Source organism: Saimiri boliviensis, chromosome 17 (assembly GCF_048565385.1).
Source record: "Saimiri boliviensis isolate mSaiBol1 chromosome 17, mSaiBol1.pri, whole genome shotgun sequence".
In the NCBI taxonomy this organism is placed as follows: Eukaryota; Metazoa; Chordata; class Mammalia; order Primates; family Cebidae; genus Saimiri; species Saimiri boliviensis.
In genome coordinates, this window is record NC_133465.1 from 47,157,145 (window position 1) to 47,637,649 (window position 480,505).

The window sequence follows — 480,505 nt, forward strand, 5'->3', positions numbered from 1 at the left end:
GAAAGCATGTGGTCTGTAACACAGCTGGATGTCTACATTCCTTTGTTATTACTATTTAAAAGTTTCGATTTTTGTTTTTGTTTTCTGAGACAGGGTCTCACTCTGTTGCCCAGGCTGGAGTACAGTGGTACGGTCTCGGCTCACTGCAACCCCTGCCTCCCTGGCCCAAACGATCCTCCCACTTCAGGCTCCCAGGTAGCTGGGAATACAGGTGCATGCCATTACGCCCGGATAATTTTTGTATTTTTTGTAGAGATGGGGTTTCACTATGTTGCCCAGGCTAGTCTGAAACTCGTGGGCTCAATCGATCTGCCCTCCTCAGCTTCCCAAAGTGCTGAGATTACCATGCCTGGCCTAAAAAGTTCACTTTAAATAACGTCTTGGGCAGAGCACAGTGGCTCACATCTGTAATCCCAGCACTTTGGGAGGCTGAGGGGAGGATCGCTTGAGCCCAAGAGTTCAAGACTAGCTTGGGAAACACGGTGAACTCCCATGTCTACAAAAAATACAATAAAATTAGCTGGACGTGGTGGCAGAAGCCTGTAGTCCCAGCTATTCTGAAGGCTGAGGAGGGCGGATCACTTGAGGTCAGGAGTTCAATACCAGCCTGGCCAATGTGGTGAAATCCCATCACTACTAAAAATGAAAAAATTAGCCAGGCGTGGTTGGTGTGTGCCTATAGTCCCAGCTACTTGGGAGGCTGAGGCAGGAGGATCACTTGAACCCAGGAGGCAGAGATTGCAGTGAGCAGAGATCACACCGCTGCACTCCAGCCCGAGCAACAAGAGTAAAAGTGTCTCAGCCGGGCGCGGTGGCTCAAGACTGTAATCCCAGCACTTTGAGAGGCCGAGGCGGGTGGATCACGAGGTCAAGAGATCGAGACCATCCTGGTCAACATGGTGAAACCCCGTCTCTACTAAAAATACAAAAAGTTAGCTGGGCATGGTGGTGCATGCCTGTAATCCCAGCTACTCAGGAGGCTGAGACAGGAGAATTGCCTGAACCCAGGAGGCGGAGGTTGCGGTGAGCCGAGATCGCGCCATTGCACTCCAGCCTGGGTAACAAGAGCGAAACTCCGTCTCAAAAAAAAAAAAAAAAAAAAAAAAAAGAGTAAAAGTGTCTCAAAAAAAAAAAAAAAAAAATTGCAGACTCATCAGCAGATAGAGGCCTGGAACCACATGGTTCAGTCCCCTGCCTCTGGGCCTGTGTGGGGACAGCCCCACCCTTAAGCTGGGCCCTTCTCCTCTTTGCAGACAAGATGCAGCGACTGTGTGTGTATGCGCTGATCTTTGCGCTGGCTCTGGCCACCTTCTCGGAAGCTTCCTGGAAGCCCCGCACCCAGCGGCCAGATGCACCCTTAGGTACAGGGGCCAACAGGGTCCTGGAGCAACACTGGCTGGAACAGCAGGGCCCAGCCTCTCATCACCGAAGGCAGCTGGGACCCCAGGGTCCCCCACACCTGGTGGCAGGTAGGAGCTGCTGACCTCCCTGCTTGCCCCGCTCGGCCAGGTTCAGCCAAGGTCTCCCCAGACTGGCCCTGACCTTGGTTGCTGGAGGGTAGGCACCTTCCCCCATTCTCGCCTCTCTCACCTCCTCAGACCTGTCCAAGAAGAAGGGCCCACGGGTGGAGGAAGAAGAAGAAGCCTACGGATGGATGGACTTCGGCCGGCGCAGTGTCGATGACGAGAACCAACGGCCCTAGAGCCAAGCTGCAGAGCCCAGCCACCTCCCACCCCACCCCAGCCCTGTCCCTGAAAAACAAATAAAAAATAAACCAGTTTCCAGTGGATTCATGGACTGTGTCAGTGCTGCAGGGAAGAGGAGGGGGACTCATCTGGGGGTGAGTCTGTAGCAGGGAGGAGGGCTGAGGATTCTCCTTGGGTCCCCTAGAGCCCCACATGGAACAAGAATCCACAGGTGTGGGTGGAATAATAGATGGTAGGGTTCAGAGACACAGTAAGCTTTTTTTTTTTTTTTTTTTTTTTTTTTGAGACGGAGTTTCGCTCTTGTTACCCAGGCTGGAGTGCAATGGCGCAATCTCAGCTCACCACAACCTCTGCCTCCTGGGTTCAGGCAATTCTCCTGCCTCAGCCTCCTGAGTAGCTGGGATTACAGGCATGCGCCACCATGCCCAACTAAGTTTTTGTATTTTTAGTGGAGACGGGGTTTCACCATGTTGACCAGGATGGTCTCGATCTCTTGACCGTGTGATCCACCCGCCTCGGCCTCCCAAAGTGCTGGGATTACAGGCTTGAGCCACCGCACCTGGCCTTTTTTTTTTTTTTTTTTTTTTTTTTTGAGACAGCGTTTCACTCTTGTTACCCAGACTGGAGTACAATGGTGAGATCTCGGCTTCCTGCAACCTCTGCCTCCCAGGTTCAAGTGATTCTCCTGCCTCAGCCTCCCGAGTAGCTGGGATTACAGGTGCCCGCCAACATGCCCTGCTAATTTTTTTGTATTTTTTAGTGGAGATGGGGTTTCACCATGTTGGCCAGGCTGGTCTCAAACACCTGACCTCAGGTGATCTGTCCACCCAGGCCTCCCAAAGTGCTGGGATTACAGGAGTGAGCCATCGCGCCCGGCCTCAGAAGCAGCTTTTGAAAGATCAATCAGGCTGTGTCTTTTGAAAGATCTTTTGAAAGATCAATCAGGCGCCAGCCACGTACCTTTCCATAAAACACACGGGATCTGGCCGGGCACGGTGGCTCAAGCCTGTAATCCCAGCACTTTGGGAGGCCGAGGCGGATGGATCACGAGGTCAAGAGATCGAGACCATCCTGGTCAACATGGTGAAACCCCGTCTCTACTAAAAATACAAAAAATTAGCTGGGCATGGTGGCGCGTGCCTGTAATCCCAGCTACTCAGGAGGCTGAGGCAGGAGAATTGCCTGAACCCAGGAGGCGGAGGTTGCGGTGAGCCGAGATCGCGCCATTGCACTCCAGCCTGGGTAACAAGAGCGAAACTCCGTCTCAAAAAAAGAAAAAAAAAACACACATGGGTTCTGAGATCACCCTCCTTAGAGATGTTCTGAGCTCCTCAGCCAGGGTCTGCTGGAAACCAGGAAGAGTCTCCTATGGTGGAGAAAACAGACATTACCAGAGGACCCCCAGCCACGGTCTCAGGCACAGAAGGGAACTGGGATCTCAATCAGACACCAAGGCCGAGACACAGGCACAGAAGCAGAAAGGTGGGCAGCCAGGAGAGGATCCTCACCACAGGCACGCTGTATGGGCAGTGGGTGGCAGACCCAGTGGACACCGGGGATTGCTGAGGGTCTTCACCTCCTCCTGTGTGTCAGTCAGCATGCCCCCACGGTCCGTGTACTTCTCCTGCAGGTCTTGCAGCTGGGAACCCACCCGCAGGCTCTCCTGGGACCCAGGCCCACCCCATCCAGCACCTCTGCCTATCCACTCAGAGCCCAGGCTCTGGACTCCAAGTGCCATGTGGGGGACCCAGGGGAGGTCCCTGCACTCCACGTCACTTGAACCTTGACAGAACTGCCACCTGCTGGGCTGTGCCAGGCACGGAGGGGATGGAAAGGGACAAGATTCAGTCCCTGCTAGTCTTCTCCAGAGTCAGGTAGCTGCCAAGGGCCTTAGGGTCCATGCTCTGGGCCAGAGGCTCTCCGGGGTGGGGGCAGGAGCTGGGAGGGGCCTCACCTCTCCCTGGAGCTGCATCTGGATCTCCTGCTCCGAGGCCAGCTGCCGCTACAACTTCTCAGTCTCAGCCCCATACTGGAAGGACCCAAAACCAGTGAACCCCCATCTGAGGCCTCCCCACTTGGGGCACCCCCTGCTTCCAGCAAGTCTCGCCAGGCACATCAGTGAGTCCTTGGCAGCCTGTGAAGTGAGAAGTCACACAGAAGGAGGGCAAAGAAGGCAGGGAAGTCACATGGCCTGGTTCCTACTCAGTTTCCCCTCACGGAAAAAGCAGATCAGACCAGATGGGCTCTAAGAGCTCTTCCAACCTGAACATCCCACTCTGGCCTGTCTTCCATAAGAAGGACCCCTAGCTGGGACCCCAGAGAGACAGCCAAACAGGAAATAAACAAGACCCCCACCCCTACAGGGCAGAACTCGAAGGAGGGCCTGCCTGACCTGGGAAGGCAGTACGCACCTCCTCCAGCAAATACAACATCACTTTGATGTCTTCCTGGGTGATCTTTTTGACTGGCAGAGGTAGGTTAGGAAACAGCACTGAAGGAGGCGGCGGGTGGGGAAGAAAGGCCCAGGCAGGTCAGGAAAAAGGAGCAGATGCCATCAGCAACCAGGGGTTTCCGTTCCTATCCTCAGGTCTCCTCCAACAAGGGTCATCAGGAGAAAAGACTGGGCTCCCCTCCTGCCCCTAACATCCTCCTCTTACCCCTCAGCACTCAACACTCCCTTCCCTGATCCCAGGGCCAAGTGGACTGAGGCTTTTTTTTTTTTCCCCTGGTGGAGCCTGGATCAAGTAAGGGGATCACAGTTCTCCAGGCTCAGGAACTGGGCTCTCCGGACACCTGGGTCCCTGGCGCCTAGGGGAATGGAGACAGCCAGGGGAAGTACTGCCTCAGACTGGCTCGTCACCCGCTACCCAGAAAGCAGTGCAGTGGCGTCTCCTGGGTCATACAAACAGACGCAGCCACTCACGCTGCACCTGAAGAGGAAGACTTCTCCAGCACCAGATTCGGGTGCATTCAAGCCTCTAGTCCCAATGCAGAGATCTCCCCGACCCACAGAAGGAGAGAAGGAAAGAGAAGAGGCGGGGTGAAGGGCACGACCTTGCCCCCCAAACCCGCAACCAAAAGGTGGGCAAAACTTCCCCTTCTGCCCACCCCGCCTCTCCATCGTGCGCGAGCCCTGTCGGCCAGCGCAGGCTCAGAGCGCGCCGGGCAGTGCCCTCCGCACCCCCGTCCCTCTCCTAGCACTGCAGTAGACCCGGGAGAGGGGCGCTGTGGGGACACAGATCTGCCACAGCAACAGGCGCGTGGAGATGGGTGGGCAAGAGCGCAGGCCCCGGGACCTGACTCACTGGCACAAATCAGGAGACGAGAGCAGAGGAGGAGATGGGGAAGGGGCGACCAGACAGGCGCTGCAGTGACACTGCAGGGGTGGTGGACGGTGACACTGAGAACCAGCGGGGACCTGGCGCCTGGATCCAGAGGGGCCACTTCCTCCCCCGAGTTGCCCCAGTCCCCACCCGGTCCAGGACCCTGGGGGTCCGGTTTACCTTCCTCCAGCTTCCGAATAAAGGCAGCGCGCTCAGGGCCGGACACCCCGGGTTGCCGGCCAATGTAGGCGGCTGGTGACCAGATGCCCGCTGCCTTTCCAGCCCTCAGGACAGTGGCCCGGGGACCAAACGGCCCTTGGAATACGAAGCGGGTCCACGGCGCGTCCGAACTGTCGAGCACAGACCGGGCATTTCCCTGGATGGCCGAGAATGCGGACGCGCGCCGGGCTCCTGCCTTGGCTCCAGCCTCGGAAGTCGGACAAGCTCCAGTGCCGGCTTCCGAGAGGCATCGCGATCCAGAGGCGGCTCGGGATCCTGCTCTCGGTGCAGCGCCCCGTGCCTGTGGCCGCGCAGAGCACTCCGGAGTGGGACTGGCTGAGGGCGAGGGTGCAGAGGTGAGTGCTGCTCGGTCCCCGTGTCCCAGTCCCCGCCCCCGCAGGCTCCCAGCGCAGCCGCGCCCCTGGTGCATCTTGACTCCGCCTTCCGCTGCCGCAGCGGGACTTTTAAACCTGCCCAGGGGGCGCCCCGCCGAGCCCGACCACCCGTAGGGGTGGGGCCGCCGAGAAGCAGCTAGTGGCACGCAGGACTCAGAGCCGCGCGGGAGGGGAGCTAGTGGTGACCGAACAGAGCACCGTAAGAAAAGGAAGGCAAGAAGGGCGAGTGCAGGTTCTGGATGGTTCCGAATTGGGCTGGAAACAAAAGATTTCTTCTCCCCTCTCCATCTCCAGAGAATGGTTCTGCCCAAAGCCGCTGCTGCCCTGGGACTCCCAGCCCAGACTGGGCAAGTCCCTGGCTGGGGGCAGCCCCTACCCCGCTCCCGCGCCAGGGCTTGGGCTGCCTTCCCTAGTATAGAAGCTGCCAACCCGACATTGTGCTTAAGGTCTTGGGTGGCCACTGCATGAGGGCAGGGCTGCATCTTTCTCGATTGACGGAGAGACATTCCAAACTCCAGTGCGCTTCCAACATGCTGTCCCGCCTGGCTCTGCAACCCCGACCCTCGCGTTCACACCCCCCGTGCCCCCGCCACTCGACGTCTTCCATTTGATTGAGAGTCCTGGTTCTTCACCTCACCTCCAACCCTAATTCGCTTTGCCCTCCTCTTGCCAGGCTGGCGAACCCCTGTTCTCCTGGGGAGACGGCGCTTAAAAGTCTCCCTGTGTCTGGGTGTGGTGGTTCAGGCCTGTAATCCCAGCACTTTGGGAGGCTGAGGCTGGGGGATCAACTGAGGTCAGGAGTTCGCCCACCAGAGGGTAAGGTAGTGCCGGCCCGCATACCTCCCCACGTGGCTTCCACACCTACAGGCTCAGTTGCCTCGCAGCAGACGGAGTAGGGACGGTAACTCGATTTTACAGGTGGAGAAACCAGGGCTCGGGGCCCTGTCATACTGGAGGTAAGCATTTTGGCATGGCTAACAGATGTCTGCCTTTCCAGGGCCTAGAGCTGTCCAGGAGACCCTAGGCGATCTCTGATCCAGGCCTCTCAAGTGGTTTTCCGCTCACCAATATAGTGAAACCCCGTCTCTACTAAAATTACAAAAATTAGCCAGGCATGGTGGTGCGCGCCTGTAATCCCAGCTACTCAGGAGGCTGAGGCAGGGGAATCACTTGAACCTGGGAGGCAGAGGTTGCAGTGTGCTGAGATTGCGCCACTGCACTGTTGCCAGCCTGGGTGACAGAGCAAGACTCCGTCTCAAAAAAAAAATGGGGGGCGGAGAGACAAAAAGAAAAAAAAAGGAAGAAGCAACTAGAAAGAAAGAAAAAGAAAGAAAGAAAAAGGAAAAGAAAAGAAAGGAGTTTCATGTAGAGTGGACACATGTATTGTGCAGTGCTGCTGGGCTGGGTCAAGCAAAGACTGAGGACAGAGACAGCTTAGCAAGCTGGGGTCACGGGCAACCTTGGTGAGCTGGGGTCATGGACAACCTGGGCAAACACGGTCTTGCAGGGCAGGGCACAGTGGTTCACACCTGTAATCCTGCGCTTTGGGAGGCCAAGGCAAGTGGATCACCTGAGGCCAGGAGTTCGAGATCAGCCTGGCCAACACAGTGAAACTCCATCTCTACTAAATACAAAAATTATCTGGGTGTGGTGGCACACGCCTGCAGTCCCAGCTACTCGGAAGGCTGAGGCAGGAGAATTGCTTGAACTCAGGAGGCAGAAGTTTCAGTGAGCCAAGATCGCACCACTGCACTCCAGCCTGGGTGACAGAACAAGACTCCATCTCTAAAAATAGAGAGTGGTCTTGATGGTGGTGGAGATAAGAGAGATCAAAGAGGGGTGAGGAAATAATGGGAGGTAACAAAATGAAAACACAGAGGAGGCTGTGCACTGTAGCTCACACCTATAATCCCAGCACTTTGGGAGGCTTAGGAGGGTGGATTGCTTGAGCCCAGGAATTCAAGACCAGCCTGGGAAACATGGCAAAACCTTGCCTCTATTAAAAAAAAAAAAAAAAAAAAAAAAAAAAAAAAGGCTGGGTGTGGTGGTTCATGCCTGTAATCCAAGCACTTTGGAGGCCAAGGTGGGCAGATCACCTGAGGTCAGGAGTTCAAGACCAGACTGACCAACATGGTGAAACCCCATCTTAAATTAAAAAAAAAAAAAATTGCCGGGCGCGGTGGCTCAAGCCTGTTATCCCAGCACTTTGGGAGGCCAAGGCGGGTGGATCACGAGGTCGAGAGATCGAGACCATCCTGGTCAACATGGTGAAACCCCGTCTCTACTAAAAATACAAAAAAAAAATTAGCTGGGCATGGTGGCGTGTGCCTGTAATACCAGCTACTCAGGAGGCTGAGGCAGGAGAATTGCCTGAACCCAGGAGGCGGAGGTTGCGGTGAGCCGAGATCGCGCCATTGCACTCCAGCCTGGGTAACAAGAGCGAAACTCCGTCTCAAAAAAAAAAAAAAAAAATTAGTTGGGCATGGTGGTGCATACCTGTACTACTTGAGGAGCTGAGGTGGGAGGTCATCTGCGCACAGGTCGAGGCTGTAGTGAGTCTTGATCATACCACTGCACTCCAGCCTGGGTGACAGAGCAACACCCTGTCGGAAGGGAGGGAGGGAGGGAGGGAAAAAACAGATTACAGAAAACTGTATTGAAGAAATCTGCAACAGAGGAGCGCTGGAAAAGGGCACTGGCGCTGAAGGAGGATGTGCACGCTGGGGAGTGTGTTTTGAAGATGGGAGAGAGGACAATACTGTCCCATGCTGATGGAACTGTTCCCTCAGGGAGGAGAAAACAGGTGCAGAAAAGAGAACCCATCTCCCAGGATAATTCTGGAAATGAAGGAACTTTCACAAGCTAGCCTGTTCTCCACCTTGTTCAAAGCGTGCGTGTTTTCTGTGGTTTCTTTGTCAGTGGAAAGCTTGAAGGAGACACCACCGCAGTGTTTGCTGCGACAGTGAGGCTGAGGAACGCGAGGAGGTGGCTGTTCGGGCAGGAGCACAGCCCAGGCTTCGTAAGGCTGCAGCTCCGCAGGCTCTGCCGAGGGGCCTCCCGTAGCCCAGCTTCCTGGACAGTCTGTGCCTCGGACATCTCTGCAGCCCCAACTGCCAAGCGCAGAACAGGGCATACACAAGAAGCCGATTACACTCCTGCTGAATCGAACTGTTTCTGGCCCATGAGGAAGCAGCCCTAGGAACCCCCTGGAGAGTTTTAGGGAGAATACGGCAGTGGGATGGAGAAGACAGAGATGAAGTCAGGACTCTCTGTGTCCTCCCCTCTCCTGAAAGCTCCCCCAGTAGTCCGCCCCTCTAGGTCAGCGCACCGGCAGCCGGCAACTCTGGCTACGGGCACCAGAGGGCAGTGCCAGCCCGCATACCTCCACTCACGGCTTCCTCACCTACAGGCTCAGTCGCCCCACAGCAGTCACAGGAGGGATGGTGACTCCATTTTACAGATGGAGAAACCAGGGCTCGGGGCCCCATCATTCTGGAAGTAAGCATTTTGGCCTGGCTGACAGATGTCTGCCTTTCCACGGCCTAGGGCTGTCCACAAGACCCGGGGTGGTCTCTGATCCGGGCCTCTCAAGCGGTTTTTCGCTGTCCACCACCCCCTCCCTTCCCTGCTGCTGCTTTAGGGAGAGAAATCAGACACAGCAGAGACCCTCGGGCTCCTGCCCTCCCTCCTAGTGTACACCCACCGACCCTGCTGGACCTGAAAGAGGACAGGAAGGCGCAGAAGATTTGCCAGGCTGCAAAGCCAGACCACCCCCAACTAATTATGCACAACCCCCTGAACCTGGGCACGGTCACTCCAGTGCCAGCCCTGGGGAGCACACAGGTGGCTCAGGCCCCTCCCCCACCTCCTCCCCTGACCTGACGCTGGAAAAAGCCGCCTGGAACAGGATATGTCATAGAGCCCTGAGGGTCGGTGCCAGGGACCTGGGTGGGGCCAGGCACTGGGATTACTTTCTGCAGGGGAGCAGGGTGGAGGAGCACCCTGGACTAGGGACAGGGGAGACCTCCTTAACCCCGCTGCAGTCCTGCTGTCTCCTGCAAGCCTTTCGAGGGCCCTCCGCCCCCTCCTGTGGTGGTCTCTGATCCAGGCCTTCCCCTCCAGAACCAGGCAGTGGCTGCCATAGTTCCCCACCCCCACCCCAGGACCCAGGCACAGTCCCTCCTCACATCAGTGGAGAATGGGGGGCTTGAGGGCTGAGGCCCCTCCACATCCCCAGAGGTCCCCTTTAACTTTTCTTCTTTTGTTTTTTTTTTTTTTTTTTTTGTGACGGAGTCTCACACGGTCACCTGGGCTGGAGTCTGGAGTGCAGATCTTTGCTCACTGCAACCTCTGCCTCCCGGGTTTAAGTGATTCTCCTGCCTCAGCCTCCCAAGTAGCTGGGACTACAGGCACCCACCACCATGCCCAGTTAATGTTTGTGTTTTTTTCTTCTCTCTCTCTCTTTTTTTTTTTTTTTTTTTTTTTTTAACTCAAGCTTACAGTCTATTGTGGGATAATTTTTGTATTTTTAGGAGAAATGGGGTTTCACCATGTTGGCCAGGCTGGTCTCGAACTCCTGACCTCATGATTCGCCCACCTCAGCCTCCCAAAGTGTTGGGATTACAGGCGTTGAGCCACCACACCGGGGCCCCCTTTAACTTTTCTACCCTTCCCAGAGAGTGCAGCCCGATTCCTGGGCGACTGAGCCCCTCTGGCCTGGAGCAAGGAGTTAGGGAGTACTGGGGGCTGCTGGGGGCCTGAGCCCTCTGCCTGCTGTCTTCTAAGGCCCCCCCTGCTGGCCAGGACCAAAAGAGAGAGGGAAGCAGAGAGGGGACAGAGAGAACTTGCCGGGGACAAGGGCAAGGGCTGAGGCGGCCACGACCTCAGATGGAGAGTGCTGGGACCCACGATAAAGTTCCTCCCCACCTGGGGGCCCCATCCTGGACGAAGGCCACGCCCCCACCACGCAGGCTCACTTCTGCTCTTGGTTCGAACATCTGACTCCTCCTCTGAGAAGCCCTCCCTAGTGGGGCTCACCTGTGTTAGGTCCCCTATGCCAGCTGAGGCCTCTCTGTGTCCTCCCCTCTGCTGGCACCCTCTAGAGCAGGTGTCCCCAAACTTTTTACACAGGGGGCCAGTTCACTGTCCCTCAGACCGTTGGAGGGCCGCCACATACTGTGGTCCTCTCACTGACCACCAATCAAAGAGGTGCCCCTTCCTGCAGTGTGGTGGGGGGCCGGATAAATGGCCTCAGGGAGACTCTACCCATTCACAGGGTAAGATGATGTCATTGACAAGATAATCTATTTAATAGCAATGAGAGCAGTATCTGTTTTGCTCACCTCTTATTCGCAGAACTCTAATGAGGCGTCCAGTAAATATTTGTTGAATGAACACATCAGTGGATTCTCTGGGTATGGAAAGTGGGAGTAGTCATCACCCTGGAGAAGTGACTTCTGATCAGGGTGAGAGCCTAGGACTCTGGACTCCCAAACCGTGGCTCCTCGTTCCCTGGCACAGGTGAGCCCTACCAGGAACCCTCCAGGGGCACCTGTGGCAGAGGGTGGAGCCTGGCCAGGACGTGAGGCACAGATCCCCTGGGAGTGGCCCTCGGCACAACCAGGTGCCTGCTTCTTCCCTAGAGCCCTCAGCCCAGCCCCGTTCCTTTCCCCAGGAACCAGAGCAGGAGGCCTGGGCTGGCCTGATAGGGAGCTGTGTCCAGCAGGTCCGCAGTTCCCTGACCTGGGAGGCTCTGCGGGAAGCCGTGGGGAGTTGGGAGACCACAGCACCCACTGTGAGGAGGGCAGGACCATCAGTCACGTCCAGCCTGCTGCACAGGCAATGCCAGGTGCTGGCAAGCCTCAAATGATGTTCCCTAGCCCCTTGGCCTCCCCGAGCTACCTCCAGGCTCAGGTGTCATCAGGGATAACACCAAGGAGCCCTTCACTCCCTGACCTTTGTCCCCACTGTCAACAGCTGCCTCTCATCCCTGTGTCCACATCCAGGCTCTGAGCCCTTCCGGGGACAGTTTGCAGGGTTGGGGACAGAGGGAGAAATACACATTCACTGAGACCTGACTAAGTTGCCATGCTTTGGATATATTTCATTTTATCATCACTGGAAGGAAAAAAAATATCACTGTGTTATAGATGAAAAACAGAAGCCCGGAGAGGTCAAGCAACTTATCCAAGGCCACACAGCCTGGAAGTACCAGGGAGGGAAGATCACAAAGTCTTGTCTTACCAACAGCCTATGTGCTGCTGTCTGTGGCCTCCCAGATCAGAGAAAGAGCTGGGCGACCCTCCCTCTCCTGCACCCTGGGGCTGCCTGTGCTCATTGGATTTGCTGCCACATAACAGTACTTACAAGCCCACTGTTAGGTCTTATAATTTAGTGTAGTAACAAAGACCCTCATATATTACTATATCGCAAATTTTTAATTACTTTGATAACTTTTTTTTTTTTAAACGGAATCTCTCTCTGTTGCCCAGGCTGGAGTGCAATGGCATAATCTTGGCTCACTGCAGCCTCCGCCTCCCAGGTTCAAGCGATTCTCTTGCCTCAGCCTCCTGAGTAACTGGGCTACAGGTACACCACCATGCCCTGCTAATTTTTGTATTTTTAGTAGAGATGGGGTTTCACCATGTTGGCCAGGCTGGTCTTGAACTTCTGAGCTCAGGTGATCTACCCGTCTCGGCCTCCCAAAGTGCTGGGATTTCAGGTGTGAGCCATTGCGCCCAGGCGTTCCTTTTCAATATTATGTATTTTATATTAGGCTTTTTTTTTCTTTTTTCTTTTTTTTTTGAGACGGAGTTTCACTCTTGTTACCCAGGCTGGAGTGCAATGGCGCGATCTCGGCTCACCGCAACCTCCGCCTCCTGGGTTCAGGCAATTCTCCTGCCTCAGCCTCCTGAGTAGCTGGGATTACAGGCACACACCACCATGCCCAGCTAATGTTTTGTATTTTTAGTAGAGACGGGGTGTCACCATGTTGACCAGGATAGTCTCGATCTCTTGACCTCGTGATCCACCTGCCTCAGCCCCCTAAAGTGTTGGGATTACAGGCGTGAGCCACTGCACCCGGCAGTTTTTTTTTTTCTTTTTTAAGACAGGATTTCACCATGTTGGTCAGGATGGTCTTGAACTCCCGACCTCAGGTGATCTGCCTGTCTTGGCCTCCAAAGTGCTTGGCTTACAGGCGTGAGCCACCATGCCCAGCCTATATTAGGCATTTTTAAACACTATTCTGGCTGGTCATGGCGGCTCATGTAGTTAATTTTGTATTTTTAGACCGGGTGCGGTGGCTCAAGCCTGTAATCCCAGCACTTCGGGAGGCCGAGGTGGGTGGATCATGAGGTCAAGAGATCGAGACCATCCTGGTCAACATGGTGAAAACTCGTCTCTACTAAAAATACAAAAAATTAGCTGGGCATGGTGGCACGTGCCTGTAATCCCAGCTACTCAGGAGGCTGAGGCAGGAGAATTGCCTGAACCCAGGAGGCGGAGGTTGCGGTGAGCCAAGATCGCGCCATTGCACTCCAGCCTGGGTAACAAGAGCGAAACTCTGTCTCAAAAAAAAAAAAAAAAAAAAATTGTATTTTTAGTAGAGATGGAGTTTCACCATGTTGATCAGCATAGCCAGGTGTGGTGGCGCAGGCTTATAGTCCCAGCTACTCAGGAGGCTGAGGTGGCAAGATTACGTGAGCCTGTGAGGTAGAGGCTGCAATGAGCCACGATTGCGCCACTGCACTCCAACCTGGGTGACTAACAACAGACTAGCAATGGAGCAAGACCCTGTCTCAAAGAAAAAAAGGAGCAGTGCTGGCTGTGGCTGCTATTGGCGGGGACAGGCACAGACAGGCCTCCCAGCAAGAGCTCAGCCAGGGAGTCTACAAAGTGCTGTGTGCAGGCACTGGGAGGCAGGGGTTCATTCCCCTGGGGGAAGGGAGGCGAGAGGGCTGGGAGCAGGACCCTGAGGGTGGCTGGCACCACTGACCACTGAGGGTTCCAGGCATTCCAGCCGCTCCAGGCCAAGCCTCCGAGGTCTCCTCCCCACAGGTGCCCTATTGCCAAGCCTTGTCCCCCAAGGTCTGAAGACCTGATGACTTCTGGGAGGCTTGGGTGACTGTATGCAGGCCCTTCCATGCGCCCTTTTGCCAGTAGCTGCAGAACCTCTCCCACCACCTTCAGGCAAAGATGGCCCTCCCACCTCCGCCCCATACCTGCAGTGACGGGAGCTCAGTAAAGCGGCCACGAACTTCTAGACAGCCTCATCCTGGCAAAGTCTGTGCTGTCTTTGGCACGTTGCCTGGCCTCTCTGTCTCAGGGACCCCTTTCTTTTTGCTGTTGGTTGTTTTTGAGACGGAGTTTCACTCTGTCGCCCAGGCTGGGCTGCCAGTGAGTACCGTCAGTGAGTACAATCTCAGCTTACTGTAACCGCTGCCTCTGGGTTCAGGCAATTCTCCTGCCTCAGCCTCACAAGTAGCTGGGATTACAGGTGCATGCCACTAAGCCCAGCTAATTGTATTTTTAGTAGAGATGGGAGTTTCACCATGTTGACCAGGTGGGTCTCAAATTCCTGACCTCCGGTGATACACCTGACTCGACCTCCCAAAATGCTAGGATTACAGCCAGGAGCTACCGCACTGGGCCTAATTTTTGGTAGTTTGAGATAAGAGTCTTGCTCTATTGCTCAGTCTGGAGTGCAGTGGGGCGATCTCAGTCCACTGCAACCTCCGCCTCCCGGGTTCAAGCAATTCTCTTGCATCAGCCTCCTGAGTAGCTGGGACTACAGGCAGGTGCCACCATGCCCAGCTAATTTTGTATCTTTAGTAGAGACCAGGTTTCTCCATGTTGGTCAGGCTGGTCTTGAACTCCTGACCTCAGGGGATCCACCCACCTCAGCCTCCCAAAATGCTGGGATTACAGGCATAAGCCACCGCACCCAGCCTAATTTCTTTGTTTTTAGTAGAGATGGAGTTTCACCATGTTGGCCAGGCTGGTCTTGAACTTCTGACCTCAGATGATCCACCTGCCTCGGTCTCCCAAAGTGTTGGGATTATAGGCATGGGCCACGGTGCCCAGTTTCACTTCTTGTTTAATTGACCTTCATTTGCACAGCTGGCAGGGCTGAGGCTCTTGAGATTACACGGTAAAGTACTCAATGAGGGCTTAACAAATGGTAACAGCTATTGTTAATATGATTATTAAACAAGAGTTGGCCAGGTGCAGTGGCTCAGGCCAGTAATCCCAGCACTTTGGGAGGCCAAAGCAGGTGGATAGCTTGAACCCAGGAGTTCGAGATGAGCCTGGGCAACATGGCAAAATCCCATCTCAACAAAGAAAACCCATAAAATTAGCTAAGTGTGATGGCCCATGCCTGTAGTCCCAGCTACCCAGGAGGCTGAGGTGAGAGGAATACTTGAGCCTAGGAGGCAGAGGTTGCAGTAAGCCATGATTTTGGCAAGCCAACCTAGGTGACAGAGTGGGATCCTGTCTCACAAAATATAAGTGTCAGGTAGGAGCAGGGGGTCAGTAGCTCATGTCTATAATCCCAGCACTTGGGAGGCAGAGGCAGATGGATTGCCCGAGTCCAGGAGTTTGAGAGCAGCCTGGACAACACAGAAAGACCCCCATGTGAAGGAAGGAAGGAGGGAAGGAAGGAGGGAAGGAAGGAAGAAGGAGAAAGAAAGAGAGAGAAAGAAAAAGGAAGGAAAGAAAGAAAAGGAAGGAGAGAGAAAGAAACAGAGAAAGAGAAAAAGAAAAAGAGAGAAAGAAAGAAAGAAATGGAGAGCGAAAAGAGTGAGCCAGTAGAGTCACTTAAGCAAGGCACTCAAACTTCTCTGGTCTCCAAAGTGAAATGAAAGGAGAAACAGCCAGGCGCAGTAGCTCATGACCGTAATCCCAGCACTTTGAGAGGCTGAGGCAGGAGAATTGCTTGAGCCTGGGAGGCGGAGGTTGCAGTATGCAGAGATCATACCATTGCACTCCAGCCTGGGCAACAAGAGCGAAACGAAACTGTCTCAGAAACAAAAAGAAAGGAGAAACATCTCCGACCTCAAGGGTGTCAGAAGGAAGGCACTTACTTAGCACAGGGCCCAGCACAAGGAGAGCTTGATCAGTAAGCGTCACCTGTTCCTGGCTCTCCAAGAATGACCCAGGACAGAACCCCACCTTCCAGAACAGGTCGCAGCTGGCTTGCAGTTAAAATCAGTCAGGGGTTTCCACCCCCATCTTCTGTAGAATCAAATTCAGAGACCTTGGCCTGACAGACAAGGACCTTCCCGTCAGACTTTTGCTTTGCTTTCCAGCGTTGTTTCTGGCTGTCTCACCCGTTCCTCTCCCAGACTGGACACGTCAACCCACTGTCACTTCTCACACCCTCTCTCTAGGAAGGTCAGATCTCCAAGTCATCGCTGCTGCAGCTGCCAGGAATGCCAGTGCCTTCCCTGGGGCCCAGCAAACACCTCCTCCCCAAATCTCACTCACTCCCTCTTCCTGGATTGGAATGACCCTCCTGCCTCCAGCGCCCAGACTCCGAGCTCAGTGCTCATTCTCACACTCTTCTGCGATTTCTCACTGGAAGACAAGAATCTTGGGCATCTCTATTCCCAGGACCTTGAACCAAGGCTGGCAAAGAGCAGCCCTAGGGACACATTTGGTGAAAAAATGAATGAATGACCAAGGATCTAGCCAAGGCAGTGCCCATGGCCTTCCTTGGGAGACGTGATACTTCTCCCAAGATCAATACGAAGTAGGTGCCATGGTTAATTTTATGTGTCAACTTGACTGGCATGGGGTGCCCAGATTAAACATTATTTCTGGCCAGGCATGGTGGCTCACACCTGTAATCCTAACACTTTGGGAGGCTGAGGCAGGCAGATCATTTGAGGTCAGGAATTTGAGACCAGCCTGGCCAACATGGTAAAACCCCGTTTCTACTAAAAATATAAAAATTAGCCAGGTTGGCCGGGCGCTGTGGCTCAAGCCTGTAATCCCAGCACTTTGGGAGGCCGAGGTGGGTGGATCACAAGGTCGAGAGATCAAGACCATCCTGGTCAACATGGTGAAACCCCGTCTCTACTAAAAATACAAAAAATTAGCTGGGCATGGTGGCGCATGCCTGTAATCCCAGCTACTCAGGAGGCTGAGGCAGAAGAATTGCCTGAACCCAGGAGGCAGAGGTTGCGGTGAGCCGAGATCGCGCCATTGCGCTCCAGCCTGGGTAACAAGAGCGAAACTCCATCTCAAAAAAAAAAAAAAAAAAAAAAAAAATTAGCCAGGCATGGTAGCATGCACCCACAATTCCAGCTACTCATTGGACTGAGGCACAAGAATTGCTTGAACCCAGGAGGCAGAGGTTGCAGTGAATTGAGATTGTGCCACTGCAGTCCAGCCTGGGTGACGGAATGAGACTGTCTCAAAAACAAACAAAACCATTATTTCGGCCAGGTGCGGTGGCTCACGCCTGTACTCACAGCACTTTGGGAAGCTGAGGCACATCACTTGAGATCAGGAGTACTTATTATTGTTTTTTTTTTAATTGTCCTTTTTTTTTTTTTGAAACCGGGTCTTTGTATATTTAGTAGAGATGGGGTTGCTCCGTGTTGGTCAGGCTGGTCTCGAACTCCTGACCTCAGGTGATCCTTCCACCTCGGCTGCCCAAAATGCTGGGATAACAGGCGTTAACTACCATGCCCAGCCTGAGACAGGGTCTTGCTCTGTCACCCAGGTTGGAGTGCAGAGCGATCAAAGCTCATTACATGTCATTCACAGCTTCTCAAATAATGAAAAAAAAAAAAACAAACCAAACCAGAAAAGCCTGCTACATCCTTGACCTCCTGGGCCTCAACAATCCGCTCATCTCAGCCTCAGAGTAGCTGGGACCATAGGTGCCATCCATGCTGGGCTAATTTTTTTTTTTTTTCTTTTCATTTTTTGTAGAGACAAGCTCTCACTATACTGCTTAGGTTGGTCTTTTTTTCCTCTCTTTTTTCTTTTTTTTTTTGAGACAGAATCTTGCTCTGTCCTGCAGTGGCACAATCTCGGCTCACTGCAACCTCTGCCTCCCGGGTTCAAGTGATTCTCCTGCCTCAGCCTCCAGAGTAGCTGGGACTACAGGTGTGCACCAGGCCCAGCTAATTTTTTGTATTTGTAGTAGAGATGGGGTTTCACCATGTTGTCCGTGCTGGTCTCGAACTCCTGACCTTAAGTAATCCACCCACCTTGGCCTCCCAAAGTGCTGAGATTATAGGCGTGCACCACCGTACCCACCAACTGTCCTCTTTTAAACCAAGTGACATGCTTTCTGGGATGAGGTTGTGTACATGTTTTAATTTTTTGCTAGTTTGACTTTAATGACTTATTTATTTTTTAGTAACTATTTTTAAATTGACGCTTTTTTTTTTCTTTCTTTCTGAGCAAGGTCTCGCTATGTTTCCCAGGCTTGTCTCAAATTCTCGGGCTCAAGTGATCCTCCCACCTCAGCCTCCCAAGTAGCTGGGACGATAGGGCCATGCCACCACACCTGGATTAACACAATTTTTAAGAGCAGTTTTAGTTTCACAACTGATAAATTATTTTTGACTATTTTAATAACTTGTCATTCAGTGCAGCACCTGCCTTTTTGAGAGTTCTATCCTGTCTCCACTGGTATTGCAGATTCTGACATAGAAATGTTGACCTTGGCAGAGGGCAGATAGAGAGCTTCCTCCAGATGGACAGGGCCACGTCTGCTACTCCCTGCGGATGGCTGCTCCGCTAAGCCTGCTCACATCACCGAAGCCTGCATTTCCCCTCTGGTCTTACTGAAACCCAGAGACTCAGAGCTATCCTGCTGCCTCCCTGACCAAGCCTACTGAAAAAGAGGCAAGGTTAGTCTGGGGAGACTCGTTCCTAGCTGTGGCAGATGCCCGTGGTGATGTACCCAATGCCTTATCCATATTTATCTTTCCTACTGTCAGAACCCTGAGTCTTATGCCAGGTGCGTCAGGTTACACCTATAATCCCAGAACCTTGGGAGGCCAAGGTGGGAGGATTGCTAGAGGCTATGAGTTCAAGGCAAGCCTGGCCAACGTATGAAGACTCCATCTTTACAAATCATTTTTTTTTTAATTAACCAGGCATTGTGATATGTACCTATAGTCTGTAGTCCCAATTATGCATGAGGCTCAGGCAGGAGGATCACTTGAATCCAGGAGTTTGAGGCTGCAGTGAGCTGTGATCATGCCACTGCATTCCAGCCTCGACGACAGAGCAAGACTGTCTCTTTTTTTTTTTTTTTAGGTAGAGTTTCACTCTTGTTGCCTAGGCTGGAGTGCAATGGCACGATCTCGGCTCACCGCAACCTCTGCCTCCCAGGTTCAAGAAATTATTCTGCCTCAGGTTCCCAAGTAGCTAGGATTACAGGCATGTGCCACCATGCCCATCTAATTTTGTATTTTTAGTAGGGACAGGGTTTGTCCATTTTGGTCAGGCTGGTCTTGAAATCCCGACCTCAGATGATCGGCCCTCCTCAGCCTCCCAAAGTGCTGGAATTACAGGTGGGAGCCACCATGCCCAGCCAAGACCCTGTCTCTTAAAAATGAAACAAAGAAAAAACCTGATTCTTATTGAGGGGGTATGCAGTTAAAATACGCTCCATTTCCCAGCTCTCTCTGCAGCAAAGGATGGGCATGTGACCTATCTCAGGCCAAGGTCCAGATAAGTCCCCAGGGTGGATGTCCCTTCTGAAAATCAAAAAGGCAAAAACTTTCCAGGAAATTGCCCATTGCCCTTTCCCTGATTCTGCCTACCTGGGACCCCTGTACTTTCTCATTTCATCCTCATATTAGGTAGATGAAGAAGGCATCATCCTCATTTTTCTCTTTCTTTCTTTTTTCTTTTTTTTTTTTTTTTTTTTTTTAGGCGGAGTTTTCGCTCTTGTTGCCCAGGCTGGAGTGCAATGGCGCGATCTCGGCTCACCGCAACCTCCGCCTCCTGGGTTCAGGCACTTCTCCTGCCTCAGCCTCCTGAGTAGCTGGGATTACAGGCATGCGCCACCACGCCCAGCTAATTTTTTTTTTGTATTTTTAGTAGAGACGGGGTTTCACCATGTTGACCAGGATGGTCTCGATCTCTCGACCTCATGATCCACCCGCCTCAGCCTCCCAAAATGCTGGGATTACAGGCTTGAGCCACCGCGCCCGGCTTCTTTCTTTCTTTTATTTTAAAGATGGGGTTTCACCATATTGGTCAGGCTGGTCTTGAACTCCTGACCTCAGGTGATCCGCCCACCTCAGCCTCCCAAAGTGTTGGGATTACAGGCATGAGCCACCGCGCCCGGCTTTCATCCTCATTTTTTTTTCTTCCTCAGTCTTCTCATTACACAATTTTTTTTTTTTTTTTTGAGACGGAGTCTCACTCTTATTGCCCAGGCTGGAGTCAGTGGTGCAATCTCAGCTCACTGCAACCTCCACCTTCTGGGTTCAAGCAATTCTCCTGCCTCAGCCTCCTGAGTAGCTGGGATTACAAGCACACCCCACCACACCCAGCTAATTTTTTGTTTCTTTTTTAGTAGAGATGGGGGTTTCACCTGTTGATCAGCCTGGTCTGGAACTCCTAACCTCAAGTGATCTGCCTCGCCTTGGCCTCCCAAAGTGCTGGGATTACAGGCATGAGCCACAGTGCCTGGCCTCATCCTCATTTTACAGGTGAGGAAATTGATGTTCAGGGAAGCTTTCTCAAGACTTTCTCAAGTTTGCAAGTCTCAGATAGCTCCTCCATGAAAACTGAAGTGGCCAACTCACTGCATTGAAATTAACTGGCCTTAAGTTTCCCATTTTGGCCAGGCTGCCAGGAAGCTGAGAGCCTACAGTCAATCTAGCACTGCCCCTTACCATGGGGACTTAGCTGTCTCCTTTCCCTGTCCTCACCACCTGTCATGAGGCTTGAGAGATCAGTCCTTTTCTGTAAGCTGCCTCTAGCCCTCTTTTGGAAGGCTGGGGTGGGGAAAACGGTGTTAGTGCGGTGGTTATCTATCTTCACTGGCTTCTCCAGATCTCTCCACTCTGTGCTGGGCGGTGGGCTCTGGTTTCTGCTTGGGCAGGGCCCGTAGGGAGCTCTGGTACAGGGGAGTGAGGTCACAGCCTCCCCCTGTCAGGAAGCCTCATCCACAGGATCTTGTCCCAGGGTGCACTCTCCCTCCTCCCAGGCTCAGGCCGGAGGTGATATTGCTATAAATAGCCTGGTACCCTGTCCTCTCCCTTGCTCTTTCCTATACCTGCCCAAACCTTTGCAAACCGTTCCCTTACCACACTCTCAAGTCACCCAGTTTGAGTGTTTCCTGCCAGAGTCCGGAACACAGAGCACATACAAAGGGCTCCATTGGCTGGGTGTGGTAGCTCACACCTGTGCCACAATGAATGACAAGTTATTAAAACAAGTCTTAAAAATAATTTACCCAGGCACAGCAACTCATGCCTGTAATCCTAGCACTTTCAGAGGCTGAGGCAGGCGGATCACCTGAGGTCAGGAGTTCAAGACCAGCCTGGCCAACATGGCGAAACCCCATCTTTACTAAACAAACAAAAATTAGCTGGGCATGATGTGCGCCTGTATACCCAGCTATTGGGGAGGCTGAGGCAAGAGAATCACTTGAACCCAGGAGGCAGAGGTTGCAGTGAGCCAAGATCATGCCATTGCACTCCAGCCTGAGAGACAAGAGCGAAACTCCATCTCAAAAAAACAAAACAAAACAAAAAAAGTCGGGGGGCATTGTTAAAAAAGATTTTGAGATCCTCTAGAGCTCTGAAAACTCTGTCCTCCACCCCACTCCCCTGGCTCTGGTCAGAGCTCAGCTCTGTCTCATCCCTTCATGTCTGGACCTTACAGCCACCCCCATATTGGAGGCACCCCTGCCTCCAGCCCCAGCCCCACATCCCACTAATCCTCTGTGAATAAGGCCGTGGCCTCCCTCCACTGCCCTGAGCTCCAGGTGGGCATAGAAAGCAGGCATCGGGCCCGGCCAAGGCAGGCACACAGGCACCACATGTTCTCAGGTTTGCTAGGTGCGTTCAGAAAGGAGAATATGGGGTTGTGGGCGGGGGAACTGTCACATGAGCTGAAGGACAGACCAATGTAATGGGTAAAATCATCGATGGTGTGCATGGGGCATCGTGGAGCACAGCAGGAGGGGCACCCGCTCATCCCGACTGGGGACAGAGGTGGGGGAGCAGGTGTTCCTGGAGTCAGGTCTGAGCCAATCCCGGCGGCTGAACAGTGGAGGCACACAGACAGCAGAACAGCATTGACAAAGAACCCAAGGGGCATGCTGGCTGTCATGGGCACGGCTGAGGGCCGAGTAGGTAGTGGGGGAAAGATACGGGAGGTGGGAAGGTGCTGGGGTGTGCCCACGGCTGACCAACAAGGGGCCTGGACTCCAACCCATAAGCCTTAAGCGTTAAGCACAGGGGACATCTGCCATATTCACATTAAGCCCAGATGGGAGGAGAGTCAGCCAGGAGCTTGCCCGTTTGAAAGCACAAAGCCAGGCGCAGTGGCTCACGCCTGTCATCCCAGCACTTTGGGAGGCCAAGGCAGGTGGATCACCCGAGGCCAGGCATTCAAGACCAACCTGACCAAAATGGAGAAACCCCATCTCTACTAAAAATACAAGGAAACTAGCTAGGCATGGTGGCACATGCCTGCAATTCCAGCTACTCGGGAGGCTGAGGCAGGAGAATCATTTGAACCCGGGAGGTTGCGCTCACCGAGATTGCGCCATTGCACTCCAGCCTGGGCAACAAGAAACTTTGTCTCAAAAAAAAAAAAAAGAGGAACCAGGCTGACCTCCCTGAAGTGGGGCGCTCACCCCCATTTCCCTCTTTCCCCTCCTCGTCCTACAAGTGCTTTATCAGGTTAAAGCCACTCTGGCTCCTCCAACACTCCTGGCTCCCCAACTCGCCTCTTCTAGTCCTTCCCACATGCCAGGCAGCCCTGAGGACCCGCAGGACCCAGCCTCAACTTCCCCATCCCATTCCCCTCAACAGCCTCCAACGCATCTGTGTTATTTTTATTTTCTTTGCTTTGGTCTATACAAAAAAACCAATAACCAAAAACATAAAGCGATAATAATAAAACTCTCTGCTGGGACCTCCCCCGGCCCCCTATACCATGTGCAGGAGATGGGGGGGGGGTCTGAAACAGGAAGGGGAAGAGAAAGCCCCTCACCGCACACCAGAGGGGTCAGCCAAGAGCACTTCTCGGGGTCAGCTAGGGCAGCTGTGTGGGTGGGACCGGGGTGTGAGGGAGCTGTCCCCAGAGCTCCCCTGGGAGTGAGGGGCCAGCAAAGCCAACTAAGCACCCCGGAGAGAGAAGCCTAGTCTCCTGGAGCGGGTGACTCACTCTGTACCTCCTCCCCATCTCCCCTGGATGGTCCCTGAACTTTTCAAGAGAACCTTTGGATTTCGGGGGTTTGGGTCTTCAATCTGGGTTCTAGAGACCCTGGGGGCTTAGCGCAGTTGGTTGTTGGAGTCTGGTGAGAAAAATCAGACCCAGAAGAGGAACCAAAGCCCTTCCGGGCCCAGGCAGCTGGAGACAGGGAGGCTGGCGTGGGGAGTATGGCTGGGGGAAAACACAGTGGGTGCTTGAGTCTGAAGCTTCAGTGACCAGGGCCATGGGGGCGGGGAGGGGGTGTCAGGCCCTGGACCCATGCCCAGGACAGAAAAGCAGGAGCAGAACACTATCCCAAGAAAGACCCTACGGAGGACCTCTGGAGGCGCGGGGAGCAGCAGGAAGTGGCACCCCGGCTTCCCCAGCTCAGGCACTTTTCTGTCTCGCCCCAATCGCCTGCATGGAGAGCCTCTCAGATGAGGAACTGCACCTGGGGGAGGGGGACAGACCGGGGTCAGGGGCTTGGTGGATCTGTCTCCCCAAAAGTTCATGCCACTCCTTGTCACCTGCCCACCACCCCCAGAAGGGGCCAGCAGGAAGAGGACTCCCCACCCCCACCAAAGACAAAAGAGGAAGGCAGGCCGGGGCACGCCTCACTTGGGGAAGCTTAGCAGCGAAGGTTCCCCCAAAAAAGGAGCTCGGGTTTTAGTTGGGGAGACGGGAGGGCCTCCAGCAGAAGGAGGTTGTAGAGAGGAGGAAAAGCCTGAAGACAGGGGGCCGTACTGGGGCCAAGCCGCCTAGGCCAGCATGTGGTCTGCAGCAGGGTACGGGGGCCTGAGGCCGTCGCTGTAGGTGTCGATGGGGTAGTCTCCGTCCACGTCCAAGTGCATGTCCAGGGGGTCAAGGGGCACATCACTGGAGTACATGGGACGGTAGGTGGCATCCATGTCTGGGGACGGAAAGTGGAGCTCTGTCCAAGCGTCTACCAGCTGCTCTGCAGGGGGCATTCTGCCCAGCCCTCACCCACCTCCTCCCCCCATGCCCACCGAGGTGGGCCTGAGCCCCTCCCCAAACCCCACAACAGGGCATCTAGACTGGGGGGTGCATGTGGACGACACACAGCAGTTGCCACCAGTCCTCTGGCCCTAGAGGCACAATATTGCCCCCCACACCCACACACAGCCGCCCAGGCTCTCCAGGGTCCTGAAGAGCCCAGCACACACTTACCATCTCCATAGGGTTCATTGATAGGGATCATGCTCTGGGCCTGAAGGAGAGAGAAACATGAGTGGAGAGGTTTGAAAATGTAGGCTCTGGTTGGATCTCAGCTTAGCGGGAGGGAGAGATGCTTCTAAAAAGGGGAGTAAGGCCAGGCGCCATGGCTCACGGCTGTGATTCCAGCACTTTGGGAGGCCGAGGCGGGCGGATCACTTGAGATCAGGAATTCCAGACCAGCCTGACCAACATGGTGACACCCTGTCTCTACTAAAAATACAAAAAAATTAGCTGGGCGTGGTGGTGCATGTCTGTAGTCCCAGCTACTCAGGAGGCTGAGGAAGGAGAATCGCTTTAACCTGGGAGGCAGAGGTTGCGGTGAGCTGAGATTGTGCCACTGCACTCCGGCCTGGGTGACAGGAGTGAGACTCCATCTCGAAAAAAAATTAAAAAAATAAAAAATAAACAAAAGAGGGGGCCAGAGAAAACAGAGCCCTTGGAGGAATAGAGCATGATGAAATGGAGTCACCTAGTCCCCTGATGTACTCATGTCCTCAGTGCTCCAGAGGGAGGAGGGTTCCCCATTCATGGGGTGGGGGCTCCTGCTGGACTAGAGCAGCTCAGGCGAGGACGGGAGGAGGCAGAGGACTCAGGAAAAGACCGCCCATAGCCTATCCAGCACCTCCACACAAATTAGGAAAAGGCACCCCCTCCTCAAACACTGTATACTCATTTGGGCAAAATAAAAATTGGCATTTTGTGGATATATGGTTCCACCTACTTCCATCTGCTAGGAATTGTTATAAATGATCAATTACAAAATAAAGATCTAGAAAGCCGACAGGAGTAGAAGTCCCTCTAAAAAGGTTGCCCTTGGGCAGTACACAACTTGCACAACCATCTACTGCAGTCCAGCCTAGGATACTCACAGCCTCCCAGGCAGCTGGGTCATGCTTGAAGAGGGAGTTGGTGAGCTCCACCGACACACGCTTCCGGTAGTCTGGGTTCTTATCCTCGGAGATGCGGAACAGGACGGCAGCAGCGTAGGTGGCTGAGCAGAGAGGAGAGGAAAAGCCGGGTCAGACGGCCGCCGGCCTCCATCATGGCTGGGGGAGGGGGACCCAGTCTCCTGCCTTCCTCCAGCTCACCAGTGCCCTCGTTGCGGGAATGCAGCAATTCCATGAGTGGGGCCGAGGCCCCCTCTGCATCAATGGCATCCGCCGCCTCCTTGTCCTGGGCCAGCTCACACAGCACCCCAGCGGCCACACGCTGGATGTTCTCCATTGATGCGTACAGGAGCTGGGGAGAGGGGATGCGGGAAGCAAGGGAGCAGTGGAAAGGGATGAGGCAGATTGGACAACACACCCCACAGCCCTGCCCACCTCCACCCTGTAGCAATTCCACAGTGGGAAATGCGTCCTCACCACGGAGTGTTATTGCTTTAACTGGGCTGAGCGTTGTTTATGGGCTACCTTGAAATTACCCGCATCTAACCATTGGAATCTAGTGTCAATGACCTCAATGACATGAAAGATGTTAAACATTTTTTTTTTTTTGAGATGCAGTTTCACCCTTGTTGCCCAGGCTGGAGTGCAATGGCACAATCTCGGCTCACAGCAACCTCTGCCTCCCGGGTTCAAGTGATTCTCCTGCCTCAGCCTCCCAAGTAGCTGGGATTAGGGTAGATTGTTGTCTCTACCAAAAACACAAAAAATTAGCTGGACATGGGAACCTGCCACCATGTCCAGCTAATTTTTTTTTTTTTTTTTTTTTTGAGACAGAGTTTCGCTCTTGTTACCCAGGCTGGAGTGCAATGGCGCGATCTCGGCTCACCGCAACCTCCGCCTCCTGGGTTCAGGCAATTCTCCTGCCTCAGCCTCCTGAGTAGCTGGGATTACAGGCACGCACCACCATGCCCGGCTAATTTTTTGTATTTTTAGTAGAGACGGGGTTTCACCATGTTGACCAGGATGGTCTCGATCTCTTGACCTCGTGATCCACCCACCTCGGCCTCCCAAAGTGCTGGGATTACAGGCTTGAGCCACCGTGCCCAGCCTATTTTTTGTATTTTTGGTAGAGACAGGGTTTCACCATGTTGGCCAGGCTGGTTTCAAACTCCTGATCTTGTGATCCGCCCACCTTGGCCCCCCAAAGTGCTGGAATTACAGGCGTGAGCCACCACGCCCGGCCTAAACGCTTGTCTGTTACGGTATTTGCACATATTCTCCCAGTTTGCTGACTTTTTTAAATGCTTTTTTAAGGTTCTTTCTGAAATACAGATGTTTTTCATGTTTATGTGATTGAATTTCAAGATTTTTTTTCTTCCATTTGATCTCTTTCCTTGCTTTGATGCTTAGAAAGTCATGCCCATCCAGGGGTTGCTAAGTAGTCAGTCCTGGTATGTCCACTTTGCTCCAAACTCCTCCGAAGACCTCTGGATGCCTGGTCCAGGCTTCCCAAATCTGGGACCTTGCCCTCTAAGCAGTGGTGGGGGAACCTCTCCTGCCCATCTGCCCCAGACTCACCTGTACAAACAGGGGGATGGTGTTGAGCCGGAAGATCTCCATGCGGTTCATGGGGTCCCGGGCGAGGATGTGCAGGGCTCCGGTGCAGCCCTCCACAATCTCCTCCATCCTCACACCGTCCTGCATGGAGAGGCAGGGGGCATGGGACGGGTACCTTGGACATGGTCACAACTCCCGACCCTGACAGCTGAATCAAGTTCACAGGTGCTTGGAATTGGCATCCCTTGCAACTGACGTCCCCATTCACACACACACCCCCAGAGGATACCCTGTCCTCCCAGGAAGGCTGTCACAGGCACCAACAGCTCACATACCGTGTAGGGCTGCTGTGTGCCTGCAGCCATGTGACGCTGAGCATCCTGGTGAGCCTTGACCAGCAGTTGGACCAGGCGGGGGATGACCGCTGCCTCCTGCAGGGGGGCATGGTTGGCTGGGCACAGGGCCAGATTCCTGATCAAGCCGATGGTTGCCTGGCAAAAAAAGGGGCAGTGATCAGGAGCACTCCTTGGGACATCTGAAGGATCCCAAGCTTCCCAGCTTCAGGTATCCCCTCCCTCCTTCACCTTTCCCCGAGGCCAGACACAGGCATCCTGGAAGATCTCCAGAGAATGAGACCACCCCACCCGTGTCACTTATTCCACAGGATCTGGGGGTGCTCACAGCTAATTATTTTCTTTTTTTGAGATGGAGTTTTGCTGTTATAGCAGATCTGCTGAATTGGGACCTGCAGTCTGTGTGTGTGTGTGTGTGTGTGTGTGTGTGTGTGTGAGAGAGAGAGAGAGAGAGAGAGAGAGAGAGAGATTGTTTATTTGTTTGGATTTTTTTTCAATTTTTTTTTTTTTTTTTTTTTTTTTTTGAGATGGAGTTTTGCTCTTGTTGGCCAGTCTCGAGTGCAATGGTGAGATTTTGGCTCACTGAAACCTCCACCTCCCTGAAATCTCTGCCTCCCGGGTTCAAGTAATTCTCCTGCCTCAGCCTTCTGAGTACCTGGGATTACAGGCATGCACCATCAGGCCCAGCTAATTTTCTGTTTTTAGTAGAGACAGGGTTTCTCCATGTTGGTCAGGCTGGTCTCAAACTCCTGACCTCAGGTGATCCACCCACCTTGGCCTCTCAAAGTGCTGGGATTACAGGTCTGAGCCACCGAATCCGGCCGCCTTTTCAATTTTTTTTTAAGAGGTGAGTGCCTCACTATGTTACTACCCAGGATGGTTTCAAACTCCTGCCCTCAAGTGACCCTTTCACCTTCCCCTTTGCCTCCCAAAGTGCTAGAACTACAGATGTGAGCCATGGCACCCAGCCTCCTGTTTTTCTTTTCTTTTAAGAGATGGGTTTTTGCTCTGTCACCCAGGCTGGAGTGCACTGATGCAATCATAGCTCACTGTAACCTCCAACTCCTGTGCTCAAGCAATCCTCCTACCTGGGCCTCCCCAGGAGCTGGGACTACAGGTGTGCACCACCACACCTGGCTAATTTTTGTTGTTGGCTGGGTGGAGTGGTTCACACCTGTTATCCCAGCACTTTGAGAGGCCGAGGCAGGCGAATCACCTGAGGTTGGGAGTTCGAGACCAGCCTGACCAACATGGAGAAACCCCATCTCTACTAAAAATACAAAATTAGGCCAGGCTCGGTGGCTCAAGCCTGTAATCCCAGCACTTTGGGAGGCTGAGGCAGGTGGATCACGAGCTCAAGAGATCGAGACCATTCTGGTCAACATGGTGAAACCCCGTCTCTACTAAAAATACAAAAAAATTAGCTGGGCATGGTGGCACATGCCTGTAATCCGAGCTACTCAGGAGGCTGAGGCAGGAGAATTGCCTGAACCCAGGAGGCGGAGGTTGCAGTGAGCCAAGATCGCGCCATTGCACTCCAGCCTGGGTAACAAGAGCGAAACTCCGTCTCAAAAAACAAAACAAAACAAAACAAAACAAAACAAAAAAACAAAATTAGCCGGGTGTGGTGGTGCATGCCTGTGATCCCAGCTACTCCGGAGGCTGAGGCAGGAGAATCTCTTGAACCCAGGAGGCAGAGGTTGCAGTGAGCCAAGACTGCGCCACTGAACTCCAGCCTGGGCAACAAGAGTAAACGCTCCATCTCAAAAAACAAAACAAAAAAATTTTGTTGGCCGGGCGCGGTGGCTCAAGCCTGTAATCCCAGCACTTTGGGAGGCCGAGGCGGGTGGATCACAAGGTCGAGAGATCGAGACCATCCTGGTCAACATGGTGAAACCCCGTCTCTACTAAAAATACAAAAAAATTAGCTGGGCATGGTGGCACGTGCCTATAATCCCAGCTACTCAGGAGGCTGAGGCAGGAGAATTGCCTGAGCCCAGGAGGCGGAGGTTGCAGTGAGCCGAGATCGCGCCATTGCACTCCAGCCTGGGTAACAAGAGCGAAACTCCGTCTTAAAAAAAAAAAAAAAAAAAAATTTTGTTGTTGTTGAGACAGGTCTTGCTATGTTGTCAGGCTGGTCTCAAATTCCTGGCCTCAAGCAATCCTCCTACCTTGGCCTCCCAAAGTGTTGGGATTACAGGCGTGAGCCACTGTGCCTGGCCCTGGAACCTGCAGTTTAATGAAACCGCCCGGGGTACTCAGTTGCATTTTGAACTCTGAGCTCTGCCCTAGGGGATGGTGGAGCTACAAGACAGAAGGAATCTGGAATTTTGGGGCAGAGCCATTGTTGAGGTCTAAACTGTTACACGAGAGAGAAATAAACTTCTCTCTTATTCGAGCCACTGTATCTGGGGCTTCTTTGCTACAGCAGCTTTGCCTATGCCGACACAGTGCCTACGCCTGCCGCAGGGAGCTCCTTCCCCGCGCCTAACCGCAGTACCTTGACCAGCGGCCACTGGTTGGGCTGGTTGAGCAGCTTCACGATGGCCGGGATGCCATAGTTGAGACGCACAGAGTTCTGGGCCATCTCGGCCTCGGGATGGCGGCTAGTGAGATGGCGCAGGGCGCAGACGGCAGGCTCTGTGATGTCGTCCTTGTCACCCGCGCGCAGGATGGCGTGGATGAGAGCCTCCACTCCGCTGTTCTGTGTCACTAGCGTCTTGTTCTTGCTGTTGTTGCATGTGAGGTTGGACAGCGTGCCCGTGGCACAGGTGAGCACGTTGACGTCATCCACGCTCAGCTGATTCACCAGAATCTTCAGCACGCTCTCCAGGCCCTCCTGCAGGGAAGGAAGGGATGGGGGAGTCAGGGAGCAGCCAACTCCAGGGGGCCTTCTCAAATATGTCCCAGGGGAGCAGGATGAGCTAAAAGGGTCAGTCCTGCCTGTGTGTGCCCGGGAACTTTCATCCCTATGCCCCGCCATGCCCTGTGGGAGGATGTTACTATCCCATGCTGCAAATGAGGCAATGAGCCTCAGAGAGGTTGGGGAACTTGCCCACAGACACACAGCTAGTGGCTGGACCTGAAGCCATGCCTGGCTCTAAGCCCCAGGCTCTTCCCTCCACCTCATCAGCCTCTCCCTGGGACCCTCAAACCCAGGAAGAACTGTCCTCGGTCCAAAGTACAGTGGCCAAGAAAGGCCTCAAGACCAGGAGGCAATTGTTGAGGGGGCCGCATACTTCAGCGGCCTAGCTGAGCCACATCTAATCGCTTCTCACCTTTCTGCACCCTCACTACTGCTCCACCACCCTGGGGCCCGGAACCAAATCCACTTCCAGGAAAATCACTAACTCAGACGTCTCACTTCTCCCAGAGGGACATGTGGGCCTTGTGGTGGGACAGAAAAACCCCAGCTTGAAGATGAGGGTCTTCAAGGCATTTCTATAGCCTCAGCCACACGAAAGAGAATGAGAGCCCCAGTCCTCCCACAGTACCTAAGGTCGGATGCCCAGACAGGAGGCTGGATGGGGCAGCTGAAGAGTCAACCCCACGCCCAGACACCTCCTCACCTGCTTGGTGGCCACGTCCGAGAGGTTGCGCAGGGTCCACAGGCAGTTCTGCACCAGGCGTGGGCTGTTGCTGGTCAGGTGCTTGCCCAGCGCCTGCATCCCACCTGGGGCGGGGATAGGGGTTCCATCAGCCACGGGGAAGCATGGCTGACTGAGCCTGGCGGCTGGGCAGAGCCCCCCCCACCAGCCGCCCTCGAGGCCATCACACTCACCGGCCTCGACAATGGCAGGCTTATTGCTGGGACACACAGACAGCACCTTGAGCACGCGACTGGTGGTCCAGAGCAGCTTCTCATAACTGTAGTTACGCATGATCTGCACGAGGGCCTGGGGCCCACTATTGGCCAGGATGATCAGCTGTGGGCGAAGAGGGGATGAGTGTGAGATGGACAGGGAATATGACTGGGAACAAGGAAGGGCGAGGCAGGAGACAGATCTGTCATTACTGAGCTTCAGCTAAAGCACGAATAGTTCGGTTTTTTTCTTTTAATGTATTTTTTTTTTCTTTTTCTTTCTTTCTTTTTTTTTTTTTTTTTGAGTTTCATTCTTGTTGCCCAGGCTGGAGTGCAGTGGCACAATCTTGGCTCACTGTAACCTCCGCCTCCAGAGTTCAAGTGATTCTCCTGCCTCAGCCTCCCGAGTAGCTGGGATTTACCATGCCCAGCTAATTTTGTATTATTAGTAGAGACGGGGTCTCTCCATGTTGCTCAGGCTGGTCTTGAACTCCCGACCGCAGGCGATCCATCCGCCTTGGCCTCCCGAAGTGCTGGGATTACAGGTGTATCCTGTGCCCAGCTGTATTTTTTTCTTTTTATAAAGATGGGCGGAGGGGGGGAATCAATCTCGCTATGTTGCCCAGGTTAGTCTTGATCTCCTAGCCACAAGTGATCCTCCCACCTTGGCATCCCAAAGTGCTGGGCTAAGAGGTGTTGGCCACCACACCCAGCCAAACACCCAATAGGTTGTTTTTGTTTTCATTTTTGTGTTTTGAGATAGCGTCTCCCTCTGTTGCCTAGGCTGGAGTGCAGTGGCGTGATCTCGGCTCACTGCAATCTCTACCTCCTGGGTTCAAACAACTCTCATGCCTCAGCCTTCCAAGTAACTGGGATTATATGTGTGTGCCACCACGGCCAGCTAATTTTTGTATTTTTAGTAAAGACAGGGTTTCATGGCCGGGCGCGGTGGCTCACGCCTGTAATCCCAGCACTTTGGGAGGCCGAGGCGGGTGGATCACGAGGTCAAGAGATCGAGACCATCCTGGTCAACATGGTGAAACCCCGTCTCTACTAAAAATACAAAAAAATTAGCTGGGCATGGTGGCGCGTGCCTGTAATCCCAGCTACTCGGGAGGCTGAGGCAGGAGAATTGCCTGAACCCAGGAGGCGGAGGTTGCGGTGAGCCGAGATCACGCCATTGCACTCCAGCCTGGGTAACAAGAGCGAAACTCCGTCTCAAAAAAAAAAAAAAAAAAGACAGGGTTTCATTATGTTGGCCAGGCTGGTTGCAAACTCCTGACCTCAGGCAATTCACCCACCCTGGCCTCCCAAAGTGCCGGGATTACAGGTGTGAGCCACCACGGCCAGCCCACCCCAATAGTTTCATGACTGTTACATAAGCCAACATTTTGGAAAAAAGGATAATACCCAGTGCTGACAAGGATGTGGCAAAACTATCTTCATATTCATACCCATTACCAGTTGCAGCGCTGGAGATTAGTCCAGTCCTCATGGAAATCAATCTCGCCATTTGGATAAAAGCCTAGAAGTGTTAAAAATCTTTAACCCCGGGCCGGGCGCGGTGGCTCAAGCCTGTAATCCCAGCACTTTGGGAGGCCGAGGCGGGTGGATCACGAGGTCGAGAGATCGAGACCATCCTGGTCAACATGGTGAAACCCCGTCTCTACTAAAAATACAAAACATTAGCTGGGCATGGTGGCACGTGCCTGTAATCCCAGTTACTCAGGAGGCTGAGGCAGGAGAATTGCCTGAACCCAGGAGGCGGAGGTTGCGGTGAGCCGAGATTGCGCCATTGCACTGCAGCCTGGGTAACAAGAGCGAAACTCCGTCTCAAAAAAAAAAAAACAAACAAACAAACAAAAAAAAAAATCTTTAACCCCACTGATGAGAATTGTTTCCACTTGACAAAGGCCATATGCCCAAAGACAGTAATTACAGCATTGTTTATCAAGTTGGGGACCGGGCGTCATGGCTCATGCCTGTAATCCCAACACTTTGGGAGGCCAAAGGTGGGCAGATCACAAGGTCAGGAGATCGAGACCAGCCTGGCCAACATGGTGAAACCCTGTCTCTACTAATACAAAATTAGCCAGGCATGGTGGTGCATGCCAGTAGTCCCAGCTACTCAGGAGGCTGAAGCATGAGAATCGCTTGAACCTGGGAGGCGGAGGTTGTGGTGAGCCGAGATTGCACCGTTGCACTCAAGTCTGGGCAACAAGAGTGAAACTCTGTCTCAAAAAAACAAAAACAAAAACATACACATCATACAGGCCAGGCCAGGCACAGTGGCTCACACCTGTAATCCTGGCGATTTGGGAGGCCCAGGCGGGCAGATCACTTGAGCCCAGGCATTTGAGACCAGCCTGGGCAAAGTGAAGAAACCCCATCACTACAAAAAATAAGACAGGGGCCGGGTGTGATAGCTCACGCCTGTAATCCTAGCACTTTGGGAGGCCGAGGCCGATGGATCACAAGGTCAGGAGTTTAAGACCAGCCTGGCCAACATGGTGAAACCCCATCTCTACTAAAAATTCAAAACTTAGCTGGGTGTGGTGGTACATGCCTTAAATCACAGCTACTCAGGAGGCTGAGGCAGGAGAAGCACTTGAATGCAGGAAGCAGGTTGCAGTGGGCTGAGACTGCACCACTGCACTCCAGCCTGGGCAGTAGAGCAAGACTCCAACTCAAAAAAGAAAAAAGAAAAAATAGGCATGGTGGCATGTGCCTGAAGTCCCAGCTACTTGAGAGGCTGAGATGGGAGAATCATCTGAGCCCAAGAGGTCAAAGCAGCAGTGAGCCCTGATTACACCACTGCACACCAGCCTGTGTGACAGAGTGAGACCCTGTCTCAAAATACAATAATAATAATGATAACGATAATGATAATAAGGTTGGGCATAGTGGCTCATGCCTGCAATCACAGCACTCTGGGAGGCCCAGGCAGGTAGATCACCTGAGATTGGGAGGGTTTTTTTTTTTTTTTTTTCTTTTTATCAATGTCTATTTGCAAAGAGATTGGGAGTTTGAGACCAGCCTGACCAACATGGAGAAACCCATCCCAACTAAAAATACAAAATTAGCTGGGCGTGGTGGCAGGTGCCTGTAATTCTAGCTACTCAGGAGGCTGAGGCAAGAGAATGGCTTGAACCCGGGAGGCAGAGGTTGCAGTGACCTGAGATCGCACCACTGCACTCCAGCCTGGTCAACAGAGCAAAACTCCATCTCAACAAATAAAAAATAAGGCAAAAAAACAGATGCAACGTTGCAGATTGTGATGGTGACAGGGATGTGCACACATCTGTAATATGCCCACAGAACAGCTCTTAAGGAAGCGCATTGCAATGACAATAGTGGCTGTATGAGGATGAGTGATTTTTTTCCTTATCCTCAAAACAGTAATTGTGAGCAATTCAGTCGCATGATGGAGCATGTATCGCCGCACCTAGATCTCATCTAAAAGGAGTAAGCAGGCAGCAGCCTGAGGCTGTGCAGGAATGGAAGGTGACTCAAGGGTGGGCTTCCGGCCTTGGGAGGGCTGGGGGGCCCACCTTGCTCTCCTGGTTGCCGTAGGCCAGGAGCTGCAGGCAGTCGGTGGTGATGGCCAGGAACTTGGGGTTGTTCTTGTTGAGCAGGGGCACCATCTTCTGCAGCCCATCGGCCAGGCGCACCGCCATCTTGGCACCCTCCTGGTTCAGGAGCAGGTTGTGCAGCGTGGTGATGGCGTAGAACAGGACCGACTCCACAGGGGAGCTGGGGGGTGGGCAGGGGTTAGTATGCTGAGGCCCCACATGTCCCCGGCACACATGTGAACCTGGCACAGGTGTCCACCTCCCCCAGGTAACCTCCCCCATACTGACACCCCTCTGGAAATATCCCTTTGCAAAAATCTCATCATTCCTTGAGCCTGCCCTGCTCTGAAGCATGAAGCAAACAGCACCTCTCTTCTCCCAGCTGGGACAATGACTCCTCCTGCTTCTGAGCCCCCAGCCCTGTGCTGAGCACATAGTAGGTCCCCTACAGATCCCTACAAAGTAACTACCACTGGAAGACCACATATTAGAGAGGCCTTGCAAGGCGTCCAGAGGGGAGTGAAATCAGTATCTCCCCTCAGGGAGCTCCCAGCCTGGGACGGGGATGAGAAATGAGGCCGGGTACGGTGGCTCATATCTTTAATACCAGCACTTTGGGACGCCAAGGCATGTGGATCACCTGAGGTTAGGAGTTTTGAGACCAGCCTGGACAACACGGAGAAACCCCGTCTCTACTAAAAATACGAAAAATTGGACAGGCATCGTGGCTCACACCTGTAACCCCAGCACTTTGGGAGGACAAGGCAGGCGGATCACAGTCAGGAGTTCGAGACCAGCCTGACCAACATGGTGACACCCTGCCTCCACTAAAAATACAAAAAAATTATCTGGGTGTGGTGGTGCACACCTGCAATCCCAGCTACTTGGGAGGCTGAGGCAGGAGAATCACTTGAACCCAGGAGGCGGAGGTTACAGTAAGCCAAGATCACACCACTGCACTCCAGCCTAGGTAACACAGGGAGATTCCACCTAAAAAAAAAATTGCTGAGCATGGTGGCAGACAGCCTATAATCCCAGCTGCTCAGGAGACTGAAGCAGGAGAATCATTAGAACCCGGGAGGTGGAGGCTGCAGTGAGCTGAGATCATGCCACTGCACTCCAGCTTGGGGGGCAGAGCGAGGCCTCATCTCAAAAAAAAATCAAGAAACAAGGCCAGTGAACATTTTGTAGGAGGCCAGGAAAGATAAAGTGTGCTAGGGACTTTGCATATGCTGTTCCCTCTGCCGGGAACACTCTTCCTTCCTCTACGCTAGCCAAACGCCACTCATCTGTCCATCCCCTGCCATTAAGCGATTCCACCTCTGAGCAATCTCAATGCTCTTCTGCCACAGCCTGTGTCATATCCCGATCATTGACCTGCTGCTTACATGCCTGTGTTTCTTGCTGGGCTGTGAGCCCAGCAATGGGGCGTGCTTCTACCTGGCACATGGGAGGTACTCAGCGGGTGTTTATGGGAGCCCAGGGAAGGGAGGAGAGAGGCCCACGTGAGAGGGGGTCTCGGGCTCCTGCAGTGAGTAGGGATGGGTACCTGAGCATGCGGACTAGAGCAGGGATGCCGCCCGACTTGAAGATGGCGAGCAGCCCCTCCCGGTGGTGGGAGAGGTTGTGCAGGATGCTGGTCGTGCAGCGGGCCGTGTCCAGGTCGCTGGTGTTCTGCATGGTGCGCACGACAGCTGCCACCAGCTGGGGAGAGCCCATCAGGGCCCGCCGCGATGCTTCCTTCTTCGACAGCTGGTTCACAATCATGGCCGCCTTGGTAACCACTACCTGGAGGGCGAAGGCAGGTTCGGGGAAGTGAGCACTAAGGAGGGGCCGGGATACCCTCCCCCAGTGCTGAGGAGGACCCCAGTCAGACTCCTCACATACAGGAGGGGCCCAGGTCATGACCTCCCTCCAGTCCTACAATGCCCCCTCCCACCCAGCTCCCCACTCTCCGGGACCCTCACGGACCGGGTCCTCGTCGTTGAGCAGCTTGGTGAGCTCAGGCAGGGCGCGGGTGGCCAGCTCCGCGTCGTCCTGGTAGTTGATGAGATGCACGATGGCCGACTTGAGCAGCTGGGACGGCTCAGCCAGTCGCTGCAGGTTGGTGGCCTGCCCCTCCACCTGGGTGGCCAGCAGCAACGAGCTGTCCTCGCCTGACATGCCAGGGCACATGGCCTCCCGCACGCGCTTGGCTCTGGCTGTGGTGGACATCTGGTACTCCAGGTCACCTGGGGGCCATGGGGACAAGGACTGAGTGTGGGCGCTGGGCTGGGCAGACACTGGGAAGCAGGGCAGGCTGCAGACAGCCCCACCTGGACCATCCGGGCCACCTCCCACCCTGCCCAAAGCCCCCGCGCATGACTCGCCATTCTGCCTCTCACCAGGGACCTAGGGAATCACCGTCACCTCAGTAACCTCATCTGTAAAATGGATCCCACATACTCTGTCCATCATGGGATTTTCTTTTTTTTTTTTTTTTTGTACACTTATTATGTGCCTGGCAATGAATTCAGTGCCTTTCTTTCTTTTTTCTTTTTTTTTTTTTTTTTTTGAGACAGGAGTTCCCCTCTTGTTACCCAGGCTGGAGTGCAATGGCGCAATCTCCATTCACCGCAACCTCCGCCTCCTGGGTTCAAGCAATTCTCCTGCCTCAGCCTCCCGAGTAGCTGGGACTACAGGCACGCGCCACCACGCCCAGCTAATTTTTGTATTTTTAGTAGAGACGGCGTTTCACCATGGTGACCAGCATGGTCTTGATCTCTTGACCTTGTGATCCACCCGCCTTGGCCTCCCAAAACGCTGGGATTATCGGCGTGAGCCACCGTGCCCGGCCGAATTCAGTGCCTTTCTTATATTTTCTCATATAATCGGACAATGACCCTGCAAGATAAGTACTATCAATGGCTCCACTTTACAGATGGGAAAACTGGGCACAGAGGGGTTATAAGGCAGCCTGACTCAGGGGCCCAGACCCCTACTCATTCTCCTCCCTTACCCATCAGGTTTCTTTCAACTCTGAAACCTCAGAGTCTAATTACACCCTCCTCATCCCCAGCGGTAGCAACCGTCCCACTATACAGGCAGGCAAACAGAGGCCCAGAGAGCCACCAACATCACACGGCCGGTCAAAGGGAAAGTCAGGGCTGTGGGTTCAGAGAGCAGGAGCTGGGTCCTCAGCTGAGACGTCAGGTTCCTCTCTAGCTTCCATCCCCTGGGTGGGCCTGGGAGTGCCACAGGTAGGTGCCCAGGCAGCCACACCCTGGCAACTGTCCTGATGCCCCCAGGAGGGGGGAGGCAGAGGTTCCACCCTCTAATTAGTGGGGAAGGAGAGATCTTCGTGGCTTTCCCACCTGGATGCTGTACTTTTTGCTACCAACGCAGTGCCTGGCCCTGCCCAGCCAAAAGACCCCTACCACCCCTACCAGCTGTCAGGGAAGAGACCAGTGTGCAGGAGCTGAGCTTCATAGAGTCCCACCAGCCAGAGTCCACCCACACTGCTCCTAGTGCCCACAGCCCACCCGCTGGCATGTTCAGGACCCTGGAGGCACCTGTGGCTAACGGTCCTAGGGTCTAGCTACTCCTCTCCCTGAGAGAGGCAGGGGAGCCTTGGGCTGGCAGAGTATCCCCATCTCGGGCTAAGCCCCAGAGCTGAGTCAGTCACTTCTCCCGTAGCCTCAGCCTACCTGCATGTCAGCAGCAGAGGCCTGGTCTCCCTCCAGCCCCAAAGAGGGGCCCTCAGGCTTGAGACCTACACCTCCTCTACCCAAAGGGGAATCCCTGGGGGGTTCCTGGGGCATACGGGCCTGGCTCTCTCATCAAACAAGAGGCTCCTGGAGCCAAAGAGCTGCGTCCTCCCTGTCATCCATGGGCTCCCTGAGAGCCGTAGTGATGCCTCCTCATCAGATTCTTTTGTTTTCTTTTTTGAGATAGAGTTTCACTCTGTCACCCAGGCTGGAGGGCAGTGGCACAATCTCAGCTCACTGCAACCTCCGCCGTGAGGGTTCAAGCAATTCTCCTGCCTCAGCCTCCCAAGTAGCTGGGACTACAGACACTCGCCACCATACCCAGCTAATTTTTTTGTTTTTAATAGAGAGGAGGTTTCATCATGTTGGCCAGGCTGGTCTTGAACTCCTGACCTCATATGATCCGCCCACCTCAGCCTCCCAAATTACAGGCATGAGCCCAGCCTCCTCATCAGATTCTTCTGTTCACAGAAGGCAAGGACTATGCCTCTTCCTTCAGACTGGGGGCACCCTGAGGGCAGAGTCTATGCCTTCCCTTTCTTTCTTTCTTTCTTTTTTTTTTGAGACAGAGTCTCGCTCTGTCACCAGGCAGGAGTGCAGTGGCGCAATCTCGGCTCACTGCAACCTCCACCTTCCAGGTTCATGTGACTTTTCGGCCTCCGCCTCTCCAGTAGCTGGGATTAGAGACGCACACCACCATGCTGGACTAATTTTTGTATTTTTAGTACAGACGGGGTTTTCACCATGTTGGCCAGGACGGTCTCAATCTCTTGACTTTGTGATCCGCCCACCTCGGCCTCCCCAGGTGCTGGGATTACAGGCATGAGCCACCGCGCCCGGCCTATGCCTTCCCTTCCTACCGGCGGTTCAGAAGAGGATTCTGCAGCCCTCCCACATGGAGTACCCTGAAGTAGCTGCACCTCCTCCTTCAGACTGGGTGGGCCCCTGTTAGCATAAGCTGTGCCTCTTCCCTCAGGCCGGGAGCCCCCTCACAATCTGCCTCCTTTCACTCTGGCCTCTCTCCAGGACCCAGGCAGGTTTTCTGCCCCATGGATAGTCCCCAGGGTCCTGACCTTGGCTCGGGGGCACCCCTTGGGTGTAGGTGGCGGTCTTCTTGAGAGTGTACTGGCGCCCACAGGCCTCGTCCTCCTCCATGATGCCCTTGCTGCTGACAGAGGGCACGCAGGTGTTGGCGCCTGAGTGGATGCCCGAGTCGTAGGTGTACGTCTGCTGCCACTCAGTCACCTTGATAGGCTGTTCCATCAGATTTATCACCTCCATCGTGGCTACTGGGGGCACAAAAGAGGAAGTCAGGAAGCAGGAAGTCAACTGGCCCCAGTGGGGCACCCCAACACCTTGCCCAGCCCCCAGCTTCAGCCTATCCCCAAGTCCTGCCTGTCTTCCCACATCATCACCCTGGCCCCAAGGGGTTCCAATCAGGGTGCAGCAGAGGATGAGGGGAGTGCCCAGAAGGGCACCAGGCCCAGGGGGGGCTGCCCATGATGAGACACCCTGGGAGCAGTGAGCCCCAGGGGTGTAGCTGTGTGTGAGTCCTGGGCTCGCTTCTCTGACCTCTCAGAGGGATGGCCCCAGGGGGCAGGGCAGTAAAGGACCAGCTGCCGCCAGCAGCCCCTGCTCACTCACCTTGCCGCCCTGACCCAACTCTCCCAGGGACAAGAGAAGGCACTCGGGGCCTCCAGCAGCTTCTGAGGTCCCCTGGACCCACCCTCAACCCCTGGGACTCCCTGGGAAAGGCTGCAGGTAGCTGGGCAGGAAACTGGGTGGGGCAGGGAAGCGGTCTGACAGGTTTCTATGGAGCGCCCCAGGCTCCCTCCAAGACTCCAGGATCTGGCTTTCCTACAGGTTGGGCAGGGTCCTAAGTGGCCCCAGGGCCCCTTCTCTCCCAGCCTTCCCAGCCCCTAGAAGCTTTTTTGAGTCCTACGGAGCAGTTCAAATCTCAGCTTCTCACTACTGGGGCAATTCCCCTCTCCACGGAAACTCAGTGTCCTCATCCATAAAATGGGGTCACGCCACCTCCCTCAAAGGTGGTTGTGAGGATCTGCAGCGCCTAGTGCATAGCAGGTGCTCAGAGGCCACGGCCATTACCATCAGTACCGCCTCTCCTCCAGAAGTGCTTCCTCACCTCCTGGTCTCCCCAAGCCCAGGCTAGGGATCTAGGGTGGGGCAGGCCTCTGGGTGGTCACTGCCATCGGGAACCCCTCTCTCTCTCTCTGCAGAGGTTTAGGGGCACCTGGACGTTAATGAGTAGCAGGACCATACTTCGTACTAGGGAGGTGAACTTCCCACTTGGTCTGTGTTTCGCTCTACTATCCTGGGAACTGACCTGCAGAGGTCAGTGGCCGCAGGAAGAATGGACACTGTGATCCCATGAGGGCCTACTACGAGCCAGACCTCTCACAGACACCGTCATACTCACAAGTGGGTTTCAAAGTGCATGTGCTGTTCCCCCCACATACAGATGCAGAAACTGAGGTAGAGCTGCCAGGTGCCTGCACTTTGGGAGGCTGAGGTGGGTGGATCATGAGGTCAGGAGTTCGAGACCATCCTGGCCAGCAAGGTGAAACCCTGTCTCCACTAAAAATACAAAAAATTAGCCGGGCATGGTGGCACGTGCCTGTAGTCCCAGCTACTCAGAAGACTGAGGCAGGAGAACTGCTTGAACCCAGCAGACGGAGGCTGCAGTGAGCCAAGATTGCACCACTGCACTCCAGGCTGGGTGACAGAGCCAGACTCCATGCCAAAAAAAAAAAAAAAGAAAAAAAAGAAATGGCAGAGTGGCAGAGTTGGGACTGGGACCAAGCATGGGTGTGAGGGGCACTGAGTTCTGTGGCCTTTACATATCCCGCACAGCCTCAGTGAGTAAGCAGAACTCAGGCTGGTCCACCCATGAAGCCAAGCAGCACCCGGGTTGTCTCACTGTGATGGGGACCAGGTGAGGGTGAGGGTGGTGCGGCTAGGCAATCTGGCGCCACCCAGGAACAAAGATCACCAAGGATAAGTCTTCCCTGTCACAGCCCCAGTGCCGCCCTCCAGGAAGATGACGAATGCTCCTGCAGGTCTCCCAGCCTTTTATGGCAGGCAGCCGTGAGCACACCTGGAACAGGCAGAGGCAGGGGCCAGGCTGGCTCCCAGTTGCCTCCTTCCCTCTCCTCCCGCCATCCCGAGTGACTCAGAGTTTCGGGCTGAGGCCTGGCATGGTGGATCACCTGAGGTCAGGAGTTTGAGACCAGCCTGACCAACATGGTGAAACCCCATTGCTACTAAAAATACAAAACTGGCCGGGCGCGGTGGCTCAAGCCTGTAATCCCAGCACTTTGGGAGGCCGAGGTGGGTGGATCACGAGGTCAAGAGATCGACACCATCCTGGTCAACATGGTGAAACCCCATCTCTACTAAAAATACAAAAAATTAGCTGGGCATGGTGGCACGTGCCCGTAATCCCAGCTACTCAGGAGGCTGAGGCAGGAGAATTGCCTGAACCCAGGAGGCGGAGGTTGCGGTGAGCCGAGATCGCGCCATTGCACTCCAGCCTGGGTAACAAGAGCGAAACTCCGTCTCAAAAAAAAAAAAAAAGTTTCGTGAGAAACAGAAGCAGGTCCAAAACCCCTGGGCCACCAGATGTGCACAACTGCTTCCCAGACATTCGCAAGTGCAGCTATTTCAGGAGGAGCCCCCCAGCCCCCTTCCCACATGCACCCTTTCCCCGGCAGCAGAGGGGAATGGCCACAGGCAGGAAACGGGGGAGGGAGGGGCTCAGTGAAGACAGACACAGGAAAATCCTGCCGGGCGCTCCTCGTGCCCTGCTGCCTTCCCCAACCAGCCCCCTGCCTCAAGGGTGAGTCCCAAGAGAGAACAGAGGAGAGCTTGGAAGAGAAGCTGCCCCCGGGGAGGAGGGAGAAAACCCGATGTTCAAGCAGGAGAGAAGGAAGGTGCAATGTACCAGTAAACACGGCCGCAGTAACCCTCTGAACACTGCTCTGTTGGGCTAAAGGCTGAGCCACATCTGGATGCTGCTGGACATCTGCAGCTCTGGCCAATACACACACTGCATCCCAGCCAGAGGACTCTCCTCCGACGACACTGCCTAACCCTGGGGCTTCTCAGCTAAGCAGGATGGGAGTGGGCCTCAGTCCAAACCACAGGGTCACCCCTCGCCAGCCTCACATCGAAAAGGACCACCACAGCCAAGGCAGGCCATGGGCGAGGAAATTCCTCAGCAGGCCCCTCACCACCCCCAACAGCCCAGGTCTGCCGCCAGGACACTGCTGAGGGCTGGACGGCTGCCCAGGGAGAGGCAGAATCACAGGATGCCATGGGGGCGGCGGAGCGCACAGTGGCCTTTATTATTAAATGAATCTCATTCTTCCCTCAAAGCAACGCTGGCAGATGTTTTATTATTCCCAATTTTTTTTCCCTTCTTTTGTGTGTGTGTGTGTGTGTGTGTGTGTGTGTGTGCGTGAAACAGAATCTCGCTCTGTCACCCAGGCTGGAGTGCAGTGACACGATCTTGGCTCACTGCAAACTCCACCTCCCGGGTTCCAGCAATTCTCCTGCCTCAGCCTCCCAAGTAGCTGGAACTACAGGCACGCACCACCACACCTGGCTAAGTTTTGTATTTTTAGTAGAGACGGGGTTTTACCATGTTGGCCAGGCTGGTCTTGAATTCCTGACCTCAGGTGATCCGCCCACCTCGGCCTCTGAAAGTGCTGGGATTACAGGTGTGAGCCACCGCGTCCGGCTTTATTCTCAATTTCTAGGTGAAGAAAGAGGCTATGGCTGCACACTGACAAAATGGCAGCACTCCTGGCAGGACCAGCATCCAATCCGCCAGAGAAGCCTGAGTGGGGCTGAGCCCTCTTGCCAAGGGGAAGACCCAGGCACTTGCAGATGGAAGAAGAGCACCCAGCTGCGAATCAAAAGTCCCAGGTTCAGGCCGAGGGCGGTGGCTCACGCCTGTAATCCCAGCACTTTGGGAGGCTGAGGTGGGCGGATCACAAGGTCAGGAATTTGAGACCAGCCTGGCCTACATGGTGAAACCTCATCTCTACTAAAAAGTACAAAAATTAGCCAAACACGGTGGCGCACATCTGTAATCCCAGCTACTCAAGAGGCTGCGGCAGGAGAATGGCTTGAAGCCCGGAGGCAGAGGAGGTTGCAGTGAGCTGAGATCGCACCATTGCACTCCAGCCTGGGCAACAGAGCGAAACTCCGCCTCAAAAAAAAAAAAAAAGAAAAAGTCCCAGATTCTAGTCCAGTTCTGCCACAAACTTGCTGGGTGTCCCTGTGTCCCTGGATCTCAAAGGAACATTGATGTCTAAGATTCTAGGAATACAATACCAGGATTCCCATGACAGGCAGAAGAAAGCTGACAGTGGGCAACGTCAGAGGTGGGAAGCAGTTCAGAGAGAGGATACACACCAGAAACTCCTCCTGAGGAAGGGGCTGGGGGAGCTCTTCCTGCAACAGGAAGGCTGGAAGTCAGACCTCAGGCAGGACAGTCAACCAGCCCCACCCCTCTCCTTACCTACTGCCCAGGAGAACAAGGGAACTTCTCCCACAAGAAACAAAAGTGCTGCTTTTACAGTTCCTAGGGTGGAGGGGCCACACCCAGTCAGTCCTGTCCCTCTCCACCCTGGACCCAGAGTCAGACCTTCCACAATGCCCCCGGACAGAGCCAGGGTGGAAGCGGGAGAGACAGACGCGGGCCCTGCCCACTCATCCCAGCCGGGCAGGGACAGAGTCAGGGCGGGTTTCTGAGTTGAATGGGGGGCCTTTGTTTAGAGCTTGCTCTATTGCTAGCAGCGCAGGAGGAAGAAGCCAGCTCAGAGACTGCAGGGACAGCCCAAGGACAGGAAGAGGGGTGACAGGCCCTGGAGAGGGGGTGCAGAGGACCGTTCTCCACCGAGCCCACACCAGCTAAGAGTGTGAGCAAGTAATGAAGCTACATTGGGAGCACCCCGATCTTCAGGAATTTTCATTCCTGCCTCCTCGGCACAGCCAACCCAGAGCGCTGGCACCCGGCACCCTAGGTCCAAGACCGTCCTGGCAGAGCGCGGGCCAGCCCTGACATTGAAAATAGCCCCACCAGAGCTACACCAGGCTCCTTCCCTAGCCAGCACCTGCCAAGGACAGCCAGCAATGGGCACAACTAGGCTGGGCTGCAGGGCACCAAGTGCAAAGACGACACCTGGAAATAAGGACAGGAACGGGTCACCCCAGAGGCCATGCTGGAAGCAGGCTCAAAACATGGCATTTGGAGACAGAGGAGCAGGGCGGAGCAGGGCAGAGCAGGGCAGGGCTGGGTCCCCCAGAGGTTCCTTAGGCCAGAGGCTAGCACCCTGTGCAGACATGGGTGCCCAGGCTCAGACAGTGACAGAGGATGCATGCAGGATTCGGAGTGAGGAGAGGGATCCTTCCAGCCCCAGAACTCACTGGCTATGGCCTTGGGCATATTACTCAGTTTTCTTAAGCTTCCTTTTCTCATCCGTGAAATGGAGATGATCAAGTGACTTCTTTTGTCACTGTGACTCTGGAAGCCCTCCGTCCACAGGAAAGGCATGCATTCTCATACTAGAAGAACAAAGGTGGCAGAGGAGGCAGAAGCCAGCTGGTACAGTGGCTCATGCCTGCAATCCCAGCACTTTGGAAGGCCAAGGTGGAATGATCATTCAAGCCCAGGACTTCAAGACCAACCTGGGCAACATAGTAAGACCCTGTATCTACAAAAAATAAAAATAAACTAGCCGGGCATGGTGGCACACCCCTGCAGTCCCAGCTACTATTTCAGAAGCTAAAGCATCCCTTGAGCCCAGGTGACTGAAGGTGCTGTAAGCCAAGATCATGCCGCTCCAGTCTGGGTGACAGAGCGAGACTGTGGTTTTTTTTTTGTTTTGTTTTGTTTTTGTTTTTGTTTTTGTTTTTGAGACGGAGTTTCACTCTTGTTACCCAGGCTGGAGTGCAATGGCGCGATCTCGGCTCACCGCAACCTCCGCCTCCTGGGTTCAGGCAATTCTCCTGCCTCAGTCTCCCGAGTAGCTGGGATTACAGGCACGCGCCACCATGCCCAGCTAACTTTTTGTATTTTTAGTAGAGACGGGGTTTCACCATGTTGACCAGGATGGTCTCGATCTCTTGACCTCGTGATCCACCCGCCTCGGCCTTCCAAAGTGCTGGGATTAAAGGCTTGTGCCACCGCGCCCAGCGAGACTGTGTTTAAAAAAAAAAGTGAGGGCAGCACAGAGACCTGCCTGGCTGTCCATTTGGGGGCACCCTGGCTTTCTGACCCCTGAAATGGGGACTTGGTAGGGAGCTGCCTCCCAGGCCCTAGGGAGGCGGAAGGAACATGGCTGAGGAGCAGAAGGGGAGGGGAGTGGAGCTTCGCTCAGGCCAGGTGGAGACACGAGGCTGCCCCCATGAGTCCATGCTGCCTCCTGCAGCCAGGCCCCCACGCAGCAGTCCCAGGGGGAGGCTGGGCTCAGCGGGATCTCCACCCCCACCTTCCCCACGCTGTCCCTGGCTCCCGCTGAGGTCTGGCCAGCAGTTCCAAGCACAGACAAAAAGAGACTCTAGAAAAGTGCAGAGACACAGACATGACGGCTTCCCTTGAGAGCCTGTCTCCCACTCAGGCTGGGGCTTCCCAGGGGGGCCTCTACCCTCAGCTGGCAGCTCCGGGAGGGAACTTCCCGCAGACTAGAGCTTCTCTGGCAGACACTGTGGTCTCCATCAGCAAAGTGGTCCATTCCAAGAGCGCAGAACTGAAGCGGGAGCTGTGTCAGAGAAGCTGGTCTTAGGCTTCCGGAGGAAAACCCTCACTTCCAGTCTGGAGGGCAGCCCGCGCTGCAGCCTGAGGACGAGCTGGGGCTGGGGGAGGCTCGGGCCGGCCGACCAGCTGCTGTTTGTTTTCCTCCTTCTGGGCTCCTTCCCAAAGCAAACAAACTCGGCTGGGAAAATGAAGGGGATTTGTAGGAGAGGGAAATGCCACGGCCAAGTGGCTCGACCCGGGCACCTCTGGGCTCCCCTGGAGAGGGCTCCAGCTGGAGCTCCATTCCCTGCTGGTGACCCCTGTGGGCAGATTCCCAAACCGGCAGACAACCCCAAAACGGGACTCCTGGGAATGGAAAAACACTTCACGCAACCCCAGGAAACAACAGTAAAAGGCTGACATGTGTTGGTGACGCATAACACACAAGCACTCTCATTCCGCTGCGTCCAACCACCGCCAGTGGGGCTGGGGCAGCCCGGGGTTCACGCGAAGCCCACTCCTCAATCACAGCAGCTCCGGCCCCAGCAGACTGATGCCCACTCCCTGGGGAGTGATTCTGCAAGGATCCCTACATGACCCTCTTCTGGGACAATCCGTTTATTATACAACACATGCTGGAAAACCAGGATTGGAATAAAGGTTTGGCTAAAATCCGTTACTGTAATCAGGGTGCAGCGGCTCACCTCTATAATCCCAGCACTTTGGGAGGCCAAGGCTGGTGGATCCCTTGAGCCCAGGAGTTTGAGACCAGTCTGGGCAACATGATGAAACCCCGTTTCTACAAGAACATGCAAAACTTAGCCGGGCATGGTGGCATGTGCCTGCAGTCCCAGCTACTTGGGAGGCAGAGGTGGGAGGATTGCTTGAGCCCAGGAGGTGGAGGTTGTACTGAGCTGAGATCATGCCACTGCACTCCAGCTGGACAACAGAGAAAGACCCCATCTCAAACAAACAAAAACTGTTACTATATACAGAGCATGAGCTCATAAAGATCAAGGCTCATGAATAAAAGGATGCCAAGGAAAGAGGAAGTGACCTTAATGAAAGTTGCCTTTTAGAATTATGGGCAATTTTTTTCCTTTTCTCTTAAACTTTTCTAAACTTCCCAGTTTTGTTTTGTTTTTTTTTTAAAACAATGATCAGTTCTTTTCTTTTTCTTTTTTGAGACAGGGTCTCACTCTGTTGCCCAAGCTGGAGTACAGTGGCACAATCATGGCTCACTGCAGCCTTGAACTCCTGGGCTCAAGTGATCCTTCCCCCTCAGCCTCCCGAGTAGCCAGGACCACAGGCACACGCCACCATGCTCGGCTAATTTTTTTTTTTTTTTTTGAGATGGAGTTTTGCTCTGTCGCCAGGCTAGAGTGCAGTGGGGTGATCGTGGCTCACTACAACCTCTGCCTCCTGGGTTCAACAATTCTCTTGGCTCAGCCTCCCGAGCAGCTGGGACCACAGGGGCGCACCACCACACCCAGCTAGTTTTTTGTATTTTAGGAGCAACAGGGTTTCACCATGTTGGCCTGGATGGTGTCGATCTCCTGACCTCGTGATCCACCCACCTCAGCCTCCCAAAGTGCTGGGATTACAGGTGTGAGCCACCACACTCGGCCTTTTTTTTTTTATTTTTAAAGAGATGGGAGCTTGCTATATTACAAAGGCTGGTCTTGAACTCCTGGCCTCAAGCAATCTTCCTGCCTCAACCTTCAGAGTGACTGGGATTACAGGTGTGAGTCACTGCCTCCGGCCAGATACTACTTTCTCAATCAAGGGAGAGGAGGAGTCTCCCCTAAACAAGCAGCTTATTGATTGTCAAGCCCTGTCCCAACTCTGCCCGGTCCCTGTCACTGTCTCCATAGTGGGGAAAGACACAGAAAGTTGAGTTTCAGCTGGGTGTGGTGGCCCGTGCCCATAATCCTAGCACTTTGGGAGGCTGAGGTGGGAGGAATGTTTGAGCTCAGGACTCTAAGACCAACCTGGGCAACATAGCAAGAACCTGTCTCTACACAAAACTTCAAAATTAGCAGGCATGGAGGTGCGAACCTATGGACCCAGCTACTCAGGAGACTGAAGTGGGAGGATCCCTTGAGCCCAGGAGTTCAAGGATGCAGTGAGCTGTGATCACGCACTACACTTCAGCCTGAGCAACAGAGTACCTACCTCAAAAGAAAAGGAAAGGAGGCTGGGTGTGGTGGCTCACGCCTGTAATCCCAGCATTCTGGTGAGCGGATCACTTGAGGTCAGGAGTTCAAGACCAGCCTGGCCAACATGTTGAACCCCTGTCTCTACCAAAAACATAAAAATTAGCCAAGCGTGGTGGTGGGCGCCTGTAGTCCCAGCTACTTGGGAGGATGAGGCAGGAGAATTACTTGAACCTGGGAGGAAGAGGTTGCAGTGAGCCTAAATCGAGCCAGTGCACTTCAGCCTGAGCAACAGAATGACACTCCATCTAAAAAAAAAAAAAAAAAGCCTGGGAGTGGTGGCTCACACCTGTAATCTCAGCACTTTGGGAGGCTGAGGTGGGCGAATGACGAAGTCAGGAGTTCGAGACCATCCTGGCCAACACAGTGAAATCCCATCTCTACTAAAATACAAAAAATTAGGCAGGCGTGAGGGCACGGAGAAGACAGGAGGAAAGAAAACTGAGCTTCCTGCCCTGAGGGCCCCGAAGGCCAAGACACCAGGAGGCTGAGCACTGCAGAGTGGTCCGCCAGCCTTCCTTTCAGATCTGGCAGAGGAAGTCGCCGCACAAGGAGATACTCCATGTCCCCAGACTCAACCACATCCCAGAAGAGGCCTCTCGGTGTCACTTGCGGAACACAAGCCCCGGTGGCCTGCCCAGCCACACTGCTTTTCCTCTTCACAGGGGTCACAGGGCCAGCTCACAGATGCTTCTCCCTCTCACTGCCAGGTCGCTCTTCTGCCAAAAAAAATTTTTTTTTTTTTTTTTTTTGAGATGGAGTTTCGCTCTTGTTACCCAGGCTGGAGTGCAATGGTACGATCTCGGCTCACTGCAACCTCCGCCTCCTGAGTTCAAGCAATTCTCCTGCCTCAGCCTCCAGAGTAGCTAGGACTACAGGTGTGTGCCACCATGCCCAGCTAATTTTTTGCATTTTTAGTAGAGACGGGGTTTCACCTTGACCAGGATGGTCTCGATCTCTTGACCTCATGATCCACCCGCCTCAGCCTCCCAAAGTGCTGGGATTATAGGCATGAGCCACCGTGCCCGGCTCCCCCCAAAATATTCAAGATAAGGAGTCTCCCCAAAGGGCGATGATTCCTGCCTGGCCTCCCTGCCAGACAGGAGAGCCTTCACCAGAGAAGAGTCAATGCTGAGCCTCCGACTTTCCCTCTTACCCCTCAACTCAAGATCCGTCTTTAGCAGGCAGAAAGCCCTTCCTCCCGTCTAGACTTCATCCCTTCTGACTATAAGAGCATCGTGCTGTAGCTCTCATGTCCTCATGGGAGGCGGAAACCTGCAACCTGACGCCCACTCGGTAGCAGTCAGCGGGACAGGGTGCATTCTCTTTTCTTCTCTGTCTCAAGTCCCGTTAGCCTTCACGATCAATCATCCCCAGGCCCGGGATCCCTGCCTGCCCTCACGGGATGCATAAGAACAGCAGTGGCAGGCTCGGTACTCCGGCTGCACCATCACATAAAGAGAACCCATTTCCCAGACCCCAAATCCACGCCCATTCTAGTGTCAGATGTCCAGCTGGCAGCAACGCCAGAACCAGGACAATCTGACACCAGCTCCTCCCTAGAGGGCCGAGGCTCTGGCTGACAGGCAGCACGCATGCCCCCACCTCCATCACCAGAAAGGCCCTGCCGGCAGCTGCCTAGCTCAGGTCTCCTGGGCTCCAGAGCAGAGGACAGCCAGTTCCCCGTCAAGAGCAGCCTGGCAGCACTGCCTGGCCCACTCCAGCAGGGCATTAGCCCAGGCCTAAATCAGACTCCCGTTTCCCTCCACTCCCCAAAGAGCAGTACCCCGTTATCTTGGCACAGCTCCAGCTCCCAGCAAAGCAGGCAACTCCCACCCCTTACACAGGGACAGGCCCAAAACACCCATGGTTCTACTTAAGTCAAGCTAGGAGGCAGCACAGCTTTGACCCCGGCCCTTGTTTCCCGCTCAACTGCTCAACCTTCCCCAACACTCACCACAGCCCTGGCCTTAGGGAGACGTCTCCTCCACCGGGAACTAAAGATCAAGCCACTGGGGAGGTTTCAGAGGGCTGGTGGCCGGGACAGGTATCACTCCTGCCTACCAAACCTGCCCTACATTCACCAGCCACATTCTTTATTCTCTTCTCCCCAGTCAGCCAGAGGCTCTCAAAAGGGAATGCAGAAAAATCCTTTCCACTCATACCTGTAATCTCAGCACTTTGGGAGGCTGAGGCAGGTGGATCACCGGAGGCCAGGAGTTCGAGACCAGCCTGCCCAAAGTAGCAAAACCCTGTCTCTACTAAAAATACAAAAAATTAGCCAGCTATGGTGGCCCGAGCCTATAATCTCTGCTACTTGGGAGACTGAGGCAGGACAGTCACTTGAACCCAGGAGGTGGAGGTTGCAGTGAGCCGAGATTGCGCCACTGCACTTTAAACTGGTGACAGAGCAGACTCCATCTCAGGGAAAAAAAAAAAAAATCTTTTTCAGAGCTGCATGAAGCAATACGGCAGGATGGGTTCTGGGCTTGGAATCAGAGGACCCAAACGCCAGTCTTGGTGCTGCTTGGGTCTCACTGTACGACCTTGGGCAAATTATGTAAGTTCCCCGAGTTTCAATTTCCTCATCTGTAGAATGGGGATAATGATACCCGCTTCTTTTTTTCTGAGACAGAGACTCACTCTGTAGCCCAGGCTGGAGTACGGTGACACCTGACTGCAGCCTTGACCTCCCTGGACTCAGGTAATCCTCCCACCTCAGCCTTCCCAGTAGCCGGGACCACAGGCATGCACCACCATGCCAAGTTAATTTTTCTATTTTTTGTAGAGACGGGGATTTGCCATGTTGCCCAGGCTGGTCTGGAACTCCTGGGCTCAAGCAACCTGCCCCTCTACGCCTCCTAAAGTGCTGGGATTACAGGTTTGAGCCATTGAGCCTGGACAGCCTTCAGTTTGAAGTGAGACTAGCTAACGAAAGTGCTGGGTTTCTGTAAAGTCTTACCTTGATCTTGAGTTACCATTTGTCAAGTACTTACTGGGCAGATAGGTATTAGTATTCCCATTTTGACAAAGAGGTAACTGAGGCTCAGGTAATGTAACGAGAGACAGAGGTGGGTCTCAAACCCAGCTCAGTTCAAGCCCAAAGCCCTGTGCTCAGAACTGCCCCACCATCAGGCCGGGCGCGGTGGCTCAAGCCTGTAATCCCAGCACTTTGGGAGGCTGAGGCGGGTGGATCACGAGGTCAACAGATCGAGACCATCCTGGTCAACATGGTGAAACCCCGTCTCTACTAAAAATACTAAAAATCAGCTGGGCATGGTGGCACGTGCCTGTAGTCCCAGCTACTCAGGAGGCTGAGGCAGCAGAATTGCTTGAACCCAGGAGGCGGAGGTTGCGGTGAGCCGAGATCGTGCCATTGCACTCCAGCCTGGGTAACAAGAGTGAAACTCCGTCTCAAAAAAAAAAAAAAAAAAAAAAAAAAAGAACTGCCCCACCATCCCATCTCTCCAAATAAACAGTCCTTCTATAGACTAGTCAATGGACCAATCTCATCCTAAGGTGGCTCCAGGAAGGGAAAAAGGCTGGCAGCCCTAGCCCGTCCTTTCTCATTCCTATGCACTGAATTCTCAAAGCCTCGGCCCTGGCATTCCAAACAGAAGTTCCAGAGGGAATGGGGTGGAGCCAGGGTGCAGGGGAGGGGTGGAGTAAGGGCGGGAGGGCTCAAGTCACCCAAGCTGGGGCTTGATCTAGCAAGAAATGACTAACTGGATCCTACCTTCTCCTCCTCCCCCGCGCCCCCAGTCCAGTCAGTGGCCAGTTTTCACCAGGCACCTCCTAGCAGTACTTCCTCAGTAGTATCTTTTCATCACAGCCACAAACCAGATTAGCTAAACTAATCATTTAGCCAACACAATTACAATGCCCTCCCCTCCTCCACCTTGGCACGGAGAAGAGGGAAAGCAGGTTATTTTTGCCCAAACTCCGTGGCCTGCTGCTCCCCAGAGGTGGGCAGCACCCCCTTCCCCAGCAGAAAAGGATCTGAGTTCCCACACTGGCTTCCCCCTGGCCCAGGGCTGTGCATGATCCTCACCTGGGACAAAGGGGCTGAGTCTGGACCCCCAGCCTCACTCCCCCATCTACAGCAAAGAAAGAGGTGGCAGGCTCTTCCCCTCCAAGCACTCTGGATCCCCAGCTCCACGATCTTTCTCCCACCCCCAGGCCTGAGAGATAACCCAACTCCTATATTTCCTCTCTGTTCCCAAGGCTGGGCTCCAAATCCCGCACTTAGGACTTTTTAAAACCAGGGTTTAAAGCCTGGTGAAGATCCCCAGTTCTGGAGGGGAGAGGTCTCAGGAAATTTGGAGTAGGGAAGGTGGCGGGGGCGGGAGGGGGGGCGGGGGGGCATGCATCTCTGCCTGAGGGAGTCTAGCATTGAAGAAACCTTCCCCCCAAAATCCTTTCTCCAGTCTCACTTTCCCTGTCAAATTCTTTCAGGAAAGCGGGTGGGAAAGGTCTATGCAGGCCTCCAGAAAGCATGCACCTTCATAATTCAGAAATCAAATGGAAGGCAAGCCCCACAGCCTCATGCTCTTCTGCCTCAATTACCAGCCAGCTAAGTAATGTGGGGGATGGGGTAGAGGAAAAAAAAAAAAAAAAAAGACAAGAACATCCATTCCCCCCACCTTCCTAGCTTGGCCCAGCCCTGCCCCACCCCCATTCCTGGGGAGGGGGCAGAGCTTGAGAGACAGCCACTTACGCAGGCCTGGTCTGAGGGGGTGTGGTGGTCCCCGGAGGCAGGAAGAGAAGGAAGAAGCTGCTTCCCCTCTCGGCCCTTTCCACCCACCCCACCCCGGCCCCCACCTCAGGCCCCTGGGGCGCAGCTAACAGGATGGATGTGGGGGCAGGGAAGCCTGGGTCAGAGCGAAGGCAAAGGCCCAGGTTCAGCCGGGGGCCGGCTGGGGGAGGGGACTTTGCACCAAAAAGGACCTCCTAAGCCTAAATGAAAGTTCTGGGCAAGGAGACGGGAAAACCCCCAGAGAACGCTGCTGTGAATACTTCCTCCTGCAAAGTTTGTTTTGGGTGATTTTTCCAACAATAAGAGGTTAGAGAAGAAGACGATTCCTGTTCCCCTACCAACACTCTGGCAGCCACAGCTACTGGAAACTGGGCCAGGTGACCCTGAATGCTTCACCCGTGAGCAGACCCCTGCCCCCAGACCGAGCCACGGGTGCCAAACACCAGCTGGACACTGGGCCGAGCCCTGCACCAGCCCCCACTGTCACTCCATCCCACCTCTGCTGGAGAAGCCACAGCCGGGCACCCACCCGAGTGGAGGGAGGCGCCGCAGGTAGTATCGACGAGGCTCCGGGAGCTGGAGGGCTGGGCCTCTGGACTCCGTGCGCTCACCTGCTCGGCAGGTGGGGCCAGCGTCACTGGGAAAACGTGCGCTCGGCCCCCACAGTTGGGCAAGCTGGGCGCAGACAATAGGGCCCCACCCAGGCCTGGGGGAGTAGGGAGGGAGGGAAAGCGAGGATGACGCGTGGGGTGGGGTGAGGGTGGCCCCAAAGAGACCAGCGGCAGCAAGTTTCCCAAACGGTAAATTCCTGACTGCAGCGAGATCCCTGGGACGCAGTCAAAGCAGGGCAAAGTCTCCCCCTCCAGCTCAGGACAAGAGTCAGGGACGCGGCGTCGGGCGAGCTGCGCGGGCCCCGGGAGAGGCGCGACCCCAGAGGCACCTGCCCGGAGCCCTCCCGCCCTGCTCAGATCTCCGGCTCGCGGAGCTCCTAAGCGCGCTCAGCCCGAACCGCGCGCCCCCCTAGTCGCCGCGCCCAGGACCCCAGCGCGCCCCCTGCCGCCGGTGCAGGGTGGCACTCCTTGGCACCCGCCCTCACCTGCCCAGAGACGGCTGGGACCGGCCCCGCGGCCGCTCGCCACCCCTTCTCTCCCCATCGATACCTGCCCTCGATTGCCCGCACCTGAGTCTGGGGCCTGGCCGGGTAGAGGTCGGGCCGGGGTGGGAGCCGGCGCGGACAGCGAACTGAGCTCGGCGCGCTCGGGCGGCGGCTGCTCCGGACTCTGGCCAAAGCAGCAACTCAGTAAGCGAACAAAAGGCGAAGAGACCTGACAGCCAAGCCACGCCCCTCACCACCTCGAAACTCCGCCCCTGAGGGAGACGCCCACCCACTATTGCGAGCTCACTGGCTGTCTCGCCTGACTGTCCCGTCAAGGGGCGGAGCCTCGGGTCCAGTCCTCCTCCACGGCCGCCTCTGTTTATCCGCTTGCTATTGGCCCCTGGGACTGCCAGTCGGCTCCAGGGATGGACTCTTAACTTGAGGTCTCATCCTAACACTTCACCTATTGGCAGATAGAAAGTTACTTCCTCCTGATTGGACAAGGGACTGTCAGTAAGACTAACGAAAAAAACCAATGGAAGGGATGGGGTGTGTCTTGCCCCACCCTTGCTCTGAGCAGGTGAGACTCACTACTCTCCCCTTCCCCCTACCTGTCCAACAGGTAAGTCAAGGGATACCAAGGGAAGGGACAGACGCCTTCACCAGCCAGCCAACTCAGCGTCAGGCATGATGCTTCTTTGGGCTTATTCATCCTTGTCCCAAAGTGGTAATAACATATTTGTATGGCATTTCATAGGCTTTGTGCTGGGTTGGGATTTTTTTTCCCCAAAGATGGAGTACTCCTGGGATTTAGAATTAGAAGGCCAGGGTTTGTGTTCTGCCACTTACTATGACCTTAGGCAAGTTACTTCACCCTTCCCCCTGTTTCTCCTCATCTGTAAACTGGGTACATTAGCCATATCTACCTCACTGGAGTATGTGGGGATCAAATGAAGTCAGGTTTGTGGAAGCACTCAGAAACTGATAAAGATTAGAATTTAAATTAATGGTACGGGTTTTTTGTTTTTGTTTTTAATTCTCGTGACAGCTCTGAAAAATAGGACAAGCAAACGATCTTCATTGTAAAGATGAAGAAACCGAGGTTCAGAGAAATCACAAAACTACAAAGTGACACACCCCAAGCTAGAACCACCTTTCTCTCATTTGAAGGAGCACCAAACCAGCTGTTCCCCTCGTGGAAGAAGAGCATAGACATAAAATGTCAAGGCAGTGGGGAAGGGGCAGAGAAAAGGCACAAGATGGAGGCAAGATAGAACAACTGGAGGCGAGACAGAATAATTACTTGGCCCCAAAATACAGTATTGGTGTCAGGAGGCTTTGGTGGGCTTGGAAACATCAAGCCGCAGATCTGAAGGAAATCCAGCCCTAGCATGAAAGAAACGGGGCAGGCGGGGTGCGTTGGCTCACACCTGTAATCCCAGCACATTGGGAAGCCGAGGCGGGTGGATCACCCAAGGTCAAGAGTTTGAGACCAGCCTGGCCAATATGGTGAAACCCCATCTCTACTAAAAATACAAAAAGTTAGGCAGGCGTGGTGGCAGGCACCTGTAATCCCAGTTGCTTGGGAGGCGGAGGCAGGAGAATTGCTTGAACTCGAGAGGCAAAGGTTGCAGTGAGCCAAGATCCTGCCACTGTACTCCAGCCTGGGCATGACAGAGTAAGACTCCATCTCAAACAAAAAAAAAAAAAAAAAAAAAAAAAGAGAAGAAGAAAAAAAGAAACTGGGCAGCATACCCCTCCACGGTGGGAGAGCCTGGGGTAGAGATCAGAAAGAATTTCTCTGCCAGGTGTGGTGGTTGATGCCTGTAATCCTAGCACTTTGGGAGGCCAAGGTGGGCAGATCACTTGAGGTCAGGAGTTCGAGACCAGCCTGGGCAATGTGGCGAAACCCTGTCTCTACTAAAAATACGAAAATTAGCCAGGATGATGGTGGGCACCTGTAATCCCAGCACTTTGGGAGGCCAATGCAGGCTGATCACCTGAGGTCAGGAGTTCAAGACCAGCCTGGCCAACATGGTGAAACCCTGTCTCTACTAAAAATACAAAAATTAGCCGGGTGTGGCAGTGGGCACCTATAATCCCAGCTACTTGGGAGGCTGAGGCAGGAGAATCGCTTGAACCTGGGAGGCGGAGGTTGCAGTGAGCCGAGATCGTGCCATTGTACTCCAACCTGGTGACAGAGTGAGGCTCTGTCTCAAAAAAATAAGAACTTCTCTCAGGCAGCTTAAGAAGACAAGGACGCCGGGCGCGGTGGGTCATGCCTGTAATCCCAGCACTTTGGGAGGCTGAGGTGGGGGGGGGGATCACCTGACGTCAGGAGTTCGAGACCAGCCTGACCAATATGGTGAAACTCCATCTTTTTAAATAAATAAATAAATAAATAATCTTTAAAAATTAAAAAAAAAAAAGACAAGGACACTTCCTTTCTGTAGTTGATGATGTGAATCCTGCTCATGCTGCTGGTGGCTGTATGGTGTGTCAAGGACCCTACAAACATTCCTTCATTCAGCACTTGAGTATTGAGTGTCAACTGTTTGTTAGGCACTGGTGAACACAGAAAGTAAAACCTGGTGACACAGAAAATAAAAATGATCCCAACCTTCAATGAGCTCATAGAATGATACGCAGAAGCAGCCCATGGGTGGGTGCCGGGGGAATGGTGGTTTAGAAAAGGGTCCGCTGTCAACAAAGCTCTACAGCCTCAAAGCTAGCACACAGGATGGGCTGGATGAAGGTGCCTTAGCAGCATCCTTGACCACTTTCCCCACTGGAGAAAGGACTGGCAGCTGAATATTCTCCCTTCTGAAGTTGCGCCATCCTCTAAGAGCAGGGCCAGGGAGATATGGACATCCCTGGACTAGTAGCCATCCCATACCCGAGGCCACTGCCCTTTGCTTGTTTCCCCAACGTCCCCTCCTCTAGCTTACCTCCCTGTCTTTATCCCTGCCTTACCCCTGCCCCATCCACCTGCTTGTCACCCTGTCTCATAGAGCTGTGGCCAGGCCACAGCTGGGGAGAGAAAGGGCTCACAATCCTGGACTACTGAAGCTGCCAGGGTTTCATTTCTTACCCCTCCTGCCCATCTCCCACCTTCCCGTCTCCACACAGGCACACAAACAGACTTCCCAGCCCCAAGCCTGGCCTAACTCCTTCCCATTTCTCCTGACCTCAGCAAACAGGCAGGGTAGGGCTGGTTGACTGCAGAGAGGGGTGGAGGAGCCCATGTGGGTGGAGGAACAGAAGTAACACTTCAGAATAAAGCCTGCGCTCTGTGCGTGTGTGTGTGTGTGTCCCCAGAACATGTTGCAACACACCAGCCCCAGAGCTAAACACACAGGTTAGGACAGGTGGAGGCACCACCACAGCAGCAGCAAAGACTGGGATTAGAGCTGAGTCCCTCCTCCCAGATCAAGTGATTCTCTTCATATTTATTAAGCACCTACTATGTGCCTGGCAGGCACTGAGGATTCATCTGTATCTGAGAATACAGAAAAGAATCAGAAATCATGTTTCCTAGCATCAGCTGTCTGCATAGGGCATTTGGTCTCTTGGGAGGGGGAGGTATGTAGGGATAGGATTGGGGGTTGCTCTGACCACAGTCTCCCCTGCAGCTTGAACTTGAAGAAAAGGCCCCAAGTTCGTCTTATCCAGTCCCCTGCCTGCAAACCTTTAAAGGTAAGAATTCTCGGGGCCGGGCGTGGTGATTCATGCCTGTAATCCCAGCACTTTGGGAGGCCGAGGCGGGTGGATCACGAGGTCAAGAGATCGAGACCATCCTGGTCAACATGGTGAAACCCCGTCTCTACTAAAAATACAAAAACTCAGCTGGGCATGGTGGTGCGTGCCTGTAATCCCACCTACTCAGGAGGCTGAGGCAGGAGAATTGCCTGAACCCAGGAGGCGGAGGTTGCGGTGAGCCGAGATCGTGCCATTGCACTCCAGCCTGGGTAACAAGAACGAAACTCCATCTAAAAAAAAAAAAAAAAGAATTCTCTCTATGACAAAAGTCCAGGAAAGAAGAGCCTGTGACCTCCCTTATGGTGAATGCCCCTGTCTCTTTGTTCTAATGTCCAGACTTGATTCCTATTCCTGCAGTTTCAACTCCTTCCTCTTGCCCAGAGCTCAGCGGAAGCAGAGTCCATGCGCTGCCAAAAACACATATGGTTAACTCAACCTTGCAGCTTGCTAGTGCTTCAGAGTAGAGAATGTAAGGGCACCACATGGCCCATCCCAAGCTGCTGCAGAGACAGAAGTAACTGGCGCAGAGGGGTTCAGTGAGGGGCTGTGCAAGGGAGGCTCGTTTCTTGGGGAGGGTGCACACCATCAGCCAGTGTCCAGGACCACCAGGACCACCAGGCCACTGTCCTCTGCTTATCTCACAAGTCCATCATCTTCCAGAAGGCCTCTGGGCCATACAAGGAGAAGGTAGAGTTTCTGTTCTCCACTCAAACATAGTCCTTAGTCTGTGGGGGCCCTTTCCGTAGAGATAGACAGAGATTTAGATCTACGCAAGCCACATACACACACACACAAAACCTTCTATGCTCACACCTCAGGGATATACACTTGTGGATGCAGATTCAGATACACGAACACCAGCTTTCTCTCTCCCACACACACACACACACACACACACGCACATATACACCTTCTTCCCACCTCTTCAGCCTCAGGTAGCCTGAGACATGACCACTTATATAAAGGGGAGCCCAGGGTGAACAGCTGGGTTGCCAAACTTCAGGCTGATCATAATACCTTTTCATCACCCAGTAGCCTCTTCTCCGGGCTTTGCAGCAGCAGCAAAGGAAATCACACAATGGGAGGTTCTTCCCAGATGGCGGACTTGGAAGAAAGGCAATGCAGAAAGCTAGAGGCACCTTGGGCGTGAGCCATCACTCAGCCCAGAGGCAAAGCCATCCTTTTTTTTTTTTTTTTTTTTTTTTTTTTTCCTTAGAAACAGGGTCTCGCTCTCCACTAAAACTGGAGCACAGTGGCAAAATCACAGCTCACTGTAGCCTCGACCTCCTGGGCTCAAAGGATTCCCCCCAACCTCAGCCTCCTGAGTAGCTGACCACAGATGCCACCACTCACAGCTAATTTTTTTTTTTTTTGTAGAGATGAGGTATTGCCATATTGCCCAGGTTGGTCTGGAACTCTTGGTTTCGAGTCATCCCCACCTTGGCCTTTCAAAGTGTGAAGATTACAGGCATGAGCCACCACACCTGGCCAGAGCCATCCTTAGACCCAGGGAAGAGAGTTTCTCACCAGGTCCTGGCCTTTAAAAGGCCTCCACGCTAGCTCTCCTGGGGTCGCCCTCTCTACACAGGGGCGAAGGGACAGAGGAGCCTGCATGGACTTCACATCCCTTCTGGACCACACTCCAGGAACAGTACCAGCAACTCTGGAGTTCCTGCCCAGCACTGACCTGAATTTTAGGCCTGCAGGTCCCTGGCTCTGGTCCTTCTCCCCAGAAGCACAGTGGCACCAAGGCTACAGTGCATGGACACACTTGGGCCAAACTAGGGGCATGACAAGGGGCAGTTATGACAAGGGGCAGTTATGGCTGGGATGGGGAGATAGAGGCAGCATGGACACGTGGGCTAGGGAATCTCCATGCATGGGCTGGAGGCCCTTGTGGCGCAGGCAGAGCCGGAGATGGGAAGGAAAGGGAAATGGCCCAGCGTTCTCCACAGGCTGCTGCGCCCTGACCGTGAGAACCTGGGACTCCGTCATGGACTTTCAGGTCATCGTGGGGGTGTGCCTGTCAAGGTACATCTGACCTAGCAGTTTGGGATCATGCTGCATTTTTTTTTTTTTTAAGATGGGGTTTCAGCATGATGGCCTGGCTGGTCTTGAACACCCGACCTCAGGTGATCCATCCACCTTGGCCTCCCAAAGTGCTAGGATTACAGGTGTGAGCCGCCGTGCCCAGCCTTGGGGGTTTTTTTGAGCCAGATCTCGCTCCGTCATCCAGGCTGGAGTGCAGTAGTGCGATCTCAGCTCGCTGCAACCTCCACCTCCCAGGTTCAAGCGATTCTCATCCTTCAGCCTCCCAAGTAGCTGGTATTACAGGCACGCAACCACTATGCCCAGCTAATTTTTGTATTTTTAGTAGAGACATGGAGTTTCATCATGTTGGCCATCCTGACTTCAGATGATCTGCCTGCCTCAGCCTCCCAAAGTGCTGGGATTACAGGCGTGAGCCACCACAACCAGCCTGGGAGCATGCTGTGTAACTTACCTAGATCTATGGCTTGTGGACTCATTTGTGCCCCTGCCCCTGCCCACTGGCGTTGGGGGTGGTGCCTCATTCAGGAGGCCCCCTTCAGGGCTCAGGGAGGACGCAGCTGCAGAAGAGTCTGCTGGCTCCCAAACTCTGCTGGCAGGAGTGGGCCCAAGCATGGCCTGAAGCTGGGAAGCCAGCAGGACGGTGCCGGGCCCTGGAGGGAGGCTGAGGGGAGATGGTCTCCTGCCTGTTTTCCTGAGGCCAGAGACTGCCCACAGCCTGGTCCTATGGGTGTGTATCTCTTAATTACAGAGGTAGCTCCAGCAACACTTCACTGCAAGGCGTGTGGGTGGGGATGGAATGTCAGAAGGAAAACAGGAGGTAAGAAAACAGAGATAGCAAGGGCCAGAAATAGTACAGTCCAGGGTGAGACAGCAGGGGCCAGGGGTGCTGGAGGGAGAGGCTGGAGGAAGCTCTGTCGGACTCTCCAGAGAATGCCTATCCCAAGCTGCCCCTCCTTACCCCCCCAAGACCCCCAAGTTGCAACTCCAGGACTGCTGGCATCTAGATCATGCTCTGGAGCCGGTTCGCCGACTCTCTAAGTGACATCTTCCTCCTGAGTGGTTTTGGAGGTGGGGAGGGGTGACTGAGCCCTTGCCACCTGAGTCACCAGCTTCCTGCTCCTGGTCTGGGCGACTCCACACACAGGCTGACACAGTTGGGGCCCCACCCGCCCTGCCAGCCTGCCCACTCCTCCCTCTTCCCAGAGCCAGGAGAGATGCCTGCCCTGACAAGGCACGATTCCCACGGAGAGGCCATCCCTCCCACGTACACACACAGTCGGAGGCAGCCGACTCTCCCCCACCTATGCAGAGCCTTGGGAAGAGGAAGAAGGCATAGTCTAAGCAGAGCCCCCCTTTCCCCACATCTATGAAGAAACTAAGGCTGGGGTCAGGAGAGGGACTTCCCTAAGATCACACAAGCAAATTCCTGGCAGGGCTGGGGCTTGAACCTTGCTCTCTGCCAGCCAGTTCACCTCCCCCACCAATGTAGGTCTCTTTCCAGCCCAGGCAAGGCGAAGGCGGGCAGCGGTCGGGGAGGAGACTGAGAACTGATTTTGCCAGCTGGATTTTGTCAGCCCGAGGTGTGACTCCAGGAGGGCTGGGGGAGGGGTGGGCAGCTCTGCGAGGTCAGCAACCCAGGCCTTCCTTCCTCTAAGCTGACCATCGGATGGCACCACCCAGAGCCTTCGCCAGCGATTATGCAAAGAGACCCTTCCCCACCCCCACCTCTCCCCCTCCCGCCCTCTCTGCCTCCTACGTCTCTCTGAGCACTGGACTCCACCTGGCTGAGAACTGGGACAGGACTCAGCAGCCCTTGGCCTTGTACTTTCATCCCGTCTTTCCCAGTCCCATCCCACGGCCCCGAAGGAATTTGAGAGTTGAGATCCTTGAATATTTCATCAGCACTTGAGCCTCCCGTGGAAGCAGCAGCCAACTTACAGCTCATGGAGCATTTCTGGCCCCAGCAGAGAACCTGGAAGCAGCCAGCGGGAGGGGAGGGCGCGTGGGGGAGGGGGAAGCCTGGGCCGGGGCCGCTGATAAGGGTGGATGGAGAAGAAGGCTGCTGGGACCAAAGCGTGTGTGAGCTGGGGAAAAGGGGCTCCAAGGACGGAGACAGTTCCGTTTTTGAGCATACAGACGTTTTTTTTTTTTTTTTTTTTTGGAGACAGAGTTTCGCTCTCGTTACCCAGGCTGGAGTGCAATGGCGCGATCTCGGCTCACCGCAACCTCCGCCTCCTGGGTTCAGGCGATTCTCCTGCCTCAGCCTCCCGAGTAGCTGGGATTACAGGCACGCACCACCATGCCCAGCTAATTTTTTGTATTTTTAGTAGAGACGGGGTTTCACCATGTTGACCAGGATGGTCTCGATCTCTTGACCTTGTGATCCACCCGCCTCGGCCTCCCAAAGTGCTGGGATGACAGGCTTGAGCCACCGCGCCCGGCCCACCAGATGCATTTTAAAATAAGCAAACTGTCATTATCAAAATAATTGTGCTCAAGGTTAAAGTCATATGACAGAGTTTTCTGACTTCAGCCCTGCCCCTGTCTCTGTGACTGGGTTGATAACCTCATTCAGAGATAATGTAAAAAATTTTTAATGGGAGGAGTTTTTCGAGGGCTGCAAGGCTCTCAGATGACTCCCTACTGCCTGGGACCAGGGAAGAAAGGCCAAACTCCCCCGTTAGATTGGCTGAAGCTTGCCTCTTCCCAGCCTCCTCCTCCAGGAAGGCCAGGAGGATTTAGCCAAGTAGTCAAGCCAAAAGAAAGGAATTTGTCTTGGCTACCCCTTATCTCACTCCAGAAACACAGTATCACACCTTTATGCTGAAAAAAGAAAGGTCAAGTCTGGGCACAGTGGCTCACACCTGTAATCCCAGCACTTTGAGAGGCTGAGGCAATCAGATCACAAGGTCAGGAGATCAAGACCATCCTGGCCAACATGATGAAACCTCATCTCTACTAGAAAATGCAAGAATTAGCTGGGCCTGGTGGCATGTGCCTGTGATTCCAGCTACTCGGGAGGCTAAGGCAGAAAAATCGCTATGCTGATCGGGTGTCCAAACTAAGTTTGGCATCAATACGGTGATCTCCTGGGATCAGGGGACCACCAGGTTGCCTAAGGAGGGGTGAACCGACCCAGGTCGGAAACAGAGCAGGTCAAAACTCCTGTGCTGATCAGTAGTGGGATCGAGCCTGTGAATAGCCACTGCACTCCAGCCTGGGCAACATAGCGAGGCCCTGTCTCTTAAAAGAAGGTTTTTTTTAAGATAAAAATTTTTTAAAAGGCGGCTTTTATTTTATTTTATTTTTTTACACAGTGGCTCATGCCTGTAATCCCAGCACTTTGGGAGGCCGAGGTGGGTGGATCAGAAGGTCAGGAGTTCAAGACCATGAAACCCTGTCTCTACTAAAAATACCAAAATTAGTTGGGCTTGGTGGCAGGCACCTGTAGTCCCAGCTATGAGAGGCTGTGGCAGAAGAAACACTTGAACCTGGGAGGCAGAGGTTGCAGTGAGCTGAGACCTCACCACTGCACTCCAGCCTGGGAGACAGAGTGAGACACAGTCTCAAAAAAAAAAAAAAAAGAAGAAGAAAATGCACTTAACACAACTAATGACATCATGCCTTAGTCTAGCCTACCTCAGATGGGCTCAGAACACTTCAGCCCACAGTAGGGCAAAATCGCCTAACACGAACCCTATTTTATAAGAACTTGTTGACTATCTTGGCCAGGCGTAGTGGCTCACCCCTGTAATCCCAGCACTTTGGGAGGCCAAGGCGGGCGGATCACTTGAGGTTGGGAGTTCAAGACCAGCCTGGGCAACATGGTGAAATCCTATCTCTACTAAAAATACAAAAAATTACCCTGGCTTGGTGGTGGGTGCCTGTCATCCCAGCTACTCCAGAGAGTGAGGCAAGAGAATCGTTTGAATCCAGGAGGTGGAGGTTGCAGTGAGCCAAGATCCTGCCACTGCACTCCAGCCTGGACAGCAAGAGCAAGGCTCTGTCTCAAAACAAGAAAAAAAAAAAAGAACTTGTTTATCTCATGCACCGTATTGAATACTATACTGAAAATGGAAAAACAGCACGGTTGTTTGGGTCCTCAAAGTACAGCGGCTACTGAATGCTTATCACTTTTATACCATCCTAAATTTGAAAAATCCTATGATGGCCGGGCGCGGTGGCTCAAGCCTGTAATCCCAGCACTTTGGGAGGCCGAGGCGGGTGGATCACGAGGTCAAGAGATCGAGACCATCCTGGTCAACATGGTGAAACCCCGTCTCTACTAAAAATACAAAAAGTTAGCTGGGCATGGTGGTGCGTGCCTGTAATCCCAGCTACTCAGGAGGCTGAGGCAGGAGAATTGCCTGAACCCAGGAGGCGGAGGTTGCGGTGAGCCGAGATCGTGCCATTGCACTCCAACCTGGGTAACAAGAGCAAAACTCCGTCTCAAAAAAAAAAAAAAAAGAAAAATCCTATGATGAATCATGAATCATAAGATCATAAGTTGGGGACTGTCATACAGTATATGAATGTGGAGGGAAGGGTAAACAATCAACCTGATCCTCCCAGCTACCTCAGTTTCCCCACCTGAGTCACAGGCATGAGGTATTCCCATTCCAAGAGCTGTTTGGGGGACAGAAGAGATGCTATCCAGGCATCCTGGCGCCAGCTGGGACCCAGGCAGGTGGTGATTATGGGGTGATGTGTCCACAGGTCAGACCTGGGGTTGGGGATGGGGCTGGTACCAGGGGGCTGTCCCCAGCCCTCAGCATACACCCATCTAATTCCCAGGTCATCTTGGAACTTGTGAAGGGAACTGGGCAGGGCTGTGCCAGCCTCGCTTAGAGTGAGCCTCAGCCCTAGGGGCCCAATCCAGACTCTCCGGGCCTCAGTTTCCCCATTCACAAAATGGAAGCCATCTGCCAGGGACACCCCTGGAGACAAGTTACAAGAGAAGGCCTGGAGCAAGCCCCCAGAATGGAAAACTTTCCGGGAGCTGAGCCCTATGGCTGCCAGGACCTCCCCAGTCAGGTTAAGCTATTGGTTCCAGCAACAACTGGCCGCAGCCTTCTCACATGGGGGAGGGGCCACTCTTTGTCCCCAAGGGAGATTCTGTTCTCCCGGAGACAGAGCACCAGATTGAGACTTCAAGAACTACTTTTATTTTTCCTTTCTTTCTCTTCCTTCCTTCCTTCCCTGCTTGCTTGCTTTTCTTTCTTTCTTTCTCTTTATTGAGAAGTCTCACTCTGTCACCCAGGTTGGAGCACAGTGGCACGATCTCGGCTCGCTGCAACCACCATCTCCTGGGTTCCAGTGATTCTCCTGCCTCAGCCTCCCGAGTAGCTGAAATTACAGGTCTGTGCCACCACACCCAGCTAATTTTTGTATTTTTAGTAGAGATGGGGTTTCACCACTTTGACCAGGCTGGTCTTGAACTCCTGACCTCAGGTGATCCACCCACCTTGGCCTCCCAAAGTGCTGGGATTACAGACATGAGCTGTGCCTGACAACAACTTTTCAAATCTAAGAGTGGAACTTCTTCTGCTGGAACTTACTGAATTTGCAGGGAGCCCAGGGGACTCCCTCCCACCTCCCCAATCATCACTCTCAGGATTCAGGAAGTTGTTAGTCTAAGTGATCCCAGCAACTCTGTCCCAGGCTCCCCTTCACTCATGTCTTCCTTCTTTCCTCCCTTCCTCCTATCTTCCTTTCATTTTTTTGTTTCCCCCTCCCTGCCTCCTTCAGCAAGCTGAGCTGTGGCATTATAGGGGATTTTTTTTTTTTTTTTTGAAACTTACTTTGTCACCCAGTCCCAGGCTGAAGTGCAATGGCCTGATCTTGGCTCACAGCAACCTCCACCTCCCAGGCTCCAGTGATCCTCCTACCTCAGCCTCCTGAGTAGCTGGGACTACAGGTGCGCTCTACCACGCCCAGCTAATTGTCTTTTTGTTTTTGTTGTTTTTTTTTTTTTGAGATGGAGTTTAGCTCTTGTTGCCCAGGCTGGAGTGCAATGGTGCAATCTCAGCTCATTGCAACCTCCACTTCCCAGGTTCAAGCAATTTTCCTGCCTCAACCTCCCAGGTAGCTGGGATTACAGCCATATGCCACCATAACTGGCTAATTTTGTATTTTCAGTAGAGATGGGGTTTCACCATGTTGGCCAGGCTGGTCTTGAACTCCTGACCTCAGGTGATCTGCCCGCCTCCGCCCCCCAAAGTGCTGAGATTACAGGTGTCAGCCACCGCCCCTGGCCTAATTTCCTATTTTTTGGTAGAGATGGGTTTTCACCATGTTGCCCAGACTGGTCTCGAACTCCTGGGCTCAAGTGGTGCCCCCACCTGAGCCTCCCAGAGTGTTGGGATTATAGGTGTGAGCCATGGCACAGGGCCCTGTAGGGGATTCATCTTCACATCCTGCCGCCCTCCATCTCCTCTCCCTGGCCCCAGCTGACAGCCTAAAATACCAGGTCAGCTGGGCGAGATGGCTCATCACGCCTGTAATCTCAGCATTTTGGGAGGCCAAGGGGTGTGGCTCATGAGGTCAGGAGATTGAGACCAACCTGGCCAACATGGTGAAACCCCATCTCTACTAAAAATAGAAAAATTCTCTGGGCGTAGTGCTGTGTGCCTATAATCCCAGCTACTTGGGAGGCTGAGGCAGGAGAATCACTTGAACCTGGGAGGTGGAGGCTGCAGTGAGCCAAGATCTGGCCACTGCACTCCAGTCTGACGACAGAGCAAGACTCAGTCTCAAAAAAAAACAGGCCAACCCCTGTGACCAGGGCATTCTCCCCCTTCTCTGAGCAGCACTGATTTAGCGAGAAAAGGTTCAAACCCAGCTCAGTCACCCACCACCTCAAGGAATCCTGGACAAATTGCCTCTTATTCCTCAGCCCCACCTGGAGTGGAGGGGAACTGACATCTACATCTCAGGACTATTTTAAGGGTTATCAATAATTTCTCAAGATGCCTGGCATGGTGGCTCATGCCTATAACCCCAGCACTTTGGGAGGCCAAGGCATGAGGATCACTTGAGCCCAGGAGTTTGAGACCAGCTTAGGCAACACAGCAAGACCCTATCAAAAAACAAAAAAATTGGGCTGGGTGTGATGGCTCATGCCTGTAATGCCAGCACTTTGGGAGGCCAAAGCAGGTGGATCATGAGGTCAAGAAATGGAGACCATCCTGGCCAAACAGTGAAACCCTGTCTCTACTAAAAATACAAAAAATTAGCTGGGTGTGGCGGTACACGCCTGTGGTCCCAGCTACTGGGAAGGCTGAGGCAGGAGAATTGCTTAAACCTGGGAGGGGGAGGCAGAGGTTGCAGTGAGCCAAGATAGCGCCAGTGCACTCCAGCCTTGCAACAGAGCGAGACTCTGTCTCAAAAAAAAAAAAAAAGAAAGAAATTAGCTGAGTATGCTGGTATGTGCCTGTGCTCACCACCACTCGGGAGGCTGAGGTGGGAGGATGGCTTGAGCCTGGAAGGCGGAGGCTGCAGTGAACCGTGATTGTGACTGCACTCCAGGCTGGGTGACAGAGCAAGACACTGTGTCAAAAATGATAAGCTGCCAAGTGCCTGGCACACAGTAGGCCCTCAGGACAGGTGGCAGCTCTGATTTCCTTAGGATGGAGTCTTCCTGCGGCATCTCTCCAAGTCCGGTCCTACTGCATGAGGCCAGCCTCCCCAGAGCCCTTTTGGTCATCCCTAACCTACCCATTATACCGAGATTCTAGGACTGGTGAGGTGCTGGGTGGGGTGTGGGGGCAGGTGGGGAGGTGGCCATCAGGGTCGGAGGTGTGGCGGAGGTGAAGCTGTCTGGATGGGTGGAGTTGGGACAATGGGCTGGAGGGCCCCAGAGGGCCCACATTGGGACTGGCTCGGAGTAAGTCTCACCGGTCTGGGGAGCTGACTGGGCTCTGGGGAGACGCTGGCATCTGGGGAGGTAGGAGGGGCTGGCGGCTCCCTGGGAAAGGGGAGCTGAGTAACGCAAGGCTGGGCCTGTGTCCTGAGCTGAAGGGCTGAGTGGTGCCCAGAGAGGGGCGGGGCTGCTCCCTCACACACACGCTGCTTCACCCCACACTCAGACGCCACGCTCAGACGCGCACTTGCACGGCTACCCACACACCTCAACTGCAACCCCTCGGCTGTCAGATCCTTTCCCACCTCCTCATTTGCCATACTCGTCTCATTCATACATTCTGACGTTTATTGTTTACAGACCGCCTCCCCGACGGAACGTAAGCCCATGTGGGCCCGGCATTTGGCCTACTCTGTTCACTCTTCTATGCCCAGTGCCTCAAGATGCTGGCACATAGTAGGTACTCTATGTGCTGACTGAGTGAATGAATCCCTCTAAAAACACATTTATTCCCAACACTTTGGGAGGCCGAGGCAGCTGGATCACCTGAAGTCAGGAATTTGAGATCAGCCTGGCCAACATAGCAAAACATTGTCTCTACCAAAAATACAAAAATTAGCTAGGTGTGGTGGCAGGTGCCTGTAATCCCAGCTACTTGGGGGACTGAAGCAGGAGAATCGATTGAACCCTGGAGGTAGAGGTTGCATTGAGCCACTGTACTTCAGCCTGGATGACAGAGCAAGACTCCATCTCGCCGGGCGTGGTGGCTCACGCCGGTAATCCCAGCACTTTGGGAGGCCCAGGTGGGTGGATCACGAGGTCAAGAGATCGAGACCATCCTGGTCAACATGGTGAAACCCCGTCTCTACTAAAAATACAAAAAATTAGCTGGGCATGGTGGCACGTGCCTGTAATCCCAGCTACTCAGGAGGCTGAGGCAGGAGAATTGCCTGAGCCCAGGAGGCGGAGGTTGCGGTGAGCCGAGATCGCGCCATTGCACTCCAGCCTGGGTAAAAAGAGCGAAACTCCGTCAAACAAAAAAAGACTCCATCTCAAAAAACAAAACAAACAAAAACACCCTCATTCATGCATACCCGCAGGCACACATTCACACCCAGACCCGCACATCCACGCAACACAAGCATGCGGGCACTTTTATACCCACACCCAGCCGTCCAGATTCCAAGGCTCGTGCTCATGGCAGGTTCACGTCTGCGCAGACATGCAGAAGCACATCCCGCTCCCCACCCTCTGAAGGGCCAGCCCCTCCCAGAAACGGGCTGGGCCTTGGACCTGACAACACAGCAGCTTGAAAGAGGTGGGGTGGGGCAGGGCCACTCTGCACCCAGAGGCTGTCAGGAAAGGCTACCACTGCAGATGTGTTTCCCTGGGACCCACCTATGGGAGGAGGGAGTGAGGTCACCGAGCCCCCAGCCTTGACCCAGCCCTTTTTCCAGACTCAGACTCTGCCCTTACAGCTCCCATCCTGACCAAAGGCCTAGTGGAGGGGTTTGGGGTGGGACAGGGAGTCCTCCTGGGCGCAGAGGTGGACAGGGCCTGGGCCAGTTCGCCTGGCACGTCTGGAGAGAAGGTAGGGGTGGGGCAGTGAGAACCTGCCTTCCCAGCCCTGACTCCACCTTCGAGTAGGAAGATACCTCTGCTACCCTGCCCCCGGGAAGCTAGAAATGTGGGACAGAACTGTCATCCGGCTGGCCTTGGCCCTGGGTTCCTCGCAGAGACCCCCTTTGCCCCACCTACCTGCTGTGGAATAGGGGTAGGTCTCTGGCAGTGGGTCCCAGGCTAGGAGGTAGCCACCAGACACCCTCATTGCCCGCACACTTCCAGACCCTCTGCCCCTGGAACCCATGTAAAATCGGTCAAGAGGGGCCTGGCTATCCCAGTGCACTCCAAGAAGCCCAGAGTAATCAAACCACATGCCTGGGGCTCCTCTGGCAGTGAAGCTGGGGCCTCAACCCGCCTCTGGAATGGGGGAATAGACAGGGCAGCGGGAGGGCCACCTCCCTCTGTAAGGAACCTGCGTCAGTAAATGCCCACAAAGTAAACACCAGGAGCAAATGTCCTTGGCCCCCTCCCACACTTGCCACATTCCCCAAGGGAAGTTAATCCTGAGCTAGGAAAATACAGGACTTCGCATCTTAGAAATCGGAAACCACCGTCTTCCCAAGCCTGGGGAGGACTGTGTTTTCCTGACCCCTGGCGGCGGGTCTGCAGTGTCCTCTCAGGCCCCCTGGTGGCGAGTCTGCACACTGCGTCCTCCCTCACAAGCCTCAGACCCAAGTGCAGAGGACCAGGCAGGGCCTAGATGGTGCCCCTCACCCCACATTTTACAGATGAGGGGGCACAGGTGGAGAGGGAGGGAAGGACTTGTACTGTCACAACTGAGCTCCGCAGAGACTGGACCACAGGTGCTACGACTCATTCAACAACACTTATTGAGCACCTACTGGTCAATAAACATTTATTGAACCACTAGACTCCTAGTCCAGTGCTCTTCAGGACCCTGGAGGACCCTCTGCAATTCGGTCTGTGACTCCAGTCAGCAGCTGGAACCTTCTTGTCCAGGAGACTGTCCAGGTGAGGGGCTCAGCGGTGAAGAGGGCAGACCCCGTCAGCCCACTTGCCAACCTGCAATGCCACCACCATCCTGTGGTCCAGAGACACAGAAGAGGCAGGATGGGTCTGGGGCGCAGTGCTCATGGGTGGGGCAGGACAGGGGTCCGGTCAGCCGTGTCCATCTTTTTTTTTTTTTTTTTTGAGACAGAGTTTCGCTCTTGTTACCCAGGCTGGAGTGCAATGGCGCGATCTCGGCTCACCGCAACCTCCGTCTCCTGGGCTCAGGCAATTCTCCTGCCTCAGCCTCCTGAGTAGCTGGGATTACAGGCACGCGCCACCATGCCCAGCTAATTTTTTGTATTTTTAATAGAGACGGGGTTTCACCATGTTGACCAGGATGGTCTCGATCTCTTGACCTCGTGATCCACCCACCTGGGCCTCCCAAAGTGCTGGGATGACAGGCTTGAGCCACCGTGCCTGGCCCTTTTTTTTTTTCTTTTTTTTTAGACAGAGTCTTGCTCTGTTGCCCAGGCTGGAGTGCAGTGGCACAATCTCACCTCATTGCAACCTTTGCCTCCCAGGTTTAAGCAATTCTCTGGCCTCAGCTTCCTGAGTAGCGGCGATTACAGGCATCTGCCACCATGCCTGGCTAATTTTTGTATTTTAGTAGAGAAGGGGCATCTCACCATGTTGGCCAGGCTCTCGAACTCCTGGCCTCAAGTGATCCACCCACCTTGGTCTCCCAAAGTGCTGGGATTACAGATGTGAGCTACCGTGTCTGGTCCATCTTGTTTGTTTTGAGATGGGGTCTCCCTCTGTTGCCCAGGCTGGAGTGCAGTGGCATGGTCTCAGCTTACTGCAACCTCTGCCTCCTGGGTTTAAGCAATTCTCTGTCTCAGCCTCCTGAGTAGCTGGGATTACAGGCACCTACCACCACACCTGGCTAATTTTTTATATTTTTAGTAGAGATGGGGTTTCACCATCTTGGCGAGGTTGGTCTTGAACTCCTGACCTCATGATCCACCTGCCTTGACCTCCCAAAGTGCTGGGATTACAGGTGTGAGCCACCGTGCCCGGCCCCATCTTAAGTTTTTAATAAATAGTTCTTGCTATTAATTTAAGAAAGACGTTCAGGAAAAAAAAAAAAGTTCTTGCTGCTGCTCAGGCTGGTGAGGGTGGGGCCATCGGGCCCAGGCTTCCCAAGCTCGAGGGGTGTGGGGTGCACCCTTCTCATGCCAGTTCAGGCTCTGGCTCTGAAAAGGAAAGGAGAAAGCACTGGGGTTGGCCCCCACTCCCTCCCAGTGGGTGTCCAGGTGCCATCCTGATGGGAAGGGGGTGAGGCTCCCCAGGAACAGGTCTCAGCTGCCCCCAGCTCCGGGGTGGGTGCTGCACCTCCACTCCCAAGTGGGACAGGGGCGGCCAACAGGCTGCAGGCCCCTGGAGGATGGGCTCCAGCACCCACACACCATGAGTTCCGGAGCCCAGCAGGTGAATCTGTCTGTTCCCAGCTTCCCTCCCAGGCTGCATCCCCATCCCCCAAGGACTTGTCACTAACCAGCCTCAGCCTCGTCACCCTTGGCATCCGGCTCCTGCCACCAGTCAGCATAGATGCTCTCCTCGTAGTCACCCTCCCCCTCAAACTCGGTGTCAGATGGGGTTTCCTCCGGCTCGAGGGGTGGTTCTGTCTCCTCCAGTTCCATCTAGAGCAGTGCCACGGTTGTGGGAGAAACTGGGTCACAGTAGGCCCAAACCCATACGGGCTCCCTTCCTGGCCAAGGGGACCTCCCATCCCACTTCTTGGTCCCCAAAGGCCCTCCCCTTCCCCAGTCTCAAGATCTAATGAGACCATTCTGAGGACGTCTCCCAAACTGCCCCTCGTTGAGTGGCTGCATAGGGCGCCACCGGTAGAATCTGGTGTCAGCATAAACATCACCCCGGCACAGCCCCACCTTTTAAGCACAAATACCCTGGCAAGAATCTTGCTAGTTCCTGCATAATGTTTGCTCATGCTTTTTCCCTGCCAGGAACTCCTGCTGTCCCCTGTGCCTGCGCAGCCTGCGCTGATCCCTCCAAAGCCAGGCGTCGGTTCCAGGCTGAGCCCTTGCTGGTGACCCTGGCTGGGCTGCAGACCTCCTCTGGTGCCGCGTGCTGCCCTCTCCAGCAGCAGTTTCTACCTCCCCCACTAGACTGTGAGCTTGGGAAAGGGACCATGACTTTCACTCACTTATTCCAGCCCCCAGTCTGGTGTCTGACAAACCACACGGAACAAGCAACAGCCCTCAAAGCAGCTGCCATAGGCCAGGCACAGGGGCTCACACCTGTAATCCCAGCACTTTGGGAGGCCGAGGCAGATGGATCACTTGAGGTCAGGAGTTCAAGACCAGCCTGGCCAACATGGTGAAACTCCGTATCTCTACTAAAAATACAAAAATTAGCTGGGTATGGTGGCACATGCCTGTAGTCTCAGCTACTCGGGAGGCTGAGGCAGGAGAATTGCTTGAACCCAAGAGGTGGAGGTTGCAGTGAGATGAGATGGCGCCACTGCACTCCAGCCTGGATGACAGAGTAAGACTCTGTCTCAAAAAAAAAAAAAAAAAAAGCCGGGCGCGGTGGCTCAAGCCTGTAATCCCAGCACTTTGGGAGGCCGAGGCGGGTGGATCACGAGGTCAAGAGATCGAGACCAACGTGGTCAACATGATGAAACCCCGTCTCTACTAAAAATGCAAAAAATTAGCTGGGCGTGGTGGTGCGTGCCTGTAATCCCAGCTACTCAGGAGGCTGAGGCAGGAGAATTGCCTGAACCCAGGAGGCGGAGGTTGCGGTGAGCCGAGATCGCGCCATTGCACTCCAGCCTGGGTAACAAGAGCGAAACTCCGTCTCAAAAAAACAACAAACAAACAAACAAACAAAAAACAGCGCTGCCATTCACTGTGCACCTACTAGGTGCTGGCTCTTTATCAAGTGCTTTACATTACTTGATTCTCAGCCAGGCACGGTGGCTCACTCCTGTAATTGCAGCACTCTGGGAGGCCGAGGTGGGCAGATCACTTGAGGTCAGCAGTTTGAGACCAGCCTGGCCAAAACGGTGAAATCCTGTCTCTACTACAAATACAAAATAAAATTGGCTGGGTGTGGTGGCACGTGCCTGTAATCCCAGCTATTCAAAGGCTGAGACCAGAGGATCTCTTGAACCCAAGAGGTGGAGATTCCAGTGAGCCGAGATCGCACCACGGTACTCTAGCCTGACAGAGCAAGATTCCGTCTCCACTAAAAATAAAAATACATACTTGATCTTACTATTATTATTATATATATATATATATATTTTTTTTTTTTTTTTGAAACGGAGTTTCGCTCTTGTTACCCAGGCTGGAGTGCAATGGCGCGATCTCGGCTCACCACAACCTCCGCTTCCTGGGTTCAGGCAATTCTCCTGCCTCAGCCTCCTGAGTAGCTGGGATTACAGACGCGCACCACCATGCCCAGCTAATTTTCTGTATTTTTAGTAGAGACGGGGTTTCACCATGTTGACCAGGATGGTCTCGATCTCTTGACCTCGTGATCCACCCGCCTCGGCCTCCCAAAGTGCTGGGATTACAGGCTTGAGCCACCGTGCCCGGTCTATTATTATTATTATTATTATTATTTTTTTTTTTTGAGACGGAGTTTCGCTCTTGTTACCCAGGCTAGAGTGCAATGGCGCGATCTCGGCTCACTGCAACCTCCGCCTCCTGGGTTCAGGCAATTCTCCTGCCTCAGCCTCCTGAGTAGCTGGGATTACAGGCACACGCCACCACGCCCAGCTAATTTTTTGTATTTTTAGTAGAGACGGGGTTTCACCATGTTGACCAGGATGGTCTCGATCTCTCGACCTCGTGATCCACCCGCCTCGGCCTCCCAAAGTGCTGGGATTACAGGCTTGAGCCACTGCGCCCGGCCTATTATTTTTTATTTTTTATTTTTATTTTTTTAGACAGAGTCTCAATCTGTCGCCCAGGCTGAAGTGCAGTGGTGTCAGCTCAGCTCACTACAACCTCTGCCTCTGGAATTCAAGCAATTCTCCTGCCTCAGCCTCCCGAGTAGCTGGGATTACATGTGCCCACGACTGCTTGGATAATTTTTGTATTTGTAGTAGAGACAGGATTTCACTATGTTGGCCAGGCGGGTGTTGAACTCCTGATCTCAGGTGATCCCTCTGCCTTGGCCTACCAAATTGCTGGAATTACATGCATGAGCCACCACGCCCGGCCAGATCTCATATTATTCTCACCATCACAATATGAGATGGGCATGATTCTCCCCATTCAATGGATGAAGAAACAGAAGCTTGAGAGGTTGCCTGACGCTTGTCTGGAGGCCACCCAACGGTAAGTAGTGGAGCCAGGTCTGGCTAGCTCCTCATCCTGGGTGCTGACAGTGTAGATTCTGCCCCTCGCCCCTATGTTTGACGGGTGGGGGCATGAACAAAGGATAGGATACATAAATAAGCACTGAGCAGCAACACCTCAAAAAAACTCAAGGCTGTCAAACCCTCACTCGAAATCAGTGTAATACACTATGGTCCTCTGGTCCTGATGCCCTGCATTCATTCATTCATTCATTCATTCACTGGTTCATTCAAACTGTTTCTCAGCCCAGGCTCCATGTAGGACATGGGAGAGCTGGGAGAGCAGGGAATACCCTGGCCCCGTGTCCTGCAGTGCAGTCCTCCTGGAGACTGGCTGGAGAAGGGGGCCAGGCCTGAGAAGGACCAGGACTGCAAATCATCCAGGTCCAGGCCACAGGTGGCCAGGGAAGTACACAGAAGCACTGCTATCCCAGAACAGTGAGCCAAGGCATGCAGCAAGGGCTTCCTGGAGGAGGCACCATGTGAGCTGCACCTGGGAAGAGCAGGATTAGGACATGTACAGCAGGGGGCATGAGAATGCTCAGGCTGGGGAAGGGGCGATCCAGACAAACCTCTCTGCTTCACAAAGGTTGACCACCAGGGGCTGGGGCTCAACTCTTGCACACTGTTGGCCCCAGGAAAAGGCGCAAGGTGTCCCCATCACAGCCCAGTCCTGGAAATCAGGAGGCACTCACCTCGTCATCTGACTGCAGGTACACGTGGGTGAACTCCAGCAGCTCCCGCAGCTCGGCAGTCTGGTTGTGGTAGAGCATGGCCTCCTGGAAGGAGGGAAGGATGGGTGGGGGGTGAGCCATACCCTGCTGCCAGATGGCAAGAAGCCAGAGCTCCTAGGATCTGGGCCCACTGGCCCTCTTCCAGCTCAAGGATCAGGTATCAGCTCACAAGCTAATCAGATCATCGTGACTGCCTGGAGCACTGGGTTAAGGATTCTGAGGGTCTGGTAAGAAAGAATCCCTCAATCGATTAGCAATGTCTGCCACTGACAAGAAAGCAGGAGTGGCACCATGTGTCCCGTATTTGCCAGCCTTGCCCTCAACTCCAAGGGGTTTTCTCAGTTGGTTACCTAGTGGGTTCCTGGGGAAGAGGGACAAAGGCCAGCAGTGAGGGTGATGAAGGTGGGGAGGGGAGCAGGCAGGAGTGGACATGTACCTTCGCACCTCCCCCATCTGGACACTGCTGAGGGAGGCAGTACTACCTGCATTTTGCAGGTGAGACAATAGATTTGGATAGGGCTATAGTCTTCCCAGGACCACACGGCAGTGGGGCTGGGCTCGAACCTCAACTCATATTCTTTCTTTCCATTTTCCATCCTGCCTTCCAAGGAAGCCAGGTGTTGGTTTTTTTTGTTTTTGTTTTGCAAACTGCATGTCCAGCAAGTGCCCCAGAAAGCAGTGCCCACCTCCCGGGGCTGGAAGTCCTCCTCTTCCAGGCCCCAGCGAGCCCGGTGGAAGCGGTAATACACCAGGTTCTGCTGCATGACGCTGTCCTTGGGGTCGAAGAGCATGTAGCTGGCGGCGCTGCGGGCAGCCTGGCGCACATCATTCACTGCAGCAGCACAGGGGTGAGGAGTCGCTCTGGCACTTCAGAGTCAACCCCAGCTCCCAGTTCAGTCCAGCGCCCCTGCCACCCAGACACCTCCCAGAATAGCTACTGGGCTCCTTACCCCACCCAAGCATAATGCCAGCTAGCATGTAGTGGGCACTGACCTGCGCCAGGCCCTAACTCATTTAAGCCTCACTGTCATTGTCTTTTTATTTTTATTTATTTATTTATTTATTTTTGAGACAGAGTCTCACTCTGTTGCCCAGGCTGGAGTGTAGTGGTGTGATCTTGGCTCACTGCTTCTGCCTCCCAGGTTCAAGCGGTTCTCTGCCTCAGGCTCCTGAGTATCTGGGATTACAGGCGCCTGCCAACACGCCCAGCTAATTTATATATATATATATATATATATATATATATTTTTTTTTTTTTTGAGACGGAGTTTCGCTCTTGTTACCCAGGCTGGAGTGCAATGGCGCGATCTCGGCTCACCGCAACCTCCGCCTCCTGGGTTCAGGCAATTCTCCTGCCTCAGCCTCCTAAGTAGCTGGGATTACAGGCACGTGCCACCATGCCCAGCTAATTTTTTATATTTTTAGTAGAGACGGGGTTTCACCATGTTGACCAGGATGGTCTCGATCTCTCGACCTCGTGATCCACCCGCCTCGGCCTCCCAAAGTGCTGGGATTAAATTTTTATATTTTTAGTAGAGACAGGGTTTCACCATCTTGGCCAAGCTGGTCTTGAACTCTTGACCTTGTGATCCACCCACCTCAGCCTCCCAAAGTCCTGGGATTACAAGTGTGAGCCACCAAACCTGGCCTGTCTTTTTATTTTTAGAGACAGGATGTCACTCTATCACCCTGGCTGGAGTACAGTAGTGCCATCATGGGTCACCTCAGCCTTGATCTCCCCGGCTTAGGTGATCCTCTCACCTCAGCCTCCCGAGTAGCTAGGACTACAGGCACACGTACCACCACACCCATCTAATGTTTTGTATGTTTTTGTTTGTTTTGAGACAGGGTCTTGTTCTGTCACCCAGGCTGGAGTGCAGTGGTGTGATCTCGGCACACTATGGCCTCCGCCTCCTGGGCTCAAGCAATACTCCCACCTCAGCCTCCCCAGTAGCTGGGACTACAGGCATGTGCCACCACTCCTGGCTAATTTGTCGTATCTTTATAGAGACAGGGTCTTGCCATGTTGCCCAAGTTGGTCTCGAACTCCTGGGCTCAAGCCATCTGTCCGCCTGGGCCTCTCAAAATGCTGGGATGGCAGGCGTGGATTACCGCGCCCAGCCTGCCTTTTACTGTCATCCGCATTTTACAGCCAAGAAATCTGAGTCACAGAGAGGTTAGCTAAATTGCTCAAGCTCACACAGCTGGAGAATGATGGCTCTAGGGAATTAGAAGCCCTCAACCTCTCTGGTATCTGCTCCTGGGAAGGGTCTCCCGGCCCCTTGGTTCTCAGCCCCTCTGCTCAGATTCCCGGCTCTGTCTGAATCTTGGCATCTCTGAGTTACAGAAACACTGCAGGCTGTCCATCTCAGCCCTGGTGGATGTCGGAATCTCTCCAGTGAGGAGAGCCACAAGTCCTGGTGCCACTTTTTATTAGTCATGAGACTAATAGCCCCTTGCCCTCTATGAGCCTCAGTTTCCCCATCTGAAAAATTGGTCCAGCAATGCCAGCTGCATGGTTTTGCTGAAAGGACCACCTAAGTGCCTTGTAAACTCTCAAGTGTTGGCGGGGCACAGTGGTTCACACCTATAATCCCAGCACTTTGGGAGGCTGAGGTAGTGGATCACCTGAGGTCAGGAGTTCAAGACCAGCCTGGACAACATGGTGAAACCTCGTCTCTACTAAAAATACAAAAATTAGCTGAGCATGGTGGCGGGTGCCTGTAATCCCAGCTACTCGGGAGGCTGAGGCAGGATTATCACTTGAGCCCTGGAGGCGGAGGTTGCAGTGAGCGAGATCGTGCCACTGCACTCCAGCCTGGACAACAGAGTGAAACTCCGTTTCAAAAATAAAAATAAACTGTCAAGTGCTCTGCAGTTGTTGGTTGCCTAGTCATTTGCCCAAGAGACAGACCCTCTACTTCTCCCTGAGGCTGCTGTCTGTTCCCACTCACAAGCCTCTCACCTGCCCCAGACTCTCAGAGTAACTTCCCCACATCCCCACCATCCCTAGCCTTTTCTCCTGTCATCCAGGATCCTCAATACTGAAGGAAAGCTCCCCACAATTCTGGGAGGCACCCATGCAGTCCTCTCCCTTATCACCTCTCCCCCTGCCCAAGCCCACCCAGGGGGCTCACACTTGTAGTAGGCAAACTGCAGGTAGTGGTACATGGTGGCCACGAACTTGTCCACGAAGTAGCCGCCCACATTGGGGGTCAAATTGGCCTCACAGTCCACCTTGCACTGCAGGGACTCTGCAAAGAGATCTGGGGGTGGGAAGGAGCAGTGAGAGGCTGGCGTTGCTATGAACAGCTCCCTCCCCACAGTGGAGAAGTTTCCAAATCCAAGCTCTGCCTACTGAGCCAGGCTGCTGGTCCAGAAAAGGTGCTGCTGTTGCAATCACAGGGGAGAATGTGTGTAAAGTGCTTGCCACACTATACAACAAATGATGGTGTGGAAGACGACTGTGGGCTGAGCTGTCTCACCACCCCCACCACGCCACCACAACCCCAAGCCTGAGGGAGCCAGGGCATTCTGGGAGACAGAGGTGAGGTCCAGAAGTGGGGCAGAAGTCCAAACAGAGAAGCTAAAGAACAGCCCTTTTTTTTTTTTTTTTTTTGAGATGAAGTCTTGCTCTGTCACCCAGGCTGGCATACAGTGGTGTGATCTCTGCTCACCGAAACCTACACCTCCCAGGCTCAAGCAATTCTCCTGCCTCAGCTTCCTAGCTGGGATTACAGCTACCCTGCCTAGCTAATTTCCGTATTTTTAGTAGAAACGGGGTTTCACCATGTTAGTCAGGCTGGTCTCGAATTCCTGACCTTGTGATCCGCCTGCGTCGGCCTCCCAAAGTGCTGGAATTACAGGCCTGAGCCACTGCACCTGACCAAGGACAGTCCTTTCTGCCCGTGTTCGAGAGACCCCGGGGTTAGAGATCCCAAGACTAGGTGTGATTTCTGGTTACCAGCTGCTTTCTGCACACACCTGCCGGGCTACTTCTCACCGAGGCAGCTTTGCACCTGCACCGCCCTCTGTCTGGAAGGCCTGTGAACCCAAGCTTCCCAGACCTTTTAGGGATATCACTGCCTCTCCACACTGATCCAGCGCCTTCGACACTCCCAGCTGGGGCCCCTGTACCCAGCGTCTTTCTCAGCAGACCGAAGGCTGCCTGAGGGCTGGGACAAAGCCTTCCTCCGCATTTGCAGTGCTCCATGTGCAGGGAGGGGACATCTGCCTTACCGGGCCTGTGGGTGACCGGACCGCCCACCATAGTCTGGGTGGGGGATACCTGCTATGGCCGGGTAGAAGTCCTTGAAGTCCACCTGCTCGTGGGCCCCTTCACAGCCGGCCAGACACCGGGCAAAGACCACCAGGTACTCTGCCAGGGCCCGCTCCATGTCTTCCGTGCTGCTGCGGAAATCCCCGCTGTTGTAGAGCTTCACAGCCCGGAGGAACACGGCCTGGAAGGGGCGTGGCAGAGGGAGTCAGGACGCCCCCAACATCCCCCCTCCTCTACAAGCCCTATCTGCAGGATCCTCCTCCTGCCCTCCACCCCACCTCGTAGGGCTGGGCCTCTAGGTCCGTGAGGGACTCGTCGGCGACGTCGAGCATCCCCCGGTAATAGCTGAGATACTTGGCGGTCAGCTCGTGCTTCGGGTTCCTCTGGAGGAAGGTGTAGGCCGCCGCCACCGCCTTCTCCAGCCGGTTAGCCTGGTCGGGGGGTAGGGGGTGAGGGAGCGGGTCAGTGGGGCCGGAGTTCGCGGCCTGGAGCGCACAGCGGGCTTCGTGCCCCGGATGAAGGCAACGCTCCTCCGACCGATCGGCGGGGAGACCCGAGGCCCAGCCTGAGACGCGCCCCCGGGCGGGGGCGGACGCCCACCTTGAACAGCGCGTAGTGCAGGTACTGGTAGGGCAGGCGGCTCTGGAAGTCGCGCAGCAGCTGCCGCGGCGGGTAGGGCACCTGGAAGGCGGGCAGCGTCCGCTTGCAGCGCCGCAGGCAGGCGGCGCGCTCCAGGACGCGGCCGAAGAGCCGCAGCTCGCGGGCCCAGTCGTCCGCGCGGCCGCCGTCGGGGCCGGGCGCGGGCGCGGGCGCGGGCCCGCTGCAGTTGGCGTGGCAGAAGGCCTCGCTGTCGCGCAGCAGCCGGTGCAGCCGCAGCGCCGCCTCCAGGTAGCGCGCGCTCTCGCGCCAGCTCTCGCCCTCGTACTGCTCCAGCGCGTGCCCGTAGGCGGCGGCCAGCGGCATCAGGTCCTCGGGCGGGAAGCCCCGGAAGCTGTACTTCTCGTACTGCGCCCCGACGCTGCCCAGCAGCAGCCACAGCAGCCCCCACGCCGCCCGAGCCATGCCCGCCGCGCCGCCGGCTCTCCCGAGCTGAGCTGGCCGCCCGGCGGACGGAAGGGGCCGGGGCCCGCGGCGCGCCCGCTGGGTCTTAGCGCCGGGCACGAGGGCGGCGGGGCGGGGCCTGGGTCACGACGTCTCCCCTCTTTTTCCACAGGGTCCGAGAGTGTCCCGAGTCCTCTCAGTCGGCCCCGGCTCCTGCCTTGGGGGTGCCCCTAGGCGGAGAGTGAGATGGGGAGCCCAGGAAGCCCCTCCCCCCGCAAACACAGTGCCCGCTCCTGGGATCGGGACCCTGAGCGAGGGCCTGGGCCGCCTCCTCGGCGCTGCGCACGCGTCGGGGAAGCCCGGGAGCCGGGCAGGCCGTCGCTGCGCCCTCCTGCACCCTCTGAGTGTCTCCCCGCCCACGTCGGAGGCACACACCTGCTGTCACCTGCACACCTTCCGCTGCCACCGCCACCCGCTCTTTCTCCGTGTCCGTCACGTCCCAAGTCACAGAGTCCTTTTTTGCAGTCCAGCCTTTGCGGGGCCAAGCTGCTCTTTCCTGGAGAGGCCGTCCCTTGGAGCACAGTTGGGGTTGACGGACGAGGACGGAGATGCCTCACACTCCGCGGCTTCACCACCCACCTGGAGGGGACTAGAAATGGAGGTGCCCGCGAAAGAAGCAAGGGGCGCGCCTCCGCCCGGCTTTAGGACCCGGGGGCTCCGGAAAAAGACACTGAACTTTTTTTTTCCCCTTTGGTGTCCACTCAGACTTCCCATCTTTCCCGAGCCTCCCTCCCTGGCCAGGCCCCCGGTCTGGAAGCCAGGGTTGGAGATGGGGGGAGGGGAGACTCGCAGTTCTTTGTGGTGCCTCCCTCCGACTCTAACTTACTCAGCCTGACCCCCTCCTCCTGTTGCACCCCGCCCCGCCCCTCGCCTGTCCAGCTCAGTCTTCCCAGCCCCCATTCCACGTGGACCAGCCAGGGCGGGGGTAGGGAAGGAGGACAGGAAGCGGGGGAGCCAGTTCTGGGAGGCGGGGAGAAGGAGGTTGGCGGCGGCTCTCTCGCTCGCCCTCACTGCTGGCGGTCCCAGCTCCAGGCACCATGTTCCCCGCGGCCCCCCCCAGCTACAGCCTCCTCCGGCTCCCCCTGCTGCAGTTACTGCTGCTGGTGGTGCAGGCCGTGGGGAGGGGGTTGGGCCGCGCCAGCCCGGCCGGGGGCCCCCTGGAAGATGTGGTCATTGAGAGGTACCACATCCCCAGGGCCTGTCCCCGAGAAGTGCAGATGGGGGATTTTGTGCGCTACCACTACAACGGCACTTTCGAAGATGGCAAGAAATTTGACTCAAGGTAACCCGGGTTGGGCGCCCCGGGATTCACCACTCCATCCCCCGAACGCGGGGTCCTGTTTCCTACTTGCCTCTTTGAAGCTCTGCATCTAGTACTCTAACCCCAGACAGCACCCTTGGGGCCTCCAGACATCCGTCTTCCCAAAGATACCCTCCTGCCCCCATTTCCAAACCCTCACTCCTCAGAGGACCCCTTTTCTTTCACACGAGCCCTCCACATCCCGGAAAGGACTCGATAATCAAGGTGAACCGCCCTATGTAGTCAACAGGGCTATATTTAATGGCATGATGGAGAGGGATGTTCTGGTCTACAGTGTTGGGGGAAAGGGGGTGGTCCTTGCTGCCTAAGAATCCTGGGGTGGTCAATCAGCCTGGACCCCCTACTTTTCCACCCACCCTGACTCCCTTTTTGGCTCCACTCCATTTTCATTGCCTTTGTGGTTAGAGAAGAGGGAATCGAACTTTTTTGGGAGAGGGTGGGAGTTCTCAGCGGTCGGTGGGCAGGGACAAAGGCGGGTGGGCATTCTAAGAAGGCAGCCGGCTGGACCTGGGGGTAGGGCATGGCTCCCTGCGGGGACCCTGTCTGTCTACGTGTCGCACAGTTGGACATGCCACCCTGGGCTCCTTGGAGGAGTTTCATACTTTCCTCTCTGTACATGGTTGTAGCCTGGATTTGAGGGTTCTCCTGGAACCCTCACCTCTCTCCATTTTAGGTAAATCAGGCCAGAGGCGCAGGCTGCCCATTTTGCCAGCCTTGGGGTTTGTGAGGTGGCCTCCTGGTCTGATCCAGGACTTTGGTCTGCTCCAGCAAGTCCACTTTTGTTAGTGGGGACAGGAAAGGGCAGTGTGCCAGCCTCGGAGGTAAACCTAGGGTCCCAGTTACATACGGACCCCACAGCACACTGAAAGAAGTCAGCCTTAGACCCTCCCCTGAAACACACAACTCAGCCCACAGGAAATTAGAGGCCCTGACTTTGGAGGCAGGCAATATTTTGGGGTAAGCCTACAAACTCTAAGAGTCCCAAGACCCTGGTTCAAATCCAGGCTACAACCATGGACAGAGAATGTTGTCTCTTTAAGCATCACTTTCCTTATCTGAAAAAGGAAGACAAAAACAGGACCTACTTGCTAAGGGTGATGTTAGGACTTGAAAGAGATGAATGAATATGGGCTTCTCACAGGACCTGGCAGTCCTCTGGCCAGTTCAGCACACATTAATATTGACCTTGAGGAGAACCAAATGATGTGATGCTGTTTAACGCATAGAAACTTCATGCAGAGCTTAAGGCTTTGTAATGGCACTGGGAAAGAAACAGTCCAGACTTAAAACCTGCCCGCTTGGTGGGCAAATCCACGTATAGGTAGTAGCCAGGAGCGCAGCCCTGAGCCTTTGAGTGCTGGTTGTGAGACAGGGGTTGGGATTTAGGGGTTGTCTTCCCTGGTAGGGACTCTGGGGGCCCAGCTCATGAGTATTGAGCTTGGAAAACTTTTTTAACCCATGGCCCCTTCAATCAAAAAAAAAAAAAAAAAAAAAAAAAAAACTCCCATCCTCACTTTACTTCTGAAAACTTAAAATAAAATTGAAAGTGTATATAGCCAGGTGCGGTGGATCATGAGGTTAGGAGTTCAAGACCAACCTGTCCAAGATGGTGAAACCCCATCTCTACTAATATTACAAAAAATTAGCCGGGCGGGGTGGCACGTGCCTGCAATCCCAGCTACTCAGGAAACAGAGGCAGGAGAATCACTTGAACCCAGGGGATGCAGGTTGCAGTGAGCCGAGATTGTGCCACTGCACTCCAGCCTGGACAACAGAGTGAGACTCTGTCTCAAAAAAAAAAAAAAAGAAAAAGTGTATATAATTGGCTGTGCGCAGTGGCTCACTCCTATAATCCCAGCACTTTGGGAGGCCCAGGCAGGCAGATCACTTGAGGCCAAGAGTTTGACCAGCCTGAGCAACATGGCAAAGACCACCCCACCTTACGAAAAATAAAAAAATTAGCCAGGTGTGGTGGTGGTGCGCCTGTAATCCCAGCTACTCTGGAGGCTGAGGCAGGAGAACCACTTAAACCAGGGAGGTAGAGGCTACAGTGAGCCGAGATTGCGCCACTGCATTCCAGCCTGGGTAACAGAGAGACTCCATCTCCAAAAATACTTACGTAAAAGTAAAAATAAATACATTAATTAGAAGTGTATAACTAAAAACAAGCAAAAGCCATGGCACTTTTAGAATAGGCCTTTTCAAAATGTGAAAGCAATCCCCACCCCATCTCTGCTCTCTCTTCTTTTCCTGGGCTTTCCATCTCAGCTGACCACATATTGGCTGTGTGACCTTGGGCAAGGCACGTAGTCTCTCAAGTCTCCATTGTTCTCATAAGAAAAATGAGAACAAGAATCCCCAGCTGACAGGGGAGAGAAATAAAGAATGTAAAATGCCAAGCATTTAATTGCGTATGCTAAGTGCTCAATACATGTTCCTCTGCCCCTCTGTGCTGTCCCTGCCACTCCCCACTTTCTGTCAGCAAATAGTAGCAGCATTCAGGCCCATGCATCCCACCCTAACCCCATCCCAGGGCAGCAGCCACCCCTGGCCTCCTCAGGGCCTTGCCTTTTGTAACAGCCCGTTCTCTTACGGTGGGCCACATGGCCAACCTAGGAGGGGGACTTGAAAAGGAGGTGAGGAGAGGCCAGGTGCGTTGGCTCATGCTTGTAATCCGAGCACTTTGGGAGGCCGAGGTGGATGGATCATGAGGTCAGGAGTTCAAGACCAGCCTGACCAATGTTGTGAAACCCCCTCTCTACTAAAAATACAACAATTAGCTGGGGGGGGTGGTGTACACCTGTAATCCCAGCTACTCGGGAGGCTGAGGCAGGAGAATTGCTTGAACCCAGGAGGCGGAGGTTCCAGTGAGCTGAGATCACGCCACTGCCCTCCAGCCTGGATGACAGAGCAAGACTATGTCTCAAAAAAAAAAGGAGGTGAGGAGCATGTGTGCATACCCACAACTGGGTGTAGTGAGGGCCATTGTGTACGTGTGTGCAGGTACACCTATGCCACCGTGGACAGTGTGTGTGTGCCTGAGGTCACTGTATCCCATCTGTCCCTCTTCCACAGCTATGACCGCAACACTTTGGTGGCCATCGTGGTGGGCGTGGGGCGCCTCATCACTGGCATGGACCGAGGCCTCATGGGCATGTGTGTCAACGAGCGACGACGCCTCATTGTGCCTCCCCACTTGGGCTATGGCAGCATCGGCCTGGGTAAGAAGGGCTGGGACACAGGCTGAGCATGGAGGAGACCAGGAGGCAGAATCAGGGATCCTGGGGTCAGAAAACTGAAGTGCAGAGATGAGGAATGACATACCCAATGTCACACTATGCACACAGTATGAAGACTGGCAGCTCTGGCTGGGGCAGTGGCTGACGTCTATAATGCCAGAGTTTTGGGAGGCTAAGGTGGGAGGATTGCTTGAACCCACAACTTCCAGACCAGCCTAGGCAACATAGCAAGACCCCATCTCTACAAAAAAATTAAATAAATTATCCAGGTGTGGTGGTGTGTGCCTACAGTCCCAACTCCTCAGGACTTGAGCCTAGGAGTTCAAGGTTGCAGTGAGCCATGATTATGCCACCAAACTCCAGCCCGTGTGACAGAGCAAAACCCCATCTGTTTTTTTGTTTTTTTTTGAGACAGGGTCTCAGCCTGTTGCACAGACTGTAGTGTAGTGGTGTGATTTTGGCTCACTGCAACCTCTGCCTCTGGGCTCAAGCAATCCTGCCACCTCAGCCTCCCAAACAGCTGAGACTTCAGGTGCACACTACCATGGGTGGCTAATTTTTTCTGTTTTTGGTAGCGATGGCGTTTCGCCATATTGCCCAGCCTGGTCTTGAACTCCTGGGCTCAAGCCATCCGCCTGCCATGGCCTCCCATAGTGCTGGGATAACAGGCATGAGCCACTCTGCCTAGCCCACTATCTCTTAAAAAGCAAACAGACAGGCCAGGCGCGGTGGCTCAAGCCTGTAATCCCAGCACTTTGGGAGGCCGAGGCGGGTGGATCACAAGGTCAAGAGATTAAGACCATCCTGGTCAACATGGTGAAACCCCGTCTCTACTAAAAATACAAAAAATTAGCTGGGCATGGTGGCGCGTGCCTGTAATCCCAGCTACTCAGACAGGCCGGGCATGGTGGCTCACGCCTGATATCCAAGCACTTTGGAGGCCAAGGTGGGCGGATCACCTGAGGTCAGGAGTTCAAGACCAGCCTGACCAACACTATGGTGAAACTCCATCTTTTAAAAAAACAAATAAACAAACAAACATAGTGGCAGCTGTGTGCCTGGTTTGGGTCTCCTGGTGCGGGATGAGAGGAAGGCCCCTGGCTGGGATCCTGATTGGCAGAGCACAGCTCTGAGACCTCCATGCTGCTGTGCCCTCACAGCGGGGCTCATTCCGCCGGATGCCACCCTCTACTTCGACGTGGTTCTGCTGGATGTGTGGAACAAGGAAGACACTGTGCAGGTGAGCATCTTGCTGCGCCCACCCCACTGTCCTCGCATGGTCCAGGACGGCGACTTTGTCCGCTACCACTACAACGGCACCCTGCTGGACGGCACCTCCTTCGATACCAGGTAAGGGGCCAAAGGGGAGCCCTGAGGCACTGGGGACTGTGGCATGGGGAGCAGGAGTCCAGCCTGCCTCTCCCACCCCCACCTCATTTTCTGCAGCTACAGTAGGGGCGGCACTTACGACACCTACGTCGGCTCTGGTTGGCTGATCAAGGGCATGGACCAGGGGCTGCTGGGCATGTGTCCTGGAGAGAGAAGAAAGATTATCATCCCTCCATTCCTGGCCTATGGCGAGAAAGGCTATGGTGAGGGTGGGCAAGGAGTCAAGGGGAAATTCTCCAGAAGAGGGAAAACCAGGCCTCCACTTACAGTTGCTCAGGTTGTATATTGCACAAGGGCATCCAGCCAAGGACGCAAGGCGGGATGAACTCTACCCTTGGTGCTCGTCTCACTAAGAAGGGGTTCTTTATTCTGATTCACACGAAGGCTCAGTATGAGCTGGTGATTGCCTTGGGGAAAACCTAGCTCAGGCCTTACTGGAGGAGCAGGAAGCAGGGCTGCTGGTGGACGGGAAAGGGCTCTGGAGCGGGGCTAGTGTCTCCTTGCATGGTGCCCACAGAGCCTTCCTGAGTCAAGAAGGAGCCTCGGCTTGCTCCCCACCTGTATGGTTCAAGCCCTATCCCTTCCCCAGGGACAGTGATCCCTCCACAGGCCTCGCTGGTCTTTCACGTCCTCCTGATTGACGTACACAACCCGAAGGACACTGTCCAGCTAGAGACGCTGGAGCTCCCCCCGGGCTGTGTCCGCAGAGCTGTGGCCGGGGACTTCATGCGCTACCACTACAATGGCTCCTTGATGGACGGCACCCTGTTTGATTCCAGGTCCGGAGGGTCTTGAGGTGGGAGGGCAGGGGCTGGGCAAAATGTGGAAGAAGCTGGGGGGGGCACTCTGAGCTGCCTGGAAGGGGAGGGCCCCTTTGACTCCCTGCCTGGCCCTCCCACCTTGTATTGCAGCTACTCCCGCAACCACACCTACAATACCTATATCGGGCAGGGTTACATCATCCCCGGGATGGACCAGGGGCTGCAGGGTGCCTGCGTAGGGGAGCGCCGGAGAATTACCATCCCCCCACACCTCGCCTACGGGGAAAATGGAACTGGTAGGGGCATTCCCCAGCCGCCACCTCAGCTCCTCCCCTGAACTGCCCCTCGTGGCCAGGCCGCCCCCCATCCCCACTCCACAGTGGGAGTCTAGCCACCACTCTACCCCACTCATCACAGAAAATGCATGCAGCTTACATCTGGTCACTCTGATTCCTGCCACACGGACTCCCCATCAGTTTCCTCCAGGGTGGCGCCCCACTTCTCCCTCCCCTAGTGGAGAAGGGCAGCCAACTCCTGAGTTTGGGGAGGGAGGGTGGTTGTGGAAACACAGAACCAGCATAGCCCCGGGACCCAGCTGTGCTGGGACCCCCAGTGTCCTCACGTGTAAAATGGGCAAGCCATGCTGATCCGCAGGGTAAGTTACTGGGAGTTTGCAAGATGGTGAGTGCAAAAGAGCTTTCTAACTGGAAAGCTGCCTTCCCCTGCCCCTCATCCCAATGTTAGAATTCACTCTGAACAAACATCCCATCCCATCCTCCTTTGGCCGCCCAGGGCCGGGCATGGGTATCAGGTCTAGGGGCCTCCATGGAGAGACTTCAAGGAGCCTCTCCTAGTGCTCTGAGCTGACCACACTCCCCGATTCCGGCCTCAGGAGACAAGATCCCTGGCTCGGCCGTGCTCATCTTCAACGTCCATGTCATTGACTTCCACAACCCTGCAGATGTGGTGGAAATCAAGACACTGTCCCGGCCATCTGAGACCTGCAATGAGACCACCAAGCTTGGCGACTTTGTTCGATACCACTACAACTGTTCTTTGCTGGATGGCACCCAGCTCTTCACCTCGTGGGTCCGGGGTGGGGCCAGGGCTGGGCACGTGGGTGGGCTCAGGCATGGGGAGTTCTCACAGCACCCTGACACCTGCTCTTCCCTCTTGGTCCTTGAGCCCAAGGGGAGCTTTCAGGCTCCTGCCTCTTCTTTCAGTCTCATTTCAGACAGAGCCAGTTAGGGAGCCATGAGATGAGATTCTCTGCTTCACAGTGGGAGGGAAGGTGAAGCCAGCAACTGTGGGAGAACTGCTCTTTCCATTTCACAGAGGGGAAACTGACGCGGGAGCCATGAGCCCTGAAGGCGACATTTTAGGGGCAGAGGCAAGATGAGAAGGGAACCCCACACCTGCACGCTGGTCCCCTGCGCTCTCCAAGTCACCAGTGGGAGTGATGCCGGAACTGAGTGCTTGTTCTGGGCCCACCTCAGAGAGAGTAGGGTGTACACTGACAGGGGACAGGGTGGCTGCTGACCTGGGCATCTGCTCTCCCCCAGGCATGACTACGGGGCCCCCCAGGAGGCGACTCTGGGGGCCAACAAGGTGATCGAAGGCCTGGACACGGGCCTGCAGGGCATGTGTGTGGGAGAGAGGCGGCAGCTCATCGTGCCCCCGCACCTGGCCCACGGGGAGAATGGAGGTGAGGGGATGAGAAAAAAAGTAATTTTTTTTTTTTTTTTGACATGGAGGCTCACTCTTGTCACCCAGGCTGGAGTGCAGTTGCATGATCTCAGCTCACTGCAACCTCCACCTCCTGAGTTCAAGCGATTCTCCTGCCTCAGTCTCCCAAGTAGCTGGGATTATAGGCATCTGCTACTATGTCCAGCTAATTTTTGTATTTCTAGTAGGAATGTGGTTTTGCCATATTGGCCAGGCTGGTCTTGAACTCCTGACTTCAGGTGATCCACCCACGTTGGCCTCCCAAAGTGCTGGGATTACAGATGTGAGCCACTGTGCTCAGTCCGTAACTGTGAGACTGGCATCCGTCCCGGTTGCTCCTGCCCATTGTGGGCCTGACGGCTGGCGGGAGGAGTCAGGAATGCCTGCGGGATGGCTCAAACATCCTGTGCCCCACTCTCCAGCACAGCTCCAAGAGGGGAAACTGAGGCCTGTGGGCTGGGAAGCATCGAAGCAAGGCCCAGACTCTGGCCTGACTGGGACCCCTCCCTCCTCTCCCGCCCTCTATCCAGCCCGGGGTGTCCCCGGCAGTGCTGTGCTGCAGTTTGAGGTGGAGCTGGTGTCCCGGGAGGATGGGCTGCCCACAGGCTACCTGTTTGTGTGGCACGAGGACCCTCCTGCTAACCTGTTTGAAGACATGGACCTCAACAAGGATGGGGAGGTTCCTCCGGAGGAGGTGGGTGAAGGTTCAGTCCTAATAACCGTGCTCACGAACTCCCCCGACCCAGGAAGCATCTAGGAAGAAGGCATCCCTTGTCTGGCCAGTCCACCCACCCTCGTGCTCCCGCCTGTGTTGAGTCCCATGCCTCAGGCTCCTCGTCCCCACCTTCTGGGAACGCATGCAGACTGTTCCCTACCGGAGCCCAGTCACGGACTATCCCCCATGCCATGCCTCCTCCCCCACCCTCACCAGGACTCCAGCACCAGGAACCCAGTCCTTCCTGAGTTGCAGCATGTGGGGGAGGCTGGGAAGACAGAAAAAGAAAGCACTCACTGGCCTCCACCCAGGGCCCCTCCCAAGGCCATGATGCTCACTCCCCACTTTCCTGGCTCTCCCCTCCCCCCAGTTCTCCACCTTCATCAAGGCTCAAGTGAGTGAGGGCAAAGGACGCCTCATGCCTGGGCAGGACCCTGAGAAAACCATAGGGGACATGTTCCAGAACCAGGACCGCAACCAGGACGGCAAGATCACAGTCGAGGAGCTCAAGCTAAAGTCAGATGAGGACCAGGAGCGGGTCCACGAGGAGCTCTGAGGGGCAGGAGCCTGGCCAGGCCTGAGACACAGAGGTCCACTGCGAGGGGGGCATGGCGCTGGGACTGACCTACTGACAGTCACCCTCCCTCTGCTGGGATGAGGTCTGGGAGCCATCTAAAACAGTGGCAAAGGAGACATCTCTGGGGTTCCCACCACCCTAGATGAAAATCCACAGCACAGACCTCTAGGCCGTTTCTCTTCCAACCCTAAACCCCTTCCTTAAAATGTTTGGATTTGCAGAGCCAGTTTGGGGCTGGTGGAGCCTGGGGTTGGACAGGGCCATGGCTGGTCTCTCACCATACCTCCCCTCCACGTCACTAGCACAGCTGGGCTTGTCATCTGTCTCCCCATACTTTCTCTTTATTTGTACTTCTTGTCACCCCCACTCCCCGACCCCATTCCTCTCTGTGACAGCTTCCTAGGACGCCTCTGCCTTCCTCCCCGGCTCTGACTGGCTCCTGGGGAAGGGGGCAGCCCTATCTCTCCCATGCCCTTTGCTCTTCCCCCTCGCCTCCAGTGGAGGCTGAGCTGACCTTGGGGTGCTGGAGGCTAGGACTGGTCTGTAGGTAGCTCTTCATCCCTCAAGGCGGCACCTTTCCCTAAGGAACCGTGGAAGAGGAAGAAAACAGGGTGTGTGTGAGGGAACCCGCTTGGGTGGGTGTGAGGGCTACGAAATCTTGGATTTGGGGCTGAGGGGTGGGAGGGAGGTGGGCAGAGCTCTGCACACTCAAAAGGCCAAACAGGTATCAGTCCCTTTTTCCTTTGTTCCAAATAAAACATTAAACCAATGGCCTTAATTGTCTTTTGGAACAGCTTGAGGGGCTAGGGGATGAAGTGAGGGTTGTGGGGGGTTCCCCACATTGGGGAAGAAGATAAACCAGGCTGCTTCCATGGCCTCATTAGCTCTAGACAGCGTGTCCCCACATCAGGGGCTCCCCCTCTGGAGGTTTCCTGCCTGCCCTGGGCCTAACCTGGGGCCTTTGCTGTGGGAAGGGAGCCCTGGTCTGTGGAGGGGGTGAATGTGTAGAGGATGGAGGCCTGCAGCAGGGTATGGAGTGATGATTCTCACCCCCTAATTGTCCCCATCGAATGGGAAAGGTCCCTGACCTCAAACTCAACCGACAAAGCTCAAGGATTAAATTAAAGCACACAGGTCAGATTATCCTTTTCCGTCGGTCATTTCCAATACGATTTTCCCATCTCTCCCTGCTCCTGGCCGCCACCTGTTACCACCTGCCCATCCTCCTCCTTGCTAGGGGAAAGGTAACTGGGTTCAGATCTCCACAGTGTCTTGTAGGAAGACTTCAGCCACCAGCCAGGCCATCTGCTCTTGCTTGCCTGGGATGACCCGGGCCTTCTGAGGATGGGTGGGGACTTGGGAAAGAAAATGACAGGACTGGACTCAGCAAACTGCCTCCATCAGCACTTCTTGCCCAGAGTCCCCTAAGAGACCTGACTGCTCCCCATGGCCAGTGACTGACATTCTCTGGCCCCAAAGCATCCAGAAAGCTCCTTGACTGAAGTCTGCTTTTTTTTTGTTTTCTTTTTTTTTGAGACAGGGTCTCGATCTGTTGCCCAGGCTGGAGCGCAATGGTGCTGTCTTAGCTCACTGCAATCTCTGCCTCCTGGGTTCAATCTCTGCCTCAGCTACCCCAGTAGCTACCCCACCTCAGCCTCCCAAAGTGCTGGGATTACAGCATGAGCCACTGTGCCAGCCAAGAAAGCTACTTGATTGAAGTCTGAAAGTGGTTACTGACCCAGCCTCAGATGGTAACCACCCTTTCCTCCCAAAGCCTAATGGGACAGGCCTGAAGCAGAGAAATGCAGCAAATGGCATGGACTGTGGTCAGAAACATTTGAATCCTGGGTCTAGCTCCTAGCTACGGAGTTTGGACAAGTTACCCATCCGCCTGAGCGATCTGGCAGGGTCATTGTGAGGGTCAACTGGCAGGCACCCGAGTGCCCAGAGTAGCACCTGGCATACAGTGGGACTTCAGTAACATCTCCATTACTTTCCACTTCTGCAGAATGACAGAACATTCCAACAGCTAGCCAAACTCTGCAGGAAGGGGTGCCAGTGATTTCCTCGAAATTAAGAAAATGCTGAACTGGCTTTTTTTTTTTTTTTTTTTTTTAAATAGAGACAGGGTTTCACCATGTTGGTCTCGAACTCCTGACCTTGTGATCTGCCCACCTCAACCTCCCAATTAATTATGAGCCACTGCATCTGGCCTTTTTTTTTTTTTTTTGAGACAGAATCTCACTCTGTTGCTCAAGCTGGAGCACAGTGGTGCGATCTTGGCTCACTGCAACCTCTGCCTCCCGGGCCCAGGTAATTCTCCTGCCTCAGCCTCCAGAGTAGCTGGAATTAAAGGCACCTGCCACCACGCTTGGCTGATTTTTTGTATTTTTAGTAGAGATGGGGTTTCACTATGTTGGCCAGGCTGGTCTCGAACTTCTGACCTCATGATCCACCCGCCTTCGCCTCCCAAAGGCTGGAATTACAGGAGTGAGTCACCGTGCCCGCCTGAACTGGATCTTCTATATTTTTTATTCAAAAAGTGTCCTAGAGGCCGGGTGCGGTGGCTCCAGCCTGTAATCCCAGCACTTTGGGAGGCCGAGGTGGGTGGATCACGAGGTCAAGAGATTGAGACCATCCTGGTCAACATGGTGAAACCCCATCTCTACTAAAAATACAAAAAATTAGCTGGGCATGGTGGCGTGTGTCTGTAATCCCAGCTACTCAGGAGGCTGAGGCAGGAGAATTGATTGAACCCAGCAGGCGGAGGTTGCAGTGAGCCGAGATCGCACCATTGCACTCCAGCCTGGGTAACAAGAGCGAAAACTCCATCTCTAAATAAATAAATAAATAAATAAATAAATAAACCAAACAAACAAACAAACAAACAAAAAGTGCCCTAGAGAGAATCAGCTAGTTCTTGACCATCCAAGTCAACAGGGAGGGAAGAAGGGAAAGAGACTGTGAAGTCGGCCCAATAATGCAAGACCACAGTGCACACATCACTCGTGTTTCACCACAGCACAGCCTCCCTCAGGGTCCTGCTCTAAATTCCCCTTTTCGGGTCATTCACTTTAGTGTCCATGACCTGTAAGAGGAGGGGAACGCAGAACCTAGGGCATGAGGGGAAATCCACACCCACATGCATCCCCTAGGGGAGCCCTGAAGAGGGGGTGCTCAGGGTTGCCTCAACCCCACGAATCCCAATGGAATTTCAAGTTTGATGGCTGAAGCAGAATAAAGACAAACCACTGTAGGCTCGAACATACCCTTTCAGCCCCACCCTGAACCACACAGACACAATCAGGCTGCGCTCAGACGGACTCCCAGGCTGATATGTGGCGGTTCTCAAGCTGTGTTCCGTGGAGCCCTAGAAGAATCACGTGACATGTGCCCCCAGGGCAAAGAGGTCCAGGTTCTACCCCCACCCACATCTCTTAAATCAAAACAGCTGATTTTTCATTTTTAAAATTTTGATGTGTTTCACACATTACATTTGTTTGAAGAACAATTTCCCACATTTAAAATTTTTGAAAAAAAAAAAAAAAAAAAAAAAAAAATCCCTGGACTAGACGATCCCTAGAGCACTGGCATGCTATGGTCCCAGGTTCACCAGGAACAGTGCTTGTGCCCTGCCACGTGACGGGGCCCCTCAAGCCTCTGGTGATGCATGCGCTCAGGGAAAGGAGGACGGAAGGGCATGGAAGGACCCGGCTGCTGCTGGCCTCCCTGGCCTCTGCTCTGTGTTCAATGGGGAGCGGACTCCAGGGAGGTGCCCCCTCCTCGCCAAGGCCCGAAGGCCTGGCTGGAGCCTGCGCCCTCAGGGGCTTTGCATCTCCAACTGGTCCCCCTGGTGCAGGATGTGCTGCAGCAGCCCATTGACCACATCCAGCGTCTCGTCCTTCTCCAGCACGATGTCATAGGAGTCCATGTAGCGCTCCCGCCGCTCCTCCACCTGCCCGGGGTGAGAGGAAGACACCTGAGGGTCCCCAAATGCCCTGCCCTCCGAAGCCCACTCTCAAAGCCCCTGGGGCTGGGGAGGAGGGCATTCAAGCAGCAACTTCCAGCTCCCGTTTGAGAGCCAGAGGAGTTCAAGGTTACGGGACCTGTCCTTCAGAGACAGACGAGGGATGGGCATGGGCTATCTCAATTAATCCTTGGGTCAATATCAAAGGACAGTAACAAGGAATAAAAACAAAAGACCAGATGTTGCCACTTCGGGAGGCTAAGGCAGAAAGATCATCTGAGCCCAAGAGTTTGAGACCAGCCCAGGCAACATAGCAAAACCCCATCTCTACAAAAATTGGCCAGGCATGGTAGTGGGAGCCTGTAGTCCCTGCTGAGACAGGAGGATCACCTGAGCCCAGGAAGTCAAGGCTACACTGAGCCAAGACTGAGCCATGGCACTTCAGCATGGGTGACAGAGTGAGGCCCTATCTCAAAAAAAAAACCCAAACAAATGTTGCCTCTAATCCATCTGGACTGAATTTTCTCTTTCTTTTTTTATGTTCTTTGTTTTCTTTCCTTTCTTTTCCTTTTTTTTCTTTCCTTCTTTCCTTTTTTCTTCCTTTTTCTTTCTCTCTTTTTTTCTTTCTCTCAGTCTCTCTCTCTCTCTTTCTCTCTTTTTTTGAGATAGGGTCTTACTGTACTACCGAGGCGGAAGTGCAGGGGCATTACCTTGGCTCACTGAAGCTTCAACCTCCTGGACTCAAGTGATCTTCCCATCTCAGCCTCCTGCGTAGCTGGAACTAGAGGCATGCTAACCACGCCCAGCTAATTTTTGCTGTTGCTGTTGTTGAGGCAGGGTCTCATTATGTTGCCCAGGCTGGTCTTGAACTCCTGGCCTCAAGTGATTCCCCTGCCCTGGCCTCCCAAAGCGGTGGGGTTACAGGCATGAGCCACGGCACCTGACCAGGCCCCAGTTTCATCCGGCTTAAGCATCCTGGTGGGCTCCAGTGCCTGCAGCTGTGGGGACGCACCCTGGCAGCCGCCTAGCTTCACCCCATATTTGGGCCCCTTTATGGCAATGTTGCTTTCACCCCTGTCAGTCTTTCACCTGTTCTTTTTTTTTTTTTTTGAGACGGAGTTTCGCTCTTGTTACCCAGGCTGGAGTGCAATGGCGCGATCTCGGCTCACCGCAACCTCCGCCTCCTGGGCTCAGGCAATTCTCCTGCCTCAGCCTCCTGAGTAACTGGGATTACAGGCACGAGCCACCATGCCCAGCTAATTTTTTGTATGTTTAGTAGAGACGGGGTTTCACCATGTTGACCAGGATGGTCTCGATCTCTTGACCTCGTGATCCACCCGCCTCGGCCTCCCAAAGTGCTGAGATTACAGGCTTGAGCCACCGCGCCCAGCCTCATCTGTTCTTATAATTTTTCTTCTCTAAATTATAAACCCATGTCCTCAGTACCAACATTTCCCATTGCAATCAAGCCTTCCAGTATGATTTAGAAGGACTAGTAATCAGCCCCACTGTGTGCTGAACTCTATCTTCTTAGGCAACTTACTTAACCCCAAGCCTCCATTTCCTTATCTGTAAAATGAGGATAACAGTCACTACCTTAAAGGATTATGACAAAAACCAAGTGAATTAATTACCATGAAATGCTGAGAGGAGTGACTGTGCACTAGACACTCAGTAAATTGAGGCCAGGGGCCAGGCACGGTGGCTCATGCCTGTAATCCCAGCACTTCGGGAAGCCAAGGTGGGTGGATCACCTGAGGTCAGAAATTCGAGACCAGCCTGACCAACATGGTGAAACCTCGTCTCTACTAAAAATACAGAAATTAGCCAGTTGTGGTGGTACACACCTGTAATCCCAGCTACTTGGGAGGCTGAGGCAGGAGAATCGCTTGAACCGGGAGACGGAGGTTGCAGTGAGCTGAGATTGCGCCACTGCACTCCACCTGGCAACAGAGCAAGACTCCGTCTCAAAAAATAAATAAATAAATTGAGGCTAGGATGCCATGCCGGCCTGATCCAAGCTCTGTCAGGTCATGTGGTAAAACAAACCTGTAATCACTGGGTTTCTGTTTCCTATGAGATTATGTGCTCCAAGAGAATACAGCTTGTGTCTTCCTTCTTTACCCAGTGTCTAGCATACAGACGTGTTCAAAGGTGGCACAGTGGCTCACGCCTGTAATCCCAGCACTTTGGGAGGCTGAGGTGGGCCTATCAGTTGAGGTCAGGAGTTTGAGACCAACGTGGCCAACATGGCGAAATCCTGTTTCTAGTAAAAAATATAAAAATTAGTCAAGCGTGGTGGCAGTCACCTGTGGTCTCATCTACTCAGGAGGTAGGGGCAGGAGAATGGCTTGAACCTGGAAGATGGAAGCTACAGTGAGCCAAGATCACGCCACTGCACTCCCGCCTGGGAAACAGAGCAAGACTCTATCTCAAAAAAAAAAGAAAAGTAATGTGTTCAACGGCGTTTGTTAATGGGCATTCAAAGAGAAGAAAACCATGAAGAGGAGTAGCCGGGTCCTCTACCCACCTTGTCATTCAGGAAGCCAATCTTGAGAATGTTCTGAACACCAGGAACCCCATCGGCCATGGTGAGGTCCCCGATGGAGTCTCCCAGCAGGATGACATTGGTTTTCCCCTCAAGTTGCTGGAAGTAGCCGGAGTTCTCACACACGGAGCTGTTCTTGTTGTATGTGTGTATGAGCTGGCCCTTAAATCCCTGCAGAAAACCCTAAATAATGAAGACAAGAGACAGACGGAAGGTTTGCAGAGATCCATGCAGCACCAGTTCCCACTGTCTCGGTCACAGAGAAAAGGGAATTCCAAAAGTGATAGATAATGCCAATGCTTCACTGTAGCCTCAACTGGGGCCCAGGGGCCAGACTTGGCCTGCTTTTGTAAATAAAGTTTTATTGGGATACAGCCAAACTCATTTGTTTACATGGTGCTATGGCTGCTTTTTTGTGCTATAACGGCAAAGTTGGGCAGTTGCTACAGAGATACCATGGCCCACAAAGCCTAAATATTGACACCAGGGCCTTTTACAGGATAAGTCTGTAACTCAGTTTAAGTGGACAGGAGCTGCCCAATATTGCAGTTCATCTGTTCTGGATGCACAAAGCTGTGATTTAAATGCCGCTCAAGTTACATGTATGCTATGCTCAGCTGCAGGCCACGTCCTCACTGCAGGTCCATGTGATGAAAATTCCAACCATCAGTTTTATGGGGGAAAAAGCCAGAACGTGGATGAGTTCGAGCAGCCCACCTCTGGCTTGGGAAAAACAAATCAAAGCCCAAGCCTTTCAGGACCCAGGATGGCACAAACCCCATGACAGTGACAAGGGGCAGGGCAGGCCCATAAACTAGCTACCCCAGGGCAGAGAGTTGACTGTCAGGCAAACAGCAAAGAGAGAGGGTCCTTCGAAAGGTTTGTTTGTTTGTTTGTTTGTTCTGGAGATGGAGTCTTACTCTGTTGCCCAGGCTGGAGTGCAGTGGTGTGACCTTGGCTCACTACAACCTCCGCCTCCTGGGTTCAAGCGATTCTCCTGCCTAAGCCTCCCAAGTAACTGGGATTACAGGTACCCACCACCACGCCCAGCTAATTTTTGTATTTTTAGAGATGGAGTTTCACCATGTTGGCCAGGCTGGTCTTGATCTCCTGACCTCAGGTGATCCACCTGCCCCGGCAACTTGAAGTGCTGGGATTACAGAGGTGAGCCACCGTGCCTGACCAAAAAGTAACCCATAAACAACTGCCTAAGGGTGAAGAAGCCAGCATACCTTCCCTCCCCTTCCCCCCCAGGTTAGGGTTCCTGCAGAGTAAACCATCCTGGCTGGTGGTCCCCACCCCTCATCCTTTCTCAGCCCAAACAGGATCTGGCTCACATCTTCATTAAAATCCATGTAGTTAGACACGATGTGGATGTTGGGGTGGAACACTTTCATCTGTCGGATAATTTCCTCCAGGATATCACCAATGCCCGCAGAAAAGATGAAAAGGGGAATATTGTTATGGTAGAGTGTGTTGAAGAAGGTCTTGTATCCTTCCCTGAAACGAGATCAGCAATTCTGAAATGGCACTGCCTCTACTGCTGTTCATTGTTTCCTACTTCAGTTATTTGTGTTTTGGGTTTTTTTGTGAGACAGGGTCTCATTCTGTTGCCCAGGCCAAAGTGCAGTGGCACAATCACAGTTCACTGCAACCTCGACCTCCCTGGCTCAAGTGATCCACCCGCCTCAACCTCCCAAGTAGCTGGGACCACAAGTGCATACAACCACATCTGGCTAATATTTTTATGACTTGTAGAGATGGGATTTTCCCGTGTTGCCTCAAACTCCTGGGCTCAAACTCCTGGGCTCAAGCCACCCACCTACCTTGGCCTTCCAAAGTGCTGGGATTACAAGCTTGAGCCACCACACCTGATGGGTTATATATATTTTTTAAACTTTTAGGGTAGGCATCATGGCTCATGCTCATAATCCCAGCACTTTGGGAGGCAGAGGCAGGATCTCTTGGGTCCAGGAGTTCAAGACCAGCCTGGGCAACACAGGGAAAACGCATCTCTACAAAAATTTAAAAATTAGCCAGACATGGGGACCTGCATCTGTTGGGAGGCTGAGGCAGGAGGATGGCTTGAGCCCTGGAGGTCAAGGCTACCGTGAGCCATGACTGCACCACTCCACTCCAGCCTGGGGAGACAGAGCAAGACCCTGTCTCCAACAACAACAACAACAACAAAAACTTGAAAAAAAAAACATTTAAAATTGAGCAGACTCACACCTGTAATCCCAGCACCTTGGGAGGCCAAGGCAGACCAGCCTGGCCAACATGGTGTAACCCCATCTCTACCAAAAAAAAAAAATACAGACATTAGCCGGGAGTAGTGGCGAGCACCTGCAATCCCAACTACTTGAGAGAATCGCCTGAACCCGGGAGGCAGAGGTTGCAGTGAGCTCAGATTGCGCCACTGCCCTCCAGCCTGGGCAAAAGAGTGAGACTCCATCTCAACAAATAAATAAGCCATATGATATATTCAATACGTGGTTAAAATGTGCTAATCCTAAGTGTTCAGCTCAGTCACTTCTGATATACATATACACCCATGTAACTAACTAGCGTAATCCTCCCTCGTGGTCTCTCCCAGTCAGTATCATCCCTCCCATCGATTAACTTTGCCTGTCCTTGAACTTCATATAAATGGACTCATACACAATGTACTCTTTTGTGCCTCACTTATTTTGTTCAATACAATGCTGGGTAGTTTATCTATATTTTGCATGGAATGAGTTTATTCTTTATCACTGCTATTCTATCATACAAATATGCCACAATTTTTCTACCCAGCTTCGTCTTGATAGACAATTGAGAAATTTCCAGGTTTCAGCTGTTAAGGATACGGCTGCTATGAAAACCCCATGCATGTCGTGTAGTGGCTACGTGTCCTCATTTTTCTGGGGTATATACCGGGGAGAGATGCTGTTGTAGCAAAAGGTGGGCATATTTTCTGTTGCTGTCCATACAACCAGGCAGCTAACCTGGGCACCTTCACTAGAGTGCACCCACTCCCACCCTGGCACTTACTGGGTCAGCACGTCTCCACTGTCGGCTTTTCAGGAGCTAGCCAATCTCCCCAATTAGGATGTACAGCCCTTGAGGGCAGGTACCCATGTCACTCCTTCCTTTATGAGCCCTGGTCCCTCCTCCAGGAAAGAAATCTCCAGCAGAGACAGCCGTCCAGTAATGATCAAGGGTCCCAGCCTAGCCAACTCTCAGTCGCCATGAAGAACACCAGTCACCAGAGGGACCCCAAAAATCTTTGACCATTGTGAAAAATGAGCTAGACTTGGTTTGTTCTCAGAGATGGCTCCCTGGCCGTCTTGCACTGCATCCACTAGCTGCTGACTATTTCCTAGCAAGGCAGAGAAATCCTTTAGCTGTAACACATCAGTTGTTCATAGTGACATGTCTCTTCCAGTCCTTTAAACAACTAACTCCTTTCTACTCTCCTCATTTTTTTGAAAAGAAAAAAAAAAAAAACGGTTTCAAATAATCCGGCAGAAATGTTTTCCAGAGCAAGACACTTACCTGAGCATTGCATTGGACTCTCTAACCACCTGGGCTATCTGAAACTTCTGAATCTTCTGCTGACATAGGAGATTGTGCGCTTTGGTCCACCTAGAAACAGACACCCCACAAAACCCCACATTCAAGTCACTCAAGTAAATCAATCATCCTTTCCCTTTACAGAGCCAAGTCCTCTCTGATAGCATTACCGACAGAGGCCTCATCTTTTTCCACAGAGCTTCCTGAAGGATGTTATCTGTCCTTAAAAGGAAGAGAGTGGCTGGGCATGGTGGCTCATGCCTATAATACCAGCACTTTGTGGGGTCAAGGCAAGCAGATCATCTGAGGTCAAGAGTTCGAGACCATCCTGGCCAACATGGGGAAACCCCATCACTGATAAAAATATAAAAAGTAGGCCAGGCGCGGTGGCTCAAGCCTGTAATCCCAGCACTTTGGGAGGCCGAGGCGGGTGGATCACGAGGTCGAGAGATCGAGACCATCCTGGTCAACATGGTGAAACCCCGTCTCTACTAAAAATACAAAAAATTAGCTGGGCATGGTGGCACGTGCCTGTAATCCCAGCTACTCAGGAGGCTGAGGCAGGAGAATTGCCTGAGCCCGGGAGGCGGAGGTTGCAGTGAGCCGAGATCGCGCCATTGCACTCCAGCCTGGGTAACGAGCAAAACTCCGTCTCAAAAAATATATATATATATATAAAAAGTAGCAGGGCGGCCGGGCGTGGTGGCTCAAGCCTGTAATCCCAGCACTTTGGGAGGCCAAGGCGGGTGGATCACGAGGTCAAGAGATCGAGACCATCCTGGTCAATATGGTGAAACCCCGTCTCTACTAAAAATACAAAAAATCAGCTGGGCATGGTGGCGCGTGCCTGTAATCCCAGCTACTCAGGAGGCTGAGGCAGGAGAATTGCCTGAGCCCAGGAGGCGGAGGTTGCAGTGAGCCGAGATCGCGCCATTGCACTCCAGCCTGGGTAACAAGAGTGAAACTCCGTCTCAAAAAAAAAAAAAAAAAAAAAAGGAAGAAGATGAAGAGATGAAGAGAATGAGAAAGCAACCCAACAGAGACAACTGGGGAGCAAGCTGACTGCTTAAGTCGAAACTCTTCCTTCTGAATCCCTTCCTCCGTGACCCCTCTATCTGGAGAACTGGGGCTCTGTCCAGTGATGATGATTGCTGTGGTTTGAATGTGTCCCCCAAAGTTCATGTGTTAGAAACTTGATCTCCAATGTGGAGGTGTTGAAAGATGGGGCCTAATGGGAAGTGTCATGGGGGCACTGTCCTCATGAATAGATTAATGTCATTGTCACAGATCCTTATAAAAAGAATTCCTCTCACCCTGTGCGGTGGCTCACGCCTGTAATCCCAGCACTTTGGGAGGCTGAGGCAGGCAGATCACAAGGTCAGGAGATTGAGACCATCCTGGCTAACATGGTGAGCCCCACCTCTACTAAAAATATAAAAAATTAGCCGGGCGTGATGGCACGTGCCTCCCAGCTACTTGGGAAGCTGAGGCAGGAGAATCACTTGAACCTGGGAGGCAGAGGTTTGAGTGAACTGAGATTGCGCCACTGCACTCCTGTCTGGATGACAGAGAGAGACAGCTCAAAAAAATAATAATTCCTCTCTTTCTCTTTCTCTCTCCCCACTCTCTTTGCCTTTCTACGGTGTGATAATACAGCAAGAAGGGCCTTGCCAGATGTCAGCCAGTCCTTCAAATTGGACTTCCCTGCTTCCAGAACTGTGAGCCAATAAATTGCTATTCATTATAAATTACCCAGTCTAGGCTGGGTGCAGTGGCTCATACCTGTAACCTCAAGACTTTGGGAGGCCGAAGTGGGAGGATCACTTGAGCTTAGGAGTTGAAAATAGCCTGGGCAACATGGTGAGACCCCCATCTCTACAAAAAATAGAAAAAATGAGCTGAACATGGTGGTGCGTGCCTGTAGTACCAGCCACTTGGGAAGCTGAGGTGGGAGGATCGCTTCAGCCCAGGAGATCAAGGCTGCAGGGAGCCACAATCATGCCACCAGACTCAGCCTGGGTATCAGAGAAAGACCTTGTCTCAAAAAATAGAAAAAATATGTAAATTACCTAGTCTGTTATTCTGTGACCACAGCACAAAAACAGACTAAGACCAGAGTCACTTCCGCAAAGCACTTATCCCCCGAAACCAAGGGTCTTTAACTTATTCCAAGGATTCTCTGAGTGTCTCCACTCCAGCAGCAGCCACAGGAGCCCTGGGTTCATCTGAAAGGTGTGTTCCAACAGCTGGACTAACAGCATTAAGTTAAGCCCTCAGTGAAGTAAGGGAGCCTGTCATCTCATCAAGGGTCTGGAAAAATATGCCCCTCTCAGCCCACTCCATCTCAAGGGCCCAGAAGCTTTTCTCCACCACCATCACTCACCATTCCACCATATGAGGTAGCTTCTCTTTGATGGTCCGGTGTGGGTCGATCTCAATTGGGTAATAGTGGTGAAGGAGCGCTGTGAGCTGGGATATTCAAATGGGGAGAAAGGCCATTAGTCTACATCAAGTTCTCCCCAGCAAAGTCAGCTTACTATGAGAAAAAGGTCACCTAGAAGAGGCAACTTTGTGGCTGCTGTGGTGGCTCACACTTGTAATCCCAGCGCTCTGGGAGGCTGAGGCAGGTGGATCACTTGCGGTCAGGAGTTCAAGTCCAGCCTAGCCAGCATGGCAAAAACCCTGTCTCCACTAAAAAAATAAAAAAATTAGCAGGTGTAATGGCATACGCCTTTAATCCCAGGTACTGGCTGGGTGTGGTGGCTCACGACTGTAATCCAAGCACTTTGGAGGCCAAGGCGGGCAGATCACCTGAGGTCGGGAGTTCAAGACCAGCCTGACCAACATGGTGAAACCCCATTTATTAAAAAAAAAAAAAAAATCCCAGGTACTCAGGAGGCTGAAGAATGAGAGTCGCTTGAACCCAGGAGGCGGAGTGAGCTGAGAGCAGAGATCGCACCAGTGCACTCCAGCCTGGGCAACACAGTAAAACTGTGTCTCAAAAGAAAGAAAAAAAAAAATGCAACTTCATGTAAGAGAGTGTTACATGAAATTTTCTTGAAGTTTTCCTTTGGGGACATGCCATTTATAAGACCTAAGTTTCTCTTCTCTTATTATCTTCCAACATCATTGCTCAATACACTCAAATTTTTACCTATTTGGTGAAGTCCAGGGAGCACCGGGACCCACAGAGCTGGTCATTCCTTTGCACTCACCCTGCAAGTGAGGAGTGCTTGAGCTGAGGAGTTCAAGACCAGCCTAGGCAACATAGTAAGACCCCATCTCTACAAAAAAAATTTTTTTTAAAGAGACGGAGTCTCTCCATGTTGCCCAGGCTGGAGTGCAGTGGCTATTCACAGGCAAGATCCCACTACTGATCAGCAAGGGAGTTCTGACCTGCTCCATTTCCGACCTGGGCCGGTTCACCCCTCCTTATGCAACCTGGTGGTCCCCCGCTCCCCAGAGGTCACCATATTGATGCTGAACTTAGTGTGGACACCCGATCGGCATAGCACACTACAGCCCAGAACTCCTAGGCTCAAGTGATCCTCCCACCTCAGCTTCCCAAGTAGCTGGGACTATAGGCACGTTCCACCGTGCCTGGCCACTACAAAAATTTTTTTAAATTATCTAGGTGTAATGGCACACACTTGTAGTTCCAGCTACTAGGTAGGCTGAAGCAGGAGGATTGCTTGAGCCTAGGAGGTCAAGGCTGCAGTGAGCAGTGATCAAGCCACTGCACTCCACCTTGGTAACAAAGTGAGACCCTGTCTCACAACAAACTAACAAGCTCTACCATTTGGCTGTATGACCCTGGGTAAGTTACTGAACCCCCATAATGTTCAAATCTCTTCTAAACTCTAAGTCAGCATAATGTCCAGTTCCAACCATTAATCATTATATGTCCTGGTCAGTAAGGAAAAGCTCTCTTTATGTATTAAAACTAGATCCTCCTTAGCAAATCAACACTTTTTTAAAAACTTAATTTTCTAGGCTGGGTGCGGTGGCTCAAGCCTGTAATCCCAGCACTTTGGGAGGCCGAGGTGGGTGGATCACGAGGTCAAGAGATCGAGACCATCCTGGTCAATATGGTGAAACCCTGTCTCTACTAAAAAAAGAAATACAAAAAATTAGCTGGGCATGGTGGCACGTGCCTGTAATCCCAGCTACTCAGGAGGCTGCGGCAGGAGAATTGCCTGAACCCAGGAGACGGAGCTTGCGGTGAGCCGAGATCGCGCCATTGCACTCCAGCCTGGGTAAGAAGAGCAAAACTCTGCCTCAAAAAAAAAAAAAACTTAATTTTCTGCCAGGCGCAGTGGCTCATGCCTGTAATCCCAGCACTTTGAGAGGCCAAAGCGGGCGGATCACAAGGTCAAGAGATTGAGACCATCCTGGCCAACATGGTGAAACTCCATCTCTACTAAAAATACAAAAATTAGCTGGGTGTGGTGGCGCATGCCTGTAGTCCCAGCTACTCGGGAGGCTGAGGCAGGAGAATCGCTTGAACCCAGGAGGCGGAGGTTGCAGTGAGCCGAGATCAAGACTCCACAAAGCAAGACTCCATCTCAAAAAAACAAAAAAACAAAAAACTTAATTTTCTAAGGTCCCTCTACTGGATTCTTTGGTTCCAACCAGGAACCATCTGAAGAAGCACATGACAGCCATTTATGAGCAAAGGACGGGAGTAACCCACCTCTTTCCGACACTCCTCACTGATGATCTTGCTATTATCCAGTATATCTGGAAAAAGAGAAAACTCCTTTTATGTGTCCCTTAGAACCCGTCATCTTGTCAAGCCCAACAAGGGAAGCTAGCATGTAACTTACTGTAAGAAGAAGGGCATCGCTTTCCATTAAATGCAAATCTGCTCAAGGTCATGTCAAAATCAGAAATCACCTATAAGGCAAAAGAGAGATGATGCCTAAACAGGCACCTTCTAGTGTGGCTCTGCCTCAGCCTGGGGGATGACTATGGAAATCAAAACAGTTCAGTGGCCAGGATATAGGCAAAGCCATAGGGGAGTTTACCGAGAGACAGAGAATAGGGAGGAGGTGATCCTAATTAGCACCCCTGTTAACCCCAGGAAAACGCAGTCTTCTAGTGTGGGGGTGAGGGTGAAGACTCAGGACCCCTCTAACTCCTTCAATATCAGGTCCTCCCTAAGAGATGTACACCATTATGACCCATCTGGACATCTTCATCTTATTGGGGAGGCGCTGGCCTGGGGAGGATAAGGCCCCAGGTACTGGTTTGGCGAGCCTTCTGTCCAATTAGAGGAAGCAGCATGACCAGATTGAGAAATCCGAAATCTAGGTTTTAGAACAGGCGAACCAACCCACTCTCGTTCAAGCTCCCGGCCATTCCTTGGGGCGGAGAGCTAGCAGGGTCCGCAGCCGAGGAAAGCGGGAAGGCCCAGTGGGTAGGAAGCCGCCCCAGCTGCCCCCACCTCGCCCCAGAGGTACCTGTAACCGGTCTCCGCCGCCCTTGCGGAGGGCGCCCACGATCTCCTGCACCCGCCCGGGCTGCCGCATCAGGACCGTGGCCTTCATCAGGGCGCTCACCTGTCCCGAGACCCGAGAGAACCACTGACCCCCGCGCTGCGATGGGCCCGAGGGGAGCCGGGGGCTCGCTCAGGCGCGCGTGTTGGGCTGGACCGGGGTGCGCGCGGCGGCCGCTACTGGCCTGGGTGGAGCGGCGGTGCCTCGGCTACCCGCTGGGGGGCTCGGAGCGCCCCGGGGGTCGGAGTCGGGGCCCGCCCCACGCCGCACGCTTCCTCCCACCTCACCTCCTCTGCCATCCCGTTCGAGGCCCGCTCGGCGGCGCGGGGTACAACGACAGCCGGGTGGCCGCATCTGCGCAGGCGTCGTTTCGCGCTAAGAGCCTGGGACGGGGGGCCGGAGGCGGGGAGGGGCGGGGCCGGTGACCGGGGGCGGGGGCGGGGCGGGGGCGGGGCGGGGGCGGGGCGGGGCGGGGCCTAGAATTGAGGGATCACGGAGCTTGCCGCGATCTGGGTGTGCTTACCTGGTGCGCTAGGCAAACTGGCGGAGGGTTCTATTTACTGTGAAGAGCAGGGTGAAGGTCCCAAGGTGTTGGGGTTACGTGGGTGGGTAGAGTTCTGCCACGCTTTGTGGAGGAAAAACCTTGCCAAGTGTGGTCATTCCCAGGCTGAAAGTTTGTGTGGCAAAAATATACCTGGGCCAGGCGCGGTGGCTCACGCCTGTAATCCCAGAACTTTGGGAGGCCGAGGCAGGAGGATCACTTGAGCCAAAGAGTTCGAGACCAGCCTGGGCAACATGGCGAAACCCCGTCTCTACACAAAATATAAAAATCAGCCGGGCGTAGTGATGGGCATCTGTAGTCCCAGCTACGCGGAAGGCTGAGGCGGAAGGATCACTTGAGCCCGGAAGGTCCAGGCTGCAGTGACCCGAGATTGCACCACTGTACTCTAGCCTGGGCGACAGATGACACCCTGTCTCAGAAACAAAAACAGAAAAACACACGGCTGGATGGGAGGAGAGATGAAGGAGCCATAAACCGAATTCTGTTAATCACCCAGAAGGTGCTCTGTTAACTAGGCCATTCCTCATTCCAGAAGAAACTGAGTAACTAACCCATCTAGGGGCTGGGAGACCTGGGACAGCGTTCTGAAATGTAATCAGCGTTGCCTGGGCATGGTAGCAAGCACCTGTAATCCCAGCTACTCAAGAGGCTGAGGTGGGAGGATCACTAGAGCCCAGGAGGTCGAGGCTGCAGTGAGCTATGATCACACCATTGCACTCCAGCCTGGGTGACAGAGCGAGACTCGTCTCTAAAAAAAGAAACTTTGCCGGGCGGGGTGGCTCACACCTATAATCCCAGCACTTTGGGAGGCTGAGGCTGGTGGATCATCTGCAGTCATCAGGAGTTCAAGACTAGCCTGACCAACACGGTGAAACCCCATCTCTACTAAAAATACAAAAATTAGCTGGGCATGGTGGCTTATGCCTATAATCTCAGCTACTTGGGAGACTGAGTCAGGAGAATTGCTTGAAGAGTCAAGAGAATCGCTTGAACCTGGGAGACGGAAGTTGCAGTGAGCCAAGATCATGCCATTGCACTCCAGCCTGGGCAACAGAGAGAAACTGTCAAGAAAGAAAGAAAGAGAGAAAGAGGGAGGGAGGGAGGGGAGGAAATAAATAAATTTAATCAGCTTTACTTTTCCCTTCAGCCTCAAGTGACTTGGATTTCCTTGAGTTCAGTGTCTAGGGAGCCACGTGTTGGGCGGCGAAAGGTAGATGGATGCTCCAGGGATAGAGACCTGTATCAGGTGAGTAACAGGAGCTGGAACCAATAAACACTCAGATGGTGCTCAGATGGTGCTAGTGGTCACGGTTCTGTTCTGGGTTCGAGGACACAGAAGGAGGTATGAGGTGGTTTTCAACCTAAGTGGGGTAGGGGGGAGGGGAGAAGGAAGTGCACAAGGCCAGGAGGCAGTTCCAGAACCTGAGAGCACAATCCTGCATGATCTCACTGCAGGCCCAGGATTCTGGAACTTGGTCTGCCTGATAGGCCCTATACGAAAGATGTAGTAGGGAAAAGGAGCGACAGCTGGCTAAAGGGGCCCCCCACAACCCTCCCCAACACTCTAGGAGAGCAACCTCTCTCCGCTGGTCCCGGGGTGCCATGGAGATGGAGAGCATGGCGGCCTCCACACGTTTCCACCAGCCTCACATGGAGAGGAAGATGAGTGCGATGACCTGTGAGATCTTCAACGAGCTTAGGCTAGAGGGCAAGCTCTGCGACGTGGTCATCAAGGTCAATGGCTTTGAGTTCAATGCCCACAAGAACATCCTCTGTAGCTGCAGTTCCTACTTTAGGTATAACAGGGTTGCCAAACTAAGCCAAAGGGGTAACTGGGCTCATTTTGAGACACTTTGATCCGTTTTCTCTTTCCCACTCGACCATCTTAACTTTACTGACACGGTCAAGAATCCGGACTCCTTAAAAAAAATTTTTTAAGCCCACCGCAGTGGCTCACGCCTATAATCCCAGTACTTTGGGAAGTTGAGGCGGGCAGATCATGAGGTCAGGAGTTCGAGACCAGCCTGACCAACATGCTGAAACTCCATCTCTACTAAAAATACAAAAACTAGCCAGGCATGGTGGTACACACCTGTAATCCCAGCTACTCAGGAGCTTGAGGCAGGAGAATTGCTTGAACCCAGGAGGCAAAGGTTGCAGTGAGCCGAGATCATGCCACTGCACTCCAGCCTGGGTGACAAAGCAAGACTTAATCTCAAAAAAGATTTTTTTGTTGTTGTTTTAAGTTTTTAGAGATAAGATCTCACTCTTTTGACCAGGCTGGAGTGTAGTGATGCAATCATAGGTCACTGCAGCTTTGAACTGCTGGGCTTAAACGATCCACCTACCCTAGCCTCCCAAGTAGCTAGGTCTACAGGCACATCCCACTATATCACGATACTTTTTTTTTTTTAAAGACGGGGTTTCACCATGTTGGTCAGGCTGGTCTTGAACTCCCGACCTCAGGTGATCCGCCCGCCTTGGCCTCCAAAGTGCTTGGATTACAGGCTGAGCCACTATGCCCAGCCCATCATGCTACTTTTAAAATGTTTTGTAGAGATGGAGTCTCACTGTGTTGCCCAGGCTGGTCTTGAACTCTCGGCCTGAAGCGATCCTCCTGCCTCAGTGTCCCAAAGTGCTGGGATTACAGGTGTGAGCCACTGTTCCTGGCCAACTCGGTGGTCCTTCAGCCTGCCTGGCTTCTTTGCCTTCTGAGAGGCATGACTAGGGTCAGGGCTTTTTTCTTTGATTTTTCTGTCTGTTTTGTTTTGTTTTCCCTTTTCTTTTGCTATTGAGAGATCTAATTTTTTTTCTTTTTTCTTTTTTTCTTTTTTTTTTTTTTTTGAGATGAATCTCACTCTGTCACCCAGGCTGGAATGCAATGGTGCAATTTTGGCTCACTGCAACCTCCGCCTCCCAGGTTCAATCGATTCTCCCACCTCAGCTGGGATTACAAGCACCCACAACCGTGCCTGGGTAATTTTTGTATTTTTAGTAGCGACAGCGTTTTGCCCTGTTGCTCAAGCTGGTCTCAAACTCCTGACCTCAGGTGATCTGCCTGCCTTTACCTCCCAAAGTGCTGGGATTATAGGCATTAGCTACCACACCTAGCAAGATCTGATTTTTCTTTTTTCTTTGTTTTAATTTTGTCTTAAGGTTATACCTGAACGATCTGATTTTTCAACTGGATTTCAACCAACTATTGGTGGCCCAGGTGCTTTCATCTTTGATTCTCACCCAAACCAACATTTGGGAAGGTTGCACATCCTTACTGGATTTCAGATGACAATGCTACTTCAGGGACCCCTGTACCTCTATCCCAGTAGAGACCATTTCAAACAGGGTGATAAATTAATAAGGATTGAGGGGATGGAAAGGGGGACAAGGAAGAAATATCCGAGAAATATTTATCAGAAGAAAAAAGGAGTTTGGGCTAAAACCATTGTAACCCAGAAGGGCTGTTTTCTTCATGAGCTGAAAATGTTTGAGTAACCTGGCCCGGCGCGGTGGCTCACGCCTGTAATCCCAGCACTTTGGGAGGCTGAGGCGGGTGGATCACGAGGTCAAGAGATCGAGACCTCATCCTGGTCAACATGGTGAAACCTCGTCTCTACTAAAAATACAAAAAATTAGCTGGGCATGGTGGCGCGTGCCTGTAATCCCAGCTACTCAGGAGGCTGAGGCAGGAGAATTGCCTGAACCCAGGAGGTGGAGGTTGCAGTGAGCCGAGATCGCGCCATTGCACTCCAGCCTGGGTAACAAGAGTGAAACTCCGTCTCAAAAAAAAAAAAAAAAAAAAAAGAAAGAAAGAAAGAAAATGTTTGAGTAATCAATTCCAATGAAGATATATGATCATGTATCCTACCTGTTGCTAAAACCTCCCACCCATGTAAACCCTAGAGCAGATACCACAACTTATTTATTTATTTATTTATTTTTGAGATGGAGTCTTGCTCTGTCACCGAGATTGGAGTGCAGTGGCACAATCTCGGTTCACTGCAACCTCCACCTCCCAGGTTCAAGCTAGTCTCCTGCCTCAGCCTCCCAAGTATCTGGGATTACAGCAGTGTGCCACCACATCCAACTAATTTTTTTTCTTTCTTTTTTCTTTTTTCTTTTTTTGAGATGGAGTCTCACTCGGTCACCAGGCTGGAGTGCAGTGACACAATCTCGGCTCACTGCTACATCTTTCTCCCAGGTTCAAGTGATTCTCTTACCTCAGCCTCCCTAGTAGCTGGGACTACAGGCTCGAGCCACCACACCAGGCTAATTTTTGTATTTTTTTTTTTTTTTTTTTTTTTTGGAGACGGAGTTTCGCTCTTGTTACCCAGGCTGGAGTGCAATGGCGCGATCTCGGCTCACCGCAACCTCCGCCTCCTGGGTTCAAGCAATTCTCCTGTCTCAGCCTCCTGAGTAGCTGGGATTACAGGCACACACCACCATGCCCAGCTAATTTTTTGTATTTTTAGTAGAGACGGGGTTTCACCTTGTTGACCAGGATGGTCTCGATCTCTCGACCTCGTGATCCACCCGCCTCGGCCTCCCAAAGTGCTGGGATTACAGGCTTGAGCCACCGCACCCGGCCATTTTTGTATTTTTAGTAAAGACGGGGTTTCACTATGTTGGCCAGGATGGTCTCGATCTCTTGACCTCATGATCCACCCACTTCGGCCTCCCAAAGCGCTGGGATTAAAGGCATGAGCCACTGCGCCCAGCCCACTTAATTATTTATCAAGGCTGGGCATGGTGGTTCACACCAGTAATCCCAGCACTTTGGGAGGCCAAGATGGGAGGACTGCTTAAGGTCAGGAGTTTGAGACCAGCCTGGTCAACATAGTGAGACCCTCATCTCTATTATTAATTAAAAGAAAATTATTGTGGCCAGGCACAGTGGCTCACGCCTATAATCCAAGCACTTTGGAGGCCAAGGCGGGCGGATCACCTGAGGTCAGGAGTGCAAGCCAGCCTGACCAACATGGTGAAACCCCGTCTTTAAAATATATATATTTAAAAAAGCCTGGGTGCGGTGGCTCAAGCCTGTAATCCCAGCACTTTGGGAGGCCGAGGCGGGTGAATCACGAGGTCAAGAGATCGAGACCATCCTGGTCAACATGGTGAAACCCCGTCTCTACTAAAAATACAAAAAACTAGCTGGGCATGGTGGCATGTGCCTGTAATCCCAGCTACTCAGGAGGCTGAGGCAGGAGAATTGCCTGAACCCAGGAGGCGGAGGTTGCAGTGAGCCGAGATCACGCCATTGCACTCCAGCCTGGGTAACAAGAGCGAAAACTCCGTATCAAAAAAAAAAAAAAGAAACTTAATGAATGCCTATTTTGTTACAGGCACTCTTCTGGATACTGAAAAAAAGAAAACAATTGGCCAGGTGTGGTAGCTCATGCCTGTAATCCCAGCACTTTGGGAGGCCAAGACAGGCGGATCACCTGAGATCAGGAGTTCAAGATCAGGAGTTCTAGCCGGGCCAACATGGTGAAACCCAGTCTCTTCTAAAAAATGCAGAAATTAGCTGAGTGTGGTGGTGCATGCCTGTAATCCCAGCTACTCAGGAGGCTGAGACAAGACAGTAAAGTTGCTTGAACTCAGGAGTCAGAGTTTGCAATGAGCCAAGATCATGCCATTGCACTCCAGCCTGGATGATAGAGCAAGACCCTGTATGAAAGAGAGAGAGAGAGAGAAGGAAAGAAAGAGGAAAGAAGAAGAGAGGAGAAGGAAAGGAAAGAGAAAGAAAGAAAGAAGGAAGGAGGGAAGGAAGGAAGGAAAGAAAGAAAGAGAGAAAGATTCCTGTTCTCATAAGGTTTACCTTCTAGTAGGGGCAATGGGCATTAAATGAGTAAAATGCATATCAGGTCATCATAAGTGCTTGGGAAAATAAGAAAAGGAAGATAAAAAGCAGTGAGTGGCCATTTTATTTTGTTTTATTTTTTGAAACAGAGTCTCGCTCTGTCCCCCAGGCTGGAGTGCAGTGGCATGATCTTGGCTCTCACTGGAACCCCCGCCTCCCAGGTTCAAGTGATTCTTCTGCCTCAGCCTCCGCAGTAGCTGGGATTACAGACGTGTACCACCATGCCTGGCCATGTATTTTTTTTTAGCGATGTGGTTTTGCGACATTCGCCAGGCTGGTCTCGAACTCCTGGCCTCATGTGATCTGCCTGCCTCGGCCTCCCGAAGTGCTGGAATTACAGGTGTGAGCCACTGCCCCCTGCCCCATTTTAAATAGGATTGTTAGAGAAGGTCTTGCTGACACAGTAACATTTCAGTAAAGACTTCAAGGGGATAAAGAAGGAAGAAATACGCAGATGTGGAGGAGCCTTCCAGGCAGCGGGAACAGCAAGTACGAAGGACCAAAGGTGGAAGCAGCTCTGATGTGCTTCAGGAACAGCAAAGGGGCCGGCAGGGCTGGACACAGAGTGAAGGGAAGGTGGGAGAAGACAGGGTCAGAGAGGTATCAGTGGTCCAGATCTCAGAGGCCCTAAGCATTCCCTAGGTAAGGACTTTGCATTTTACCCTGAGTAAGAAGGGAATTTAGTGGAAGATTTAAAGTAGAAAAGAAACATAAACTCATAAGAATTACTTTGTCCGCTGGGATAAACTATGTAAACTCTAGACTGGGTGCAGTGACTCATGCCTGTAATCCCAGCACTTTGGGAGACTGAGGCAGGAGCATCACTTGAGCCTACGAGTTCAAGACCAGCCAGGGCAATATAGGAAAACCCTCCTCCTCTCCCCCGCCAATCTTATATTTTATATGAGGTGTTATTTTTTTTATTTTTTTATTTTTTTATTTTTTATTTTTTATTTTATTTTATTTTTTTTTTTTGAGACGGAGTTTCGCTCTTGTTACCCAGGCTGGAGTGCAATGGCGCGATCTCGGCTCACCGCAACCTCCGCCTCCTGGGTTCAGGCAATTCTCCTGCCTCAGCCTCCTAAGTAGCTGGGATTACAGGCACGCGCCACCACGCCCAGCTAGTTTTTGTATTTTTAGTAGAGACGGGGTTTCACCATGTTGACCAGGATGGTCTCGATCTCTCGACCTCGTGATCCACCCGCCTCGGCCTCCCAAAGTGCTGGGATTACAGGCTTGAGCCACCGCGCCCGGCTTATTTTTTTTTTTGAGACGGAGTTTCGCTCTTGTTACCCAGGCTGGAGTGCAATGGCGCAATCTCGGCTCACCGCAACCTCCGCCTCCTGGGCTCAGGCAATTCTCCTGCCTCAGCCTCCCGAGTAGCTGGGATTACAGGCACGTGCCACCATGCCCAGCTAATTTTTTGTATTTTTAGTAGAGACGGGGTTTCACCATGTTGACCAGGATGGTCTCGATCTCTTGACCTCGTGATCCACCCGCCTCGGCCTCCCAAAGTGCTGGGATTACAGGCTTGAGCCACCGCGCCCGGCGGAGGTGTTATTTATTTATTTATTTATTTTGGAGTCTTGCTTGCTCTGTCACCAGGCTGGAATGTAGTGGTGCAATCTTGGCTCACTGCAACCTCTACCTCCTGGGTTCAAGCGATTCTCCTGACAGCCTCCCAAGTAGCTGGGACTACAGGTTGGCGCCACCAAGCCCAGTTAATTTTTGTATTTTTAGTAGAGATGAGGTTTCACCATGTTGGCCAGTATGGTCTTGATCTCTTGACCTTGGGAGCTGCCTACCTCAGCCTCCCAAAGTGCTGGGATTACAGGTGTGAGCCACTGTGCCAGGCCAAACAAAAAAACATTTAAGTCTACAAACTCTAGAGTTGTCAAGGGCAGAAGCAGGGAGATCAGTGAGGAGGTTACACCTGGTATTCTATGCAGGAGAGGATAACTTGAACCAAGAGGTGAGAAGTACAAATTCTGCATCAAATCCTACCAAGTTGTCTGAATGATACTTATTCTAAAAGTACATTGCTCCCGGCACTTTGGGAGGCTGAAGCAGGTGGATCACCTGAGGTTGGAGTTCAAGACCGGCCTGACATGGAGAAATGCTGTCTCTACTAAACATACAAAATTTTTTTTTTTTATTTTTTTTATTTTTTTAGACAGAGTTTCACTCTTGTTACCCAGGCTGGAGTGCAATGGCTCGATCTCGGCTCACCGCAACCTCCGCCTCCTGGGTTCAGGCAATTCTCCTGCCTCAGCCTCCTGAGTAGCTGGGATTACAGGCACGCACCACCATGCCCAGCTAATCTTTTGTATTTTTAGTAGAGACGGGGTTTCACCATGTTGACCAGGATGGTCTCAATCTCCTGACCGTGTGATCCACCTGCCTCGGCCTCCCAAAGTGCTGGGATTACAGGCTTGAGCCACCACGTCCGGCTAAACATACAAATATTAGCCGGACATGGTGGCTCATGCCTGTAGTCCCAGCTACTCGGGAGTCTGAGGCAGGAGAATTGCTTGGACCCAGGAGGTGGAGGTTGTGGTGAGCTGAGATTGTGCCATTATACTCCAGCCTGGGCAAAAAGAGCAAAACTCTGCCTCAAAAAAACAAAAAAAGTACATTGCTCAAGTTTAAATTCCTTAAGCAAGGCAGGATTTGGTGGGCCATTGGTTGAGATAGAAGAGATCTGGGTCTTTTGACAGAGTCTTGCTCTGTCACCCAGGCTGGAGTACAGTGGTGTGATCTCAGCTGACTGCAAACTTCGCCTCCCGGGTTCAAGCGATTCTCCTGCCTCAGGCTCCCGAGTAGCTGGGATTACTGGCCCACTCCACCATGCCCGGCTAATTTTTGTGTTTTTAATAGAGATGGGGTTTTGCCATGTTGCTCAGTCTGGTCTCAAACTCCTGACCTCAGGTGATCTGCCCACCTCCACCTCCCAAGGTGCTGGCATTATAGGCGTCACCGCGCCCGGCCCAAGAGACCTGGGTGTTACTCTCAGTTCTAGATCTTAATTTCTCCATCCACAAGGTAAGAATGGCCAAAGTCAAAGTTGTTGGAAAGTTGTTCTTCTTGTCCACTGTATATAGCACATGCCTGCACCCCACTTGTCAGGCCATTTCTAATGTACTCACCTAACGGGAGAGAAATACGTCAGTGGCTGCTGGTTTCTTTCTTTTTTCCAGAGCTTTGTTTACAAGTGGCTGGAACAACACTGAAAAGAAGGTATACAACATCCCTGGCATTTCCCCCGACATGATGAAGCTAATCATCGAGTATGCGTACACCCGGACCGTGCCTATCACACCGGACAATGTGGAGAAACTGCTTGCTGCTGCAGACCAGTTTAACATCATGGGTATCGTCAGGGGTTGCTGCGAGTTCCTCAAGTCAGAGCTGTGCTTGGATAATTGTATCGGCATCTGTAAGTTCACCGACTACTACTACTGTCCTGAGCTGAGGCAGAAGGCCTACATGTTCATACTGCACAACTTCGAGGAGATGGTGAAAGTCTCTGCGGAATTTTTAGAGCTCTCAGTCACTGAACTGAAGGATATCATCGAGAAAGATGAGCTCAACGTCAAACAGGAAGATGCTGTATTTGAGGCCATTTTAAAGTGGATTTCCCATGACCCCCAAAATAGAAAGCAGCACATTTCAGTTTTGCTTCCTAAGGTCAGTGTTCACTCTTGATTCCTTTATCCCAGAGAGATTGTCCTAAAAGCAAAATTCAGACATATAACAGATCCCAAGGCTGTATCTACATGTCCTTAGATAGACGGCATCTACTATTCTCTGGAATTTTGCAACTGTCGTTTCCTTTGGCATTACTAGCTTTTTTTTTGAGACGGAGTTTCGCTCTTGTTACCCAGGCTGGAGTGCAATGGCGCGATCTCGGCTCACCGCAACCTCCGCCTCCTGGGTTCAGGCAATTCTCCTGCCTCAGCCTCCTGAGTAGCTGGGATTACAGGCACGCGCCACCATGCCCAGCTAATTTTTTGTATTTTTAGTAGAGACAGGGTTTCACCATGTTGACCAGGATGGTCTCGATCTCTTGACCTCGTGATCCACCTGCCTTGGCCTCCCAAAGTGCTGGGATTACAGGCGTGAGCCACCACGCCCGGCCCTACTAGTTCTTTTTACTTCAGTTATAGTCTTTGACCAAAATCCTTCCTGGTGGTGGGGGAAGGAGAGCACCGGTTTTTTTTGTTTGTTTTGTTTTTTGCTACACAGTCTTGCTTTGTTACCAGGCGGGAGTGCAGTGGCGCAATTTCGGCTCACTGCAACCTCCACCTCCAGAGGTTCAAGCAGTTCTCCTGCCTCAGCCTCCCAAGTAACTGGGACTACAGGTGCACGCCACCATGCCCAGCTAATTTTTGTATTTTTACTAGAGACGGGGTTTCAGTTTGTTGGCCAGGATGGTCTCAATCTCTTGACTTCAAGACTTGCCTGCCTTGGCCTCCCAAAGTGCTAGGATTACAGGCATGAGTCACTGTGACCAGCGGAGAGTCTTCAGAATAATTCTCGGTGGGGTGTGGTGGCTCACTTTGGGAGGCCGAGAAGGGAGGGTCACTTGAACCCAGAGTTTGAGGCCAGCCTGGGCAACATAGGGAGACCCAGTCTTTACATAAAATATAAAAATTAGGCAGGCATAGTGGTGCATACCTGCTGACCCAGCTACTGGGTGGGAGGCTTAAATGGGAGGATTGCTCGAGCCTGGAAGATCAAGACTGCAGTGAGCTGTGATTGCCCCACTGCAATTCAGCCTGGGCAACAGAGTGAGACCCTGTCTCAAAAAGAAAAAAAGTTCTAAAGGGATGAAATTCAGCTTTTTTCCTTTCTATGAATTTCTCCATACCCAAGGTAGAAGTTGAATTAGAAACCAAATCATGGCCAGGCACAGTAGCTCATGTTTGTAATTTTAGCACTTTGGGAGGCCAAGGTGGGCGGATCACCTGAGGTCAGGAGTTCAAGACCAGCCTGGCCAACATGGTGGAAACCTGTCTCTACTAAAAATTCAAAAATTAGCTGGGCATGGTGGTGCATGCCTGTAATCCCAGCTTCTTGGGAGGCTGAGACAGGAGAATCACTTGAACCCAGGAGGCAGAAGCTGCAGTGAGCAGAGACTGAGCCACTGCACTCCAGCTGGGCAACAAAAGTGAGAATCAGTCTCAAAAAACAAAAAACAAACCAACAAAAAAACAGAAGCATTGTACACAACCGTTCCCAGTTAGTGCTAATAAGCATTAGTTTACATTAGGCGTCCCCAAACTTTTTACACAGGGGGCCAGTTCACTGTCCCTCAGACCGTTGGAGGGCCGCCACATACTGTGCTCCTCTCACTGACCACCAGTGAAAGAGGTGCCCCTTCCTGAAGTGCGGTGGGAGGCCGGATAAATGGCCTCAGGGGGCCGCATGCAGCCCTCGGGCCATAGTTTGGATACTCCTGGTTTACATATACGGATGTAGTCAATTACTAAACAATTACCATGGTTTTTCCTGGTCTAATAGCATTGCCCAGTGGCCAAGGAATGGGATTTCTCTGTGGCCACCTGAGGTGCCTTCTATCTAGCTCATTCACAGCTTCCAAATGTATATACCACCTCCCTGAAACTCTCTGTCACCCAGGCTGGAATGCTGTGGTATGATCACAGTTCACTGCAACCTCTGCCTCCTGGGTTCAAGTGATTCTCAGGCCTTAGCCTCCAGAGTAGCTGGGACTACAGGCTTATGCCACCATGCCTGGCGATTTTTTTTTTTTTTTTTTTGAGATGAAGTTTTGCTCTTGTTGCCCAGGCTGGAGTGCAATGGCATGACCTCGGCTCACTGCAACCTCCACCTCCCGGGTTCAAGCAATTCTCCTGCCTCAGCCTCCCAAGTAGCAGGGATTACAGGCATGCACCACCATACCTGGCTAATTTTTTGTATTTTTAGTAGCGATAGGGTCAGTCTGGTCTTGAACTCCTGACCTCATGATCCGCCTGCCTTGGTTTAAATGCTGGGATTACAGGCACGAGTCACTGTGCCCGGTGGCGAATATTTTTTCTTATTTTTATTTTTTGAGTTAGAATCTAGCTCTGTTGCCCAGTCTGGAGTGTAGTGGGGCAGTCTCAGCTCACTGCAACCTCCACCTCCTGGATTCAAGTGATTCTTCTGCCTCAGTCTCCTGAGTAGCTGGGATGTACCACTATACCCGGCTAATTTTTGTATTTTTAGTAGAGATGGAGTTTCAGCATGTTGGCCAGGCTGGTCTCAAAACTCCTGACCACAGGTGATCTGCCTGTCTCGGCCTACCAAAGTGCTGGCATTACAGGTGTTAGCCACCCTGCCTGGCCCCAACTTCTGTATTTTTAGTAAAGACAGCGTCTTGGTATGGTACCAGGCTGGTCTCAAACTCCTGGCCTCAAGCAATCTGCTGCTTCAACCTCACAAAGTCCTGGGATTATGGTGCGAGCCTCAAAATCGACTATTTAAACTGTGACTTACACATTTCAAAAAAAAACCAAAATATTTCCAGCAATTCAAAGGCAGACTATAAAATGGGGGTTAAGGATATGGGATTTCCTGGCACCCTCGCCTCACCTGAATGACTTTCTGCGTTTGCTTCTTAGGTTCGCCTGGCCCTAATGCATGCTGAGTACTTCATGAACAACGTTAAGATGAATGACTATGTCAAAGACAGTGAGGAATGCAAACCAGTCATCATTAATGCCCTAAAAGCCATGTATGACCTCAACATGAATGGACCCTCTAATTCTGATTTCACCAACCCACTCACCAGACCCCGCTTGCCCTATGCCATCCTCTTTGCAATTGGTGGCTGGAGTGGTGGAAGCCCCACCAATGCCATTGAGGCATATGACGCTCGGGCAGACAGATGGGTGAACGTTACTTGTGAGGAAGAGAGTCCCCGTGCCTACCATGGGGCAGCCTATTTGAAAGGCTATGTGTATATCATTGGGGGGTTTGATAGTGTAGACTATTTCAATAGTGTTAAGCGTTTTGACCCAGTCAAGAAAACTTGGCATCAGGTAGCCCCAATGCACTCCAGACGTTGCTATGTCAGTGTGACAGTCCTCAGCAATTTTATTTATGCCATGGGAGGATTTGATGGCTACGTGCGTCTGAACACTGCTGAACGTTACGAGCCAGAGACCAATCAATGGACACTCATCGCCCCCATGCACGAACAGAGGAGTGATGCAAGCGCCACAACACTCTATGGGAAGGTAAAGGACCAGGGTGGGAAGGTGCAAAGTACAAGCCCAGAAATGATGCTGTTCTCTTTTGGGGTGGAAGAAGTGGCAGTATTCACTTTGCAGTACTCATTGTTCCTTCAACTAAGTGACCCAGCTGCAACTCTCTTATTTTGCTTATTAAAAAGTAATGCGGCCGGGCCCAGTGTCTCATGCCTGTAATCCCAACACTTTGGGAGGCCATGGTGGGGGAACCACCTGAGGTCAGGAGTTCGAGACCAGCCTGGCCAACACAGTGAAACTCCGTCTCTACTAAAAATACAAAAATTAGCCAGGCGTGGTGGCGCACACCTGTAATTGCAGCTACTCAGGAGGCGGAGGTTTAAGTGAGCCAAGATAGCTCCACTGCACTCCAGCTCAGGCAACAGTGAGACTCCACCTCAAAAAATAAAAAATTGGCCACATGTGGTGGCTCATGCCAGTAATCCTAGCACTCTGGGAGGCCGAGGTGGGTGGATTACCTGAGCTCAGGGGTTCGAGACCAGCCTGGGCAACATGGTGAAACCGTCTCTACTAAAATACAAAAAAAATGGCCGGATATGTTGGTGTGTGCCTGCAGTCCCAGCTACTCGGGAGGCTGAGGCAGGAGACTTGTTAGAACCCAGGAGGTGGAGGTTGCAGTGAGCTGAGATCACACCACTGCACTCCAGCCTGGGTGTCGCCCAGCCTTGCTCTGTGGAGCAAGGTTCTGTCTGTATTTATTTATTTATTTATTTTTGAGACGGAGTTTCGCTCTTGTTACCCAGGCTGGAGTGCGATGGCGCGATCTCGGCTCACCACAACCTCCGCCTCCTGGATTCAGGCAATTCTCCTGCCTCAGTCTCCCGAGTAGCTGGTATTATAGGCACGCGCCACCACGCCCAGCTAATTTTTTTGTATTTTTAGTAGAGACGGGGTTTCACCATGTTGACCAGGATGGTCTCGATCTCCTGACCTCGTGATCCACCCGCCTCAGCCTCCCAAAGTGCTGGGATTACAGGCGTGAGCCACCGTGCCCGGCTAAGATTCTGTCTGTAAAAAAATAAATTGAGATTGTACAGACTGGGATTAAGTGTCCCCTACCACCACACACATATCCTTTCTATTCCCTAGAGGTGGAAATTTCAATAATCTTGGAACTCTTCACACAGGTCTACATATGTGGTGGGTTTAATGGAAACGAGTGCCTGTTTACAGCAGAAGTGTACAACACTGAAAGTAATCAGTGGACAGTCATAGCACCCATGAGAAGCAGGAGGAGTGGAATAGGCGTGATTGCTTATGGAGAACATGTATACGCAGTAAGTTTATCTAGTACTACAAAAACACATGCACATTTTACCCCTAGATTTTGTATTAGTAAATGGGTTAATGCTACTATTGTGAAGTATTTGAAGAGCTTTTTTTCATGGAAGAGGGAGTTATGAAATCACTGGTACCCTCAATAAGGGCCTCCTCAGTGAATCAATGGTTAGCTGCCAACGGTGTTTCTTTTGCTATCCACAGGTAGGTGGCTTTGATGGAGCGAATCGCCTTAGGAGTGCAGAAGCCTATAGCCCAGTGGCTAACACTTGGCGCACAATCCCCACTATGTTTAACCCTCGTAGCAATTTTGGCATCGAGGTGGTGGACGACCTCTTGTTTGTGGTGGGTGGCTTCAATGGCTTTACCACCACCTTTAACGTTGAGTGCTATGACGAAAAGACCGATGAGTGGTATGATGCTCATGACATGAGCATATACCGCAGTGCACTGAGCTGCTGTGTGGTACCAGGGCTGGCCAATGTTGGGGAATATGCAGCTAGACGGGACAACTTCCCAGGATTAGCACTGCGAGATGAAGTAAAGTATTCTGCTTCGACAAGTACCCTACCTGTATGAGCCTCTTCATTTAGCTAATAAAAAGTCTAAGCAATAAAGATTAATTCTTTTTTTTTTTTTTTTTTTTTTTTTTTTTAATAAATGCAGTGTTTAAACTTTGAAGAGTACTGGAAAACATTCAGCTGAAGGGAGTGATGGTTGAATGAGGGAGCGGGAGGGAGGCAGGGAAGAAGGCAATGATATCCAACAGTGCATAATTAAAGAAGAAAAACCACATGGTACAAACCAGCTTTAAAGAAGTATGTTTATTTAAAACTTACACTGAGACAATTAGTAGCTTTAACAGAGAACAAGATAGCTTCAAGAACATAAAACAAGCTATTTTACAAAGTAATGTCTCAAGGTGTTCTAAATACTACATCTCCTCTGACTTAAAGGGAGATAGTGAGGATTGTATTTTCAGTAGAGTAGGGACTTGGATACTACTAGCCCAAAAAACTCACTACATCAACTTAAACTAAATGTTTATTTTACAAATAACGAGCCCAAGCAGATGGATCATAAAATCTTCAAACATCTAGCAAGCACTACTTTCCACGAGTGCATTACGCAGGAGGATTAAGTTAACAAGTGCTCTACAGTCTGTCTGTGCTTCAACGTAAGACATTTGTAGTGATGGTCACAGAGCAAGACAAAAAAAGCCCTACAAATGTCATCAACAAACAGCAGTGATTTTGCTATCTAATTAAATTCCTTGAAGCAAAATCACTACTAGGTTATATTACTGTTATTATATTACATCACTCAACTATGAGCTGTTCTGTTTCCAATAACCAGAACATAACATTATAATAACAAAAACAAAAAATAGACTATTCTCAAGAAAGTAACAAACTGGAGTGATGAACTGTGCCAAAATGTTTCAGAGTTCAGGTGAGACTGAATTGTTTCTCAAGTATTTTACAGTTAAAGCACCCTCTGGTATAGACAGAGTACTTGCTTTACAATAATGTATACTTTCAAAGACATGAAATGTGGTCAGTATACTATATTTACACTTAATTTGAGAAAAGTACCAAAAAAGAAGTCCCGTTAGTTATGCTTGATTAGATCAAATAACTAAAATATACGATTCAGCTCATTTGTCTACATATAGTATAGTGTTATTAGAATTACGAAGCAGAAAATGAAGAATTTTAAACATACCACATGCTACACTAGTCAAGAGGTAATGAGGAAAAGTGAGCCCTAGAAACTGCCTTACTAGCAGCCTGATGGGTTTAAAAACACAAAAGCACACGAATCTTCCATAAACACTATCTTTCCAGCTTCAAATTTCTGTTCCATACTAAAAAAGTATATTTAAATTTTTTGGTCCCAGAAATACTATATAAAACCAGGTGATCAAAACAAAACTGATGTCATTAATTTTAAGAGTTTTCAGCAAAAAAGTTATTTTTGAACTGGCACAGCAAAAGCAAGGTTGAATATCAAGATACACAAGACTAATCATGCAAACAACTGTAAGTGGGATGTGTTACTTAAACACTAAGCTCATGACTGACATTCTCAATATACACCACTGATTTTTTTAAGCCATGGTGGGGTAGATATAGTTCAAGGATACCCAGTCTAAGATATAAGTAGCCTCACTCAAAGTTATATACATATTACTTTTTGGTATAATGACTTCCTCTCTCTTCTACAAACATAAGCAAAAGCAACAGCAATAAAACAAAGGTTTGCTTGAACACACATTAAACTGTCTTTCTAAAGTCATGTTTTTAACTGCTTACATTACCAAAAACCATCTTTTAAGTTTTCATCAAAAAGGAAATTTCTTTCCCAAGGAGTTATTTTAGGCCTGATCCTTGTAATTAGAATCTTTCCAAATACTCTGGCAAGTTATTTCCAGTTTAGAATTTCAGAATGTCAGCCTTGAACAATTTAAGCAAATCTGGTTTCTTTCCTTATTAACAAGTTAGTTAGGATACTTCAGAAACACAAGTTATTGATGTGAAATCACACATGTGAATTCAAATATAAAAATCAGAAATTCCAGAAAACCTGCACACATCATCATGCAATGAAGGACTTACCCCTTCTTTTCAGCCATGGCCTAGGCTGCCTGCTAAGTTAAAAAAACAACAGTTTCAATAAAGGTTTTAAAACCAGATTATGCCTAAATCTTATGAGTTATAATTTTTGTCACACCATGTAAAAAAAACACAACCCCACCAAAGACTTGGTAATGATTATCTCAGAAGACAACTCTGAGAACAAAAAACAAAAACACATCACACCCTTCTAGTGAAAAACTATCAGAGTGAGATATTAAATTATTTAAACACAAGAAAAGGAAGTTTGCTAGCATGGTCTATTGGAGAGAAATGAGAACTTTATTCAATGAGCTTCACTTAATGATTCACTCTTACTTGCATAGACCTCTCACAACTAGGAATTAGTGCTTCTCAGAATCCAAATGGCTTTTATTAAAATGACTATAAAGAAATGGAAATTGAGAAGAAGGTAGTGGTGGGGTAGGATAATATATCCTTATATGTAGAAATAGACTTGCAATTTCCCACACCCACTCTAGTCTAAATTAAAGGGATTTAAAGTTGATTTTCAACTTTAACACATCACACATTTATTAAAAACTTTTCTCCTAGGCAGGGATACTAATTTAAAAATTTCAAGTTCTTAGTATAGACCCAAGAGCTAAAACTATTAGTCTTGCAGCAAATAGCCAAAATTTCTGGTTGTGCTTTTTTCTTTCGGTATTTGATCACTAATAAGGTTAACTATAATGGACTAGGAAAAAAAAACATGACTGCACTTGGAATTTGACTTTAGAATGGCATTTCAAAATGTCTAAGAAGGTAAAGACATTCCTTAAGAAACAGGATAAATCACTGGGCAGGTGGCTCTTTGGGACACCAAGGTGGGAGGATTGCTTGAGGAAAGGAGCTTGGGACCAGCCTGACCAATAAGGTGAGACTTCATAGCTTAAAAAAATAAAAAAACAAGAAAACTACATTGCAAACTGTTAGGAATCTTTTATACTGAGCACTAGGAGTCAATTTGAGGCCAGGAATGGTGGCTCACATCCACAATCCCAGCACCTTGGGAGGCCAATGGGGTGGATCTCCTGAGCCCAAGAGTTTGAGACTAGCCTGGGCAACGTGATGAAACCCCATCTAAAATACACACACACTCACACACACAAATCAGCTGGGCATGGTGGCACATGCCTGTAGTCCCAGCTACTCAGTAGGCTAAGGTGGGAAGATGGCTTGTATCCAGGAGATGGAGGGTATAGTGAGCCAAGATCGCGTCCCTACACTCCAACCTGGGTGACAAAGTGACACCCCATCGCAAAAAAAAAAAAAAAAAAAAAAAAAAAAAAAAGTCGATTTGAGTGCTAACTTTTTTAAAGTTCAGGAGACAGAGAATTAGAACAATGTATAAAACTAAATAAAAGATAGCTTCAGTGATCTTTTTAAATTTTTATTTGAGACAGCATCTGTCACCTAGGCTGGAGTACAGTGACATGATCATGGCTCACTACAGCCTCAACCTCCTGGGCTCTGGTGATGCTCCCTTCTTGGCCTCAAGTAGGAGGGACTACAGGCCCATGCCAGCCACCATACTCAAGCTAATTGTTGTACTTTTTGTAGAGACAGGGTCTTGCTATGTTCCCCAGGCTGGTCTTGAACTCCTGAGCTCAAAATTTGCCCACCTCAGCTTAGCCCAAAGTGCTGGGATTACAGTCGTGAGCCACTGTGCCCAGCTCATAAATCTTTAGGAGCCAAAATTATGTACCCAAATTTGGTATCCTAGGCTCAGGCAAAGTTTAAAAGTGTAGAGCAACTAGATAAAATGTAACAATCAGGGCCAGAAATAATAAGGCTTCTCTTTAGTAACATTTCTCTAAATTGTGACTTCTTTCCCATTTTGAAAAAAACAGTTCTTGTAGGAAGTAATAATGGGCCGGGTGTGGTGGCTCAAGCCTGTAATCCCAGCACTTTTGGGAGGTTGAGGTGGGTGGATCACCTGAGGTCAGGAGTTCAAGAACAGCCTGGCCAACATGGCAAAAGCCTGTCTCTACTAAAAGTAGATAAATTAGCTGGGCGTTGTGGTGGGCACCTGTAATCTGAGCTACTCAGGAGGCTGAGGCAGGAGAATCACTTGAACCTGGGAGGCAGAGGTTGCAGTGAGCAAAGATTTTGCCACTGCACTCCAGTCTGAGTGACAAGAGCAAGGCTTTGCCTTTTAAAAAAAAAAAAAAAAAAAAGCCAGGCACGGTGGCTCATGTAATCCCAGCACTTTGGGAGGCTGAGGTGGGTGAATCACTTGAGGTCAGGTGATTGAGAAAACCTGGCCAACATGGTGAAACCCCGTCTCTACGAGAAATACAAAAATTAGCCAGGCGTGGTGGTACATGCCTGTCATTCTACTTGGGAGGCTGAAGCAAAAGAATCACTTGAACCTCCTGGGAGGCGGAGGTTGCAGTGAGCTGAGATCGAGCCACTGCACTCCAGCCTGGGCCAGAGTGAGATTCCATCTCAAAGACAAAAAAAGGGAAAAACGAAAATTCTATATAATATGCATTAAAGCAAAAATTAAAATGGAAGGCATTGAGTGTCGATTGTCATAGGCATTATTTACACTCATTAACATATCCTCAAATTATCCTGCAACTCCTGAAAAAAAGTGTTTAAAGAATTTTTTAAATGCCTTTCTCAGTCTACACTAATACTTTTCTTCTTACAGAAAGAAAGTTCACACATGTGACCTGCTGTGTATTTAGTCAATCAGCTAAAGATCCATACTTTTGCCAACTACCCTCACCTCAGACCGAAGCCTTAAAGTCTATAAACAGCTGCTAATGAAAAACATTCAAAAAATGCATGAGCCAATCACAAATTTCTCATCAGTCACATCTTCTAGAAATGAAAATGGCATTTCTAGATAAACATAAGAAAGTATAATGCAAACATTCTCAAACCATCTTGCTGAAATATTGAGCATTTTCATCCAAATTTCATCTCACTATTGCACATGCCTCCTGCAGATGAGGGCTCAATGCATAAGTCCGATCTTGCCAAAATCAATCATTTCATGAAAAATGAGAAAGAATATCAAAGTAAATGTGCAAATAAAATTGGTGCTTAAAGCATGTTCAAAACAAGTCCCCAAGACAAAGGAGTTATAACTCGTTGGCAGAAAAACAGCCAAGCAACTACACCTGATTTTCCCATTTGTCTTTAATAAGATCTTATTTAGCTAGCACAAACCAACCAAAGACAAAGATTGCAAGCTAACAAAACGACCATGTATTGAACTGAGTTTCCCATTCTCTAGTTTTAACTGTATTTCCTTTATATGGGGTAATAACCAGTTCACGTAGAAAATAAGTTATTGACATACTTTTTCAAGTAACAGCCTGGGTATCTTCAGCTTCACGAAATGGGTATAACAGTTTTAAGCTGCACACTTGAGAGAGCCTAGCATTCAATCTGAGAGCTTGGCACCCGCCGCATGTTTAGGGCGTGACGATGTATCTCTTGCATCTGTCTGATGCGGTCCTTCTGCCACATTAGGTTTTGAGGCATGGGATATCTCTGCGTGCCATGCAAGTATCGGTATGGGATCCTCACGTGACAAGCAGTGGCTCTACAACGAGGTTGTGGCATAGGAGGAAGAAGCATCCACCTCTTCCTCTCCGCACAGTATCGGTAGGCTTCTTTCCGATACTGCTTATCTATATCATCACTGTTTTTCCAGCCTCCAATAATGAAGACATCATCTTTGTAATAGCAAATGGCTGCTCCTTCGATGCTCAGGACTTCTGGAGGCAAGCTTTCAAGGATCTCATCAGATACTTGGCTGGCAATTTTTCTTACTGCCTCTTCGTTTTCTAAACAATAACTCTTGGGACAACATGATGCTGTCTGATAAAAGTTTGAATTGACCACAGACATCTGGAAAAAGCAGTAATTGTCAATAAGTGGCAAAGATTCCACATCTTGCCACTGTCGAGTCTCTGTATCATAGCAAGTAATTACAGCCTTTAGTCCATCTTCAGTGTCCCGGTCCACAGGAGTGCGGGCAGCAATGTATACAAACCGGTCTTCAATGCCTAGTGCTTTGACATCTCGAAGAATCTTTGGTGCCGATTCCAAGTTGTGCCATTTATCAAGCTCAGGATTATAAACAGTCACATCTTTAAAACCAGGACTAAAGTTGCCATGTCCTCCAATGCTATAGAGCTTCCCTTTGACTTCTGTTAGCCCAAAAGAATGCTTTCTTGTCATCAGACTACAAACATGTTCCCATGTATTCAAATTTGGGTTATACCTTTCTACAGTTTTAGCAAACCCTGGCTCCATTGATCCCGCAACATACACGTAGGATTCTGTTACTGCAACAGCATGTCCATCGAGGTGATTATGAATATGTGGCAGGTTTACCCATCTATCCTCATCAACAAAATATCCCACACATTCACTTAAATAGTCCCCTCCTTCTGACACACCTCCAATAACCATGATCACATCCATATTTTGCCCATAACGAGGCAGTAGTGAAACATGAGACGTGGGGAGCTGGAATGTGCCAGATTGTATATTCTCAGCTCTCAGAGCATGCCTCTCCACTGCGTCGGCCACCAACTTGACGCAAACTTCATTATTGGCTACCAGCCTCTCTGGTTTGACATGTCGTGTAAGGTAGGTAGGTTTCATCTGGGACAACCTGAGCAATTTAAAAAGTTCTTCAAAGTATCTCTCTCTCTCTTCAGCATTTCTCTGAACCCATTTCAAAACGGTTTCAAAGAGAACCTCTTCAGAATCAACCGTAATTTCCAAATCTGAAAGCCAGTCTCTAATGAGATGGAAAGGTAATGTATAAAATTCTTCATCCTGAATCACTTTGTGGAAATTTCTCCGTATCATATCAGCAGCCTTCAGAGCAAGTTGGCTCAGGGTGTACATGTGGGCTAAGCTATGAATTGCCACACAATTTGAGAGATGAAGTTTTTTCTTAAGAAATTCTCCACAAAATTCTTTTAAACGAATTAGTAGGAACCTAAAATCAAGAAAAAGGGAAAAGATTAATTTTTCAAATGCACATATTTCATGTGGTTCCTTTTTTTCTTTTGAGACAGAGTCTCACTCTGTCGCCAGGCGTTAGGCTGGAGTGCAGTGGCACAATCTCAGCTCACTGCAACCTCCGCCTCCTGGGTTCAAGCAATTCTCCTGCCTCAGCCTCCCAAGTAGCTGGGACTACAGGCACGCACCACCACGCCCTGCTAATTTTTGTATTTTTAGTAGAGATGAGGTTTCATCATGTTGGCCAGGATGGTCTCGATCTCTTAACCTTGTGATCTGCCCGCCTCGGCCTCCCAAAGTGCTGGGATTACAGGCTTGAGCCACTGCGCCCGGCCACATTTTTTTTCTTTTTTTTTTTCAGACAGGGTCTCACTCTGTCACCACGTGGGAGTGCAGTGGTGTGTTCTCGGCTCACTGCAACCTCTGCCCCCTGGGTTCCAGCGATTCTCTTGCCTCAGCTTCCCAAGTAGCTGGGATTACAGCTACCTGCCACCATGTCCAGCTAATTTTTGTATTTTTAGTAGAGGTGGGGTTTCACTATGTTGGCCAGGCTGGTCTCAAACTCCTGACCTCAAAGTGATCTGCCTGCCTCGGCCTCCCAAAGTACTGGGATTACAAGTGTGAGCTACCATGCCTGACCTACATTTTTTTTTTTCTGAGACACAGTCTCACTCTGTTGGCCAAGCTGGAGTACAGTAGCACCATCTCGGCTCACTGCAACCTCTGTCTCCCCCGCTCAAGCAATTCTCCTACCTCAGCCTACCAAGCAGCTGGGATTACAGGCATGTGCCACCATATCTGACTAATGTTTGTATTTTTTTTTTAGTAGAGATGAGGTTTCACTATGTTGGCAGGCTGGTCTTGAACTCCTGACCTCAGGTAATCTGCCTACCTCGGCCTCCCAAAGTGTTGGAATTACAGGTGTGAGCATCCCACCTGGCCACGGCCTACCTTTTTAAAAAATTATTATTATTATTATTATTTTAGAAATGAGGTCTCACTATATTGTCCACACTGGTCTTGAACTCCTTACCTTAAGCAATCCTCCTGCCTCTGCTTCCCAGAGAGTTTTGGATTACAGGTATGAGCCACCATACCCAGTCTATGGTCATATTTTGAGAGCATCTAAATTATATATATTGAAATGGTTAATCTCATTTTATACACAAAATCTGGAAAAAAAAAACCCACCCCCAAATTAGGAAATATTGTGCTGGAAAAGGATTTTTAAAAGCACATACAGGCCGGGTGTGGTGGCTCAAGCCTGTAATCCCAGCACTTTGGGAGGCCGAGGCGGGTGGATCATGAGGTCAAGAGATGAGACCATCCTGGTCAACATGGTGAAACCCCATCTCTACTAAAAATACAAAAAATTAGCTGGGCATGGTGGCACGTGCCTGTAATCCCAGCTACTCAGGAGGCTGAGGCAGGAGAATTGCTGGAACCCAGGAGCCGGCGGTTGCGGTGAGCTGAGATCGCGCCATTGCACTCCAGCCTGGGTAACAAGAGCAAAGCTCCGTCTCAAAAAAAAAAAAAAAAAAAGCACATCGTATAGGCTGGGCATGGTGGCTCACACCTGTAATCCCAGCACTTTTGGGAGGCTGAGAATCACTTGAGCCAGGAGTTTGAGACTAGCCTAGGCAACATGGCAAAACCCTGTCTCTTAAAACACAAAAATTAGCTGGGCTTGGTAGTGGGTACCTGCAATCCCAGCTACTCAAGAGGTTGAGGGAAGAAAATCGCTTGAACCTGGGAGGCGGAGGTTGCAGTGAGCTGAGATTTTGCCACTGCACTCCAGCTTGGGTGACAGAATGAGATTCTAGCCTCAAAAAGAAGCACATACAGAGCTGGGCATGGTGATGCATGCCTGTAGTCTCAGCTACTCAGGAGGCTTAGGCAAGAGGATTGGTTGAGGTCAGGAGTTCAAGGCTCTAGTGAGCTATAATCGTGCCTGTGAATAGCCACTGCACTCCAGCGTGGGCAACAAAGCAAGACTATCTCTTAAGAAAAAAAATACATAGGCCGGGCATGGTGGCTCATGTCTGTAATCCCAGCACTTTGGGAGGCCAAGGCAGGCAGATCACGAGGTCAGGAGTTCAAGATCAGCCTAGCCAACATGGTAAAATCTTGTCTCTACTAAAAATACAAATATCAGCCGGGTGTGGTGGCAGACGCCTGAAGTCCCAGCTATTCAGGAGGCTGAGGCAGGAGAATGGCTTGAACCCAGGAGGCGGAGGTTGCAGTGACCCAAGATTGCATCACTGTACTCTAGCCCGGGTGACAGAGCAAGACTCCATCTCAAAAAAAAAAAAAAAAAAAAAAAAAAAAAATATATATATATATATATGTATATATAAAAATCATATTTATATAAGATATATTTAAAGTATTATTATATTATAGTTTATATAATTACATATATATGAAATACAAACATATATATATGAGAAAACACAAAACGGAGTTTTTATTTTAGGAGACAAGTTTTCACTATGCTGCCCAGACTGGAGTGCAGGAGCTATATTCACAGGTGTGATCACAGTGAACTACAGCCCCAAACTCCTAGGCTCAAGCAATCCTTCTGCCTCAGCTTCCAGAGTAGCAGGGACCACAGGCACATGACACTAGATCCAGCTGGAGTTTTTTGGTTGTTTGTTTTTGGTTTTTGGGATGGAGTCTTGTTCTGCTGCCAGGCTGGAGAGCAGTGGCACAATCTCGGCTCACTGCAACCTCTGCCTCCTGGGTTCAAGGGATTCTCTTGTCTCAGCCTCCTGAGCAGCTGGGATTACAGGCACACACCACCATGCCCGGCTAATTTTTTGTATTTTTTAGTAGGGATGGGGTTTCACCATGTTAGCCAGGCTGGTCTCAAACTCCTGACCTCAGCCTCCCAAAATGCTGGAATTACAGGCATGAACCACTGCGCCCAGCCAGGAATTTTTAATTATATAAGGTTTCATGAAACATATTTAATAAAGTACAACAGTCCCATACTTTATTTTCACTTTGATTTGTCCTTGGCAAAGGCAAATCCCTATCCAAACTTGTCTTTGCCGTTCTTCCCTAATTCCTTGCTAGTCACCAGCCTCATGCTTTTTGTTTGTTTTTGGTTTTTTTTTTTTTTTTTTGAGACGGAGTTTCGCTCTTGTTACCCAGGCTGGAGTGCAATGGCGCGATCTCGGCTCACCGCAGCCTCCGCCTCCTGGGTTCAGGCAATTCTCCTGCCTCAGTCTCCTGAGTAGCTGGGATTACAGGCATGTGCCACCATGCCCAGCTAATTTTTTGTATTTTTAGTAGAGACGGGGTTTCACCATGTTGACCAGGATGGTCTCGATCTCTCGACCTTGTGATCCACCTGCCTCGGCCTCCCAAAGTGCTGGGATTACAGGCGTGAGCCACCGCGCCCGGCCTGTTTTTGGTTTTTTTGAGACAGAGTCTCACTGTCACCCAGGCTGGAATGTAGTGTGCAATCATGGCTCAGTGCAGCCTCAATTGCAGTATCGACTTCTTGGGCTCAAGTGATTCTCACCTTTACCTCCCAAGTTGCTGGGACTACAGGCAAACGCCACCACACCCAGATACTTTTTTTTTTTTTTTTTTTTGTAGAGACAAGGTTTTGCCATGTTGCCCAGAATGGTCTCAAACTCCTGAACTCAAGCAATCTGCCCACTTTAGCCTCCCAAAGTGCTGAGATTACAGGTGTAAGCCACCACACCCAGTGCACTAGCCTCTTTTTAAATGAAACAAGGTCTCAGTGAAAGGACCTTATGCTATAAAGTAAGAGCCAGGCAGGAACTTGTTGGGGGGTCTCTTCAGTCAGGTATCAGAAGAAACAGACTTTCTGCTAGAGGTTTTATTTTATTTTGAAAATTTTTTTCCAGGAGCATAGATTTAAGATACCCTGAATACATATACTCCCTATGTCAGAGGTTTTAATCTCATCACCAGAGCTTTTTCTTCGGGCAGCCAGAGGGGATGGAGTACTCAGAAGATCTGTCCTGAACTGGGTTCTCACTAAAGCAGGGATGCCACGCAAACTCAAACATCTGAAGAAGCAGGATACAACACAAAAACACAACAAAAAAACATGTGTAGAGGCTGGGTGCAGTGACTCAGGCCAGGCACAGTGGCTCAGGCCTGTAATCCCAACACTTTGAGAGGCTAAGGCAGGAGGATCACTTGAGGTCAGGAGTTCAAGACCAATCTGGCCAAAATGGTAAAACCTTGTCTTTACTAAAATAGAAAAATTAGGCCAGGCTCAGTGGTTCATGCCTATAATCCCAGCACTTTGGGAGACCACGGTGGGTGGATAATCTGAGGTCAGAAGTTCAAGACCAGCCTGGCCAACATGGCAAAACCCCAACTCTACTAAAAACACAAAAATTAGGGCCGGGCGCAGTGGCTCAAGCCTGTAATCCCAGCACTTCGGGAGGCCGAGGTGGGTGGATCATGAGGTCAAGAGATCGAGACCATCCTGGTCAACATGGTGAAACCCTGTCTCTACTAAAAATACAAAAAATTAGCTGGGCATGGTGGTGCGTGCCTGTAACCCCAGCTACTCAGGAGGCCGAGGCAGGAGAATTGCCTGAACCCAGGAGCCGGAGGTTGCGGTGAGCTGAGATCGCACCACTGCACTCCAGCCTGGGTAACAAGAGCGAAACTCCATCTCAAAAAAAAAAAAAAAAAAAAAAAAAAAAAAATTAGCCAGGTATGGTGGCATACACCTATAATCCCAGTTACTTGAGAGGCTGAGCAGGAGAATCACTTGAACCCGCAAGGCGGAAGTTGCAGTGAGCTGACATCGTGCCACTGCACTCTAGCAACAGAGTGAGACTCCATCTCAAAAAACAAAAACAAAAAATACAAAAATTAGCCCAGCATGGTGGCGGGTACCTGTAGTCCCAGCTACTCAGGAGCCTAAGGCAGAAGAATTGCCTGAACCTGGGGGCAGAGGTTGCAGTGAGCCGAGATCATGCCACTGCACTCCGGCCTGGGTGACACAGAGAGACTCCATCTCAAAAAAAAAAAAAAAAAAAAAGTGTAGGTTAAAAAACAAAACAAAGTGATTTGGCATGTAGCTGACTAAATATTGTCTGCTCACCTAAATTCATTTAAAGGTAAATTAAAAAAACCCCACAATCATTTCAGACAAATTCTTAAATCTGGCAGCAATCAGCCTGAGGATAGCCAATTTGAGACCACTGCTTTAAAAAGACTAAGTCCCCAGAACTAAGAAAAACTTTAAAACAAGATTAAGCCAGGCGCGGTGGCTCAAGCCTGTAATCCCAGCACTTTGGGAGGCCGAGGTGGGTGGATCACAAGGTCGAGAGATAGAGACCAACCTGGTCAACATGGTGAAACCCCATCTCTACTAAAAATACAAAAAATTAGCTGGGCATGGTGGCGCGTGCCTATAATCCCAGCTACTCAGGAGGCTGAGGCAGGAGAATTGCCTGAACCCAGGAGGCGGAGGTTGCGGTGAGCCGAGATCGTGCCATTGCACTCCAGCCTGGGTAACAAGAGCGAAACTCCGTCTCTCAAAAAAAAAAAAAAAAAAAAAACAGGATTAAGAATCACTTCATCAGTTCAGGCCTCTCCCAATTCAGTAACCATTTATTAGTGACTGTGCTTAGTAACTATCTTAACTATAATATGAAGATGAATACGGCAGGCTCCCTTCACCCTTTTAAGGGAACATATCATTTTAGAGATAAAGCAAAGACAAAGTGGAATGGTAAGGAATATAGCGGCTCCCAGAGACGTTTGGGTGCCAGTGTCACCTGATTCCCAGGCTGTCCTGGGCTCCTAGTTTCAGCACACACTCCAGGTAATTCAGAGACATGTTCCCTTAAGTGTCTGGAAGCAATGCTTTATGAAAATAGCTGTCATATACTAGGCATCTGTCATGTGAGGGGCATCAGGCATATTCTATTAGTATATTTCTGATCCTTACAAGTGCCCAGTGAGGCAGGCATGATCATCAACAGTCAGAATGCATTTAGGGGTAGGAGTGGAGGGTCCTGCCTTAGAACTGATGGGAAGATTAAATGTGATGGCTGGCTGCAGGGCATGTCAAACAGTGCCTGACAAAAGCCAGCTGCTTAGCCTCTGACAGGCTGAGAGAAAAGTTTTGAGTAAAATGCCTGGAGCATCCTATCCTCTCTTCTAACTCCCCAGTAGAGCAGGGGCAAATCTTTCAAACTCAAGATCATATGACAGAATCAAACACAGCTTGGGTGAGTGCAATGACCCTTTTCCACCCATTTTCAGCAACAACCCTCTCTCCCTCAGAGCTATGCTCAACCCACTCCACCTTCTCATTGATGACCCAGCCTCTTGAGAAAACAATCAGGCAGGAACTTCATCTGCCAGCAGCTGTACCCTATATTCTGCCTTCGCAGTCCAACCTTTCCAATTTTAATATAGACTTTATACTGAAACAGAGTATTTCACACAAAAATATACTTCTTTGACATATTCAGAGGGGCTGAAAGCACAGGACTCTCTTTGAAGAGCTGTCTTTCGTGGGGGAGATTTGTATCTTTAGAGAAAATCCACATTAGTGAGGTAAACAGGCTTTCTCTGAAGCCCCCTCCCCCCAGATCTAGGAAAGATGCACTCACAGGAAAAACTAAGGAGGCTAAGGTCCGACACTTTAAATCTATTCTTTGTGACAGGATACATCTATTCTTTGTGACAGCTGCTGCCTAACATGACAGCCTGTGGTGCCGTGCCTTCCTCTCCTGGCTCTCCCATAACCTGTCTTGATGCACTCGAAGTCCCTATTCTTTCTGTAACCACAGGATGTTCTAAAAATGTCAGCCGCTCTTAAGAGTTTTATTTTGTCTGACTCTCGAGCACACATTTGCCTGTAATAATCTTACACTTTTCTCTGTCCTATAACCTGTCTTTTAAGAATGTCAGCTATGATAAGGAGAAAAGGGATCACCCTTCTTCTACTCCTACAGTTCCCTTCTTGGCTGCAAGGACTTTACTCCTGCAATCACTCTTCTGCTCCTGTAACATCAATTACTCCTCATCTACTGAATCGTTTTCAGCAGCAAACAAACATGCTCTAGTATCTCTTACATCGGTGGGATTGCCTCCCCCCCGAAAAACATTTCCACGTTTGTACCATTTTTCTGGTCCTCTTTATAAAGCAAGGCTTAACTAGCTCTTGTCAATGGCAATAATGACCTGCAACCATCACTTATGGGTTGACAGAGTTGACATGACTCGCTACTCCCTCCTTGGCATCCTTCCTTTCTACGTTTCCAAGAGATCAGTCTCCTTTTTTTTTTTTTTTTTTTTGAGACCGACTCTCACTCTGTTGCCCAGGTTGGGGTGCTGTGGCAAAATCTCAGCTCACTGCAACCTCCACCTCCTGGGTTCAAGCAATTCTCCTGTCTGCCTCAGCCTCCCGAGTAGTTGGGATTACAGGCACCTGCCACCACATCCTGCTAATTTTTGTATTTTCAGTAGAGACAGTTTCATCATGTCGCCCAGGTAGTCTTGAACTCCTAGTCTCCCAAACTGCTAGGATTACAGGCATAAGCCAACTCACCCAGCCGGCTCCTCTTTCACATTCTAGAGAACCCCGGGGTTCACTCCCTAAGTAATACCATCCAGCCCCTGGGCTTTAGTTACCATTTATATGCTAATTTCCCCAGTTTGTATCTCTAGCTCCCCTGTGCTTATATTCAACTGCCCCAGGCACCTCCTTAACCAAATCCAAACTCCCGATCTTCCTCCCAGATTTGCTCTACTGCAATCTTTCACATCTTAATAATTCCATCCTTCCAATTGCTTGGGTCAAAAAGGTAGCAGTCTTTTTTTTTTTTTTTTTTTTTCTTTGAGATGGAGTTTCGCTCTTGTTACCCAGGCTGGAGTGCAATGGCGCGATCTCGGCTCACCGCAACCTCCGCCTCCTGGGTTCAGGCAATTCTCCTGCCTCAGCCTCCTGAGTAGCTGGGATTACAGGCACGCACCACCATGCCCAGCTGATTTTTTGTATTTTTTTTTAGCAGAGACGGGGTTTCACCATGTTGACCAGGATGGTCTCGATCTCTTGACCTCGTGATCCACCCACCTCGGCCTCCCAAAGTGCTGGGATTACAGGCTTGAGCCACCGCGCCCGGCCCAGGTAGCAGTCTTTTCCCCTATACCCCACATCAAATCCAGCAGCAAATTCATCTCATCAAACTTCAAAATACATCTAGAACCAGAGCACTTCTCATCACCTTTACTTCTCCCTCCTTAATCCAAGCCTCCACCACCACTGCCACAACCACCTACACTAGTCTCTCTGTGTTTGCCCTTGTTGCCCCCTCCTCAATGCCATATCATTGTTTTTTTTTTTTTTTTTTTTTGAGACGGAGTTTCGCTCTTGTTACCCAGGCTGGAGTGCAATGGCGCGATCTCGGCTCACCGCAACCTCCGCCTCCTGGGTTCAGGCAATTCTCCTGCCTCAGCCTCCTGAGTAGCTGGGATTACAGGCACGCGCCACCATGCCCAGCTAATTTTTTGTATTTTTAGTAGAGACCGGGTTTCACCATGTTGACCAGGTTGGTCTCGATCTCTCGACCTCGTGATCCACCCGCCTCGGCCTCCCAAAGTGCTGGGATTACAGGTTTGAGCCACCGCGCCCGGCCCCATATCATTGTTTTTTGTTGTTGTTGTTTTTTTTTTTTGAGACAAGAGTCTCACTCTGCTGGCCAGGCTGGAGTGCAGTGGTGCAATCTCGGCTTACTGCAACCTCCTGCCTCCCAGGCTCAAGCGATTCTCGTGCCTCAGCCTCCCCAACAGCTGGGATTACAGGCAGGCCACCACGCCTAATTTTTGTATTTTTCAGTAGAGACGGTGTTTCACCATGTTGCCCAGGCTGGTCTCAAACTCCTGACCTCAAGCATCCACCCACCATGGCCTCCCAAAGGGCTGAGATTACAGGCGTGAGCTACCGTGCCTGGCCGCCACATCCTTTTTCAACACAGCACTATTCTTCAAATCAGGCTGCATCATTCCTCTGCCCCAAACCTTCCCATTTCAATCAGAATAAAAGCTCATGTCCTTCCACAGGCCATCAAGGCCCTATGGGATCTGGATCCATACCCATTACCATCCTGGGGCTTCTCCTGTTCCTCTCACCAGGCATCCCTCTGACACAGCCACACTGGCTCCCGCTGTTCTCTAACACACAGCAAGCTCCTCCTCAGGGCCTCTGTACCTGTGTCCCCTACCTGACACACTCTTTACCTCCCTCCTTCGGTTCTAAGCAAAACGTCTTGTTCCAGAGGCAGTCTCTACCCACCCAATTTGAAAAACACTTCCTTTCCCCCAGCACTTTCTATGTACTTCCCCCATGCTGTATTTTTCATCAGTGATAACCATCATAACAGGCTATACATTTTACTTATTTACCGTCCATCTACCAACGTAAGTGCGATAAGGAAAAGCACTTTTGTCTGTTTTGATCACTGCTGAAACCCTAGTACCTCAGAATCCTGCATCTGAGTGGATGCGTTTTTGTTAACGAATCTGTAAGATGATAATTGCCAAAACAAACGCCTCCCCATCTCTATAAATGGTATTACCTGCCTTCTTTTTTTTTTTTTTTTTTTCCTTGAGATGGAGTTTCGCTCTTGTTACCCAGGCTGGAGTGCAATGGCACGATCTCGGCTCACTGCAACCTCCGCCTCCTGGGTTCAGGCAAATCTCCTGCCTCAGCCTCCCGAGTAGCTGGGATTACAGGCATGCACCACCATGCCCAGCTAATTTTTTGTATTTTTAGTAGAGACGGGGTTTCACCATGTTGACCAGGTTGGTCTTGATCTCTTGACCTCGTGATCCACCCGCCTCGGCCTCCCAAAGTGCGGGGATTACAGGCTTGAGCCACCGCGCCCGGCACACTATTACCTGCCTTCTAACCCGTCCCTGGAGCATCCATTCTTGCTCCCTACAACCCATTTACCACAGTGGCAGACTAATATTTAAATACTTAGATCATTTCTTTACCCAGCTTCCTATCACACTCAGTGAAACCCAAAGTCGTTATTCCAACGCATCTCACGCATCCTTTTCCTTTTCCTCCACTAGATAGTCTCACTGGACTGTATTTTAAGGCTTTTCTCTAAGCTAAACTGGATCCTGCCCGAGGGCCTTTGCGCTGTCTGTAATGTTCATTCCCCATCTTTGCATGGTCAGTTATTTTTTTGACATTTAGAGGTCGGTCGAAACGTCACCTCCTCAGAACGGTCTTTATTCAATCCGCATCTTTTCACTCCTTTTGAACGTCCGCACAACACTTAACACATACTGACTTTCCTTTTCATCACCTTCGTCCCAACACCCAGTCAGTATGTGAGCTCCCTGGGTGCGGGGCGCCCTCGTCTGACCTGCGGGTGCATCCTCCTCGCCCAGCTCTGTGGCTGCCCCCCAGCAGACGCTCAGCAAGTGTGAACCCAATGCGCCCACTCAGGACTCGCGGGCTGCCGTGGCAGGCACTGCCCGCCCGTCCGCTGGCGAGCATCTCCCACTCTCCGCGCCCGCCGCCCTCCGCGCTCCTGCCTCCCTCGCTTACCTGTCGGCCAACTCCAGCACCTCGTGCACGCTGCCTGTGCTGACGCGGATGCGCCCGGTGTACATATACTCGATAACGGCTTCCACTGTGTCAGGTTCGGGCCCCGGCTCGGAGCTCCACTTGCGCATCTCCACCCGTCCCGAGCGGGACTCGGAGAACTGGCCCGACAGCAGGGGCGTGAAATATTCGGTGGCGGCGGCCAGTACCGAGCGGTGGGCCCGGAACTCGCGGCCTCCAGCCCCGCCGAAGCACAGGGTAATGTCGCAGAAGAGGCCCTGGCGCCGCTGCTCGTTCTGCCGCCAGGACAGCTCTGAGCAGTGAGAGCTACACTCGAAATCCTCGGCTTCTGGGCCCGGATCGCCCCCGCTCGCCTCCATGGCAGAGATCCCCGGCCCAGGCCCGAAGTCCACCGTGCCGCTGCCTCGGACTTCCGCAGCCAGTCCTGCAGAGCCGGCGGCGGCTGTCTCCATGCTTTCCATCTCCAGCACCTGAAGAGATGCAGCCGCGGCCGCCGCCGCCGCTGCCGCCACTGCCGCAGCCGCCATCTTGACGCTACCGCGCCCGGCCTCCGCAGCCTTGGAACGATGCGGCCGTTTGGTGCGACACAGAGGGATTCTGGGATTAAATAGTGCGCGCGGGGCGGAGCCGTGTCGCCCGCCGACTGCGCATGCGCCACCTCGCCTCCCAGCCCCGAACCTTGATGAGGTTCGGCTATAATCGTCGCCTAGTCGGGAAGACTTCGCCCCAGGCCTCTTACCAGGACATCGGTGTGAGGATGGCTCGCTCGCTTTCCTTAGGGGGTAGCATGCTCTCTGCAGTCATTTTGTCTAGTAAAAGCCACCTTCGATCATCACCCGTTGTTAAAGCCTTAAGTGACAATACAGGATTTTTATAAGATTGAGTCCTAGCTAAGTGGATGAGGGGTGAGTTACCCGTTACCCCCAATTTATCTTCTAAACATGGGGATATTGCCTACTTTGTAAGCTCACGGAGAGGATTCAATGAGATACTTAAGCCAAGCGTTCTGCATAGTGCTTTGTGGTTCATAGTCAATGATCGTATATCCTTGTTTAAAAAATTAATTTAAAAGCCACTTTGGGCCAGGCTGGGTGGCTCACGCCTGTAATCCCAGCACTTTGCGAGGCCGAGGTAGACGGATCACTTGAGGTCAGGAGTTCCAGACCAGCCTGGACAACATACGAAATTCGGTCTCTAATAAAAATACAAAAATTAGCTGGGCGCTGTGGCGGGCACCTGTAATCCCCGTGCTTTGGGAGGCCAAGGCAGGCGGATCACTTGAAGTCAGGAGTTCAAGACAAGCCTGGCCAAAATGGTGAAACCCCATCTCTACAAAAAATACAAAAATGAGTGGGGCGTGGTGGTGGGTGCCTGTAATCCAAGCTACTCGGGAGGCTTAGGCAGGGAGAATCGCTTGAACCCAGGAGGCGGAGGTTGCAGTGAGCCAAGATCACGCCACTGCACTCCAGCCTGGGCAACAAAGTGAGATGCTGTCTCAAAATACAGATCAAAGGATGTGGATGCCAGGAGACAGCAGTATGCCATCATTGTAACTATATAGTTTATTTAAACCAAACTATGATAATACAGAGAAGAGACTGAGGTGGCAGCTGCCCAGAATCTTTGTGGAATACATATGCAAAGTAGCTAGGAGTCCTTGGACCCACACTTCAGTTACAGACAGACAAGTCAGCTGCATAAATACCGAGAACATAAGACACAAGACATTTCACAGCTTTTTGCGTTTCCATTTTAAATGTATGTTACAACTTTACATATTAAGTTACTACTCCACGTATTTTGTGACAATGGCTAAGGATGCAATGGCCCCATCCCCCTGACATATGCAGACTCTGGTCTGTAACACAGAACATTTCAGTGGGATACCAAACAAGCTCTTAACACAGAACATACAAAAAGATCTTTAAAAATCAAATTAATACAATGTTCTTCATGTTAAGTGAAGAAGAAAGAGAAGTAAAAAAAAAAAAAAAAAAAAGAGACATTAGGGTGCTTTAAATGTATAGTATCTTGACGTCTTAAATGTTTAATTCCCTTCCTCCAGGGGAGAAAAAAATGTTTAACCAATGGAAAAAGAAAGCAACATCCTAGCGCCCTACAATGAGGAAGAACCCCATCCTGACAGTACTTAGATGCTTCCATATAGTAAATACAGCAGGTAGCAGAACAAAGTCACAAGTGTTGGCTTGGTTTTAAAAAAAAAATATGAAGCTTCTTTGTGTGGACTGAACGGGTGTTAGCCTGTGGGCGTTGGTCTTCAGCGCTCTACCCCGGTGGCTGTTGACATTCCAGACCCCTGTGAAGCAGTCTCCACTGCCAGCTAGCTGTCTGTACACTTTTTCCTGGGGGAGGGGTTCTTGTCTTCAATTTACTGCTGTAGGGTTCCTGGCTCTGTTACATGCTCATGTGTTCCGGAAGAACATATGAAATATCATCCCACGGATGACGATACAGCCCCTGCTTCAGCCTCTTCTGATCAAGATAGTGTCCTAAAATGAAGCAAACACATCTTTTTTATTAGAGCTTCATAAGCCTGGTGAGAGCGAGAAGGTAAGGAAGGGAAATCGTTTCAACACACAAAAAAAGTGAATACAAAGCAGTGGGAAGTTTAGTCCATATCCATTCCATAGGTAGACTTTGTACAAGGGAACTGTTGGATCTGATTCTATAAACAAAGTTTTAAAGGAAAATAAACAATAAAAATAAAAAATTGTATTTTCCTGGGCTAGCAATAATGTCTAAGAACAAAGGAACAGGTGTGGTGGCTCACGATTGTAATCCCAGCTCTTTGGGAGGCTGAGGCGGGCAGAGCACCTGAGGTTGGGAGTTCGAGACTACCAACATGGAGAAATCCAGTCTCTACTAAAAATACAAAATTAGCTGGGCGTGGTGGCACATGCCTGTAATCCCAGCTATTCAGGAGGCTGAAGCAGGAGTACTGCTTGAACTCAGGAGGCAGAGGTTGTGATGAGCCAAGATCGTGCCATTGCACTCCAGCCTGGGCAACAAGAATGAAAATTGTGTCTCACCAGGCGCAGTGGCTTACGCCTGTAATCCCAGCACTTTGGGAGGCCGAGGCGGGTGGATCACGAGGTCAAGAGATCAAGACCATCCTGGTCAACATGGTGAAACCCTGTCTCTACTAAAAATACAAAAATTAGCTGGGCATGATGGCACACACCTGTAGTCCCAGCTACTCGGGAGGCTGAGGCAGGAGAATTGCTTGAACCCAGGAGGCGGAGGTTGCGGTGAGCCGAGATCGCGCCATTGCACTCCAGCCTGGGTAACAAGAGCGAAACTCTGTCTCAAAAAAAAAAAAAAAAGAAAAAAGAAAAAAGAAAATTGTGTCTCAAAAAAAAAAAAAAAAAGGCCGGGCGCGGTGGCTCAAGCCTGTAATCCCAGCACTTTGGGAGGCCGAGGTGGGTGGATCACAAGGTCAAGAGATCGAGACCAACCTGGTCAACATGGTGAAACCCCGTCTCTACTAAAAAAATACAAAAAATTAGCTGGGCATGGTGGCGCGTGCCTATAATCCCAGCTACTCAGGAGGCTGAGGCAGGAGAATTGCCTGAACCCAGGAGGCGGAGGTTGCGGTGAGCCGAGATCGCGCCATTGCACTCCAGCCTGGGTAACAAGAGCGAAACTCCGTCTCAAAAAAAAAAAAAAAAAAAAAAAAGCCGGGCGCGGTGGCTCAAGCCTGTAATCCCAGCACTTTGGGAGGCCGAGGCGGGGGTGGATCACGAGGTCGAGAGATCGAGACCATCCTGGTCAACGTGGTGAAACCCCGTCTCTACTAAAAATACAAAAAATTAGCTGGGCATGGTGGCACGTGCCTGTAGTCCCAGCTACTCAGGAGGCTGAGGCAGGAGAATTGCTTGAACCCAGGAGGCGGAGGTTGTGGTGAGCCGAGATCGTGCCATTGCACTCCATCCAGCCTGGGTAACAAGAGCAACACTCTGTCTCAAAAAAAAAAAAAAAAAAGAAAAAAAAAAAAGAACAAAGGAACAAAGATAAGGGGAAAGTTTAAGAAAAGATTAAGAACAATGATTAGCCAGGAGCGGTGGCTCAAGCCTGTAATCCCAGCACTTTGGGAGGCCGAGGTGGGTGGATCACAAGGTCGAGAGATCGAGACCATCTTGGTCAACATGGTGAAACCCCGTCTCTACTAAAAATACAAAAAACTAGCTGGGCGTGGTGGCGCGTGCCTGTAATCCCAGCTACTTAGGAGGCTGAGGCAGGAGAATTGCCTGAGCCCAGGAGGCGGAGGTTGCGGTGAGCCGAGATTGCGCCATTGCACTCCAGCCTGGGTAACAAGAGCGAAATTCCGTCTCAAAAAAAAAAAAAAAAAAGAACAATGATTAAGAGGATATGACATTTCTTTTGTAGAAACTCAACCACAAAAAGAGAATTAAAAAAGAAAAATAAACTCAACCACATGTGTAAGTGGTACAGCTGAACCGTGGGGGTTTAAAAAACAAAAACAAAACACTTTAAACAACAACGAATCTCACTTAAATTATTGCTGTCAGGTGTGTCTGCCGTAAGGCTCAGTCCCAGGGGTATGCTGGTTGCTGTCAGGTATCTACTATGCACCTTCACCTCAGCATACCCTTGAATGACCCTCACAGTTTTGCGAAATTCTTCTGTGACTTTCCTGGGGCCAGGTATGTGAAAGAGCATTGTGGCCAGATGCCTCCACAGCAATACAATGAAATCAGACTAAACACTCTTTCCAAGCATTTGGGAGTAAAAAATAAAAATAAAAAAACAACAACAAAAAGACTCACCAATGAAGCCCATACTCCTTCCCAGCACAAAGATGCCATTGAGAGCTCCAATGTCAATATATTCATCAGCTTCCTCCCTGCAACACACAATCAACTTGTAGTTTTAAAAGGCTCACATGACTGCCCTCCTCCCCACAGACAGTACTACTACTGCCCAGGAATGAGAAAAAAAGCTCTCTTTGGTTTCAAAGTAGAAAAGAGGGATGCTCTGGGTGGTAGGATTACAGGCCATTTTTATTTCCTTCTTTATACCTCTCTTTATTTTCTAAATATTCTGAGTATGCATTGCTTTTATAGTTTGGAGGAAACACCAAAAATCAACAAACGTAATGAAGAAGAAAACAGCTGCAACGCTCACCGAGTAAAGGACCCACAGTTTCTAAGCATGTCTACAAACGCAACTCCAATGAGACCATCTACATTCAGGATCAGATTTGGCTTCTGGGAAGGCAAAAAATTCAAAGCATTTATCATTATTTCTCATTTTTTCTTTGTAATTTTCCACTGTTACTACTATTACCACGAATTGCGACCATCGTTTAAAAAACCTTCCACCGTCCCTCCTGGCTGACGCTGTGTCTGACTCAGTTCAATTCCCAGCATCTAGCAAAGTACCCAACACCTAGCTGACATTTAGTGCATGTCTGCTGAAGTTAGTTATGAAAGAAAAGTAACATTTCCAGAAAACTGGGTTTGCTTTTAGCTGAATAATCAAATTGTAACCTGGCTATTTCCTCCAATAAATTTACCTAACATAAGATTAGAGAATTAGGGAAGTTTTTTCTTTGCTACCTTCGAGGTGGTAATCTTCTCCACTTCCAGGGCATAATCGAGCAGAGGAGTAGCAGGGAAGTGCTGCCTGACGTAATCTTTGAGGATCTGCACTCGCATATCTGGGTTGTTTACCTGGAAATGAACCCAGCATTACAGAGGAACACTCACACACTGCTGTGAAGGGATGTGTTTGTTCATACTTGTGTTACAAATGGGTAGAACTGTACATACCCCAGAAGCAATTCAGGAACCTGGCCCACGAGTACAATTCCATGTGGCAACCATTGTGCTACTGCCGTGGGGCTGGTTTTTGAAATCTTCTTATATCTCATTCGGGTTACAAAAAAACCTCTGTAGGTTCTCACTTTTGTGTTACAAAGAAGAAACTGAGCCCTGGAGACATTCAGGGAGCTGGTCAGGTACTACGTGTTGATCGGCAGGAGTCTGAGGATTAACCACTCTCCAACTCAGTCTTAGGTTCTGGCCTCCAGCCCTGCCCCTACCAGCTCTGCTCCTACTCAGGCTGTGACAAAGTTCAACACTAAGCAAACACATGTTGAGTATGGGGAGGCAAAGTATTCCCAAAATTTTAGGAAAAACTCTAGACCTGCTGTTAATGAAATTAACCACCTGTCAGTGGGGGAGTAGGGAGTAAAATGATTTAGGGACATACCAAATCCCAATACCAACAAATAGACAGCTGGGACAGTACATCCTCCAGAAAGCAAGGAGCACAAAGAGTGAATGAGTGAGTGTGGAGTGCAGGTCTGGCATTATCTTAGAAAGAGGTCCTATGCTGTGGGTGGGAAAGGTGTTATCTGCTCAGGAGCTGGGGGTGGCTGAGCAAAGTTCAGCAAGTCCTGGATGGAATGTCCCTCAGTGCCACACACCTTCCCTGCTTGGTTCTGAGTTAGTCCTTGCTCATCAAGCAACCTCTGGGTGTCTCACCTGAGACCGCCAAGTGTTTGGCTGCCTAGAAGGCAGTGTCCTGAATCACATGCATACTCCCCACCTAGGCCAGTGGAATGACCAACTACATGAGGTTTCTGGAGCTACAGAGTCAAGGAGCCCAGGGCAAAGGGATCTACTAAGGAGCTGTCCCCATAAGGCCCTGAGCAGCTGCCAGTGACCTCATCTCTTGCTTTTCAGTTTCTAACCACAGCACACTACGAGGACACAGAGATGACCAGCCCTGTGTGAGACCATATAAACTGTTTAAAATATTTACTGTCCTTTCCCACTGGTCTCTCTCCATCAGATACGCCTTGCTATTATCACTCTTCCTGCCCTAGTGCTGCCAGGAATAACCACTTGACTTGTGGTGACCAAGGAAATGTGAGTGCAGGTGAATCATATAAGATCCAAGCGGAAGCTTTAAGAGCCTGCACGTGGTCCTGCCATTGATGTTATCCTGCTGACATGAGGCAAGCACATCCCAGACAGGGGCTGTTCCTTCAGCACAGATGGCAGAGAACAAGCATAGCCAACCATCAGGGGATGTAGTGTGAATGAGACATAAATCTTTGCTGTGGTAAGCCACTGAGATTTTTGGAGTTGTCAGTTACTGCAGCACGAGGTATTATCTAGCATAACGTGACCAATATGTCCCCTCAACCTGACCTTGGACCTTTCTCCCATAAGGTTTATTTGGGAAGCCAAAGTTACCAAGTTTGCCATCTCATTTCAACTGCAGTGTCCATACTGCACTCGAATGACAGAAAAATTATTAAGAGCAATCTGTATTACAATATGGATAAAAGAGCTGCCCTGTATTTGGCATCTGTCAACACATCCAAAGCTTTGTATGTTGGGAGTTGAGAGTTTAGGTATTCTCCTATATAAATGAATGCCTCCCATCACCACCTACCTGGTAGATCCATCCCACTTTTTTAGGAGAGTAACAACTCACCGATTTTACACGGTGACCAATGCCCATGATCAGTTTCCCTTCCTTCTTCATCTTGTTCACAAACTCCATGGGGATAATGCCACTGTCAAAGGCTTTACTGAACATCTTGGCTGCTGCATCCAAGGCACCCCCAAACCGATCCCCCTGGAGGAGAAACACATGCATGCTGCTTTGAGCTTTAAGACTTACCTTCAGCTGGGTGTGGTGGCTCACGCCTGTAATCCCAGCACTTTGGGAGACCTAGGCGGGCAGATCACCTGAGGTTGGGAGTTCGAGACCAGCCTGACCAACATGGAGAAATCCCGTCTCTACTAAAAATACAAAAAATTAGCTGGGTGTGGTGGTGCATGCCTGTAATCCCAGCTACTCAGGAGACTGAGGCAAGAGAATCGCTTGAACCAGGAGGTGCAGGTTGCAGTGAGCTGTGATTGCACCATTGCACTCCAGCCTGGGCAACAAGAGTGAAACTCCGTCTCAAAAAAAAAAAAAAAAAGTTTCCTTCAAGCTGGACAAAGCAACCCAGTGTGTCCCGAACAGGCCTGAGCATTGGGATTTACACTCAGAGACTCCTTCTAGGGCCCTGCTGTGGCAAAGCAGCATGAGGTCAAGGCCCAGTGTCCGCACTGTTCACCTCCCAGGATGACAGTACTTACGATAGTGAGCAGCCCCGAGGTGAGGCTGGAGACCAGGTCTTTCCCAGCTCGTGCACAAATGATGGTGTTGTGGGCTCCAGAGACAGCTGGCCCATGATCAGCTGTCACCATCAGACACATCTCAATGAACTGGCAAGAGTATTTGGGCAACCTGGAAGAGGGTGCGACAAAGACCAGGCGATAGTTGACAAGGCCACACTTGTAGTTTCTCCCATCTCCCTGAGCAAGTCATTCAAATCCAAGAAGGGTAACTACCAATCCATATCTAACACTACCACACAACTCTAAGGCAAAACCTCCTGATTCTTTTCTTTAGACAAAGTCTCCTTCTGTCGCCCAGGCTGGAGTGCAGTAGTGAGATCTCGGCTCACTGCAATCTCCACCTCCTGGCTTCAAGCAATTCTCCTGCCTCAACCCCCCAAGTAGTTGGGATTACAGGTGAGCACCACCATGCCCGGCTAATTTTTGTATTTTTAGTAGAGATGGGGTTTCGCTATGTTAGCCAGGCTGGTCTTGAACTACTGGCCCTCAAATGATCCACCCTCGTTGGCCTCCCAAAGTGTTGGGATTACGTACAGGTGCGAGCCACTGTGCCCGGCCCCAAATACTGTTTGTAAAATAGTAGATTCAAAATCTCTTCTTTGGTCAGTGATTTTCAGCATGAGTTGCCTGCACCAGGATTTGATCTGTATTTGTGGCTACGCTCCATGTGCCGGACAGACAGGGGATGAGAACCCTGTCCTTTCACAGCGTAAGAGGCCCCATGCCTGATTCCTGTAGTATCCAATCTCCCAACTAAGGATCAAGAACAAAGTCCGAAGATGTGGGAGGCAGCAGCAGACAGAGAAAAGACTTGCTCAGGTGTTATAACCCGTGAACTTTTCCCAGGGGGGTCCAAATAAGGACCAACACCCATCTCTCTGCAGGTGAGGGCATGATACAACCCAAGACATTGACCTGGCTTTCTTCCCAGCACCACCTTAAGCCAGAGCTCTGTGAATCGCATATTCACTGGCTCCCCTGCCCAGACATCAGTCCCACCGGAGGGCTAAGACTGGGAGTCGCAGAGAGAATCAATTTTTTTTCTAACATTCAGGCTGATGGGAGAAACAAATTTGTAAAGTGAACACAACATAAGGTACTTTCTTTTTTTTGAGATGGAGCTTTTTCTGCTCTTGTTGTCCAGGTTGGAGTGCAATGGCGCGATCTTGGCTCACTGCAACCTCCGCCTCGTGGGTTCAAGCGATTCTCCTGCCTCAGCCTCCAGAGTAGCTGGGATGACAGGTGCCCACCACCATGCCTCACTAGCTGTTTGTATTCTTAGTAGAGACGGGGTTTCACCATGTTGGTCAGTCTGGTGTTGAACTCCTGACCTCAGGTGATCCACCCACCTCAGCCTCCCAAAGTGCTGAGATTACAGGCCTGAGCCACCACGCCTGGCCCATAAGGTACTTTCTATCTGTCCAGCAGCTCCACCGGGCCCACACTCCTTAGGCTACTGCATCTTTCTAGTTTTCCCTCCCTAACCTCTATCTTGCTATCAAGAGGTCTGCATTTATTGGTCACGTTTCTTTAAAAGTTCCCAAGGCAAAGGGGCTATTCCAAGACCTCTAGTGAGGTCACTGCCTTCTGCTTCTCTTGGTTTAGACTGGACTTTCTGTCCTTGGATGACTCAGAAATAGCTTGTGAGTCTTTCCTCTGGCCTTTCAATTCACCTGTGGCCCCAAAGACTGACCCTGGACACGCTCCCCAGGCCTGTCCATTCCCACTCCTTTGTCGGGGGAAAATGATTAACTCCGAGGTGCAGGGCCCTGTCATCTTCTGTCCTCCATGCTCACCTTTTCTGGAACCAGAGAAGGCCGAGGACCCCACCGATGCCCATCTCTTCCTTGAAGACCTCGGTGATGGGCATGCCCGCATAGATGAGCTCCTGTCCCCGCTCATCGCAGATGCTGGTCATGAACGAGGCAGGTTTGCGGATCAAACCCAGCTCCTGGGCAGAGATGAGGCAAAGGGAAACAGGGCCATGGTGACCGCCACAGAGTTTTGCAGGACTGCCCTGTTGTGTATACTCTCAGAACCAAAGTGCCCCAGGAATGTCTTAGACTCTTGACAGCCAAGCAACAACTCTCAAACAAACTTTTCCCAAGAAAGAAGTGCAAAAGCCCTTTCATTAGATCATTTTGGACATAGAAAATAGGAGGACCCACGGTACCACTTGGCATCAGCACTATCAGCACTATTTCTTTTCTTCACTGAGCATTCCCTGGGCTAAGAAATAGGCTAAGCAGTTTATATCCATTGTTTCATTTCTGGAGTGGGGCCAGAGTCTGTTGCCCAGGCTGGAGTACACTGGTGCGATCAGCCTCATACTCCTAGGCTCAAGCGATCTTCCCACCTCAGCCTCCCAGTAGCTGGGGCAACAAGGCACATACTGCCAGGCTTGGCTAATTTTAAAATTTTTTGTAGGGACAGGGTCTTGCTATGTTGTCCAGGCTGGTCTTAAACGCTAGGGCTCAAGCAATTCTCCCACCGTGGTCTCCCCAAGTACTGGGATTACAGGTGTGATACCCAGTCCATTGCTTCATTTTAACCTCACAAAGAAGCATTCCTTGTGTTATAGCAAAAAAAAAGATGAGACTTAGAGAGGCTGAGTAACCAGCCTGAGGTCACCTGGCTCAGAAATAAAATGAATCCAAAGGGAAAATCTTACATATACTTTGGATACATCTGCCAATCATAACAAAAATATAATGGGGCTGGGCTCGGTGGCTCATGCCTGTAATCCCAGCACTTTGGGAGGCCAAGGTGGGTGGATCACCTGAGGTCAGGAGTTCCTGACCTTGAACCTGGGAGGCGGAAGTTACAATGAGCCGAGATTACACTACTGCACTCCAGCCTGGGTGACAGGAGTGAAACTCCATCTCAAAAATAACAATAAATAAATACATTAAATTAAAAATAATCATACAATTATAAACTATGATGGCCAGACTCGGTGACTCATGCCTATAATCCCAGCACTATGGGAGGCCAAGGTGAGTGGATCACAAGGTCAAGAGTTCAAGACCAGCCTGGCCAAGATGCTGAAACCCTGTCTCTACTAAAACTACAAAAATTAGCCCAGCGTGGTGGTAGGCGCCTGTAATTCCAACTATTCAAGAGGCTGAGGCAGGAAAATTGCTTCAACCCAGGCAGCAGAGATTGCAGTGAGCCGAGATAGTGCCACTGCACTCCAGCCTGGGCAACAGAGTGAGACTTGTCTCAAAAAATAAATAAATAAATAAATATACTATGAAAAACACTACAGGCCAGGCTCAGGTGGCTCATGCCTGTAATCCCAGCACTTTGAAAGGCCAAGGCAGGCAAATTACCTGAGGTCAGGAGTTCAAGGCCAACCTGGCCAACATGGTGGATGCCCATCTCAACTAAAAATACAAAAATTAGCTGGGTGCGGTGGTGAGCACCTGTAATCCTCCCCCCAGAAATTCTCCATCTCAAAAAAAAAAAAAGCGACAAGATACATGGCTATAGAAATGGGGGAGTCCTTTAAAATGCCCTTTACCAAGGGAACAGGGACTGAGCTCCTAAATTTCCCATTTCCAGAGTTGGGCAAATCAGTCAATTCTGTCCAATCCTATTTCTTCAATTATCTTCTATGAAATTTTAAAATGCTTTACAGTTACATTTTTATTACAAAAACAACATGAAAGCCTAGCCTCCCAGACTACATCTTTCTCCAGCACTGGATGCTTCCTGCCCTTGAACATCAGACTCCAAGTTCTTCAGTTTTGGGACTTAGACTGGCTCTCCTTGCTCGCTCGCTCGCTCTCTCTCTCTCTCTCTCTCTCTCTCTATATATATATATATATATAAAACATGTAAATAGAATATATATAATATATATAAATAAAATATAAATATATATATCTCTCCTATTAGTTATATATCTCCCATTAGTTCTGTCCCTCTAAGAGATCCCTGACTAATATAGAAGGCCTGGTTTCCAAGAGTTCGAGGCAAATCAACTCAAAACCCACCACCATAGCCCCACAAATCTCCCCTGGTCACAGTGTTAGGGACAGTCAAGGCACTTACTCTGGCCCAGGAGTAGTCCATTGGCACTGTTGGGGGCGGCACCTCTTGGGCAGGTACAATGACTCCGTTGGCCACAAGATCTTCATACACAGATCTGGGAGGCAGGAAAAAAAGACATCTACATGGATTTTCTTAATTTAGACTCCTGTAAGCCATCCCAAGAATGCTCCTTCTAACTCAAACACTAAGAGTTTCACTCTGAACCCTTTCCAGTTACTGGTTTACCAGCTGCATTCTGTGAACTAAATGGAAACAAGTTCTAGCCACAACTACACCCGCCCCTCTTCTCCCCACCACCTCGAGTCCCCATCTCTGGAGGGAGCTTTATAAAAAGCTGAATCTGGAAGGCAAGGAAGGACAGAGCGGAGAGCCCAAGCAGGTTTAAGAGGGAGAAATGGGAAGAGATCAGCAAGGCACAGTGGCTCATGCCTGTAATCCCAGCACTTTGAGAGTCCAAGGTGGCCAGATCACCTGAGGTCAGGAGTTCAAGGCCAGCCTGAAACTCCGTCTCTACCAAAACATCAAAAAATTTAGCTGGGTGTTATAGCGGGCGCCTGTAATCCCAAGCTATTCGGGAGGCTGAGGCAAGAATCGCTTGAACCTGGAAGACAGAGGTTGCAATGAGCCAAGATTATGCCATTGCACTCCAGCCTGGAGGACGAGAGCAAGACTCCATCTCAAAAATAAAAAGAAAGAAAAAGAAATGAGAAGAGATCATAGGATGTGTAATAACGCTCTATCAATCAGAGGTAACACTCTCTAAACATTTCCATGCATATCTCTCACCCATGGCTGCCACCTCCCAGCCAAATAGGTAGGCTTGGAAACACAACACGTTTTAACACCAGCCTAGACCTGCTGCTTCTAAAAACTAAACAAAAGGAAAGCCAAAGAGAAAGAGGATTTTGAACCATCCATACAGCTGTACTAGATACTGAGAGGGACCAGGAATATGGGATGTCCCTGTGTGGGAGGGGCTGCTGTCTCAGGAGGGGTCTGGAAAGGAGAGGGAGGCCAGCATCCTCCTCAAGGTCCACTTACTGGATGATCTCTCCAAGCTCATCAAAGCTCCGGGGCACAAACACTCCTGCTTCTTTCAAAGCCTGGTTCTTAGCTACTGCAGTTTCAGAAGCCTGGTTGGCACAAGCTCCAGCATGGCCAAACTGGACCTGGAAAGCAAAGGAAAGTAGCTTTACTGCTAATCCCCCAAGAGTGAACAAAGAATTCCTGGGAAAATGCCAGCACTGGTCATAGGCTGGCACTGTGCTAAATGCTTTACATGAATCACTTCATTTAAGCCTCAAGCAAGCCCACTGAATAGGTACAATAGAGGACTTCCATTCTACAGATTAGGAAACTAAAGCACAGAGAAGTTCAGGAGCTTCCTCAGGGTCACACAGCTAATTCGCATGGAAGTCAGGATATAAAGACTGGTGGCCCAACCCCAGAATCTCCTTCCTTTTTTTTTTTTTTTTTTTTTTTTTGAGATGGAATCTTGCTCTGTCATCTAGGCTGGAGTGCAATGGCAAAATCTCAGCTCACTGCAACCTCCACTTCTTGGGTTCAAGTGATTCTCCTGCCTCAGCCTCCTAAGTAGCAGGGATTACAGGTGTGTGCCACCATGCCTGGGTAATTTTTGCACTTTTAGTAGAGATGGGGTTTCACCATGTTGGTGAGGTTGGTCTCAAAGTCCTGACCACGTGATCCACCCACCTCGGCCTCCCAAGTGCTGGGATTACAGGCATGAGCAACCATGCCAGGCCAAATCTTTTTTTTTTTTTTTTTTTTTTTAAGTGACAGGGTCTTACTCTGTCACCCAGGCAGGAGTAAAGTGAGGCAGTCATGGTTCACTGGCATCTTGGCCTCCCTGGGCTCAGGTAATCCTCCCACCTCAACCATCCCAATAGCTGGGACTTCAGGTGTGTGCCCGGGAGGCGGAGGATGCAGTGAGCCAAGATCGTGCCATTGCCCTCCAGCCGGGATAACAAGAGCAAGACTCTGTCTCAAAAAAACACAAACAAACAAACAAAAACAAAAACAAAAAAAAGAAGAGCTTTTTTTTTTTGAGACAGGTTCTCTCTTCAGTTCCCCAGGCTGGAATGCAGTGGCACGATCTTGGCTCACCGCAGCCTCAATCTCCTGGGCTCAGGTGATTCTCCCACCTCCTCCAGTGTAGCTGGTATAATAGGCATATGCCACCACAGCTGGCTAAAATTTGTTTTGTATTTTTAATAGAGACGTGGTTTCATGTTGTCCAGCATGTTGTCCAGGCTGGTCTTGAACTCCTAGACTCAAGCAACCCATCCACCTCAGCCTCCCAAACTGCTGGGATTAGGCCAGAGCGCCCAGTGTGACTGTGTCAACACTATGTTCAAGCACTTTTCTAAGAGTTTTTCTCATTCAATCTCTCAGTAACTATGATGGTTTCCTATAAAAAAGGAAATGGGAGCACAGACAGATAAACTGATTTATCCAAGGCGCACAGGTAGTATGTGGTAGTACTTGAAGCTAGGCAATCTGGCCTCAGTCTGTGCTCTTCACCATGCAAATAGAACAAAAAGGTGAAAAGGTTAGGAACTGTCACTCTGTAAGCAAAGGCTGAAAGACACCTTAAAGCATGGGTTGCCAATGTGTCCTTTGTAGGATTTAATCTGCATCAGTAGATGGGTGGGAAAGAGAAGAGATTCTATATTCAGAAACCCTGGGTTTAAGGAAGTTAAATTTCTTTAACTCTGGAATTTCTCAAAACTAAAATTGAAATTTCTAAAAGGGAGATGAATTATTTAAAAAACAAAACTAAGCCGGGCGTGGTGGCTCACACCATTAATCCAAGCACTTTGGAGGCCAAGGCGGATGGATCAGCTGAGGTCGAGAGTTCAAGACCAGCCTGACCAACATGGTGAAACCCCGTCTTTTTTAAATAAATAAATAAATAAATAAATAAAAATAGAAAATAATAAAAATAAATAAAAAACAAAACTACAGTTGAGTGCGGTGGCTCGCGCCTATAATCCCAACACTTTGGGAGGCTGAGGCAGGTAGATCACCTGAGGTCAGAAGTTTGGAGCCAGCCTGGCTAACATGGTGAAACCTCGAACTCTACTAAAAATACAAAAATTAGCTGGGTGTGGTGGGTGGGGGGCACCTTTAATCCCAGTTACTAAGGAGGCTGAGGTAGGATAATTGCTTGAACCTGGGAGGCAAAAGCTGTGGGGAGCCAAGATCGTGCCACTGCACTACAGCTTGGGCAAAAGATTGAGACTTTATCTCAAAAAAAAAAAAAAAAAAAAAAAAAAAGGCATGTGCCACCACGCCTGGCTAATTCCATATTTTTAGTATAGACAGGGTTTCTCCATTTTGGTCAGGCTGGTCTTGAACTCCCAACCTCAGGTGATCTGACTGCCTCTGCCTCCCAAAGTGCTGGGATAATAGGCGTGAGCCACCACCCCCATTTCCTTCTATTTCATCATCATCATGTGAGCCACCTTCAAGGTGGTAGAGGATTCTCTAAGCCCAAGCACAGGTGCTGACATATGGGTTATGATACCCCAGCAGAAGACAGATAGCTCAGAAACTTAGCAAACAGCAGAAGCCTAAGAAATGTTTATATTCAACACCCGTCAGGTGCCTCCAGGCACTTTCACACATATTTCATAATCTTAACACATCAAAAACAAACCTTCTTTCCTTCTACCACCTCTCCCCACACAAAACGTCTCCCCAAGCCTCGTCCAGCTGAGCCCAGGCTGTGCCCTTCTCCCTCCTCGGCCTCCCTTTCATCAGCAAAATCCTTCTCATCCCCTAAACTACAGTTCAAATATCACCTTCTCAGGGAAGCCGTCTAAACTTCTCCAGACAGCTGGCTGCTACCTATGCGGAGCAGGGACTCAGCGTCTGATTCTGACTTTTATCTGCTTGTAAGCTGGTCTCCTTCAACTGGATATAAGCTCCCAGAGAGCAGGGCCCTGGCTGGACTTTGCAGTAACCAAGCAAGTAACAAACGTTTCTTGATGGAACTAGCTGTGTAATAAGATGTCTACATGGTTCGCCTCAAATGCTCCCTTTTGCAGTCCCCACTCCCAGCCCAGGAGTGACTTGTCTCAGCCATACCTCTGAGGAGAACATGGTGGCACAGGTCCCAATGCACCAGCAGACGATGGGCTTGGTGAGGCGGCCCTCCTTGATGCCCCGGCAAATCTTATATTCCTCAGTGCCCCCTATCTGCCAAGGAATGAAGAATGAGAAAAAACCAAGTTAGGAGAGCCCACTCTAACATAAAACTGGATAGAAAACGGAGGGACACGGGCTTTGGCCAAATAAAAGGAGTGTAGTTTCAGCCTGGATACAAGGAGGATTTTTTTTTTTTTTTTTTTCTGATGATTTGTCTACTCCAACACCAAACAAGGAGGATTTCTAAAGGAACAAACAGCAGGTCTCCTAAAGGAATCCCTGGGACTCCCCCTTCCTGATCTAGAGATATGACATGATTTAGGATTAGACCTGCCTTCAGAGGTGCTAGCAAAGGATGGTGTCATGGGACTCCATTTTTTAGTATTTAGAAAAATTTTTAAACTTGTTTATCCAAAAGTCATCAAATTTAATTCCCTCCCCCCACCCCGCCTTTTTTTTGAGAAGGAGTCTTGCTCTGTCTCCCAGGCTGGAGGGCAGTGGCAAGATCTCTGCTCAGTGCAACCTCTGCCCCTCAGGTTCAAGTGATTCTCCCATCTCAGCCTCCGGAGTGGCTGAGATTACAAGTGCACATCACCACACCCGGCTAATTTTTGTATTTTTAGTAGAGATGGGGTTTCACCATGTAAGCCAGGATGGTCTGGAACTCCTCATCTCAAGTGCTTCCTGTCTCAGCCTCCCAAAGTGCTGGGAGGATTACAGGCGAGAACCACTGTACCTGGCCAAAAAAATACACTTTTTACTCCAGCCTTCCACTGCCCACCAGGTAGAGATCATGGCCAGCCAGAGCAGAGCTTCTTTCTTATTGGTGCTAAAGTCTGGGACACTGGGAGACAAGAACTCCTTTCTCTGAAACAAATGGCAGTACTAATAGTGACAACTCCGAGGCCCCAGCATCTAGGGGGTGGGATTACCAGGGGCTGTCCCTTTAAGTTACATGCAACCAAAAGGTTTTAATTTTTTGAAAACTGAGATCATGCATTACACTTTTACAATCATAATTTTTTTTAAAGTAACTCACCTCTCCAAGAACCACAATCATTTTGACTCCTGGAGTGTCCTGGTAGCGTAACACATGATCCATGAATGTTGAGCCTGGGTACCTGTTGAGAGCAGGGAGGATCAGGAGGATACAGGATCAGGAGAAGCCATGGGGAGGTGTGTACAGGGTTAGGAAGCATACTTGTACTGGTAACACTGGACTTTTGGGAGATGTGGATGGCCGGTAAGGGTCCAGAGATGCCCCAGCAATAATGGAGAGGGGTAGGAGGGAGAAGGTGGCAAATGGAGCAGAAGGGAAGAAAGGGGAGGAAAGGGAAGCAAAGGAGCTGGAGCTATGCAACTTGCAGAGGAAAAGATTAAGCACAAAGTAAGCCCAGAGAGGTTCACTGATCAGTGAGAGATAACCTAGAAAGTACGCTCTGGTGCAGCTGTTTTAAAACATATCCACACACGGCCGGGCGCGGTGGCTCAAGCCTGTAATCCCAGCACTTTGGGAGGCCGAGGCGGGTGGATCATGAGGTTGAGAGATCGAGACCAACCTGGTCAACATGGTGAAACCCCATCTCTACTAAAAATATAAAAAATTAGCTGGGCATGGTGGCATGTGCCTATAATCCCAGCTACTCAGGAGGCTGAGGCAGGAGAATTGCCTGAACCCAGGAGGCGGAGGTTGCGGTGAGCCGAGATCGCGCCATTGCACTCCAGCCTGGGTAACAAGAGCGAAACTCCGTCTCAAAAAAAAAAAAAAAACATATCCACACACACACAAAAATAAAATAAAATATATCCACAAATTTCAGCTGGCTGCTGTGGCTCACGCCTGTAATCCCAGCACTTTGCAAGGCCCCGGAGGGTGGATCACCTGTGGCCAGAAGTTCAAGACCAGTCTGGCTAACATAGTGAAACCCTGTCTCTACTAAAAATACAAAAATTAGTTGGGTGTGGTGGTGAGCACCTGTAGTCCCAGCTACTCAGGAGCCTGAGGTGGGAGGATCACTTGAATTTTTTCTTTTTTTTTTTTTTTGTCCCAACTTACAATCAAATTGCTTACATTGTTTGATCGTCTCAAAAAAAAAAAAAAAAAAAAAAATCAAACACACATACACACACTTTTTTTCTTTTTGAAAAAATATATGCTCTGTCACCCAGGCTGGAGTGTAGTAGTGCGATCCCAGTGCACTGCAACCTCCGCCTCCTGGGTTCAAGCAATCCTCGAGCCCCAGCCTCCTGAGTAGCAGGCACTATTGGCACATGCCACCACATTCGGCTAATTTTTTCTTCTTTTTTGGTAGAGATGAGGATCTCACTGTGTTGCCTTGGCTAGTCTCAAATTTCTGGGCTGAAATAATCCTTCTACCTCATCCTCCCAGAGTGCTGGGATTACAGGCATAAGCCACTGTTCCTGGCCTCATCATGTCTTTTGATGTGAGGACTATAAATCTAAGAAGACAGTCTAAACAAGCAACATTTCCTAGACTTATTTGACCTGGAGCCTTTGGTCAGGGAGTACCCAAGGACTGGAGATTCCCAGGCCACACCCCTAAAGACCCTGGAGAGAGTTCTTCCTTACTCAGGCATCCTATCTGAAATCATGTGGTAGAGCCAGGAAGACGGACAAGGTGACTGTCTCTCGATAGCTTTTGGTTTCTAAGCCCAACAGCAGTAGTAATAGTAGTGATAATAAACGTAATGGCTAACATTTATTATGGAGTTACTCAATGCCAGATGTTACTCTAAGATATTACTCTATTGAGGACCCACTCATCAGTGTTCCCACTAACAAAAATAATGACGATACTATTATTTAATAACTACAGTGAAAATCACTGAGCACCTACTAAGAGCAAACCCTGGCTCAGACACTTACATATAATACACCTCATTTATTCCTCGAGAATGACCCCAGGAGGCAGGGATATCATTTTACCCATCTGATATATAAAAATGATGGAGGTCGGCTGGGCGTGGTGGCATGAGCCTGTAATCCCAGCTACTCAGGTGGTTGAGGCAGAGAAATGCTTGAACCCAGGAGGTAGAGATTGCAGTAGGTTGAGATCATGCCACTGTACTCCAGCCTGGGTGACAGAGTGAGACTCCGTCTCAAAAAAAAAAAAAAGCTGGGCGCGGTGGCTCAAGCCTGTAATCCCAGCACTTTGGGAGGCCGAGGCAGGTGGATCACAAGGTCAAGAGATCGAAACCATTCTGGTCAACAGGGTGAAACCCCGTCTCTACTAAAAATACAAAAAATTAGCTGGGCATGGTGGCGTGTGCCCGTAATCCCAGCTACTCAGGAGGCTGAGGCAGGAGAATTGCCTGAACCCAGGAGGCGGAGGTTGCAGTGAGCTGAGATCGCGCCATTGCACTCCAGCCTGGGTAACAAGAGCGAAACTCCGCCTCAAAAAAAAAAAAAAAAAAAAGATGGAGGTCTAGGGAGGTTAACTAAGCCCAGGATGGCTTCTGCCATCCACCCCCGACTAAAGAGGGAAAGTAGGATTTGAACCTCCTGAGTGCAATTTCAGAACTGGGCCTCCTAACCACCGCATGCTGCTGCCTCCCTATGGCCAATCACAACAAACAGAATTATCCCCAAAGCCCAGTTGTCTCTCCTGCCCATTGCCCTGTTGCGTGTTTTCCAATTTCATGCTCTGTCGTCCTGAGACAAGAGCAGAGATGCCCCACTTTTTGGACTTGAGCAGCATTCCTGCAGGCCTGGAGCTCACGGGCAGCGAGCAGCCTACAGGACACATCGCCATCTCCCAGCCCACCGCTCTCAATGCAGGAAGCCCTCCTCGGCTTCCCAGCTAATTACCTGTCCCCACCAATGGCCACACCCTCAAAGACGCCATCTGTGGTCCGAGAGATGATATTATTGAGCTCATTGGACATGCCTCCGGAACGGGAGACATAGGCCACGCTGCCCGGGCGGTACAGTTTGGAGGCCAGGATGTTGTCCAGCATCCCACCTGTGTTTCCAATCTTAAAGCACCCAGGCTTGATGCCTCCAACCTATGGGGGCAGAAACCACAATCAGGAAGGAAGGTGACTTCCAGATTCACCACAGAGAATCACAAAGCCCCTGCATTACCTGCCCAGCCCCCTCTGGCCAGGCTGGGAAGAGAATGACCAAGAGGAATCGCACCTGCCCATTGGGTTTCCTGCTTAGGAAAAGTCTCCTCTCTCTCTCAAGAGGCATTATATAAAACAAAAGAGAGCCTTATTTGTAAAACATGGCTCACTGGCCAGCCTCAGTGGCTCACACCTGTAATCCTAGCACTTTGGGAGGCCGTGGTGGGGGGATCATGAGGTCAGGAGATCGAGACCATCCTGGCTAACAGTGAAACCCTGTCTCTACTAAAAACACACACAAAAAAAATCAGCCGGCGTGGTGGTATGCACCTGTAGTCCCAGCTACTTGGGAGGATGAGGCAGAAGAATCACTTGAACCCCAAAGGTGGAGTTTGCAGTGAGCTGCAATTGCACCACTGAACTCCAGCCTGGGCAACATACTGAAACTCCGTCTCCAAAAAAAAAAAACCATGGTTCACTAATGCAGGTTCAGATAAGTATACTCAGCCCGGCACAGTGGCTCACACCTGTCATCTCAGCTCCTTGGAAAGAAATACTAGCTTCAACTTTTTAATGCAGTAACAAGTTAAAATAAGCCAGGTGTAGAGGAATGCTTCTTTAATCCAGCTACTCAGGAGGCTGAGGCAGGGAGATTGCTTGACCTTAGGAGTTTGGGGCTGCTGAAGTGTGCTGTAACTGTACCTGTGAAAGACACTGCACTCAGCAACACAGTGAGACCCTGCCTCTTAAAATAACAAACAAACAAAAATTAATTCAAAGAATAATTTTGGTCAGGCAAGGTGGCTCACAACTATAATCTCAACACTTTTGGAGGCCAAGGGGAGCAGATCACTTGAGGTCAGGAGTTCGAGATCAGCCTGGCCAACGTGGTGAAACCCCGCCTCTACTAAAAACACAAAAATTAGCCCGGCATGCTGGTGGCGCATGCCTGTAGTCCCTGCAACTTGGGAGGCTGAGGTAAGAGAATCCCTTGAACCCAGAAGGTGGAGGCTGCAGTGAGCCAAGATCACATCACTGATCTCCAGCCTGGGAAACAAAGCAAGACTCTGTCTCAAAAAAAAGAATAATTTCTTCTTATATGAAGACTTTGGGCCTGCAGGCAGCTTATTCTTTGGTTTAACAAGGACTATGCTATGGTTGTATGAAGGTAGACAAATACTAAAAAAACTTCTCATTAGCTCCTTGAAACCATAAAGATAATATGGACTAAGGAGAGAGCCCTTTAAAAAAATAACTAAAGGCCAGGTGCAGTGGCTCATGCCTGCAATCCCAGCACTTTAGGAGGCTGAGGTGGGTAGATCACGAGGTCAGGAGTTCAAGACCAGCCTGGCCAAGATGGTGAAACCCTGTCTCTACTAAAAACACAAAACTTAGCCAGGTGAGGTGGTGAGCGCCTGTAAATCCCAGCAGCTCAGGAGGCTGAGGCAGAGAATGGCTTAAACCCAGGAGGTAGAGTTTGCAGCGAGCCAAGATCACGCCACCGTGCTCCAGCCTGTGTGATATAGCAAGACTTCATCTCAAAAAAAAAAAAAAAAACAACCAAAAACTAAAAATGGACACTTTCAACACATAATTCCTGAGTCTTCTAAGCCTAGGAGGGAGACAGAGGAGTCAAAACGTAAACTTCCAGGCCAAGCGCAATGGCTCACGTCTATAATTCCAGCACTTTGGGAGGCCGAGGCAGGTGGATCATGAGGTCAGGAGTTCAAGACCAGCCTGGCCAAGATGGTGAAACCCCATCTCTACTAAGTAAAGTGCAAAAAATTAGCTGAGCTTGGTGGCACATGCCTGTAATCTCAGCTACTCAGGAGGCTAAGGCAGAGAATTGCTTAAACATGGGAGGCAGAGGTTGCAGTGAGCCAAGATCATGCCACTGTACTCCAGCCTGGGCAACTGAGCGAGGCTCCATCTCAAAAAAAAAAAAAAAAAAAAAAAAAGTAAACTTCCTAAGGGCCTTGAACTTCATGACAGCCTCAAACGCTTTCCAGAGGGGAAGCTCACAGTAGCAGGTCCAATGATTGTCACTCCCTTCTGGTCCGCCTTCTTGATCAGCTTTCTCGTGAGGGCCTCAGGGATGCCTTCGGCTATGATGGCGATGGTCCGGATCTAGAGGATGACAAAAGTCCCTTCCTGTTAACTTTCTGCCTCAGAAAGGGCAACGAGACAGTACCATTCAAGAGTCCACCTCCCATGCCCCCTTCCAGGGTCCAACAACAAAGCAATATTAACAATATGTATTGCATTCTTCCCACAGGCCTCTGCTCCTGATCACTCTAATCACTCAAATCCTCTTAAAACAGAGGTGGTGGACAGCTGAAACTGATCTCCACTAGCTAACCATGCAGTGATACACTCAACAGAGGCAGATGTTTCAGAAGCCCCGCTACAGTCATAGCAGCTACGTTCACTCTCACCCAAAAACTCACACCCACTGCTGTCTACTTGTTCCTGTGCCCGCTCATAAAGTGGCTAAGGCTCTTCTCTGTGGTACCCTCTGAGTTTTGTCTCCATCCCCACAGGACAGGGACAGCGTCTGAGAGAAATGAGCTGCTTCTACACATAACCCAGAGATGGGGTGGGAGGGACATGGGACAGATCCAAGAATCATCTCTCTTTGGCTCCAAACTAGGGCCTGCAAACTTGTATAAAGGGTCAAGATAGTATTGTAGGGACCGAGTGGAGTGGTTCATGCCTGTAATCCCAGCACTTTGGGAGTCTAAGGCAGGCAGATGCCTTAAGCCCAAGAGTTCAAGGCCAGTCTGGGCAACATAGGGAGACCCAGTAGGAGGATCAATTGACCCTGGGAGGTCAAGGCTGCAGTGAGTTGCATAATCACATCACTACACTCCAGCCTGGGCTACAGAGCACTATATTGTCTCTTTAAAAATACAAAAATTAGCCAGGTGTGGTGGCAGGAGCCTGTAGTCCCAGCTGAAACAGGGGAATTGCTTGAACCTGGGAGGCAGAGGTTGCAGTGAGCCGATATCGCACCACTAAAATAAGCCAGTCTGGGATCGGATGATAATTCTGAACAAAAGAATCAGTATTTTATTATTTTATTTTGAGACGGAGTCTCACTCTTGTTGCCCAGGCTGGAGTGTAATGGCACGATTTTGGCTCATTGCAACCTCCACCTCCCCAATTCAAGCAATTCTCCTGCCTCAGCCTACCAAGTAGCTGGGACTACAGGTGTGTGTCACCAAGCCCAGATAATTTTTTTATTTTTAGTAGAGGTGGTGGCCAGGCTGGTCAGAACTCCTGACCTCAAATGATCCACCCACCTTGGCCTCCCAAAGTCCTGGGATTATAGGTGTCAGCCACTGCGCGTAGCCTCAAACCTGCACCTTCTGATGCAATAGTTCAACTTCTAGAAATGTATGCTTCAGGAATAATTAAGGATATAGCCAAATGTTAATCCGAGATTGCCCATCACAAGATTTGAAAAAGCAAAAGTGATGCTGACAATAAGTGCTTATTGATATAAAAAGAGCAACTGAAGAAAGCAGATTATATGAATGGCATACAGTATCATTCCCTTTGTTCAAATCTAGAGAAAGGTGTAGATAAGGATATACTCTCATAGCAGCAGTCATGTTTTTCTGAAATGGAACCTATTTATTTTCAACAAAACAATATTTATCAGTATTTTGAAACTGTTCTCTAATAAATAAGTAATTTTATTTTTTGAGATGGAGTCTTACACTGTCACCCAGGCTGTAGTGCAGTGACACGATCTCGGCTCACTGCAATCTCCACCTCCTGGGTTCAAGCAATTCTCCTGCCTGAGCCTCCCGAGTAGTGTGTGCCACCACGCCCACCTAATTTTTTTGTATTTTTAGTAGAGACAGGTTTTCACCATGTTGGCCAGGATGGTCTTGATCTCCTGACCTCGTGATCCACCCACCTCAGCCTCCCAAAGTGCTGGGATTACAGGTGATATGTAATATTTTCATTATAAAATGTTGGAGTCTCTCTTGAGACTCCTCTAGCTTGGAAAGCTGCCCGATTGAAAAAAAAAATTAATTAAAATAGGCCAGGTGCAGTGGCTCACTCCTGTAATCCCAACACTTTGGGAGACAAAGGGAGTGGATCATTTGAAGCCAGGAGTTCAAGATCAGCCTGACCAACATGGTGAAATCCGTCTCTACAAAAAAAAAAAAAAAATACAAAAATTAGCCAGGTGTGGTGGCATGTGTCTGTAATCCCAGATACTCGGGTGGCTGAGGCAAGAGAAGCACTTGAGCCTGGTCAAAGATGGGTGACAGAGTGAGGTCCTATCTCAAAAAATAAATAAATGAAATAAAATAAAGTCCTTTATGTTGATTTTTGTTTTTGAGACAGGATCTAGATCTTTGTTACCAAGGCTGGAGAGTAGTGGCATGATCATAGCACACTGCAGCCTCACCCTCCTGAGCTCAAGCGATCCTCCTACCTTAGCCTTCCTAGTAGCTGGGACTAGTGAGTGCCACCATGCCTGGCTAATCCTTTTCTTAAGTAGAGACAGGGTTATGCTGTGTTGTTCAGGTTGGTTTCGAAGCCGTAGCCTCAAACAATCCCCCCACCTCAGCCTCCCAAAGTGCCGGGATTATAGGTACAAGTCACAGCATCCAGCCAGTCCCAGTTTTCAAGCCAGTTATGGATAGCACAGAGAGGATACAGTGAGGGTGGGGTAGAGCCTGAGCCACCTTATGTATTTATTCACTTATTTATTTATTGAGAGAGAGAGAGAGATAGACTTTCACTCTGTTGTCCAGGCTGAAGTGCAGTGGTATGATCACAGCTCACTGCAGCCCTGACCTCCCTCCTGGGCTCAAGTGATCATCCTATCTCAGCCAGTACATGTCACCATGTACAACTAATTTTTTTTTTAAATGTTTTGTAGGGACAGGGTCTTGCTTTGTTAGTCTCAAACTCCTGGGTTCAAGCAATTCTCCTGCCTTGGCCTCCCAAAGTGCTGGAATTACAGGCATAAGCTACTACACCCAGCCTGTATTTTATTTTACTTTATTTATTTATTTATTTATTTATTTTATTTTATTTTTTTGAGACGGAGTTTCGCTCTTGTTACCCAGGCTGGAGTGTAATGGCGTGATCTCGGCTCACCACAACCTCCATCTCCTGGGTTCAGGCAATTCTCCTGCCTCAGCCTCCTGAGTAGCTGGGACTACAGGCGTGCACCACCATGCCCAGCTAATTTTTGTATTTTTAGTAGAGACGGGGTTTCACCATGTTGACCAGGATGGTCTTGATCTCTTGACCTCGTGTCTCAGCCTCCCAAAGTGCTGGGATTACAGGCGTGAGCCACCATGTCCGGCCTTATTTTACTTTATTTATTTTTTTAGAGATAGGGTCTTGCTCTGCCATCCAGGCTGGAGTGCCATGAAATGATCATAACTAAATGCAGCCTTGAACTCCTGGGTGATCAATCCATCCTCCTGCCTCAGCCTCCTGAGTAGCTGGGACTACAGGCGTGAGTCACCATGCCTGGCTTGACTAATTTTTAAACTGTTTGTAGAGAATGCATCTCGCTTTGTTGCTTAGGCTGATCTTGAACTCCTGGCTTCAAGCAATCTTCCTGCCTCACCTTCCAAAGTCCTGGAATTACAGCCATGAGCCACTGTACCCAGCCTGAGCTGCCTCTTTATAAGCCCAGGTAAGCAGCCACTGCCTGGATTGACCTGCCCTGGGTCACTATCCTGACTTCTGAAGATCACATGTCTCCAACCATTTCCATCCAAAACACTGGCTACTCCCAAATCCCCAGCCCTTTTCCTCAGACAGTAGTGACTGAGGACATCATTCAGAAGCCTTTCCTGCTTCCTCCGCCTTCCCCCGCTAGAGCCCAGTGATCTACCTGTGTGTAGTTCATGGTCTCCATGGTGCTGTCATAGGCAGAGCGGAGAGAGGCAAAGTTGATGAGCACATCTACCTCTGGGTGCTTCCTCATGGCATCAGCCATGTTCTTGAAGACAGGTATCAGGATCTCCTTGTGTCCCCAGTAAAACTTCTGCTTGTGGTCTCCACTGTGAGACGGTAAAAGAAGAATTAGAACATCCTCAGTCTGTCAGGACCGGGGAAGGGGAAGCTGAGGGGAAAGAATGTCACCTAAAAGGTAGAAAAGGCATGGTCTCTGCCCTCAAAGAATTTTCATCTAAGGAACAAAGATCCCCAAGGAATACTGACTGCCCCTGTCTCTGAGATGGGCAAAGCCTTTCCCAGCAAAGGGAGCTCACTCGCTGACTCCCCAAGCCTTGCCTTTTTTTTCCCCCTTTGAGACAGGGTCTTGCTCTGCCACCCAGGCTGGAGTGCAGTAGTATAATCAGGGTTAACTGCAGCCTCAACCTCCAAGGCTCAGGCAGTCCTCCTGCCTCAGCTTCCCAAGCAGCTGGGACCACAGGTGTACTCGACCACACCTGGCTAATGTTTAAATTATCTGTAGAGATAGGGGCTCCCTATGTCATCCAGGCTGATCTCAAACTCCTGGGCTCAAGCAATTCTTCCACCTCAATCCCCTAAACTGCAGGGATTACAGGCATCAGCCCCAAGCTTTGTCTCCGCAGAGGGAGGAGATGCTTCTCTCCATGGGGTAACTCACGTGAAAGGGTAGACCATGGCAGCCACTGAGGGCTCGTCTCGGGAACAGACATAGTCAAAGTCCAGCATGCCTTGCACAGCCCGGGTCTGCATGCCCCACACAATGGCCTTGGTGTGGCGGCTGAAGAGGGTAGCGCTCTTTCCTGGTGGGCAAAGACACAGAGAGTGCACCCAGAACACACACCCCCAGGAGACCCACAGGGGCAAGCGCTGCCTGCCAGATCCCTCCACACCCCAGGTCCACAGGATGATGGCTCATCAAAACCGTAAAAGAAGGTCAAGAGGACAGAATTCTGAGAACTTGGGGAGGAGGTACCTAGATTTTTCTGGAAGAAGGTGGTAGAGAGAGCAAATCAAGCTAAGAGGGCCTGCCTAGCTGGTAAGTAGCTCTGTAAAGAACAGAGAAAGAAGGGCCCCACAGTCAAAGATGCCCAGGAGAATTCTTAAAGGACCTGCTTCATTTCACAGCCAAGGTGTGTCATCAGCTTATATGCAAATGAAGTTTTGACAATTTTTTTTTTTTTTTGAGATGGAGTTTCACTCTTGCTGCCCAGGCTGGAGTGCAATAGCTCGATCTCAGCTCACCGCAACCTCCACCTCCTGGGTTCAAGTGATTCTCCTGTCTGAGCCTCCTGAGTAGCTGGGACCACAGGTGCGTGCTACCATGCCGGGCTAATTTTTGTATTTTTAGTAGGGACGGGGTTTCACCATATTGGTCAGGTTGGTCTTGAACTCCTGATCTCGTGATCTGCCTACCTTGGCCTCCCAAAGTGCTAAGATTACAGGTGTGAGCCATTGCACCCGGCCAATTTTTGTATTTTTAGAACAGATGGTGTTTCTCCATGTTGGTCAGGCTGGTCTCGAACTCCTGACCTCAGACGGTCTGCCCATCTTGGCCTCCCAAAGTGCTGGGATTACAGGCATGAGCCACTGAGCATGATCTGACGAATTACTTGCAAGGTCATTGGAAAGAAATGTTTATTTTAGCTCTCTCAATTTTGGTGGCCTCAGGACTAATAAATGATGTCCCAACAATGCTTATCGCCCTGTAAACCTGGACATAAAGCCAGCTCCAGGTTTGAGATGGAGTTTCACTCTTGGGGTTTGAATCATCATGAATTCTAGGTCAATTTGAAAAGGTTTGCTATAGCTGAGGCTGAGGACATGGCAGCCTTATCGCTAACTGCGGTTCCGGCCACAGCTCTGCACAAGCCAGGAGCAGCAAGCTCTCCTGTTTTTCCCATCCTCTCCCTTCTATCAGGTGGCTCTTTCCTGCTCAGGACAGTGCTCTTGGATAGGTCCTCCTTAAGAGATAAGGCTAGGCCAGGAGCAGTGGTCCACGTCTGCAGTCCCATCACCTTGGGAGGCTGAGACGGGTGGATCACCTGAGCTCAAGAGTTCAAGACCAGCCTGGCCAACATGGTGAAATCCGGTCGCTACTAAAAATACAAAAATCAGCCAGGCATGGTGGTGGGTGCCTGAAATCCCAGCTACTCAGGAGGCTGAGGCAGGGAGAATCACTTGAACCCATGAAGTGGAGGTTGCAGTAAGCCAAGATTGTGACACTACACTCCAGCCTGGGTAACAGAGTGAGACTTCATCTCAAAAAAATAAAAATAATACAAAAAAATTAGCATGGTGGGATGTGCCTGTAATCGCAGCTTCTTGGGAAACCAAGACACAAGAATCACTTGAACCTAGGAGGCAGAGGCTGCAGTGAGCCAACATTGTGCCACTGTACTCCAGCTTGGGTCACAGAGCAAGACCCTGTCTCAAAAAAAAAAAAAAAAAAAAAAAAAAAGGTAAGGGAACAAAAGAAGCTGGTAGAAGTGCAGTCCTCCAGAGGGGCATAGTGGTGCATGCTTGAGTCCCAGCTACTTAGGAGACTGAGGTGGGAGGATCGCTTGAACCCAGGAATTCAAAACCAGCCTCGGCAGCATAGTGAAACCCCCAATCTCAAAAAAAAAAAAAAAAATTTCCATAATGTTATTATGCATTGCACACCTGTACCAAAATATCTCATGTACCCCATAAACATATACACCTACTACATACCCACAAAAACAACAAAGAAAGCCAGGCGCGGTGGCTCAAGCCTGTAATCCCAGCACTTTGGGAGGCCGAGGTGGGTGGATCACGAGGTCAAGAGATCGAGACCATCCTGGTCAACATGGTGAAACCCCGTCTCTACCAAAAATACAAAAAATTAGCTGGGCATGGTGGCGCGTGCCTGTAATCCCAGCTACTCAGGAGGCTGAGGCAGGAGAATTGCCTGAGCCCAGGAGGCGGAGGTTGCGGTGAGCCGAGATCGCGCCATTGCACTCCAGCCTGGGTAACAAGAGCGAAACTCCCTCTCATAAAAAAAAAAAAAAAAAAACAAAGAAAGTTTTAATGCAGCAAGTATATTTTAAAAATTAAAAGTGCAGTCCTTAGTCGCAAGGGAAAGGACTCTCACCACACTTCAGGCAGCTGACCTTCCCCCTCTGGGTCCCTGCAAGTCCAAGTGGAGGAAAGCAGCCCTCAGGAAGGTTCTGAGCTCCCCTGGGGAGAATGACGCATCTAGCCCAGTGGCATCTGGTATTAATTAACCTTCTGTACCACAGCAGGCTTGGCTAACCAAGCTCATGGTCTGATTAAATCCCTGTACAGGCCTGTCTCTTCCATCATAGCCTTAAGCTTCTCATGACAGAAGCCTCCTGATGTTACAAATACCTGATTTACTGTCACCTAGACCCACCTGGGTTCTGCTGAGACATGAGATCACAGAACAAGGGAATCCACCTAATCCAGTTCTCTCACTTCCCAGTCCCCGGAAACTGAAGCCCAGAGATGCAAAATGACTGAGGTCCTAGGACATCTAGCATCAGAGCCATTTACTTAATCACTTAAAATGCAGCTCAACTGTGAAAGTCAGGAGGGAGAATATAAGTGTTAGATCATGATCTGCCATTCTCAGGGGAACCTGCATCACGTCACCCCCGACAGGTGATGCCCGTGCACATGCTTCTGATCTATCTACCCCACCAGCTACAGAAATCAGGACAAAGTCTGGAATCTACAAACCTACCAGCATCTCCAGCAGGAAAGGGAGGAGGTAGAGTGGCCCTTCCTCAAGCACAGAGGAACCCAAGCTAAAGGGTGTATCCTCAGCCCACCAGCAGCAAGAAGGCCCCAGAGAGAACTTCTGTGCCAGGAGCTGTACTCCCCCAACCAGGCCTTCTCTGGCCTCGATGAGGGGAGAGCTCGCTTGGCCATAATCTGCTCTCCCTCCCTGACACATCTTCCTTTTATTACTCACACTCCAGAAAATAACAAGAATAAACCCCCCTCATAACCCTCCTCCCCTTCAGCACACAGAAGAGCTCCTGGAGAACCAGCCCTGGTCCCTGTTCTTTCCAAACCAAGCTCACTCTGCTCTTAACTTTTAGGTAACAATGGATCTTTCCAGTGGCAAACACATCAGGATTAAAGCCAGGAGGCCTAAGGGCTACATTCCAGACCTTTCCAGCTGGTTATCAACCCTGCCAGTTACTCCTTCCCCTCCCCTTAGCAAAGGGACAACAAAGACTTCCCTGCCTCCATGGCTGTGAAGGTCAAAGTTAAATGGAAGCTCCGATGCTATGAAGCAGTTAATCTATTCAGCTAGTCCACTGGGTGAATGTGCACGCACAGAAGTGTCCACTGTAAAATGTGACCTCATCTGCCAGACAAAGCTCATAGCCCTTCCAATTCCCCAGTCTCCAGATCCACTGCACACCCTTCTGCACTTCTGTCTACCTCCTTCTCCACCTCTCCTGTTCCTCCACCACAACCCCAGAAAAAGATAAACTGGTCCCTGGAGCTTGAGGATGAAGCCGGCAGTGGTGAAGCCGAGGCAGGCAAGGTGAGAAATGAGATCAGAGGTATATGAGAATCAGGGGTGTGACCTGTGGCTCCCCTGCTGCACCCCAGCCTCGACAGACGCCCGCGGCTCACTGCCACTGCCCTTTCGGTTGGATGGCCCCCTCCTTCCCAGGCAACACTCCCTCCTTGAAACCACTCCACTCTCCAGGGCTGTGGGTCTGGCTCTTGCTCCTTCCAAAGTCTCTACCTCCTCCCAAGCTCGGAGCCAGAAACAGCCACGAAGTGAGGAGAGCACTGAGTGGGACGTGTACTGAGCAGGGGTAGAGGGGAGGATGAGCAAAGACTTAGGACTTGGGGTCAGGCCACATCAAGGCAGGGACAGAAAACAGACCAGACAACACTGCAACCCACCAGGGGAGAGGGAAACAGAGCGCATGGTAGAACTGTTACCCGCTAACGAAGCCACACGCGGAGTGAAGGCAGGGTGAGGGCAACCTACCTTGCAGGGATCTTGGACTTGGGACTGAATCTGTCAAAGAAAATGACCAAGGCAACTGAGTGACCCACTGATGGCTGGAGGCTTTGGAGGGAAAGGGTGGGAACAGGGAAGGGTCCCATGGACAAGGCTTTCAGGGCTAAAGCCCTCACCATCTCTCTCCTGATCTGCAAAGGATGGAGGCATAGGGCCAGCAGAAGAGGTGAAAGCACGGATGAGCAGAATGGAAGCAAGAAGGAGCAAAGACCAAAGGGCAGAGAGGAGGCAGGAGGAGGGCGAAGGCTTGGCAGGTGTGCTCAACACTAGCGCCTCCCCCAGGCCCTCTGCAGGCACAGCGGGAGGACTTGTACTCTGGGCTCTCTGGCTGGCCCGGTCCCACCCTCTTAATGCCAATCCCTTCATGTCTCCACAAAACACTATGAGACGATTGGCCAGCATGGGGTTGACCTGTGCTGTGGACAAAGATACCGATTTGGGCCAGTGTCACTATTTCCCAAAATGCTGTAAGCAAAGTGTGTCCCAGAAAGAGGATGCATAGGCTACACCAGCCCAGGGGTAACTAACACCACTTATGTAGAGCTGGCCGCAAGGGCTGGCTGGCAGGAATTACATCCACATGGAGAGAAAATGAGTTGAAGTCCAGATGGGCTGGCAGGTAAGGACTTCTCTTGCAGGGGATTCAGGGGAGGGAATGTCTGTTAGGGCCCCAAGATGGTGGGGTAGGTTAGGAACTGCTGTCATAGGAGCTGGCTCTGCTGTCCTGGGCTCCCGGCGTCGGCCCTCCACTCAGGAGAAGAGTCTCAGAGAACTTCCCACTTCCTAGAATTTCTGTAACCCTATCTCCTCCACAGCCTTCCTGCCTAGGTCACACCTCCATAAGAAGAACAGTGGTAGAAGAGAACAGGGGAAACTGAGGCGACCAGGCACAGCTGGGTCCTCAGCCTTAGGAGCACCCAGTCATCCCATCCTCACGTCCCAGGCCTCTCCCATAGCAAAACCCAAACCACGTTTCATCCGCTTCTGCCAGCCCGGTGGGGGAACAGGGAAAGGGGAGAGAGATACAGAGGGGTACCGGAGGGCCACTCCCTGCAACGTGCCCGAAGCCTCAGGGAGTTACCTTGTGGCATGGCAGGCTTGGCCTTCTTTGCAGGTGCCACCTCATCGGCCCTGGACTCAGAAAAAGATGCTGTCCTGCTGGGGGCTGGCGTCTGGGGTAAGACAAGGAGAGTAAGAGGTAAGAGCCACAGCTGGGAAAAAACCATGGTCCTTAAAGGCCCCAAAGAAAACTGGTAATAAAAATTATGCACAGCAATTCTCTTCATAAGCTGCTTCCAAAAGTACTATTCTAACAATCCTCTGGGATACTAATTCATATTATCCCATGTAACAGATGAGCAAACTGAGGCCCTGAGTAGGTAAGATACTGGCTAAGGTTGCTCCCACAGCAAAAAGTAAGAAGAGTAATGATTTGAAATTTTTTTTTTTTTTTGAGACAAAGCCTTGCTCTGTTGCCCAGAGCTGGAGTGCAATGGCGCCATCACAGCTTACTACAACCTCTGCCTTCCGGGTTCAAACGATATTCACGCTTCAGCCTTTCGAGTAGCTTGGACTACAGACATGTGCCACCATGTCCGGCAAATTTTTGTATTTTCAGTAGAGACGGGGTTTCACCATGTTGGCCAGGCTGGTCTCAAACTCCTGACCTCAGGTGATCTGCCCACCTCAGCCTCCCAAAGTGCTGGGATTACAAGTGTGAGCCACCACACCTGGCCACAATTTGAACTTGGATCCAATTTTTAAATTCTTGGTCCTTTCATTATACTACTTTGATCAGAGCAGGGGGGAAAAATTGGCAGAGATCCAGAAACCATATGCACTAACTTCCACCGTATTTCCTCTTTGCCCCGAAGAACAGAGGAGGAGGACTATATCCTGGCGGAAAATATAAGATGATTCCTTCCTGTGAGGTTGGGCGAGGCTGGTACCTACCGATGTGCTCCCGCTGGCATTGAGGAGGAAGTTTGCAGTGTGGGCCGCTGTGGGTGGCTGGTTGGGGATGGGCCGGTGGCCCAGGGCCATGCCCACAATGGCCGTCATGTGAGTCTCTGTGCCAAAGACATGGATGGGGATCCCAGTGGTCTTCCCTGTATGGGGAAGAAAAAAAAATCCATTATTCCAGTGTTCAGATAAGCACCCTAGTCCATGTGACCCTGCAAAGGCCCTTTACAGCCAGGATCAGTGTCTGGTGCATTCAGTGCAAGACCAATATCCAGGACAAATCAGCTGTCATGATTTTACCACCAGACAAATCTTTCTAAACTCCGCTTGCTGATAACAAGAACAAGAAACAGGCCAGACGCAGTGGCTCAAACCTGTAACACCAGCACTTTGGGAGGCCAAGGCAGGCAGATCACTTGAGGTCAAGAGTTCAAGACCAGCCTGGCCAATGTAGTAAAACCCAATCTCTACTAAAAACACAAAAAAATTAGCCAGGCGTGGTGGCACGTGCCTATAGTCCCAGTTACTTGGGGCCTCAGGCAGAAGGATCCCTTGAATCTGGGAGGCAGAAGTTGCAGAGAGCCAAGATTGCACCACTGCACATTCCAGCCTGGGTGACAGAGCAAGACCCTGTCTCAAAAAAAAAAAAAAAAAAAAAAAAAAAAAGAAAAAGAAACATTTACTTACTGGCAAGATTCAAGTAACCAAATGCATTATCAGAGCCCGTATTCCTGTTCACAGCCTGGACCCCAGCTCCCCAGCTTTCCTCAGCCCTCACTGCATGCATACACCAGTGCCTCATCTCTCTTAACGCCCTGCTCCTTCCTCTGCATGGAGCTCATATGGAGCTTCTCCTGGCTGCTCTGTGGTCTCCCAGCTCAACCCAAGCACCACCTCCTGAGAAAGACGCCCTCTGACCTTGACGGTCACTCTATCCCATGTCATGCTCTCCTCCTCCTTGTATAGACAGACCCCTAGCATCTTCTCCTACTGTTCACTTGTGGAATGTTCTAAATTTTTTTTTTTTTTTTTTTTTGAGACAGACTGTCGCCCAGGCTAGAGTGCAGTGATGCAATCTCGGCTCACTGCAGTGTCTACCTCCCAGGCTCAAGCGGGAGGATCACTTGAGCCTCAGCCTCCCGAGTAGTTGGGATTACAGGCATGCGCCACCACTCCCAGCTAATTTTTGTATTTTAGTAAAGACAGGGTTTCACCATGTGGACCACCAAGTTGGTCTTGAACTCCTGACCTCAGGTGATCCACTCACCTCAGCCTCTAAAGAACCAGGATTATAGGTGTGAGCCACCGAGCCCTGCCAGAATGTTTTAATTTTAAAAGCATGATTTGGTAAACTTCACTGTGCTGTCCCTGGGCCTAACCCACTGTACGTAGCAGGTCCTCAATTGTGAACCAGCTCTATTTAAAAAAAGGAAACAAAAAGCTCATGCCTGTAATCTCAACACTTTGGGAGGTCTAGGTGGGTAGATCAGGTGAATCCAGGAGTTCAAAACCAGCCTGGGCAACATGGCAAAACATGGCAAAGCCTACAAAAAATTAGCCAGGGGTGTGCTAATTATTTGTACCAAAATTGTGTATTTATTGTGGTGGGCATCTGTAGTCCCAGCTACTCAGGAGGCTGAGGTGGAAGGATCCTTTGAGACTGGGAAACAGAGGTTGTAGTTAGCTGTGATCACATCACTGCCCTCCAGCCTGGGTGACAGAGTAAGACCCTGTCTCAAAAAAAACAACAACAAAAAAATTAACACTATTCAATTCAAAACTAAGTCAAATTGTGTCACTTGGCTGGTTGTAGTGGCTCATGTCTATAATCCTAGCACTGTGGGAGGCCAAGGCAAGAGGATCACTTGAGGCCAGGAGTTTGAGATCAGCTTGGGCAACACAGTGAGACACTGTTTTACAACAGTGTTTTACAACATTTTTTTTTCTTGAGATGGAGTCTCGTTCTGTCGCCAGGCTGGAGTGCAGTGGTGCGATCCTGGTTCACTATAACCTTCGCCTCCTGGGTTCAAGTGATTCTCCTGCCTCAGCCTCCCAAGTAGCTGGGATTACAGGCATGCACCACCAGACCCAGCTAATTTTTCTATTTTTAGTAGATACAGGGTTTCACTATGTTGGCCAGGATGCTCTCAATCTCTTGACTTCGTGATCCCCCTGCCTTGGCCTCCCAAAGTGCTGGGATTACAAGCGTGAGCCACCACACCCAGCCCAAATGTTTTTTTGTTTGTTTGTTTGTTGCTGTTGTTGTTGTTTTTAAGATGAGGTTTCACCATGATGGCCAGGCTGGTCTTAAACTCCTGACCTCAGGTGATCCACCCACCTTGGCCTCCCAAAGTGCTAGGATTACAGGCGTGAGCCACCGCACCTAGCCCAAATTTGTTTGTTTTTGTTCTTTTTTTAATTAGCCAGGCGTGGTAGTGGTCATCCAGTAGTCCCCAGTACTTAGGAGGCTGAGGTGGGAGGATCACCTGAGCCCACAAGGTTGAGGCTGCAGTGAGCTATGATGGTACCACTGCACTCTAACCTGTGTAACACAGCAAGGCACTGTCTCAAAAAAAAAAAATATATGTGGTTCTTCTGCTTAAACTCCTCTTGTGCCGGCTGTCTCAGAGTGATGGCTAAGCGCTCCTGTGACCTGTAGTGTCTCGCTGCCTCTCTCTCTCAGCTCCAGCCCCTTACCACTGCAGGGCCTTGGAACTTGCCCTTCCCTCTGCAAGAGTCACCATGGTGCTGCTCCCTCAATCCAGGTGTTTGCTCAAAAGTCAGTTTTCTTTTTTGATACAGGGTCTCACTCTGTCGCCCAGGCTAGAGTGCAGTGGCATGATTGTGGCTCACTGCAGCCTTGACCTCCCAAGTAGCTAGGATTACTGGTGTGTGCCACCATGACCAGCTAATTTTTGTTTTCTTTTTTTTTTTTTGTAAAGACGGGGTCTCGTCATGTTGCCCAGGCTGGTCTTGAACTCCTGAGCTCAAAGGATCCTCCCACTTCAGCCTCCTAAAGCACGTGAGCCACCATGTCCGGCCTTGATCAAGCATTTTCTGATCACCCTGCCCCATCCCTTCCCACACCACGCATTCTCCCTTTCCCTGTTTTATTTTCCCCTGGCACTTGCCACCCCCTGACATCGCAGTCTGTGTCCTACATTCCATGATGGCTTGCTGTCTGTCCTGTTTGTGGTTGTAACCCTCGCGGCCAGCACAAGGCAAGTGGTTTGGTTTTTTCTGTTTTTTTTTGGTTTTTTTTTTTTAGACGATCTTGCTCTTGTTGCCCAGGCTGGAGTGCAATGGCTCAATCTTGGCTCACCACAAACTCTGCCTCCCAGGTTCAAGTGATTCTCCTGCCTCATCCTCCTGAGTAGCTGGGATTACAAGCACCTGCCACCACATCCGACTAATTTTTTTTTGTATTGTTAGTAAAGATGGGGTTTCACTATGTTGGTAGGGCTAGATACAAACTCCCGACCTCAGGTGACCCACCCTCCTCAGCCTCCCAAACTGCTGGGATTACAGGTGTGAACCACCACGCCCGGCCACAAGTGGTCTTTAATAAGTATTAAGTGTAGAGCTGAATGAAAATGCTTTCCTGACCATTCCAAAGTTTAGGATAATACTCTGTGTTGGGACAGGGAATGGAAACCCAAACTGCCTACCCAGGAAGGAGAGTGATAGCAAGAGAGCCCAAGACTGATGATTGGGAATCAGGAATCCCAAGGAGGAAGGCCACCCACACTCAGAGTGAGAGGGAGAGAAAAGGTCCCCATCTTACCGACTTCTCCCATTACCCGTAAGCCCTCCTGATAGTTAGGGCCACCTCTGCGGACAAAGATTGTGACTTCATGCTCCTTCAGGGGACCCTGGTAATCTCGAATCGCTCTCACGATGCCCTGGAAGCCCAAAGGAACAACAGAGACATATGACTAAATACAAGGTAGCCACAAGTCAATGATTTATAACCATGAGAAACAAACGGACCAGGTGTATGTGACAAGGGCTAATCTTCAGAAAGCATGGGACTATGCACAGCACCCAAAGACCTGTGACATGATCACTCATAACACCACTGAGTGGGGAACGTAGAGTACCGGGGATTGACACCCTTAATGTCATGGCACCCCAGGCCTCTACAGTCCCCAAGGCCTTGCTGGTTTCTCTCTTGTCCCATCTACAGTCATTAGTCCCTTTTACTACAACTTTTTTTGGTGGGGATATCTATGCTGGGCCCTATGCAAGGGTTCTCAGAGGTACTAAGACAGCCAGTGCCCTATGAAATCTTCTTAAGTGATGTGCAGGAACGGTTTTTTTTAAAGTTCTCTCTCTTTTTTTTTTTTGAGACAAAGTCTTGCTCTGTCGGCCAGAGTATAGTGGCGTGAGCTCAGCTCATTGCAACCTCCACCTCCTGGGCTCAAGCGATCCTCCTGCCTCAACCCACTAATTTCTTTTTAGTTTTAGTAGAGATGAGGTTGTATTATGTTGCCCAGCCTGGTCTTGAACTTCTTTTTTTTATTTTATTTTATTTTTATTTATTTATTTATTTTTAAGACGGGGTTTCACTATGTTGGTCAGGCTGGTCTTGAACTCCCAACCTCAGGTGATCTACCCACCTTGGCCTCCAAAGTGCTTGGATTATAGGTGTGAGCCACCATGCCCGGTCCTGGTCTTAAACTTCTGAGCTCAACTGATCCTCCTGTCTGAGCCTCTCAAAGTGCTAGAATTATAGTTATGAGCCACCACGCCCAGCCCCTCATTTGAGATGAGATCTCAGACTTTCAAGTTTGACACCAGTCATTATTCTCAAAACTTACATGGATCCACCAGATGTGGCACACTCTTTTGAATACCCTCACTGAACATCTGTTAATATGGAATATTAATAAACGGCCTCCTTAAGTGGCTATCTTGAAGGGGATGACTCTTGAGACACATTAGTTCTGTCATCCTTGTTGACAGCAGTCACATGTAATTTAAAGCATGTACACACACAGTCCTGATCCATGAACAGACACCTAGGCTGAGAAGACCCCGGTAGGATGAGGGGGCCCCAGGTCATCAAAGCACTTTCTTCATTCTGATCTTTTGGAGAAGGGGCTCATGACTAAGAGATGCAAGACCAAGATATGCAAACAACTCTGAGTCTTACAAGAGTGTTGAAAGTAAGTAGGATTGCTTGGGCACGGTGGCTCACACCTATAATCCCAGCACTTTGAGAGGCCGAGACGGGCACATCACCTGAGTTCGGGAGTTCAAGACCAGGCTGACCAACATAGAGACACCCCATCTCCACTAAAAATACAAAATTAGCCAGGAGTGGTGGCAGACACCTGAAACTCCAGCTACTCAGGAGTCTGAGGCAGGAGAATCACTTGAGCCTGGGAGGCAGAGGTTGCAGTGAGACGAGATCATGCCATCGCACTCTAGCTTGTATGACAAGGGTGAAACGCAATCTCAAAAAATAAAAAAGAAAGAAAGAGCCGGGCGCGGTGGCTCAAGCCTGTAATCCCAGCACTTTGGGAGGCCGAGGCGGGTGGATCACAAGGTCAAGAGATCGAGACCAATCTTGGTCAACAAGGTGAAACCCCGTCTCTACTAAAAATACAAAAAATTAGCTGGGCATGGTGGCACGTGCCTCAGGAGGCTGAGGCAGGAGAATTGCTTGAACCCAGGAGGCGGAGGTTGCAGTGAGCCGAGATCGCGCCATTGCACAAGAGTGAAACTCCGTCTCAAAAAAAAAAAAAAAAGAAAGAAAGAAGGGAGGATCAACTGAGCCAGTGCTCCAAAGCATTGGTCCTGAGAAGGAGGAAAGCAGAAATTTGCCTCTCATGCCTCCGATGGGAGAGTTATGGACTAGCGTGGCAGCTGCTTGCCCAGACGCACAGCTTCAGACGTACAGGTACTGTCCCAATGTTTTCTCCACCCCCATAAGAGATCCTGGGACAAGAGCCCCCTACCTGACCTGGGTAACTCATGGTAACCTGGCTCTGGCTCAAACTCCACTTTCTTTTTTTTTGAGATGGAGTTTCATTCTTGTTGCCCAGGCTGGAGTGCAATGGCGCAATCTCGGCTCACCCTAACCTCTGCCTCCTGGGTTCAAGCGATTCTTCTGCCTCAGCCTCCCAAGTGGCTGGGATCACAATCATGTGCCACCACGCCTGGTTAATTTTTGTATATTTAGTTGAGATGGCGTTTCGCCATATTGGTCAGGCTGGTCTCAAACTTCTGACCTCGGGTGATCTACCCGCCTCAGCCTCCCAAAGTGTTGGAATTACAGGCATGAGGCACTGTGCCCAGCCTCAAACTCTGCCTTCAAGGCCCCTTCCCTGCTTTCCCCAAACCCACTTTTCCCAGAAACTGCACCACTGCTGCAGCTGTTACCTTGAATGTGGCAGCCACATTGGTGAAGTTTGCGATGCTGCCTCCAATGATGAGGATCTTGCCTGGATTTAGAGTAAGAGGGAAATCAAAAACACAGTTACAGAGGTAGACCTGAGCATCTTTCCAGGAATCCAACTGAGGAAGTTCTTGTTCCCTGAATGAGGGTCTCCCATCTGCTAGGAGATACTGGGGAGTGAGCAGGACAGTCTCTCCAGACATTCCACTTTATCAGCTCAACTCTCATTACCTATGCCACCAGACAGTGGTCAGAAGAAACCCACAGGAGCGCTACATAACTCCTAACCGACACCCAAAAACCAAAAATCCAGATTGGTCTCTCTCCCTCCTCTCTCTCTCTCTCTCTCTCTCTCTCTCTCTCTCTCTCTCTCTCTCTCTCCCCTCTCCTCTCCTCTCCTCTCTCTCTCTCTCTCTCTCTCTCCTCTCCTCTTCTCTCTCTCTCTCTCTCTCTCTTTCTGGCTCGAGAGAAGAGGAACTAGTATGCACAGCCCCAAAACACTGGGCAGGTGGTAAACGGGTACTGAGAATCACACAGGAAAGGGTCACTGAATTTATTGCAATCAGACTTTATCACAATCAGATAAACTGAATGTACTACAACCGGAGCAGGAGCATGCCACAGCCACCTCCTCCCTGCACTTGTCTGCAGGGCTTTACCATACATCGATTCTTCCCTCTCAGTCCCTTCCCACGGACAGATGTGCTCCCTGCTCTCTGTGCAGTCAGAGAAACCAAGAGCCAAAAATGCAATGATTAGCCTCAAGTTGCAAAGAACCAGGACGACACACAGCCTTGGTTGACTCCTCAAACGAAGCTGTCACATTGCAACACACTGGGCTGTCCTGGGGGAATTGGGGGCAGGTGTGTGTGTGTCTGTTTGTGTGTCTGTGTGCGCACATCTCACCATCTGGGTGCTTCTCTCGGGTCATGAGGGAGAGGATCGTCTTGGCATAGTCATAGGTCTGCTGCTCGCTGGGGGCGCCCGAGTACTCCCCATAGTTTGCCAGCTCGTTGACACCTCCTAGATCACAGATGGTATCGCTGCCAAGGAGACACAGAAGTCAGTGATGGCTCTCAGACTTGGGGAAGGGGGTGGCAACTTGGTGCCTGGGAGGACACACAGAACACTGGAGTCAGCCTGTGGACCCAGCCTCTTGGACCTCCAGCCCCCAGCTCCCATGCAGGTCTGGCCTGCAGGTTGGCGGTGCTACAGCAGACTCTTCTGGGCAGTACACTCTGCCTGCCCCAGAGCACTGGGGAGCCCCAGAAAGACAATGGCAGGTAAAATGAATAATGAGCACCTCCCTAACGCAAAGACAAGAAAAATCACACCACACAGGAGTCCCTGACAGGGCCCAAGAGAAGGTGTGATGCAGCTAGAGGAAAGAGTGCCAGCCACTCACAGAATTGAATGGCAGATCACACATCTAGAAACGAGCAGGCATCTACCATGCTTGAAGGGAAGACTGCTAATTATTGTAAAGGGTGTAGAATATGATCCTAACATTTCTATAGAGCAAAGAATGTAAATATTTACATATGCTTGACAGGACATACAGTAGCTTGCTAATAGGGGTGACCTGGTCAGGGAGAGGATAGGGAAATGGCCAGGCAACTTTCACTTTCTAGTTCATTTCCTCTGTTTGCTCTACCTCTGCATGGAGCACATAATTATCAGAATTAAAACTCATAAAACAGCTTCATTTTGACGCAAACGAGAAGGTTGCAGGAGACACTGTGTGCAGGGCAGGCCCTCGCCAAAGTCCCTCAAAGCCCTCTAGGATGCCACTGCTTTCCTCTGCCCCAAATTCCCACACCAAAGTGGCAGGACCCCACCCACCCAGGTAACACACAAGTGAATGCTGGGTAGACCAGGCTGGCATCCCTTCAGCAGCCCCCTTCAGTCACCTGTACACGACAGAGGCACCACCCCCGGCCACCATGGTCCAGATTCTCCCCTTGGGGTTCAGCAAGGTCAGCTTCAGGCTTGCCCCACTTTTGGCATCTAGGTCTGCAATGTAGGCTTCCTGGGGACCAGACAGCAACAGATAGGCCCTTTGGGGGGTGCCCCCTTTACCAGGTCCCAGATCCTAGGACCCCTCCCCATGCATTCCCAGGAGACACATGAAGAAGCCATTAGTCACCTTAATGGGGTGGGAAGAAGGGGCTGTGCAGTGCCCCACATGCCTTGAAGACACTTGACGGTGTCTATAAGTATCAAAACCACCCATAGTCACCGTCACTGCCCAGGGACAAACTTCCCAAATCCCTTCTCTGACGTCAAGTCCTTGGCCCTCTGCCTAAACTGAGCCTCACCATGTCCCTCTGCTTGACCATGCCCTCACCCTAGCATCTGCCTGCCCAGCCCATCACACACCACCCCCGTCTCCCCAGGCCAGACCGTCTCCCCACCCAGCCTCTTCCCTGAGCCTGGGGTACTTCCCAGAAAACCTGACCCTGCTGCAAGGACTTATCAGAGGACAGGGTGGGAAGGAGCAATTAAAATTCTCAGTGAGCAGCTGAGAGAACGACCTTCCGTCAGGATTAGGGGGAGCCACTTGCAATCATGGAGAAGCAACAAATCAAGTGAAGAGCCAAGGGAGGCTGATTGAGAGAGAAGTCTAAAAGGATTTCTGGCTGGGATTCAGAGTCTTGGCTCACTCCCACCCCCTACCCCATTGGGGTTTTAAGAAAATTAAATGCTTCTCGGTCTTCTTTTCCCTGCCAAATAAACAGCTCATGAAGGGGGGCCAAATGCACACCAGAGATGAGTCACCTCCCCCTGGCCTCCCCCCAGTCCCCATCTCCTCTCTAAACCAGCCTTACCTCTGGATATGCCTCCCGCCCGAAGGGGGGAGGGAAGTCGATGTCGCCCCACTTCACTTTGCAGATGTAGTCGGCAGTGGCATCCACCTTGGCCGCCAGGTCAAGGACATAGACTCCATCTTTGGTCACTACTTCAAGAGGAGTGGAGGCAATCATCAGACACCCACCAACCTCCAACCCTTCCACAAACACCACTCCTGAGGCAATCATCAGACACTGGCTCTGTGAAGAGACGACCACCAACCTCCAACCCCTCCGCAAATACCACTCCCACAGTGACTCATTCAGGTGTCAGAATTCTCTAAACTTAGTAAGAAACCAGAGTGGCCCTTATTAGAGACAGAGCATTTCCCCATGAAAGGCAAAACAAATACTACAAGACCATTCCCCTCCCCCTGATCTATAGGTAATGGGACATGGAGGTCTGTATTAGTTGCCACGGCAATTTTCAAACATCTTTCCAAAGTGCTACACTTCCTGAGTATCTTAACCATATGCAAACCCATGGTCTGGCCGCTGGAAAGTGTTTTAAGGTACATGTTGCTGACAAAAGACCACTTCCCCCGCTCCCTGTATGCACATCCGTATCTCCCAGGGGGAAGCCTCAGCATCAGGTAGAGTGGGAGCCACTGGGGGTACTGGGCCCCCACACCACCCTGGTCAACAGGATTCGTTTATATTACCTCACTGGACATCCATCTTCCTCCTCCCTGGGACCATTTAGCTAACGAAGTTAGCACAAGGCCATCTGGTCCATTAGAGGGGCTGCAACCTCAGCTGGAATGATTTGATTTCTCGCCTTCTTGGACTTTGCCCTGATAAGGCCTGGCCAGAGCCAGCCCACGCTACTCTCCCCGAACACCACCTGCTTCCTTCATAACCCAAGAGGCTGACACCAAGCTCTTCCCAGAATCAAGGGTCAATGATTGACCAACTCCCACAGAGGGAGGCAAGTGTGGGGGCCTCTGAGTGCCCCGGGAGGAAAGAAGGGCCAGAGAGTGAGAGAAGTGCAGAGGCGGCTGACCTCTTGCTGTCAGCACAGCCCGACCTGGTGGGAGCAGCAGCAGCAGCACAGTCAGACCAAAACCAGGATTTCCGGCCGGGCAGGGTGGCTCATGCCTGTAATCACAACACCTGTAATCCCAGCACTTTGGGAGGCCAAGGAGGGCAGATTACCTGAGGCTGGGAGTTCAAGCCCAGCCTCGCTAACATGGCAAAACCCCATCTCTACAAAAAATATAAAAATTAGCCAGGCATGATGGCGAATACCTGTAAATCCCAGGTACTGGGAGGCCGAGGTAGAAAAATTGCTTGAGCTCAAGAGGTGGAGGTTGCAGTGAGCCAAAACTGCACCACTGTACTCTAGCCTTGACTACAGGGTAAGACTCTGTCTCAAGAAAAAAAAAAAAAAAAAAAAAAGGCCTGTAACCCCAGCACTTTGGGAGGCCGAGGCAGGTGGATCACGAGGTCAAGAGATCGAGACCATCCTGGCCAACATGGTGAAACCCCATCTCTACTAAAAATACAAAAAAATTAGCTGGGCATGGTGGCGTGTGCCTGTAATCCCAGCTACTCAGGAGGCTGAGGCAGGAGAATTGCCTGAACCCAGGAGGCGGAGGTTTCGATGAGCCAAGATTGTGCCATTGCACTCCAGCCTGGGTAACAAGAGCAAAACTCCGTCTCAAAAAACAAACAAACAAACAAACAAACAAAAAAACCCCAGGACTTCCCCACCTCAGAGCAATTTAAAACCAAAGAGAGATGCTGGAGTTGACTGAGAGAAGAATGACAGTCTTCTGACAGCTCAGAAACAGGAACTGGCACCAAACGAGCATGGGAGTCCCTCTGCTTGGGCATCCCCATTTTGTGTTGCCCTCTGGCCAGTAAGAGTCTGGTTCTCTGAATGCCAAGGCCAGGGTTGCCACAGGCACTGGGCCCCTTGCCCCCTCCCACCCCAGCAGAGCCGGTTACCAAGGGGATTGATCTCGAGGTAGGTGAAGTACAGGTCCTCGTAGAAATTGAAGAGGCCGGAGATAAAACTGGCCAGAATTCTAGAGGTGGGAGGGAGAGAGGGACAGTTGATCCATCAGGGAGCAGCTCGGCAGCACCCCAGGCACCCCGAAGCAATCTCTCACTGCCACTGACAGCTCCATTTCCCGACACGCACCCTGCCAGCCCTTCCACCTCCTCTGCAACCCCTGCTCCCTGGACATCGCTCTTCAGCCACTGAGGCGGAAAGGAGCTGTCAGGCAAGAAGCTGGAGGCGGAGGCACCAGACAGACAGGGGCAAGGAGGTGAGGGATGCTGGTGGCATATTTCAGTCTGGTTCCGAGGCAGTCCCCACCCTGCACCCAGCTGTCTTCCTCAGGTCAAGGCTGTGCCTACCACCTGCTCCCAGCAAAGAGACCACTCTGCTCTCCCTGGTCTGTGCCCAGGGCTCATCAGTCTTCTCATCCCAACTGCCACCTCCCCACCATCCCTTTCACTCAACTCTTTCTTGTCTTCAGGGGCGTGGACCAGCAGGTGTTTTTTGATGTCCTCAGGATTCAGTTTCTCATCCACACCAACAAGCAGCTTCTGGGCCTTGGCGTCCACATCACCCACGTCCACACCTCCCTCGTGGTGGAACAGGACATAGTCCCCTTCTCGGGTGGCATAGATGCAGACATAGAACTCCTCCGCCTTGCAGATAAAGAGAGAAGGTGGTGGGACTGGGGTTGGGGGGTGAGGTTGGTGGCGGTGCTGAACTGGGGAAGATGGAGGTTCTACCAAGTACTGGGAGAGGAAACCAACCCCCATGGTCTCGCTTTCTAAAACTCAGTAAAAAACATTCACCCAGAGACTTGTGTACCATCTCTTCCCTGAGGACAAGAAGCAGAAGCCACTACCCCACTGGCTAACGGTCCAGGCTGAATCAGTGTGTCCCCAGCTGAGGGATGGGTCCTGCCTGGAGGTCTTTCTCATCCCCACACTGGGAAGACCCCTTTGTTACTAGTCCGAATTCCTCCCTGCTGCAGACCAAGCCCTTTCCTTTCCCTCTGGATTCCCTATTCCGCAGCACCTTCAGATCCTTAGTACAGCTTCAGAGACCCTGGTCCCTCTGACTTTCCTCATCAGCTTGACTTCTTTCACGTTACGGTAGGCAAACCCAAACTTCCAGGAAGGAGACCCAGCCTGGAGCCACCTCATACATACCTGACTGTGGGGGACAAAGGGCTCAATCAGAAAGTTCTTGAGGAAGCCTGTGGCCTTGCCAACCTACAGAAAAATTGACGGAGACGAAACTCAGAGGGATGGCCTTCTTTCCATCAGGGCAGAAGAAGGGATTGCCCAGGGGTGGTGCTCAAGCACTCCCACCACCGCACCCAGCATAGAGAGAATTTTCCAGAAAAATGGGGTCAGTAATCCCTAAGCTCAGTAAGTCCTCATGAGATGCCCTTTCGCCCCTTGCTCTGGTGCAAGTTGTGCCTGAACATGCACCGACCTTGCCCACTCCTGGCCTCCTCTGGATGGTGACATAGGACCTGCCCAAGTGAAAGGGCTCCGACAAGTCAAGGCTGTGCCAGAGCTTGTGGGGGAGGGGAACTGGGTAGGAGGGAGCTGACCATTCCACTTCGTCGGCCTTGAGGTAGGCACAGTGACTCAGCCTGAGGACATGAGTCTAGGCGTGGGGAATGGGGGGAGAAGAGGGGAGCCAGGGCTTAATCAGGGAAACTTCTCCACACAGACCCTCCTGGCTGAGGACCACATGCCTGCTGAGCTAATCAGCTGGAGTGGTTCCCTGGCGATGGCCACGGCTCTCATCCCAGTTAAGTTCCAAAACCCCCCACCCGTCCTGTGCGTCATTGCTGAGTCAGGGACCAGACAGCAATCCATCAGAGGTAATGAGCCGCTCCTGCCGGCCCAAGGCTGCTGCCAGCTCCGATGTCTGACGTCCCCCACCTTCCACGCCCAGAGGCCAGCTGAAGAAGGAAGTAGGACGTGCTCCCTGGGGACATGCTTAGCATCCTTCCCTCCAATCCCACCATCCTCTCTCCAAAGGCCTGGGAACCCAAGGGTCAGGTTGCTTCAAGCTTGAGTCCACGTGCAACTTCAAGGATCTCTTTTTACCAATGAGGGCCATAAACTGCGAAATTAACATTAAGGGCTGCTCTGAAGAAGGCCAATGAGGGAGGAAGACACCTCCATCACCACCTTCACTGTTATTCCCAAGGCAGCTAAGGAAGAAAACAGCTTATCCCTGGTGCAGCTTCACCCAGACAAGCACCAGACCCTTCAGAACCACGTGCACAGAGCCAGGTGTGGACAGCACATTCTTTCCACGCTAGGCCAGGCCTCAGCCCCACTCCCTCCCTCAGTCCTCCAGCTCCCTTGGAGAGTGAGAAGAAAAAACACAATTTTAGCCGGGCGCGGTGGCTCAAGCCTGTAATCCCAGCACTTTGGGAGGCCGAGGCAGGTGGATCACGAGGCCGAGAGATCGAGACCATCCTGGTCAACATGGTGAAACCCCGTCTCTACTAAAAATACAAAAAATTAGCTGGGCGTGGTGGCGCGTGCCTGTAATCCCAGCTACTCAGGAGGCTGAGGCAGGAGAATTGCCCGAGCCCAGGAGGCGGAGGTTGCAGTGAGCCGAGATCGCGCCATTGCACTCCAGCCTGGGTAACAAGAGCAAAACTCCGTCTCAAAAAAAAGAAAAAAACACAATTTTATTTCCAGGTATCTCTTAGCCTTCCTAAACCGTGTTTCACTTTAACTCTCTCATCTATACAGTTGAAATTCATCACCAAGCTGGAGAAGTCAATAACTGAATTTGGGCTTCGTGGCACATGTCTGTAGTCCCAGCTACATGGGAGGCTAAGGCAGGAGGACTATCTGAGGCCAGGAGTTTGAAACCAGCCTGGGTAACATGAGAGACCCCATATCTACAAAAAAAATTTTTTAAAGCAGCCTGGCATGGTGGCATGCACCTACAGTCCCAGCTACTCAAGAAGCTGAGGTGAGAGGATAACTTGAAGCTGGGAAGTAGAGGCTGCAGTGAGACATGAACGTGCCACTGCACTCCAGCCTTGAGTTGACAGTGTGAGACCCTGTCTTTAAAAAAAATAGGCCGGGCGCGGTGGCTCAAGCCTGTAATCCCAGCACTTTGGGAGGCCGAGGCGGGTGGATCACGAGGTCGAGAGATCGAGACCATCCTGGTCAACATAGTGAAACCCTGTCTCTACTAAAAATACAAAAAATTAGCTGGGCATGGTGGCGCGTGCCTGTAATCCTAGCTACTCAGGAGGCTGAGGCAGGAGAATTGCCTGAATCCAGGAGGCGGAGGTTGCAGTGAGCCGAGATCGCGCCATTGCATTCCAGCCTGGGTAACAAGAGCGAAACTCCATCTCAAAATAAATAAATAAATAAATAAATAAATAAAAATAAAAAAAAAAATAAAGTAGGCCAGGCACGGTGGCTCACGCCCGTAATCCCAGCACTTTGGGAGGCCAAGGTGGGTGGATCACCTGAGGTCAGGAGTTCAAGACCAGCCTGACCAACATGGAGAAACTCCATCTACTAAAAATACAAAATTCGCTGGGTATGGTGGTGCATACCTGTAATCCCAGCTACTCAGGAGGCTGAGGCAGAAGAAGCATTTGAACCCGAGAGATGGAGGTTGCGGTGGGCAGAGATCCCACCACTGCACTCCAGCCTGGGCAACAAGAGTGAAACTCTATTTCAAAAAATAAAGAAAGAAAGAAAGTTAAAAACCAAAACATAAAAAGGTTCAGCATGATTGCTCATGTCTATAATCTCAGAACTTTAGGAAGCCAAGGCAAGACAATTGCTTGAGCTTAGGAGTTCAACACGAGCCCAGGCAACATAGCAAAATCTCACCTCTACCAAAAATTTCTTTTAAGTGGGCTGGCACGGTGGCTCATGCCTATAACCCCAGCACTTTGGGAGGCTGAAGCGGGCGGATCACCTGAGGTCAGAAGTTTGAAACCAACCTGGCAAACGTAGAGAAATATAAATATAAAATTAGCTGGGTATGTTGGTACATGCCTGTAATCCCAGCTACTCAGGAGGCTGAGGCTGGAGAATCATTTGAACACAGGAGGCAGAGTTTGCAGTGAGATGAGATCGTGCTACTGCACTCCAACCTGGGCTGCAAAAGCGAAACTCCCTCTCAAAAAAAAAGCGGGCCGGGCGCGGTGGCTCAAGCCTGTAATCCCAGCACTTTGGGAGGCCGAGGCGGGTGGATCACGAGGTCAAGAGATCGAGACCATCCCGGTCAACATAGTGAAACCCTGTCTCTACTAAAAATACAAAAAATTAGCTGGGCATGGTGGCACGTGCCTGTAATCCCAGCTACTCAGGAGGCTGAGGCAGGAGAATTGCCTGAACCCAGGAGGCGGAGGTTGCGGTGAGCCGAGATCGTGCCATTGCACTCCAGCCTGGGTAACAAGAGTGAAACTCTGTCTCAAAAAAAAAAAAAAAAAAGCGGTGGGGAGCCTCAGAGCCTCATCTCCATGATCACTGTTAAAGGATCAAACCATTTCCACCTGGCTCTTGAACTATACTGGGGTTTCCTCTATAGCACATCCTGCCCAAATCAATAAAACAAAAAAGTTCGGATGTCCTGATGAGAGAGCTGGGCATGGGCACCAAGAATGGCCCTGCTGCTGGTGGCCACCTGAGTGGGTCAGTGCCACAGGACTCCCGACTTCCCTGGGCTACAATGGGACTGGCTGTGGAGGTGATCCACAGAACTGCTGACCTGGAGGTGACCATATTTGTTTGTGTTACCACGCATGTCCACCCTGACCCCATACCCACTCACTGTGGCTTCCTGTCCCAGCCGTGGCTTTAGCCAGGACTTGACCCCATCCAGAGTGAGGTTGACCCCAACTAGGCCAAGTTTTCCACGACGTTTGATCAGCTGGTCTGGCTTGACTACCAAGTTCTGGAATGAGAGGGGTTTGTATTCAGAGGGAGGAAGAATTAGATAAACGGTAGTAGTTTGGGGACCCGAAGTAGAAGACAGCAGGGATTGACTTCCCATTCACTCTGCTCCAAAGCCAGCCCCATCCATCCTTCAGGGTCAATTCCTAGAAGCTTCCCCCACCTACCCTAGCCAGTATCTTTCTTTTGAGAACCAGGTATCTAGAGCCATTCGTGCCCAAATGAAGCCTGGCACAGAGCAGGTGCTCAGCAAATACCTGCTAAGTGAGTAAGTAATTCCCTACCTTCCCTATGTAATACATTAACGTCTTCATTCAATGGTAAGCCCCTCAGAATACAGCCCAGAACATGTGTTCCAAAGAGGAGAACAGAGAGACACAGGCTTGGGGCAGCAAGTAGCCTTAAAGGTCATCTGGTCAACCCCATCCCTGTGCTTGAACCCTGCCTACAAAAGGCCCAACAAGTAGCTCCTAACCACTGCTCATACATCTCCAGGGCCAGGAAACTTCCCCCCTCCCTCCCTCCCTTTGAGATTAAGCTGCCTCCTAGTGGGAGGAAAACCCGTCACTGGTCCTAGGCCTGCTCTCTGGGCCCTGCCAAAGAAATCTAAGTGCTTCCCAACAGTGGCCCTGCAGAGATCTCAAGAACGGAGCCTCTATTCCAAGGTGACCCTCCAGGGTCAGAGCCCTTCTTCACAAAGTACAAAGTGACACTTCCTAATTGCCTTGATACACTCCTGATATACTCCACTTGGGGGAAGAGAGAGCACACACCTACTTTTTACTGAGCATCTGCCATGTGCCAGGCAGCAAGCACTCGAAATGCTTCCTGGACTTTTTTGCTAATTCTTAGCACTCAGTCAGTATTATCCCATTGGAGAGATGGGGAATCTTAACTTCAAAGAGGTGAAATGGCTTGCCCCAGGCCACATGGTTAATAAATACAGCTGTGGCCGGGTGGGGTGGCTCAAGCCTATAATCCCAGCACTTTGGGAGGCCAAGGCAGGTGGATCACAAGGTCGAGAGATCGAGACCATCCTGGTCAACATGGTGAAACCCCGTCTCTACTAAAAATACAAAAAATTAGCTGGGCATGGTGGCGCGTGCCTGTAATCCCAGCTGCTCAGGAGGCTGAGGCAGGAGAATTGCCTGAACCCAGGAGTCGGAGGTTGCAGTGAGCCGAGATCGCGCCATTGCACTCCAGCCTGAGTAACAAGAGTGAAACTCCATCTCAAAAAATAAATAAATAAATACAGCTGTGGTTTAGGCGCTGGTTTGTCCAGTTTCAAGCCCATGACAGGGTATACCAGGCTGGGTTACCTCAACATGTAGAGCTCAGCATGAAGATAAGCCCTGCTCAGCCCATGGCAACGCTGCCCACTGCTGCTGCTGGCAGGCTCCAACCCTTGTGACCCCCCTCGGCGTCTCCAACAAACCAACAGCTTTCTCTTCCTCAGACCCTGGGCCTGGAAGAACAGCCCAGAGTGGAGGCAGGGCTCACCTGGCTGAGCAGCCAGGGGTGGTCCTGCAGCAGGCGGGCCCAGTCTGTGTCAGGAGTGACCCGAGCATACTTGAACCGATTCTGGATGGCTGAGGTGGTGCAGATGAACTTGTAAAGCAGTTCTTTGCCCGTCTGCTCTGAAATTGCCTTGGCCGACATGGCTGCAGAGGGTCCTGCTCTACCTGTCTGGGAGAGAGGAGCTGGTCAGAGGGAGCAGGCATGCGGAGGCACTACCTTCCCCAGCAGGGTAGACCCACTCCCAGTTGCCCCAGACAAGAAAACCAGGCTTTTCTCAAGAGGAAGGAAAAAATGCTGTCCAGCAGGAGGAGTGGAAGAGAGATTTCAAGCAGCACTCTGCCAGCAGAGGAAGACAATCTCTAGACAGTGGGTGAGGGAGGCTAGAGAAAAACAAAGGTGCCATTTGCCCTGGGACTCTTGCCTCACCCTGCCCAATTCCCTCTAGGCAAACTAGCTAACCACAACCAGACTCATCCTGGAGCAAAAGGCAGCTGGCTGGGAGGCAAGGAATACCAGTGCTTTGACCCAAATCTGAGTGCTGGTTCCATCGAGGTGGGCACAGAGACATTGAACAGCTGAAATTGCACAAGGCTAGCGTTTTTCTCCCTACAGGTTTCATCTGCCCTGCACCCAGATTTACCCCTATACACACCCTTACACACCACCAGGCCACTGGCCAAGCCAGCAAGTTTACTTAGCCTCAAGCAGGGTCACATCCTCAGTTCCTGGTTAGGAGAGGAGTAGGGGAGGGGAAGGATCATCGAAAAGCTCTTTTCTCCAAAGCTCTTTTCTCCCAGACACTGACCTCCTACCCTGAGTATGAAGCAGACACCGGGCAGGGAAACTGACCTTTAGTACATCCCACCCGCTCCACTGAGTCATCCAGCTGCTAATTTAGACCAAAACTCACTAAGCAAAACAGGCCTCTCTGGGGACCACCCTGTACCTGTCACTTCCAACTGAGCCAGAGTGGGAGGAGGAGGAGAAAGAGGCAGAAACCATCCTCTATCACATGTTTAAGGAAAGTCATCTTGGAGTTTGAGGCTACAGTGAGCTATGATTGCACCACTACACTCTAGCCTGGGTGTCAGAGCAAGGGTGTCTAAAAAAAGATAAAAAGAAACTCATCTCATATGAGCTCTGGGAGGTACACTGAGATTTACAACCCCATTTCTTAGATGGGGAATAAAAGCTCAGCGGGGTTAGGATAACTTGCCCAAGAAGCCCACCTAATAATAAGCAAGGTTGTGACCCGAGACTCAAACCCAAACCCTAATACACCTAGGTCCCCAGAAAAATCCACACCAGCCCAAGAAAAGACCATTTTTCCAAGAACCAGGTCCATGTGTCCTTTTCACTTCAAAGAGTTCATGATAATTTCATCATCTCCCCCTCTCCACCACTCTGTCCGGAGACACCCATTCTCCTGTGGGTAACTCAAGGAGTGAGCTGGGGAGGGGAATGCGAGAGGCAGAAATGGGGGAGGCCAAGAGCTTGGCTGGATCAGGAAGTCACTCCAGTCTCCCTGGCCAAGGTCCAGAAGCAAAGCTATTGAATTTGCCAGGGGAGAAAAAAAGTCCAGTCCATATAAAGGAGGGCAGGGTGAAGGAACTGGCTCGTTTACACAGGATGGATGCTGGGTCTCCATTCCCAGCTCAGAGAAGGCCAACATTCCAGGGGCCACTTTGCAACCCCCTCCCAATTGGCCAGGCTGGTAGGGCTTCGGGTTCTAATCCTGGCTTGGCTGGTAAGCCTCTCAGCTAGTATCCAGCATGGCACATACAATGGGCGTATTCAGCCTGGGTGTCTGCCTAAAGTGGGGCAGCTGGGAAGGGGCTCAGAGATGTTCCCTTTTCTGGCCTTCCCCTAGAATGACTTGAGATTCCTTCTCAATATGAGTTTCCAGAGATGCCCGACCAGCCCCACTGCCCCACAGTCCTCCACCTCCCACCCACTGCTCCATTTCCCAATCTTCTTAACTCAGACCAGAAAAACTGGTCCTGAAATTAAATGGGTACACCCCCCCACCCCCCTCCCAAACAGAGGGCAGCCCAGGGCAGATAAAGGCACACTCAGAGAGGAGGGGGCATGGCTGATGATCCTCAGCAATTCAGACTCCTTCCATAACTCCAGGAGAAAGGAAGTCCCTCAACTTATACCTTTCTAGAAGTCTGACACTCCCAGTAAAACAGTCCCCTGGCCGGGCGCGGTGGCTCAGCCTGTAATCCCAGCACTTTGGGAGGCCGAGGTGGGTGGATCATGAGGTCGAGAGATCGAGACCATCCTGGTCAACATGGTGAAATCCCGTCTCTACTAAAAATACAGAAAATTAGCTGGGCATGGTGGCGCGTGCCTGTAATCCCAGCTACTTAGGAGGCTGAGGCAGGAGAATTGCCTGAGCCCAGAAGGCGGAGGTTGCGGTGAGCCGAGATCGCGCCATTGCACTCCAGCCTGGGTAACGAGAGCGAAACTCCGTCTCAAAAAAAAAAAAAAAAAAAAACAGTCCCCTGAACCTGGCACCTCCAAAACAGACACAAGATCCAACTTTGGAAAAGACAAGGAGAAAATGGACCCCTGCAGCTGAGAAATCACAATTTTCTTGAGACTCAGATCATATTTCAGGTCCAAGAGTCCACCTCCATAGGGCCTTTGGAAGAGGGATGGGAGAGAAGATATACGAGGGGATGGGATGATAAAGGATAAAAAACAAGATTTGCCACTTTACCAAAACAAGAGATTTGCCACTAGAGCATTCTGGCTAAGATAGGGGAGGTTGAGACAAGGAATGTATACAAGAGAATAAAAGAGGGCCTCTGCATATTCACCAATACAGAGAAGGCACCTGGCTCATAAACCCAGGGTGTGGACTCAGTAGAAATAAATCGCAACTTTAATGGTTCAGTGAGGTCTTAAAGTCTCTCTAAGGCAGTGGCTCTTAACCTCTTTGAGGTCTCAGACTCTTCTGAGACTGAAGAAAACCCCAGAAAAATGTACACATATCCAACTGCGCACATCGTTTCAAGCTCACCTGTGACTATCTGATGGCCCACAGACTGACCACCAGTTAAGAACATTAGATTGGCTGGCACGCCTATAATCCCAGCCCTTTGGGAGGCCAAGGCAGGTGGATTACCTGAGGTCAGGAGTTCAAGACCAGTCTGGCCAACATGGTGAAACCTTGTCTCTATTTAAAATACAAAAATTATTGGCAGGGCACGGTGGCTCACGCCTGTCATCCCAGCACTCTGGGATGCCCAGGTGGGTGGATCACAATGAGGTCAGGAGATCGAGACCAGCCTGGCCAACATGGTAAAACCTCATCTCTACTAAAAATACAAAAATTAGCCGGTGTAATGGCGCGTGCCTATAATCCCAGCTACTTGGGAGGCTGAGGCAGGAGAATCGTTTCAACCTGTGAGTCAGAGACTGCAGTGAGTCGAGATCTCGTCACTGCACTCCAGTCTGGTGACAGAGTGACAGAGCACTCCATCACAAAAAAAAAAAACAAATTAGCCAGGTGGTGGGTGTCTGTGATCCCAGCTACTAGGGAGACTGAGACAGGGGAATACCTTGAATCTGGGAGGCGGAGGTTGTAGTGAGCCAAGATAGCGTCACTGTACTTCAGCCCAGCCAACAGAGTAAGACTCCGTCTCAAAAAAAAAAAAAAAAAAATTGCTGGGCGCGGTGGCTCACGCCTGTAATCCCAGCACTTTGGGAGGCCGAGGCAGGTGGATCACGAGGTCAAGAGATCGAGACCATCCTGGTCAACATGGTGAAACCCCCGTCTCTACTAAAAATACAAAAATTAGCTGCGCATGGTGGCGCATGCCTGTAGTCCCAGCTACTAGGGAGGCTGAGGCAGGAGAATTGCTCGAACCCAGGAGGCGGAGGTTGCAGTGAGCCGAGACCATGCCATTGCACTCCAGCCTGGGTAACAAGAGCAAAACTCCGTCTCAAAAAAAAAAAAATTTGCTCTAGTGGAATGGGTAGATACCTACAAATACCTGTCTGGGTTAGGGACCTCTCCCCTCAAAAAGTCTTAGTCTGCATCCCCAGTAGCTGAATGTGCTGTCAAATTCATGATAGATGGTTGGGCTGAGCTTGGACTCCAGGAACTGTTATTTGGTTAACAGGTAATCTGTAAACCACTTGGGGGAAGTCATGCCCAGGAACCTGAAAACACACACATACACATTCCCTGAGGGAAGGACCTCATGAACTGAATGGGGTCTTTTCTGCAGACGGGTGAGTGACCCAGGATTGAGTTCACTTTTTGCAGACACTGAAAGAAGCAGCCTACACAGAAAGCTGAATGAAAGAAGCCTGCTCCCCAGGACACACCCCTGGGACACAGCTAGTGGAAGGGATCACTGGGGATGCTACTTAAGGTGCCTCTGGGAAAGACAAAAAAACACTCATTTGAAGGTTAGTATCTGCAGAATTGGAAATTATTATTATTTTACACAGAGTCTCACTCTGTCACCAGGCTGGACTGCAGTGGTGTGATCTCAGCTCACTGCAACCTCCACCTCCCTGATTCAAGTGATTCTCCTGCCTCAGCCTCCTGAGTAGCTGGGGCTACAGGCTTGCACCACCACTACCAGCTGATTTTTGTATTTTTAGTAGAGACAGGGTTTCACCATGTTGGTCAAGATGGTTTTGATCTCTTGACCTCGTGATCCGCCTGGCTCGGCCTCCCAAAAGTGCTGGGATTACAGGTGTAAGCCACCGCGCCCAGCTGGGAATTATTATTTTTATCATTTGAGAGGACAGGCAATCTCTGGAGTAAGTTCTAGAGAAGCAGAATTCTGAGTGCCCCCTACTAAGGCAGGCATTAGTGTCAGAATGGGGATGGAGGCATCAGCTGCCCAGTGTGAGGGCTCTTCCCACTACTGCCCCCACAAGCTGTTTAGGAAGGTTTCTAAGAGGTGAAAATCACCCCTTTGGGCAACTGGGACCTACCAGCTGTCCCTCACCCAATATTTTAGTTCAGCTGAGCCGGCTGGAAACACAAAGCAAAATTAAGGGTGGAGAGGAGTAGGCTAGCTGACCAAACCGTGCTGTGTACTTCTCCTTATCATCCCTTCCAAAATCCTCTTCCCAGGAAGACCTCCTGGGACCCTGTAACTGCAGAACTTGGCACTGCACGGTATCTGCCAAGGTTGGAGAGGGCGGCAGGCGCTGGGACTGGCCCATTGCCAGGCTCGACAGGAGGGCGGCGGCAGCATCCTCCAGCCCCTTGAGGACCTTGTCTCGGCGTCAGCTCAAGGGTGGGGTGGCACCCCGACCATCTGTCGCTTAGGGGTTGGACTCGACAGCACTTCCAGTGCGAGAAGAGTCCTTGCTGAGGCCTCCGGCATCCTGGGGCAGCCTGGTCCTGCGTGGCCCGCTCCGGAGGCGCGCCCAGCTCACTCCCTCCACTTGGGCGTAGAGCTCAATCCAGTCTCCACAGAACCAAGGGAAGGGCCTGAGCCCGGCCAGTGAGGGATAGGAGTGGGACCAGTCGCCATCGCGACTTCCCGTCCCGGCATCCGATGGGGGAACTCGGATGCGGCCAAAAGACGGCCGAGGAGGCTCGATAGCTGTGCCCGGGCGGGGTGAGGCGCGTCAGGAGGGGGCCCATGCAATGTGGCAGAGGCAGGAAAAGCAAGGAGGGCGGCAAGCCCCGCGCAAACTCCCAAGAACTGGAATGTGGGGGAGCGGGGGACAGCGTCAACACGCGGCCACCAACAGGGACCCCGAGCGAAGGCGAATCTAAAGCTAATACCCTCAAAACTTCCAAGCAGGTGCAGGGAGGGCGCGTGAGCACCGAGCCCGCGTCGAGGAAGGCGGTTCCGGGTTGGGGGAGGGAGGCAGGAAGCTCCTAGGGCGCGCGGACTCCAGCCAGCGAAAACAGTGGCCCGCGCTCACCTCTGCGAAAGTCCGTGCGCGGCACTCGCTCCTCAGGAACGACGAACACCACAAAATCCGGAGCGCTCCAGCCGCCGGCAGCTACCCGGGATCGGGCTTTTGTCCCGGCCCAGCCGGGCTTCTCCCCGCCCCCATCGGCTCACAGTGAGAGCGACCCCGCGATTGGTCACACGCGTTCCCTAGCCTGAGCGCCAGGGCTCCTCCCAATTCGCTGCCGCTGTGTCCCCGCCCCCCGAAGGCGGGCCCCTGGGCCTGCTGGGACTTGTAGTCCCGCTAGCCCGTCCACCGCCTCTTGGGAGTCGGCAGGGCGGGGCCGGGGCGGGGGCGGGGCCGGGGGCGGAGCCCCGGGTGGGCAGATGGGTCGGGCTAGGCTGGGAGGAGAACGCGCGGGCCTGAGGGTAGTGGCCTGATCGCTTGGGGGGCTGGACGGACTGCTACTCGGGAAATTGGGGGAAGGGAGGGTGGGATGTTAGCCCTACTGGCTGTAGCGCAGCTTGGGGACCTGGAGTCCCCTTGCTCCCTCCCTTGGGAGAAACGGACGTCTGCATCTGGGCCGCACCGAATCTGATTGCTTAGACCATCTCTTTAAGCAGTCGTGGCTGGCAGGCCGCTTTTCATTAGCACGTGGCGCCTCTCCCCTCCCTGGAGTCTCCCTACCGGGCCGATGGGGCAAAGCTGAGCTGAGGTTAACAGAGACTACTTCCCAGTGTGGGATAGGGCGGAGGCCACGGTAAGCAAGTGAGGCTACGAGGGTGCCAGACACAGCACTGTCAATCCCACTCACCTGCTCGCCTCAGCATGGATCTGGGCGGAGCTGGGAATTCAAGGCGAGATTCCAGCGCAGGGCTGGAGCCATCTCTGACAGTCTCTTGCTCCCACCAACCTCTGGCTTAGACACTGGAATGAATGAACTGCTCTCTCGCCCTTCCCCATTACCTGAGACAGATCGTATTTTCCAAACCAAAAACTGGGACATCCAGTCTGACAGGTGCTGGTGAACTTGTGGGGGCAGAATACATGAAATCAGTCCTGGACATCAGGATATGTACTTACTGTTCCAACACGCTGCAGCCTCCTTCCCTACCTGCACCCCAACTCTGTAGGTCCCGAGCTGCTCCCTAAGCCTAACAGCTGTCTAGTTCCAGGAAGAAGGCCAAAAGCATCCACTGTCCAGCTCAGGTGAAGAGGTCAGCCCAGAATGCAGAGAAGCAGCAGGCCTGTGCTCCTGCCAAGCACTTGGGGTCATACTCCCACTGCAACAGTGTTGTGACACTTACAGACAAAAACTTCTCCAAGACCCCCCTCCCCCCACTTCTGTTGCTGCCAGGAGTAAGGTAACTGAACTTGCTACCCATGCCTGAACCAAGTGTTCCCTGATGATGTCACTTTCTGATCCCTTCCCTCCCATTCACCTTTTTGAAATAGCAGCTCCTTATCACCTTTCTTCTCTTAGTCCTAAAATGGGGGAGGCCAGGCATGATGGCTCACACCTGTAATCCTAGCACTTTGGAAGGCCAAAGCAGACGGATCACTTGAGGCCAGGATTTCAAGACCAGCATGGCCAACATGGCGAAACCCCGTCTCTACCAAAAATACAAAAAATTAGCCAGGCTTGGTGGTGCATGCCTATAATCCCAGTTACTCGGGAGCCTGAGGCAGGAGAATAGCTTGAACCCGGGAGGTGGAGGTTGCAGCGAGCTGAGATTGCACCACTGTCCCTTAGCCTGGGCAACAGAGTGAGACTCCAACTCAAAAAAAAAAAAAAAAAAAAAATGCAGTTCAGTGACTGCACCACTGAACACCAGCCTGGGTGACAGAGTTAGACCCTGTCTCAGAAAAAAAAAAAAGACAGATACACTGCTAGGGAAATGGTCATCCAAATGGAACATAAAATATAATAAACTCTTTGTATGTCAATTTGGTAATCGCAGCAAACATTTTAAACTCATTTGCCTTTTGGTCCAGTAATTCCATTTCTAATCATTTATCCTTCAGAAATACTTGCATATGTGCATGATGAAGATAGGGATCTTTTCTGTGTTCATTGCTGTATTTCTAGCAGTTTAAATAATAACTGGTGGCCAGGCAAGGCGGCTCACACCTATAATCCCAGCACTGTGGAAGGCTCAGGAGTTTGACCCACCCTGACCAACATGGTGAAACCCCATCTCTACTAAAAATACAAAAATTAGCCAGGCATGGTGGCCATGGGCCTGTAATCCAGCTAATCAGGAGGCTGAGGCACAACTGCTTGAACCCGGGAGGCAGAGGTTGCTGTGAGCTGAGATTGCACCACTGCACTCCAGCATGGGTGACAGAGTAAGACTCTGTCTCAAAAAATAATAATAATAATAATAATAATAATGACTGGTACATAGTAAGTACTCAATAAATGTTTGCTGAGTGATTGTCCTCCATTTAGGTGTTGCTACGCCTAAGTTTGACTATTCCTGGGCAGGAACAACAAAAAATAACTGTCCAAGGAATGAGGGAGGAGAGGTGCTGGCCAGAGGGCCCAGGAGCCAGCCACTGAAGTTTTCCAGTTCACTTACTGGTCTCATCCCAGGCCTCTGCCCCCAACGGACTCTCTTGTTACCCTACCACACCCACACAGAGGTTCATCTGCCCCAAATTAATCAATCTGGAACCCATCTTCTCATCATTCTATTTACTTTTTTCTTTTTTTGACACAGAGTCTTACTTTGCCACCCAGGCTGGAGTGCAGTGGCATGATCTTGGCTCACTGCAGCCTCTGCCTCCTGAGTTCAAGTGATTCTCCTGCCTCAGCCTCCCAAGTAGCTGTAATTACAGGCAAGTGCCACCTTGCCCAGCTAACTTTTGTATTTTTTGTAGAGATGAGGGTTTCACCCTGTTGGCCAGGCTGGTGTCAAACTCCTGACCTCAGGTGATCCACCCACCTCAGCCTCCCAAACTGCTGGGATTACAGGTGTGATCCACTGCACCTGGCTGAGTTTATTATTTTTGCCTCTTGTCTCTCTTTGCCATATTCTGTGTTTGGAAATTCTCTCAAGTGCATGCAGGAGGAGAGGTCATGGTGTACAGATGAGTTGCCAGGCTCTGTCAAAGCCCAAGTCTCTACCCAACACCATTTTTTTTCCCATAGAGATGGGGTCTCACTAAGTTGCCCAGGCTGGTCTCAAACTCCTAGGCTTAAGTGATCCTCCCACCTTGGCCTACCAAAGTACTGGGATACATGTGTGAGCCACTGTGCCTGGCTGGCTTTTTTTTTTTTTTCTTTTGAGACAGGGTCTCACTCTGTCACCCAGGCTGGAGAGCAGTGAGCAGTGGCTCGATGACAGCTCACTGCAGCCTCAACCTCCTAGGCTCAGGTGATCTTCCTGCCTCAGTTTCCAGAGTAACTGGCACTATAGGCAAATGCCACCATAACTGGATAATTAAAAACAGAATTTTTTTTTTTTTGTAGAGACTGGGACATGCCACCTTGCCCAGGTTGTTGTAACACCAATATTCAAGGTTTAGAACTGTGCCCAGCCCTACAGCATTTGCAGGCCTCATCTCCAGCACAGGTTGCATTGACTTCTTTCTCTCTCATAACTTTGGTGTTCCCTCAGATATGGTCAGTACCAAGCCAGGCATGGTTGCTAAAGCTTTGTAATCCCAGTACTTTGGGAAGTCAAGACAGGTGGATCACCTGAGGTTGGGAGTTCAAGACCAGCCTGACCAATATGGAGAAACCCCATCTCTACTAAAAATACAAAATTAGCTGGGTGTAGTGGCACATGCCTGTAATCCCAGCTACTCGGGAGGCTGAGGTGGAGGTTTCGATGAGCTGAGATCATGCCATTGCACTATAGCCTGGGCCACGAGAGCGAAACTCGGTCTCAAAAAAAAAAAAAAAGAAAGAAAGAAAGAAAGAAATGCTCAGCACCAAGTGCTGCTGATTTAGGGCTCCTCGATCACAGATTCATGAGATATCAGAACCAAAAGAGATCTCAGAAATTCAACCCTCCAATCCTCTTATTTTACGAACAAAACACAAGAGAAATGAGGTTCAAAAAGGTAAGAGGGAGACCAGGTGTCGTGGCTCATGCCTGTAATCCCAACACCTTGGGATGCTGAGGCGGGGGGGTCACCTGAGGTTGAGAGTTCGAGACCGCCCTGACCAACATGGAGAAACCCCATCTCTACTAAAAATACAAAAATTAGCTGGGCGTGGCGGCGCATGCCGGTAAGCTACTTGGGAGGCTGAGGCAGGAGAATAGCTTGAACCCAGCAGGCAGAGGTTTCAGTGAGCTGAGATCTTGCCATTACACTCCAGTCTGGGCAACAGGAGTGAAACTCCATCTAAAAAAAAAAAAAAAAAAAAAAAAAGGTGAGAGGGTAGATTGATGCAAACACTTTGGAAACCATTTGGCATCATTTAGTAAAATCAAAGAGCCACATACACTACAACCCTACAGTCTACTCCTAGGCATATGCTCTGTAAAATGTCATACACATGTGCCAGTAGACACATTTGAGATTGTACTGTATTGTTCAATATGACCAAAAACTGGAAGGAGCCCAGACATTCTTCAAGAGCTGAATGGGACTGGAGGCAATGGTGCAAAGAGTATTCCCAGCACCTTGAGAGGCTGCTGCAGGTAGATCACTTGAACCCAGGAGTTTGAGCAGCATGGTGAATCCCTGTCTCTACAGGAAATACAAAAATTAGCTGGACGTGGTGGCACTTCCCGGCAGTGAGCCATGATCCTGCCACTGCACTCCAGCCTGGGTGACAGAGCAAAGTTCTGTTTCAAATTTTTAAAAAGGCCGGGCATGGTGGCTTCTGTAATCCTAGCACTTTGGGGGGCCAAGGAGGGCTGATCACTTGAGGTCAGGAGTTTGAGACCAGCCTGGCAAAGGTGGCAAAACCCTGTCGCCAATAAAAATACAAAAATTAAGGCCGGGCGCGGTGGCTCAAGCCTGTAATCCCAGCACTTTGGGAGGCCGAGGCGGGTGGATCACGAGGTCAAGAGATCGAGACCATCCTGGTCAACATGGTGAAACCCCGTCTCTACTAAAAATACAAAACATTAGCTGGGCATGGTGGCGTGTGCCTGTAATCCCAGCTACTCAGGAGGCTGAGGCAGGAGAATTGCTTGAACTCAGGAGGCGGAGGTTGCGGTGAGCCGAGATCGCGCCATTGCACTCCAGCCTGGGTAACAAGAGCAAAACTCTGTCTCAAAAAAAAAAAAAAAAAAAATTAGCTGGGCGTGGTAGTGGGGACTTGTAATCCCAGCTACTGAGGAAGATGAGGCAAGAGAATCACTTGAACCCAGGAGGCAGAGGTTGCAGTGAGCAGAGATTGTGCCACTGCACTCCAGCCTGGGAGACAGAGACTCTGTCTTAAAATAAAATAAAATAAGCTGGGTGCTGTGGCTCAAGCCTGTAATCCCAGCACTTTGGGAGGCCAAGGCGGGTGGATCACAAGGTCAAGAAATCGAGACCATCCTGGTCAACATGGTGAAACCCCGTCTCTACTAAAAATACAAAACATTAGCTGGGCATGGTGGCGCGTGCCTGTAATCCCAGCTGCTCAGGAGGTTGAGGCAGGAGAATTGCCTGAACCCAGGAGGCGGAGGTTGCGGTGAGCCGAGATCGCGCCATTGCACTCCAGCCTGGGTAACAAGAGTGAAATTCTGTCTCAAAATAAATAAATAAATAAAATAAAATAAAATAAAATAAAATAAAAAACTAATAGGAGTTTTCTGGCACAGCATGATGGTTCAAGCCTGTAATCCCAGCATTTTGGGAAGCCAAGGCAGGATCGCCTAAGCCCAGGAGTTCAAGACCAGCCTGGGCAACATAGCAAAACACCTTCTCCATCAAAAAAAAAAACACAAAAAAATTAGCAGGGCATGATGGTGTGCACCTGTGGTTCCAGCTACTGGGGAGGTTGAGGTAGGAGGTAGGAGGATTGCTTGAGAGGGCAGAGGTTGCAGTGAGCGAAGATTGTGCCACTGCTCTCCAGCCTGAGTGACACAGCAACACTCTGTCTAAATAAATAAATAAAAGGAATCTTCTGACTATTGTGTTGAGAAAGAAGTGGGGGAGGGTAAGCCAAGAAGACCTACTTAGAAGGATGTTGAAGTAATCCATGAGAGAGATGATTCAGGCTCACAGTGAAGGCAGTAGTTATCTGGGGAGGGAGCTGTGACTGAGGAGGGGCCTCTCAGGGCAACCCCTGCTAGCAATATGTTTCTTGATTTACCTGTGTGATGACTACATGGGTGTACTTTTTTTTTTTTTTTTTTTGAGACAGAGTTTCGCTCTTGTTACCCAGGCTGGAGTGCAATGGCGCAGTCTCAGCTCACCGCAACCTCCGCCTCCTGGGTTCAGGCAATTCTCCTGCCTCAGCCTCCTGAGTAGCTGGGATTACAGGCACGCGCCACCATGCCCAGCTAACTTTTTGTATTTTTAGTAGAGACGGGGTTTCACCATGTTGACCAGGATGGTCTCGATCTCTTGACCTCGTGATCCACCCGTCTCGGCCTCCCAAAGTGCTGGGATTACAGGCTTGAGCCACCGTGCCTAGCTGGGTGCACTTTTTTTTAAGAGAGTCTCACTCTGTTGCCCAGGCTGGAGTGCAGGGGCGGTGATCTTGGTTCACTGCAACCTCTGCCTCTCAGGTTCAAGCGATTCTCCCACCTTGGCCAAGCAATTCTCCTGCCTCATCCTCTGGAGTAGCTGGGATTACAGGTGTGTGCCACCACACCAGGTTAATTTTTGTATTTTTGGTAGAGATGGGGCTTCACCATGTTGGCCAGGCTGGTTTTGAACGGCTGACCTCAGGTGATCTGCCTGCCTCAGCCTCCCAAAGTGCTGGGATTACAGGAGTGAGCCACCATGCCCAGCCAGACATGTATGTTTTATGCATATATATATATATATATATATATATATATATATATATTTTTTTTTTTTTTTTTTTTTTGAGACAGAGTTTCGCTCTTGTTACCCAGGCTGGAGTGCAATGGCACAATCTCGGCTCACCGCAACCTCCGCCTCCTGAGTTCAGGCAATTCTCCTGCCTCAGCCTCCTGAGTAGCTGGGATTACAGGCACGCGCCACCATGCCCAGCTAACTTTTTGTATTTTTAGTAGAGACGGGGTTTCACCATGTTGACCAGGATGGTCTCGATCTCTTGACCTCGTGATCCACCTGCCTCGGCCTCCCAAAGTGCTGGGATTACAGGCTTGAGCCACCGCGCCTGGCCATATTTTTTTTTTCACTGTGTTCTTTTTCACAATAAAATAATAAATAAAGCAATAAGGTGAGGAACCCAACTATAAATGGCTGAGGCAGGCTGGAATCTAATTCTAGCCCTCTTTACCCTGCTAATCCAACCCAAGGCATGGGCCCCAATCCAGCTCACTTACATCCTTGTGCTGTAGCCTGGGGCAAACCCTCAGTGTTTCATCTGTGAAACCAGGAAACTACTGCCTGGCTCTTTACCTCACTAGGGTGTTGTGAAGATCACATGGTGCTTTATAAACTGCCGAAAAGCACATATTATGATTGCTATTTTATTGTATTTTTTTTTTTTTTTTTTTTTTTTTGAGATGGAGTTTCACTCTTGTTACCCAGGCTGGAGTGCAATGGCGCGATCTTGGCTCACCGCAATCTCCGCCTCCTGGGTTCAGGCAATTCTCCTGCCTCAGCCTCCTGAGTAGCTGGGATTATAGGCACGCGCCACCATGCCCAGCTAATTTTTTGTATTTTTAGTAGAGACGGGGTTTCACCATGTTGACCAGGTTGGTCTCGATCTCTCGACCTTGTGATCCACCTGCCTCGGCCTCCCAAAGTGCTGGGATTACAGGCTTGAGCCACCGTGCCCGGCTTTATTGTATTTTTAAAACAGCTTTCCTGATATATAATTAATGTACAATAAACGGCATATAAAGTGTACAATTTGATTAGTTTTTTTTTTTTTTGAGACGGAGTTTTCACTCTTTTTTTTTTTTTTTTTTTTTTTTTTGAGACAGAGTGTCGCTCTTGTTACCCAGGCTGGAGTGCAATGGCACGATCTCGGCTCACCGCAACCTCCGCCTCCTGGGTTCAAGCAATTCTCCTGCCTCAGCCTCCTGAGTAGCTGGGACTACAGGCACGCGCCACCATGCCCAGCTAATTTTTTGTATTTTTAGTAGACACAGGGTTTCACCATGTTGACCAGGATGGTCTCGATCTCTCGACCTCGTGATCCACCCGCCTCAGCCTCCCAAAGTGCTGGTATTACAGGCTTGAGCCACTGCACCCGGCCAGAGTTTTCACTCTTGTTACCCAGGCTGGAGTGCAATGGCGCGATCTTGGCTCACCGCAACCTCCGCCTCCTGGGTTCAAGCAATTCTCCTGCCTCAGCCTCCTGAGTAGCTGGGATTACAGGCACGTGCCACCATGCCCAGCTAATTTTTTGTATTTTTAGTAGAGAGGGAGTTTCACCATGTTGACCAGGATGGTCTCGATCTCTCGACCTCGTGATCCACCCGCCTCGGCCTCCCAAAGTGCTGGGATTACAGGCTTGAGCCACCGCACCCGGCCAATTTGATTAGTTTTAATACATGCATAGCCAGGCGCAGTGGCTCATGCCTGTAATCCCAGCACTTTTGGAGGCCAAGGGAGGTGGATCACGAGGTCAGAAGTTCAAGACCAGTCTGGCCAAGATGGTGAAACCCTGCCTCTACTAAAAATAGAAAAATTAGCTGAGCGTGGTGACGAGTGCCTGTAATCCCAGCTAGTCAGGAGACTGAGGCAGGAGAATCGCTTGAACCCAGGAGGCAGAGGTTACAGTGAGCTGAGATCACCATTGCGCTCCAGCCTGGGCAACAGAGGGAGACTCTGTCTCAAGAAAACAAAAACAAACAAACAAACAAAAAACAACAACAAAAAAAAAACCATGTATATACCAGTGAAACCATTGCCACAAGCAAGATAATGAACATATTCTTCACCTCCCCGAGTTTCCCTGTACTCCTTTGTAATCCACCCCTCACTTCCCTACTGCCATGTTCCCAGGCAGCCACTGTTTTGCTTCCAGGCAATATAGATTAGTCTGCATTTTCAGAATTTTATGTTATTTGAGATGAGATCTCACTATGTTGCTCAGCCGGGAGTGCAGCAGCCTGATCACAGCTCACTGTAGCCTCAAACTCCTGGGAACAAGGGATCCTCCCACCTCAGTCTCTCAAGTATTTGGGACTACAGGTGTGTGCCACCACACCTGACTAATTTCTTTTTCTTTTTTTTTTTTTGGTAGAAATGAGATCTCACTATGTTGTCCAGGCTGGTCTCGAGCTGGCCTCAAGCAAGTTCAAGCCTCCTCCTGTCACTGCCTCCCATAGTGCTGGGGGTGCCTCATGCCTGTCCTGTGGCTTGTCTTTTAGTTTTCTACTAAACAGTATCTTTTGAGGAACAAAGGATTTCAATGTTGATGAAGTCAAACTTATTTCTTCCTTTTTTTTTTTTTTTTTTGAGATGGAGTTTCGCTCTTGTTACCCAGGCTGGAGTGCAATGGCACGATCTCGGCTCACCGCAACCTCTGCCTCCTGGGTTCAAGCAATTCTCCTGCCTCAGCCTCCTCAGTAGCTGGGATTACAGGCACGTGCCACCATGCCCAGCTAATGTTTTGTATTTTTAGTAGAGACGGGGTTTCACCATGTTGACCAGGATGGTCTCGATCTCTCGACCTGGTGATCCACCCGCCTCGGCCTCCCAAAGTGCTGGGATTACAGGCTTGAGCCACCGCGCCCGGCTATTTCTTCTTTTTTATGCTTTTTGTGGCAAATATTGAAATATTGAAAAAAATTTTCAATTTTTTTCTAGTTGCATTATTTTACCTCTTATATTTAAATATTACTAGTTAATTTTTGTATATGGTATGAGGTAAGGGTCAAGGTTTTTTACACTTATGTAAATGTAAAAACATATTTTGGCTGGGCACAGTGGCTCATGCCTATAATCTCAGCACTTTGGGAGGCCAAGGCGGGCAGGTCACCTGAGGTCAGGAGTTCAAGACCAGCCTGAACAACATGGAGAAACCCTGTCTCTATTAAAAATACAAAATTAGACAGGCATGGTGGCACATGCCTGTAATCCAAGCTACTTGGGAGGGTGAGGCAGGAGAATCGCTTGAACCCGGGAGGCGCAGGAGTGAGTTGAGACTGCGCCCCTGTACTCCAACCTGGGCAACAGAGTGAGACTCCTTCTAAAAAAACAAATTTAATATTTACATTTGGAAAGGCATAGTGGTTCACACCTGTAATCTCATGACTTTGGGTAGCTGAGGTGGGAGGATTGCTTGAGTTCAGGAATTCAAAACCAGCCTGGGCAACATGGCAAAACTCTTTCTCTACTAAAACAATACAAAAATTAGCTGGGTGCCAGGCATGGTGGCTCATGCCTATAATCCTAGAACTTTGGGAAGTGGGCGGATCACCTGAGGTTGGGAGTTCAAGACCAGCCTGACTAACATGAAGAAATGCCGTCTCTACTAAAAATACAAAATTAGCTGGGCAAGGTGGCCCATGCCTGTAATCCCAGCTCCTTGGGAAGCTGAGACAGGAGAATCACTTGAACCCGGGAGGCAGAGGTTGCGGTGAACCAAGATCACCCCATTGCCCTCCAGCCTGGACTACAAAAGTGAAACTCCATCTCAAAAAAAAAAAAAAAGCCGGGCGCGGTGGCTCATGCCTGTAATCCCAGCACTTTGGGAGGCTGAGGCGGGTGGATCACGAGGTCAGGAGATCGAGACCATCCTGGTCAACACGGTGAAATCCCGTCTCTACTAAAAATACAAAAAATTAGCTGGGCATGGTGGCGTGTGCCTGTAATCCCAGCTACTCAGGAGGCTGAGGCAGGAGAATTGCGAACCCAGGAGGCGGAGGTTGTGGTGAGCCGAGATCGCGCCATTGCACTCCAGCCTGGGTAGCAAGAGCGAAGTGAAACTCCGTCTCAAAAAAAAAAAAAATTAGCTGAGTGTGATAGTGCATGCCTATAGTCCCAGCTACTCTGGAGGCTGAGGTGGGAAGGTAGCCTGAGCTCAGAAAGCAGAGGTTGCAGTGAGCCAAGATCTTACTACTGCACTCCAGTTTGGGGGAAAAAGTCAACTCTGTCTCAAAAAATAAAAATAAGGGTGGGGCCGGGCTCAGTGCCGCGTGCCTATAGTCTCAGCAATTCGGGAGGCTGAGGCTGGAGGATCTCTTGGGTCCAGGAGTTCTGGGCTGTAGTGCGCTATGCCGATCGGGTGTCCGCGCTAAGTTTAGCATCAATATGGTGACCTTCTGGCATCAGGGGACCACCAGGTTGCCTAAGGAGGGGTGAACCGGACCAGGTTGGAAACGGAGCAGGTCAAAACTCCCGTGCTGATTAGTAGTAGGATTGCACCTGTCAATAGCCACTGCACTCCAGGCTGGGCAGCATAGCGAGACCCCCTCTCTTAAAAAAAAAAAAAAAAGAAAAACAAACAAACAAACAAAAAAAGAATGGTCACAGTGGTTCATGCCTGTAATCCCAGCACTTTGGGAGGCCGAGGCAGGTGGATCACCTGAGGTCAGGAGTTCAAGACCAGCCTAGCCAACATGGTGAAACCCCATCTCTACTAGAAATACAAAAAATTAGCTGGACCTAGTGGTGCATGCCTGTAATCCCAGCAACTCTGGAAACTGAGGCAGGAGAATTGCTTGAACCCAGGAGGTGGAGGTTGCAATGAGCCAACCCCGCCATTGCACTCCAGCCTGGGTAGCAAAGCAAGACTCCATCTCAAAGAAAAAAAAAAAAAAAAAAAAAGGCTGAAATTCTGATTGAGACTGCATTGAATCAGTAGATCTCTTCCTTACAGGAGTTTTTTTTTTGTTTTTGTTTTTTTTTCTGATTAATCCTCTTTGCTTCAGCAGCAGTCCTCAACTCATGAATGAGCCCACCTTAACCTAGAATAGGACCAGTTTCACTGCAGGTCATGTTGCTATTTCTTAAACACCCTGCGAATGTACACACCTCCAGCCTTTGTACATCTTATGTTTTTTTTTTTGGAGATGTGTGCCTTTATTTATTTAATTTCTTTCTTTCTTTTTTTTTTTTTTGTATTTTTAGTAGAGACGGGGTTTCACCATGCTGACCAGGATGGTCTCGATCTCTTGACCTTGTGATCCACCCACCTTGGCCTCCCAAAGTGCTGGGATTATAGGCTTGAGCCACCGCGCCCGGCTCTTTTTTTTGAGGCGGAGTTTCACTTTTGTTGCCCAGGCTGGAGTGCAATGGTGCAATTTCAGCTCACTGTAACCTCCACCTTCCAGGTTCAAACAGTTCTCCTGCCTCAGCCTTCCAAGTAGCTGGGATTACAGGCATGTACCACCATGCCGGGCTAATTTTGTATTTTTAGTAGAGACAGGGTTTCCGCCATGTTGGCCAAGATGGTTTTGAACCCCTGACCTCAGGTGATCCACCCACCTCAGCCTCCCAAAGTGCTGGGATTACACGCATGAGCCATTGCCCCTGGCCAATGTGTGCCTTTATTAGTTGAGGCACTACTTGAGAGGGATGAAGCAGGAGGAGTGGGTGGCCCCGATGCCAGGCCAACCATGGTTCACAGGCTTGTAGGTGATGAACTTGCCCAGGTAGTGACCGATCACCTCTGGCTTGATCTCCACATGGTTGAAGGTCTTGCCGTTGTAGACGCCCACTGCACTGCCCACCATCTCGGGAAGGATGATCATGTCCCGCTGGTGAGTCTGCGTCTTCACCCCTTCTGGCTTCTCCATGGGCGACACCTCCTTCTTGGCCTTGCAAAGGCGCTTCTGCAGCGAGTGCTGCTTCCGCCGCAGGTCCGGGTTTAGGTCCAGGTTCAGCCCCGGCCACTGGTGCACACTGTACAGCTGCATCAGCTGTTCGTAGGACAGGTCCAGCAGCTGGTCCAGGTCCATGCCGCGGTAGGTCCACTTATTCTTCTGCTCCACCTCTGCCATCTTGCCAGATCCTCAGAAAAGCCCCCCCACCCCCCCCTTTTTTTTTTAGACAGGGTCTCACTTTGTTAAACAGGCTAGTGCCGTGTCCCAAACATGGCTCACTGCAGCCTCAACTTCCCAGGCTCAAGCGATCCTCCTGCCTCAGCTTCCTGAGTAGCTGGAACTACAGGCACATACTACCACACCCAGCTCATTTTTGTATTTGTAGTAGAAACAGGGCTTGGTCATGTTGCCCAGGCTGGTCTGAAACTCCTGAGCTCAGGCAATACTCCCATCTCAGCCTCCCAAAGTACTGGGATTACAGGTATGAGCTACCACGCTGAGCCCTCATTCTCTACTTACCTCTGCTGGGCACCATGGTACTCACCCTCAGCTCCAACGTTATCCTTTTGTGAAGCTGTCTCTAACTCATCTCAGACCCTGGCTGAATCATTCATTTGTCTGGGTTTCACACCACTTTGTCCTCATCTCCCTCACAGAAACACAGAACTTTGAATTCTAGTTAATATCACTTTAAGCGGCTACTACTTGTTTACACATCTTTCTCCCCTATTAGACAGAACTCTTTCAAGCAGGGACCATGTTATTTTTTGTCTTTTGAATTAGACTTTTTGAGATAATCATAGATTCATATGAAGTTCTAAGAAATAAATACAAAAAGGATCCCATGTATTCTTTTCCCAGTTTCTCCCAATGGTAACAGCTTTAAAAACTTTAGTGCAGGGCTGGGCACGGTGGCTCACGCCTGTAATCCCAGCACTTTGGGAGGCCGAGGCGGGTGGATCACGAGGTCAAGAGATCAAGACCATCCTGGTGAACATGGTGAAACCCCGTCTCTACTAAAAATACAAAAAATTAGCTGGGCGTGGTGGCGCATGCCTGTAATCCCAGCTACTCAGGAGGCTGAGGCAGGAGAATTGCCTGAACCCAGGAGGCGGAGGTTGCGGTGAGCCGAGATCGCGCCATTGCACTCCAGCCTGGGTAACAAGAGCGAAACTCCGTCTCAAAAAAAAAAAAAAGAACAAAAAACTTTAGTGCAATAACACAACCAGAAAATTGACACTGATACAATTCACTGATCTTAGATTTCCCTAGTTTTACATGTACGCCGTATGTGTGTGTGTGTGTTTGCGTGTGTGCATTTGTAGTTAAGGATTTTGTTTGTTTGTTTTGAGACAGAGTTTCACTCTTGTTGCCCAGGCTGGAGTGCAATGGAGCGATCTCACCTAACTGCACCCTCTAAATCTCCTGGGTTCAAGCAATTCTCCTGCCTCAGCCTCCCGAGTAGCTGGGATTACAGGCACCTGCCACCACTCCCAGCTAATTTTGTGTTTCTGTTGGAGATAGGGTTTCTCCACGTTGGTCAGGCTGGTCTTGCACTCCCGACCTCAGGTGATCCGCCTGCCTTGGCCTCCCAAAGTGCTGGGATTACAGGCGTGAGCCACCGCGACTGGCCTATTTTCTTACTATTTAAACTTTAACAGTGACTTAATGTCATTGGCGTTGGGAATAGACGTTTTGAAAGTAACTTAGTAGCCGGGCGCGGTGGCTCAAGCCTGTAATCCCAGCACTTTGGGAGGCCGAGGCGGGTGGATCACGAGGTCAAGAGATTGAGACCATCCCGGTCAACATAGTGAAACCCCGTCTCTACTAAAAATACAAAAAATTAGCTGGGCATGGTGGCACGTGCCTGTAATCCCAGCTACTCAGGAGGCTGAGGCAGGAGAATTGCCTGAACCCAGGAGGCGGAGGTTGCGGTGAGCCGAGATCACGCCATTGCACTCCAGCCTGGGTAACAAGAGCAAAACTCCGTCTCAAAAAAACAAAAAAACAAAAAAAAACAACAACAAACAAACAAAAAAAAGAAAGTAACTTAGTAAAGGCAGTTAAGCAAGCTACTTAGGGTATCGTGGGAGCCCAGAAGAAGCACCTAGTCCACTTTTGGAGGAGTTGTGGTGGTGAGGGAATGGGGAAGGACGTCACACTATGCCTTGGTCAAGGCCCGCTACTAGCAGCTGCTCAATAACTGTGTTAAATTAGGTCGAACCCAATGTTATTTTCCACGTTGTCTTATGCAAATCCTCACATCTCTGAATGCTCCATTATTTTCATATTTATTTGACAGGTGGAACATTCGAGGCTAGGAGCCCTTACATGACCCGCCAGAGGTCACGCAGTTAGGAAGTGACAGGAGTGAAGTCAGCCCAAGTCTGCTGACTCCAAGCCCAGTGCTCTCTTCCTCTAATGGCAGTACGCGAGACACATATCCTCACCACATATGCCTTAACCCTAGTTGGAACTTTGCCTCCAACCCTATTCCTGTTTTCTTGGCTGTCTTACAAAAAAGACTTTTCACGCAGCAACTCCAGAGAGAACCGACGGAGCGTGCAACAGCCAACGCTAAGGATCTCAGCCGCCCTGCAGCCGGCAGCCACGCACGCATCACTCCCCAGCCAGGTGGGCGGTTGAACTGGCGCATGCGCACGCCGGGAGGTGGCAACCCAGAATCCCCGCCCAAGCCAGACAGAAGCGGAACCGGAAGTCGCTGTACGTCTCATGGTTGCTAAGAGACGGAGCTTCTATAAACCAGTTAGAGGTTCTCCAGCTTTTCTTGGATTTCTCTGCTTTAGCGTCTCTAAATCCGGTCAGCATGTCGGATCCCGAAGGCGAGACCTTGCGAAGCACCTTTCCCTCTTACATGGCGGAAGGCGAGCGGCTCTATCTGTGCGGGGAATTCTCTAAAGCCGCGCAGAGCTTCAGCAACGTGAGTCGCGCTCTGAACCTACCCGTCACCCCATCGCCCGTCCCTTTTTTTTTTTTTTTTTTGAGACGGAGTGTCGCTTTTGTTGCCCAGGCTGGCGTGCAATGGCGCGATCTCGGCTTACCGCATCCTTCATCTCCTGGGTTCAAGCGATTCTCTACCTCGGCCTCCCGAGTAGTTGGGATTACAGGCATGCGCCACCATGCTCAGCTAATTTTGTATTTTTAGTAGAGACGGGGTTTCTCCATGTTGGTCAGGCTGGTCTCGAATTCCCAGCCTCAGGTGATCTGCCCACCTCGGCCTCCCAAAGTGCTGGGGTTACAGGCGTGAGCTACCACGCCCGGCCCACCCGTCACCTTTTGACTGCAGATAACACTGAGGTCTTGATGATGCCTGGAGGACTCTATTGTTTCTATTCACTGATTCTTTTTTTTAATTTTTTTCTTTTGCCTTTTTTTTTTTTTTTTTTTTTGAGACGGAGTTTCGCTCTTGTTACCCAGGCTGGAGTGCAATGGCGCGATCTCGGCTCACCGCAACCTCCGCCTCCTGGGTTCAGGCAATTCTCCTGCCTCAGCCTCCTGAGTAGCTGGGATTACAGGCACGCGCCACCATGCCCAGCTAATTTTTTGTATTTTTAGTAGAGACGGGGTTTCACCATGTTGACCAGGATGGTCTCGATCTCTTGACCTCGTGATCCGCCCGCCTCGGCCTCCCAAAGTGCTGGGATTACAGGCTTGAGCCACCGCGCCCGGCCGCCTTTTTTTTTTTTTTTTTTTTAGCCTATAAAATCAAAAACAATATTCACTGATTCTTGATAGACACATTGCTGTCACAGATAGGCCTGGTGCTTGGTAATTTTCTACCAATTCCCACTTGCGTTCTCCATTCTCTGTGTTAACAGTGACCTCTTCCTCTACTTTTGCTTAAATGTTTCATGATTAACTGGCCTCCTTCCACAGAGCAGCCTTACCTACCCATCAAAATTTACATTTAACAATTTTTTTTTTTTTTTAGCAATCGAAAATTTACCTACCCAATCCCTTGCCAGCAGATTGGCTGGGAGGTTGTGTGTAGAAGCCACAGTCTCCAGCACACAGTTGCTTACAAAAGGTGGATAGTAAGCAACATATTGTTATTAATTTCGAGACTAAAAGTCTCGCCCTTTCGCCCAGGCTGGAGTGCAGTGGCGAGATCTCAGCTGACTGCAACTTCCGCCTCCCCAGGTTCAAGCAATTTTCCTGCCTCAGCCTCACACACACTGTTAAGCATACTCAAGTTTTGTTTTGTTTTTTTGAGACGGCCAAGGCTGGCGTGTTGAGTGCAATGGTGTGATCTCTGCTCACTGCAATGTCCACCTTCCAGGTTCAAGTGATTCTCCTGCCTCAGCCTCCCAACTAACTGGAATTACAGGCATGCACCACCACGCCTGGCTAATTCTTTGTATTTTTAGTAGAGACAGGATTTCTCCATGTTGGTCAGGCTGGTCTCAAGCTCCCAACCTCAGATGGTCTGCTGGGATTACAAGTGCGAGCCACCACACCTGGCCCATACTCAATTTTATAGATGAGGAAACATACAGAAGTTGAGCACCATGCCCAGGGTCACTGAACTAGCAAGTAGCAGAGGAGGGATTCAAAGCCGGGTTGAGACTCCAGTGCTGAGGTGCTAACCATTAAACTACACATCTGACATCTGCATAAGGAAACTATTTATTTATTTATTTATTTATTTTAGCAATTGAAAATTTACATATAACAGGATCTTGTTCTATCTCTGAGACTGGAATGTAGTGGTACAATCACAACTCACTACAGCCTGAAACTCCTGAGCTCAAGTGATCCTCCCACCTTAGTGTCCCAAGTAGCTGGAGCTACAGGCTTACACCACCATGCCCGGGTAATTTTTGTTTGTTTGTTTGTTTGTTTGTAGAGATGGGTGTTTTGCTGTATTGCCCCGGCTGGTCTTGAACACCTGGGCTCAGGTAATCCTCCCACTTTGGCCCCTCACAAAGTGCTAAGATTATAGGTATGAGCTACAGTGCCCTAAAAAGATGCCTTTATAACCATTTCTTTTGCTACAAATTGCCCACTTCTTATTCCAGAAGGAGTGGTACGATAACCCTCTAACTAGTCTCAAGACTTCCTCTAAAATCAAGCTTCTGCTGGGCTTGGTGGTGCGTGCCTGTGGTCCCAGCTACTCCAAAGGCTGAGGCTGGAGGATGGCTTGAGCCCAGAAGTTGTGGGCTGTAGTGCACTATGCTGATCAGGTGTCCGCACTAAGTTTGGCATCAATATGGTGAACTCCTGGGAGCAGGGGACCACCAGGTTGCCTAAGGAGGGGTGAAATGGCCCAGGTTAGAAACGGAGCAGGTCAAAACTCCCGTGCTGATCAGTAGTGGGATCATGCCTGTGAATAGCCACTGCACTCCAGCCTGGGCTACATGAAACCCATCTCTTTTAAAAAAAAAAAAAAAAAAAATCAAGCTTCTCAACAGCTCCCCAGGGTTATTTATCCCTTTCAGTCACCAATTGCACCCTAATACGAGAAATGACAAGATAAGTGAACAATTGAGTTCAGGAGCCCTGCCCCCACTCATTCTCCTCCTGCTGGATCATGTCCCATCTTGAAGTACCCCTGGCAGAGAAAAAAGAACACCCCGAGGGAGGGTAGCCTTAGATGAGAAGCATGCTCCAGAAAGACAGTAGCTTCTTCCTCTTCTGAGAAAAGTAGGAAGGTCTCTTTGTGTAGTTTGCAAGTACAGGAAAATTAAAAAAAAAAAAAGAAAGAAAGAAAAATAGGAAGGTCTTAGAAAGGGGTAGGTACCAGGAGGCAGAGGTTGCAGTGAGCCAAGATTGCCAACATTGCATTCCAGCCTGGGCAACAAGAGTGAAACTCCATCTCAAAAAAATTAAAAAAAAGGCCGGGTGGGGTGGCTCAACACTTTGGGAGGTTGAGGTGGGAGGATCACTTAGGTCAGGAGTTCAAGACCAGCCTGGCCAACATGGTGAAACCCTGTCTCTACTAAAAATACAAAAAAAAAAACCTAGCTGGGTGTGGTGGCATGTGCCTATAGTCCCAACTACTTGGGAGGCTGAGGCAGGAGAATTGCTTGAACCCGGGACACAGAGGTTGTGGTGAGCAGAGGTTGTGCCACTGCACTCCAGCCTGAGTGACAGAGTAAGACTCCTCTGTCTCAAAAAACAAGATCAGGGCGGGGTACAGTTTGATGCCTCAGGAAGGACAGTACACCACAGACTATGGTAATCATCTCAATCAGAAGAGACGAGAGGACACTGGGAGTGGGGAAATCACCCTCAACCCCACTTTAGGGTCCAAATCACAGTTTCAGTTTTCCCGGCATTTTCTTTTTTTTTTTTTCTTTTCTTTTTTTTTTAAAGATGAGGTTTCACCATGATGGCCAGGCTGGTCTTGAACTCCTGACCTCAGGTGATCCACCCACCTTGGCCTCCCAAAGTGCTAGGATTACAGGCGTGAGCCACCGCGCCCGGCCCTCTTTTTTTTTCTTCTTCCAGACAGCGTCTCCTTCTGGCACCCAGGCTGGAGTAGTGCAGTGGCATGATCTCAGCTCACTGCAGCCTCTGCCTCCCAGGTTCAAGCGATTCTCCTGCCTCAGACTCCCAAGTAGTTGGGTAGTTGGGATTACAGTGCTCACCACCATGTCTGGCTATTTTTCTTTTTTTTTGAGACAGAGTCATGCGCTGTCACCCAGGCTGGAGTGCAGTGGCGTGGTCTCGGCTCACCGCAGCTTCTGCCTCACGGGTTCAAGCGATTCTCCTGCCTCAGCCTCCTGAGTTGTTGGGACTACAGGCCCCCACCACTGCACCTGGCTAATTTTTATATTTTTAGTAGAGACAGGGTTTCACCATGTTGGCCAGGCTAGTCTCGAACTCTTGACCTCGTGATCCTCCTGCCTTGGCCTCCCAAAGTGCTAGGATTACAGGTGTGAGCCACCATGTGCAGCCTTTTTTTTTTTTTTTTTGAGACGAGTCTCGCTCTGTTGCCAGGCTAGAGTGTAGTGGCGCAATCTCGGCTCATTGCAGCCTCCATCTCCTGGAGCGTTTCTTCTGCCTCAGCCTCCCGAGTAGCTGGGATTACAGATGCGAGCCACCACGCCCAGCTAATTTTTGTATTTTTAGTAGAGACGGGGTTTCACCATGTTGCCTAGGATGGTCTCAATCTCCTGACCTCATGATCCACCCGCCTCTGCCTCCCAAAGTGCTGGGGTTACAGGCATGAGTCACTGCACCCTGCCTCTTTTTTCTTTTCTTTTTCTTTTTTTTCATTTGAGACAGAGTCACCTAGGCTGGAGTGTAGTGGTGTGATCATGGCTTACTGCAACCTTGACCTCCCCAGGTTCAAGCAGTCCTCCCATCTCAGCCTCCTGAGTATCTGGGACTACAGACATGCACCACCACGCCCAGCTAATTTTTTTTTTTTTTAATAAAAAAAGATGGGGTTTCACCATGACGGCCAGGCTGATCTTGAACTCCTGACCTCAGGTGATCCACCCACCTCGGCCTCCCAAAGTGTTAGGATTACAGGCGTGAGCCACGACACCCGGCCAGCCCAGCTAATTTTTTTTTCTATTTTGTAGAGATAGAGTTTCACCATGTTGCCCTGGTGTCAATCTCAGGCTGAAGCAATCCACCCACCTCGACCTGCCAAAGTGCTGCGATTACAGGCGTGAGCCACCACTCCCAGCCTTTTCCTGGCATTTTCATCTTAATCCCTTGATATAGTGATTGGTTCTTGATTAGCTACATAAAAAGAGAAGGCTACTAGAATGGTTAACCCACATGGCAGATTGTCCTAAAGACCACTTCGGAATGCTTAGCTTTTGAAATTTGTTTTGCGCATGATATGTTTCCATTTCAGGTTTGTGGTTGAGTTTGGTGTGCACAAAATACCCTATAGTTCTATTGCCTGAAGGTACTGGGGGGCTCTCAGACATTGGCAGAAAGTCAGCGTATAGTAGCATATCCCCACTCATTGGCCAGTGGCTTCCACAATAGCTGTGATTCAATCTTGTTCAAGATGAGCCACATGCAGATAATCAAGTTGACTGAGCACAGATTGGACTTGTGCTACTTAGGAGCCAGAGGCCTGTTTCCTGGCCTGAAGAATCCCCTTGAACCTCTGCAGGAGGGTTAGGGCTGCCATTTCCACTCCAGCTTCTACCTTGCTCTCTGTGGTGCCTGTCAACCTGACTGGTTTCTTTGTCAGGCTCTTCAACTTCAGAATGGAGACAAGAACTGCCTGGTTGCTCGCTCGAAGTGCTTCCTGAAGATGGGAGACTTGAAGAGATCCCTGAAAGATGCCGAAGCTTCGCTCCAGAGTGACCCAACTTTCTGTAAGGTGACTGCCTGGTGGGGAGGGCTCGATCTTGCTTTCACCGCTGCCATTGCCTGCAGCAGCTTCTGGATACAAGCAGCTGAAGAACCAGCCAGACCACCTACTGCTTGATGCCATTTTCTCTCCCTAGGTCATTGCCTATGTCCCTGCCCCCTGTATTCCAACCTTGACTCTCAACCCAGGACCCTTCTGTTCCCCGACGTTTGAGTCCTGTAAGGCCTTATCTGTTCACATTGATTTGACTTCCTCCCATTCCAGGGGATTTTACAAAAGGCGGAGACACTATACACCATGGGAGACTTTGAGTTTGCCTTGGTATTCTATCATCGAGGCTACAAGCTGAGGCCTGATCGGGAATTCAAAGTTGGCATTCAGAAAGCCCAGGAAGCCATCAACAACTCAGTGGGAAGTAAGTGACCACAGGGCCTATGCCCTTGTTTAGGAAGGTTTTTGGAATCCTTAGGTTGAGAGTAAGGCTGAGGTATAGTGAGTGAGCAGCCACTACCAGGCCCACAGGGAGTCCCACAGCTGGATTTGGCTGCTGCAGTGTTGAGGATTAGGAACTGTCCACTGGGAGGACCAGGCCCTGACACACTGCACACTGATCTCTGAGCACTGCAGCCTTGGGTTTTCCTAAAGGCCAGATGAGAAAGGCTGTTTCAAAGTAGACCTGTCTTTAGCCTGGTGTCAAAAGCTAGAACACCATTCTGAGCCCAGCCTTCCACAGTCTCTGGCTTCCTCCCTCACCAAACATGTACCAAGAGCTGGCCTTAGCCATCAGCATTATGGCAGGGGGATAAGGGAGGCAAATGAGAGCAAGTGAGAGCTTGCTCTGCGGGTGGCAAAGCCTGGAAATGGAGAGTTTCTCCTGCACCCTTGGCCTCCCTTTGTTTGGAAATCTGCCCTAGCCTTGGACTAGCTGGGGCTGTTATCTCCTAGGAGTTATACCAAACAGCCTGCATCATTTGCCTGCTAGGCTGGCCTAGGACCAGCTTTGCCACAGCCTCCACCATCCCCTGGCCAAAAGCAGCCATCTCCACATAAAGATACATGATAGGTCATGCCTGAGGGGGCTGGCCTACCTGAGCTCCAGCTTCTTTCCTTGCAGGTCCTTCTTCCATTAAGCTGGAGAACAAAGGAGACCTCTCCTTCTTAAGCAAGCAGGCTGAGGTAAGGGCCCTGGTTCTGTGGCTGTATCCCTTTTTTTTTTTTTTTAATGAGAGGGAGTTTCGCTCTTGTTACCCAGGCTGGAGTGCAATGGCGCGATCTCGGCTCACCGCAACCTCTGCCTCCTGGGTTCAGGCAATTCTCCTACCTCAGCCTCCTGAGTAGCTGGGATTACAGGCACGCGCCACCATGCCCAGCTAATTTTTTGTATTTTTGGTAGAGACGGGGTTTCACCATGTTGACCAGGATGGTCTCGATCTCTTGACCTCGTGATCCACCCGCCTCGGCCTCCCAAAGTGCTGGGATTACAGGCTTGAGCCACCGCGCCCGGCCGGCTGTATCCCTTTAAGGGAAGAGTCTATGTGTGCCTGAGAAGTGGTCTTGGGAGTCTGGCTGCAACCCAACCAGGCATACTCCATGGTTCTTGGCCCACAGAAAAGTCCTGGAGCTGGAGGAATCTGGGATCATAGACACTGGGTCCATGGCTGGATACGCTGTGCTCCTTGCTGAAGCTCTGTTGGGTATTGCTTCATTTTCTCAGAATATGAAAGCCCAGCAGAAGCCTCAGCCCATGAAACACCTCTTACGCCCCACCAAGGGAGAGTCCAAGCGGAAGGGCTCACTCAAGAGTGAGAAGATTGTCCGCCAGCTTCTGGGGGAGCTCTACGTGGACAAAGAGTACTTGGAGAAGCTCCTATTGGATGAAGGTTTCGGACACTTTGTTGGCATGGGGCCTTGGGGGAAAGGAAACCTGGGTGGATGCTGAATGCATGAGCCGAAGGCAGACCTGTCATGTAATATTAGCTGATGTGTACTTATGGACAGGTTTTATTAGCATTCTCATTTGACAGATAAGGAAACTGAGGTGCAGACCAGTGGAAACTAAAGTCACATATAGGTAGGCAATGACATGGCTTATGTTTGAATCCAGGACGTCCAATTTTAGAGCAGTGGTCCTAAGTGCTATGGTACCCTGGGAGGGAACAACAGAGATTTGGTTTCCTTTACCACCATAGACCCTGAAGAGGCATCCCCTTTGCCTTCAATCTGTACAGTGGGCAAAGGAATCTAGTGACAGGTGCTTGAATATGAGGATGTTACTTCTAGAATGTTCTGCAACATCATCTAGTCCAAGTTCTCCTTTCATAGATAAGGAAATAGAGACCTTGACTGGGGAGGAACTTTTACAAGGCAACGAGCAAGTTCATGGTGGAGTCAACACCGGAACCCAGGCCTCTGATCTCCAGTCCAGTGCTCTTTTTTTTTTTTTTTTTTTTTAAAGACAGAGTCTCGCTCTGTCACCCAGGCTGGAGTGCAGTGGCATGAACTTGGCTCACTGCAACCTCTGCCTCCTGGGCTAAAGCGATTCTCCTGCCTCAGCCTCCTTAGGAGGTGAGATTGCAGGTGCCCACCGCCACATCCAGCTAAGTTTTTGTATTTTTAGTAGAGATGGGGGTTTCACCATATTGGCCAGGCTGGTTTCAAACTCCTGACCTTGTAATCTGCCTGCCTTGGCCTCCCAAAGTGCTGGGATTACAGGCATGAGCCACCACGTCCAGCCTAATTTTTTGTATTTTAAGTAGAGATGGGGTTATACCATGTTGGCCAGGCTGGTTTTGAACTCCAGATCTCAAGTGATCCACTCACCTCGGCCCTCCAAAGTGCTAGGATTACAGGCATGAGCCATTGCACCTGGCCAGTCTAATGTTCCTTTCACCATACTGCTGCCAGTGACAGGATACAGGACAGAGACCTGAGATTAATGTCTCATATAAACATGGGGATGGTAGTATTGCCATTATCTGATAAGCCTGAGCAAGGTCACCTGTGAATCAAATGCCTCTTCTCTAGAATTGGCTTCGCAAGGTCATGTGTAGGGATCCCTGCAGGGCTGTGACACAGGAACAGCTTCACTGCTGGCACATCTCCTTGGCAATAGGCCTGAATGCCTCCTATTTTCCAGAGGACCTGCCACAGAAGAAAAGGGTGGTTTGATATGACCCTAAGTGGCCTTGGAGGTTTGCTGCTGGCTGTAACCTCTGGCCAAGCAGTGGGCAGGACTTGGACACCACCCCCTCCAGCTAGCCGCATGTACAGGCCCACTGGGTACCTGGGAAATCACTGGGCACTGGCAGCCTGGGCCAGATCATGCATTTAGACTCTGTTCTCTGAGGACACAGCTTGAACTGGGGAAGTCCCGAGGCTTCTCAGCGAGCCATCCATCAGCTGCGCCTTCTGGCTAGCTCTTCGGATCTTGCCATAAGGGGCCCATCCCATGGAACTGCCTGAGAGTGGGGCTCTGGCTGCATCCTGGCCTGGATAAACCCACTCTGCCACCATGCGCACTCACATTTCTCTCCGTTTCAACAACTCCTGACAGAGCTCTTCACAGAGGGCCCTGCAGCAGCTGGGAGGCAACAGGAGGCATCTCCCCTAGAGGCCTGTTCTCCTTGACGCCTCCTCACACTCCTTCCCCACAGACCTGATCAAAGGCACCATGAAGGGCGGCCTGACTGTGGAGGACCTCATCATGACTGGCATCAACTACCTGGATACTCACGGCAATTTCTGGAGGCAGCAGAAGCCGATCTACGCCAGGGAGCGGGACCGGAAGTTGATGCAACAGAAATGGCTGCGGGACCACAAACGCAATCCCTCGCAGACAGCCCATTACATCCTCAAGAGCCTGGAGGACATTGACATGTGTGGGTGTTGTTCTCAGAGGGTGGGGCAGGTGCCTCCAGTGCCCTATCAGGTGGGGAAGGAGCAACATGGTAGCCTGAGCCCCTGGTCTCTCTGACCTGCAGATGGTGACTGCAGGGAGAGGAGTTACCCCGTCAGTGAAGAGGAGGCCGTCCTGGCCTCCACAGCACCCCTTTCTTTTCCCAGTGCTCACAAGCGGCAATGCCGAGGGGAGTCTTCAGAAAGCTGAGAAAGTGCTGAAGAAGGTACTGGAATGGAACAAGGAAGAGGTATCCAACAAGGATGAACTGGTTGGAAACTTGTACAGCTGCATAGGCAATGCCCAGATTGAGCTGGGGCAGATGGCAGCAGCCCTGCAGAGCCACAGAAAGGACCTGGAGATCGCCAAGGAATAGTGAGTGCCCTGGGGCAGGCCACCGCCACGAGCCTACAGAGGAGAGCTGCTGGGGCTGGGGCTATCCGAGGCCCTTGCCAGGGATGCTGGTGACTTGACTCCCATTTTCTGCCCTGCATGCCCAAGTTAGAGTCTTCTGGAGGTGGGGACCACCTGCCCAGGACTGAGGGTGGGGGCACCTAGACTGTTAGCTTTTTTGACGCCAAAAGGAGGGTAGTGGCTCAAAATTCCAAAACGCCACCCAGTGGTTTGGCTCTTAGGTTATGTTTATATTCTTACGTCATCTTTTTTTTTTTTTTTTTGGTCTAGTGTACTCCCGCAATAGTTCTTGGTCTTACATCATCTTAATAAGCAGGCATGAAGCCCCAGACATGCCAGATGCTGCTAGTGTGGGAACACAGTAATGACCAGATACAAGGGTCATTTCCCTGCAGAGGTCAAGCACAAAGGGACATAGCTAATTCATTGCAATTGTGATAAATGCCATGAAAGAAAAGTACAGGATCCAGTGTGGTGAGAAATATATTCCAGGAAGACTTGATGGCGCTGGGGACACACAGGGCCTATGGAAAGGTCCTGAGACTGAAGGGTACTTAAGGCTGGCGAGCATGGCATATTGCCAGGGAGAGTGGCCAAGTGGAGGCTGCAGGAAGTGGGCAGGGGTCAGTTCAAGCATGGTCTTGTGAACCAGTGCTGACCAAGAGCACCGGCTGTGGAGTCAGGCAGACCTAGGCTGTGGAACTTGCACCACCCAGCTGTGGGACCTGGGACACATCATTTTAGCTCCCTCCACCTCAGGGTCTCCTCTGTTAGCTGGGCACCCTGTAGGGCGGAAGGGAGGAAGATGCGGAAGTACATGTGCAGAGCTTAGGACAGTACCTGGTATCCACAATAGTAGTAACACCAGCTCTCTAGAAATGAGCTCTTCTCTTTTCTTTTTTTTTTTTTTTTTTCTTGAGACGGAGTTTCGCTCTTGTTACCCAGGTTGGAGTGCAATGGCGCGATCTCGGCTCACCGCAACCTCCGCCTCCTGGGTTCAGGCAATTCTTCTGCCTCAGCCTCCTGAGTAGCTGGGATTACAGGCACGCGCCACCGTGCTCAGCTAATTTTTTGTATTTTTAGTAGAGACGGGGTTTCACCATGTTGCCCTGGACGGTCTCGATCTCTTGACTTTGTGATCCACCCGCCTCAGCCTCCCAAAGTGCTGGGATTACAGGCTTGAGCCACCGCGCCCGGCCTTAGAAATGAGCTCTTCTCAAGACTTGCTGGCTTCCACCCGGACGTTCCATCACTGTCTCAGCATTCTGGTTCTACCCTTGGGAGTCATTCTTGACTTCCTCCTGGCTGGTTTCTACTCATCTCACCAGTCTTGAGCCTCATTGGTCTCCCATCATTTCATTTACCCTCAGTGCCCAGCCCTCAGCCAACCTGACTCCTGCTGCTTCCCCTGCTTCTGCTGCCTCTTTCCAGCTCCTCCCACAAATCTCCAGAGACACAGGCTATGAACTCTCCCTCCCCTGCTTACAAGTAGGCCAGGGCCCCTCACTGCCTGCAGGTTAAAAGTTGAGCCCCTTTTCTTGGCCCTCAGGCCCTCTCTGAACCCACTCTTGCCCTCTTACAGCAATCTTCCCTTGGGGTCAAACGTTCCTGAACATTCCTGTCTCCTGCCCTTTCCTCTTCAGTTATCCAAGCCCCATATGCTTTCCATTTTCAGTTCATTTCTCACCTGCTTCCACTGTGCTGGGCAGGAATATCCCATTTTGGCCATCCCATATTAGAAAAAAATAGCTTTAGGGCCAGACCTGTCTTTGATCCCTGGCTCTGCCACTTAGCAGCTATGTGGATTTGATTAACTTGCTCCTCTCCTCAGTTTCCTCATCTCTAATAAAGGTATCATAATACCAACCCACAGGGATTGTGGGGATTAGATACGATGTATATATACGGTACCTTGGATCCAACCATCTCCCTTGCACAAATGACTTAGGAATCTTTACTTCTCGCCAGACCTCTCTCCTGAGCCTCAGACCTTGGTGTCCAGCGGATTCTAAGACATTTCTATCTGGATTTCCCACAGGAATCCTAAACTTAACCATATGCAAATCGGAATCCCTTATCTTCTCCCAAACTTACTACTCAAGGGTTGCCCATCCTCAAGGATGGCACTGTTGGCTACTCAGTCCCCAAGCCAGAAGCCCGGAAGGCTTCCCAGACACCTCCCTCCACTCACTGTTTCTGCCACGTTGCCCAGGTGCCTGGCCCCCTCACTGTTCACGCCCAGGGCCGGCCACGTCCTGTCCTGACTGCTTTCTCTGTTCCTTCCCACGACTCAGTCCAGGGCCCCCTTACTTCTTGCCTGTTTCCTCTGACCTGGGTGGGCTTCCTGCAGCTCAGCTGGCCTTTCTCTGAAAAGCAAGTCCTGTGGTTGGGATGAAGTTTTAGTGCCCTGCTCAACACAGGTTGCCCTCCTTCACCTGACTTCTGGCCTCTCTTGACCTGGCTTTCTCGAGGCCCCCAGGCGTTCTGGGCCCCAGCCAGTGCAGAGCTCTGTGCATATCCTCCAGCCCCTGGAATGCCTCCCACCCATTCTTCCACATTTCAGTAAAGGTTGAAAAGCCTGCTTCCTAGGCTCAAGCAGTCTTCTTGCCTCAGCCTCCTGAGGAGCTGGGACTACAAGCATGAGCCACTGTGCCTTTGTTTGTCTTTACGTAAGTACTATAATGTCAGGCTCGAAGGCTTGATCCGGAACTGGGTGGGTCCTGAGAGCAAAACTTGAAAGTTGTTCCCGCAATCCACTTCCCGCCACTTCCCAAGATGATCTTGTTGGAATCATCTCTGGCCTTTTTTCAGTGTATTTACCTGCATACTCATGTACATATATCAGATTTTTAAAACAAAAGCAGTTCCTTGCTATGTTCTTTCTTTTTTTTAAAAAAAAATGTGTCGGCCAGGCGCGGTGGCTCAAGCCTGTAATCCCAGCACTTTGGGAGGCCGAGGCAGGTGGATCACGAGGTCAAGAGATCAAGACCATCCTGGTCAACATGGTGAAACCCCGTCTCTACTAAAAATACAAAAAATTAGCTGGACATGGTGGCGTGTGCCTGTAATCCCAGCTACTCAGGAGGCTGAGGCAGGAGAATTGCCTGAACCCAGGAGGCGGAGGTTGCGGTGAGCCGAGATCGCGCCATTGCACTCCAGCCTGGGTAACAAGAGCGAAACTCCATCCCAAAAAAAACAAAAAAACAAAATGTGTCTTGCTCTCAAAAATAAACACAGGCCAGGCACGGTGGCTCACACCTATAGTCACAGCACTTTGGGAGGCTTAGGCAGGATAGCCTGAGACCAGGTATTTGAGACCATCCTGGGCAAATTAGCCAGATGTAGTTTCTCGAGCATGTAGACCTAGTTACTCAGGAGGCTGAGGCAGGAGGATCTGTTGAGCCCAAGAGTTTAAGGCTACAGTGAGCTGTGGAGGCCAGGAGTTTGAAACCAGCCTAGGCAACATGGCGAAACCCTGTCTCTATTAAAAATACAAAAATTAGGCCGGGCGCGGTGGCTCACGCCTGTAATCCCAGCACTTTGGGAGGCTGAGGTAGGTGGATCACAAGGTCAAGAGATCGAGACCATCCTGGTCTACATGGTGAAACCCCATCTCTACTAAAAATACAACAAATTAGCTGGGCATGGTGGTGTGTGCCTGTAATCCCAGCTACTCGGGAGGCTGAGGCAGGAAAATTGCCTGAACCCAGGAGGCGGAGGTTGCGGTGAGCCGAGATCATGCCATTGCACTCCAGCCTGGGTAACAAGAGCGAAACTCTGTCTCAAAAAAAAAAAAAACAAAAAAAAACCAAAAATTAGCTGGGCATGGTAGCATGTGCCTATAGTCCCTGCTACTCAGTGGCTGAAGCATGGGAGTCACTTGAACCCAGGAGGTGGAGGTTGCAGTGACCCAGGATCATGTCACTGCACTCCAACCTGGACAACACGGTGAGACTCTGTCTCAAAAAAAAGACAAACCCCAAACACACACACACACACACACACACACACACACACACACACACATACCACACACACACACACACACGCTGCCTTTCTTAGAGCACTGATAACATTTAGATTTTTTTTTTTGGCTTATGTCTGTAATCCCAGCACTTTGGAAGGCTGAGGCAGGTAGATCATCTGAGGTCAGGAGTTCGAGACCAGCCTTTCCAACATGGTGAAACCTTGTCTCTACTAAAAATACAAAAATTAGCTAGGTGTGGCAGCATGTGCCTGTAATCCCAGCTACTTAGGGGGATAAGGCAGGAGAACTGCTTGAACCCAGGAGGCAGAGGTTGCAGTGAACTGAGATCATGCCACTGCACTCCGGCCTGGGCAACAGAGCGAGCCTCCATATTAAAAAAAAAATTAGATTATTGTTAATGCTTCTTTTTGTATACTGTGCTTTAATGACTGTTCTTGTCATATTGTCTTCTTGAGGTAGATTCCTAGAATGGCAATTGGTGGCTGAAAGGGACATCTTTGCAAGCTATTCACTGATTACCCTCCAGAAAAGTCCTGATAATGTTCACTCATGGCCCTAAGGCACAGGAGAACCTATGTGCCATATTCTTGCCAGACTGGGCCTTGTCCCTCCAACTGAAACCCTGGGGTTCTGAGGCCAGGGCCCCTGTCTTTACCTTCCTTCCTATTTCCACAGTGCCTAGAAGAGCCGATTTCTAGTGAATGGCTTGTTTTGCTTCTTCCCCACAGTGACCTTCCTGATGCAAAATCGAGAGCCCTTGACAACATTGGCAGAGTTTTTGCTAGAGTTGGGAAATTCCAGCAAGCCATTGACACGTGAGTGATCAAGAATTGCCTCTTCCCCACCTCTGCCATTAGAACTTCTCACCCTAACATGAAATTTTTTTTCCGGTGATAAGCATCCAGCCTAGGCAACACAGAAAGACTCTGTCTGTACAAAAAGAAAAAAAAAAAACAGCTGGGCATAGTGTCCTGTGCCTGTGGTCCCAGCTACTTGGGAGGCTGAGGTGGGAGGATTACTTGAGCCTGGGAGGCTGAGGTTGCAGTGAGACATGATCACCTACGGCACTTCAGCCTGGGCAATATGTTACCTATGGAAGATATCCAAGTTATTAGTGGTGAATCTGGACAGGTTTACAGCAACCTCAATTCTAGCCTTCTCAGAATAAAGAATTTGACTGAGGGGCATAAGGCAGAAAAAGTGACTGAGACAAGTTTCAGAGCAGAAGTGGAAGTTTATTTTATTTTATTTATTTTATTTTATTTTATTTTTATTTTTATTATTTATTTATTTATTTGTTTATTTTTTTTTATTTTTATTTTTTTTATTTTTTTATTTTATTTTATTTTATTTTTTTTTGAGACGGAGTTTCGCTCTTGTTACCCAGGCTGGAGTGCAATGGCGCGATCTTGGCTCATCGCAACCTCCGCCTCCTGGGCTCAGGCAATTCTCCTGCCTCAGCCTCCAGAGTAGCTGGGATTACAGGCACGCGCCACCATACCCAGCTAATTTTTTGTATTTTTAGTAGAGACGGGGTTTCACTATGTTGACCCGGATGGTCTCGATCTCTTGACCTCGTGATCCACCCGCCTCGGCCTCCCAAAGTGCTGGGATTACAGGCTTGAGCCACCGCGCCCGGCCTATTTTTTTTATTTTTGAGACGGAGTTTCGCTCTTGTTACCCAGGCTGGAGTGCCATGGCGCGATCTCGGCTCACCGCAACCTCCGCCTCCTGGGTTCAGGCAATTCTCCTGCCTCAGCCTCCTGAGTAGCTGGGATTATAGGCACGCGCCACCGTGCCCGGCTAATTTTTTGTATTTTTAGTAGAGACGGGGTTTCACCATGTTGATCAGGTTGGTCTCGATCTCTCGACCAAGAGAGATCCACCCGCCTCGGCCTCCCTAAAGTGCTGGGATTACAGGCTTGAGCCACCGCGCCCGGCCTATTTTATTTTATTTTATTTTATTTTTTTGAGACGGAGTTTCGCTCTTGTTACCCAGGCTGGAGTGCAATGGCGCGATCTCGGCTCACCGCAACCTCCGCCTCCTAGGTTCAAGCAATTCTCCTGCCTCAGCCTCCTGAGTAGCTGGGATTACAGGCACGTGCCACCATGCCCAGCTAATTTTTTTTTTTTTTGTATCTTTAGTAGAGACGGGGTTTCACCATGTTGATCAGGATGGTCTCGATCTCTTGACCTCGTGATCCACCTGCCTCGGCCTCCCAAAGTGCTGGGATTACAGGCTTGAGCCACCGTGCCCAGCAGAAGTTTATTAAAAATATCTAGGGGCCAGGTGCGGTGGCTCACACCTATAATCCCAGCACTTTGGGAGCTCGAGGTGGGCGGATCACAAGGTCAAGAGATTGAGACCATCCTGGTCAACATGGTGAAACCCTGTCTCTACTAAAAAGTACAAAAAAGTTAGCTGGGTGTGGTGGTTTGTGCCTGTAGTCCCAGCTACTGGGAAGGCTGAGGCAGGAGAATTGCTTGAACTCGGGAGGTGGAAGTTGCAGTGAGCCGAGATTACACCACTGTACTCCAGCCTGGCACCTGACAACAGAGCAAGACTGAGTCTCAAAAAAAAAAAAAAAAAGATTTAGGGTAGGCTGGGTGCGGTGGCTCACACCTGTAATTCTAGCACTTTGGGAGGTTGAGGCAAGGGGATCATGAAGTCAGGAGATCGAGACCATCCTGGCCAACATGGTGAAACCTCATCTCAAAATACAAAAATTAGCTGGGCATGGTGATGCGTGCCTATAGTCCCAGCTACTAGGGAGGCTGAAGCAGGAGCTTGAACCAGGGAGTTGGAGGTTGTAGTGAGCCGAGATGGCACCACTACACTCCAGCCTGGTGACAGTGAGACTCTGTCTTAAAAACAAAAAAACAAAAAAACAAAAAAAACTTGAGAACGGTGGTGATGGTGGTGGTGACTTTGGCGACTCGGGACTGAGTGCAAGTAACATAGAATCAGCATGATTCTTCAGAGCCTCTTCAGGCTCTCCGCTGTCTTTCAGTCAGCTGTCTCGGTCCATTTGCGGAGGAACATCGGTGTTACAGCAGTGGCATTAAATAAGGAACTTGATCCTATACAGAAACTCTTTGTGGACAGGATTAGATAATACAAATCTAAGCAACAGAAATCTGGAGGACCTGTTGATGCTGGTCCAGGATATCAGCAAGATCTGGAGAGGGAGCTTTTTAAAGCTCAAGCAAATGTTTGGTAAAGGAGACATGAATAACCTTCCCCACCTTCAAATTTGAAGATCGCAAATTTGAAGTCTTTGATAAACCCCAGGCCTGGCCGGGCGCGGTGGCTCACGCCTGTAATCCCAGCACTTTGGGAGGCCAAGGCGGGTGGATCACGAGGTCAAGAGATCAAGACCATCCTGGTCAACATGGTGAAACCCCGTCTCTACTAAAAATACAAAAAGTTAGCTGGGCATGGTGGCGCGTGCCTGTAATCCCAGCTACTCAGGAGGCTGAGGCAGGAAAATTGCTTGAACCCAGGAGGCGGAGGTTGCGGTGAGCCGATATCGTGCCATTGCACTCCAGCCTGGGTAACGAGCGAAACTCCGTCTCAAAAAAAACAAACAAACAAACAAACAAAAAAACCCAGGCCTAAAGAAATAAAGTAAAATTAATCTGGTACTTTGTCATGGGTTAGTTATACAACTAGTTAGAAGTTTCAGAATAAACATACATTTCATAACTGTCAAAAAAAAAAAAAAAAGCTTTAGGGCAGAACAGAAAGTACACTTGGAAGAGACCCAAGTGAGTGCTGAGCAGGACAAGTGCGGTGTTTAACCTTGATCCTAGGACTTTACAGACTGGCCCCTTTCCCGTAATTCTTCACTTAGGGTGGGCTGCCTATATGTGCAGTGCCCTCCTTACCCTTGGGAGGTAAGCATGCACAGTGTGTTTAGGAAGTTGTACACATGCCTCTCTCAGGCTTTCTCCCCCTTACCAGTGGAGTGCCTCCAGAAGTCCATGCTCTACCTTTTGTCTCTTAATGTACATGCCTGGGAATTTTCTTCTCCCTGCTGTCTACGTTCAATTAACACTTTACTGTGATAGGTGTGGACCATCAGGAAATGGCTTCTCTCTGGCCTGGGCTGCCAATTTATCACTTTTTTTTTTTTGAGACGGAGTTTCACTCTTGTTACCCAGGCTGGAGTGCAATGGCGCGATCTCGGCTCACCGCAACCTCCAACTCCTGGGTTCAGGCAATTCTCCTGCCTCAGCCTCCTGAGTAGCTGGGATTACAGGCACGCGCCACCATGCCCAGCTAATTTTTTGTATTTTAGTAGAGACGGGGTTTCACCATGTTGACCAGGATGGTCTCGATCTCTTGACCTCGTGATCCACCCGCCTCGGCCTCCCAAAGTGCTGGGATTACAGGCTTGAGCCACCACGCCCGGCTCATTTATCACTTTTATTTTATTTTTTTGAGATGGAGTCTCGCTCTATTGCCCACGCTGGAGTGCAGTGGTGTGATCTCGGCTGACTTTAACCTCCACCTCCCAGGTTAAAGCGATTCTCCTGCCTCAGCCTCTCAAGTAGCTGGGACTACAGTCATGTGCCACCACGCCCAGCTAATTTTTGTATTTTTAGTAGAGACAGGGTTTCACCATGTTGGCCAGGATGGCCTTGAACTCCTGACCTCAGGTGATCTGCTTGCCTCGGCCTCCCAAAGTGCTGGGATTAGAGGCATGAGCTACTGTGCCTGGCTAATTTATCACTTTTAGAGAAGCAATGTGATAACTGCCAAACCATCACTTGACATTCCTGGTAAGTCAGGGAGAGCCCTCGGCTGCCCTACTCGTGCCTAACTACCTGTAAGAAATAGAGCAAGATCCTATCTCAAAAATAAATAATAAGTAAGGCTGGGCGCGGTGGCTCAAGCCTGTAATCGCAGCACTTTAGGAGGCCGAGGCGGGTGAATCACGAGGTCAAGAGATCGAGACCAACGTGGTCAACATGGTGAAACCCCGTCTCTACTAAAAATACAAAAAATTAGCTGGGCATGGTGGCGCGTGCCTGTAATCCCAGCTACTCAGGAGGCTGAGGCAGGAGAATTGCCTGAACCCAGGAGGCGGAGGTTGCGGTGAGCCGAGATCGCGCCATTGCACTCCAGCCTGGGTAACAAGAGCGAAACTCCGTCTCAAAAAAAAAAAAAAGAAAAAGAAAATAAATAAATAAATAAATAATAAGTAAAATAATCATATGGAGTACTTGTTAGTAATGTGAATTACTGGGCATCTCTCCTGGAAATTCTGATTCTACAGGTTTGGATTGGAGCTTAGGAATCCTTTTTAACAACACTCCAACACTCCAGGTAATTCTTACCTTTGGGGAATTTCAAGAATTGGGAGATCAATTAACCTCTGAGAGATCTTCTGAAACGATTCTGTGACTCCACGTGGTTGTGTAGGGGCGCTGGGAACAGTGTCTAAGCTCTTCGAATAGCCTAACTGCTAGATTTTTTTTTTTTTTTTAAACATTAGAGTGGGCCCAGCGCGGTGGCTCACGCTTGTAATCCCAGCACTTTTGGAGGCCAAGGCGGGTGGATCAGAGGTCAGGAGATGGAGATCATCCTGGCCAGCATGGTGACACCCCGTCTCTACTAAAATATAGAAAACTAGCCAGGCGTGGTGGCAGGCTCCTGTAGTTCCAGCTACTCAGAGGCTGAAGCAGGAGAATCACTTGAACCCAGGAGGCGGAGGTTGCACTGAGCCGAGATTGCACGACTGCACTCCAGCCTGGCAATAGAGTGAGACCCATCTCACACACGCACACACACACACACACACACACACACACACACACACACAGTGAGACTCTGTCCCCCGCTGGGGCTGGAGTAGAGTGGCATGATCATAGCTCACTGCAGCTTCAAATTCCTAGGCTCCAGCAATCCTCCCTCCCATGTAGCTGCTGACTACAGGCACATGCCACCACAGCTGGCTAACTGGCTAATTATTATTTTTTTTGTGTGTGAAATGGAGTTTTGCTCTTGTTGCCTAGGCTGGAGTATAATAGTGAGATATCTGCTCACCACAACCTCTGCCTCCCAGGTTCAAGCAATTCTCCTGCCTCAGCCTCCTAAGTAGCTGGGATTACAGGCATGCACCATCATGCCTGGTTACCTTTGTATTTTTTGTAGAGACAGGGTTTCTCTGTGTTGGTCAGGCTGGTCTTGAACTCCTGATCTGAGGTAATCCGCCTGCCTTGGCCTTCCAAAGTGCTGGAATTACAGGCATAAGCCACCTCACCTGGCCAAAAAAATAATCTAAATGTTATCAGTGCTCTAAAAAAGGCAATTTGTGTGTATGGGGTGTATGTGTATGTGAGTTTTTGATTGTTTTATTTTTGAGACAGTCTTGCTGTGTCACCGAGGTTGGAGTGCAGTAGCATGATCTTGGCTCACCGCAACCTCCGCCTCCAGGGTTCAAGTGACTCCAAGTAGCAGGGACTACAGGCATGTGCCACCACGCCCAGCTGAGTTTTGTATTTTTAATAGAGACGGGGTTTCACCATGTTGCCCAAGCTGGTCTCGAACTCCTGGCCTCCATAGCTCACTGCAGCCTTAAACTCTCGGGCTCAAGGGATCCTCCTGCCTCAGTCTCCTGAGTAACTAAACTAGGTCTGCATCTTCTATTGATCTTGTGATTTTTTTCATTCCAGTCTTTTTTGCTTTGATTTTCTCTTATATATACTTAGTAATTTCTTTTTTTTTTTTTTTTTTTTGTTTGAGACAGAGTCTCATTTTGTCACCCAGGCTGGAGTGCAGTGGCACGATTATAGCTCACTTCAACTTCAACCTCTCAGGCTTAAGTGATCCTCCCACCTTAGCCTCCTAAGTAGCTGGGCTACAGGTGCACGTCACCATGCCCAGCTAGTTTTTGTACTTTTTGCAGTAATGCGGTTTTGCCATGTTGCCCAGGCTGGAACTCCTGGGCTCAAGCAATCCACCTGCCCTAGCTCCCCAAAGTGCTGGCATTAGAGGCATGAGCCACCATACTTGGCAATATTATTCTTAAACATTATTCATGTGTGCGTACGTGTGTGTTTGTGTTAAGAAAGAGTCTTGCTCTGTTTCTCAGGCTGGAATGCAGTGGCATGATATTGGTTCACTGCAACCTTTGTCTCCCAGGTTCAGGTGATTCTCATGCCTCAGCCTCCCGAGTAGGTGGGATTACAGGCGTTTGCCACCATGCCTGGCTAATTTTTGTATTTTTTTTTTCTTTTTGAGACGGATTCTCACTCTGTTACCAGACTGGAGTGCAGTGGCACGATCTCGGCTCACTGCAGTCTCCGCCTACGGGTTCAAGTGATTCCCCTACCTCAGCCTCCCAAGTAGCTGGGACTACAGGTGCCCATCAACATGCCCCCGGCTAATTTTTTGTATTTTAGTAGAGGCGGGGTTTCTTTTCTTTTCTTTTTTTTTTTAATAGGATAGGGCTTCCAACAAAAAGCAAGATGGCTTTTAAAGAAAGTGTTTAAAACAAACTATTATTTTCTAACACAAATTTTTCTTTTCTTTTCTTTTCTTTTTAATAAGAAAAAGAATAAAGAAGAGGAAGAAAGAGAAAGAGGAAGAGGGAGAGAGGATGGGGGTATTGCTTTATTGCCCGGGCTAGAATGCAATCTAAATGTGGGTATACCTATAATTGTCCTTACTGATGAAGATATAGAAGAAAATGAGGGAAGAGAATAACAAACAAGGAGCCAACCAAAATTTCATTTAAACTTCTAAGTTGATATGATGTGGTACTGATAAGAGTATATATTTTGTATATTTAAAGTGGAGAGTTCTATAAATGTTAATTACATTTACTTGTTCCAGATCTAAGTTCAAGTCCTGGATATAGTTGGTAATTTTCTGTCTCACTGATTTGTCTAATATTAATGTTGAAGTCTCCCACTATTATTATGTGGGAGTCTAAGTCTCTTTATAAGTCTTGTATGTCTGGGTATTCCTGTACTGGGTGCGTATATATTTAGGATCTTTAGCTCTTCTTGTTGCATTGATCCTTTTATCATTGTATAATGTCCTTCTTTGCTTCTTTTAATCTTTGTTGCTTAATTGTAACTTCTGCTTTTTATTTATTTATTTTGGCTCTCTGTTTGGTTGGTAAATCCTTCTCCATCCTTTTTTTTTTTTTTTTTTTTTTTTTTTTTTTTTTTTTGAGACAGAGTTTTTGCTCTCGTTACCCAGGCTGGAGTGCAATGGCGCGATCTCGGCTCACCGCAACCTCCGCCTCCTGGGTTGAGGCAATTCTCCTGCCTCAGCCTCCTGAGTAGCTGGGATTACAGGCACGCGCCACCATGCCCAGCTAATTTTTTTGTATTTTTAGTAGAGACGGGGTTTCACCATGTTGACCAGGATGGTCTCGATCTCTCGACCTCGTGATCCACCCGCCTCGGCCTCCCAAAGTGCTGGGATTACAGGCTTGAGCCACCACACCTGGCCTCCATCCCTTGTTTTAAGTCTTTGTGTATCCTTGAATGTGAGATGGGTCTGGATGCAGCATACTGATGGGTTTTAGTTATTTATTCAAATTGCCTGTCTGTCTTTGGATTGGGGGATTTAGTCAATTTAAATTTAGAATTAATAATAATATATGTGAGTTTAATACTGCCATTTAATATTAGCTGGCTATTTTGCCCATTAGTTGATGTAAATTCTTCATTATATTGATGCTCTTTTTGATAATTTTTTTAGAAAGGCTGATACTGTTTGTTCCTTTTTTTTTTTTTTTTTTTGAGACGGAGTTTCGCTCTTGTTACCCAGGCTGGAGTGCAATGGTGCGATCTCGGCTCACCGCAACCTCCGCCTCCTGGGTTCAGACAATTCTCCTGCCTCAGCCTTCTGAGTAGCTGGGATTACAGGCACGCACCACCATGCCCAGCTAACTTTTTGTATTTTTAGTAGAGACGGGGTTTCACCATGTTGACCAGGATGGTCTCGATCTCTTGACCTCGTGATCCACCCGCCTCGGCCTCCCAAAGTGCTGGGATTACAGGCTTGAGCCACCGTGCCCGGCCCTGTTTGTTCCTTTCTATGTGTAGTGGTTCTTGTAAAGCAGGCCTGGTGGTGATGAAATCTCTGAGTGCTTGCTTATTCACAAAAAACTTTATTTTTCCTTCACTTGTGAAGCTTAGTTTGGCAGGATGTGAAATTCTGGGTTGAAAGTTCTTTTCTTTAAGGATATTGAATATTGGTCCCCACTGTCTTCTGGCTTGTAGGGTTTCTGCTGAGAGATCTGCTGTAAGTCTGATAGGCTTCCCTTTGTGGGTAACCTGACCTTTCTCTCTGGCTGCCCTTAGTATTTTCTCCTTCATTTCAACCCTGGTGAATCTGACGATTATGTGCCTTGGAGTTGCTCTTCTTGAGGAATATCTCTGTGGTGTTTGTTCTCTGTATTACCTGGAGTTGAATATTATCCTGCCTTACTAGGTTGGGAAAATTTTCCTGAATAATGTCCTGAAGCATATTTTCCAGCTTGGATTCATTCTCTTCGTCACATTCAGGTACACCTATCAAGCGTAGATTAGGTCTTTTCACATAGTCCCATATTTCTTGGAGACTTTGCTCGTTCCTTTTTATCCTTTTTTCTCTAATCTTGTGTTTTATTTCATTGAGTTGGTCTTCGACCTCTGATATCCTTTCTTCTGCTTGATCAATTCGGCTGTTAAAACTTGTGCATAGGCCGGGCGCGGTGGCTCAAGCCTGTAATCCCAGCACTTTGGGAGGCCGAGGCGGGTGGATCACAAGGTCGAGAGATCGAGACCATCCTGGTCAACATGGTGAAACCCCGTCTCTACTAAAAATACAAAAAAATTAGCTGGGCATGGTGGCGCGTGCCTGTAATCCCAGCTACTCAGGAGGCTGAGGCAGGAGAATTGCCTGAACCCAGGAGGCGGAGGTTGCGGTGAGCCGAGATCACGCCATTGCACTCCAGCCTGGGTAACAAGAGCCAAACTCCGTCTCAAAAAAAAAAAAAACAAAAAACTTGTGCATACTTCACGAAGTTCTCGTATTGTGTTTTTCAGCTCCATCAATTCACTTATTTTCCTCTCTAAATTGTGTGTTCTTGTTAACATTTCGTCAAATCTTTTTTCAAAGTTCTTAGTTACTTTAGATTGGTTTAGAACAAGTTCTTTTAATTCACAGAAGTTTCTCATTATCCACATTTTGAAGCCTGTTTCCGTAATTGGAACACACTCATTCTCCATCAAGCCTTGTTCCGTTGCTGATGAGGAACTGGGATCCCCTGCTGAGGGAGAGGCATTCTGATCTTGGGTATTCTCAGCCTTTTTTGGCTGTTTTCTTCCCTTCGTTATAAATTTATCCATCTGTGGTCTTTGTATTTACCGTCTTTGTAATTGGGTTTCTGAGTGGACGTCCAACTTATTGATTCTCAGCGCCGAAATCTGAGCAACCCACTGCGCCACTAAATCAGCGGCGTTAAGATTGATGGTGCTTTTCTGACTCTGCACCAAGAACCATCGCTCCAAGGCGCCGGCAAAACCGCCTCGCCGGTCACAAGAGTCGCGCTGGCAACCCGTGGGGCTCCTCCGCTGGGAATCTCCTGGTGCGTGAGCAACAAGAATTCATGTGAAGGTGTGGTGTCCTCTCGTTCTTTGCGCTTTCACTGGGAGCTACAATCCCGAGCTGCTAGTGATCAGCCATCTTGGATCTCTCCCCCAGAGGCGGGGTTTCACCATGTTGGCCAGGATGGTGTCAATCTCCTGACCTCATTATCAACCCACCTCAGCCTCCCAAAGTGCTGGGATTACAGGCATGAGTCACTGCACCTGGCCTAATATTTTGTTTTGTTTTGTTTTGTTTGAGACGGAGTTTCGCTCTTGTTACCCAGGCTGGAGTGCAATGGCGCGATCTCGGCTCACCGCAACCTCCGCCTCCTGGGTTCAAGCAATTCTCCTGCCTCAGCCTCCTGAGTAGCTAGGATTACAGGCACGCGCCACTATGCCCAGCTAATTTTTTTTTTTTTTTTTTTTTGAGACGGAGTTTCGCTCTTGTTACCCAGGCTGGAGTGCAATGGCGCGATCTCAGCTCACCGCAACCTCCGCCTCCTGGGTTCAGGCAATTCTCCTGCCTCAGCCTCCCGAGTAGCTGGGATTACAGGCACGCGCCACCATGCCCAGCTAATTTTTTGCACCTTTAGTAGAGACGGGGTTTCACCATGTTGACCAGGATGGTCTCGATCTCTTGACCTCGTGATCCACCCGCCTCGGCCTCCCAAAGTGCTGGGATTACAGGCTTGAGCCACCGCGCCCGGCTTGTTTTTTTTGAGACGGAGTCTTGCTGTATCACCAGGCTGGAGCACAGTGGCGCAGTCTCGGCTCACTGCAACTTCTGCCTCCCGGTTCAAGCAATTCTTCCACCTCAGCCTCCCGAGTAGCTGGGACTACAGGCACGTGCCAAACGCCCGGATAATTTTTGTATTTTTAGTAGTGATGGGGTTTCACCATGTTGGCCAGGATGGCCTTGCTCTCTTGACCTTGTGATCCACCCGTTTTGGCCTCCCAAAGTGCTGGGATTGCAGGTGTCAGCCACCACGCCTAGCCTAATTTTTGTATTTTTAGTTGAGTTGGGGTTTCGCCATGTTGGCCAGGCTGGTCTCGGGCTCTTGACCTCAGGTGATCTGCCTACATTGCCCTCACGAAGTGCTGAGATTAGAGACATGAGCCACCAGGTGGCTGAGATTAGAGACATGAGCCTCAACTGTTGTATTAAATTCCACATTCCATTGATGTGGCCCTATTTTTGTGTTACTTCAAATGCTGTTTTTATACATTGTTTTCATCTTTTTAATTTATTATTTGCATCTTATTTATTTTCTTTTTTAGAGACGGTGTTTAACCATGTTGGTCAGGCTGGTCTTGAACTCCTGACCTCATGATCCACCTGCCTCGGCCTCCCAAAATGCTGGGATTATAGGCATGAGTCACCATCCCTGACCTTTTTTTTTTTTTTTTTTTTTTTTTTTTTGAGACGGAGTTTCGCTCTTGTTACCCAGGCTGGAGTGCAATGGCACAATCTCGGCTCACTGCAACCTCTGCCTCCTGGGTTCAGGCAATTCTCCTGCCTCAGCCTCCTTAGTAGCTGGGATTACAGGCACGTGCCACCATGCCCAGCTAATTTTTTGTATTTTTAGTAGAGACGGGGTTTCACCACGTTGACCAGGATGGTCTCGATCTCTTGACCTCGTGATTCACCCGCCTCGGCCTCCCAAAGTGCTGGGATTACAGGCTTGAGCCACCGCACCCGGCTTTTTTTTTTTTTTTTTAAGACAGACTCTCACTTTGTTGCCCAGGCTGGAGTGCAGTGGTACAATCTTGGCTCACTGCGGCCTCTACCTCTTGGGTTCAAGAGATTTTTCTGCCTCAGCCTGCTGAGTAGCTGGGACTATAGGCACCTGCCGCCATGCCTGGCTAATTTTTGTATTTTTAGTAGTGACAGGGTTTCACTATGTTGGCCAGGCTGGTCTCAAACTCCTGACCTTAGGTGATCTGCCCACCTCAGCCTCCCAAAGTGCTAGGATTAGAGACATGAACCACCATGTCAGCCTCAACTGTTATATTAAATTCCACATTCTGTGGATGTTACCAAAACAGTTTCAGTAGTCTTCTTTCCTTTGTTTTTGGTTTTTTGTTTTTTTGAGATGGAGTCTCACTCTGTCATCCAGGCTGGAGTGCAGTGGCATGTCTCAGCTTACTGCAGTCTCCTCCTCCTGGGTTCAAGCGATTCTCCTGTCTCAGCCTCCAGAGTAGCTGGGACTACAGGTGTGCACCACCACGCCCAGCTAATTTTTGTGTTTTAGTAGAGATGAGGTTTCACCAAGCTGGCCAGTCTGGTCTTGAACTCCTGACCTCAAGTGATCTGCCCATCTCGGCCTCCCAAAGTGCTGGGATTACAGGCAAGAGCCACTGCACCTGGCTTGGTAGTCTTCAAATATCTTTATGCTGATTAATTCCACCCTTGTATCTAAAAGAACTGGTAGTTGGAGAGTAAGTTTTATTCCATCACCCAGCAGGAAGCCTTGGGATCCTGTGGCCTAAGTGTATGGTTTTGGGTCAAGAAGTTAACCCTGGTTATTTATGTCCCTAGCTGGGAAGAAAAGATCCCTCTGGCAAAAACCACCCTGGAGAAGACCTGGCTGTTCCATGAGATTGGCCGTTGCTACTTGGAGCTGGACCAGGCCCAGCAGGCCCAGAATTATGGCGAGAAGTCCCAGCAGTGTGCCGAGGAGGAAGGGGACATTGAGTGGCAACTGAATGCCAGTGTTCTGGTGGCCCAGGCACAAGGTATGGGCTCAGAGATGACCACCCTGCCTTTCCCAGCTTTCAGGCCCAGCTTACCCTAGGGCTGGAAGTCCTGTGGACTGAGTTTGCCATCCCAGTGCTTTTCTTCCCAGATCATTCTGAGAGTGGGGATAAACCACTCCATTTTGACCAGCCCATGGTAAGTGCCTACTTTAAGCAAAGCTTGATTAGGGGTTGGGGCAGCTTGAGCCTGCCTCTGCCCTTGAGGATCTCAGCTGGAGACCCAGACAGCATCATGTCATCCTCAAAACACTTCCCGTATATTGAGCAGTGTTTCTCCTGCCTTGGTACTTTTTTTTTTTTTTTTTTTTTTTTTTTGAGACGGAGTTTCGCTCTTGTTACCCAGGCTGGAGTGCAATGGCGCGATCTCGGCTCACCGCAACCTCCGCCTCCTGGGCTCAGGCAATTCTCCTGCCTCAGCCTCCTAAGTAGCTGGGATTACAGGCACGCGCCACCATGCCCAGCTAACTTTTTGTATTTTTAGTAGAGACGGGGTTTCACCTTGTTGACCAGGATGGTCTCGATCTCTCGACCTCGTGATCCACCCGCCTCGGCCTCCCAAAGTGCTGGGATTACAGGCTTGAGCCACCGCACCCGGCGGTACTTTTTTTTTTAGAGATGGAGTTTTGCTCTTGTTGCCCAGGCTGGAGTGCAATGATGCAATCTTGGCTCACTGCAACCTCTACCTCCCTGGTTCAAGCAATTCTCTGGTCTCAGCTTGCTGAGTAGCTGGGATTACAGGTGCCCACTATCACACCCAGCTAATTTTTGGCATTTAAAAAACAATTATTTATTATACTTCAAGTTCTGGGGTACATGTGCAGAACCTGCAGGTTTGTTATATAGGTATACACATGCCATGGTGGTTTGCTGCATCCATCACCCCGTCATCTACATTAGGTATTTCTCCTAATGTTATCCTTCCCTAATCCCCTCATCCCCTGCTATCCCTCCCCTGACCCCACCCCTCAATTTTTGGCTTTTTTTTTTTGAGACAGAGTTTCGCTTTTGTTACCCAGGCTGGAGTGCAATGGCGCGATCTCGGCTCACTGCAACCTCGCCTCCCGGGTTCAGGCAATTCTCCTGCCTCAGCCTCCTGAGTAGCTGGGATTACAGGCACACGCCACAATGCCCAGCTAATTTTTTGTATTTTTAGTAGAGACGGGGTTTCACCATGTTGACCAGGATGGTCTCAATCTCTTGACCTCGTGATCCACCCGCCTTGGCCTCCCAAAGTGCTAGGATTACAGGCTTGAGCCACCGCGCCCGGCCGGCTTTTTTTTTTTTAAAAATAGATGGAGTCTCGCTCTGTCACCCAGGCTGGAGTGCAGCAGTGCGATCTCGGCTCACTGCAACCTCTACCTCCCAGGTTCAAGCAATTTTCTGCCTCAGTCTCCCAAGTAGTTGGGATTAATAGGCTAATTTTTGTATTTTTAGTAGAGATGGGGTTTCACCATGTTGCCCAGGCTGGTATTGATCTCCTGACCTCGTGATCCACCCACCTCGGCCTTCCAAAGTGCTGGGATTACAGGCGTGAGCCACCGAGCCCGGTTACGATGGCCTTTTACAATCTGACTTATGAACACAAGGGCTTCCTTTCCCCATGAGTCCCAAAGCAGTGTTTAGGAGGAAGGTAGATCTTACATATACTCAATTGTAAAAGAAAGCAGTGGTGGCCATGTGCGGTGGCTCACACCTGTAATCCCAGCACTTTGGGAGGCAAGGAGGGCGGATCATGAGGTCAGGAGATCGAGACCATCCTGGCCAACATGATGAAACCCCATCTCTACTAAAAATACAAAATTTAGCCAGGTGTAGTGGCGGGCGACTGTAATCCCAGCTACTCAGGAGGCTGAGGCAGGAGAATCGCTTGAACCCAGGAGGTGGTGTTTGCAGTGAGCAAAGATCATGCCACTGCACTGCAGCCTGGCGACAGAGTCAGATGCCATCTCAAAAAAAAAGATGGCAGTGGCTGTTAAGCACTTTCTTCTTTCTTCTTGAAGTGAAGCTCTTAGCCAGGTGTGGTGGTTCACACCTGTAATCCCAGCACTTTGGGAGGCCAGGATAGAGGATTGCTTGAGGCCAGGAGTTTGAGACCAGGTTGAGCAACATGGTTAGACTCTGTCTCTTTTAATTTAATTAATTTAATTAAATTTGTGTGTGTGTATGTATGTCGGGGTGTGTGTGTGTGTGTGTGTTTGTGTGTGTATATATATGTATATGTTTTTTGAGACAGGGTCTCACTCTGTCACCCAGGCTGGAGTGCAGCCGTGCGATCTCAGCTCACTGCAACCTTGACCTTCTGGGCTCAAGGGATCCTCCCATCTCAGCCTCCCAAGTAGCTGGGATTACATGCATGAGGTACCATACCCAGCTAATTTTGTATTTTTGGTAAAGATGGGGTCTCACTATGTTGCCCAGGCTGGTCTTGAACTCCTGGGTTTAAGTGATCTGCCTGCCTCAGCCTCCGAAAGTGCTGGGATTACAGGTGTGAGCCACCGCACCTGGCCTATGTATGTATGTAGGTAGGTATTTATTTTTAATTAATTAATTAATTATTTTGAGACAGAGTCTTGCTCTGTTGCACAGGCTGGAGTGCAATGGTGTGATCTTGGCTCACTGTAACCTCCGCCTCCCAGGTTCAAGTGATTCTCCTGCCTCAGCTTCCCGACTAGCTGGGATTCTAGTTGCCTGCCACCATGCCTGGCTAACTTTTATATTTTGAGTAGAGATAGGATTTCACCATGTTGGTCAGGCTGGTCTTAAACTCCTGACCTCAAGCAATCCGCCCACCTTGGCCTCCCAAAGTACTGGGATTACAGGCGTGAGCCATAGTGCTAGGCCTGACCTACGTATTTAATTTTTTTTCTTTGTCTATGTATTTAATTTTTTTAAATGAGGCCAGGCACAGTGGCTCATGCCTGTAATCCCAGCTCTTTGGGAGGCTGAGGCGGGTGGATCACAAGGTCAGGAGATGGAGACCATCCTGGCTAACATGGTGAAACACTGTCCTACAAAAAATTAGCAGGGTGTGGTGGCACTTGCCTGTAGTCCTAGCTATTCGGGATGCTGAGGCAGGAGAATCACTTGAACCCAGAAAGGGGAGGTTGCAATGAGCTGAGATTGTGCCACTGCACTCCAGCCTGGGTGTCAGAGTGAGACTCTGGCTGAAAAAAAAAAAAAAAAAAAAAAAAAAAAGAAGCACTGAGGACACAAATCAATTTCTCAATCAATCTGTTAATCATTTTATTCTCAGCTCCAGCCCTAATTGGCTGTGAGAGCCCAGGTGAGCTGTGTTTTCTCTTGGTTCAGATCATACCTGAGTGGGGGGCCTGGACTCTAAGACAGCCACGGTTCCAGCAGCTGGACCATGGATCACATCCAGCCTCCGTGCTTTGTTTGGTCTGCAAATCACTTTTGAAAAAAATGAATGACCATTTAAAAGATATGAATTTCCAGCCAAGTGGTGGCTCACGCCTGTGATCCCAGCACTTTGGGAGGCTGAGTTGGGCGGATCACCTGAGGTCAGGAGGATGAAACCCCGTCTCTCCTAAAAAAAACAAAATTTACCAGGCGTGGTGGTGCATGCCTGTAATCCCAGCTACTTGAGAGGCTGAGGAAGGAGAATCGCTAGAACTCAGGAGGCGGAGGTTGCAGTGAGCCAAGATCGCACCATTGCACTCCAGCCTAGGCAATAAGATCGAAACTCCACCTCAAAAAAAGAAAAAAAAAAGAATTTTTTCTTCTGGAACAGCCTGAAGATGGGGCAGGATATGGTTTTCTCCTGCACTCTTAGAGACACATAATGCGTACACTAGCCTGCCCCACAGTGCCCTTCTCTCACAAACCCCTTCAAATGACCTGAAATGCAAGGCCCAGGTTCCTCGGTCCTGGTCCTCAGTGACACAGCTGGGAACATGGTGGAAGGGATGATGCTGAGCAGCTTAGTGATGCTGCCTGGGGCCCGGGGCTGACTACAGCTCACACAAGCTTCTGATGGCCCTGGCACTGGGCGGGCAGCCAGAGCTTCCATCGTGCACCACACGTTGTCACACTCTACCTGTGCTGTGCCTTCTCCCCTTGTTCTCCAGTGAAGCTGAGGGACTTTGAGTCGGCCGTGAACAATTTTGAGAAGGCCCTGGAGAGAGCGAAGCTTGTGCATAACAACGAGGCGCAGCAGGCCATCATCAGCGTGAGCCTTCCCACCCAGCGGGCTTTGGGTGTCGGGATTGGGGTCGGGAGGCCAGGCTCTCAGTTCCCTCTTGGCCTGCTTGGGCAGCCATTCCACAGCTGGTTTGTTGTTGTTGTTTTGAGGCAGAGTCTCACTCTGTTCCCCAGACTGGAGTGTCGTGTCAAAATCTCGGCTCACTGCAACCTCTGCCTCTCGGGTTCCAGCGATTCTCCTGCCTCTGCCTCCTGAGTAGTTGGGACTACAGGCACGTACTACCATGCCCAGCTAATTTTTGTACTTTTAGTAGAGATGGGGTTTCACTATGTTGGTCAGGCTGGTCTCAAACTCCTGACCTCGTGATCTGCCTGCCTCTGCCTCCCAACATGCTGGCATTACAGGTGTGAGCCACCACGCTTGGTCAATTTTTGTATTTTTAGTAGAGGTGAGGTTTCACCATGTTGGCCAGGCTGGTCTTGAACTCCTGACCTCAGGTTATCCACCTGCCTCTGCCTCCCAAAAGTGCTGGGATTACAGGCGTGAGCCACCGTGCCCAGCCTCACAGCCATTTATTTATTTATTTATTTTTGAGTCAAAGTTCTGCTCTTGTTGCCCAGGCTGGAGTGCAATGGCGTGATCTCAGCTCACCGCAACTTCTGCCTCTCGGATTCCAGTGATTCTCCTGCCTCAGCCTCCTGAGTAGTTGGGATTACAGGGACGTGCCACCACTCCCGGCCATAATTTTTGTTTTTTTGTTTGTTTTTGAGATGGAGTCTCGCTATGTCACCAGGCTGGAGTGCAGTGGTGCGATCTTGGCTCCCTGCAACTTCTGCCTCCTGGGTTCAAGTGATTCTTCTGCCTCATCCTCCCAAGTAGCTGGGACTACAAGTGTGCACTACCACGCCAGCTAATTTTTGTATTTTTAGTAGAGATGGGGTTTCACCGTGGCTAGGATGGTTTCAATCTCTTCACCTCGTGATCCACCTGCCTCGGCCTCCCAAAGTGCTGGGATTACAGATGTGAGCCACCGCACCTGGCCAATTTTCTTTTTTTTTCTTTTTCTTTCTTTCTTTCTTTTTTTTTTTTTTTTTTTTTTTTTTTTTTTTTTTTTTTTTTGAGACGGAGTTTCGCTCTTGTTACCCAGGCTGGAGTGCAATGGCGCGATCTCGGCTCACCGCAACCTCCGCCTCCTGGGCTCAGGCAATTCTCCTGTCTCAGCCTCCTAAGTCGCTGGGATTACAGGCACGTGCCACCACGCCCAGCTAGTTTTTTTGTATTTTTAGTGGAGACGGGGTTTCACCATGTTGACCAGGATGGTCTCGATCTCTCGATCTCGTGATCCGCCCGCCTCGGCCTCCCAAAGTGCTGGGATTACAGGCTTGAGCCACCGCGCCCGGCCTCTTTCTTTCTTTTTTTTGAGATGGAGTCTTGCTCTTATTGCCCAGGCTAGAGTGCAGTGGCATGATCTTGGCTCACCACAGCATCCGCCTCCTGGGTTCAAGTAATTCTCCTGCCTCAACCTCCCGAGTAGCTGGGATTACAGGCATCTGCCACCATGCCTGGCTAATTTTTTGTGGTTTCACTGTATTGGTCAGGCTGGTCTTGAACTCCTGACCTCAGGGGATCCACCAGCCTCGGTCTCCCAAAGTGCTGGGATTACAGGCATGAGCCACTGTGCCTAGTCTTATTTTCTTATTTTCATTTTCTTTTTTCTTTTTTTTCTTTTTTTTTTTTTTTCTGTTTTTGAGACAGAGTCTCTTTTTTTTTTTGAGACAGAGTTTCGCTCTTGTTACCCAGGCTGGAGTGCAATGGCGCGATCTCGGCTCACCGTAACCTCCGCCTCCTGGGTTCAGGCAATTCTCCTGCCTCAGCCTCCTGAGTAGCTGGAATTACAGGCATGCGCCACCATGCCCGGCTAATTTTTTGTATTTTTAGTAGAGACGGGGTTTCACCATGTTGACCAGGGTGGTCTCGATCTCTTGACCTCGTGATCCACCCGCCTCGGCCTCCCAAAGTGCTGGGATTACAGGCGTGAGCCACCGCGCCCGGCCAGGGAGACAGAGTCTCTTTCTGTCGCCTAAGCTGGAGTGCAGTGGCCCTATCTCAGCTCACTGCAACCTCTGCCTCCCGGGTTCAAGTGATTCTTCTGCCTCAGCCTCCTGCGTAGCTGGGACTACAGGCACGTGCCACCACACCCAGCTAATTTTTGTATTTTGGTAGAGAGAGGGTTTCGCCATATGGCCAGGCTGGTCTTGAACTCTTGACCTCATGATCCACCTGCCTCGGCCTTCCAAAGTGGTGGGATTACACCTGAGCCGCTGTGCCTGGCGTGTTATTTTTTCTTTTTCTTTTTCTTTTTTCTTTTTTTTTTTGAGACGGAGTTTCGCTCTTGTTACCCAGGCTGGAGTGCAATGGCGTGATCTTGGCTCACCGCAACCTTCGCCTCCTGGGTTCAGGCAATTCTCCTGCCTCAGCCTCCTGAGTAGCTGGGATTACAGGCACGCACCACCATGCCCAGCTAATTTTTTTGTATTTTTAGCAGAGACGGGGTTTCACCATGTTGACCAGGATGGTCTCGATCTCTTGACCTCGTGATCCACCCGCCTCGGCCTCCCAAAGTGCTGGGATTACAGGCTTGAGCCACCGTGCCCGGCTCTACTTTTTCTTTTTAGGCAGAGTGTCTCTCTGTCACACAGGCTGAGTGCAGTGGTGAGATCATAGCTTACTGTAGCCTCGAACTCCTGGGCTCAGGCAATCCTCGTACCTTAGCCTCCCATCTAGATGGGACTACAGATGCATGTCACCATCCCCAGCTAATATTTTATTTTTGTAGAGTCAGGGTCTTTCTGTTATTCAGGCTGGTCTCAAACTCCTGGACTCCAGTGATCCTCCTGCTTTGGGCTTCCAAAGTGCTGAGACTGAGCCACTGTACCCAGCCCTCATTTTCTTTTTGCTCAGAGTTTCACTCCGTCACCCAGGCTGGAGTGCAGTGGCATGATCTCAGGTCACTGTAACCTCCACCTCCCAAGTACAAGCAGTTCTCCTGCCTCAGCCTCCTGAGTAGCTGGGATTACAGGAGGGCGCCACCACACTCAGCTAATCTTTTTGTATTTTTAGTAGAGACAGGGTTTCACCATGTTGGGCAGGCTGGTCTTAAACTCCTGACCTCATGATCCATCTGCTTTGGCCTCCCAAAGTGCTGTGATTACAGGCATGAGCCACCGCGTCTGGCCCCCAGCCCTCATTTTCTTTTATCAGCAGTCCCCAACCTTTTTGGCACCAGGGACCAGTTTTGTGGAAGACAATTTTCCCATGGACCAGTGGTGAGGGAAATGGTTTTGGGATGAAACTGTTCCACCTCAGATCATCAGACATTAGATTCTCATGAGGAGCGTGCAACATAGGTCCCTCACGTGTGCAGTTCACCGTAGCGTTCTCCCTCCTGTGAGAATCTAACGCCACTGCTGATCTGACAGTGGAGCTCAGGCAGTAATGCTTGCTGCTGCCCTCCACTCACCTCCTGCTGTGTGGCCTGGTTCCTAAGAGGCCATGGACCAGTCGGTGGCCCATTGGCTGGAGACCCCTGGTCTAAATTGACCTTAGGACTTGCAGTTTGGAAAATACTACCTCCTCCAGGAGACAAAAAAAATCCAGCGTGATTCCTCATTCTCTTGCCTAAACCCTTTATTGCTTCCTGGGTGCCTCTGGTCCTGGCTTTTTCCCACAGGGGAAGGAAGGCATTGGGTGAGCTCTCCCCGTGGGCCTCTGCAGCCTTCCTGCCAGGCAGGTCCCAACCCCCACCGCCTTGCGTTCCAGCTCCAGCCAATACCAGCTTTCTGTCTTCCTAAACAGGCTTTCTTTTTTCTTTTCTTTCTTTCTTTCTTTTTTTTTTTTTTTTTTTTGAGACAAGGTCTTTCTCTGTCACCCAGGCTAGATTGCAGCGTTGTGACCACAGCTCACTGCAGCCTTGATCTCTGGGCTCAAAAGATAAGAATCTGGGACTACAGATGTGGGCCACCATACCTGGCTGATAGTTTTCATTTTTATTTTTTGTAGAGATGAGCTCTCATTATACTGCCCAGGCTGGTCTTGAGCTCCCAGGCTCAAGTGATCCTCCTGTCTCACCTTTTAAAGTGTTGGGATTACAGGCATGAGCCACCATACCCCACCTGAACAGCTTTCTTATACCTGGTAACATATGCTGTTGTCTCGGCCTGGAATGTTCTAACCTTCCCTTGCTACCTCCTTCACCTGGCTAACCCCCAGTCAGCCTTTAGGTGTCAGCATAGATGTCCCCTCTTCAAGATGGCCTTCTCTGACCCGAGTCTGGGTGAGGAGCCCTCTCATCTGGCTTTTACATCCTCACTGTGTTCCCCATCAAAGTCCACGTTGTGCACTTGTAATTGCCTAGACTTCCATTGCCCAAGGAGGCAGCTGCTAGCCACATGTGGCTACTTAGTAAAGTTAGTTAAAAGGCCGGGCGCGGTGGCTCAAGCCTGTAATCCCAGCACTTTGGGAGGCTGAGGTGGGTGGATCACGAGGTCGAGAGATCGAGACCATCCTGGTCAACATGGTGAAATCCCGTCTCTACTAAAAATAAAAAAAATTAGCTGGGCATAGTGGCATGTGCCTGTAATCCCAGCTACTCAGGAGGCTGAGGCAGGAGAATTTCCTGAACCCAGGAGGTGGAGGTTGCGGTGAGCCGAGATCGCGCCATTGCACTCCAGCCTGGGTAACAAGAGCGATACTCCGTCTCAAAAAAAAAAAAAGTAAAGTTAGTTAAAAGTAGGCTGAGCACGGTCACTCACGTCTGTAATGCCAGTACTTTGGGAAGCCAAGGTGGGCAGATCACTTGAGGTTAGGAGTTTGAGACAAGCCAGGCCAATGTGGCGAAACTCTGTCTCTACTAAAAATACAAAAAATTAGCTGGATGTGATGGCACATGGCTGTAGTCTCAGCTACTCCGGAAGCTGAGGCAGAAGGATCGCTTGAACCCAGGAGGCAGAGGTTGCAGTGAGCCGACATCACGTCACTGTACTCCAGTCTTGGTGACAAAGCGAGACTCTGTCTCAAAAAAAAAAAAAAAAAGAAAAGAAAAGAAAAATTGAAACAAGTAAATAGGGCCAGGCTCGGTGGCTCATGCCTGTAATCCCAGCAGTTCAGGAGGCTGAAGGAGCAGATCACCTGAGGTCAGGAGTTTGAGCCAGCCTGACCAACCAGGCTGGTTTTCACCACGTCTCTACCGAAAATACAAATATTGGTTGGGTGAGGGCAGTTCAAAAAGAAAAAAATAAATAAAATTAAAAATACAAATACAAATATTAGCTGAGTGTGGTGGCATGTGCCTGTAATCCCAGCTACTAAAGAGGCTGAGGCAGGAGAATTGCTTGAACTTGAGAGGTGGAGGTTACACTGAACCAAGATCATGCCACTGCACTCCAGCCTGGGTGACAGCAAGACTTCGTCTCAAAAAAATAAAATAATAAAATAAAATGTAAAATTCTGAGCCACACTAGCCATATTTCAAGTCATTAATAGCCACATTGGCCTGTGGGTACTACATAATACAGATCTAGAATATTCCCATTGTCACAGAAATGTCTTGAATAGTGCTGGCCTAGACTGTGTCAGGAGGCAGAGACCAGGGGTGAAACCAGGGAGGAGCTCGGAGGTGCTCTGGGCTCCCCACTCCACCCACACTCCCAGTGCATCCAGGTAGCTGCACAAGCTCAGGGAAGTCCGCACACCGACCTCACAGATGCGCACACTCCCAGGCCTCCTCCTCCCGCTCCTGACCACGTGGCTTCCTAAGCCCTTTCCACAGCCAAATTCCAGAGCACCCCTGGCACACAGCTGGAGTGTAGGAAGTATCTGCTGGAGTGAAGTAAATGGGGCCCATGTCTTCGGGGAGCTTGTGCTGTGGTTGAAAGAAGCCAGATTGCATAACTTGTGGGCAGCAAAAGGGTATGGCCTCAGGGACCAGTCTGGGGTCTGCAGGCACCAGGGAAGGGGAGCAGGGACCCTGAGAGGTGAAAGCTCAGGATACTCCCAGTTAGAGGAAGACCTCATGCTGTGCTCTGAAGGACAAGGATAGAGTTGGAGCAAGTATACTAAAGACGTGGGAGGCCGGTGGCCGGCACTCATGGCCGAAGAGAGAGCCTGGCCTGGGTCCAAGAGATGGGGGGTTCCTGATGGCGGGGGTGGGCTGTTCCGAGCCCCAGACAGTCAGCACACCAGCCTGGACTTGAAGGGCTGCGGACAGCAGAGAAGTAACCTGATCTCCTCTGTGCTTTGGGAGGCAGGTTCATGGTGACCTGTTTGTGAGGGCTGTGGTGAGGCTAACGCTGCCCTCTCATGGTGGAAAAAACATGCCCAAGAGAGTGCAGCAGACGCAGTCTATCCTCTGCCACCACACGGCCCAGGGAAGCCCAGGCCTGTCACATTGTTGTCCTCGTCATATACACCATGCTCCCAGCTCTGGCTTCCAGAGGAAGAGCACCCACCTCACGGAAGCTCTGCCGGACATACTTTGACTCTTCCATGTGATTGCCCTGTAGACGGAGCATGGCAGTTCTGTTCAGGAAATATTCACCGAGTGTAGACTGGCTCCAGGCTACCAAGCCCAAAGGTGTACGGTCATGGTCCTGGCCCGTAAGAAGATTTCAGCAAAAAGTCTGGACATAGTGGCTCACACCTGTCATCCCAGCACTTTGGGAGGCTGAGGGCGGGAGGATGGAGTTCTAGACTAGCCTGAGCAACATAGCAAGACCCTCTCTCTCTCTTTTTTTTTTTTTTTTTTAAGACGGAATTTCGCTCTTGTTGCCCAGGCTGGAGTGCAATGGAGAGATCTCGGCTCACCTCAACCTCCGCCTCCTGGGTTCAAGCAGTTCTCCTGCCTGAGCCTCCCGAGTAGCTAGGACTACAGGCATGTGCCACCATGCCCAGCTAATTTTTGCATTTTTAGTAGAGACGGGGTTTCACCATGTTGACCAGGATGGTCTCGATCTGTTGACCTCGTGATCCACCCGCCTTGGCCTCCCAAAGTGCTGGGATTATAGGCGTGAGCCACTGCGCCTGGCCAACCCTGTCTCTTAAAAAAAAAAAAAAAAAAAAAATTACAAAGCTCAAACCCTGGTTCATAACCAGCACCACAGGGGAATAGGGGAATTCAGAGTGAGAAAGCCCCAGCTGGGAGGCAGAGCTGGAGGGTTTCCCAGCAAGGAGGATTTGAGATCACCTTGAACGCTAGGCAGTGGTTTGAAGAGTTAGGAGCAGAGAGAAGGTACCTGTGACCCTCAGTGACTCCTCATGGGACCAGGCCCCTGACCCCTCACCCTCCTGGATTGGCAGCCCCAGGCAGGAAGTCTCAAGGGGAGGGAGTGCGTCCAGACCCTGGAGCTGCTTGGTAGACGCCACTGCGGGTAGCTGGTGCTGTCAGTGCCACTCACAGGCCTGCTGTGAGCAGGAAGGCAAGACCTGCCCTCCAGAGCTCACAGGCTGGGCTCTAGGCCCCTATGGATTGCTCACTTGAGTTGGGGAAACTGCAGACATCCTGGAAGGCCCCGCTAAAGGCAGGTCAGCCCCAGCCTGTCGCCTTGGTGTGTTTCTGGGTCCCTTCAGCGCTGCCATGCTGAGTGTTTGCAGGTTTGGATTGTATTTTTGCATTGACAGAAGCCTAAAGCAGCTTTAGGTGGATTATCTAAAGGTAGAAATGAGTAGATAGACACAGCTCCCAATACATGCCTAAGCCCAAGAGAAATGTGTTTGATGGACTCACAGTCATGTATCTGACACAATTTGGTGTGGATCCTTCTGAGTCAGTAAGTGCAGATTAACCTGAGACTAGAGGTTGTTGGAGGGGCCAGAGGGAAACTGAGGCTGGTAGGTTTCCACCAGAGCCCTGCCTTCTGGGATTGATCTGCATGGGGTAAATTAATGGTGTAGGTGCCAAACACAGGGGTTAAGCTCCCTCTACCATCCACAGGCCTTGGACGATGCCAACAAGGGTATCATTGGAGAACTGAGGAAAGCCAACTACATGGAGAATCTCAAAGAAAAGAGAGAGGCAGGTGAGCTCCTGGAAAGACAACTTTAGCATTCTCCCTCTGCTTTCTCTTCCGTTAGTGCTAGACACACACGACAGCAGCTCCCCAGTCGGGGTTTGGCACTGCCCACCACGCATTCTGATTTCAGTGTCACCGGCAGCCCCAGCCTGTCTCTGGGCAGTAGAGGGCGAGGATTCAGCCCACCGTGGGCTGGACTGTCTGACCTGAGAGCCCACTCATTTCTCTCATCAACTGATTTATCAAGTATATGTTGAGCAACTTGTCATGTACCTGGAAGGAGTCTGATTCTGGGGAGACAGAGGCCCATCCCTGTCCTGGAGGAGCCCATGGCCCTTTGGCAAGGCTGACCAGTGGAGTTTCAGCTACTGGGCTCCTGCACGCAGGGCTGCAGCGAGGTGGAGATGTGCTGCCATGAGGGTACGTGCAACGGGGCACGGGCTCCTCTCGGGAGGCAGGGGAGGCTTTGATGAGGAAGAATCATCTACCTCCAGGCAGGGCACAGTGGCTCACACCTGAAATCCCAACACTTTGGGAGGCTGAGGCGGGCGGATCATGAGGTCAAGAGATTGAGACTATCCTGACCGACACAGTGAAACCCCATCTTTACTAAAAATACAAAAATTAGCTGGGCATGGTGACGTGCACCTGTAGTCTCAGCCTCTCCAGAAGCTGAGGCAGGAGAATCACTTGAACCAGGGAGGTGGAGGTTGCAGTGAGCTGAGATCATGCCATTGCACTCCAGCCTGGTGACAGAGCAAGACCCCATATCAAAAAAAAAAAAAAAAAAAAAAAAAAAAAAAATCATCTACCTCCAACTCCAAAAGATGCCCAGAAGTTTTCCAGGAGAGAGGTGGGAGAGGAAAGGCATTTCCAGCAAGGAGCAGCAGGGCCAAAGGCACAGAGACAGTAAGAGACAATAACAGTAGCTACACTTTTGGGGCTCTTACTGCGTGCCAGGCACTGGGTTAAGCAGCAGGCAGGAATGATCTTGTTGGGTCCTTACCACTCTAGGAGATGGCGGTGCTGTGGGGAAAGGGGGGCTCAGTGAGGTGGGTGCTGTGCCGGGGTCATGTAGCTAGGGAGGGGTGACTCGGGGCCCCACTCTTCCCGCCTGCGGCGCTGCTCTTGGGCCAGCAGTGTGACGAGCAGGTGCCTGACAGCTGTGTCTTACCACATTCTTTCTCACGAGGCTTCCAGGGAGTAAAGAGGCCTCTGGCCCCTGCCTTCGGGCTTTCCTTTCCTGGAGGGAGGGAGGGAGAGAAGGAGAAGCAGAAGATGGCTGAGCAGCCCTGCACCACTAGACAAGGGCCTAGAGGAGCAGGGATGTTCAGAGCAGTAGCCAACCTCCATTCGTGCTTCCTGCAGGCCAAGGCATTCTTCCAAAGGCTTTGTATGCACAGACATCCTCTGCGTCCAGGAACACTCCGAAGGAAGTGTGATCAGCTTGATTGTACGGAGGACACGGAGGCAAAGGAGTTAGAGGCATACAGTGGTTTTCAGTCTTGGGCAGTCTGGCTCTAGAACCCATGCTTTGGCCACAGTGCGACACTGTTTCTAGGGACACAGACAGCCTTTTCCTGCCCCAGTCTGTGGTACTCTCACTCCAGCCAGACTGCAGTCAATGGAGCCAGGGTTGGGGGCCCAGGAAGACATAGCCCAGGCTGAAATCCTCTGTGGTCCAGGCAGGGCAGTGGGAGGTTTCTGAGCATCTGCGCAGCCAGATGACAGCCCTCCCTCGCTTCCTCCCTTCCTCCTTTCCTTCCTTCCTTCCTTCCTTTTGAGACGGATTCTCTGTCTCCCAGGCTGGAGTGCAGTGGTGCGATCTCAGCCGACTCCAACCTTAGCCTCCCAGGTTCAAGCGATTCTCCTGCCCCAGCCTCCTGAGTAGCTGAGACTACAGGAGAGCGCCACCATGCCCAGCTAATTTTTCTATTTTCAGTAGAGGCAGGGTTTCACCATGTTGGCCAGGATGGTCTCGATCTCTTGACCTCCTTATCCGCCCACCTCAGCCTCCCAAAATGCTGGGATTACAGGTGTGAGCCATCGTGCCCGGCAACAGCCCTTCATTATGCAACACCTGCTCTGTGGTGGCTGGACCCTCTCAGAGGGGCTCTGTCTCCGCCCCCACGTGCTCTTTGAGCTGCTCTGAGAAGCCACAGGAGCAACAGCTGCTCGGCAGGGAAGCAGCGGACTCCCGAGTCTCTACTACCCTGACCTGCGTCCTTGCACCTGCAGAACTGCCGGGCACTTCCCTCTCGCAACAGCAGGTGGCAGCATTGCATCTGTTTTCACCTCCAAAGTGCTGTGACCCATGAGACCTGAGACCCTCTGCGGGCTCCTCAGTAACTAGTGGTTTCCAGGAGGATAATGTAAGGGAGATGCAGAAGGGGATGTGACTTTTCTCCATACCTGATAAAAAACATTTAGGAGCAAGGATCCCTTTGCTTGTAAAATAGCTCTCCAGCTGAACTTTTTGTTAGTAGCCTGTATTTTTTTAATTTTTTATAGGAAACCTATCTTTTTCCCTGTGTTTTATGCTTTCATAGGAAACCTCCCAACAAAAAATGAAGGTGCTTCCCAGGGACAAAGCGAAGGTGTCAGGATGAAGATGCTGGAGAAAACCCCGCTGTCATTTTCCAGCACCTATGCTATTTCTTGTAGGGAAAGAGGAGATGCTCTGGGGTCAGACTGTCCTGGGTTCACATTCTGTCTCTGCCATTTGTTACTTACAGTGTAACTACTGCGTGATTTCCTTTTTTTTTCCTTTATTTTCTTTTTTTTTCTGAGACGGAGTCTCGCTCTGTCACCCAATCTCCACTCACTGCAACCTCTGCCTCCCAAGTTCAAATAATTCTCCTGCCTCAGCCTCCTGAGTAGCTGGGATTACAGGTGGCCACCACCATGTCCAGCTCAATTTTCTATTGTTAGTAGAGACAGGGTTTCACCATGTTGAATAGGCTAGTCTCGAACTCCTGACCTCAGGTGATCCTACCTCAGCCGCCTAAAGTGCTGGGATTACAGGAGGTGAGTCACCACACTGTTTTTTTTTTTTTTTTTTTTTTTTTGAAATGGAGTCTCCCTCTGTCACCCAGGCTGGAGTGCAGTGGCACGATCTCGGCTCACTACAGCCTCTGCCTCCCAGGTTCAAGTGATTCTCCTGCCTCAGCCTCCTGAGTAGCTGGCACTACAGGATTGCACCACCGTGCCTGGCTAATTTTTTTTTTTTTTTTTTGAGACAGAGTTTTGCTCTTGTTACCCAGGATGGAGTGCAATGGCACAATCTTGGCTCACTGCAACCCCCACCTCCCAGGTTCAAGCGATTCTCCTGCCTCAGCCTCCCAAGTAGCTGGGATTACGGGTGCCTGCCACCATGCCAAGCTTATTTTTATTTATTTTATTTTTGAGATGGAGTTTTGCTCATTGCCCAGGCTGGAGTGCAATGACACGATCTCGGCTCACTGCACCCTCTGCCTCCCAGGTTCAAGTGATTCTCCTGCTTCAGCCTCCTAAGTAGCTGGGATTACAGACATGTGCCACCACGCCCAGCTAATTTTGTATTTTTAGTTGAGACAGGGTTTCTCCATGTTGGTCAGGCTGGTCTTGAACTCCCGACCTCAGGTGATCCACCGCCTCAGCCTCCCAAAGTTGTTGGGATTACAGGCATGAGCCACCGCGCCCGGCCTATTTTTGTATTTTTAGTAGAGACGGGGTTTCACCTTTTTGGCCAGGCTGGTCTCAAACTCCTGACCTCAAGTGATCTACCTGCCTTGGCCTCCCAAAGAGCTGGGATTACAGGCGTGAGCCACAGTGCCCGGCTGTGTAATTTCTTTTCTATCTATCAGTCTCAGGTTCCTGGACTGCAAACTCAAATCAACGACACTGCACATTTTCATGATGACCAGATGGGATAAGCGGTAACAGCCCGCACATGATGCGTAGGACGGAGCTGGGCTCAGTCAATGATGGTTCCCGTTCTCTGATTTTGGAAAGGTGTGCTGTCACACCAATTTAAAGAGCTGGTGAGAACAGTCATTTTCAGGGCCTTTCCCTTATCTGCTTCTCAAAAGCACAGGCCTCCACAGAGATGAACAATTTCTTTCTTTTTTTCTCTTTTGGAGACAGGTCTCACCCTGTCACCCAGGCTGGAGCGCAGTGGCTCGATTTTGACTCACTGCAGCCTCAACCTCCTGAGCTCCAGGGATTCTTCTGCCTTAGCCTCTGGGTAGCTGGAACTACTGGCACCAACCACCATGCCTTGCTTGCTTTTTTATTTTTAGTACAGAGAGGGTCTCACTGTGTCACCCACGCTGGTCTGGAACTCCTGGTCTCAAGGGATCCACCTGCCTCAGCCTCCCAAAGTGCTGAGATGACAGGTGTGAGCCACTGCCCCTGGCCTGACATGAATAAACTTTTATGTTTCTTCCCTCCTTTCTCTTGTTTTTCAGAAGCTTCACTGTATGAAGACAGAACAGTAATAACAACAGTGGACAGGAGGAGAGGGAGAGATGAGCCCGAGAAGGTGGTCCAGCAGTGGGACCGTTTTGAGGATGACAAAGAGACGGATGAGGACGATGAGGCTTTTGCTCTGCAGAGCACAGCAAGCAGACAGCAGAGAGTGGAAGCAGCAAAAGCCAGAAGCGATTTGGGAGAAGTTGCCAAGGGCCTGTCGGGAGAATTAGGCACGAGATCAGAAGAAACAGGCAGGAAGCTACTAGAAGCTGACAGAAGAGAATCGAGAGAAATTTACAGGAGGCCTTCAGGAGAATTCAGCAGACAGGAACCAGAGGACTAAAGGAACTTTCAGAATTCGGCAGAAGAGAGCCAGAAGAACTGGGAAAAACACAATTGGGAGAGATAGGAGAAATGAAAAAAAAAAAAACAAAATGAGATGAAAAAAGGAATATGAATGAAGCCATCGGTAGGGATGAGGATCAGGAAGCTGGTGTCCAGAGGGATCATCAGATCTGGTTAAAGTGGATTTTGAAGTGATTTATCTGTAATAGGAAAAATGAGGGTTTCACTTCTGCTGCTTTCTGTCACTGTTTTACCATTAAATGTGTCTTTCACTCTTGCAAACCCTAAGTCTGTGACTTTGCCTCTTCACCCCCACCCATTCTCAGAAGAGCCTCCTGGAAGAATCGAGAAAGGGGCTAAGAAGAAAGGGTTTCAGGAGGGTGAGCTTCAGGGAATGATAAGTCACAGGGAGGAGGAGAGGGGAAGGCCTGTGGCTTGCCTCAGACACAGAGGTGCTTCCCTGACACCCTCGACTGAATGAGTCCCCCCAGTGCTCAGGACACGGGACGCTTTATGGATGGAACAATGGTGGGGTGGTCCCAGCTATCCAGGTGGGAGAATGCCCCAAGTCAGAACCAAGCGAATGCTGGGGCTGAGGCCAAAGAACAGGGCAGTAGCCTGGGAGTCGGAAGGGCAGGCAGACTCTGCCTCTGACAACTCTGGGTGGCACAGTCAGGTAAATCAGGCTCTCCAAGCTTGCCTCTCTGAATAATGGGATGCTTGCCTCGGGGGTTGCTGCGAAGACTGAGTGCTTAGCACAGCACCTGGTACACAGGAAACTCAAAAGTCCAACCGAGCTCCCAGTGGCTTCACAGAGGACGTGGCATCTCAGAGGATGTTAGGGTTTCACTCCGTTACTTAACTGCCCCTTTGGCTACTGCCATCCTGGTCTGTCTCCGCAACTCCTAGAAGGAAAGGTAGGGGCTGAGACTGACTTTCGGCTGGCACAGGGCCCGGACGAGTGAGGCCAGTGAGCCATTTCAGATGCAGTTTACGGTGGCGCCAGAAACCTGCGTGATAATATTTTAATCCAATATGGTAAAAAAAAAATTTAATTAATGCAAAAGTCCATGATAAATAAAGTATCAAAAATTAAGGACAGGATCCGACCTTGCACGACCCTGCTAATCCACGGGAGCGGGGAGGGTGGCTGAGTTACCCCTCAGCACGCAGAAGGAAGCGGCCGCCCCGTTGGCCATCGCAGTGGGTGGGTGCGCGCGGGGGCGGGACCGGGGAGGGGGTGGGCGCGCAGGGGGCGGGGCCCGCCGGAGCTTCCGCGCGCGGCGTGGGTTTCGATTCGCGGCGCCAGCGCGCGGAAGAGCCGGCCCACTCCGCCCCCCGGGCTATGTAAAGCGGACGGGCTCGGGTCGCGCCACAGCCCGACTGCCGCGTCCCTCCGCGCAGGCGGGCGGTCCCGGAGCGCTGGTGCCGGCAGAGGCGGCGACGGCGGCGCCCCTCCTCATCATGGTGAGCGGCCGGGCGGGGCCGGGCACGGGGTAGCACCGGGGCGGGAAACGAGCGTCGGCGCCCGTCTTGCAAACCAGGACCCGGGGCTTCCGGCTCGACTGCCAGTTTTCTTGGGACTCGGGGAAGCCCTGAGGTCGGTGAGAAGCGGGGTTACTTGCTGGGGGCCAGAGAGGCCGCTCGGGAGGGAAACGGCGTTTCTGAGGGGGGGAATCGGAACCGAAGAAGCTGCTGCGACCCTGGGAGCCCCAGCGGGCGGGTGGGCCTGGACTGGGGGCCGCGGGAGCCCGGGAGCTGCTCCCGACCCCGCGCAGTCCCGCGCTGGGGCAGCCATTTCGCGCCCGCACCCCGGGCCAAGTCTCTTAACGCGGAACAGCTGCCCCGCGCCCGAGTGCGCGCGGGAGGCGGAGCCAGTTCAGAGGAGTAGACGCTTTACAGTAAAAGCTGCTGTCTCTTGTGGCTTCTAGCAGACAGGAAAACAAGTGGCTCCGAGAGGGGCTGCTGACACACAGCACGGTGGCGGGCAGAGCTGGACCCGATTGCAGGTGCCCTGTGCTGCCCCGGCCTGGGCGGGCACAAAGACCACGACTTTGTGGGGCCGGGAGGGGGCAGAGGAGGAGGTGGCAGGCTCGGTGAAAGAGGGCCTTTGTCCAGAGCTCTCCTGCCCTGCCCCCCACCAGCCCTTCTGTGGGACCATTGTCCCCGCATCCCAGACAAGAGAGTATTATCTGTTGCGGCCATTGTTGGGGGAAGGGAGGCAGTCTTGGGGTAACCCTTCTCCACTCCCCGCCCTTCTCTGTGCACTCAGCCGGGGCAGCTGTGGCTTGGCCCAGACACAGAGACCCCCACCTCCAAAGAGGACGTCCTTAGTAGGTGCCAAGCATATAAGAGCGAGGCCAGTCCCAGAACCGCAGGCTCCCGGCGCGCCCTGCATGCCTCCAGCACGTTTTCCTTTCCGAGGTGGCAGCCATGGGGAGAGCGCGCGCTTAGGAGAGCTTCAGGCAGGCTTCCCTCTCCTTCTTCCACGAACTGAAGCGGACAAGTGCTCCCGGGAAAGGGAGAAAGGTCCAGCACTGCCTCGCTTGGGAAGGCGTCCACAACCAGGCCAGGGACTAGGGGTGCGAGGCTGGCGGGGAGCCCGCGAAGGACCTGACATCTCTTCCCCTCCTTACACAGAACAGAGGCTTCTCCCGAAAAAGCCACACATTCCTGCCCAAGATCTTCTTTCGCAAGATGTCATCCTCAGGGGCCAAGGACAAGCCTGAGCTGCAGTTTCCCTTCCTTCAGGATGAGGACACGGTGGCCACGCTGCAAGAGTGCAAGACACTCTTCATCTTGCGCGGCCTGCCAGGAAGCGGCAAGTCCACGCTGGCACGGGTCATCGTGGACAAGTACCGTGATGGCACCAAGATGGTGTCGGCTGATGCTTACAAGATCACCCCTGGCGCTCGAGCAGCCTTCTCCGAGGAGTACAAGCGGCTCGATGAGGACCTGGCTGCCTACTGCCGCCGCCGGGACATCAGAATTCTTGTGCTAGATGACACCAACCACGAGCGGGAACGGCTGGAGCAGCTCTTTGAAATGGCCGACCAGTACCAGTACCAGGTGGTGCTGGTGGAGCCCAAGACGGCGTGGCGGCTGGACTGTGCCCAGCTCAAGGAGAAGAACCAGTGGCAGCTGTCAGCCGATGACCTGAAGAAGCTGAAGCCTGGGCTGGAGAAGGACTTCCTGCCGCTCTACTTCGGCTGGTTCCTGACCAAGAAGAGCTCCGAGATACTCCGAAAAGTGGGCCAGGTCTTCCAGGAAGAGCTGGGGAACCACAAGGCCTTCAAGAAGGAGTTGCGACACTGTAGGTGGCGGGGTCAGCCCTTAATCATAAGCCCACCTTTCTGGGCACAGGGCTCTGTGGGCATAGGACCATCATTGTACTCAGAGGATGAGGCACGAAGCGCAGGAGGCAAAGGGAGGCTCACTGGGAGGGGGCGGGGCAACGGGCGTCCCAGTGGTGGCCTTGGGGAGTCGGCAGTACAGTGGGGCTTCCCAGAGTGCCTTTCCTCCCACCGCACCGCACCTTCTGGGACTCCTGTCCACCTCCGCCCTCCCAGCCTGGAGCCAGACCACTGTCTTGTCTTGGAGGTGGGAAAAACAAATTACTGTAGTAACGGGAGATAGCGTTTTCCAACTCACTTTTAGTAGCAGAATTGTGTTCCTACCCCACCCAAAAAAATAATGACATGAAATATTGTGGCTTCACTGGGGATGGTTCTCAGGCCTTGGGCTATTTGATTTACTCATAGGTTTGTGGCATGTTACAGCTTCAGAGGACGTGAGTCTCACACCTACGCCAAAAGCTGTCTTCAGATGGGAACACAGGCCCAGGAGGGATGTGGGATTTAAGGGCTGGAAACCTGGACTCTGGCTGCTCTAGCAGCGTTCTCTCCTGGCATTGGCTTTTTGGGTTTGGGATAAAATGGGTCTCGGTGGCTCTCCTGCAGTGGCCTGTTGGATAAATGTCACCCACAAATCCGTCTACATGCCTTTAGGCTATTTCTGGTTGCCCCCAGTTTTAGTTAGTTATTTAGACACAGGGTCTCGCTCTGTTGCCCAGGTGGGAGTGCAGTGGTGTGATCTCGGCTCACTCCAGCCTCCACCTCCCAGGTTCAAGCAATTCTCCTACTTCAACCTCCCAAGTAGTTGGGGCTACAGGTGTGCACCACCACCATGCCCGGCTAATTTTTGTATTTTGAGTAGAGACAGGGTTTCATCATGTTGGCCAAGGCTGGTCACGAACTCCTGACCTCAGGTAATCCGCTCACCTCGGCCTCCCAAAGTGCTGAATTACAGGCATGAGCCACCGCGCCCAGCTGCCCCCAATTTTAGATGATCTTCATACCTGAAATAGCCCCACTCTGGTTTGTTGACATTGTGTATATTGCACAGAAGCAGGGAATTTGTGCCTGTGTGGGTTCTCTGAGAACTTTTTTCTCACCTCCTAAACTTGAACTGTAATATTTGCAGTGATGTCATCCAGGAGCAAGCCCTGTACCCGTGAGCTGGTGGCTCTGTCCTAGAATGACTGCTGCTTAAAGTTGCTTTTAATTTTTTTAATTGATTTTGAGACAGAGTCTCATTCTGTTGCCCAGGCTGGAGTGCAGTGGTGCAATCTCAGATCACTGCAACCTCCATCTCCTGGGTTCAAGCAATTCTCCTGCCTCAGCCACCCAAGTAACTGGGATTACAGGTACCCACCACCACACCCAGCTAATTTATGTGTTTTTAGGAGAGACGGTTTCACCATGTTGGCCAGGCTAGTCTCAAATGCCTGACCTCAAATGATCCACCCTGCCTTGACCTCCCAAAGTGCTTGGATTACAGGTGTGAGCCACCTCGCCTGGCCTGAGAATTTTAACTTCTTACAGCTCTAAAGTTGCCATTAGTTTGACCAGCTAACGAATGAATGAGCTATGTGGGTTGCTGGAGAGTTGATGCCCAGCCTATTTTCTTTTTTTTTTTTTTTGAGACACAGTCTTGTTCTGTCGCCCAGGCTGGAGTACAGTGGTGCGATCTCAGTTCACTGCAATCTCTGCCTCCCGAGTTCAAGTGATTCTTCTGCCTCAGCCTCCCGAGTAGCTGGGACTATAGGTACCCACCACCACACCTGGTTAATTTTTTGTATTTTTAGTAGAGACGGGGTTTCACTTTGTTAGCCAGAAAGGTCTCGACGTCCTGACTTATGATCCACCCGCCTTGGCCTCCAACAGTACTGGGATTACAGGTGTGAGCCACCGTGTCTGCCCTACTTTATCTTTAAATGAAAAACTGGAATCCTTTTCTGCCCAGGGTTATAGCAGGAGAAATGTAATGGGCCAGCAAGGCTGCTCTCAGGAGAGGCCTTCCTTCCCTGTGGAGGGTGACATTTTCACAGGGGCTCAACTTATAACAAAAACTCTGAAGACAGCCACAGGCGTGGCTTCTGGAAATCAAAATCACAGATACTCCATGCTTCTTTGTGTCTTCCAGCCCCATAATGTCACCCAATTATAGCCCAAGACCCTTCCTGTACCAGGAGGCCCCCTACAGGCTCTCATCCCCCAAACAGGCCTGCAAGGTGTGTATTAAACTGATGGTGACCCTGTGACTGCTTGTCCATTTGGGCCTCTGAATGAAATGGGGCACTACGGAGAGTTCCCCGGCAGTCCTGGGAACACTGGGGTGTACAGTTGCCCTAACTGTTAACGCTGGATTGATAGGGTCGGTCAGTTGCTCCAGGCTGATGGTGGCTGGTAAGCAGCAGGGCTGAGATGTTCAGTGTTCTGGCTGTTTACACAGTACCATGTTGTTCCCAGCCCTCTTCTTTCCACCCCACTTCCCATGGCTTGCTTCCCCTTTGAGATGTGGTACTGGTAAATCTCATTCTCTTGGCCTGTACTGCCTGCCTCTGTTACAAATGCCTTAGAGTTTGGGGAAGAGATGGAAAGACCTATACAATATAAAGCCAGAGAATTTTAACTTTTTTTTTTTTGAGACAGTCTCACTGTCGCCCAGGCTGGAGTGCAGTGGCACGATCTCGGCTCACTGCAACCTCTGCCTCCTGGGTACAAGCAGTTCTCCGTCTCAGCCTACCGAGTAGCTGGGGTTACAGGCACCCACTACCATGCCTGGCTAATTTTTTTGTATTTTTAGTAGAGAGGGAGGTTTCACTGTCTTGGCAGGCTGATCTTGAACTCCTGTCCTCGTGATCCACCCACCTTGGCCTCCCTAAGTATTGGGATTATGGGCATGAGCCACCATGCCTGGCCTGAGAATTTTTTAACTTTTTTTTTTTTTGAGATGGAGTCTCACTCTTGCCCAGGCTGGAGTGTGGTGGTGTGATTTCGGCTCACTGTGACCTCCACTCCACCTCCCACGTTCAAGCAATTCTTCTGCCTCAGCCTACCTGGTAACTGAGATTACAGGCACCTGCTGTCATGCCCAGCTAACTTTTTTTGTATTTTTAGTAGAGAGGGGGTTTCACCATCTTGGCCAGGCTGGTCTTGAACTCTTGACCTCGTGATCCACCCGCCTTGGGCTCCCAAAGTGCTGGAGTTCATAGGTGTAAGCCACCACGCCCAGCCTGAGAATTTTAATTTCTTACAGCTCTAAAATTGCCCTTAGTTTGAACAACTAATGAATGAATGAGCTCTGTGGGTTGCCAAAGTGTTTTGCTCTGGGCCTCTGTGGTCCTGGTGGCAGGCGTTGATACGTCTCTACTCCCCTGCCCTGACTTCACCCTCTTTCTCCCGGCAGTTTTCTCTGGGGATGAGACCAGGGAGAAGATTGATCTGGTCACCTACTTTGGAAGGAGACCCCCAGGCGTGCTGCACTGCACAACCAAGTTTTGTGACTACGGGAAGGCCCCCGGGGCAGAGGAGTATGCTCAACAAGATGTGAGTCTTCCCCAGGGTCAACATGGCAGAGGTGGCGGGTGGGGGTGGCAAGAGGCTGCAGCGTCTTCTGGAGATGGTCCCAAGGGACCAAAAACCGGATGTCAGCTCAAGAAAAATGGCATCTCCTCCTAGCTCCCCTGTCCCCAGGCGTATTTGCATAGACCTCAGCCATAGGTTCTAAGGAGCCTGCTGTGGCAGTACCACCAGCCTGTGCATTCGCCTGCCCCCAGGCACCTTCTCCTTCTGCAGATGCATGGAGAATGCTGGGCCACAGTGGGCTCCTGCTCTGGCCTCTCTCAGCCTGTGTTACCTTCCAAAGGCTAGGAGTCCCTTGCCCCCAGGCCTGAGGCCTAGCCTTAGAGTGAGGGAGTGTCATAGGAGAGTGAAGCTTATTGGCTAATAGGGTATTAGGTGTTTCTGCACCAGACAGCCGGCACCTTACGCCCACAGCCACAGGCGACGGTGATCCTTGAATGCCAGGCCTGTCTCAGATCTGCAGTCTCCAACCTCTTCCAAGTGTCCAACCCCAAGCCCACCCTCCCACTTCCCTGCCTAGGGTATCACAGTTGTTTGTTTGCTCCCCTAGAGCAAGTGTTTTAAGTTTCGTTGATTCCAGCACCCTAGCATAGTGGAATGAATATGTAACACCTGCTGCTACCATCCCTAACCATGCCTTCATTTAGCATTTATTAAGCACCCATTTCATGCCAGACGCTGTTCAGACAAGCAGTTGTGAGCAAAAATAGAGAAGCTTTTATGCTGAGATGGGGTGGGCTTAAAGAATCAGATAGAAGCAGACATATCATCGGATGGGAACCAACGTGAGAGAGCAGGTTCTGATCAAGGGCAAGCCTGACCTCACCTCGCACTCCAGGGCGCTGCCTGGGTCCCAGGGGAAGCTGAGTGGTGCCAACAGTGGCAGCAGCTACATGTGTACACACCCTCGTAGGCGCTCACCTACTCACTCCCATAACCACATTAACTCTGAGGTAGGCTCTAGTTCTCCCTGCTTTATGGGTGACGAAGCCAAGGCACAAAGAGGTCAGCCAGCCTGCTGAGGCCGGAAGCAAGTGTGCAGGGAGCTGGGCTCCCTGGGGAAGTCCGGCTTTCCCTGCTCGGCCTTGTCTGAGTGCCTTGGCATTTCTCACTTGAGCCTGAGCTGTGCTCGTGGAAGGTGTGTGGTATTTGTGCCTGCTGGGCCTATGCCTGACCCCTGCTCAGCTGTGCTCACTTGGGTTAGACTTCCCCTTCTCCTCCAGGAGGGACCCTCCTTGGGTCACCTATTCAAGGGGCCACCATATTTAGCTTGGGCCCTCTTTCTCCTTCTCCCCAGGTGTTAAAGAAATCTTACTCCAAGGCCTTCACACTGACCATCTCTGCCCTCTTTGTGACACCCAAGACGACTGGGGCCCGGGTGGAGTTGAGCGAGCAGCAGCTGCAGTTGTGGCCGAATGATGTGGACAAGCTGTTGCCCACTGACAACCTGCCGCGGGGAAGCCGCGCTCACATCACCCTCGGCTGTGCGGCTGACGTGGAGGCTGTGCAGACGGGCCTTGACCTCCTAGAGATTGTCCGGGAGGAGAAGGGAGGCAGCCGAGGCGAGGAGGTGGGTGAGCTAAGCCGGGGCAAGCTCTATTCCTTGGGCAAGGGGCGCTGGATGTTGAACCTGGCCAAGAACATGGAGGTCAGGGCCATCTTCACGGGATACTACGGGAAAGGCAAACCCGTGCCCACACAAGGCAGCCGGAAGGGGGGTGCCTTGCAGTCCTGCACCATCATATGAGTGTTCTTACCACCATGTATGCCCCTCACTCTTTAGAAGGGAAGGGGAGAGGGAAACGTGTCCTGCTTGATCCTTGTTGTGTGACTTTTTTACTCAAAGTTAACCTACCTATAACTTTTTAAAAACTTGTAAAATAACTGACTCTCCCTTCCTGTCCTGCCCTCTTTCCCTTTAATGCTCGAACTCCCAACACAAGGTGGGCAGGGAGGCACCGTTCAGGAACCTGGACCAAACCTAACAAGGCTGGGCCAAGCTAGGCATGGGGCCACAGCCAGGACCCCAAGCCCAGAGCCAGGTGAGTGGGGAGACACCTGAGCCCTACAAAACTCACTGACTGGAGGCAGGGGGTCTGGGGTAGTTTTCCGTGGTCACAGAGAACTAGTGGTGGCCTTGAGAAGGGGAGGACCTCTGGTGTTTGATTCCATCTCCTTCTCTTTATTCTTTGTTTTTAGAGACAGGGTCCTGCTGTGTCGCCCAAGCTGGAGTGCAGTGGTGCAATCATGGCTGACTGCAGCCTCAAACTCCTGGGCTCAAGTGATCCTCCTGAGTGATCTCATCTTTTTTCTTTTTTTTGACACTGAGTCTTGCTGTGTCCCCGAGGCTGGAGTGGGACTGCAGTGGTGTGATCTCGGCTCACTGAAACCTCTGCCTCCCAGGTTTAAGCGATTCTCCTGCCTCAGCCTCCTGAGTAGCTGGGACTATAGGCACCTGCCACTACACCTGGCTAATTTCTTGTATTTTTAGTGGAGACGGGTTTCACCGTCTTGGCCAGGCTGGTCTTGGAACTCCTGACCTCGTGATCTAGTAGTCTCAGCCTCCCAAGTGCTGGGATTACAGGTGTGAGCCACTGCACCCGGCTGAGTGATCCCATTTCTTAATCAGTGTAGCCCCAGGAAGGCTGGGGCTATTTACCAGGGTAGAAAAAGGAGCCTACCTCCCACCTTTAGTCCTAAGTTCCTGCCCCCTCCCCTTCACACCATAACTAGGTAACAGTTTGATAACTAGAGAAGAAAGCAGAACAGTTAAGCAGCTGCCACATCCCACCAGCTGGGGCCTCACTCCAGGAAGGGGCCAGACTGACCCTTCTTTCCAGTAGCGTGGCTCTGCTGTGGTGAGGAAGCTCCAGTCCTGCTGTCCGCCCAGCCCATCCTGCCTCCATGGTGCCTCTGGAGGCCTCTGGGCCTCCTCTAACGGGGGCTGGTGGGCACCAAGAACCAATGGAGTAGAGCCCTGGCTGGTAAGAGCCAAGTTCCACCAGTTGCTTCTGGGAAGGGGTCTCTAATACTGGTCCATGTGCTGTGGTTCCTGGGGTGCCCCCTCCACTGTCCTCAGTTCAGTAACTGGGCCTTGCTAATCAGGTTGTCACTCAACAAAAGTGCTTTGGATTTAAGTTACTATCCTGGCTTTGCCCAACCTCAGCAACTTGTAAGACTGATAATGAAATAAATCATGTTAATCCTAGCTGTGTGCAGTCTCTCTTACCCTTCTGTGCCCAGCTCAGTCTTCCCTGGAGCTAGGGCTGGGTGTATTAGGACTGGCTTTGTCCCACAGCTTGGGGCCATCGGTCCTGTCTCCCCTCTGCTGGCCGGGCACAGCTGTGGTGAGGTTGGGCAGCTGAACAGTGTTGGCTTTCATGAGGAGGCAGAAAGCAGAGGCTGGCCTCAGACTCATACAGAAGGTGGGGGTTGGCTGGGTACAAGGGACACGGAGCACAAAAGCCTCTCATACCCCATTAACGAGGGAACCAGGCCCACAGGTGTCCCCAGCCCCCTGGATCAGAAAGGTCTCTCAGTAAGACCTGAAGCTCCTAGAATGGGTTTCTCCCAGTTCTCTAGGGAAGGCCACCTGAAGGTCAGTGCAACTTCAGGCACCAGGAAAGACCTAACATTTGAGTCCCTTCCAAGGCCGCCAGAGGCCTTGTCAGCCACATGGGAAACATCCCAGGCCTGACTTGGGCATCATTTCACCATGGCTAAGGCACCAGCCGGGGAAGACTAGAAAGAAAGGGGCAGGAGCTCAGAAGAAGAGAAATCCTAAGTTATCTTTCTAGGTCAAGGCCTGTCCCTGGCCATCTCTGAGCTTTAGCTAGAGCTTCAAGTGTCTCCCTAGAGCTCCCAAGAAGGCTACTCACCTCGAACACCATGCTTGACAGGACATTGTGGCGCATGCTGCTGCATCCGTGAGCAGAGTGTCTCCTGCATGCAGAGAGGGAGTGGAGAAGGCCAGGGGCTTTTACTAAAAATAGCTGATTGACCAGACCAGAGCTCTGGAGCCACCTGTCCCACTTCAAAAAGGTCTGGGAGTCAGGAGGCAGGGTTATTTCTGTCTACCGTCTCCCTCAAACCCACATTGCAACAGGAACTAAGAGCCTTTGTAAGTTAAACTGCCCTGTGTAGGTCAGTACCCACCTGAGCTTCTGGGTGAGCTTTGGATGCACACGGCTTCTAGTGACTTCTGGGGCCCCCACCGTAAAGCGAGCATGCTTTCTCAACTCACTTCTCCATGGCTGATGTCAGGCTGGGCCCAGGGGCATAGCCCGGGTCTGCCCAGCACTCACACGCTGGACAGGTCTGGGAGGGACAGAGCAGCACCACCTGCCACCAGGCTCAGGGTCCACAGCCCTCACGCAGCAGCTTGCTGCTCCCGAAGTCCAGGTCGGGCTCAGCTCTGGCTCAGACTCTCGAGTGACACAAAGCAGCTGCCACAGCAAAGGGCCAGAAAGGGCCAAAACAGTTTATTCTCTTCTTTTTTTTCCTTTTTTAATAAAGTTAAACAGTAAAACAAAAATTCACAAGCTGCCTCCCTGTCCACCCCCCGCCTCCCTCCCCTGCCCGCAGTCTTCAGCATTGGTTCCCTTTGCTTCACCCACTCACAGAGACACAGGGCATCCAACTGAGAAAACGAAACTGCTCTAAGTACACGGAGACGCGATGAAGGGAGGAGGTGAACTGTTTCCACATTCAAGATTAAACTGAGCAAATCTGCATGTTCTGGGTTCTGGGTGGTTGCCCTTCATTAGCCAAACTGAAAAAAGAAATTCCCTGGACCAGATGCTGAAAGGGAAAAGAAGGGCTGGTTAGTTGGCTGTGGATTTTCTAGGGAAGACCACTAGTCTGATTATGTCAAAGAGTCTTCAAGGGCTGCTTCAAACTCAGAGAGAGAAATTTTATGGGTATCAAACAGCCTAGGCTGTTTTTGGGTGCAAAGGGGAGCCTGTGACCACATTATACATGGGTAGCTTCTGCACACCTTTGCTCTTGCAGAGAAGCCTCCCTGGTCCTGCAGAGATGCAGTGGCTAAAGGTCCCGAGGTCCTAGGAACCTTCCTGTCTTCAGCCTCAGCAACAGCTGAGTGGATATGCCCTGCCAGCTGAGAATTCAGCCGCCTCCACTCACGGGCCCCTCTGAGCTGCCTAAGTGGCAGTGAGTGTGCTGGTCTGTGATCTCGGAACTCCCCAAAACAGCAAGCCGACCTACCTTCAAAGCTAAAGCCCCCAGGACCGCCGAAGAATGCCTTGAAGATATTGTTTGCATCAAAATCTGTACAGCAGGGTAAGTAACATGGAAGGGAAGAAAAGGTGAAAAGATTAGAAAGGTCTGAAGAGAACTGAGGACACAGAACAGATCTCTAAAGCTGTCCCAGATAGTCTCACTCCCCTCCTTTCCCAACACTTCAGACTGCATGTGAGCAAACCTGCCCTGTCCTGCACAAAACATGCTACGTGATCCCACTCCCAGGACGTGTTCCCTTCCCCTTCCAAGTGCTGCCCCAAAGAAAAGCTTTCTCTGCTTCAGCTTGCTTCGCTGGGCTGTTTTCTCAACAAATGGGAATGCCATTTGCACTTACACAAGACACTCCCCGTACTCGCCCTATAATGCTGGAGTGGCTACTAAAAAGGATAAAATGTATCACTTAAAATGTTACCAAAAATAAAAGAACAAGATCTAGGATTTACTCTATTTAAGTCCATGTCTTTTACACTGTAGACTCTGCTTAAAAAAAAAAAAAAAAAAAGCTATGGTTTATTAGCTGGGCTTAGCTGGGCGTGGTGGCTCACACCTATAATCCTGGCACTTTGGGAGTCTGAGGTGAGAGGATCGCTTGAACCCAGGAGTTCAAGGCTGCAGTAAGCTATGATCACATCACTGCACCCCAGCCTGGGTGACAGAGTGACATCCTATCTCAGTAACAACAACAAACCAGCAAAAACACCTACTAGGTGCTAGTCAAGGTGCTGGGTACTTTGCATACACTATACTACTTAATCCTAGTAACAATTTGTCAGGGTACGTATCATTCCCAATTATACTCAACAAAACATATGTAGGTGGTTTAAGTAACTTGCCCAAGATCACAGGCAGAAAGCAGCAGACCTGGAAAATCCAACTCCTGCCTGACTCTCTGTGTGCTCTCTGTGAGGCCACAGCACGTCGGTGGCCCCATCCCTGACTGACTTCCTGAGCTGCAGAGAAGGACTGATCTCCACCAGGTGCTCCCACAGCCACCCCGTGTCCAGAGTTTTTCTGCTGGCATCTGTGTATCCTCCTGGGCTCCCCTGCTCAGTGAATGACCCCAAGAGTCGGCTATGCCTAAGTCACTCTCCCCAGCATATCTAAGCAGCAATCAACTCCTGCTGAATCTCCCACTGTCTCCTGACTGTCCTCCAATCCCTTCCTACCCTTTCTTCCATCTCCATCCTCCTTACTCCTTCTAAACCCCCTCCACACCTCTATATCATAAATATATTTCCAGAGCCAAAATCTGGTCGACAGTGCCCCTACTGCAAACTCTTCACTACTTAAAACTGCTTACAGCTCTTCTTAACTGCTGGGCAGAGGAACATGTTTATTATGGTGAACCTAGGTCTACTGACTCAGCATTATCTATATAGTACCATCATTCTTATTTTAAATTCCAGCTGGGCGCAGTGGCTCACATCTGTCATCCCAGCACTTTTGGGAGGCTAAAGCGGGTGGATTACTTGAGGTCAGGAGTTCGAGACCAGCCTGGCCAACATGGTGAAATCCCATCTCTACTAAAAAATACAAAAATTAGACAGGTATGGTGGGGGGTACCTGTAATCCCAGCTACTTGGGATGCTGAGGCAGGAGAACTGCTTGAACCCAGGAGGTGGAGGTTACAGTGAGCCAAGATCATGCCACTGCACCCAGACTAGGCAAAAGAGCAAGACTCGGTTTGAAAAAAAAAATTCCAATAGATTTTCTTAGCGGAAGTTTAAGGGTTAGCATTAGAGATGGTGGTCTGCGAACTGTCCACAGCTCAGGGCCTCTTATCTCTTGAGAGTCCAAAGTGAGCAACAACACTGACAACAGCTGTGCTTTGTATCATGCCAAGTCTTTTTGGGAAATTAAAATCCAGTGTTTACAGGAACATATGACGGACACAAATACCAGCATACAGTTTGCAGTGGGTAAAAAAGAACTTCCAGATCAGGCGTCCCCAAACTTTTTACACAGGGGGCCAGTTCAATGTCCCTCAGACCATTGGAGGGCCACCACATACTGTGCTCCTCTCACTGGCCACCAATGAAAGAGGTGCCCCTTGCTGAAGTGCGGCGGGGGGCCGGATAAATGGCCTCAGAGGGCAGTGTGCGGCCCGTAGTTTGGGGACGCCTGTTCCAGGTAATAGGAAAATGCCCATATTCCATATCACATACAGCCCTCATGGCTGTGAGCTCTGATCCAGCTACCTGCCGCCTTCCACCACCACCTGCCTCTAGCACCCTATCCTTTATCTTCCTAGACAGAGCCCCCTGCAGATCCCCAAAAGGGGCATGCTTTGGTTTGCTTTTTTTTGAGACTGAATCTTGCTCTGTTGCCCAGGCTGGAGTGCAGTGGTGCTCTCACTGCAACCTCCACCTCCTGGGTTCAAATAGCTGGGATTGTAGGCATGTGCCACCATACCCAGCTAATTTTTCTTTCTTTTTTTTTTTTTTTGAGATGAAGTCTCACTCTGTTGTGCAGGCTGGAGTACAGTGGCGCCATCTCGGCTCACTGCAACCTCTAACTCCTGGGTTCAAGTGATTCTCGTGCCTCAGCCTCCCAAGTAGCTGGGATCACAGGCACCTGCCATCACACCTACCTAATTTTTGTATTTTAGGAGAGATGGGGTTTCACCATGTTGGCCAGGCTGGCCTCAAACTCCTGACCTCAGGTGATCCACCTGCCTCAGCCTTCCAAAGTGCTGGGGTTACAGGTGTGAGCCATGGGGCCATGCTTTTCTGCACTTCCAGGCCTTCCCTTGCTAGTGCTCGCCTCCTCACAACTCACTGCACACTGTGAACCTGCCACACTTGACTGCATTAATTTGACTCCATGTCTGTTATTGTTTGCACCAGGGATCAGATTTGGCCCAAACAGACTCTCCCTCTGGAGCATCTTTGGAAAACACTCTAACATTCCACAGCTGTCAAATTCACCCCAGGCTGCCCCGGCCAACTCACCACCCATGTTCATGCCCTCCTCATCCAGGTCCTGTCCACTGTCATAGCGAGTTTTTTTCTTGGGATCAGAGAGAATGGTAAAGGCTTCTCCAACTTCCTTGAACTTCTTCTCCTCCTCCTTCTGAACCTCAGCACTGGCTCCACTATGCCGATCTAAAGTTGGGAGTAAAATAACAACTCAGAGGAAGTCAGAGATTCAAGAAAACAAAATTTAAGAGAAAAATCACTTTATGTCTGATTTTGGAACTCAGCATTTCCCCAAATGTGGAGGGTCCACAAGTCTGCAACACCTTATTCTCAGCTGAAGAACCTCTCTCTTCCATCATGGAAAGGTCAGAGGTTTAAAAAAAAAAAAAGCAGCTCTCCAAGGCGTCCCCTCTGGACTGAGGCTGGCAGTCGGCCTGCCCTGCGGGTTCTTCCCGCTGAGCCCCTCCTCCCACCTACTCTACCTGGATGGTGCATCAAGGCCCGTTTCCGGTAAGCTTTCTTGATCTCGTCCTCAGAGGCATTCTTGTCCACTCCCAGAATCTTGTAGTAATCTTTCCTCTTACTCTTCTTCAGTTCCAGCTGCGCATTTTTTAGGAGCTGTTTGTGTTCTAGAGGAAGACATCTGGCATCAGTGGACAAATCTAACTCTTTATTTTCTCCTCACCAGGTCTCAGCCCAGCTAGCTGGGAGTCAGAAGCCTTGTTAACCATGCCCGGCCTTTGTTCACAACTTTCTGGCTGGTGATCAAATACGTTCTAGGTACATCCCTGATCCCTGAATCACACTACCTTGTGTACAGATTTAGGGCTCACAAAGAAAGTCCACACCATTCCCTGAAAACCAAATGCTTTCAAACTTACCTTTTGTTTTCTCCGTCTGATATACTTTTTCATAGTCTCGTACTGCTTCTTCATACTGTTCTGTGTCCATGTAACTGAGAAGGAAATACAAGACAGTACAGCACTCAGACATGAACAGCAATGGTGCTCAGTATCACTCTAGGGCAGGAGGCATGGCTCAGGCAAGAGACACACCCTTTTGGTAAGATGCTTCTGAAACAGGAGACCTTAATCTAGCAGTCAGAGAAAATCAGCTATCAATTCCTCAACGAAGTTAAAAGAGGCCGCATGGCACTTACACCCAAACATTAAAGTGATGTTCAGCTCTGAGCGGAAAGTAATCAAGAGAAAAAAGTTCCTTCGGACACAGAGCCACCTAAGAGGTACTAGACTGCCTTAGAAAAGGCAATGTGGGCGGGGTGCAGTGGCTCACACCTGAAATTCTAGGATTTTGGGAGGCTGAGGTGGACGGATCACCTAGGTTCAGGAGTTTAAGACCAGTCTCACCAACATGGAGAAACCCCATCTCTACTAAAAATACAAAATTAGCCAGGTGTGGCGGCACATGCCTGTAATCTCAGCTACTCAGGAGGCTGAGGCAGGAGAATCGCTTGAACCCAGGAGGTGGAAGTTGTGGTAAGCCAAGATTGTACCACTGCACTCCAGCTGGGGCAACAAGAGCAAAATCTCCGTCTTAAAAAAAAAACAAAACCGGGCCATATGAAGGGACCTACTTGATTACTTGGGGGTGAAACACAGAAGAGAAAAATTATCAAGCGAGTAAATGGATATGAAAGAGCTTTGAAACCTACAGTGCCATAAACATGCAGGGCTAGCTACAATCCAGAGTAGAAGTGGGATTAGTGAGCTACTAAAAGGATCAAGTTCAACGTGGCGGCCACTGGCAAATCCTGCCACTAAGACCAATCAATGAGAGATGCAGGTAAATGAGACAGAAAAGGAAACTCTAAACACAAGTTTGCTTCTGTTTTGGTAACACAAAGGAAAGGAGGGGACCCTGGCCCAAGATGGGAGGAATCGAGCTTGACAGGCTGATTGCCAGATCTTTTAAGTGTCTCTTCCACAGAAGCAAGTGGCACCAAGGCTGGCCTACCAGTTAAAGACCGTGATAGGAGTTCCAGAGATAGCCACTGTCAGCTGTGGGATGGGAAGTGCTGCACAACAGAGAGTCAGTTTCTCACACTGCTACCCCACAAGCCCATTTTCACAAAATAAAATGAAAACGGAGGCCAGGGCAGGAGAATACTGTGGTACCACCCTCCTGCCCTGGCCTCCAAGCTGGTGGGCATCTGTAATGTTTGTGAAATCACAAACATCAAAAGCACCAAAAATATGGCTGGCAGAAGAGAGGCCCAACATCTTTGGCATCTTTGATCTTCTGGCAACATTTTGATTTACGACTTAAAAAAAAAAAACCAATGCTCTGCAAGCACAGAACATAAAAGTTACAGTAGGAGTTCAGAATCAATTTGCAGAACAAAATGTAATATAATTTGAAGAGAAAATTGATACTTTGATACTGCACCCTAGCCAGGGTGATAGAGCTGAATCCTGAATTTAAAAAAAAAAAGGAAAACTGATAGCTAATAGTCCTGGGTGTAAAATGATGTGACAAATGATGAACCCTGATGAATTTTCTTTAGGTCAATATGTAATGTATTAAACAAGCTATACTACTCTGCATTTTTTAAAATTCAGGGATATCCTCATATTTTAATTTCATTTTAAAGCTGAAGTAGGAAAGTAAATACGGCTTTAGGGAGAAAGGGTGAACTCGAGCTCATGACGGCGTGTGCAGCATAGATGCGGCGGGGGGGAGTGGCATCTCCCCAACTTTAGGAGTACACTGAGGCAGACTGCAGCAGTGGTCAGGCCTCTGGTAAGGGTTTGGCCTGAGCTAATCTTCAGTACTTCTTGTCAATTCCAGCTGCTTCAGGAGATTGCTGCCAAATACTCAGCCAGCTGAACAAGGCATGCTGTCTCCCCTGTAGTGATCTCAGAGGCAGAGCCACTCCAAGAAGGGCAGTTCTGTTTCTTTCTGACACAAAGATAAGAAGTTGTCTGATCAAAGCAATTCCTTATTTTTGTTTCTTGTACATAAACGAAGAAAAAAATAATCCTCCATCCAATTAGCCTCCGAGCAAATCAAGAATTTTCTATGATGTTAGCTGGAGGTTGCTTTTAAAAAAAAAAAAAAAAAAAAAAAGGCCTGGTGTGGTGGCTCATGCCTGCCTGTAATTCCAGCAATTTGAGAGGCCAAGACAGGCAGATCACTTGCAGTCAGGAGTTTGAGACCAGCCTGGCCAACATGATGAAACCCTGTCTCCACTAAAAATACAAAAATTAGTTGGGCATGGTGGCAAGTGCCTGTAATCCCAGCTACTTGGGAAGCTGAAGCCAGAAAATCGCTTGAACCCAGGAGGTAGAGGTTGCCGTGAGCCAAGATGGCACCACTGCACTCCAGCCTGGGCAACATAGCGAGACTCAATCCCAAAGAACAAAACTATTTTTCTGTTCTCTTCCCATCCCTTGGCACTCCATATACAGAGTATTCCATTAAATGGACACAGTATCAATTATCTAGTCACTCCCTTCCCACTGGACATGTAGGTGATTCTCCACCCTCTAGTTTTTTTTGTTGTTGTTGTTACAGATAAAATTGCAGCAAACACCTTCATGTATATAGCATTTTGTGTCTGTTAAAGTCAGTCTTTGGCTGAGTCACAGGGTGGTCTTTTGTCTTCCAAAGCTTCTGCTTCTGTGTGACAGTGGCTTGCAAAGACTGAATGGCTGACAGGCTGGGCGTGGACTGACAGTTGGTCTCACAGAAGCTATAATAAAATTCCATGTATGCTTCTGTTGGACAGACTCAGTCATCAACTTAGAAATTCACTTTTTAGCCGGGCTCGGTGGCTCAAGCCTGTAATCCCAGCACTTTGGGAGGCTGAGGTGGGTGGATCACGAGGTCAAGAGATCGAAACCATCCTGGTCAACATGGTGAAACCCCGTCTCTACTAAAAATACAAAAAAATTAGCTGGGCATGGTGGCGTGTGTCTGTAATCCCAGCTACTCAGGAGGCTGAGACAGGAGAATCGCCTGAACCCAGGAGGCAGAGGTTGCGGTGAGCCGAGATCGCGCCATTGCACTCCAGCCTGGGTAACAAGAGTGAAACTTCGTCTCAAAAAAAAAAAAAAAAAGAAATTCACTTTTTAAAAAAGCATCACAAACAGCAGCAGTTTTCCTATTTTAAATGAGATAATTTTGAGAAAACTAAGCGGGAGGTAGTCCATGAGAGATTCTTCACCACTAATGAGACAAGGAAGCTTAAAATACTGGCTCATCAGGCATCAGTGACAGCACCTGTTCTTTGGATATGACATTTGATAATAAGGAGTGGAGCAGGTGCTGGAGGATTAGTATACAACAAATACGTCTTCTTTAAGAACTTTAAAGATGGGAAGTTCTAAAAAATAAAATAAAATAAAATAAAAAATAAAAAAAATAAATAAATAAAAATAAAAAAAAGATGGGAAGTTCTTCTCTGCCTAGAGAATAATCTGAAATCAGAAGAAATGGATTTCTGAGAGAGGTTTCTCCTAGCTCTGTTCTTTTCTGGAGAAAATCACCTGTTGGATCTAAGAGTAAGAGGAGCAACTATGCTGGGGAACACCCTGACTCTGGGGCAAATCTGAGCACGAAAAGTAGGCACATCCTGTGGCTCATAATCACCTCGTCAGACATAGAGAGTGCCCTCTACTGAAAACACTCAAGCAGACAGTAGTCATCCAGGGTATTTCAAAGGAGGTTCCTTTATCCCGGGAAGCTGAGCCAGATTACATCTCTTCCAACTGTAAGATTGTCTTCCCTCACCCAGAAGAAATAGGATGAAGTACAACTCTCAACCATCTCTAAGAGATATTTTCTCTTCCAAGCACCATACATTCATTCAACAAAACATTTATTCAGTGAGCACCTATGTGTCAAGCACTGTGCCAAGTTAGAGCATAACTGTACAACACAAAATAAAATCTCCAAAGGAAATGGATTTAAACTTTAACAAAAGGAATTTGGGTCAGGCATCAGAGGAAACTTACTGACCGTGAGGGGCGTTAGACACAGGCATGGGAGACTGAGGGAGCTTGTGCAATCTCCTCCGCTGGAGGTCTATAAAGATAGTCTAGGGCTGGAACAATCCCACCTAGAGGCAGGGGGAAGGACCGAATGACCTCACAACATCTCTGGGTCTGCTTCGTCATCCACAAGGCAATTCCCCTGAGGTCAGCGGCAACTCCCTCTTTCCCCCACCCACCAGAGACACTTACCACTGAGCTCTTCTCAAGTAGGCTTTTATGTAAGTGTCATCAAGCTTCACTGCATTTGTGCAGTCTTCTATTGCATCATCTAGTTTCCTAAGCTTCAGGAGAGAGAGAGCAATCATACTTCACTTCCTGGTGACTGAGGGAGCCCAGAAGCTGTGAGCATGGCTTCAAAACTCTAAGAGGATCAGTCATGCTGGCCCCCTAAATGTCATATTAAGTTCTAGTTCTTTGTCACTAGGACTATGGACCCCAACAAAAAGGGGTCCACAAAAGCACTCAGGCCATTTTCAGTCATGCATGGTAACCATCAGTTACCCTGGAGAAAAACAAGCTTGCCTCTACCCTTCCTCCAAATCACTCCTAAAAAATAAATGATCACTTGCATAAGAAAAAAAAAAAAAAAAAGCAACAGGAGCTGCTTAAAATTATCCCACAGCCTCTAGCCATTCTCTTACTGGAGGAAAGGGACCTTAAGGAACAGGTGAGAATATCCTTGCAAATTGCCCAACTGCCCCCAAATTCCACAGAGATGATAAAAGCTTGCCTCTTGGAAGGGAGTTCCTAACAAGCTGTTAACCATAATAACTTATCCTCTTTCATCTTGCTTACCCTCATTGGGCAGATTTCCCAAGACCCTTTGATATCCCTTAAAAATATCTCTTTATAGGCCCCAAGATCCAGATCAAGTGCTTACCTTGGAATTAACCGTACCCCGATTACAGTAGAGTTTAGCATTTGTTTTTATATTGTTGGGGTCTATCCCCAGGGCTTCTGTGTACAGTTCGTATGCTAGTTTGTAATTTCCTTCCTTAAATGCTTTATTTCCATCTTCTTTCTTTGCTTTAAGTGCTTTGGCATTCTACAGAAAAATGCAAGGGAAGGATCAGCGCATATCCACAAAGCCTCAGACCACGGCACAGAGAGGCCAGAATCTATTTTAAAGTTCGCTGCTTCCAGTAGTTTAGCATCACAGGGCCCGGCCAACCCCCAACCTGGGCTATCTGTTGCTCATTTGTGCTTCCTACAGAGTGGACAGGAGAAACCAAGAGTTACAAAAAATATCAATGAGACCTATGTTACTGGGTCTGCTTCTACTTCCCAGGGCAAGTATTACTATCTATCTACACTGAGGGGGAAAAAAGGAAAAAAAAAAAAAGAAACCTCAGATATTAAAGGCATCCGACCCTATATGATCACATTTACCTTTAGGTAAGTAAAAGCAGCCCGGAAACCATTTCTAATGAAGACCAAGCATTCTTGCAAAGAAGGAGGAAAAGCTATCACATTCCCTGTGATTCTAAAACCTTCCACTGTAACCATCTTAAAGGTCTCAAAGGGAAGCTTTCTTTCCCAGTCAGGTCTGGTGACTAGAACTTACTCTGCAGGCAATGCAGGCCTTCTCATGGTCAGGGGCCATCCTGAGAGCCTGTACAAAAAACTGAACTGCCTTCTCAATACAATCTTCGTAATAAAGGCAAAGACCTCGTACATACAGAGCATCTGCATTGGTGGAATCCATTCGTAGAATGTCACTGCAATAGTAAGAAAAGGGCACAATGAGCTGTGCTTTAGAATGTCTCCACCATTACTATCTACTGTGGCCAGTTTTTTTTTTTCCTTGACTATGTGTCTAGTGTTCAAAGTATCCAAAGGTAGACAGATTCCCAAGAACTGTTCCCAAACCTTCCCCAAATAAAACAACTATAATTATCTTTAATACACATCTGTGTCTTACAATCCTTCTTAGACTGAACAGGGTTTGGCAAACTATAGCCCACAGGGCCAAACCCTTTCTGCCACTGGTTTTTGTAAATAAAACTCTTTTGAAACAGCCACACCGATTGCTTCATCTATTACCTAGGGCAGGCAGCCTCTGCATGGCAATGGCAGAGCTAAGTTATTTGCAAAAGAGACCCTGTGTCCTGCAAAGGTTAAAATCTGGCCCTTTGCAGAAAGTTTGCCAATCAGTGGAGTAGAAGGAAAAGGACCACCTTAAACAAACAAAACCACAAAAAAACTCACATAACACAATCTGTTATGTGAGTTTCATATATAGCTGTTCTTTCATATATAGCTCAAGTACCTGTTATACTACTATACTCCTGTATATATGCTCTGTGGGTTTTCAAAGCTGGCCTAATCTTTGACTTTAAGTCCCAAGGCCTGATCAGCCCTAGCTGGCCTACTCTGGGGACGATATCCTATGATGAAGCTGCCTGACAGCATCAGTCCAAAGGTATCTGGCATTTTATTTACTTATTTATTTTTCCTGAGACAGAGTTTTGCTCTTGTTGCCCAGGCTAGAGTGCAATGGCATGACCTTGGCTCACTGGAATCTCCACCTCCTGGGTTCAAGCAATTCTCCTGCCTCAGCCTCTCAAGTAGCTGGGATTACAGGCATGCGCCACTATGCCTGGCTAAGTTTGTATTTTTAGTAGAGACAGGGTTTCTCCACGTTGATCAGGCTTGTCTCAAACTCCTGATCTCAGGTGATCCACCTGCCTCGGCCTCCCAAAGTGCTTGGATTACAGGCATGAGCCACTGTGCCTAGCCGGTATCTGGCTTTCTAATGCCCAACTGGTCTGACTGCATACCTAGCCACAGACTGTGCTTCTGGATAACGACCCAGCATTGCTAAACATTCTGCCTTGAGGATTTTGAAGCGATGGCAGGCAGGGGCAAATTCTAGGGCACGGTCCATGCAGAAAACAACCTGCGGGGAAGAAGAAAACAATAAAGCTCTTCATCGTGGGCTCCAGAAACATATTCACTTTAGTTTAGTCACAGGTAACAGACTCAGAGCTCAAAGAAGTCTCTGGGTCCACTGTTAAGTACTATCAAAGTTTAAACACATAACCAATTCATGAGATAAAAGCACTGAAATGAGGAGAACAATGATTCCAGACAATAATGAAAACAGTGAACATTTACTGAATACTTCATATATGAACCCATTTAATCCTCACAACCATTTTACGAAATGGGCAATATTATCACTTTTATTTTACTGATGAGAAAACTAAGGAACTAGGGTTCCACATTGTCAAAGCTAGTGATAGAAACAGGATTTGATCTTAGACACTAAGATTCCAGAACTGGCCGGGCGCAGTGGCTAAAGCCTGTAATCCCAGCACTTTGGGAAGCCGAGGCGGGTGGATCACAAGGTCAAGAGATTGAGACCATCCTGGTCAACATGGTGAAACCCCGTCTCTACTAAAAATACAAAAAATAAGCTGGGCATGGTGGCGCGTGCCTGTAATCCCAGCTACTCAGGAGGCTGAGGCAGGAGAACTGCCTGAACCCAGGAGGCGGAGGTTGCGGTGAGCAAAGATCGCGTCATTGCACTCCAGCCTGGGTAACAAGAGCGAAACTCCGTCTTAAAAAAAAAAAAGATTCCAGAGCCTATAACCTCATAACCATGCTAAACTGCCTCCACAGTGAATCATATCCATAGTGACTGTCATCAAAACTCACATTCTTCTCAGGAACACTGTTATTTGCTACTTTGCACAATTCGTCACACTTAGCCTGTTAAGCAAGACAAGAAATGGCAAAAATAACAACCTGCTGCAGAATCATTGCTCACTATGTAAGCCTCACATCACACTGAATACTGTGGTGGCCCCCCTTCCACCTATTGTTTTTAGTAGGGAAATATACCAATAAAAGATTTCATTTTAAATGGCTTTAAATAGGCTACATCAGATTACTATTTCCATCATGCCACTATACAAACCATAAGCCAAGGCGCTCTCACACACACAACCAGGTGGGGATTAACCTGTTCTTTCAGCCTCATAAAGCATCTCCATATATTCTGTTTTTCTCTTTTTACTAGTTTGTCCTTTGAGCTTTCATTTTTGGTTTAGCTACTGTTTATCCCTGGAAGAGTCTTGCTGAATCACATTCACTCCAAGAATACATGAACCAAAGGAGAAATCTGGAGTTAAGGGACACCCATTCTGTCTAGGTATCTGGCCATGGGGATCAGGAAGAGATAAAGTCTGAAAACTTACTAGTAGAAAAATTCAAATTCCATCAACAGGAGACTGGTTAGATAATGTAGACATCCATGTAATGGAATACTATATAATTCCAAAATAGAATGAAGAAGCTCTTCATGTACTAATATGGAAAGACATCCAAGATCTACTCAGTTATTTTTTTAGGTGGAGTCTCGCTCTGTTGCCAGCCTGGAGTACAATGGTGCGATCCTGGTTCACTGCAACTTGTACCTCCCGGGTTTGAGCGATTCTCATGCCTCAGACTCCTGAGTAGCTGGGACTACAGGTGCACGCCACCATGCCCAGCTAATTTTTGTATTTTCAGTAGAGATGAGGTTTCACCATGTTGGCCAGGAGGGTCTCAATCTCTTGACCTCGTGATCCACCTGCCTTGGCCTCCCAAAGTGCTGGGATTACAGGTGTGAGCCACCGCACCTGGCCTATTCAGTTATTATTATTATTTTTTAAAGGTGCAGAACTGCATAAAGCATACTACTTTTCATGGTAAATAAAGGAAGAAAATCAAGGATCTTTATTTTATATATGTACAACAAAACTAAAGAAGAAAATATAAGACATAAGAACAGTTGTTAGCTTAGGGGAGTGAGCTGGGCAGAGAGAGGACAAGTTTGAGGGCACACTCATCACTGAGTATTTTTCATACTTTTTAGCTTTTGTTTGTTTTTGTTTTTGAGATGAAGTCTTGCTCTGCTGCCCAGGCTGGAGTACAGTGGCGCAATCATGGCCCGCTGCAGCCTTGACTTCCCAGGCTCCCAGTGATTCTCTTGTCTCAGACTCACGAGTAGTTGGGACTGCAGGCACACGTCACCATACTCAGCTAACTTTTAAAATTATCTGTAGAGACAGGGTCTTGTTATGTTGCCCAGGCTGGTCTTCAACTCCTGGCCTCAAGCAATCCTCCTGCCTTGGCCTCCCAAAGTGCTGGGATTAAGCATGAGCCACTGCACCTGGCCATACTTTCTAGTTTTTGAACCATGAATAGCACCTATTCCAAAACTGAAATTTAAAATATGAGGAAGTTGTTAAACACTACCAGCTGTTCCACTGAGAAGACTTTCTGCAGTGTGACATAGCAGGGATGGGAATGCCTCTCCTTCAGTGGCACAGGTTACTGTCCTGAAAGTTCTTTTTTTTTTTTTTTTTTGAGACAAAGTTTCTGCTCTTGTTGCCCAAGCTGGAGTGCAATGGTGTGATCTGAGCTCACCACAACCTCCACCTCCCAGGTTAAAGCAATTCTCCTGCCTCAGCCTTCCAAGTAGCTGGGATTACAGGCATGCGCCACCACACCCAGCTAACTTTGTATTTTTAGTAGAGATGGCTTTTCTCCATGTTGGTCAGGCTGGTCTTGAAACTCCCAACCTCAGGTGATCTGCCTACCTCGGCTTCACAAAGTGCTGGGAATATAGGCATGAGCCACTGCACCTGGCCTCTTTTGTTTTTCAATGTAGTTTCGCTCTTGTTGCCCAGGCTGGAGTGCAATGGTGTGAACTCAGCTCATCAAAACCTCCACCTCTCGGGTTCAAGCGATTCTCCTGCCTCCACCTCCTGAGAAGCTGGGATTACAGGCATGTGCCACCATGCCGGGCTAATTTTTTGCATTTTTGGTAGAGGGGGGGTTTCTCCATGTTGGTCAGACTGGTCTCAAACTCCTGACCTCAGGTGATCCTCCCACCTTGGCCTCCCAAAGTGCTGGAATCACAGGCGTGAGCCCCCGCACGTGGCATGTCCTGAAAGTTCTAAGGACAATTTGTAAACTTAAGCATCATGTAGGTATAATTGTGTGCTAACTGTCCTACCCTCCTCAGATGGAAAAGTAATGAGGAGGGCAGGAAGAAGTCAGTCAAATTGTCAGTAGCCACACCCTTTTGCCTTCACAAGGACCCTGTTTTATGCAGAGCTGGTTCTGCTAATCGTGGGGATCATCAGCGCTTCACTTCCCACCCCCCACCTCCCCATGACTAGGGACAGCTGCAGGCAAAGAAGATCTTTTGTTTCTTCCAAGTTCATCTGTTTCCCCTGCCAGGATCATAATTCTTCATTTGTGACATCACCATGAGCTACAGTGGGGGGGCTGGGATGTCACAAACAGAGGATTCTGTCACAAACTCAGGATCTGGCTCCAGAGTAGGCAAGAGAGAAAGAAACCCAAAAGACTGCCTCTCAAGACAAAGCTTTTGCCTATGTAAACCTCAGAAAACGTGACAGTAGGCAGAATTGCTTTCCAAACACACACAGGCCAAACAAAACAAACTTATGAATTGCACTACAAAGACACTGTGGTTATTAAAACCAACGGACAGAAGAGGGATGCTAATAAGTTACTGTGAGGACTCCGCATAAGCTAATCAGATATATACATTACCAAATCAAAGACCACCAGTGTGACAGTTAAGCGTGATTGTTAACGTACCCACTTATCAAATATTCACTGAGCACATGCTACAGGCATTGAGCAAATTCCAACAAATGAAGTGACAACTTTGTTCCTTGGACGGTAGTGATCACAAACTTAAGTGATCCAGAAGATCTCTCCTGATCAGAGGTTTTTAACCTTTTGGGGGTTATCTATCTCCCCTTTTGAAACTTGAGTGGAAACTATTTCTTTTCTTTTTTTTTTTTTTTTGAGACAGAGTTTCGCTCGTTACCCAGGCTGGAGTGCAATGGTGCAATCTCAGCTCACTGCAACCTCCGCCTCCTGGGTTCAAGCAATTCTCCTGCCTCAGCCTCCCAAGTAGCTGGGACTACAGGCATGCACCACCACGCCCAGCTAGTTTTTTGTATTTTTAGTAGAGACAGGGTTTCACCATGTTGACCAGAATGGTCTCGATCTCTTGACCTCGTGATCCACCCGCCTCGGCCTCCCAAGAGTGGAAACTATTTCTAAGCGCCATCTAAAGAAGAAAGGAGTTACACAGATAAGGCAGAACAATCATGAAGTCTAGAAAGATATCCAGAACTTTTATACCTTTCCCACATTTCAGATGTGAACCCCTTTGACACGTAAATTTTCAAGAACTACCACACAGTCTAACATCTTAGAACAGTCTAATGTTAAAAAGGAGGTGATGACAGGTTAAGCGCACTATTCAAAAATGTAAAAAGAACCTTTCTCTTTTTTTTTTTGAGACAGAGTTTCGCTCTTGTTACCCAGGCTGGAGTGCAATGGCACGATCTCGGCTCACCGCAACCTCCGCCTCCTGGGTTCAGGCAATTCTCCTGCCTCAGCCTCCTGAGTAGCTGGGATTACAGGCACGCGCCACCATGCCCAGCTAATTTTTTGTATTTTTTTTAGTAGAGATGGGGTTTCACCATGTTGACCAGGATGGTCTCGATCTCTTGATCTTGTGATCCGCCCACCTTGGCCTCCCAGAGTGCTGGGATTACAGGCTTGAGCCACCGCGCCCGGACATTCATTTTTGTTTTTTCAAGAGACAAGGATTCATTATGTTGCGCAGGCAGGAATGGATAGGTTTTTCATAGGTGCAATCCTGCTACTGATCAGTATGGGAGTTCTGACTTGCTTTGCTTCTGATCTGGGGTAGCTCACCCCTCTTTAAGCAACCTGGTGGTTCCCTACTCCCAGGAGGTCACCATATTTATGCCAAACTTAAGTGTGGATACCCAATCAGCATAGTGCACTACAGCCCACAACTCCTGGACTCAAGCAATCCTATTGCCTCAGCCTCCCAAGTTGCTGGGTTATAGGCATGGCACTGTCCAGCTCCCATTATTCAAATAAAAATGGATTATCAAGGGCCAGGCACAGTGGCTCACACCTGTAATCCCAGCACTTTGGGAGGCCGAGGCCAGCAGATCACTTGAGGTCAGGAGTTTGAGACCAACCTGGCCAACATAGTGAAACCCCGTCTCCACTAAAAAACAAACAAACAAAATCACAAAAATTAGCCGGGCATCATGGCATGCGTCTGTAATCCCAGGGTGGCTGAGGTAGGAGAAATCGCTTGAACCTGGGAGGTGGAAATCGCAGTTAGGCACTGTGGTCCAGCCTGGGCCACAGAGCAAGACTAGGCCTCAAAAAAAAAAAAAAAAAAAAAAAAAAAATTAATTCCAGCTGGCTTTTCCTTTATTAAGCAGTACACTATTAAGCCACTGCTTTACATCAACAACAGAAACAAACTCAAGTGACACACTCATTTTACTTTTTATCATAGGGCCAAACATAAGAAAATAAGTATTTTAGCAAAAAAAAAAAAAAATTATTATTATTATTTTTTAAAACGGGGTTTTACCATGTTGGCCAGGATGGTCTCGATCTTCTGACCTTGTGATCTGCCTGCCTCAGCCTCCCAAAGAGCTGGGATTACAGGCGTGAGCGCAAAAAACTTAAACTTTTCTTTCTTTTTTTTTGAGACGGAGTCTCGCTCTGTCGCCAGGCTGGAGTGCAGTGGTGCAATCTCAGCTCACTGTAACCTCTGCCTTCTGGGTTCAAGCAATTCTCCTGCCTTAGCCTCCCGAGTAGCTGGGATTACAGGCATGTACCACCACATCCAGATAATTTTTATATTTTTAGTAGAGACGAGGTTTCACCACGTTGGCCAGGATGGTCTCGATTTCCTGACCTTGTAATCCATTTGCCTTGGCCTCCCAAAATGCTGGGATTACAGGCATGAGCCACTGTGCCTGGCCAGCAAAATACATTTTAAAGAGGAAAAGTCAGAAGCCTAAGTGATAATTCATTATTCTAGATCTTTTGTGCCATACTACTCTTCTTAATTATCACACAAACACACAAATGAGAATTTTGTGACAAAGGGCAGATGAGATTATTTCATGGTTGTACTGTACCTTCCGAAAATCTCGCTTCTCGAAATCTGTTTCTGCTATTTTCTCATATTCCATGACTGCATTAGCATTCTTGAACTACACCAGAAAATCAGAAATAGGAAAGTTTTAATGAAGCTGCAGATTAAACAACCACAAAAAATTAACAAGGCCTTGATGAATTTGAATTGAGTAAATATACCATACTGCCTCTTTTGAGAGAGACAGGGTTGGACTTGTACCTTCTGTTGTGACTGGGCATTTTTATGATCCAGTTCTAGAGACCTCTGGCAACCATGACAGGCCGCCATGGCACTCCCTAGAGAGAGGTAGCACTTGCCCTCTCACAGATGTCCCTAGAAGATTTTCTTTCAAGAAAATCAGAACCACAGACATTTCACAAATCAAGTTGATGAAGATACAGGCAAGACTCCTTAACAGAAAGGCTAGACCCAAACTTCACCCTCAGTTTGAATTTCAAGTAGGAACACAAGTAACATGCTTGATATACATGAAATAAAGGCAATGCATTGCCAGGGATTGAGCATATGTTTTGAGATTCTCACTGAAATGCATCTAGGGTAAACTGTATATACAGTCATATACTCTGGTCAACAATGAACTGTATATATGGCAGTACTCCTGTAAGATTATAATACCTTATTTTTACTGTACCTTTTCTGTTTAGATACACAAACACTTACCACTGTGTTATAGCTGCCTACAATATTCAGGACTGTATATACAGGTGTGTAGTCCAGTAGCTACTGCAATATAGCCTAGGTGTCCAACAGGCTATGCCACCTAGGTTTGTTTAAGTATACTTTATGATGTCTGCACAATGACAAAATCACCTAACAAAATGTATGCTGTCATTAAACGACACATACTATATACAGAGATGGAACTAAAACATGTTTTAGCTGCTACCAATTTAATCAGGGCTTGAATTTACTCAGATTCCTTTTTTCTTTGAGACAGGTTCTTGCTCTGTTGCCCAGGCTACAGTGTAGTGGTGCAATCATGGCTCACTGCAGCCTCGACCCCAGCACAAGCAACCCTCCCACCTGAGCCTCCTGAGTAGCTGGGATTACAGGTGCATGGCAACAGGTCTGGCTAATTAAAAATTTTTTTGTGTGAAGACAGAGTCTCACTATGTTTCCCAGGCTCTAAAATTCTTTAACCTCATTCAAATTGGTCCCTGGAAGCAGTTGCTTATTCCTCAGCCTTCAAAAATGCTTCCATTTTCACAGATTTTTAAAAGCGGTCTTTAAGCAGTAAACTTAAATGAAAAAGAAAAAAAAAAAAAGCTGTCAATCCTATTCAAAACTCATTTTACAGATTAGGAAGCTGAGGCTTAAAGAGACTATGAAATTCGCCTAAAGTCACCCAGGTGTGCTGACAGCAGAAGTGAGACTAGACCTCAGTACTGACTTTCAAGTAGCCACTCCTCCCACATATACCACACTGCTTCTTTTGATAGAAACAGGATCAGACCCGTACCTCTTGCTGGGCCTGAGCATTTTTATGATCCAGTTCCAGGGCTCTCTGGAAACTGCGACATGCTGCCATGGCATTCCCTAGAGAGAGGTGGCACTTGCCCTCTCGTAGATGTCCCTAGAAGAACACAAAGAGGGAAGAAGAAAAGGAGCATGATTGGCCAAGCGGAAAGAAACCAACAGCAGCAACAAACACCCACAGAAAACCAACACAGAGGTTGGGCGCAGTGGCTCCTGTAATCCTAGCACTTTGGGAGGCTGAGGCGCGTGAATCATTTAAATTAGGAGTTTGAGGTTAGCCTGGCCAACATGGTGAACCTCCATCTCTACTAAAAATACAAAAATTAGCCAGGCGTGGTGACATATGCCTGTAGTCTCAACTACTAAGGAGGCCGAGGCAGGAGAATTGCTTGTACTTGGGAGGCAGAGGTTACAGTGAGCTGAGATCACGCCACTGCACTCCAACCTGGGCGACACAGCAAGACACCATCTCAAACAAACAAACAAACCAACAAACAAACAAACACAGAATGAAAATGACTAGAGCAGTAGTTCTCAACCTGGGCAATTTGCCCTCCGGGGACATTTAGCAATGTTAGGAGACATTTTTGGTTGTTACAATTGGACAGAGAGGGTGCTACTCATACTTAGTGATTAAAAGCCAGAGATGCCGCTCAACAATCTGTAATGCACAGTAAAGTCCCCCACAAAGAATAATCTGGTCCCAAATGTCAGTATTGTCAAGTTTGAGAAACATTGGGCTAGAGAAACTCAACTGCAGCAACCCAGCCTTCCCCAAACAGTCCCATTACATACATACCCGGACAAAACTGTCATCCAACCTCACTGACTGTTGCGCATCTCCAAGAGCTTCCCGGAACCTTCCAAGCATCATCAAGGTGGCTGCTCGATTGCCATAATAGCTAGCATTTTTAGGACACATATCTAGAGGAAAAGCAGAAGAATATAAAACAAAGTTTAGAACAGGTCCCTGGCTTTGAAAACTTAGAGGGGGCTGGGCGCAGTGGTTCATGCCTATAATCCCAGCACTTTGGAAGGCTGAGATGGGCGGATCACTTTAGGTTAGGAGTTTGAGACCAGCCTGGCCAACATGGTGAAACCCCGTCTCTACTAAAATAAATAAAAAAATTAGCTGGGTGTGCTGGTGGGCACCTATAATTCCAGCTACTTGGGAGGCTGAAGCATGAGAATTGCTTGAATCTGGGAGGTGTAGGTTGCAGTGACCCAAGAGTGTATCACTGCACTCCAGCCTGAGTGACACAGGAAGACTGTTTCAAAAGAAAAAAAAAAAAAGAGGGCATCTCCCTCCAAACAATGTTAAGGGAATCAATCTGTAATGCTGACATGCTGACAAACTATTTTTTCTCTTGGAGATGGTTTTGTGTGTGTGTGTGTGTGTGTGTGTGTGTGTGTGTGTGTGTGTGACAGGGTCTCACTGTCGCACAGGCTGGAGGGCAGTGAGGTTACCGTGGTGCGGTCTTGGCTCATTGTAACCTCTGCCTCCTGGGTTCAAGTGATTCTCCTGCCTTAGCCTCCCGAGTAGCCAAGTAGCTGGGATTACAGGCATGCGCCACCACACTTGGCTAATTTTTCTATTTTTATTTATTTTTGAGGCAGAGTCTGGCTCTGTTGCCCAGGCTGGAGTGCAGTGGCATGATCTCTGCTCACTGTATCCTCCGCCTCCGGGGCTCAAGCCATCTTCCTATCTCAGGCTCCAAAGTAGCTGGGACCACAGGCACATGCCGCCATGACCGGTAATTTTTGTACTTTTTGTTGAGAGGAAGTTTTGCCATGTTGGCCAGGCTGATCTTGAACTCCTGGCCTCAAGTGATCTATCTGCCTCAGCCTCCGAAAGTGTTGGGATTACAGGCATGAGCCACTGCACCCCACCCTGACATGCTCTCTTTGGAAGGCCACAGCCAGCCAGGTGCAGCAGCTCACACCTGTAATCCCACTACTTTAGAAGGCTGAGGTGGGCAGATCACAAGGTGAGGAGATTGAGACCATCCTGGCTAACACAGTGAAACCCTGTCTCTACTAAAAATAAAAAAAATTAGCCGGAAGAGGTGGCACACAACTGTAATCCCAGCTACTCAGGAGGCTGAGGCAGGAAAATTGCTTGAATCTGGAAGGTGGAGGTTGGCAGTGAGCTGAGATCTCCAGCCTGGGAGACAGAACAAGACTCCATCTCAAAAAAAAAAAAAAAAAAAAGGGGGGGGGGCAGGGGGGACCACAGCCAGCACAGTGGCTCACACCTGCAATCTTAAGACTTTGGGAGACCAAGGCTGAGATGGGCAGATCACTTGAGGCCAGGAGTTTGAGACCAGCCTGGCCAACATGGCAAAACTCTCTACCAAAATACAAAACAATTAGCAAAGCATGGTGGCACACACCTGTAATCCCAGTTACTCAGGTGGCTAAGGCATGAGAATCACTTGAAACTGGGCCAAGATTGTGCCACTACACTCCAGCCTTGGTGACAGTGACACTGTCTCAAAAATAAATAAATAAAAGGCTATAGCCAAATTTCTGACTGCCTGTGCAAATGGACAGAAGCAATGATACAATCAGTTTTAAAACAAAATAAGGGCCGGGCACGGTGGCTCAAGCCTGTAATCCCAGCACTTTGGGAGGCCGAGGCGGGTGGATCACGAGGTCAAGAGATCGAGACCATCCTGGTCAACATGGTGAAACCCCGTCTCTACTAAAAATGCTAAAAAAAAAATTAGCTGGGCATGGTGGCGTGTGCCTGTAATCCCAGCTACTCAGGAGGCTGAGGCAGGAGAATTGCCTGAACCCAGGAGGCGGAGGTTGCGGTGAGCCGAGATGGCGCCATTGCACTCCAGCCCTGGGCAACAAGAGCGAAACTCCATCTCAAAAAAAAAAAAAAGAAAAACAAAATAAGATACAGCTTTAAAGTGCAGTGATTATCTTTTGAGGGGCGGGGCAGCTTATTAATCTTAATGAACTATGTTTTGTATAATGAGATATTAAAATGAAATGTGTATGTTGAGTTGGGGTAAACAAATTAGGTGAGAAGAATGACATGGGATTAAAGTATGCTGGTAAATTAAGCATGGAGATAACTAAGACTTTTTTTATGTACAAAGGCCATATTCTAAGGTAGTAAATGAATTGGCAATGACTGAAATGGATTTAGGTAGGTATTGTTTTGACATAACATTCAGTATTTCTGGAATTGCCTGTAATTTGTCAAAAGAAAAATTACCCACCCCAGTTAGAAGAATTTATCACAGCTGGGCGTGGTGGCTCATGCCTGTAATTCCAGTACTTTGGGAGGCCAACGTAGGAGGATCACTTGAGCCCAGGAGTTTGAGACCAGCTAGGGCAACACAGTAAGACCCTCTCTCTATTTTTAAAAATTTTTTAAGTTTTTTTTTAAAAAAAAAGAAAAAGAAAAAGGTTTTTGTTTTTTTTTTTGAGACGGAGTTTCGCTCTTGTTACCCAGGCTGGAGTGCAATGGTGCGATCTCGGTTCGCCGCAACCTCCACCTCCTGGGTTCAGGCAATTCTCCTGCCTCAGCCTCCTGAGCGGCTAGGATTACAGGCACGTGCCACCATGCCCAGCTAATTTTTCTTATTTTTAGTAGAGATGGGGTTTCATCATGTTGACCAGGATGGTCTCGATCTCTTGACCTCGTGATCCACCCGCCTCAGCCTCCCAAAGTGCTGGGATTACAGGCTTGAGCCACCGCGCCTGGCAGAAAAAAGTTTTTACGTGAGGCAGGTGCATGCCGCCACAACTCCTTCAGGAGTTCACACAATAACAGTTATTAATCCACTAAGCAAAAAGCTACTTCTCAGAGAGAAGCCACTTTTAATTTTTAATTTAATTTAATTTTCGAAATGGAGTTTTTTGCTCTTGTTGCCCAGGCTGGAGTGCAATGGCATGATCTCAGCTCACTGCAACCTCCGCCTCCTGGGTTCAAGCGATTCTCCCGCCCCATCCTCCTTAGTAGCTAAGATTACAGGCACACAACACTAGGCCCAGCTAATTTCTGTATTTTGGGTAGAGATGAGGTTTTACTGTGTTAGCCAGGCTGGTCTTGAACGCCTGTCTTTGGGTGATCTGCCCACCATGGCCTCTCAAAAGTACTGGGATTATAAGTATGAGCTACTACTGTACCTGGCCTTTTTTTTTTCTTCTTTTTTTTTGAGACAGTCTTGCTTTATTGCCCCGGATGGAGTGCAATGGCATGATCTCAGCTCACTGCAACCTCCGCTTCCTGGGTTAAAGTGATTCTCCCTGACTCAGCCTCCTTAGTAGCTGGGTTACAGGTACCCACCACCACATGCAGCTAATTTTTGTAGAGACGGAGTTTCGCCATGTTGGCCAGGCTGGTCTCAAAATCCTGACCTCGGATGATCCACCCGCCTAGGCCTCCCAAGGTGTTGGGATTACAGGCATGAGACAACTTTTTTTTTTTTTTTTTATCTTTTTGAGATGAAGTCTTGTTTTGTTGCCCAGGCTGGTTTCAAACTAATGACCTCAGGTGGTTCACCTGCCTCAGCCTCTCAAAGTGCTGGGATTACAGGCATGAGCCACCACAAATGGAAGCTTTTAATAATATTTGGCAAGTAAGTGTTTTCTAGCAAGAGTATCAGGACTTTCTCACCTATGGCTTTCGTATAATAATTATAAGCTTCATTGTAATCTTTCTTGGCATAGTATGCATTTCCTTGTTCCTTGAAAGTCTCTGCTTCCCTGAAAATGAAAGAGAATGAGAATGTTACTGCACATAGGGAATAACCTCTGCAATCTTACAGAGTCATCTTTGGTCTAGAGCCCTCAGCACATTGCGCTGAAAATAGTGTGATACTTGAAGGAATTTATAGATTTGTTCAATAGACCAATGGACCAAAAGGAGGTGATAATGAAAGAATCTAAGTTCTTCAGATCCTCTTTTGTCACTTAGCTATTCAAACTAAATCAAGAAAGTCCCTCTCATGTTCCTGCCTCATCTCGCTATTTCTGCCTATAGTCCTCCTCCCGCAGGACAGATGAATTTAGACATTCCCTCATGGAAAGGAATTTTTCTGTTTCCTTCCACCATGTCACAACCGCGGCCTCTTTTGCAAACTTAGAGGAAAAATGGTCATTCCATTCAAGGGCAACTGATTTCTCAATGTGAAATGGGTCACATCCTCAACAGTTTTAATTATTTCATCTCTTGGAACGTGCCTCATGCATTTGTCACTGAAGGACAAGCAGAGCAAAGGTAGGTGGCAAGAGTTAAAAGCATAGCATGTTGGTGTTTAAGATAGGAACAGAGCTCAGTGACAGCAGAGACTAAGACCATGGATGACAGGGACATATGAGGTACAGGCTGCCAGTGCCATACTATAAGGTGCACCCATCCAACAGTGTTCCCTCTGCCCATCACATCTATGTGGGTACTTGCTGCCCCCTTTGCACTCCCTCCAGTACCTTATATATTCAGCAACTGGGTTATAGAATTTTTTTCCCTACCTCTAAGATCTATTTTTTGAAACTGTGCCATTAGACAAAGTGTGCTTTCCTAAAGGAACAATGTTATATAATTGGGAATTATATTCCTGAGCAAATACCTAGAAGAAAATCAGACATGACCGACAATGTTTTAAAAGAACTAGTAACCTCTATTGAGATACTCAAAATCATTCCACTCCTCAACTTAAATGAAGGTAATTCTTTACTGAAATGATTACTGCAACATAACTAAATATCTGATCATTTTTGTTACAAGGAAGCATCTTTCTTTTCCTGTTGTTCACATGCAAAAAAAGAACCTAGTTCGGGGTTCCCTGAAGTGGGGACAAAAGTCATAGTTTTTTTTTTTTTTTTTTTGAGACGGAGTTTCACTCTTGTTACCCAGGCTGGAGTGCAATGGCGTGATCTCGGCTCACCGCAACCTCCGCCTCCTGGGTTCAAGCAATTCTCCTGCCTCAGCCTCCTGAGTAGCTGGGATTACAGGCACGTGCCACCATGCCCAGCTAATTTTTTGTATTTTTAGTAGAGACGGGGTTTCACCATGTTGACCAGGATGGTCTCGATCTCTCGACCTCGTGATCCACCCGCCTCGGCCTCCCAAAGTGCTGGGATTACAGGCTTGAGCCACCGCACCCGGCCAAAAGTCATAGTTCTTATATGGTAGTGACAGTATAGCAATTTACAGTTTGAGTCTATGGATATCTGCATTAGAGAGATTTGTGATTTACTTACGTATTTTAAACTACAAACTGGAAAAGCTGCCCTCCTTTTATTGAGGCGATCCTCTCCATCACTGTCCTGGCAAGCCCTACTAATATGAAAAGGCTGCTGGAAGAAAGGAGAAGGAAAATGGGAATGACCTCTAAATGCTGACAGATCTGAAATGTGATGGATATAAATCTGCTTGAGTAAATGTCTATAACAACTGTCACAATGCTGTCAAGAGGCCATCTGCTATTAAAAATCTCCAGGGGGCCGGGCGCAGTGGCTCAAGCCTGTAATCCCAGCACTTTGGGAGGCCGAGGTGGGTGGATCACGAGGTCGAGAGATCGAGACCATCCTGGTCAACATAGTGAAACCCTGTCTCTACTAAAAATACAAAAAATTAGCTGGGCATGGCGGCGCGTGCCTGTAATCCCAGCTACTCAGGAGGCTGAGGCAGGAGAATTGCCGAACCCAGGAGGTGGAGGTTGCGGTGAGTCGAGATCACGCCATTGCACTCCAGCCTTGGTAACAAGAGTGAAACTCCATCTCAAAAAAAAAAAGTCTCCAGGAAAGAAGATCCTCCAATCACAAGATGTAAAGGACCAACTGAAATCCAGCTACACGGTATACACTATCCTGTAACTCTAAATTAAGCAAGGTGCTTATAAAATCTCTGAGGAGCCTATCCTTTAAGAGCAGACAGGCCAAGGGATTTGAACAAATGGCTTCCCCAATAATGAATTTCTATTAGTCAAACTGCTGTGAAGAAATGGAGTAGCAAATTCCAAAGTAAGATATTAGGCCCAAACTCTATCAGAGAAGATCTAGCCTGTTCTTCAGTGGGCTAGTGGCTAAGAATACACAAATCTTTGAGGAAAACCAAAGACATAGAGGTACGTGGGGAGACACTGTGTCAGCAGTATAAAGCTTGTTAGTCGAAAGTGAAACAACGCCCAGGGCTGCTGAAAGGTGTCCCCAGCCCCCTCCTTCCTGAAACATTACCCTTATGGAGATCGGGAGTTCAGAACTGACTTCTAGAAAAAATGCAAAGGATGGTTTTGGTGGAAGATTACTCATAATTACTGAGGCCAGGGATTTTCCATACATTATCCTCTAAACACAGTCCAGTGAACTTCATTATTCCCATTTTTCAAAGGAGGAAATAAGGCCTAGAGGTTAGATAACTTGCCTGAGGTCAGGATATTACCCGCATTTGTCAGAATACAAAGCTCGTGCACTTTCTAGCATGCCAAGCTTTCTCTCTAATGCTTGCCTCACTTACTGCTAACTATTCTTTCTCTCTAATGCTTGCCTCACTTACTGCTAACTATTTTGAAAATTAATCTGTACTACAAGGAATAAGACATGGACAAAATATGTGGATAACACATATAAATTTCTTTAAACTAAGACACATAGTAGCCCCTGCATATAATATTGAATCCCAAAACAGAAATAGGTATTTAAATAAGCGAAATGACATTCCTAACAATTAGTCATAGAGGAAGCAGGGCTCCTTTAAGATGCAAGACCTAGTGAAATGGACTTTGCCTCCCCAAAGAAATGCATTTCATTTTAGTAAATGGTGAGTAGATTCCATTCTAGAGCAAACAAAGCAAGTAATGTAGAGTCAGCCCACAGCAAAAAGAACAAGAAGAATTGTGTTGTGACAAGTTACCATGTTTTTAACCTCACACTGCACAGCATCAGGCCAGAATTAGCTATTCCCACACAATTGCCTCATGAAAAGGACTTATTTTCATAGAAACGTGGCTGATTAACAGCTGCCTAAACAATGGGGACTTGGTGCTTTTAGACTGAACGCTTATTTTTTGCCTCCAGGTCCAATGCCCAAAGTGGACTGGAGTCCCTCCTTCATTTTGAACCTCCCCACCAAATATACAACAAGCTTTAATCAATGGGCCTGACCCTGCGAGACCAGTCGAGGAAAGAGTGGATGTTTGGAATCCAGCATGGCAGCAGCAAGAACTGAAAAAGGCTGCATCAGGAACAATTCCAGGGTCAAATCCATTCAAGTCCTGCCCTGAAAGTCTGAGAAAGGGCTGAAGCTTGTTCAAGCTGCCTTTACAGCAAACAGACTGAAGGATGAGATGTCAAAGGCGTGGGACTGGAAAAGGAGGAGAAGAGCTGGTTAACATTGGGATTGAGGACAATTTGGTGATGGCATCTGTCACTCAGTGCCAGGGTCCATTCATCTGATAGACAAGTGAGGTTATAACATGTACCTACTGAAACACACCAGTACTAAGAAAAGAAGAATTAGGATTAATTGGCTTCACCTAGACCAATTAAAAAAAAAAAATTCGGCCGGGCGCGGTGGCTCAAGCCTGTAATCCCAGCACTTTGGGAGGCCGAGGCGGGTGGATCACAAGGTCAAGAGATCGAGACCATCCTGGTCAACATGGTGAAACCCCGTCTCTACTAAAAATACAAAAAAAGTAGCTGGGCATGGTAGCATATGCCTGTAATCCAAGCTACTCAAGAGGCTGAGGCAGGAGAATTGCCTGAACCCAGGAGGCAGAGGTTGCGGTGAGCCGAGATCGCGCCATTGCACTCCAGCCTGGGTAACAAGAGCGAAACTCCGTCTCAGGAAAAAAAAAAAAAAAAAAAAAAATTCCAAATAGACTGAACTGCAGATTATTTTCTGTGGCTACAAAATTAAATTCAGATTGGCCGGGTGCTGTGGCTCAAGCCTGTAATCCCAGCACTTTGGGAGGCCGAGGCGTGTGGATCACGAGGTCGAGACATCGAGACCATCCTGGTCAACATGGTGAAACCCCGTCTCTACTAAAAATACAAAAAAATTAGCTGGGCATGGTGGCGCGTGCCTGTAATCCCAGCTACTCAGGAGGCTGAGGCAGGAGAATTGCCTGAACCCAGGAGGTGGAGGTTGCGGTGAGCCGAGATCGTGCCATTGCACTCCAGCCTGGGTAACAAGAGTGAAACTCTGTCTCAAAAAAAAAAAAAGAAAAAAAAAAATTAAATTCAGATTAAACTCTGAAATAAAATACCACAGCAAAATATAGACTTGGCCATAACTGATCTGATGGTATTATTAACAACTACAATGTATTTTTAGTGTTGTTTCAGATTTTCAAAGCATTTACAATGAAGATTTTCAATTTTTTTTTTTTTTTTTTGAGATGGAGTCTTACTCTTTTGCCCAGGCTGGAACGCAGTGGCATAAACTTGGTTCACTGCAGCCTTCACCTCTTGGGTTCAAGTGATTTTCTCACCTTAGCCTCCCGAGTGGCTGGGATTACAGGCATGTGCCACCATGCCTAGCTAATTTTTACATTTTTAGTAGAGACAGGGTTTCACCATGTTGGCCACGCTGGTCTCAAATTCCTGACCTCAAATGATCCACCCGCCTAGGCCTCCCAAAGTGCTATGATTATAGGCATAAGCCACCACACCTGGCCAAGATTTTCAAATGGCCTTCTGAGGTGGTTATGGCAGTAATTTCACCTAACCTCCAACAGAGGAAGAGCTAGTGAGGTACCCAAAATGGCTGCACAGGTCTCCTAAGTCCTAGAAGCTTATGTTTTCCCCTACATCCTGTTAGTGTCAAGGCTTTTATATTAAAACTAATTTATTCAGTTCTCCCACCAAATCCTTGGGCCAACTTCTAAGCAGAACAAGCTTCACAGCTCTGATTCAGCAAGAGATGCTGGGAATGACTCCATCTCCACCAATCCAGTCTTTTTTTTTTTTATTTTTGTTTTTCTTTTTTCTTTTTTGTTGAGACGGAGTTTCGTTCGTTACCCAGTCTGGAGTGCAATGGCGCGATCTCGGCTCACCGCAACCTCCGCCTCCTGGGTTCAGGCAATTCTCCTGCCTCAGCCTCTTGAGTAGCTGGGATTACAGGCACACGCCACCATGCCCAGCTAATTTTTTGTATTTTTAGTAGAGACGGGGTTTCACCATGTTGACCAGGATGGTCTCGATCTCTCGACCTCGTGATCCACCCGCCTCGGCCTCCCAAAGTGCTGGGATTACAGGCTTGAGCCACCGCGCCCGGCTCCAGTCTTTCATTTTAATTGCCAGTAACAAATTTGTATGAAAACAGCTACTGAAAGGTTTTCCAAAAATCTGTCCTGTGCTTGCTTCGGCAGCACATATACTAAAATTGGAACGATACAGAGAAGATTAGCATGGCCCCTGTGCAAGGATGGCATGCAAATTCGTGAAGCATTCCATATTTTTATATAAAAATATTAAAAAAAAAAATCTGTCCTATCTGGATGCATGGAGGATCTCCCACAACAGGATCAGCACTGGAATTCCTGGCTTTCAGACAACATCCCATTCTTGGTCTTCTTTGCTTTATTATTATTTTTTTTTTGAGACTGAGTTTCACTCTTGTTGCCCAGGGTGGAGTGCAATGGGCACCATCTCTGCTCACTGCAGCCTCCACATTCTCGGTTCAAGCGATTCTTCTGCCTCAGCCTCCCGAGTAGCTGGAATTACAGGCGTGCGCCGCGACTCCTGGCTAATTGTGTATTTTTAGTAGAGATGGTGTTTCTCCAAGTTGGTCAGTCTGGTCTCAAACTCCGGACCTCAGGTGATCTGCCCGCCTTAGCCTCCCAAAGCACTGGAAATACAGGCGTGAGCCACCACGCCCAGCCTCCTCTGCTATTTTAAAATGTATTTGTTTCTCAAAAACAACCTTGCTGGATACAATGTCTCATGCCTATAATCCCAACACTTTAGGGGACACAGTCAGGAGGACTGCTTGAGCCCAGGAGTTTGAGAACAGCTTGAGAAACACAGGGAGACTCTGTTTCTACAAAAATTTTTAAATTAGCTAGGCATGCATACCTGTAGTTCCAGCTACTTGGGAGGCTAAAGTGGAGGATCGCTTGAGCCCAGGAGGTTGAGGCTGCAATGAGCTGTGATTCTACCACTGCGTTCTGACTAAGAGCAAGACTGTCTCAAAAAAACAAAACCACCAGTAAGAAAACTGCAGCTTTGAAAACTTGCTCTTCTACACCAAATGTTGGTTAAAATCTGTATATCCTTTGGACACGCAGTTACATTCTCTCTCTCAATTCAGCATTCATTCATTGCTGACACTAATTAGTCCAACACACACTGCCAAAGGAATCATTTGGTATCACACAGGTCTTAGCAGGGCTCAGCATCATGTGATTAAACCAGACAACTTGGGCTTATGATCGATAGCCAACTTTGCACATTTACAGCTCAACTAAATTAAAAACACATTAAAACATCATAGTTGACATTGTGACATGCCCCAAATTAGGTACCCTATAAAAATTTCCGTTTTTTCTTGAAATACATCTAAATTGAACACTTAAGCAAGATCTCTGCATTAGGCCAACTAGTCTAACTTTTAGCAATTAAAGAAGCAATCACAAACTTCACTCAGCCTCCACTAACGCAGAATTAATTGTGTGGTAGTTTTAAAAATGTCATTAACATGACTGGGTTCTCTCTGGAATTGCCTGACATATCACGTATCTGCAGATTATTAAAACAGGGATGAGATTCTTCGTCATTTTAAAATTTATCCCACCTCACTGCATGAAAAATAGATTAGCATGGTTTCATTATTCTGCAACATTTGTAACCTAGGAAATGTGGACTCTATTTTTTATTTTTATTTTCAAGACGGAGTCTTGCTCTGTTGCCCAGGTTGGAGCACAGTGGCGGGATCTCGGCTCACTGCAACCTCTGCCTCGCGGGTTCAAGTGATTCTCCTGCCTCAGCCTCCCGAGTAGCTGGGATTACAGGTGTGTGCCACCACACCCAGCTATATTTTTGTATTTTTAGTAGAGACAGGGTTTCATCATGTTAACCAGGATGTTCTCAATCTCCTGACTTCGTGATCCACCCACCTCAGCCTTCCAATGTGCTGGGATTACAGGCGAGAGCCATCACACCGGCCTGTTTTGTTTTGTTTTTTTTTGAGATGGAGTCTTGCTCTGTCGCCCAGGCTGGAGTGTAATGAATGCCATGATCTCAGCTCACTGCAACCTCTGCCTCTTGGGTTCAAGCGATTCTCCTGCTTCAGCCTCCCGAGTAGCTGGGATTACAGGCACCTGCCACCATGCCTGGTGCCTGGCTAATTTTTGTATTTTTAGTAGAGACAGGGTTTCAGCATGGTGGTCAGGCTGGTCTCGAACTCCTGACCTCAGGTGATCCACCTGCCTCAGCCTCCCAAAGTGCTGGGATTACAGGCTTGGGCCACTGTGCCTGGCCCTGGTTTTGTTTGTTTGCTGCAGCCTTGACCTCCTGGGCTTAAGCAACTGTTCTGCCTCAGCCTCTTGCACAGCTGGGACTACAGGAACAAACCACTATCCATGCCTGGCTAAATTTTTGATTTTTTTTTTTTTTTTTTTTTTTTTTGAGACGGAGTTTCACTCTTGTTACCCATGCTGGAGTGCAATGGCGCCATCTCGGCTCACCACAACTTCCGCCTCCTGGGATCAGGCAATTCTCCTGCCTCAGCCTCCTGAGTAGCTGGGATTACAGGCACACGCCACCATACCCAGCTGATTTTTTGTATTTTTAGTAGAGACGGGGTTTCACCATGTTGACCAGGTTGGTCTCAATCTCTCGACCTCGTGATCCACCCGCCTCGGCCTCCCAAAGTGCTGGGATGACAGGCTTGAGCCACCGCGCCCGGCCTGTTTTCATTTTCGTGATGTATTTTGTTATTCCTGAAGTGGAAGAAAAAATTCAGTTTTGCTGAAATTTCAACTGAAGATAAAACGATTCATTTTGGCAGAGGAGAGAAGTGTTTAGTGGCCTCTGAGTTTGCAGAGTATTTCATTGGCACTGAGACATTTTTCAGAAAAAAGATATATTTCTTTTCCTTTAGGCTGTTAAAAATAACACTTTATACTGCCAATGAATCAATATCCCTTATGCATTCCTCTTTATATTTGCTACTCTCAAAATGTCACCTTACTCTATGATTGTTGTGCTCCATTTATTTTATTCAGTCAAATCTACCAGTTGCCTGTGGTCTAGAAATGCCCTCCACCCGTCAGAATTCACGGGACCTCGGCCAGTCAGAGTAGAAATTCTTTCTTCCTTCCCACGGTCCAAGACCTCTTGCCCCCAGTGGCACGTCACAGGGCCTGTTTCATGTTGCACTCTCCCTGACCTTCACGAGAGAATGAAGTAAAAGGAGCCCAGGAGCCTAACTTCTATTGTCTCTTACCAAAAGCCAGCCATTTAGTTTCTTCTTCAAGAAAAAAATTTCTTTTCTTTTGGAGACAGTCTTGTTCTGCTACCCAGGCTGGAGTGCAGTGATGCTATCTTGGCTCACTGTAACCTCCACCTCCCAGGATCAAGTGATTCTTGTGCCTCACCCTCCCTAGCAGCTGGGACTACAGGCACGTGCCACCATGCCTGGCTAAGTTTTTGTATTTTAGTAGAGGTGGGGTTTGACTATGTTGCCCAGGCTGGTCTCGAACTCTTGAACTCAGGCACTCTACCGGCCTCAGCCTCCCAAAGTGCTAAGATTAGAAGCATGAGCCACTGTGCCCAGCCAGAAAAAAAATTTCTTCTTTAAAAAAAATCTAGGCCGGGCACGGTGGCTCATGCCTGTAATCTCAGCACAGTACTCTGGGAGGGCAAAGCAGGTTGATCACATGAGGTCAGGAGTTCAAGACCAGCTTGGGTAACATGGTTAAAACCCCATCTTTACAAAAAGACAAAAATTAGCTGGGCATGATGGCAGGTGCCTGAAGCGAGAGAACTCCTTGAACCCAGAAGGTAAAGGTTGCAGAGAGCTGAGATGGAGCCACTGCACTCCAGCCTGGGTGACAGAGTAAAACTCTGTCTCAAAAAAAAAAAAAAAAAAAAAAAAAAAACCACCCCACAGGAGTGAAATGCAATATAACTTTCACATAGATAAGTGGAAGTCTCAGGCATAGATATATATAGATACAGATATATATTTTTTGAGATAGATTCTCACTCTTGTCACCCAGACTAGAGTGCAGTGGTGTGATCTCAGTTCACTGCAACCTCTGCCTCCCAGGTTCAAGTGATTCTCCTGCCTCAGCCTCTTGAGTAGCTGGGATTACAGGGCCCTGCTACCATGCCTGGCTAATTTTTGTATTTTTAGTTGAGATGGGGTTTTGCCACGTTGGCCAGGCTGGTCTTCAAACTCCTGACCTTAAGCAATTCGCCCATCTCAGCCTTCCAAGTGTCGGGATTAAAGATGTGAGTCATTATACCAGACCACAGATATATGACTTGGAATAATTCTACAAATACTGCAAGGTACTTACGCTGGGTGCTTATCCAGAAAAAATAGAAAGTAAGCACTACCCAACTGCTACCTTTTAGTAAAGCTACCTGCTACCCAGCTTTCTTCACCCAGTCTCCTACAGAATAGACAGTTTTCCCTTTAAAGCACAATTGGAACAACCCTCCAAACCTCCCCCCTAAAAAAGAGGGAAAGTAGAAGATGAAGAAAATTCCTTAACACACCAGTTCAAATTGTTCTCTGGGTGGACATTCAAGGGGGAACCTCAACATGTGTAGTCATAAGGGAACGAAAATGCAGCAAGAGGAGTCACAGACTGTCTACAAAAGCAGCAGCACTCCCTACTGCTCAGGCAGGGAAGGACACCAGGCAGTAAGTTACAGCTGACTATGCCTTATTCAGTAGGGAAGAAACAGCAAGCAACCAATTCAATCCTGACAAAAATCCTATCACTGCAGACAGAAAGATATTAAGTTGAAAATACTTGTCTCAATTATGAGTTTTAGATTTATTTTAGGTCCTTAAATGAGAAGTGTCACAATTTCTGGGATCTACCTCTCCTTTACTTATCCCTGGGGAAGAGGAGATCCAACAATAAAGCTACGTTAGAAAACATGCTTCTCTGGGGCCCGGTGCGGTGGCTCAAGCCTATATTGTAATCCCAGCACTTTGGGAGGCCGAGGCGGGTGGATCACATGGTCAAGAGATCGAGACCATCCTGGTCAACATGGTGAAACCCCGTCTCTACTAAAAATACAAAAAATTAGCTGGGCATGGCGGTGCGTGCCTGTAATCCCAGCTACTCAGGAGGCTGAGGCAGGAGAATTGCCTGAACCCAGGAGGCGGAGGTTGCGGTGAGCCAAGATGGCGCCATTGCACTCCAGCCTGGGTAACAAGAGTGAAACTCCGTCTCAAAAAAAAAAAAAGAAAACATGCTTCTCTGAAACCATTCTGAAGATACAAGTCATCAGCTTTTCAGCATTAGCCAAAGGCTTGTTTTCACAACATATCCCCAAACCCACCATTTTCGAACCCTTGGTTCCCCATTCTGTGACATCTCCCACTATAGGGACACCAGCACCCATCAAAAATCTAAAACTGAGGAACTACAATTAAGAAAAAGGCTGCTTCCTCAGTTTTCTGGGTGGGGTGAGGTGGGGTGGAGATGGGAACTACAGTGAGGAGGAGCCTGGATTGTCCACTGGTATTGTACTTCTCAAAGTTGTCTTGGTTCCTTAGTTTGACAGGTGATGAACTGTCTCTGAGCAAACTATCCAAGGACGAACTCTCAGGGCAGAAACTCCAAAAACAAGAGAGGGTCCTGCTTGCCCCTCACACTCTTTCCAAAATATTAAAATCAGAAGAGATGGTTAACAACGCTTATCTGACAATTTGGCCTCCCCACACAAATTGTAAGTTGCAGGCCAACAGAATTTCAGGTCTCAGAATAAGACCCTGATAGTCATACATTCCTCCTACTGCCATTCTCAAAAGCCTCACCCACTCATATTCTTACCAATGGTGAGGGTAAAACATTCGAACTACCATTCTGATCTGGATTGGAAAAGAAAAAAAACAGTGTCACTCCAATAAAATGAATAGCCTACTGAGATAACTACACTTTGAATTTTGTTCTTACTTCTGAAAATTTAAAAGAATACCTGGAACGACCTTTAAGTAACTTCCACATCACTCAGCGCTGGAGAAAGGGGACCAAAGACTAGTGGAGTAAGGGAGAAATGGGCTCTCAGAGGGGCTTTGCATCAGGCCACAAGGCAACTGGGCAGCTGCTGACCATTGTTCTCCAATCTTCTAAAGTCCTGGAGAAAGAAGGAAACAGCAAGTGCCCAGTACTCAGCTTTTCAAAACCTTTAAAATACTAGCTTCAATGACTAAACTAATCCCTGATTGGCTGGAATTACAATAAGGCTGGGCTTTCAGCCAATCAGAGTTCTGGTTGTTGGGAATGGACTACAGGCTAGAGCAACTGCCACTCACTTGGCCCAATATTTTCTCAAAATTCCTGGTTCTCTGGCACTAGATAATATGTGAATCTGAACTAAAGCAATAACAGAGAAGCTTTCTCTATACTCTACCTCTGCTCCAATTATGATTGTCTACTTTGCCATTTGTTAGTATCAGAGTTCAATTAATTTGCCAGTATTCAGAATGCTGTACTCCTAGGTTTATCCCTTCCTAAGGAAACCTAAGTCATGAAACCATGACTCATTTCTCCTCCCATCTCCCATTTCTTCACTTCTGAATATATTTAGTGCATAGCAAAATGAAAAAAGTGTTTCTCACTGATTTAGGTTCAAGTTCAAAGTTAAATTCCCACTCAGTTTGCAGGCTTACTGAAATGTCTAGCTGTTTGCTCGGAAACTTCAAGAGGAATATTAAAAGGACACATTCCTAAGAATCTAAAACAGGGTAAGGAAGAAAGTGGGGAGGCATGCCCACAAGCTCTTCAGTTAAGTTAAGGCCACAAACTTAAAAACACCAGGCAGAGCTGCAGGAAACGAACAGCAACTACAGCAGACCCTGGGATATGAATTCAGAGTTCAGTTGTTCCCATTAACAATGTGAATAGAGAAATAAAAGGCAAAATCCTAATCTACAAAAAGTTTACAATACTTAGGTAGTAAGGGCCTAATAATAATTGCTCTTATTTGTGCCCATCAAGAAAACAGATACAGAGAAGTTAAGCTTCTCAGCTCAAGGAATCAGGTAAGGATGTCCTGAGTCTTAAGTCTATGGATCCCTTGATTCTTTTAGATCTTGTTGTCTGGTCACACTAGGTATATGCTGAGACAAAGAAGTGTTTTCTCTTTGAAAAACAATTTGAGGCCAGGCGCGGAGGCTCACGCCTGTAATCCTAGCACTTTCAGAGGCTGAGGCAAGTGGATCACGAAGTCAGGAGATCAAGACCACCCTGTATAACACAATGAAACCCTGTCCCTACTGAAAACACAAAAAATTAGCCGGGCATGGTGGCATGCAACTGTAGTCCCAGCTACTCAGGAGGCTGAGGCAGGAGAATTGCCTGAACCCGGGAGATAGAAGTTGCAATGAGAGTTATCACGCCACTGCACTCCAGCCTGGGCAACGGAGCCAGACTCCATCTCAAAAAACAAAAAAACTCAACCATTTGAAATCCCTCAAGTTTACCGTAAGAAAGACTCCCTATAGAGACCAAGCTGTTTCCCAGCCCAGGACATATAATAAGAGATCCTTTATTCAGGACAGGTATTCCCTATGTACCTCTGCAACAATCCTGCGTGAGCTGCACATGTACCCCAGAACTTAAAGTATAATAATAATTTTTTTAAAAAAGCCAGGTATTCCCGTATTAGGTAAAGCAGTCCAGCAACTTCCCAGGAAAACATAAAGCCTTAAGTTAGTCGAAATGTGAAACATCTGAAGTTTAACTCTCTGGCTTATAAATAGCTTTGCCTGTTCTGGTAAGCAAAGAGAATTACTCTTCATGAATAGAATCCTGATCTATTTCGGAGTTCCAACTACATGTCTTTTATTTTAGCCCCAATCTTTTCTGTTTTTTTGAGACAGGGTTTCACTCTATCACCCAGGATGGAGTGCAGTAGTATGATCACAGCTCACTGTAGCCTCGACCTTCCCAACTCAGCCTCCCAAGCAGCAGGGCCTACACGTAGGCACCACCACACTCAGCTAATTTTTGTATTTTTTTAAACAGAGATGGGGTTTCACCATGTTGCCCAGGTTGGTCTTGAACTCCTGGCCTCAAGCAATCCACTGGCCTCAGCCTCCCAAAGTGCTGGAATTACAGGGGTGAGCCACCCCACCCAGCCTTAAATGTTTTTGTAGAGACTAAGTCTCACTATGTTGCCCAGGCTAGTCTCAAACTTCAGGGCTGAAGCAATCCTCTCACCTTGGCCTCACAAAGTGTTAGGATTACAGGCATGAGCCACTATGCCTAGCCTTATTTTAGCTTCTTGGCTGCTATAAGGGAAACAGAACTTTGTCAGTATGACATGCAAGAAAATTGAAATCCATTTCTTTTCTCTCTAGAGACACTAAAACTAAGGAACTAAAACATGTAGCCATTTAAAATGCTGCAATTGTGAAGTCCAACGTCTTAAAAGCTCCTCTCATTTTGCCCCCAGTGGGACTGTGACAATTTAGTAGCAGCAGGACACATTTTAAGCCAAGATGTAAGGAAGGAAGGACTCCTTGCTGAACCTCACAAAAACAACCCAAGAGACCCATTACCTCTTGTATCCCTAAATGAACTGGTAGTAGGACTGTAACGAGAGAGGCAGGAACTTGGCCAAAGAACTCTAACCAAGCCAGATAGTAAAAGGGCATTTGTAATGGACGTTCCTATCACTGCCCTCTGCTATAAGGAATCCAGGAAACATGAAAAACATAAAATCACCTCCCTCCAAAGCTTCTAAATCTCTGCCCTATTTTCAGCACTGGAAAATCATATATAAACAAGGCTTTTTCATACTAACAGAGCCTAATGTTTACTTTTATTTTTTTTCTCAAGACAGAATTTTGCTCTTGTTGCTCAGGCTTGAGTCCAATGGCACAATCTTGGCTCACAGCAACCTCCACCTCCTGGGTTCAGACTATTCTCCCTCCTTAGCCTCCTGAGTAGCTGGGATTACTTACAGGCATGCACCACTATGTCCGGCTAATTTTTACATTTTTAGTAGAGATGGGGTTTCACTGTGTTGGTAAGACTGGTCACAAACTCCTGACCTCAAGTGATCCACCTGCCCTGGCCTCCCAAAGTGCTGGGATTACAGGCGTGAGCCACTGTGCCCAGCCCCTAATGTTTATTCTTCTAAGGATGTCTGATATGGAAAAAAGTTAAATTGATTTTGTTTATTTCATTTATTTTCCTTTTGATTTGTGCACAGAAGCGACATATAATAAATGTTTATGTCAAAAAAAGTGCTATATATGAGAAATACAAAAGTCTGCTAAGAATGCTTTTTTTTTTAATTTTTCTTTTTTTGAGATGGAGTTTTGCTCTTGTTGCCCAGGATGGAGTGCAATGATCTCCACTCAGGCATGCACCACCACACCCAGCTGATTTTTATATTTTTAGTAGAGATGGGGTTTCACCGTATTTTTTTTTTTTTTTTTTTTTTTTTTTGAGACGGAGTTTCGCTCTTGTTGCCCAGGCTGGAGTGCAATGGCGCGATCTCGGCTCACCGCAACCTCCGCCTCCTGGGCTCAGGCAATTCTCCTGCCTCAGCCTCCTGAGTAGCTGGGATTACAGGCACACGCCACCATGCCCAGCTAATTTTTGTATTTTTAGTAGAGACGGGGTTTCACCATGTTGACCAGGATGGTCTCGATCTCTCGACCTCGTGATCCACCCGCCTCGGCCTCCCAAAGTGCTGGGATTACAGGCTTGAGCCACCGCGCCCAGCGGGGTTTCACCATATTAATCAGACTGGTCTCAAACGCCTGACCTTAGGTGATCCACTCACCTCGGCCTCCCAAAGTGCTGGGATTACAGGTGTGAGCCACCAGGCCCAGGCTTTTTTCAATTAAAAAAATTTTTTCTCTCTCACTATTTGAACTACAGGAACGATGCATGTGGTCATAGTTTAATTTACAGTTATATTTTCTTAGTGACAGATCAAATAATTTGCATTCTGCAATAAATGATGTGAGATGGAATCTCATTCTGTTACCCAGGTGGGAGTGCAATGGCGTGATCTCGGTTCACTGCAACCTCTACCTCCAGAGTTTAAGTGATTCTCTTGCCTCAGCCTCTGGTGTAACTGGAATTAAAGGAGCACATCACTACACCTGGCTAATTTTTGTATTCTTAGTAGAGATAGGGTTTTGCCATGTTGGCCACGCTAGTCTCAAACTCCTGACCTCAGGTGACCTACCACCTCAGCCTCCCAAAGTGCTGGGATTACAGGCGTGAACTACTGTGCCTGGCCTAATGACATCTTAAATTCCATCAAATAAGGTAGTTACTAAACTACCTTAAGTAATAAGGTAGTTTACCTTACTTATTTTATTGTACTGCTACCAAATACTATGTTTTGTGTGATGTGGTCATATTATAGCATAACCTATTTTATATAATATGTCTTCAGGTTCATTTACTCCAATTTTATGATAGAATATCCTCTCAGGCTGTGATTGAAGAAATTTATTTGCTTTAGATAGGAGGCTTTGAAATGAAGTCCAAAATAGGGACACTCTGCATCAGAGATTTACAGTGAGCACGATGAGTTTTTAAAGTTACCTATGGCCAAGTCCCCACTTATAATATAAAGAACCACTGAACTCTTTACAAATACAAGTAAACCTCTACAATTAATTTAGGCTCTGTCTTCACTGGGCAGAGTTTTGTCTCCCATTTTGCAACTCTTTAATGATGTATAAGGGTTGATGATGCTTAACTTGAAATATCTAGAAAGAAGTAGGAACCTGAAAACTCAAAATTAAGAACAGAGACTAGCGCCGGGCGCGGTGGCTCAAGCCTGTAATCCCAGCACTTTGGGAGGCCGAGGCGGGTGGATCACGAGGTCAAGAGATCGAGACCATCCTGGTCAACATGGTGAAACCCCGTCTCTACTAAAGGTGCAAAAAATTAGCTGGGCATGGTGGCGCGTGCCTGTAATCCCAGCTACTCAGGAGGCTGAGGCAGGAGAATTGCCTGAACCCAGGAGGCGGAGGTTGCGGTGAGCCGAGATCGCGCCATTGCACTCCAGCCTGGGTAACAAGAGTGAAACTCCGTCTCAAAAAAAAAAAAAAAAAAAAAAAAAAAAAAGAACAGAGACTAGGCTCTGGTTTCCTGGCTTCTCTGATATCTCAGGGGCCTATTACACTTTGTCAGACCTCTCAGCTCCCAACAGATGGAGACATTGGCTGTGATAACAGTTTGATAACTATTCCTCACGCTTGATAACTATTCACTGCACCTGAGTACCTCTTATACTTTTAACTTAATCAGATAGTAAAAACTTCAGAATACTGATTTCAGATCTCATGAACTCATTCTACACCACCACCTCAAATTACGCAGCCTGAAGACATAACAGGCTTGGTATGAAAGATATAAAGTATGTGGGAAGGAGACTTAGGGCACTGTAGTCATCCTGAACAAAAGCAGATTAACCTGCAGCTGATGAGAAAAGGGCTCCAAACTTCTAGAATCTTTTAGTCAATTCTGTTTTAGGATTAGAACAAGTATGACTACCCACAACTCTGTTCCAACCCCACTTCCAATAATCTGGCCTAACCGTTGCCAGAATCTAGAGTGTTCTCGAAAACCACTCACTCAGCAGCTCCCTTGGCTAGTCCGACTGGCAATCTCGAGCCACTGCGGCTGCTTCGGAGTGCCAACAGCGCTCAAGCAGCTGCCCTCTTCCTTGCTGCTTAAGAGCGAGCAGTGCTGGGAAGGATTAGGAAGGACAGGGGAAGAGGAGTCTCACGTGTAGAATATCAGATAAGCCCCTCGCTCTTCCTTTTTTCTTCATCATCTTTGACTTCTGGGATAACCAGGGGGCAATCAGGTCAATTATGGAGACACACTCACCTCAAACCCTAGACTAGTGATCGCTGGGGTACAATTACCAGGGAAAACGGGGTGAGGAAAGCAAAGGTTTGGGAGAGGGAAAGGGCAGACAGGCAACAATGCACAGAAGTTAACAAGGGAAAGGCGGGGGTCGGGGGCGAGGTAAGGAAGTCGTCATCGACGCCGCGCCGCCTCCCCCACCTCGCATCAGACCTCTGAAATTGCCCTCGGAGACCCGGCCTCTCCTATAAGGACGATCATCCTCTCAGCTGCTGAACTAGGCCATGTCTCAGGTCCTTCGCCAGGCGGAAGCAGGAGAGGAAGGCCGACCCCCTAGAGCGCCCCTTCAGGGGGTCCATCCGGCCTTCATCTCAGGTTGTGGGGGGTGTTTGCGGAGGGCGGGGCATCGCCTCAACAGCTGGGGGCCGCATCACGGCAGGAACTGGGTTTTCCTGAGCCACGGAGCTGCAGTTCGCCCCCTCTACTACCCTGGCACCCGGTTACCTCTTTGCCTCTTCGTCGTCCAGCAGCTCTGGCTCGGTCGCCGCCATTACCACATCGCACTCCGCGGCAGCCGCCATCTTACCGCCGGGACCAGAGAGCTGGGTGGGAGGCAGGCGGTGAAGAGCACTTCCGGTCGGAGCATAGAGCAGCTCAGCGGCGCTGCGCCCAGAAGGGCTCCCTCGGGCTAGTCTACCAACGAGAGGCTCCGTTTGGGGCCAGAGCGGCCTCCCGGCCCCGGATGTCCACGGTGGTCTCCGCGCCGGGGCGGGAGCCCAGGGACTTTTCCTGTGCGTAGGCGGCGCCACTTTACCCGTGGGTGGGAAGTGGGGTGTACAGGTGGTGGTAGCCTCTCTAGGGCTTGGCTGTTTTCAGTATTCCAAGAGCCTCGTTGCCATAGCAACTTCCAATCCTAGCGAGTCCCCTGAAAGGCTCCAGGGAGTCTGAGTTGGGTGGGGACCAGGTGACCCCGGACTCTGGAGGAAAAGAGTCCCCACTGCTACCTTTCCGACTTGGAGTATGCCCACGGCTTCTTCCCGGGAAAGGCAAGAGACACTTTGAGCCCAGTTCCCCGAGCTTTCAACGTTCTCTGGAAGCCCTGCCCAACCAAGCCAGGGGAACGCAGGGCGTCTTCACCCTGCGCCTTTCATCCACTCCGGATCGCCAAACACCAGCTGGTTCATCACCCTAATGACGCTGACCCTTTTACGAGGCTGCTTTCATGTCAGCCACCTGGGAGTGCCATCTCAGCATTAAGCCTAGGAAAGCTGACACATGGCGCCCTGCACCCTGCCCTGGAGTTTATAAGGAAGCTCGCGGGGTCAGGTCCCCGCTTCTTGTTTCCCCAGTACTCCCACCTCTCATAGAAACTTTCATCACGCTTGTCTTGCCGAATGCGATCTGGATTGAAAACTCATAGGAGACAAGAGCACAGATTAATTGTCTTTGTTGTCATTCCCTCACCCAAACCTCTATTTGTGGAGCTGAATTAAGTTGGAGCTTTCTGAGGTCAGATTGGAGGAGTATGAGAAGTAGTTTTACAATGTAAAGCTAAGAGTAACTAAAATAAAAAGAGGGCAGAGGAATTTTAAAAGGATTTACCTGTTTTCCTCCACGTACCCTGCCTATCCCAGTGGGGAGGGAGCTGTGTCCTTGTACCCTATGAGTTCTCAATCCAGACCACAGCGACCACTGAGTAGGGAGGGATGGGACAAGCTCACTAGGTTGGAAAGGAGGGGTCATTCGTTTAGCCAATCACTCAGTATCCCTTTCCAAAACGCCTACTCTGCTAGGTTGGGAGGACACAAGATGCACAGACCACCTGCCCTGCCTGCCAGTGGCTCAAAGTTCAGCCTAATGCTAGCCAACCTGTCTTGCCATCTTCCAACTTTATGTTCTATCTAAGGCAACTCATTTATTACCACAGCTTTAATTCCATCTGTTGATGATCTCAACCCTTCATATCTCCAACCTAAACCTTTCTTCAGGTTCCATCGCTGTATATCCAGCGATCTACTGGATATCTCTTGTATGTTTCACAAATCCCCAAGGCTTACCATATTGAAGTTGAACTTTTCATTCTCTACCCACACCTCAACAACAGAAAAAACAAATGCTGTATGTAATTATTATCTTTTCTGAATTTCGTATCTTGTTAAATGGATTAAACCCACTCACCTGGCCACCATATGAGAAGGATGGAAGATATCATGAACTCCTCCCTCTTGGCTTCCAATGTGTTGCCAAGTTTTTGTTGATTCTCCTACCAAATATTTCCCAAATCTGTCTCCACCTTTCCATCCTGATTCAGGCTCTCATCATTTTTTAAAATCTTGGAATAGGCTGGGTGTGGTGGCATGTGTAGTCCCAGCTACTTTGGAGGCTGAAGTAGGAGGATCACTTGAGCCCAGGAGTTTGAGGCTGCAGTGAGCTATGATCACACCAGTGTACTCCAGCATGGAGAAAAGAGCAAGACCTTGTCTCAAAAAAAAAAAAAAAAAAAAAAAAAAAAAAAGTGACAACAACAACAAAACAACAGCAAAAACAAAACAAAACAAAAAAACATAAAACTCGGACTACAGAAGTAGTCTCCTAATCGGTCCCTAGTTTTATCTCTGTCCGGTCTTCCCTTTTCTGCCAGAGTGATCTTCCTCAGGGACTGGTGATGTCACTTCATTGGCAGTGGCTTTCCATGACCATCAATTTGATCTCTTTGGCCTGCCACACAAGGCCTTTGATTATCTGTTTTTTGTTTGTTTGTTTGTTTGTTTGTTTGAGACGGAGTTTCGCTCTTGTCACCCAGGCTGGAGTGCAATGGCGCGATCTCGGCTCACCGCAACCTCCGCCTCCTGGGTTCAGGCAATTCTCCTGCCTCAGCCTCCTGAGTAGCTGGGATCACAGACACGCGCCACCATGCCCGGCTAACTTTTTGTATTTTTAGTAGAGGTGGGGTTTCACCATGTTGACCAGGATGGTCTCGATCTGTTGACCTCGTGATCCACCCACCTCGGCCTCCCAAAGTGCTGGGATTACAGGCTTGAGCCACCGCGCCTGGCCCTGTTTATTTTTTTAATGACTTGAGTACCAATATTTAGGTCCTTCCTACCACCAATAATGAACCCAAGTCATCATAGTTCCAGAAAATTCCATGGCTGTAGCCATGTTTCCTCCACCCTAGAATGCCCTTTCCTCCAAGCCCTTCAATGTCCGCTGACCCAAAGTTAAATGCCCCTTTGCTGTGTCCCATAGCACCTTAGTAATTGTTGGTTAGACATCTTGCTTCTCTAGACCGTGAGTTCTGATGGGCAGCCACCATGTCTAACTCGTCCACCTTCTCTCAGTATATGGCCCAGTACCTGGCACAGACAGAAGAGGCTCAGAAAACATTTGACAAATAAGTGGTTGAGTAAACGAAGAGTAACTGTATGCTGATCGCCTTTAGAGAGAGAACATTTGGGTCTCAGAGACACCAGAGCATCTTCCCACGTCCAGGCAGCCTAGAACCTTGCGCTCCCGCGCACACCCAGGCCAGGTCCTGGCAGTCATTCCCCCGCCGGTCTCTGGGGGCGCTGCGCTATCCGCGGCCGCTCTTCGCTGCCGGAATTCGTCTTGCCTGACGGAAGCTGGGGGGGCGGGGCCCGGCGGAGACTACCGGCCCGGGAGGAAGACTGGACTTTTGCGGTGGCGCTGTGCCTCCTCTGGTCCCCGGGAGTTCCGAGGGTCCGGCTGGTGCTGCGGGGGCGCCAGGAGGTACGGAGCTGGGAGGCGAGGCTCGTCGGGCGCTGGGATGGGCCTCCACCTCCGGGCCGCTTTTACTGGCTGGTCTCTGCCTCTCATTCCCTCTGGGGGCTCCCCCGTGGGAAAATCTGTGGTGACGGTCCCTCTGGGCCACTCCTGTGGTGTCCTTTATTGTGGGGCTCACTATATGGAGAGGGGCGTCTGTGTCAGCAGCTTCCCCGGAGAGGTTTCTGTTTGGGACCGTCTTTGGGAGTGATCTGTCTGCTCTCTGGGGGGATCTTTGGAGTTGGGGGGGGCTTGTGTTTGGAAGTTTGCCTTCGGGGAGATATCTATCTGGGACCTCTTAGGGTTTCTGTGTCTGAGCTTTCTCTTCTGGGTCTATCCGTCGAAGAGCAGCAAAAAGTATCTCCTTTCTGAAGCCTTTTCCTTAGATATTTTTCACTCTTTTGTCTTTTTTTTTTTTTTTTTTTGAGACGGAGTTTCGCTCTTGTTACCCAGGCTGGAGTGCAATGTCGCGATCTTGGCTCACCGCAACCTCTGCCTCCTGGGTTCTAGCAATTCTTCTGCCTCAGCCTCCCGAGCAGCTGGGACTACAGGCATGCGCCATCATGCCCAGCTAATTTTTGTATTTTTAGTAGAGACGGGGTCTCACCTTGTTGACCAGGATGGTCTCGATCTTTTGACCTCGTGATCCACCCGCCTTGGACTCCCGAAGTGCTGGGATTATAGGCCTGAGCCACCGCGCCCGGCCCCACTCTTTTCTCTCTTGTCTGATGTTCATCTTTTAGTCTTAGACTTGACTAGGGTTTAGAGGGAATTGATTGTTGTCCAGATGAGTCGTACAGGAAAGCAGATTATCTTTTTTTGTTTTCTTTTGAGATGGAGTCTCACTCTGTCACCCAGGCTGGAATGCAGTGGTGCAATCTCGGCTCACTGCAACCTCTGCCTCCCGGGTTCAAGCAGTTCTCCTGCCTCAGCCTCCCAAGTAGCTGGGACTACAGGCGCCTGCCACCACGCCTTGCCAATTTTTTGTATTTTTAGTAGAGATGAGATTTCACTGTGTTGGCCAGGCTGGTCTCGAACTTGTGATCCACCCGCCTCGGGCTCCCAAAGTGCAGGGATTACAAGTACAAGCCAGTGTGCCTGGCCCCAGATTATCCTTTTCATTTACTCACTCCCCCCGCCCCCCCCCCACCCCCCACCGGGAGCAGATGGCTTCAGACAGCCACACAAAATACTATTTCTGCTTATTTCTCCATGGGGTCATGGTTAAAGAGAGGAAGCTGGGGCCGGGCGCGGTGGCTCATGCCTGTAATCCAAGCACTTTGGAGGCCAAGGCGGGCAGATCACCTGAGGTCGGGAGTTCCTGACTAGCCTGACCAACATGGTGAAACCCCGTCTTTAAAAAAAAAAAAAAAATAGAAAGCTGGGCTGAGCGCCCTTCACTAATTGGTCCTCTTTACATCTTGTGCACAGAAGGGAACCTGGCCAGTGGCCAGTGACTCTCCTCTCCCTTTATGGCAGCATTTCCAAGCACCTGCCCTGTGCCAGATACTGCCTGTGTAGGGGATAACAAAGACAAAATAACAGTTTGCCGTGATGGCCGGGCTCGGTGGCTCAAGCCTGTAATCCCAGCACTTTGGGAGGCCGAGGCGGTTGGATCACGAGGTCGAGAGATCGAGACCATCTTGGTCAACATAGTGAAACCCCGTCTCTACTAAAAATACAAAAAACTAGCTGGGCGTGGTGGCGCGTGCCTGTAATCCCAGCTACTTAGGAGGCTGAGGCAGGAGAATTGCCTGAGCCCAGGAGGCAGAGGTTGCGGTGAGCCGAGATCGCGCCATTGCACTCCAGCCTGGGTAACAAGAGCGAAACTCCGTCTCAAAAAAAAAAAAAAAAAAAAAAAAACAGCTTGCCATCCAGTAGTGGACATAGAGACATTGGTTTCTTCTGACTAGCATTGGGATGGTGCTGAAACCCTGAAACTACACATTCAGTTTAGAATTTGGGCTCTCCAGGAGGCGGAGGTTGCGGTGAGCCGAGATCGCGCCATTGCACTCCAGCCTGGGTAACAAGAGCAAAACTCCGTCTCAAAAAAAAAAAAAAAAAAAAAAAAAAAAAAAAAAAAGAATTTGGGCTCTCAGTTATGGAAGTTCTGCCTTCTGTTTGTTTTTTGTTTTTGTCTGCCAGAAAACATCAGCTAGTAACTGCCCTCTGTGTTGATGCTGTCTTTCCTTACCTCACCCAATGTGCTTCTGTTCCTCAAGGTTGAAAGCTAAGCATGGGGAAGAGCTGCAAGGTGGTGGTGTGTGGCCAGGCGTCTGTGGGCAAAACTTCAATCCTAGAGCAGCTGCTGTATGGGAACCATGTAGTGGGTGAGTGTTGTTGGAGTGGGAGGGACAGTGGAATAAGTTGAAGAATAAGGAATGGCACTCGATCACGACACACACAGGCAAAAAACTGCCCCTGGTGGTTTTTGCACCTGGAAGAGTAAAACTTATATTGTAACCCCCAAAAGTAACTCTACAACACTGAGCAGATCTGGAGGGAAAAAACCCAATGTCTGAGATAGGAAGGAGAAGCTCTCGTGCCACACTTGTGCTTAGTATGGAATTAGCATGAAATTAATGTCTGTTCCCCCAGGCTGTCCATTCTCTGGCCTCCTTAGCACCCCCACACTCCTTTCCTTCCCTGTCTGGTCAGTTTTAAGATGTTCTCATCACTCACATTTCCCACCTCCCTCTCCACTTCAGACAGTTTTCTCATTTTATACCAGGTTCGGAGATGATCGAGACGCAGGAGGACATCTACGTAGGTTCCATTGAGACAGACCGAGGGGTGCGAGAGCAGGTGCGTTTCTACGACACCCGGGGGCTCCGAGACGGGGCCGAACTGCCCCGACACTGCTTCTCCTGCACTGATGGCTATGTCCTGGTCTACAGCACAGATAGCAGAGAGTCCTTCCAGCGCGTAGAGCTGCTCAAGAAGGAGATTGACAAATCCAAGGACAAGAAGGAGGTGTGTGGCATAAGCTCCTGGTGGGAGCCTCAGTGGTGAGAGAGTGTGGGCAGTGGGTTGGTTTGGGAAGCCTGGCATGGCGTCATTCTTCACTCATTTGCCAGAAGGTGAGTTAGGAGCTAGAGATGGGGTGGCGGCCACTGAGGGTATCTTCACCCTCAGGGGTGGCACATGTTGAATCTGCTCAACCAAAGAGTCCTCTGTGGCTTAAAGAGTCGCTAACGTCATGTATGAAGCCCCCATTAGTTGTTCTTCCTGATGGTTCCATGCTTTTAGCTATGAAGGCACTTTTTTTTTTTTGAGACAGGGTCTCACTCTGCCATCCAGGTTGGAGTGCAGTGGCATGATCACAGCTCACTGCAACCTCAGCCTCCCAAGGCTTAGGTGGTCTTCCTGCCTCAACCCCCTGAAGTAGCTAGGACTACAGGTACACACCACCACACCTAGCTAATTTTTGTATTTTTAGTAGAGACGGGGTTTTGTCATGTTGCCCAGGCTCTTCTCAAACTCCTAGACTCAAGCAGTCCATTTGCCTCAGCTTCCCAAAGTGTTGGGATTATAGGTGTGAGCCACCCCACCTGGCCACAAAGGCCCGTCTGTTCTCCAAAATCCCCCTCTAAGCTGCAGGATTCTGGGAGTGTTTCCTTGCCAATTTATGAGCCAGAAACTGACTGTTAGTAATGAGCATGTATGGCCAATACAAAGCTGGTGATAGAACTCCTAAAAGGAGGGCTAGATGGAGGCCAGAATTCAAACAGAGGAAAGAAGGAAAAGCAACCATCTCCTTCCGCTCAATGAGTAGAAGGAGATAAGAGTGTAGAGATAAGACAGCCATTGAGAATCCTCTCATACAACTTTTTTTTTTGAGACGGAATTTCGCTCTTGTTACCCAGGCTGGAGTGCAATGGCACGATCTTGGCTCACTGCAACCTCCGCCTCCTGGGTTCAGGCAATTCTCCTGCCTCAGCCTCCTGAGTAGCTGGGATTACAGGCACGCACCACCATGCCCAGCTAATTTTTTGTATTTTTAGTAGAGACGGGGTTTCACCATGTTGACCAGGATGGTCTCGAGCCCTTGACCTCGTGATCCACCCTCCTCGACCTCCCAAAGTGCTGGGATTACAGGCTTGAGCCACCGCGCCCGGCCCTCTCATAGAACTTCTACGTGGTTGCCAGCCCCCATGTCCATTCCTGGGTCCATGGTACATTCACGGGCCTATGCTCTGTCCCTCTTCCCCAGGTCACCATCGTGGTCCTTGGCAACAAGTGTGACCTACAGGAGCAGCGGCGTGTAGACCCAGACGTGGCTCAGCACTGGGCCAAGTCAGAGAAGGTGAAGCTGTGGGAGGTGTCAGTGGCAGACCGGCGCTCCCTCCTGGAGCCTTTCGTCTACCTGGCCAGCAAGATGACCCAACCCCAGAGCAAGTCTGCCTTCCCCCTCAGCCGTAAGAACAAGGGCAGCGGCTCCTTGGATGGCTGAAGAGCTGCCATTCCTCCTTCACACTCCCAGCCCCATTTTAGCATCTGGGGCTCTGGTAGATGGGTTGAGAGCAAAGTGGAGGGCAAGCTGACCTTCCCAGTCAGCCAGGGAGCTCCCCACCAGGCCAGGCCCCAGCCACTTTGCTCCCCCTCACCTCTGGGAAGTACAAATACTCTTGATTGACATCCCTTCCCTCAGCCCTCCCAGCCTACTCCCCACCCCAGCTTTTATCAGATCTGCTCCACTGTCACCTGGGGCAGTTGTGGGTCACCATCCCTTCCAGCTGCCCCAGACAGGAAGCAGAGTCACCATGCAGCAGTGCCCCTTCTTGGGTCTGGTTCCTGTTATAGGGGTTCCACCCTCTGGGCTTCCTGTCAGCAACACACAAACACTTATGGCACCAGCCTGGACTCCAGACAAAGGGTGTCCAGGTATTGTGTGTATGCATTTAGTTGTGCACACGTGTGTATGTGTGTGTGTGCACACACGTGCTCCTACACTGGCATCAGGGGTGTCTCCTCATCCCTCACCCTGATGTTTCTCCTGTCCTTTTCTTGGCTGGAAGAAGCTAGACTCCTGGGAGTGTAGTTTTCTGTTTTAAATTCCCTACCCCTGCTGGGCTTAGTGGCTCATGCCTATAATCCCAGCACTTTGGGAGGCCGAGGCGGGTGGATCACTTGAGGTCAGGAATTCAAGACCAGCCTGGCCAACATCGTGAAACCCCGTCTCTGCCAAAAATACAAAAGTTAGCCGGGCATGGTGGCACATGCCTGTAATCCCAGCTACTCAGGAGGCTGAGGCAGGAGAATCGCTTGAACTCAGAAGGCAGAGGCTGCAGTGAGCTGAGATCATGCTACTGCACTCCATCCAGCCTGGGCAACAGAGCAAGACTCCGTCTCAAAAAAAAAAAAAAAAAATTCTCCACCTCCACCAATGGTTTCACTTCCTCTTCCTGCTCAGGGAGCAGATGGGCCTCATTAGTTGAGGTGGAATATAGAATGATCACTGGGCTATGAGTGGCCAGCCAACTCTATGACCCAGCAAAGACCTTCCCCCTCTCTGGGTGTCAGTTTTCTCATCTGTAAGATGACCAGAGTTGCTTAGATGATCTCCTAGATCCTTTCCAGTTCTCTGACTTTGTAAAGCCAATGGCTTCTCCCTCTTCAAGGTGCTACGCCGACCAGCCCTGGAGGCTGGGATCCGCCGCTCCCTCCAGCCACCAGGGGGCAGGAGTGCACTACCTGCTGTCAATCGCCAGAGCAGCCGCTCCGTGCCCAGCCCGCCAGCCTCCCTCTTGGAGGCTGCTGTTCATCCTGCCTGTGGTTTTCAGCTCAGAGCTGGACTTCTACTTATAACTTACCTGTATTTATATTTATATGCCCGCTGCCATGGTGAAGGCTGGACAAGGTGCTCCTCTGGCCCCTCCTTACCTCAGATGCCTGCACAGAACAAGGCAAACCGTAGCAGCCTCTCAGGAGCTGACAGTTCCTCTTTCGGGGCTCAGGAGGGTGGGCACACACCCAGCGGGCTGCAAAGTGAGCTTATTACCCACAACTTCCTGTGCCTGCTTTGTGCGTCTAAGGTGCACACCTAGCTTAGGTGAGACACTGCAGCCAGGCAATCACTCATACAAGCCCTTCTCAAAGCCAGAGGTGACTGGGGCAGGTGCCCAGGGCTGGGTGAGTGGAATTAGGACATGCACAGGCTTGGGCTTCAAGTTCATTTATTGATGCATTCATTGGACACAATAAAACCACAATTGTTATCAAAAAGTTTCCCTCCCCCCCTTTTTCTGGTTCTCCCATTGGAAATGTCTTTTTTTAAAAAAAGATACAGTGGGATACTGGCAAGGTCCCATGATGTGGGGTGGGGAGGGGTCAGTACTAGGGTGAAAGGGAGTTTATGACATTGACATTGACAGCATGAAAATGCATCTTGCAAGTGCATGTCAGACTGTTTCCCAACACTCAGCTTCACAGGGGCAGGGGCTGGATGGGAGAAGGGAAAGTTGAATTTAGTGCTGGGACTAGTTTGGAGTGGGAAGCTGTAGGAGAAAGCTCTTCCTTTGGGAGCCCTGGGGGGATTCGGTGTTAGCTGAGTCCACAGTCTGAGGGAGACCCACACCTGCCCTCTTAAGAGCTGGGGTTCATGAAGTCAGAGAAAGGCTACGAAGGGAGAGCCTCCAAGGGATGAATTAGTCCCTAAGTATTAAGACTAGGCCTATCCATGAGTGTCACTTAAACCCGGAGACAGAGGCTGCAGTGAGCCAGATCACACCACTGCACTCCAGCCTGGGTGACAGAATGAAACGAAAAAAAAAAAAAAAACAAAGACTGGCCCATCAAGGCCCAGAAGACTAAGATTGAAACAAACAAGACACCTGGGCCCAACCAGAACAACACCTCTCCTAGTCCCATCCCTTCAGAGCAGATGAAGCCCCCAAAGCCTTGAGAATCAACCCCACTACCTCCTTGGCTCTGCACCACCTTAGCACTGCTGATCGAGGGACTTCTGGGTCCCCCTTTCTCCTCCATGGTCCTCTGCCGTACCCCCACAGTCACCTTTCCTGATAGCCTTGAGCCTGCTCCAGCTAGAGACCCCATCCCTATCTCCAGTGAAGCCCCAGAGCCTAGGAATAGAGGTCAGAGACTTGTCCCTCAGCTAGGAGAGAATGGCTTATAGATGCTAAGATTCCTGGAGTCTGGCCATGTGGGTCTGGGTGTAGGTTGTGGGTGGAGGAAAATGAGAGCACCTCTTGGCTGGGGCTGAGATTTGCATAGATCTTTGGGATCTGTCAGGGTGGGAGATGCAGGGAAGCCTAGAAGGCCTGGGAAAGGAGCATGGGGACAGTCCTTGGAAGGGCAGCTGTCCTTAAAACTAGTCCAGCTCTTCCTGGAGTAGGCAGGACCGTTGAAGCTGTTCACAGTCCCTGTGGCATTTAGGAAACCAAGGTGTCTTGGGACAGGAGGAGATAAGGAGTGGCTACTGGGAAATCAGCCCTGGCCTCCCCATGAGGGCTAATAAGGGGCAAGCACAATAGGTCCTGTGGCAGGGCGGACGGCCCCTGCTGGGGTGCGAAACAGAGCTGGGCCCAGGATCGGAGCCGGGAAGAGAGCAGTGGCTGCTGTAGGGGCAGGGCGGAGGGCCAGGGGCCCTGGCAGGGCGCAGATGGCAGTGGCTGCGGTGGGGAGCGGGCTGGGCAGGAAGCGGGCTGCCAGCGTCTTGGTGAGTTGCTTCTGCAAGGCCAGTTTAGACTACACAGAAAAGAAAGGAATGGACAGTCTCCACCGCAGAAACCCCACCCCCTCCCTGGGCCCCATCCTCAAGCTTTCTGCTGCAGAGAAAACGTGCCTTTTAAAGTTCCAAACCTAAATCCTCCTCCCTTCCCACTCCCAAACATTCATTCCAAAGGGCTTTCTCCACCACCTGTCTTCCTGTCCAGAGGGAGGAAAGTCTCAGGATGGGAGAAGGGAGGATTTATGGGATAAAGATGGTCTCTGGGGGATGCATGCTCACCCCCTCGCTCTTGCCCCTAAGATGAACTACCCCAGCCCACCTCCCCGGAAATTCCTCTGGGTAGATCCCAATTCCCAGCCCCAGCTCCCTCCTGGCCCAGCAGCCTCAGTGCAGGGGCGCCTCTTTCCTGCCCCACCGCAGCCCCCATCTGGCCCTCCCAGCCCACCCTCTCCCCTCCGGACCCAGTCCCAGCTCTGTTGCCTGGAGACAGATACCTTGAGGATACTCACAGCCAGCGCTGCGTGCTTCTGCAGCTTGCTGTGCTGGCTGGAGGGCTTGGGGGGCTTCCCGGCCAGACGGTCTTTGTGCCTCCTGCTGCTCATGTGCTAATGGACAGACAGACAGATTGGGAACAAGATTTCAAAGCCCAAAGACCACAAGACCATCATCCTCAACCCTCTCCCCATTCCTCTACCCACAGCTCATACATGCAAAGCTCACAGACTGGGCCCTCACCCTGGGGAAGGCCCTGGGAAGGGGAGGTGAGTCTTGGCCTTTGCTCTCAATTGGCCCACTGGCCTGCTGGCCTCGCTCCTCCAGCCCGCCCTGCTCTGCCCTGCCTGCCCTCTTTCTTCAGGATCCCTCCCTCTCCTGCCCTGTCCCCCAACCGCCTCCCCTGGCTCCAACCCCAGTCCCGGCCTCACTTCTCCCACCTGCTTGAGTTGGGTCTCTGAATTGACCTGGAGCTGACAGAGGGCACAGTGGAAAGCGGGGCTGGGCCCCTGCCGCCCCCCCCGGCCCCCTGTCACTCTCTTGGCCTTGTGTCCGGTGCCTCCCCTGGACGTTGGGCGGCCCCGGCCCCTCCGGGGAGCCCCTCGCTGACCTTCCACCATCCACCGGTGCTTGGCTCCTGGAGGGGGAAGAAGGCAGTGTCTCAGCAGCAGAAAGGAGTTACAGGGGCCGTGGAGACCCCCTCCACACTCACTCAGTTTAGGGCTCCCTGTAAGGCTCACAGCTGCTCTGTGCACACATCGCCCTCCAGCCACACGTGGTTTCTCCTCCCAGCTTCTGTCCTTGCATGCCAGCCCCTCCCATGGAAGGCCTTCCTGGCTATAACTGGCCGGCTTCCCCTTTGCTTTGATCTCAGTCTCCTTCTAGGTGTGATCTAAGGATAGAGGGAGATGTCTCCTGTCTCCTTTGGAGTGACTCTTCAGAGGTTTAGCGACCTTCATTCAGTTCTTCCTGCTTCACACTTCCCTTCCCAATTCTCCCGCCCCAGGGAGTAATGGGAGGACCCGGAAATGCCCACCCAATAACAGGAGCACAATGCCTCTGACACCCAACCCTTGAGCGAAGCACCCAGGAACTCAAGCCTGCCCACTTCTGGTGAGGCTCAGCTTCTACCCCACCCTTTTCCCCCCGGGCTCCAGCTCCTAGGGACCACTGACCTGTGTTGTGAGCCTGAAGCTGGGAGGCCGAGTTCACCGTCACCTTACACGTGGGGCAGTAGAGGCACCCCTTCTCACTCCTGCCTTCCCCACTCACGCTGCTTCCCACGGCAGCTGCTGCTGGCTCAGGCCCCGGTGCCTCTCTCCCAGGCTCTGGGGAGCAAGGTGGGCAGGAGGAAGAAGAGGAAGAGGAGGCAGCATCCAAGAGGTCTGGGTGGGCTGGTTCCCTGGATGTAGGGTCTGGAGTCGGTGCTGGCTGGAGTGGAGGCAGGACTGCAGGAACTGCTGCGGAGATGGAAGGCATGGGGCGGAGTATGGGGCTCAAGATGGCGCTGGAGACCATGGAGGTGGCCTGGAGGGCCCCTGGTGGATGACCAGCACTGAATTCCAGGCCCCACGTTTCCTTTTCTTTTTTCTTTCTTTTTTGAGATGGAGTTTCCTTCATGTTGCCCAAGCTGGGGTGCAATGGCACGATCTCGGCTCACCGCAACCTCCACCTCCCAGGTTCAAGCGATTCTCCTGCCTCAGCCTCCCAAGTAGCTGGGATTACAGGCATGCACCACCACACCCGGCTACCTTTTTGCTTTTTTTTTTTTTTTTTTTGAGATAGAGTCTCGCTGTGTTGCACAGGCTGGAGTGCAGTGGCGCAATCTCAGCTCACTGCAACTTCCGCCTCTTGGGTTCAAGTAATTCTCCTGCCTCAGCCTTCTGAGTAGCTGAGATTACAGGTGAGTGCCACCATGCCCAGCTAATTTTTGTATTTTTAGTAGAGACAGGGTTTCACCATGTTGGACAGGCTAGTCTCCAACTCCTGACCTCGTGATCCACCCGCCTTGACCTCCCAAAGTGTTGGGATTACAGACGTGAGCCACTGTACCCAACCCAGGCCCTACTTTTCTACCAACTCACTGGGCAGACTTGGGCCTCAGTTTCCCCATCTGAAATCATAAAGTTGGACACAGTGGTCTCCAAAAGCCCTCACAGCCCTCATAGTCTTATTTGCTTACTTAAATAAGCAGAGATCACCAAAAAGATGTACTAGAATGTTCATAGAACACTATTCATAATAGCATATAACTGAAACTACCCACATGTCCACCAACAGGAGAGCAGATTTTTAAAAAATAGTGGCATAGGGTGGATGCAGTGACTCACACATATAATTCCAACACTTTGGAGCCATGGCGGGCAGATCACAAGATCAGGAGTTTGAGACCACCCTGGCCAATATGGTGAAACCCCATCTCTACTAAAAATACAAAAATTAGCCAGGCATGGTGGTGGGCTCCTGTAGTCCCAGCTACTCGGGAGGCTGAGGCAGGAGAATCGCTTGAACCTGGGAGGCGGAGGCTGCAGTGAACAAAGATCATGCCACTGCACTCCAGCCTGGGTGACAGAGCTAGACTCCATCTCAAAACAAAACAAAACAGATACAAAACCCTACCTACTGTATGTTTCACCAAAAATACGTAAGACTGATCTATGCTAAGAAAACTCAGGATCATAATTACCATCAGAGGGGCTGTAATTGGTTGAATAGATCTCCCCCAAAACTCATGTCTATCTGGAACCTCAGAATGTGACCTTATTTGGAACAGGGTCTTTGCAGATAAAATTAGCTAAGATGAGGTCACGCTGGGTTGGGGTGGGACTTAATCTAGTGACTGGTACCCTTACAAAAAGAGCTTGTGCAGACACAGAGACACACAAGGGAGAATGTGGCGTGGAGATGGAGGTGGAGATTGAGTGTGCGTCTACCCGCCGAGGAGAGCCAAGGAGTGCCCACACCACCAGAGGCCAGAAGAGAAGCATGGGACACCTTCTCCCTCTGAGCCCGAAGAAGAAACCAACCCTGCCAGTGCAGAGTTCAGACTTCTGGCCTCCAGAGCTGTGGGAAATACATTTCCGTTGTTTTCAGCCACCCAGGTTGTAGTCTTTTTTTTTTTTTTTTTTTTTTTTAGGTTAGAGACAAGGTTTTGCTTTGTCACCTAGGCTAGAGTGCAGTGGCATGACCATAGCCCACTGCAGCCTCGACCTCCTGGACTTAAGTGGGTCCTTCTGCTTCAGCCTCCTGAGTAGCTGGGACTGCAGGGGTGCATCATCACACCTGGCTAATAAATTTTTTGTAGAGGCAGGGTCACACCGTGTTGCCCAGACTGGTTTCAAACTCCAGGCCTCAAGCAATCCTCCCGCCTCAGCCTCCCAAAGTGTTAACCATCACATGGTGTGACCACCGTGCCTAACTTCACAAATGTTGTCATTTGTGAAGGCAGCCCTTGGAAATTAATACTTCAAGGTAGTGACCAGGAGCGGGTACAAGACAAGTTTCTGGGGCGCTGGTAACATGTTTCCTGATCTGAGTGTGTTCAGCTTGGGAAAATGCATTGAGTGGTTCACCTGTGTGCCTTTGACTGTGTGTAACACTCCAACACAAGCACAACGAATAAGCGGAAATCTCTCGGCCTCCCATAGGAAACCAGATTTGGAGTGGGGATGAGGGGCAGGGAAGAGCTCAGGACTGACCTTTACTCTGTGGCTCTCCAGGGGCTCCACTGGCCAGCGTTGGGACTGGGGACAGCACAGCCCCATCCTGGGCCTGGGTGTGTGGCCTCTGCTTGCTCTTGGCAGCCTCGACAGCCTTGAGTTTTCTGGCGTGTTTGTGGCCTTTATAATGTGCCTCAGCCTGGTTCTGGGGAGGGGAGGGCAAGAGGTCACCATTCATTGGCTGAGTCCACATGCTCCATCCATGAACTGGAGCCCAGCAGGGGGGACAAGTCAAAGGGAGGCAGGGCTCGTCTCACTGCAACCTCTGCCTCCCAGGTTTAAGGGATTCTCCTGCCTCAGCCTCCTGAGTAGCTGGGATTACAGACACACACAAAGGGCAAGCCCTTGTCCTTGTCATGATCACTGTACCACATGTGGCTCTGAGGTTTATAGAATGCGTTCTCACACATGAGCTCCAAGGCAGGCAGCCTCTGGCTTTGGACCTGACTCAGCCACTTACTACATCTTTAGGCAAGTCCCATCATCTGTCTGAGCCTGAGTCTCCTCACCCACAAACTCTGTGATGATAATACTGATCTCATGGGGCTGTCAGAATTACATGGGAACATGAATTACGAAGGCCAAGTCTGTGGAGTAGATGCTCAATGAAATGTTAGTTATCAAGTGTAAAAATGCACAAATGGGGCCGGGCGTGGTGGCTCATGCCTGTAATCCAAACACTTTGAAGGCCAAGGTGGGTGGATCACCTGAGGTCGGGAGTTCAAGACCAGCCTGACCAACATGGTGAAACCTTGTCTTTAAAAAATAAATAAATAAATAAATGCACAAAGAGAAAGCAGAGCAGTCTTCACGCTTTGGGGCAAATGCTCCCCAGGACATTCATCCCTTTGTTCATTTGTTCAACAAATCACTACTGAGCATTTGCTATTTGCCAGGCACTGTGCCCGGAGTCTGGCAGGAAGAAGCCATGGTTCCTCCCTCAGAACAAATTCTCTCCTCCATCTATTTTTTTTTTTTTTTTGAGACAGTCTCAATTTGTCACCCAGGCTGGGCAGTGATGCAGTCTCGGCTCATTGCAACCTCCGCCTCCCAGGTTTAAGCCATCCTGTCTCAGCCTCCTGAGTAGCTGGGATTACAGGCATCTGCCACCACACCTGACTGATTTCCTTTTTGTATTTTAGTAGAGATGGGGTTTCACTATGTTGTCCAGGCTGGTCTCAAACTCCTGACTTCAAGTGATCTGCCCACCTCGGCCTCCCAAAGTGCTGGGATTGCAGGCATAAGCCACCTCACTTGGCCTCTCCTCCATTTCTTGCAGGACTCATGGAACCAGAAGGCCCGAAGGGAAATCCCAAATCTGATCTGTCAGTGACCTCCCTCCAAGGGTCCTCACTTGCTGCTCCCTGGCCCACCTCCTTGAAACGCAGGAAAGACAGGCCCCCGTGGTCCCTCCCTGGATGCCACACCATAGCATTTCTGCTGACATCTAGCCGAAACTCCAGATTGCCTGACAGGAGGCAGACCTTCCCTGGGAGGCCAGAATGAGGTTCCTCCTCTACCTTGGGGTAGGATGTAGTAGAAAGTCATAGGCCTTGGGGTCAGCCAGGCCTGGGTTCAAATCCCAGCTTTGCTACTCATCAGCTATGTGGTCTTAGGCAAGCCACTTAACCTCTCTAAGGCTGTTTCCTCATCTGAAAATCATGGATTATATTAGCGCCTCTAGGACAGGCATGGTGGCTCAAATCTGTAATCTCAGCATTTTGGGAGGCCGAGGCGGGTAGATCACTTGAACCCAGGAGTTTGAGACCAGTCTGAGCAACATGGTAAAACCTGGTCTCTGCCAAAAAAACAAAAACAAACAAACAAACAAACTAGCCAGGTGTGGTAGCACACACCTGTAATCCCAGCTACTCAGGAGGCTGAGACACAAGAATCGCTTGAACCTGGGAGGTGGAGGTTTCTGTGAGCCAAGAACACACCACTGCCTTCCCACCTGGGTGACAGAGTGAGACTTTGTCTTAAAAAAAAGAAAGAAAGAAAGAAAGAAACTGCCTCTACCTATCTCACAGATGTATCATGAGAGCTATTATTTAAGGTAATGGGTGTGATCCTCTCAGGTGCCTTAGGAACTGATGGGGTGGCCCCTGGAACCCAGAGTAGGGGAAGGGCAGTCTTTTCTCTTGCAGAAGGATCCAGAACACAGGAGAGAGGCCTGGGGGAAGAAAATGGAATCCTTCCGGGCTAGAGCTGGGCAGAAGGGGAAGGGGCAGAAGAATCTAGAGAGAGGACGGATTCAATGGTTAAAGGACCAAGAGTGCCTCTCTTGCAACCAGGGATGGGAAATGCAGCCCACAGCCCCTCCGCCGCTGGTATTCCTCCCAGAAAGACCCTGGCAGCCCAGCCTCCAGCCCTCTCCCTGCCCAGCCCCCTCCCCAGACCTGCTTTTGCTACTTCTCACCGCTGAGTTGAACCTCAGGTGACAGATGTTACAGGAAATGAAGAGCTTCTTCTTCAGAGGGGAGGGGACCCCAAACGTATGGCTGATGACAGCTTTCTGGACAGGGTCCATCTGTGAAAGGAGTAGGAGGGCATAACTCTGGGGTTGGCTTGGGAAGCAAGGTTCAGGGGCAGCACAAAATGCCCAAAACTAAAGACTACTCAAGAGGGCTGTGGTCAGCTTCGAGGAAGAACTTTTCTGTCCTGTGGATGTTAGAAAAAGAAACAGCTGTCTGGGTGCGGTGGCTCACGCCTGTAATCCCAGCACTTCGGTAGGCTGAGGTGGGTGAATCATCTGAGGTCAGCAGTTCCAGACCAGCCTGGCCAACAAGAGGAAACCCCATCTCTATTAAAAATGCAAAAATTAGCCGGGTGTGGTGGCGCATGCCTGTAGTGTCAGCTACTCGGAGGCTGAGGCAGAATTGCTTGAACCTGGGAGGCAGCCTGGCGGCAGAGTGAGAGTCTGCTGAAGAGAGGAACGGGAAGGGGAGGGAGGGGAGGGGAGGGGAACGGAGGAGAGGGAAGAAGAAGGGAGGAGAGGGGAGGGGAGGAGAGGGGAGGGGAGGAGGGGGAGGGGAGGGGAGAGGAGGGGAGGGGAGGAGAGGGGAGGGGAGGGGAGGAGAGGGGAGGGGAGGAGAGGGGAGGAGAGGGGAGGAGAGGGGAGGGGAGGGGAGGGGAGGGGAGGGGAGGGGAGGGGAGGGGACGGGAGGGGAGGGAAAAAGGAAAGGAAAGGAAAGAAAAGGAAAAAGAAAAAGAAACTGCCTGTTCCCAGCTGTCTTTATTTGTCAGCCTGGGCTTCTGCTTGGAGGCAGGGGAATGGCCAGAGTGCCCTGCATGATTCTGGAGCACAGAACCATGTCCTGGTGATCACCTGGGCATCTCTTGCTGCTCCTTAGGTCATTATTTTTGTTCTTTTCTCCTTTGCAAGAATTACAACTATTGGGACAGAAAGTTGGAAACAAGGAGAGGCAGGGAAGAGACAAAGAATCCCTCTGTTGGATTTCCTCTCCCGTCACCCAGGCTTCATGCCTGGACCTGTGGGCTGGGGGAAGATAAGTCCTATCTCATTAGCTCTGCCACTGGCACAGGGCCTGAGGCTGCTGATGACTTTTTTTTTTTTTTTTTTTCCCCTGAGATGGAGTATTGCTCTGTTGCGATGCCATGATCTCAGCTCACTGCAACCTCTACCTCTCTGGTTCAAGTGATCCTCCTGCCTCAGCCTCTGGAGTAGCTGAGATTACAGGCACCCACCAGTATGTCTGGCTAATTTTTGTATTTTTCGTAGAGATGGGTCTTCACCCTGTTGGCCAGGCTGGTCTCGAAGTCCTAGCCTCAAAGTGATCTGCCTGCCTTGGCCTCCCAACCTGCTAGAATTACAAGTGTGAGCCACCATGCCTAGCCATGATGACCTCTCTTGAGAGAGTGAGAGCCACAGCCAGGGGAGGTAGGGGGGCTCAGTGAGGGGCAGGGAGCAGCAAGTGGGGGCCTAAGTTTCCCTGAGGAGTGGGATCATTTATTTGGAATATTAATTTGGATTTTTTTTCTTTTCCTTATTTTAAGTCATTTTTTCTTCTATAGAATTAAGGCTTTATGTTCCCTTTTCTCAGAAGGTTGGGCCAAATGCAGTTGTCAGAACTTGTCAAGAACTTTCCAGGCCAGGCACGGTGGCTCATCCTGTAATCCCAGCACTTTGAGAGGCTGAGGTGGGAGAATCCCTTGAGCTTAGGAGTTTCAGAGCAGCCTGGGCAATATAGTGAGACCTCATCTCTGTTTCTATAAAAATAAAATAAGAACTTTCCAAACCTTACCAAGGAAAGAAAACAGAGCTTAGAGAGAAGCACATGGATGCAGAAACTTCCCTGAGAACAGAAAGAGGTTCAAATTCTCACAGCACCCAAGGTCAGCAAAGGACTCAGGGGACAGGACCTCAGAGGAGAATGGCCAGCGGGGGCCATTGGGACCATGCCTTTCAACACTGAGCCTGTCAGCAAGCAACAGCAGGGACTCAAGACCAGAGGACCACCCCCAAAGTGCCTCAGATGCCTTAGGACCTCTGTCTAACGCTGGAGGGTAGGAGGTAAGGGATTCCCAAGAGTGACTGAGATGGAGTTTGCCACCATCTGCTCAGGATGGGGCATGCCACACCCATGATTTCATTTGATTTTTCAAAATTTAAAAAAAAAAAAAAGGGAGATGGTTCCTGATCTCTCATATAACAAAGTAAAATTCATGCACACACATGCACAAGGAAATGTACAGACCACGACACACACACAGAGCACAAAAGCTTCAGGCAGTTACACATGCGCAGACAAGCAGAAAAATTCACACTCATGCACACAAAGGGCACATGACCACAGACAAACTCACAATCAGCCAAACCACACAAAAACACACGTGCTTAGAAGGCAGATGCACGCCACACACTTAAAAGACACAAGGACACAATAAAGCGTGAAGTACAGGCACACACCTTAATTACATACAATTATCCACACACAAAGAGTTGTTTACAAACACACACTGGACACCAAGACACAAACTCATATCCACATATAACATACAAAAATCTATAGAGAAACTACAACAGAAAGGCACAGGTGGCCGGGTGCCGTGGCTCAAGCCTGTAATCCCAGCACTTTGGGAGGCCGAGGCAGGTGGATCACGAGGTCAAGAGATCGAGACCATCCTGGTCAGCAAGGTGAAACCCCGTCTCTAATAAAAACACAAAAAAATTAGCTGGGTATGGTGGCGCGTGCCTGTAGTCCCAGCTACTCAGGAGGCTGAGGCAGGAGAATTGCCTGAACCCAGGAGGCGGAGGTTGCGGTGAGCTGAGATCGCGCCATTGCACTCCAGCCTGGGTAACAAGAGCGAAACTCCGTCTCAGAAGAAAAAAAAAAAAAAAGAAAGGCACAGGTTACACACACACGCACACACACAGAGGTCACCCACAGGAGCCCTACACAGAAGCTTGAGTGCAATGTACAGGCTACAGGCCCTTGCAGGCCCAGCGGCTGTGATGGTGGGGGAGGGGAGAAGGCTGACACCATCTTGTTCCCCAGCCTAAGAGAGAGTGGGGCCTTCTCCTAGGGTCCCAAATAGGGGTCCCTGTTTCGGGAGCACCTATCCCCTCAGGGGGATGTTGGAGAACAAGCTCCTGGTTAGACCCAGCTGTTGAGAGCCCCTCTGAGCCCACCTGCTGTGCCCACCCACCAGCTTGGCAGCATGCCCCCACCCGCCAGCCCAGCCCATACCGTGCTGAAGTTGGGGAAGAGACTGAGCGGGGCGGCACCATTGAAGTGGAAGGCGAGCAAGTGCTTGAAGTCCAGCGGGGGCTGCAGAGGCCGGGTGGGCAGGGGCAGGGAGGCCAGCAGGGGGCTGGGGGCGCTGGAGGCCGGGCCTGCTGCGGGAGGAAGAAGGGCAGGGTCTGAAATGGGCTCTCTCCTACCTCTGTAGCCAGAACAAGAGGCGATGGGCTTCTTGGTATGGAGCCAGGCAGAAACTTGTGTCTCTCTTCTCAGAGTAGCACCAGCCAGAGCCAGGGCGATTACAGCCCCCTTCTCGGTGCCCTTCCTCCCCATGTCTGAGGAAGGAGAGGCGGGGAGTCCACAATTCAAGGCACCCAGCCCAGAGGGATGACCCTCCCACCCCTACTGTGGCAGCACACTGAACCCCAAGGCAGCCCAGCCAAAAGAGGGACAGAGGGGTCTGAGCAGGCCCCTGACACACACACACACACACACACACACACACACCACCATGGAGTCTGCATGGTGCACTAGGGTTCCACTTTATTGCAAACTAAACTCAAACCCAGGGGTATCAGAAAAAGGACAGCCGTCTCCCTTCTCACTCTCTAACTATCCTTCCTCCCATCAGATCCCCAGGACTTTCAAAGCCGGGGCTGACACGAGGGAATGGGAAACCCATGGCTCTGAAGGGATGTGTCCCCAGCTCTAAAGAGGTATCAACTGCTTTCCCCAGGAGGAAATAAGCCAGCGTCCCCGGGTTGGGCCTCAAGGCCAGTCTCAGAGGCGGCAGGTACAGCACTGTGGTTTTGCACTCTTTGGTCTTAAAGGTCCGAGGCAGGGGCAGAGGAGGGGTAGGAACTTGGAGAGCAACCGGAAGACTTTGAGGAAGAAAAACTTAGGAAAAAAGAAAAAATCCAGCCCATCTGGGGCTTTTTTGGACCCTGTCGTTGCAAAACCAAAAGTAGTCCTTTGAGATGTTTGTGTAGTAACACTATGAAAGATAACATAGATTTATTTCACATTTGTCGGTTTATATGTCTATACACACAGTTACACACAAAAAAGGTCTGAGGCAGCCTATTGGTGAGGAGGGGAGGAAGGGAACTGCTATCCCCCAGAACCATTGTGCCCCTGACCCACCAGTTGTGTGCAGAGAGGACGCTGTGCTGTGTGACATAAACGAGTGCAGTCATCTGCTCCCCAGTCATAGATGAAGAGAAGAGACACTGCCAGGAGTGGGGCTAAGAAACAGCCAAGGACAGGCAAGACGTAATGGCCCACGCCTGTAATCCCAGCGCTTTGGGAGGCAGAGGCAGGTGGATCATGAGGTCAGGAGTTTAAGATCAGCCTGGCCAAAATAGCGAAACCGCGTCTCTACTAAAAACACAAGAAATTAGCTAGGCGTGGTGATGGGTGCCTGTAGTCCCAGCCACTAGGGAGGCTGAGTCAGGAGAATCGTTTGAACCCAGGAGGCAGAGGTTGCAGTGAGCTGAGATGGCACCATTACACTCCAGCCTGGGGGACAGGGCGAGACTCCGTCTCAAAAACAAAAAAAACAAAACAAACAAACAAGAAACGACGAAGGACCCGTGTCCTTTCCCTCAGCCACTCAATTCCCAAGACCCAGTCTTCCTCCCGAAAGCCAAGAACTTCCATTGGTGGGGGGTGGGGAGCGGGTGGGGAGACTTGGGGCAAGTCCAGAAGGGAAAAGGGTGAGCTACTCCTCATCTATCTGGGTAAAGGCCAGGAATTATTTCAGGTGCCCCAGATCCTAGCATCTCTGCCCACCCACCCAGGTCCCTCTTGATTCACCCAGTCCCTTCCTCCACAGCCCACAGGGTGGGGTTAGTGGGACACTCCAGAAGGGTGGATGGGTGGCCTCAGGCCCCTGGGAGGCCACAGACAGTAGATGAGCTTGGGTGCAGCATGGTCACATCTAGGTTGGCCCTTAGAGTGCCCAGGGCCCCAGGAAGGCTGGGCCCAGAGAAGGAGGCCACCTTCAAGTGAGATGTGAAGCCAGGAAGCCTTCTCCCCACCCACTCTCTAAGAACTCCACGGCCAACCCGAAATCAAACTCGCGCAGCGGGGGCCCATCCACTGCGATCTTCACCACATGGCCGCCCCGGCCTTCCCCAGCCCCGCTCTGCCCCCACCACCGCAGCTCCCGGCTGCGGCCGACCTTATCCAGCAGGCCAGCACCCGCGGGCAGTGCCAAGGCCAAGGCTGCTAAGGCAGCGAAGTCAGGGAAGAGCTCGTGCAGCTCCGAGTGCGCACACGCCAGCTGGGTGCACAGGGCCCGCGGGCCAAGCCGCCCAAGGCTGAACACTACGCGCTTGAACAGCGCGAAGTCTCCCAGAGCCCGCTGGCGCACCACTGCAGGCGCAAAGCCGCGCAGCAGCAACCGCAGCGCCCCCTCGCCATGTGCGCCCAGCTCCTCCGGCGCCTGCGGGTAGCGGCGGGGGTCGAAGATCGCCGCAAAGGCGGCCACAGCGTCCAGTGACGGTCCGGGGTAGGAGTCCTGTAGGCCCTTCCGCATGGAGTCCAGGAAGGACCCCCGGAGCTGCTCCAAGCCCCGGACAGCAGCCTCGGAGTAACCCAGCAGCTCCACGCCGCGATAGGTGCAGCGCCCGCTGCTGGTGTCCGGATCGGAGGATGCCAGTTCCTGCAGGAAGCTCTGGAGGCGGGCCCCACCTGCACCGCGCTGAGCTTGGAGGGAGGCCGCAGCTGCCATCACCAAGGGCTGCAGCAAGGCCAAGTCCGGTTCTTCTGCCTGCATGACAAGGGAGAGCTTCTGCACAGAGGGCAGGGCATCCAGCAGCAGGTGCGTGAAGGCCACAAAGGTGAACTGTCGCAGGGCCAGGGCCAGTGATCCCGCCACAGGGGAGGCCAGGGCTGCAGCCTCCAGGGTGGGCACCAGGCCAGGCCAGGCCTCCGCCACTGCTTCCACGACAGGCAGCAGGGAGGCCCAAGGCACTGGCCGAGGCCCTGCTAAGTCAATAGCTGCAAGGTCCAGTGCTGCCCGGAGCTCAGGGACCGAGTGGGAACTAGGGCCACCATGGAGGCGGAATAGGGCATCCAATATGCTCTCATATTGACCCAAGTAGGCAGGGGGCTCAGGATCTGTCCGGCCAGGGAGGCAGTGCAGCTCTGCCATCAGTGGGCAAGTGGCCCGGAGCTGTGGTCCCACACTCCTCAGGCGGCCACTGGGGAGGCTTGAGCTGAGCCAGGCCAGCTTGGATGCAGATACGCCGAAAGCCTGCAGGATGTCCAAGAGCTGGCCAGCAGTGCCCTCACCCTCTTGTAGCTCCACACTGCCCAGGAAGGTGGTGGTGGGCTGGCCATCACAGGGGGACACGGAAGTGGCAAACAGGGCCAGGCTGTGTGACTCCGGCCAGTCCCTGGTCTCGTCCAACACCAGCCCCACATATGGGGATGCCTTCAGGCGCTGGCAGGCCTCTGTGTGCAAGACACTGGCAATGGCCACCTGGGACAGCCAGGAAGAGAAAGGGAAGGAGGGCAGAATTAGGCTTGTCCTGAGAGGCAGAGATAGGCAGTGCGGCCTTGAGGTCAGACAGACTTAGGGACTAATCCTGGCTTTGTCACTTGCTGGCTGTGCTGCCTCTGGCCAGTCACTTCACCACTCCGAGCCTCAGTTTTCTCATCTCTACAACTCCTGGTCTCTCTAAGAGCAATCCTCCCACCCTGGCCTCCCACCACACCCTGTCTAGTCTTCTCAGCTCTTTTTTTTTTTTTTTTTTGAGATGGAGTCTCACATTGTTGCCCAGGCTGCAGTGCAGTGGCACCATCTCGGCTCACTGCAACCCCTGCCTCCCGGGTTCAAGTGATTCTCTGGCCTCAGCCTTCTGAGTAGCTGGGATTACAGGCATGTGCCATTAATCCCAGCTAATTTTTGTATTTTTAGTAGAGACAGGGTTTAACCATGTTGGCCAGGATGGTCTTGATCTCCTGACCTGGCAATCCGCCCACCTCAGCCTCCCAAAGTGCTGGCATCTCCTGACCTGGCAATCCGCCCACCTCGGCCTCCCAAAGTGCTGGCATCTCCTGACCTGGTAATCCGCCCACCTCGGCCTCCCAAAGTGCTGGCACTCAAAGTATGAACCACTTCGCCCAGCCCTTCTCAGCTCTTATACCTGCTGTCAGCTAATACTAGCCCCACATCTTCTCGAAGTATTGTTGTGAATTATCAATGTCAACTTCTGTTGCTGTAAAAGTGCTTTATGAACCATAAAGAGCTCTAGAAAAGCTAGTTTTTTCACTGTTTTTCTATAGCATCACCCTAGTCTGCCTTATCCCTGGGAGGTCTCCCTCCCCTGTCCAGCTCAGGGATTAACTGATAGGCACGCTAACTCCCAATTCCCAGCCAGTTACCCTGGGTCCCAGCTGTGTGCTGTTTCTCTATTTGTCATCTCTGTAGGATGAAATCCAACTCCCCCACCTCCAACTCAGCCCATAGGACTCAAACAGTTAGCACCTAGGACAGAGCTGCAATCTGCATGCCTCCAGGGGCCACATGAGTGATACTGAGCTTGGAGAGGGCCAGGGATAAGCCAAAGGGCATGGGGAACCCCAGCACATCCTGCTCTGACAGCATGGAGACCTTGCTTTTCAATAAAGTCACAAATCTAGATTTTTATAGGTAATCTCCTGAGTTTTTTTTTAAAGCTGAAACAAATTTGAGCTTTTCGCCGGGTGCGGTGGCTCAAGCCTGTAATCCCAGCACTTTGGGAGGCCAAGGCGGGTGGATCACGAGGTCAAGAGATCGAGACCATCCTGGTCAACATGGTGAAACCCCGTCTCTACTAAAAATACAAAAAATTAGCTGGGCATGGTGGCGCGTGCCTGTAATCCCAGCTACTCAGGAGACTGAGGCAGGAGAATTGTCTGAACCCGGGAGGCGGAGGTTGCGGTGAGCCGAGATCGCGCCATTGCACTCCAGCCTGGGTAACAAGAGCGAAACTCCGTCTCAAAAAAAAAAAAAAAAAAAAAAAAAAAAAAAAAAAAAAAATTTGAGCTTTTCAAAAACACAATGAAAACTAATTAAACAGGCTGGGCACAGAAAATAGCCCCAAAACCCCAAAAGAAAACTAGGTCACAAGTCATTTCCATTTCCATTCCAGCACTTTTGGGGGGGCCAAGGCAAGAGGATTGCTTGAGGCTGGGAGTTCGAGACCAGCCTGGGCAATGTAGTTAGACACCCATCTCTATGTAAAAAAAAAAAAAAAAAAAAAAAAGGCTGGGCACAGTATCTCACGCCTATAATCCCAGCACTTTGGGAGGCTGAGGCGGGTGGATCACCTGAGGTCAAGAGTTCAAAACCAGCCTGGCCAATATGGTGAAACCCCATCTCTACTAAAAATACAAAAATTAGCCAGACATGGTAGCACATGCCTGTAATCCTAGCTGAGGGAGACTGAGACAGGAGAATCACTTGAGGCAGGCAGGCAGAGGTTGCAGTCAGCTGAGAGGGTTCCAGTGCACTCCAGCCTGGGCAACAGAGCGAGACTCCTTCTAGGGAAAAAAATTAAATACATAAACAAATTAAATACATCTGTGTAGTCAAGCCTCCAGGCTACCAGTTTGCAACGTCTCTTTCTGTGCCCACTAAGGGCAGGGCCCGGCCTGGCCTTTTTAGTGTTGTAGCCCTGCAGCTGTCGCAGCACCAGCACAGCAGGCCCTCAGAGAAGGTTCTGAAGGGTGAACATATGAATGAAATGCCCTAGCTGCTGCCCAAGGGCCTGGCATCCTAGCATGCTGGGGCTGTTCCCAGGTAGCTCAGTGTCCTCCCTCCCCAAGCCCTTCCCCCATACTTCTGGCTCTCACCCACCTGCATGTCCCTCACCCTCTTGGGACTGTAGTAATCGCCATGCTCTGTGCCCAGCAGTGCCTGGCACAGGTTGAACCTCTGCAGCTCAAGCAGGGCAGAGCAGCGGTCGACAGGCACATCCTCCTTAGCCATGCAGTACACGGTAGTCAGCACAGCCACTTTGGCCGGGTCTACCACCACCTTGACGCCCCTGGAGGTGGGAGTTGTCGCCAGGCTTGGGTAGGCCCCTCTGCCCTCAGACTGGCCCTCAAAAGGGGGCTGGCCCTGGTTGACGGCCAGAGCCTGGCGGTGGGCTCCTGAAGTCACGTGGCGTAGCAGGGCGTGGCGCTGGAAGTTGTCAGTGCCCACGGTGAAGGCGTTTTCGGCTTTGCCATGCTTGTTCCGTACTAGGGCCTGGCGGCACTCGAGGCAGAACATCAGCTTCCGCTCATAGTCAAAGTCCAGCCAAGTAAACTCCTCTTTCCAGTGCTCGTTGAAGTAACGCTTACACTTTTTGTTGGAGTTGGAGGCCTCTCCCGCTGGTTTCTTCCCTGGGGGTACCATTCTTGCTCTCTGAGCAAGGAACCCCCAACACCCACTTGAATGCTCTTGCCCCCCTGCCTTCCCCACACACAGAGGTACCTCCCTTGACAAGGGGAGTTGATGGGGAGGCAGGATGGGGGCAGCCCGCCAGGCTAAGAGGGCCCATCCATCTAACTTAGCCTGGAGAGTTTATTCCTGCTCCGCCGGTGGGAGACTGGAGATGAAAGAGACAAGGGAGAGCCGTTAGGGGTCCATCATGGTGGCGGCGGTTTAGGGTGGAGTGGGAGGTCATGCTCCCCACAGAGTCCTCCCAGCTGAGGGGTGGAGGGACTCAATGGGGAAGGGGCTCTGGGCAGTGGGTGCAGTCATACAGAGGGCGCTGGAATGTTATCCAAAGCAGGGGAGGTGTGGGGATCCAGCCCCCTCCCAGGGTCTCTTTCCACCCAGGACAAGGCACCGATTGCTTTGACTGCTGAAGCATCTCAGAGCTGGAGAGCCTGGCATCACCTAGGCAACTGTATTTTGTAAAGGGAAAACTGAGTCTAGAGACAGATAGTGGTTCTCAGGGCCCATGAGGAATTCATGGTGACCCAGGACTAAAACTCAGAACTCTCAGCTCCTAGCCCAAAAGATGACCGTGCCCACAGTCATCTATTTCATCAGAAGGAAATCAAGCCGGGTGTGGTGGCTCACTCCTGCAATCCCAGCACTTTAGGAGGTGGCTCAATTGAACCCACGGGTTTAAGATGAGCCTGGGCAATTGCAAAACCTCTAAAAAAAAAATTAGCCAGGCATGGTAGTGCATGCCTACAGTCCCAGCTACTGGGGAGGTTGAGGCGGGATTGCTTGAGCCTGGGAGGCAGAGGTTGCAGTGAGATATGAAGGCGTCACTGCACTCCAGCCTGGATGACAGAGCTAGACCCTGTCTCAAAAAAAAAAAAAAAAAAAAAAAAGGATGGCTGGGTGGGGTGGTGGGGTGGCTCACGCCTATAATCCCAGCACTTTGGGAGACCGAGGCGGGCCTATCACCTGAGGTCAGGAGTTCGAGACCAGCCTGACCAACATGGAGAAACCCCATCTCTACTAAAAATACAAAATTAGCTAGTGGTGCATGCCTGTAATCCCAGCTACTCGGGAGGCTGAAGCAAGAGAATCGCCTGAACCCAGGAGGAGGAGGTTGTGGTGAGCCAAGATTGTGCCGCTGCACTCCAGCCTGGGCAATGAGTGAAACTCCATCTTAAAAAAAAAAAGAAAGAAAGAAAGAAAGAAATCAGCACAAAGCTGATTTTTTCCAAGCCACAGGAAGATCTGCTTTCTCTAAATCTCCCTTCCTTATACACACAGGTGCACACATGTTCATACCCACCCAGTGGTTCTGGGACGGGCAGGTCAGACCTGGGGGCCACATGGGACACGGGGCTCCAGACGAAGGCAGTAGTCGGTTGCCTCTACCTCCTTCACTCTGCCAACTCCTGAGGCACGAGGCCAGGATGAGCAGTCGAGGACCAAAAAGGCATGTCCAGCCGGGCGCGGTGGCTCACACCTGTAATCCCAGCACTTTGGGAGGCCGAGGCGGGTGGATCACGAGGTCAAGAGATCGAGACCATCCTGGTCAACATGGTGAAACCCCGTCTCTACTAAAAATACAAAAAATTAGCTGGGCATGGTGGTGCGTGCCTGTAATCCCAGCTACTCAGGAGGCTGAGGCAGGAGAATTGCCTGAGCGCAGGAGGCGGAGGTTGCGGTGAGCCGAGATCGCGCCATTGCACTCCAGCCTGGGTAACAAGAGTGAAACTCCGTCTCAAAAAAAAAAAAAAAAAAAAAAAAGGCATGTCCAGCTATTGGCCCAAACCTGCCAACTCTACCTTTTAAGTGTCTCTTCAACCTGTGCCCTCTCCATGCGTAACCGTAACTGCCATTTCTGGAATGTGAGCTGAGGCCCTGTGCCATGTGCTTTACAATGATCCAGAGGCAGACCCAGATGGCTCTGTGGCTGAGACTTTATCCTTTTGGAAAGGATAAAACTGAGGTCAGTGACTTTAACTGCCTTGCCCAGGTTTCATAAGCAGTCACTAGCCGAGCTGAATTAGAACCCATGTCCTCCTGACCCCAAAGGCTGTCCTGAGACCCTGTTCTGTATCATCTCTCTCCCTCTAGCTGTCCAGCCTTGACCCAGTTCGGGCCCTCTCGGTATCACCTGGATCACTGCAGGCTACCTCTGTCTCTGCATGGCCATTTCCCCCAGACTCATCCCTCACCCAACAGCCAGAGACAGCAAGCTCACACATAGACCTAACCGTGTCACTCCCTGGCTTCCACCTCTGTACTGCTATGCCACTGCCTCAGTCTACACACCTCACCACAAGCCAACAACACCCTCCCCAGCCTCTGAATATTTCTGTTAATAGAGCCTCCCACCACTCCTGTCTGCCCAATCAATCCCAAAGGCTCGCATTCCAATATGCACTGAGCTGTTACTTTGTCGCTATCTTCATCCCCTGAGCCTAGAATTCCCTCTCCCTCCTCCCTCCTTGCTAATTCCCACTCATTCCCTGAGAACAGCTCAGGGATCCTCTCTGCCACACTGATCCCCACAACCTGGGCCGGTAGCCATCCTCTAGCTTCCCACAGCTCCCTGTGCATGAGTCTTTATGACACATACGGCGAATGCAGGGATCCTCTACGTATCTCCGCACTGAGTTCCTAGAAGCCCAAGACCACGTCTGTTCATTTTCTTATCTCAGTCCCTGTGTGGGGCTGGGCACACAGATACCTCTCAGTAAAAGTTGGTTATTTAAAAAAACCGAAAGGGCTGGGCATGGTGGCTCATACCTGTAATCCCAGCACTTTGAGAAGCCGAGGTGGGAGGATTTCTTGAGCCCAGGAGTTCCAGAACACCCTGGGCAACATAGGGACACCCTGTCTTTATAAATAAATTTAAAAAAAAAAAAAAAGAAATTAGCTGGGCATGGTGATGTATGCCTGTAGTGCCAGCTACTCAGGAGGCTGAGGTCGGAAGATGACTTGAGCCCAGGAGTTCAAGGCTATAGTGACCCTGTCTCTAAATAAATAAATAAATACAATTTTAAAATAAAAATATGAGAGGCCAAGGCAGGAGGATTGGTTGAGCTCAGGAGTTCAAGACTAACCTGGTCAACACAGCAAGACCCCATGTCTCCAAAAGATAAATAAAAATGTAAAAACAAAATTAAAATAGAGAACAATGCAAACACATTAAAAAAGAAAAGAATGAGTGGATTCATTTTGGCAACATGAAAGAACTCTTGTTTCTAAGACTGTGAATTAGATGATTTTTTTTTTTTTTTTTTTTTTTTTTTTTTGAGACAGAATCTCACTCTGTCTCCCAGGCTAGAGGGCAGTGGCGCAATCTCAGCTCACTGCAACCTCTGCCTCCCAGGTACAAGTGATTCTCCTGCCTCAGCCTCCCAAGCAACTAGGATTATAGGCACATGCCACCACACCCCGCTAATTTTTTTTTTTTTTTTTTTGTATTTTTAGTAGAGACGGGTTTTTGACATGTTAACCAGGTTGGTCTCAAACTCCTGACCTCAGGTGATCCACCCCCTCGGCCTCCCAAAGTGCTGGGATTATAGGCGTCAGCCACCAGACCCAGCCCAATTAGATGATCTTAAGCTCTGGGACTGCAGTAACTGTCTTGTCCACTTCACATGTATACCAGTGCCCTGTGTGGAACCAGCACATAGTAGGTAAAACAAGGGCAGATGAGGAGAGATCCAGGGCCAGCGGTTTGGTGTAAGGAAAGGCCCTCCATGCTGCCAGATGCAGGAGAAATTCGTTAGCCCTCTTCTTTGGGACTCTTGAGTAGCACTTAGTGATGCTTACCACACCCTCCTTGGAACACTCTTTTCTCTTGGCTTCTAGGATCCCACATCCCTTGGTTTTCCCTCCTCCTTGGCCTCTTAAGGTCATCTCCTCCTCCCCTTTCCAACTTCAAATTGTCTATCATTTCAGAACCATCTCTGCAAACCACCTGGAAATACACAGCCCCAGCCTGGGCAGCACACGGCTCCATCCAGCTGCCTTTCCGGCCTGTCTAAACAGACTCTCGATCTGTCCTTACAAATATGCTCCTCTTGGCCAGATGTGGTGGCTCACACCTATAATCCTAGCATTTTGGGAGGCTGAGGGGGGAGGACTGCTTAGGTCCATGAGTCTGAGACCAGCCTGGGCAACACAGAGAGACCCTGTCTTCTCAAAAAAAAAAAAAAAATTAGCTGGGCATGGTGGCATATGCCCATAGTCCCAGCTACTTAGGAGGCTGAGGCAGGAGGATCACTTGCCTGAGAATTTGAGACTGCAGTGAGCTGTGATCAGAGTGAGACCCTGTCTCTAAAGACAAAAACAAATATGCCCCTCTCCCAGTCCCCTGTCTCAGGAAATGAAATCCACCCTTCTTCCCAGATGCCCTGGCCAGAAACCTGCCCTTTAATCCCTGCTGTCTTCCTCATCCAGAACCTGCTCCATCCACAGGTCCTGTTGATTTTCCCTCCAAAATCCACGTCTCACTTGTCCCTTCTCTCCACACTGCCGCCTGGCAGCCTTGTCCAGGCCACCTTTATCTTTGCCTGGACGAATGCAGTTGCTTCCTGATTGCACGCTGGGTTTCTACTCTTACCCTCTCTTAGCCAGAGGAGGCTTTTAAAAATATACTGCTTTAGTGAGCTGAGATCACACCACTGTACTCTAGCCTGGGACAAAGAGTGAGACTTGGTCTCAAAAAAAAAAAAAAAAAAAAAAAAAAAACTGCTTTAGACCCCTCCACAACCACCCACTCCTCTAAGGCCAGGGCCAGAATTCATTTGAGGTCTGCCAAACACTCAGGGTTACTGACCTCTCTGGTGGCCACTTGTGTCTCCTTTTCTTCCTCGTAACACCGCCCTTCTCTCTGGGTTCCTCCAGAGTGCCAGGTTCCCATCCCCTGGGTCCTTTGCATGTGCTGTCCCTTCTTCCAGAATGTTCCCAGCTGCCCTCCCAATGCTTTACCTAGACTGTTCCATGTCCCCTTTGGGCTTAGCTTAACCATCCTTTCCCAGGAAGCTCCTTCTTTTCTGTCATTGCTCCCTGTTTGTTCTCTCCAGTGCATGCCCCACAGATTACAAATTTCTTTTCTTTTCTTTTCTTTTTTTTTTTTTGAGAGAAAGTTTCACTCTTGTTACCCAGGCTGGAGTGCACTGTCGGCTCACTGCAACCTCTGCCTCCTGGGTTCGAGAGATTCTCCTCAGCCTTCTGAGTAGCTGGGATTCCAGGCATGTACCACCACGCCTAGCTAAATTATATATATATATATATATATATATATATATATATATTTTTTTTTTTTTTTTTTTGAGACGGAGTTTCGCTCTTGTTACCCAGTCTGGAGTGCAATGGCGCGATCTCGGCTCACTGCAACCTCCACCTCCTGGGTTCAGGCAATTCTCCTGCCTCAGGCTCCTGAGTAGCTGGGATTACAGGCACGCGCCACCATGCCCAGCTGATTTTTTGTATTTTTAGTAGAGACGGGGTTTCACCATGTTGACCAGGATGGTCTCGATCTTTTGACCTCGTGATCCACCCGCCTCGGCCTCCCAAAGTGCTGGGATTACAAGCTTGAGCCACCGCGCCCAGCCTAATTTTGTATTTTTAGTAAGAGATCAGTTTTCTTCATGTTGGTCAGGCTGGTCTCAAACTCCCGACCTCAGGTGATCCACTCGCCTCAGCCTCCCAAAGTGCTAGGATTATAGGCGTGAGCCACCGTGCTCGGTCACAAATCTCTGCTTCTCTCTGTGTAATTCTCTTGCTTCATTCTCTCTCCACCCTCCTTCTCATGCACGTTCCCTGAGGGTAGGAAAGGTAACTAACTTCTTCATGTCTGAATCCCAGAGATGGGTACAGTGCCTGACACCCAGCAAGTGCACCACACAATTGGGCAGTGAATAAGAAAGAGCAGGTGCCCAGGCAAAGAGGGCAGCGGAGCGGCCCTTGTTTGCCTGTTGGGTGATTAAAACAACTGCCTTTGGTATCCTTTCCTTCCAAGATCCTGTGATTCTATGACCTTGCCCAGCCCCACTACACACAGGATCTTAGAATGGGGGTAAGGGGGGGTGCAAGAGCAAGGTGATCCCCTTATGGAAGTATGTCAGATCCTTTCCATGTACCTCGAAGCTGCCTATCCTGCCCATTCTGCAGAACAAAGGGGCAGGTAGGTAGAGCCTGGGAAGGTAGGGATTCTAAAATGCAGCTGGCCACTCACTGCAGCTGTTGTAGGTGCAGCTGTTTCAATTACTTAGAATTTAATAAAACATTTAGCATTCAGCTCACACTAGGCACTTTTCACATGCTTAGCAGCCAGTGTGGCTAGTGGCTATTGCATTGGACAGCACATTTACATCATCCCAGAAAGTTCTATTGGACAGAGCTACTCTAAACAGGTCAAATTCCATTGACATTCTCGCCGCCACCTCAACCTCAGGGAACCACGCTGGGTGGAATGAGGTGTAAACAAAACTACATGGGTCCAGTTGTGACCAAGGCTGACCAGGAGGGCACAAAACCAGCTCCCTCACCTCTCTGCACACCCTGACCAGCCGGATGGGAGCCAGAACAACTTGACAAGGGCCCCTCGGCATGTAAGCCTCAAACGGCATTCATGTGGCCCCAGGATGTGGGTCCCGAGCCTCCTCCCCGGGCTCCTGGGGAGCTTAGTGGGGTCCCCTTGCTGTGGGAACCCACTAAGAGGAGTCCAGCTCTCAGCAGAGTAGGGCTGGGCACCCCCTGCTCTGGCAGCCCTGGTGAGAAGGGGCTCCCCTGCACCCTTTCTCACCCATCCACCCGGGGGGTGGGACGGGGAGGGCAGGGGAACTTCCTCCGGGGGGCGCATGGTGACAGAGCCCTCGGTGGGTCCCGCGGAGGCACCGAGCCTCCCCGCCCGCCCGTCCCGCCCGCTCCGGGAGGGGGCGCCCAGCCTGGCCCGGCGCCCCCGCCCCGTCCGCTCGCACTCACGGAGACACAGGAGCCACCATCTTGGGCGGTGGACGCTCTGGCCGCGGTCTCCTTGGGCTCCACGGAGCGACAGCAGCCACTAGCGGCAACGCGGGCGAAGAGGCGCCAGCAGCCGGCGCCGGCCGGGGTCGCGGGCAGGGCGGGCGGCGGGCGGGCGGCGGGCGGGCGGCGCCCAGGGGGCTCACCTGGCCGCGCCCACCTGCCGCGCCTCCAGCCCCGCGCGCTCAGCCCAGCCCGGCCCTCGGCCCCCGCCGCACGCGCCGCCGCAGGAACCACTGAGGCTAGACCGCAGATGGCGCAGGGCCGGGGTTCACTCGGTCCACGCGTGTATCCGGGGTTCCTCGAGGGCCTCACAGCCGTCAGAGACCGACAGGTAGAGCGCGGTGGAGGGTGCAAAAGGCTCCGAGAGTTTGGCAGCAAGTGCTTTGCGATCACGGAGGAGCGGGCGGTCAGGTGAAGGTCTGCAGGGCGGGTTATTGAGGGGTCGCAGCATTATGGGGAAGTGGACTTTTACTAGGGGACGCGCACTCCTGGCAATGGGATGGCAGAGCAAGGATCCATTTGGAAGTTAACAGGGCGCTGCAGGTTCATGAAGAATTGGTGGGGAGGGGGGCAGTGCCTGCTGCTGGATGGCTCTAGGGGAATGCTGGGAATTTTGACCTTCCCACCTGGTGGGTAGTTGGAGCTGGGAAGCTCAACCCCACTGCAAATAACTAAAAAGTTATTTGCAGTGGGGTTGACAGAGTGGGGAAGAGGGAGGGAGGTGGAAGTGACCTCTCTCGAGAACTCTCTGAGATACAGCCAACCCTCACCCTGTCTGTGTTACCCTGAGAGGTGAACTGAGGAGGTTCCCAGCAGGAGGAATGTGCGACTGTGGCACCACAACTCTCCCAGAACCAGGGACGGGGTCCAGAGGCCGGGGATGGAGCTCCAGTTATATTTAACTCTGAGGCCTTGGACTGGACCCTTAGCTATGAGCCTGCTTCCTCAGCTGTAAAGTGGGACTGACAACCCAGGGAGGAGGCTAGGGCAGGACAGAAATGGGTCTGAAGACCCAAGGCGGTGCTGGTGTGGAGGCCATTCAGAGAGGGAGCAGGTCTGCCGCTGTGGATCAAGGGAATCTGGAGGCACTTGATGACCCGTCTCCCCTTCCAGACAGCATACAGTCACCCAGAAATGCCTTCCAGTCCCCTCACAATTGGGTACACTGCTCTCCAGCAAAAGGCCTAGGGTACAGGTTGATTTGCGGTCCTGGCCCCACCAGTGGCTGCTGGGAACTCCCCCGCCCCAGCATCCTCCATGCAGCACAGCTCTGTGCCACCCACCGTCTGCCTCTGACATTCACTGTGAACCCCAGCCCCAGGGCTGCGGGATGGTGCGCGAGTCACATGCACACACACGTGTGGCCGCCTGACTCCTGGCTACACTCCAATGAAGGGAGATGCCGCAGCCCCCACAGCTGCTCCCGAGTGGCACCACACAGCCCTGATGTCTAGAATTCTGCACCCCGAAAGGGTCAGGATGCGGGTAGGTCTTCTTGGATGGTGTTTTGCAGCAGAACAGCCACTGTAAGTGTCTTGGAGTAGCCATGGCTCATTGGCCACTGCCTCAAGAGGGTGGGGTATGGTCAGAGGTATGAGCAAGCCAGACCAAGTACAGGAGAAGAGGCTGCCCCCAAAGGCCCAACTGAGGCTGAGGCAGGGCACAGAGCAGACATCTTATGAAATAACATCACCCTGGCGGCCACCAAGGGAGAGGATCTGGGAAAACCACATCCTGCTATTTTACCACAACTGAGAGACAGACAGACACACACACAAGCACAGAAACACAACCTGGGACCCATATTACCCATGGATAGCGACAGGTATACACATCAAGGCACACACATACATACGTCTCCCCACAGTTAGACGATGTATTCTATCTACACATGAGATTCATATACATATGGAGGTGGTACTGATGCCAAGATACACAGATACCCATGTTGGCTGGGAGTCAAAGGCAGGTATACTGGCCACGCAAGAGCGTGCATGCATACACAGATGGGCACGAGCAACAGAGACATGTTTGTATATACACACATGCAGAGAGACAGATGCACATGAACATGTAGACCCTTACAGATACAGACCGCGGACAGCAATGGGCGCACAGTGGCACACACCTTCACAAGGACAGATGCATGTACACAAAGAGCCATATGCAGAGACAGAGATCGGTGTGCGCACACACCCCCCTTACAAAAGTAAATGCGTCGGACTTAAAAGAGCATATCTCCAAACAGAGTCGCTTTCCCACTTTCTCCCACCCCGCTATCCCCAAGTCACAGGGTGGACAATAGGGTCCTCCCAGAGGCACATGCCTGCACACAACACATCTCAAATACTGACACTGCCATTTCTATCATGGATAAAACCTAAACTCTGTGAAGAATATGGGAGTCCAGGGGATAAAGAGTCAAAGGGGGGAGTAGGAGGTTGAGCCAAGACCCACCACGTGCCCATTCCCACCATGGCCGGGGGTTCACCCACATTCTCCAGAGCCCCCGAGCCACTTCTGCGTCATCTAGCACTCAGGATGTGCAGACTCCCCCCAAGCTGGAGGAAGACCCCAAAGCCTAGTCACAAGAGAAACTCTGCCCCCAGTTCCCCTCCAGGCCTTTGCCCCCAAGGAAAGCGTTCCCCAAAACACCCTTTGATGGGTGATGGCTATCTCCCTCAAAAAAGGCCAGGCAACCCTCTGTGTGGAGAGGTGAGTTGAGAGACCACGGATAAAGGCGGGGGGCATTAGTGTGGACCCCAGTACACTGGCCAGATCTCAGGGAGGAGGCACCCTGATTTCCATCTCCCTCTGTCTGCTTCTCTTTCTCTGCTGCAGTAACAGCTCCCTCTTCACTCCCCTCGGATGTCTCCCCATCCCCCGGCCCCTCAGAGGCAGTTAAAGGTGAGGTCTGATACAAGGAACCTTTGACACGGGCTCCCTGAACAGGCGTTTGCCCAGATGTCCAGCACCCCTGTTTCCTGCAGGGTGGACCTCCAGCTCCCCACCATTCCTGCCCCTCCTTCCACCTTTGTTCTCAGCCAGAGTGGGGGCTTCCCTGCCCGGCCCTGGACCTGGGAAAAGGGCTGAGTCAACTGGCTACTGGCGTCTCTGACAGACAACTTTTGGGGGCCAACCATAGCAGGAAATAATTGGGCTGGGGAGAAGGGAGAGGACCACCCTCACCTAAGCCCTCTCCCCACCTCCCAGCCCAGGCGTCCTCAGCACTCACCCAAGAGCATTCTCTGCCTTTGGAGGCACCGCGGAGCGCAGAACCTGGAGCAAATGAAACCCAGCCAGAGCGACAGAGGGAAGGGGGGGGGATGTGAGGGACAGGAGGGGAGGGCGCGAGGGAGGGACTCCTGGTTCTGCCTGGAAAGCAGCATCGTTCCTGGACCCTGTCTCTCTTTGCCAGGAAGGAGCTGCCCATTCTCTGGTTTCCCCCATCCCAATTGCAGGTGGAAAGAACAGGGCATGTTCTTCCCCCAAGGAAGAAGTGTGGGGACAAGTATGCAGACCAAGACCTGGGGGAGGGTACCAGGCACACACCCCACTCCTGGAAGAGTCCCTTGCCTGGGGCCTCTTACATTGAAGCAAGGGTTGAAAGGGCTGACTTTGTCCTCAGGGACCTCCAGGGAAGGAGCTGCTGCCCTGCTCTGCCTGCTGGACGGCTCTGGCCGCTCTCTTGCCTCAGGACTTGCTGCCGCAGGAGCCCGTTCCTGCCCAGCCTCACTCATCCTCTCTTCACCATCCCTTAAATAGAAGGGGATGCTGCTGTTGCTGAAGAGGAAACTGAGCCTCAGAGAGGTGTTGCCACTTTATCCAAGAGCACTGGCCATGTGGGGTTGGGAGCAGGGATCTAGGTGTCTTGCCAATGGTAGTCTAGTGTCCTGCCTGGACCCTTGGATCTGCTACCTGGGCAATGCTAGGAAGGAGAGTAGGGAGTTTATCTATCTGATCCACTACAACTTCTTCTTTTTTTTTTTTTTGAAACAGTCTCTTGCTCTGTCACCGAGGTTGGAGTGCAGTCGTGTGATCTCGGCTCTCTGCAACCTCCACCTCCCAGGTTCAAGCGATTCTTCTTCATCAGCCTCCAAAGTAGCTGGGATTACAGGCGTCCACCACCACAACCAGCTAATTTTTGTATTTTTAGTAGAGAGGGGGTTTCATCATGTTGGCCAGGGTGGTCTCAAACTTCTGACCTCAAATGATTCTCCTGCCTCGGCCTCCCAAAGTGTTAGGATTACAGGCATGAGCCACCACACTCCTGACACCCACTAGAACTCCTGACACCCCTCCCCTGCCCACCTCACCCCCCATTCTTCTTCCCTCCATTCGCTCCTTCCTTTCCGTCCTCTTCCTAAAAGCTGGCTCTTAACCGACCTGAGCACCTGGTGGGTGGGAGGGGGCGGAGTGGGGGAAGGCGGCGGCCAGCCCACAGCTGGATCCAGTCCTGCATTCCAAGCCCAGGTCCCAGCGCTAGCCCCCCCACCCCCTCAGCATCCTGTCTCCACCAGACAATAACCTGTAATCTCTGGAGCAGCCAACACGCACAAAGAAGATCTGGGAGGAGCTGGCAGCAGCAGCTCCTCAAAACAGGTTTGTTAAGAAGGGGTTTTGTGGGGGAGGAGTTGTTTGTGTGGGGAGAGGAAGGAAACTCAAGCCCAGAGCTAATTAACCCACCCAGAGACACAGACAGAATCTTTGTCTCCTTCCAGGGCAGGGATCTGAGCTAAGCCCCCTAATTCTCTACCCAGATGGCCTTGCTTTTCCTGGTGGTCCTGGGGGAGGGGGATGCCAATGGTCAGGGTCACACCTGGGGGAGGGGGATGTGGTGACATTCAGGAAGCGAGTGGGGCACTTGTGTCACCTGCCACCAAGGGAGACTAGCAGCAGGAGGCAGAGGCAGGTCAGACTGCAAGATAAACTTCTCGGTGGACTTGGAGGAGCTCAGTTTCTTTGCAGCATGCACCCAAAGGCCTCCGTATGTGTGTGGGAGATGGTGACTGGGGAGGAAACGGCAACCCAGGGAAATACTGAAGAATAGGGGACAGGCTGGAGGGCTGCCGGGGCCTCCTGATGGGACTGAAATTAATCCATCTGCAGGGAGTGGGGGTGAGAAACTCATCAAGCCAGTGACTCAGGCATGACCTGAGATCAAGGTCTTTGATCTCTGGGGCCCAGGATGCAGCCAGAGGCTTCTGCAGTCAAAGACTTGGAGAGGGGATAGAGGGGCTGATTCGAACAGGAATAGAGGGGAGGTCTGAGGGCGCAGAGTAGGGGAGCCCAGCTTTGACCTGCCACTCTGACCGCTATCTCTCCCGCTGGAAGGCACAGGGACACGTGGTGCAGCTACAGCCGTCTTGGCCCTGAAATCCACTATAGTCTGACTCAATCTCTGCTTTCCTGTCTCCCATACTGACTGTCTACCTTGCACTACCTGACCAAAGTTCTGGCCATTTCAGCAAGCCAGAGCTTAAATCATTTCAGAAATCCCCTCCTCTCCCTTCCTGTGTCATGTTGTGATGGATGCTGGGGGCCGTGGGGCAGGTCCACTCTGAATTGGATGGCTGGGTTCTTTCCACCAAGAGACAGAGGAAGGACTGGTTGGCTTTAAGAAGCTACTCTCCCCATCCCTAGCCAGATGGATGGCATCTTCCCATTTTTTAGTTAGGCATACATCAAGGGACAGGGCAGAGGAGTAGCCACAGATCACCTGTGGAATCATCTGCTGGGACAGCCTGCCGTCTCTGGGCCGTACTCCTCCCCAGTCTCAAACATGGCTCAGTTGCTCCTAATATATGTTCCTCTCCTCAGCCAGGCATCAGAGACGAGTGTGAGATAGAATTTAGAGTCAGAAACCTGAGGCTGGGTGCAGTGGCTCACGCCTATAATTCCAACGCCTTGGGAGGCCAAAGCAGAAGGATTGCTTGGGGCCAAGAGTTCGAGACCAGCCTGGGCCACATAATGAAACCCTGTGATGGTATGGTGTGGCTGTGTCCCCATCCAAATTCCCTCGTATTGTGGGAGGGATCCAGTGGGAGATAACTAAATCGTGGAAGCAGTTTCCCCCCATACTGTTCTCATGGTAGTGAGTAAGTCTCATGAGATCTGATGATTTTATGAGGGGAAACCCCTTTGGCTTGGCTCTCATTCTTCTCTTGTCTGCCGCCATGTGAGACGTGGCTTTCACCTTCCATCATGACTGTGAGGCCTCCCAGCCATGTGGTGGAATTGTGAGTCCATTAAACCTCTTTCTTTTGAAAATTGCCCAGTCTTTGGTATGTCTTTATCAGCAGCGGGAAAATTGACTAATATACCCTGTCTCTACAAAAATTTTTAAAAATAAAAATTTAGCCAGGTGTGGTAGGGCATGCCTGTAGTCCCAGCTACTTAAGGAGGCTGAGGGAGGAGGACTGCTTGAGCCCAGGAGGTAGAGGATGCAGTGAGCTATGATTGTGCCAGTGCACTCCAGCCTGGGCAGCAGAACGAGATGCTGTCTCAATAAACAAAACAAAATAGAGTCACAAACCTAGGACCCAAACCCAACTGTGCGGCCTTGGGTAGTACCTAATCCCCCTGAGCCCCATTCTCCCAGTTTATAAAGTAAGGACTGAAAGTCATCATCTGTGCCTAGGATAATGGGGTGAGGAGGGAATGTCACACTGCAGATGCTCCACGTGGGGCTGGGGGTAGATCATGGCTCCTTGCCCAGCTGTCCTCCCGATGCCCTGTGCTGGTTCAACATCTGCATCAGAGGTTAGGGTGAGGGGACAGCAAACCTCTGTCTCTTTGCAGATGTCGGAGAATTACTTAAAAGTTATTTGGGTAGTGGGATGTGTGATGGTCCATAGGGTCATGAAGTTCAGCCTTCTTCTGGGGAAGCTCTCTGTGCCACACCCCTATTGAGAAGAAGGCCAAGGCGGGTGAAAGAGGGCTCAAGATGCATTCCTGAAGAGTGCAAATGGCCAGGTGTGGTGGCTCACACCTGTAATCCCAGCACATTGAGAGGTCGAAGCAAGAGGATCACCTGAAGTTGAGAGACCAGCCTGGCTAACATGGTAAAACTCCATCTCTACTAAAAATACAAAATTAGCCAGGCGTGGTGGCAGGTGCCTATAATTCCAGCTACTCGGGAGGCTGAGGCAGGAGAATCGCTTGAACCTGGGAGGTAGAGGTTGTGGTGAGCTGGGATCACATGACTGTACTCCAGCCTGGGTGACAGAGTAAGATTCCATCTCAAAAAGAAGAATGAATGCCGGGCGCGGTGGCTCAAGCCTGTAATCCCAGCACTTTGGGAGGCCGAGGCGGGTGGATCACGAGGTCAAGAGATCGAGACCATCCTGGTCAACATGGTGAAACCCCGTCTCTACTAAAAATACAAAAAAATTAGCTGGGCATGGTGGCACGTGCCTGTAATCCCAGCTACTCAGGAGGCTGAGGCAGGAGAATTGCCTGAGCCCAGGAGGCGGAGGTTGCGGTGAGCCGAGATTGCGCCATTGCCCTCCAGCCTGGGTAACAAGAGCGCAACTCCGCCTCGGGAAAAAATAAAAAATAAAAAGAAGAAGAAGAATGAAAGGGCCTCCAGGGTAGGAGGCAGATGGGGGTGGGCAGGGTAAGTCGGGGCTGTGCTTGGAGGAGGGAGACGAAGTGTGGGTTCCTGCTGCTTACTCCGCCCGTGCCCCTCGAAGGTATTGGAGGCTCACTAGGTGTGACAATTCCAGGAGCTGGGTGCTGCTGAGCAAGGAGGCCTCTGACGGAGACCTTGGCTAGGAGGCTCAGAGAGGGGAGAGCGATCCCCCACTCTTCCTGCCACAGACAGCCTTGGGGGACGAGAGCAGAAGAGGGTCCTTGCCTCACTGCCTGTGACTGCCTGTCACTGCAGAAGCCTCCAACCCTGCAGGCCCCTAATTAAAGTGACAGCTTCCGCGGAAAAGCGCCCTTCTGGCTGCCACAGGCCCGAGACCTCGTGCCTCAGTCTGTCACGGCGCCCTGGACACTGAGTGCCTAGAACCAGTGCGGTGCATTAAGGTGCTCACACTCAGCCTCCGCCTCCTGGGAATGGCTGCAGCTCTCTGCATTTCCCCAGGGAGCCCTCGCGGGGCGCGGGGGCGGGGAGGGGCGGCGGAGGGGGGAGCTCTACCTAAGTGCTCTCAGCACACCGACCTAGTCCTCACCTGGGCAGAGCTGGAAGAGGCATCCAGGGCAGCTGAGTGTCTGGATGTGCTTCTCTTCACCCTGCATCCCCTCACTTCAGAGGCAGTTGCTGGCATCTTTTTTTTTTTTTTTTTAAGACAAAGTCTCTGTTGCCCAGGCTGGAGTGCAGTGGTATGATCTCAGCTCACTGCAACCTCCGGCTCACTGCAGCCTCCGCCTCCCGGGTTCAAGCAATTCTCCTGCCTCAGCCTCTCCCCTCCCCAGTAGCTGGGATTACAGGTGCCTGCCACCGCGCCCAGCTAATTTGTGTATTTTTAGTAGAGACAGGGTTTCACTGTGTTAGCCAGGATGATGTCGATCTCCTGATCTTGTGATCCACCAGCCTCTGCCTCCCAAAGTGCTGGGATTACACTGTGAGCCACAGCGCCCAGCCTGCTTGTTTTTTTAAGACAGAGTCTCAATCTGTCGCCCAGGCGGGAGTGCAGTGGTGCAATCTCAGCTCGCTGTAACCTCCACCTCCTGGGTTCAAATGATTCTTGTGCCTCAGCCTCCCCAGTAACTGGGATTAAAGGCGTTTGCTACCACATCCGGCTAATTTTTATGTTTTTAGTAGAGACGGGGTTTCACCATGTTGGCCAGGTTGGTCTCAATCTCCTGACCTCAAGTTATCCTCCTGCCTCAGCCTCCCAAAGTGCTGGGATTACAGGCGTGAGCCTCCACACCTGGTCCTGGGGCTGTGATCTTCTCTCCTCTCCCCACACCTGCTCCCTTCACCTTGGTGGGATCAGAGAGGGAGGAGCTTTTCCCACAGGGACTGCTTCCCCGGAAGTCAGGCCTGAAGAGGGTGTGTTACAAGAGGAACAAGGACCAGACAGCATCCTCAGCCACAGGACTGGCCCTCCAGTTCTGTCTCCCTCTCAGCACCCCCTTTTCTCGTAACTGAGCTGTCCTCTGTGGCACTACCTGAGCTAGAGCTGTGCATGACACCCCCGCCCCAGACCCCCCACATCCTATTTGCCACCAAGTCTTGACATTTCTGCTAAAGAAAAGGCTCCAGAATCTGTTTCTCCATTTCACCTCACTTTCCTTCTCAGGTACCCTCAAGCCGGAGACACGTAAAAACACTAACTGCTCCTGCTCAAACCGCTTCTGCAATGCCTCAGACACCCTCTTGAGGGCTCTCTTCTCTTTTGGTGATATTTATGGGGCACTCACTGTGTCCCCCGCTCCACACACACGCAAACACACACCATCCTGTAGGATGGAGACGAGGAAGATCCAATCTCTCTGCCCACCACCTCCCCAAGATTGAGTCTGTCTTTTGGGTGGAGACAGATGTGAAAAGAGATAAGGGCTGTGGGTACCACATGCGACATATCCTTGGGGTACAAAGGCAAAAGCACAGTCCCTGGGGGCACCAGGAAAGTCTCCTCCAACAGAGCTGCCAACCTGGGCTGAAGGTAGGTTTCTGTTGGCCTCCCGCAGGAGCCAGGGGTAAGTTGCCTTTTCCACCTCCCCACACTGGGCCTGGATGTGAATCTGTTTGCTCCACCCGCAGCAGCCTGGGCCGTTCTTATTTTCCCTGTGGCCCCTGTGCACCTGTCAGCTACAATCACCCTCATGGAGGCATTCACCCATTTCCCCCAGAAAGCTGCCTCGCAGCCAGCTGCCCCTTGCAAGCTCACAGTCAAACCTCTGCGAAGTCACCCCAGCTAGGGAGATGCAGAAATCCTGGCCAGGAGTCCAGCAGCCAAAGGAAGAGGGGCCTCCCCCGTGTCCCTGAGGTGGAGTGCTGTGTACCTTGCTGACCTTGGCCTTCAGAGACCACAGGCCTAAGCAGAAGCCTGGACACCCACCCTGCAGATGAGGCCCTTGTCTGAAAGCCTGTCGCTAGCAGGGGGCTCCAGGCTGAAGAAGTGCTGCTTAGGAGTCCTGATCCCAAAAGATCCCACAGGGAGAGTCCCCAGAAACAAAGACCCAAGAGGTGGCCTGCGGACCCACAGGTTCCGAGAGGTCCCACAGAAGGTTTATCCAGATGCAGAAGAAAATTTTCTGGCATTGTCCCGGGAGGAGGGGGTGGCGTCAGACCCTAGGACCCCATTGCACCCCAGATGCAAAGACCTCTGTGGAGGGAGACCACAGACCCAGAGACCCTCAGAGGGGCCCAGACAGAGATCCTCCCCAGAGCAAGATTGTGGGAGCAGCGTCCCTCCGCACTGACCTGGCCCTGAGGGGCTCTTCCCCAAGCTGAGTTGTCGAAGCCGCCTCTGGTGGGCCCGCCCCCCGCAGTGCACCTGGGCCTGGGCCGCTGAGTTCAGCTGGATGTTGCAGACATCACAGAGCGTGTACGATGGCCGCTTTCTTTCCCGCTTGGGCTTAGGTGGTTCTGGGGGCCGAGGGGGGCACTCAGCAGCTTCAGATATGGGGGGCTCCTTCCCAGCCAGCGGGGATGGGCTCAGTGGCCGCTTCATACCTGAGTGGATAGAGAGGGAGACAAATGAATGAAGGCCAAATGGTTGTGAATACTTAGAGGCAGCAGGAGGCGCTGGAGATGGTAGAGCTCTGTATCCTCCCTCTATATCGCTCTGAAACACCCCAGCCCAAGGATGGTGGAAGGGCGCATAATGGGGTCTATTTCAAGCAAAGCAACATTAAACTTTGGGACTCTCAGCCAGGCGCGGTGGCTCACACCTGTAATCCTAGCACTTTGGGAGGCAGAGGCAGGTGGATCACCTGAAGTCAGTTCAAGACCAGCCTGACCAACATGGTGAAACCCTGTCTCTACTAAAAATACAGATTTAGGGCCGGGTGTAGTGGTTCACGCCTGTAATCCAAGCACTTTGGAGGCCAAGGCAGGCAGATCACCTGAGATGGGGAGTTCAAGACCAGCCTGACCAACATGGTGAAACCCTGTCTTAAAAAAAATAAAAATAAAAATACAGAATTAGCAGGCCATGGTGGCACATGCCTGTCATCCCAGGTACTCTCAAGACTGAGGCAGGAGAATCGCTTGAACATGGGAGGCAGAGGTTCCAGTGAGCCAAGATCGGGCGCCATTCCTCTCCAGGCGGGACAACAAGAGAGAAACTCCATTTCAGAAAGAAAACAAAACAAAACAAACTTAGGACTCTCTGGAGGGGTGTCCAACATAGGTACACACAAGGAGGCCAAAACACCTGGGGACTCGGAGGGCCACAGAACAAAGCTCAGAGAGGGGGACTTGGGTCTTGGAGGAAAGGTGGGCACTGAGGGAGAGGCAGTGGCAAGGCCAGCTGAGTCAGATTTGGGGAAGCGAGAGTCCTGTTCTCAGCTCCACAGCAAGCGCTGACAATCTTGTGACAGCCAAGCATGTGGTGCTTACTGGAGGGGCAGCCGCCAGCCAAAAACACAACCTTCCTGTGCCCTGCACCCAGCAGGGTGACATTCACACATGGTGACAGTGTGTGAAGCCATCCCAACCCCTGCTTCACGTGGCTCCAGATGCCCCCTGCTGTCTTGGCCACCAAGGCTGAGGCAACAGTTGGTGGTTTCAGTAGGGACCTGAGCCTTGCTGCCTGGGTCCCCTGAACACAGCCCTGCCCCCACCCCATGTGCATGCGCTCACTCGCTGGCTCTCTCTCTCTCTCTTTCTCTCTCTCTCTTTCTCTCTCCTGAACCCTCAGGTGGTTCCTGCCCCCTGCCCCCATCTCCCATAGACAGTCTTTCCTTTCTAATTCACATCTCTGAAACTTGCCCTGCCTGACGTACTGCCTCTAACCATTTCTATTCTGGGGGTGCTCAGTGAATTTTGCCTTCTCTCCAAAATCTGTGCGCATGCTTCCTGGCTCTGCTTCAGACGGGGGCTTCCTGAGAGCAAGGTCTCTGTCTCTCCCTCAGGCTGGGGCAACCCCAAGGCTAGGGCCTGGGCGAGTCATGACTGAGCCCATCTCTCCTGTTACGGACTGAAGTGTGTCCCTCAAAATGCATATGTTTAGCCAGTATGGGCCTGAAAATAAAGAAAAAAATTTTTAAATGCATATGTTAGCCGAGCACGGTGGCTCACACCTATAACCCCAGCACTTTGGGAGACTGAAGCAGGCAGATCACTTGAGGTCAGGAGTTCGAGACCAGCCTGACCAACATGGTGAAACCCTGTCTCTATTAAAAATACAAAAATTAAGCCGGGCGCGGTGGCTCAAGCCTGTAATCCCAGCACTTTGGGAGGCCGAGGCGGGTGGATCACGAGGTCGAGAGATCGAGACCATCCTGGTCAACATGGTGAAACCCCGTCTCTACTAAAAGTGCAAAAAATGAGCTGGGCGTGGTGGCACGTGCCTGTGATCCCAGCTACTCAGGAGGCTGAGGCAGGAGAATTGCCTGAGCCCAGGAGGCGGAGGTTGCGGTGAGCCGAGATCGTGCCATTGCACTCCAGCCTGGGTAACAAGGGCGGAACTCCGTCTCAAAAAAAAAAAAAAAAAAAAAAAAACAAAAATTAGTCAGATGTGGTGGCACATGCCTGTAATCCCAGCTGTTCAGGAGGCCGAGGCAGGAGAATTGCTTGAACTCAGGAGGTGAAGGTTGCAGTGAGCTGAGATCATGCCATTACATTCCAGCCTCAGCGACAGAGCGAGACTGTGTCAAAATAAATAAATAAACTGTTGGGCCGGGCGCGGTGGCTCAAGCCTGTAATCCCAGCACTTTGGGAGGCCGAGGCGGGTGGATCACGAGGTCGAAAGATCGAGACCATCCTGGTCAACATGGTGAAACCCCGTCTCTACTAAAAATACAAAAAAATTAGCTGGGCATGGTGGTGCGTGCCTGTAATCCCAGCTACTCAGGAGGCTGAGGCAGGAGAATTGCCTGAGCCCAGGAGGCGGAGGTTGCGGTGAGCTGAGATCGCGCCATTGCACTCCAGCCTGGGTAACAAAAGCGAAACTCCGTCTCTAAATAAATAAATAAATAAACTGTTAAAAATGCATATGTCGAAGTAATCACCCCCAGGACCTTAGAAAGTGACTCTATTTGCAGATGAGGTCTTCAAAGAGGTGAGGTCATACAGGTGAGCCCTAATTCATATGATGGGTGTCTTTTTTTTTTTTTTTTTTTTTTTGAGGTAGAGTCTTGCTCTGTCACCAGGCTGGAGTGCAATGGTGAAATCTCAGCTCACTGCAACTTCTGCCACCCGGGTTCAAGCGATTCTCCTGCCTCAGCCCCCAAGTAGCTGGGACTACAGGTGTGTGCCACCATGCCCAGCTAATTTTTGTATTTTTAGTAGAGACGGGTTTCACCATGTTGACCAGGATGGTCTTGATCTCTTGACCTTGTGATCCGTCTGCCCACCTCAGCCTCCCAAAGTGCTAGGTTTACAGGCGTGAGCCACCGCGCCTGGCCATCTTCTTAAGTACCACCCAGCCTGTGTACTTTGTTATGGCAGCCCTAGCAAATTTGCACACGCTGGATCTGACCCTGGTGTGGTCCTAAGTGCTGGGTGTTGTGGCTGGGCGGAGTACCATAGATAGCCTCCAGGTGGCGCATAAAACATCCAGTGGGAAGGTAGGTGAAGACTTGGTACCCCCTGGGCAGGACAGACCCCAGTCCCCCACAGCCGAGGGGCAACAAAGCTGTCTCCTGGAGCCATGCCATGGGTCCAGGGTACAGCTGTTCCCACAGAGGGCACACTGGAGGTCACTGCCATTGTGAGAAGGCCCCCATTGCTGCATGGACCCCCCCACCAATATTTTGCACCTTCTCACCTCTTGATGGAGGTCATCACAGCGACTCCCCTGCCTTTCCATGTCCTCCCCAACCCTCCAAGCAGGAGGCAGGAAGGAGGTCTTAGGTGCAAGTGTTGCAGGGGTGTGGGGGGAGAGGTGGGGGGGGTCCCATTCCTGGGGTGGAGGCTTCAGAGGAATGAGATTTTCCTGGCCACACCAAGAAAAGCTGCCTGCGCTGCCAGCATGGGGACAGGCGTATTTTGAAATCTCAGTGCAATTTATGACAGGCGGGGCAGGGACCTGGCCCAAGAGAGCAAATATCTGCCACGCAGCTGATTAAACCTCTGTGATATATAGCCTCTGGGCTCACGGGGCCGCCTGGATTCCAGGCTAATTGTGTCCCCCCCAGCCAGGCTGCTGGGCCTGCAGAAGCCTGCCCTGCCTGACCCAGTCTTCCCAGCTGTTCCCTTAGGAGTCACACTGCCCCAGCTAAGCTAGGGAAGCCCAGTCAGAAAATGTGGAGGGGTGGGCAGTGACAGGGGCACACGGGTCTGTCTAACCCTGCCCTGAGCATAGGCAGCTCGGTATCCCCAACCCTGGCCCCTAAGCAGAGCCAATATAATCTACCCTAGCTGGACCTACAGTTGGACGGGACCTAGTCCACCTGCTGCCTTGAGCAGATGGGGAAACTGAGTCCCAGAGCAGGGCAGTGGACTTGCTTCAAAGCAAATGGAAAGACGATGCAAGAGCTGATTCTAGAAGATTCCCTGTCTTTCTTTCTCTCTTTTTTATTTTTAGTTGGAGTCTTGCTCTGTCACCCAGCCTGGAGTGCAATGGTGCAATCTCAGCTCACTGCAACCTCCGCCTCCCGGGTTCAAGCAATTCTCCTGCCTCAGCCTCCCGAGTAGCTGAGATTACAGGTGCCTGCCACCATGCCTGGCTAATTTTTGTATTTTTAATAGAGACAGAGTTTCACCATGGTGGTCAGGCTGGTCTCGAACTCCTGACCTCAGGTGATCCGCCTGCCTCAGCCTCCCAAAGTGAGATTACAGGCATAAGCCACCTCACTCGGCCAGATTCCCTGTCTTTCTTTTTGCCTCCCAGCTGCTTACGACACCTCTTCTTTATGAAATAACAACCCCATTCATTGAGGGTTTACTGTGGGCCAGGTGCTTGGCACATAGAGTCTTTTTTCTTTTTAAGGGGTAGGAATGGGGTTTCACCATGTTGCCCAGGCTCCAGGCTGGCCTCAAACTCCTAGGGCTCAAGCGAACCTCCTGCCCCAGCCTCCCAAGTAGCTGGGATTACAGGCATGTGCCACCATGCCCAGACAGGATCTCTCTTTAAACGTCACAATTCCATGAGATGCGCACCATTATTAACCTGTTCTCCCACTGCATAGATGATTAGAGAACAGTCTCTGGGAGGTTCTGTAGCTGGACCTGAACTCAAAGCCCCAGTCCTTATCCACTGCCCTATCCCACCTCTCCTTAAAGCCTGCCGAGCCCTGACCTGAACTGATGGGTGGGGAGGGGGCCACAGATTCGGAGAAGAGCTCCTGGGAGGGGCAGGCCCAGTGCCAGGCAGAGAGGGGCACGCCCTGGGCAGAAAGAGGTGGGGCCAGAGCCAAAGAGATAGGGAGGAAGGACAAGCAGAAAGCAGGGGAAAAGAACATGCATGTACCCATCTGTCTGTCTGAGATGTCTACAGGAAGTAGGCGAAATCTCTCTTATCTGCATCTTCCCTGAGAGATGGGCTGAGGCTGCTGCAGAAAGGGAGGGGCTTGGGCCCTGGGAGGGAGCCACCCACTTGAAAGCAGGCTCACACCCCCGGCGCTGGAGAGCTGTGTAGCCCAGCTTCTGTCTGCCTGTCTGTTCGTCAATGTGGAGCTGGGGAGTGAAGTCGGGGGAGCACTTGGGCAGGGCTCTGAGGTCCCATCTCCACCACTTCTGGCTGGGTGACAAGTGTATGTCAGGGCCGTGGGTTTCCATGAGGTCCTCGGCCACCGTGACGTGATGGGATTCCCTGCCTGTCTATCCAGAGAGGGCTGGATGGAGAGCACTATGGAGGCCAGAAAGCAGGCAGCCGAGGGTTGTTTCCGCTGCAGCCTGGGAAAGGGGTCCTCCAGAAAAGGCTGCTTCTCACAAAGAGAAAGTCGGAGAGGAAGGTTCGAGGCCTGTCCCAGCCTTTGGCAGAACACCAAGGGCTCCCTCCTCAAACCCTTAACAAGCCCAATTACACTCTGGCATTTTCCTCCATGTCAGCCAACAGCCACCCTCCCGCCTCCCCAGCCTACTTTGGAGACCAGACCAGGCTGGCTGGACAGCCAACCTTGAGCCAGAACCTGCCCTGCTGGGCTTTGGTTTCCTGTCTTTAAAGACAGAGGGCCAGGTGTGGTGGCTCACGCACCTTGGGAGGCCAAGACAGGTGGATCACCTGAGGTCGGGAGTTCAAGACCAGCCTGGACAACACGGTGAAACCCTGTCTCTACTAAAAATACAAAAATTGCTGGGCCCGGTGGCTCACGCCTGTAATCCCAGCATTTTGGGAAACTGAGGTGGGTGGATCGTGCAGTCAGGAGATTGAGACCATTGTGGTGGCAACATGGTGAAACCCCGTCTCTATTAAAATACAAAAAATTAGCTGGGCATGGTGGTGGGTGCCTGTATTCCCAGCTACTCAAGAGACTGAGGCAGGAGAATCACTTGAACCTGGGAGGTGGAGGTTGCAGTGAGCCAAAATTTTGCCACTGCACTCTCTAGCCTGGCAACAGAGCAAGACTCTGTCTCAAAAAAATTAATAAATCAATAAATAAAAATAATAGGCCGGGAGTGGTGGCCCACGCCGGTAATCCCAGGAAGGCCAAGGCAGGTGGATCACCTGAAGTCAGGAGTTTGAGAACAGCCTGAAACGTGAGAAAACCCCATCTCTACCAAAACTACAAAAATTAGCTGAGCGTGCTGGCAGGTGCCTGTGATCAGGAGGCTGAGGCAGGAGAATCGTTTGAACCTGGGAGGCAGAGGTTGCAGTGAGCCGAGATCGCGCCACTGCACTCCAACCTGTGCGATACAGTGAGACTCCATCTCAAAAAATAAAATAATAAAATAAAATAAGAGCGGGGATTGGGCTTCTAGGTCCTTTGCAGGGTGAATTGCAGTGGCCACACAGAGCTGCTGCTAAGGTGGAAGCGGGTGGAGGCCAAGTTATATGATTCTTGGCAAGGGCCTGTTACCCCCTGGGCACAACAGAAACATCGCTTCCATGAATCCTCAGAACAGTCCTTCGAGACTTGACACCTGAGGCAACTGAGCCTCAGAGTCACAAAGAGAGGCAAGTAGGTAGGGCCAAGTGTCCTCCATTCTATGAGGCAACGGCAGCAAGTAAGGGCCCTGGCAGCTCCCATCCCAGTCATTCATGGGGTCACAGGCAGGAGTGTGGGATCCTGGCCCTCCCCGCCAGCCCAGCTGCAGAGAGAAGCACCTGGAAGAAGAGAAGCCTCATCTGTTCCTGTCCTAGCAGAGTGCGAGCCCTCCTGGACCTAGGTACCCGCTGAGTGCCCCTGAGGGACCGCCACTGAGCATTCTGACTTCTCCGCCCTGCCACCTCCCCACTGCCCTCTCCCAGCACAGACACCTTCCCAGGACGAGGAAGGGGAAATAACCCTCTTCAGTGGTGTGGCCGCCACAGAGTGGCACCCACCCCAGCGATTCTGTGGGCCCAGGGAGCTGGGGTCACCCAGGGCCACACTCTGAAATACTCTCAGAGGATCCAGAGGAGGTGAGTCACCTGTGCCAGCCCCCAACACACATGCCTCTGCTTTGCCAGAGCAGGAGGCCCGGGGACTGGGCAACCGCTGGTGCAGATGCCAGGTGAGGGTTCCACTAGGCACACCTACGGCAGCCGTGTCTGTCTTCCCATCTGAAGTGGTGACCGAGGAAGCCTGTCACCTTCCCCTGGGGCCTTCTGGGTGCTGGGGATTTCAGGAGTGAGCTGCTGAAAGTCAACACTCCAGCTCCAAGGAAAGGAGAGAGGGCACCGGAGGTGAGGGAGCAGGATGGTCCAGAGGTGACGTCACTGTCCCCCACCTCCTCCCCTCCCTGGTCTGTTCTGTCCTCAACCCTGGTTGCCTACATCCTCCAGAGGTCCTCAGTCCCTCCTGACACCCCCAAAGACAGGGCCTGTGTTGGCTGGCCACTGAGACTCCCCCAAAGACCCTACCATCAGGAAGAAAGTCCTTCTTGCTGTCTAACCTGCATCTCTACTTGCACGGACAGTGCCAACACAGAGCAGCTGCTTCTAAGGTGGGGTGGTTGTCTCCGTAACCCCTTGTCCTTGCCTCTGCTACTAAGCAAAGCCCAAGAAATCTGACCTGTTGCTCTGATCCTGCTCACAGGACCCCCACACCCTCTCTTAGGAGCACCAGGGCTCAGGTTTCTGGCACAGCCTGGTTATATCCCTTGCCTGCTCTCCCTGCCCAATTCCATAGGACCCAGAAGGGGAGTTCCCTCGAACCCCACTCCCTGCCTCCCGATAGTCACCGCTTCCAAGTGGTGATTGGGAGAGCTGAGGGTTGGGAGCTCCTGGGACTGTTCCTGAGTTGTGGGTGGGAGCAGAGTGCTCCGGCCACGGGGGCACCCCATACCCCTTGCTGAAGCTGAGACATTCACGTTGGGGGCAGGAAGGGGCGGGACAGGAAGGCCTCCAATGACTGTGAATCAGGTGGAGGGTGGGGGGCAGGGGTACTCCTTGCACCCCTCCAAAAAGATCATTGGTGCTCTTCCCTCCCCCACCTCTTCCATTCTATTCCATCTCAGTGTTGATAGGGGTGGATCAACTTTTGGATTCTCTAAACTTCTTAAGAAAAGACGGTGGGTTATTTGGCCGAGCTCCCTGTCTCCGGAGAATGGTCCCCTCCTTAAGGCGGGTGGGAGTAGGGCGGGAGTCTCACCCTCGCTCCCTCTCTCCTCCTGATGGGAGCTGGAAGTCCTTCTAGCCATCACCCTTGCTGTCCTCCTCTAGACCTCAGTTTCCGGTTAAGTTGCGGTTCTTCCCAGGTCACCGGGCAAGCAGGGTCCCCGCCGCTGCCCCCAGCCCTGCAGAGCCACCTACGCCCTGAGCACGAGGCGGGCCCCCTCCCGCCGGCTCTGCCCCCGCGGCTCGTGGCTCCGGGATGGGCAGCGTGGAGTGCCGGCCTGAGTCCGGCGCCGGCACCTACCTGAAAAGCGCTCCGGACAAACCCGGCTGCGTCCAGCCGCCCGCGGCCGCCCGGGGCGGTCCTGAGTCGCAGCTCCCGGTTCCGCGCGCGTCCCGGGGCAGCCGCCGCGTCTCCGAGCCCGCCCCCGGGCGGCCCGGCGGGAGCAGGTGCCAGGAGCCGCGCCGCCCCGGCGGGCCCAGGAGAGCCTCAGCGGGAGAGGGCCTCGGCGGTGGGGCTCCCCGCGTGGGAAAAAGAGAGGGGAGATTCGGGGACTCTCTTGGCTGAAGAGCTGGACTCACGGGTGAGTATCCCGCCTACCCCCGGCTAACCAGGCGCAGCGTACCTGAGGGTTCCCTAGGGGTCCCAGAGTTCAGGGAAAGGGACCCCAAACTGGCTGCCTTCCCCGGCCCCGCCGGCACCCCCTCCCCGCATCGTCTCGCAAGCTGGGCCCTCTTTTGGGAGGAAACTCCGGCGGTAGGAGGAAGTTGACATTCTTGGACCACCTGCTGGGTGCCGGGGGGAGGTGGGGGGGGATGGCATTCAAACCTCAGCACCTCTCTCCCCAGAGCGGGGCAGATCCCCATTTCACAGACCAGGAAACGAAAGAACGGGGACCTAGGCCAGGGCGGTGGCTCACGCTTGTAATCCCAGCACTTTGGGAGGTCAAGGCAGGTGGATCATTTGAGGTCAGGAGTTCGAGACCAGCGTGGAGAACAGGGTGAAACCCCATCTCTACTAAAAATACAAAAATTAGCGGGGGGGTGGCACACTCCTGTAATCCCAGCTACTCAGGAGCCTGAGGTGGGAGAATCGCTTGAACCCAGGAAGCGGAGGTTGCAGTGAGCTAAAATTGTGCCACTGCACTCCAGCCTGGGCAAGAAGAGCGAAACTCCGTCAAAAAAAAAAAAAAAAAAAATTGCCAGGTGCAGTGACTCATGCCTGTTATCCCAGCAGTTTGGGAGGCCAAGGCGGGCAGATCACAAGGTTAGGAGTTCAAGACCAGCCTGGCCAGCATGGTGAAACCCCATCTCTACTAAAAAACTACAAAAATTAGCTGGGTGCAATGGCAGGTGCCTGTAATCTCGGCTACTTGGGAGGCTGAGGCAGGAGAATCACTTGAACCCAGGTGACAGAGGTTGCAGTGAGCTGAGATTGCACCACTACACTCCAGCCTGGGCAACAGAGTGAGACTCCATCTCAAGAAAAAAAAAAAGGAAAAAGACTGTGGACCTTAAGTAACTGAATCCAAAGTCACACAGGAAGTGGGCACCAAATGGGAGACTCCGAGCTGCTCCTTGGCACTGTCTCTGGAGGTCAGGGGAGACCGCCAGAATCTGCCAGAGAGACCTCACCAGTGTGTGTGGCTGGGAGTCCTTTCTGATTCATCCCAGGGGATCACAGCACAGGTCCAGCAGACAGTGGACACACACAGGGGGCATGGAGCCACCCAGGGAGGGCAAGATGCAGAGGTTGGTGGCATGACCTCCTCAGATCCCTGCCACCATTCTGTTATTAAAGAAACAATACCAGGGTAAGAGAGCAAGAAAGAGCCAAGGAAAGTGGACAAAGAGGGCTCTTGCAGCCAAAGAAGAAGTGGCGGTGCCTCTCCCCTGCCTTGCACTGGGGCAGGTCTCCTGGGGACCAGGCCATGCGGAGAGGAGGCCCCACGTGGGGAGCCCCAGAGATGCCACCAAGTCTCCCGGCACTTCCTGGTCCATCCATCCACCAACTCACCCTCGCCTTGGGTGTTGCCCCTGCTATCCCCTCAGCCTGGAACATCCTCTCGACATTCAGAGATATCTCCTTGTCACTCAGCCCCCAGCTTAAATGTTACCTCTCCAGGCCCTCTTTCCCCAGCTCCATTACTCTTTGTCTCAGACTGTTTACCACCCTCTTAATGTATCTCCCAGGTTGTAATTCTTGGCCTGTCTCCCCCCTGAGGGCAAGGCCTTTATTTCCCAGTGATCTGCAGCACCAGTGCAAAGCATATTACATACCTAATAGATAATAAATAGTTGTCGAATGAATAACAAAACCATTTCCACTTTTAAGGTAAATCCACAATTAATTGTACATTTTAAATGGGTGAATTGTATGGTGTGCAAATTATATTTCAATAAAGCATGTTTTTTAAAAGTAAACCCAGGGTGGGGAGGACTGTCCTGGTGCACTGTGTGTACCTCGCTGTACCACTGCACACGCGTCCTCTAACTTAATCTGCTCCCACTGCTCTCCGTCACAGTCCACATCCAGTGGCTGTCCATGGACAACTGCAGTTGCTCGGACTTGGAAGGGATCTTAGAGGTCATCCTGTCCCTTTTGTAGCAGCTTTGACAAGGTACCCTCTGGCCTCTGCTTGAACATGCCAATGATGGGAAGATCACTACCTAACAAGATGGCCCATTCCATGATGCTAATGTTCATTAAAATGGGGGTTTGGAACCTGTTTCCCGCTAATGCTTGTGTGCTGATCCTAGATCTGCTGCCTGGTAACACAGAAAAAGCGCCCTCCACCTTCCACAGCCAGAGAAACACAGCTTCGTCCTAAAGGGGCGCTTCTCCCAGCTAAAGAGACCCATTTGCCTCAACTATTCTTCCCCCAACATGGCCACTTGCTCCAGAAAGCCTTTGAAGATGCGCCTCCTCCTCATACGTGCTCCCAGGGCACCTTGTATGGGACCCTAACACTGCCTTTATCACACTGTATTTAACTGTCTCCCCCAGACCCTGCTTTGGCTACTCAACTATACTGAGGGCCCCTCCCCCAGGGTAGTTTTGGGCCTTCGTTCACTTCCTTTGCCCGGTACCTTGCTTGGTAACCAACTGACCTGATCTAAACCACTTAGTTAAAAATGTGTTGAATAAGCCGGGCATGGTGGCTCATACCTGTAATCCCAGCACTTTGGGTGGCCGAGGTGGGCGGATCATGAGGTCAAGAAATCAAGACCAGCCTGACCAACATGGTGAAACCTCGTCTCTACTAAAAATACAAAAATTAGCTGGGTGTGGTGGCACGGGCCTGTAATCCCAGCTATTCAGGAGGCTGAGACAGGAGAATCGCTTGACTCCGGGAGGCAGAGGTTGCAGTGAGCTGAGATCATGCCACGGCACTCCAGCCTGGGCAACAGAGCGATACTCCATCTCAAAAAAAAAAAAAAAAAAAAAAAAAATGTGTTAAATAAATGGTTTCTAGGTGTTTTATTATCCCAGTTACATCCCTCTAAACTTTTAGGCTTTTCGTATCTTCCTTAGAACAGAACAAGGGAGGAACACAACCTTTCACTACCTCTGTCCTCCTCTGTTAATGCTGCCCACCCCTCAACTTTTCTTCAGCCTTAGACTGGCTCTACCTAGAGCTGAGGGTCCTTGAAACCCCCAGGGCTGTTTCCACATGATATGCTGGTGAGTTCAGCCTCCCCAACCCGGCCCCCGAGTGAGTGGTGGTTTCCTGAACTGGGAGGCCCAGACCTTATGTTTGGACTTGCTGGCTCTCCTGTTCTGCTCAGCCTGTTGAAATCAGTCAGCAGGACCACAGGTGCCAGCTTAGTGCCACCCACAAAGACGTGGCTTCACCTAGATACCTAGGAATAACACACCCCTACACTCCAGCCCTGAACGCAGGCAAAACACTGCCGTCTATCTCTGGCCTTCTGCATGCCAGATCCTTCCCACGCCTTTGCCCACTCATTTCGGCCTCCAGTAACCCTGAAAGTTTGCCACTACTCTCCCAATTTTGAAGATAAGGAGGGGGAGGCTCTGAGAAATTAACTTACCCACTCAAGCCACACAGCTAGAAAGGGAGAGAGTGAGGCCGGGTGTGGTGGCTCACGCCAGTCATCCCAGCACTCTGGGAGGCCAAGGCAGGTGGATCTCGAGGTCAGGAGATCAAGACCATCCTGGCTAACACAGTGAAATCCCATCTCCAGTCGGGCGTGGTGGCTCACGCCTGGAATCCCAGCACTTTGGGTGGCCGATGCAGGTGGATCACGAGGTCAGGAGTTCAAGACCAGCCTGACCAACATGGTGAAACCCCATCTCTACTAAAAACACAAACATTAGCTGGGTGTGGTGGCACATGCATGTAATCCCAGCTACTTGGGAGACTGAGGCAAGAGAATTTCTTGAACCCGCAAGGTGGAGGTTGCAGTGAGCTAAAATTGTGCCACTGCACTCCAGCCTGGGTGACAGAGTGAGACTCCATCTCAAAAAAAAAAAAAAAAAGAAAGAAAGAAAAAAACCCCATCTCTACTAAAAATACAAAAAAAAAAAAAAGAAAGAAAGAAAGAAAGAAAAAATAGCTGGGTATGGTATAGTCCCACCTACTTGGGAGCTGGAAGCAGGACAATTGCTTGAATCCCGGAGGTGGAGGTTGCGGTGAGCTGAGATCACACCATTGCACTCCAGCCTGGGCAATAAAAGCAAAACTCTATGTCAAAAAAAAAAAAAAAAAAGAAAAGAAAAAGAAAGGGGCAGAGTGTGATTTGAACCCCATCAGATGACTGTAAAATCTAGGCTCTCTCCTTTATACCACGGTGCCTCTTAAGGCCTCATCCCAATATACCCAGTGACTTCCTGCAAAGGTGGGGCGAAGAGGAAGAACAAACGGGAAAGCTCCTCCTGGTAATGGAGAGCTGGGGGTGCCAGGTCGTGCCAGCCCTCGCTGGTCCACCTTCCACTTGCCCAGTGAGGGATTCAGGCCCCTTAAATATTGCTCCCCCTCCAGAAAATGATGCTTATTCTAAATAAAGCCTCTGAGTCTCCAGTTTGGCCATTCCAGCTCTCACTACTGGCCAGTCTCATCCACTATCTCCTATTTTGTCTGTGGATGACTCTTCGGCCCTAAAACAGTGCCTGGCACACAGAAAGTAACCAAGACATATTGCCAGGTTTGAGGAATGAACTAACTCTCACTGTGGGTGCAAGAGAAATGAATCAGGCGCCTTGCTCTGGCTGTGTGAGTTTAGGCAAGTTACTTCCCCTCTCTGAGCTTCCACTGCCTTATCTCTAACACAGGGCAATTAATACTTAACAGTGTAGAGGATGATGTGACGTCATGCCTGCAAAGTACCCCATATAATATGTGCGCAACTCATAACAGGAGCGTCATTTATTAGGTGTTGCTGGTCCCGGCTTTAGAGAGAGGGACATCGAGGCTCAGAGAGATGAAGGGACTTAGACAGGCAACATGACACAGCTGGGAAGAGGCCCAGACAGAACAGGAGCTGACGGCGCTGGATTGAAGGCTGGGCCCTTTTTTCTTGCCCCTGGGGCCTTCTCCAAATGTTTGATAAATAAAATGTCTACTACAAAGATAAGAGTTGGTTAAAAGAATTGTTCGTAATAATAACACTTAGGGCCCCAGCTGAAGCAAAGCCTGCAGCAAAGGAGCTCAGGCAAGGAGCCAGAGACCCTGGCCAGCCAACAGCTTCCCCTCTGGGCCCACAGCCCAGACTGGGGCTAGGAGGATGGCATCATTCTGGGCCCCTGGGCTCTAAGAGGGTGGGAGAGGCCCACCCCACCCATCATGGGTCCTTTCTGCTCCCACTGAAAGGGCACAGGCTCTCCAGTGGCTTGAACAAGTCGACTGTGACCCCTCCCCCAATGTTTTGCCTCCTAAAATAGCCCAGAGCCACCGTGTGCCCAGGGCGACTCCCCACTGGTTACAAATCCCCCTGAAATCAAATCCCCATCCTGCCCCAAGCAGGACGGCACCGCTCCTGACACCACCGGGCTCCAGCGCTGGCCAGCCTCCCCCAATGGAAACCAGGACAGTCGTCCTTCACAGTGACCGGGACGTAAATCCCCAAATAATGAGACAGGCGCTGGGAACACAGAATCAGACACGGTGCTAATTGGTTTGCTTCTGGGCAGAGATGATGTGGACACAAAAGTAACAGGCCTCCGTTTCCCTGGTGGTGTAGTGGGGTGAGGGGATACGACGATCGGGGGTCCCTGACTGCACTGATTTTCTACGCCTTCTGACTGGCCTCACAACTCTTTTTTTTTTTTTTTTTTTTTTTTTTTGAGAAGGAGTTTTTCGCTCTTGTTGCCCAGGCTGCAGTGCAATGGCAAGATCTCGGCTCACTATAACCTCCACCTCCTGGGTTCAAGAGATTCTCCTGCCTCAGTCTCCAGAGTAGCTGGGATTACAGGTATACACCACCACACCTGGCTAATTTTGTATTTTTAGTAGAGATGGAGTTTCTCCATGTTGGTCAGGCTGATCTTGAACTCCTGACCTCAGGTAATCTGCCTGCCTTGGCCTCCCAAAGTGCTGATATTATAGGCATGAGCCACTGCGCCTGGCCACCAGCCGCACTTTTTATGATATTAAATTGCCAGATGTAAAAGGAAAGGGCCAGGGTCTCCCGGTCCAGGTCCTAAGGTGGGAAACCTAGAATCTCTACAATGATCAAGGAACACCTCTTTCCATTGAGAAAAAAAAAGAAATCAACCAAGACTCAGATCCTTCCCAGCATGCAAGGGGATTGGGGGAGCGGGGAGGTAGGGAACCCAGTGCAACCTCCCTGCTCCTCGTGTGAGGCTGGTAATGGATTCTTGGACAAGCCCAAGGTCCTCAGTTTGCAGTAATCAGGATGAGATTATCACATTAAACTTTCAAAGTCTTTGCTCAAAAAGCAGCAGCAGCAGCTGACACCCTTGACTCCCTCGACTTTCCCACTGTCACCCTCTCCTGGACCATGACCAGATGAGCTGCAGATACAGGCCATGTGGAGGCTCCACAGCGCTGCAGAGGCAGGGGCATGGACAGCATGACCTCTCTTGGGGCTGGCCTCAGGGTTGCGGCAAGATGGAAGAGGGAGGAGGCAGGGGATAGAGGTGAGCATGTGTGTCTGCGGGTGCAGTTTGGAGGGGCTGCGGGGAACCGGAGTAACTTGGAGTCAGGCAAACGAGTTTACATTGCAACTCTGCCACTAACCGTGTGACTGGGGACATGTCTCTTCTCTCCACACCTCAGTTTCCTGGTCTACAAAATGGAGATAATGGTAACAACAAGGCCTAATAATAACCCCTAACTCAAGACAGGTGTCTGAGAAGATTAAATAAGATAACGTAGAATAGCTGGGCACCGTGGCTCACACTTGTAATCCCAGCCCTTTGGGAAGCTGAGGTGGGCGGATCATAAGGTCAGGAGATTGCATCCATCCTGGCCATGGTGAAACCCCATCTCTACTAAAATACAAAAAATTAGCCAGGTGTGGTGGCGCAAGTCTGTAGTCCCAGCTACTCGGGAGGCTAAGGCAGGGGAATCTCTTGAATCCCTGAGACGGAGGTTGCAGTAAACCGAGATCATGCCACTGCACTCCAGCCTGATGAAAGAGCAAGACTCTGTCTCAAAAAAAATAAATAAATAAAATAAAATAAAAAAAATATATATACATATATATGTAGAACATACTAGCCAGGCATGGTGGTTCATGCCTGTAATCTTGACACCGTGGGAGGACCAGGTGGGTGAATTGCTTGAGCCCAGGAGTTTGAGACTAGCCTGAGAAACATAGCAAAACCCTGTTTCTCCAAAACAAAAAACAACTACTATATATAAATATATATACACACACACACACACACACACACACACAAATTAGCTGGGCATGGTGGTGCATGCCTGTAATCCCAACTACTGGAGAGACTAAGGTGGGAAGTTGAGACTGCAGTGAGCCACGATCAGGTCACTGCACTCCAGCTTGGGTGACAGGGAGACCCTATCTGTTTCAAAAAACAAAAACAAAAACAAAACAAAAAAATACTGACCAGACACAGTAGCTCACAGCTGTAGTCCCAGCACTTTGGGAGGCTGAGGCAGGAGGATCACTTGAAGCCAGAAGTTTGAGATTCTATCTCTACAAAAACAAAAACAAAAAGATTAGTTGAGTGTGGTGGTGCATGCCCATAGTCCCAACTACTCAGGAGGCTGAGGCAGGAGGATCACTTGGGCCCAGAAGTTGGAGACCACAGTGAGCTATGGTTGTGAATCTACACTCCAGCCTGGGTGAAAGAGTAAGTAAGACTCTGTCTTCCCCCATCATCCCCGAAAAAAGAAAGTAGGAAAATGCCCTGGAAACTCTAAAAGCTCATTGCAATGTGAGGGATGACATCATTAGTTACAGCAGGAGGGATGGTGGTAAGACTGCAGAAAGAAATTCCTCACAGCTGTGCATTGGAAACTAATGGGCAAAAAAAAAAAAAAAAAAAAAAAAAAAAAGAAGACGACAAACAGGCTTGGGTAGAATGCCAAAGACCTCATCAATGATCCACTCTCCCAACCCAGGGTGCCCATCCCCATGTCTGGGCCCCCTCCTGCCCATCACCTTGCCTCCCAAGGCTGCCAGCAGTCCCCAATTTTTCCCAGCCCAGAGCTCTATTCAGCTTGTATTTGTTGCCAACACCATGGAAATTATTTCAACTTCCTCACCCAGGTTGACAAAGCTATCTGGGGTGTGTAGGAGAGGCCAGAGCTGGAGGAAAGGAGGCTGGGAATTGGGGTGTCCAAAGCAGGGGAGGCCCTCCCGAGAATATTAGCTGCAATTGCATTTCTAGAAGGCAGCAGCTTCCGGGGAGACCTGCCTCATCCTGCCCCATGGAAGGGACGGGAAAGCCTGAGGATCCAGGGGTCCTCACGGGGACTTTGGCCACCTTTCCTCTTTAACTTAAAGAGCTGCATTCGGCCGGGCGCCGTGGCTCAAGCCTGTAATCCCAGCACTTTGGGAGGCCGAGGGGGGTGGATCACGAGGTCGAGAGATCGAGACCATCCTGGTCAACATGGTGAAACCCCGTCTCTACTAAAAATACAAAAAATTAGCTGGGCATGGTGGCACGTGCCTGTAATCCCAGCTACTCAGGAGGCTGAGGCAGGAGAATTGCCTGAACCCAGGAGGCGGAGGTGGCGGTGAGCCGAGATCGCGCCATTGCACTCCAGCCTGGGTAACAAGAGCGAAACTCCGTCCCCAAAAAAAAAAAAAAAAAAAAAGAGCTGCATTCAGAACGTGTTGGGAGGGAAGGGCCCTGACTACCAGCCAGGTTCAACCCTGCAGAAATTAAGACCTGTAAGTCTCCCTGACCCTCCCTTCATTTCCTGAAGCTTTTATTTAGTTTGTCCAGCAGGATCGTCCCACCTCAGACCCCCGATCCAGGCCTTGGGGTCCTCGCCTCTTCCTCAATTTCAGAAATCCTAACCTCACAAGGATGGAGGCAGGAGAGACTGGGGAGGATTCTGAGGGAGGCGGTGGGGCATCCAGGGTCCACCTTGTTGGCCCGGGAGCAGTTGCTGACCACATCAAAGTCCTCCTCTCAGATCAGTCCAGTGGGTGGAAGCAGGCACACAGCCATAGCAGGCCGTGAAGAAGGAGGCCTTTGAAAACCAGCTGAGGCCGGGCGCGGTGGCTCAAGCCTGTAATCCCAGCACTCTGGGAGGCCGAGGCGGGTGGATCACGAGGTCGAGAGATCGAGACCATCCTGGTCAACATGGTGAAACCCCGTCTCGACTAAAAATACAAAAAAATTAGCTGGGCATGGTGGCGCGTGCCTGTAATCCCAGCTACTCAGGAGGCTGAGGCAGGAGAATTGCCTGAACCCAGGAGGCGGAGGTTGCGGTGAGCCGAGATCGCGCCATTGCACTCCAGCCTGGGTAACAAGAGCCCGAAACTCCGTCTCAAAAAAAAAAAAAAAAAAAGAAAGAGAGAAAACCAGCTGAGAGGTTCCAAGAAACGCCCCAAGAACGGGCTGTGTCAACATGTCCTGTGCCCCCCAGACCCGCTGGGGCAGCTTCCAAGCAGCTTCCCACAGCAGGGCTGCTCAGATGCCTTGGCTGGGAGGCAGGGCAGCGTGGAGGACAGAGCCTGAGCTCCAGGAGCCATCAGACCTGGGGCAAAGTCCTTACCTCTCTGATCTGTAAAATGGACCCAGTAATATATACCTCATGGGGTTGTCGGGAGAACCAAGAGGTGATACAGGGATTGTCTCCCTTTGTGCCTGGCTCAGAGTAGGGACTCGATAAATTCACTCAATAAAAACATTTGTTGAACACCTACTATATGCCAGGCCGTCCATTGTGTATCCTGAGTTCTAGCAGTGAACAAAAGTCCGAGGGGCCTTCATGGAACTTGCATATCTGGGTTGAGTGAAGAAGGATGGGCGCAGACAATCAGCAGATAAACACATGAATCAGGACGGACGAGGGCTTGCAGAAGACAGGTCCTCAGGAGGGCCCCTCTGGAGGGGAGATGTCAGACAGACCTGGCTGACCTGAGGGACAGGCTGCCTAAGGGTTTTTAGCCACAGCCACTCATGGGAATCACCTGAGCAGCCTTTGAAGATTCTGATGTCCAAGCTCCTCCCCAGGAACTTTAAAAAAAATTTTTTTGAAACAGGGTCTGATTCTGTCACCCAGGCTGGAATGCAATGGCACAATCTCAGCTCACAGCAACCTCCGTCTACCAGGTTCAAGCAGTTCTCCTGCCTCAGCGTCCCGAGCAGCTGGGATTACAGGCAGGTGCCACCACTCCTGGCTAATTTTATATTTTCAGTAGAGACAGGGGTTTCACCACATTGACCATACTGGTCTCGAACTCCTGACCTCAGTGATCTGCCTGCCTCGGCCTCCCAAAGTGCTAGGATTACAGGTGCGAGCCACCGCACCCGAGCTCTCGCCAAGAATTCTGGTGGGCTTGGTCTGGATGCAGCCTGGAACTGTAAAATTCTGCCCAGGTGATTGATGTGCAGCCAACAGTGAGAACCTGATGCGCAGCAGGCTTGCCAAGTACCTGGCTATAGGAGCACCACCTGGGAAGCTTGTCCGGCATCCTGGGCTGGGCTCCACCTCCGGTGTTCAGATTCAGGAGCCTGAGGTGAGGCCCGGCATTAACCCTTTTAACAGGCACCCAGGTGACTCTGAAGAGATTCCAGGAGATCAAGGGTGAGCTCCAGAGATTGGCTCTCAGAGCCTTCCTCACACTGAGCCCAGACACACTGCATGGGACCACCCACTGTTCCCATGAGCACTGTCCCACCGCCTTGCCCCCAGCCTAGGAAGTCCCTCGCCTTGCTCCGGGCAAGTCCTGCTTTTGCTCCTGGGCTGACCATGAAGCCCGAAGCTTCCCACCACCTCTGCCCCTTGGCTGAAGCCCCCATGCCATCCTGTTCCACGGCGTGCTTCATGTCTGGCTAAATCCTGGGCTCCTCATGCCTGGCAAGTGGCACCAAGCCCGGCACCTCACAGGGTATGACTTGTCCTTGTTGAAGGAATACCAAATCTCTTCCAGCCTCCCCTGCTCCCATCACTAGGCCAAAGGTGGCGGGGTGGTGACTGACTCCTCTAGATCCCTGCTCCACCCCCTGACCTGAGTCTCTGGTCCCAGGATTCCTCTTGTGGCATCTGGCTTCTCTCCCACCCACTGCATTCTTGGTCTTGCCCTAAGGGCCAAACTCTCGGAAGGGAGACAGTGTACAATTATGTTCCCCCAGGCAAAGGTGCTCCAGAACGTCCTCTCCAGCCTTGCTGAAGAACCAGGTGTCAGCTGGGTGTGGTGATTCATGCCGGTAATCCCAGCACTTCAGGAGGCCGAGGCAGGAGGATTGCTTGAGTTTTTTGAGACCAGTCTGGGCAACGTAGTGTGACCCTGTCTTTACAAAAACTACAAAAATTAGACAGGCAAGGCCAGGTGTGGTGGCTCACACCTCTCATCCCAGCACCTTGGGAGGCTGAGGCAGATGGATCAACTGAGGTCAAGAGTTTGAGACCAGCCTGGCCAACATGGTGAAACCCTGTCTCTACAACTAAAACTGTAAAAAGTAGCCAGGTGTGGTGGTGCACACCTATAATCCCAGCTACTTGGGAGGCTGACGCAGGAGAATCGCTTGAACCCGGGTGATGGAGGTTGCAGTGAGCCAAGATTGCACCATTGTACTCCAGCCTGGGCGATAGAGTGAAACTCCTTCTCAAAAAAACAAAACAAAACAAACAAACAAAGTACCTCTAGAGAGACAAAGTAGCAAATGTAAGAAGCCATGTCTGTTCATTTTTGCTTGACAGCATAATTTCACAAAGCTCCTGACTCCAATGACACAATGTTGTAAAAAACCGATCAGACTACAGGAGGTCTCTGTTTTCTAGTAACTGGCCTAAAAAACAAAAGATTTTACATTTTACCAACAAAATCCTGAATTATCTTTATTAGTTTTGATTACTTGAAAAAACTGAACTTTAGGCCATGTGTGGTGGCTCACGCCTGTAATCCAAGCACTTTGGAGGCTAAGGCGGGTGGATCACCTGAGGTCAGGAGTTCAAGACCAGCCTGACCAACATGGTGAAACCCATGTTTAAAACAAAACAAAACAAAACAAAACAAAAACCCTGAACTTTAAAAGAATTGAAGTTTTAACATCCATGTAACTTTCTAAATTGCTTTTAAAGTCTTTTTTTTTTTTTTTTTTTTTTTGAGAGTCTAGCTCTGTTGCCCGGGCTGGAGTACAATGGTGTGAGATCTTGGCTCACTGCAACCTCTGCCTCCCAGGTTCAAGCAATTGTCCTTCCTCAGCCTCCTGAGTAGCTGGGATTACAGGTACCCACCAATACGCCCGGTTAATTTTTTGTATTTTTAGTAGAGATGGCATTTCGCCATGTTGGCCAGGCTGTTCTTAAAACTCCTGACCTCAGGTGATCCACCCGCCTCTGCCTCCCAAAGTGCTGATATTACAGGCGTGAGGCACTGCACCCGGCTACTTTTAAAGTCATTTATCACTCTGGTTAAATAAATATTATTTGGCTGAATGCAGTGGCTCCCACCTACACTTCCAGCATTTTAGGAGGCTGAGATGGGAGGTTTGCTTGGGGCCAGGAGTCCCAGACTAGTCTGGGCTGAACATATCAACATATCTGAAAAAAAAAAAAAAAAGCTAGGCATGGTGGCACATGCCTGTAGGCCCCGCTATGAGGGCAGATTGCTTGAGCCCAGGAGTTTGAGGCTGCAGTGAGCTATGATCACACCACTACACTCTAGCCTGGGCAACAGAGCTTGTCTCAAATCCCCAAAACAACAACAAAATATCATTTTAGAATGACCTATGATTCTGTTGTGAAGAAATGTTTGAAACATTTTGACATCTTTGGCAGGTTTCTCCAAGATCAACATCCTAAATTAAGCCTTTTTAAACTAAATAGACTTTAATAAGTTATATAAAAGACATTGTCAAATAGTATATAATAATAGACTTCTTTCAGTTACATTTATGAGTGTTATTAATATAAATGTTTCAAAATTATATTAGTTTGTAAAATCTAATATATTATCAGTCATAATTTTATTTATTTACATTTTTGGAGACAGGGTCTCTCTATGTTGCCCAGGCTAAAATACAGTGGTGTGATCACGGCTCACTACAGTCTCAACCTCTTGGGCTGAAACAATCCTCTTGCCTCAACCTCCCAAGTAGCTTTGATTACAGGCATGCACCACCATGCCCAGCTAAATTGAAAAACTTTTTTTTTTTTAGAGATGGGATTTTGCTATGTTTCCCAGGCTGATCTTCAACACCTGAGTTCAAGCCATCCGCCCACCTCAACCTCCCAAAGTGCTGGGATTACAGGTATGAGCCACCATGACTGGACAGTCATAATTTTAATTATGTTAAATCTTTTTGATAGTTATATTTATATAGATATGTTATTAACATAAATAATCTAAACACTATTTAAAATTTATAAAGATCTGGGCCGGGCGTGGTGGCTTATGCCTGTAATCCCAGCACATTGGGAGGCCAAGTCGGGAAGAATGGCTTGAGCCCAGGTGTTCGAGTTCAGCCTGACCAACACAGTGAAACCCAGTCTCTACAAAAAATACAAAATTAGCCAGGTATGGTGGCATGAACTTGTAATCCCAGCTCCTCAGGAGGCTGAGACAGGGGAATTGCTTGAACCTGGGAGTGGAGGCTGCAGTGAGCCAATATCTGGCCACTTCACTCCTACCTGGGCTCTGTCTCAAAAAAGAAAAAAAAGATATAGAGATCTGATTATCCTAACGTGGTGCTGACAGTCAGAATTCTAATTATCTTAAATACATATAGTAAAAATAACTACCTTTCCTTGCCAATTAAAACCCTTCATCAGAGTTTAACAATGGGTATTATTTGTGTCATTCACATCTATTATTTTAAATTCTTCTCTAACAACATTTACTATCAACCCTAGTTCAAAATTACTTTTCAGGCCTGGTGCAGTGGCTCCAGCCTGTAATCTCAGTTCTTTGGGAGGCTGGGGTGGGAGAACTGCTTGAGGCCAGGAGTTTGAGGTTGCAGTGAGCCATGATCACACCACCACATTCCAGCGTGGGTGGCAGAGTGAGACCCTGTCTCCAACCATCCTCCCCCTCAAAAAAATTGTTTTTCATTTAAAAAGACAAAAAAAACTCTAGCTGGATGTGGTGGCTCACACCTGTAATCCCAGCACTTTGGGAAGCCAAGGCAGAAGGATTGCTTGAGTCTAGGAGTTCAAGATCAGCCTGGGCAACATAGGGAGAGCAAGGTAAAACACAGCGCCTCCCACCACCTGACAGCTCTTGCCTGAATCGCTATATTCCTTAAAAGACCGATGACCCCAGTCCCAGCCAGGTGCAGTGGCTCACGCCTGTAAATCCCAACACTTTGGGAATCCGAGGCAGGAGGATCACTTGAGGCCAGGAGCTTAAGGCCAACCAGGGGAATGTAGCAAGACCACCGTCTCCATAAAAATAAAATACATGTGGCCGGGCGCGGTGGCTCAAGTCTGTAATCCCAGCACTTTGGGAGGCCGAGGTGGGTGGATCACGAGGTCAAGAGATCGAGACCATCCTGGTCAACATGGTGAAACCCCGTCTCTACTAAAAATACAAAAAAAAAAAAAAAAAAATTAGCTGGGCATGGTGGCGTGTGCCTGTAATCCCAGCTACTCAGGAGGCTGAGGCAGGAGAATTGCCTGAACCCAGGAGGCGGAGGTTGCGGTGAGCCGAGATCGCGCCATTGCACTCCAGCCTGGGTAACAAGAGCGAAACTCCGTCTCAAAAATAAATAAATTAATTAAATAAAATACGTAACCGTAGTCCTTGCTTTTTCTTGCACACAAGATAATCTCTGACTGAGTTAGCGATTACACCTCCGTAATCTATAACCAAATATACTCTTACAGCCAAATTTTGATGTCATTTTGCACATACTGAACCCCTACTCCCTGTATATAAACTATAAGCTAAAACACTGATTAAGAAGTCTGACAAAACTGTTCTAGGGCTATAGGCCTTGCTCTATAGTCTTCTGTAAGACTTCTAAATAAAACTAACTTTAAGTCTTTAAATGGTTAATTTTTTTAAATCGACACTCTTAGAGGGTCGTTAGGGATTACATGAGTCAATATTTGCCAAGGGTTTAGCAAACGGCACGTGGTCATCGCCACACGTGTTTGCTAAATAGCACAAGTCAGTCAACACTGTAGGTCCTGCTGATGCCGCGTCTGGGAGGTTGGGATTGAGATTTCCACTTTACAGGTGAGGAGACTGAGGATCCGGAGAGGAAGAGAGGTGCCCAGATGGCACTCACACCTGAAGGGGTCTGTCTCCCTTCAACCTTCACTCTTCCAGCACCCAGGCCACCTCCCTCCCTTCTCAGGCGCCTAGGCTGGCTCGGGTGGGCGCAGTGCCCCACACTGACAGAGGCCCCTTTGTCCCCCTGCCCAGTGTCACACCCTGAGGGTGGAGCACGGCCAGACAAGCGCCCAGTGTCTGGGTCTGTTTCACCGCCAGGTCTGCGGCCGCCTGGGCGGCTCCAGCCACAGGACTCACGGTAGGTGGATCCCAGGGTGTTCCCATCACTTCCACCCCCTACCCCAACCTCAGCAGGGCACCCCCGACTCTCCCTTGGCACAAAGGAGTAGAAAGCCTCAAGGGAAACACCCCAGTTCTTGGTCTCAACTCTGCGGCAGACTCTGAGTCTGGGTGTTGGGGAGAAGGGCTCCCAGCTGTCTCAAATACCAGGAGCGGGGAGCTGAGGGTGAGGATGTGGGAATAGCGGCAAGGCCATTCTGGATGTTGAAAGAAGGCTGTGGTGGGATTCTGGGGAGTGGGACAGAGATTACCCTGCCCTTTTTTACCCTGTGCTCTGTTTACTTTTTTTAAAAAAAAATAGACAAGTCTCACTTTGTCCCCCAGGCTGGACTGCAGTGCCTCGATTATAGCTCACTGCAGCCTCGAGCCCCTGGCCTCAAGCTATCTTCCAGCCTTGGCCTCTCAACGCACTGGGACTACAGGCACACACATCCCCATGCCTGGCCCAGTTCACTTCTCTTTACCACCTGGATTGGCAGAATAGACTCCTCACTGGTCCCCCTGCCTCTACTTCCCCATCTCCCCTCCCTCCCAGTCCCTCTTCGCACAGCCAGAGGGAGACTGTTTTTTTTTTTTTTTTTTTTTTTTTGAGACAGAGTTTCGCTCTTGTTACCCAGGCTGGAGTGCAATGGCGCAATCTCGGCTCACCGCAACCTCCGCCTCCTGGGTTCAGGCAATTCTCCTGCCTCAGCCTCCTGAGTAGCTGGGATTACAGGCATGCACCACCATGCCCAGCTAATTTTTTGTATTTTTAGTAGAGACGGGGTTTCACCATGTTGACCAGGATGGTCTCGATCTCTTGACCTCGTGATCCACCCGCCTCGGCCTCCCAAAGTGCTGGGATTACAGGCTTGAGCCACCGCGCCCGGTCCGAGGGAGACTGTTAAAAGGGCAACTCTCCAGCCTGAGCAACATGGCAAGACTCCATCTCTAAAAAAAAAAAAAAAAAAAAAAAAAAAAAAAAAATCAGCTGGGTGTGGTGGGAGGATCGCTTGAACCTGGGAACTCGAGGCTGCAGTAAGCTGTGATCACATCACTGCTCTCCACCCTGGGGGACAGAATAAGACCCTGTCTCTAAATAAATAAATAAAGGCAAATCTGATCACATCATGACCCGGGCTAAAAGCTCCAAAAGCTTTCCCTTTGCTTTAGGAGAATGCTTGCCCAGCCTGCAAGATGCGGGCCCTTCCCCTCCCGGAAGCCTTTCTCTCCCAGTCCACCCGCTTCCACCTGATCCCTCCCACAGATTAGCTGAGATATAAATACAACTCTCCACCTAAAAATATTACGGGTAGAAGTAACACTGAGGACGGCTAGAACTAGATACGAGAAAACTCATTATTGACTAAAATGCACAAAAGAATCAAATCCTGAACACGAATCTTTTTTGGTTTTAATTTAAATCTTCCAAAATGGGATGAGGTTACCCAGTCAGTCACACAATGGCAGAAACTAGTATCGGGAGCCTATAGCCCCTTCATTGATGGATGCCTCCAATCTCAGCAGCAAAATGTGAACGGGATTGATGCCGATGAAAACAGTTTCAGTCAAATTACAATGGAATGAAAAACACAGCGGAAAAACAGAAAAATCTGATCAAAGAATTAAGTTGGATGAATAGAGTTCAAGCTGGAGAACACTGTCTTAAAAGGTTTTCAGTGTCGGTATGTTTTGGTTTAAAATGTTTGCATTCAAAACATCCTTAGGGTTAAAATATTCTTAGCAGTTAAAATATCCTGTGCCCCTCCGATCTGTTTCCTGTGACTCCCCATCTTCCAGCCACACTGGGCTCTTTCTGTCCCTGGAGCACAGCGATCTCTCCCTCACCTGGGAGCCTTCTCAAACCCTGTTCTCTCTGCCTGGAGTGCTCTTTTCCTCCTGATGCCTCCCTCCTCCTTCTCATGGCTGATGTTTATTTAACTATCACCTCTGAGAAAGGCCTTCCTGTATTGCTCTTATTCCCTCTTTTTTTTTTTTTTTTTGAGATAGAGTCTCGCTCTTCCTCCCAGGCTGGAGTGCAGTGGGGTAATCTCGGTTCACTGCAACCTCCGCCTCCTGGGTTCCAGCGATTTCCTGCCTCAGCCTCCAGAGTAGCTGGGACTACAGGCACACGCCACCATGCCCGGCTAACTTTTATATTTTTAGTAGAGACGGGCTTTCACCATATTGGCCAGGGGTGTCTTGAACTCCTGAACTTGTGATCTGCCCGCCTCAGCCTCCCAAAGTGCTGGGATTACAGGCATGAGCCACCGAGCCCGGCTCTCCCTCTTTTTCTTTCCTTTTTTTTTTGAGATGGAGTTTCGCTCTCGTTACCCAGGCTGGAGTGCAATGGCGCGATCTCGGCTCACCGCAACCTCCGCCTCCTGGGTTCAGGCAATTCTCCTGCCTCAGCCTCCTGAGTGGCTGGGATTACAGGCACGTGCCACCATGCCCAGCTAATTTTTTTTGTGTTTTCAGTAGAGACGGGATTTCACCATGTTGACCAGGATGGTCTCGATCTCTCGACCTCGTGATCCACCCGCCTCGGCCTCCCAAAGTGCTGGGATTACAGGCTTGAGCCACTGCGCCCGGCTCTTTTTTTTTTTTTTTTTTTTTTTGAGACTTGCTCTAGATTTCCTTCCCACTTCCTCTTATTCCCACATTTTTTTTTTTTTTTTTTTTTTGAGATGGAGTCTTGCTCTGTCACCCAGGCTGGAGTGCAGTGGCACAATCACGGCTCACTGCAACCTCTGCCTCCTGGGTTCCAGCAATTCTCCTGCCTCAACCTCCTGAGTAGCTGGGATTACAGGCATGCACCACCACACCTGGCTAATTTCTACATTTTTAGTTAGAGATGGGGTTTCACCATGTTGGCCAGGCTGGTCTTGAACTCTTGACCTCAAGTGATCTGTCCGCTTTGGTCTCCCAAGTGCTGGGATTAAAGATGTGAGCTACTGCGCCTGGCCTCTTATCCCCTCTTGAGAATCTGTCTTATTCCCTTTTGGAAACCTGTCTTGTTTCTCCTTAAATTCCCAGGGCAGAGCCTACCAAGTATAGCGCATAGTAGGTACTCAATAAATACTGATAACATGAATGAGTAAATCAATGTCACTGGGATGAGAGCTAGGACAGTAGGCTGAGGCTTGGTGGGAGGGGCTGGGACAAGGTAGAGACACACCCACTTACTCATGACATCAAGTTCCAGGAAAGCTCATTTCAGTGGGAGAGCAGAGACCGGCAGCGCATGGCTCATGCCCGTAATCCTGGCACTTTGGGAGGCTGAGGCAGAAGGATCGCTTGAGCCCGGGAGTTTGAGACCAATCTGGGCAACAGAGGGAGACCCCTGTCCCTACAAAAAATGTAACAAAATTAGCCAGGTGCGTGCCTGTATTCCCAGCTATTCATGAAACTCTGGGCTGAGGGCTGGAATGGGAGGATGGCTGGGGCCTGGGAGGTGGAGGCTGCAGTGAGCTGCTCTCTGGCCACTGCCCTCCAACCTGGGTGGCAGAGCAGGACCCTGTCTCAAACAAAAAACGAAAGAAGAGACAAAACCAGTCCTGCTCCTCATTTTTGCCCTATGCCCAGCTTCCCAAGGATCAAGCCCATGTGCCAACTGGACAGCTGCCCCTCCACCCCTTCATCTGGGCCACCTCCTTGGGGCTTGGCTCCCACATGTGGCTTCAGGCCAGGCTATTTGGGGAAACTTCCTGATCCCCCCTCTGGCCTCTCCACCCCGACACCTCGTCTTGCAGACCCAGAATAGCTGTTCCCAGTCTCAACCTAGGGAGAGTCTCGTTCCCAATTAGCACCCAGAGGGTTGAAACCATCTCTAAAAGCTTCTTGTGTCCCTCTCCCCTCAGGAAGCCGCTAACTAGGACAGCAAATTTCGGAATGAGGTTATAAGAATGCTACCTGCTCCTATATTCACCTCCCAGCCAGAGACGCACGGCCAGGAGTCTTGCTTGGTATGTGAGGAGATTTGGGTGAGGGGAGATTCAGGGAGAGCCAGGGGTGACTGCAGCCTGTGACTCTTTTAGTCCAAGCAGCAGCTCCAGCATGGTGCAGTGAGGTGTAAGGACACCTAGGTTCAAGTCCGGGTCCTGCTAGAAGATAGACTCTGCCCAAGTTGCTTTGCTTTCTGAGCTTTCGCCATCTACAAAAAGAACTTTGATCTCCGCCAGGTGCGGAGGCTCACACCGGTCATCTTTACACTTAGGGAGGCCATGGCAGGTGGATCACCTGAGGTCAGGAGTTTGAGAACAGCCTGGACAACATGGCGAAACCCTGTCTCTATTAAAAGTACAAAAAATTAGCTGGGCATGGTGGCGTCCACCTGTAATCCCAGCTACTCAGGAGGCTGAGGCACAAGAATCTTGTGAACCTGGGAGGTGGAGGTTGCAGTAAGCCAACATCGAACCACTGTACTCCAGCCTGGGTAACAGAGTGAGACTTGTGTCAAAAAAAAAAAAAAGAAAAAAAAAAAGGAATTTTGATCTCTGCAGGTGCTCATAGGATGGGATGAGGCAGTTCTGTATACAGCAAAGTTCTGTACAAAATCAAGGGAGAGGAGGCCCCTCGGGGTCCCTGGGAGATTGCTCTGGAGATGGATTCTTGCCGGGGCCCTGAGCCCATTAGAGAATTCTTCCTCTGCTAAAGTCTCACTGGAGGACTGGCTCAAGCCGCAGCCAACAAGGGGAGTGGGCAGACTTCTCCCACATTCCAGAGACCACGCCCCATGCCTCCCTCTTTAGGGGCCCCTAGAAAACCCAAGGGTTCCTGTTCCCAAAGCCTCTTCCTGGCATTTCCTCTCCTCTCAGCACGGGGTGGGGGAGTGTTGCATCCCCATCCTGCCCTCCAGGGCCAGAGTGCTCAACGTCGGGTCAGGGGAGGGGGTCAGCTGGTATCAAATGTGGGGCCGAACAGAGCTGAGATCAGGAGGATAGAGAAGTCTGGGGCTTGGGATATAGGAGAGACATCTGGGGGTCCCAGGAAGGCTGGACAGGGCAGGAGGGCAAGGCCAAAGCTGGGGCTGGCCTCTCGCCTGGGCATCTAAAGTGAGGAGAAGGGCCTGTGGAGTCAGTCCTTACCCCACCCAAGGAAATCTTAGTCAAATAAACAAGCAGCCAACACAGCGGCTCCTGTGCGAGGTGGGAGGGATGGGGAGGCCACCGAGATGGGGAGGCCAGGAGAGGGCAGGGAGGCTGTTTAAACAGGCCCCTCGGCCTGGGTCAGTTGGCAGAAATATTTGGAACAGGGTGGGGAGCACAGCGGTGGTTTAGAGCAGGAAGCTGGGGCCTGGGGGGGGTGGGTTGAGCTTGGCTGCTTCCAGGAGAAAGAAAAGTGTTGATTCAGCCCAACTCTGGTCAATGCCTCTTCTGAGGGAGACTCCAAGTCCCAGCGCCCTTCCCTCGGTTCAAGGTCAATCAGGTCAACCAGAGAGACAAGGGGCTCTCTCCCAGAGTGATGACTCTGAACCCCCAGCCCTGCTCCCAGGCCTGTGACCCTGGGCCTCATCACTGAAGAACGTTTCAGAGTTGGGGCCAAAACCCCTTCGTTCCTAACAGAGGAGCTGGAGATGAGCCAGCAGTTCTTTTTACTTTTTTTTTTTTTTTTGAGACAGGGTCTCCTTCTGTCACCGGGGCTGGAGTGCAATGGTGCGATCTCAGCTCATTGCAGACTCCACCGCCTAGGCTCAGGCAATTCTCCTGCCTCAGCCTCCCGAGAACCTGGGATTATAGGCATGCACCACCATGCCAGGCTAATTTTTTGTATTTTTCATTAGAGACGAGGTTTCACCGTGTTGGCCAGGCTGACCTCTTGACTCCTGACCTCAAGCAGTCTGCCCACCTTGGCATCCTAAAGTGCTGGAATTACAGGTGTGAGCCACCATGCCCGGTCCATCCACTCTTCTTAGTACGTAATAGTCCCCTTCCTACATCCTTGCCTGGCAGGGGCCAAGAAGTGATCATGGCCCCCTGGGAGGCATTATCTCCTCCTTTATTTTATTTTATTTTATTTTATTTTATTTTATTTTATTTTTTTGAGAAGGAGTTTTGCTCTTGTTACCCAGGCTGGAGTGCAATGGCGCGATCTTGGCTCACTGCAACCTCCGCCTCCTGAGTTCAGGCAATTCTCCTGCCTCAGCCTCCTGAGTAGCTGGGATTACAGGCACGCGCCACCATGCCCAGCTAATTTTTTTTTTTGTATTTTTTAGTAGAGAGGGGCTTTCACCATGTTGATCAGGATGGTCTCAATCTCTTGATCTCGTGATCCACCCGCCTCGGCCTCCCAAAGTGCTGGAATTACAGGATTGAGCCACCGCGCCCGGCCCACCTCCTTTATTTGGAGTGCAATGGCATGATCTTGGCTCACCGAAACCTCCGCCTCCCAGTTACAAGTGATTCTCCTGCCTCAACCTCCCAAGTAGCTGAGATTACAGGCATGCACCACCATGCCTAGCTAATTTTGCATTTTTATTAGAGACAGAAAATGGCCAACATTTTCACCATGTTGTCCAGGCTGCTTTCGAACTTCTGACCTCAGGTGATCCTCCCGCCTCGGCCTCCCAAAGTGCTGGGATGACTCTTGGCTATCCTTTTCCCGGGACTCCTCAAGAAACTAAAGCAGAGAGTCAGAAGGATACACGTCCAGACTGAGAGACAGAAATGGAGAGAGGTGAAGACACAGAAAGCCTCACCCAGAGAGACATGGTGAGATACCAAGAGAGGGGGTGTGAGAGAGGGACAGTGAGAGAAGGGATAGACAGAGGAGGCAGAGGAAAGGAAGAAGAAAAGACAGTGAGAAAGACTCACAGAGAAAGGGCTAGACAGGTGGAGAGGCGAGACAGACAGCAAAGGACGGGGTCAGGAGCAGAGAACAGAGACGGGCGTGCACGCAGGAGGCGCAGGGCCAGACACACTCACAGGGGGAAGTAGAAAGAAGCTCACAGGAACTACACAAGGACAGACCGCCTCAGGACCCGAGACGCTCTCCTGGGAGACGTGGGGGAGCCTCGGTGCTTTGGGGTTGAGCCCTACCGAGGGTGGCCTCACCAGGGCAATGCTGCTGCCTCCTGTCCCCAAAGCTGAACCAACCGCTGCCGGCATCTGGCTCCCAGCCATCCTCTAGTAAGCCAACCCTTGGCCACTGGAGCCGGCGGGTCACCCAAGGTGAATGAAAAGTCACCAATAAGGGACAGCGAGAGTGTGACTGTGGTGAGGGTGTGGGCATCGCAAGCTGTGTGTGTCAGCGTGGATCTGCAAGGGTGACCACACCCCAGATTGCACCTGGGGTGGGGTTTAGGCGCACACAACCCTATACCCAGACCTCTGGGAGTTAGTGCAGGGGGAATGCAGACCTGGGTGAGTCTGTGAGAGTGTGCATGCACGTGTGTGTGTCCAGTTCCATCAAGAGCCTCGCGGTGCTAATGAGGCCAAGGTGACAGGCTGTTCCTCAAATAGCCCAATCAAGTCTCGCTGAGCAGAGACGGCCACAACAAAGGTTTTTGCCTCTCTTCTGAACAGACGGTGTGCCCAGGTGCCACAGGGCACCCGACTACAGTCAACACCAGTGTGCCATTCATTCCCGGTGGGGATGACCCCTGCCACCTGGCCAGCTGGCCCCACACTCTCCCCTGTCCCAAGCCCAAACTCCAAACTCAGGGGAGAACTCACATTATAGACACCTGGCCCCGTCCCTGGCTGTGGGCGCAGCTCCCTCTGGGAAGGGCAGCTGGAAGGACAGTGGGGTCCGGCCCTGGCTTTTCCCTGGGCCAGCTTCCATCCCGCTTCCTGCTGCGGCCCCATTTAGCTCCCTCCTTGTTCCTGGGGTCCAGTGACCCACACCCTCACCACATACAGGAGAGAAGTCACCTCTCCTCCCCAGCCCTTCCCTCTCAAGCATCACAGGACACTAAAAAAAAAAAAAAAATTGTCCCAGTTTTGTGGTGGATAATGAGGTCAGGAGGCCCACAGGGGAACTGCTGGTTGGTGACAACTGACAATCTTCATTTCACCTTGAAACTCCTTCCTGGTCCAGGTGAACATGTTCTAAGCCCAGTTTTATGGGGATGCTACTCTATTGGGGGACGGGGAGAGTAGGGCAGGAATTAACCAAATGGCAGCTGAAGTCACAGGCCCAGCCAGGCCCACCTGGAACACTCACAGGGCCTGGGGCAGGTGGACAAATGGCGGCCCACAGACATATGTCCAAATATTTAAAAGTTGTAAATCAAGCCAACCATCTGTGAAACGTGCTAACCTCTCACCCTGACAAATATACCTTCATTAACCACCTGGAGGACCAGATGCAAATTTGGACTCGTCTGCCTCCTGAGCTTTACGCACCAGAACGACTCCGTGCAGAGGAGACAGCTCCACCCGCAACCTGGCCAGCCCCTTCCTGCTGCGAGGTCCTGTCTGCACCGCAAGGGACTCTCATGCATGTATGAGGACACCCAGCTTCATGTTCCAGCTCCATTCACAGCCTCTGCAAATAGCTGTCCCTTCACTGTCCCTAGGGGTGCACACGATATTGGCATAACCTGTCCTGAGGCAGACAGACCCAGGGAAGAGGCTAGCATGGGCTGGGAGCCAGATGGTGACCATCTGGGCAGGGACCACCAGAGTCACAGATATGGAGAATGTGGTCTTGGAGGAGACTCACAGTCTCATCCCCTCGGCCCTGCTGACTCCTCATCCCACAGGGAGAGGACTGGCAGGAGAAGGGCCAGAGTGGAGCCTTTGAAAGCCCCCAGCTTAGGGCATGGGCACTCCCTCCCTTGCCCAGGTTTAAGGGTGCTACTGAATGCAGCCTTCCCTGGCAGCCTAGAGCTCAGGCCAGGACCTGAAGCTGTCTTTCCATTGGAGGACAGCTTGGACAATCCCCAAACAGGACTTTCAGTTACTCGTATTATTTATCTTCCTGGAAAAATTTAGTGTATCTTGATCCCAACTTGTGGATTTCTGGAGGTGGGGAGGGCAGAGCGGGGATGACCAGAGTTTTTTTTCAGGCTGGGTCTCTAAGCTGGAGCTTGTTCCACTGAGGCACAGCCCCAAGTGAGCTCCTGCTAGTACTGGTCCCTGCCTCGGGTGGGGGTGGGGGAGCCCTCTCCCCCCTGCAGAGACAAAAGGCAACACAAACAGGGTGACTAAGAGAGGTGAGGGGCCCTGGGCAGCCCAGACAGGTCCGGAGATCCAGGAACCAGCAGGGTGTAGGGGCTGGTGGGGGTAAGGCATGCAGTGAAGGGCACTCTTTCTAGCCAAGCTTAGCTTTAAAAAACAAAACAAAACAAAACAAAAAAACCCTTCTACTCCCCCCTCCCCTGCTGGCCCTCACCCCCTGCAGATCAGCTTTGCAGTCAGACACATGAGGGGACACTTGTACTTTCTGAGCCCTCGCCAGGCGCCAGGCACTGTGGTAAGCGCTCTACATGTGTACTCTCATTTAATCCTTGCAGCCACCCTATGAGGTGGGTTCTATTATTATCCCCATTTTACAGGTGAGGAGGTGAGCTCAAACAGGTTAAGAAACTTGTTCAAGGTCACGAAGTAGGTAGAGGTGTTAGAACTCAGGTCTGACCCCAAAGCCCCCACTTTTTCCACTAGAGCACACAGCCCCCCAGAAGAAAGAAGCCAGCACAGACGCAGAAGGGATGAAGGTCAGATGTGATGTGAGAACGAACTTCTGCCTCTGATGGTTTCTGTGGTGGAATGAGGCAGTGGAATGGGGAATCTAGACAGACGAGGAAGGGAAGCTCCCCTCCCCCCATTGTCACCCATGTCTGTCCAAAGGCTTGTGATGATATCAGGAAGATCCCTGGGGTCCCAGCTGGACCCAGACCGCAACGTCCTGACTTCCCTTTGTTCTACAATCCAGGGTCCTCTGCTCTACCTCAACCCAGCACCAAGACCCAAAGGCTGCCCCTCCTTAGGGGCTCAGAGCTCTGAGCACATCACATCCAAGCTGTCGGCCCAGGTCCTCCTCTTCCAGGAAGCCTTCCTCAAGGTCCTGGGAGGCAGGACCCCTTTCCTACAGCCCAATTCCCAACGCTGAGTATGCAGATGCTCCCCTGTCTACCATAAGGCCACATCTGTGATCCCCAGTCGGCTCTGTGACGCGAACACAAAAGAGACCTACTAAGTTCCCAGACTTTCTGAGTTCCCTAGGCCATCGGGCTAATCCGCTGCTCACTCCCCCTGTACCCAGATGTAAATAAATGATGCGGGTGCCCAGGGGCTCGTTAGAAAACCCAGGCCCCAGCTCAGCGATGCGGTGGCTCTTACCTCATTAGCCCACAGAACAGAAGCCGTTTGGGTCAAGCCATCGCCCTCTACCGTGGGGAAGAGGCTGCCCTTGGATGAGGCATGGCGCGCTCTCTGTCAACGAGGTTCCTGACTCCGGAGCCCCGTCGTCACCATCCCCAACCTGCCCCACTCCAGAAAGCTGCGCGTCTAATGCCCGGCTCTGTCTTTTCCATCCCTCGGAGCCCGCCTGGCATTAGGGATAACCAGCCAGGACCCTCTAATTGCCCCAGAGTTCAATCCCGCCCAGCAGATGCCCAACGTCGGCGCGCAGAGCCGAGATAGGGATATCCTCACTGTCCCTGGGGTTCCCCAGTTTTGAGGCGAGAGGACCGGACAGGTGGAAGGGGCTGCCTCGTTCTCCCGCGCTGCCCTCGAGGTCGTCGGCGTGGACCAGCCCGCGTCTTACCTGCGGGGCAGAGACGGAGCCCGCCGCGGCCACCTGCTCTCGCCGGGCTGGGAGCGCTGCGTTTCGGGCTGGCCGGGAGGGGCGGGGCCCGGCAGGGCGGAGGCGGAGCTGGGAGGGGGAGCAGGGCCCGGCCCCTCCTCCAGGCCCCGCAGGTGGGGTGCGCTGGCTCATTCAGGTGGGACGTCCCAGGGCAGCATCTGGGCCACAGGGAGGTCCCCGAGCTCGAGTTCTTCCGAAGGCTGAGAAGTTAGGACTGCGGGCACATGCAGCGGACGGGGTCGGAGCGGAAATCCCTCCTTCAGAAAGCCTTGCCCGCATGCCCTGGAGCCGGTGACTTCATATAAAGACCCCTCACACGAAAAAGAAAGCTCAGAAACCTCTCCGGGTCCTTGTCCCCCTTCCATCTGAGCTCTTCAGACCTGGCAGGGTGGGTGTGCGACCGGACACCTCCTCTAAAGGTAGGGTGCCCTCTCCAGGGGTCAGCTGTGTAGGGGCTTAGACTGCTGAGGGGCCATAAAGCACCCAGCCCATCTTTATCCTCAGCCCATCTCTCTCCCTGCCACACAGCCCCTCCTCCGCCCCTAGTGCCAGCCCAGGTCCCCCAGCTGTCACTGTTTAGCCCTGGAATGACAGGCTTCCTGACTCCGTGAGTCTAGCCACATTCAAGGCCCTTGAGCTTAGCACCCCTGAGCCCCTGCCCCCTCCTTCTGCCCCCAGTCGCTAATTTTATTGACCTGTAAAAAGCACGTTGCTGGCAGGCGGTATACTAACTGAAGGCAAAGTAGGGAGAGGATGAGCAACTCTCCCCCTGGGAGGCAGCTGGAGATGGGACAGGAGGGAGGAGGAAGGAGACTCCTGGAGTCAGGGCCAAGGACATTTGGAGAGGAGGAGGAAGGGGGCCTTGGGGAAGAGGGGTGCACTCTCTAGGGGAGATGGTAGCCAGAAAGATGAGAACTGGAATTTCAGCCCTCAGACAAGAGCCCTACAGAAAAAATAAAATGATGGGAGAAAAGAGGGTGGATTTCCCATCTACCTGGGCACAGGACCAAGGATGTAGCAGAAGGGAAGGAGGTTAGACGGCAGGAAGGACTGCCATCCTCTCAAATCTCTGCCCTAGCCCCCTCCCTTCCTCTTGAAGGTGCCTCCTGCCTGCTGGGCCTTTTACTACAGAAATAGCCCTTTCCCTGATGAATCAACCTAGATCTCGCCTTTCTTTTCCTTTCTTGTTAAAATGAGAACAGTAAATTTAGGCCTTTGTAATTCTCCCCACCCCCATGCCTACCTGAGCCCACCCCTCAAATGCTGAATCTCAGCTTCTCCCCAGCCTAGGGAAGATGACCTGAAGGTTAAGGAAAGGTAGAGGGGGGACATTGGGATTGGAAGCTATTATGGGGAAGAGGGAGCAGGAAGCCCTCACACGCTCGCTCGATAGGCCTCAGGTTGAGACTGTTGATACTCTTTACGAATAAGACTTAGGAGAGCCATTAAAGAGGAGTGTTTAGGCCAGGTGCAGTGGCTCACACCTGTAATCCCAGCACTTTGGGAAGCCCAGGTGGGCGGATCATGAGGTCAGGAGTTGGAGACCAGCCTGGCCAACATGGTGAAACCTCGTCTCTACTGAAAATACAAAAGTTAGCCTGGCTTGGTGGTGGGTGCCTGTAATCCCAGCTACTTGGGAGGCTGAGACAGGAGAATCTCTTGAACCCAAGACACGGAGGTTGCAGTGAGCCGAGATCACGCCATTGCACTCCAGCCTGGGCTATAGGGCAAGACTCTGTCTTAAAAAAAAGAGAGTGTTTAAAACTTTTGTTTTGAGTTGGGTCTTACTCTTTCACCCAGGCTGGAGTGCAGTGGCATGATCTCAGCTCACTGCAACTTCCACCTCTAGGGTTCAAGCGATTCTCCTGACTCAGCCTCCTGAGTAGCTGGAATTATAGGTGGCCACCACTATACCCAGCTAATTTTTGTATTTTTAGTAGAGACAGGGTTTCACCATGTTGCCTAACAGGCTGGTCTCAAACTCCTGACCTCAGGTGATCCGCCCACCTCAGCCTCCTTAAGTGCTGGGATTACAAGGGTAAGCCACTGTGCCCAGCCTAAAACTTTTAACACTAGGCCAGGCACAGTGGCTCATGCCTGTAATCCCAGCACTTTGGGAGGATCACCTGAGCCCAGGAGTTGGAGACGAGACCAGCCCGGGCAACATAGTGGGACCTTGTCTATACACCACCTCCCTACCCCAAAAAATTAGGTGTGGTGGTATACACCTGTAGTCCCAGGTACTAAGGAGGTTGAGGTGGGAGGACTGCTTGAGCCTGGGAGGTCAAGGCTGCAGTGAGCCACAATTGCACTACTGCACTCTAGCCTGGGTGACAGAGTGAGTCCCTGTCTCAAAAACAAAACGAAAACAAAAAATGCAAAGCAGGGCTCAGTGGCTCACGCCTGTAATCCCAGCACTTTAAGAGGCCAAGGTGGGTGGATCATCTGAGCTCAGGAGTTTGAGACCAGCCTGTTAGGCAACATGGTGAAACCCTGTCTCGACCAAAAAAAAAAAATTAGCTAGGCATGGTGGCAGGCACCTGTAATCCTAGTTACTTGGGAGGCTGGGGCAGGAGGATCACTTGAGCCCAGAAGGCGGAGGTTGCAGTGAGCTGAGATCGCGACACTGCACTCCAGCCTGGGCAACAGAGCAAGACTCTGTCTCAAAAAAACCAAACACTGGCCGGGTGCGGTGGCTCAAGCTTGTAATCCCAGCACTTTGGGAGGCCGAGGCGGGTGGATCACGAGGTCGAGAGATCGAGACCATCCTGGTCAACATGGTGAAACCCTGTCTCTACTAAAAATACAAAAAATTAGCTGGGCATGGTGGCACGTGCCTGTAATCCCAGCTATTCAGGAGGCTGAGGCAGGAGAATTGCCTGAACCCAGGAGGCGGAGGTTGCAGTGAGCCGAGATCGCGCCATTGCACTCCAGCCTGGGTAACAAGAGTGAAACTCCGTCTCAAAAAAAAAAAAAAAAAAAAAAAAAACCAAACACTTAACACTAAAAATTACCACAAAGCAGGTCATTAGATGGGGAAGGGTGAGAGGTGTGGATTACAATGGGAACCAGGAAACTTCTGTTCTTTGAAAATTTCACTGAAGGGCTGGGCATGGTGGCTCACGCCTGTAATCCAAGCACTTGGAGGCCAAGGTGGGCGGATCACCTGAGGTTGGGAGTTCAAGACCAGCCTGACCAACATGGTGAAACCCTGTCTTAAAAAAAAAAAAAAGAGAAAAAGAAAATTCCACTGGAAGAAACAGGAAATTTTGAGACTGATAGCTATGTTCCTTATCTTGATTGTGGAGGATATGCATGATAAAACGTGTCCAGGCCGGGCAAGGTGGTGCAAGCCTGTAATCCCAGCACTTTGGGAGGATGAGGCAGGCGGATCGCCCGAGGTCAGGAGTTTGACCAACCTGGCTAACATGGTGAAACTCCATCTCTACTAAAAATACAAAAAAATCAGCTAGGCGTGGTGGTATGCGCCTGTAATCCCAGCTAATTGGGAGGCTGAGGCAGGAGAACCGCTTGAACCCAGAGGTGGAGGTTGCAATGATCCTAGATCGTGCCACTGTTCTTCAGCCTGGGCAACAAGAGTGAAACTGTTTCAAAAAAAAAAAAAAATGTATCCAATTGCACACTATATGTGCAGTTTATTTTCTACCAATTATATTCCAACAAAGACACCACACATTTTCTATCCCATTTTTCCATTTATTTTTATAAAGAGCCTCAAAAATTAGAAGCGGACCTGGTAGGGAAAGAATGTGATGATTCAGAGCATAGTATGGCAATTAATTAATTAATTAATTTATTTATTTATTTATTTGGCTAGTCAAGTGAAGCAGTGGGAGTGGAGAAGGAACAAGGAAATCTGTAACTGGTTGTGATCAATTAGTTGTAAACACCACTGCACTCGGACCAGCTGTTTTTTTTAATGGCAGCCAAGTTCAAAGTGTGGCAATTCTTTTGCCTCCATTTCGCCAGCTCCATCCAGTGCATACGAAAGTGTCTATGTGTGTGCGAGGTGGGTCTGGGGCTGAGGTCTGGCCCTCCAGTTGCTTCCCCATTGCGGCAGCCTAAGCCAGGATGCCCAGGACTCCTCTGTGACTGGTGGGCCTGATGCCCACAGCTGGTGATTCCAGAAGGAGGGGCCTGGACCAGGCTGTGTCCCGGGGAAGACGACGGCAGCTGTGGACTCTCCCGCCCCCTACAGCCCGAGCCGGGCACTGTAGCAACGAGGTGGTCAGTCCAAGGAGAGGTCCGTCAGGTTCTGGGCACAGTGCTGCAGGAAGTCAAAGTCAGGCACAGGGAAGGGTACGCGGGACCACTTTTTGGCCTGAATCCGCCCTTGAGGGGTCTGCAGAAGCATGCTGCGGACTTTGAGCGCTGGTAGCTTCACCGATTTGTAGATTATCTGCAGACCCCAGACCTGGGGTGAGACAGAGAGAGTAGGGTTTGGGTGTCTGGCCTCAGACTGGGTTTCTCTCAAGGTGGAATTCTGTGAATACAGGACCTTTGCTTCCCACCTGAGGCTGTCATACACTGGGCTCCCTTAGACAGGGGCTGGACCTCCCTCTTCAGACTGGAGGCCATGGGGTGGGAATGTCTCCCCTGTCCTAGTGAGGGCTGAGGACTCTGGGGCCTGGGACATGGCCCAGGCTCTTACCTCCCCACAGTTCCTGCAGCTGATGACACCCCCAGGCTTCCAGTCCTTGAAGACTTTGTTGATGACCACAGGCTCCCTGGAGACGTTATAGTAGATCCTGGAGAGGAAGTGGGGTGGCCACAGCCCTCATTGACCTTCCTCAGCCCCAGATCTCATGCCCTCCTACTGGCCAAGCCCCTGCCTGGACCTTGGGCTTTCCTGCTGGTCAAGAGGCACAGACTTCCTAGGCTAGGAAATCCAGTCTTCAGTGAGTTCTACCTGTGTGGCCTCCATCACATGCTCCCTTGTGCCCAGGCTCAAGCTCAGCATCGCTTACCCAGTCTTCACAGTCTCCTAACAAGTCTCTCTGCCTCCATGCTTACTCCCAATATCAAGCCATCCTTCCACCAACTGCTAGAGTGATCTAAAAATATAAATCTGCCCCGACATCCCCTTGCTTAAAATCCACCCAAGATTCCTAAGAAGAACTTCCTGCATAAAGGCTACACTTTCACACCTGACCTTTAAGATCTTCCACAGGCTAGTCTGTCTCTTTCTAAATCTCATTATTCACAGTCCCTTCCACTCAGGTCAACTGGTTTTTTTGTTTTGTTTGTTTTTTGAGACAGAGTCTTGCTCTGTCACCCAGGCTGGAGTGCAGTGGTGCGATCCTGGCTTGCTGCAGCCTCTGCCTCCTGGGTTCAAATGATTCTCATGCCTCAGCCGCCCAAGTAGCTGGGATTGCAGGCATGCGTCACCATGCCCAGCTAATTTTTTGTATTTTTTTTTGAGACGGAGTTTCGCTCTTGTTACCCAGGCTGGAGTGCAATGGCGCCATCTCGGCTCACCGCAACCTCCGCCTCCTGGGTTCAGGCAATTCTCCTGCCTCAGCCTCCTGAGTAGCTGGGATTACAGGCACACGCCACCATGCCCAGCTAATTTTTTGTATTTTTAGTAGAGACAGGGTTTCACCATGTTGATCAGGATGGTCTCGATCTCTTGACCTCGTGATCCACCCGCCTCAGTCTCCCAAAGTGCTGGGATTACAGGCTTGAGCCACCGCGCCCGGCTTGTATTTTTTTTTTTAGTAGAGAAGGGATTTCAGCCAGGCGTGATGGCTCATGCCTATAATCCCAGTACTTTGGGAGGCCGAGGTGGGCAGATCAGGAGGTCAAGAGATTGAGATCATCCTGGCCAACATGGTGAAACCTCGTCTCTACTAAAAATATAATTATTAGCCCAGCATGGTCATGCATGCCTATAGTCCCAGCTACTCAGGAGTCTGAGGCAGGAGAATCACTTGAACCCGGGAGGCAGAGGCTGTAGTGAGCTGAGATCATACCATTGCACTCCAGCCTGGCCACAGAGTGAGACCCGTCCCCCTGCTCCCCACCCCCTCCCCCCAAAAAAGAGGAGTTTCACCATGTTGGCCAGCCTGGTCTTGAACACCTAACTTCAAGTGATCCACCTGCCTCGGCCTCCCAAACTGTTGGAATTACAGGCATGAGTCACTGTGCCCTGCCCTCCATGGTTACCTTCTCATTTGCTCACATTGAAACCAGACCCATTGAGACCTAGCTGAAATTCGACCTCCTCAATTGAGAAAACCTGTGTGAAGATCCTTGGCACAGTGGCCTGGAACACAGAGGGTGACATAATAAATGGATGCAGGATGAGGGAAGGTCACTCTTTAGGAGACAGAGGATGGGGGATGGCTCAGGGACAGCCAGGCTCTCTTGATATCCTCACAGTAGGTAGAACCAGAGGGTCAATGTGTGGTCTTTTTTTTTTTTTTTTTTTTTTTTTTTTTTTGAGACGGAGTTTCGCTCCTTACCCAGGCTGGAGTGCAATCGCGCGATCTCGGCTCACCGCAACCTCCGCCTCCTGGGTTCAGGCAATTCTCCTGCCTCAGCCTCCTGAGTAGCTGGGATTACAGGCACACGCCACCATGCCCAGCTGATTTTTTGTATTTTTAATAGAGACAGGGTTTCACCATGTTGACCAGGATGGTCTTGAACTCTCGACCTTGTGATCCACCTGCCTTGGCCTCCCAAAGTGCTGGGATTACAGGCTTGAGCCACCGCGCCCGGCTCAATGTGTGGTCTTTTGACACTTAGTATCCTCCTGAATTCCAGTTCTTTCTCAACCAGAGAGTGGCTGTGGGAACTTGGGCAAGTCATGTAGTCTCTCTGAGCCTCTATTTCCTTGCCTGTAAAATGGGGACAGGGATAAAACCTGCCTAACCAGCTTATTGTGAAATGCAGAATCAGTACTTGCTACAATGCTCTTCAGCCTCCCAAAGCTTCAAAACACTGTCTGGATGGGAAGGATTCCTAGTCCCCCATCCCACACACCCTCCTGATAGCCCCTTCCATAGGTCTCACGAGAAGTTGGGGTTCACGTTGACGTGGTGGGCGCCCTCCACCTTCCGCAGGTCACTGCCGTGGCCCACGGCCACCATGCAGTTGATGCAGAGTAGCTGCACATGCTCCATGGGGAACTGCCGCCGCTGGCTCTCGCGCTGGGCTGCCTGGGCTACCCGCTTGGTCATGGCTGCCTGCTGCAGATCCTGGATCTGGGGTGGGAAGGGACACCAGGCATAGCTGGGGGTTAAGAGAATTGTCCCTAGGGGACAAAGGGTTCCAAAGATCTGAGATCATCTGTACCCAGAGAACCTCCTTAACCCTCCCTGGAGCTCTCTTAAAAGAGGCTGTGTTGCCAGGCGCAGGGACTCACATCTGTAATCCTAGCATTTTAGGAGGCCAAGGCAGGTGGATCATGAGGTCAGGAGTTTGAGACCAGCCTGGCCAACATGGTAAAACCCCGTCTCTACTAAAAATACAAAAGTAGCCGGACATGGTGGCACATGCCTGTAATCCTAGCTACTCAAGAGGCTGAGGCAGAGAATGCACCACTGCACTCAGCCTGGGTGACAGAGCAAGACTCTGTCTCGGGTGAAAAAAAAAAAAAAAAAAGAAGCTATGGAGAGAAACAGTATGGGTAGTGGGGGCAACAGCGGGAGGGGTAAGCTTTCTTTCTGAATCTTTGCTTCATCTTTGAAGGATTTCAGGCAAAGCTACTTCTGTGACTCTGTCATGGGGCATCATTAACAATTATGCTGGGGTAACAAGGAACACCCTGGACCAGGTGGTGGCTCTGCCTCAGGGGAACTGATGTTATAAGTCCCAGTTCTGGACTTATCTTCTGCACATGGACTTATTTCCTCCTCTCTGCCTGGTTCCAGAAGGGCTGTAATGCAGCTCTTGCAGATACATAAAGTATCTCATGGCAAGGATAAATCAAGAGCCCTGGATAAAGCCTGTTCCCAAGGCCTTCTGGAGTCCAGGCACTGCCTTCCCTGGCAGCCCCACACCTGGCGTCTCTCCAAACCTTCCCTAGGTGGGCAAATTTAGCTCTGAAATGTAGAGGAGACAGGGGGACATATGTGTGCTATCAGAAATCTGCCAGGGAGTGCTTCCTCCACCCCATCCCTCCCACAGGGCATGCAGGCCGTCTGCAGACCTTGGCCTGGTACTCGGCCCGGTCCATTTTCTGCACAGCAGCCACTGCCTGCTCCATCAGCGTCTCCAGCGCCTCGTTGATCAGCTCCCGCTGCAGCTCCCGACTACCCTTAGTTGCTACAAATGAGTACACACTCTGACCCGCTCGGGCACGACCTCTGGCCTGGGAAGGGAGACAAGGGCGGTCCTGAGTTGGGCTGGGGCCCCACACAGCAACCTGTGAGGGCTGCCGAGTGGAAGGGAATGTGTGCGCACCTGGACCATGGAGATCTCATTGGTTAGGAGCCCATAGCGCACCACCACATTGCACTGTGGGATGTCCAGCCCCTCCTCGGCCACACTCGTGGCCACCAGAAGGTTCAGGGTTCCACTTCGGAAATTCCGGATCACTTCTTGCTGGTCCTTCTGCAGGGGGAGGGCAGGGAGGAGAAAGAGGCTGGCTCAGGCTGACGCCTCCCTGCCAGAGCAGCCTCTCCTGGTTCAGCCCTCACTCTCAATCTTGGTCCATCTCCCTAGAGCACTTGAACCCCTTCTCTATCCCCAGGTACCCCCAGGATCATATCCATCTTCCCAGATGCCTATCCAACCCCTAACTTCCCTAGAGACTCTAAGAGTCCCTGACCCTCTAGGAACAACTCCCAAGCCATAATCTTCTCCTGCAGGGGACCCCAGACCTGATCTGCCCTGAGGATCTACATCACCCACCTTTTTCCTACAGACCCCCATGTCCTACCCTTCTGTCTGCAGGGACCCCCCAGACTGGGAGAGGCTTCAGCACTGGGGATGTCAGTGTCTACCCACCTCCCCCAGCTCCCTGCCCCTCTGCCTGGGGATAGTCAACCTTCTTCCCCCAGGGTCTCAATGTCCCCACCTCTCTGCGCTGAAGACCCTGTTCCCCGAACTTGTCTCCTATGGAATCCCCGCCACTGCACGGCGTCTTGCCCTGAAGCCCACACCTGGGTCATGTGGGTGCTCTGGCTGCTGTTCCCAGATCCGATCAGTAACTGGGCCCGGATGTCCACAGTCCGCAGGCCCGGCTGCTGCTGGAGCCACAGCAGGAGGGAGTGTGCGCTCTGGCGGGTGCGGGTGAAGATGATGCCCCGGGGGCTGTCAGAGCTCCTGAACTGCTTCTGCAGGATCTTTTCCAGCATCTCCAGTTTTGGATTCTCCAGGCCATGAGTTGCCAAGTGGGCCAGCACATTCTTGTGGTCTGTTGAAAAGTCCAAAAAGTTTGCCAGGTATAGTGGCGCATGTCTGTAATCCCAGCTACTTGTGAGGCTGAGGGCAGAAGGATTGCCTGAGCCCAGGAGGTCAAGGATGAAGAGAGCTGTGATTGTACCACTGTACTCTAAGCTGCGTAATAGAGTGAGACTTTGTCTCAAAAAAAAAAAAAAAAAAAAAAAAAAAAAAAAAAAAAAAAGAAAGAAAGAAAGAAAGAAAAGAAAAGGAAGGAAGGAAAGGGGCCGGGCGCAGTGGCTCACATTTGTAATCCCAGAACTTTGGAGGGTAAGGCAGGCAGATCATGAGGTCAAGAGATCAAGACCATCCTGGCAAACGTGGTGAAACCTCATCTCTATTAAAAGTTAGCTGGGCATGGTGGTGCACGCCTGTAATCCCAGCTACTCAGGAGGCTGAGGCAGAATATGCTTGAACTTGGGAGGCGGAGGTTGCGGTGAGCCGAGATCGCGCCACTGTACTCCAGCCTGGCAACAGAGGAAGGAAAGAAAGGAAGAAAAGAAAGGAAAGAAAGAAAGGAAAGGAAAAAGGAAGAGAGGAAGGAAGGAAGGAAGGGAGGAAGGGAGGAAGGGAGGGAGGGAGGGAGGGAGGAAGGGAGGGAGGGAGGAAGGAAGGGAGGGAGGGAGGGAGGAAGGGAGGAAGGGAGGGAGGAAGGGAGGGAGGGAGGAAGGAAGGGAGGAAGGAAGGAAGGGAGGAAGGGAGGGAGGAAGGGAGGGAGGGAGGAAGGAAGGGAGGGAGGGAGAGAGGGAAGGAAGGAGAGAGAGAGGGAGACCGACCAACCCCAAACAGAGGCAGAGGATTCAGGTCTTGGAGTGGGGAGGGCACTGGTGGAGGAGGTGGTCACAGGAATAGGAGTGCAGAAGGTGGGGGCGGGGGGAGGATGGAGCTCCTGCTTGACTCCCTGACCAGGAGCACCAAGACACATTTAAGGATGCCTCGACTGGGCGCAGTGTCTCACACCTGTAATCCCAACGCTTTGGGAGGCCAAGGTGGGTGGATCATTTCAAGTCAGGAGTTCAAGACCAGCCTGGACAACATGCTGAAACCCCATCTCTACAAAAAAGTACAAAAAGTAGCTGGATGTGCTGGTGTGCCCCTGTAGTCCCAGCTGCTCAGGAGGCTGAGGTGGGAGGATCACTTGAGCTGTGATCACGTCACTGCACTCCAGCCAGGGTGACAGTGAGACTCCCTCTCAAAGCAAAAACAAAAACAAAAAGGATGCCTCCTGCCGAGCCCACTCTCAAGGCCAGCCTCACAACAGGGTCATACAGTACAGAACCTCAGACCAGAGCCCTTCAACCCAGCCACCAGGATGACCCTTGAACTTTTCACTCTGACTTCTGCTACCCAGATCTTTTGAGTTCCAGCCTGTGCTGAGATTTTCAGCCTTAAAGTTCACCCTCTGACTTTCAGCCTTACTCTCCCAGTCTAAAGGAATCACTCCTAACTAGTGGTTTAAAAAAATCTGGGCCACCAGGTGTGGTGGCTCACGCCTGTAATCCTAGCACTTTGGGAGGCTGAGGTGGGTGGATCACCTGAGGTCAGGAGTTCAAGACCAGCCTGGCTATCATGGTGAAACCCCATCTTTAAATAAATAAATAAATAAATAAATAAATAAATAAAATTTAAAAATCTGGGCCAGGCGCAGTGACTCACACCTGTCATCGAAGCACTTTGGGAAGCAAAGGTAGAAGAATCACTTGAGCCCCGGAGTTAGAGACCAGCCTGGGCAACAAAGAGAGACTCCGCCTTTACAAAAAAAAATTTTTAATTAGCAGGGAGTGGTGGTGCCCACCTGCAATCCTGGCTACTCGGGAGGCTGAAGGGTGAAAATCACTTGAGCCCAGAAGGTCGAGGTTGCAGTGAGCTATCATTGCACAACTGTACGCCAGCCTGGGCGACAGAGCAAGATCCTGACTCTTAAAACAAAAGTCAATAATGTGAATCAATTTTAATAACTATGCAAAAACCTTCCCAAATGAGGAAATAAATCCGTCCTACCCATGGCCTTGAATTTTGGTTAGAAAAATAGGATCTCCACTAGTATCCTCGCGGGTACCTTCCCATCGGTCTTGGCACCTGTGCCCTAGCCTCTGATCTCGCATCCAGGCCCCATCACCCCCGCCCAAGAACCCCCCCTCCCGTCCCTCACCATTGAACAGGGCCAGCAGCCAGCGCTCAGCACACAGGATCTGGGTTTTAGTGGCGTGCTCCCTTTGATAGAAACTCTGCAGCGCAGCCAGGGCGTCCACGGCGCGGACGGTGTCGTGGATGAGGAGCGCGTCATTGTAGCGCCTCAGGTGAAGCGCGTAAACCCGTTGCTCCAGGAGCCCAGCCAAAGCCGCTGCCGGTAGAGGGCGGAGGGTCTGAGCGGGTCCCTGCCCGCCCCCTGCCCCACCCTCTGCCCGGCCCCATAGGGACCTCCCACTCAGACTCCACCCCTGGAGTGGCTAGGCCCCGCCCCTAGGGCCTCCGCCCAGGCAGGGCCCACCCCTGACCACTCCCACATCCTCGCCTCCGCCTGAGGGGCTGCCCCTCTCACCAGTCTCGCTCAGCTTCACCACCTGCTGCTCATATGTCTGTTTCCCAAAGTCCCGACTCAACTCAGGCATCTCCAGATGGTCGTGGATTTGGTCCATGAGCTTCTTCAGCAAGTCCCCAAACGGATCCTTAGCAAGAGGAGAGTTGGAGGGGATTCCCATACACGTGGGAAGGTGCCTGCGAGGATACTGGTGGACACCCCATTTTTCTAACCAAAATGTGTTGGAGGATGGGAATCAGTGGGGGCGCTGACCCCGGCGTGCAGCGCACAGAGACTGCCTCACCCATCTGTCTTAGCTGAGGTGAGAGCTCCAGAGGGAGGTTGGCTGGGGTGTGGAGGAGTCCTGGACAGAGGCAGGGGCCAGGTTCCTGCACCCGACTCCTGCTCTGTCTCACCCTCGATGTGCTCTTACCCTTTGGCCTGGGCATGGTGGGGCCTAGCACATGGATGTGCTTTGGTCAAGGAATAGGCAGAGGCAGACATCCGGGCCAGGATGACTCAGTGAGTTTAGGGGGCAGGCGCATACTCCACTTGCTATAGCCTGTTTGTGTAAGTTCATACTGACTCTGAGCCTCTATTGTCAGAAGAAGGTATAACTGCCCTGCTGATGCTGTGCACGGGGCTCAGTTCTGCATGGTAGGCCAGCGCATGTGGGCGCACCCAAAGAGAGAATAATGCTACTAACCCTTTTAAGGGAGAGCTGGTCACCTTGAAGGTGAGCAGCGGGGAGCCAGGAACCAGCTTGTGCCCAGAGGAAGAGAGTTAACTGCTGACCCTGACAGAGCTGGCCTTGCAGGCCAGGGAGTGCAGCTGCAGGCAGGGGGGTGGCAGGAGCCACAGAGCCAGAGCAGACAGCCCAGATAAAGTGGGACAGTGTGAGAGAGCTAGTGTGAGAGAGCCGCAGCTGCTAAATAAAACTACATTTTTTCTTTGTTTTTAAGACAGTTTCCCTCTTGTTGCCCAGGCTGGAGTGCAATGGTGCAATCTCGGTTCACTGCAACCTCTGCCTCCTGGGTTCAAGCGATTCTCCCGCCTCAGCCTGCCGAGTAGCTGGGATTACAGACATGCGCCACCACGCCTGGCTAATTTTATCTTGTTAGTAGAGACGGGGTTTCACCATGTTGGCCAGGCTGGTCTTGAACTCCTGACCTCAGATGATCTGCCAGCCTCGGCCTCCCAAAGTGCTGGGATCATAGGCGTGAGCCACTGTATCTGGCCTAAAATTACATTTCACCAGCCCATGGCCCCGCTGAGGGTTCTTTCAGATATCTGCTCATTCACTCCCCGCAGACCACAGCGTGGGCTCAAGCCTGTCGCCAAGTATAACATTGGTGTAGTTGTGGACCTGACACCTAGTCCTTGTCCTGTTCAGTCACAGCAGGCACCAGGCCCTGGCCGCATTGGAGAGGGCTCAGCACAGCCTCAGCACAAAGTGGCCCTGCTCTTTGGTTTGCAGAGCACTCCCCAGCATGTCAGTGCTGTGACAGGCGCAGGCGGTGCCTTCTGAGTCAATCTGAAGAGTGGGCTGTGGGCACGGGCTGTATCTGCCCCATTTCACGGAGAGGAGAAATTGAGGCTCAGACACAGAGCAAGTGACCTGAAGTCATACAGCTAGTGAGGGTGGAGTCAGGTGCCAAGCCTGGGGTCCTCACTTCACACGGGCTCCCACTCCCACCATGTCCCTGCCCCCGTGTACCTGGCTGCGCCTTTGGCAGAGGTCGTACTGTTTGCAAGGTTGCTGGCTGTGCTCCTGCAGCTGGGGGAAGTAGTTCTGGGGTGACATGATGCACCACGTGTCCAAGTTGGCACAGAGCTGGCGGCAACAGAAAGGACTTTACTGGAAAGTAAGGGTCTGTGGGGACAATGGGCAAACTTTTGGGGCAGGATGGATCCCAGCTGAGGACAGGAGAGGGGGAGGCCATTGGGGGCATGGACATTCATCTACTCAAATATTGCTCGCCCTCTCTGTGCCAGTCTTGTTCTAGGCACTGGGGACACAAAGGAACTCAGACTGGAGTTGGAGAGACAGATAATAAACCAGCAAAGAATAATGGAACCTTGCAGAGCGTTTTAACAAGCTCTGAAGAGGCTAGCACTGGATGATATGACAGAGAGCGGAGGGGGCCATCAGGGAGGACTTTGAAGAAGTGGCATTTAAGCTGCTCAGTGAATGACAAGGAGGAGGTAGCAGGTAAAGTTCAAAGGGAAGGGCATTCCAGGCAAAAGAAATGGTAAGTGCAAAGGTCCCAAGATGGGAAGAAGCCCGGCACATCCAAGAAGCAGAAGGCAGGCCAGCGTGGCTGTAATATGAACTACGGTTAATTCTTTGTGCCATAAGAAGCCATTGGAGGCTGGATCTTAGGTGAGGAAGGGGCCAGACCCTGCCATGGAGAGCCTGGGTAATGCTGGGGGGGATGGGGTAGTGGGTGGGCAGGCAGGGAGGGAGGGAGGGAGGTCCGTGGTGTGTCTGGTGGTGGGAGGTACACAGGGCCAGGCTGACCTGTAGGACATGGTTGATGGCTCCATCGAGCTTGGAGGCCCCGCCGGTGCCTGGGGAGGCTGTGAGACCCAACACCTGGGGCAGGGGCCGGGCCCTCTGGAGTTTAAGTTCTAGGTACCGGCTCATGATGACGTTGTAGACAGTGTCCTTGTGGGTGTGGTGGCACTCATCCACCACGATCAGGGAGAAGGCTGGGTGCACAATGGGGAAGGCTGTGACCCATGTTTGCCAAGCCCTTCCCTCCCATAAACTCTCAGGTAGTCCGCACAATAATCTAAGAACTCCTTCTTCCTTTCACAACCTGCAGCTGGGTCCCAGGATGAAAAGCCAGGCACGGGTGATTTCTCTCCATTTCACAGATTAGTAAATGGAGGCTCAGCTGGGGAAGGGAATTGCCTAAGATCCTACACCATAGCCCAGCCTGTTTCTGCTAATGTCTGCTGGGGTTTTGTAAACAGGCTCCCACAAAAACTCCCACCACCTTTACTTCGGGAGGTGCCCTGGGGTTGGCGGAGGAGGTACCCCGGGTGCATATCCTTTTTCCCCCTGTCCACGGCCCTCACCCGTGAGCTCCACGTGCTCCTCCTCCTCAGGGCTGGTCAGTGCCATCTGCAGCAGCTGTGCTGTGCAGATGAGCAGGTCATGGCACCGGGCCAGGTGGCCAAAGCCAGCACGTGGCCCCACGTCCCCACTCAAGGTTGTCATGGTCCAGCGTCCATCTAGCATGCGGCTGAACTCTTCACCATGCTGGGTCACCAGGTGCACCTGGGGGTGGAGAACGAGATGGGAAGAGAAAGCTGAATCTGGGGCCAGGGGAGTGGGGAGGAGGTAAGGTGACCCGCAGGACATAGCTGGGTACTGAGCCGGGGTGGAAAGACAGGTGAGCTTAGGGATGGCCACAGCAGCTCTGGAATTCTGGTAGGGACAGAGAGGCGCCTGAAGAGCTGAGACCCTGCTTGGTGGTGGGGGAGTGGGGCAGGACGGGCAGGGCAGACCACTCACCCTGTTGACCAATACAACCACCTTGGCTCCATCCACAGTCTCTAGGTGCTGCCTGGCCACATAAGCAGCTGCCCGGGTCTTCCCAGCACCAGTGGGCAGCCAGATGATGATATTCTTGCCCTCCAGGGCAGGCGTGATCACCTCCCGTTGGTAGGGCCGCAGCTCCATTCTGGGAATAGCGGGAGACTCAGACCCACTGGCCCCTCCACCCCTCCCAACTCCTGGCCAGACCAGTCTGTGCGGAGACTTCCCTTTTGCCCGGGACTCCACCCCACTTGAGGGAGGTGGGGCAGGACACCCTCAAAACCCATCAGGAGCCTGCTCCGTCGGGAGCGGGAGTAACACAGGCTACACCTGCCCCCTGCCCAGCCCAGGTCTCACCTGTTCTACCATGTAAGCTTGCCCAGGGCGGCCCTGCGTAGCTCAGCTCGGTGACGCTGTGCTCAGCTCAGAGATCTGAAATGGAAACCGAAACTGAGGGGAGGAGCCAGCTGAGCCGACTTAGGAATCTTCCATCCCTGCCCCGAGAAAAAGAATCAAGAAGAAAAAGAACCGTTTGTGCTAACAGTCATCGCCAACTGCCGCGAGTACAAACCCTGAATGGCGAGTACTGCCACTGTGCCAGCGCCAGGGTAGGCATCATCCTCTCCCTTGCTAGGACCACAGCTCCGTTCTGGGAATGGCAGGGGACTCGGACCCACTGGCCCCTCCACTCATCCCGCTCCTGGCCAGACCGGTCCATGCAGAGACCTCCCTTTGCCCAGGACTCCACCCCACTTGAGGGAGGTGGGGCAGGACACCCTCAGAACCCATCAGGAGCCTGCTTTGGCCAAAAGGTGGGGGTGGGAATAACACAAGCTACACCTGGCCCCTGCCCAGCCCGGGTCTCACCTGCTCCATCAGGTAGGCCTTAGCTCGGCCTCCTGCCTAGCCTGGTGCTGCTGTGCTCAGCACAGAGAGTAGAGATCGGATATGGAAACTGAAATTGAGGGGAGGAGCCAGATGAGCCGACTCAGGAAAACTCCCATCCCTGCCCCAAGAAAAAGAATCGAGTGTGCTGACAGGGAAGTACTCTCACTGTTACGGGTCCTCTACCCTCTGGCCCCTTTGCAGTCAGTTGTAACCACAGCTACCCAGGCAGGGGGTTCTGACCCGTTGCCCTGGCATCTGGATCAGGAGCAGCTTGGAGGAGGGAGGGTGGGCGGCTGCAGCCAGGCAGGACCCATCACCCTAGGACAGGCGTCCCCAAACTTTTTACACAGCGGGCCAGTTCACTGTCCCTCAGACTGCTGGAGGGCCGCCACATACTGTGCTCCTCTCACTGACCACCAATGAAAGAGGTGCCCCTTCCTGAAGTGTGGCGGGGGGCCAGATAAATGGCCTCAGGGGGCCGCATGCGGCCCGCGCGGCCGTAGTTTGGGGACGCCTGCCCTAGGATCACAGGACCAGGCCTGAGGCTTGCTGGGGAGGGCAGCTTCCAGCTTGTAAGAGATCACTGAGGGCAAAGGCCAGCCTGCTAAGGCTGGGAGTACACCGAAGAAACAATCACACACAGAAATAAAAAGAGCTTTATTGTTCCCTCTGAGGGATTAATGCCAGGGAGTGAATGGTCCCCATACCCTCCTGCCCTGGGGGAGGCTGACAGAACAGTACCGGGCAAGGCATGGCCCCTCCAGTCCGAGCTGGACTTCCAGCCCCTGCAGCCATCCCTCAAGCTAAAATGAGCAGTCCTGGTCCTCAGGGAAACAGCCACCCGGGCCAGGCCCAGGACGCCAAGCCTTCACAGCTCTTAGGGAACAGGTCTGGGGGCCACCAAGGTTGGGCAAGGTCCATCCCTGGCCAACAGCCGCTCTAGAGGAGCTGGGCCCAGACCCAGGAGACCGCTCACACACACAGTAACGGCTAGGACAGAGCTGCAGGCCTGGGGGTGCCCGAAGGTCCAGAGAGGGCTGCAGGATCGGGGCCGGAGGGTCCCTGGCTGGAGTGTCGCAAGCTGAGTTGTGTCCGTGGGGCCAGGGCACCCCCTAAGGATCAGATCAGAATCCGAGGTGGAGATGTTCCAGGTCACGGCTGCGGCCCAGAGCTGGGGCCTACTTGTCAATGAGCCCCCCCTCCTTGAGCTTGAAGTAGAAGAACTTCTCCAGGGCACTGGCACAGCGGCAGTACTCGCTGTCGGGGGGGTTGTACTCGCGGCAGTTGGCGATGACCCGCTGCAGGTCGGCCACAAAGAGCTTCCGGGTCACGTAGTAGCGGCTTCGCAGACGTTCAGTCATGGTCTTCAGGTCTGGGGCAGCAGGAGACGGAGCACAGCTTTAAGAGGCTGAGGGCTGTGGCAGGGCTGTCCGCCGGGGTGGGCCCCGTGGGGCTGCAGGGTGCAGTGAGGACAGGAGCAGGGGTGGGGACAGAAGAGGAGGGCAGGGGATGGAAGGCACGGTCCTCACCAATGGGGAAGCGGATGACCTCGTAGTAGTCAGGGGCCTCCGACTTCTTCACAGGCTCCATGAAGGGCCAGGCACTGGGGTGCGACTGGAGAGAAGAGCCCAGCTGGGGACAGCCCTGCTGCACCCACGCCAGCCTGAGACCACCAGCCACCCCACACTGCATCAAGAGGCCACGGCCATTGGTGCAGGGGCCCTGGAAAGGAAACCCGCTCTCCTCACCTTGATTTGGGCCAGCAGGTTTTTGAGGGTTGTGTAGAGCTGGTCGGGGTCCTTCAGCTCCTTCCTGGGGCAAGAGACACCAAGTCTGAGACTCCAAGTCCCTCTGGCCCACCCCCAACCCAGCTCTCTTGACAAAACACTCACCCCTTCTCCTTCCCCAATGGCTTCCAGCCCGTCTCTCCTGCAAAGTGGGGAGCAGGAGAACGTCCCTGAGAATGCCAGTCCACACCCCAAGCAGCGTGCCCCCCCAACCCCTACCCCGCAACCCAGACCCCTGCTTACGAATGCCGGGGACGCTCTCCACAGGGATCTGCCTCACGCCTTCCTTGAAGCAGCTGAGCCCCGGGTAGACCTTGCGGATCTGGGCCTGTTTGCGTTCAATCAGCTTCTTGATGATCTGAGGGGAGGAAGGGTCTGAGGGGCAACTCCAGCCCCAGCAACGGCCCCTCCAGGGGCCATTGTCGGAGCCAGCTGCACCCACCTGGCTGCACCACCACCTAATCCAGCACCTTCTCTCGTTACTTCCCCAAAGGAGGCAGAGGAAGAACCAAGCTCCAGCCTGTGCCCTCCTCACTCACACACACGCATGCACACGTGGTATAGGTCTACACACGTGCGCTGGCCCTCCGCAGGCACATTCATGAAAATCCCACAGACGCGCACACCACCTCTTTCTGCTTCTTGATGATGTGGGACAGCTCCGTGTAGGGGATTCGGGGATTCAGCTCACACTCCATCAGTGTCGCTCCCTCGTAGTCCTTAATGTAGCCCAGGTAGCGGCTCTTGGGCACCTTGATGTCTTTGGAGAAGCCCTGGGGAATGGATGGTCACGACCCAGTCCATCTGTAAGTATTTCCCACCTTCTGCCGTCCCTTCCCTGGGAGCATCAGTGGTGCTTGCCATGTGCCGCCGCCCGATCCTGAACCTCCCCCTGGGGCACCGTGAGGCTTCACACTGTCCCTGGAAAGGTCCCAGGTCATCGCCCGCTCCCAACTCATCCCCAAGAGCCCCCCGGTTCCTCCAGCCTGCTCTACGGGCCCCACAGGCCCCTGTTCTCTCCTGGGGCAGCAGCAGCAGCAGCAGCAGGGGAAGGAAGGAAGGCAGGCATGGAGACTTCCCTGGCAGGTGTCAGGTGAGACGGGACGCAAAGAGACTCCTACTCCATCAGACAGAACGATCCCAGGATCTAGGCAAAGGACGGGTGTGGGGCGAGGCCACAGGTCACCTGCTTTTTGAAGTAGCCGATGGCGTACTCGTCAGCATAGGTGAGGAAGTAGAGGATGTTGTGCTTGATGTGATACTCCTTCAGGTGGTTCATCAGGTGGGTCCCATAACCCTGCGGGGGAGGGCAGCAGGACTCACCAGGAGCAGAGGCTGGGCCTGGTGCTGGAGAGGTCTCAGAGCCCACAGCGGACAGGGCAGATTGGAAAGGAGGTAGGGAGAGCGAGAGCATCCAGGCACGAGGAAGAGCAGCTGGCAGAGGAAGGAGAGTTTATGGGGAGAAAGGGAAAGCTGCGGGCTAAGCTGACTCTGGGTCAGGTGCAGTACTTGCTGTTTTACAGACCGATTCGCAAACTAACCCCAGAGGCGAGTATTACCACCTCTGTTTTATAGAAGAGAAAACGGAAACTCAGCTACCTTAAGTAATGTGTTGACGGTCAGGCTGCCAGCCATGGCCCACACACAACACGGGCCACTGATTCCCAGTCCTTGGGCCTCAGAGTTGGGGGAAAAGGGAGAGGGAATCACCAGCGGCAGGGGCAGGAGCAATGCCTCCCACAGATCAGGGCCAACGATGCACCATGCAGCTCTGGGGTAGGTGACACACAGAACCAGAGAGAGACCCTGCGAGTGGGTCTGTTGTGACAAAGGCCAGAAGCCAATACTATCGGCACAGGGCTACTGTAATAATTATTAGCTCAGCTGGGAGCAGTGGCTCCCGCCTCTAATCCCAGCACTTTGGGAGGCCAAGGCAGGAGAATCACAAGGTCAGGAGTTGAAGACCAGCCTGAGCAACGTGGCGAAACCCAGTCTCTACCAAAAATCCAAAAATTAGCCAGGTGTAGTGGTGCACGCCTGTCGTCCCAGCTACTTGGGAGGCCGAGGCAGGAGGATCACTTGAGCCTGGGAAGCAGAGGCTTCAGTGAGCCATGATCTGCATTCTGGCCTGGGTGACAGAGACTATGTCTCAAAAAATAAGAATAAATAAAATAATGCATTCCCCCATGTATGTAAATGTTCTTGTGATGAAGAAAACCCACGTCTACAGGTGCACCGAAGTGCGGCTGCTGCTCGGGCTCCGTTTGGGAACAGGTGGTTTCCTAATCCAGTTATTAAAGTACGGCTGCCACCTTGTGGGGATGTGAGGAACTGGCCGCTTAACTAGGAGAGGAGCAGGGGCTGCTGCACCCCACACATCCTGCTGCTCAGAAGCCGGCCGTAGGATGGGGCTGGGGCCAGGGAGCTGCGCTCACCTTGACCTGCTCATTCGAGGTGACCGCACAGAAGACAATCTCGGTGAAGCCCTGGGTGGGAAACATGCGGAAGCAGATGCCGCCGATAACCCGCCCGTCCTTGATCAAGGCCAGAGTCTTGTGCTTCCTAAGAGAGAGGGAGGCACACCACAGTCCCTGCCTGTCCCCTTCAGAGCCCTGGAAGTCTGAGCTGTAGTCAGGGTTGGACAGTGAGAAGTAAGAATGCTCCAAGGTTGAACCTCACAAGTGGGGAGAAGGGGATCCCCAATTTTGAGGCGTGAGGAGGTGGAAGAGGAGGGGCTCCCAGGTGTGTTGCCCTGGGGGAGGGGCTCTGCGGGGGACGCACGGGTCAAAGACGAGGCGGGCGATGTACTCCTTGGGCATGCGAGGCAGCTGGTGGGAAAAGACATTCTGCAGCCCCACGAGCCACAGCAACACCCGCCGGTTGGCCTTGGGCGTCAGCGAGTTGCCGATGACGTGGAACTCGATGATGCCTCGACGCTCCTCCAGGCGGGCTGTCTCATCCCGGGCTGCATTGGCTGACAGCAGGCTCGTCTAGGCAGAGAGGAGGGGCAGTGGGCCAGGGTCTCAGGTTGGTGGGGGGGGGTCCCCCAGCTGGTCAGCAGGTCGGGCTGCCCACCTCAGGCCCCAGCATGGCAGCAGGGTCGGTGATGGTCAGCATAACCTCGTTGACCAGCTCCATGGGGATGTCGCCCATCACGCGGAGGCGCTTGGCATCCTCCAGGGTCAGGTTCTCCGGGAGCTTCCTCTTCTCGCCTATGGAGGAGGTAGGCAAGGTTGTCCAGGAACAGTAAAAAACGTTTGGGGGAGGGGTGAATGAGGGTCAGAGGTCAGGGGTTGAATATCCCACCTGGCATAGGCTCGGCCCCTGTGGAATCCAGACTCAGGGAGCTGTTGCTGCCCCCACCCATGCTGGGGCTGAAGATGGGAGTACTGGGAACAACCGCTGCACTGACTGTAGCTGAAGAGAGAGAGGGGGGTGGCGAGAGAGGGGTAGGGGAGAGAGAAACAGACAGACAGACAGACATAGATCAGGGACAGGGGGTTGCAGCTGTTGGCAGGTCCCTCAATGGGATCCAGACCCTCCAGCTCAGCTGAGCCCTCTTCCACCCAGGAGGCTTAGCTCAGCCAGGGAGGCCAGAGACCCTACGGAGCCTACCATGGCACATACCTGGCCGGGGCACCAGCTGTGTCCCCTCTGAGGGTGGCATGGTGAAGCCTGACTCCCAGATTGGAGAGTTTGCCCCATAGATCTCCTCCTCCAGCATGGACAGGAATCTGTAGGGCGGACACAGTCTGTCCCACAACTCTATCCTACAACCGTGCAGCCTGGGCCAGGCAGCAGAGGGACTGGAGGCTGGTCAGAGACAGACCCTGCTCTTAGGGAACTGCGGGCCTCAAAGAGGAGACAGCCCCTGCCTTCTGGGAGCCTCCAATTGCAGGTAAGAGGACAGGACACATCCAGGACAGAGATCAAAGAGGCTCAGTTTCGCCATGCTGGGCAGCACAAGGAGACAGGTCGGAGCTGATGTCATCCTGTGCTGTGTGGCCAGGCAGGACACCTTGTCACCGTGAGTCCCCTCACTGCCCTCAGGATCAAAATGGGCTCAGACTCCACCCCACCTTGCCATTTTTTGTTCCCACCTGGTGGCAGGGGGCACTAGAGAGCCAGGATTAGTCAGTAAGGCTTTTTGAACAGGGGAGTTAGGACCCAGATTTTAAAAGGTGTGGCCAAACAGAAGAACACAGTACAGAAAAGACCAGAACAGGAGTGGAAATGGGTTTCACTTCAAGCGTAAGCTCTGCTTTCTTGGAGAGCTGTGCAGGGAAGGAGTCTGAGGCTGTGTCCAGGCCCCCATGGGAAATAATTAGTAACGTCTACCGGGGCGTGGGGTGAGGGGGGCAGCGTTAGCTCGGGCCATGTACCTGCCATCCCCAGACTAGTACTAGCAAGTTGCTTCTGGGCCATGGGCAAGTCTGCCAGGTAGACGCCCAGATCCCAGAAGGCCCATGGAGGGAGAGGAGGGACCAATCCAGGAAGCCTTCCTGGAAAAAAGGGGACAACAGGGAGGAAGTGAACTTGGTGCCAAATCCTGACAGGCCAGAAGGAGCCTTACTTGGGGAAGTGAGTGAGGATGAGGGTCCTCTTCTCCGGCACCAATTTGTCCTTCTCCACTCGGAACTTTTCCAGCAGCTGCCGGCGGGTGACAGTGAAAATGGACCGGAGAAGGCTTCGCCCAAAGACATGAGTGGTTTCATAGCGAGGCAGGCTGTCGCAGCTCTGGGGCACGTGGCAGTAACAGAGCCATCTAGAGTAGGGGGCAGAGGAGAAACAGGTGAGGGCGGAAACCACCGAACCCAGGCTGAGCCTGCAAGGGGGAGCCCGCAAGCCTGCCCCGGCGCTGCCCCCAGCTGAGCCTACCTGGTGTAATTGACCTTATAGGTAGCCACGTCCTCAGCCTGAGACCGCTGCCGAAACTGGGCAGGTGTCTCAAGCTTCCAGTAGTTAAGGCAGAGCAAGAACATCTTTGAGAGCTCAAACATCGTCTGCCGCTCCCGGGGAGCCAGGTGACTAAACTTGTACTGCACAAAGTTCAGCACACCCTGAGAAGGGGTGGTGGGTGGGGATAAAACCAGGAATGAGGTGTGAGCAGCCTGCAGGGCCTTCTTAAGACAAAAGAAGATGCTTCCTGAGGCCAGGGACAAGGGTCTCCCCTCTCTCTCAGGTGCTCTCTATAGAGAAGCTCTGCCCCCTCCCTACCGCACCGAGGTTAGCAAAAAACACCCTCCCTTCTCTGAACCTCCCCCATGTTCTCAGCTTGAGGATGGAGAACACAGGCTCCCCACTCCTCCAAGCTGTCCCCAATTCTCCTACCACCGATCTCCAATTCCCCTATCCCACCTGCTCAATATTAGGTTTCTCAAATGGTGGGCTGCCCAGGGACCCCTCCACCACGGGCCGGGTCATCTGCAGGATGCATTTCCGCAGGAGCTGGAGAGAAGAGGAAGGGGAGCGGGGCAGAGCTACAGACAACCCCTCAAGGCCCCACCTCCTTCACCCACTCACACCCTCCTTAGGTGGAAACTCACCTTGAAGAGGTAGAAATAGACCTGCTTGGTGTCTGTGTCCTCCTCCTTGTGAACAGACATGAAGAGATTCTCCACGTCTACCACCATCCCCAGCAGTCGGTTTATCTCATCCTCCGACACATTCTCCAAGTGGGATACGTGGTCAGCTGCAAGACAGGTGGCAGAGTTGGGAAAAACTGATAGAAGAGAGCAACAAGGTTTCTTGCCCCTCTTCACAGCCAACCAAGACACACACTCTGTCCTTCCAACCAGTGTGACCAACAGTGAGACTGACTGCTCCGATATCAACCGTTGGGTTGCCCGGCCCTGTTCTGTGCTGAGATTTCCTTTCTCCTTTCTTGATGCATGCCCACCCCCAACCCAATCCCTCCTTAGGAAGCATCTTTGATTTTTTCAGAGATGAGGCTTTGTGGGACTTGTCACCCTGTCCAAGCAGGACCCTGCACCTGCCCCCAGCTCCAAGGGCGCTGCCTGCCTTACCCAAGGGGTGCTCACAACTGCGGCACAGCTCACTCAGGTTGGCAGCTGGCTGTTGCAGATCCATGCGGGGTGCAGTGGGGGGCTTGGGGTTTTTCCAGCCATTACACTTACAGGTTTCATTGGCCTGGAGGCGGAAGGATCAGTCAGTGACCTATACCTCTGGGGCAAGAGCCGTTCCGCAGCCAGAGCTTTAACCCCATTCCCACCCGAGCCCAGGGATGCCCCAAGCCCCGCCCCTTCACCCCAGGCCCCGCCCCCACCTTGCAAGCCGAGAAGACCCCTAGCTTCTCTAGCTTCTTGGCGCGCGGCAGCCCCCGGACTTGCGCCTTCCTCTGGCTAGCGCGCTGCTGCTGGCTCAGGCCAGGTCGAGCCGGATCCCCCCCGCTCCCGGCCCCCCCACTTCCTACCCCGGGCCCCCCAGTCCCTGTGCTCCCGGCTGGGGCTGCAGCTGGGGCAGGGGCTGGTGCCGGAGTGGGAGTCGGAGTCGGGGCTGAAGCCGGGCTGGGTGCAGGAGTCGGAGTTGGGGCAGGGGCTGGGGACTGAAGGGGCCGGGGCTGCGCAGCCAGGGCCGGGGTCGGGGCCTGGGAAGGTTCCGCCATGGCCTCCCCCGCAGCGGAGAGCGGCGCCGCGCTCCCAGCCCTAGGGCCGCATGGGCAACCGGCGCTCAGTACGCAAGCGTCGCTGCGCGGCGCACGACGGGAGTTGTAGTCTTCCCGCTCTGTTCCCCCACTACCTTTAGCTTCCAGACTTTTCTGTCCTGTCTCTTGGTCCCTGACAGTCAAGTGAGGCCTGAGCGAAAGCCCCACATTGACGCCTCTTCCCTTCTAATCTCTTAGAAAGGCGTCTGGGCGAGTCACGATGGCTGTTCTCTTGGGGACAAGGAGTCTTGGGAGAATCGTGGGATCTGCCTCTTCCCCGAGCCTCTCTACCACTTAACCCTCTCCCCAACTCCTGCACAGGCCCTGCCCCATGCGGCTCCGGACACGGAATTGCAGCTGCGATAGAGATGAGAGGTAGCAACAGTTCTGCAGCAGTGTGGTGGTGACTTGGGTATGTTCTCTTCCTGACATTCACCTGCATCCTTTCGTGTGCTTTTCTGTATGTTTGTATTTAATAGTATCACTCAACAAAGGGAGTTTATCAGGCCAGGTGGCTGGCTGACGCAGGAGGACCGCTTGAGCCCAGGAGTTCGAGACCAGGCTGGGCAACGTAGGGAGACCCTCATCTCTACAAAAAATAAAAAAAATAAAATAAAGTTTATAGGCTGGGTGAGGTGGCTCACGCCTGTAATCCCAGCACTTTGGGAGGCCGAGATCGGAGGATCGCTTGAGCCTAGTAGTTCGAGATTAACCTGGGTAACATAACGAGACCCCTGTCTCTTAAAGTTTATCAAATAACAGCACCAGAGCCATAGCTGTGGTGACGATGGTCACCAAGGCTACTGAGGTGGAGGGTCAGGCAGAGGAGAGCTAGGTCTTTGTGCACTGGGAGCTGCTCTCCTGAAGCCCCAACTGTGTCTTAATCTTTGTGGACCCAGAACCCAGCTTGCCGCACAGGAAGCCCCGGGAGCAGATTTAAGGCAGCCGGAGAGACCAGTCTGCCTCCTCGTCCCACGGGTCGCGTGGAGTTGTGGATGGTCAGGGAGAGGCAGGGTGGATGACCCGGGAAGGCCGCCCTCCCCTGGCTCTATCTGGGAACAATCCTTGCCCCAGGTCTGGTCCTTAGGAGGCAAGACAGCGCCCTTCCAGCTAGCCAGCAGATCAGTCTGCTGCTGACTGCGGCGGGGTCCGGCTCCCTTGGATCTGGCCTGGTTGTGGATCCAGTTCCTTCACAGCCCCAGACCCACTGACGAGTTGGGGAAAGGCGGAGAAAGGATCAGGGTCTGGGATGAGAGCAGCTGCCTGGTGCTGGCAGTCTTGCTCTTGGTGGTAAGATGGGCGTGGCTGACCTCGAACTCCGCCTGCTTTTGCAGAAGTGAAGGAAGAGGGGAACCGAGCGGAGCCGAGCTCAGCTAGGCCGTGCGAGGTCCCTCCCCTCCTGGGGTCCTCGTGCCTAGCTCTGCGCTTCGGAGCCTCGAGCTCTTGGACAGCAGTTGGTTGCTCACTCGGATACAGAGGGTCGGTAAAACTTTCTCCGAGAGCCGGGTGCCATCCCAGTGTCCCAGCGTGGCCCTCGCTGAACGAAACCAGGCAGCCACACTGCCGGTGCGGCTGCTCAAGGACAGCCCGGCAGCTCACGAGGACAATGATCATGCTAGAGACAGTTTCCAAATGAAGATGGATGCCCGTGGCTTTGCCCCGGAGGAGCTGGTGGTGCAGGTGGATGGCCAATGGCTCATGGTGACCGGACAGCGGCAAATGGAGGGCAGTGACCCAGAAAGGGGCAGTTACAGCATGTCACAGAAGATGCACCGGAAAACGCGACTCCCATCCAACCTGAATCCCACCGCCATGACCTGCTGCCTGACCCCCTCCGGCCAGCTGTGGGTCAGAGGCCAGTGTGGGGCACTGGCTCTCCCTGAAGACCAAACAGGACCGTCCCTGAAACTCGGCAGCCTCAGCTCTAAGGCTTCCAAGCTGACCCAGTAAACAATAACCCTGTGTGCAGCAGCCTGGGTGTCCGTTGTCTTTCCTGGGAATGGGGTGAGAGGTAGGAGTGGAGGCACAGGAGGCAGGAAAGGCACCTCAAAGTGGTGGTCTACCAAGAATCAGGCCTCTGCGGGTGGTCCACTTGAGGCCAGGAGATGGAGACCAGCCTGGCCAACATGGTGAAAGCCCGTCTCTACTAAAAACACAAAATTAGGCATGGTGGTGTGTGCCTGTAATCCCAGCTACCAGAAACTGAAGCAAGAAAATTGCTTGACAGGAGGCTGAGGCAGGAGAATTGCTTGAACCCAGGAGGCGGAGGTTGCGGTGAGCCGAGATCGCACCATTGCACTCCAGCCTGGGTAACAAGAGCGAAACTCTGTCTCAAAAAAAAAAAAAAAAAAAGAAAAGAAAAGAAAATTGCTTGAATCTGGGAGGCGGAGGGAGATTACAGTGAGCCAAGATGCTGCCACTGCACTCCAGCCTGAGCCAGTAGGACTCGATCTCAAAAAATAAAAGGCCGGGTGCAGTGGCTCATGCCTGTAATCCCAGCACTTTGGGAGGCCAAGGCGGGTGGATCACTTGAGGCCAGGAGTTTGAGACCAGCCTGGCCAACATGGTAAAACCCCACTCTACTAAAAATGCAAAAATTAGCTGGGCATGGTGGTAGGCACCTGTAATCCCAGCTACTCGAAAGCCTAAGGCAGGAGAATGGCTTGAACCCAGGAGGCGGAGGCTGTAGTGAGCTGAGATGGCCCCACTGCACTCCAGCTTAGGTAACAGAGACTCCGTCTCACCAACACGGAGAAATTGGAGAGGAGTGTGGCCCTAGCTGAGCAGGAGCTCCAGCAGGGAGCAGCAGAGAGCTGAGTGTCCAGACCTGATTCCAGAATCAGTAGAGAGCTGGGTTGGGGCAACTTGGATCTGGTGTTGGGGGTGCTGTGGACAGAGGTGGTGAGGAAAGCCAGGGGCTGCAGCGATTCCTTCCTCTTCAGGAAGAGAGTGAGAGGATTCAGACCCTCACAGGCTTGGTAAAGACCAACCAAAACACCCAAAGAGATTGCTTCTGGTGTTTCAGAGACTACTGATCAAATCCAGACCGCACGTTACCCCAGCATGATCTGGTAGGTAGTGGAGGGGGAGGGAGTGGTAGAGAAGTGAACACAGGCCCTGAAACTTCAAGCTTGGTCAGCCCAGGTCAGTTTTACCCTACCCCTACCCCATCGGAGCCGCGAACAGTTAAGAGCCTCTTTCTCTTGGTCACCATGACCACCAGCATTCCCTCACATTTGAGGGGAAGCTTTTGTTTAACCAGATTCAGTGGTTCATTTTAAATCAACTTCAAGTAAACTAGAGAGGGCATGGTCTGATAAACTCTGCCAGAGAAAGACAAGGAAGACAAGTGTGAGGTCGATCGGCTGACTATATTGACAAGATACTGATTGGTTACATGTCGAAGAAAACATACAATACAAAATACAGAAAAAGTTGGTTCCGTCCCCTCCCACTCCCCCCCTTACCCACCCACCCCCAAATACTCATCATCGTGATTTGGTCAGAACAGGGCTCAGAGCCAGAGGTCGGGGTGACCGAGAGTGGAGGGGCTGTGGGAAATGGGTTTGTGGCTGTCACAATAATGCTGTGATAATGCTGTGCTTCCCCAGCAGGGAGGTGGGGGCAGGGAGGGGGCTGCAGCTTGATGACAGCCAGCTGAGGGAAGAGCTGCCACTCCCTTCCCAAGCCCTTTCCCAACCAAGGTCTGCCCCACCGCCCAAACCCAAGACCGCTCCGAACAGGATGAGGATGTGGATGCTCTTGCTGGGTCCGCTGTTCCGCAGGAAGGAAAGAAAGTGTAGCTGCTCTGACTCCGCTGTCCCCATATACAAGGGTGGCGGCGGGGGGACAGGAGCATGTGGCTACTCCCAGCAAGGGAAAGTGAGAGAGCAGTAGAAAGGGGAGGAAGTGGGAAGAGCAGAAGATCATATATATTAAAAAAGTGACTTAAGACTTAAAATTGAATTAGTATTTGTACAGAAAGGTGCAGGTGGAATATCTCACTCCAGCCTATGATCAAAATTATATGAAGAAATCATGGTGGACCCCTCCCCCCTGCCCCCGAGTGGTGGCCCGAGTCGTTAAGTGCGATTGGTTAGAGTGGATTCCAGTCGGGTCGTTCAGGCGGAGGAGGTGGGGGCAGCGGGCAGGCAAGGGGGGCTCAGTTGCTGCAGCACTGGCTCCGGCTGGCTGGGTTGCTCTCCTGGAGGTCCACACCTCGGTTTCGGCCTGGAGCACCAGCTGCGTTCTGGGGCTCGTTCTTGGGAAGCTTCTTAGCTGTTTGGAAGTGGGGGAAAGTGCATTTGTAGGGGGCACCCCAATAACTCTCCAAGTTCCACTGAAACAGATTCTGGCCTTTGCACCCCATCAGTGATAACTAACATCTACGTGTCAGGTGCCTTCTGAGTGTTTTTAGGAAACGGCAGCAAAGAAAGTTAAAATAACTTGCCCCAAACCACAGAGCTAACGAGTCGTAGAGGCAGGATCTGCAACCCAGGCAAGATGATTCCAGAGCCACACGAGCTAAAAACTCCCAGGAAGTGGGTAAGGGTAGTGATGGCAGGCTCGGAAATGGGTGGCAGGCGACAGGGTCAGAGGTGAAATGTTGAGACTCTGACCCAGGCTTCAGGAACTTATGAGGTGAATAACCAACATCTACAACTGGGAGTCAGGTGAGGATGAAAACAATTTGATCAGAAGGTTAAAAGTGGTGAAGGGACCCCACAGGCCCACTCCAGGACAGCAGACAAGTGATATGCCCTTGGTGTGGCAGAGGGAAGGGGAGGAGAAGCAACTTACCTATTGCCATGAAAATTTCATTCACGTTCATGGCAGTCTTTGCTGATGTCTCCATAAACAGCAAACTATTGTCATCTGCATAGGCTTGTGCTTCCTGATTTGGATGGAGGTGAGAAAGTAAGTGAGAAGAAATGGCAGGGGCCAGGGCCCAGGATAAAAACCTTCCCTGTTCAAGTGTCTCATCATAATAGAGATCAGCTGGACAAACTGATCGGGGCTCACCCGGTCAGGTGCAGCACCCCTCGGCTCACAACCACGGGCAGATGTCTTACTCAGGTTTCCTTAGGTCCACCCTACCTTCCTGCCCTTCAAAATCCCTAGGCTAGGAAATACTTCTAGAAAATTATCCTACAAATACCCTTGCATGTTTGCACAAAAGCACACAAGTATGTGGATGTCTACTGCAGCACTGTTTTCAGTCTTTTTGCAATTATTGGGGACTGGTAAAAAATTATCAAATACAGTATGTATAGCACACTGCCATCCATGTAAAGAAAGGGATTAAAAACTATATGCATATTTCTGGAAGGACAAGAAACTGGGAAAATTACAGGAAGAAAAGTTGAGTTTCTAGGGTTAGCAGAGACTAAAGTACTCCTTTTTTTTTTTTTTTTTTTTTGAGACAGGATCTCACTGTGTTGCCCAGGCTGGAGTGCAGTGGCACAATCACTGCTCACTGCAGCCTCAACGTCCTGGCCTCCAGTGATCCTCCCCACCTCAGCCTCCTGAGTAGCACACCACCATGCCTGACGAACTTTTGTATTTTTCGTAGACACGGTGTCTCACCACATTGCCCATGCTGGTCTTGAACTCGTAAGCTCAAGTAATCCTCCTGCCTCAGCTTCCAGAGTGTTGGGATTACAGGCGTGAGCCACTGCACCTGGTGTTTTTTAGTTTAGTTTTGTTTTTTAAGAAGATGGGGCCTCACTCTTGGCCATGCTGGAGTGCAATGGCGCAATCACTGAAGCCTTAAACTCCTGGGCTTAAGCAATCCTCTTGCCTTAGCCTCCCAAGTAGCTGAGACTATAGGTGTGTGCCACCAAGCCCAGCTAATTTTTAAATCCTTTGTAGAGGCAGAGTCTTACTGTGTCACCTAGGCTGGTCTTGAACTCGTGGCCTCAAGTGATCCTGCTACTTCAGCCTCCCAAGGCACTGGGATTATAGACAGGAGCCATGATGCCCAGTAGGCCCATGCTTGAGGCATGACAGGACAGTAGATGGAAGCTTCCCTGTTGCCTCCTAGCACGGCCCTTCCCAAAGCCCCTGAGCAACCTGGGTGAGGCCAGGGGGAGCTGCTTCCTCCACTCGTTCCCCAAGTCCATTGTCTCCCCACCTGGAATTCCACAGCTCTCTTGCTGGCCAGGTCTGCCTTGTTGCCCGCAAGTGCAATGACGATGTTGGGGCTGGCCTGCCTCTGTAGCTCCTTCACCCAGTTCTTGGCCCGTGCAAATGTATCCTGAGAAGACAGGGACAGAATGTCAAAGGGAGAGAGAAGGCATTCAGCCCAAGGCCACCCACTAGAGACTTGCAAGCTGGCACAGCCAAATTAAGACATTGCCACCTAAAGATTCTGGCACAATGTCCTCAAATAGGAAATCTGCCAACCCTCCAGCCAGCAACAGAAGGTTAAGAGGCCTGAAATCTGGGCTTTGATAACCCAATCCCTGGGACTTGGAGAAGATGAAGGGCAGAGGAAGAAGCAAGGGGAAATGTTTACTGTGTTGGTGATGTCATAGACCACGATGGCAGCCTGGGCCCCCCGGTAGTACATGGGGGCCAGGCTGTGATACCGCTCCTGTCCAGCTGTGTCCCAGATCTCAAACTTGACTGTTGTGTCGTCCAGGCAGACAGTCTGTGTGAGGAAGGCCGCTGAAAGAGAGGAGCGTCCACGGGCAAGAGTGAGTTAGAAGCCACCCCACACATTCCCATGGTTGCTTCTAGGCCCTGGCACTCAGATGCCCACAGCTGAGATGGGCACAGAGAACCCGCAACCCAGGAGCCAAAGCAGGCCTGAGCAGGCTGGTGGAGTTTAGATTTTTATGTATGTGTCTGGGGGACAGGGTCTGCACAGGCTTTACAGACCCAGCCCAGGCAGGGGCAGAAGAAGGGACGCCTGCGTGCATTGAGTTGTCTCAGGAGCACTCTCGGAAGAGGAACGCAGCAGGGGCAGGAGAGGGGATGCCCAGGGGAAGCCTGACTCCAAGCACAGAAGGGTGAGCGCCCTCAGACCTCCTCCTCCTGCCATGCAAGAACAGATCAGCTGGGGACCTCTCCACCCCTCAGTTTGCTCCAGCCCAGCGGTGTCGATGACCTTGGGTTTCCTGAGGACGTTCTCACACACTTAGCTATGCCAGGGAAGTACACACTATTCCACTGCCAGGCTGAGGCTGGGTGGCCAGCTTCCCAACCACCCCTGCCACTTCCAGGCACTCTAGCTAGACACCGCCCCCAGCTCTGACCCAGACCCGTTCCTGTATGGCCACTCTGTGACTTGCCCTTCAGGGAACATGGTGACTCTTCTTAGACAGGGGAATGTGGGGTGCCTGTACACATACTTCAAAGGAGGAGTCCCAGAGCTGGGACAGACAGTGAAAAGGCCCCTCTGCCCCTGGACCCGGCAGAGGACCCCAGATAGCCAGGTGTAGAAGGCTGCTTTCCTGGTCTGCCCTCCCCCAGCTCACTGAGGGACCTGGGACACTGCCTCACTTCCCCTCTCCAGCTCCTGACCCGAGTGCTGAGGAGGCAGCAGGGAGATTGCTGACACAGCTCATTTGTTTCCAGCTGCCTGGAAACCTCCTACCAACCAAGAGAGTAGAGACCGGATGACTCAAGGCCAACGCTGGTCCCGGCGTCTTGATGTGTGTGCTAGCCATGAAGGCAAGAGGCTGAGGCCAGACCTTCACTCACATCCTAAATGCTGACCACTGGAGAATCAACAACAGGCTATGAGCTCCAGAAAGGAGAAAGTCAGCTTCAGAAACGCCCATCTATCACCAGCTCTGACTTACCAGGCTGTTCCTCCTGGAAGCCGGAGAGGCCAGGGCACATGGCCCACCCATTACAGTAAGAAGGGGCCTGAGGGATCCAGAGCCAGCCTCTCCCTCCCTGAGGCTGGGGCAGCGGAAGGGCCTCAGTCAAGGCCACACAAAATCAAGACGAGGCAGAAACAAGATGGGAAGCTAGCTTTCCACTCCCAGCTAATGCTTACTCGCCATGCCTTTGGGCACTCGGGCATGGAGACCAGCTGCTGGACTCGATTTCAGTGCCCAGGCAAGGAAGAGGGCTGCCACCACAGATGCAGGTAGTCTCCAGTGCAGGCAGGCAGGTTCCCATCTCCTCAAGGTCAAAGCATTTCTTTGGCAACCTTGAAGACCCTCCCCGACACCCTTGTCCCCACTCACCTCCGATTGTGCTCTCTTGGTACTCGTGAAACTGTCCCTTGACGAAGCGGAGGACAAGACTGGATTTGCCCACCGCAGACTCCCCCAGCAGAACCAGCTTGAACTGACAGATCTTGTTCCCAGAGGCTGGCCCATTGGGTCGTGCTGCGCCTCCCCGACCCGCCATTGCCCGTCTAGCTGTAGTGGTCCAGAGAGCGGGGCAGGACCGGTGCTATGGAAAGAGGCACTTAGTGGGGAGGGGGACCTCCAACTGTAAGGGAGAAATGAGAAGGACTGGGTTAGCTCAGAGGCCGTCACCCAGTGTGTCCTTAAATTACAGGTCTTTCTCTCTGGCCTCACTGGGCTACACTAGCCGTCTACCAGCTCTGCCACCATTGGAGCCAGAAAGAGAACGGTCTCCCAACGTCAGGCTCATGGTTCTGAGCAAACATACTAACTTCTGGATCCCAAATATGTACATTCACCTACAAATAAACACACACAGGAGACAAATGAATGTATGCCAGCCTGGTGACAGTTCAGTCAACAGCCTTTTGGGGCAAAATTAAAAAAAAAAAAAAAAAATGCTCAGGAAGATGCCACGATTTACGTCAACAATGAACCTGCAGTCTGATAGCCAAGGACCAAGTGGTGAGGCACACAGGGGCCCCGGGGACCGTGGGAGAAAGCTCCTCGGGGAAGGTGCTGGCCAACCTCGTGGACATCCAGGGACCAGGGCCTGGCCAGCACAAGTGGGTATTAACATAGCCATTTTTCTCCTGCCACCTTCAGAAGGACTGACCGACCTTCTGTCTAAGGCTGGACTGTGTGCCTCTGTGCCCCAGAATCAAAGCGATGCTTCATTCTCTCACCCTCAACCTCCTTCCTCAGTTCTCTCCTTTTCGATGGGCCAGAAGTCTCATAGCCATTGAGAAACAAAACATACACGGAAACCACACACACCCAAGTCAGAGCTCTGCTGCAGTCAGCACAGCTACTAACTTTCCCTTTTTCAATGGAGACCTCAGTTCCATTCTCTACTGGCAGAGATGGGGCGATGAAGGGAAAGAAGAGGCAGGAGGTGTGGGAGGGCAGAGGCCAAGTCCTGTACCCCCAACAGCTGGTGTTCCAGCCCCGACATCTGAATCACTTGGCTGGTGACAGCTTCAGAAGCTCGAGTTTTTGGTTTCTTTTGGTAAGTTTTGGAATTGCAAAGACACATGAGGAGCCTACCTCTAGAAGACTCTAGAAGATATAAGTGTATGTCTTCATCAGACATATATATCTGACATCAAGAGACATCAGGATACATACAGAATGTTTTACAAACAGGTACTGTGAGTAGGTATTAAGTACTGAACACTGTTCAGCGTTTGAACCTGGGTTGGAAAGAAAACGTTTTTATTAGGCTTCTCTTTTTGCACAATGGAGTCTAAGATCCCAGGGAGAGAGCCCTGATCTGCCACTGAGCAAGGGAAGTGCATTCCCTCGCGGTCCAGGGACAGCAATGTGGATGAACAGGAGGTGTCTGTGGGAAGCAAATGGTCCACACTCATGAAAGAAGCTGACAGCAAAGGGCTTGCTTTGTTCAACCTCAAATCGTTTTCCACATCCAAGTTCTCCCAGCAACTCATTTAAAAAGTGAGCGTCAGGAAGAATGATTCACTAGCCAGAAACAACAGTTTCCTTTCTGGACAGCACCAAAGGAAAAGAGGTTTGAAATGGGGCCCACCTCTTCCCCAAAAGTACAAGGAAGGAAGTACGGGGTGGTGGGTCTCAATTAGCAACCAGAAATAGCATGTAAATATTTCAAAATTATGCCACTTCAATATCTCACAGTTCAAGATGCTTTCTCATTTCACCCCAGTCAATGAAGAGGCAATGCTTTCTGCTTAAGAGATGCCTTCATCACAGTCCCTATGTGCATACTAGGAACTCAAAGAGTGGTGACTAGAGGAAAAAAAAATTTTTTTTTTTTTTTAAAAGAAACAGGAGGCCAGGCGCGGTGCCTCACGCCTGTAACTCCAGCACTTTGGGAGGCTGAGGCAGGCGGATCATGAGGTCAAGAGATCGAGACCATCCAGGTCAACATGGTGAAACCCCGTCTCTATTAAAAAACACAAAGATTAGCTGGGCATGGTGGCGTGCACCTGTAGTCCCAGCTACTAGGGAGGCCGAGGCAGGAGCATTGCTTGAACCCAGGAGGCAGAAATTGCAGTGAGCTGAGACTGTGCCACTGTACTCCAGCCTGGCACCTGGCGACAGACCAAGACTCTGTCTCAAAAAAAAAGAAAGAAAGAAAAAAAAAAGAAACAGGGTCTCACGGTGTTGCCCAGACTGGAGTACAGTGTTGTGATCACAGCTCATTTGGAGGCCTCCAAGACCCTACTGCCTCAGCCTCCCAACAGGCACACACCACCACGCCCAGCTAATTATTTATTATTATTTATTTTTTTGGGAGAGACAGAGTCTCACTGTGTTGCCCAGGCTGGTCTCCAACTCCGGGTCTCAAGCAACCCTCTCGCCTCAGCTTCCCAATTGCACAACCATTATCTCGTTTAAGCTTTATGACAACCCCCGTTTTTCAGAGAGATAATTCAACATTCATATATTAAATGTCCTGCTCATGGTCACCCAGCATACAGGTGACAGAACCCCCCAGCCCCACCAGGGACACGATGCCATCTTTCCTGCTGTGGAAGAATAATGGAAGCAGGGCCCACCCGATGTCTGGTTTAGGGCTGCCAGGCGAATGAGGCTCTCTCTTTGTGGCAGCAGCATTGCTGGCCCGGCAAGGTCTGGCTCTAGCAACGGTCACAGTAATCCTGCAGTTTCTGAGTACCCTCAACAGTGGGAGGAGCTGCCCAGAGCCAGGCAGGGCAACAGCGACAGAAGGAAACCACAGTGGAATTACAAGTTGGTTATTACCATGAATCCACGTGACACAGAGTCTTGGCTGAGCAACAGTGTGTGGCTGGGGCACTAGAGGAGGAAGTATGAATGAATTGGGAGATGGTAACAGAAAACCAAGTATCTGATTCCAAAAAACCAAAGCAGCTGGTGCTGAGGGTACTGGGCTGGGAAGTAACCACCACCTACAAGTCAAGAAAAATGGAGGTAACAGATCTAAGTCTTGTCACTACCAAACCACAGGGATAGAGACAGAATGTGACTTTTAAAAACAAGCCAGAGGCCGGGCACGGTGGCTCAAGCCTGTAATCCCAGCACTTTGGGAGGCCGAGGCGGGTGGATCACGAGGTCAAGAGATCGAGACCATCCTGGTCAACATGGTGAAACCCCGTCTCTACTAAAAATACAAAAAAATTAGCTGGGCATGGTGGCGTGTGCCTGTAATCCCAGCTACTCATGAGGCTGAGGCAGGAGAATTGCCTGAACCCAGGAGGCGGAGGTTGCGGTGAGCCGAGATGGCGCCATTGCACTCCAGCCTGGGTAACAAGAGCGAAACTCCGTCTCAAAAAAAAAAAAAAAACAAGCCAGAAGGGGAGACAAACAACTCTCCAGCAGCGGTTCTCAACGGTGTCTGTACACTGAAGTCATCTGTGCACCCAGCCCCTTGAGATTCCCATGAAGGTTTGGAACAGGGCCCAGCAACTGCAGGTGCCACTGAAGCACAGCCACGGCTACAGCATCTGGCATGGAGAGAGTGAGCACATGCACTGGCTTTGGGCATCGCAGGTGTTACTGTCTCCTGCCACCTCTGAATCACCTTGTAGAAGCCACCTGAGCTAAGCCTGTGTTCTCATCACTAATACAGGGCACACAGGGTTAACGCAGTGTTGGCCAGGTGCCTCACACAAAGCATGTTGAGTAAACAATAGCTAAGAGTACTGACATGGTTATTTATAACACTTTCTCCAAGACTGTTGGTGAACAGACCCTGGCCACCCCAATGAACTAAAACAGGCTCTCCCTGGCATAAATTAGCTGCTGACATGTTCTGCCTGGTCACTGGTCCTGCCTTCCAGAGATACCTGAGGAGGCACACGCAGCACTATTTTTTTTTTTTTACACAGCACTTTTTATGATCTGTTGCCTCATGGTTTGATCACATGAATAGTGGTGTCCAACCTTTCCAGACAATAAAGCCCAAGGAAGCCAATTTGCTCTGAAGGGCACACAGAGGTATGAGGGTGTCTAAGCCAAGTGAAGGCCAGACCGAGGGCCCCAGGAAGCATTATACCATCTCCTCCCAAGCCTGGGAAACCAAAGACATGGCAAATAGTAAAGGTGGATTGATTCACTGAGCTGCCCTGCCTCCCAGGGATGGGTGTCTTATTGGGAATCTTTCCTCTTGAACCCCTGGCAAAAATTATCCACTTGTGCCGGCAGGTAATGGAATTACAACCAAAACTGGCATAGTTTTCAAAGTCTTCTTTGAGACAAAAATCGAATTCTCCAGAACAGCTCAAGTTATAGTGAAAGTTGATGTTTTTTTTAATTAGCCGGGCATGGTGGCACATGCCTGTAATCCTAGCTACTCAGGAGACTGAGGCACAAGAATTGCTTGAACCCGGGAGGCGAAGGGTGCAGTGAGCCAAGCTCCACCCTGGGGCGAAAGAGTAAGACTCTGCCTCAAAAAAAAAAAAAAAAAAAAAAAAAAGTTAATTTTTTTTCACAAGTACGATGGCAGTGCTGGAGCTTCGGATCTAGGGAGAAAGATTCTCCTTGCCGTGACCCACCATCCAAATAAGAACCCTGGCTGGTTCAGAGGCCACGAAGAACAAGCACCAGTCCCAACCTCATGTCTTCTGCAGAAAAGGGGACAGAATATATAAGGACTAGGAGTCACACTATTTTCCTATTAAGACAATGCACACGGAAGTGCAGAAGAGATCTAAGCTCCTCAACACCCCAGCCCTATGCAAAGGTACTTCTGGGCCAAGGGTGGGAGAGAAAGAGAAAGAAAAATGGGACACTGCTCTCTGCTCCGGGGTTCCCTCTGCTCTGGACACTACAGGTCAGTGGGTCTCAAACTTTTTTTTTTCTTAAGTTTTTTTTTTTTTTGAGACAGAATCTTGCTCTGTCACCCAGGCTGGAGTGCACTGATGCGATCTCAACTCACTGCAACCTCCACCTCCCAGGCTCAACCGATTCTAATACCTAAGCCTCCAGGAATAGCTGGAACTGTAGGCATATACCACCACACTTGGCTAAATATTTCTTGTGTTTTTAGTAGAGACAGGGTTTCGAAGTTGGCCAGGCTGGTATCAAACTCCTGGCCTCAAGTGATCTGCCTACCTAGGCCTCCCAAAGTGCTGGGATTACAGGCGTAAGCCACTACGCCTGGTCTTTCTTTTGGAGATAGACGGTCTTTTTTTTTGGAGTAGTACAATCACAGTTCACTGCAGCCTTGACTCCCAAGCTCAAGCAATCCTTCCACCTCAACCTCCAAACTCTTTCTCACCAGAATCACTCCGAGGTATTTAGAAAATACCCTGACCAATGGAATTAGAATTTCTAGAGATGGAGTCCAGAAATCAGTATTTTAAAAGTAAGTTCCCAAAGTGATTTTAAGCAGTTGATTGAAACACCAGAGCTACGGCTGATACAGGAAGGAGGGAGAAATCCAAGAGACAGAAAGGCACCCCCAATCAGTGCTGTGCACAAGCAAGTGCGCACATAAGTCCACAAATGTGGGAGGGTCTTGACTTCAGCTTCACTCAGCAACTGGAGCCTTCTCCAAGACACCAGATGCTGCTGCAATTCCTCCTGCTAGCCTCCCTTAGAAATTTTCACCTTTCGCCGGGCACGGTGGCTCAAGCCTGTAATCCCAGCACTTTGGGAGGCTGAGGCAGGTGGATCACAAGGTCAAGAGATCGAGACCATCTGGTCAACATGGTGAAACCCCGTCTCTACTAAAAATACAAAAAATTAGCTGGGCATGGTGGTGCGTGCCTGTAATCCCACCTACTCAGGAGGCTGAGACAGGAGAATTGCCTGAACCCAGGAGGTGGAGGTTGCGGTGAGCCGAGATCGCGCCATTGCATTCCAGCCTGGGTAAAAAGAGCGAAACTCCGAATCAGAAAAAAAAAAAAAAAAAATTTCACCTTTCCTTTAATCCATGAAGTCACCCACGTCATATTTTTTGTCCTTCCTAGTTGGAAGGGTGAGCAATTCCAGCTGATGAGTGTCTCTTGTGCTTCCTGTTTGCTTTAGAGACTTCCTCTAGCTGAGTGTCCTGGCACAGCCTGGAGAGTGAGCTGATTACGGAAACCAATCAGACTGTTGACCAGGGGCGGGGTAGGTAGAGACTTGCTCACTCAAGATTAGCAGAGTAGCCTGAGAACCAAGTGACCCCTCGCAGGGCCCCCTGGAGGTGGTTCTGACCAGTGACTCTTCAGCTACATTTTACTTCAGAAAAAGGCATTCCTAAGTATTTAAAACTAGAGTCCGACCCCACCCACCCCCCCACCCCCCAAAAAAAAGCCCACAGAAAGGAGTTGTTAAAGAAAAGGGAGCAAGGAACACAGAAGGAGAGGTAATTTGGTTCAAAGGCTAAAGTGAAAGACATCTGTTTTAAAAGCCAACTATCTGCCCACAGTGGCTCACACCTGTAAACCCAGCACTTTGGGAGGCCAGGGCGGGTGGATCATGAGGTCAGGAGTTCGAGACCAGGTTGGCCAATATGGTGAAACCTTGTCTCTACTAAAAACACAAAAATTAGCCAGGCATGGTGGTACACACCTGTAGTCCCAGCTACTCGGGAGGCTGAGGCAGAAGAATCACTTGAACCCAGGAAGCAGAGGCTGCAGTGAGCCAAGATGGAGCCACTGCAATCCAGCCTTGACAAGAGAAAGAGACTCTGTCTCCAAAAAAAAAAAAAGCCAACTGGAGCCAGGGTTTTGCAAATGCTTCCCAGGCTCCAATTAGCTGGGGAGATGATTTACCCATAGGCTCAAGAATATAGCTCTTCCTCAAAGGGGAAAATCACTACTGGCACACAGAAACAGAGGACAGACTCACAGCAGGACTATCCAGGCTTCTAGCCAGCTGCAGACCCAGAGAAAAGAAACCTGAAGCAATACCAGCCATAAGCCACACGAGGTACCCACATACCTTCCCCAGCATGGCCAGCAGGTTAGGACTTGGGAGGCTGAGTTGGGTTTGGTTTAAGCCAGGCACCACCGTTTATTAGCCGTGTGACCTTGGCCAAGTCACACAAGTGATCATTATCAGCTTCAGTTCCTTATCTAAAAATTAGCATTCCTTAATGCTAATATCACAGGGTAGTTCAGATCAAGTGAAACAATGCACCACAGTATCAGGCTGAAGGTAAGCTTCCATGTGGCAGGTTTATTACCCTACAGGCTAGAATTGGCAGTCAGAGCCCAAAAGGGCCTTAAAGACTTCATCCTATTGTTGACAATTACAGAGAAAAAAAATAAAGGTGAGGGGACGTGACCTGCCTAGGGTCACAGAGCCAGCTGGTGGCAGAGCCCACGCCTGCCCAAGACTCATAATTCAAGCAAGGCTCTCTATCAGAGATAGAAAGAAAAACCCCAGAATGTTAACAATGTCATTACATTAGCCCCTGTTACTAAAAAATAAAACAGGGACTGCGACCCTCTATGCATGCTTTTATAAAATGTGGCTTTTCAGCTAGGGAAAAATGAGTTTCTATCAAACTAAAAAAAGCACACTGCTGGATGGAAGAGTTTTATATCTTGATTTGAGAGGTAAATACATGAGTGTAAACAAATGTAAAAACCATTGAGCTGTATTTATAATTTGTAAACTATTATATGTAAGTCACATGTCAATAAAAAGGTAAAAAATGCTGCTAGTATAGAATTTTGCGTATAATCATGAAAAGTTAAAGCTTGGAAATGATATGAATGCAATCTAGCTCCTCTGTACACAAAATATTTTCTGCCTCTTTAGTATGAAAAAAATATTAAAGACAATAAAAAAGATGACACCTGAATTGGAAGAAACCAAAGGGGAACAAAGACACCCAAATGTTGCACACAAACAATGTGCAAGATAATGGGATTCCTCATAAAAAGGAAGATTCCTGCATATATATTAAGGATATATCTAGTGTTTGGGCTTGACTGTGGGCTAAAGAATTTTCAAGCGGTTTAAAGCTTCATGATGGCCAGGCGCGGTGGCTCACGCCTATAATCCCAGCACTTTGGGAGGCCGAGGCGGGTGGATCACGAGGTCAAGAGATCGAGACCATCTGGTCAACATGGTGAAACCCCGTCTCTACTAAAAATACAAAAATTAGCTGGGCATGGTGGCGTGCGCCTGTAGTCTCAGTTACTCGGGAGGCTGAGGCAGGAGAATTGCTTGAACCCAGGAGGCGGAGGTTGCGGTGAGCCGAGATCGCGCCATTGCACTCCAGCCTGGGTAACAAGAGTGAAACTCTGACTCAAAAAAAAAAAAAAAAAAAAAAAAAGCTTCGCGATAATAAAGAGAAGCTGATATTTATGTCTTTTCGATGGTGAGAAAGAGGTTATGACAGTATGTTATTCTGCACTCCCCAACCAGTCCAGAGGATATCTGCAGAGGAAAGGGGGGTTTAGGGGTTAGGGGATGGAACCAAAGAGAGGGGTGTCCTCTGTGTGACAGGACTATGGAACTGCTACATGCAGAGCCTGTGTCTCACCTAAGAGTCTAACAGGGGAAGCTTAACAGCCCAGGGTGAGATCTAGCCGAATTCTGACGGGGGGTTTTGGAACAGGGTGGGCTCCACCTCCCACCTTCAGGAGGTCCAGCTCTTAAACCAAGGGGACTTGGGAGAGGCAGCAGTAGCGAGGAAGGTGCTGCCCTTCCACAGCCACAGGAAGATGACCATTTTTTCAGGGGAAAGGGAAGTAAATAATCCCAGAGGGGCACGCAAGGTGAGCTGGGTCCCCGATCATGGGGAAAGCACCCTCACCTTCCTTAACTGGGATTGGTTTCATTTTATTCTTTTCTCCATAAGACTTCTGGGGCTTAGTACCTAGACTTCCACACCACAATCAGGCCCTGATGGGGTCCACCAGAGCCCCAAGTGCAGCTACCAACTCCACCAACGCCTGCAAAAGGGGCCAGTGTGCAGAGGCACCAAGAGGCTTAAAGCCTGGACACGCATTACCAAGTGGTCTTTAATAAACGCTGTGCAGGCTGAGCCTGGAACTTTGCCACAGTCAGCCAGGACAGAGCACAGCTGGCTCCCGCAGCCCTTTCCCTTGTGTGGGAAGTCTTGTTTTATCACTAGGGACAGATGCCAAGTTCAGTCAGGAGGAAGACACCCCTGAGGGACAGACCCTTAGCTTTCCAGGACTCTTCCCCAGCAGAACACCGTGAAATCCTTCCCTGATTCCTGAGCTGTCTTCCTAGCTCTAAAGAGGCTCAGAGAGGGGCAGTCAGGGCTGGATGGAAACTTCCCGTATCCACTCCCTTTTTGCACCCACAGGGAGGAAGACTATTGGAGTGGGAGAACATCTCCATGTATTTGCTGGCCCAGCTTGGTCAGTGTGCTCAGCCAGTGGTGTCCACAGAAGGGCCCTAGGCTTCACGGGCAGCTCAATGACTCTCAGTCTTTGGCCCTGCTGGCCGACAGAGGAGAAGGGTAGCAAGGAAGGCCCACAGACAGGGCCCTGGCTGCAACTGCACCAGGCAAGGCTCTTCGTCCAGCCTGCCGATTCCAAAAGGCACCGGGGGCCGTGGGGAGCCCAGACCCTAACGCTGACACTCCTGAGAGACTGTTCTCCCTAGCCCGGTGTGGTGGCACATGCTTGTAATCCCAGCTATTTGGGAGGCTGAGGGAGAAGAATGGCTTGAACCTGGGGCGGAGGTTGCAGGGAGGCAAGATTGCACCGCTGCACCCCAGCCTGGGCAACAGAGCTAGACTCCGCCTCTTAAAATAAAAGGAAACTGTTCTCCCTAAGAGGGCCTGGTCTCTAACTCAGCACTTCAGTCAGCAAGGCTGTGGCACACTCTCTACCCCATCTAGGGCTGCTCCCTCAGAAACCTCAAGCAAAAGCTTAACAGGGAATCTTTCGCCAGCCCAAATCCACACACTCGTCCCAGCCACAGGGCTTGGTAGGGAGGGTAACATGGCTGTATGGTGGCTCACATGCCACTGGTCAATTCTTCACCTGCCAGTGCCAGGCGGGATGCTAGGAAGAGTGCCATCCAGAACAAAGGTTCTTCCTCGCCCCAGCCTCCCTACCACTGTCCTGGAATGGGGCATGAGTCAAATGGAAGCCAGTCAGGACAGATGGAGGATTCCTGTTGATTTGCAGTCCTCACAACTATCCTGCATTTGGTTTGCTCAGGCAGTTACTATTTACCTAGGACATTTCTCACTGGAATCTCATCAATGTAGGGCCTGTCTTCCCCTGTCTCAAAAGGGGCCCTGAAGGGGTCAGAAGTATCAGCCAGGACAGCTGCCACTTGCACTGCTGCCCTAGGCCCAGAAAGACTCCAAGAACCTTGGTTGAAAGTCAGGATTAGAAGCAGCACCTGTTCATCTAGCCACTCACACCAATGGACACCTCTCCCAAACCCTTCCTGTCCTTACAAATAACAGAAAACAAAAGAAAGCCAGTTTAAATCACCACCCTCTTTGTTTTGCCTTCCGCTCCTACACAAAGAGCAGAGGTCATGTTTGAGAGGAAAGCAGGAGAAAGCAGAATCAGCAAGCCAAATGCCTTCTGCTCAGACACCACACACAGTGTGGTCAGAGGCTGTGCAACCAGCACGAAGAAGTCAAAGTCCTCAGTGGGAGATCTGAGGGACGATGGCTATTCTCAGAAGACTGAGCACCAAAGAACAATATTTCAGACGTTTTTCTTTTCTTTTCTTTTTTTTTTTTTTTTTTTTTTTTTTTGAGATGGAGTCTTACTCTGTAGCCCAGGCGGGAGTGCAGTGGCATGATCTGGGCTCACTGCAACCTCTGCCTCCTGGTCCTGGTTCAAGCAATTCTCCTACCTCAGCCTCCCAGGTAGCTGGGATTATAGCATGAGCCACCATGCCCAGCTAATTTTTCTATTTTTTAGTAGAGACGGGGTTTCACCATGTTGGCCAGTCTGGTCTTGAACTCCTGACCTAGAGATCTGCCCACCTCGGCCTCCCAAAGTGCTGTGATTATAGGTGTGAGCCACCACGCCCGGCCCCAGCATAAATTTTTTTTTTTTTTTTTTTTTTTTGAGGCAGAGTCTCGATTCATTGCCCAGGCTGGAATACAGTGGCATGATCTCGGCTCACTGCAACCTCTGCCTCCTGGGTTCAAGCCATTCTCCTGCCTCAGCCTCCTGAGTAGCCAGCATTACAGGTGCGCACCACCATGCCTGGCTTGTATTTCTGTATTTTTAGTAGAGATGAGGTTTTACCACGTTGGCCAGGCTAGTCTCGAACTTCTGACCTCAGGTCATCCACCTGCCTCAGCCTTCCAAAGTGCTGGGATTACAGGCATGAGCCACCATGCCTGGCTTTTTTTCTATATACATTTTTGAGACAGGGTCTTGCTCTGCTGCCCAAGTTGGTGTGTAGTGGTGTAATCATGGCTTACTGCTACCTTGACTTCCTGGGCTTCTTTAATCCTCCTACCTCAGCCTCCTGAGTAGCCAGGACTACAGGTACATGCCACCATACCCAGCTAGCTACTCGGGAGGCTGAGACAGGAGATACGCTTGAACCCAGAAGACGGAGGTTGCAGTGAGCTGAGATTGCACCACTGCACTCCAGCCTGGCGCCTGGTGACAGAGTGAGACTATGTCTCAAAAAAAAAAAAAAAATTTTTTTTTTTTTCTATTTCTTATAGAGATGGGGTTTCACCATGTTACCCAGGCTGATCTCAGACTCCTGGGCTCAAGTGATCCACCTGCCTCAGCCTCCCAAATTGCTACAATTACAGGCATGAGCCACTGTGTCCAGCATCTTTCTTATTTATTTTTATTATTTTTTTATTTTTATTTTTATTTTTATTTTTATTTATTTATTTTTTTTTTGAGACAGAGTTTCGCTCTTGTTACCCAGGCTGGAGTGCAATGGCACGATCTCGGCTCACCGCAACCTCCGCCTCCTAGGTTCAGGCAATTCTCCTGCCTCAGCCTCCTGAGTAGCTGGGATTACAGGCACGCACCACCAAGCCCAGCTAATTTTTTGTATTTTTAGTAGAGACAGGGTTTCACCATGTTGACCAGGATGGTCTCGATCTCTTGACCTCGTGATCCACCCGCCTTGGCCTCCCAAAGTGCTGGGATTACAGGCTTGAGCCACTGCGCCCGGCCTCTTATTTATTTTTTGAGACGCAGTCTTGCACTGCCACCCGGGCTGGAGTGCAATGGTGCAATCTTGGCTCACTGCAACCTCAGCCTCCCTGCTATTCTCCTGCCTCAGCCTCCTGAGCAGCTGGGATTACAGGCGCACACCACCACACCAGCTAATTTTTTGTATTTTTAGTAGAGACGGGGTTTTACTATGTTGGCCAGGCTGGTCTTGAACTCTTGACCTCGTGAGCTACCTGCCTTGGCCTCCCAAAGTGTTGGGATTACAGCCATGAGCCACTGCGCAGGGCTCTTTCTTAATTTTTGCTGAACCAACTGTAGAGTGGTGACCAGTGAAGAAATCAAGCAATGAATAGGTCTAAACAAGATTCAATGAGTGAATCACACTTCTGCTTCCACGGCGCCAAATGTTCCTAAGGCTAGTTTAGGTGGCAAGGGGCTGAGAACTGTGGGGACTGAGGGTTGGGAGTGAGAAAGCAAGGGAAATTAAGGGGACTGTTGCAGATGGAAAGGACCACGTGACAAAATTCTACAGGGTTGGACGATGGGTTTCCTTTGTGTTGATAGCACATAACAAGCCTGACACAGAGTAGGTGAGCACAGATACGGTGAACTGCGCAAGTGAGAGGTACAGCCTGCTCACACTTGGAAAGTGAACGGAGGGAGTTGAGGGCTTAAATATGCATTCATCTGCCAGACAGTTCAGATCCCCTAACAGAGCCTCAGCCCAGCTGAGGAGCTGCCTCACTTCCCCAAGGAGGACTTCCTTGGTTCCTACTGCACAGGGCTTGAGAGCTCAAGCGCTGGAGTCAGACAAACTTTAGCTCAAATTCTGGAGGCACTACTTACTAGAGTGGCCTGGTGGTGTCACTGAACCCATTTCCTCACATGTAAAATGGAGAGACCAGGACCGCCCATCTCCAGGGCTGCCAGGAAGATGATGCATGTGAGACTCTTAGCAAAGGGCCTGGCGTGGGGGAGCATTCAGTACATGTTCTGTGGGAGGGAAGCCCCTGCCCCTTCACTTCCCTGTGAAGGAGGCGGAATCCTCACTTCATCTGTTCAGACAACATTCACCCATTCCTCTTACCTCCAGTTTCCCCAGACTCCATTCTTCAGCACCTCTCATTTGGAGAGAATGCTAAAGAGGATACCTTTCCCCAGTTTCCTAGAAGATACTCTATCTCCGTCAACAAGCCTAACCTTGTATCCTCTGAGATTGGCTCCCAAAACCACAAAAATGGAGAGGAGAAACCATCACCGTCCAATAATCTGCATGGGGCTGAAGCCCCAACTAGGCAAACCATAACCTCTTTAAATTAAAATATAATAAATAACAGCCCCATAACACAAAGCATCTTGTGTTTTTGTTTTTGTGTGTGTGTGTGGAGATGGGGTTTCATTATGCTGCCCAGGCTGGTCTCAAACTCCTGGGCTCAAGCAATCGCCTCCGCCTTGGCCTCCCAAAGTGCTGGGATTACAGGCATGAGCCACTGCGCCTGGCCCACAAAGCATCTTAAAGCCCAAATGCCCTTCCTTCCATCTCAAAGCCTCTTTCAGGAAAGGGAAGAAGCAGTTCAGTTGTGGAGAGGGGGAGGGGACAGCATAGAGCAGCTGACAAAGAAACCAGAGTTCCTTTTAAAAACCAGGCTGCAAATGCTAGAGGTTTGGAAATTGGCATCATTCATCACCAGTCTGAGCAGCTCAGAGAGCCATTTGATGACTAGGAGAGCAGCCAGGGTTAGGGAGGCCACCCACACCCTCCTCCACGCCTGGGATGCTTTTGACAGCCACCTGAAGGGGACACACATGGCGCTATGAATAGAAGGCAAGAGGCTTGTAAACCGACTCCTGTTAAGATCCCAAGTTAGTGTTTCCAGCAGGGCTCCAGTTACACATTTTCAGAGAGACAACAGTACAACAGAAGGATTTAAGTTATTCGATGATTCAGGATCACAGCACAAAGTGACAGCCTGCCCTGAGCCCGCCAACAGCCACAAACCCTCCCAAGGGGCAGTCCATTTTGGAAGGGCAGCAAAAGACACTGGCCCGGACCACGTGGAATCTCTTACAAGACCCAGAGTCTAGGAGGGTTTGGCTGGAGAACTTAGCACCTGAAATAGGGAACAATTATATATACATACCTCATCTTCCCAACTCCAGAGTAAATTCCAAAGGGAAGACCAAATCTGACCATTTTGGATCAGTCATGGCATCATGCAGGGATAAGAGAAGTATTAATGAGTGAATAGAGGCCGGGCGCGGTGGCTCAAGCCTGTAATCCCAGCACTTTGGGAGGCCGAGGCGGGTGGATCACGAGGTCAAAAGATCGAGACCATCCTGGTCAACATGGTGAAACCCCGTCTCTACTAAAAATACAATAAAATTAGCTGGGCATGGTGGCGCGTGCCTGTAATCCCAGCTACTTAGGAGGCTGAGGCAGGAGAATTGCCTGAACCCAGGAGGCGGAGGTTGCAGTGAGCCGAGATCGTGCCATTGCACTCCAGCCTGGGTAACAAGAGCGAAACTCCGTCTCAAAAAAAAAAAAAAAAAAAAAAAGAGTGAACAGAAGGATGACAGCCAGTTACTGGGATCAACTCCCAGGACCACAGTTGATTCTCATGGAGTAGACTTCCCAGGTCCACCTCTACCTTACCCAACTCCAGCGTCTTCAGTAACTATGACTAACCATCAAAAGAAGAAATAATAGCTGGGCACAGTGGTTCACACCTGTAATCCCACCACTTTAGGAGGCCAAGGTGGGTGGATCACCTGAAGTCAGGAGTTCGAGACCAGCCTGGCCAACACGGTGAAACCCTGTCTCTACTAGAAATACAAAAATTAGCTAGGCATGGTGGCACACGCCTGTAATCCCAGCTACTCAGGAGGCTTAGGCAAGAGAATTGCTTAAACCTGGGAGGCAGAGGTTGCAGTGAGCCGAGATCATGCAATTGCACTCCAGCCTGTGTGACAGAACGAGACTTCATCTAAAAAAAAGGGAAGCGATAACTCAAGGCATCCACATCACTCTATGCCAACATACTTGAGAGAAAACATTTGCGAAAAAGGGAGAGGCCTTTGGCGAACCAGCTGAAACTATGACTGTGGCACGAAATACACAAAGTAAGCCTGGGGCCGGGTATGGTGGCTCTCACCTGTAATCCCAGCACTTTGGGAGGCTGAGGCAGCTGGATCACCTGAGGTCAGGAGTTAGAGACCAGCCTGACCAACATGGTGAAACGTTGTCTCTACTAAAAATACAAAAATTAGCCAGGCATGGTAGCACGCACCTGTAATCCCAGCTACTCAGGAGGCTGAGGCACGAGAATTGGATGAACCTGCAAAGTGGAGACCGCAGTGAGCTGAGATCGTGCCACTGCACTCCAGCCTCGGTGACAGAGCAAGACTCTATCTCCAAAATCTGGCAGTGCCAAAAAGTAAAGAAGTAAGCAACAAACAAAAACAAAAATCCTCACAATGACTGGGCAGGTCAAAGGAGACTGAATGAGCAACCAATGAGCAAAGCTGAAACATTGTGGGCAATAAAACGAAGTACCATTGGATCATTTATTTATTTATTTTTGAGACAAAGTCTCACTCTGTTGCCCAGGCTGGGGTGCAGTGGCAGGTTCTCAGCTCACCGCAACTTCCACCTCCCTAGTTCAAACAAGTCTCCTCCCTCAGCCACCAGAGTAGCTTGGATTACAAGCGTGAGCTACTCTGGTGTAATTAATTATTCTAATTACCCAGATAATTTTTTATTTTTAGTAGAGATGGGATTTCACCACGTTGGCTAGCTAGGCTGGTCTCAAACTCTTGGCCTCAGGTGATCCACCCACCTTATCCTCCACAAGTGCTGAGAATACAAGCATGAGCCACTGAGCCTGGCCTTATCACTGGATTATAAACCAAAGTGTAAAATAAATATCCTGGAATCCACATTGATATAAATAATTGAACAAATAAATGGGGGAGAATAGGCCAGCACTTTGGGAGGCCAAGTCAGGTGGATCACCTGGGGCCTGGAGTTTCAGACCAGCCTGACCAACACGGTGAAACCCCTCTCTACTATCAATACAAAAATTAGCCAGGCATGGTGGCATGTGCCTGTAATCCCAGCACTTTGGGATGCCAAGTCAGATGGATCACCTGGGGCCTAGAGTTTGAGACCAGCCTGACCAACACGGTGAAACCCCTCTACTAACAATACAAAAATTAGCCGGGCATGGTGGCATGTGCCTGTAATCCCAGCTACTCAGGAGGCCGAGACAAGAGAATCACTACACAGGCGGTAGCTGAGACTACAGAATCCCAGCTAGTCAGGAGGCTGAGGCAGGAGAACCCGGGAACCAGAGGTTGCAGTGAGCCAAGGTCATACCACTGCACTCCGGTTTGGGTGAAAAGAGTGAAACTCCATCTCCAAAATAAATAAATAAGTAAAAGAAAAGAAATGGGGAAAAACAGACAAGTCTCTTGCATAGAAGAATTTAGTAATTCATGTGGCTACTCTGCCCTCGACGAGGGGGAGCATGAACATAAGTCCCTGTTCCTTAGGTGTGGGCTACACATAGTGACTTTTTTCAAAGGGTGCAGCATGAAAAGAAGAAGGAGAGAACAACTTCACAGAGAAGCCTCACACATATCACCTCAGCCAAGGGATCATGGTTGACATCAGTCATGGAAAGGCATGTGGATTGTATGTACCCCTTGACACAATGTGATGAAAACAGCCCTTTACCTCAATGGTCCTCCTCCCAAAGACTCAGTGCAGTCTAATTATGAGAAAAACACTGGCCATAGCCAGGCGTGGTGGCTCACACATGTAATCCCAGCACTTTGGGAGGCCGAAGCAAGCAGATTGCTTGAACCCAGGAGTTTGAGACCAGCCTGGACATCACGGTGAAACCCCGTCTCCACAAAAAACACAAAAATGCCTGCATGGTGGTGCGTTTCTGTAGTCCCAGCTACTTGGGAGGCTGAGGTAAGAGAATGGCTCGAGCCCAGACTGCCCCACTGCAATCCAGCCTGGGCGACAGAGTGAACACTCTATCAAAAAGAGAAAAACACTGGACAAATCCCAGTTGAGAAGAGATCCTCTTTATTTTTTATTTTTTTTTAAATTATTTTTCTTGAGATGAACTCTTATTCTGTGATTTTTTTTTTTTTTTTTTTTTTTTTTGTGACAGTCTTGCTCTGTCGCCAGGTGGCACAATCTCAGCTCACTGCAACCTCCACCTCCCAGGTTCAAGCAGTTCTCCTGCCTCAGCCTCTCAAGTAGCTGGGACTACAGGTGCATGCCACCACACCCAGCTAATTTTTGTATTCTTAGTAGAGATGGGGTTTCACCATGTTGGCCAGGATGGTTTCAATCTCCTGACCTCATGATCTGCTGCCTCGGCCTCCCAGAGTGCTGGGATTACAGGTGTGAGCCACCACGCCCGGCCGGTTCAAGCGATTTTTTGTGCCTCAGCCTAAGTAGCTGAGAATACACGCAACCACCATCACACCTGGCCAATTTTTGTATTTTTAGTAGAGACAGAGTTTCACTATGATGGCCAGGCTGATCTTGAACTCCTGATTTCAAATGATCCGCCCACCTCGGTCTCCTAAAGTGCTGGGATTACAGGTGTGGGCCACCGTGCCTGGCTGAAATACTCTTTAGATACCTGCCCAGCATTCCTCAAAACTGTCAATGTCATAAAAAACAAGAAAAGTCTGAGAAACTGGCATAGCCAAGTGGAGCCTAAGGAGATGACGAATATAAGTAATGTGGGGTCCTGGGATGGTAAAAGGACATCAGGTAAAAACCTAAGAACATCTGAGTAAAGGATAGACTTTAATGTAAATACATACTAATATAAAATGTTAACAGGGGAAACTGGATGTGGGGGATTGTGAGAAAACTCTCTGCACTAGCTTCGTAATTTTTCTAAAACTATTCTTAAAAAGAGTAAGTTTATTAAGCCTCAGCAACACAGGGAGACCACGTCTCTACAAAAAAAATAAAAAATTAGCTGGGCCGGGCGTGGTGGCTCAAGCCTGTAATCCCAGCACTTTGGGAGGCCGAGGCGGGTGGATCACGAGGTCAAGAGATCAAGACCATCCTGGTCAACATAGTGAAACCCCGTCTCTACTAAAAATACAAAAAAATTAGCTGGGCATGGTGGTACGTGCCTGTAATCCCAGCTACTCGGGAGGCTGAGGCAGGAGAATTGCCTGAACCCAGGAGGCGGAGGTTGCGGTGAGCTGAGATCACGCCATTGCACTCCAGCCTGGGTAACAAGAGCGAAACTCCGTCTCAAAAAAAAAAAAAAAAAAATTAGCTGGGGCTGGGCATGGTGGCTCATGCCTATTATCCCAGAACTTTGAGAGGCCAAGGCGGGTGGATCACTTGAGGTCAGGAATTCAAGACCAGCCTGGTCAACACGGTGAAACCCCGTCTCTACTAAAAATACAAAAATTGGCTGGGCATGATGGCAGGCACCTGTAATCCCAGCTACCTGGGAGGCTAAAGTACAAGAATCACTTGAACCCAGGAGGCAGAGGTTGCAGGGAGCCAAGATCACGCCACTGCACTCCAGCCTGGGCAACAGAGGGAGACTCTGTCTCACAATTAGCTGGGCATGGTGGCGTGTGCCTGTAATCTCAGCTACTCAGGAGAATCACTTGAACCTAGGAGGTGGAGGTTGTGGTGAGCCGAGATTGCACCACAGCACTCCAGCCTAGGTGCCAGAGCAAGGGTCCGTCTTAAAAAAAAAAAAAAAAAAAAAAAAATTAGCCAGGCATAGTGGTGTATACCTGTAGTCTCAGCTACTTGGGAGGCTGAGGTAGGAGGATCACTTCAGCCCAGGCAGTTAAGGCCGCAGTGAATTGAGACTGCACCACTACACCCCAACTTGGGCAACAGAGCAAGAATCTGTCTCAACAACAAGAACAGCAACAACAGGAGACTGGCCTCAAGGTGAGCAGAGGATATCCAAGCACTGCAGGCATAGGGTCAGGGAATTTTAAAGACCCCATCTGTGGAATACACATGAGAGGGCTGCCACTGGTCTGAACAGCTGATGTCACCACTTTCTTATGCCACCTTCACTCAGGAACGAGCCTTGTGCAGACATGCAGAACAGCACCCACAGGCAGAGGGAAATTCACCTTCACTGAGCCTTGTTAAGTACTGGCCTGAGGTCGATGCTGCCTCACCACACAGAGCTGCAGAAGCCTGGTGGCTCTGCCCTCAGACACACACACGGCAAAAGCCAGTCAGCAGGACTGCAGCTAGTCAGGGCCACGCCCTCATTATGCCACTAAACCCTTCACCAGAAATGGAGATTTGGAATCTTAACTTCTGAAAATTGAGTTTGTGACCTGCTCCCCATCATCTGTACGATAACATTCATTCTATTTACCTGTTTGTTCTCCCATTCGTCTGTGAGCAACTTTCTGGGGGATGGACCAAAGATATGGCTCGAGCTGGAGGATCAGATGGATGTAAGTTTGAATCCTAGGTTCAAGACATTCAAAGTGTGCAAAGGAAGGAAAGTGTGTGTTAAAAGAAGTGGGTGAGGCCAGGTGCAGTGGCTCACGCCTGTAAACCCAGCACTTTGGGAGGCTGAGGTGGGGTGGATAACAAGGTCAGGAGCTTGAGGCGAGCCTGCCCAACATGGTGAAACCCCGTCTCTACTAAAGATACAAAAAATTAGCTGAGCATGGTGGCACATGCCTGTAATCCCAGCTACTCGGGAGGCTGAGGCAGGCGAATCACTCGAACCTGGGAGGCGGAGGTCGTAGTGAGCCGAGATTGCGCCATCGCACTCCAGCCTGGGCAACAGGGCAAGACTCTGCCTCAAAAAAAAAAAAAAAAAAAAGTAGGCAGGTGTTTGGTGTTTCCTTCAAGGATACATTTGATTGTCTGCCCCCTCTCCTTTAACAACTTCAGCAGCAGGGGGCCTACTATGCTGAGTGCCATACTAGGCCCTAAAACACACAAAGATGAAACAGGATCTGATCTGTGCCCTTAAGGGCTCATACATTAGAGGATGAGGCAGACAAGGAACAATAAGAAAGCAGTGAGAAGAAAGCCCATGGAGGAGAAAAGTCCTCAGCCTATTTGGGGCAAGGAAGGCTTCACAGGACGTGGCATTCAAACTGAGCTTCAAGAGAAAAGCAAGGAGATGCAGTTTCCAGGCACATGAGGTGGAGAAGATCCTTCAAGGCAAAGTGAACAGTAAGCATTTAGCCCAAAGATAGGTCAGAGACGCTGTACTGAACAGTGACACCTCTGCCATCACTACACAGCCCCCCACTCCAACATGGGGTTTAAACATGGAACCTACCTCCTGGGATTGTTGGGGCATTAAAGGAGTTAACACATGCTTAGGGCTCAGAAGAGTGCCTGGCACATGACAAAAATAAAAGTTTAGCTTTTATTTATATTACTGTTCTTACAGTTAGAGGATGGGACTATTTACCTGGAAAACTAATCTCTTACAATACCAAGCTATTAATGCAGAGGACTCCAAAAATATTTCAATTCTCCTTTGCCAAGGTTCCTGAAATCACGATTACCTGGATTTTGGCATGTCCTAATTTATAAATTCTACCCAAAGCAGTGCTTCTCAAACAGCCCCAAAAATGTACCCTCAACTCAAGTCAGGGGAGAGGAACACTCCCAGGAATTTGAGAGTCGAACCTAAAGCAGCTGGCTACAACCAAAGTATCGTCTTTGGCCAGGTGCAGTAGCTCATGCCTATAATCCCAGCACTTTGGGAGGCCAAAGGAGGAGGATCACTTCAGCCCAGGAATTCTGAGACCATTTTGGGCAACACGGCAAAACCCTGTCTGTCCTAAAAATACAAAAACTAGTCAGGCATAGTGGTACACACCTATAGTCCCAGCTATTTGGGAGGGTGAGGTGGGAGGATCACTTGGGACCAGGAGGTCAAAGCTGCAGTAAGCAGTGATCATACCACTGCACTCCAGCCTGAGTGAGAAAGGCCCTGTCCCAAGAAAAAAATTATCTTAAAGTTTCCTGTTTTAGCCTCAGTTCATGCAAACTTTGCATTCTAATCTATGGTAGCTGCAGGACTTTTTAAATATTAAAATGCTTACCACTAAGAAAGACTGAAGTGGCAGTGTTCTCTTCTGTAAAATGGGAATTCAACCCACATCAATTCTGTTCAATGTCTATGAAATAAGACAATTTGTGAAACCATCAAGCAAAGTACAAGGCATCTCAGCAGACATTTTGTTTTTGTTTTAGAGATCGGGTCTCATTATGTAGCCCAGGCTGGTCTTTTCTTTTCTTTTGAGACAGAATCTTGCTCTATCACCCAGGCTAGAGTGCAGTGGCACAATCTTGGCTCACCGCAACATCTGTCTCCAAGGTTTAAATGCCTGCCAGGTTCCTGCCTCAGTCTCTCAAGTAGTTGGAATTACAGGCATGCGCCAACATACCTAATTTTTGTATTTTTAGTAGAGACAGCGTTTTACCACCTTGGCCAGGCTGGTCTCAAACTCCTGACCTCGGGGATCCACCTGCCTCAGCCTTCCAAAGTGCTAGGATTGGCCGGGCACAGTGGCTCATGCCTGTAATCCCAGCACTTTGGGAGGCTGAGGCAGGTGGATCATGAGGCCAGGAGATGGAGACCATCCTGGCCAACATGGTGAAACCCCATCTCTACTAAAATACAAAAAAAAAAATTAGCCGGGTGTGGTGGTGTGCACCTGTAGTTCCAGCTACTCAGGAGGCTGAGGCAGGGGAATTGCTTGAACCCGGGCGGGAGAGGATGCTGTGAGCTGAGATTGAGCCACTGCACTACAGCCTGGGTGACAGAGCAAGACTCCACTTCAAAAAAAAAAAAAAACACAACACACAGTGCGACCACGCCCGTGAACCCAGGCTGGTCTTGGACTCCTGGGATCAAGCGATCCTCTTGAAGTGCTGTGATTACGGGCATGAGACACTGTGCCAGGCCCCAGCATATATTTGGTACAAATGTTGAATCAAAATCAGTGTCAAGGCTGGTCGCGATTACCTGAGGTCAGGAGGTCTGACCAATATGGAGAAACCCCATCTCTACTCAAAATACAAAAATTAGGGCCGGGCACAGTGGCTCACACCTGTAATCCCAGCCCTTTGGGAGGCCAAGGTGGGTGGATCACCTGAAGTCCAGAGTTAGGAGACAATCCTGGCCAACATGGTGAAACCCCATCTCTACTAAAAATATTAAAATTAGCTGGGCATGGTGGTACGCGCCTGTAGTCCCAGCTACTTGGGAAGCTGAGGCAGGAAAATTGCTTGAACCCGGGTGGTGGAGGATGCAGTGAGCCAAGATCCCACACTGCACCCCAGCCTGGCGACAGAGCTAGACTCCAACTCAAAAAAAAAAAAAAAAAAAAAAAATTAGCTGGGCATGGTGGCGCACGCCTGTAATCCCAGCTACTCAAGAGGCTGTGGCAGGAGAATCACTTGAACTCAGGAGGGGGAGGTTATAGTGAGCTGAGATCACACCATTGCACTCCAGCCTGGGTGACAGAATGAGACTCTGTCTCAAAAAAAAAAAGAAAAGAAAGAAAGAATCTTAATGTTGAATTATGATTTTATGATTTACCTTCAAACCCTGATCTACCCATCAGAGGCAAAAGCTGTTTTCTAGTCTGTGCCAGCACTGGACTAGCTCCTTTCTTTGCTTCTAATTCTGCACGGTATTTAGCATCCCCATTTTACCGGAAGAAACATAGGCTCAGTGAGGTCAATTAATAAGCCCAAGGTCACACAACTGATAAGTGGCGGGGAGTCGGAATGAGAACTCAGGTCCAACTGCCTCCAAAGTTCTAGTGCCTTCCACCCTACCACACTGCCTGTTTCCTGGGGAAGGGCAGGAAGTAACAAAAGTACTTGCCTGGTGGGCTGAATTTAAATGTATGCTCTTGGCCGGGCACGGTGGCTCATGCCTGTAATCCCAGCACTCTGGAAGGTCAAGGAGGGCAGATCACAAGGTCAGGAGTTTGAGACCAGCCTGGCCAACATGGAGAAACTTCATCTCTACTAAAAATACACAAACTAGCCGGGTGTGGTGGTGTGCACCTGTAATCCCAGCTACTTAGGAGGCTAAGGCAGGAGAATTGCTTGAACCTGGGAGGTGGAGGTTGCAGTGAGCCAATCACGCCACTGCCCTCCAGCCTGGGCAACAAAAGCAAGACTCTGTCTCAAAAAAAAAAACAAAAACAAAAAAGGTATGATCTTGCTTTGTTTCCATGTAAATTCTAGTGACAAGAGCTCCTGGTGGCCAGCCACATTCTTCCCACTTGCAATCAGCAGGCAGTACCAGTCGGGAAACGGGACTAATCAGAGGCCTCCTCTGCTGGTTCCCCCTCAACCCTGCCCAGAGGGACCCTTGAGTTCACTTACTTTAACTTTCATTTTCTAGCCATTAAGACTTTCAGGTTCCCAAAAAATTAATGGCATGCAGATGTCAGCAAACTCTCAGGCCCTGAAGAGGACTGACTTGGGACTCCTAGCTGTCTTGGTCCTCAGACGCAGAGAAGAAAGGGGTCAAGAGAGAAGACAGGAGTTTGGGTAGAGGTGGGGGAAGAAAACGAGAAGAGGTGTGCCAGTGATGAGGAGGGCTAAAGGGTTAACAGTCTGCCCTTGTGCTGCAGCGCACTCACCCTGCATGTTCATTCATTTAGCAAACAAACCAGGCCAAAGAAGGCCCACTGTTAAAAGATAAGGTCACATCTGACCCCAAATCCCAGCCCCAGCCCTACCACTTTCTAAATGCATGACCTTAGGCGAGCTACTTAAGTTCTTTTACACATACTTGCCTTATCTTACTCCAGAAAAAAAAAGAAAAGTAACAAAAATTAAAAACAAGTGGGGAAACAAACCTCAGTATTCCCAGGGTAGCTGTGAGGAATATGTATGAAAATAACTTTGTAACTTTAAAATGATTTTTAAAAATTAGTGTTACTGCCCCTCTACAGTTTAACAGCCCACTAATCGTGAGAGGCAAGAGGGCAGGAGAGGAACAGCATCAGAAAGGAGGGGTTTCTGTCACACACAGAGCCATCGCTCTTTCGCCGAGCAGTCAGACCACTGCTCCAACTATAATTTCTGGATGCCAGAAGCAGCTGCATACCCTCCCAAAGCACTGGGGCCTTCCTTGTCTCTCTAAATGGCAGAGCTTCCCCTTCAAAAGTCATTTCAGGCTGGGTACAGTGGCTCATGCCTGTCATCCCAGGACTTTGGGAGGCTGAGGTGAGTGGATCACCTGAGGTCAGGAGTTCAAGACCAGCCTGGCCAACACGGCAAAACCCCATCTCTACTAAAAACACAAAAATTAGCCGGGCGTGGTGGCACGCCCCTGTAATCCCAGGTACTTGGGAGGCTGAGGCAGGAGAAGCCCTTGAACTCAGGAGGTGGAGGTTGCAGTGAGCGGAGATCATACCACTGCGCTCCAGCCTCGGTGACAGAGCAAGACTCCATCCCAAAGGAAAAATAAACAAAAAAAAATCGTTTCAGAGTCAGAGCTAGAAGAGCATGTCCAGACAAAGGAAAAAAGGTCCCTCAGAAGGCTGGTCAGTCTCATCCCAGGACTCCTGAAGAGTGACAAACCATGGTCCACTCCTGAAGACCTAAGTCTGGTCAGAGACCAATGGCCAGTGAGCAGTCAGGCCTCTCCGGCCCTGCCCCTCAGATGCCCAGGCTGACCAGATCAGAGAAACTAGATTGGCTGAAGAAGTCTCCAATAACCCCCCAAGGAACCCACACAGATAAAGAGCTTGTGATCCAGCTGTTGACCCTAATAAGGAAGGCTTCTGCTGTCCAACAAAAAGTGAAACAAGTAGGCTGGGTGCAGTGGCTCACGCCTGTACTCCCAGCACTTTTGGAGGCCAAGGCAGGCGGATCATGAGGTCAGGAGTTCAAGACCAGCCTGGCCAACATGGTGAAACCCTGTCTCTACTAAAAATACAAAAGTTAGCCGGTATGGTGGCATGCGCCTGTAATCCCAGCTACTCGGGAGGCTGAGGCAGAGACTTGCTTAAACCTGGGAGGTGGAGATTGCAGTGAGCTGAGATGGGGCCACTGCACTCCAGCAGGGGGAAGGGAGGGTGCTGGGGGAAAGTGAAATAAGTCCTGGGTCTACTCACAAGACTGTAGAAATCAGACACTAGCGACTGTCCAGAAGTACTCAAAAACACGTCAATGCCAAAAAACAGCACTTTTAAGCGGCACGAGAGGGTGGTAAAGGTAGGTCAGAAAACTGAAGAGCTACAGACATTCCCACGGGCTGCATGGCTCCCGCCCCTTCCTCCACTGTAGATAGCAAGGGTCAGTCATGGCCTCAGAGCCAGGCTACTCCTCATTAAGGTACAGTCTCCAGCCTGTACTTTGGCCACATAACAAAGCTTGGTCAGAGACAGAAGCTATTTCACACACCTAAGCCCCAAGCAACAGACAGGAATCATAGTCAATACGATTGAGGGAACCGGCACTTTCTGGCATGTGTGGGAATTCCTTAGGCTACAATTCAGATCCCAGAACTGCCAGTGGGATCTTGACTTAGTCCTCAGTAATAAGTCCAAGCCCAGAAGGGATTAGAGACCAGCGTGGCATGAACCTGTTGCTCCGGGTGGTTTATGTGTGTGTGTCTGTAAGTGGGAAAGAGATGATTCTTCAATTCCAGACTCCTCATTTTGGGTCTTATTCTCCTGCCTAGAGACACACGGACAGCAGTCCCAGGAGAAGCAGTCCCTTTGAGGCGGCTTGGAAACCACTCACGTGCTCTGGGAGGACAGAGCTGAGCCTGGAGCAAGGGGGGAGGGGAGAGAAGATAATGAATGGGCATATCCACCCTGATCTGTGATCTGTAGCTAGGATTGAGCAAACCTCAGCTAAATTCTTCGGGGGCGGAAAGAGAGAGACACTCAGAGAACAACATAACTAGATAACAGGGCTGGGAGACAGAAGGGGCAAAGCAAGAAAACAGTTCATTCCTACTAAGTGACCCAGACTTTTAGCTCTGAGGTCCTGGCTGATTTTCTGGCTTGAGGAAAGAGGGAAGTAAGGAGTTGCGGGAACGCAAATACACTTCTGTGCGTGTGGAACGGTCTCACCCAGACGACCCCCTCCCCCATAGGAAATCGAGATATTCCTCTAGGGCTGGAGGGGACAACTGGTTTTATGGGACAGGAGGAAGAAAAACGGCGACAGACAGCACTCCCCGTCACTTCTAAAAGACAAGAAGGACAGGTTCCTTCACACCTGGCAAAGATCCTTCGATTCTGGGAGCAGGGGGAGCGGAACTTAGGGTTCCTCTCTCCCACAACTGGAATGGACAGGCCAGAGGACAGTCATAGGGGTTTCCTTAAGGCTCAAGAAAGGCAGGTAAGCTAAAGAAAGAAGCTCCCCCGCTCCTTTGGCCCGACGCCTGGGGAACCCCTTAGGAGGGGGCTACGGGTCGGGGGAGGGGTCAGTATCCCCCTAAACGGGCTGGGTAGGGAGTAAGGGCTGCCCTGGAGATGCTTCAACGCAGGCGAGACACCAGGTCCGGGGACAGTCATACTCACGGCGGCTCCGGGACGGCGGCGTTACTTGGGGCCGGGTCTCGGACGGGCTCCGCTTCTTTTCCCCCCCCCGGCGGTGTCCCAGGCTCCGGCCTCCACTTCCGCCTTTCAGCCGCTCCGGATCCGGATCTCCACCTCCATCCCGCCCCTCAATACTCCCCAGGTGATTGACAGGGAGGAGAGACCAATGGAAGGCACTCTTGGCCGACCTACCCAGCGGCGCCGGTAGGAACGCGGGAGTGGCTGGAGGGCGCGCGCGAGGGATGGCGGGACTTGTAGTTCGCAGCGCTGGGAGGAGTCGGCGGCAGCCTGGGACTTGGGCTTAGGGTGGAGCCGGCTGACTGCGAGGCGGAGCCCGGCTGGGTATTTTTTTTTTTTTTTTTTTTTTTTTTTGAGGAGTCTCAGTCTGTCGTCCAGGCTGGAGTGCAGTGGTGCGATCTCGGCTTACTGCAACCTCTGCCTCCCGGGTTCAAGCGGTTCTCCTGCCTCAGCCTCCCGAGTAGCTGGGATTAAAGTCATGCACCACCACGCTCGGCTAATTTTGTATTTTTGGTAGAGACGGGGTTTCACCATCTTGACCAGGCTGGTCTTAAACTCCCGACCTCGGGTGATCCGCCCTCTTCAGCCTCCCAAAGTGCTGAGATTACAGGCCAGAGCCACCGCACCCGGCCTATGGCCGGGAACTTTTTAAGACCAAGCCTGCCACCCGCGTCACCGCCGGTTCCGGACGCCCGAGGGAAGGCGGGTGGTGGAGAGTTGGAAGAAGGCAGAGGACTGTGTGTGCAGAATTGGGAAAGGAAAAACATGGTGCGAATGAATATGCACGCGAGGCTGCGTGGACCAGTCCTGTAAACTCGCTGATCTGGAGAAGCCCCTGTCTGTGCTTTCCGGCCAAGTCAGCTTGGGAAGCCCGATTGCTGGGGGCCTCTGTGATGGGGAAGGCGATGAAAGCGATGAAAGGCAGTAGGAAGGGTTCTCTGCAGGATGCTGGGTGAGATCAAAGGGAGAGCTTCTGCCACCACCCCCTACTTGGTGTGTGTGGGGGCCGGCACAAAGACCATCTCCGCCTCTGCCTTCCCCTGCTCCCAGCCTTTCCCTGCTCCCAGCCAGGGTCAGCTCTTTTCTCTGACGCGGAATATAGAGCTGGACAACCTCTGCCTCGGCCCTCTCCATCCGAAAATAAAGACTAGAACCACCCCCACTCTGCACCTCCCCATATGGATCAGGACTATTCTTCTGCTCCTCTGAATATGGATTGGGCCGGCTTCTGATTCCGCCCACCCTTACCTCTCAACACAGACTAGAACCTCCTCCTCTTCCTTTGCATGTTACCCTCCAGGGACACTACTGAAAACCTGTGTGGAATCAAAGCTCACTGGAGACAGCTGTGGCCATTGTGCCTGTAGTACTGGCCAACACCAGGCATATCCTGGAGCCTCAGCTGGAGAATCGACCTCTCTGGGACAACCTGCCACAACACTGTGCCCACATCTAGTTCCATCTGGTCAGCAGGGCGTCTCTTTCTTACATCCATAACACACAATCCCCACTCCTGTGCCGGTGATCATGAGAGAGGTGAAAGGGAAGAGGGAGGCGGGCTTGTTGGAAGGACAGAGTGGATGGGGCAGAGTGGGATTCCTAGCAGGCTTTGGCTGGTGACAGGCTAGCTCTTCCCCCAGCCCCGCTTCCATACCCAGCTCTGCAACAGTTCCTTACACAGGAGGGAGGGGTAGTCCCCTGGGCCCTCCTTTCCAAGGCTGGAGGTGGGCCGGAGCCAGGACTCTGTCCTTCCCACAGACTGTGTTTGTGTGGCTATGACTGAGGTGCAGGGGAGAAGGGAATATTAACAGGCCCATAGTGACTAATTAAGGTTTCTCACTCATTTCTGGGGCCCCTGGTGGTGTGAATGTGGTGCCAAATAGATTGGCGGGTGCCTCCGGCCTTCCTAGAGGTAGCAACGGGGCCCGGGGGGTACAGCGGGGGTGAGGGGGGTGGGGGTGGGGGTGGGGGTGGGGAGTGATTGCTTTGTTGCTCCTCCAAAGCCCTGGGACTCTCAGACTAACCCCCAGATACACCCAGAGCCAATAACCACAAAAATAAAGACTTTATTTTCTATCCAAAAGTGAGCCCAAGATGTTGGGTGGTAGAGGAGAGCTGGAGACCTGGGTGAGTTTTGGAGCCGTCCAGGCCCTGAGTGAGACCACGTTGTCATGGGGGAGAACAGGCTTGGCAGAGGTCTGGGGGTCAGGGGAGGGACAGGGCGTGCTGTTAGGATTTTTGAGTTGCTAGCAGCAGCAGAGACCAGCTTGAGAGACAGCCTGCAGAGAGACAGAAACAGAGATGTTGCCAGACTCAGGCCTAGGAGTAGAAGCAGACACTACTGGGCCCCAAAAGCACCTGTTAGGCACAGGGACCTGGGAACAGGCTCTTAGGTAAGGAGGCAGGGGTTGCAACTCCACCCGTGGGCTCCACCCCAGACATTCCACATTGGGTGAGGCCCAGGAATCTGCTTTTCATTTATTTATTTATTTTTGAGCCACTGTCCTGGCAGAATCTGCATTTTAATGGGATCTCAGGGAGTTCTGATGGACACTCAAGTTTTGGGAACTCAAATACCTACAGAGACCTGACAAAAGTTTCAAACAAGGGAAGCTAGCCGGGTGTCGGGAGATGATGATGAAACTCTTGACTGCAAGTGGTGACTGTGAAGTAGGGCGCAGAGCAGATCCCATAAAGGAGGACAGTGGCCACCTGGCCCCTGCTGATTTCAGTTATTGCCAGATGGCATGTCGGCCCATGGTAGCCAGATGTCCTGGGTTTTTTGTTTTTGAGGCAGGGTCTCACTCTATCAGCCAGGCTGGAATGCAGTGTGATCAATGTTCGCTGCATCCTCAACCTCCTGGGCTCAAGTGATCCTCCCACCTCAGCCTCTGGAGTAGCTGGGACCACAGACACACACCACTACACCTGGCTAATTTTTTTATTTTTATAGAGATGGGGCATGGCAGAGTGGGGGGGGGGGGTCTTGCTATGTTGCCCAGGCTGGGTTCAAGTCATCCTCCCACCTCAGCTTCTGGAGTAGCTGGAACCACAGGCATGCACCACTATACCTGGCTAATTTAAAAAAAAAAAAATTTTTTTTCCTCTTTTTTTTTTTTTTTTAAATAAAGATGGGGTTTCACCATCTTGGCCAGGGTGGTATTGAACTCCTGACCTTGTGATCCACCCGCCTCGGCCTCCCAAAGTGCTGGCGGTGAGCCACCATGTCAGGCAAAAAAGTTTTTTGTTTTTTTTTTAGAAGAAGTTTTGCTCTTGTTGCCCAGGCTGGAGTGCAAGGGCACAATCTCGACTCACCACAACCTCCACCTCTCGAGTTCAAGCGATTCTCCTGCCTCATCCTCCTAAGTAGCTGAGATTACAGGCATGCGCCACCATTCCCAGCTAATTTTGTATTTTCAGTAGAGATGGGGTTTCTTCATGTTGGTCAGGCTGGTCTCGAACTCCTGACCTCAGGTGATCAGCCTGCCTTGGCCTCGCAAAGTGCTGGGATTACAGGCGAGAGCCACTGCACCCCGCCAGTAACATTGCTCTTAAGGTCTTCAGCAGAGACCCAGGCGCTGAGACAGAAGACCCCACGATATCACTAAGCTATCTCCAGGCTAAATCCTGCAACCTGTCTCACTTGCTGTGATCCTGCCTGGTCTTGCCTTCATGTCCTAGGCTGGAGCTGGGTCCCTTGCCCTTCCCCTCTGCTCCCCATCTCTACCTGCCTCCAGGTCCTGGGGAGAAAGTAGGATCTCATCTGCCCAGTCCAATGGGCACTGCGGTTCGTCTCATGCCTGCTGGGTTCCACGGCCCTCAGGTGGCTCCCCTCACAGAGGGGGAGGTTGGGGAAGGCTTGGAAAAGGGAATAGCATCAGAGGTAACCAGGCTTGGTTAAAAAGTCCAGAAATCCAGAGCCAACCAGGCCAGCTGGTGGCTGCTGACCCCAAGGCAGGGGGCCAAGGGGCCCAGGCCCTCCCAGAATGGTGAGCAGCAGCGCCCACCCCCGGCAGGCCTGGGCCCTGGGCCAGGGTCAGTGGAACATGTCTGACCTGGACTGGAAACTGCGCCTCATGAGGCTTGGGGTTGGGGGTGAGGCCTCTGGCATTGGAGAGGGTCCCAGAGGGTCAGGCTCTGGCGGGTAGGGAGGCAATAGGGAAGGTCTCGAGTCCAGGGACTCAGTCCCTGTCTCCATGGTCCCCATACTGGCTGGGGGGTGAACTTCAGCAAGTGTAGTATCCTGGAGGCTGGGTGGTGATCTGGATGCACAAGGGGAGAGGCATGGTGGCCTCAGCTGCGGACAAGGAGGGTCTGGGGTCCAAGCGGAGCCTGCTGCGTGGCCTGGGGGACCCAGCCTGGCCTGCAGCAGGCCCATGATATGCCGCAGCTCCCGGCTAAGCTGAGACACCTCCTGATTGAGACGACAGATCTGTTGAAAACACATTGAGTTGTTTCACAGGTGCCACAGTAATAGCCAGGTGCACCCCCCGCTCCAGTTCACAAAGCTGTTTCACAGTCACTTTCTGCTCATGGCCACCCTGGGAAGAAAGCAGGACGAGGGTTCTTTTTGCCTACATGTAAAATGCCTCAGTCTCTTTCCACAAAGGATTTGGGGCAGCAGATATTGCTATATCCCCGCCCCCCTCCCCCCAACACACACACATGCATGAGCTCTTCCAGGATGTCGAAAAATGCTCCAAGAGGGCCGGGCGCGGTGGCTCACGCCTATAATCCCAGCACTTTGGGAGGCCGAAACGGGCGGATCACGAGGTCAAGAGATGGAGACCATCCTGGTCAACACTGTGAAACCCCGTCTCTACTAAAAATACAAAAGATTAGCTGGGCATGGTGGCACATGCCTGCAATCCCAGCTACTCAGGAGGCTGAGAGGCAAGAGAATTGCCTGAACCCAGGAGGCGGAGGTTGCGGTGAGCCGAGATCACGCCACTGCACTCCAGCCTGGGTAACAAGAGTGAAACTCCGTCTCAAAAAAAAAAAAAAAAAATGATCCAAGAGGCCACATCTGTGAAGGCACAGCCTTATTCTTAGCCCATTCCATCGCACAAGCTCAAGGGTCTCTATCAGTGCTTTTCAAACTTCAGGGAGTATAGAATCAACTGAGAAACTTTTTAAAATGCGCATTTCTGGGTCCCACCCCAGACATTTCAAATCCTGAGAGGCTCAGAAGTCTGCCCTTAATAGGTTGTCAGGTAGTTCTGATAGATGCTTGTTTGCAAAACACTGGCCTAGAACTGAGTGAGGCCCCAGGCCTTGAGCAGACTGGCCCTCAAGCTTGCTCAACATGTGCCAGCCCCACCCAGGCCTCGGGGCCTGAACCAGCTCAGGTGCCACCCCTCCAGGCTACGGGATGTTTATGAGAACACGGGGAAGGCCGGCTCCCAGGGGCTGGGCTTGGTTGCTCTGTGGTGACAAGTCTGAAATCCCTCCGGGAGGAGGCAGACGCAGAGGCTCAGCATATAGGATCTAGACCAGGCGTCCCCAAACTTTTTACACAGGGGGCCAGTTCACTGTGCCTCAGACCGTTGGAGGGCCGCCACATACTGTGCTCCTCTCACTGACCACCAATGAAGGAGTTGCCCCTTCCTGAAGTGTGGTGGGGAGGTCGGATAAATGGCCTCAGGGGGCCGCATGGGGGCCATAGTTTGGGGACGCCTGATCTAGACTCTTCCTGAACACAATTCAGACATCTGTTTTCGTTTGTTTGTTGAGACAGAGTCTTGCTCTTCACCCAGGCTGGAGTGCAGTGGTGCAATCTCAGCTCACTGCAACCTCCGCCTCCCAGGTTCAAGTGATTCTCTTGCCTCAGCCTCCCAAGTAGCTGGTACTATAAGCATGTGCCACCACGCCTGTCTAATTTTTTGTATTTTTAGTAGAGACAACGTTTCACCATGTTAGCCAGGATGATCTCGATCTCCTAACCTTGTGATCTCCTTGCCTCAGCCTCCCAAAGTGCCGGGATTATAGGCACATCTGGATCCAGTTCCCTGAGGCTTGAAGGCCTCTCAGCCTCCCTGTCCTCTGCCCCACACTTGCTTAGCACTCATTACCCATGGCTGGGGTAAGGACAGGGGAAAGGGGCCTGGGCAGGAAACACTCCCACAGTGGTAGAGGGAGAAGAAATCCTCTTATTAGGCTGGGAAACCTCAGCCAGTCGGGAAGGAAGGGAACCAACTAGTACTGAGTGCCTATGATGGGCCAGGGACTGGATCAGGCACACGTGCGTTCTCATTTCATCCTCAAAACTCCGGGAAGTACATACTACTATTTTCCCCATTTTAGATGAGGAAGTTTAAGTCCAGAGTGGTTGTGGGACTTGCCCAAGTTCATCTAGCTAGCATGAATTTTTTCTTTTTTTTTTTTGAGACAGTGTTTCGCTCTTGTTGCCCAGGCTGGAGTGCAATGGGGTGACCTTGGTTCACGGCAACCTCCGCCTCCCAGGTTCAAGCAATTTTCTTGCCTCAGCCTCCTGAGTAGCTGGAACTACAGGCATGCATGCACCACCACGCCTGGTTAATTTTGCATTTTTAGCAGAGACAGGGTTTCTCCATGTTGGTCAGGCTGGTCTCGAACTCCCAAACTCAGGTGATTTGCCTGCTTCGGCCTCCCAAAGTGCTGGGATTACAGATGTGAGCTGCCGTGCACGGCCTAGCATGAATATTTCAATTTCAGTCTCTGGCTCCAGAATCTGAAATGCTCTTTTTTTTTTTTTTTTTTGAGAGGGAGTCTCACGCTGTTGCCTAGGCAGGAGTGCAGTGACGCAACCTCAGCTGACTGCAGCCTCCACTTCCCAGGTTCAAGTGATTCTCCTGCCTCAGCCTCCCGAGTTACCTAGGACTACAGGTGCCTAGGTAATTTTTGTGTTTTTGGTAGAGATGGGGTTTCGTTATGTTGGCCAGGCTGGTCCCGAACTCCTGACATAAAGTGAGCCACTGTGCTGGGCCTGAAATGCTCTTATATCAGGCACATCTCTGAGCCAACCTCAACCTACCTCCTGGTTCAGCCGGCAAACCTTTTCCTTCACCTCCTCGGCCTCACTGGCCAATTCTGGGCTGGGCCTGGTTCCTGCAGGGTGAAGAGATGCAGGTGAGTTCATGGAGCATGAATACCTGAGCCTATGACTTGGGCTAGAACCCTCCTGTCTTTGGGAAGGCGGAGAGCAGGGGGAGACAAAGCTCTAGGGTCTGTGAGATGGAAGGTTGAACTCCTTAGTCTGGTTTTGAAACCCCTGCAACTCCCCAGGCTCATCCCGCCCCCTCGCCCCATCTTGGTATGGAGTTTCTCTTTGGTGTTTGAACACAACATCTCTTTGGTTTTCATGCCTTTCAACAGCTTCTCTATTTATTTATTTATTTTTGAGACAGAGTCTCTCTCTGTTGCCCAGGGTGGAGTGCAGTGGTATGCTCTCAGCTCACTGCAACCTCCACCTCTCGGGTTCAAGCAATTCTCCTGCCTGAGCCTCCCACGTAGCTGGGATTACAGGCATGCACCACCACACCTGGCTAATGTTTGTATTTTTAGTAGAGATGGGTTTCACCATATTGGCCAGGCTGATCTCGCACTCCTGACCTCAAGTGATCCACCCTCCTTAGCCTCCCAAAGTGCTGGGACTACAGGCATGAGCCACCAAGCCCAGCTCAATAACTGTTTTGCTCCACCCTTCAAGATCCCACCCATCCTTTAAGAAGCAACCCAAGGCTGGGCGTGGTGACTCATGCCTATAATCCTAGCACTTTGGGAGGCCAAGGCAGGCAGATCACGAGGTCTGGAGATTGAGACCATCCTGGCTAACATGGCGAAACTCCGTCTCTACTAAAAATATGAAAAATTAGGGCCGGGCGCGGTGGCTCACGCCTGTAATCCCAGCACTTTGGGAGGCCGAGGCTGGTGGATCACGAGGTCGAGAGATCGAGACCATCCTGGCCAACATGGCGAGACCCCGTCTCTACTAAAAATACAAAAAAATTAGCTGGGCATGGTGACACGTGCCTGTAATCCCAGCTACTCAGGAGGCTGAGGCAGGAGAATTGCCTGAACCCAGGAGGCGGAGGTTGTGGTGAGCCGAGATCATGCCACTGCACTCTAGCCTGGGTAACAAGAGCGAAACTCTGTCTCAAAAAAAAAAAGAAAGAAAGGAAGAAAGAAAGAAAAATTAGCCAGGCATGGTGGCACAGCTACTTGGGAGGCTGAGGCAGGAGAATCAAACCCAGGAGGCAGAGGTTGCAGTGAGCCGAGATCGTGCCACTGCACTCCAGCCTGGGCGACAGAGTGAGACTTAGTCTCAAAAAAAAAAAAAAAAAAAAAAAGGAAAAGCATCCCCTCCTCTCCTCTAGGAGGAAGTCCAGTGGGCACCTTCCTCTTCCACCACAGAGTCCTGTTCTTGCCTGTCATAGTATTTATCATCTGGAATTGTTTATCTGTGTACAGAGGTGTCTCCCTGCTAGACTCATGCCAAGAGCGCAGGTGGGGACTGTTTTATCTCTGTATTCCCAGAATGGCACCTGACACATGGTAGGCCCCTCCTACATGTGGGATGGATGGACAGGTGGACGTACAGGTGTATGGGCAGATGGATGATGGAGTTCAAGTCCATTGTTGGTCCTTACCTGTAGGGGGCGCCTGGGAGCGGGGCCTTGGCAGCTCAGGCCTCCTGCTGAACCGGAATGAAGGGGCCTCAGCTGTGCTGCCAGAGTCCTCAATGCCATCCACTATCCTGGGGACAGGGCAGTGCTCATCAGCACCGTGGGGTGAGGGTACAGGCCAGAGCAGAGCAGGCAGAGGGGGACTGGGGGAGCAGTGCCGGGGGTGGAGCAAGAGCAGTGGTCAAAGTGGGTTGGGGTTGCAAGCTGTGGTTGGAAGGGTGCAGCGGGCACATGGGTGGAGACAGGATGAAGCACTGTTTGGAACGCCGGGGATAGAGCCCAGAGAAGGTTCTGGAAGCCAGTGAGGGTTTGGGGATGGCAGGGGAGGCTGGCGTCTCACCGGGGACTGAGGTCCGGAGGTCCAAAGGTTCCCAGTGGGGGAATGAGAAGCTGAGGGGGCTTCCAGGCAGCAGAGCACCTGGGGGGGCCGTGAGGGGAGGGGCTGTGGCCCTGGCCAGCCAGGGCAGGGGACGGGGATGTCGATAAGGAAGGAGAGGAGACAAGGGCCGAGAATGGGGGCAGCTCCTCGCCCAAAAGGCTGACCAGGGAGCCCCGAGGCCGTGCTGGGCTGAGGTTGGGCAGCAGGAGGGGCCGTCGGGGCCTGGGACCACCCCCAGGCTCCGTGCCACTCTCGGCCTCCGTGATGGATGGCAGCGTCTTGTCTGAGGAGGAGCCAAGGCTTTCTGAGCGGGGCTGCGGGCAGAGGGGGCAGCTGATGTTTCGGGACAGTGAACAACAGACCCCTTCATTAAGTAAGAGCCTTCACCAGCGGGTGCAGTTCCCCATCCACAGAAAGGGGGATGCTGCTCCCCATCTCACTCTCCCCGGGTCAATTCAACCCCACCTAGGAAGTGGGTGTTACCTGGGAGAGGCGAGGGGATCGGGAAAAGCGGCCGAGGCCCTGTGAGGACAGAGGAGAGTTCAAGCCCACTCCCGCCTCCCCACGGCCCTAGCGCAGCCCCCGCGTCCCACCCAACAGTGTTACAGGTTGAGAACGAGGAGTCTTCTGGGGAACTGAGTCAGAAACTACAACTCTAACTCAAACAAGAGTTAGAGTTATAGAGCCATCCCTTGGGGGTCAGCCTTCAACTGGGAGAAGGGAGACCAGAAGTCAGCTCTGCTCCTAAGTCCCTGTGGGCCTTGGGCAACCCATTTCTTCTCAGTGGGCCTCAGTATCCCAGGCTGTATCTCAGTCTGTAAAATGTAGTTGTACTAGAGCTTGGGCGCTACCAAACACTGCACAGCAAAGTGAGACTGAAAAGCAGCAAAAGACCAAGGCCCAAGGGGTAATGTACAGGCCTGGCCCAGAGCCCAAAACAAAGTGGGCTCAGGAGACATGTGGTGAGAGAAGAGGAAGCCCCAGGGGATGATGCTCGGTCCAGAGGGGCTTGAAAGAGAAGCACATGAAGGGGTTGTTTCCAAAGGGAGGGTCCTGGCCAGGCATGGTGGCTCACACCTGTAATCCCAGAACTTTGGGAGGCTGAGGCGGGTGGATCACTTGAGGTCAGGAGTTCGAGACCAGCCTGGCCAACATGGAGAAACCCCATCTCTACTAAAAATACAGAAATTATCCAGGCATGGTGGTGCATGCCTGTAATCCCAGCTACTCAAGAGGCTGAGGCAGGAGAATTGCTTAAACTCGAGAGGCGGAGGTTGTAGTGAGCCGAGATCACACCACTGTACTCCAGCCTGGGCAACAGAGTAAGACTCTGTTTCAAAAAAAAGGGAGGTTCCTTTGAAGGAGTTTGGAATGAGGCTGAGGGGTGGCCAGCAGGAGATGGGGCAGTAGAGTTGGAAGTAGATGGCGATGAGAGATGGCCAGGGGATTGGGTGATGGCCGGTGTAGAGTCAGCAGGGTTGGAAGGTATGGAGCAGGTAAGGGGCCATGGAGGAGGGTGCCTGGGCTTCAGGCATGGTGCTTTCAGGGTGGAGGGAGGTACACAAGACTCTCAGGCTGGGAAGTCTGCTTTGGAGGAGGGGACTCTGGAAGGGTGGCGGCCATCAGGGGCATACATACACTGGTGTCAGAGCCCTGGCGCAGGTTGAAGGTGAGGTCCCGGGGCAGGCCAGCCCGGAAGGCAGCCCCGTACTCAGGATAGAGCCTCAGGACCTCAGCCAGCCCTTGGCTGCTCAGCTGCTGCAGGCCGCAGTAGGTCAGAGCTTTCACATCAGCACTGGTCTTCAGCACGAAGCTTGGGTCTGCTCCCGACCCAGGCTCCTGCCCCGGCTCAGGGATATCTGCTCCAATCAGGTCCCCCTTCCCTGTGGATAAGGGATGGGGACAGTCAGCTGGGGCAGTGGGAACAAAAGGATATCAGCCAGAGGTGGTCAGTGGATTTAAGGAGTGGTCAGTGCATTTGAAGGATGGGCCAGTCAATGGGATTGGTGGAAATAATCAACAGAGTTAGGAAAAAGTCAGCAGAGAATGACTGGTGAGGTTGAGAGACAGTCAGTGGGAGTGAGTAGGGCTAGAGGAACGGTCAATGGAATTGGATGATAACAATCAACGATGGCTGGAGGGGTCAGGTCAGGTAGAGGGTAAAGGTGAATGGAGTTTAAGATCACTGGGGATAAGTCAATGGAGCTGGGAAGTGGAGTAATGGGAAAGGAGCAGCTGAGCTGGGGGACAGTCACCGGGAAGGGTTGATGGGTTGAGGGATAGCCAAGGGGATTAGGGGAGAATCAGAGGGGAATTGTCAAAAGGGGATGGTCGTAGGGAGAAAGGACCAAGAGAGAGTACTCCTCAGCAGGAACTGTAGGTAACCACGAGGGGTATCCCATTCCCTAGAATCCTGGCCATTCCCAAGTACTCAAGGGGAGGTGGGGGCAGGTGGTACTGGGGTAGGTAGTGGGAGCTGATGGGGTCCTCACCCAGGATGGCCAGCACCATGTTGTCTCGGAGCACCTCAAGTGAGCCGGAGCAGACATAATAGTGTGCCTGCAGGGCATCCCCACGGCGCAACAGGTACTCGCCCGGAGCACAGAACGAGGTCTTGATGTGCAGCGATAGGGCCCGCAGGCAGCCCCTGCTGGCCGCTCCAAACAGCGGCAGCTGCAGGATCTCCCGATTCAGGTGCATAGCAATGTCAGCTCTCAGCTCGTCTGGGAAGTCACGCAGTAACTGCATAAGGGGCATAGGTCATTCTGGCCATTCCCCTGCAGCTACTACTTGAGTCTACAAATGTGCTTAGCTGTCTTCAAAGAGAGAATTCTGCTTGCCCTTGCTTTGAGGTCACCCATTCCAGACCTTCAGGACAACCTCTGTGTCTAACCTCAATTTTGCTTGCTGTGTGAACCTCGCAACCCAATTCCAGGGGCAGAGACCAGGTCGTCTTCCATCAGTTCCCTGCCTATGGCTACCTGCTGGTCACTCGACCCCATCATTCAAGAGCCATCCCTTGGGGGTCAGCCTTCAACTGGGATTCAGGAGACCAGGAGTCAGCTCTGCTCTTACATCCCTGTGGGCCTTGGGCAACCCATTTCTGCTCTCTGGGCCTCAGTATCCCAGTCTGTATCTCAGCCTGTAAGATGCGGAGTTGTATTAGATCTTGAGTGCTACCAAAGACTTCTGGTGGTTTTTTTTTTTTTTTAAGATGGAGTGTTTTGCTCTTGTTGCCCAGGCTGGAGTGCAATGGCACGATCTTGGCTCACTGCACCCTCTGCCTCCCACGTTCAAGCAATTCTCCTGCCTCAGCCTCCCAAGTAGCTGGGATTACAGGCACCTGCCACCACGCCCAGCTAATTTTGTATTTTTAGTAGAGACAGGGTTTCACCATGTTGGCCAGGCTGGTCTCAAACTCCCAACTTCACATGACCTCCTGCCTCAGCCTCCCAAAGTGCTGGGATTATAGGCATGAGCCACCATACCCAGCTGAGGCCTGATTCCCATCTACCTACTAGGCAACCTTCCTCTGGACCTCCTCCAGTCACCATACCCTCCTCTTAAGCTGATCTGGGACTCTCACCTTCATCCAGAAGCCCCATTTTCCTCCTGTTATGCCTCCATCCCCACCCTTGGCCTAAGCCAGAAACCTGAGAGTCACTTTGAGCTCCTCTCCTGCAACCAGCAGATCCCATCCTCAGAGATATCTCACCGATCCCTTCCCTCCCCAATCCCCATGCTACTCCCCAGCCTAAACATTACGCAGGATAAAATCTAAATTTCAGGCCATACCTGGGCTGGGCATCGTGCCCTCCTGCCCTGCCTTCTCCCTCCGCAGCACACGCACGCCCGTTCCTTCAGGCTTACCAAACCGCTTTCTGTTCCCTAACACACTCACTCAGCTCTTTTTTTTTTTTTTTTTTTTTTTTTGAGATGGAGTTTCACTTTTGTTACCCAGGCTGGAGTGCAGTGGCAAGATCTCGGCTCACTACAACCTCTACCTCCTTGGTTCAAGCAATTCTCCTGCCTCAGCCTCCTGAGCAGCTGGGATTACGGGCACACATCACCATGCCCAGCTAATTTTTTGTATTTTTAGTAGAAATGGGGTTTTACTGTGTTAGCCAGGCTGGTCTTGAACTTCCAACCTCAGGCGATCCGCCTGCCTCAGCTTTCCAAAGTGCTGGGATTACAGGCGTGAGCCACCGCGCCCGGCCCCCTCTCTGCTCTGTTGTAGCATCACTTCTGGACCTGTGTCCCTATGGCCCTTTCTACCTGGGATGGCTTTCCTATAGCAGGCTGATTTCCTTCTTGTCCTTTGTGATGTCCCTTCTGCTATGCCACCTTCCTTGACTCCTCCCGCCCAGGCACAATGAGGAACAGAAGGCACCAGCATCCCTCCCTCCTTTACAGCCCCATTCACTGCCGCACTCCCTGTTCATCTGTCTCCCTCTGTCACAATTCCGGGTCTCCCTGAGGACCAGGCCAGGGCTGAGTGTCATCATCTCTAAGCTCCCAGTGTCTAGCGTTGAGGCTGGCCCAAAGCAGGCACTCAGGAAATGTTGGCATAAGGGAGGTGGCGTCAGCTGGGCCCTGAGCTCTTTCACTCCCATATTCAAGTGCAAAGAAACACGAATCTGTAGTTTGGGTGAGTGTGTGACCTTGTGAACATCTCACCCCTTAGGCCCTGTTTGCCTCTATTTTATTTTATTTTGAGACCAAGTCTAGCTCTGTAACCCAGACTGGAGTGCGGTGGTCCAATCTTGGCTCACCCCAGCCTCTGCCTCCCTGGTTCAAGTGATTCTCATGCCTCAGCCTCCTGAGTAGCTGGTATTATAGGCGTGCACCACCACAGCTGGCTAATTTTCATATTTTTAGCAGAGACAGGGTTTCACCATGTTCCCTAGGCTGGTCTTGAACTCCTGACCTTGAGTGATCCACCTGCCCCAGCCTCCCAAAGTGCTGGGATTACAGGCCTGAGCCACCATACCCGGCCTGCCTCCATTTTAAGCCAGAGGGGCAGCAACCCCTTCCCCACCCCACTGCAGGGCCACTCAGAGGGCGAGGGCAAGACAGGAGCCCCTGCGCACTACCTCGTTGGCGTCGATGCCGCTGTTGACGGCCCACGTGGTCTGGAAGTACTCGAGCATGCGCTGTTTGAGTGGTCTTGGCAGGCGGTGCACACGGATGAAGTCCTTGAGGTCCTTCATGCGGCTGTGGTAGAGTGAGCGGCGCGAGTACATGCGCTGGATGATGGCTGTCACGTTCCCGAACACCACGGCGTGCATCAGGGCTGCAGCGGCAGCAGCGGGGCAGTCAGGGGCGGCCACCCCTCTGGCCGCCTCCCCAGCTCCCAAACCCACCCTATCCTCGACCAAGAGCCAGAGGGCTCCTGCGTGCCTACTGGGTGCCAGGCACTAGACTAGGGGTGGGAAATAGGGAGTGGTCCAGAGATGGGTAACACCCCCTGCTCCTCTCAGGCCTCCCCACCATTAGGTCATAAACCTGGGTTTCCCATCCCCTTTGCAAGAGGCCACGCCTGTCTGTGGCATCCCCAGGGCCAGCACATAGTGGGCACTCAGGAAATGAATGCACGACTGGACTTGAGGAGACACCTCAGGCCGATGCCTTGCCCTCTCTGGGCCTTAGTGCCTTAGTGTCCCCGTGCACATTGGGCTTCACAGGGCCCCACTGAGGCATGGCAGGTCTGGCCTCACCGCCTATGAGCATCGTGCAGATGGAAAAGATCTTCTCGGCATCGGTGTTGGCGCACACGTTGCCAAAGCCCACGCTGGTGAGGCTACTTAGAGTGAAGTACAGTGCCGCGATGTAGGCGCTGCGCCTTGATGGGCCGCCCACTGAGCCATTGACGTAGGGCACCTCCAGACGCTTGCCCAGCTCATGCAACCAGCCTGTGGGGTGGATGGATGCAGGAAGCCCTGGCTGTGCCGGTGGTGGAAAACCAGGTTTCCCTGAGCTGCCTGCACTTGACCTTGGGCAAGTATTTATGCACGGGTTGGCACAGGAAATTTGAGGAGTGGCCTGAGCCTGGGCCCCCGCATGGTGCACTGGTTACAGTTGCAGTCCAAAGCTGCCAACTCACTACACTGCTAACTGTACAAAGGCTCCTGAAACTTTCTAATAGTTTATTGTGCCCCTGCTGTATACAAAGTGTTGGGGAATTGACTCAGCCAAACACTCTCCCTGACCCTGGTGAAACCTATAGCCTGGAGGGGAAAGAGACATGACATAATTCATTACAGGTGGGAGGTGAGTTCCCAGAAGGAGAGTATTGTATAGGGTATGTTAGGAATCCTAACAGGTTAGGGAAAGCCAACCCATTGGCATTTGGGGGGTTGGGTACATGGTGTCTGGAAGGCATGCTCCTTAGGACAGGACATTTTGGTTGCGACAAACGGAACCAATGGAACATTAGTTCCTAATGAGGCACGGAACAGAGAAGCCATCTAGGTGGAGAGGGAAGACAAACAAGGGAGGATTCCAGAGAGGAAAAAGGCATGGTCAGGCTCAGTGTGAGAAAGCAGGATGTCCTGGGTCCAGGGGAGAGGATGCTGTGGCTGCAGCGCAGGGAGCATGGGAGAACGGGAAGGGAGGTGGGGACAGGGAGCACAGGGCGCGCACTGAGTATGGACTTCATTTGGAGGCCAGTGGGAAGCCACTAAGAAATCCCAGAAGGAGTGTGGCAGGTCAGGGTTGAATCTTGGAACATCCATTTGGCTGTGGTGAGGAGGGTGGTTGTGGGGAGGATGAGAAGGGGGTTGTAAGATCAGTAAGGGGCTATTGCACAGGACTGGGTGAGAAAGGGAGGTGGAGTGGACTGGGAAGGGGCAGAGAGGAAGGAGAGGAAAGGCCAGATTCAAGGGGCATTTGAGAGGTGGGATTGATGTGGTGGGCCAGGTGTGGGGCGGAGGAGAGGGAGGTGTCAGGGACCATGCCCAGGATCTGACTGGCCTTTCAGGGTGATGCCAAGGGCCTGAAAGGCCAGTCAGATCCTGGCCCATGGCCATGAACCCTAGGGAAGGAGGGATTGTTGGGGGCAGAGATGCCAAGCTCTTTCTGGGACTTTTCACATGCTCCTTCTGCCTGAAACACACCCCCTCCACCCTCAGTGTTTCCTACATTGTACTTTGATCACTATCACTGGTTTTGCTCCCCTGCTAGGCTGTGAGTTCCTCCCCACCTGCCACCCAAAACAGAGCCCTGGTCTGCAAATCCATATTCCCATGCTTGATCCAGAAAGAGCTCAATGCATGTTTGTTGGGTGAATGGAGGAATGTGGGGCAAGGGGTGTGGGCACTGGTGGAGGCATCCGCTTGGGGATGGGGCAGGTGGACAGGTGGTCTGCGAAAGTCTGGGGTCGGTGGCTCACCAATGTCCCAGAGCAGCGGGTCATTGGCCTCCATCTCCCGGCGCCCGATGACATACCAGATGCAGGCCATCCAGTGGGCAAGGAGCGCAAAGACCGACATGAGCAGCGTGAGCACCACCGCGCTGCACTGAGAGTACCGCTCCAGCTTCTGCAGCAGCCGTAGCAGGCGCAGCAGCCGCACCGTCTTCAGCAGGTGCACCAGCGAGGTCTGCGGGAGGGTGGCGGGGGAGGCTGTCAGCAGGCACACCTCCGCAGAGCCCTCAGAGTCCCCTCCCAGGGCCTTCCCACCAGACACCCTGGAGCCAGGGGAGGCTACCACAGAAAAGACATCCTTGCCGTCCTGAGAAAGTGGCCAGGGAACACAGCAGGAAAGGAACAATAACAATAAAACAGTGGCTAACAGTTAGTAAGTACTTTCTTTTTTCTTTTTCTTTTTTTTTTTTTTTTTGAGACGGAGTTTCGCTCTTGTTACCCAGGCTGGAGTGCAATGGCACGATCTCAGCTCACCGCAACCTCCGCCTCCTGGGTTCAGGCAATTCTCCCGCCTCAGCCTCCTGAGTAGCTGGGATTACAGGCACGCGCCGCCATGCCCAGCTAATTTTTTGTATTTTTAGTAGAGACGGGGTTTCACCATGTTGACCAGGATGGTCTCGATCTCTTGACCTCGTGATCCACCCGCCTCGGCCTCCCAAAGTGCTGGGATTACAGGCTTGAGCCACCGCGCCCGGCCTCTTTTTTCTTTATTATGTTTTTGGAGATGAAGTCTTGCTCTGTCGCCCAGGCTAGAGTGCAGTGGTACGATCTCAGCTCCCTGCACTTCTGCTTCCTGGGTTCAAGCAGTTCTCCTGCCTCAGCCTCCCAAGTAGCTGGGATTACAGGTGCCTGCCACTGCACCCAGCTAATTTTTGTATTTATTTATTTATTTTATTATTATTATTATTTTTAAGATGGGGTTTCACCATGATGGCCAGGCTGGTCTTGAACTCCTGACCTCAGGTGATCCACCCACCTTGGCCTCCCAAAATGTTAGGATTACAGGTGTTAGCCACCGTGCCCGGCCATAATTTTTGTATTTTTTTAGTAGAGACAGGGTTTCACCATCTTGGCCAGGCTGGTCTTGAACTCCTGACCTCGTGATCCACCTGCTTCGGTCTCCCAAAGTGCTGGGATTACAGGTGTGAGCCACCTCACCCTGTCAGTAAGTACTTTCTATGTGCTTAGCCAGGCACTGTGCCAAACATTTGTATACTTATTTAAAAATACACACACAGCCGGGCGCGGTGGCTCAAGCCTGTAATCCCAGCACTTTGGGAGGCCGAGGCGGGTGGATCACGAGGTCAAGAGATCGAGACCATCCTGGTCAACATGGTGAAACCCCGTCTCTACTAAAAATACCAAAAAAAATTAGCTGGGCATGGTGGCACATGCCTGTAATCCCAGCTACTCAGGAGGCTGAGGCAGGAGAATTGCCTGAGCCCAGGAGGCGGAGGTTGCGGTGAGCCGAGATCGCGCCATTGCGCTCCAACCTGGGTAACAAGAGCGAAACTCCGTCTCAAAAAAAAAAAAAAATACACGCAAACACACACACACACACACACACACACACACACACACACACAATTTATACCTTTAGTTCAATTATCATCATTCCCAATTTGCAAATGAATGAACTAAGGCTCAGAGAGGCTAATGACTTGTTCACGGTCACAGACCAAGGACATGGTAGAGCTGGGACTCAGGGTTGGCATCTGGGCTAACTGACATCACAGTCCACCTGGTGCTCTCTAGCCACGAAGCACTGGGAGATGGTGGAGGAGCCAGCCCTGGTCAAAGTCAAGGGATAGACAGTCGTCTCCACAGAGCCCCGGTAGCAATGACAGCAATTGTGATGGGGACCACTCTTCGAGACATGGAGAAGCATAGTGGAGGGGGGACAGGCAAGGACTTGAGGGCTGGGGGAGGTTTCGGGACACTTCCTTTTGTGGATAGACTGCAGATGAGAGTCAAGTGGAAGAGTTGAGGGGGCGGGAGAGCAGGGACTGAGGGAGCCTGGGCTGTGCTAGCGGTTGAAGGAGCTAATGGTACCTAGTAAGTGTCCGATATTCACTAATATTACTCCCAGTACCATCTACATGGTCGTTATAAGTATTGATCAGCCCTTCAATCTTGGAGCTGGGGAGGGCTTATCTTCTGAGTGGGGGCAATTTGGCAGCTAAGACTGGAGGCTCTAGGGCCGTGCCTGGGGAACTTGGTATGAAACCCCCTCACTGCCCCTTCCTGGGCCCCAGAGAGCATTCCCCACAGCCCTGGCCCTACACTGCTCCTGGACCACCTCGTGTAATTTTTCTCTAATTTTAGGTGAAGGAACTGGAAAGGAGGTGGCTCTGATTCCTCCACATGGACCCTTGCCAGGGTTTAATGCCTGCCCCAGGTCCCAGAGCTCCTGACTGCAAGCTTGAGCTCTTCAGGGCTCACTCAGCCAGCCGACCTTAGGCCCCCCTCTCCTGGGGATGCTCCTCTTATTCTCCTTGGACTAGAATATCCAGGCCTGGCTCCTTCAAGTCTGCCTCTGCCAGTGCCTACTCATTTTCTGTCTCTGCCCTTCCTGTCTGTGGCCCCCAGTGGCATTCCTCATCTCACCAGATCATCCACCTGGAGGCCCTGGTTACCTGGGAAGCAGGATGGTGTGTTGGAAAAAATACTAGGCTGCAAGTTTAGAGACCTGGTTCAAATCTCCTGCCTGCCCCTGCTAGCTGTGTGACCTTTAGCAAGTCACTGAACCTCTCTGAGCCCTGTACCTACCTCTGAAAAAGGATAAGGATCTGTCCTGAAGGGTTCTCGTGGGGCTCCCACGTGATGATGTGTGTGAAAGAACATAGTGACCTGTAATGTGCTCCCAAAGGTCCCTGGGAGGAGGGGCAGGGGGCTCTCTGCAGTCTCCCACTCCCCAGCTGATGATGCCTGATGGGCATAGAGGAGTGGGCGCACTCCTGGGGAGGGGTGGGAAGGTCGGCTCAGAATGGTCAGAGCCTCGAGGCAGATGTCCACACATGCACGTGTATGGGAGCGCACACACACGTGTGCACAGCCAGGAGAGGAGGCCCACAGCCCGTTGGCGGCTAGTTAAATTCGGCTACGTGTAGGTGGTTTCCTGCTATAGCTGAGTGCAGGGAGAGAGCACACAAGGAAACTGCTCCCCATTTCCCCGCCCCACACCCAAGGGGGCCTGGGGACACGGGGTAGCACTGCCCCACCCTGGACTTGAGAAGACCTACTCTGTGCTGGCTGGGGCCACGGATGACTACTCAGGGCACCTCCAGGGTATCCCCAGGGATCTGTGACAACCCAGGTCCTGGCATTCTCTGCCTCTGAATCCACCCCACAGCCTCTACCTTCTTGTCTAGGGTTACTATCCTCCCCAAAATGCTCGCTGTCCTCATCTCCTGCCAGCTAAATCCTACTCACCCTTGAAGCTCTAGCTGTCCTCCTGCCATCTCTCTCGGGAAGCCTTCCCAGACCCCTCCAGCCTCTGCCTAACAAGGGCACCTTTGCTTCCCAGATGCTGGCCAGACTTCAGATCATTTTTACACACACTCATGTTCCAGCCTGGAACTCCAAGGTCAGCCCAGCCCCTCTGCAGCATACCCGGGGCCCATCTTCCACCCTGTTCACCCCTTCTGTCCCTGACGCTCTGCAGCAGTCCTGCCCCCTCACCAGTTTAGCTGTTTAGAGGCTGAGTCCTTCTTCCCTTTCCCCATGGTGGCCATGCCCCACACAGTGCTTTGCAGACAGCTAAATGCTCATCAGTTGTTTGTTAAATAAAAATGTGGAAGGTACCACTCATTTGGCATCAGACCAATGCCGCCTTGGTAGCCATAGTTAGCTTTTCATTTGTCTCAGCTTCCCTCAAAGATTGTGAGCTGAGCTCCCCAGGAGCACAGACCCTCTGGGATCCTCCCAGTGCCTAGCAGAGGACTATGCCCAGAACAGGTGCCTGATAAGTATCTGCAGATGGAGTGATGGGAAGGGGCATGTCTGGATTTGGGGTCAGTCCCTTCCTTGGAAGACGCTGTGCTGAGGTTGGGAGGTTAGGCTGGATGGTGGGATGAAGGTCACTCACCACTGTGATGTTGAAGATGTAAAGCAGGTCAAAGGGCAGAGCAGCAATGAGGTCGATGAAGAACCAGGTGGCCAGGTAGTGGAGGCCAATGGAACGAGGAGCAGAGATCACCTGGCCGGACTGGGACACATAGGTGGTGCGGAAATTCAGGATGATATCTGGGGGTGCAAGAGGCTATTACTGGGGGGCCTTGGCTAAGGGACCAAGAAACAGAGAAAGCTGGGAACAAGCTTTGGAGGCCCAGATGGGAGGAGGAGGCGGCAGGCATGGAGAGATAGATTGGGCTTCTGGCTGGTCCTTGGGGAGGACAGGTCACAAGGCTGAAGGCTGCAGGGGGCAGGACACATGGGCCATTGGGACTTAAAGATGCAGAAAGTTGGGGTGTCTGAATGCCTGGGTCATGCAGGCCCCAGGAGTGGGTGAGGCTTGACCAAGTGGATTCCCCCAGCCAACCCGCCAGGGTGGGTGAGGCAGAGGGTCTGACCCAGGATGAAGAGCATCTCCACGGCGATGTCGCTGACAAGGGTGTGTCGCGAAGTGATGGGGGTGTCGTCATCACCCGAGAAACAGACGTTGTAGGGGACGGTGACCGCAACATAGAAGGTGGCAAGGAGGATAAGGCCGTCCCAGATGGCCTTGGGGACGCTGTAGTGGAGGAGGAGGCAGCGAGACCCCCCCACGGAGGCCACCTTGTACTCGGGCACTGATGGCTTTGGTTCAAACACGTTCTAAGGGGAGAGGGGTGGTGGTTGGGGACACTTGAGGGAAAGAGGAGCCAAGATTGGGGGTGGGAAAGGCAGGGCAAGGGGAAAGGGGGCAGGTGGGCACTGCAATGGCACTTTTGACCATGAAAGGAGATACAAGACCAGGAGAGGGGCGCAGAGGCTGACACCTGACATTTTTTTCTCCTGCCAATGTACTTCCCAGGCCCCCTTCCTTTTTTTTTTTTTTTTTGAGACAGAGTCTTGATCTTGGCCCAGACTGGAGTGAAGTGGCACAATCTCGGCTCGCTGCAACCTCTGCCTCCCGGGTTCAAGCAATTCTCCTGCCTCAGTCTCCCGAGTAATTGGGACTACAGATGCATGCCACCACGCCTGACTAATTTTTGTGTTTTTAGTAGAGACGGGGTTTTGCCATGTTGGCTAGGTGATCCACCCACTTCAGCCTCGCAAAGTGCTGGGATTACAGGTGTGAGCCACTTCGCCCTGCCCCAGGCCCCTGTTTGAACTGATCATGTCTTGTCACGGGCATTTATAAGGCTTGACACTCGCCCCACTTGATTTAAAATTTTTAAAATTTAGAAACAAGGTCTCACTCTGTTGCCCAGGCTGGAGTGCAGTGACACCATCATAACTCACTGCAGCCTTGAACTCCTGGGCTCAAGCTATCCTTTTGCCTCAGCCTCCAGAGTAGCTGGGACCATAGGCATGTACCACCATACTCAGATAATTTTTAATTTTTTTTTTTAGAGAAGGGGTCTCACTGTGTTGCCCAGGCTGGTCTAGAACTCCTGGCCTCAATTGATTCTCCTGCTTTGGCCCCCCAGAGTGCTGGGATTACGGGCATGAGCCACTGTGCCTGGCCCAACACTCATCCTACTTGAGAAGGAGACTATTACAAATCTGGCACATGCCCCAGCTTGAGGGGTCACTAACTTCTCCCTGAAGTTCCTCTTGGGTTTTGGGGGCCCAGTGGGGGATGGGCATGTCCTAGCAGGGAGAGGAGACTGGCATAGCCTACCCCATTCCTTGTATCCCTAACAGAGGGTTGGGGACTCAATCCCCTGGGTTGGTCGGAATTCTAGGAGGTGGTATACAGGTCCAGATGCCAGGCCTGCAATGAGGGATTTCTCCCTAGAACTGTAGCAGCTTGCAATTTCACCACCCATGGCATAACCCTATGATCTTCAGGCAGGTGAGGTAATTGTTGCTAGAGCCCCACCCTTGTGACATCATTGAAGCAGAATAATGTCAATCAATCACCTAAGGGAGTGAGGCAGATGGGGATGGAAGGAGGCGGGGGGAGGATATAGGATGGAGCAGAGAATAGTACATGGGAAATGGGTGGGCAGAGGAGCAGGCCAAGGAGGGACGCCAGACAGGCAGGGAAGCGAGGAAACAGTGGCAGGCAGGGGTGCCTCAGAATCAAGTCTGGAGGACTAGGGAGATGTTGGGTTGGCGGTGGGACTCACGTTATTGGACTTCATGCCTCCCTGGCCCCGGCGGCTGAAGTGGCCAGTCAGTCGGTGTAGGACAGTACGGCTCTGTCTTCTGGCGGACCGAAATTTCGAGCTGGCTCCCCTTCTACCAAGGGAGATTTCTGTTGGGAAGGAAGGTGCACAGATACGTTTGGGCACATCCCACGTGGCTGGGTAGGCGAGGGCTTCTGACCATTCACACTGCCCGTCCAGACTTGCCATTACCATGATTACTGTCCCCGCGGCCTCCTCGGGGGCCAAGTCCTGGGCTTCCACTCTGAGTGATATCCTTGAAGGAAAAGAGGAACAGCACAACCTCCCCCATTTCATTCTTGATGGGCATCATGTCCAGGAGGCACCAAAAGGCTGAGCCTGTAGGCATGGAGAGAGGGAGAGAGGAGCATGGGCAGCCCGTGACGTGGCTTTCTCCTCATCCTCCTAGACACAGGTAAAGAGCTTGGCAAAGCAAGAGCCAAAAGGAACCTCAGAGATTCTGTCAGCTCACTCCATCTTTCAGATGGGGGAACCCAGGCCCAGAGAGGGTCAGGGACCCACTCGGTCACAGTCAGCTTGTGGCAGTGTGGGGAGGAGCACTCAGACTCCCTCTGGGTAAGGCCAGGGGTCTAGGCAGGGCTGCAGGGTGGGGTGGGCCCCCTCACCATCCTTGCGGTAGAAGCAGATTTCAGCACGGTGCTCCTGCTGGCCCTCCAGGGCTTTCTGCAGACGCTGCAGGGCGGGCTCACTGGTCTCTGGGCCATAGAGGAAACGGCAGCTGCAGGTCTTCTGCATGACCTCGGTGCGACCGTAGCCCGTGAGCTCGCAGAAGCCGTCGGAGCAGTAGACAATGGGAAAGCCCCGTGGGCCCTGTGCGTTGGCCAGCAGGAAGTTACTGTCTGTGGGAAGAAGAGGCCAAGGTCAAGTCAAGGCTAGGAGGCGAGCTGGCTTCCAGGTGGGCAGCACCTCCCCTAAGATGGGGTTAGAGGTCACAGAGTCAGAAGCTTCCCAGGTTTCCGTGTTGCTCCTGACCCCACTTTGGGATATTCTGAATTGAGAATCGGTGAAGATAGAGCAAAGAGATAAGGACTTAAGAAACGTAAGCAGGGTCTAACAGGGAGTTGGAGTAGGACCCCAAGAGGTCATGCCGTCCATCCCCCTGCCTTCCAACTGGTGTCACTGTAGAAGGCAGCATAGCCTGGTGAGTAAGAGCCTGGGTTCCTGCAACCCTCCACTGCCACTTACTGCGTGACCTGGGGCAACTTGATGACCTCTTTTGTGCCTGAACTTTCCTTATTTGGAAAGTAGGGCGTAATAGGCCTTCCTCACATGGTGGTTGTGAGAGTTACTTGAGTTTACTTGGGGAGAACGAGTCCTAGCACATGGTAAGTGCTACTCTGAGAAGGTGAAATTGCTCCCCCACATTCACTTGGCTTTCTTCCTATTATGGAGTAAGCAGGGCAGATTCTGGTGACATCACATCCATTTTATTGATAGGAAACCAAAAGGCAGAGATTATCCAAACTCAGATCTCCTTAGTGTGGGGGCAGACAGTGATGTGTGGTATCCTTCCCTGCCTTCCAGGAAAGGGCCACTTTTTAGCATTCTTATAGCTGCTTTCAGGAGATCTGCCCCAGTGCTCAAAGTTTAACAGGATAGGGCATTCAGAGTATAGCTGCAGCACCCCCCAGCAACAGAACCAGAGCTGTCTCCCTCCAGTTCCAATGGATGGGAGGCCAGGGGGGCTACTGTGGGCCATCCAGGGACAGAGACTCGGCTAAGAGGTGGGGCCTGTGACACAACCAGTCCTGGTGCTCTAGGAGGGATGACTATTTGAGGGCAGAGCAGCTGATGGGGACACTGAAGGTGCCTGGGAGGCACTGGGCTCTGGGCGCAGCCTCCTTCTTCCATCCCAGGGCCTGTTGCCCCGGTGATCGGCGCTATGGAAACAAGGCGGGGGGCGGGGGAGCGGGTAGGGCCCCGCGGCTCAGTTTCCGCCCTCGGGTACCGCTCCCCCACCCTTCAATCCTGGCCAGGGCTCCCGAGGGAATTGCGGGGTTGGGGGAGGTGAGGGCAGGGAATCTCTGGGCTCCAGAGTGGGAAAAGGGAATGGCGGGAGAAGAGGCGGGGAAGGAGCATGCGGCTGTCCAAGGTGCTGAACCTGAAACCCAAGCTGGGGTGGGCGAGCTAGGAGTTCCCACCGTCGCACAGACCGTTCCCCTCCTCCTGCCTCACCCTCAGACACGGACGCCCCACGATCTGGGGGCACACGACCTCAATCCAAGCTAGGCCCTGCTGAAGTCTGATCTTTTCTCCTGTTTTTCTGGGGGTAGTGGGAGCTGGAGTCTGGGAGTAGACCCCAGAGCGCCCCGCCACTCTGTCCCACTTCTGTGTCTCGGATACCCTCATACACGCCCCCAGCACAGCTCGGCCCAAGAGCGGGCGGCTCCCAAGGCCCCTCCTCCGCTCTGCCGCACAAAGAGCCTCTTCTGCCTCGAGTCACACCCCCTAACCTTGGCCCCCCAGCTCTCGGCCCTTTCACCTCCTCCCCTCGCAGGGCACTCCCAGCCCTGTTCCTGCACCGCGGCTTTGGGAGTTTCTAGACCCTCAACTCCATTCTCTCCTCTTGCCTCGGGTCTCACCACGTCCAGGAGACCCGAGACGGCCCCGAGGAGACTTGGTCCCCAGCTAGAAGCCCCAGCCCCGACCTCCGTCCCACTCACGCGTTCCGTCAAAACGGGTGGCGATGGTGTCCAGGAAGGTGTTTTGCGGGGCCAGCAACCCCTTCATGACCGGCATGGCCCCGTGGCGTGGGTTCGAGGCGCGGCGCTGGGGGGCTTTCAGCGCGGCCGGGCCGGAGGGGGCGCGCTGCCGGAGGGGCCGGGGCGCCCCATGCGCCCGCCTGCCTCCCCACTTCTCCCTCTTGCTGCGCTGCCGCCGCCGCCGCCGCCTCTGCTCCGAACCCCGTAGCTCTCCGCTCAGCGCCGTTTCGGTCCCCCCACCTCCCCAAGGGCCAGGTTCTTCCCCTTGGGCTCGGCCCGCACCGCCACGTGGCCCCGCACGGGGAGGGGCCACTAGCGACACGCGCACCCCTCTGGGCAGCCCTCCTCCCAGAGGGGAGCGGCCCACGCGTGTCTCTCCCGGAGAGAATTCGGGACACGCCCACCGGGAGGGGAGGCCTGAAATGACGGGCGGGGCTTGACTAATAGACACGCCCTCTTTTCGGGTGGCCACGCCCCCACACGTGGTTCCCTGGCTGCTCCTTGTGGCTCCACCTCGCGAGTTTTCCCGCGCACCGTCCCCGCTGGGCTGGTGTCTGGTTCACAGTGCCGCCTGCTGGAGTTGAGATATTTCGCAGCACCCCAGCCCAGTTGCTCCAGTGTGAGATAGGAAGGCTAGTTTGCTGGTAGAGAATAGATGATGCGAAGGATTGAAACCCCAACTCCTAGAAAGCACCACTAACTCTTGCCTCCTGCCTCAGTTTTCCCAAGAGACCCTGGCAAACTCTGCCTACTGAGCACACAGCATGGTGGAATGAAAAGAGCTTTGGAGGCCGGGAACAGTGGCTCACGCCTGTAATCCCAGCACTTTGGGAGGCTGAGGCGGGAGGCTCATCTGAGGTCGGGAGTTCGAGACCAGCCTGACCAACATGGAAAACCCCCACCTCTACTAAAAATACAAAAAAAAATTAGCCGGGCGTGGTGGCGCGTGCCTGTAATCCCAGGTACTTGGGAGGCTGAGGCAGGAGAATTGCTTGAACCCAGGAGGTGGAGGTTGCGGTGAGCCAAGATGGCTCCATTGCACTCTAGCCTGAGCAACAAGAGCAAAACTCCGTTTCAGAAAAAAAAAGAAAGAAAGAAAGAAAAGAAAAGAGCTTTGGAGTCCACCAGGGAGAGTCCCAGCTCTAGACACTAATCGAGTGATAGCGTCTCCAAGTCCCACTTTCCTCATCTGCAAAATGGAGCCGATAATTCTTACCTGATGCAGTTACCATGAGAATGTAATACCATAATGCATGTCTTTGGCACAAAATAAGTGTCTTGGAGGGCAGTTGCCTCCCTGTTTTCCCTCTTCCTGCTGTCTTAATCCTCCTCTCTGCTATCCTTCAGTGGAAGAGAGGCTGGAGGCAAGTTTGGGAGAAACTACCCCTGAAAAAGATAGTTTCCAGGTGGGCAGAGTCATGGTTTGAAAAACTTTGACCTCTGACTTCTCCAAGACGGAACCAATACAGAGGCAAGAGGGACCCAGGTGAGACTAGATACAGGACTTTCTCACCACCTATGCAGAAAATTGAGGCAGTTGAGTTCTGTGGCCGAAGGTAGCTGCTTCCTACGACAAAACAGCTGAAGCCAGTGAAAGTGAAAACCTTAATGAGCAAGGAGGGCAGACTAAATTCTCCCCTCCCTCTGAGCTAGGTATGATCTGGGTTAATAGAGTCCTAAGAAGTGCCACAGTTTTCTCTGTGTCTCTACTTTTTTTTTTTTTTTTTTAGATAGGGTTTCACCATGATGGCCAGGCTGGTCTTGAACTCCTCACCTCAGGTGATCCATCCACCTCAGCCTCCCAAAGTGCTAGGATTACAGGCGTGAGCCACCGCGCCCAGCCACTACTTTTGCTTTTGAGATGGTCTTACCCTGTCACCCAGGCTGTAGAGCAGTGGTGGATCTCGGCTCACTGCAACCTCCGCCACCTGGGTTCAAGCAATTCTCCTGCCTTGGCCTCCCTAGTAGCTGGGATCACAGATGTGTGTTACCATGCCTGGCTAATTTTTGTATTTTTAGTAGAGATGGGGTTTCACTGTGTTGGCCTGGCTGCTCTCTAACTCCTGACCTCATGTGATCCACCCATTTCAGCTTCCCAAAATGCTGGAATTAGAGGCATGAGCCACGGTGCCCAGCCTGTGTCTCCACTTTTGGATGTTGTATTAGTTTCCTAGGACTGCCATCCAGGGTGGCACAAACAACGGAAAGCTATTGTCTCACAGTTCTGGATGCTAGAAGTCCAAGCCAGGTCAGGTGAAGGCAGGTTGGCTCCCTCTGAACACTGTGAGGGAGAACCTGTTGTGTGCCTCTCCCCTGGCTTCTGCGGGGGTTGCTGGCAATTGTTGGTTTTCCTTAGTTTGTAGGAGCCAACCTCTACTGTCATGTTCACATGGGCTTCCCGTGTGTGTTTCTGTGTTCAAATCCTCCCCCCACCTTTTTTTTTTAAAGATGGGGTTTCACCATGATAGCCAGGCTGGTCTTGAACTCCTGACCTCAGGTGATCCACCAAACTCGGCCTCCCAAAGTGCTAGAATTACAGGTGTCAGCCACTGCACCTGGCCTCAAATTCCCTTTTTTGTAAGGACATCAGTCACAGTTAATTAGAGGTCTACTCCACACTAGTATGACCTCATCTTAGCTAATTACATCTGCGAGGACCTTAGTTCCAAATACAGTCACATTCTGCACATTCTGAAGTGCCAGGGGTCAGGACTTCATCACATGGATTTTGGGAACACCAGTTAACAGGTGTCTTTGGCTGGAGTTGCAGTAAAACGTTGTCCTACCCCTGGTTAAGAACCTCCCGTAACCCTGTTACTTACAAGATAAAGTGCAAAGCCTGATGATTTGTGAGAGCCTTTGCGAGCTGGGCTGCACCGACTGTAACCCCGTCCCTTTCCTGAGCTTCTCCTTTCCCCACACCCTATACCCCATGGTGCAGCCATTCTGGACGACTCATTGTTGAAGGATCAACTCCCACCCCTTCCTAGCTGGATTCTGCTCTTCTATGCAGTCTTATTCTTTCTTTGACAATGTCTGGTTCTGTGGCCCAGACTGGAATGCAGTGGCCCAATCATGGCTTACTGCAGCCTCAAACTCAAACTCCTGGGCTCAAGTGATCCTCCCGCTTTAGCCTCCTGAGTAGCTGGGACTATAGACGAGTGCCACCATGCCTGGCTAATTAAAAAAAACTTTTTGCAGAGATGTCTCACTCACTATGTTGCCTAGGCTGGTCTCGAACTCCTTACTTCAAGCGATCCTCCTGCTTTGGCCTCTTAAAGCGCTGGGATTACAGGCATGAGCACTGTGCCCGACCTGTGCAACCTTTCTTTCTCTCCTTCCCCTTCCGCGTCTCTGAGTAAAGTTCCCGCTACAGAATGCCTAGCAGAGCATCGTGGGAGTCCCGCATGTCCCGATCCGAGCATGCAAGTGTGCAGTTCTCTCTGTGCTCCAGGGCCTGGCACTGGGAGCTCCCAACCAACAGTTTCCAAATCAGCCACGCAAAAGCTAAGGCTGGCGCCCCAGAGCCAGGCTCCCAGGCCCTCCCGCCTTCGCAAGATGCACTGTCGCCTCAAAAGGGAAGGACGCGACCGCACAGGAACGGAGACCAGCCACACGCACAGAGACTCGTCTTTATTGCCGTTTTTCTGGGGGCTGACGCTGGGTGGGCCGAGGGCAGAGGCCTGGGCCAGGACAGGGCCCGAAGAACGACTCAGATCCCGGACTGTCCCCCGGGCGCGACGGATACGGCGGCCGCGGCGGGACAGCGGCGCCCGGGGCAGGGGCGCGGCACTGGCTCTGCGCCTGCGCGGCGGCCCATGGTCAGGATGCCCGTGGCGTGGTTGCCGCTGGCCTGCAGGAGGCGCTGCAGCCGGCCCTGGAGGTCCGGGGGCCCGGAGTGCCGCTTGCCCAGCGTGAGGATGCCCGCAGCGTGATTGCCCGCGCCGTGCAGCAGCTCGTAGAGGCGGCAGGAGCATGTCTTTTGACGACAGCAGTCGGGCAGGGGCTGTGCAGCCACTCCGGGCGACAGCAGCGCGGTCGGCAGCAGCAGTAGCAGCAGTAGCGACACGGCGGCCCAGGAGACCTAGGGAAGCGGAGACAGGGCGCTAGGGGTCATCCCATGGCGCCCGCCATCAGCTCCCACGCCCAGGACCCGCCCCGCTGGCTTCGCGCCCCCTCCTGGCCTGCGCTCCTCTCTGACCGTCACTTAGTTTTCCTAGCTCTGTGCCCTTGCTCGTATCGGCCTAGTTTACTCGCTCAAGACCCAGCAGAGAATCTCCTCCAGGAAGCCTTTTATTATTTTTATTTATTTATTTATTTATTTAATTAATTAATTTATTTATTTATTTTTAGAGACGAGGTCACACCATGTTGGCCAGGCTGGTCTCAAACTCCTGACCTCAGGTGATCCACCCGCTTCGGCCTCCCATAGTGCTGGGATTACAGGCATGAGCCACCGCGCCCAGCCCCAGGAAGCCTTTTGAGACCCCTGGGCATAGTGAATCCCCCTCTCCTCTGGAGACTTAGTCCACCGTGCTCCCTCTAGGACACTTACCACTCCACCTAAAAACCGGCCTGTCTGTCTTCAGCAGAAGTTGTAAACGTGGGAAAAACAGGGGCCTTACTGAGCCCTCCGTCCCCACCTCCTCTCCAGCAGGGAAACACGTGGAAATAAGGAGCTAGCAGGACTCCAGAATGCTCTCTCGTCTGCCTGCTTCCTTGCAAGAATAACTGAACTCCGTGGCTTTGAACCAGTTTCCTGCCTTTTAGAGGGCACAGCTTCCTTACCTGTAAACTGGATATACTAGAAATAATTCCTATTCTGCAGGACTGTTGGGAGGATGAAAAGAGAGGACAGGTGCAAAGGGAGCGCCTGACACATAGGAAGCGCTCAGTAAGCACAGGGTCTTCAGAAAGCAGCGCCCAACCCAGGGTTAGCCAAGCCTCAGAGCACACCCAGGAAAAGACCAAGCATGGGGGCACCTTCTTCTAGCCCTCTGAGCAGGCCCTCTGATGGCCTCTCTGGTATGATGAGTCCTCTCCGTCCCCAGGCCTTTACCTTTGTGGAAGGAAGGTTCATGGTGTCTGGCGCTCAGGGTCGCGTAGCCAGGAACGGAGGTGTCTGCGGTGGTTCAAATAGCCAGGAACCTTGAAGCGGTCAATTGTGACCCACTCCCCGGGGTCTGGGGTTTATAGTGCTCTGAGATGGTAGGGAAGAGACAGGCTCTTGCGTCCACACCCAGGCCAGACAAAGGCAAGTCTAAGATTAGCCTCCTGCAGGGGGGCCGTCTCCAGGCTGGGCCCAAGGAATGGCCGCTGTGGCGTTTGGAGGCCAGGGTTGGATCACTGTGGCCCCGGTCACCCCCTTGACTGTCTGCCTGCTCCCTGGAGATGGGGCGGTCTCCAGGGACTAATGAGGCCACCTTGCACCCAGGAATCTGGGAGCACAAAAGAGGCGCTGGCCTGGGACAATGTTGGGGGGGGAAGGCAGCTGCTAATTAGGGGCGGGAGAAGAGGCCATTGCGAGACCCCACATTATGTGCGTCGGGGGTGGAGCAGCTAGCAACAGCCCTCTCCCTCCCCTGCTTCTTGTCACTGCCCTTGGGGACTGTCAGGCTCCAGGGCCTTCTTCCTTCATGAAAATGTTCATTAGCTGCCCCCCTCCTGCTAGCTTTCTTCTGCCCTTCTGCCCCTTCCACTAGCCTCTGAGATGGAGAACTTTGAAACCCAGCCTAGGTAAGAAAGGTAAGGAAGCCAAAACCAAGCCCAATTTAGTTTCTCTTTCTTTTCTTGGAGTGTGTGTGTGTGTGTGTGTGTGTGTGTGTGTGTGTGTAAGTTTTGCTCTTGTTGCTCAGGCTGGAGTGCGATGATACGATCATCTCAGCTCACTGCAGTCTCCGCCTTAGGTTCAAGTGATTCTCCTGCTTCAGCATTCTAGTAGCTAGA

General features: G+C 51.2%; 20 protein-coding genes, 1 non-coding gene and 2 pseudogenes across 51 annotated transcripts; 9 read left to right on the forward strand and 14 right to left on the reverse strand.

Annotated features, from left to right (window-relative positions):
- Window positions 1-1,153: 1,153 nt before the first annotated feature.
- GAST (gastrin) lies at window positions 1,154-1,789 on the forward strand. The gene is made up of 2 exons (XM_039476403.2): window positions 1,154-1,469; window positions 1,599-1,789. Exons 1-2 carry the CDS (start codon window positions 1,259-1,261, stop codon window positions 1,700-1,702), a joined length of 315 nt encoding a protein of 104 aa, XP_039332337.1. The 5' UTR covers window positions 1,154-1,258; the 3' UTR covers window positions 1,703-1,789.
- A 20,889-nt stretch (window positions 1,790-22,678) lies between these two features.
- On the reverse strand, window positions 22,679-54,265 carry JUP (junction plakoglobin). 6 transcript variants are annotated; one of them, XM_039476405.2, is made up of 15 exons: window positions 54,120-54,238; window positions 39,279-39,491; window positions 36,431-36,690; window positions 36,009-36,247; window positions 34,439-34,640; window positions 30,867-31,011; window positions 30,655-30,758; window positions 29,586-29,924; window positions 27,068-27,223; window positions 26,754-26,873; window positions 25,377-25,527; window positions 25,158-25,279; window positions 24,241-24,280; window positions 23,797-23,962; window positions 22,679-23,503 (listed from the first exon to the last, which is right to left on the reverse strand). In XM_039476405.2, exons 2-14 carry the CDS (start codon window positions 39,484-39,486, stop codon window positions 23,811-23,813), a joined length of 2,238 nt encoding a protein of 745 aa, XP_039332339.1. In that variant the 5' UTR covers window positions 39,487-39,491; window positions 54,120-54,238; the 3' UTR covers window positions 22,679-23,503; window positions 23,797-23,810. The 6 variants fall into 6 exon arrangements, with proteins under 6 accessions (XP_039332339.1, XP_010328928.1, XP_039332340.1 ...); XM_010330626.3 differs by having other exon boundaries at window positions 39,279-39,494; XM_039476406.2 differs by lacking the exon at window positions 54,120-54,238 and adding an exon at window positions 53,437-53,510 and having other exon boundaries at window positions 39,279-39,494.
- A 15,904-nt stretch (window positions 54,266-70,169) lies between these two features.
- On the reverse strand, window positions 70,170-81,392 carry P3H4 (prolyl 3-hydroxylase family member 4 (inactive)). Its single transcript, XM_039475891.2, has 9 exons — window positions 81,158-81,392; window positions 80,282-80,952; window positions 79,960-80,112; window positions 79,691-79,862; window positions 78,540-78,668; window positions 76,089-76,234; window positions 75,364-75,447; window positions 71,837-71,981; window positions 70,170-71,534 (listed from the first exon to the last, which is right to left on the reverse strand). Exons 2-9 carry the CDS (start codon window positions 80,741-80,743, stop codon window positions 71,512-71,514), a joined length of 1,314 nt encoding a protein of 437 aa, XP_039331825.2. The 5' UTR covers window positions 80,744-80,952; window positions 81,158-81,392; the 3' UTR covers window positions 70,170-71,511.
- Window positions 81,393-81,724: 332 nt separating this feature from the next.
- FKBP10 (FKBP prolyl isomerase 10) lies at window positions 81,725-91,282 on the forward strand. Of its 2 annotated transcripts, none has more exons than XM_010330624.3 (10): window positions 81,725-82,064; window positions 85,179-85,324; window positions 86,503-86,692; window positions 86,789-86,934; window positions 87,321-87,510; window positions 87,643-87,788; window positions 88,385-88,577; window positions 89,055-89,197; window positions 89,748-89,911; window positions 90,303-91,282. In XM_010330624.3, exons 1-10 carry the CDS (start codon window positions 81,820-81,822, stop codon window positions 90,486-90,488), a joined length of 1,749 nt encoding a protein of 582 aa, XP_010328926.1. In that variant the 5' UTR covers window positions 81,725-81,819; the 3' UTR covers window positions 90,489-91,282. The 2 variants fall into 2 exon arrangements, with proteins under 2 accessions (XP_010328926.1, XP_010328927.1); XM_010330625.3 differs by having other exon boundaries at window positions 88,454-88,577.
- A 727-nt stretch (window positions 91,283-92,009) lies between these two features.
- On the reverse strand, window positions 92,010-106,458 carry NT5C3B (5'-nucleotidase, cytosolic IIIB). Of its 2 annotated transcripts, XM_074388712.1 has the most exons (9): window positions 106,360-106,458; window positions 106,042-106,135; window positions 105,406-105,475; window positions 105,273-105,319; window positions 102,963-103,048; window positions 100,562-100,651; window positions 98,362-98,524; window positions 97,007-97,207; window positions 92,010-94,464 (listed from the first exon to the last, which is right to left on the reverse strand). In XM_074388712.1, exons 1-9 carry the CDS (start codon window positions 106,374-106,376, stop codon window positions 94,330-94,332), a joined length of 903 nt encoding a protein of 300 aa, XP_074244813.1. In that variant the 5' UTR covers window positions 106,377-106,458; the 3' UTR covers window positions 92,010-94,329. The 2 variants fall into 2 exon arrangements, with proteins under 2 accessions (XP_074244813.1, XP_074244814.1); XM_074388713.1 differs by having other exon boundaries at window positions 106,042-106,458.
- A 1,783-nt stretch (window positions 106,459-108,241) lies between these two features.
- Window positions 108,242-121,645, forward strand: KLHL10 (kelch like family member 10). The gene is given in 5 exon segments (XM_003942777.3): window positions 108,242-108,435; window positions 115,697-116,186; window positions 119,123-119,740; window positions 120,898-121,047; window positions 121,253-121,645. Coding segments are annotated over 5 exon segments (1,845 nt in total).
- Window positions 121,646-121,857: 212 nt separating this feature from the next.
- Window positions 121,858-139,850, reverse strand: KLHL11 (kelch like family member 11). Its single transcript, XM_003942864.4, has 2 exons — window positions 139,259-139,850; window positions 121,858-128,659 (listed from the first exon to the last, which is right to left on the reverse strand). The coding sequence occupies exons 1-2, from the start codon at window positions 139,801-139,803 to the stop codon at window positions 127,078-127,080; spliced, it is 2,127 nt and encodes a 708-aa protein (XP_003942913.3). The 5' UTR covers window positions 139,804-139,850; the 3' UTR covers window positions 121,858-127,077.
- Window positions 139,851-140,813: 963 nt separating this feature from the next.
- Window positions 140,814-196,488, reverse strand: ACLY (ATP citrate lyase). 5 transcript variants are annotated; one of them, XM_074388715.1, is made up of 29 exons: window positions 196,331-196,488; window positions 190,403-190,584; window positions 188,781-188,903; window positions 185,153-185,215; window positions 184,449-184,639; window positions 183,929-184,008; window positions 181,958-182,085; window positions 181,040-181,158; window positions 180,036-180,172; window positions 179,114-179,175; window positions 176,511-176,628; window positions 172,718-172,872; window positions 171,846-171,936; window positions 170,732-170,761; window positions 166,391-166,532; window positions 165,650-165,818; window positions 161,797-161,901; window positions 159,518-159,714; window positions 156,728-156,809; window positions 155,629-155,739; window positions 152,560-152,687; window positions 151,519-151,612; window positions 149,259-149,413; window positions 147,421-147,571; window positions 146,768-146,911; window positions 144,877-144,990; window positions 144,443-144,525; window positions 144,085-144,161; window positions 140,814-141,786 (listed from the first exon to the last, which is right to left on the reverse strand). In XM_074388715.1, the coding sequence occupies exons 2-29, from the start codon at window positions 190,559-190,561 to the stop codon at window positions 141,692-141,694; spliced, it is 3,303 nt and encodes a 1,100-aa protein (XP_074244816.1). In that variant the 5' UTR covers window positions 190,562-190,584; window positions 196,331-196,488; the 3' UTR covers window positions 140,814-141,691. The 5 variants fall into 5 exon arrangements, with proteins under 5 accessions (XP_074244816.1, XP_039331890.1, XP_039331891.1 ...); XM_039475956.2 differs by having other exon boundaries at window positions 181,958-182,088; XM_039475957.2 differs by having other exon boundaries at window positions 181,958-182,088; window positions 190,403-190,588.
- A 12,384-nt stretch (window positions 196,489-208,872) lies between these two features.
- Window positions 208,873-209,310, reverse strand: LOC101048085 (small ribosomal subunit protein uS19 pseudogene; annotated as a pseudogene).
- Window positions 209,311-211,854: 2,544 nt separating this feature from the next.
- On the forward strand, window positions 211,855-257,232 carry ODAD4 (outer dynein arm docking complex subunit 4). 2 transcript variants are annotated; one of them, XM_039476910.2, is made up of 12 exons: window positions 211,858-212,074; window positions 217,316-217,447; window positions 217,703-217,853; window positions 218,553-218,614; window positions 219,153-219,318; window positions 221,092-221,316; window positions 221,501-221,708; window positions 226,464-226,550; window positions 238,871-239,067; window positions 243,177-243,277; window positions 251,238-251,322; window positions 255,765-256,401. In XM_039476910.2, exons 1-12 carry the CDS (start codon window positions 211,961-211,963, stop codon window positions 256,109-256,111), a joined length of 1,875 nt encoding a protein of 624 aa, XP_039332844.1. In that variant the 5' UTR covers window positions 211,858-211,960; the 3' UTR covers window positions 256,112-256,401. The 2 variants fall into 2 exon arrangements, with proteins under 2 accessions (XP_039332845.1, XP_039332844.1); XM_039476911.2 differs by lacking the exon at window positions 243,177-243,277 and having other exon boundaries at window positions 211,855-212,074; window positions 255,765-257,232.
- LOC141581873 (ATP synthase peripheral stalk subunit F6, mitochondrial pseudogene) lies at window positions 228,003-233,875 on the forward strand (annotated as a pseudogene).
- Window positions 257,233-257,382: 150 nt separating the features above from the next.
- CNP (2'',3''-cyclic nucleotide 3'' phosphodiesterase) lies at window positions 257,383-266,247 on the forward strand. 2 transcript variants are annotated; one of them, XM_039476312.2, is made up of 4 exons: window positions 257,383-257,580; window positions 258,754-259,426; window positions 262,864-263,003; window positions 264,337-266,247. In XM_039476312.2, exons 1-4 carry the CDS (start codon window positions 257,578-257,580, stop codon window positions 264,784-264,786), a joined length of 1,266 nt encoding a protein of 421 aa, XP_039332246.1. In that variant the 5' UTR covers window positions 257,383-257,577; the 3' UTR covers window positions 264,787-266,247. The 2 variants fall into 2 exon arrangements, with proteins under 2 accessions (XP_039332246.1, XP_010328923.1); XM_010330621.3 differs by lacking the exon at window positions 257,383-257,580 and adding an exon at window positions 257,618-257,713.
- Window positions 266,248-267,503: 1,256 nt separating this feature from the next.
- On the reverse strand, window positions 267,504-309,380 carry DNAJC7 (DnaJ heat shock protein family (Hsp40) member C7). Of its 3 annotated transcripts, XM_010330622.3 has the most exons (15): window positions 309,247-309,334; window positions 302,870-303,028; window positions 291,381-291,469; window positions 287,544-287,668; window positions 286,728-286,841; window positions 285,249-285,323; window positions 279,012-279,130; window positions 277,796-277,949; window positions 277,112-277,276; window positions 276,421-276,512; window positions 272,098-272,171; window positions 271,699-271,845; window positions 271,250-271,402; window positions 268,263-268,325; window positions 267,504-267,839 (listed from the first exon to the last, which is right to left on the reverse strand). In XM_010330622.3, exons 2-15 carry the CDS (start codon window positions 302,896-302,898, stop codon window positions 267,802-267,804), a joined length of 1,437 nt encoding a protein of 478 aa, XP_010328924.1. In that variant the 5' UTR covers window positions 302,899-303,028; window positions 309,247-309,334; the 3' UTR covers window positions 267,504-267,801. The 3 variants fall into 3 exon arrangements, with proteins under 3 accessions (XP_010328924.1, XP_003942821.1, XP_074244817.1); XM_003942772.4 differs by lacking the exon at window positions 302,870-303,028 and having other exon boundaries at window positions 309,247-309,380; XM_074388716.1 differs by lacking the exons at window positions 302,870-303,028; window positions 309,247-309,334 and adding an exon at window positions 308,944-309,229.
- Window positions 297,060-297,166, forward strand: LOC120366960 (U6 spliceosomal RNA). The gene has a single exon (XR_005581471.1). It is a non-coding gene; the product is annotated as a U6 spliceosomal RNA (small nuclear RNA).
- A 2,978-nt stretch (window positions 309,381-312,358) lies between the features above and the next one.
- NKIRAS2 (NFKB inhibitor interacting Ras like 2) lies at window positions 312,359-318,750 on the forward strand. 2 transcript variants are annotated; one of them, XM_039476321.2, is made up of 4 exons: window positions 312,359-312,492; window positions 314,748-314,855; window positions 315,257-315,498; window positions 318,147-318,750. In XM_039476321.2, exons 2-4 carry the CDS (start codon window positions 314,762-314,764, stop codon window positions 318,570-318,572), a joined length of 762 nt encoding a protein of 253 aa, XP_039332255.2. In that variant the 5' UTR covers window positions 312,359-312,492; window positions 314,748-314,761; the 3' UTR covers window positions 318,573-318,750. The 2 variants fall into 2 exon arrangements, with proteins under 2 accessions (XP_039332255.2, XP_003942823.1); XM_003942774.4 differs by having other exon boundaries at window positions 312,362-312,492; window positions 316,739-318,750.
- A 125-nt stretch (window positions 318,751-318,875) lies between these two features.
- On the reverse strand, window positions 318,876-382,048 carry ZNF385C (zinc finger protein 385C). 6 transcript variants are annotated; one of them, XM_074388720.1, is made up of 10 exons: window positions 381,648-382,048; window positions 370,390-370,478; window positions 353,948-354,199; window positions 330,138-330,283; window positions 326,846-326,956; window positions 324,406-324,571; window positions 321,883-322,164; window positions 321,148-321,344; window positions 320,710-320,820; window positions 318,876-320,232 (listed from the first exon to the last, which is right to left on the reverse strand). In XM_074388720.1, the coding sequence occupies exons 3-10, from the start codon at window positions 354,195-354,197 to the stop codon at window positions 319,996-319,998; spliced, it is 1,500 nt and encodes a 499-aa protein (XP_074244821.1). In that variant the 5' UTR covers window positions 354,198-354,199; window positions 370,390-370,478; window positions 381,648-382,048; the 3' UTR covers window positions 318,876-319,995. The 6 variants fall into 6 exon arrangements, with proteins under 6 accessions (XP_074244821.1, XP_074244819.1, XP_074244820.1 ...); XM_074388718.1 differs by having other exon boundaries at window positions 321,883-322,167; XM_074388719.1 differs by having other exon boundaries at window positions 330,138-330,286.
- C17H17orf113 (chromosome 17 C17orf113 homolog) lies at window positions 330,468-343,599 on the reverse strand. 2 transcript variants are annotated; one of them, XM_039476317.2, is made up of 3 exons: window positions 343,525-343,599; window positions 335,980-336,715; window positions 330,468-333,618 (listed from the first exon to the last, which is right to left on the reverse strand). In XM_039476317.2, the coding sequence occupies exons 2-3, from the start codon at window positions 336,520-336,522 to the stop codon at window positions 332,134-332,136; spliced, it is 2,028 nt and encodes a 675-aa protein (XP_039332251.1). In that variant the 5' UTR covers window positions 336,523-336,715; window positions 343,525-343,599; the 3' UTR covers window positions 330,468-332,133. The 2 variants fall into 2 exon arrangements, with proteins under 2 accessions (XP_039332251.1, XP_010328916.1); XM_010330614.3 differs by lacking the exon at window positions 343,525-343,599 and adding an exon at window positions 337,868-343,514.
- A 10,793-nt stretch (window positions 382,049-392,841) lies between the features above and the next one.
- On the reverse strand, window positions 392,842-405,648 carry DHX58 (DExH-box helicase 58). Of its 2 annotated transcripts, none has more exons than XM_010330611.3 (14): window positions 405,554-405,648; window positions 405,044-405,118; window positions 404,663-404,831; window positions 404,224-404,425; window positions 403,661-403,851; window positions 402,857-402,973; window positions 401,161-401,287; window positions 400,771-400,962; window positions 398,339-398,592; window positions 397,638-397,787; window positions 397,384-397,545; window positions 396,246-396,436; window positions 393,883-393,979; window positions 392,842-393,645 (listed from the first exon to the last, which is right to left on the reverse strand). In XM_010330611.3, exons 3-14 carry the CDS (start codon window positions 404,828-404,830, stop codon window positions 393,460-393,462), a joined length of 2,037 nt encoding a protein of 678 aa, XP_010328913.1. In that variant the 5' UTR covers window position 404,831; window positions 405,044-405,118; window positions 405,554-405,648; the 3' UTR covers window positions 392,842-393,459. The 2 variants fall into 2 exon arrangements, with proteins under 2 accessions (XP_010328913.1, XP_074244822.1); XM_074388721.1 differs by lacking the exon at window positions 405,554-405,648 and adding an exon at window positions 405,258-405,393.
- Window positions 405,649-406,212: 564 nt separating this feature from the next.
- On the reverse strand, window positions 406,213-414,056 carry KAT2A (lysine acetyltransferase 2A). 2 transcript variants are annotated; one of them, XM_003942766.4, is made up of 18 exons: window positions 413,648-414,056; window positions 413,388-413,511; window positions 412,908-413,053; window positions 412,720-412,809; window positions 412,240-412,421; window positions 411,935-412,126; window positions 410,989-411,095; window positions 410,668-410,778; window positions 410,437-410,573; window positions 410,143-410,351; window positions 409,797-409,923; window positions 408,548-408,658; window positions 407,991-408,134; window positions 407,605-407,719; window positions 407,467-407,503; window positions 407,323-407,386; window positions 407,104-407,188; window positions 406,213-406,946 (listed from the first exon to the last, which is right to left on the reverse strand). In XM_003942766.4, exons 1-18 carry the CDS (start codon window positions 413,984-413,986, stop codon window positions 406,753-406,755), a joined length of 2,514 nt encoding a protein of 837 aa, XP_003942815.1. In that variant the 5' UTR covers window positions 413,987-414,056; the 3' UTR covers window positions 406,213-406,752. The 2 variants fall into 2 exon arrangements, with proteins under 2 accessions (XP_003942815.1, XP_074244825.1); XM_074388724.1 differs by having other exon boundaries at window positions 407,104-407,218.
- HSPB9 (heat shock protein family B (small) member 9) lies at window positions 413,985-415,996 on the forward strand. The gene is made up of 2 exons (XM_039476251.1): window positions 413,985-414,054; window positions 415,413-415,996. The coding sequence occupies exons 1-2, from the start codon at window positions 413,985-413,987 to the stop codon at window positions 415,973-415,975; spliced, it is 633 nt and encodes a 210-aa protein (XP_039332185.1). The 3' UTR covers window positions 415,976-415,996.
- Window positions 415,997-417,410: 1,414 nt separating this feature from the next.
- RAB5C (RAB5C, member RAS oncogene family) lies at window positions 417,411-449,145 on the reverse strand. 2 transcript variants are annotated; one of them, XM_074388725.1, is made up of 7 exons: window positions 449,019-449,145; window positions 443,556-443,630; window positions 422,227-422,476; window positions 420,543-420,694; window positions 420,159-420,281; window positions 418,826-418,919; window positions 417,411-418,303 (listed from the first exon to the last, which is right to left on the reverse strand). In XM_074388725.1, exons 3-7 carry the CDS (start codon window positions 422,390-422,392, stop codon window positions 418,188-418,190), a joined length of 651 nt encoding a protein of 216 aa, XP_074244826.1. In that variant the 5' UTR covers window positions 422,393-422,476; window positions 443,556-443,630; window positions 449,019-449,145; the 3' UTR covers window positions 417,411-418,187. The 2 variants fall into 2 exon arrangements, with proteins under 2 accessions (XP_074244826.1, XP_003942816.1); XM_003942767.4 differs by lacking the exon at window positions 443,556-443,630.
- Window positions 449,146-451,102: 1,957 nt separating this feature from the next.
- KCNH4 (potassium voltage-gated channel subfamily H member 4) lies at window positions 451,103-474,947 on the reverse strand. 6 transcript variants are annotated; one of them, XR_012514669.1, is made up of 17 exons: window positions 474,521-474,947; window positions 472,463-472,696; window positions 472,029-472,175; window positions 471,798-471,925; window positions 470,091-470,334; window positions 469,607-469,764; window positions 465,487-465,694; window positions 463,814-464,008; window positions 463,187-463,389; window positions 460,589-460,838; window positions 459,735-459,979; window positions 458,580-458,618; window positions 458,058-458,410; window positions 457,682-457,788; window positions 456,067-456,140; window positions 452,782-453,486; window positions 451,103-451,333 (listed from the first exon to the last, which is right to left on the reverse strand). XR_012514669.1 is itself a non-coding variant. In XM_074388722.1 (16 exons), the coding sequence occupies exons 1-16, from the start codon at window positions 474,594-474,596 to the stop codon at window positions 453,091-453,093; spliced, it is 3,054 nt and encodes a 1,017-aa protein (XP_074244823.1). In that variant the 5' UTR covers window positions 474,597-474,947; the 3' UTR covers window positions 451,103-453,090. The 6 variants fall into 6 exon arrangements, 5 of the variants coding, with proteins under 5 accessions (XP_074244823.1, XP_074244824.1, XP_039332414.2 ...); XM_074388722.1 differs by having other exon boundaries at window positions 451,103-453,486; window positions 463,190-463,389; XM_074388723.1 differs by lacking the exon at window positions 452,782-453,486.
- Window positions 474,948-477,794: 2,847 nt separating this feature from the next.
- HCRT (hypocretin neuropeptide precursor) lies at window positions 477,795-479,639 on the reverse strand. The gene is made up of 2 exons (XM_003942765.3): window positions 479,619-479,639; window positions 477,795-478,643 (listed from the first exon to the last, which is right to left on the reverse strand). Exons 1-2 carry the CDS (start codon window positions 479,637-479,639, stop codon window positions 478,272-478,274), a joined length of 393 nt encoding a protein of 130 aa, XP_003942814.1. The 3' UTR covers window positions 477,795-478,271.
- Between the last annotated feature and the right edge of the window lie 866 nt (window positions 479,640-480,505).

Bases quoted from the DNA above. Each gene is read 5' to 3' on its own strand.
- ACLY (XM_039475956.2), bottom strand. From the start codon at position 190,561: ATGTCGGCCAAGGCAATTTCAGAGCAGACGGGCAAAGAACTGCTTTAC. The intron at 184,009-184,448 runs GTTGAGTGAAAG...TCCCACCTCTAG, and splicing joins GCCCCTGAAGACAAGAAAGA to AATTCTGGCCAGTTTTATCT. The intron at 171,937-172,717 runs GTAGGTACCAGC...GTCTTACCCCAG, and splicing joins ATGCCAGCGGGAGCACATCG to ACGCCAGCCCCCAGCAGGAC.
- DNAJC7 (XM_003942772.4), bottom strand. From the start codon at position 309,323: ATGGCGGCTGCCGCGGAGTGCGATGTGGTAATGGCGGCGACCGAGCCA. The intron at 287,669-291,380 runs GTGAGAAAGTCC...CTTTTCCTCTAG, and splicing joins TTATTATACGAAAGCCATAG to ATATGTGTCCTAAAAATGCT. The intron at 277,950-279,011 runs GTATGCAGTCAG...TTACTATTGCAG, and splicing joins GAAGCACAGTCTGTGGCTAG to TGACATTCTACGAATGGATT.
- P3H4 (XM_039475891.2), bottom strand. From the start codon at position 80,743: ATGGCTCGGGCGGCGTGGGGGCTGCTGTGGCTGCTGCTGGGCAGCGTC. The intron at 78,669-79,690 runs GTATCCCCCACC...TCCCACCCCCAG, and splicing joins CTTCTACCCGGCCATAGCAG to ATCTCTTTGCAGAGTCCCTG. The intron at 76,235-78,539 runs GTGAGCCCCCTG...GTGCTGCTGCAG, and splicing joins GCAGTTTGCCTACTACAAGT to TGAATGATGTGCGCCAGGCT.
- ZNF385C (XM_074388717.1), bottom strand. From the start codon at position 354,197: ATGAAGCGGCCACTGAGCCCATCCCCGCTGGCTGGGAAGGAGCCCCCC. The intron at 330,287-353,947 runs GTCAGTGCGGAG...TTCCTCCCGCAG, and splicing joins GAAGAGCCCCTCAGGGCCAG to CAGGCCCGGCCTCCAGCGCC. The intron at 322,168-324,405 runs GTCAGTCCTGAG...CCATCTCCGCAG, and splicing joins TGGAGAGCCACAGAGTAAAG to CAGTTCCTGCAGTCCTGCCT.
- KCNH4 (XM_039476480.2), bottom strand. From the start codon at position 474,596: ATGCCGGTCATGAAGGGGTTGCTGGCCCCGCAAAACACCTTCCTGGAC. The intron at 472,697-474,520 runs GTGAGTGGGACG...TTCTTCCCACAG, and splicing joins CACCCGTTTTGACGGAACGC to ACAGTAACTTCCTGCTGGCC. The intron at 465,695-469,606 runs GTGAGTGACCTT...ACCCTCCCGCAG, and splicing joins ACATCTTCAACATCACAGTG to ACCTCGCTGGTGCACCTGCT.
- GAST (XM_039476403.2), top strand. From the start codon at position 1,259: ATGCAGCGACTGTGTGTGTATGCGCTGATCTTTGCGCTGGCTCTGGCC. The intron at 1,470-1,598 runs GTAGGAGCTGCT...TCACCTCCTCAG, and splicing joins TCCCCCACACCTGGTGGCAG to ACCTGTCCAAGAAGAAGGGC.
- NT5C3B (XM_074388712.1), bottom strand. The intron at 100,652-102,962 runs GTGAGTGATGGT...GTCTGTTTCTAG, and splicing joins CTACCTCATATGGTGGAATG to GTGGACCAAAGCGCACAATC. The intron at 94,465-97,006 runs GTGGGTAGAGGA...CACCCCGGGCAG, and splicing joins TTGGCTTCCTGAATGACAAG to GTGGAGGAGCGGCGGGAGCG.
- C17H17orf113 (XM_039476317.2), bottom strand. From the start codon at position 336,522: ATGGTACCCCCAGGGAAGAAACCAGCGGGAGAGGCCTCCAACTCCAAC. The intron at 333,619-335,979 runs GTGGGTGAGAGC...TGGCTGTCCCAG, and splicing joins AGAGGGTGAGGGACATGCAG to GTGGCCATTGCCAGTGTCTT.
- HCRT (XM_003942765.3), bottom strand. From the start codon at position 479,639: ATGAACCTTCCTTCCACAAAG. The intron at 478,644-479,618 runs GTAAAGGCCTGG...CCGCTTCCCTAG, and splicing joins TGAACCTTCCTTCCACAAAG to GTCTCCTGGGCCGCCGTGTC.
- KLHL11 (XM_003942864.4), bottom strand. From the start codon at position 139,803: ATGGCGGCTGCGGCAGTGGCGGCAGCGGCGGCGGCGGCCGCGGCTGCA. The intron at 128,660-139,258 runs GTAAGCGAGGGA...TCTTGATTTTAG, and splicing joins GTGCTGGAGTTGGCCGACAG to GTTCCTACTAATTCGTTTAA.
- RAB5C (XM_003942767.4), bottom strand. From the start codon at position 422,392: ATGGCGGGTCGGGGAGGCGCAGCACGACCCAATGGGCCAGCCTCTGGG. The intron at 420,695-422,226 runs GTGAGTGGGGAC...CCTCTCTTTCAG, and splicing joins CCAAGAGAGCACAATCGGAG to CGGCCTTCCTCACACAGACT. The intron at 418,304-418,825 runs GTAAGTTGCTTC...ACTTCCAAACAG, and splicing joins TGAAATTTTCATGGCAATAG to CTAAGAAGCTTCCCAAGAAC.
- ODAD4 (XM_039476910.2), top strand. From the start codon at position 211,961: ATGTCGGATCCCGAAGGCGAGACCTTGCGAAGCACCTTTCCCTCTTAC. The intron at 217,448-217,702 runs GTGACTGCCTGG...CTCCCATTCCAG, and splicing joins GTGACCCAACTTTCTGTAAG to GGGATTTTACAAAAGGCGGA. The intron at 221,709-226,463 runs GTGAGTGCCCTG...TCTTCCCCACAG, and splicing joins CTGGAGATCGCCAAGGAATA to TGACCTTCCTGATGCAAAAT.
- DHX58 (XM_010330611.3), bottom strand. From the start codon at position 404,830: ATGGAGCTGCGGCCCTACCAACGGGAGGTGATCACGCCTGCCCTGGAG. The intron at 404,426-404,662 runs GTGAGTGGTCTG...CTCCACCCCCAG, and splicing joins TGGTTGTATTGGTCAACAGG to GTGCACCTGGTGACCCAGCA. The intron at 400,963-401,160 runs GTGAGAGGGGCA...CTCTACCGGCAG, and splicing joins GGTGAAGCTGAGCGAGACTG to CGGCTTTGGCTGGGCTCCTG.
- HSPB9 (XM_039476251.1), top strand. From the start codon at position 413,985: ATGGCCTCCCCCGCAGCGGAGAGCGGCGCCGCGCTCCCAGCCCTAGGG. The intron at 414,055-415,412 runs GTACGCAAGCGT...AGGCCGTGCGAG, and splicing joins GCATGGGCAACCGGCGCTCA to GTCCCTCCCCTCCTGGGGTC.
- NKIRAS2 (XM_039476321.2), top strand. From the start codon at position 314,762: ATGGGGAAGAGCTGCAAGGTGGTGGTGTGTGGCCAGGCGTCTGTGGGC. The intron at 314,856-315,256 runs GTGAGTGTTGTT...ATTTTATACCAG, and splicing joins GTATGGGAACCATGTAGTGG to GTTCGGAGATGATCGAGACG. The intron at 315,499-318,146 runs GTGTGTGGCATA...TCCCTCTTCAAG, and splicing joins AATCCAAGGACAAGAAGGAG to GTGCTACGCCGACCAGCCCT.
- FKBP10 (XM_010330624.3), top strand. From the start codon at position 81,820: ATGTTCCCCGCGGCCCCCCCCAGCTACAGCCTCCTCCGGCTCCCCCTG. The intron at 82,065-85,178 runs GTAACCCGGGTT...CCTCTTCCACAG, and splicing joins GGCAAGAAATTTGACTCAAG to CTATGACCGCAACACTTTGG. The intron at 89,198-89,747 runs GTGAGGGGATGA...CCCTCTATCCAG, and splicing joins GGCCCACGGGGAGAATGGAG to CCCGGGGTGTCCCCGGCAGT.
- KAT2A (XM_074388724.1), bottom strand. From the start codon at position 413,986: ATGGCGGAACCTTCCCAGGCCCCGACCCCGGCCCTGGCTGCGCAGCCC. The intron at 413,512-413,647 runs GTGGGGGCGGGG...TTCCGCCTCCAG, and splicing joins GGGTCTTCTCGGCTTGCAAG to GCCAATGAAACCTGTAAGTG. The intron at 408,135-408,547 runs GTGACCTGTGGC...TCCATTCCCCAG, and splicing joins TCGGCTACTTCAAAAAGCAG to GGCTTCTCCAAAGACATCAA.
- CNP (XM_039476312.2), top strand. The intron at 259,427-262,863 runs GTAGGTGGCGGG...TTCTCCCGGCAG, and splicing joins CAAGAAGGAGTTGCGACACT to TTTTCTCTGGGGATGAGACC. The intron at 263,004-264,336 runs GTGAGTCTTCCC...CCTTCTCCCCAG, and splicing joins AGGAGTATGCTCAACAAGAT to GTGTTAAAGAAATCTTACTC.
- JUP (XM_010330630.3), bottom strand. From the start codon at position 39,486: ATGGAGGTGATAAATCTGATGGAACAGCCTATCAAGGTGACTGAGTGG. The intron at 29,925-30,654 runs GTGAGGAGGTGT...CCTTCCCTGCAG, and splicing joins CGGACGTGGCCACCAAGCAG to GAGGGCCTGGAGAGCGTGCT. The intron at 23,963-24,240 runs GTAAGTGTGTGC...TTCCGTCCCCAG, and splicing joins CAATGAACCCTATGGAGATG to ACATGGATGCCACCTACCGT.